Source organism: Canis lupus, chromosome 30, assembly GCF_048164855.1.
Source record: "Canis lupus baileyi chromosome 30, mCanLup2.hap1, whole genome shotgun sequence".
In the NCBI taxonomy this organism is placed as follows: Eukaryota; Metazoa; Chordata; class Mammalia; order Carnivora; family Canidae; genus Canis; species Canis lupus.
The window spans coordinates 177205-753920 of NC_132867.1; positions in this window are offsets into that span (position 1 = coordinate 177205).

Genomic DNA, 576716 nt, shown 5'->3' on the forward strand with positions numbered 1-576716 from the left:
ACCCTCGGTCCCTCACAGTTCCACACTGCCTGCAGAGTGAGTTTCCCACGTCTTCACCAGAGACTTTTGCCAGAGGCCTCTACGACGCAAGTTAACAATGCAGACCTGGACGGTATCTCCAGGTGCAGTAGAGTGGTAATCTGGGATCCTCCTTACTCAGAATACTGCTACCTTCACACTGTCATAAGAATGCAGCTAGTTGAGAGCTGGCTTCTAGGAATGCTTCCCTGTGAGAGCTGAGGACAGGGCAGAACCCTCCCGCATCCTGCCTGACTGTAGACGTACCTGCTAACCTCTTTATGTTAGTGGCTGGGATAGGTTGTGAGAAAAGCATGTGTAAGCATTGGGCCTGAACTCCCGTGTATCTGAGTTGAATACAGCGATTTCCAACATCCTTCTTCAATAGGAGTGTAGCTAGGATACAACTCCCATGTCCGAGTGGGTAGCAGACATCTGCCTCCCATACATACACACTTCTGAGAGTTGAGTTGACCCTCAGTCCCTCACAGTTCCCCACTGCGTGCAGAGTGAGTTTCGCACGTCTTCACCAGAGACGTTTGCCAGAGGCTTCTGAGACGCAAGTTAACATTGCAGACCTGGAGGGTATCTCCAGGTGCAGTAGAGTGGTAATCTGGGAACCTCCTGTCTCAGAATACTGCTACCTAGACCCTGCCATAAGTATGCAGCTAGTTGACAGCTGGCTTCAAGGCATGTTTCCCTGTGAGAGCTAAGGACAGGGCACAACCCTCCCGCATCCTGCTTGACTGTAGAAGGCGCTGCTAACGACCTCATGTTAGTGGCAGGGAAAGGTTGTGAGAAAAGCATGTGGAATCGTTGTGCCTGAACCCACGTGTATCTGAGTTGAATACAGCGATTTCCAAAGTCCTTCTTCATCAGATTGTAGAGAGGTTCCCTCTCGCATGTACGAGTGGGTAGCAGACATCTGCCTCCCATGCATACCCACTTCTGAGAGTTGAGCTTATGGCCTGTAACCCTACCTCCTGCCTGCAGCTACATTTCGCTTCCAAAAGGCCTAGGCTCGCTGCTTCACCGAAGTGTTGGGAGAGGTAACTGGAATCTCCCGGCACACAAGACTAGTGCCTCCAAGCTCAATCCAGCGATTTCCCAGTAATTCCTGGGGTAGACTGGTGCTACATACTAAGTTCCATATGTGAGAAGGTAGCTGAAAGCCTTGTCCAAAATCATCTTACTGCTGAGAGTTGAGCTCACCCTCAGTCCCTCACAGTTCCACACTGCCTGCAGAGTGAGTTTCCCACGTCTTCACCAGAGACTTTTGCCAGAGGCCTCTGAGACGCAAGTTAACAATGCAGACCTGGAGGGTATCTCCAGGTGCAGTAGAGTGCTAATCTGGGAACCTCCTTATTCAGAATACTGCTACCTTCACACTGTCATAAGAATGCAGCTAGTTGAGAGCTGGCTTCTAGGCATGCTTCCTTGTGAGAGCTGAGGACAGGGCAGATCCCTCCCGCATCCTGCCTGATTGTAGATGTACCTGCTAACCTCCTTATGTTAGTGGCTGGAATAGGTTGTGGAAAAGCATGTGTAAGCATTGGGCCTGAACTCCCGTGTATCTGAGTTGAATACAGCGATTTCCAACATCTTTCTTCAATAGGAGTGTAGCTAGGATACAACTCCCATGTCCGAGTGGGTAGCAGACATCTGCCTCCCATGCATACACACTTCTGAGAGTTGTGCTTATGGCCTGTAACCCTACATCCTGCCTGCCGCTACCTTTCGCTTCCAAAAGGCCTAGGCTCGCTGCTTGACGCAAGTGTTGGGAGAGGTAATTGGCATCTCCCGGCACACAAGACGAGTGCCTCCAAGCTCAATCAAGCGATTTCCTAGTAATTCCTGGGGTAGACTGGTGTTACATACTAAGTACCATACGTGAGTGGGTAGTTGAACGCCTTGTCCAAAAACATCTTACTTCTGAGAGTTGAGCTGACCCACAGTCCCTCACAGTTCCACACTGCCTGCAGAGTGAGTTTCGCACGTCTTCACCAGAGACGTTTGCCAGAGGCTTCTGAGACGCAAGTTAACAATGCAGACCTGGAGGGTATCTCCAGGTGCAGTAGAGTGGTAATCTGGGAACCTCCTGTCTCAGAATACTTCTACCTTCACCCTGCCGTAAGAATGCAGCTAGTTGACAGCTGGCTTCAAGGCATGCTTCCCTTGAGAGCTAAGGACAGGGCACAACCCTCCCGCATCCTGCTTGAGTGTAGAAGGAGCTGCTAACGTCCTCATGTTAGTGGCAGGGAAAGGTTGTGAGAAAAGCATGTGGAATCGTTGTGCCTGAACCCACGTGTATCTGAGTTGAATACAGCGATTTCCAAAGTCCTTCTTCATCAGAGTGTAGCTAGGTTCCCACTCGCATGTACGAGTGGGTAGCAGACATCTGCATCCCATGCATACACACTTCTGAGAGTTGAGCTTATGGCCTGTAACCCTACCTCCTGCCTGCAGCTACCTTTCGCTTCCAAAAGGCCTAGGCTCGCTGCTTCACCGAAATGTTGGGAGAGGTAACTGGAATCTCCCGGCACACAAGACTAGTGCCTCCAAGCTCAATCCAGCGATTTCCCAGTAATTCCTGGGGTAGACTGGTGCTACATACTAAGTTCCATATGTGAGAAGATAGCTGAACGCCTTGTCCAAAATCATCTTACTGCTGAGAGTTGAGCTCACCCTCAGTCCCTCACAGTTCCACACTGCCTGCAGAGTGAGTTTCCCACGTCTTCACCAGAGACTTTTGCCAGAGGCCTCTGACACGCAAGTTAACTATGCAGACCTGGACGGTATCTCCAGGTGCAGTAGAGTGGTAATGTGGGAACCTCCTTACTCAGAATACTGCTACCTTCACACTGTCATAAGAATGCAGCTAGTTGAGAGCTGGCTTCTAAGCATGCTTCCCTGTGAGAGCTGAGGACAGGGCAGAACCCTCCCGCATCCTGCCTGACTGTAGACATACCTGCTAACCTCTTTATATTAGTGGCTGGGATAGGTTGTGGGAAAAGCATGTGTAAACATTGGGCCTGAACTCCCGTGTATCTGAGTTGAATACAGCGATTTCCAACATCCTTTTCAATAGGAGTGTAGCTAGGTTCCAACTCCCATGTCCGAGTGGGTAGCAGACATCTGCCTCCCATGCATACACACTTCTGAGAGTTGAGCTTATGGCCTGTAACCCTACCTCCTGCCTGCAGCTACCTTTCGCTTCCAAAAGGCCTAGGCTCGCTGCTTGACACAAGTGTTGGGAGAGGTAACTGGAATCTCCCGGCACACAAGACGAGTGCCTCCAAGCTCAATCAAGCGATTTCCTAGTAATTCCTGGGGTAGATTGGTGCAACATACTAAGTTCCATACGTGAGTAGTTAGTTGAACGCCTTGTCCAAAAACATCTTACTTCTGAGAGTTGAGCTGACCCTCAGTCCCTCACAGTTCCACACTGCCTGCAGAATGAGTTTCCCACGTCTTCACCAGAGACTTTTGCCAGAGGCCTCTGTGACGCAAGTTAACAAGGCAGACCTGGACGGTATCTCCAGGTGCAGTAGAGTGGTAATCTGGGAAACTCCTTACTCAGAATACTGCTACCTTCACACTGTCATAAGAATGCAGCTAGTTGAGAGCTGGCTTCTAGGCATGCTTCTCTGTGAGAGCTGAGGACAGGGCAGAACCCTCCCGCATCCTGCCTGACTGTAGACGTACCTGCTAACCTCTTTATGTTAGTGGCTGGGATAGGTTGTGGGAAAAGCATGTGTAAGCATTGGGCCTGAACTCCCGTGTATCTGAGTTGAATACAGCGATTTCCAACATCCTTCTTCAATAGGAGTGTAGCTAGGATACAACTCCCATGTCCGAGTGGGTAGCAGACATCTGCCTCCCATGCATACACACTTCTGAGAGTTGTGCTTATGGCCTGTAACCCTACATCCTGCCTGCCGCTACCTTTCGCTTCCAAAAGGCCTAGGCTCGCTGCTTGACGCAAGTGTTGGGAGAGGTAATTGGCATCTCCCGGCACACAAGACGAGTGCCTCCAAGCTCAATCAAGCGATTTCCTAGTAATTCCTGGGGTAGACTGGTGCTACATACTAAGTTCCATACGTGAGTAGGTAGTTGAACGCCTTGTCCAAAAACATCTTACTTCTGAGAGTTGAGCTGACCCTCAGTCCCTCACAGTTCCACACTGCCTGCAGAGTGAGTTTCGCACGTCTTCACCAGAGACGTTTGCCAGAGGCTTCTGAGACGCAAGTTAACAATGCAGACCTGGAGGGTATCTCCAGGTGCAGTAGAGTGGTAATCTGGGAACCTCCTGTCTCAGAATACTTCTACCTTCACCCTGCCGTAAGAATGCAGCTAGTTGACAGCTGGCTTCAAGGCATGCTTCCCTTGAGAGCTAAGGACAGGGCACAACCCTCCCGCATCCTGCTTGACTGTAGAAGGAGCTGCTAACGTCCTCATGTTAGTGGCAGGGAAAGGTTGTGAGAAAAGCATGTGGAATCGTTGTGCCTGAACCCACGTGTATCTGAGTTGAATACAGCGATTTCCAAAGTCCTTCTTCATCAGAGTGTAGCTAGGTTCCCACTCGCATGTACGAGTGGGTAGCAGACATCTGCATCCCATGCATACACACTTCTGAGAGTTGAGCTTATGGCCTGTAACCCTACCTCCTGCCTGCAGCTACCTTTCGCTTCCAAAAGGCCTAGGCTCGCTGCTTCACCGAAATGTTGGGAGAGGTAACTGGAATCTCCCGGCACACAAGACTAGTGCCTCCAAGCTCAATCCAGCGATTTCCCAGTAATTCCTGGGGTAGACTGGTGCTACATACTAAGTTCCATATGTGAGAAGATAGCTGAACGCCTTGTCCAAAATCATCTTACTGCTGAGAGTTGAGCTCACCCTCAGTCCCTCACAGTTCCACACTGCCTGCAGAGTGAGTTTCCCACGTCTTCACCAGAGACTTTTGCCAGAGGCCTCTGACACGCAAGTTAACTATGCAGACCTGGACGGTATCTCCAGGTGCAGTAGAGTGGTAATGTGGGAACCTCCTTACTCAGAATACTGCTACCTTCACACTGTCATAAGAATGCAGCTAGTTGAGAGCTGGCTTCTAGGCATGCTTCCCTGTGAGAGCTGAGGACAGGGCAGAACCCTCCCGCATCCTGCCTGACTGTAGACATACCTGCTAACCTCTTTATATTAGTGGCTGGGATAGGTTGTGGGAAAAGCATGTGTAAACATTGGGCCTGAACTCCCGTGTATCTGAGTTGAATACAGCGATTTCCAACATCCTTTTCAATAGGAGTGTAGCTAGGTTCCAACTCCCATGTCCGAGTGGGTAGCAGACATCTGCCTCCCATGCATACACACTTCTGAGAGTTGAGCTTATGGCCTGTAACCCTACCTCCTGCCTGCAGCTACCTTTCGCTTCCAAAAGGCCTGGGCTCGCTGCTTGACGCAAGTGTTGGGAGAGGTAACTGGAATCTCCCGGCACACAAGACGAGTGCCTCCAAGCTCAATCAAGCGATTTCCTAGTAATTCCTGGGGTAGATTGGTGCAACATACTAAGTTCCATACGTGAGTAGTTAGTTGAACGCCTTGTCCAAAAACATCTTACTTCTGAGAGTTGAGCTGACCCTCAGTCCCTCACAGTTCCACACTGCCTGCAGAATGAGTTTCCCACGTCTTCACCAGAGACTTTTGCCAGAGGCCTCTGTGACGCAAGTTAACAAGGCAGACCTGGACGGTATCTCCAGGTGCAGTAGAGTGGTAATCTGGGAACCTCCTGTCTCAGAATACTGCTACCTAGACCCTGCCATAAGTATGCAGCTAGTTGACAGCTGGCTTCAAGGCATGTTTCCCTGTGAGAGCTAAGGACAGGGCACAACCCTCCCGCATCCTGCTTGACTGTAGAAGGCGCTGCTAACGACCTCATGTTAGTGGCAGGGAAAGGTTGTGAGAAAAGCATGTGGAATCGTTGTGCCTGAACCCACGTGTATCTGAGTTGAATACAGCGATTTCCAAAGTCCTTCTTCATCAGATTGTAGAGAGGTTCCCTCTCGCATGTACGAGTGGGTAGCAGACATCTGCCTCCCATGCATACCCACTTCTGAGAGTTGAGCTTATGGCCTGTAACCCTACCTCCTGCCTGCAGCTACATTTCGCTTCCAAAAGGCCTAGGCTCGCTGCTTCACCGAAGTGTTGGGAGAGGTAACTGGAATCTCCCGGCACACAAGACTAGTGCCTCCAAGCTCAATCCAGCGATTTCCCAGTAATTCCTGGGGTAGACTGGTGCTACATACTAAGTTCCATATGTGAGAAGGTAGCTGAAAGCCTTGTCCAAAATCATCTTACTGCTGAGAGTTGAGCTCACCCTCAGTCCCTCACAGTTCCACACTGCCTGCAGAGTGAGTTTCCCACGTCTTCACCAGAGACTTTTGCCAGAGGCCTCTGAGACGCAAGTTAACAATGCAGACCTGGAGGGTATCTCCAGGTGCAGTAGAGTGCTAATCTGGGAACCTCCTTATTCAGAATACTGCTACCTTCACACTGTCATAAGAATGCAGCTAGTTGAGAGCTGGCTTCTAGGCATGCTTCCTTGTGAGAGCTGAGGACAGGGCAGATCCCTCCCGCATCCTGCCTGATTGTAGATGTACCTGCTAACCTCCTTATGTTAGTGGCTGGAATAGGTTGTGGAAAAGCATGTGTAAGCATTGGGCCTGAACTCCCGTGTATCTGAGTTGAATACAGCGATTTCCAACATCTTTCTTCAATAGGAGTGTAGCTAGGATACAACTCCCATGTCCGAGTGGGTAGCAGACATCTGCCTCCCATGCATACACACTTCTGAGAGTTGTGCTTATGGCCTGTAACCCTACATCCTGCCTGCCGCTACCTTTCGCTTCCAAAAGGCCTAGGCTCGCTGCTTGACGCAAGTGTTGGGAGAGGTAATTGGCATCTCCCGGCACACAAGACGAGTGCCTCCAAGCTCAATCAAGCGATTTCCTAGTAATTCCTGGGGTAGACTGGTGTTACATACTAAGTACCATACGTGAGTGGGTAGTTGAACGCCTTGTCCAAAAACATCTTACTTCTGAGAGTTGAGCTGACCCACAGTCCCTCACAGTTCCACACTGCCTGCAGAGTGAGTTTCGCACGTCTTCACCAGAGACGTTTGCCAGAGGCTTCTGAGACGCAAGTTAACAATGCAGACCTGGAGGGTATCTCCAGGTGCAGTAGAGTGGTAATCTGGGAACCTCCTGTCTCAGAATACTTCTACCTTCACCCTGCCGTAAGAATGCAGCTAGTTGACAGCTGGCTTCAAGGCATGCTTCCCTTGAGAGCTAAGGACAGGGCACAACCCTCCCGCATCCTGCTTGAGTGTAGAAGGAGCTGCTAACGTCCTCATGTTAGTGGCAGGGAAAGGTTGTGAGAAAAGCATGTGGAATCGTTGTGCCTGAACCCACGTGTATCTGAGTTGAATACAGCGATTTCCAAAGTCCTTCTTCATCAGAGTGTAGCTAGGTTCCCACTCGCATGTACGAGTGGGTAGCAGACATCTGCATCCCATGCATACACACTTCTGAGAGTTGAGCTTATGGCCTGTAACCCTACCTCCTGCCTGCAGCTACCTTTCGCTTCCAAAAGGCCTAGGCTCGCTGCTTCACCGAAATGTTGGGAGAGGTAACTGGAATCTCCCGGCACACAAGACTAGTGCCTCCAAGCTCAATCCAGCGATTTCCCAGTAATTCCTGGGGTAGACTGGTGCTACATACTAAGTTCCATATGTGAGAAGATAGCTGAACGCCTTGTCCAAAATCATCTTACTGCTGAGAGTTGAGCTCACCCTCAGTCCCTCACAGTTCCACACTGCCTGCAGAGTGAGTTTCCCACGTCTTCACCAGAGACTTTTGCCAGAGGCCTCTGACACGCAAGTTAACTATGCAGACCTGGACGGTATCTCCAGGTGCAGTAGAGTGGTAATGTGGGAACCTCCTTACTCAGAATACTGCTACCTTCACACTGTCATAAGAATGCAGCTAGTTGAGAGCTGGCTTCTAAGCATGCTTCCCTGTGAGAGCTGAGGACAGGGCAGAACCCTCCCGCATCCTGCCTGACTGTAGACATACCTGCTAACCTCTTTATATTAGTGGCTGGGATAGGTTGTGGGAAAAGCATGTGTAAACATTGGGCCTGAACTCCCGTGTATCTGAGTTGAATACAGCGATTTCCAACATCCTTTTCAATAGGAGTGTAGCTAGGTTCCAACTCCCATGTCCGAGTGGGTAGCAGACATCTGCCTCCCATGCATACACACTTCTGAGAGTTGAGCTTATGGCCTGTAACCCTACCTCCTGCCTGCAGCTACCTTTCGCTTCCAAAAGGCCTAGGCTCGCTGCTTGACACAAGTGTTGGGAGAGGTAACTGGAATCTCCCGGCACACAAGACGAGTGCCTCCAAGCTCAATCAAGCGATTTCCTAGTAATTCCTGGGGTAGATTGGTGCAACATACTAAGTTCCATACGTGAGTAGTTAGTTGAACGCCTTGTCCAAAAACATCTTACTTCTGAGAGTTGAGCTGACCCTCAGTCCCTCACAGTTCCACACTGCCTGCAGAATGAGTTTCCCACGTCTTCACCAGAGACTTTTGCCAGAGGCCTCTGTGACGCAAGTTAACAAGGCAGACCTGGACGGTATCTCCAGGTGCAGTAGAGTGGTAATCTGGGAAACTCCTTACTCAGAATACTGCTACCTTCACACTGTCATAAGAATGCAGCTAGTTGAGAGCTGGCTTCTAGGCATGCTTCTCTGTGAGAGCTGAGGACAGGGCAGAACCCTCCCGCATCCTGCCTGACTGTAGACGTACCTGCTAACCTCTTTATGTTAGTGGCTGGGATAGGTTGTGGGAAAAGCATGTGTAAGCATTGGGCCTGAACTCCCGTGTATCTGAGTTGAATACAGCGATTTCCAACATCCTTCTTCAATAGGAGTGTAGCTAGGATACAACTCCCATGTCCGAGTGGGTAGCAGACATCTGCCTCCCATGCATACACACTTCTGAGAGTTGTGCTTATGGCCTGTAACCCTACATCCTGCCTGCCGCTACCTTTCGCTTCCAAAAGGCCTAGGCTCGCTGCTTGACGCAAGTGTTGGGAGAGGTAATTGGCATCTCCCGGCACACAAGACGAGTGCCTCCAAGCTCAATCAAGCGATTTCCTAGTAATTCCTGGGGTAGACTGGTGCTACATACTAAGTTCCATACGTGAGTAGGTAGTTGAACGCCTTGTCCAAAAACATCTTACTTCTGAGAGTTGAGCTGACCCTCAGTCCCTCACAGTTCCACACTGCCTGCAGAGTGAGTTTCGCACGTCTTCACCAGAGACGTTTGCCAGAGGCTTCTGAGACGCAAGTTAACAATGCAGACCTGGAGGGTATCTCCAGGTGCAGTAGAGTGGTAATCTGGGAACCTCCTGTCTCAGAATACTTCTACCTTCACCCTGCCGTAAGAATGCAGCTAGTTGACAGCTGGCTTCAAGGCATGCTTCCCTTGAGAGCTAAGGACAGGGCACAACCCTCCCGCATCCTGCTTGACTGTAGAAGGAGCTGCTAACGTCCTCATGTTAGTGGCAGGGAAAGGTTGTGAGAAAAGCATGTGGAATCGTTGTGCCTGAACCCACGTGTATCTGAGTTGAATACAGCGATTTCCAAAGTCCTTCTTCATCAGAGTGTAGCTAGGTTCCCACTCGCATGTACGAGTGGGTAGCAGACATCTGCATCCCATGCATACACACTTCTGAGAGTTGAGCTTATGGCCTGTAACCCTACCTCCTGCCTGCAGCTACCTTTCGCTTCCAAAAGGCCTAGGCTCGCTGCTTCACCGAAATGTTGGGAGAGGTAACTGGAATCTCCCGGCACACAAGACTAGTGCCTCCAAGCTCAATCCAGCGATTTCCCAGTAATTCCTGGGGTAGACTGGTGCTACATACTAAGTTCCATATGTGAGAAGATAGCTGAACGCCTTGTCCAAAATCATCTTACTGCTGAGAGTTGAGCTCACCCTCAGTCCCTCACAGTTCCACACTGCCTGCAGAGTGAGTTTCCCACGTCTTCACCAGAGACTTTTGCCAGAGGCCTCTGACACGCAAGTTAACTATGCAGACCTGGACGGTATCTCCAGGTGCAGTAGAGTGGTAATGTGGGAACCTCCTTACTCAGAATACTGCTACCTTCACACTGTCATAAGAATGCAGCTAGTTGAGAGCTGGCTTCTAGGCATGCTTCCCTGTGAGAGCTGAGGACAGGGCAGAACCCTCCCGCATCCTGCCTGACTGTAGACATACCTGCTAACCTCTTTATATTAGTGGCTGGGATAGGTTGTGGGAAAAGCATGTGTAAACATTGGGCCTGAACTCCCGTGTATCTGAGTTGAATACAGCGATTTCCAACATCCTTTTCAATAGGAGTGTAGCTAGGTTCCAACTCCCATGTCCGAGTGGGTAGCAGACATCTGCCTCCCATGCATACACACTTCTGAGAGTTGAGCTTATGGCCTGTAACCCTACCTCCTGCCTGCAGCTACCTTTCGCTTCCAAAAGGCCTGGGCTCGCTGCTTGACGCAAGTGTTGGGAGAGGTAACTGGAATCTCCCGGCACACAAGACGAGTGCCTCCAAGCTCAATCAAGCGATTTCCTAGTAATTCCTGGGGTAGATTGGTGCAACATACTAAGTTCCATACGTGAGTAGTTAGTTGAACGCCTTGTCCAAAAACATCTTACTTCTGAGAGTTGAGCTGACCCTCAGTCCCTCACAGTTCCACACTGCCTGCAGAATGAGTTTCCCACGTCTTCACCAGAGACTTTTGCCAGAGGCCTCTGTGACGCAAGTTAACAAGGCAGACCTGGACGGTATCTCCAGGTGCAGTAGAGTGGTAATCTGGGAAACTCCTTACTCAGAATACTGCTACCTTCACACTGTCATAAGAATGCAGCTAGTTGAGAGCTGGCTTCTAGGCATGCTTCTCTGTGAGAGCTGAGGACAGGGCAGAACCCTCCCGCATCCTGCCTGACTGTAGACGTACCTGCTAACCTCTTTATGTTAGTGGCTCGGATAGGTTGTGGGAAAAGCATGTGTAAGCATTGGGCCTGAACTCCCGTGTATCTGAGTTGAATACAGCGATTTCCAACATCCTTCTTCAATAGGAGTGTAGCTAGGATACAACTCCCATGTCCGAGTGGGTAGCAGACATCTGCCTCCCATGCATACACACTTCTGAGAGTTGTGCTTATGGCCTGTAACCCTACATCCTGCCTGCCGCTACCTTTCGCTTCCAAAAGGCCTAGGCTCGCTGCTTGACGCAAGTGTTGGGAGAGGTAATTGGCATCTCCCGGCACACAAGACGAGTGCCTCCAAGCTCAATCAAGCGATTTCCTAGTAATTCCTGGGGTAGACTGGTGCTACATACTAAGTTCCATACGTGAGTAGGTAGTTGAACGCCTTGTCCAAAAACATCTTACTTCTGAGAGTTGAGCTGACCCTCAGTCCCTCACAGTTCCACACTGCCTGCAGAGTGAGTTTCGCACGTCTTCACCAGAGACGTTTGCCAGAGGCTTCTGAGACGCAAGTTAACAATGCAGACCTGCAGGGTATCTCCAGGTGCACTAGACTGTAATCTGGGAACCTCCTGTCTCAGAATACTGCTACCTTGACCCTGCCATAAGTATGCAGCTAGTTGACAGCTGGCTTCAAGGCATGTTTCCCTGTGAGAGCTAAGGACAGGGCACAACCCTCCCGCATCCTGCTTGACTGTAGAAGGAGCTGCTAACGACCTCATGTTAGTGGCAGGGAAAGGTTGTGAGAAAAGCATGTGGAATCGTTGTGCCTGAACCCACGTGTATCTGAGTTGAATACAGCGATTTCCAAAGTCCTTCTTCATCAGAGTGTAGAGAGGTTCCCACTCGCATGTACGAGTGGGTAGCAGACATCTGCCTCCCATGCATACCCACTTCTGAGAGTTGAGCTTATGGCCTGTAACCCTACCTCCTGCCTGCAGCTACCTTTCGCTTCCAAAAGGCCTAGGCTCGCTGCTTGTCGCAAGTTTTGGGAGAGGTAACTGGAATCTCCCGGCACACAAGACGAGTGCCTCCAAGCTCAATCAAGCGATTTCCTAGTAATTCCTGGGGTAGATTGGTGCAACATACTAAGTTCCATACGTGAGTAGTTAGTTGAACGCCTTGTCCAAAAACATCTTACTTCTGAGAGTTGAGCTGACCCTCAGTCCCTCACAGTTCCACACTGCCTGCAGAATGAGTTTCCCACGTCTTCACCAGAGACTTTTGCCAGAGGCCTCTGTGACGCAAGTTAACAAGGCAGACCTGGACGGTATCTCCAGGTGCAGTAGAGTGGTAATCTGGGATCCTCCTTACTCAGAATACTGCTACCTTCACACTCTCATAAGAATGCAGCTAGTTGAGAGCTGGCTTCTAGGCATGCTTCCCTGTGAGAGCTGAGGACAGGGCAGAACCCTCCCGCATCCTGCCTGACTGTAGACGTACCTGGTAACCTCTTTATGTTAGTGGCTGGGATAGGTTGTGGGAAAAGCATGTGTAAGCATTGGGCCTGAACTCCCGTGTATCAGAGTTGAATACAGCGATTTCCAACATCCTTCTTCAATAGGAGTGTAGCTAGGATACAACTCCCATGTCCGAGTGGGTAGCAGACATCTGCCTCCCATCCATACACACTTCTGAGAGTTGTGCTTATGGCCTGTAACCCTACATCCTGCCTGCCGCTACCTTTCGCTTCCAAAAGGCCTAGGCTCGCTGCTTGACGCAAGTGTTGGGAGAGGTAATTGGCATCTCCCGGCACACAAGACGAGTGCCTCCAAGCTCAATCAAGCGATTTCCTAGTAATTCCTGGGGTAGACTGGTGCTACATACTAAGTTCCATACGTGAGTAGGTAGTTGAACGCCTTGTCCAAAAACATCTTACTTCTGAGAGTTGAGCTGACCCTCAGTCCCTCACAGTTCCACACTGCCTGCAGAGTGAGTTTCGCACGTCTTCACCAGAGACGTTTGCCAGAGGCTTCTGAGACGCAAGTTAATGCAGACCTGGAGGGTATCTCCAGGTGCAGTAGACTGTAATCTGGGAACCTCCTGTCTCAGAATACTGCTACCTTGACCCTGCCATAAGTATGCAGCTAGTTGACAGCTGGCTTCAAGGCATGTTTCCCTGTGAGAGCTAAGGACAGGGCACAACCTTCCCGCATCCTGTTTGACTGTAGAAGGAGCTGCTAACGTCCTCATGTTAGTGGCAGGGAAAGGTTGTGAGAAAAGCATGTGGAATCGTTGTGCCTGAACCCACGTGTATCTGAGTTGAATACAGCGATTTCCAAAGTCCTTCTTCATCAGAGTGTAGCTAGGTTCCCACTCGCATGTATGAGTGGGTACCAGACATGTGCCTCCCACGCATACCCACTTCTGAGAGTTGAGCTTATTGCCTGTAACCCTACCTCCTGCCTGAAGCTACCTTTCGCTTCCAAAAGGCCTAGGCTCGCTGCTTGACGCAAGTGTTGGGAGAGGTAACTGGAATCTCCCGGCACACAAGACGAGTGCCTCCAAGCTCAATCAAGCGATTTCCTAGTAATTCCTGGGGTAGACTGGTGCAACATACTAAGTTCCATACGTGAGTAGTTAGTTGAACGCTTTGTCCAAAGACATCTTACTTCTGAGAGTTGAGCTGACCCTCGGTCCCTCACAGTTCCACACTGCCTGCAGAGTGAGTTTCCCACGTCTTCACCAGAGACTTTTGCCAGAGGCCTCTACGACGCAAGTTAACAATGCAGACCTGGACGGTATCTCCAGGTGCAGTAGAGTGGTAATCTGGGATCCTCCTTACTCAGAATACTGCTACCTTCACACTGTCATAAGAATGCAGCTAGTTGAGAGCTGGCTTCTAGGAATGCTTCCCTGTGAGAGCTGAGGACAGGGCAGAACCCTCCCGCATCCTGCCTGACTGTAGACGTACCTGCTAACCTCTTTATGTTAGTGGCTGGGATAGGTTGTGAGAAAAGCATGTGTAAGCATTGGGCCTGAACTCCCGTGTATCTGAGTTGAATACAGCGATTTCCAACATCCTTCTTCAATAGGAGTGTAGCTAGGATACAACTCCCATGTCCGAGTGGGTAGCAGACATCTGCCTCCCATACATACACACTTCTGAGAGTTGAGTTGACCCTCAGTCCCTCACAGTTCCCCACTGCGTGCAGAGTGAGTTTCGCACGTCTTCACCAGAGACGTTTGCCAGAGGCTTCTGAGACGCAAGTTAACATTGCAGACCTGGAGGGTATCTCCAGGTGCAGTAGAGTGGTAATCTGGGAACCTCCTGTCTCAGAATACTGCTACCTAGACCCTGCCATAAGTATGCAGCTAGTTGACAGCTGGCTTCAAGGCATGTTTCCCTGTGAGAGCTAAGGACAGGGCACAACCCTCCCGCATCCTGCTTGACTGTAGAAGGCGCTGCTAACGACCTCATGTTAGTGGCAGGGAAAGGTTGTGAGAAAAGCATGTGGAATCGTTGTGCCTGAACCCACGTGTATCTGAGTTGAATACAGCGATTTCCAAAGTCCTTCTTCATCAGATTGTAGAGAGGTTCCCTCTCGCATGTACGAGTGGGTAGCAGACATCTGCCTCCCATGCATACCCACTTCTGAGAGTTGAGCTTATGGCCTGTAACCCTACCTCCTGCCTGCAGCTACATTTCGCTTCCAAAAGGCCTAGGCTCGCTGCTTCACCGAAGTGTTGGGAGAGGTAACTGGAATCTCCCGGCACACAAGACTAGTGCCTCCAAGCTCAATCCAGCGATTTCCCAGTAATTCCTGGGGTAGACTGGTGCTACATACTAAGTTCCATATGTGAGAAGGTAGCTGAAAGCCTTGTCCAAAATCATCTTACTGCTGAGAGTTGAGCTCACCTTCAGTCCCTCACAGTTCCACACTGCCTGCAGAGTGAGTTTCCCACGTCTTCACCAGAGACTTTTGCCAGAGGCCTCTGAGACGCAAGTTAACAATGCAGACCTGGAGGGTATCTCCAGGTGCAGTAGAGTGCTAATCTGGGAACCTCCTTATTCAGAATACTGCTACCTTCACACTGTCATAAGAATGCAGCTAGTTGAGAGCTGGCTTCTAGGCATGCTTCCTTGTGAGAGCTGAGGACAGGGCAGATCCCTCCCGCATCCTGCCTGATTGTAGATGTACCTGCTAACCTCCTTATGTTAGTGGCTGGAATAGGTTGTGGAAAAGCATGTGTAAGCATTGGGCCTGAACTCCCGTGTATCTGAGTTGAATACAGCGATTTCCAACATCCTTCTTCAATAGGAGTGTAGCTAGGATACAACTCCCATGTCCGAGTGGGTAGCAGACATCTGCCTCCCATGCATACACACTTCTGAGAGTTGTGCTTATGGCCTGTAACCCTACATCCTGCCTGCCGCTACCTTTCGCTTCCAAAAGGCCTAGGCTCGCTGCTTGACGCAAGTGTTGGGAGAGGTAATTGGCATCTCCCGGCACACAAGACGAGTGCCTCCAAGCTCAATCAAGCGATTTCCTAGTAATTCCTGGGGTAGACTGGTGTTACATACTAAGTACCATACGTGAGTGGGTAGTTGAACGCCTTGTCCAAAAACATCTTACTTCTGAGAGTTGAGCTGACCCACAGTCCCTCACAGTTCCACACTGCCTGCAGAGTGAGTTTCGCACGTCTTCACCAGAGAGGTTTGCCAGAGGCTTCTGAGACGCAAGTTAACAATGCAGACCTGGAGGGTATCTCCAGGTGCAGTAGAGTGGTAATCTGGGAACCTCCTGTCTCAGAATACTTCTACCTTCACCCTGCCGTAAGAATGCAGCTAGTTGACAGCTGGCTTCAAGGCATGCTTCCCTTGAGAGCTAAGGACAGGGCACAACCCTCCCGCATCCTGCTTGAGTGTAGAAGGAGCTGCTAACGTCCTCATGTTAGTGTCAGGGAAAGGTTGTGAGAAAAGCATGTGGAATCGTTGTGCCTGAACCCACGTGTATCTGAGTTGAATACAGCGATTTCCAAAGTCCTTCTTCATCAGAGTGTAGCTAGGTTCCCACTCGCATGTACGAGTGGGTAGCAGACATCTGCATCCCATGCATACACACTTCTGAGAGTTGAGCTTATGGCCTGTAACCCTACCTCCTGCCTGCAGCTACCTTTCGCTTCCAAAAGGCCTAGGCTCGCTGCTTCACCGAAATGTTGGGAGAGGTAACTGGAATCTCCCGGCACACAAGACTAGTGCCTCCAAGCTCAATCCAGCGATTTCCCAGTAATTCCTGGGGTAGACTGGTGCTACATACTAAGTTCCATATGTGAGAAGATAGCTGAACGCCTTGTCCAAAATCATCTTACTGCTGAGAGTTGAGCTCACCCTCAGTCCCTCACAGTTCCACACTGCCTGCAGAGTGAGTTTCCCACGTCTTCACCAGAGACTTTTGCCAGAGGCCTCTGACACGCAAGTTAACTATGCAGACCTGGACGGTATCTCCAGGTGCAGTAGAGTGGTAATGTGGGAACCTCCTTACTCAGAATACTGCTACCTTCACACTGTCATAAGAATGCAGCTAGTTGAGAGCTGGCTTCTAGGCATGCTTCCCTGTGAGAGCTGAGGACAGGGCAGAACCCTCCCGCATCCTGCCTGACTGTAGACATACCTGCTAACCTCTTTATATTAGTGGCTGGGATAGGTTGTGGGAAAAGCATGTGTAAACATTGGGCCTGAACTCCCGTGTATCTGAGTTGAATACAGCGATTTCCAACATCCTTTTCAATAGGAGTGTAGCTAGGTTCCAACTCCCATGTCCGAGTGGGTAGCAGACATCTGCCTCCCATGCATACACACTTCTGAGAGTTGAGCTTATGGCCTGTAACCCTACCTCCTGCCTGCAGCTACCTTTCGCTTCCAAAAGGCCTAGGCTCGCTGCTTGACGCAAGTGTTGGGAGAGGTAACTGGAATCTCCCGGCACACAAGACGAGTGCCTCCAAGCTCAATCAAGCGATTTCCTAGTAATTCCTGGGGTAGATTGGTGCAACATACTAAGTTCCATACGTGAGTAGTTAGTTGAACGCCTTGTCCAAAAACATCTTACTTCTGAGAGTTGAGCTGACCCTCAGTCCCTCACAGTTCCACACTGCCTGCAGAATGAGTTTCCCACGTCTTCACCAGAGACTTTTGCCAGAGGCCTCTGTGACGCAAGTTAACAAGGCAGACCTGGACGGTATCTCCAGGTGCAGTAGAGTGGTAATCTGGGAAACTCCTTACTCAGAATACTGCTACCTTCACACTGTCATAAGAATGCAGCTAGTTGAGAGCTGGCTTCTAGGCATGCTTCCCTGTGAGAGCTGAGGACAGGGCAGAACCCTCCCGCATCCTGCCTGACTGTAGACGTACCTGCTAACCTCTTTATGTTAGTGGCTGGGATAGGTTGTGGGAAAAGCATGTGTAAGCATTGGGCCTGAACTCCCGTGTATCTGAGTTGAATACAGCGATTTCCAACATCCTTCTTCAATAGGAGTGTAGCTAGGATACAACTCCCATGTCCGAGTGGGTAGCAGACATCTGCCTCCCATGCATACACACTTCTGAGAGTTGTGCTTATGGCCTGTAACCCTACATCCTGCCTGCCGCTACCTTTCGCTTCCAAAAGGCCTAGGCTCGCTGCTTGACGCAAGTGTTGGGAGAGGTAATTGGCATCTCCCGGCACACAAGACGAGTGCCTCCAAGCTCAATCAAGCGATTTCCTAGTAATTCCTGGGGTAGACTGGTGCTACATACTAAGTTCCATACGTGAGTAGGTAGTTGAACGCCTTGTCCAAAAACATCTTACTTCTGAGAGTTGAGCTGACCCTCAGTCCCTCACAGTTCCACACTGCCTGCAGAGTGAGTTTCGCACGTCTTCACCAGAGACGTTTGCCAGAGGCTTCTGAGACGCAAGTTAACAATGCAGACCTGGAGGGTATCTCCAGGTGCACTAGACTGTAATCTGGGAACCTCCTGTCTCAGAATACTGCTACCTTGACCCTGCCATAAGTATGCAGCTAGTTGACAGCTGGCTTCAAGGCATGTTTCCCTGTGAGAGCTAAGGACAGGGCACAACCCTCCCGCATCCTGCTTGACTGTAGAAGGAGCTGCTAACGACCTCATGTTAGTGGCAGGGAAAGGTTGTGAGAAAAGCATGTGGAATCGTTGTGCCTGAACCCACGTGTATCTGAGTTGAATACAGCGATTTCCAAAGTCCTTCTTCATCAGAGTGTAGAGAGGTTCCCACTCGCATGTACGAGTGGGTAGCAGACATCTGCCTCCCATGCATACCCACTTCTGAGAGTTGAGCTTATGGCCTGTAACCCTACCTCCTGCCTGCAGCTACCTTTCGCTTCCAAAAGGCCTAGGCTCGCTGCTTGTCGCAAGTTTTGGGAGAGGTAACTGGAATCTCCCGGCACACAAGACGAGTGCCTCCAAGCTCAATCAAGCGATTTCCTAGTAATTCCTGGGGTAGATTGGTGCAACATACTAAGTTCCATACGTGAGTAGTTAGTTGAACGCCTTGTCCAAAAACATCTTACTTCTGAGAGTTGAGCTGACCCTCAGTCCCTCACAGTTCCACACTACCTGCAGAATGAGTTTCCCACGTCTTCACCAGAGACTTTTGCCAGAGGCCTCTGTGACGCAAGTTAACAAGGCAGACCTGGACGGTATCTCCAGGTGCAGTAGAGTGGTAATCTGGGATCCTCCTTACTCAGAATACTGCTACCTTCACACTGTCATAAGAATGCAGCTAGTTGAGAGCTGGCTTCTAGGCATCCTTCCCTGTGAGAGCTGAGGACAGGGCAGAACCCTCCCGCATCCTGCCTGACTGTAGACGTACCTGGTAACCTCTTTATGTTAGTGGCTGGGATAGGTTGTGGGAAAAGCATGTGTAAGCATTGGGCCTGAACTCCCGTGTATCTGAGTTGAATACAGCGATTTCCAACATCCTTCTTCAATAGGAGTGTAGCTAGGATACAACTCCCATGTCCGAGTGGGTAGCAGACATCTGCCTCCCATGCATACACACTTCTGAGAGTTGTGCTTATGGCCTGTAACCCTACATCCTGCCTGCCGCTACCTTTCGCTTCCAAAAGGCCTAGGCTCGCTGCTTGACGCAAGTGTTGGGAGAGGTAATTGGCATCTCCCGGCACACAAGACGAGTGCCTCCAAGCTCAATCAAGCGATTTCCTAGTAATTCCTGGGGTAGACTGGTGCTACATACTAAGTTCCATACGTGAGTAGGTAGTTGAACGCCTTGTCCAAAAACATCTTACTTCTGAGAGTTGAGCTGACCCTCAGTCCCTCACAGTTCCACACTGCCTGCAGAGTGAGTTTCGCACGTCTTCACCAGAGACGTTTGCCAGAGGCTTCTGAGACGCAAGTTAATGCAGACCTGGAGGGTATCTCCAGGTGCAGTAGACTGTAATCTGGGAACCTCCTGTCTCAGAATACTGCTACCTTGACCCTGCCATAAGTATGCAGCTAGTTGACAGCTGGCTTCAAGGCATGTTTCCCTGTGAGAGCTAAGGACAGGGCACAACCTTCCCGCATCCTGTTTGACTGTAGAAGGAGCTGCTAACGTCCTCATGTTAGTGGCAGGGAAAGGTTGTGAGAAAAGCATGTGGAATCGTTGTGCCTGAACCCACGTGTATCTGAGTTGAATACAGCGTTTTCCAAAGTCCTTCTTCATCAGAGTGTAGCTAGGTTCCCACTCGCATGTATGAGTGGGTACCAGACATGTGCCTCCCACGCATACCCACTTCTGAGAGTTGAGCTTATTGCCTGTAACCCTACCTCCTGCCTGAAGCTACCTTTCGCTTCCAAAAGGCCTAGGCTCGCTGCTTGACGCAAGTGTTGGGAGAGGTAACTGGAATCTCCCGGCACACAAGACGAGTGCCTCCAAGCTCAATCAAGCGATTTCCTAGTAATTCCTGGGGTAGACTGGTGCAACATACTAAGTTCCATACGTGAGTAGTTAGTTGAACGCTTTGTCCAAAGACATCTTACTTCTGAGAGTTGAGCTGACCCTCGGTCCCTCACAGTTCCACACTGCCTGCAGAGTGAGTTTCCCACGTCTTCACCAGAGACTTTTGCCAGAGGCCTCTACGACGCAAGTTAACAATGCAGACCTGGACGGTATCTCCAGGTGCAGTAGAGTGGTAATCTGGGATCCTCCTTACTCAGAATACTGCTACCTTCACACTGTCATAAGAATGCAGCTAGTTGAGAGCTGGCTTCTAGGAATGCTTCCCTGTGAGAGCTGAGGACAGGGCAGAACCCTCCCGCATCCTGCCTGACTGTAGACGTACCTGCTAACCTCTTTATGTTAGTGGCTGGGATAGGTTGTGAGAAAAGCATGTGTAAGCATTGGGCCTGAACTCCCGTGTATTTGAGTTGAATACAGCGATTTCCAACATCCTTCTTCAATAGGAGTGTAGCTAGGATACAACTCCCATGTCCGAGTGGGTAGCAGACATCTGCCTCCCATACATACACACTTCTGAGAGTTGAGTTGACCCTCAGTCCCTCACAGTTCCCCACTGCGTGCAGAGTGAGTTTCGCACGTCTTCACCAGAGACGTTTGCCAGAGGCTTCTGAGACGCAAGTTAACATTGCAGACCTGGAGGGTATCTCCAGGTGCAGTAGAGTGGTAATCTGGGAACCTCCTGTCTCAGAATACTGCTACCTAGACCCTGCCATAAGTATGCAGCTAGTTGACAGCTGGCTTCAAGGCATGTTTCCCTGTGAGAGCTAAGGACAGGGCACAACCCTCCCGCATCCTGCTTGACTGTAGAAGGCGCTGCTAACGACCTCATGTTAGTGGCAGGGAAAGGTTGTGAGAAAAGCATGTGGAATCGTTGTGCCTGAACCCACGTGTATCTGAGTTGAATACAGCGATTTCCAAAGTCCTTCTTCATCAGATTGTAGAGAGGTTCCCTCTCGCATGTACGAGTGGGTAGCAGACATCTGCCTCCCATGCATACCCACTTCTGAGAGTTGAGCTTATGGCCTGTAACCCTACCTCCTGCCTGCAGCTACATTTCGCTTCCAAAAGGCCTAGGCTCGCTGCTTCACCGAAGTGTTGGGAGAGGTAACTGGAATCTCCCGGCACACAAGACTAGTGCCTCCAAGCTCAATCCAGCGATTTCCCAGTAATTCCTGGGGTAGACTGGTGCTACATACTAAGTTCCATATGTGAGAAGGTAGCTGAAAGCCTTGTCCAAAATCATCTTACTGCTGAGAGTTGAGCTCACCCTCAGTCCCTCACAGTTCCACACTGCCTGCAGAGTGAGTTTCCCACGTCTTCACCAGAGACTTTTGCCAGAGGCCTCTGAGACGCAAGTTAACAATGCAGACCTGGAGGGTATCTCCAGGTGCAGTAGAGTGCTAATCTGGGAACCTCCTTATTCAGAATACTGCTACCTTCACACTGTCATAAGAATGCAGCTAGTTGAGAGCTGGCTTCTAGGCATGCTTCCTTGTGAGAGCTGAGGACAGGGCAGATCCCTCCCGCATCCTGCCTGATTGTAGATGTACCTGCTAACCTCCTTATGTTAGTGGCTGGAATAGGTTGTGGAAAAGCATGTGTAAGCATTGGGCCTGAACTCCCGTGTATCTGAGTTGAATACAGCGATTTCCAACATCCTTCTTCAATAGGAGTGTAGCTAGGATACAACTCCCATGTCCGAGTGGGTAGCAGACATCTGCCTCCCATGCATACACACTTCTGAGAGTTGTGCTTATGGCCTGTAACCCTACATCCTGCCTGCCGCTACCTTTCGCTTCCAAAAGGCCTAGGCTCGCTGCTTGACGCAAGTGTTGGGAGAGGTAATTGGCATCTCCCGGCACACAAGACGAGTGCCTCCAAGCTCAATCAAGCGATTTCCTAGTAATTCCTGGGGTAGACTGGTGTTACATACTAAGTACCATACGTGAGTGGGTAGTTGAACGCCTTGTCCAAAAACATCTTACTTCTGAGAGTTGAGCTGACCCACAGTCCCTCACAGTTCCACACTGCCTGCAGAGTGAGTTTCGCACGTCTTCACCAGAGACGTTTGCCAGAGGCTTCTGAGACGCAAGTTAACAATGCAGACCTGGAGGGTATCTCCAGGTGCACTAGACTGTAATCTGGGAACCTCCTGTCTCAGAATACTGCTACCTTGACCCTGCCATAAGTATGCAGCTAGTTGACAGCTGGCTTCAAGGCATGTTTCCCTGTGAGAGCTAAGGACAGGGCACAACCCTCCCGCATCCTGCTTGACTGTAGAAGGAGCTGCTAACGACCTCATGTTAGTGGCAGGGAAAGGTTGTGAGAAAAGCATGTGGAATCGTTGTGCCTGAACCCACGTGTATCTGAGTTGAATACAGCGATTTCCAAAGTCCTTCTTCATCAGAGTGTAGCTAGGTTCCCACTCGCATGTACGAGTGGGTAGCAGACATCTGCCTCCCATGCATACCCACTTCTGAGAGTTGAGCTTATGGCCTGTAACCCTACCTCCTGCCTGCAGCTACCTTTCGCTTCCAAAAGGCCTAGGCTCGCTGCTTGTCGCAAGTTTTGGGAGAGGTAACTGGAATCTTCCGGCACACAAGACGAGTGCCTCCAAGCTCAATCAAGCGATTTCCTAGTAATTCCTGGGGTAGATTGGTGCAACATACTAAGTTCCATACGTGAGTAGTTAGTTGAACGCCTTGTCCAAAAACATCTTACTTCTGAGAGTTGAGCTGACCCTCAGTCCCTCACAGTTCCACACTGCCTGCAGAATGAGTTTCCCACGTCTTCACCAGAGACTTTTGCCAGAGGCCTCTGTGACGCAAGTTAACAAGGCAGACCTGGACGGTATCTCCAGGTGCAGTAGAGTGGTAATCTGGGATCCTCCTTACTCAGAATACTGCTACCTTCACACTGTCATAAGAATGCAGCTAGTTGAGAGCTGGCTTCTAGGCATGCTTCCCTGTGAGAGCTGAGGACAGGGCAGAACCCTCCCGCATCCTGCCTGACTGTAGACGTACCTGCTAACCTCTTTATGTTAGTGGCTGGGATAGGTTGTGGGAAAAGCATGTGTAAGCATTGGGCCTGAACTCCCGTGTATCAGAGTTGAATACAGCGATTTCCAACATCCTTCTTCAATAGGAGTGTAGCTAGGATACAACTCCCATGTCCGAGTGGGTAGCAGACATCTGCCTCCCATCCATACACACTTCTGAGAGTTGTGCTTATGGCCTGTAACCCTACATCCTGCCTGCCGCTACCTTTCGCTTCCAAAAGGCCTAGGCTCGCTGCTTGACGCAAGTGTTGGGAGAGGTAATTGGCATCTCCCGGCACACAAGACGAGTGCCTCCAAGCTCAATCAAGCGATTTCCTAGTAATTCCTGGGGTAGACTGGTGCTACATACTAAGTTCCATACGTGAGTAGGTAGTTGAACGCCTTGTCCAAAAACATCTTACTTCTGAGAGTTGAGCTGACCCTCAGTCCCTCACAGTTCCACACTGCCTGCAGAGTGAGTTTCGCACGTCTTCACCAGAGACGTTTGCCAGAGGCTTCTGAGACGCAAGTTAATGCAGACCTGGAGGGTATCTCCAGGTGCAGTAGACTGTAATCTGGGAACCTCCTGTCTCAGAATACTGCTACCTTGACCCTGCCATAAGTATGCAGCTAGTTGACAGCTGGCTTCAAGGCATGTTTCCCTGTGAGAGCTAAGGACAGGGCACAACCTTCCCGCATCCTGTTTGACTGTAGAAGGAGCTGCTAACGTCCTCATGTTAGTGGCAGGGAAAGGTTGTGAGAAAAGCATGTGGAATCGTTGTGCCTGAACCCACGTGTATCTGAGTTGAATACAGCGATTTCCAAAGTCCTTCTTCATCAGAGTGTAGCTAGGTTCCCACTCGCATGTATGAGTGGGTACCAGACATGTGCCTCCCACGCATACCCACTTCTGAGAGTTGAGCTTATTGCCTGTAACCCTACCTCCTGCCTGAAGCTACCTTTCGCTTCCAAAAGGCCTAGGCTCGCTGCTTGACGCAAGTGTTGGGAGAGGTAACTGGAATCTCCCGGCACACAAGACGAGTGCCTCCAAGCTCAATCAAGCGATTTCCTAGTAATTCCTGGGGTAGACTGGTGCAACATACTAAGTTCCATACGTGAGTAGTTAGTTGAACGCTTTGTCCAAAGACATCTTACTTCTGAGAGTTGAGCTGACCCTCGGTCCCTCACAGTTCCACACTGCCTGCAGAGTGAGTTTCCCACGTCTTCACCAGAGACTTTTGCCAGAGGCCTCTACGACGCAAGTTAACAATGCAGACCTGGACGGTATCTCCAGGTGCAGTAGAGTGGTAATCTGGGATCCTCCTTACTCAGAATACTGCTACCTTCACACTGTCATAAGAATGCAGCTAGTTGAGAGCTGGCTTCTAGGAATGCTTCCCTGTGAGAGCTGAGGACAGGGCAGAACCCTCCCGCATCCTGCCTGACTGTAGACGTACCTGCTAACCTCTTTATGTTAGTGGCTGGGATAGGTTGTGAGAAAAGCATGTGTAAGCATTGGGCCTGAACTCCCGTGTATTTGAGTTGAATACAGCGATTTCCAACATCCTTCTTCAATAGGAGTGTAGCTAGGATACAACTCCCATGTCCGAGTGGGTAGCAGACATCTGCCTCCCATACATACACACTTCTGAGAGTTGAGTTGACCCTCAGTCCCTCACAGTTCCCCACTGCGTGCAGAGTGAGTTTCGCACGTCTTCACCAGAGACGTTTGCCAGAGGCTTCTGAGACGCAAGTTAACATTGCAGACCTGGAGGGTATCTCCAGGTGCAGTAGAGTGGTAATCTGGGAACCTCCTGTCTCAGAATACTGCTACCTAGACCCTGCCATAAGTATGCAGCTAGTTGACAGCTGGCTTCAAGGCATGTTTCCCTGTGAGAGCTAAGGACAGGGCACAACCCTCCCGCATCCTGCTTGACTGTAGAAGGCGCTGCTAACGACCTCATGTTAGTGGCAGGGAAAGGTTGTGAGAAAAGCATGTGGAATCGTTGTGCCTGAACCCACGTGTATCTGAGTTGAATACAGCGATTTCCAAAGTCCTTCTTCATCAGATTGTAGAGAGGTTCCCTCTCGCATGTACGAGTGGGTAGCAGACATCTGCCTCCCATGCATACCCACTTCTGAGAGTTGAGCTTATGGCCTGTAACCCTACCTCCTGCCTGCAGCTACATTTCGCTTCCAAAAGGCCTAGGCTCGCTGCTTCACCGAAGTGTTGGGAGAGGTAACTGGAATCTCCCGGCACACAAGACTAGTGCCTCCAAGCTCAATCCAGCGATTTCCCAGTAATTCCTGGGGTAGACTGGTGCTACATACTAAGTTCCATATGTGAGAAGGTAGCTGAAAGCCTTGTCCAAAATCATCTTACTGCTGAGAGTTGAGCTCACCCTCAGTCCCTCACAGTTCCACACTGCCTGCAGAGTGAGTTTCCCACGTCTTCACCAGAGACTTTTGCCAGAGGCCTCTGAGACGCAAGTTAACAATGCAGACCTGGAGGGTATCTCCAGGTGCAGTAGAGTGCTAATCTGGGAACCTCCTTATTCAGAATACTGCTACCTTCACACTGTCATAAGAATGCAGCTAGTTGAGAGCTGGCTTCTAGGCATGCTTCCTTGTGAGAGCTGAGGACAGGGCAGATCCCTCCCGCATCCTGCCTGATTGTAGATGTACCTGCTAACCTCCTTATGTTAGTGGCTGGAATAGGTTGTGGAAAAGCATGTGTAAGCATTGGGCCTGAACTCCCGTGTATCTGAGTTGAATACAGCGATTTCCAACATCCTTCTTCAATAGGAGTGTAGCTAGGATACAACTCCCATGTCCGAGTGGGTAGCAGACATCTGCCTCCCATGCATACACACTTCTGAGAGTTGTGCTTATGGCCTGTAACCCTACATCCTGCCTGCCGCTACCTTTCGCTTCCAAAAGGCCTAGGCTCGCTGCTTGACGCAAGTGTTGGGAGAGGTAATTGGCATCTCCCGGCACACAAGACGAGTGCCTCCAAGCTCAATCAAGCGATTTCCTAGTAATTCCTGGGGTAGACTGGTGTTACATACTAAGTACCATACGTGAGTGGGTAGTTGAACGCCTTGTCCAAAAACATCTTACTTCTGAGAGTTGAGCTGACCCACAGTCCCTCACAGTTCCACACTGCCTGCAGAGTGAGTTTCGCACGTCTTCACCAGAGACGTTTGCCAGAGGCTTCTGAGACGCAAGTTAACAATGCAGACCTGGAGGGTATCTCCAGGTGCAGTAGCGTGGTAATCTGGGAACCTCCTGTCTCAGAATACTTCTACCTTCACCCTGCCGTAAGAATGCAGCTAGTTGACAGCTGGCTTCAAGGCATGCTTCCCTTGAGAGCTAAGGACAGGGCACAACCCTCCCGCATCCTGCTTGAGTGTAGAAGGAGCTGCTAACGTCCTCATGTTAGTGGCAGGGAAAGGTTGTGAGAAAAGCATGTGGAATCGTTGTGCCTGAACCCACGTGTATCTGAGTTGAATACAGCGATTTCCAAAGTCCTTCTTCATCAGAGTGTAGCTAGGTTCCCACTCGCATGTACGAGTGGGTAGCAGACATCTGCATCCCATGCATACACACTTCTGAGAGTTGAGCTTATGGCCTGTAACCCTACCTCCTGCCTGCAGCTACCTTTCGCTTCCAAAAGGCCTAGGCTCGCTGCTTCACCGAAATGTTGGGAGAGGTAACTGGAATCTCCCGGCACACAAGACTAGTGCCTCCAAGCTCAATCCAGCGATTTCCCAGTAATTCCTGGGGTAGACTGGTGCTACATACTAAGTTCCATATGTGAGAAGATAGCTGAACGCCTTGTCCAAAATCATCTTACTGCTGAGAGTTGAGCTCACCCTCAGTCCCTCACAGTTCCACACTGCCTGCAGAGTGAGTTTCCCACGTCTTCACCAGAGACTTTTGCCAGAGGCCTCTGACACGCAAGTTAACTATGCAGACCTGGACGGTATCTCCAGGTGCAGTAGAGTGGTAATGTGGGAACCTCCTTACTCAGAATACTGCTACCTTCACACTGTCATAAGAATGCAGCTAGTTGAGAGCTGGCTTCTAGGCATGCTTCCCTGTGAGAGCTGAGGACAGGGCAGAACCCTCCCGCATCCTGCCTGACTGTAGACATACCTGCTAACCTCTTTATATTAGTGGCTGGGATAGGTTGTGGGAAAAGCATGTGTAAACATTGGGCCTGAACTCCCGTGTATCTGAGTTGAATACAGCGATTTCCAACATCCTTTTCAATAGGAGTGTAGCTAGGTTCCAACTCCCATGTCCGAGTGGGTAGCAGACATCTGCCTCCCATGCATACACACTTCTGAGAGTTGAGCTTATGGCCTGTAACCCTACCTCCTGCCTGCAGCTACCTTTCGCTTCCAAAAGGCCTAGGCTCGCTGCTTGACGCAAGTGTTGGGAGAGGTAACTGGAATCTCCCGGCACACAAGACGAGTGCCTCCAAGCTCAATCAAGCGATTTCCTAGTAATTCCTGGGGTAGATTGGTGCAACATACTAAGTTCCATACGTGAGTAGTTAGTTGAACGCCTTGTCCAAAAACATCTTACTTCTGAGAGTTGAGCTGACCCTCAGTCCCTCACAGTTCCACACTGCCTGCAGAATGAGTTTCCCACGTCTTCACCAGAGACTTTTGCCAGAGGCCTCTGTGACGCAAGTTAACAAGGCAGACCTGGACGGTATCTCCAGGTGCAGTAGAGTGGTAATCTGGGAAACTCCTTACTCAGAATACTGCTACCTTCACACTGTCATAAGAATGCAGCTAGTTGAGAGCTGGCTTCTAGGCATGCTTCCCTGTGAGAGCTGAGGACAGGGCAGAACCCTCCCGCATCCTGCCTGACTGTAGACGTACCTGCTAACCTCTTTATGTTAGTGGCTGGGATAGGTTGTGGGAAAAGCATGTGTAAGCATTGGGCCTGAACTCCCGTGTATCTGAGTTGAATACAGCGATTTCCAACATCCTTCTTCAATAGGAGTGTAGCTAGGATACAACTCCCATGTCCGAGTGGGTAGCAGACATCTGCCTCCCATGCATACACACTTCTGAGAGTTGTGCTTATGGCCTGTAACCCTACATCCTGCCTGCCGCTACCTTTCGCTTCCAAAAGGCCTAGGCTCGCTGCTTGACGCAAGTGTTGGGAGAGGTAATTGGCATCTCCCGGCACACAAGACGAGTGCCTCCAAGCTCAATCAAGCGATTTCCTAGTAATTCCTGGGGTAGACTGGTGCTACATACTAAGTTCCATACGTGAGTAGGTAGTTGAACGCCTTGTCCAAAAACATCTTACTTCTGAGAGTTGAGCTGACCCTCAGTCCCTCACAGTTCCACACTGCCTGCAGAGTGAGTTTCGCACGTCTTCACCAGAGACGTTTGCCAGAGGCTTCTGAGACGCAAGTTAACAATGCAGACCTGCAGGGTATCTCCAGGTGCAGTAGACTGTAATCTGGGAACCTCCTGTCTCAGAATACTGCTACCTTGACCCTGCCATAAGTATGCAGCTAGTTGACAGCTGGCTTCAAGGCATGTTTCCCTGTGAGAGCTAAGGACAGGGCACAACCTTCCCGCATCCTGTTTGACTGTAGAAGGAGCTGCTAACGTCCTCATGTTAGTGGCAGGGAAAGGTTGTGAGAAAAGCATGTGGAATCGTTGTGCCTGAACCCACGTGTATCTGAGTTGAATACAGCGTTTTCCAAAGTCCTTCTTCATCAGAGTGTAGCTAGGTTCCCACTCGCATGTATGAGTGGGTACCAGACATGTGCCTCCCACGCATACCCACTTCTGAGAGTTGAGCTTATTGCCTGTAACCCTACCTCCTGCCTGAAGCTACCTTTCGCTTCCAAAAGGCCTAGGCTCGCTGCTTGACGCAAGTGTTGGGAGAGGTAACTGGAATCTCCCGGCACACAAGACGAGTGCCTCCAAGCTCAATCAAGCGATTTCCTAGTAATTCCTGGGGTAGACTGGTGCAACATACTAAGTTCCATACGTGAGTAGTTAGTTGAACGCTTTGTCCAAAGACATCTTACTTCTGAGAGTTGAGCTGACCCTCGGTCCCTCACAGTTCCACACTGCCTGCAGAGTGAGTTTCCCACGTCTTCACCAGAGACTTTTGCCAGAGGCCTCTACGACGCAAGTTAACAATGCAGACCTGGACGGTATCTCCAGGTGCAGTAGAGTGGTAATCTGGGATCCTCCTTACTCAGAATACTGCTACCTTCACACTGTCATAAGAATGCAGCTAGTTGAGAGCTGGCTTCTAGGAATGCTTCCCTGTGAGAGCTGAGGACAGGGCAGAACCCTCCCGCATCCTGCCTGACTGTAGACGTACCTGCTAACCTCTTTATGTTAGTGGCTGGGATAGGTTGTGAGAAAAGCATGTGTAAGCATTGGGCCTGAACTCCCGTGTATCTGAGTTGAATACAGCGATTTCCAACATCCTTCTTCAATAGGAGTGTAGCTAGGATACAACTCCCATGTCCGAGTGGGTAGCAGACATCTGCCTCCCATACATACACACTTCTGAGAGTTGAGTTGACCCTCAGTCCCTCACAGTTCCCCACTGCGTGCAGAGTGAGTTTCGCACGTCTTCACCAGAGACGTTTGCCAGAGGCTTCTGAGACGCAAGTTAACATTGCAGACCTGGAGGGTATCTCCAGGTGCAGTAGAGTGGTAATCTGGGAACCTCCTGTCTCAGAATACTGCTACCTAGACCCTGCCATAAGTATGCAGCTAGTTGACAGCTGGCTTCAAGGCATGTTTCCCTGTGAGAGCTAAGGACAGGGCACAACCCTCCCGCATCCTGCTTGACTGTAGAAGGCGCTGCTAACGACCTCATGTTAGTGGCAGGGAAAGGTTGTGAGAAAAGCATGTGGAATCGTTGTGCCTGAACCCACGTGTATCTGAGTTGAATACAGCGATTTCCAAAGTCCTTCTTCATCAGATTGTAGAGAGGTTCCCTCTCGCATGTACGAGTGGGTAGCAGACATCTGCCTCCCATGCATACCCACTTCTGAGAGTTGAGCTTATGGCCTGTAACCCTACCTCCTGCCTGCAGCTACATTTCGCTTCCAAAAGGCCTAGGCTCGCTGCTTCACCGAAGTGTTGGGAGAGGTAACTGGAATCTCCCGGCACACAAGACTAGTGCCTCCAAGCTCAATCCAGCGATTTCCCAGTAATTCCTGGGGTAGACTGGTGCTACATACTAAGTTCCATATGTGAGAAGGTAGCTGAAAGCCTTGTCCAAAATCATCTTACTGCTGAGAGTTGAGCTCACCCTCAGTCCCTCACAGTTCCACACTGCCTGCAGAGTGAGTTTCCCACGTCTTCACCAGAGACTTTTGCCAGAGGCCTCTGAGACGCAAGTTAACAATGCAGACCTGGAGGGTATCTCCAGGTGCAGTAGAGTGCTAATCTGGGAACCTCCTTATTCAGAATACTGCTACCTTCACACTGTCATAAGAATGCAGCTAGTTGAGAGCTGGCTTCTAGGCATGCTTCCTTGTGAGAGCTGAGGACAGGGCAGATCCCTCCCGCATCCTGCCTGATTGTAGATGTACCTGCTAACCTCCTTATGTTAGTGGCTGGAATAGGTTGTGGAAAAGCATGTGTAAGCATTGGGCCTGAACTCCCGTGTATCTGAGTTGAATACAGCGATTTCCAACATCCTTCTTCAATAGGAGTGTAGCTAGGATACAACTCCCATGTCCGAGTGGGTAGCAGACATCTGCCTCCCATGCATACACACTTCTGAGAGTTGTGCTTATGGCCTGTAACCCTACATCCTGCCTGCCGCTACCTTTCGCTTCCAAAAGGCCTAGGCTCGCTGCTTGACGCAAGTGTTGGGAGAGGTAATTGGCATCTCCCGGCACACAAGACGAGTGCCTCCAAGCTCAATCAAGCGATTTCCTAGTAATTCCTGGGGTAGACTGGTGTTACATACTAAGTACCATACGTGAGTGGGTAGTTGAACGCCTTGTCCAAAAACATCTTACTTCTGAGAGTTGAGCTGACCCACAGTCCCTCACAGTTCCACACTGCCTGCAGAGTGAGTTTCGCACGTCTTCACCAGAGACGTTTGCCAGAGGCTTCTGAGACGCAAGTTAACAATGCAGACCTGGAGGGTATCTCCAGGTGCAGTAGCGTGGTAATCTGGGAACCTCCTGTCTCAGAATACTTCTACCTTCACCCTGCCGTAAGAATGCAGCTAGTTGACAGCTGGCTTCAAGGCATGCTTCCCTTGAGAGCTAAGGACAGGGCACAACCCTCCCGCATCCTGCTTGAGTGTAGAAGGAGCTGCTAACGTCCTCATGTTAGTGGCAGGGAAAGGTTGTGAGAAAAGCATGTGGAATCGTTGTGCCTGAACCCACGTGTATCTGAGTTGAATACAGCGATTTCCAAAGTCCTTCTTCATCAGAGTGTAGCTAGGTTCCCACTCGCATGTACGAGTGGGTAGCAGACATCTGCATCCCATGCATACACACTTCTGAGAGTTGAGCTTATGGCCTGTAACCCTACCTCCTGCCTGCAGCTACCTTTCGCTTCCAAAAGGCCTAGGCTCGCTGCTTCACCGAAATGTTGGGAGAGGTAACTGGAATCTCCCGGCACACAAGACTAGTGCCTCCAAGCTCAATCCAGCGATTTCCCAGTAATTCCTGGGGTAGACTGGTGCTACATACTAAGTTCCATATGTGAGAAGATAGCTGAACGCCTTGTCCAAAATCATCTTACTGCTGAGAGTTGAGCTCACCCTCAGTCCCTCACAGTTCCACACTGCCTGCAGAGTGAGTTTCCCACGTCTTCACCAGAGACTTTTGCCAGAGGCCTCTGACACGCAAGTTAACTATGCAGACCTGGACGGTATCTCCAGGTGCAGTAGAGTGGTAATGTGGGAACCTCCTTACTCAGAATACTGCTACCTTCACACTGTCATAAGAATGCAGCTAGTTGAGAGCTGGCTTCTAGGCATGCTTCCCTGTGAGAGCTGAGGACAGGGCAGAACCCTCCCGCATCCTGCCTGACTGTAGACATACCTGCTAACCTCTTTATATTAGTGGCTGGGATAGGTTGTGGGAAAAGCATGTGTAAACATTGGGCCTGAACTCCCGTGTATCTGAGTTGAATACAGCGATTTCCAACATCCTTTTCAATAGGAGTGTAGCTAGGTTCCAACTCCCATGTCCGAGTGGGTAGCAGACATCTGCCTCCCATGCATACACACTTCTGAGAGTTGAGCTTATGGCCTGTAACCCTACCTCCTGCCTGCAGCTACCTTTCGCTTCCAAAAGGCCTAGGCTCGCTGCTTGACGCAAGTGTTGGGAGAGGTAACTGGAATCTCCCGGCACACAAGACGAGTGCCTCCAAGCTCAATCAAGCGATTTCCTAGTAATTCCTGGGGTAGATTGGTGCAACATACTAAGTTCCATACGTGAGTAGTTAGTTGAACGCCTTGTCCAAAAACATCTTACTTCTGAGAGTTGAGCTGACCCTCAGTCCCTCACAGTTCCACACTGCCTGCAGAATGAGTTTCCCACGTCTTCACCAGAGACTTTTGCCAGAGGCCTCTGTGACGCAAGTTAACAAGGCAGACCTGGACGGTATCTCCAGGTGCAGTAGAGTGGTAATCTGGGAAACTCCTTACTCAGAATACTGCTACCTTCACACTGTCATAAGAATGCAGCTAGTTGAGAGCTGGCTTCTAGGCATGCTTCCCTGTGAGAGCTGAGGACAGGGCAGAACCCTCCCGCATCCTGCCTGACTGTAGACGTACCTGCTAACCTCTTTATGTTAGTGGCTGGGATAGGTTGTGGGAAAAGCATGTGTAAGCATTGGGCCTGAACTCCCGTGTATCTGAGTTGAATACAGCGATTTCCAACATCCTTCTTCAATAGGAGTGTAGCTAGGATACAACTCCCATGTCCGAGTGGGTAGCAGACATCTGCCTCCCATGCATACACACTTCTGAGAGTTGTGCTTATGGCCTGTAACCCTACATCCTGCCTGCCGCTACCTTTCGCTTCCAAAAGGCCTAGGCTCGCTGCTTGACGCAAGTGTTGGGAGAGGTAATTGGCATCTCCCGGCACACAAGACGAGTACCTCCAAGCTCAATCAAGCGATTTCCTAGTAATTCCTGGGGTAGACTGGTGCTACATACTAAGTTCCATACGTGAGTAGGTAGTTGAACGCCTTGTCCAAAAACATCTTACTTCTGAGAGTTGAGCTGACCCTCAGTCCCTCACAGTTCCACACTGCCTGCAGAGTGAGTTTCGCACGTCTTCACCAGAGACGTTTGCCAGAGGCTTCTGAGACGCAAGTTAACAATGCAGACCTGCAGGGTATCTCCAGGTGCAGTAGACTGTAATCTGGGAACCTCCTGTCTCAGAATACTGCTACCTTGACCCTGCCATAAGTATGCAGCTAGTTGACAGCTGGCTTCAAGGCATGTTTCCCTGTGAGAGCTAAGGACAGGGCACAACCTTCCCGCATCCTGTTTGACTGTAGAAGGAGCTGCTAACGTCCTCATGTTAGTGGCAGGGAAAGGTTGTGAGAAAAGCATGTGGAATCGTTGTGCCTGAACCCACGTGTATCTGAGTTGAATACAGCGATTTCCAAAGTCCTTCTTCATCAGAGTGTAGCTAGGTTCCCACTCGCATGTATGAGTGGGTACCAGACATGTGCCTCCCACGCATACCCACTTCTGAGAGTTGAGCTTATTGCCTGTAACCCTACCTCCTGCCTGAAGCTACCTTTCGCTTCCAAAAGGCCTAGGCTCGCTGCTTGACGCAAGTGTTGGGAGAGGTAACTGGAATCTCCCGGCACACAAGACGAGTGCCTCCAAGCTCAATCAAGCGATTTCCTAGTAATTCCTGGGGTAGACTGGTGCAACATACTAAGTTCCATACGTGAGTAGTTAGTTGAACGCTTTGTCCAAAGACATCTTACTTCTGAGAGTTGAGCTGACCCTCGGTCCCTCACAGTTCCACACTGCCTGCAGAGTGAGTTTCCCACGTCTTCACCAGAGAGTTTTGCCAGAGGCCTCTACGACGCAAGTTAACAATGCAGACCTGGACGGTATCTCCAGGTGCAGTAGAGTGGTAATCTGGGATCCTCCTTACTCAGAATACTGCTACCTTCACACTGTCATAAGAATGCAGCTAGTTGAGAGCTGGCTTCTAGGAATGCTTCCCTGTGAGAGCTGAGGACAGGGCAGAACCCTCCCGCATCCTGCCTGACTGTAGACGTACCTGCTAACCTCTTTATGTTAGTGGCTGGGATAGGTTGTGAGAAAAGCATGTGTAAGCATTGGGCCTGAACTCCCGTGTATCTGAGTTGAATACAGCGATTTCCAACATCCTTCTTCAATAGGAGTGTAGCTAGGATACAACTCCCATGTCCGAGTGGGTAGCAGACATCTGCCTCCCATACATACACACTTCTGAGAGTTGAGTTGACCCTCAGTCCCTCACAGTTCCCCACTGCGTGCAGAGTGAGTTTCGCACGTCTTCACCAGAGACGTTTGCCAGAGGCTTCTGAGACGCAAGTTAACATTGCAGACCTGGAGGGTATCTCCAGGTGCAGTAGAGTGGTAATCTGGGAACCTCCTGTCTCAGAATACTGCTACCTAGACCCTGCCATAAGTATGCAGCTAGTTGACAGCTGGCTTCAAGGCATGTTTCCCTGTGAGAGCTAAGGACAGGGCACAACCCTCCCGCATCCTGCTTGACTGTAGAAGGCGCTGCTAACGACCTCATGTTAGTGGCAGGGAAAGGTTGTGAGAAAAGCATGTGGAATCGTTGTGCCTGAACCCACGTGTATCTGAGTTGAATACAGCGATTTCCAAAGTCCTTCTTCATCAGATTGTAGAGAGGTTCCCTCTCGCATGTACGAGTGGGTAGCAGACATCTGCCTCCCATGCATACCCACTTCTGAGAGTTGAGCTTATGGCCTGTAACCCTACCTCCTGCCTGCAGCTACATTTCGCTTCCAAAAGGCCTAGGCTCGCTGCTTCACCGAAGTGTTGGGAGAGGTAACTGGAATCTCCCGGCACACAAGACTAGTGCCTCCAAGCTCAATCCAGCGATTTCCCAGTAATTCCTGGGGTAGACTGGTGCTACATACTAAGTTCCATATGTGAGAAGGTAGCTGAAAGCCTTGTCCAAAATCATCTTACTGCTGAGAGTTGAGCTCACCTTCAGTCCCTCACAGTTCCACACTGCCTGCAGAGTGAGTTTCCCACGTCTTCACCAGAGACTTTTGCCAGAGGCCTCTGAGACGCAAGTTAACAATGCAGACCTGGAGGGTATCTCCAGGTGCAGTAGAGTGCTAATCTGGGAACCTCCTTATTCAGAATACTGCTACCTTCACACTGTCATAAGAATGCAGCTAGTTGAGAGCTGGCTTCTAGGCATGCTTCCTTGTGAGAGCTGAGGACAGGGCAGATCCCTCCCGCATCCTGCCTGATTGTAGATGTACCTGCTAACCTCCTTATGTTAGTGGCTGGAATAGGTTGTGGAAAAGCATGTGTAAGCATTGGGCCTGAACTCCCGTGTATCTGAGTTGAATACAGCGATTTCCAACATCCTTCTTCAATAGGAGTGTAGCTAGGATACAACTCCCATGTCCGAGTGGGTAGCAGACATCTGCCTCCCATGCATACACACTTCTGAGAGTTGTGCTTATGGCCTGTAACCCTACATCCTGCCTGCCGCTACCTTTCGCTTCCAAAAGGCCTAGGCTCGCTGCTTGACGCAAGTGTTGGGAGAGGTAATTGGCATCTCCCGGCACACAAGACGAGTGCCTCCAAGCTCAATCAAGCGATTTCCTAGTAATTCCTGGGGTAGACTGGTGTTACATACTAAGTACCATACGTGAGTGGGTAGTTGAACGCCTTGTCCAAAAACATCTTACTTCTGAGAGTTGAGCTGACCCACAGTCCCTCACAGTTCCACACTGCCTGCAGAGTGAGTTTCGCACGTCTTCACCAGAGAGGTTTGCCAGAGGCTTCTGAGACGCAAGTTAACAATGCAGACCTGGAGGGTATCTCCAGGTGCAGTAGAGTGGTAATCTGGGAACCTCCTGTCTCAGAATACTTCTACCTTCACCCTGCCGTAAGAATGCAGCTAGTTGACAGCTGGCTTCAAGGCATGCTTCCCTTGAGAGCTAAGGACAGGGCACAACCCTCCCGCATCCTGCTTGAGTGTAGAAGGAGCTGCTAACGTCCTCATGTTAGTGTCAGGGAAAGGTTGTGAGAAAAGCATGTGGAATCGTTGTGCCTGAACCCACGTGTATCTGAGTTGAATACAGCGATTTCCAAAGTCCTTCTTCATCAGAGTGTAGCTAGGTTCCCACTCGCATGTACGAGTGGGTAGCAGACATCTGCATCCCATGCATACACACTTCTGAGAGTTGAGCTTATGGCCTGTAACCCTACCTCCTGCCTGCAGCTACCTTTCGCTTCCAAAAGGCCTAGGCTCGCTGCTTCACCGAAATGTTGGGAGAGGTAACTGGAATCTCCCGGCACACAAGACTAGTGCCTCCAAGCTCAATCCAGCGATTTCCCAGTAATTACTGGGGTAGACTGGTGCTACATACTAAGTTCCATATGTGAGAAGATAGCTGAACGCCTTGTCCAAAATCATCTTACTGCTGAGAGTTGAGCTCACCCTCAGTCCCTCACAGTTCCACACTGCCTGCAGAGTGAGTTTCCCACGTCTTCACCAGAGACTTTTGCCAGAGGCCTCTGACACGCAAGTTAACTATGCAGACCTGGACGGTATCTCCAGGTGCAGTAGAGTGGTAATGTGGGAACCTCCTTACTCAGAATACTGCTACCTTCACACTGTCATAAGAATGCAGCTAGTTGAGAGCTGGCTTCTAGGCATGCTTCCCTGTGAGAGCTGAGGACAGGGCAGAACCCTCCCGCATCCTGCCTGACTGTAGACATACCTGCTAACCTCTTTATATTAGTGGCTGGGATAGGTTGTGGGAAAAGCATGTGTAAACATTGGGCCTGAACTCCCGTGTATCTGAGTTGAATACAGCGATTTCCAACATCCTTTTCAATAGGAGTGTAGCTAGGTTCCAACTCCCATGTCCGAGTGGGTAGCAGACATCTGCCTCCCATGCATACACACTTCTGAGAGTTGAGCTTATGGCCTGTAACCCTACCTCCTGCCTGCAGCTACCTTTCGCTTCCAAAAGGCCTAGGCTCGCTGCTTGACGCAAGTGTTGGGAGAGGTAACTGGAATCTCCCGGCACACAAGACGAGTGCCTCCAAGCTCAATCAAGCGATTTCCTAGTAATTCCTGGGGTAGATTGGTGCAACATACTAAGTTCCATACGTGAGTAGTTAGTTGAACGCCTTGTCCAAAAACATCTTACTTCTGAGAGTTGAGCTGACCCTCAGTCCCTCACAGTTCCACACTGCCTGCAGAATGAGTTTCCCACGTCTTCACCAGAGACTTTTGCCAGAGGCCTCTGTGACGCAAGTTAACAAGGCAGACCTGGACGGTATCTCCAGGTGCAGTAGAGTGGTAATCTGGGAAACTCCTTACTCAGAATACTGCTACCTTCACACTGTCATAAGAATGCAGCTAGTTGAGAGCTGGCTTCTAGGCATCCTTCCCTGTGAGAGCTGAGGACAGGGCAGAACCCTCCCGCATCCTGCCTGACTGTAGACGTACCTGGTAACCTCTTTATGTTAGTGGCTGGGATAGGTTGTGGGAAAAGCATGTGTAAGCATTGGGCCTGAACTCCCGTGTATCAGAGTTGAATACAGCGATTTCCAACATCCTTCTTCAATAGGAGTGTAGCTAGGATACAACTCCCATGTCCGAGTGGGTAGCAGACATCTGCCTCCCATCCATACACACTTCTGAGAGTTGTGCTTATGGCCTGTAACCCTACATCCTGCCTGCCGCTACCTTTCGCTTCCAAAAGGCCTAGGCTCGCTGCTTGACGCAAGTGTTGGGAGAGGTAATTGGCATCTCCCGGCACACAAGACGAGTGCCTCCAAGCTCAATCAAGCGATTTCCTAGTAATTCCTGGGGTAGACTGGTGCTACATACTAAGTTCCATACGTGAGTAGGTAGTTGAACGCCTTGTCCAAAAACATCTTACTTCTGAGAGTTGAGCTGACCCTCAGTCCCTCACAGTTCCACACTGCCTGCAGAGTGAGTTTCGCACGTCTTCACCAGAGACGTTTGCCAGAGGCTTCTGAGACGCAAGTTAATGCAGACCTGGAGGGTATCTCCAGGTGCAGTAGACTGTAATCTGGGAACCTCCTGTCTCAGAATACTGCTACCTTGACCCTGCCATAAGTATGCAGCTAGTTGACAGCTGGCTTCAAGGCATGTTTCCCTGTGAGAGCTAAGGACAGGGCACAACCTTCCCGCATCCTGTTTGACTGTAGAAGGAGCTGCTAACGTCCTCATGTTACTGGCAGGGAAAGGTTGTGAGAAAAGCATGTGGAATCGTTGTGCCTGAACCCACGTGTATCTGAGTTGAATACAGCGATTTCCAAAGTCCTTCTTCATCAGAGTGTAGCTAGGTTCCCACTCGCATGTATGAGTGGGTACCAGACATGTGCCTCCCACGCATACCCACTTCTGAGAGTTGAGCTTATTGCCTGTAACCCTACCTCCTGCCTGAAGCTACCTTTCGCTTCCAAAAGGCCTAGGCTCGCTGCTTGACGCAAGTGTTGGGAGAGGTAACTGGAATCTCCCGGCACACAAGACGAGTGCCTCCAAGCTCAATCAAGCGATTTCCTAGTAATTCCTGGGGTAGACTGGTGCAACATACTAAGTTCCATACGTGAGTAGTTAGTTGAACGCTTTGTCCAAAGACATCTTACTTCTGAGAGTTGAGCTGACCCTCGGTCCCTCACAGTTCCACACTGCCTGCAGAGTGAGTTTCCCACGTCTTCACCAGAGACTTTTGCCAGAGGCCTCTACGACGCAAGTTAACAATGCAGACCTGGACGGTATCTCCAGGTGCAGTAGAGTGGTAATCTGGGATCCTCCTTACTCAGAATACTGCTACCTTCACACTGTCATAAGAATGCAGCTAGTTGAGAGCTGGCTTCTAGGAATGCTTCCCTGTGAGAGCTGAGGACAGGGCAGAACCCTCCCGCATCCTGCCTGACTGTAGACGTACCTGCTAACCTCTTTATGTTAGTGGCTGGGATAGGTTGTGAGAAAAGCATGTGTAAGCATTGGGCCTGAACTCCCGTGTATCTGAGTTGAATACAGCGATTTCCAACATCCTTCTTCAATAGGAGTGTAGCTAGGATACAACTCCCATGTCCGAGTGGGTAGCAGACATCTGCCTCCCATACATACACACTTCTGAGAGTTGAGTTGACCCTCAGTCCCTCACAGTTCCCCACTGCGTGCAGAGTGAGTTTCGCACGTCTTCACCAGAGACGTTTGCCAGAGGCTTCTGAGACGCAAGTTAACATTGCAGACCTGGAGGGTATCTCCAGGTGCAGTAGAGTGGTAATCTGGGAACCTCCTGTCTCAGAATACTGCTACCTAGACCCTGCCATAAGTATGCAGCTAGTTGACAGCTGGCTTCAAGGCATGTTTCCCTGTGAGAGCTAAGGACAGGGCACAACCCTCCCGCATCCTGCTTGACTGTAGAAGGCGCTGCTAACGACCTCATGTTAGTGGCAGGGAAAGGTTGTGAGAAAAGCATGTGGAATCGTTGTGCCTGAACCCACGTGTATCTGAGTTGAATACAGCGATTTCCAAAGTCCTTCTTCATCAGATTGTAGAGAGGTTCCCTCTCGCATGTACGAGTGGGTAGCAGACATCTGCCTCCCATGCATACCCACTTCTGAGAGTTGAGCTTATGGCCTGTAACCCTACCTCCTGCCTGCAGCTACATTTCGCTTCCAAAAGGCCTAGGCTCGCTGCTTCACCGAAGTGTTGGGAGAGGTAACTGGAATCTCCCGGCACACAAGACTAGTGCCTCCAAGCTCAATCCAGCGATTTCCCAGTAATTCCTGGGGTAGACTGGTGCTACATACTAAGTTCCATATGTGAGAAGGTAGCTGAAAGCCTTGTCCAAAATCATCTTACTGCTGAGAGTTGAGCTCACCCTCAGTCCCTCACAGTTCCACACTGCCTGCAGAGTGAGTTTCCCACGTCTTCACCAGAGACTTTTGCCAGAGGCCTCTGAGACGCAAGTTAACAATGCAGACCTGGAGGGTATCTCCAGGTGCAGTAGAGTGCTAATCTGGGAACCTCCTTATTCAGAATACTGCTACCTTCACACTGTCATAAGAATGCAGCTAGTTGAGAGCTGGCTTCTAGGCATGCTTCCTTGTGAGAGCTGAGGACAGGGCAGATCCCTCCCGCATCCTGCCTGATTGTAGATGTACCTGCTAACCTCCTTATGTTAGTGGCTGGAATAGGTTGTGGAAAAGCATGTGTAAGCATTGGGCCTGAACTCCCGTGTATCTGAGTTGAATACAGCGATTTCCAACATCCTTCTTCAATAGGAGTGTAGCTAGGATACAACTCCCATGTCCGAGTGGGTAGCAGACATCTGCCTCCCATGCATACACACTTCTGAGAGTTGTGCTTATGGCCTGTAACCCTACATCCTGCCTGCCGCTACCTTTCGCTTCCAAAAGGCCTAGGCTCGCTGCTTGACGCAAGTGTTGGGAGAGGTAATTGGCATCTCCCGGCACACAAGACGAGTGCCTCCAAGCTCAATCAAGCGATTTCCTAGTAATTCCTGGGGTAGACTGGTGTTACATACTAAGTACCATACGTGAGTGGGTAGTTGAACGCCTTGTCCAAAAACATCTTACTTCTGAGAGTTGAGCTGACCCACAGTCCCTCACAGTTCCACACTGCCTGCAGAGTGAGTTTCGCACGTCTTCACCAGAGACGTTTGCCAGAGGCTTCTGAGACGCAAGTTAACAATGCAGACCTGGAGGGTATCTCCAGGTGCACTAGACTGTAATCTGGGAACCTCCTGTCTCAGAATACTGCTACCTTGACCCTGCCATAAGTATGCAGCTAGTTGACAGCTGGCTTCAAGGCATGTTTCCCTGTGAGAGCTAAGGACAGGGCACAACCCTCCCGCATCCTGCTTGACTGTAGAAGGAGCTGCTAACGACCTCATGTTAGTGGCAGGGAAAGGTTGTGAGAAAAGCATGTGGAATCGTTGTGCCTGAACCCACGTGTATCTGAGTTGAATACAGCGATTTCCAAAGTCCTTCTTCATCAGAGTGTAGCTAGGTTCCCACTCGCATGTACGAGTGGGTAGCAGACATCTGCCTCCCATGCATACCCACTTCTGAGAGTTGAGCTTATGGCCTGTAACCCTACCTCCTGCCTGCAGCTACCTTTCGCTTCCAAAAGGCCTAGGCTCGCTGCTTGTCGCAAGTTTTGGGAGAGGTAACTGGAATCTCCCGGCACACAAGACGAGTGCCTCCAAGCTCAATCAAGCGATTTCCTAGTAATTCCTGGGGTAGATTGGTGCAACATACTAAGTTCCATACGTGAGTAGTTAGTTGAACGCCTTGTCCAAAAACATCTTACTTCTGAGAGTTGAGCTGACCCTCAGTCCCTCACAGTTCCACACTGCCTGCAGAATGAGTTTCCCACGTCTTCACCAGAGACTTTTGCCAGAGGCCTCTGTGACGCAAGTTAACAAGGCAGACCTGGACGGTATCTCCAGGTGCAGTAGAGTGGTAATCTGGGATCCTCCTTACTCAGAATACTGCTACCTTCACACTGTCATAAGAATGCAGCTAGTTGAGAGCTGGCTTCTAGGCATGCTTCCCTGTGAGAGCTGAGGACAGGGCAGAACCCTCCCGCATCCTGCCTGACTGTAGACGTACCTGCTAACCTCTTTATGTTAGTGGCTGGGATAGGTTGTGGGAAAAGCATGTGTAAGCATTGGGCCTGAACTCCCGTGTATCAGAGTTGAATACAGCGATTTCCAACATCCTTCTTCAATAGGAGTGTAGCTAGGATACAACTCCCATGTCCGAGTGGGTAGCAGACATCTGCCTCCCATCCATACACACTTCTGAGAGTTGTGCTTATGGCCTGTAACCCTACATCCTGCCTGCCGCTACCTTTCGCTTCCAAAAGGCCTAGGCTCGCTGCTTGACGCAAGTGTTGGGAGAGGTAATTGGCATCTCCCGGCACACAAGACGAGTGCCTCCAAGCTCAATCAAGCGATTTCCTAGTAATTCCTGGGGTAGACTGGTGCTACATACTAAGTTCCATACGTGAGTAGGTAGTTGAACGCCTTGTCCAAAAACATCTTACTTCTGAGAGTTGAGCTGACCCTCAGTCCCTCACAGTTCCACACTGCCTGCAGAGTGAGTTTCGCACGTCTTCACCAGAGACGTTTGCCAGAGGCTTCTGAGACGCAAGTTAATGCAGACCTGGAGGGTATCTCCAGGTGCAGTAGACTGTAATCTGGGAACCTCCTGTCTCAGAATACTGCTACCTTGACCCTGCCATAAGTATGCAGCTAGTTGACAGCTGGCTTCAAGGCATGTTTCCCTGTGAGAGCTAAGGACAGGGCACAACCTTCCCGCATCCTGTTTGACTGTAGAAGGAGCTGCTAACGTCCTCATGTTAGTGGCAGGGAAAGGTTGTGAGAAAAGCATGTGGAATCGTTGTGCCTGAACCCACGTGTATCTGAGTTGAATACAGCGTTTTCCAAAGTCCTTCTTCATCAGAGTGTAGCTAGGTTCCCACTCGCATGTATGAGTGGGTACCAGACATGTGCCTCCCACGCATACCCACTTCTGAGAGTTGAGCTTATTGCCTCTAACCCTACCTCCTGCCTGAAGCTACCTTTCGCTTCCAAAAGGCCTAGGCTCGCTGCTTGACGCAAGTGTTGGGAGAGGTAACTGGAATCTCCCGGCACACAAGACGAGTGCCTCCAAGCTCAATCAAGCGATTTCCTAGTAATTCCTGGGGTAGACTGGTGCAACATACTAAGTTCCATACGTGAGTAGTTAGTTGAACGCTTTGTCCAAAGACATCTTACTTCTGAGAGTTGAGCTGACCCTCGGTCCCTCACAGTTCCACACTGCCTGCAGAGTGAGTTTCCCACGTCTTCACCAGAGACTTTTGCCAGAGGCCTCTACGACGCAAGTTAACAATGCAGACCTGGACGGTATCTCCAGGTGCAGTAGAGTGGTAATCTGGGATCCTCCTTACTCAGAATACTGCTACCTTCACACTGTCATAAGAATGCAGCTAGTTGAGAGCTGGCTTCTAGGAATGCTTCCCTGTGAGAGCTGAGGACAGGGCAGAACCCTCCCGCATCCTGCCTGACTGTAGACGTACCTGCTAACCTCTTTATGTTAGTGGCTGGGATAGGTTGTGAGAAAAGCATGTGTAAGCATTGGGCCTGAACTCCCGTGTATCTGAGTTGAATACAGCGATTTCCAACATCCTTCTTCAATAGGAGTGTAGCTAGGATACAACTCCCATGTCCGAGTGGGTAGCAGACATCTGCCTCCCATACATACACACTTCTGAGAGTTGAGTTGACCCTCAGTCCCTCACAGTTCCCCACTGCGTGCAGAGTGAGTTTCGCACGTCTTCACCAGAGACGTTTGCCAGAGGCTTCTGAGACGCAAGTTAACATTGCAGACCTGGAGGGTATCTCCAGGTGCAGTAGAGTGGTAATCTGGGAACCTCCTGTCTCAGAATACTGCTACCTAGACCCTGCCATAAGTATGCAGCTAGTTGACAGCTGGCTTCAAGGCATGTTTCCCTGTGAGAGCTAAGGACAGGGCACAACCCTCCCGCATCCTGCTTGACTGTAGAAGGAGCTGCTAACGACCTCATGTTAGTGGCAGGGAAAGGTTGTGAGAAAAGCATGTGGAATCGTTGTGCCTGAACCCACGTGTATCTGAGTTGAATACAGCGATTTCCAAAGTCCTTCTTCATCAGATTGTAGAGAGGTTCCCTCTCGCATGTACGAGTGGGTAGCAGACATCTGCCTCCCATGCATACCCACTTCTGAGAGTTGAGCTTATGGCCTGTAACCCTACCTCCTGCCTGCAGCTACATTTCGCTTCCAAAAGGCCTAGGCTCGCTGCTTCACCGAAGTGTTGGGAGAGGTAACTGGAATCTCCCGGCACACAAGACTAGTGCCTCCAAGCTCAATCCAGCGATTTCCCAGTAATTCCTGGGGTAGACTGGTGCTACATACTAAGTTCCATATGTGAGAAGGTAGCTGAAAGCCTTGTCCAAAATCATCTTACTGCTGAGAGTTGAGCTCACCTTCAGTCCCTCACAGTTCCACACTGCCTGCAGAGTGAGTTTCCCACGTCTTCACCAGAGACTTTTGCCAGAGGCCTCTGAGACGCAAGTTAACAATGCAGACCTGGAGGGTATCTCCAGGTGCAGTAGAGTGCTAATCTGGGAACCTCCTTATTCAGAATACTGCTACCTTCACACTGTCATAAGAATGCAGCTAGTTGAGAGCTGGCTTCTAGGCATGCTTCCTTGTGAGAGCTGAGGACAGGGCAGATCCCTCCCGCATCCTGCCTGATTGTAGATGTACCTGCTAACCTCCTTATGTTAGTGGCTGGAATAGGTTGTGGAAAAGCATGTGTAAGCATTGGGCCTGAACTCCCGTGTATCTGAGTTGAATACAGCGATTTCCAACATCCTTCTTCAATAGGAGTGTAGCTAGGATACAACTCCCATGTCCGAGTGGGTAGCAGACATCTGCCTCCCATGCATACACACTTCTGAGAGTTGTGCTTATGGCCTGTAACCCTACATCCTGCCTGCCGCTACCTTTCGCTTCCAAAAGGCCTAGGCTCGCTGCTTGACGCAAGTGTTGGGAGAGGTAATTGGCATCTCCCGGCACACAAGACGAGTGCCTCCAAGCTCAATCAAGCGATTTCCTAGTAATTCCTGGGGTAGACTGGTGTTACATACTAAGTACCATACGTGAGTGGGTAGTTGAACGCCTTGTCCAAAAACATCTTACTTCTGAGAGTTGAGCTGACCCACAGTCCCTCACAGTTCCACACTGCCTGCAGAGTGAGTTTCGCACGTCTTCACCAGAGACGTTTGCCAGAGGCTTCTGAGACGCAAGTTAACAATGCAGACCTGGAGGGTATCTCCAGGTGCACTAGACTGTAATCTGGGAACCTCCTGTCTCAGAATACTGCTACCTTGACCCTGCCATAAGTATGCAGCTAGTTGACAGCTGGCTTCAAGGCATGTTTCCCTGTGAGAGCTAAGGACAGGGCACAACCCTCCCGCATCCTGCTTGACTGTAGAAGGAGCTGCTAACGACCTCATGTTAGTGGCAGGGAAAGGTTGTGAGAAAAGCATGTGGAATCGTTGTGCCTGAACCCACGTGTATCTGAGTTGAATACAGCGATTTCCAAAGTCCTTCTTCATCAGAGTGTAGAGAGGTTCCCACTCGCATGTACGAGTGGGTAGCAGACATCTGCCTCCCATGCATACCCACTTCTGAGAGTTGAGCTTATGGCCTGTAACCCTACCTCCTGCCTGCAGCTACCTTTCGCTTCCAAAAGGCCTAGGCTCGCTGCTTGTCGCAAGTTTTGGGAGAGGTAACTGGAATCTCCCGGCACACAAGACGAGTGCCTCCAAGCTCAATCAAGCGATTTCCTAGTAATTCCTGGGGTAGATTGGTGCAACATACTAAGTTCCATACGTGAGTAGTTAGTTGAACGCCTTGTCCAAAAACATCTTACTTCTGAGAGTTGAGCTGACCCTCAGTCCCTCACAGTTCCACACTGCCTGCAGAATGAGTTTCCCACGTCTTCACCAGAGACTTTTGCCAGAGGCCTCTGTGACGCAAGTTAACAAGGCAGACCTGGACGGTATCTCCAGGTGCAGTAGAGTGGTAATCTGGGATCCTCCTTACTCAGAATACTGCTACCTTCACACTGTCATAAGAATGCAGCTAGTTGAGAGCTGGCTTCTAGGCATGCTTCCCTGTGAGAGCTGAGGACAGGGCAGAACCCTCCCGCATCCTGCCTGACTGTAGACGTACCTGCTAACCTCTTTATGTTAGTGGCTGGGATAGGTTGTGGGAAAAGCATGTGTAAGCATTGGGCCTGAACTCCCGTGTATCAGAGTTGAATACAGCGATTTCCAACATCCTTCTTCAATAGGAGTGTAGCTAGGATACAACTCCCATGTCCGAGTGGGTAGCAGACATCTGCCTCCCATCCATACACACTTCTGAGAGTTGTGCTTATGGCCTGTAACCCTACATCCTGCCTGCCGCTACCTTTCGCTTCCAAAAGGCCTAGGCTCGCTGCTTGACGCAAGTGTTGGGAGAGGTAATTGGCATCTCCCGGCACACAAGACGAGTGCCTCCAAGCTCAATCAAGCGATTTCCTAGTAATTCCTGGGGTAGACTGGTGCTACATACTAAGTTCCATACGTGAGTAGGTAGTTGAACGCCTTGTCCAAAAACATCTTACTTCTGAGAGTTGAGCTGACCCTCAGTCCCTCACAGTTCCACACTGCCTGCAGAGTGAGTTTCGCACGTCTTCACCAGAGACGTTTGCCAGAGGCTTCTGAGACGCAAGTTAATGCAGACCTGGAGGGTATCTCCAGGTGCAGTAGACTGTAATCTGGGAACCTCCTGTCTCAGAATACTGCTACCTTGACCCTGCCATAAGTATGCAGCTAGTTGACAGCTGGCTTCAAGGCATGTTTCCCTGTGAGAGCTAAGGACAGGGCACAACCTTCCCGCATCCTGTTTGACTGTAGAAGGAGCTGCTAACGTCCTCATGTTAGTGGCAGGGAAAGGTTGTGAGAAAAGCATGTGGAATCGTTGTGCCTGAACCCACGTGTATCTGAGTTGAATACAGCGATTTCCAAAGTCCTTCTTCATCAGAGTGTAGCTAGGTTCCCACTCGCATGTATGAGTGGGTACCAGACATGTGCCTCCCACGCATACCCACTTCTGAGAGTTGAGCTTATTGCCTGTAACCCTACCTCCTGCCTGAAGCTACCTTTCGCTTCCAAAAGGCCTAGGCTCGCTGCTTGACGCAAGTGTTGGGAGAGGTAACTGGAATCTCCCGGCACACAAGACGAGTGCCTCCAAGCTCAATCAAGCGATTTCCTAGTAATTCCTGGGGTAGACTGGTGCAACATACTAAGTTCCATACGTGAGTAGTTAGTTGAACGCTTTGTCCAAAGACATCTTACTTCTGAGAGTTGAGCTGACCCTCGGTCCCTCACAGTTCCACACTGCCTGCAGAGTGAGTTTCCCACGTCTTCACCAGAGACTTTTGCCAGAGGCCTCTACGACGCAAGTTAACAATGCAGACCTGGACGGTATCTCCAGGTGCAGTAGAGTGGTAATCTGGGATCCTCCTTACTCAGAATACTGCTACCTTCACACTGTCATAAGAATGCAGCTAGTTGAGAGCTGGCTTCTAGGAATGCTTCCCTGTGAGAGCTGAGGACAGGGCAGAACCCTCCCGCATCCTGCCTGACTGTAGACGTACCTGCTAACCTCTTTATGTTAGTGGCTGGGATAGGTTGTGAGAAAAGCATGTGTAAGCATTGGGCCTGAACTCCCGTGTATCTGAGTTGAATACAGCGATTTCCAACATCCTTCTTCAATAGGAGTGTAGCTAGGATACAACTCCCATGTCCGAGTGGGTAGCAGACATCTGCCTCCCATACATACACACTTCTGAGAGTTGAGTTGACCCTCAGTCCCTCACAGTTCCCCACTGCGTGCAGAGTGAGTTTCGCACGTCTTCACCAGAGACGTTTGCCAGAGGCTTCTGAGACGCAAGTTAACATTGCAGACCTGGAGGGTATCTCCAGGTGCAGTAGAGTGGTAATCTGGGAACCTCCTGTCTCAGAATACTGCTACCTAGACCCTGCCATAAGTATGCAGCTAGTTGACAGCTGGCTTCAAGGCATGTTTCCCTGTGAGAGCTAAGGACAGGGCACAACCCTCCCGCATCCTGCTTGACTGTAGAAGGCGCTGCTAACGACCTCATGTTAGTGGCAGGGAAAGGTTGTGAGAAAAGCATGTGGAATCGTTGTGCCTGAACCCACGTGTATCTGAGTTGAATACAGCGATTTCCAAAGTCCTTCTTCATCAGATTGTAGAGAGGTTCCCTCTCGCATGTACGAGTGGGTAGCAGACATCTGCCTCCCATGCATACCCACTTCTGAGAGTTGAGCTTATGGCCTGTAACCCTACCTCCTGCCTGCAGCTACATTTCGCTTCCAAAAGGCCTAGGCTCGCTGCTTCACCGAAGTGTTGGGAGAGGTAACTGGAATCTCCCGGCACACAAGACTAGTGCCTCCAAGCTCAATCCAGCGATTTCCCAGTAATTCCTGGGGTAGACTGGTGCTACATACTAAGTTCCATATGTGAGAAGGTAGCTGAAAGCCTTGTCCAAAATCATCTTACTGCTGAGAGTTGAGCTCACCCTCAGTCCCTCACAGTTCCACACTGCCTGCAGAGTGAGTTTCCCACGTCTTCACCAGAGACTTTTGCCAGAGGCCTCTGAGACGCAAGTTAACAATGCAGACCTGGAGGGTATCTCCAGGTGCAGTAGAGTGCTAATCTGGGAACCTCCTTATTCAGAATACTGCTACCTTCACACTGTCATAAGAATGCAGCTAGTTGAGAGCTGGCTTCTAGGCATGCTTCCTTGTGAGAGCTGAGGACAGGGCAGATCCCTCCCGCATCCTGCCTGATTGTAGATGTACCTGCTAACCTCCTTATGTTAGTGGCTGGAATAGGTTGTGGAAAAGCATGTGTAAGCATTGGGCCTGAACTCCCGTGTATCTGAGTTGAATACAGCGATTTCCAACATCCTTCTTCAATAGGAGTGTAGCTAGGATACAACTCCCATGTCCGAGTGGGTAGCAGACATCTGCCTCCCATGCATACACACTTCTGAGAGTTGTGCTTATGGCCTGTAACCCTACATCCTGCCTGCCGCTACCTTTCGCTTCCAAAAGGCCTAGGCTCGCTGCTTGACGCAAGTGTTGGGAGAGGTAATTGGCATCTCCCGGCACACAAGACGAGTGCCTCCAAGCTCAATCAAGCGATTTCCTAGTAATTCCTGGGGTAGACTGGTGTTACATACTAAGTACCATACGTGAGTGGGTAGTTGAACGCCTTGTCCAAAAACATCTTACTTCTGAGAGTTGAGCTGACCCACAGTCCCTCACAGTTCCACACTGCCTGCAGAGTGAGTTTCGCACGTCTTCACCAGAGACGTTTGCCAGAGGCTTCTGAGACGCAAGTTAACAATGCAGACCTGGAGGGTATCTCCAGGTGCAGTAGAGTGGTAATCTGGGAACCTCCTGTCTCAGAATACTTCTACCTTCACCCTGCCGTAAGAATGCAGCTAGTTGACAGCTGGCTGCAAGGCATGCTTCCCTTGAGAGCTAAGGACAGGGCACAACCCTCCCGCATCCTGCTTGACTGTAGAAGGAGCTGCTAACGTCCTCATGTTAGTGGCAGGGAAAGGTTGTGAGAAAAGCATGTGGAATCGTTGTGCCTGAACCCACGTGTATCTGAGTTGAATACAGCGATTTCCAAAGTCCTTCTTCATCAGAGTGTAGCTAGGTTCCCACTCGCATGTACGAGTGGGTAGCAGACATCTGCATCCCATGCATACACACTTCTGAGAGTTGAGCTTATGGCCTGTAACCCTACCTCCTGCCTGCAGCTACCTTTCGCTTCCAAAAGGCCTAGGCTCGCTGCTTCACCGAAATGTTGGGAGAGGTAACTGGAATCTCCCGGCACACAAGACTAGTGCCTCCAAGCTCAATCCAGCGATTTCCCAGTAATTCCTGGGGTAGACTGGTGCTACATACTAAGTTCCATATGTGAGAAGATAGCTGAACGCCTTGTCCAAAATCATCTTACTGCTGAGAGTTGAGCTCACCCTCAGTCCCTCACAGTTCCACACTGCCTGCAGAGTGAGTTTCCCACGTCTTCACCAGAGACTTTTGCCAGAGGCCTCTGACACGCAAGTTAACTATGCAGACCTGGACGGTATCTCCAGGTGCAGTAGAGTGGTAATGTGGGAACCTCCTTACTCAGAATACTGCTACCTTCACACTGTCATAAGAATGCAGCTAGTTGAGAGCTGGCTTCTAGGCATGCTTCCCTGTGAGAGCTGAGGACAGGGCAGAACCCTCCCGCATCCTGCCTGACTGTAGACATACCTGCTAACCTCTTTATATTAGTGGCTGGGATAGGTTGTGGGAAAAGCATGTGTAAACATTGGGCCTGAACTCCCGTGTATCTGAGTTGAATACAGCGATTTCCAACATCCTTTTCAATAGGAGTGTAGCTAGGTTCCAACTCCCATGTCCGAGTGGGTAGCAGACATCTGCCTCCCATGCATACACACTTCTGAGAGTTGAGCTTATGGCCTGTAACCCTACCTCCTGCCTGCAGCTACCTTTCGCTTCCAAAAGGCCTAGGCTCGCTGCTTGACGCAAGTGTTGGGAGAGGTAACTGGAATCTCCCGGCACACAAGACGAGTGCCTCCAAGCTCAATCAAGCGATTTCCTAGTAATTCCTGGGGTAGATTGGTGCAACATACTAAGTTCCATACGTGAGTAGTTAGTTGAACGCCTTGTCCAAAAACATCTTACTTCTGAGAGTTGAGCTGACCCTCAGTCCCTCACAGTTCCACACTGCCTGCAGAATGAGTTTCCCACGTCTTCACCAGAGACTTTTGCCAGAGGCCTCTGTGACGCAAGTTAACAAGGCAGACCTGGACGGTATCTCCAGGTGCAGTAGAGTGGTAATCTGGGAAACTCCTTACTCAGAATACTGCTACCTTCACACTGTCATAAGAATGCAGCTAGTTGAGAGCTGGCTTCTAGGCATGCTTCCCTGTGAGAGCTGAGGACAGGGCAGAACCCTCCCGCTTCCTGCCTGACTGTAGACGTACCTGCTAACCTCTTTATGTTAGTGGCTGGGATAGGTTGTGGGAAAAGCATGTGTAAGCATTGGGCCTGAACTCCCGTGTATCTGAGTTGAATACAGCGATTTCCAACATCCTTCTTCAATAGGAGTGTAGCTAGGATACAACTCCCATGTCCGAGTGGGTAGCAGACATCTGCCTCCCATGCATACACACTTCTGAGAGTTGTGCTTATGGCCTGTAACCCTACATCCTGCCTGCCGCTACCTTTCGCTTCCAAAAGGCCTAGGCTCGCTGCTTGACGCAAGTGTTGGGAGAGGTAATTGGCATCTCCCGGCACACAAGACGAGTGCCTCCAAGCTCAATCAAGCGATTTCCTAGTAATTCCTGGGGTAGACTGGTGCTACATACTAAGTTCCATACGTGAGTAGGTAGTTGAACGCTTTGTCCAAAAACATCTTACTTCTGAGAGTTGAGCTGACCCTCAGTCCCTCACAGTTCCACACTGCCTGCAGAGTGAGTTTCGCACGTCTTCACCAGAGACGTTTGCCAGAGGCTTCTGAGACGCAAGTTAACAATGCAGACCTGGAGGGTATCTCCAGGTGCAGTAGAGTGGTAATCTGGGAACCTCCTGTCTCAGAATACTTCTACCTTCACCCTGCCGTAAGAATGCAGCTAGTTGACAGCTGGCTTCAAGGCATGCTTCCCTTGAGAGCTAAGGACAGGGCACAACCCTCCCGCATCCTGCTTGACTGTAGAAGGAGCTGCTAACGTCCTCATGTTAGTGGCAGGGAAAGGTTGTGAGAAAAGCATGTGGAATCGTTGTGCCTGAACCCACGTGTATCTGAGTTGAATACAGCGATTTCCAAAGTCCTTCTTCATCAGAGTGTAGCTAGGTTCCCACTCGCATGTATGAGTGGGTACCAGACATGTGCCTCCCACGCATACCCACTTCTGAGAGTTGAGCTTATTGCCTGTAACCCTACCTCCTGCCTGAAGCTACCTTTCGCTTCCAAAAGGCCTAGGCTCGCTGCTTGACGCAAGTGTTGGGAGAGGTAACTGGAATCTCACGGCACACAAGACGAGTGCCTCCAAGCTCAATCAAGCGATTTCCTAGTAATTCCTGGGGTAGACTGGTGCAACATACTAAGTTCCATACGTGAGTAGTTAGTTGAACGCTTTGTCCAAAGACATCTTACTTCTGAGAGTTGAGCTGACCCTCGGTCCCTCAGAGTTCCACACTGCCTGCAGAGTGAGTTTCCCACGTCTTCACCAGAGACTTTTGCCAGAGGCCTCTACGACGCAAGTTAACAATGCAGACCTGGACGGTATCTCCAGGTGCAGTAGAGTGGTAATCTGGGATCCTCCTTACTCAGAATACTGCTACCTTCACACTGTCATAAGAATGCAGCTAGTTGAGAGCTGGCTTCTAGGAATGCTTCCCTGTGAGAGCTGAGGACAGGGCAGAACCCTCCCGCATCCTGCCTGACTGTAGACGTACCTGCTAACCTCTTTATGTTAGTGGCTGGGATAGGTTGTGAGAAAAGCATGTGTAAGCATTGGGCCTGAACTCCCGTGTATCTGAGTTGAATACAGCGATTTCCAACATCCTTCTTCAATAGGAGTGTAGCTAGGATACAACTCCCATGTCCGAGTGGGTAGCAGACATCTGCCTCCCATGCATACACACTTCTGAGAGTTGAGTTGACCCTCAGTCCCTCACAGTTCCCCACTGCGTGCAGAGTGAGTTTCGCACGTCTTCACCAGAGACGTTTGCCAGAGGCTTCTGAGACGCAAGTTAACAATGCAGACCTGGAGGGTATCTCCAGGTGCAGTAGAGTGGTAATCTGGGAACCTCCTGTCTCAGAATACTGCTACCTAGACCCTGCCATAAGTATGCAGCTAGTTGACAGCTGGCTTCAAGGCATGTTTCCCTGTGAGAGCTAAGGACAGGGCACAACCCTCCCGCATCCTGCTTGACTGTAGAAGGCGCTGCTAACGACCTCATGTTAGTGGCAGGGAAAGGTTGTGAGAAAAGCATGTGGAATCGTTGTGCCTGAACCCACGTGTATCTGAGTTGAATACAGCGATTTCCAAAGTCCTTCTTCATCAGATTGTAGAGAGGTTCCCTCTCGCATGTACGAGTGGGTAGCAGACATCTGCCTCCCATGCATACCCACTTCTGAGAGTTGAGCTTATGGCCTGTAACCCTACCTCCTGCCTGCAGCTACATTTCGCTTCCAAAAGGCCTAGGCTCGCTGCTTCACCGAAGTGTTGGGAGAGGTAACTGGAATCTCCCGGCACACAAGACTAGTGCCTCCAAGCTCAATCCAGCGATTTCCCAGTAATTCCTGGGGTAGACTGGTGCTACATACTAAGTTCCATATGTGAGAAGGTAGCTGAACGCCTTGTCCAAAATCATCTTACTGCTGAGAGTTGAGCTCACCTTCAGTCCCTCACAGTTCCACACTGCCTGCAGAGTGAGTTTCCCACGTCTTCACCAGAGACTTTTGCCAGAGGCCTCTGAGACGCAAGTTAACAATGCAGACCTGGAGGGTATCTCCAGGTGCAGTAGAGTGGTAATCTGGGAACCTCCTGTCTCAGAATACTTCTACCTTCACCCTGCCGTAAGAATGCAGCTAGTTGACAGCTGGCTTCAAGGCATGCTTCCCTTGAGAGCTAAGGACAGGGCACAACCCTCCCGCATCCTGCTTGACTGTAGAAGGAGCTGCTAACGTCCTCATGTTAGTGGCAGGGAAAGGTTGTGAGAAAAGCATGTGGAATCGTTGTGCCTGAACCCACGTGTATCTGAGTTGAATACAGCGATTTCCAAAGTCCTTCTTCATCAGAGTGTAGCTAGGTTCCCACTCGCATGTACGAGTGGGTAGCAGACATCTGCATCCCATGCATACACACTTCTGAGAGTTGAGCTTATGGCCTGTAACCCTACCTCCTGCCTGCAGCTACCTTTCGCTTCCAAAAGGCCTAGGCTCGCTGCTTCACCGAAATGTTGGGAGAGGTAACTGGAATCTCCCGGCACACAAGACTAGTGCCTCCAAGCTCAATCCAGCGATTTCCCAGTAATTCCTGGGGTAGACTGGTGCTACATACTAAGTTCCATATGTGAGAAGATAGCTGAACGCCTTGTCCAAAATCATCTTACTGCTGAGAGTTGAGCTCACCCTCAGTCCCTCACAGTTCCACACTGCCTGCAGAGTGAGTTTCCTACGTCTTCACCAGAGACTTTTGCCAGAGGCCTCTGACACGCAAGTTAACTATGCAGACCTGGACGGTATCTCCAGGTGCAGTAGAGTGGTAATGTGGGAACCTCCTTACTCAGAATACTGCTACCTTCACACTGTCATAAGAATGCAGCTAGTTGAGAGCTGGCTTCTAGGCATGCTTCCCTGTGAGAGCTGAGGACAGGGCAGAACCCTCCCGCATCCTGCCTGACTGTAGACATACCTGCTAACCTCTTTATATTAGTGGCTGGGATAGGTTGTGGGAAAAGCATGTGTAAACATTGGGCCTGAACTCCCGTGTATCTGAGTTGAATACAGCGATTTCCAACATCCTTTTCAATAGGAGTGTAGCTAGGTTCCAACTCCCATGTCCGAGTGGGTAGCAGACATCTGCCTCCCATGCATACACACTTCTGAGAGTTGAGCTTATGGCCTGTAACCCTACCTCCTGCCTGCAGCTACCTTTCGCTTCCAAAAGGCCTAGGCTCGCTGCTTGACGCAAGTGTTGGGAGAGGTAACTGGAATCTCCCGGCACACAAGACGAGTGCCTCCAAGCTCAATCAAGCGATTTCCTAGTAATTCCTGGGGTAGATTGGTGCAACATACTAAGTTCCATACGTGAGTAGTTAGTTGAACGCCTTGTCCAAAAACATCTTACTTCTGAGAGTTGAGCTGACCCTCAGTCCCTCACAGTTCCACACTGCCTGCAGAATGAGTTTCCCACGTCTTCACCAGAGACTTTTGCCAGAGGCCTCTGTGACGCAAGTTAACAAGGCAGACCTGGACGGTATCTCCAGGTGCAGTAGAGTGGTAATCTGGGAAACTCCTTACTCAGAATACTGCTACCTTCACACTGTCATAAGAATGCAGCTAGTTGAGAGCTGGCTTCTAGGCATGCTTCCCTGTGAGAGCTGAGGACAGGGCAGAACCCTCCCGCTTCCTGCCTGACTGTAGACGTACCTGCTAACCTCTTTATGTTAGTGGCTGGGATAGGTTGTGGGAAAAGCATGTGTAAGCATTGGGCCTGAACTCCCGTGTATCTGAGTTGAATACAGCGATTTCCAACATCCTTCTTCAATAGGAGTGTAGCTAGGATACAACTCCCATGTCCGAGTGGGTAGCAGACATCTGCCTCCCATGCATACACACTTCTGAGAGTTGTGCTTATGGCCTGTAACCCTACATCCTGCCTGCCGCTACCTTTCGCTTCCAAAAGGCCTAGGCTCGCTGCTTGACGCAAGTGTTGGGAGAGGTAATTGGCATCTCCCGGCACACAAGACGAGTGCCTCCAAGCTCAATCAAGCGATTTCCTAGTAATTCCTGGGGTAGACTGGTGCTACATACTAAGTTCCATACGTGAGTAGGTAGTTGAACGCTTTGTCCAAAAACATCTTACTTCTGAGAGTTGAGCTGACCCTCAGTCCCTCACAGTTCCACACTGCCTGCAGAGTGAGTTTCGCACGTCTTCACCAGAGACGTTTGCCAGAGGCTTCTGAGACGCAAGTTAACAATGCAGACCTGGAGGGTATCTCCAGGTGCAGTAGAGTGGTAATCTGGGAACCTCCTGTCTCAGAATACTTCTACCTTCACCCTGCCGTAAGAATGCAGCTAGTTGACAGCTGGCTTCAAGGCATGCTTCCCTTGAGAGCTAAGGACAGGGCACAACCCTCCCGCATCCTGCTTGACTGTAGAAGGAGCTGCTAACGTCCTCATGTTAGTGGCAGGGAAAGGTTGTGAGAAAAGCATGTGGAATCGTTGTGCCTGAACCCACGTGTATCTGAGTTGAATACAGCGATTTCCAAAGTCCTTCTTCATCAGAGTGTAGCTAGGTTCCCACTCGCATGTACGAGTGGGTAGCAGACATCTGCATCCCATGCATACACACTTCTGAGAGTTGAGCTTATGGCCTGTAACCCTACCTCCTGCCTGCAGCTACCTTTCGCTTCCAAAAGGCCTAGGCTCGCTGCTTCACCGAAATGTTGGGAGAGGTAACTGGAATCTCCCGGCACACAAGACTAGTGCCTCCAAGCTCAATCCAGCGATTTCCCAGTAATTCCTGGGGTAGACTGGTGCTACATACTAAGTTCCATATGTGAGAAGATAGCTGAACGCCTTGTCCAAAATCATCTTACTGCTGAGAGTTGAGCTGACCCTCAGTCCCTCACAGTTCCACACTGCCTGCAGAGTGAGTTTCCCACGTCTTCACCAGAGACTTTTGCCAGAGGCCTCTGACACGCAAGTTAACTATGCAGACCTGGACGGTATCTCCAGGTGCAGTAGAGTGGTAATGTGGGAACCTCCTTACTCAGAATACTGCTACCTTCACACTGTCATAAGAATGCAGCTAGTTGAGAGCTGGCTTCTAGGCATGCTTCCCTGTGAGAGCTGAGGACAGGGCAGAACCCTCCCGCATCCTGCCTGACTGTAGAAGGAGCTGCTAACGACCTCATGTTAGTGACAGGGAAAGGTTGTGAGAAAAGCATGTGGAATCGTTGTGCCTGAACCCACGTGTATCTGAGTTGAATACAGCGATTTCCAAAGTCCTTCTTCATCAGAGTGTAGAGAGGTTCCCACTCGCATGTACGAGTGGGTAGCAGACATCTGCCTCCCATGCATACCCACTTCTGAGAGTTGAGCTTATGGCCTGTAACCCTACCTCCTGCCTGCAGCTACCTTTCGCTTCCAAAAGGCCTAGGCTCGCTGCTTGTCGCAAGTTTTGGGAGAGGTAACTGGAATCTCCCGGCACACAAGACGAGTGCCTCCAAGCTCAATCAAGCGATTTCCTAGTAATTCCTGGGGTAGATTGGTGCAACATACTAAGTTCCATACGTGAGTAGTTAGTTGAACGCCTTGTCCAAAAACATCTTACTTCTGAGAGTTGAGCTGACCCTCAGTCCCTCACAGTTCCACACTGCCTGCAGAATGAGTTTCCCACGTCTTCACCAGAGACTTTTGCCAGAGGCCTCTGTGACGCAAGTTAACAAGGCAGACCTGGACGGTATCTCCAGGTGCAGTAGAGTGGTAATCTGGGATCCTCCTTACTCAGAATACTGCTACCTTCACACTGTCATAAGAATGCAGCTAGTTGAGAGCTGGCTTCTAGGCATGCTTCCCTGTGAGAGCTGAGGACAGGGCAGAACCCTCCCGCATCCTGCCTGACTGTAGACGTACCTGCTAACCTCTTTATGTTAGTGGCTGGGATAGGTTGTGGGAAAAGCATGTGTAAGCATTGGGCCTGAACTCCCGTGTATCAGAGTTGAATACAGCGATTTCCAACATCCTTCTTCAATAGGAGTGTAGCTAGGATACAACTCCCATGTCCGAGTGGGTAGCAGACATCTGCCTCCCATCCATACACACTTCTGAGAGTTGTGCTTATGGCCTGTAACCCTACATCCTGCCTGCCGCTACCTTTCGCTTCCAAAAGGCCTAGGCTCGCTGCTTGACGCAAGTGTTGGGAGAGGTAATTGGCATCTCCCGGCACACAAGACGAGTGCCTCCAAGCTCAATCAAGCGATTTCCTAGTAATTCCTGGGGTAGACTGGTGCTACATACTAAGTTCCATACGTGAGTAGGTAGTTGAACGCCTTGTCCAAAAACATCTTACTTCTGAGAGTTGAGCTGACCCACAGTCCCTCACAGTTCCACACTGCCTGCAGAGTGAGTTTCGCACGTCTTCACCAGAGACGTTTGCCAGAGGCTTCTGAGACGCAAGTTAATGCAGACCTGGAGGGTATCTCCAGGTGCAGTAGACTGTAATCTGGGAACCTCCTGTCTCAGAATACTGCTACCTTGACCCTGCCATAAGTATGCAGCTAGTTGACAGCTGGCTTCAAGGCATGTTTCCCTGTGAGAGCTAAGGACAGGGCACAACCTTCCCGCATCCTGTTTGACTGTAGAAGGAGCTGCTAACGTCCTCATGTTAGTGGCAGGGAAAGGTTGTGAGAAAAGCATGTGGAATCGTTGTGCCTGAACCCACGTGTATCTGAGTTGAATACAGCGATTTCCAAAGTCCTTCTTCATCAGAGTGTAGCTAGGTTCCCACTCGCATGTATGAGTGGGTACCAGACATGTGCCTCCCACGCATACCCACTTCTGAGAGTTGAGCTTATTGCCTGTAACCCTACCTCCTGCCTGAAGCTACCTTTCGCTTCCAAAAGGCCTAGGCTCGCTGCTTGACGCAAGTGTTGGGAGAGGTAACTGGAATCTCCCGGCACACAAGACGAGTGCCTCCAAGCTCAATCAAGCGATTTCCTAGTAATTCCTGGGGTAGACTGGTGCAACATACTAAGTTCCATACGTGAGTAGTTAGTTGAACGCTTTGTCCAAAGACATCTTACTTCTGAGAGTTGAGCTGACCCTCGGTCCCTCACAGTTCCACACTGCCTGCAGAGTGAGTTTCCCACGTCTTCACCAGAGACTTTTGCCAGAGGCCTCTACGACGCAAGTTAACAATGCAGACCTGGACGGTATCTCCAGGTGCAGTAGAGTGGTAATCTGGGATCCTCCTTACTCAGAATACTGCTACCTTCACACTGTCATAAGAATGCAGCTAGTTGAGAGCTGGCTTCTAGGAATGCTTCCCTGTGAGAGCTGAGGACAGGGCAGAACCCTCCCGCATCCTGCCTGACTGTAGACGTACCTGCTAACCTCTTTATGTTAGTGGCTGGGATAGGTTGTGAGAAAAGCATGTGTAAGCATTGGGCCTGAACTCCCGTGTATCTGAGTTGAATACAGCGATTTCCAACATCCTTCTTCAATAGGAGTGTAGCTAGGATACAACTCCCATGTCCGAGTGGGTAGCAGACATCTGCCTCCCATGCATACACACTTCTGAGAGTTGAGTTGACCCTCAGTCCCTCACAGTTCCCCACTGCGTGCAGAGTGAGTTTCGCACGTCTTCACCAGAGACGTTTGCCAGAGGCTTCTGAGACGCAAGTTAACATTGCAGACCTGGAGGGTATCTCCAGGTGCAGTAGAGTGGTAATCTGGGAACCTCCTGTCTCAGAATACTGCTACCTAGACCCTGCCATAAGTATGCAGCTAGTTGACAGCTGGCTTCAAGGCATGTTTCCCTGTGAGAGCTAAGGACAGGGCACAACCCTCCCGCATCCTGCTTGACTGTAGAAGGCGCTGCTAACGACCTCATGTTAGTGGCAGGGAAAGGTTGTGAGAAAAGCATGTGGAATCGTTGTGCCTGAACCCACGTGTATCTGAGTTGAATACAGCGATTTCCAAAGTCCTTCTTCATCAGATTGTAGAGAGGTTCCCTCTCGCATGTACGAGTGGGTAGCAGACATCTGCCTCCCATGCATACCCACTTCTGAGAGTTGAGCTTATGGCCTGTAACCCTACCTCCTGCCTGCAGCTACATTTCGCTTCCAAAAGGCCTAGGCTCGCTGCTTCACCGAAGTGTTGGGAGAGGTAACTGGAATCTCCCGGCACACAAGACTAGTGCCTCCAAGCTCAATCCAGCGATTTCCCAGTAATTCCTGGGGTAGACTGGTGCTACATACTAAGTTCCATATGTGAGAAGGTAGCTGAAAGCCTTGTCCAAAATCATCTTACTGCTGAGAGTTGAGCTCACCCTCAGTCCCTCACAGTTCCACACTGCCTGCAGAGTGAGTTTCCCACGTCTTCACCAGAGACTTTTGCCAGAGGCCTCTGAGACGCAAGTTAACAATGCAGACCTGGAGGGTATCTCCAGGTGCAGTAGAGTGCTAATCTGGGAACCTCCTTATTCAGAATACTGCTACCTTCACACTGTCATAAGAATGCAGCTAGTTGAGAGCTGGCTTCTAGGCATGCTTCCTTGTGAGAGCTGAGGACAGGGCAGATCCCTCCCGCATCCTGCCTGATTGTAGATGTACCTGCTAACCTCCTTATGTTAGTGGCTGGAATAGGTTGTGGAAAAGCATGTGTAAGCATTGGGCCTGAACTCCCGTGTATCTGAGTTGAATACAGCGATTTCCAACATCCTTTTCAATAGGAGTGTAGCTAGGTTCCAACTCCCATGTCCGAGTGGGTAGCAGACATCTGCCTCCCATGCATACACACTTCTGAGAGTTGAGCTTATGGCCTGTAACCCTACCTCCTGCCTGCAGCTACCTTTCGCTTCCAAAAGGCCTAGGCTCGCTGCTTGACGCAAGTGTTGGGAGAGGTAACTGGAATCTCCCGGCACACAAGACGAGTGCCTCCAAGCTCAATCAAGCGATTTCCTAGTAATTCCTGGGGTAGATTGGTGCAACATACTAAGTTCCATACGTGAGTAGTTAGTTGAACGCCTTGTCCAAAAACATCTTACTTCTGAGAGTTGAGCTGACCCTCAGTCCCTCACAGTTCCACACTGCCTGCAGAATGAGTTTCCCACGTCTTCACCAGAGACTTTTGCCAGAGGCCTCTGTGACGCAAGTTAACAAGGCAGACCTGGACGGTATCTCCAGGTGCAGTAGAGTGGTAATCTGGGAAACTCCTTACTCAGAATACTGCTACCTTCACACTGTCATAAGAATGCAGCTAGTTGAGAGCTGGCTTCTAGGCATGCTTCCCTGTGAGAGCTGAGGACAGGGCAGAACCCTCCCGCATCCTGCCTGACTGTAGACGTACCTGCTAACCTCTTTATGTTAGTGGCTGGGATAGGTTGTGGGAAAAGCATGTGTAAGCATTGGGCCTGAACTCCCGTGTATCTGAGTTGAATACAGCGATTTCCAACATCCTTCTTCAATAGGAGTGTAGCTAGGATACAACTCCCATGTCCGAGTGGGTAGCAGACATCTGCCTCCCATGCATACACACTTCTGAGAGTTGTGCTTATGGCCTGTAACCCTACATCCTGCCTGCCGCTACCTTTCGCTTCCAAAAGGCCTAGGCTCGCTGCTTGACGCAAGTGTTGGGAGAGGTAATTGGCATCTCCCGGCACACAAGACGAGTGCCTCCAAGCTCAATCAAGCGATTTCCTAGTAATTCCTGGGGTAGACTGGTGCTACATACTAAGTTCCATACGTGAGTAGGTAGTTGAACGCTTTGTCCAAAAACATCTTACTTCTGAGAGTTGAGCTGACCCTCAGTCCCTCACAGTTCCACACTGCCTGCAGAGTGAGTTTCGCACGTCTTCACCAGAGACGTTTGCCAGAGGCTTCTGAGACGCAAGTTAACAATGCAGACCTGGAGGGTATCTCCAGGTGCAGTAGAGTGGTAATCTGGGAACCTCCTGTCTCAGAATACTTCTACCTTCACCCTGCCGTAAGAATGCAGCTAGTTGACAGCTGGCTTCAAGGCATGCTTCCCTTGAGAGCTAAGGACAGGGCACAACCCTCCCGCATCCTGCTTGACTGTAGAAGGAGCTGCTAACGTCCTCATGTTAGTGGCAGGGAAAGGTTGTGAGAAAAGCATGTGGAATCGTTGTGCCTGAACCCACGTGTATCTGAGTTGAATACAGCGATTTCCAAAGTCCTTCTTCATCAGAGTGTAGCTAGGTTCCCACTCGCATGTACGAGTGGGTAGCAGACATCTGCATCCCATGCATACACACTTCTGAGAGTTGAGCTTATGGCCTGTAACCCTACCTCCTGCCTGCAGCTACCTTTCGCTTCCAAAAGGCCTAGGCTCGCTGCTTCACCGAAATGTTGGGAGAGGTAACTGGAATCTCCCGGCACACAAGACTAGTGCCTCCAAGCTCAATCCAGCGATTTCCCAGTAATTCCTGGGGTAGACTGGTGCTACATACTAAGTTCCATATGTGAGAAGATAGCTGAACGCCTTGTCCAAAATCATCTTACTGCTGAGAGTTGAGCTGACCCTCAGTCCCTCACAGTTCCACACTGCCTGCAGAGTGAGTTTCCCACGTCTTCACCAGAGACTTTTGCCAGAGGCCTCTGACACGCAAGTTAACTATGCAGACCTGGACGGTATCTCCAGGTGCAGTAGAGTGGTAATGTGGGAACCTCCTTACTCAGAATACTGCTACCTTCACACTGTCATAAGAATGCAGCTAGTTGAGAGCTGGCTTCTAGGCATGCTTCCCTGTGAGAGCTGAGGACAGGGCAGAACCCTCCCGCATCCTGCCTGACTGTAGAAGGAGCTGCTAACGACCTCGTGTTAGTGGCAGGGAAAGGTTGTGAGAAAAGCATGTGGAATCGTTGTGCCTGAACCCACGTGTATCTGAGTTGAATACAGCGATTTCCAAAGTCCTTCTTCATCAGAGTGTAGAGAGGTTCCCACTCGCATGTACGAGTGGGTAGCAGACATCTGCCTCCCATGCATACCCACTTCTGAGAGTTGAGCTTATGGCCTGTAACCCTACCTCCTGCCTGCAGCTACCTTTCGCTTCCAAAAGGCCTAGGCTCGCTGCTTGTCGCAAGTTTTGGGAGAGGTAACTGGAATCTCCCGGCACACAAGACGAGTGCCTCCAAGCTCAATCAAGCGATTTCCTAGTAATTCCTGGGGTAGATTGGTGCAACATACTAAGTTCCATACGTGAGTAGTTAGTTGAACGCCTTGTCCAAAAACATCTTACTTCTGAGAGTTGAGCTGACCCTCAGTCCCTCACAGTTCCACACTGCCTGCAGAATGAGTTTCCCACGTCTTCACCAGAGACTTTTGCCAGAGGCCTCTGTGACGCAAGTTAACAAGGCAGACCTGGACGGTATCTCCAGGTGCAGTAGAGTGGTAATCTGGGATCCTCCTTACTCAGAATACTGCTACCTTCACACTGTCATAAGAATGCAGCTAGTTGAGAGCTGGCTTCTAGGCATGCTTCCCTGTGAGAGCTGAGGACAGGGCAGAACCCTCCCGCATCCTGCCTGACTGTAGACGTACCTGCTAACCTCTTTATGTTAGTGGCTGGGATAGGTTGTGGGAAAAGCATGTGTAAGCATTGGGCCTGAACTCCCGTGTATCAGAGTTGAATACAGCGATTTCCAACATCCTTCTTCAATAGGAGTGTAGCTAGGATACAACTCCCATGTCCGAGTGGGTAGCAGACATCTGCCTCCCATCCATACACACTTCTGAGAGTTGTGCTTATGGCCTGTAACCCTACATCCTGCCTGCCGCTACCTTTCGCTTCCAAAAGGCCTAGGCTCGCTGCTTGACGCAAGTGTTGGGAGAGGTAATTGGCATCTCCCGGCACACAAGACGAGTGCCTCCAAGCTCAATCAAGCGATTTCCTAGTAATTCCTGGGGTAGACTGGTGCTACATACTAAGTTCCATACGTGAGTAGGTAGTTGAACGCCTTGTCCAAAAACATCTTACTTCTGAGAGTTGAGCTGACCCTCAGTCCCTCACAGTTCCACACTGCCTGCAGAGTGAGTTTCGCACGTCTTCACCAGAGACGTTTGCCAGAGGCTTCTGAGACGCAAGTTAATGCAGACCTGGAGGGTATCTCCAGGTGCAGTAGACTGTAATCTGGGAACCTCCTGTCTCAGAATACTGCTACCTTGACCCTGCCATAAGTATGCAGCTAGTTGACAGCTGGCTTCAAGGCATGTTTCCCTGTGAGAGCTAAGGACAGGGCACAACCTTCCCGCATCCTGTTTGACTGTAGAAGGAGCTGCTAACGTCCTCATGTTAGTGGCAGGGAAAGGTTGTGAGAAAAGCATGTGGAATCGTTGTGCCTGAACCCACGTGTATCTGAGTTGAATACAGCGATTTCCAAAGTCCTTCTTCATCAGAGTGTAGCTAGGTTCCCACTCGCATGTATGAGTGGGTACCAGACATGTGCCTCCCACGCATACCCACTTCTGAGAGTTGAGCTTATTGCCTGTAACCCTACCTCCTGCCTGAAGCTACCTTTCGCTTCCAAAAGGCCTAGGCTCGCTGCTTGACGCAAGTGTTGGGAGAGGTAACTGGAATCTCCCGGCACACAAGACGAGTGCCTCCAAGCTCAATCAAGCGATTTCCTAGTAATTCCTGGGGTAGACTGGTGCAACATACTAAGTTCCATACGTGAGTAGTTAGTTGAACGCTTTGTCCAAAGACATCTTACTTCTGAGAGTTGAGCTGACCCTCGGTCCCTCACAGTTCCACACTGCCTGCAGAGTGAGTTTCCCACGTCTTCACCAGAGACTTTTGCCAGAGGCCTCTACGACGCAAGTTAACAATGCAGACCTGGACGGTATCTCCAGGTGCAGTAGAGTGGTAATCTGGGATCCTCCTTACTCAGAATACTGCTACCTTCACACTGTCATAAGAATGCAGCTAGTTGAGAGCTGGCTTCTAGGAATGCTTCCCTGTGAGAGCTGAGGACAGGGCAGAACCCTCCCGCATCCTGCCTGACTGTAGACGTACCTGCTAACCTCTTTATGTTAGTGGCTGGGATAGGTTGTGAGAAAAGCATGTGTAAGCATTGGGCCTGAACTCCCGTGTATCTGAGTTGAATACAGCGATTTCCAACATCCTTCTTCAATAGGAGTGTAGCTAGGATACAACTCCCATGTCCGAGTGGGTAGCAGACATCTGCCTCCCATACATACACACTTCTGAGAGTTGAGTTGACCCTCAGTCCCTCACAGTTCCCCACTGCGTGCAGAGTGAGTTTCGCACGTCTTCACCAGAGACGTTTGCCAGAGGCTTCTGAGACGCAAGTTAACATTGCAGACCTGGAGGGTATCTCCAGGTGCAGTAGAGTGGTAATCTGGGAACCTCCTGTCTCAGAATACTGCTACCTAGACCCTGCCATAAGTATGCAGCTAGTTGACAGCTGGCTTCAAGGCATGTTTCCCTGTGAGAGCTAAGGACAGGGCACAACCCTCCCGCATCCTGCTTGACTGTAGAAGGCGCTGCTAACGACCTCATGTTAGTGGCAGGGAAAGGTTGTGAGAAAAGCATGTGGAATCGTTGTGCCTGAACCCACGTGTATCTGAGTTGAATACAGCGATTTCCAAAGTCCTTCTTCATCAGATTGTAGAGAGGTTCCCTCTCGCATGTACGAGTGGGTAGCAGACATCTGCCTCCCATGCATACCCACTTCTGAGAGTTGAGCTTATGGCCTGTAACCCTACCTCCTGCCTGCAGCTACATTTCGCTTCCAAAAGGCCTAGGCTCGCTGCTTCACCGAAGTGTTGGGAGAGGTAACTGGAATCTCCCGGCACACAAGACTAGTGCCTCCAAGCTCAATCCAGCGATTTCCCAGTAATTCCTGGGGTAGACTGGTGCTACATACTAAGTTCCATATGTGAGAAGGTAGCTGAAAGCCTTGTCCAAAATCATCTTACTGCTGAGAGTTGAGCTCACCCTCAGTCCCTCACAGTTCCACACTGCCTGCAGAGTGAGTTTCCCACGTCTTCACCAGAGACTTTTGCCAGAGGCCTCTGAGACGCAAGTTAACAATGCAGACCTGGAGGGTATCTCCAGGTGCAGTAGAGTGCTAATCTGGGAACCTCCTTATTCAGAATACTGCTACCTTCACACTGTCATAAGAATGCAGCTAGTTGAGAGCTGGCTTCTAGGCATGCTTCCTTGGGAGAGCTGAGGACAGGGCAGATCCCTCCCGCATCCTGCCTGATTGTAGATGTACCTGCTAACCTCCTTATGTTAGTGGCTGGAATAGGTTGTGGAAAAGCATGTGTAAGCATTGGGCCTGAACTCCCGTGTATCTGAGTTGAATACAGCGATTTCCAACATCTTTCTTCAATAGGAGTGTAGCTAGGATACAACTCCCATGTCCGAGTGGGTAGCAGACATCTGCCTCCCATGCATACACACTTCTGAGAGTTGTGCTTATGGCCTGTAACCCTACATCCTGCCTGCCGCTACCTTTCGCTTCCAAAAGGCCTAGGCTCGCTGCTTGACGCAAGTGTTGGGAGAGGTAATTGGCATCTCCCGGCACACAAGACGAGTGCCTCCAAGCTCAATCAAGCGATTTCCTAGTAATTCCTGGGGTAGACTGGTGTTACATACTAAGTACCATACGTGAGTGGGTAGTTGAACGCCTTGTCCAAAAACATCTTACTTCTGAGAGTTGAGCTGACCCACAGTCCCTCACAGTTCCACACTGCCTGCAGAGTGAGTTTCGCACGTCTTCACCAGAGACGTTTGCCAGAGGCTTCTGAGACGCAAGTTAACAATGCAGACCTGGAGGGTATCTCCAGGTGCAGTAGAGTGGTAATCTGGGAACCTCCTGTCTCAGAATACTTCTACCTTCACCCTGCCGTAAGAATGCAGCTAGTTGACAGCTGGCTTCAAGGCATGCTTCCCTTGAGAGCTAAGGACAGGGCACAACCCTCCCGCATCCTGCTTGAGTGTAGAAGGAGCTGCTAACGTCCTCATGTTAGTGGCAGGGAAAGGTTGTGAGAAAAGCATGTGGAATCGTTGTGCCTGAACCCACGTGTATCTGAGTTGAATACAGCGATTTCCAAAGTCCTTCTTCATCAGAGTGTAGCTAGGTTCCCACTCGCATGTACGAGTGGGTAGCAGACATCTGCATCCCATGCATACACACTTCTGAGAGTTGAGCTTATGGCCTGTAACCCTACCTCCTGCCTGCAGCTACCTTTCGCTTCCAAAAGGCCTAGGCTCGCTGCTTCACCGAAATGTTGGGAGAGGTAACTGGAATCTCCCGGCACACAAGACTAGTGCCTCCAAGCTCAATCCAGCGATTTCCCAGTAATTCCTGGGGTAGACTGGTGCTACATACTAAGTTCCATATGTGAGAAGATAGCTGAACGCCTTGTCCAAAATCATCTTACTGCTGAGAGTTGAGCTCACCCTCAGTCCCTCACAGTTCCACACTGCCTGCAGAGTGAGTTTCCCACGTCTTCACCAGAGACTTTTGCCAGAGGCCTCTGACACGCAAGTTAACTATGCAGACCTGGACGGTATCTCCAGGTGCAGTAGAGTGGTAATGTGGGAACCTCCTTACTCAGAATACTGCTACCTTCACACTGTCATAAGAATGCAGCTAGTTGAGAGCTGGCTTCTAGGCATGCTTCCCTGTGAGAGCTGAGGACAGGGCAGAACCCTCCCGCATCCTGCCTGACTGTAGACATACCTGCTAACCTCTTTATATTAGTGGCTGGGATAGGTTGTGGGAAAAGCATGTGTAAACATTGGGCCTGAACTCCCGTGTATCTGAGTTGAATACAGCGATTTCCAACATCCTTTTCAATAGGAGTGTAGCTAGGTTCCAACTCCCATGTCCGAGTGGGTAGCAGACATCTGCCTCCCATGCATACACACTTCTGAGAGTTGAGCTTATGGCCTGTAACCCTACCTCCTGCCTGCAGCTACCTTTCGCTTCCAAAAGGCCTAGGCTCGCTGCTTGACGCAAGTGTTGGGAGAGGTAACTGGAATCTCCCGGCACACAAGACGAGTGCCTCCAAGCTCAATCAAGCGATTTCCTAGTAATTCCTGGGGTAGATTGGTGCAACATACTAAGTTCCATACGTGAGTAGTTAGTTGAACGCCTTGTCCAAAAACATCTTACTTCTGAGAGTTGAGCTGACCCTCAGTCCCTCACAGTTCCACACTGCCTGCAGAATGAGTTTCCCACGTCTTCACCAGAGACTTTTGCCAGAGGCCTCTGTGACGCAAGTTAACAAGGCAGACCTGGACGGTATGTCCAGGTGCAGTAGAGTGGTAATCTGGGAAACTCCTTACTCAGAATACTGCTACCTTCACACTGTCATAAGAATGCAGCTAGTTGAGAGCTGGCTTCTAGGCATGCTTCCCTGTGAGAGCTGAGGACAGGGCAGAACCCTCCCGCATCCTGCCTGACTGTAGACGTACCTGCTAACCTCTTTATGTTAGTGGCTGGGATAGGTTGTGGGAAAAGCATGTGTAAGCATTGGGCCTGAACTCCCGTGTATCTGAGTTGAATACAGCGATTTCCAACATCCTTCTTCAATAGGAGTGTAGCTAGGATACAACTCCCATGTCCGAGTGGGTAGCAGACATCTGCCTCCCATGCATACACACTTCTGAGAGTTGTGCTTATGGCCTGTAACCCTACATCCTGCCTGCCGCTACCTTTCGCTTCCAAAAGGCCTAGGCTCGCTGCTTGACGCAAGTGTTGGGAGAGGTAATTGGCATCTCCCGGCACACAAGACGAGTGCCTCCAAGCTCAATCAAGCGATTTCCTAGTAATTCCTGGGGTAGACTGGTGCTACATACTAAGTTCCATACGTGAGTAGGTAGTTGAACGCCTTGTCCAAAAACATCTTACTTCTGAGAGTTGAGCTGACCCTCAGTCCCTCACAGTTCCACACTGCCTGCAGAGTGAGTTTCGCACGTCTTCACCAGAGACGTTTGCCAGAGGCTTCTGAGACGCAAGTTAACAATGCAGACCTGGAGGGTATCTCCAGGTGCAGTAGACTGGTAATCTGGGAACCTCCTGTCTCAGAATACTGCTACCTTGACCCTGCCATAAGTATGCAGCTAGTTGACAGCTGGCTTCAAGGCATGTTTCCCTGTGAGAGCTAAGGACAGGGCACAACCCTCCCGCATCCTGCTTGACTGTAGAAGGAGCTGCTAACGTCCTCATGTTAGTGGCAGGGAAAGGTTGTGAGAAAAGCATGTGGAATCGTTGTGCCTGAACCCACGTGTATCTGAGTTGAATACAGCGATTTCCAAAGTCCTTCTTCATCAGAGTGTAGCTAGGTTCCCACTCGCATGTACGAGTGGGTACCAGACATGTGCCTCCCACGCATACCCACTTCTTAGAGTTGAGCTTATTGCCTGTAACCCTACCTCCTGCCTGCAGCTACCTTTCGCTTCCAAAAGGCCTAGGCTCGCTGCTTGACGCAAGTGTTGGGAGAGGTAACTGGAATCTCCCGGCACACAAGACGAGTGCCTCCAAGCTCAATCAAGCGATTTCCTAGTAATTCCTGGGGTACTCTGGTGCAACATACTAAGTTCCATACGTGAGTAGTTAGTTGAACGCTTTGTCCAAAAACATCTTACTTCTGAGAGTTGAGCTGACCCTCGGTCCCTCACAGTTCCACACTGCCTGCAGAGTGAGTTTCCTACGTCTTCACCAGAGACTTTTGCCAGAGGCCTCTACGACGCAAGTTAACAATGCAGACCTGGACGGTATCTCCAGGTGCAGTAGAGTGGTAATCTGGGATCCTCCTTACTCAGAATACTGCTACCTTCACACTGTCATAAGAATGCAGCTAGTTGAGAGCTGGCTTCTAGGCATGCTTCCCTGTGAGAGCTGAGGACAGGGCAGAACCCTCCCGCATCCTGCCTGACTGTAGACGTACCTGGTAACCTCTTTATGTTAGTGGCTGGGATAGGTTGTGGGAAAAGCATGTGTAAGCATTGGGCCTGAACTCCCGTGTATCTGAGTTGAATACAGCGATTTCCAACATCCTTCTTCAATAGGAGTGTAGCTAGGATACAACTCCCATGTCCGAGTGGGTAGCAGACATCTGCCTCCCATGCATACACACTTCTGAGAGTTGAGCTGACCCTCAGTCCCTCACAGTTCCACACTGCCTGCAGAGTGAGTTTCGCACGTCTTCACCAGAGACGTTTGCCAGAGGCTTCTGAGACGCAAGTTAACAATGCAGACCTGGAGGGTATCTCCAGGTGCAGTAGAGTGGTAATCTGGGAACCTCCTGTCTCAGAATACTGCTACCTTCACCCTGCCATAAGTATGCAGCTAGTTGACAGCTGGCTTCAAGGCATGTTTCCCTGTGAGAGCTAAGGACAGGGCACAACCCTCCCGCATCCTGCTTGACTGTAGAAGGAGCTGCTAACGTCCTCATGTTAGTGGCAGGGAAAGGTTGTGAGAAAAGCATGTGGAATCGTTGTGCCTGACCCCACGTGTATCTGAGTTGAATACAGCGATTTCCAAAGTCCTTCTTCATCAGAGTGTAGAGAGGTTCCCACTCGCATATACGAGTGGGTAGCAGACATCTGCCTCCCATGCATACACACTTCTGAGAGTTGAGCTTATGGCCTGTAACCCTACCTCCTGCCTGCAGCTACCTTTCGCTTCCAAAAGGCCTAGGCTCGCTGCTTGACGCAAGTGTTGGGAGAGGTAACTGGAATCTCCCGGCACACAAGACGAGTGCCCCCAAGCTCAATCAAGCGATTTCCTAGTAATTCCTGGGGTAGATTGGTGCAACATACTAAGTTCCATACGTGAGTAGTTAGTTGAACGCCTTGTCCAAAAACATCTTACTTCTGAGAGTTGAGCTGACCCTCAGTCCCTCACAGTTCCACACTGCCTGCAGAATGAGTTTCCCACGTCTTCACCAGAGACTTTTGCCAGAGGCCTCTGTGACGCAAGTTAACAAGGCAGACCTGGACGGTATCTCCAGGTGCAGTAGAGTGGTAATCTGGGAAACTCCTTACTCAGAATACTGCTACCTTCACACTGTCATAAGAATGCAGCTAGTTGAGAGCTGGCTTCTAGGCATGCTTCCCTGTGAGAGCTGAGGACAGGGCAGAACCCTCCCGCATCCTGCCTGACTGTAGACGTACCTGCTAACCTCTTTATGTTAGTGGCTGGGATAGGTTGTGGGAAAAGCATGTGTAAGCATTGGGCCTGAACTCCCGTGTATCTGAGTTGAATACAGCGATTTCCAACATCCTTCTTCAATAGGAGTGTAGCTAGGATACAACTCCCATGTCCGAGTGGGTAGCAGACATCTGCCTCCCATGCATACACACTTCTGAGAGTTGTGCTTATGGCCTGTAACCCTACATCCTGCCTGCCGCTACCTTTCGCTTCCAAAAGGCCTAGGCTCGCTGCTTGACGCAAGTGTTGGGAGAGGTAATTGGCATCTCCCGGCACACAAGACGAGTGCCTCCAAGCTCAATCAAGCGATTTCCTAGTAATTCCTGGGGTAGACTGGTGCTACATACTAAGTTCCATACGTGAGTAGGTAGTTGAACGCCTTGTCCAAAAACATCTTACTTCTGAGAGTTGAGCTGACCCTCAGTCCCTCACAGTTCCACACTGCCTGCAGAGTGAGTTTCGCACGTCTTCACCAGAGACGTTTGCCAGAGGCTTCTGAGACGCAAGTTAACAATGCAGACCTGGAGGGTATCTCCAGGTGCAGTAGACTGGTAATCTGGGAACCTCCTGTCTCAGAATACTGCTACCTTGACCCTGCCATAAGTATGCAGCTAGTTGACAGCTGGCTTCAAGGCATGTTTCCCTGTGAGAGCTAAGGACAGGGCACAACCCTCCCGCATCCTGCTTGACTGTAGAAGGAGCTGCTAACGTCCTCATGTTAGTGGCAGGGAAAGGTTGTGAGAAAAGCATGTGGAATCGTTGTGCCTGAACCCACGTGTATCTGAGTTGAATACAGCGATTTCCAAAGTCCTTCTTCATCAGAGTGTAGCTAGGTTCCCACTCGCATGTACGAGTGGGTACCAGACATGTGCCTCCCACGCATACCCACTTCTTAGAGTTGAGCTTATTGCCTGTAACCCTACCTCCTGCCTGCAGCTACCTTTCGCTTCCAAAAGGCCTAGGCTCGCTGCTTGACGCAAGTGTTGGGAGAGGTAACTGGAATCTCCCGGCACACAAGACGAGTGCCTCCAAGCTCAATCAAGCGATTTCCTAGTAATTCCTGGGGTACTCTGGTGCAACATACTAAGTTCCATACGTGAGTAGTTAGTTGAACGCTTTGTCCAAAAACATCTTACTTCTGAGAGTTGAGCTGACCCTCGGTCCCTCACAGTTCCACACTGCCTGCAGAGTGAGTTTCCTACGTCTTCACCAGAGACTTTTGCCAGAGGCCTCTACGACGCAAGTTAACAATGCAGACCTGGACGGTATCTCCAGGTGCAGTAGAGTGGTAATCTGGGATCCTCCTTACTCAGAATACTGCTACCTTCACACTGTCATAAGAATGCAGCTAGTTGAGAGCTGGCTTCTAGGCATGCTTCCCTGTGAGAGCTGAGGACAGGGCAGAACCCTCCCGCATCCTGCCTGACTGTAGACGTACCTGGTAACCTCTTTATGTTAGTGGCTGGGATAGGTTGTGGGAAAAGCATGTGTAAGCATTGGGCCTGAACTCCCGTGTATCTGAGTTGAATACAGCGATTTCCAACATCCTTCTTCAATAGGAGTGTAGCTAGGATACAACTCCCATGTCCGAGTGGGTAGCAGACATCTGCCTCCCATGCATACACACTTCTGAGAGTTGAGCTGACCCTCAGTCCCTCACAGTTCCACACTGCCTGCAGAGTGAGTTTCGCACGTCTTCACCAGAGACGTTTGCAAGAGGCTTCTGAGACGCAAGTTAACAATGCAGACCTGGAGGGTATCTCCAGGTGCAGTAGAGTGGTAATCTGGGAACCTCCTGTCTCAGAATACTGCTACCTTCACCCTGCCATAAGTATGCAGCTAGTTGACAGCTGGCTTCAAGGCATGTTTCCCTGTGAGAGCTAAGGACAGGGCACAACCCTCCCGCATCCTGCTTGACTGTAGAAGGAGCTGCTAACGTCCTCATGTTAGTGGCAGGGAAAGGTTGTGAGAAAAGCATGTGGAATCGTTGTGCCTGACCCCACGTGTATCTGAGTTGAATACAGCGATTTCCAAAGTCCTTCTTCATCAGAGTGTAGAGAGGTTCCCACTCGCATGTACGAGTGGGTAGCAGACATCTGCCTCCCATGCATACACACTTCTGAGAGTTGAGCTTATGGCCTGTAACCCTACCTCCTGCCTGCAGCTACCTTTCGCTTCCAAAAGGCCTAGGCTCGCTGCTTGACGCAAGTGTTGGGAGAGGTAACTGGAATCTCCCGGCACACAAGACGAGTGCCCCCAAGCTCAATCAAGCGATTTCCTAGTAATTCCTGGGGTAGATTGGTGCAACATACTAAGTTCCATACGTGAGTAGTTAGTTGAACGCCTTGTCCAAAAACATCTTACTTCTGAGAGTTGAGCTAACCCTCAGTCCCTCACAGTTCCACACTGCCTGCAGAATGAGTTTCCCACGTCTTCACCAGAGACTTTTGCCAGAGGCCTCTGTGACGCAAGTTAACAAGGCAGACCTGGACGGTATCTCCAGGTGCAGTAGAGTGGTAATCTGGGAAACTCCTTACTCAGAATACTGCTACCTTCACACTGTCATAAGAATGCAGCTAGTTGAGAGTTGGCTTCTAGGCATGCTTCCCTGTGAGAGCTGAGGACAGGGCAGAACCCTCCCGCATCCTGCCTGACTGTAGACGTACCTGCTAACCTCTTTATGTTAGTGGCTGGGATAGGTTGTGGGAAAAGCATGTGTAAGCATTGGGCCTGAACTCCCGTGTATCTGAGTTGAATACAGCGATTTCCAACATCCTTCTTCAATAGGAGTGTAGCTAGGATACAACTCCCATGTCCGAGTGGGTAGCAGACATCTGCCTCCCATGCATACACACTTCTGAGAGTTGTGCTTATGGCCTGTAACCCTACATCCTGCCTGCCGCTACCTTTCGCTTCCAAAAGGCCTAGGCTCGCTGCTTGACGCAAGTGTTGGGAGAGGTAATTGGCATCTCCCGGCACACAAGACGAGTGCCTCCAAGCTCAATCAAGCGATTTCCTAGTAATTCCTGGGGTAGACTGGTGCTACATACTAAGTTCCATACGTGAGTAGGTAGTTGAACGCCTTGTCCAAAAACATCTTACTTCTGAGAGTTGAGCTGACCCTCAGTCCCTCACAGTTCCACACTGCCTGCAGAGTGAGTTTCGCACGTCTTCACCAGAGACGTTTGCCAGAGGCTTCTGAGACGCAAGTTAACAATGCAGACCTGCAGGGTATCTCCAGGTGCAGTAGACTGTAATCTGGGAACCTCCTGTCTCAGAATACTGCTACCTTGACCCTGCCATAAGTATGCAGCTAGTTGACAGCTGGCTTCAAGGCATGTTTCCCTGTGAGAGCTAAGGACAGGGCACAACCCTCCCGCATCCTGCTTGACTGTAGAAGGAGCTGCTAACGACCTCATGTTAGTGGCAGGGAAAGGTTGTGAGAAAAGCATGTGGAATCGTTGTGCCTGAACCCACGTGTATCTGAGTTGAATACAGCGATTTCCAAAGTCCTTCTTCATCAGAGTGTAGAGAGGTTCCCACTCGCATGTACGAGTGGGTAGCAGACATCTGCCTCCCTTGCATACACACTTCTGAGAGTTGAGCTTATGGCCTGTAACCCTACCTCCTGCCTGCAGCTACCTTTCGCTTCCAAAAGGCCTAGGCTCGCTGCTTGTCGCAAGTTTTGGGAGAGGTAACTGGAATCTCCCGGCACACAAGACGAGTGCCTCCAAGCTCAATCAAGCGATTTCCTAGTAATTCCTGGGGTAGATTGGTGCAACATACTAAGTTCCATACGTGAGTAGTTAGTTGAACGCCTTGTCCAAAAACATCTTACTTCTGAGAGTTGAGCTGACCCTCAGTCCCTCACAGTTCCACACTGCCTGCAGAATGAGTTTCCCACGTCTTCACCAGAGACTTTTGCCAGAGGCCTCTGTGACGCAAGTTAACAAGGCAGACCTGGACGGTATCTCCAGGTGCAGTAGAGTGGTAATCTGGGATCCTCCTTACTCAGAATACTGCTACCTTCACACTGTCATAAGAATGCAGCTAGTTGAGAGCTGGCTTCTAGGCATGCTTCCCTGTGAGAGCTGAGGACAGGGCAGAACCCTCCCGCATCCTGCCTGACTGTAGACGTACCTGGTAACCTCTTTATGTTAGTGGCTGGGATAGGTTGTGGGAAAAGCATGTGTAAGCATTGGGCCTGAACTCCCGTGTATCTGAGTTGAATACAGCGATTTCCAACATCCTTCTTCAATAGGAGTGTAGCTAGGATACAACTCCCATGTCCGAGTGGGTAGCAGACATCTGCCTCCCATGCATACACACTTCTGAGAGTTGTGCTTATGGCCTGTAACCCTACATCCTGCCTGCCGCTACCTTTCGCTTCCAAAAGGCCTAGGCTCGCTGCTTGACGCAAGTGTTGGGAGAGGTAATTGGCATCTCCCGGCACACAAGACGAGTGCCTCCAAGCTCAATCAAGCGATTTCCTAGTAATTCCTGGGGTAGACTGGTGCTACATACTAAGTTCCATACGTGAGTAGGTAGTTGAACGCTTTGTCCAAAAACATCTTACTTCTGAGAGTTGAGCTGACCCTCAGTCCCTCACAGTTCCACACTGCCTGCAGAGTGAGTTTCGCACGTCTTCACCAGAGACGTTTGCCAGAGGCTTCTGAGACGCAAGTTAACAATGCAGACCTGCAGGGTATCTCCAGGTGCAGTAGACTGTAATCTGGGAACCTCCTGTCTCAGAATACTGCTACCTTGACCCTGCCATAAGTATGCAGCTAGTTGACAGCTGGCTTCAAGGCATGTTTCCCTGTGAGAGCTAAGGACAGGGCACAACCTTCCCGCATCCTGTTTGACTGTAGAAGGAGCTGCTAACGTCCTCATGTTAGTGGCAGGGAAAGGTTGTGAGAAAAGCATGTGGAATCGTTGTGCCTGAACCCACGTGTATCTGAGTTGAATACAGCGATTTCCAAAGTCCTTCTTCATCAGAGTGTAGCTAGGTTCCCACTCGCATGTATGAGTGGGTACCAGACATGTGCCTCCCACGCATACCCACTTCTGAGAGTTGAGCTTATTGCCTGTAACCCTACCTCCTGCCTGAAGCTACCTTTCGCTTCCAAAAGGCCTAGGCTCGCTGCTTGACGCAAGTGTTGGGAGAGGTAACTGGAATCTCCCGGCACACAAGACGAGTGCCTCCAAGCTCAATCAAGCGATTTCCTAGTAATTCCTGGGGTAGACTGGTGCAACATACTAAGTTCCATACGTGAGTAGTTAGTTGAACGCTTTGTCCAAAGACATCTTACTTCTGAGAGTTGAGCTGACCCTCGGTCCCTCACAGTTCCACACTGCCTGCAGAGTGAGTTTCCCACGTCTTCACCAGAGACTTTTGCCAGAGGCCTCTACGACGCAAGTTAACAATGCAGACCTGGACGGTATCTCCAGGTGCAGTAGAGTGGTAATCTGGGATCCTCCTTACTCAGAATACTGCTACCTTCACACTGTCATAAGAATGCAGCTAGTTGAGAGCTGGCTTCTAGGAATGCTTCCCTGTGAGAGCTGAGGACAGGGCAGAACCCTCCCGCATCCTGCCTGACTGTAGACGTACCTGCTAACCTCTTTATGTTAGTGGCTGGGATAGGTTGTGAGAAAAGCATGTGTAAGCATTGGGCCTGAAATCCCGAGTATCTGAGTTGAATACAGCGATTTCCAACATCCTTCTTCAATAGGAGTGTAGCTAGGATACAACTCCCATGTCCGAGTGGGTAGCAGATATCTGCCTCCCATACGTACACACTTCTGAGAGTTGAGTTGACCCTCAGTCCCTCACAGTTCCCCACTGCGTGCAGAGTGAGTTTCGCACGTCTTCACCAGAGACGTTTGCCAGAGGCTTCTGAGACGCAAGTTAACATTGCAGACCTGGAGGGTATCTCCAGGTGCAGTAGAGTGGTAATCTGGGAACCTCCTGTCTCAGAATACTGCTACCTAGACCCTGCCATAAGTATGCAGCTAGTTGACAGCTGGCTTCAAGGCATGTTTCCCTGTGAGAGCTAAGGACAGGGCACAACCCTCCCGCATCCTGCTTGACTGTAGAAGGCGCTGCTAACGACCTCATGTTAGTGGCAGGGAAAGGTTGTGAGAAAAGCATGTAGAATCGTTGTGCCTGAACCCACGTGTATCTGAGTTGAATACAGCGATTTCCAAAGTCCTTCTTCATCAGATTGTAGAGAGGTTCCCTCTCGCATGTACGAGTGGGTAGCAGACATCTGCCTCCCATGCATACCCACTTCTGAGAGTTGAGCTTATGGCCTGTAACCCTACCTCCTGCCTGCAGCTACATTTCGCTTCCAAAAGGCCTAGGCTCGCTGCTTGTCGCAAGTTTTGGGAGAGGTAACTGGAATCTCCCGGCACACAAGACGAGTGCCTCCAAGCTCAATCAAGCGATTTCCTAGTAATTCCTGGGGTAGACTGGTGCTACATACTAAGTTCCATACGTGAGTAGGTAGTTGAACGCCTTGTCCAAAAACATCTTACTTCTGAGAGTTGAGCTGACCCTCAGTCCCTCACAGTTCCACACTGCCTGCAGAGTGAGTTTCGCACGTCTTCACCAGAGACGTTTGCCAGAGGCTTCTGAGACGCCAGTAAATGCAGACCTGGAGGGTATCTCCAGGTGCAGTAGACTGTAATCTGGGAACCTCCTGTCTCAGAATACTGCTACCTTGACCCTGCCATAAGTATGCAGCTAGTTGACAGCTGGCTTCAAGGCATGTTTCCCTGTGAGAGCTAAGGACAGGGCACAACCTTCCCGCATCCTGTTTGACTGTAGAAGGAGCTGCTAACGTCCTCATGTTAGTGGCAGGGAAAGGTTGTGAGAAAAGCATGTGGAATCGTTGTGCCTGAACCCACGTGTATCTGAGTTGAATACAGCGATTTCCAAAGTCCTTCTTCATCAGAGTGTAGCTAGGTTCCCACTTGCATGTATGAGTGGGTACCAGACATGTGCCTCCCACGCATACCCACTTCTGAGAGTTGAGCTTATTGCCTGTAACCCTACCTCCTGCCTGAAGCTACCTTTCGCTTCCAAAAGGCCTAGGCTCGCTGCTTGACGCAAGTGTTGGGAGAGGTAACTGGAATCTCCCGGCACACAAGACGAGTGCCTCCAAGCTCAATCAAGCGATTTCCTAGTAATTCCTGGGGTAGACTGGTGCAACATACTAAGTTCCATACGTGAGTAGTTAGTTGAACGCTTTGTCCAAAGACATCTTACTTCTGAGAGTTGAGCTGACCCTCGGTCCTTCACAGTTCCACACTGCCTGCAGAGTGAGTTTCCCACGTCTTCACCAGAGACTTTTGCCAGAGGCCTCTACGACGCAAGTTAACAATGCAGACCTGGACGGTATCTCCAGGTGCAGTAGAGTGGTAATCTGGGATCCTCCTTACTCAGAATACTGCTACCTTCACACTGTCATAAGAATGCAGCTAGTTGAGAGCTGGCTTCTAGGAATGCTTCCCTGTGAGAGCTGAGGACAGGGCAGAACCCTCCCGCATCCTGCCTGACTGTAGACGTACCTGCTAACCTCTTTATGTTAGTGGCTGGGATAGGTTGTGAGAAAAGCATGTGTAAGCATTGGGCCTGAACTCCCGTGTATCTGAGTTGAATACAGCGATTTCCAAAATCCTTCTTCAATAGGAGTGTAGCTAGGATACAACTCCCATGTCCGAGTGGGTAGCAGACATCTGCCTCCCATACATACACACTTCTGAGAGTTGAGTTGACCCTCAGTCCCTCACAGTTCCCCACTGCGTGCAGAGGGAGTTTCGCACGTCTTCACCAGAGACGTTTGCCAGAGGCTTCTGAGACGCAAGTTAACATTGCAGACCTGGAGGGTATCTCCAGGTGCAGTAGAGTGGTAATCTGGGAACCTCCTGTCTCAGAATACTGCTACCTAGACCCTGCCATAAGTATGCAGCTAGTTGACAGCTGGCTTCAAGGCATGTTTCCCTGTGAGAGCTAAGGACAGGGCACAACCCTCCCGCATCCTGCTTGACTGTAGAAGGCGCTGCTAACGACCTCATGTTAGTGGCAGGGAAAGGTTGTGAGAAAAGCATGTGGAATCGTTGTGCCTGAACCCACGTGTATCTGAGTTGAATACAGCGATTTCCAAAGTCCTTCTTCATCAGATTGTAGAGAGGTTCCCTCTCGCATGTACGAGTGGGTAGCAGACATCTGCCTCCCATGCATACCCACTTCTGAGAGTTGAGCTTATGGCCTGTAACCCTACCTCCTGCCTGCAGCTACATTTCGCTTCCAAAAGGCCTAGGCTCGCTGCTTCACCGAAGTGTTGGGAGAGGTAACTGGAATCTCCCGGCACACAAGACTAGTGCCTCCAAGCTCAATCCAGCGATTTCCCAGTAATTCCTGGGGTAGACTGGTGCTACATACTAAGTTCCATATGTGAGAAGGTAGCTGAAAGCCTTGTCCAAAATCATCTTACTGCTGAGAGTTGAGCTCACCTTCAGTCCCTCACAGTTCCACACTGCCTGCAGAGTGAGTTTCCCACGTCTTCACCAGAGACTTTTGCCAGAGGCCTCTGAGACGCAAGTTAACAATGCAGACCTGGAGGGTATCTCCAGGTGCAGTAGAGTGCTAATCTGGGAACCTCCTTACTCAGAATACTGCTACCTTCACACTGTCATAAGAATGCAGCTAGTTGAGAGCTGGCTTCTAGGCATGCTTCCTTGTGAGAGCTGAGGACAGGGCAGATCCCTCCCGCATCCTGCCTGATTGTAGATGTACCTGCTAACCTCCTTATGTTAGTGGCTGGAATAGGTTGTGGAAAAGCATGTGTAAGCATTGGGCCTGAACTCCCGTGTATCTGAGTTGAATACAGCGATTTCCAACATCCTTCTTCAATAGGAGTGTAGCTAGGATACAACTCCCATGTCCGAGTGGGTAGCAGACATCTGCCTCCCATGCATACACACTTCTGAGAGTTGTGCTTATGGCCTGTAACCCTACATCCTGCCTGCCGCTACCTTTCGCTTCCAAAAGGCCTAGGCTCGCTGCTTGACGCAAGTGTTGGGAGAGGTAATTGGCATCTCCCGGCACACAAGACGAGTGCCTCCAAGCTCAATCAAGCGATTTCCTAGTAATTCCTGGGGTAGACTGGTGTTACATACTAAGTACCATACGTGAGTGGGTAGTTGAACGCCTTGTCCAAAAACATCTTACTTCTGAGAGTTGAGCTGACCCACAGTCCCTCACAGTTCCACACTGCCTGCAGAGTGAGTTTCGCATGTCTTCACCAGAGACGTTTGCCAGAGGCTTCTGAGACGCAAGTTAACAATGCAGACCTGGAGGGTATCTCCAGGTGCAGTAGAGTGGTAATCTGGGAACCTCCTGTCTCAGAATACTTCTACCTTCACCCTGCCGTAAGAATGCAGCTAGTTGACAGCTGGCTTCAAGGCATGCTTCCCTTGAGAGCTAAGGATAGGGCACAACCCTCCCGCATCCTGCTTGAGTGTAGAAGGAGCTGCTAACGTCCTCATGTTAGTGGCAGGGAAAGGTTGTGAGAAAAGCATGTGGAATCGTTGTGCCTGAACCCACGTGTATCTGAGTTGAATACAGCGATTTCCAAAGTCCTTCTTCATCAGAGTGTAGCTAGGTTCCCACTCGCATGTACGAGTGGGTAGCAGACATCTGCATCCCATGCATACACACTTCTGAGAGTTGAGCTTATGGCCTGTAACCCTACCTCCTGCCTGCAGCTACCTTTCGCTTCCAAAAGGCCTAGGCTCGCTGCTTCACCGAAATGTTGGGAGAGGTAACTGGAATCTCCCGGCACACAAGACTAGTGCCTCCAAGCTCAATCCAGCGATTTCCCAGTAATTCCTGGGGTAGACTGGTGCTACATACTAAGTTCCATATGTGAGAAGATAGCTGAACGCCTTGTCCAAAATCATCTTACTGCTGAGAGTTGAGCTCACCCTCAGTCCCTCACAGTTCCACACTGCCTGCAGAGTGAGTTTCCCACGTCTTCACCAGAGACTTTTGCCAGAGGCCTCTGACACGCAAGTTAACTATGCAGACCTGGACGGTATCTCCAGGTGCAGTAGAGTGGTAATGTGGGAACCTCCTTACTCAGAATACTGCTACCTTCACACTGTCATAAGAATGCAGCTAGTTGAGAGCTGGCTTCTAGGCATGCTTCCCTGTGAGAGCTGAGGACAGGGCAGAACCCTCCCGCATCCTGCCTGACTGTAGACATACCTGCTAACCTCTTTATATTAGTGGCAGGGATAGGTTGTGGGAAAAGCATGTGTAAACATTGGGCCTGAACTCCCGTGTATCTGAGTTGAATACAGCGATTTCCAACATCCTTTTCAATAGGAGTGTAGCTAGGTTCCAACTCCCATGTCCGAGTGGGTAGCAGACATCTGCCTCCCATGCATACACACTTCTGAGAGTTGAGCTTATGGCCTGTAACCCTACCTCCTGCCTGCAGCTACCTTTCGCTTCCAAAAGGCCTAGGCTCGCTGCTTGACGCAAGTGTTGGGAGAGGTAACTGGAATCTCCCGGCACACAAGACGAGTGCCTCCAAGCTCAATCAAGCGATTTCCTAGTAATTCCTGGGGTAGATTGGTGCAACATACTAAGTTCCATACGTGAGTAGTTAGTTGAACGCCTTGTCCAAAAACATCTTACTTCTGAGAGTTGAGCTGACCCTCAGTCCCTCACAGTTCCACACTGCCTGCAGAATGAGTTTCCCACGTCTTCACCAGAGACTTTTGCCAGAGGCCTCTGTGACGCAAGTTAACAAGGCAGACCTGGACGGTATCTCCAGGTGCAGTAGAGTGGTAATCTGGGATCCTCCTTACTCAGAATACTGCTACCTTCACACTGTCATAAGAATGTAGCTAGTTGAGAGCTGGCTTCTAGGCATGCTTCCCTGTGAGAGCTGAGGACAGGGCAGAACCCTCCCGCATCCTGCCTGACTGTAGACGTACCTGCTAACCTCTTTATGTTAGTGGCTGGGATAGGTTGTGGGAAAAGCATGTGTAAGCATTGGGCCTGAACTCCCGTGTATCTGAGTTGAATACAGCGATTTCCAACATCCTTCTTCAATAGGAGTGTAGTTAGGATACAACTCCCATGTCCGAGTGGGTAGCAGACATCTGCCTCCCATGCATACACACTTCTGAGAGTTGTGCTTATGGCCTGTAACCCTACATCCTGCCTGCCGCTACCTTTCGCTTCCAAAAGGCCTAGGCTCGCTGCTTGACGCAAGTGTTGGGAGAGGTAATTGGCATCTCCCGGCACACAAGACGAGTGCCTCCAAGCTCAATCAAGCGATTTCCTAGTAATTCCTGGGGTAGACTGGTGCTACATACTAAGTTCCATACGTGAGTAGGTAGTTGAACGCCTTGTCCAAAAACATCTTACTTCTGAGGGTTGAGCTGACCCTCAGTCCCTCACAGTTCCACACTGCCTGCAGAGTGAGTTTCGCACGTCTTCACCAGAGACGTTTGCCAGAGGCTTCTGAGACGCAAGTTAACAATGCAGACCTGCAGGGTATCTCCAGGTGCAGTAGACTGTAATCTGGGAACCTCCTGTCTCAGAATACTGCTACCTTGACCCTGCCATAAGTATGCAGCTAGTTGACAGCTGGCTTCAAGGCATGTTTCCCTGTGAGAGCTAAGGACAGGGCACAACCTTCCCGCATCCTGTTTGACTGTAGAAGGAGCTGCTAACGTCCTCATGTTAGTGGCAGGGAAAGGTTGTGAGAAAAGCATGTGGAATCGTTGTGCCTGAACCCACGTGTATCTGAGTTGAATACAGCGATTTCCAAAGTCCTTCTTCATCAGAGTGTAGCTAGGTTCCCACTCGCATGTATGAGTGGGTACCAGACATGTGCCTCCCACGCATACCCACTTCTGAGAGTTGAGCTTATTGCCTGTAACCCTACCTCCTGCCTGAAGCTACCTTTCGCTTCCAAAAGGCCTAGGCTCGCTGCTTGACGCAAGTGTTGGGAGAGGTAACTGGAATCTCACGGCACACAAGACGAGTGCCTCCAAGCTCAATCAAGCGATTTCCTAGTAATTCCTGGGGTAGACTGGTGCAACATACTAAGTTCCATACGTGAGTAGTTAGTTGAACGCTTTGTCCAAAGACATCTTACTTCTAAGAGTTGAGCTGACCCTCGGTCCCTCAGAGTTCCACACTGCCTGCAGAGTGAGTTTCCCACGTCTTCACCAGAGACTTTTGCCAGAGGCCTCTACGACGCAAGTTAACAATGCAGACCTGGACGGTATCTCCAGGTGCAGTAGAGTGGTAATCTGGGATCCTCCTTACTCAGAATACTGCTACCTTCACACTGTCATAAGAATGCAGCTAGTTGAGAGATGGCTTCTAGGAATGCTTCCCTGTGAGAGCTGAGGACAGGGCAGAACCCTCCCGCATCCTGCCTGACTGTAGACGTACCTGCTAACCTCTTTACGTTAGTGGCTGGGATAGGTTGTGAGAAAAGCATGTGTAAGCATTGGGCCTGAACTCCCGTGTATCTGAGTTGAATACAGCGATTTCCAACATCCTTCTTCAATAGGAGTGTAGCTAGGATACAACTCCCATGTCCGAGTGGGTAGCAGACATCTGCCTCCCATGCATACACACTTCTGAGAGTTGAGCTGACCCTCAGTCCCTCACAGTTCCCCACTGCGTGCAGAGTGAGTTTCGCACGTCTTCACCAGAGACTTTTGCCAGAGGCTTCTGAGACGCAAGTTAACAATGCAGACCTGGAGGGTATCTCCAGGTGCAGTAGAGTGGTAATCTGGGAACCTCCTGTCTCAGAATACTTCTACCTTCACCCTGCCGTAAGAATGCAGCTAGTTGACAGCTGGCTTCAAGGCATGCTTCCCTTGAGAGCTAAGGACAGGGCACAACCCTCCCGCATCCTGCTTGACTGTAGAAGGAGCTGCTAACGTCCTCATGTTAGTGGCAGGGAAAGGTTGTGAGAAAAGCATGTGGAATCGTTGTGCCTGAACCCACGTGTATCTGAGTTGAATACAGCGATTTCCAAAGTCCTTCTTCATCAGAGTGTAGCTAGGTTCCCACTCGCATGTACGAGTGGGTAGCAGACATCTGCATCCCATGCATACACACTTCTGAGAGTTGAGCTTATGGCCTGTAACCCTACCTCCTGCCTGCAGCTACCTTTCGCTTCCAAAAGGCCTAGGCTCGCTGCTTCACCGAAATGTTGGGAGAGGTAACTGGAATCTCCCGGCACACAAGACTAGTGCCTCCAAGCTCAATCCAGCGATTTCCCAGTAATTCCTGGGGTAGACTGGTGCTACATACTAAGTTCCATATGTGAGAAGATAGCTGAACGCCTTGTCCAAAATCATCTTACTGCTGAGAGTTGAGCTGACCCTCAGTCCCTCACAGTTCCACACTGCCTGCAGAGTGAGTTTCCCACGTCTTCACCAGAGACTTTTGCCAGAGGCCTCTGACACGCAAGTTAACTATGCAGACCTGGACGGTATCTCCAGGTGCAGTAGAGTGGTAATGTGGGAACCTCCTTACTCAGAATACTGCTACCTTCACACTGTCATAAGAATGCAGCTAGTTGAGAGCTGGCTTCTAGGCATGCTTCCCTGTGAGAGCTGAGGACAGGGCAGAACCCTCCCGCATCCTGCCTGACTGTAGACATACCTGCTAACCTCTTTATATTAGTGGCTGGGATAGGTTGTGGGAAAAGCATGTGTAAACATTGGGCCTGAACTCCCGTGTATCTGAGTTGAATACAGCGATTTCCAACATCCTTTTCAATAGGAGTGTAGCTAGGTTCCAACTCCCATGTCCGAGTGGGTAGCAGACATCTGCCTCCCATGCATACACACTTCTGAGAGTTGAGCTTATGGCCTGTAACCCTACCTCCTGCCTGCAGCTACCTTTCGCTTCCAAAAGGCCTAGGCTCGCTGCTTGACGCAAGTGTTGGGAGAGGTAACTGGAATCTCCCGGCACACAAGACGAGTGCCTCCAAGCTCAATCAAGCGATTTCCTAGTAATTCCTGGGGTAGATTGGTGCAACATACTAAGTTCCATACGTGAGTAGTTAGTTGAACGCCTTGTCCAAAAACATCTTACTTCTGAGAGTTGAGCTGACCCTCGGTCCCTCACAGTTCCACACTGCCTGCAGAGTGAGTTTCCCACGTCTTCACCAGAGACTTTTGCCAGAGGCCTCTACGACGCAAGTTAACAATGCAGACCTGGACGGTATCTCCAGGTGCAGTAGAGTGGTAATCTGGGATCCTCCTTACTCAGAATACTGCTACCTTCACACTGTCATAAGAATGCAGCTAGTTGAGAGCTGGCTTCTAGGAATGCTTCCCTGTGAGAGCTGAGGACAGGGCAGAACCCTCCCGCATCCTGCCTGACTGTAGACGTACCTGCTAACCTCTTTATGTTAGTGGCTGGGATAGGTTGTGAGAAAAGCATGTGTAAGCATTGGGCGTGAACTCCCGTGTATCTGAGTTGAATACAGCGATTTCCAACATCCTTCTTCAATAGGAGTGTAGCTAGGATACAACTCCCATGTCCGAGTGGGTAGCAGACATCTGCCTCCCATACGTACACACTTCTGAGAGTTGAGTTGACCCTCAGTCCCTCACAGTTCCCCACTGCGTGCAGAGTGAGTTTCGCACGTCTTCACCAGAGACGTTTGCCAGAGGCTTCTGAGACGCAAGTTAACATTGCAGACCTGGAGGGTATCTCCAGGTGCAGTAGAGTGGTAATCTGGGAACCTCCTGTCTCAGAATACTGCTACCTAGACCCTGCCATAAGTATGCAGCTAGTTGACAGCTGGCTTCAAGGCATGTTTCCCTGTGAGAGCTAAGGACAGGGCACAACCCTCCCGCATCCTGCTTGACTGTAGAAGGCGCTGCTAACGACCTCATGTTAGTGGCAGGGAAAGGTTGTGAGAAAAGCATGTGGAATCGTTGTGCCTGAACCCACGTGTATCTGAGTTGAATACAGCGATTTCCAAAGTCCTTCTTCATCAGATTGTAGAGAGTTTCCCTCTCGCATGTACGAGTGGGTAGCAGACATCTGCCTCCCATGCATACCCACTTCTGAGAGTTGAGCTTATGGCCTGTAACCCTACCTCCTGCCTGCAGCTACATTTCGCTTCCAAAAGGCCTAGGCTCGCTGCTTCACCGAAGTGTTGGGAGAGGTAACTGGAATCTCCCGGCACACAAGACTAGTGCCTCCAAGCTCAATCCAGCGATTTCCCAGTAATTCCTGGGGTAGACTGGTGCTACATGCTAAGTTCCATATGTGAGAAGGTAGCTGAACGCCTTGTCCAAAATCATCTTACTGCTGAGAGTTGAGCTGACCCTCAGTCCCTCACAGTTCCACACTGCCTGCAGAATGAGTTTCCCACGTCTTCACCAGAGACTTTTGCCAGAGGCCTCTGTGACGCAAGTTAACAAGGCAGACCTGGACGGTATCTCCAGGTGCAGTAGAGTGGTAATCTGGGAAACTCCTTACTCAGAATACTGCTACCTTCACACTGTCATAAGAATGCAGCTAGTTGAGAGCTGGCTTCTAGGCATGCTTCCCTTTGAGAGCTGAGGACAGGGCAGAACCCTCCCGCATCCTGCCTGACTGTAGACGTACCTGCTAACCTCTTTATGTTAGTGGCTGGGATAGGTTGTGGGAAAAGCATGTGTAAGCATTGGGCCTGAACTCCCGTGTATCTGAGTTGAATACAGCGATTTCCAACATCCTTCTTCAATAGGAGTGTAGCTAGGATACAACTCCCATGTCCGAGTGGGTAGCAGACATCTGCCTCCCATGCATACACACTTCTGAGAGTTGTGCTTATGGCCTGTAACCCTACATCCTGCCTGCCGCTACCTTTCGCTTCCAAAAGGCCTAGGCTCGCTGCTTCACCGAAGTGTTGGGAGAGGTAACTGGAATCTCCCGGCACACAAGACTAGTGCCTCCAAGCTCAATCCAGCGATTTCCCAGTAATTCCTGGGGTAGACTGGTGCTACATACTAAGTTCCATATGTGAGAAGGTAGCTGAACGCCTTGTCCAAAATCATCTTACTGCTGAGAGTTGAGCTCACCTTCAGTCCCTCACAGTTCCACACTGCCTGCAGAGTGAGTTTCCCACGTCTTCACCAGAGACTTTTGCCAGAGGCCTCTGAGACGCAAGTTAACAATGCAGACCTGGAGGGTATCTCCAGGTGCAGTAGAGTGGTAATCTGGGAACCTCCTGTCTCAGAATACTTCTACCTTCACCCTGCCGTAAGAATGCAGCTAGTTGACAGCTGGCTTCAAGGCATGCTTCCCTTGAGAGCTAAGGACAGGGCACAACCCTCCCGCATCCTGCTTGACTGTAGAAGGAGCTGCTAACGTCCTCATGTTAGTGGCAGGGAAAGGTTGTGAGAAAAGCATGTGGAATCGTTGTGCCTGAACCCACGTGTATCTGAGTTGAATACAGCGATTTCCAAAGTCCTTCTTCATCAGAGTGTAGCTAGGTTCCCACTCGCATGTACGAGTGGGTAGCAGACATCTGCATCCCATGCATACACACTTCTGAGAGTTGAGCTTATGGCCTGTAACCCTACCTCCTGCCTGCAGCTACCTTTCGCTTCCAAAAGGCCTAGGCTCGCTGCTTCACCGAAATGTTGGGAGAGGTAACTGGAATCTCCCGGCACACAAGACTAGTGCCTCCAAGCTCAATCCAGCGATTTCCCAGTAATTCCTGGGGTAGACTGGTGCTACATACTAAGTTCCATATGTGAGAAGATAGCTGAACGCCTTGTCCAAAATCATCTTACTGCTGAGAGTTGAGCTGACCCTCAGTCCCTCACAGTTCCACACTGCCTGCAGAGTGAGTTTCCCACGTCTTCACCAGAGACTTTTGCCAGAGGCCTCTGACACGCAAGTTAACTATGCAGACCTGGACGGTATCTCCAGGTGCAGTAGAGTGGTAATGTGGGAACCTCCTTACTCAGAATACTGCTACCTTCACACTGTCATAAGAATGCAGCTAGTTGAGAGCTGGCTTCTAGGCATGCTTCCCTGTGAGAGCTGAGGACAGGGCAGAACCCTCCCGCATCCTGCCTGACTGTAGACATACCTGCTAACCTCTTTATATTAGTGGCTGGGATAGGTTGTGGGAAAAGCATGTGTAAACATTGGGCCTGAACTCCCGTGTATCTGAGTTGAATACAGCGATTTCCAACATCCTTTTCAATAGGAGTGTAGCTAGGTTCCAACTCCCATGTCCGAGTGGGTAGCAGACATCTGCCTCCCATGCATACACACTTCTGAGAGTTGAGCTTATGGCCTGTAACCCTACCTCCTGCCTGCAGCTACCTTTCGCTTCCAAAAGGCCTAGGCTCGCTGCTTGACGCAAGTGTTGGGAGAGGTAACTGGAATCTCCCGGCACACAAGACGAGTGCCTCCAAGCTCAATCAAGCGATTTCCTAGTAATTCCTGGGGTAGATTGGTGCAACATACTAAGTTCCATACGTGAGTAGTTAGTTGAACGCCTTGTCCAAAAACATCTTACTTCTGAGAGTTGAGCTGACCCTCGGTCCCTCACAGTTCCACACTGCCTGCAGAGTGAGTTTCCCACGTCTTCACCAGAGACTTTTGCCAGAGGCCTCTACGACGCAAGTTAACAATGCAGACCTGGACGGTATCTCCAGGTGCAGTAGAGTGGTAATCTGGGATCCTCCTTACTCAGAATACTGCTACCTTCACACTGTCATAAGAATGCAGCTAGTTGAGAGCTGGCTTCTAGGAATGCTTCCCTGTGAGAGCTGAGGACAGGGCAGAACCCTCCCGCATCCTGCCTGACTGTAGACGTACCTGCTAACCTCTTTATGTTAGTGGCTGGGATAGGTTGTGAGAAAAGCATGTGTAAGCATTGGGCCTGAACTCCCGTGTATCTGAGTTGAATACAGCGATTTCCAACATCCTTCTTCAATAGGAGTGTAGCTAGGATACAACTCCCATGTCCGAGTGGGTAGCAGACATCTGCCTCCCATACGTACACACTTCTGAGAGTTGAGTTGACCCTCAGTCCCTCACAGTTCCCCACTGCGTGCAGAGTGAGTTTCGCACGTCTTCACCAGAGACGTTTGCCAGAGGCTTCTGAGACGCAAGTTAACATTGCAGACCTGGAGGGTATCTCCAGGTGCAGTAGAGTGGTAATCTGGGAACCTCCTGTCTCAGAATACTGCTACCTAGACCCTGCCATAAGTATGCAGCTAGTTGACAGCTGGCTTCAAGGCATGTTTCCCTGTGAGAGCTAAGGACAGGGCACAACCCTCCCGCATCCTGCTTGACTGTAGAAGGCGCTGCTAACGACCTCATGTTAGTGGCAGGGAAAGGTTGTGAGAAAAGCATGTGGAATCGTTGTGCCTGAACCCACGTGTATCTGAGTTGAATACAGCGATTTCCAAAGTCCTTCTTCATCAGATTGTAGAGAGTTTCCCTCTCGCATGTACGAGTGGGTAGCAGACATCTGCCTCCCATGCATACCCACTTCTGAGAGTTGAGCTTATGGCCTGTAACCCTACCTCCTGCCTGCAGCTACATTTCGCTTCCAAAAGGCCTAGGCTCGCTGCTTCACCGAAGTGTTGGGAGAGGTAACTGGAATCTCCCGGCACACAAGACTAGTGCCTCCAAGCTCAATCCAGCGATTTCCCAGTAATTCCTGGGGTAGACTGGTGCTACATACTAAGTTCCATATGTGAGAAGGTAGCTGAAAGCCTTGTCCAAAATCAACTTACTGCTGAGAGTTGAGCTCACCTTCAGTCCCTCACAGTTCCACACTGCCTGCAGAGTGAGTTTCCCACGTCTTCACCAGAGACTTTTGCCAGAGGCCTCTGAGACGCAAGTTAACAATGCAGACCTGGAGGGTATCTCCAGGTGCAGTAGAGTGCTAATCTGGGAACCTCCTTACTCAGAATACTGCTACCTTCACACTGTCATAAGAATGCAGCTAGTTGAGAGCTGGCTTCTAGGCATGCTTCCCTGTGAGAGCTGAGGACAGGGCAGATCCCTCCTGCATCCTGCCTGATTGTAGATGTACCTGCTAACCTCCTTATGTTAGTGGCTGGAATAGGTTGTGGAAAAGCATGTGTAAGCATTGGGCCTGAACTCCCGTGTATCTGAGTTGAATACAGCGATTTCCAACATCCTTCTTCAATAGGAGTGTAGCTAGGATACAACTCCCATGTCCGAGTGGGTAGCAGACATCTGCCTCCCATGCATACACACTTCTGAGAGTTGTGCTTATGGCCTGTAACCCTACATCCTGCCTGCCGCTACCTTTCGCTTCCAAAAGGCCTAGGCTCGCTGCTTGACGCAAGTGTTGGGAGAGGTAATTGGCATCTCCCGGCACACAAGACGAGTGCCTCCAAGCTCAATCAAGCGATTTCCTAGTAATTCCTGGGGTAGACTGGTGTTACATACTAAGTTCCATACGTGAGAGGGTTGTTGAACGCCTTGTCCAAAAACATCTTACTTCTGAGAGTTGAGCTGACCCACAGTCCCTCACAGTTCCACACTGCCTGCAGAGTGAGTTTCGCACGTCTTCACCAGAGACGTTTGCCAGAGGCTTCTGAGACGCAAGTTAACAATGCAGACCTGGAGGGTATCTCCAGGTGCAGTAGAGTGGTAATCTGGGAACCTCCTGTCTCAGAATACTTCTACCTTCACCCTGCCGTAAGAATGCAGCTAGTTGACAGCTGGCTTCAAGGCATGCTTCCCTTGAGAGCTAAGGACAGGGCACAACCCTCCCGCATCCTGCTTGACTGTAGAAGGAGCTGCTAACGTCCTCATGTTAGTGGCAGGGAAAGGTTGTGAGAAAAGCATGTGGAATCGTTGTGCCTGAACCCACGTGTATCTGAGTTGAATACAGCGATTTCCAAAGTCCTTCTTCATCAGAGTGTAGCTAGGTTCCCACTCGCATGTACGAGTGGGTAGCAGACATCTGCATCCCATGCATACACACTTCTGAGAGTTGAGCTTATGGCCTGTAACCCTACCTCCTGCCTGCAGCTACCTTTCGCTTCCAAAAGGCCTAGGCTCGCTGCTTCACCGAAATGTTGGGAGAGGTAACTGGAATCTCCCGGCACACAAGACTAGTGCCTCCAAGCTCAATCCAGCGATTTCCCAGTAATTCCTGGGGTAGACTGGTGCTACATACTAAGTTCCATATGTGAGAAGATAGCTGAACGCCTTGTCCAAAATCATCTTACTGCTGAGAGTTGAGCTCACCCTCAGTCCCTCACAGTTCCACACTGCCTGCAGAGTGAGTTTCCCACGTCTTCACCAGAGACTTTTGCCAGAGGCCTCTGACACGCAAGTTAACTATGCAGACCTGGACGGTATCTCCAGGTGCAGTAGAGTGGTAATGTGGGAACCTCCTTACTCAGAATACTGCTACCTTCACACTGTCATAAGAATGCAGCTAGTTGAGAGCTGGCTTCTAGGCATGCTTCCCTGTGAGAGCTGAGGACAGGGCAGAACCCTCCCGCATCCTGCCTGACTGTAGACATACCTGCTAACCTCTTTATGTTAGTGGCTGGGATAGGTTGTGGGAAAAGCATGTGTAAACATTGGGCCTGAACTCCCGTGTATCTGAGTTGAATACAGCGATTTCCAACATCCTTTTCAATAGGAGTGTAGCTAGGTTCCAACTCCCATGTCCGAGTGGGTAGCAGACATCTGCCTCCCATGCATACACACTTCTGAGAGTTGAGCTTATGGCCTGTAACCCTACCTCCTGCCTGCAGCTACCTTTCGCTTCCAAAAGGCCTAGGCTCGCTGCTTGACGCAAGTGTTGGGAGAGGTAACTGGAATCTCCCGGCACACAAGACGAGTGCCTCCAAGCTCAATCAAGCGATTTCCTAGTAATTCCTGGGGTAGATTGGTGCAACATACTAAGTTCCATACGTGAGTAGTTAGTTGAACGCCTTGTCCAAAAACATCTTACTTCTGAGAGTTGAGCTGACCCTCAGTCCCTCACAGTTCCACACTGCCTGCAGAATGAGTTTCCCACGTCTTCACCAGAGACTTTTGCCAGAGGCCTCTGTGACGCAAGTTAACAAGGCAGACCTGGACGGTATCTCCAGGTGCAGTAGAGTGGTAATCTGGGAAACTCCTTACTCAGAATACTGCTACCTTCACACTGTCATAAGAATGCAGCTAGTTGAGAGCTGGCTTCTAGGCATGCTTCCCTTTGAGAGCTGAGGACAGGGCAGAACCCTCCCGCATCCTGCCTGACTGTAGACGTACCTGCTAACCTCTTTATGTTAGTGGCTGGGATAGGTTGTGGGAAAAGCATGTGTAAGCATTGGGCCTGAACTCCCGTGTATCTGAGTTGAATACAGCGATTTCCAACATCCTTCTTCAATAGGAGTGTAGCTAGGATACAACTCCCATGTCCGAGTGGGTAGCAGACATCTGCCTCCCATGCATACACACTTCTGAGAGTTGTGCTTATGGCCTGTAACCCTACATCCTGCCTGCCGCTACCTTTCGCTTCCAAAAGGCCTAGGCTCGCTGCTTGACGCAAGTGTTGGGAGAGGTAATTGGCATCTCCCGGCACACAAGACGAGTGCCTCTAAGCTCAATCAAGCGATTTCCTAGTAATTCCTGGGGTAGACTGGTGCTACATACTAAGTTCCATACGTGAGTAGGTAGTTGAACGCTTTGTCCAAAAACATCTTACTTCTGAGAGTTGAGCTGACCCTCAGTCCCTCACAGTTCCACACTGCCTGCAGAGTGAGTTTCGCACGTCTTCACCAGAGACGTTTGCCAGAGGCTTCTGAGACGCAAGTTAACAATGCAGACCTGCAGGGTATCTCCAGGTGCACTAGACTGTAATCTGGGAACCTCCTGTCTCAGAATACTGCTACCTTGACCCTGCCATAAGTATGCAGCTAGTTGACAGCTGGCTTCAAGGCATGTTTCCCTGTGAGAGCTAAGGACAGGGCACAACCCTCCCGCATCCTGCTTGACTGTAGAAGGAGCTGCTAACGACCTCATGTTAGTGGCAGGGAAAGGTTGTGAGAAAAGCATGTGGAATCGTTGTGCCTGAACCCACGTGTATCTGAGTTGAATACAGCGATTTCCAAAGTCCTTCTTCATCAGAGTGTAGAGAGGTTCCCACTCGCATGTACGAGTGGGTAGCAGACATCTGCCTCCCATGCATACCCACTTCTGAGAGTTGAGCTTATGGCCTGTAACCCTACCTCCTGCCTGCAGCTACCTTTCGCTTCCAAAAGGCCTAGGCTCGCTGCTTGTCGCAAGTTTTGGGAGAGGTAACTGGAATCTCCCGGCACACAAGACGAGTGCCTCCAAGCTCAATCAAGCGATTTCCTAGTAATTCCTGGGGTAGATTGGTGCAACATACTAAGTTCCATACGTGAGTAGTTAGTTGAACGCCTTGTCCAAAAACATCTTACTTCTGAGAGTTGAGCTGACCCTCAGTCCCTCACAGTTCCACACTGCCTGCAGAATGAGTTTCCCACGTCTTCACCAGAGACTTTTGCCAGAGGCCTCTGTGACGCAAGTTAACAAGGCAGACCTGGACGGTATCTCCAGGTGCAGTAGAGTGGTAACCTGGGATCAACCTTACTCAGAATACTGCTACCTTCACACTGTCATAAGAATGCAGCTAGTTGAGAGCTGGCTTCTAGGCATGCTTCCCTGTGAGAGCTGAGGACAGGGCAGAACCCTCCCGCATCCTGCCTGACTGTAGACGTACCTGGTAACCTCTTTATGTTAGTGGCTGGGATAGGTTGTGGGAAAAGCATGTGTAAGCATTGGGCCTGAACTCCCGTGTATCAGAGTTGAATACAGCGATTTCCAACATCCTTCTTCAATAGGAGTGTAGCTAGGATACAACTCCCATGTCCGAGTGGGTAGCAGACATCTGCCTCCCATGCATACACACTTCTGAGAGTTGTGCTTATGGCCTGTAACCCTACATCCTGCCTGCCGCTACCTTTCGCTTCCAAAAGGCCTAGGCTCGCTGCTTGACGCAAGTGTTGGGAGAGGTAATTGGCATCTCCCGGCACACAAGACGAGTGCCTCCAAGCTCAATCAAGCGATTTCCTAGTAATTCCTGGGGTAGACTGGTGCTACATACTAAGTTCCATACGTGAGTAGGTAGTTGAACGCCTTGTCCAAAAACATCTTACTTCTGAGAGTTGAGCTGACCCTCAGTCCCTCACAGTTCCACACTGCCTGCAGAGTGAGTTTCGCACGTCTTCACCAGAGACGTTTGCCAGAGGCTTCTGAGACGCAAGTTAATGCAGACCTGGAGGGTATCTCCAGGTGCAGTAGACTGTAATCTGGGAACCTCCTGTCTCAGAATACTGCTACCTTGACCCTGCCATAAGTATGCAGCTAGTTGACAGCTGGCTTCAAGGCATGTTTCCCTGTGAGAGCTAAGGACAGGGCACAACCTTCCCGCATCCTGTTTGACTGTAGAAGGAGCTGCTAACGTCCTCATGTTAGTGGCAGGGAAAGGTTGTGAGAAAAGCATGTGGAATCGTTGTGCCTGAACCCACGTGTATCTGAGTTGAATACAGCGATTTCCAAAGTCCTTCTTCATCAGAGTGTAGCTAGGTTCCCACTCGCATGTATGAGTGGGTACCAGACATGTGCCTCCCACGCATACCCACTTCTGAGAGTTGAGCTTATTGCCTGTAACCCTACCTCCTGCCTGAAGCTACCTTTCGCTTCCAAAAGGCCTAGGCTCGCTGCTTGACGCAAGTGTTGGGAGAGGTAACTGGAATCTCACGGCACACAAGACGAGTGCCTCCAAGCTCAATCAAGCGATTTCCTAGTAATTCCTGGGGTAGACTGGTGCAACATACTAAGTTCCATACGTGAGTAGTTAGTTGAACGCTTTGTCCAAAGACATCTTACTTCTGAGAGTTGAGCTGACCCTCGGTCCTTCACAGTTCCACACTGCCTGCAGAGTGAGTTTCCCACGTCTTCACCAGAGACTTTTGCCAGAGGCCTCTACGACGCAAGTTAACAATGCAGACCTGGACGGTATCTCCAGGTGCAGTAGAGTGGTAATCTGGGATCCTCCTTACTCAGAATACTGCTACCTTCACACTGTCATAAGAATGCAGCTAGTTGAGAGCTGGCTTCTAGGAATGCTTCCCTGTGAGAGCTGAGGACAGGGCAGAACCCTCCCGCATCCTGCCTGACTGTAGACGTACCTGCTAACCTCTTTATGTTAGTGGCTGGGATAGGTTGTGAGAAAAGCATGTGTAAGCATTGGGCCTGAACTCCCGTGTATCTGAGTTGAATACAGCGATTTCCAACATCCTTCTTCAATAGGAGTGTAGCTAGGATACAACTCCCATGTCCGAGTGGGTAGCAGACATCTGCCTCCCATACATACACACTTCTGAGAGTTGAGTTGACCCTCAGTCCCTCACAGTTCCCCACTGCGTGCAGAGGGAGTTTCGCACGTCTTCACCAGAGACGTTTGCCAGAGGCTTCTGAGACGCAAGTTAACATTGCAGACCTGGAGGGTATCTCCAGGTGCAGTAGAGTGGTAATCTGGGAACCTCCTGTCTCAGAATACTGCTACCTAGACCCTGCCATAAGTATGCAGCTAGTTGACAGCTGGCTTCAAGGCATGTTTCCCTGTGAGAGCTAAGGACAGGGCACAACCCTCCCGCATCCTGCTTGACTGTAGAAGGCGCTGCTAACGACCTCATGTTAGTGGCAGGGAAAGGTTGTGAGAAAAGCATGTGGAATCGTTGTGCCTGAACCCACGTGTATCTGAGTTGAATACAGCGATTTCCAAAGTCCTTCTTCATCAGATTGTAGAGAGGTTCCCTCTCGCATGTACGAGTGGGTAGCAGACATCTGCCTCCCATGCATACCCACTTCTGAGAGTTGAGCTTATGGCCTGTAACCCTACCTCCTGCCTGCAGCTACATTTCGCTTCCAAAAGGCCTAGGCTCGCTGCTTCACCGAAGTGTTGGGAGAGGTAACTGGAATCTCCCGGCACACAAGACTAGTGCCTCCAAGCTCAATCCAGCGATTTCCCAGTAATTCCTGGGGTAGACTGGTGCTACATACTAAGTTCCATATGTGAGAAGGTAGCTGAAAGCCTTGTCCAAAATCATCTTACTGCTGAGAGTTGAGCTCACCTTCAGTCCCTCACAGTTCCACACTGCCTGCAGAGTGAGTTTCCCACGTCTTCACCAGAGACTTTTGCCAGAGGCCTCTGACACGCAAGTTAACTATGCAGACCTGGACGGTATCTCCAGGTGCAGTAGAGTGGTAATGTGGGAACCTCCTTACTCAGAATACTGCTACCTTCACACTGTCATAAGAATGCAGCTAGTTGAGAGCTGGCTTCTAGGCATGCTTCCCTGTGAGAGCTGAGGACAGGGCAGAACCCTCCCGCATCCTGCCTGACTGTAGACATACCTGCTAACCTCTTTATATTAGTGGCTGGGATAGGTTGTGGGAAAAGCATGTGTAAACATTGGGCCTGAACTCCCGTGTATCTGAGTTGAATACAGCGATTTCCAACATCCTTTTCAATAGGAGTGTAGCTAGGTTCCAACTCCCATGTCCGAGTGGGTAGCAGACATCTGCCTCCCATGCATACACACTTCTGAGAGTTGAGCTTATGGCCTGTAACCCTACCTCCTGCCTGCAGCTACCTTTCGCTTCCAAAAGGCCTAGGCTCGCTGCTTGACGCAAGTGTTGGGAGAGGTAACTGGAATCTCCCGGCACACAAGACGAGTGCCTCCAAGCTCAATCAAGCGATTTCCTAGTAATTCCTGGGGTAGATTGGTGCAACATACTAAGTTCCATACGTGAGTAGTTAGTTGAACGCCTTGTCCAAAAACATCTTACTTCTGAGAGTTGAGCTGACCCTCAGTCCCTCACAGTTCCACACTGCCTGCAGAATGAGTTTCCCACGTCTTCACCAGAGACTTTTGCCAGAGGCCTCTGTGACGCAAGTTAACAAGGCAGACCTGGACGGTATCTCCAGGTGCAGTAGAGTGGTAATCTGGGAAACTCCTTACTCAGAATACTGCTACCTTCACACTGTCATAAGAATGCAGCTAGTTGAGAGCTGGCTTCTAGGCATGCTTCCCTGTGAGAGCTGAGGACAGGGCAGAACCCTCCCGCATCCTGCCTGACTGTAGACGTACCTGCTAACCTCTTTATGTTAGTGGCTGGGATAGGTTGTGGGAAAAGCATGTGTAAGCATTGGGCCTGAACTCCCGTGTATCTGAGTTGAATACAGCGATTTCCAACATCCTTCTTCAATAGGAGTGTAGCTAGGATACAACTCCCATGTCCGAGTGGGTAGCAGACATCTGCCTCCCATGCATACACACTTCTGAGAGTTGTGCTTATGGCCTGTAACCCTACATCCTGCCTGCCGCTACCTTTCGCTTCCAAAAGGCCTAGGCTCGCTGCTTGACGCAAGTGTTGGGAGAGGTAATTGGCATCTCCCGGCACACAAGATGAGTGCCTCCAAGCTCAATCAAGCGATTTCCTAGTAATTCCTGGGGTAGACTGGTGCTACATACTAAGTTCCATACGTGAGTAGGTAGTTGAACGCTTTGTCCAAAAACATCTTACTTCTGAGAGTTGAGCTGACCCTCAGTCCCTCACAGTTCCACACTGCCTGCAGAGTGAGTTTCGCACGTCTTCACCAGAGACGTTTGCCAGAGGCTTCTGAGACGCAAGTTAACAATGCAGACCTGCAGGGTATCTCCAGGTGCACTAGACTGTAATCTGGGAACCTCCTGTCTCAGAATACTGCTACCTTGACCCTGCCATAAGTATGCAGCTAGTTGACAGCTGGCTTCAAGGCATGTTTCCCTGTGAGAGCTAAGGACAGGGCACAACCCTCCCGCATCCTGCTTGACTGTAGAAGGAGCTGCTAACGACCTCATGTTAGTGGCAGGGAAAGGTTGTGAGAAAAGCATGTGGAATCGTTGTGCCTGAACCCACGTGTATCTGAGTTGAATACAGCGATTTCCAAAGTCCTTCTTCATCAGAGTGTAGAGAGGTTCCCACTCGCATGTACGAGTGGGTAGCAGACATCTGCCTCCCATGCATACCCACTTCTGAGAGTTGAGCTTATGGCCTGTAACCCTACCTCCTGCCTGCAGCTACCTTTCGCTTCCAAAAGGCCTAGGCTCGCTGCTTGTCGCAAGTTTTGGGAGAGGTAACTGGAATCTCCCGGCACACAAGACGAGTGCCTCCAAGCTCAATCAAGCGATTTCCTAGTAATTCCTGGGGTAGATTGGTGCAACATACTAAGTTCCATACGTGAGTAGTTGAACGCCTTGTCCAAAAACATCTTACTTCTGAGAGTTGAGCTGACCCTCAGTCCCTCACAGTTCCACACTGCCTGCAGAATGAGTTTCCCACGTCTTCACCAGAGACTTTTGCCAGAGGCCTCTGTGACGCAAGTTAACAAGGCAGACCTGGACGGTATCTCCAGGTGCAGTAGAGTGGTAATCTGGGATCCTCCTTACTCAGAATACTGCTACCTTCACACTGTCATAAGAATGCAGCTAGTTGAGAGCTGGCTTCTAGGCATGCTTCCCTGTGAGAGCTGAGGACAGGGCAGAACCCTCCCGCATCCTGCCTGACTGTAGACGTACCTGGTAACCTCTTTATGTTAGTGGCTGGGATAGGTTGTGGGAAAAGCATGTGTAAGCATTGGGCCTGAACTCCCGTGTATCTGAGTTGAATACAGCGATTTCCAACATCCTTCTTCAATAGGAGTGTAGCTAGGATACAACTCCCATGTCCGAGTGGGTAGCAGACATCTGCCTCCCATGCATACACACTTCTGAGAGTTGTGCTTATGGCCTGTAACCCTACATCCTGCCTGCCGCTACCTTTCGCTTCCAAAAGGCCTAGGCTCGCTGCTTGACGCAAGTGTTGGGAGAGGTAATTGGCATCTCCCGGCACACAAGACGAGTGCCTCCAAGCTCAATCAAGCGATTTCCTAGTAATTCCTGGGGTAGACTGGTGCTACATACTAAGTTCCATACGTGAGTAGGTAGTTGAACGCCTTGTCCAAAAACATCTTACTTCTGAGAGTTGAGCTGACCCTCAGTCCCTCACAGTTCCACACTGCCTGCAGAGTGAGTTTCGCACGTCTTCACCAGAGACGTTTGCCAGAGGCTTCTGAGACGCCAGTAAATGCAGACCTGGAGGGTATCTCCAGGTGCAGTAGACTGTAATCTGGGAACCTCCTGTCTCAGAATACTGCTACCTTGACCCTGCCATAAGTATGCAGCTAGTTGACAGCTGGCTTCAAGGCATGTTTCCCTGTGAGAGCTAAGGACAGGGCACAACCCTCCCGCATCCTGCTTGACTGTAGAAGGCGCTGCTAACGACCTCATGTTAGTGGCAGGGAAAGGTAGTGAGAAAAGCATGTGGAATCGTTGTGCCTGAACCCACGTGTATCTGAGTTGAATACAGCGATTTCCAAAGTCCTTCTTCATCAGATTGTAGAGAGGTTCCCTCTCGCATGTACGAGTGGGTAGCAGACATCTGCCTCCCATGCATACCCACTTCTGAGAGTTGAGCTTATGGCCTGTAACCCTACCTCCTGCCTGCAGCTACATTTCGCTTCCAAAAGGCCTAGGCTCGCTGCTTCACCGAAGTGTTGGGAGAGGTAACTGGAATCTCCCGGCACACAAGACTAGTGCCTCCAAGCTCAATCCAGCGATTTCCCAGTAATTCCTGGGGTAGACTGGTGCTACATACTAAGTTCCATATGTGAGAAGGTAGCTGAACGCCTTGTCCAAAATCATCTTACTGCTGAGAGTTGAGCTCACCTTCAGTCCCTCACAGTTCCACACTGCCTGCAGAGTGAGTTTCCCACGTCTTCACCAGAGACTTTTGCCAGAGGCCTCTGAGACGCAAGTTAACAATGCAGACCTGGAGGGTATCTCCAGGTGCAGTAGAGTGGTAATCTGGGAACCTCCTGTCTCAGAATACTTCTACCTTCACCCTGCCGTAAGAATGCAGCTAGTTGACAGCTGGCTTCAAGGCATGCTTCCCTTGAGAGCTAAGGACAGGGCACAACCCTCCCGCATCCTGCTTGACTGTAGAAGGAGCTGCTAACGTCCTCATGTTAGTGGCAGGGAAAGGTTGTGAGAAAAGCATGTGGAATCGTTGTGCCTGAACCCACGTGTATCTGAGTTGAATACAGCGATTTCCAAAGTCCTTCTTCATCAGAGTGTAGCTAGGTTCCCACTCGCATGTACGAGTGGGTAGCAGACATCTGCATCCCATGCATACACACTTCTGAGAGTTGAGCTTATGGCCTGTAACCCTACCTCCTGCCTGCAGCTACCTTTCGCTTCCAAAAGGCCTAGGCTCGCTGCTTCACCGAAATGTTGGGAGAGGTAACTGGAATCTCCCGGCACACAAGACTAGTGCCTCCAAGCTCAATCCAGCGATTTCCCAGTAATTCCTGGGGTAGACTGGTGCTACATACTAAGTTCCATATGTGAGAAGATAGCTGAACGCCTTGTCCAAAATCATCTTACTGCTGAGAGTTGAGCTCACCCTCAGTCCCTCACAGTTCCACACTGCCTGCAGAGTGAGTTTCCCACGTCTTCACCAGAGACTTTTGCCAGAGGCCTCTGACACGCAAGTTAACTATGCAGACCTGGACGGTATCTCCAGGTGCAGTAGAGTGGTAATGTGGGAACCTCCTTACTCAGAATACTGCTACCTTCACACTGTCATAAGAATGCAGCTAGTTGAGAGCTGGCTTCTAGGCATGCTTCCCTGTGAGAGCTGAGGACAGGGCAGAACCCTCCCGCATCCTGCCTGACTGTAGACATACCTGCTAACCTCTTTATATTAGTGGCTGGGATAGGTTGTGGGAAAAGCATGTGTAAACATTGGGCCTGAACTCCCGTGTATCTGAGTTGAATACAGCGATTTCCAACATCCTTTTCAATAGGAGTGTAGCTAGGTTCCAACTCCCATGTCCGAGTGGGTAGCAGACATCTGCCTCCCATGCATACACACTTCTGAGAGTTGAGCTTATGGCCTGTAACCCTACCTCCTGCCTGCAGCTACCTTTCGCTTCCAAAAGGCCTAGGCTCTCTGCTTGACGCAAGTGTTGGGAGAGGTAACTGGAATCTCCCGGCACACAAGACGAGTGCCTCCAAGCTCAATCAAGCGATTTCCTAGTAATTCCTGGGGTAGATTGGTGCAACATACTAAGTTCCATACGTGAGTAGTTAGTTGAACGCCTTGTCCAAAAACATCTTACTTCTGAGAGTTGAGCTGACCCTCAGTCCCTCACAGTTCCACACTGCCTGCAGAATGAGTTTCCCACGTCTTCACCAGAGACTTTTGCCAGAGGCCTCTGTGACGCAAGTTAACAAGGCAGACCTGGACGGTATCTCCAGGTGCAGTAGAGTGGTAATCTGGGAAACTCCTTACTCAGAATACTGCTACCTTCACACTGTCATAAGAATGCAGCTAGTTGAGAGCTGGCTTCTAGGCATGCTTCCCTGTGAGAGCTGAGGACAGGGCAGAACCCTCCCGCATCCTGCCTGACTGTAGACGTACCTGCTAACCTCTTTATGTTAGTGGCTGGGATAGGTTGTGGGAAAAGCATGTGTAAGCATTGGGCCTGAACTCCCGTGTATCTGAGTTGAATACAGCGATTTCCAACATCCTTCTTCAATAGGAGTGTAGCTAGGATACAACTCCCATGTCCGAGTGGGTAGCAGACATCTGCCTCCCATGCATACACACTTCTGAGAGTTGTGCTTATGGCCTGTAACCCTACATCCTGCCTGCCGCTACCTTTCGCTTCCAAAAGGCCTAGGCTCGCTGCTTGACGCAAGTGTTGGGAGGGGTAATTGGCATCTCCCGGCACACAAGACGAGTGCCTCCAAGCTCAATCAAGCGATTTCCTAGTAATTCCTGGGGTAGACTGGTGCTACATACTAAGTTCCATACGTGAGTAGGTAGTTGAACGCTTTGTCCAAAAACATCTTACTTCTGAGAGTTGAGCTGACCCTCAGTCCCTCACAGTTCCACACTGCCTGCAGAGTGAGTTTCGCACGTCTTCACCAGAGACGTTTGCCAGAGGCTTCTGAGACGCAAGTTAACAATGCAGACCTGGAGGGTATCTCCAGGTGCAGTAGAGTGGTAATCTGGGAACCTCCTGTCTCAGAATACTTCTACCTTCACCGTGCCGTAAGAATGCAGCTAGTTGACAGCTGGCTTCAAGGCATGCTTCCCTTGAGAGCTAAGGACAGGGCACAACCCTCCCGCATCCTGCTTGACTGTAGAAGGAGCTGCTAACGTCCTCATGTTAGTGGCAGGGAAAGGTTGTGAGAAAAGCATGTGGAATCGTTGTGCCTGAACCCACGTGTATCTGAGTTGAATACAGCGATTTCCAAAGTCCTTCTTCATCAGAGTGTAGCTAGGTTCCCACTCGCATGTACGAGTGGGTAGCAGACATCTGCATCCCATGCATACACACTTCTGAGAGTTGAGCTTATGGCCTGTAACCCTACCTCCTGCCTGCAGCTACCTTTCGCTTCCAAAAGGCCTAGGCTCGCTGCTTCACCGAAATGTTGGGAGAGGTAACTGGAATCTCCCGGCACACAAGACTAGTGCCTCCAAGCTCAATCCAGCGATTTCCCAGTAATTCCTGGGGTAGACTGGTGCTACATACTAAGTTCCATATGTGAGAAGATAGCTGAACGCCTTGTCCAAAATCATCTTACTGCTGAGAGTTGAGCTGACCCTCAGTCCCTCAAAGTTCCACACTGCCTGCAGAGTGAGTTTCCCACGTCTTCACCAGAGACTTTTGCCAGAGGCCTCTGACACGCAAGTTAACTATGCAGACCTGGACGGTATCTCCAGGTGCAGTAGAGTGGTAATGTGGGAACCTCCTTACTCAGAATACTGCTACCTTCACACTGTCATAAGAATGCAGCTAGTTGAGAGCTGGCTTCTAGGCATGCTTCCCTGTGAGAGCTGAGGACAGGGCAGAACCCTCCCGCATCCTGCCTGACTGTAGACATACCTGCTAACCTCTTTATATTAGTGGCTGGGATAGGTTGTGGGAAAAGCATGTGTAAACATTGGGCCTGAACTCCCGTGTATCTGAGTTGAATACAGCGATTTCCAACATCCTTTTCAATAGGAGTGTAGCTAGGTTCCAACTCCCATGTCCGAGTGGGTAGCAGACATCTGCCTCCCATGCATACACACTTCTGAGAGTTGAGCTTATGGCCTGTAACCCTACCTCCTGCCTGCAGCTACCTTTCGCTTCCAAAAGGCCTAGGCTCGCTGCTTGACGCAAGTGTTGGGAGAGGTAACTGGAATCTCCCGGCACACAAGACGAGTGCCTCCAAGCTCAATCAAGCGATTTCCTAGTAATTCCTGGGGTAGATTGGTGCAACATACTAAGTTCCATACGTGAGTAGTTAGTTGAACGCCTTGTCCAAAAACATCTTACTTCTGAGAGTTGAGCTGACCATCAGTCCCTCACAGTTCCACACTGCCTGCAGAATGAGTTTCCCACGTCTTCACCAGAGACTTTTGCCAGAGGCCTCTGTGACGCAAGTTAACAAGGCAGACCTGGACGGTATCTCCAGGTGCAGTAGAGTGGTAATCTGGGAAACTCCTTACTCAGAATACTGCTACCTTCACACTGTCATAAGAATGCTGCTAGTTGAGAGCTGGCTTCTAGGCATGCTTCCCTGTGAGAGCTGAGGACAGGGCAGAACCCTCCCGCATCTTGCCTGACTGTAGACGTACCTGCTAACCTCTTTATGTTAGTGGCTGGGATAGGTTGTGGGAAAAGCATGTGTAAGCATTGGGCCTGAACTCCCGTGTATCTGAGTTGAATACAGCGATTTCCAACATCCTTCTTCAATAGGAGTGTAGCTAGGATACAACTCCCATGTCCGAGTGGGTAGCAGACATCTGCCTCCCATGCATACACACTTCTGAGAGTTGTGCTTATGGCCTGTAACCCTACATCCTGCCTGCCGCTACCTTTCGCTTCCAAAAGGCCTAGGCTCGCTGCTTGACGCAAGTGTTGGGAGAGGTAATTGGCATCTCCCGGCACACAAGACGAGTGCCTCCAAGCTCAATCAAGCGATTTCCTAGTAATTCCTGGGGTAGACTGGTGCTACATACTAAGTTCCATACGTGAGTAGGTAGTTGAACGCTTTGTCCAAAAACATCTTACTTCTGAGAGTTGAGCTGACCCTCAGTCCCTCACAGTTCCACACTGCCTGCAGAGTGAGTTTCGCACGTCTTCACCAGAGACGTTTGCCAGAGGCTTCTGAGACGCAAGTTAACAATGCAGACCTGCAGGGTATCTCCAGGTGCACTAGACTGTAATCTGGGAACCTCCTGTCTCAGAATACTGCTACCTTGACCCTGCCATAAGTATGCAGCTAGTTGACAGCTGGCTTCAAGGCATGTTTCCCTGTGAGAGCTAAGGACAGGGCACAACCCTCCCGCATCCTGCTTGACTGTAGAAGGAGCTGCTAACGACCTCATGTTAGTGGCAGGGAAAGGTTGTGAGAAAAGCATGTGGAATCGTTGTGCCTGAACCCACGTGTATCTGAGTTGAATACAGTGATTTCCAAAGTCCTTCTTCATCAGAGTGTAGAGAGGTTCCCACTCGCATGTACGAGTGGGTAGCAGACATCTGCCTCCCATGCATACCCACTTCTGAGAGTTGAGCTTATGGCCTGTAACCCTACCTCCTGCCTGCAGCTACCTTTCGCTTCCAAAAGGCCTAGGCTCGCTGCTTGTCGCAAGTTTTGGGAGAGGTAACTGGAATCTCCCGGCACACAAGACGAGTGCCTCCAAGCTCAATCAAGCGATTTCCTAGTAATTCCTGGGGTAGATTGGTGCAACATACTAAGTTCCATACGTGAGTAGTTGAACGCCTTGTCCAAAAACATCTTACTTCTGAGAGTTGAGCTGACCCTCAGTCCCTCACAGTTCCACACTGCCTGCAGAATGAGTTTCCCACGTCTTCACCAGAGACTTTTGCCAGAGGCCTCTGTGACGCAAGTTAACAAGGCAGACCTGGACGGTATCTCCAGGTGCAGTAGAGTGGTAATCTGGGATCCTCCTTACTCAGAATACTGCTACCTTCACACTGTCATAAGAATGCAGCTAGTTGAGAGCTGGCTTCTAGGCATGCTTCCCTTTGAGAGCTGAGGACAGGGCAGAACCCTCCCGCATCCTGCCTGACTGTAGACGTACCTGGTAACCTCTTTATGTTAGTGGCTGGGATAGGTTGTGGGAAAAGCATGTGTAAGCATTGGGCCTGAACTCCCGTGTATCTGAGTTGAATACAGCGATTTCCAACATCCTTCTTCAATAGGAGTGTAGCTAGGATACAACTCCCATGTCCGAGTGGGTAGCAGACATCTGCCTCCCATGCATACACACTTCTGAGAGTTGTGCTTATGGCCTGTAACCCTACATCCTGCCTGCCGCTACCTTTCGCTTCCAAAAGGCCTAGGCTCGCTGCTTGACGCAAGTGTTGGGAGAGGTAATTGGCATCTCCCGGCACACAAGACGAGTGCCTCCAAGCTCAATCAAGTGATTTCCTAGTAATTCCTGGGGTAGACTGGTGCTACATACTAAGTTCCATACGTGAGTAGGTAGTTGAACGCCTTGTCCAAAAACATCTTACTTCTGAGAGTTGAGCTGACCCTCAGTCCCTCACAGTTCCACACTGCCTGCAGAGTGAGTTTCGCACGTCTTCACCAGAGACGTTTGCCAGAGGCTTGTAGGACGCCAGTAAATGCAGACCTGGAGGGTATCTCCAGGTGCAGTAGACTGTAATCTGGGAACCTCCTGTCTCAGAATACTGCTACCTTGACCCTGCCATAAGTATGCAGCTAGTTGACAGCTGGCTTCAAGGCATGTTTCCCTGTGAGAGCTAAGGACAGGGCACAACCTTCCCGCATCCTGTTTGACTGTAGAAGGAGCTGCTAACGTCCTCATGTTAGTGGCAGGGAAAGGTTGTGAGAAAAGCATGTGGAATCGTTGTGCCTAAACCCACGTGTATCTGAGTTGAATACAGCGATTTCCAAAGTCCTTCTTCATCAGAGTGTAGCTAGGTTCCCACTCGCATGTATGAGTGGGTACCAGACATGTGCCTCCCACGCATACCCACTTCTGAGAGTTGAGCTTATTGCCTGTAACCCTACCTCCTGCCTGAAGCTACCTTTCGCTTCCAAAAGGCCTAGGCTCGCTGCTTGACGCAAGTGTTGGGAGAGGTAACTGGAATCTCCCGGCACACAAGACGAGTGCCTCCAAGCTCAATCAAGCGATTTCCTAGTAATTCCTGGGGTAGACTGGTGCAACATACTAAGTTCCATACGTGAGTAGTTAGTTGAACGCTTTGTCCAAAGACATCTTACTTCTGAGAGTTGAGCTGATCCTCGGTCCCTCACAGTTCCACACTGCCTGCAGAGTGAGTTTCCCACGTCTTCACCAGAGACTTTTGCCAGAGGCCTCTACGACGCAAGTTAACAATGCAGACCTGGACGGTATCTCCAGGTGCAGTAGAGTGGTAATCTGGGATCCTCCTTACTCAGAATACTGCTACCTTCACACTGTCATAAGAATGCAGCTAGTTGAGAGCTGGCTTCTAGGAATGCTTCCCTGTGAGAGCTGAGGACAGGGCAGAACCCTCCCGCATCCTGCCTGACTGTAGACGTACCTGCTAACCTCTTTATGTTAGTGGCTGGGATAGGTTGTGAGAAAAGCATGTGTAAGCATTGGGCCTGAAATCCCGTGTATCTGAGTTGAATACAGCGATTTCCAACATCCTTCTTCAATAGGAGTGTAGCTAGGATACAACTCCCATGTCCGAGTGGGTAGCAGATATCTGCCTCCCATACATACACACTTCTGAGAGTTGAGTTGACCCTCAGTCCCTCACAGTTCCCCACTGCGTGCAGAGTGAGTTTCGCACGTCTTCACCAGAGACGTTTGCCAGAGGCTTCTGAGACGCAAGTTAACATTGCAGACCTGGAGGGTATCTCCAGGTGCAGTAGAGTGGTAATCTGGGAACCTCCTGTCTCAGAATACTGCTACCTAGACCCTGCCATAAGTATGCAGCTAGTTGACAGCTGGCTTCAAGGCATGTTTCCCTGTGAGAGCTAAGGACAGGGCACAACCCTCCCGCATCCTGCTTGACTGTAGAAGGCGCTGCTAACGACCTCATGTTAGTGGCAGGGAAAGGTTGTGAGAAAAGCATGTGGAATCGTTGTGCCTGAACCCACGTGTATCTGAGTTGAATACAGCGATTTCCAAAGTCCTTCTTCATCAGATTGTAGAGAGGTTCCCTCTCGCATGTACGAGTGGGTAGCAGACATCTGCCTCCCATGCATACCCACTTCTGAGAGTTGAGCTTATGGCCTGTAACCCTACCTCCTGCCTGCAGCTACATTTCGCTTCCAAAAGGCCTAGGCTCACTGCTTCACCGAAGTGTTGGGAGAGGTAACTGGAATCTCCCGGCACACAAGACTAGTGCCTCCAAGCTCAATCCAGCGATTTCCCAGTAATTCCTGGGGTAGACTGGTGCTACATACTAAGTTCCATATGTGAGAAGGTAGCTGAAAGCCTTGTCCAAAATCATCTTACTGCTGAGAGTTGAGCTCACCTTCAGTCCCTCACAGTTCCACACTGCCTGCAGAGTGAGTTTCCCACGTCTTCACCAGAGACTTTTGCCAGAGGCCTCTGAGACGCAAGTTAACAATGCAGACCTGGAGGGTATCTCCAGGTGCAGTAGAGTGCTAATCTGGGAACCTCCTTACTCAGAATACTGCTACCTTCACACTGTCATAAGAATGCAGCTAGTTGAGAGCTGGCTTCTAGGCATGCTTCCCTGTGAGAGCTGAGGACAGGGCAGATCCCTCCCGCATCCTGCCTGATTGTAGATGTACCTGCTAACCTCCTTATGTTAGTGGCTGGAATAGGTTGTGGAAAAGCATGTGTAAGCATTGGGCCTGAACTCCCGTGTATCTGAGTTGAATACAGCGATTTCCAACATCCTTTTCAATAGGAGTGTAGCTAGGTTCCAACTCCCATGTCCGAGTGGGTAGCAGACATCTGCCTCCCATGCATACACACTTCTGAGAGTTGAGCTTATGGCCTGTAACCCTACCTCCTGCCTGCCGCTACCTTTCGCTTCCAAAAGGCCTAGGCTCGCTGCTTGACGCAAGTGTTGGGAGAGGTAACTGGAATCTCCCGGCACACAAGACGAGTGCCTCCAAGCTCAATCAAGCGATTTCCTAGTAATTCCTGGGGTAGATTGGTGCAACATACTAAGTTCCATACGTGAGTAGTTAGTTGAACGCCTTGTCCAAAAACATCTTACTTCTGAGAGTTGAGCTGACCCTCAGTCCCTCACAGTTCCACACTGCCTGCAGAATGAGTTTCCCACGTCTTCACCAGAGACTTTTGCCAGAGGCCTCTGTGACGCAAGTTAACAAGGCAGACCTGGACGGTATCTTCAGGTGCAGTAGAGTGGTAATCTGGGAAACTCCTTACTCAGAATACTGCTACCTTCACACTGTCATAAGAATGCAGCTAGTTGAGAGCTGGCTTCTAGGCATGCTTCCCTGTGAGAGCTGAGGACAGGGCAGAACCCTCCCGCATCCTGCCTGACTGTAGACGTACCTGCTAACCTCTTTATGTTAGTGGCTGGGATAGGTTGTGGGAAAAGCATGTGTAAGCATTGGGCCTGAACTCCCGTGTATCTGAGTTGAATACAGCGATTTCCAACATCCTTCTTCAATAGGAGTGTAGCTAGGATACAACTCCCATGTCCGAGTGGGTAGCAGACATCTGCCTCCCATGCATACACACTTCTGAGAGTTGAGCTGACCCTCAGTCCCTCACAGTTCCACACTGCCTGCAGAGTGAGTTTCGCACGTCTTCACCAGAGACGTTTGCAAGAGGCTTCTGAGACGCAAGTTAACAATGCAGACCTGGAGGGTATCTCCAGGTGCAGTAGAGTGGTAATCTGGGAACCTCCTGTCTCAGAATACTGCTACCTTCACCCTGCCATAAGTATGCAGCTAGTTGACAGCTGGCTTCAAGGCATGTTTCCCTGTGAGAGCTAAGGACAGGGCACAACCCTCCCACATCCTGCTTGACTGTAGAAGGAGCTGCTAACGTCCTCATGTTAGTGGCAGGGAAAGGTTGTGAGAAAAGCATGTGGAATCGTTGTGCCTGACCCCACGTGTATCTGAGTTGAATACAGCGATTTCCAAAGTCCTTCTTCATCAGAGTGTAGAGAGGTTCCCACTCGCATGTACGAGTGGGTAGCAGACATCTGCCTCCCATGCATACACACTTCTGAGAGTTGAGCTTATGGCCTGTAACCCTACCTCCTGCCTGCAGCTACCTTTCGCTTCCAAAAGGCCTAGGCTCGCTGCTTGACGCAAGTGTTGGGAGAGGTAACTGGAATCTCCCGGCACACAAGACGAGTGCCTCCAAGCTCAATCAAGCGATTTCCTAGTAATTCCTGGGGTAGATTGGTGCAACATACTAAGTTCCATACGTGAGTAGTTAGTTGAACGCCTTGTCCAAAAACATCTTACTTCTGAGAGTTGAGCTGACCCTCAGTCCCTCACAGTTCCACACTGCCTGCAGAATGAGTTTCCCACGTCTTCACCAGAGACTTTTGCCAGAGGCCTCTGTGACGCAAGTTAACAAGGCAGACCTGGACGGTATCTCCAGGTGCAGTAGAGTGGTAATCTGGGAAACTCCTTACTCAGAATACTGCTACCTTCACACTGTCATAAGAATGCAGCTAGTTGAGAGCTGGCTTCTAGGCATGCTTCCCTGTGAGAGCTGAGGACAGGGCAGAACCCTCCCGCATCCTGCCTGACTGTAGACGTACCTGCTAACCTCTTTATGTTAGTGGCTGGGATAGGTTGTGGGAAAAGCATGTGTAAGCATTGGGCCTGAACTCCCGTGTATCTGAGTTGAATACAGCGATTTCCAACATCCTTCTTCAATAGGAGTGTAGCTAGGATACAACTCCCATGTCCGAGTGGGTAGCAGACATCTGCCTCCCATGCATACACACTTCTGAGAGTTGTGCTTATGGCCTGTAACCCTACATCCTGCCTGCCGCTACCTTTCGCTTCCAAAAGGCCTAGGCTCGCTGCTTGACGCAAGTGTTGGGAGAGGTAATTGGCATCTCCCGGCACACAAGACGAGTGCCTCCAAGCTCAATCAAGCGATTTCCTAGTAATTCCTGGGGTAGACTGGTGCTACATACTAAGTTCCATACGTGAGTAGGTAGTTGAACGCCTTGTCCAAAAACATCTTACTTCTGAGAGTTGAGCTGACCCTCAGTCCCTCACAGTTCCACACTGCCTGCAGAGTGAGTTTCGCACGTCTTCACCAGAGACGTTTGCCAGAGGCTTCTGAGACGCAAGTTAACAATGCAGACCTGCAGGGTATCTCCAGGTGCAGTAGACTGTAATCTGGGAACCTCCTGTCTCAGAATACTGCTACCTTGACCCTGCCATAAGTATGCAGCTAGTTGACAGCTGGCTTCAAGGCATGTTTCCCTGTGAGAGCTAAGGACAGGGCACAACCCTCCCGCATCCTGCTTGACTGTAGAAGGAGCTGCTAACGACCTCATGTTAGTGGCAGGGAAAGGTTGTGAGAAAAGCATGTGGAATCGTTGTGCCTGAACCCACGTGTATCTGAGTTGAATACAGCGATTTCCAAAGTCCTTCTTCATCAGAGTGTAGAGAGGTTCCCACTCGCATGTACGAGTGGGTAGCAGACATCTGCCTCCCATGCATACCCACTTCTGAGAGTTGAGCTTATGGCCTGTAACCCTACCTCCTGCCTGCAGCTACCTTTCGCTTCCAAAAGGCCTAGGCTCGCTGCTTGTCGCAAGTTTTGGGAGAGGTAACTGGAATCTCCCGGCACACAAGACGAGTGCCTCCAAGCTCAATCAAGCGATTTCCTAGTAATTCCTGGGGTAGATTGGTGCAACATACTAAGTTCCATACGTGAGTAGTTAGTTGAACGCCTTGTCCAAAAACATCTTACTTCTGAGAGTTGAGCTGACCCTCAGTCCCTCACAGTTCCACACTGCCTGCAGAATGAGTTTCCCACGTCTTCACCAGAGACTTTTGCCAGAGGCCTCTGTGACGCAAGTTAACAAGGCAGACCTGGACGGTATCTCCAGGTGCAGTAGAGTGGTAACCTGGGATCAACCTTACTCAGAATACTGCTACCTTCACACTGTCATAAGAATGCAGCTAGTTGAGAGCTGGCTTCTAGGCATGCTTCCCTGTGAGAGCTGAGGACAGGGCAGAACCCTCCCGCATCCTGCCTGACTGTAGACGTACCTGGTAACCTCTTTATGTTAGTGGCTGGGATAGGTTGTGGGAAAAGCATGTGTAAGCATTGGGCCTGAACTCCCGTGTATCTGAGTTGAATACAGCGATTTCCAACATCCTTCTTCAATAGGAGTGTAGCTAGGATACAACTCCCATGTCCGAGTGGGTAGCAGACATCTGCCTCCCATGCATACACACTTCTGAGAGTTGTGCTTATGGCCTGTAACCCTACATCCTGCCTGCCGCTACCTTTCGCTTCCAAAAGGCCTAGGCTCGCTGCTTGACGCAAGTGTTGGGAGAGGTAATTGGCATCTCCCGGCACACAAGACGAGTGCCTCCAAGCTCAATCAAGCGATTTCCTAGTAATTCCTGGGGTAGACTGGTGCTACATACTAAGTTCCATACGTGAGTAGGTAGTTGAACGCCTTGTCCAAAAACATCTTACTTCTGAGAGTTGAGCTGACCCTCAGTCCCTCACAGTTCCACACTGCCTGCAGAGTGAGTTTCGCACGTCTTCACCAGAGACGTTTGCCAGAGGCTTCTGAGACGCAAGTTAATGCAGACCTGGAGGGTATCTCCAGGTGCAGTAGACTGTAATCTGGGAACCTCCTGTCTCAGAATACTGCTACCTTGACCCTGCCATAAGTATGCAGCTAGTTGACAGCTGGCTTCAAGGCATGTTTCCCTGTGAGAGCTAAGGACAGGGCACAACCTTCCCGCATCCTGTTTGACTGTAGAAGGAGCTGCTAACGTCCTCATGTTAGTGGCAGGGAAAGGTTGTGAGAAAAGCATGTGGAATCGTTGTGCCTGAACCCACGTGTATCTGAGTTGAATACAGCGATTTCCAAAGTCCTTCTTCATCAGAGTGTAGCTAGGTTCCCACTCGCATGTATGAGTGGGTACCAGACATGTGCCTCCCATGCATACCCACTTCTGAGAGTTGAGCTTATTGCCTGTAACCCTACCTCCTGCCTGAAGCTACCTTTCGCTTCCAAAAGGCCTAGGCTCGCTGCTTGACGCAAGTGTTGGGAGAGGTAACTGGAATCTCCCGGCACACAAGACGAGTGCCTCCAAGCTCAATCAAGCGATTTCCTAGTAATTCCTGGGGTAGACTGGTGCAACATACTAAGTTCCATACGTGAGTAGTTAGTTGAACGCTTTGTCCAAAGACATCTTACTTCTGAGAGTTGAGCTGACCCTCGGTCCCTCACAGTTCCACACTGCCTGCAGAGTGAGTTTCCCACGTCTTCACCAGAGACTTTTGCCAGAGGCCTCTACGACGCAAGTTAACAATGCAGACCTGGACGGTATCTCCAGGTGCAGTAGAGTGGTAATCTGGGATCCTCCTTACTCAAAATACTGCTACCTTCACACTGTCATAAGAATGCAGCTAGTTGAGAGCTGGCTTCTAGGAATGCTTCCCTGTGAGAGCTGAGGACAGGGCAGAACCCTCCCGCATCCTGCCTGACTGTAGACGTACCTGCTAACCTCTTTATGTTAGTGGCTGGGATAGGTTGTGAGAAAAGCATGTGTAAGCATTGGGCCTGAACTCCCGTGTATCTGAGTTGAATACAGCGATTTCCAACATCCTTCTTCAATAGGAGTGTAGCTAGGATACAACTCCCATGTCCGAGTGGGTAGCAGACATCTGCCTCCCATACATACACACTTCTGAGAGTTGAGTTGACCCTCAGTCCCTCACAGTTCCCCACTGCGTGCAGAGTGAGTTTCGCACGTCTTCACCAGAGACGTTTGCCAGAGGCTTCTGAGACGCAAGTTAACATTGCAGACCTGGAGGGTATCTCCAGGTGCAGTAGAGTGGTAATCTGGGAACCTCCTGTCTCAGAATACTTCTACCTTCACCCTGCCGTAAGAATGCAGCTAGTTGACAGCTGGCTTCAAGGCATGCTTCCCTTGAGAGCTAAGGACAGGGCACAACCCTCCCGCATCCTGCTTGACTGTAGAAGGAGCTGCTAACGTCCTCATGTTAGTGGCAGGGAAAGGTTGTGAGAAAAGCATGTGGAATCGTTGTGCCTGAACCCACGTGTATCTGAGTTGAATACAGCGATTTCCAAAGTCCTTCTTCATCAGAGTGTAGCTAGGTTCCCACTCGCATGTACGAGTGGGTAGCAGACATCTGCATCCCATGCATACACACTTCTGAGAGTTGAGCTTATGGCCTGTAACCCTACCTCCTGCCTGCAGCTACCTTTCGCTTCCAAAAGGCCTAGGCTCGCTGCTTCACCGAAATGTTGGGAGAGGTAACTGGAATCTCCCGGCACACAAGACTAGTGCCTCCAAGCTCAATCCAGCGATTTCCCAGTAATTCCTGGGGTAGACTGGTGCTACATACTAAGTTCCATATGTGAGAAGATAGCTGAACGCCTTGTCCAAAATCATCTTACTGCTGAGAGTTGAGCTGACCCTCAGTCCCTCACAGTTCCACACTGCCTGCAGAGTGAGTTTCCCACGTCTTCACCAGAGACTTTTGCCAGAGGCCTCTGACACGCAAGTTAACTATGCAGATCTGGACGGTATCTCCAGGTGCAGTAGAGTGGTAATGTGGGAACCTCCTTACTCAGAATACTGCTACCTTCACACTGTCATAAGAATGCAGCTAGTTGAGAGCTGGCTTCTAGGCATGCTTCCCTGTGAGAGCTGAGGACAGGGCAGAACCCTCCCGCATCCTGCCTGACTGTAGACATACCTGCTAACCTCTTTATATTAGTGGCTGGGATAGGTTGTGGGAAAAGCATGTGTAAACATTGGGCCTGAACTCCCGTGTATCTGAGTTGAATACAGCGATTTCCAACATCCTTTTCAATAGGAGTGTAGCTAGGTTCCAACTCCCATGTCCGAGTGGGTAGCAGACATCTGCCTCCCATGCATACACACTTCTGAGAGTTGAGCTTATGGCCTGTAACCCTACCTCCTGCCTGCAGCTACCTTTCGCTTCCAAAAGGCCTAGGCTCGCTGCTTGACGCAAGTGTTGGGAGAGGTAACTGGAATCTCCCGGCACACAAGACGAGTGCCTCCAAGCTCAATCAAGCGATTTCCTAGTAATTCCTGGGGTAGATTGGTGCAACATACTAAGTTCCATACGTGAGTAGTTAGTTGAACGCCTTGTCCAAAAACATCTTACTTCTGAGAGTTGAGCTGACCCTCAGTCCCTCACAGTTCCACACTGCCTGCAGAATGAGTTTCCCACGTCTTCACCAGAGACTTTTGCCAGAGGCCTCTGTGACGCAAGTTAACAAGGCAGACCTGGACGGTATCTCCAGGTGCAGTAGAGTGGTAATCTGGGAAACTCCTTACTCAGAATACTGCTACCTTCACACTGTCATAAGAATGCAGCTAGTTGAGAGCTGGCTTCTAGGCATGCTTCCCTGTGAGAGCTGAGGACAGGGCAGAACCCTCCCGCATCCTGCCTGACTGTAGACGTACCTGCTAACCTCTTTATGTTAGTGGCTGGGATAGGTTGTGGGAAAAGCATGTGTAAGCATTGGGCCTGAACTCCCGTGTATCTGAGTTGAATACAGCGATTTCCAACATCCTTCTTCAATAGGAGTGTAGCTAGGATACAACTCCCATGTCCGAGTGGGTAGCAGACATCTGCCTCCCATGCATACACACTTCTGAGAGTTGAGCTGACCCTCAGTCCCTCACAGTTCCACACTGCCTGCAGAGTGAGTTTCGCACGTCTTCACCAGAGACGTTTGCAAGAGGCTTCTGAGACGCAAGTTAACAATGCAGACCTGGAGGGTATCTCCAGGTGCAGTAGAGTGGTAATCTGGGAACCTCCTGTCTCAGAATACTGCTACCTTCACCCTGCCATAAGTATGCAGCTAGTTGACCGCTGGCTTCAAGGCATGTTTCCCTGTGAGAGCTAAGGACAGGGCACAACCCTCCCGCATCCTGCTTGACTGTAGAAGGAGCTGCTAACGTCCTCATATTAGTGGCAGGGAAAGGTTGTGAGAAAAGCATGTGGAATCGTTGTGCCTGACCCCACGTGTATCTGAGTTGAATACAGCGATTTCCAAAGTCCTTCTTCATCAGAGTGTAGAGAGGTTCCCGCTCGCATGTACGAGTGGGTAGCAGACATCTGCCTCCCATGCATACACACTTCTGAGAGTTGAGCTTATGGCCTGTAACCCTACCTCCTGCCTGCAGCTACCTTTCGCTTCCAAAAGGCCTAGGCTCGCTGCTTGTCGCAAGTTTTGGGAGAGGTAAATGGAATCTCCCGGCACACAAGACGAGTGCCTCCAAGCTCAATCAAGCGATTTCCTAGTAATTCCTGGGGTAGATTGGTGCAACATACTAAGTTCCATACGTGAGTAGTTAGTTGAACGCCTTGTCCAAAAACATCTTACTTCTGAGAGTTGAGCTGACCCTCAGTCCCTCACAGTTCCACACTGCCTGCAGAATGAGTTTCCTACGTCTTCACCAGAGACTTTTGCCAGAGGCCTCTGTGACGCAAGTTAACAAGGCAGACCTGGACGGTATCTCCAGGTGCAGTAGAGTGGTAATCTGGGATCCTCCTTACTCAGAATACTGCTACCTTCACACTGTCATAAGAATGCAGCTAGTTGAGAGCTGGCTTCTAGGCATGCTTCCCTGTGAGAGCTGAGGACAGGGCAGAACCCTCCCGCATCCTGCCTGACTGTAGACGTACCTGGTAACCTCTTTATGTTAGTGGCTGGGATAGGTTGTGGGAAAAGCATGTGTAAGCATTGGGCCTGAACTCCCGTGTATCTGAGTTGAATACAGCGATTTCCAACATCCTTCTTCAATAGGAGTGTAGCTAGGATACAACTCCCATGTCCGAGTGGGTAGCAGACATCTGCCTCCCATGCATACACACTTCTGAGAGTTGTGCTTATGGCCTGTAACCCTACATCCTGCCTGCCGCTACCTTTCGCTTCCAAAAGGCCTAGGCTCGCTGCTTGACGCAAGTGTTGGGAGAGGTAATTGGCATCTCCCGGCACACAAGACGAGTGCCTCCAAGCTCAATCAAGCGATTTCCTAGTAATTCCTGGGGTAGACTGGTGCTACATACTAAGTTCCATACGTGAGTAGGTAGTTGAACGCCTTGTCCAAAAACATCTTACTTCTGAGAGTTGAGCTGACCCTCAGTCCCTCACAGTTCCACACTGCCTGCAGAGTGAGTTTCGCACGTCTTCACCAGAGACGTTTGCCAGAGGCTTCTGAGACGCAAGTTAATGCAGACCTGGAGGGTATCTCCAGGTGCAGTAGACTGTAATCTGGGAACCTCCTGTCTCAGAATACTGCTACCTTGACCCTGCCATAAGTATGCAGCTAGTTGACAGCTGGCTTCAAGGCATGTTTCCCTGTGAGAGCTAAGGACAGGGCACAACCTTCCCGCATCCTGTTTGACTGTAGAAGGAGCTGCTAACGTCCTCATGTTAGTGGCAGGGAAAGGTTGTGAGAAAAGCATGTGGAATCGTTGTGCCTGAACCCACGTGTATCTGAGTTGAATACAGCGATTTCCAAAGTCCTTCTTCATCAGAGTGTAGCTAGGTTCCCACTCGCATGTATGAGTGGGTACCAGACATGTGCCTCCCACGCATACCCACTTCTGAGAGTTGAGCTTATTGCCTGTAACCCTACCTCCTGCCTGAAGCTACCTTTCGCTTCCAAAAGGCCTAGGCTCGCTGCTTGACGCAAGTGTTGGGAGAGGTAACTGGAATCTCCCGGCACACAAGACGAGTGCCTCCAAGCTCAATCAAGCGATTTCCTAGTAATTCCTGGGGTAGACTGGTGCAACATACTAAGTTCCATACGTGAGTAGTTAGTTGAACGCTTTGTCCAAAGACATCTTACTTCTGAGAGTTGAGCTGACCCTCGGTCCCTCACAGTTCCACACTGCCTGCAGAGTGAGTTTCCCACGTCTTCACCAGAGACTTTTGCCAGAGGCCTCTACGACGCAAGTTAACAATGCAGACCTGGACGGTATCTCCAGGTGCAGTAGAGTGGTAATCTGGGATCCTCCTTACTCAGAATACTGCTACCTTCACACTGTCATAAGAATGCAGCTAGTTGAGAGCTGGCTTCTAGGAATGCTTCCCTGTGAGAGCTGAGGACAGGGCAGAACCCTCCCGCATCCTGCCTGACTGTAGACGTACCTGCTAACCTCTTTATGTTAGTGGCTGGGATAGGTTGTGAGAAAAGCATGTGTAAGCATTGGGCCTGAACTCCCGTGTATCTGAGTTGAATACAGCGATTTCCAACATCCTTCTTCAATAGGAGTGTAGCTAGGATACAACTCCCATGTCCGAGTGGGTAGCAGACATCTGCCTCCCATACATACACACTTCTGAGAGTTGAGTTGACCCTCAGTCCCTCACAGTTCCCCACTGCGTGCAGAGTGAGTTTCGCACGTCTTCACCAGAGACGTTTGCCAGAGGCTTCTGAGACGCAAGTTAACATTGCAGACCTGGAGGGTATCTCCAGGTGCAGTAGAGTGGTAATCTGGGAACCTCCTGTCTCAGAATACTTCTACCTTCACCCTGCCGTAAGAATGCAGCTAGTTGACAGCTGGCTTCAAGGCATGCTTCCCTTGAGAGCTAAGGACAGGGCACAACCCTCCCGCATCCTGCTTGACTGGAGAAGGAGCTGCTAACGTCCTCATGTTAGTGGCAGGGAAAGGTTGTGAGAAAAGCATGTGGAATCGTTGTGCCTGAACCCACGTGTATCTGAGTTGAATACAGCGATTTCCAAAGTCCTTCTTCATCAGAGTGTAGCTAGGTTCCCACTCGCATGTACGAGTGGGTAGCAGACATCTGCATCCCATGCATACACACTTCTGAGAGTTGAGCTTATGGCCTGTAACCCTACCTCCTGCCTGCAGCTACCTTTCGCTTCCAAAAGGCCTAGGCTCGCTGCTTCACCGAAATGTTGGGAGAGGTAACTGGAATCTCCCGGCACACAAGACTAGTGCCTCCAAGCTCAATCCAGCGATTTCCCAGTAATTCCTGGGGTAGACTGGTGCTACATACTAAGTTCCATATGTGAGAAGATAGCTGAACGCCTTGTCCAAAATCATCTTACTGCTGAGAGTTGAGCTCACCCTCAGTCCCTCACAGTTCCACACTGCCTGCAGAGTGAGTTTCCCACGTCTTCACCAGAGACTTTTGCCAGAGGCCTCTGACACGCAAGTTAACTATGCAGACCTGGACGGTATCTCCAGGTGCAGTAGAGTGGTAATGTGGGAACCTCCTTACTCAGAATACTGCTACCTTCACACTGTCATAAGAATGCAGCTAGTTGAGAGCTGGCTTCTAGGCATGCTTCCCTGTGAGAGCTGAGGACAGGGCAGAACCCTCCCGCATCCTGCCTGACTGTAGACATACCTGCTAACCTCTTTATATTAGTGGCTGGGATAGGTTGTGGGAAAAGCATGTGTAAACATTGGGCCTGAACTCCCGTGTATCTGAGTTGAATACAGCGATTTCCAACATCCTTTTCAATAGGAGTGTAGCTAGGTTCCAACTCCCATGTCCGAGTGGGTAGCAGACATCTGCCTCCCATGCATACACACTTCTGAGAGTTGAGCTTATGGCCTGTAACCCTACCTCCTGCCTGCAGCTACCTTTCGCTTCCAAAAGGCCTAGGCTCGCTGCTTGACGCAAGTGTTGGGAGAGGTAACTGGAATCTCCCGGCACACAAGACGAGTGCCTCCAAGCTCAATCAAGCGATTTCCTAGTAATTCCTGGGGTAGATTGGTGCAACATACTAAGTTCCATACGTGAGTAGTTAGTTGAACGCCTTGTCCAAAAACATCTTACTTCTGAGAGTTGAGCTGACCCTCAGTCCCTCACAGTTCCACACTGCCTGCAGAATGAGTTTCCCACGTCTTCACCAGAGACTTTTGCCAGAGGCCTCTGTGACGCAAGTTAACAAGGCAGACCTGGACGGTATCTCCAGGTGCAGTAGAGTGGTAATCTGGGAAACTCCTTACTCAGAATACTGCTACCTTCACACTGTCATAAGAATGCAGCTAGTTGAGAGCTGGCTTCTAGGCATGCTTCCCTGTGAGAGCTGAGGACAGGGCAGAACCCTCCCGCATCCTGCCTGACTGTAGACGTACCTGCTAACCTCTTTATGTTAGTGGCTGGGATAGGTTGTGGGAAAAGCATGTGTAAGCATTGGGCCTGAACTCCCGTGTATCTGAGTTGAATACAGCGATTTCCAACATCCTTCTTCAATAGGAGTGTAGCTAGGATACAACTCCCATGTCCGAGTGGGTAGCAGACATCTGCCTCCCATGCATACACACTTCTGAGAGTTGTGCTTATGGCCTGTAACCCTACATCCTGCCTGCCGCTACCTTTCGCTTCCAAAAGGCCTAGGCTCGCTGCTTAACGCAAGTGTTGGGAGAGGTAATTGGCATCTCCCGGCACACAAGACGAGTGCCTCCAAGCTCAATCAAGCGATTTCCTAGTAATTCCTGGGGTAGACTGGTGCTACATACTAAGTTCCATACGTGAGTAGGTAGTTGAACGCTTTGTCCAAAAACATCTTACTTCTGAGAGTTGAGCTGACCCTCAGTCCCTCACAGTTCCACACTGCCTGCAGAGTGAGTTTCGCACGTCTTCACCAGAGACGTTTGCCAGAGGCTTCTGAGACGCAAGTTAACAATGCAGACCTGCAGGGTATCTCCAGGTGCACTAGACTGTAATCTGGGAACCTCCTGTCTCAGAATACTGCTACCTTGACCCTGCCATAAGTATGCAGCTAGTTGACAGCTGGCTTCAAGGCATGTTTCCCTGTGAGAGCTAAGGACAGGGCACAACCCTCCCGCATCCTGCTTGACTGTAGAAGGAGCTGCTAACGACCTCATGTTAGTGGCAGGGAAAGGTTGTGAGAAAAGCATGTGGAATCGTTGTGCCTGAACCCACGTGTATCTGAGTTGAATACAGCGATTTCCAAAGTCCTTCTTCATCAGAGTGTAGAGAGGTTCCCACTCGCATGTACGAGTGGGTAGCAGACATCTGCCTCCCATGCATACCCACTTCTGAGAGTTGAGCTTATGGCCTGTAACCCTACCTCCTGCCTGCAGCTACCTTTCGCTTCCAAAAGGCCTAGGCTCGCTGCTTGTCGCAAGTTTTGGGAGAGGTAACTGGAATCTCCCGGCACACAAGACGAGTGCCTCCAAGCTCAATCAAGCGATTTCCTAGTAATTCCTGGGGTAGATTGGTGCAACATACTAAGTTCCATACGTGAGTAGTTAGTTGAACGCCTTGTCCAAAAACATCTTACTTCTGAGAGTTGAGCTGACCCTCAGTCCCTCACAGTTCCACACTGCCTGCAGAATGAGTTTCCCACGTCTTCACCAGAGACTTTTGCCAGAGGCCTCTGTGACGCAAGTTAACAAGGCAGACCTGGACGGTATCTCCAGGTGCAGTAGAGTGGTAATCTGGGATCCTCCTTACTCAGAATACTGCTACCTTCACACTGTCATAAGAATGCAGCTAGTTGAGAGCTGGCTTCTAGGCATGCTTCCCTGTGAGAGCTGAGGACAGGGCAGAACCCTCCCGCATCCTGCCTGACTGTAGACGTACCTGGTAACCTCTTTATGTTAGTGGCTGGGATAGGTTGTGGGAAAAGCATGTGTAAGCATTGGGCCTGAACTCCCGTGTATCTGAGTTGAATACAGCGATTTCCAACATCCTTCTTCAATAGGAGTGTAGCTAGGATACAACTCCCATGTCCGAGTGGGTAGCAGACATCTGCCTCCCATGCATACACACTTCTGAGAGTTGTGCTTATGGCCTGTAACCCTACATCCTGCCTGCCGCTACGTTTCGCTTCCAAAAGGCCTAGGCTCGCTGCTTGACGCAAGTGTTGGGAGAGGTAATTGGCATCTCCCGGCACACAAGACGAGTGCCTCCAAGCTCAATCAAGCGATTTCCTAGTAATTCCTGGGGTAGACTGGTGCTACATACTAAGTTCCATACGTGAGTAGGTAGTTGAACGCCTTGTCCAAAAACATCTTACTTCTGAGAGTTGAGCTGACCCTCAGTCCCTCACAGTTCCACACTGCCTGCAGAGTGAGTTTCGCACGTCTTCACCAGAGACGTTTGCCAGAGGCTTCTGAGACGCAAGTTAACAATGCAGACCTGGAGGGTATCTCCAGGTGCAGTAGACTGTAATCTGGGAACCTCCTGTCTCAGAATACTGCTACCTTGACCCTGCCATAAGTATGCAGCTAGTTGACAGCTGGCTTCAAGGCATGTTTCCCTGTGAGAGCTAAGGACAGGGCACAACCTTCCCGCATCCTGTTTGACTGTAGAAGGAGCTGCTAACGTCCTCATGTTAGTGGCAGGGAAAGGTTGTGAGAAAAGCATGTGGAATCGTTGTGCCTGAACCCACGTGTATCTGAGTTGAATACAGCGATTTCCAAAGTCCTTCTTCATCAGAGTGTAGCTAGGTTCCCACTCGCATGTATGAGTGGGTACCAGACATGTGCCTCCCACGCATACCCACTTCTGAGAGTTGAGCTTATTGCCTGTAACCCTACCTCCTGCCTGAAGCTACCTTTCGCTTCCAAAAGGCCTAGGCTCGCTGCTTGACGCAAGTGTTGGGAGAGGTAACTGGAATCTCCCGGCACACAAGACGAGTGCCTCCAAGCTCAATCAAGCGATTTCCTAGTAATTCCTGGGGTAGACTGGTGCAACATACTAAGTTCCATACGTGAGTAGTTAGTTGAACGCTTTGTCCAAAGACATCTTACTTCTGAGAGTTGAGCTGACCCTCGGTCCCTCACAGTTCCACACTGCCTGCAGAGTGAGTTTCCCACGTCTTCACCAGAGACTTTTGCCAGAGGCCTCTACGACGCAAGTTAACAATGCAGACCTGGACGGTATCTCCAGGTGCAGTAGAGTGGTAATCTGGGATCCTCCTTACTCAGAATACTGCTACCTTCACACTGTCATAAGAATGCAGCTAGTTGAGAGCTGGCTTCTAGGAATGCTTCCCTGTGAGAGCTGAGGACAGGGCAGAACCCTCCCGCATCCTGCCTGACTGTAGACGTACCTGCTAACCTCTTTATGTTAGTGGCTGGGATAGGTTGTGAGAAAAGCATGTGTAAGCATTGGGCCTGAACTCCCGTGTATCTGAGTTGAATACAGCGATTTCCAACATCCTTCTTCAATAGGAGTGTAGCTAGGATACAACTCCCATGTCCGAGTGGGTAGCAGACATCTGCCTCCCATACATACACACTTCTGAGAGTTGAGTTGACCCTCAGTCCCTCACAGTTCCCCACTGCGTGCAGAGTGAGTTTCGCACGTCTTCACCAGAGACGTTTGCCAGAGGCTTCTGAGACGCAAGTTAACATTGCAGACCTGGAGGGTATCTCCAGGTGCAGTAGAGTGGTAATCTGGGAACCTCCTGTCTCAGAATACTGCTACCTAGACCCTGCCATAAGTATGCAGCTAGTTGACAGCTGGCTTCAAGGCATGTTTCCCTGTGAGAGCTAAGGACAGGGCACAACCCTCCCGCATCCTGCTTGACTGTAGAAGGCGCTGCTAACGACCTCATGTTAGTGGCAGGGAAAGGTTGTGAGAAAAGCATGTGGAATCGTTGTGCCTGAACCCACGTGTATCTGAGTTGAATACAGCGATTTCCAAAGTCCTTCTTCATCAGATTGTAGAGAGGTTCCCTCTCGCATGTACGAGTGGGTAGCAGACATCTGCCTCCCATGCATACGCACTTCTGAGAGTTGAGCTTATGGCCTGTAACCCTACCTCCTGCCTGCAGCTACATTTCGCTTCCAAAAGGCCTAGGCTCACTGCTTCACCGAAGTGTTGGGAGAGGTAACTGGAATCTCCCGGCACACAAGACTAGTGCCTCCAAGCTCAATCCAGCGATTTCCCAGTAATTCCTGGGGTAGACTGGTGCTACATACTAAGTTCCATATGTGAGAAGGTAGCTGAAAGCCTTGTCCAAAATCATCTTACTGCTGAGAGTTGAGCTCACCTTCAGTCCCTCACAGTTCCACACTGCCTGCAGAGTGAGTTTCCCACGTCTTCACCAGAGACTTTTGCCAGAGGCCTCTGAGACGCAAGTTAACAATGCAGACCTGGAGGGTATCTCCAGGTGCAGTAGAGTGCTAATCTGGGAACCTCCTTACTCAGAATACTGCTACCTTCACACTGTCATAAGAATGCAGCTAGTTGAGAGCTGGCTTCTAGGCATGCTTCCCTGTGAGAGCTGAGGACAGGGCAGATCCCTCCCGCATCCTGCCTGATTGTAGATGTACCTGCTAACCTCCTTATGTTAGTGGCTGGAATAGGTTGTGGAAAAGCATGTGTAAGCATTGGGCCTGAACTCCCGTGTATCTGAGTTGAATACAGCGATTTCCAACATCCTTCTTCAATAGGAGTGTAGCTAGGATACAACTCCCATGTCCGAGTGGGTAGCAGACATCTGCCTCCCATGCATACACACTTCTGAGAGTTGTGCTTATGGCCTGTAACCCTACAACCTGCCTGCCGCTACCTTTCGCTTCCAAAAGGCCTAGGCTCGCTGCTTGACGCAAGTGTTGGGAGAGGTAATTGGCATCTCCCGGCACACAAGACGAGTGCCTCCAAGCTCAATCAAGCGATTTCCTAGTAATTCCTGGGGTAGACTGGTGTTACATACTAAGTACCATACGTGAGTAGGTAGTTGAACGCCTTGTCCAAAAACATCTTACTTCTGAGAGTTGAGCTGACCCACAGTCCCTCACAGTTCCACACTGCCTGCAGAGTGAGTTTCGCACGTCTTCACCAGAGACGTTTGCCAGAGGCTTCTGAGACGCAAGTTAACAATGCAGACCTGGACGGTATCTCCAGGTGCAGTAGAGTGGTAATCTGGGAACCTCCTGTCTCAGAATACTTCTACCTTCACCCTGCCGTAAGAATGCAGCTAGTTGACAGCTGGCTTCAAGGCATGCTTCCCTTGAGAGCTAAGGACAGGGCACAACCCTCCCGCATCCTGCTTGACTGTAGAAGGAGCTGCTAACGTCCTCATGTTAGTGGCAGGGAAAGGTTGTGAGAAAAGCATGTGGAATCGTTGTGCCTGAACCCACGTGTATCTGAGTTGAATACAGCGATTTCCAAAGTCCTTCTTCATCAGAGTGTAGCTAGGTTCCCACTCGCATGTACGAGTGGGTAGCAGACATCTGCATCCCATGCATACACACTTCTGAGAGTTGAGCTTATGGCCTGTAACCCTACCTCCTGCCTGCAGCTACCTTTCGCTTCCAAAAGGCCTAGGCTCGCTGCTTCACCGAAATGTTGGGAGAGGTAACTGGAATCTCCCGGCACACAAGACTAGTGCCTCCAAGCTCAATCCAGCGATTTCCCAGTAATTCCTGGGGTAGACTGGTGCTACATACTAAGTTCCATATGTGAGAAGATAGCTGAACACCTTGTCCAAAATCATCTTACTGCTGAGAGTTGAGCTCACCCTCAGTCCCTCACAGTTCCACACTGCCTGCAGAGTGAGTTTCCCACGTCTTCACCAGAGACTTTTGCCAGAGGCCTCTGACACGCAAGTTAACTATGCAGACCTGGATGGTATCTCCAGGTGCAGTAGAGTGGTAATGTGGGAACCTCCTTACTCAGAATACTGCTACCTTCACACTGTCATAAGAATGCAGCTAGTTGAGAGCTGGCTTCTAGGCATGCTTCCCTGTGAGAGCTGAGGACAGGGCAGAACCCTCCCGCATCCTGCCTGACTGTAGACATACCTGCTAACCTCTTTATATTAGTGGCTGGGATAGGTTGTGGGAAAAGCATGTGTAAACATTGGGCCTGAACTCCCGTGTATCTGAGTTGAATACAGCGATTTCCAACATCCTTTTCAATAGGAGTGTAGCTAGGTTCCAACTCCCATGTCCGAGTGGGTAGCAGACATCTGCCTCCCATGCATACACACTTCTGAGAGTTGAGCTTATGGCCTGTAACCCTACCTCCTGCCTGCAGCTACCTTTCGCTTCCAAAAGGCCTAGGCTCGCTGCTTGACGCAAGTGTTGGGAGAGGTAACTGGAATCTCCCGGCACACAAGACGAGTGCCTCCAAGCTCAATCAAGCGATTTCCTAGTAATTCCTGGGGTAGATTGGTGCAACATACTAAGTTCCATACGTGAGTAGTTAGTTGAACGCCTTGTCCAAAAACATCTTACTTCTGAGAGTTGAGCTGACCCTCAGTCCCTCACAGTTCCACACTGCCTGCAGAATGAGTTTCCCACGTCTTCACCAGAGACTTTTGCCAGAGGCCTCTGTGACGCAAGTTAACAAGGCAGACCTGGACGGTATCTCCAGGTGCAGTAGAGTGGTAATCTGGGAAACTCCTTACTCAGAATACTGCTACCTTCACACTGTCATAAGAATGCAGCTAGTTGAGAGCTGGCTTCTAGGCATGCTTCCCTGTGAGAGCTGAGGACAGGGCAGAACCCTCCCGCATCCTGCCTGACTGTAGACGTACCTGGTAACCTCTTTATGTTAGTGGCTGGGACAGGTTGTGGGAAAAGCATGTGTAAGCATTGGGCCTGAACTCCCGTGTATCTGAGTTGAATACAGCGATTTCCAACATCCTTCTTCAATAGGAGTGTAGCTAGGATACAACTCCCATGTCCGAGTGGGTAGCAGACATCTGCCTCCCATGCATACACACTTCTGAGAGTTGAGCTGACCCTCAGTCCCTCACAGTTCCACACTGCCTGCAGAGTGAGTTTCGCACGTCTTCACCAGAGACGTTTGCAAGAGGCTTCTGAGACGCAAGTTAACAATGCAGACCTGGAGGGTATCTCCAGGTGCAGTAGAGTGGTAATCTGGGAACCTCCTGTCTCAGAATACTGCTACCTTCACCCTGCCATAAGTATGCAGCTAGTTGACAGCTGGCTTCAAGGCATGTTTCCCTGTGAGAGCTAAGGACAGGGCACAACCCTCCCGCATCCTGCTTGACTGTAGAAGGAGCTGCTAACGTCCTCATATTAGTGGCAGGGAAAGGTTGTGAGAAAAGCATGTGGAATCGTTGTGCCTGACCCCACGTGTATCTGAGTTGAATACAGCGATTTCCAAAGTCCTTCTTCATCAGAGTGTAGAGAGGTTCCCACTCGCATGTACGAGTGGGTAGCAGACATCTGCCTCCCATGCATACACACTTCTGAGAGTTGAGCTTATGGCCTGTAACCCTACCTCCTGCCTGCAGCTACCTTTCGCTTCCAAAAGGCCTAGGCTCGCTGCTTGAAGCAAGTGTTGGGAGAGGTAACTGGAATCTCCCGGCACACAAGACGAGTGCCTCCAAGCTCAATCAAGCGATTTCCTAGTAATTCCTGGGGTAGATTGGTGCAACATACTAAGTTCCATACGTGAGTAGTTAGTTGAACGCCTTGTCCAAAAACATCTTACTTCTGAGAGTTGAGCTGACCCTCAGTCCCTCACAGTTCCACACTGCCTGCAGAATGAGTTTCCCACGTCTTCACCAGAGACTTTTGCCAGAGGCCTCTGTGACGCAAGTTAACAAGGCAGACCTGGACGGTATATCCAGGTGCAGTAGAGTGGTAATCTGGGAAACTCCTTACTCAGAATACTGCTACCTTCACACTGTCATAAGAATGCAGCTAGTTGAGAGCTGGCTTCTAGGCATGCTTCCCTGTGAGAGCTGAGGACAGGGCAGAACCCTCCCGCATCCTGCCTGACTGTAGACGTACCTGCTAACCTCTTTATGTTAGTGGCTGGGATAGGTTGTGGGAAAAGCATGTGTAAGCATTGGGCCTGAACTCCCGTGTATCTGAGTTGAATACAGCGATTTCCAACATCCTTCTTCAATAGGAGTGTAGCTAGGATACAACTCCCATGTCCGAGTGGGTAGCAGACATCTGCCTCCCATGCATACACACTTCTGAGAGTTGTGCTTATGGCCTGTAACCCTACATCCTGCCTGCCGCTACCTTTCGCTTCCAAAAGGCCTAGGCTCGCTGCTTGACGCAAGTGTTGGGAGAGGTAATTGGCATCTCCCGGCACACAAGACGAGTGCCTCCAAGCTCAATCAAGCGATTTCCTAGTAATTCCTGGGGTAGACTGGTGCTACATACTAAGTTCCATACGTGAGTAGGTAGTTGAACGCCTTGTCCAAAAACATCTTACTTCTGAGAGTTGAGCTGACCCTCAGTCCCTCACAGTTCCACACTGCCTGCAGAGTGAGTTTCGCACGTCTTCACCAGAGACGTTTGCCAGAGGCTTCTGAGACGCAAGTTAACAATGCAGACCTGCAGGGTATCTCCAGGTGCAGTAGACTGTAATCTGGGAACCTCCTGTCTCAGAATACTGCTACCTTGACCCTGCCATAAGTATGCAGCTAGTTGACAGCTGGCTTCAAGGCATGTTTCCCTGTGAGAGCTAAGGACAGGGCACAACCCTCCCGCATCCTGCTTGACTGTAGAAGGAGCTGCTAACGACCTCATGTTAGTGGCAGGGAAAGGTTGTGAGAAAAGCATGTGGAATCGTTGTGCCTGAACCCACGTGTATCTGAGTTGAATACAGCGATTTCCAAAGTCCTTCTTCATCAGAGTGTAGAGAGGTTCCCACTCGCATGTACGAGTGGGTAGGAGACATCTGCCTCCCATGCATACCCACTTCTGAGAGTTGAGCTTATGGCCTGTAACCCTACCTCCTGCCTGCAGCTACCTTTCGCTTCCAAAAGGCCTAGGCTCGCTGCTTGACGCAAGTGTTGGGAGAGGTAACTGGAATCTCCCGGCACACAAGACGAGTGCCTCCAAGCTCAATCAAGCGATTTCCTAGTAATTCCTGGGGTAGATTGGTGCAACATACTAAGTTCCATACGTGAGTAGTTAGTTGAACGCCTTGTCCAAAAACATCTTACTTCTGAGAGTTGAGCTGACCCTCAGTCCCTCACAGTTCCACACTGCCTGCAGAATGAGTTTCCCACGTCTTCACCAGAGACTTTTGCCAGAGGCCTCTGTGACGCAAGTTAACAAGGCAGACCTGGACGGTATCTCCAGGTGCAGTAGAGTGGTAATCTGGGATCCTCCTTACTCAGAATACTGCTACCTTCACACTGTCATAAGAATGCAGCTAGTTGAGAGCTGGCTTCTAGGCATGCTTCCCTGTGAGAGCTGAGGACAGGGCAGAACCCTCCCGCATCCTGCCTGACTGTAGACGTACCTGGTAACCTCTTTATGTTAGTGGCTGGGATAGGTTGTGGGAAAAGCATGTGTAAGCATTGGGCCTGAACTCCCGTGTATCTGAGTTGAATACAGCGATTTCCAACATCCTTCTTCAATAGGAGTGTAGCTAGGATACAACTCCCATGTCCGAGTGGGTAGCAGACATCTGCCTCCCATGCATACACACTTCTGAGAGTTGTGCTTATGGCCTGTAACCCTACATCCTGCCTGCCGCTACGTTTCGCTTCCAAAAGGCCTAGGCTCGCTGCTTGACGCAAGTGTTGGGAGAGGTAATTGGCATCTCCCGGCACACAAGACGAGTGCCTCCAAGCTCAATCAAGCGATTTCCTAGTAATTCCTGGGGTAGACTGGTGCTACATACTAAGTTCCATACGTGAGTAGGTAGTTGAACGCCTTGTCCAAAAACATCTTACTTCTGAGAGTTGAGCTGACCCTCAGTCCCTCACAGTTCCACACTGCCTGCAGAGTGAGTTTCGCACGTCTTCACCAGAGACGTTTGCCAGAGGCTTCTGAGACGCAAGTTAATGCAGACCTGGAGGGTATCTCCAGGTGCAGTAGACTGTAATCTGGGAACCTCCTGTCTCAGAATACTGCTACCTTGACCCTGCCATAAGTATGCAGCTAGTTGACAGCTGGCTTCAAGGCATGTTTCCCTGTGAGAGCTAAGGACAGGGCACAACCTTCCCGCATCCTGTTTGACTGTAGAAGGAGCTGCTAACGTCCTCATGTTAGTGGCAGGGAAAGGTTGTGAGAAAAGCATGTGGAATCGTTGTGCCTGAACCCACGTGTATCTGAGTTGAATACAGCGATTTCCAAAGTCCTTCTTCATCAGAGTGTAGCTAGGTTCCCACTCGCATGTATGAGTGGGTACCAGACATGTGCCTCCCACGCATACCCACTTCTGAGAGTTGAGCTTATTGCCTGTAACCCTACCTCCTGCCTGAAGCTACCTTTCGCTTCCAAAAGGCCTAGGCTCGCTGCTTGACGCAAGTGTTGGGAGAGGTAACTGGAATCTCCCGGCACACAAGACGAGTGCCTCCAAGCTCAATCAAGCGATTTCCTAGTAATTCCTGGGGTAGACTGGTGCAACATACTAAGTTCCATACGTGAGTAGTTAGTTGAACGCTTTGTCCAAAGACATCTTACTTCTGAGAGTTGAGCTGACCCTCGGTCCTTCACAGTTCCACACTGCCTGCAGAGTGAGTTTCCCACGTCTTCACCAGAGACTTTTGCCAGAGGCCTCTACGACGCAAGTTAACAATGCAGACCTGGACGGTATCTCCAGGTGCAGTAGAGTGGTAATCTGGGATCCTCCTTACTCAGAATACTGCTACCTTCACACTGTCATAAGAATGCAGCTAGTTGAGAGCTGGCTTCTAGGAATGCTTCCCTGTGAGAGCTGAGGACAGGGCAGAACCCTCCCGCATCCTGCCTGACTGTAGACGTACCTGCTAACCTCTTTATGTTAGTGGCTGGGATAGGTTGTGAGAAAAGCATGTGTAAGCATTGGGCCTGAACTCCCGTGTATCTGAGTTGAATACAGCGATTTCCAACATCCTTCTTCAATAGGAGTGTAGCTAGGATACAACTCCCATGTCCGAGTGGGTAGCAGACATCTGCCTCCCATACATACACACTTCTGAGAGTTGAGTTGACCCTCAGTCCCTCACAGTTCCCCACTGCGTGCAGAGGGAGTTTCGCACGTCTTCACCAGAGACGTTTGCCAGAGGCTTCTGAGACGCAAGTTAACATTGCAGACCTGGAGGGTATCTCCAGGTGCAGTAGAGTGGTAATCTGGGAACCTCCTGTCTCAGAATACTGCTACCTAGACCCTGCCATAAGTATGCAGCTAGTTGACAGCTGGCTTCAAGGCATGTTTCCCTGTGAGAGCTAAGGACAGGGCACAACCCTCCCGCATCCTGCTTGACTGTAGAAGGCGCTGCTAACGACCTCATGTTAGTGGCAGGGAAAGGTTGTGAGAAAAGCATGTGGAATCGTTGTGCCTGAACCCACGTGTATCTGAGTTGAATACAGCGATTTCCAAAGTCCTTCTTCATCAGATTGTAGAGAGGTTCCCTCTCGCATGTACGAGTGGGTAGCAGACATCTGCCTCCCATGCATACCCACTTCTGAGAGTTGAGCTTATGGCCTGTAACCCTACCTCCTGCCTGCAGCTACATTTCGCTTCCAAAAGGCCTAGGCTCGCTGCTTCACCGAAGTGTTGGGAGAGGTAACTGGAATCTCCCGGCACACAAGACTAGTGCCTCCAAGCTCAATCCAGCGATTTCCCAGTAATTCCTGGGGTAGACTGGTGCTACATACTAAGTTCCATATGTGAGAAGGTAGCTGAAAGCCTTGTCCAAAATCATCTTACTGCTGAGAGTTGAGCTCACCTTCAGTCCCTCACAGTTCCACACTGCCTGCAGAGTGAGTTTCCCACGTCTTCACCAGAGACTTTTGCCAGAGGCCTCTGAGACGCAAGTTAACAATGCAGACCTGGAGGGTATCTCCAGGTGCAGTAGAGTGCTAATCTGGGAACCTCCTTACTCAGAATACTGCTACCTTCACACTGTCATAAGAATGCAGCTAGTTGAGAGCTGGCTTCTAGGCATGCTTCCTTGTGAGAGCTGAGGACAGGGCAGATCCCTCCCGCATCCTGCCTGATTGTAGATGTACCTGCTAACCTCCTTATGTTAGTGGCTGGAATAGGTTGTGGAAAAGCATGTGTAAGCATTGGGCCTGAACTCCCGTGTATCTGAGTTGAATACAGCGATTTCCAACATCCTTCTTCAATAGGAGTGTAGCTAGGATACAACTCCCATGTCCGAGTGGGTAGCAGACATCTGCCTCCCATGCATACACACTTCTGAGAGTTGTGCTTATGGCCTGTAACCCTACATCCTGCCTGCCGCTACCTTTCGCTTCCAAAAGTCCTAGGCTCGCTGCTTGACGCAAGTGTTGGGAGAGGTAATTGGCATCTCCCGGCACACAAGACGAGTGCCTCCAAGCTCAATCAAGCGATTTCCTAGTAATTCCTGGGGTAGACTGGTGTTACATACTAAGTACCATACGTGAGTGGGTAGTTGAACGCCTTGTCCAAAAACATCTTACTTCTGAGAGTTGAGCTGACCCACAGTCCCTCACAGTTCCACACTGCCTGCAGAGTGAGTTTCGCACGTCTTCACCAGAGACGTTTGCCAGAGGCTTCTGAGACGCAAGTTAACAATGCAGACCTGGAGGGTATCTCCAGGTGCAGTAGAGTGGTAATCTGGGAACCTCCTGTCTCAGAATACTTCTACCTTCACCCTGCCGTAAGAATGCAGCTAGTTGACAGCTGGCTTCAAGGCATGCTTCCCTTGAGAGCTAAGGACAGGGCACAACCCTCCCGCATCCTGCTTGAGTGTAGAAGGAGCTGCTAACGTCCTCATGTTAGTGGCAGGGAAAGGTTGTGAGAAAAGCATGTGGAATCGTTGTGCCTGAACCCACGTGTATCTGAGTTGAATACAGCGATTTCCAAAGTCCTTCTTCATCAGAGTGTAGCTAGGTTCCCACTCGCATGTACGAGTGGGTAGCAGACATCTGCATCCCATGCATACACACTTCTGAGAGTTGAGCTTATGGCCTGTAACCCTACCTCCTGCCTGCAGCTACCTTTCGCTTCCAAAAGGCCTAGGCTCGCTGCTTCACCGAAATGTTGGGAGAGGTAACTGGAATCTCCCGGCACACAAGACTAGTGCCTCCAAGCTCAATCCAGCGATTTCCCAGTAATTCCTGGGGTAGACTGGTGCTACATACTAAGTTCCATATGTGAGAAGATAGCTGAACGCCTTGTCCAAAATCATCTTACTGCTGAGAGTTGAGCTCACCCTCAGTCCCTCACAGTTCCACACTGCCTGCAGAGTGAGTTTCCCACGTCTTCACCAGAGACTTTTGCCAGAGGCCTCTGACACGCAAGTTAACTATGCAGACCTGGACGGTATCTCCAGGTGCAGTAGAGTGGTAATGTGGGAACCTCCTTACTCAGAATACTGCTACCTTCACACTGTCATAAGAATGCAGCTAGTTGAGAGCTGGCTTCTAGGCATGCTTCCCTGTGAGAGCTGAGGACAGGGCAGAACCCTCCCGCATCCTGCCTGACTGTAGACATACCTGCTAACCTCTTTATATTAGTGGCTGGGATAGGTTGTGGGAAAAGCATGTGTAAACATTGGGCCTGAACTCCCGTGTATCTGAGTTGAATACAGCGATTTCCAACATCCTTTTCAATAGGAGTGTAGCTAGGTTCCAACTCCCATGTCCGAGTGGGTAGCAGACATCTGCCTCCCATGCATACACACTTCTGAGAGTTGAGCTTATGGCCTGTAACCCTACCTCCTGCCTGCAGCTACCTTTCGCTTCCAAAAGGCCTAGGCTCGCTGCTTGACGCAAGTGTTGGGAGAGGTAACTGGAATCTCCCGGCACACAAGACGAGTGCCTCCAAGCTCAATCAAGCGATTTCCTAGTAATTCCTGGGGTAGATTGGTGCAACATACTAAGTTCCATACGTGAGTAGTTAGTTGAACGCCTTGTCCAAAAACATCTTACTTCTGAGAGTTGAGCTGACCCTCAGTCCCTCACAGTTCCACACTGCCTGCAGAATGAGTTTCCCACGTCTTCACCAGAGACTTTTGCCAGAGGCCTCTGTGACGCAAGTTAACAAGGCAGACCTGGACGGTATCTCCAGGTGCAGTAGAGTGGTAATCTGGGATCCTCCTTACTCAGAATACTGCTACCTTCACACTGTCATAAGAATGCAGCTAGTTGAGAGCTGGCTTCTAGGCATGCTTCCCTGTGAGAGCTGAGGACAGGGCAGAACCCTCCCGCATCCTGCCTGACTGTAGACGTACCTGCTAACCTCTTTATGTTAGTGGCTGGGATAGGTTGTGGGAAAAGCATGTGTAAGCATTGGGCCTGAACTCCCGTGTATCTGAGTTGAATACAGCGATTTCCAACATCCTTCTTCAATAGGAGTGTAGTTAGGATACAACTCCCATGTCCGAGTGGGTAGCAGACATCTGCCTCCCATGCATACACACTTCTGAGAGTTGTGCTTATGGCCTGTAACCCTACATCCTGCCTGCCGCTACCTTTCGCTTCCAAAAGGCCTAGGCTCGCTGCTTGACGCAAGTGTTGGGAGAGGTAATTGGCATCTCCCGGCACACAAGACGAGTGCCTCCAAGCTCAATCAAGCGATTTCCTAGTAATTCCTGGGGTAGACTGGTGCTACATACTAAGTTCCATACGTGAGTAGGTAGTTGAACGCCTTGTCCAAAAACATCTTACTTCTGAGAGTTGAGCTGACCCTCAGTCCCTCACAGTTCCACACTGCCTGCAGAGTGAGTTTCGCACGTCTTCACCAGAGACGTTTGCCAGAGGCTTCTGAGACGCAAGTTAACAATGCAGACCTGCAGGGTATCTCCAGGTGCAGTAGACTGTAATCTGGGAACCTCCTGTCTCAGAATACTGCTACCTTGACCCTGCCATAAGTATGCAGCTAGTTGACAGCTGGCTTCAAGGCATGTTTCCCTGTGAGAGCTAAGGACAGGGCACAACCTTCCCGCATCCTGTTTGACTGTAGAAGGAGCTGCTAACGTCCTCATGTTAGTGGCAGGGAAAGGTTGTGAGAAAAGCATGTGGAATCGTTGTGCCTGAACCCACGTGTATCTGAGTTGAATACAGCGATTTCCAAAGTCCTTCTTCATCAGAGTGTAGCTAGGTTCCCACTCGCATGTATGAGTGGGTACCAGACATGTGCCTCCCACGCATACCCACTTCTGAGAGTTGAGCTTATTGCCTGTAACCCTACCTCCTGCCTGAAGCTACCTTTCGCTTCCAAAAGGCCTAGGCTCGCTGCTTGACGCAAGTGTTGGGAGAGGTAACTGGAATCTCACGGCACACAAGACGAGTGCCTCCAAGCTCAATCAAGCGATTTCCTAGTAATTCCTGGGGTAGACTGGTGCAACATACTAAGTTCCATACGTGAGTAGTTAGTTGAACGCTTTGTCCAAAGACATCTTACTTCTAAGAGTTGAGATGACCCTCGGTCCCTCAGAGTTCCACACTGCCTGCAGAGTGAGTTTCCCACGTCTTCACCAGAGACTTTTGCCAGAGGCCTCTACGACGCAAGTTAACAATGCAGACCTGGACGGTATCTCCAGGTGCAGTAGAGTGGTAATCTGGGATCCTCCTTACTCAGAATACTGCTACCTTCACACTGTCATAAGAATGCAGCTAGTTGAGAGCTGGCTTCTAGGAATGCTTCCCTGTGAGAGCTGAGGACAGGGCAGAACCCTCCCGCATCCTGCCTGACTGTAGACGTACCTGCTAACCTCTTTATGTTAGTGGCTGGGATAGGTTGTGAGAAAAGCATGTGTAAGCATTGGGCCTGAACTCCCGTGTATCTGAGTTGAATACAGCGATTTCCAACATCCTTCTTCAATAGGAGTGTAGCTAGGATACAACTCCCATGTCCGAGTGGGTAGCAGACATCTGCCTCCCATGCATACACACTTCTGAGAGTTGAGTTGACCCTCAGTCCCTCACAGTTCCCCACTGCGTGCAGAGGGAGTTTCGCACGTCTTCACCAGAGACGTTTGCCAGAGGCTTCTGAGACGCAAGTTAACAATGTAGACCTGGAGGGTATCTCCAGGTGCAGTAGAGTGGTAATCTGGGAACCTCCTGTCTCAGAATACTGCTACCTAGACCCTGCCATAAGTATGCAGCTAGTTGACAGCTGGCTTCAAGGCATGTTTCCCTGTGAGAGCTAAGGACAGGGCACAACCCTCCCGCATCCTGCTTGACTGTAGAAGGCGCTGCTAACGACCTCATGTTAGTGGCAGGGAAAGGTTGTGAGAAAAGCATGTGGAATCGTTGTGCCTGAACCCACGTGTATCTGAGTTGAATACAGCGATTTCCAAAGTCCTTCTTCATCAGATTGTAGAGAGGTTCCCTCTCGCATGTACGAGTGGGTAGCAGACATCTGCCTCCATGCATACCCACTTCTGAGAGTTGAGCTTATGGCCTGTAACCCTACCTCCTGCCTGCAGCTACATTTCGCTTCCAAAAGGCCTAGGCTCGCTGCTTCACCGAAGTGTTGGGAGAGGTAACTGGAATCTCCCGGCACACAAGACTAGTGCCTCCAAGCTCAATCCAGCGATTTCCCAGTAATTCCTGGGGTAGACTGGTGCTACATACTAAGTTCCATATGTGAGAAGGTAGCTGAAAGCCTTGTCCAAAATCATCTTACTGCTGAGAGTTGAGCTCACCTTCAGTCCCTCACAGTTCCACACTGCCTGCAGAGTGAGTTTCCCACGTCTTCACCAGAGACTTTTGCCAGAGGCCTCTGAGACGCAAGTTAACAATGCAGACCTGGAGGGTATCTCCAGGTGCAGTAGAGTGGTAATCTGGGAACCTCCTGTCTCAGAATACTTCTACCTTCACCCTGCCGTAAGAATGCAGCTAGTTGACAGCTGGCTTCAAGGCATGCTTCCCTTGAGAGCTAAGGACAGGCCACAACCCTCCCGCATCCTGCTTGACTGTAGAAGGAGCTGCTAACGTCCTCATGTTAGTGGCAGGGAAAGGTTGTGAGAAAAGCATGTGGAATCGTTGTGCCTGAACCCACGTGTATCTGAGTTGAATACAGCGATTTCCAAAGTCCTTCTTCATCAGAGTGTAGCTAGGTTCCCACTCGCATGTACGAGTGGGTAGCAGACATGTGCCTCCCACGCATACCCACTTCTGAGAGTTGAGCTTATGGCCTGTAACCCTACCTCCTGCCTGCAGCTACCTTTCGCTTCCAAAAGGCCAGGGCTCGCTGCTTCACCGAAATGTTGGGAGAGGTAACTGGAATCTCCCGGCACACAAGACTAGTGCCTCCAAGCTCAATCCAGCGATTTCCCAGTAATTCCTGGGGTAGACTGGTGCTACATACTAAGTTCCATATGTGAGAAGATAGCTGAACGCCTTGTCCAAAATCATCTTACTGCTGAGAGTTGAGCTGACCCTCAGTCCCTCACAGTTCCACACTGCCTGCAGAGTGAGTTTCCCACGTCTTCACCAGAGACTTTTGCCAGAGGCCTCTGACACGCAAGTTAACTATGCAGACCTGGACGGTATCTCCAGGTGCAGTAGAGTGGTAATGTGGGAACCTCCTTACTCAGAATACTGCTACCTTCACACTGTCATAAGAATGCAGCTAGTTGAGAGCTGGCTTCTAGGCATGCTTCCCTGTGAGAGCTGAGGACAGGGCAGAACCCTCCCGCATCCTGCCTGACTGTAGACATACCTGCTAACCTCTTTATATTAGTGGCTGGGATAGGTTGTGGGAAAAGCATGTGTAAACATTGGGCCTGAACTCCCGTGTATCTGAGTTGAATACAGCGATTTCCAACATCCTTTTCAATAGGAGTGTAGCTAGGTTCCAACTCCCATGTCCGAGTGGGTAGCAGACATCTGCCTCCCATGCATACACACTTCTGAGAGTTGAGCTTATGGCCTGTAACCCTACCTCCTGCCTGCAGCTACCTTTCGCTTCCAAAAGGCCTAGGCTCGCTGCTTGACGCAAGTGTTGGGAGAGGTAACTGGAATCTCCCGGCACACAAGACGAGTGCCTCCAAGCTCAATCAAGCGATTTCCTAGTAATTCCTGGGGTAGATTGGTGCAACATACTAAGTTCCATACGTGAGTAGTTAGTTGAACGCCTTGTCCAAAAACATCTTACTTCTGAGAGTTGAGCTGACCCTCGGTCCCTCACAGTTCCACACTGCCTGCAGAGTGAGTTTCCCACGTCTTCACCAGAGACTTTTGCCAGAGGCCTCTACGACGCAAGTTAACAATGCAGACCTGGACGGTATCTCCAGGTGCAGTAGAGTGGTAATCTGGGATCCTCCTTACTCAGAATACTGCTACCTTCACACTGTCATAAGAATGCAGCTAGTTGAGAGCTGGCTTCTAGGAATGCTTCCCTGTGAGAGCTGAGGACAGGGCAGAACCCTCCCGCATCCTGCCTGACTGTAGACGTACCTGCTAACCTCTTTATGTTAGTGGCTGGGATAGGTTGTGAGAAAAGCATGTGTAAGCATTGGGCCTGAACTCCCGTGTATCTGAGTTGAATACAGCGATTTCCAACATCCTTCTTCAATAGGAGTGTAGCTAGGATACAACTCCCATGTCCGAGTGGGTAGCAGACATCTGCCTCCCATACGTACACACTTCTGAGAGTTGAGTTGACCCTCAGTCCCTCACAGTTCCCCACTGCGTGCAGAGTGAGTTTCGCACGTCTTCACCAGAGACGTTTGCCAGAGGCTTCTGAGACGCAAGTTAACATTGCAGACCTGGAGGGTATCTCCAGGTGCAGTAGAGTGGTAATCTGGGAACCTCCTGTCTCAGAATACTGCTACCTAGACCCTGCCATAAGTATGCAGCTAGTTGACAGCTGGCTTCAAGGCATGTTTCCCTGTGAGAGCTAAGGACAGGGCACAACCCTCCCGCATCCTGCTTGACTGTAGAAGGCGCTGCTAACGACCTCATGTTAGTGGCAGGGAAAGGTTGTGAGAAAAGCATGTGGAATCGTTGTGCCTGAACCCACGTGTATCTGAGTTGAATACAGCGATTTCCAAAGTCCTTCTTCATCAGATTGTAGAGAGTTTCCCTCTCGCATGTACGAGTGGGTAGCAGACATCTGCCTCCCATGCATACGCACTTCTGAGAGTTGAGCTTATGGCCTGTAACCCTACCTCCTGCCTGCAGCTACATTTCGCTTCCAAAAGGCCTAGGCTCGCTGCTTCACCGAAGTGTTGGGAGAGGTAACTGGAATCTCCCGGCACACAAGACTAGTGCCTCCAAGCTCAATCCAGCGATTTCCCAGTAATTCCTGGGGTAGACTGGTGCTACATACTAAGTTCCATATGTGAGAAGGTAGCTGAAAGCCTTGTCCAAAATCATCTTACTGCTGAGAGTTGAGCTCACCTTCAGTCCCTCACAGTTCCACACTGCCTGCAGAGTGAGTTTCCCACGTCTTCACCAGAGACTTTTGCCAGAGGCCTCTGAGACGCAAGTTAACAATGCAGACCTGGAGGGTATCTCCAGGTGCAGTAGAGTGGTAATCTGGGAAACTCCTTACTCAGAATACTGCTACCTTCACACTGTCATAAGAATGCAGCTAGTTGAGAGCTGGCTTCTAGGCATGCTTCCCTGTGAGAGCTGAGGACAGGGCAGAACCCTCCCGCATCCTGCCTGACTGTAGACGTACCTGCTAACCTCTTTATGTTAGTGGCTGGGATAGGTTGTGGGAAAAGCATGTGTAAGCATTGGGCCTGAACTCCCGTGTATCTGAGTTGAATACAGCGATTTCCAACATCCTTCTTCAATAGGAGTGTAGCTAGGATACAACTCCCATGTCCGAGTGGGTAGCAGACATCTGCCTCCCATGCATACACACTTCTGAGAGTTGTGCTTATGGCCTGTAACCCTACATCCTGCCTGCCGCTACCTTTCGCTTCCAAAAGGCCTAGGCTCGCTGCTTGACGCAAGTGTTGGGAGAGGTAATTGGCATCTCCCGGCACACAAGACGAGTGCCTCCAAGCTCAATCCAGCGATTTCCTAGTAATTCCTGGGGTAGACTGGTGCTACATACTAAGTTCCATACGTGAGTAGGTAGTTGAACGCTTTGTCCAAAAACATCTTACTTCTGAGAGTTGAGCTGACGCTCAGTCCCTCACAGTTCCACACTGCCTGCAGAGTGAGTTTCGCACGTCTTCACCAGAGACGTTTGCCAGAGGCTTCTGAGACGCAAGTTAACAATGCAGACCTGGAGGGTATCTCCAGGTGCAGTAGAGTGGTAATCTGGGAACCTCCTGTCTCAGAATACTTCTACCTTCACCCTGCCGTAAGAATGCAGCTAGTTGACAGCTGGCTTCAAGGCATGCTTCCCTTGAGAGCTAAGGACAGGCCACAACCCTCCCGCATCCTGCTTGACTGTAGAAGGAGCTGCTAACGTCCTCATGTTAGTGGCAGGGAAAGGTTGTAGGAAAGCATGTGGAATCGTTGTGCCTGAACCCACGTGTATCTGAGTTGAATACAGCGATTTCCAAAGTCCTTCTTCATCAGAGTGTAGCTAGGTTCCCACTCGCATGTACGAGTGGGTAGCAGACATCTGCATCCCATGCATACACACTTCTGAGAGTTGAGCTTATGGCCTGTAACCCTACCTCCTGCCTGCAGCTACCTTTCGCTTCCAAAAGGCCTAGGCTCGCTGCTTCACCGAAATGTTGGGAGAGGTAACTGGAATCTCCCGGCACACAAGACTAGTGCCTCCAAGCTCAATCCAGCGATTTCCCAGTAATTCCTGGGGTAGACTGGTGCTACATACTAAGTTCCATATGTGAGAAGATAGCTGAACGCCTTGTCCAAAATCATCTTACTGCTGAGAGTTGAGCTGACCCTCAGTCCCTCAAAGTTCCACACTGCCTGCAGAGTGAGTTTCCCACGTCTTCACCAGAGACTTTTGCCAGAGGCCTCTGACACGCAAGTTAACTATGCAGACCTGGACGGTATCTCCAGGTGCAGTAGAGTGGTAATGTGGGAACCTCCTTACTCAGAATACTGCTACCTTCACACTGTCATAAGAATGCAGCTAGTTGAGAGCTGGCTTCTAGGCATGCTTCCCTGTGAGAGCTGAGGACAGGGCAGAACCCTCCCGCATCCTGCCTGACTGTAGACATACCTGCTAACCTCTTTATATTAGTGGCTGGGATAGGTTGTGGGAAAAGCATGTGTAAACATTGGGCCTGAACTCCCGTGTATCTGAGTTGAATACAGCGATTTCCAACATCCTTTTCAATAGGAGTGTAGCTAGGTTCCAACTCCCATGTCCGAGTGGGTAGCAGACATCTGCCTCCCATGCATACACACTTCTGAGAGTTGAGCTTATGGCCTGTAACCCTACCTCCTGCCTGCAGCTACCTTTCGCTTCCAAAAGGCCTAGGCTCGCTGCTTGACGCAAGTGTTGGGAGAGGTAACTGGAATCTCCCGGCACACAAGACGAGTGCCTCCAAGCTCAATCAAGCGATTTCCTAGTAATTCCTGGGGTAGATTGGTGCAACATACTAAGTTCCATACGTGAGTAGTTAGTTGAACGCCTTGTCCAAAAACATCTTACTTCTGAGAGTTGAGCTGACCCTCAGTCCCTCACAGTTCCACACTGCCTGCAGAATGAGTTTCCCACGTCTTCACCAGAGACTTTTGCCAGAGGCCTCTGTGACGCAAGTTAACAAGGCCGACCTGGACGGTATCTCCAGGTGCAGTAGAGTGGTAATCTGGGAAACTCCTTACTCAGAATACTGCTACCTTCACACTGTCATAAGAATGCAGCTAGTTGAGAGCTGGCTTCTAGGCATGCTTCCCTGTGAGAGCTGAGGACAGGGCAGAACCCTCCCGCATCTTGCCTGACTGTAGACGTACCTGCTAACCTCTTTATGTTAGTGGCTGGGATAGGTTGTGGGAAAAGCATGTGTAAGCATTGGGCCTGAACTCCCGTGTATCTGAGTTGAATACAGCGATTTCCAACATCCTTCTTCAATAGGAGTGTAGCTAGGATACAACTCCCATGTCCGAGTGGGTAGCAGACATCTGCCTCCCATGCATACACACTTCTGAGAGTTGTGCTTATGGCCTGTAACCCTACATCCTGCCTGCCGCTACCTTTCGCTTCCAAAAGGCCTAGGCTCGCTGCTTGACGCAAGTGTTGGGAGAGGTAATTGGCATCTCCCGGCACACAAGACGAGTGCCTCCAAGCTCAATCAAGCGATTTCCTAGTAATTCCTGGGGTAGACTGGTGCTACATACTAAGTTCCATACGTGAGTAGGTAGTTGAACGCTTTGTCCAAAAACATCTTACTTCTGAGAGTTGAGCTGACCCTCAGTCCCTCACAGTTCCACACTGCCTGCAGAGTGAGTTTCGCACGTCTTCACCAGAGACGTTTGCCAGAGGCTTCTGAGACGCAAGTTAACAATGCAGACCTGCAGGGTATCTCCAGGTGCACTAGACTGTAATCTGGGAACCTCCTGTCTCAGAATACTGCTACCTTGACCCTGCCATAAGTATGCAGCTAGTTGACAGCTGGCTTCAAGGCATGTTTCCCTGTGAGAGCTAAGGACAGGGCACAACCCTCCCGCATCCTGCTTGACTGTAGAAGGAGCTGCTAACGACCTCATGTTAGTGGCAGGGAAAGGTTGTGAGAAAAGCATGTGGAATCGTTGTGCCTGAACCCACGTGTATCTGAGTTGAATACAGCGATTTCCAAAGTCCTTCTTCATCAGAGTGTAGAGAGGTTCCCACTCGCATGTACGAGTGGGTAGCAGACATCTGCCTCCCATGCATACCCACTTCTGAGAGTTGAGCTTATGGCCTGTAACCCTACATCCTGCCTGCAGCTACCTTTCGCTTCCAAAAGGCCTAGGCTCGCTGCTTGTCGCAAGTTTTGGGAGAGGTAACTGGAATCTCCCGGCACACAAGACGAGTGCCTCCAAGCTCAATCAAGCGATTTCCTAGTAATTCCTGGGGTAGATTGGTGCAACATACTAAGTTCCATACGTGAGTAGTTGAACGCCTTGTCCAAAAACATCTTACTTCTGAGAGTTGAGCTGACCCTCAGTCCCTCACAGTTCCACACTGCCTGCAGAATGAGTTTCCCACGTCTTCACCAGAGACTTTTGTCAGAGGCCTCTGTGACGCAAGTTAACAAGGCAGACCTGGAGGGTATCTCCAGGTGCAGTAGAGTGGTAATCTGGGAACCTCCTGTCTCAGAATACTTCTACCTTCACCCTGCCGTAAGAATGCAGCTAGTTGACAGCTGGCTTCAAGGCATGCTTCCCTTGAGAGCTAAGGACAGGGCACAACCCTCCCGCATCCTGCTTGACTGTAGAAGGAGCTGCTAACATCCTCATGTTAGTGGCAGGGAAAGGTTGTGAGAAAAGCATGTGGAATCGTTGTGCCTGAACCCACGTGTATCTGAGTTGAATACAGCGATTTCCAAAGTCCTTCTTCATCAGAGTGTAGCTAGGTTCCCACTCGCATGTACGAGTGGGTAGCAGACATCTGCATCCCATGCATACACACTTCTGAGAGTTGAGCTTATGGCCTGTAACCCTACCTCCTGCCTGCAGCTACCTTTCGCTTCCAAAAGGCCTAGGCTCGCTGCTTCACCGAAATGTTGGGAGAGGTAACTGGAATCTCCCGGCACACAAGACTAGTGCCTCCAAGCTCAATCCAGCGATTTCCCAGTAATTCCTGGGGTAGACTGGTGCTACATACTAAGTTCCATATGTGAGAAGATAGCTGAACACCTTGTCCAAAATCATCTTACTGCTGAGAGTTGAGCTCACCCTCAGTCCCTCACAGTTCCACACTGCCTGCAGAGTGAGTTTCCCACGTCTTCACCAGAGACTTTTGCCAGAGGCCTCTGACACGCAAGTTAACTATGCAGACCTGGATGGTATCTCCAGGTGCAGTAGAGTGGTAATGTGGGAACCTCCTTACTCAGAATACTGCTACCTTCACACTGTCATAAGAATGCAGCTAGTTGAGAGCTGGCTTCTAGGCATGCTTCCCTGTGAGAGCTGAGGACAGGGCAGAACCCTCCCGCATCCTGCCTGACTGTAGACATACCTGCTAACCTCTTTATATTAGTGGCTGGGATAGGTTGTGGGAAAAGCATGTGTAAACATTGGGCCTGAACTCCCGTGTATCTGAGTTGAATACAGCGATTTCCAACATCCTTTTCAATAGGAGTGTAGCTAGGTTCCAACTCCCATGTCCGAGTGGGTAGCAGACATCTGCCTCCCATGCATACACACTTCTGAGAGTTGAGCTTATGGCCTGTAACCCTACCTCCTGCCTGCAGCTACCTTTCGCTTCCAAAAGGCCTAGGCTCGCTGCTTGACGCAAGTGTTGGGAGAGGTAACTGGAATCTCCCGGCACACAAGACGAGTGCCTCCAAGCTCAATCAAGCGATTTCCTAGTAATTCCTGGGGTAGATTGGTGCAACATAGTAAGTTCCATACGTGAGTAGTTAGTTGAACGCCTTGTCCAAAAACATCTTACTTCTGAGAGTTGAGCTGACCCTCAGTCCCTCACAGTTCCACACTGCCTGCAGAATGAGTTTCCCACGTCTTCACCAGAGACTTTTGCCAGAGGCCTCTGTGACGCAAGTTAACAAGGCAGACCTGGACGGTATCTCCAGGTGCAGTAGAGTGGTAATCTGGGAAACTCCTTACTCAGAATACTGCTACCTTCACACTGTCATAAGAATGCAGCTAGTTGAGAGCTGGCTTCTAGGCATGCTTCCCTGTGAGAGCTGAGGACAGGGCAGAACCCTCCCGCATCCTGCCTGACTGTAGACGTACCTGCTAACCTCTTTATGTTAGTGGCTGGGATAGGTTGTGGGAAAAGCGTGTGTAAGCATTGGGCCTGAACTCCCGTGTATCTGAGTTGAATACAGCGATTTCCAACATCCTTCTTCAATAGGAGTGTAGCTAGGATACAACTCCCATGTCCGAGTGGGTAGCAGACATCTGCCTCCCATGCATACACACTTCTGAGAGTTGAGCTGACCCTCAGTCCCTCACAGTTCCACACTGCCTGCAGAGTGAGTTTCGCACGTCTTCACCAGAGACGTTTGCAAGAGGCTTCTGAGACGCAAGTTAACAATGCAGACCTGGAGGGTATCTCCAGGTGCAGTAGAGTGGTAATCTGGGAACCTCCTGTCTCAGAATACTGCTACCTTCACCCTGCCATAAGTATGCAGCTAGTTGACAGCTGGCTTCAAGGCATGTTTCCCTGTGAGAGCTAAGGACAGGGCACAACCCTCCCGCATCCTGCTTGACTGTAGAAGGAGCTGCTAACGTCCTCATATTAGTGGCAGGGAAAGGTTGTGAGAAAAGCATGTGGAATCGTTGTGCCTGACCCCACGTGTATCTGAGTTGAATACAGCGATTTCCAAAGTCCTTCTTCATCAGAGTGTAGAGAGGTTCCCACTCGCATGTACGAGTGGGTAGCAGACATCTGCCTCCCATGCATACACACTTCTGAGAGTTGAGCTTATGGCCTGTAACCCTACCTCCTGCCTGCAGCTACCTTTCGCTTCCAAAAGGCCTAGGCTCGCTGCTTGAAGCAAGTGTTGGGAGAGGTAACTGGAATCTCCCGGCACACAAGACGAGTGCCTCCAAGCTCAATCAAGCGATTTCCTAGTAATTCCTGGGGTAGATTGGTGCAACATACTAAGTTCCATACGTGAGTAGGTAGTTGAACGCCTTGTCCAAAAACATCTTACTTCTGAGAGTTGAGCTGACCCTCAGTCCCTCACAGTTCCACACTGCCTGCAGAATGAGTTTCCCACGTCTTCACCAGAGACTTTTGCCAGAGGCCTCTGTGACGCAAGTTAACAAGGCAGACCTGGACGGTATATCCAGGTGCAGTAGAGTGGTAATCTGGGAAACTCCTTACTCAGAATACTGCTACCTTCACACTGTCATAAGAATGCAGCTAGTTGAGAGCTGGCTTCTAGGCATGCTTCCCTGTGAGAGCTGAGGACAGGGCAGAACCCTCCCGCATCCTGCCTGACTGTAGACGTACCTGCTAACCTCTTCATGTTAGTGGCTGGGATAGGTTGTGGGAAAAGCATGTGTAAGCATTGGGCCTGAACTCCCGTGTATCTGAGTTGAATACAGCGATTTCCAACATCCTTCTTCAATAGGAGTGTAGCTAGGATACAACTCCCATGTCCGAGTGGGTAGCAGACATCTGCCTCCCATGCATACACACTTCTGAGAGTTGTGCTTATGGCCTGTAACCCTACATCCTGCCTGCCGCTACCTTTCGCTTCCAAAAGGCCTAGGCTCGCTGCTTGACGCAAGTGTTGGGAGAGGTAATTGGCATCTCCCGGCACACAAGACGAGTGCCTCCAAGCTCAATCAAGCGATTTCCTAGTAATTCCTGGGGTAGACTGGTGCTACATACTAAGTTCCATACGTGAGTAGGTAGTTGAACGCCTTGTCCAAAAACATCTTACTTCTGAGAGTTGAGCTGACCCTCAGTCCCTCACAGTTCCACACTGCCTGCAGAGTGAGTTTCGCACGTCTTCACCAGAGACGTTTGCCAGAGGCTTCTGAGACGCAAGTTAACAATGCAGACCTGCAGGGTATCTCCAGGTGCAGTAGACTGTAATCTGGGAACCTCCTGTCTCAGAATACTGCTACCTTGACCCTGCCATAAGTATGCAGCTAGTTGACAGCTGGCTTCAAGGCATGTTTCCCTGTGAGAGCTAAGGACAGGGCACAACCCTCCCGCATCCTGCTTGACTGTAGAAGGAGCTGCTAACGACCTCATGTTAGTGGCAGGGAAAGGTTGTGAGAAAAGCATGTGGAATCGTTGTGCCTGAACCCACGTGTATCTGAGTTGAATACAGCGATTTCCAAAGTCCTTCTTCATCAGAGTGTAGAGAGGTTCCCACTCGCATGTACGAGTGGGTAGCAGACATCTGCCTCCCATGCATACCCACTTCTGAGAGTTGAGCTTATGGCCTGTAACCCTACCTCCTGCCTGCAGCTACCTTTCGCTTCCAAAAGGCCTAGGCTCGCTGATTGTCGCAAGTTTTGGGAGAGGTAACTGGAATCTCCCGGCACACAAGACGAGTGCCTCCAAGCTCAATCAAGCGATTTCCTAGTAATTCCTGGGGTAGATTGGTGCAACATACTAAGTTCCATACGTGAGTAGTTAGTTGAACGCCTTGTCCAAAAACATCTTACTTCTGAGAGTTGAGCTGACCCTCAGTCCCTCACAGTTCCACACTGCCTGCAGAATGAGTTTCCCACGTCTTCACCAGAGACTTTTGCCAGAGGCCTCTGTGACGCAAGTTAACAAGGCAGACCTGGACGGTATCTCCAGGTGCAGTAGAGTGGTAATCTGGGATCCTCCTTACTCAGAATACTGCTACCTTCACACTGTCATAAGAATGCAGCTAGTTGAGAGCTGGCTTCTAGGCATGCTTCCCTGTGAGAGCTGAGGACAGGGCAGAACCCTCCCGCATCCTGCCTGACTGTAGACGTACCTGGTAACCTCTTTATGTTAGTGGCTGGGATAGGTTGTGGGAAAAGCATGTGTAAGCATTGGGCCTGAACTCCCGTGTATCTGAGTTGAATACAGCGATTTCCAACATCCTTCTTCAATAGGAGTGTAGCTAGGATACAACTCCCATGTCCGAGTGGGTAGCAGACATCTGCCTCCCATGCATACACACTTCTGAGAGTTGTGCTTATGGCCTGTAACCCTACATCCTGCCTGCCGCTACCTTTCGCTTCCAAAAGGCCTAGGCTCGCTGCTTGACGCAAGTGTTGGGAGAGGTAATTGGCATCTCCCGGCACACAAGACGAGTGCCTCCAAGCTCAATCAAGCGATTTCCTAGTAATTCCTGGGGTAGACTGGTGCTACATACTAAGTTCCATACGTGAGTAGGTAGTTGAACGCCTTGTCCAAAAACATCTTACTTCTGAGAGTTGAGCTGACCCTCAGTCCCTCACAGTTCCACACTGCCTGCAGAGTGAGTTTCGCACGTCTTCACCAGAGACGTTTGCCAGAGGCTTCTGAGACGCAAGTTAATGCAGACCTGGAGGGTATCTCCAGGTGCAGTAGACTGTAATCTGGGAACCTCCTGTCTCAGAATACTGCTACCTTGACCCTGCCATAAGTATGCAGCTAGTTGACAGCTGGCTTCAAGGCATGTTTCCCTGTGAGAGCTAAGGACAGGGCACAACCTTCCCGCATCCTGTTTGACTGTAGAAGGAGCTGCTAACGTCCTCATGTTAGTGGCAGGGAAAGGTTGTGAGAAAAGCATGTGGAATCGTTGTGCCTGAACCCACGTGTATCTGAGTTGAATACAGCGATTTCCAAAGTCCTTCTTCATCAGAGTGTAGCTAGGTTCCCACTCGCATGTATGAGTGGGTACCAGACATGTGCCTCCCACGCATACCCACTTCTGAGAGTTGAGCTTATTGCCTGTAACCCTACCTCCTGCCTGAAGCTACCTTTCGCTTCCAAAAGGCCTAGGCTCGCTGCTTGACGCAAGTGTTGGGAGAGGTAACTGGAATCTCCCGGCACACAAGACGAGTGCCTCCAAGCTCAATCAAGCGATTTCCTAGTAATTCCTGGGGTAGACTGGTGCAACATACTAAGTTCCATACGTGAGTAGTTAGTTGAACGCTTTGTCCAAAGACATCTTACTTCTGAGAGTTGAGCTGACCCTCGGTCCTTCACAGTTCCACACTGCCTGCAGAGTGAGTTTCCCACGTCTTCACCAGAGACTTTTGCCAGAGGCCTCTACGACGCAACTTAACAATGCAGACCTGGACGGTATCTCCAGGTGCAGTAGAGTGGTAATCTGGGATCCTCCTTACTCAGAATACTGCTACCTTCACACTGTCATAAGAATGCAGCTAGTTGAGAGCTGGCTTCTAGGAATGCTTCCCTGTGAGAGCTGAGGACAGGGCAGAACCCTCCCGCATCCTGCCTGACTGTAGACGTACCTGCTAACCTCTTTATGTTAGTGGCTGGGATAGGTTGTGAGAAAAGCATGTGTAAGCATTGGGCCTGAACTCCCGTGTATCTGAGTTGAATACAGCGATTTCCAACATCCTTCTTCAATAGGAGTGTAGCTAGGATACAACTCCCATGTCCGAGTGGGTAGCAGACATCTGCCTCCCATACATACACACTTCTGAGAGTTGAGTTGACCCTCAGTCCCTCACAGTTCCCCACTGCGTGCAGAGGGAGTTTCGCACGTCTTCACCAGAGACGTTTGCCAGAGGCTTCTGAGACGCAAGTTAACATTGCAGACCTGGAGGGTATCTCCAGGTGCAGTAGAGTGGTAATCTGGGAACCTCCTGTCTCAGAATACTGCTACCTAGACCCTGCCATAAGTATGCAGCTAGTTGACAGCTGGCTTCAAGGCATGTTTCCCTGTGAGAGCTAAGGACAGGGCACAACCCTCCCGCATCCTGCTTGACTGTAGAAGGCGCTGCTAACGACCTCATGTTAGTGGCAGGGAAAGGTTGTGAGAAAAGCATGTGGAATCGTTGTGCCTGAACCCACGTGTATCTGAGTTGAATACAGCGATTTCCAAAGTCCTTCTTCATCAGATTGTAGAGAGGTTCCCTCTCGCATGTACGAGTGGGTAGCAGACATCTGCCTCCCATGCATACGCACTTCTGAGAGTTGAGCTTATGGCCTGTAACCCTACCTCCTGCCTGCAGCTACCTTTCGCTTCCAAAAGGCCTAGGCTCGCTGCTTCACCGAAGTGTTGGGAGAGGTAACTGGAATCTCCCGGCACACAAGACTAGTGCCTCCAAGCTCAATCCAGCGATTTCCCAGTAATTCCTGGGGTAGACTGGTGCTACATACTAAGTTCCATATGTGAGAAGGTAGCTGAAAGCCTTGTCCAAAATCATCTTACTGCTGAGAGTTGAGCTCACCTTCAGTCCCTCACAGTTCCACACTGCCTGCAGAGTGAGTTTCCCACGTCTTCACCAGAGACTTTTGCCAGAGGCCTCTGAGACGCAAGTTAACAATGCAGACCTGGAGGGTATCTCCAGGTGCAGTAGAGTGCTAATCTGGGAACCTCCTTACTCAGAATACTGCTACCTTCACACTGTCATAAGAATGCAGCTAGTTGAGAGCTGGCTTCTAGGCATGCTTCCTTGTGAGAGCTGAGGACAGGGCAGATCCCTCCCGCATCCTGCCTGATTGTAGATGTACCTGCTAACCTCCTTATGTTAGTGGCTGGAATAGGTTGTGGAAAAGCATGTGTAAGCATTGGGCCTGAACTCCCGTGTATCTGAGTTGAATACAGCGATTTCCAACATCCTTCTTCAATAGGAGTGTAGCTAGGATACAACTCCCATGTCCGAGTGGGTAGCAGACATCTGCCTCCCATGCATACACACTTCTGAGAGTTGTGCTTATGGCCTGTAACCCTACATCCTGCCTGCCGCTACCTTTCGCTTCCAAAAGGCCTAGGCTCGCTGCTTGACGCAAGTGTTGGGAGAGGTAATTGGCATCTCCCGGCACACAAGACGAGTGCCTCCAAGCTCAATCAAGCGATTTCCTAGTAATTCCTGGGGTAGACTGGTGTTACATACTAAGTACCATACGTGAGTGGGTAGTTGAACGCCTTGTCCAAAAACATCTTACTTCTGAGAGTTGAGCTGACCCACAGTCCCTCACAGTTCCACACTGCCTGCAGAGTGAGTTTCGCACGTCTTCACCAGAGACGTTTGCCAGAGGCTTCTGAGACGCAAGTTAACAATGCAGACCTGGAGGGTATCTCCAGGTGCAGTAGAGTGGTAATCTGGGAACCTCCTGTCTCAGAATACTTCTACCTTCACCCTGCCGTAAGAATGCAGCTAGTTGACAGCTGGCTTCAAGGCATGCTTCCCTTGAGAGCTAAGGACAGGGCACAACCCTCCCGCATCCTGCTTGACTGTAGAAGGAGCTGCTAACGTCCTCATGTTAGTGGCAGGGAAAGGTTGTGAGAAAAGCATGTGGAATCGTTGTGCCTGAACCCACGTGTATCTGAGTTGAATACAGCGATTTCCAAAGTCCTTCTTCATCAGAGTGTAGCTAGGTTCCCACTCGCATGTACGAGTGGGTAGCAGACATCTGCATCCCATGCATACACACTTCTGAGAGTTGAGCTGATGGCCTGTAACCCTACCTCCTGCCTGCAGCTACCTTTCGCTTCCAAAAGGCCTAGGCTCGCTGCTTCACCGAAATGTTGGGAGAGGTAACTGGAATCTCCCGGCACACAAGACTAGTGCCTCCAAGCTCAATCCAGCGATTTCCCAGTAATTCCTGGGGTAGACTGGTGCTACATACTAAGTTCCATATGTGAGAAGATAGCTGAACGCCTTGTCCAAAATCATCTTACTGCTGAGAGTTGAGCTCACCCTCAGTCCCTCACAGTTCCACACTGCCTGCAGAGTGAGTTTCCCACGTCTTCACCAGAGACTTTTGCCAGAGGCCTCTGACTCGCAAGTTAACTATGCAGACCTGGACGGTATCTCCAGGTGCAGTAGAGTGGTAATGTGGGAACCTCCTTACTCAGAATACTGCTACCTTCACACTGTCATAAGAATGCAGCTAGTTGAGAGCTGGCTTCTAGGCATGCTTCCCTGTGAGAGCTGAGGACAGGGCAGAACCCTCCCGCATCCTGCCTGACTGTAGACATACCTGCTAACCTCTTTATATTAGTGGCTGGGATAGGTTGTGGGAAAAGCATGTGTAAACATTGGGCCTGAACTCCCGTGTATCTGAGTTGAATACAGCGATTTCCAACATCCTTTTCAATAGGAGTGTAGCTAGGTTCCAACTCCCATGTCCGAGTGGGTAGCAGACATCTGCCTCCCATGCATACACACTTCTGAGAGTTGAGCTTATGGCCTGTAACCCTACCTCCTGCCTGCAGCTACCTTTCGCTTCCAAAAGGCCTAGGCTCGCTGCTTGACGCAAGTGTTGGGAGAGGTAACTGGAATCTCCCGGCACACAAGACGAGTGCCTCCAAGCTCAATCAAGCGATTTCCTAGTAATTCCTGGGGTAGATTGGTGCAACATACTAAGTTCCATACGTGAGTAGTTAGTTGAACGCCTTGTCCAAAAACATCTTACTTCTGAGAGTTGAGCTGACCCTCAGTCCCTCACAGTTCCACACTGCCTGCAGAATGAGTTTCCCACGTCTTCACCAGAGACTTTTGCCAGAGGCCTCTGTGACGCAAGTTAACAAGGCAGACCTGGACGGTATCTCCAGGTGCAGTAGAGTGGTAATCTGGGATCCTCCTTACTCAGAATACTGCTACCTTCACACTGTCATAAGAATGCAGCTAGTTGAGAGCTGGCTTCTAGGCATGCTTCCCTGTGAGAGCTGAGGACAGGGCAGATCCCTCCCGCATCCTGCCTGACTGTAGACGTACCTGCTAACCTCTTTATGTTAGTGGCTGGGATAGGTTGTGGGAAAAGCATGTGTAAGCATTGGGCCTGAACTCCCGTGTATCTGAGTTGAATACAGCGATTTCCAACATCCTTCTTCAATAGGAGTGTAGTTAGGATACAACTCCCATGTCCGAGTGGGTAGCAGACATCTGCCTCCCATGCATACACACTTCTGAGAGTTGAGCTTATGGCCTGTAACCCTACATCCTGCCTGCCGCTACCTTTCGCTTCCAAAAGGCCTAGGCTCGCTGCTTGACGCAAGTGTTGGGAGAGGTAATTGGCATCTCCCGGCACACAAGACGAGTGCCTCCAAGCTCAATCAAGCGATTTCCTAGTAATTCCTGGGGTAGACTGGTGCTACATACTAAGTTCCATACGTGAGTAGGTAGTTGAACGCCTTGTCCAAAAACATCTTACTTCTGAGAGTTGAGCTGACCCTCAGTCCCTCACAGTTCCACACTGCCTGCAGAGTGAGTTTCGCACGTCTTCACCAGAGACGTTTGCCAGAGGCTTCTGAGACGCAAGTTAACAATGCAGACCTGCAGGGTATCTCCAGGTGCAGTAGACTGTAATCTGGGAACCTCCTGTCTCAGAATACTGCTACCTTGACCCTGCCATAAGTATGCAGCTAGTTGACAGCTGGCTTCAAGGCATGTTTCCCTGTGAGAGCTAAGGACAGGGCACAACCTTCCCGCATCCTGTTTGACTGTAGAAGGAGCTGCTAACGTCCTCATGTTAGTGGCAGGGAAAGGTTGTGAGAAAAGCATGTGGAATCGTTGTGCCTGAACCCACGTGTATCTGAGTTGAATACAGCGATTTCCAAAGTCCTTCTTCATCAGAGTGTAGCTAGGTTCCCACTCGCATGTATGAGTGGGTACCAGACATGTGCCTCCCACGCATACCCACTTCTGAGAGTTGAGCTTATTGCCTGTAACCCTACCTCCTGCCTGAAGCTACCTTTCGCTTCCAAAAGGCCTAGGCTCGCTGCTTGACGCAAGTGTTGGGAGAGGTAACTGGAATCTCACGGCACACAAGACGAGTGCCTCCAAGCTCAATCAAGCGATTTCCTAGTAATTCCTGGGGTAGACTGGTGCAACATACTAAGTTCCATACGTGAGTAGTTAGTTGAACGCTTTGTCCAAAGACATCTTACTTCTAAGAGTTGAGCTGACCCTCGGTCCCTCAGAGTTCCACACTGCCTGCAGAGTGAGTTTCCCACGTCTTCACCAGAGACTTTTGCCAGAGGCCTCTACGACGCAAGTTAACAATGCAGACCTGGACGGTATCTCCAGGTGCAGTAGAGTGGTAATCTGGGATCCTCCTTACTCAGAATACTGCTACCTTCACACTGTCATAAGAATGCAGCTAGTTGAGAGCTGGCTTCTAGGAATGCTTCCCTGTGAGAGCTGAGGACAGGGCAGAACCCTCCCGCATCCTGCCTGACTGTAGACGTACCTGCTAACCTCTTTATGTTAGTGGCTGGGATAGGTTGTGAGAAAAGCATGTGTAAGCATTGGGCCTGAACTCCCGTGTATCTGAGTTGAATACAGCGATTTCCAACATCCTTCTTCAATAGGAGTGTAGCTAGGATACAACTCCCATGTCCGAGTGGGTAGCAGACATCTGCCTCCCATGCATACACACTTCTGAGAGTTGAGTTGACCCTCAGTCCCTCACAGTTCCCCACTGCGTGCAGAGGGAGTTTCGCACGTCTTCACCAGAGACGTTTGCCAGAGGCTTCTGAGACGCAAGTTAACAATGCAGACCTGGAGGGTATCTCCAGGTGCAGTAGAGTGGTAATCTGGGAACCTCCTGTCTCAGAATACTGCTACCTAGACCCTGCCATAAGTATGCAGCTAGTTGACAGCTGGCTTCAAGGCATGTTTCCCTGTGAGAGCTAAGGACAGGGCACAACCCTCCCGCATCCTGCTTGACTGTAGAAGGCGCTGCTAACGACCTCATGTTAGTGGCAGGGAAAGGTTGTGAGAAAAGCATGTGGAATCGTTGTGCCTGAACCCACGTGTATCTGAGTTGAATACAGCGATTTCCAAAGTCCTTCTTCATCAGATTGTAGAGAGGTTCCCTCTCGCATGTACGAGTGGGTAGCAGACATCTGCCTCCATGCATACCCACTTCTGAGAGTTGAGCTTATGGCCTGTAACCCTACCTCCTGCCTGCAGCTACATTTCGCTTCCAAAAGGCCTAGGCTCGCTGCTTCACCGAAGTGTTGGGAGAGGTAACTGGAATCTCCCGGCACACAAGACTAGTGCCTCCAAGCTCAATCCAGCGATTTCCCAGTAATTCCTGGGGTAGACTGGTGCTACATACTAAGTTCCATATGTGAGAAGGTAGCTGAACGCCTTGTCCAAAATCATCTTACTGCTGAGAGTTGAGCTCACCTTCAGTCCCTCACAGTTCCACACTGCCTGCAGAGTGAGTTTCCCACGTCTTCACCAGAGACTTTTGCCAGAGGCCTCTGAGACGCAAGTTAACAATGCAGACCTGGAGGGTATCTCCAGGTGCAGTAGAGTGGTAATCTGGGAACCTCCTGTCTCAGAATACTTCTACCTTCACCCTGCCGTAAGAATGCAGCTAGTTGACAGCTGGCTTCAAGGCATGCTTCCCTTGAGAGCTAAGGACAGGGCACAACCCTCCCGCATCCTGCTTGACTGTAGAAGGAGCTGCTAACGTCCTCATGTTAGTGGCAGGGAAAGGTTGTGAGAAAAGCATGTGGAATCGTTGTGCCTGAACCCACGTGTATCTGAGTTGAATACAGCGATTTCCAAAGTCCTTCTTCATCAGAGTGTAGCTAGGTTCCCACTCGCATGTACGAGTGGGTAGCAGACATGTGCCTCCCACGCATACCCACTTCTGAGAGTTGAGCTTATGGCCTGTAACCCTACCTCCTGCCTGCAGCTACCTTTCGCTTCCAAAAGGCCAGGGCTCGCTGCTTCACCGAAATGTTGGGAGAGGTAACTGGAATCTCCCGGCACACAAGACTAGTGCCTCCAAGCTCAATCCAGCGATTTCCCAGTAATTCCTGGGGTAGACTGGTGCTACATACTAAGTTCCATATGTGAGAAGATAGCTGAACGCCTTGTCCAAAATCATCTTACTGCTGAGAGTTGAGCTGACCCTCAGTCCCTCACAGTTCCACACTGCCTGCAGAGTGAGTTTCCCACGTCTTCACCAGAGACTTTTGCCAGAGGCCTCTGACACGCAAGTTAACTATGCAGACCTGGACGGTATCTCCAGGTGCAGTAGAGTGGTAATGTGGGAACCTCCTTACTCAGAATACTGCTACCTTCACACTGTCATAAGAATGCAGCTAGTTGAGAGCTGGCTTCTAGGCATGCTTCCCTGTGAGAGCTGAGGACAGGGCAGAACCCTCCCGCATCCTGCCTGACTGTAGACATACCTGCTAACCTCTTTATATTAGTGGCTGGGATAGGTTGTGGGAAAAGCATGTGTAAACATTGGGCCTGAACTCCCGTGTATCTGAGTTGAATACAGCGATTTCCAACATCCTTTTCAATAGGAGTGTAGCTAGGTTCCAACTCCCATGTCCGAGTGGGTAGCAGACATCTGCCTCCCATGCATACACACTTCTGAGAGTTGAGCTTATGGCCTGTAACCCTACCTCCTGCCTGCAGCTACCTTTCGCTTCCAAAAGGCCTAGGCTCGCTGCTTGACGCAAGTGTTGGGAGAGGTAACTGGAATCTCCCGGCACACAAGACGAGTGCCTCCAAGCTCAATCAAGCGATTTCCTAGTAATTCCTGGGGTAGATTGGTGCAACATACTAAGTTCCATACGTGAGTAGTTAGTTGAACGCCTTGTCCAAAAACATCTTACTTCTGAGAGTTGAGCTGACCCTCGGTCCCTCACAGTTCCACACTGCCTGCAGAGTGAGTTTCCCACGTCTTCACCAGAGACTTTTGCCAGAGGCCTCTACGACGCAAGTTAACAATGCAGACCTGGACGGTATCTCCAGGTGCAGTAGAGTGGTAATCTGGGATCCTCCTTACTCAGAATACTGCTACCTTCACACTGTCATAAGAATGCAGCTAGTTGAGAGCTGGCTTCTAGGAATGCTTCCCTGTGAGAGCTGAGGACAGGGCAGAACCCTCCCGCATCCTGCCTGACTGTAGACGTACCTGCTAACCTCTTTATGTTAGTGGCTGGGATAGGTTGTGAGAAAAGCATGTGTAAGCATTGGGCCTGAACTCCCGTGTATCTGAGTTGAATACAGCGATTTCCAACATCCTTCTTCAATAGGAGTGTAGCTAGGATACAACTCCCATGTCCGAGTGGGTAGCAGACATCTGCCTCCCATACGTACACACTTCTGAGAGTTGAGTTGACCCTCAGTCCCTCACAGTTCCCCACTGCGTGCAGAGTGAGTTTCGCACGTCTTCACCAGAGACGTTTGCCAGAGGCTTCTGAGACGCAAGTTAACATTGCAGACCTGGAGGGTATCTCCAGGTGCAGTAGAGTGGTAATCTGGGAACCTCCTGTCTCAGAATACTGCTACCTAGACCCTGCCATAAGTATGCAGCTAGTTGACAGCTGGCTTCAAGGCATGTTTCCCTGTGAGAGCTAAGGACAGGGCACAACCCTCCCGCATCCTGCTTGACTGTAGAAGGCGCTGCTAACGACCTCATGTTAGTGGCAGGGAAAGGTTGTGAGAAAAGCATGTGGAATCGTTGTGCCTGAACCCACGTGTATCTGAGTTGAATACAGCGATTTCCAAAGTCCTTCTTCATCAGATTGTAGAGAGTTTCCCTCTCGCATGTACGAGTGGGTAGCAGACATCTGCCTCCCATGCATACCCACTTCTGAGAGTTGAGCTTATGGCCTGTAACCCTACCTCCTGCCTGCAGCTACATTTCGCTTCCAAAAGGCCTAGGCTCGCTGCTTCACCGAAGTGTTGGGAGAGGTAACTGGAATCTCCCGGCACACAAGACTAGTGCCTCCAAGCTCAATCCAGCGATTTCCCAGTAATTCCTGGGGTAGACTGGTGCTACATACTAAGTTCCATATGTGAGAAGGTAGCTGAAAGCCTTGTCCAAAATCATCTTACTGCTGAGAGTTGAGCTCACCTTCAGTCCCTCACAGTTCCACACTGCCTGCAGAGTGAGTTTCCCACGTCTTCACCAGAGACTTTTGCCAGAGGCCTCTGAGACGCAAGTTAACAATGCAGACCTGGAGGGTATCTCCAGGTGCAGTAGAGTGCTAATCTGGGAACCTCCTTACTCAGAATACTGCTACCTTCACACTGTCATAAGAATGCAGCTAGTTGAGAGCTGGCTTCTAGGCATGCTTCCCTGTGAGAGCTGAGGACAGGGCAGATCCCTCCTGCATCCTGCCTGATTGTAGATGTACCTGCTAACCTCCTTATGTTAGTGGCTGGAATAGGTTGTGGAAAAGCATGTGTAAGCATTGGGCCTGAACTCCCGTGTATCTGAGTTGAATACAGCGATTTCCAACATCCTTCTTCAATAGGAGTGTAGCTAGGATACAACTCCCATATCCGAGTGGGTAGCAGACATCTGCCTCCCATGCATACACACTTCTGAGAGTTGTGCTTATGGCCTGTAACCCTACATCCTGCCTGCCGCTACCTTTCGCTTCCAAAAGGCCTAGGCTCGCTGCTTGACGCAAGTGTTGGGAGAGGTAATTGGCATCTCCCGGCACACAAGACGAGTGCCTCCAAGCTCAATCAAGCGATTTCCTAGTAATTCCTGGGGTAGACTGGTGTTACATACTAAGTACCATACGTGAGTGGGTAGTTGAACGCCTTGTCCAAAAACATCTTACTTCTGAGAGTTGAGCTGACCCACAGTCCCTCACAGTTCCACACTGCCTGCAGAGTGAGTTTCGCACGTCTTCACCAGAGACGTTTGCCAGAGGCTTCTGAGACGCAAGTTAACAATGCAGACCTGGAGGGTATCTCCAGGTGCAGTAGAGTGGTAATCTGGGAACCTCCTGTCTCAGAATACTTCTACCTTCACCCTGCCGTAAGAATGCAGCTAGTTGACAGCTGGCTTCAAGGCATGCTTCCCTTGAGAGCTAAGGACAGGGCACAACCCTCCCGCATCCTGCTTGAGTGTAGAAGGAGCTGCTAACGTCCTCATGTTAGTGGCAGGGAAAGGTTGTGAGAAAAGCATGTGGAATCGTTGTGCCTGAACCCACGTGTATCTGAGTTGAATACAGCGATTTCCAAAGTCCTTCTTCATCAGAGTGTAGCTAGGTTCCCACTCGCATGTACGAGTGGGTAGCAGACATCTGCATCCCATGCATACACACTTCTGAGAGTTGAGCTTATGGCCTGTAACCCTACCTCCTGCTTGCAGCTACCTTTCGCTTCCAAAAGGCCTAGGCTCGCTGCTTCACCGAAATGTTGGGAGAGGTAACTGGAATCTCCCGGCACACAAGACTAGTGCCTCCAAGCTCAATCCAGCGATTTCCCAGTAATTCCTGGGGTAGACTGGTGCTACATACTAAGTTCCATATGTGAGATGATAGCTGAACGCCTTGTCCAAAATCATCTTACTGCTGAGAGTTGAGCTCACCTTCAGTCCCTCACAGTTCCACACTGCCTGCAGAGTGAGTTTCCCACGTCTTCACCAGAGACTTTTGCCAGAGGCCTCTGACACGCAAGTTAACTATGCAGACCTGGACGGTATCTCCAGGTGCAGTAGAGTGGTAATGTGGGAACCTCCTTACTCAGAATACTGCTACCTTCACACTGTCATAAGAATGCAGCTAGTTGAGAGCTGGCTTCTAGGCATGCTTCCCTGTGAGAGCTGAGGACAGGGCAGAACCCTCCCGCATCCTGCCTGACTGTAGACATACCTGCTAACCTCTTTATATTAGTGGCTGGGATAGGTTGTGGGAAAAGCATGTGTAAACATTGGGCCTGAACTCCCGTGTATCTGAGTTGAATACAGCGATTTCCAACATCCTTTTCAATAGGAGTGTAGCTAGTTTCCAACTCCCATGTCCGAGTGGGTAGCAGACATCTGCCTCCCATGCATACACACTTCTGAGAGTTGAGCTTATGGCCTGTAACCCTACCTCCTGCCTGCAGCTACCTTTCGCTTCCAAAAGGCCTAGGCTCGCTGCTTGACGCAAGTGTTGGGAGAGGTAACTGGAATCTCCCGGCACACAAGACGAGTGCCTCCAAGCTCAATCAAGCGATTTCCTAGTAATTCCTGGGGTAGATTGGTGCAACATACTAAGTTCCATACGTGAGTAGTTAGTTGAACGCCTTGTCCAAAAACATCTTACTTCTGAGAGTTGAGCTGACCCTCAGTCCCTCACAGTTCCACACTGCCTGCAGAATGAGTTTCCCACGTCTTCACCAGAGACTTTTGCCAGAGGCCTCTGTGACGCAAGTTAACAAGGCAGACCTGGACGGTATCTCCAGGTGCAGTAGAGTGGTAATCTGGGATCCTCCTTACTCAGAATACTGCTACCTTCACACTGTCATAAGAATGCAGCTAGTTGAGAGCTGGCTTCTAGGCATGCTTCCCTGTGAGAGCTGAGGACAGGGCAGAACCCTCCCGCATCCTGCCTGACTGTAGACGTACCTGCTAACCTCTTTATGTTAGTGGCTGGGATAGGTTGTGGGAAAAGCATGTGTAAGCATTGGGCCTGAACTCCCGTGTATCTGAGTTGAATACAGCGATTTCCAACATCCTTCTTCAATAGGAGTGTAGTTAGGATACAACTCCCATGTCCGAGTGGGTAGCAGACATCTGCCTCCCATGCATACACACTTCTGAGAGTTGTGCTTATGGCCTGTAACCCTACATCCTGCCTGCCGCTACCTTTCGCTTCCAAAAGGCCTAGGCTCGCTGCTTGACGCAAGTGTTGGGAGAGGTAATTGGCATCTCCCGGCACACAAGACGAGTGCCTCCAAGCTCAATCAAGCGATTTCCTAGTAATTCCTGGGGTAGACTGGTGCTACATACTAAGTTCCATACGTGAGTAGGTAGTTGAACGCCTTGTCCAAAAACATCTTACTTCTGAGAGTTGAGCTGACCCTCAGTCCCTCACAGTTCCACACTGCCTGCAGAGTGAGTTTCGCACGTCTTCACCAGAGACGTTTGCCAGAGGCTTCTGAGACGCAAGTTAACAATGCAGACCTGCAGGGTATCTCCAGGTGCAGTAGACTGTAATCTGGGAACCTCCTGTCTCAGAATACTGCTACCTTGACCCTGCCATAAGTATGCAGCTAGTTGACAGCTGGCTTCAAGGCATGTTTCCCTGTGAGAGCTAAGGACAGGGCACAACCTTCCCGCATCCTGTTTGACTGTAGAAGGAGCTGCTAACGTCCTCATGTTAGTGGCAGGGAAAGGTTGTGAGAAAAGCATGTGGAATCGTTGTGCCTGAACCCACGTGTATCGTAGTTGAATACAGCGATTTCCAAAGTCCTTCTTCATCAGAGTGTAGCTAGGTTCCCACTCGCATGTATGAGTGGGTACCAGACATGTGCCTCCCACGCATACCCACTTCTGAGAGTTGAGCTTATTGCCTGTAACCCTACCTCCTGCCTGAAGCTACCTTTCGCTTCCAAAAGGCCTAGGCTCGCTGCTTGACGCAAGTGTTGGGAGAGGTAACTGGAATCTCACGGCACACAAGACGAGTGCCTCCAAGCTCAATCAAGCGATTTCCTAGTAATTCCTGGGGTAGACTGGTGCAACATACTAAGTTCCATACGTGAGTAGTTAGTTGAACGCTTTGTCCAAAGACATCTTACTTCTAAGAGTTGAGCTGACCCTCGGTCCCTCAGAGTTCCACACTGCCTGCAGAGTGAGTTTCCCACGTCTTCACCAGAGACTTTTGCCAGAGGCCTCTACGACGCAAGTTAACAATGCAGACCTGGACGGTATCTCCAGGTGCAGTAGAGTGGTAATCTGGGATCCTCCTTACTCAGAATACTGCTACCTTCACACTGTCATAAGAATGCAGCTAGTTGAGAGCTGGCTTCTAGGAATGCTTCCCTGTGAGAGCTGAGGACAGGGCAGAACCCTCCCGCATCCTGCCTGACTGTAGACGTACCTGCTAACCTCTTTATGTTAGTGGCTGGGATAGGTTGTGAGAAAAGCATGTGTAAGCATTGGGCCTGAACTCCCGTGTATCTGAGTTGAATACAGCGATTTCCAACATCCTTCTTCAATAGGAGTGTAGCTAGGATACAACTCCCATGTCCGAGTGGGTAGCAGACATCTGCCTCCCATGCATACACACTTCTGAGAGTTGAGTTGACCCTCAGTCCCTCACAGTTCCCCACTGCGTGCAGAGGGAGTTTCGCACGTCTTCACCAGAGACGTTTGCCAGAGGCTTCTGAGACGCAAGTTAACAATGCAGACCTGGAGGGTATCTCCAGGTGCAGTAGAGTGGTAATCTGGGAACCTCCTGTCTCAGAATACTGCTACCTAGACCCTGCCATAAGTATGCAGCTAGTTGACAGCTGGCTTCAAGGCATGTTTCCCTGTGAGAGCTAAGGACAGGGCACAACCCTCCCGCATCCTGCTTGACTGTAGAAGGCGCTGCTAACGACCTCATGTTAGTGGCAGGGAAAGGTTGTGAGAAAAGCATGTGGAATCGTTGTGCCTGAACCCACGTGTATCTGAGTTGAATACAGCGATTTCCAAAGTCCTTCTTCATCAGATTGTAGAGAGGTTCCCTCTCGCATGTACGAGTGGGTAGCAGACATCTGCCTCCATGCATACCCACTTCTGAGAGTTGAGCTTATGGCCTGTAACCCTACCTCCTGCCTGCAGCTACATTTCGCTTCCAAAAGGCCTAGGCTCGCTGCTTCACCGAAGTGTTGGGAGAGGTAACTGGAATCTCCCGGCACACAAGACTAGTGCCTCCAAGCTCAATCCAGCGATTTCCCAGTAATTCCTGGGGTAGACTGGTGCTACATACTAAGTTCCATATGTGAGAAGGTAGCTGAACGCCTTGTCCAAAATCATCTTACTGCTGAGAGTTGAGCTCACCTTCAGTCCCTCACAGTTCCACACTGCCTGCAGAGTGAGTTTCCCACGTCTTCACTAGAGACTTTTGCCAGAGGCCTCTGAGACGCAAGTTAACAATGCAGACCTGGAGGGTATCTCCAGGTGCAGTAGAGTGGTAATCTGGGAACCTCCTGTCTCAGAATACTTCTACCTTCACCCTGCCGTAAGAATGCAGCTAGTTGACAGCTGGCTTCAAGGCATGCTTCCCTTGAGAGCTAAGGACAGGGCACAACCCTCCCGCATCCTGCTTGACTGTAGAAGGAGCTGCTAACGTCCTCATGTTAGTGGCAGGGAAAGGTTGTGAGAAAAGCATGTGGAATCGTTGTGCCTGAACCCACGTGTATCTGAGTTGAATACAGCGATTTCCAAAGTCCTTCTTCATCAGAGTGTAGCTAGGTTCCCACTCGCATGTACGAGTGGGTAGCAGACATGTGCCTCCCACGCATACCCACTTCTGAGAGTTGAGCTTATGGCCTGTAACCCTACCTCCTGCCTGCAGCTACCTTTCGCTTCCAAAAGGCCAGGGCTCGCTGCTTCACCGAAATGTTGGGAGAGGTAACTGGAATCTCCCGGCACACAAGACTAGTGCCTCCAAGCTCAATCCAGCGATTTCCCAGTAATTCCTGGGGTAGACTGGTGCTACATACTAAGTTCCATATGTGAGAAGATAGCTGAACGCCTTGTCCAAAATCATCTTACTGCTGAGAGTTGAGCTGACCCTCAGTCCCTCACAGTTCCACACTGCCTGCAGAGTGAGTTTCCCACGTCTTCACCAGAGACTTTTGCCAGAGGCCTCTGACACGCAAGTTAACTATGCAGACCTGGACGGTATCTCCAGGTGCAGTAGAGTGGTAATGTGGGAACCTCCTTACTCAGAATACTGCTACCTTCACACTGTCATAAGAATGCAGCTAGTTGAGAGCTGGCTTCTAGGCATGCTTCCCTGTGAGAGCTGAGGACAGGGCAGAACCCTCCCGCATCCTGCCTGACTGTAGACATACCTGCTAACCTCTTTATATTAGTGGCTGGGATAGGTTGTGGGAAAAGCATGTGTAAACATTGGGCCTGAACTCCCGTGTATCTGAGTTGAATACAGCGATTTCCAACATCCTTTTCAATAGGAGTGTAGCTAGGTTCCAACTCCCATGTCCGAGTGGGTAGCAGACATCTGCCTCCCATGCATACACACTTCTGAGAGTTGAGCTTATGGCCTGTAACCCTACCTCCTGCCTGCAGCTACCTTTCGCTTCCAAAAGGCCTAGGCTCGCTGCTTGACGCAAGTGTTGGGAGAGGTAACTGGAATCTCCCGGCACACAAGACGAGTGCCTCCAAGCTCAATCAAGCGATTTCCTAGTAATTCCTGGGGTAGATTGGTGCAACATACTAAGTTCCATACGTGAGTAGTTAGTTGAACGCCTTGTCCAAAAACATCTTACTTCTGAGAGTTGAGCTGACCCTCGGTCCCTCACAGTTCCACACTGCCTGCAGAGTGAGTTTCCCACGTCTTCACCAGAGACTTTTGCCAGAGGCCTCTACGACGCAAGTTAACAATGCAGACCTGGACGGTATCTCCAGGTGCAGTAGAGTGGTAATCTGGGATCCTCCTTACTCAGAATACTGCTACCTTCACACTGTCATAAGAATGCAGCTAGTTGAGAGCTGGCTTCTAGGAATGCTTCCCTGTGAGAGCTGAGGACAGGGCAGAACCCTCCCGCATCCTGCCTGACTGTAGACGTACCTGCTAACCTCTTTATGTTAGTGGCTGGGATAGGTTGTGAGAAAAGCATGTGTAAGCATTGGGCCTGAACTCCCGTGTATCTGAGTTGAATACAGCGATTTCCAACATCCTTCTTCAATAGGAGTGTAGCTAGGATACAACTCCCATGTCCGAGTGGGTAGCAGACATCTGCCTCCCATACGTACACACTTCTGAGAGTTGAGTTGACCCTCAGTCCCTCACAGTTCCCCACTGCGTGCAGAGTGAGTTTCGCACGTCTTCACCAGAGACGTTTGCCAGAGGCTTCTGAGACGCAAGTTAACATTGCAGACCTGGAGGGTATCTCCAGGTGCAGTAGAGTGGTAATCTGGGAACCTCCTGTCTCAGAATACTGCTACCTAGACCCTGCCATAAGTATGCAGCTAGTTGACAGCTGGCTTCAAGGCATGTTTCCCTGTGAGAGCTAAGGACAGGGCACAACCCTCCCGCATCCTCCTTGACTGTAGAAGGCGCTGCTAACGACCTCATGTTAGTGGCAGGGAAAGGTTGTGAGAAAAGCATGTGGAATCGTTGTGCCTGAACCCACGTGTATCTGAGTTGAATACAGCGATTTCCAAAGTCCTTCTTCATCAGATTGTAGAGAGTTTCCCTCTCGCATGTACGAGTGGGTAGCAGACATCTGCCTCCCATGCATACCCACTTCTGAGAGTTGAGCTTATGGCCTGTAACCCTACCTCCTGCCTGCAGCTACATTTCGCTTCCAAAAGGCCTAGGCTCGCTGCTTCACCGAAGTGTTGGGAGAGGTAACTGGAATCTCCCGGCACACAAGACTAGTGCCTCCAAGCTCAATCCAGCGATTTCCCAGTAATTCCTGGGGTAGACTGGTGCTACATACTAAGTTCCATATGTGAGAAGGTAGCTGAAAGCCTTGTCCAAAATCATCTTACTGCTGAGAGTTGAGCTCACCTTCAGTCCCTCACAGTTCCACACTGCCTGCAGAGTGAGTTTCCCACGTCTTCACCAGAGACTTTTGCCAGAGGCCTCTGAGACGCAAGTTAACAATGCAGACCTGGAGGGTATCTCCAGGTGCAGTAGAGTGCTAATCTGGGAACCTCCTTACTCAGAATACTGCTACCTTCACACTGTCATAAGAATGCAGCTAGTTGAGAGCTGGCTTCTAGGCATGCTTCCCTGTGAGAGCTGAGGACAGGGCAGATCCCTCCTGCATCCTGCCTGATTGTAGATGTACCTGCTAACCTCCTTATGTTAGTGGCTGGAATAGGTTGTGGAAAAGCATGTGTAAGCATTGGGCCTGAACTCCCGTGTATCTGAGTTGAATACAGCGATTTCCAACATCCTTCTTCAATAGGAGTGTAGCTAGGATACAACTCCCATGTCCGAGTGGGTAGCAGACATCTGCCTCCCATGCATACACACTTCTGAGAGTTGTGCTTATGGCCTGTAACCCTACATCCTGCCTGCCGCTACCTTTCGCTTCCAAAAGGCCTAGGCTCGCTGCTTGACGCAAGTGTTGGGAGAGGTAATTGGCATCTCCCGGCACACAAGACGAGTGCCTCCAAGCTCAATCAAGCGATTTCCTAGTAATTCCTGGGGTAGACTGGTGTTACATACTAAGTTCCATACGTGAGAGGGTTGTTGAACGCCTTGTCCAAAAACATCTTACTTCTGAGAGTTGAGCTGACCCACAGTCCCTCACAGTTCCACACTGCCTGCAGAGTGAGTTTCGCACGTCTTCACCAGAGACGTTTGCCAGAGGCTTCTGAGACCCAAGTTAACAATGCAGACCTGGAGGGTATCTCCAGGTGCAGTAGAGTGGTAATCTGGGAACCTCCTGTCTCAGAATACTTCTACCTTCACCCTGCCGTAAGAATGCAGCTAGTTGACAGCTGGCTTCAAGGCATGCTTCCCTTGAGAGCTAAGGACAGGGCACAACCCTCCCGCATCCTGCTTGACTGTAGAAGGAGCTGCTAACGTCCTCATGTTAGTGGCAGGGAAAGGTTGTGAGAAAAGCATGTGGAATCGTTGTGCCTGAACCCACGTGTATCTGAGTTGAATACAGCGATTTCCAAAGTCCTTCTTCATCAGAGTGTAGCTAGGTTCCCACTCGCATGTACGAGTGGGTAGCAGACATCTGCATCCCATGCATACACACTTCTGAGAGTTGAGCTTATGGCCTGTAACCCTACCTCCTGCCTGCAGCTACCTTTCGCTTCCAAAAGGCCTAGGCTCGCTGCTTCACCGAAATGTTGGGAGAGGTAACTGGAATCTCCCGGCACACAAGACTAGTGCCTCCAAGCTCAATCCAGCGATTTCCCAGTAATTCCTGGGGTAGACTGGTGCTACATACTAAGTTCCATATGTGAGAAGATAGCTGAACGCCTTGTCCAAAATCATCTTACTGCTGAGAGTTGAGCTGACCCTCAGTCCCTCACAGTTCCACACTGCCTGCAGAGTGAGTTTCCCACGTCTTCACCAGAGACTTTTGCCAGAGGCCTCTGACACGCAAGTTAACTATGCAGACCTGGACGGTATCTCCAGGTGCAGTAGAGTGGTAATGTGGGAACCTCCTTACTCAGAATACTGCTACCTTCACACTGTCATAAGAATGCAGCTAGTTGAGAGCTGGCTTCTAGGCATGCTTCCCTGTGAGAGCTGAGGACAGGGCAGAACCCTCCCGCATCCTGCCTGACTGTAGACATACCTGCTAACCTCTTTATATTAGTGGCTGGGATAGGTTGTGGGAAAAGCATGTGTAAACATTGGGCCTGAACTCCCGTGTATCTGAGTTGAATACAGCGATTTCCAACATCCTTTTCAATAGGAGTGTAGCTAGGTTCCAACTCCCATGTCCGAGTGGGTAGCAGACATCTGCCTCCCATGCATACACACTTCTGAGAGTTGAGCTTATGGCCTGTAACCCTACCTCCTGCCTGCAGCTACCTTTCGCTTCCAAAAGGCCTAGGCTCGCTGCTTGACGCAAGTGTTGGGAGAGGTAACTGGAATCTCCCGGCACACAAGACGAGTGCCTCCAAGCTCAATCAAGCGATTTCCTAGTAATTCCTGGGGTAGATTGGTGCAACATACTAAGTTCCATACGTGAGTAGTTAGTTGAACGCCTTGTCCAAAAACATCTTACTTCTGAGAGTTGAGCTGACCCTCAGTCCCTCACAGTTCCACACTGCCTGCAGAATGAGTTTCCCACGTCTTCACCAGAGACTTTTGCCAGAGGCCTCTGTGACGCAAGTTAACAAGGCAGACCTGGACGGTATCTCCAGGTGCAGTAGAGTGGTAATCTGGGAAACTCCTTACTCAGAATACTGCTACCTTCACACTGTCATAAGAATGCAGCTAGTTGAGAGCTGGCTTCTAGGCATGCTTCCCTTTGAGAGCTGAGGACAGGGCAGAACCCTCCCGCATCCTGCCTGACTGTAGACGTACCTGCTAACCTCTTTATGTTAGTGGCTGGGATAGGTTGTGGGAAAAGCATGTGTAAGCATTGGGCCTGAACTCCCGTGTATCTGAGTTGAATACAGCGATTTCCAACATCCTTCTTCAATAGGAGTGTAGCTAGGATACAACTCCCATGTCCGAGTGGGTAGCAGACATCTGCCTCCCATGCATACACACTTCTGAGAGTTGTGCTTATGGCCTGTAACCCTACATCCTGCCTGCCGCTACCTTTCGCTTCCAAAAGGCCTAGGCTCGCTGCTTGACGCAAGTGTTGGGAGAGGTAATTGGCATCTCCCGGCACACAAGACGAGTGCCTCCAAGCTCAATCAAGCGATTTCCTAGTAATTCCTGGGGTAGACTGGTGCTACATACTAAGTTCCATACGTGAGTAGGTAGTTGAACGCTTTGTCCAAAAACATCTTACTTCTGAGAGTTGAGCTGACCCTCAGTCCCTCACAGTTCCACACTGCCTGCAGAGTGAGTTTCGCACGTCTTCACCAGAGACGTTTGCCAGAGGCTTCTGAGACGCAAGTTAACAATGCAGACCTGCAGGGTATCTCCAGGTGCACTAGACTGTAATCTGGGAACCTCCTGTCTCAGAATACTGCTACCTTGACCCTGCCATAAGTATGCAGCTAGTTGACAGCTGGCTTCAAGGCATGTTTCCCTGTGAGAGCTAAGGACAGGGCACAACCCTCCCGCATCCTGCTTGACTGTAGAAGGAGCTGCTAACGACCTCATGTTAGTGGCAGGGAAAGGTTGTGAGAAAAGCATGTGGAATCGTTGTGCCTGAACCCACGTGTATCTGAGTTGAATACAGCGATTTCCAAAGTCCTTCTTCATCAGAGTGTAGAGAGGTTCCCACTCGCATGTACGAGTGGGTAGCAGACATCTGCCTCCCATGCATACCCACTTCTGAGAGTTGAGCTTATGGCCTGTAACCCTACCTCCTGCCTGCAGCTACCTTTCGCTTCCAAAAGGCCTAGGCTCGCTGCTTGTCGCAAGTTTTGGGAGAGGTAACTGGAATCTCCCGGCACACAAGACGAGTGCCTCCAAGCTCAATCAAGCGATTTCCTAGTAATTCCTGGGGTAGATTGGTGCAACATACTAAGTTCCATACGTGAGTAGTTAGTTGAACGCCTTGTCCAAAAACATCTTACTTCTGAGAGTTGAGCTGACCCTCAGTCCCTCACAGTTCCACACTGCCTGCAGAATGAGTTTCCCACGTCTTCACCAGAGACTTTTGCCAGAGGCCTCTGTGACGCAAGTTAACAAGGCAGACCTGGACGGTATCTCCAGGTGCAGTAGAGTGGTAATCTGGGATCCTCCTTACTCAGAATACTGCTACCTTCACACTGTCATAAGAATGCAGCTAGTTGAGAGCTGGCTTCTAGGCATGCTTCCCTGTGAGAGCTGAGGACAGGGCAGAACCCTCCCGCATCCTGCCTGACTGTAGACGTACCTGGTAACCTCTTTATGTTAGTGGCTGGGATAGGTTGTGGGAAAAGCATGTGTAAGCATTGGGCCTGAACTCCCGTGTATCAGAGTTGAATACAGCGATTTCCAACATCCTTCTTCAATAGGAGTGTAGCTAGGATACAACTCCCATGTCCGAGTGGGTAGCAGACATCTGCCTCCCATCCATACACACTTCCGAGAGTTGTGCTTATGGCCTGTAACCCTACATCCTGCCTGCCGCTACCTTTCGCTTCCAAAAGGCCTAGGCTCGCTGCTTGACGCAAGTGTTGGGAGAGGTAATTGGCATCTCCCGGCACACAAGACGATTGCCTCCAAGCTCAATCAAGCGATTTCCTAGTAATTCCTGGGGTAGACTGGTGCTACATACTAAGTTCCATACGTGAGTAGGTAGTTGAACGCCTTGTCCAAAAACATCTTACTTCTGAGAGTTGAGCTGACCCTCAGTCCCTCACAGTTCCACACTGCCTGCAGAGTGAGTTTCGCACGTCTTCACCAGAGACGTTTGCCAGAGGCTTCTGAGACGCAAGTTAATGCAGACCTGGAGGGTATCTCCAGGTGCAGTAGACTGTAATCTGGGAACCTCCTGTCTCAGAATACTGCTACCTTGACCCTGCCATAAGTATGCAGCTAGTTGACAGCTGGCTTCAAGGCATGTTTCCCTGTGAGAGCTAAGGACAGGGCACAACCTTCCCGCATCCTGTTTGACTGTAGAAGGAGCTGCTAACGTCCTCATGTTAGTGGCAGGGAAAGGTTGTGAGAAAAGCATGTGGAATCGTTGTGCCTGAACCCACGTGTATCTGAGTTGAATACAGCGATTTCCAAAGTCCTTCTTCATCAGAGTGTAGCTAGGTTCCCACTCGCATGTATGAGTGGGTACCAGACATGTGCCTCCCACGCATACCCACTTCTGAGAGTTGAGCTTATTGCCTGTAACCCTACCTCCTGCCTGAAGCTACCTTTCGCTTCCAAAAGGCCTAGGCTCGCTGCTTGACGCAAGTGTTGGGAGAGGTAACTGGAATCTCCCGGCACACAAGACGAGTGCCTCCAAGCTCAATCAAGCGATTTCCTAGTAATTCCTGGGGTAGACTGGTGCAACATACTAAGTTCCATACGTGAGTAGTTAGTTGAACGCTTTGTCCAAAGACATCTTACTTCTGAGAGTTGAGCTGACCCTCGGTCCTTCACAGTTCCACACTGCCTGCAGAGTGAGTTTCCCACGTCTTCACCAGAGACTTTTGCTAGAGGCCTCTACGACGCAAGTTAACAATGCAGACCTGGACGGTATCTCCAGGTGCAGTAGAGTGGTAATCTGGGATCCTCCTTACTCAGAATACTGCTACCTTCACACTGTCATAAGAATGCAGCTAGTTGAGAGCTGGCTTCTAGGAATGCTTCCCTGTGAGAGCTAAGGACAGGGCAGAACCCTCCCGCATCCTGCCTGACTGTAGACGTACCTGCTAACCTCTTTATGTTAGTGGCTGGGATAGGTTGTGAGAAAAGCATGTGTAAGCATTGGGCCTGAACTCCCGTGTATCTGAGTTGAATACAGCGATTTCCAACATCCTTCTTCAATAGGAGTGTAGCTAGGATACAACTCCCATGTCCGAGTGGGTAGCAGACATCTGCCTCCCATACATACACACTTCTGAGAGTTGAGTTGACCCTCAGTCCCTCACAGTTCCCCACTGCGTGCAGAGTGAGTTTCGCACGTCTTCACCAGAGACGTTTGCCAGAGGCTTCTGAGACGCAAGTTAACATTGCAGACCTGGAGGGTATCTCCAGGTGCAGTAGAGTCGTAATCTGGGAACCTCCTGTCTCAGAATACTGCTACCTAGACCCTGCCATAAGTATGCAGCTAGTTGACAGCTGGCTTCAAGGCATGTTTCCCTGTGAGAGCTAAGGACAGGGCACAACCCTCCCGCATCCTGCTTGACTGTAGAAGGCGCTGCTAACGACCTCATGTTAGTGGCAGGGAAAGGTTGTGAGAAAAGCATGTGGAATCGTTGTGCCTGAACCCACGTGTATCTGAGTTGAATACAGCGATTTCCAAAGTCCTTCTTCATCAGATTGTAGAGAGGTTCCCTCTCGCATGTACGAGTGGGTAGCAGACATCTGCCTCCCATGCATACCCACTTCTGAGAGTTGAGCTTATGGCCTGTAACCCTACCTCCTGCCTGCAGCTACATTTCGCTTCCAAAAGGCCTAGGCTCACTGCTTCACCGAAGTGTTGGGAGAGGTAACTGGAATCTCCCGGCACACAAGACTAGTGCCTCCAAGCTCAATCCAGCGATTTCCCAGTAATTCCTGGGGTAGACTGGTGCTACATACTAAGTTCCATATGTGAGAAGGTAGCTGAAAGCCTTGTCCAAAATCATCTTACTGCTGAGAGTTGAGCTCACCTTCAGTCCCTCACAGTTCCACACTGCCTGCAGAGTGAGTTTCCCACGTCTTCACCAGAGACTTTTGCCAGAGGCCTCTGAGACGCAAGTTAACAATGCAGACCTGGAGGGTATCTCCAGGTGCAGTAGAGTGCTAATCTGGGAACCTCCTTACTCAGAATACTGCTACCTTCACACTGTCACAAGAATGCAGCTAGTTGAGAGCTGGCTTCTAGGCATGCTTCCCTGTGAGAGCTGAGGACAGGGCAGATCCCTCCCGCATCCTGCCTGATTGTAGATGTACCTGCTAACCTCCTTATGTTAGTGGCTGGAATAGGTTGTGGAAAAGCATGTGTAAGCATTGGGCCTGAACTCCCGTGTATCTGAGTTGAATACAGCGATTTCCAACATCCTTCTTCAATAGGAGTGTAGCTAGGATACAACTCCCATGTCCGAGTGGGTAGCAGACATCTGCCTCCCATGCATACACACTTCTGAGAGTTGTGCTTATGGCCTGTAACCCTACATCCTGCCTGCCGCTACCTTTCGCTTCCATAAGGCCTAGGCTCGCTGCTTGACGCAAGTGTTGGGAGAGGTAATTGGCATCTCCCGGCACACAAGACGAGTGCCTCCAAGCTCAATCAAGCGATTTCCTAGTAATTCCTGGGGTAGACTGGTGTTACATACTAAGTACCATACGTGAGTAGGTAGTTGAACGCCTTGTCCAAAAACATCTTACTTCTGAGAGTTGAGCTGACCCACAGTCCCTCACAGTTCCACACTGCCTGCAGAGTGAGTTTCGCACGTCTTCACCAGAGACGTTTGCCAGAGGCTTCTGAGACGCAAGTTAACAATGCAGACCTGGAGGGTATCTCCAGGTGCAGTAGAGTGGTAATCTGGGAACCTCCTGTCTCAGAATACTTCTACCTTCACCCTGCCGTAAGAATGCAGCTAGTTGACAGCTGGCTTCAAGGCATGCTTCCCTTGAGAGCTAAGGACAGGGCACAACCCTCCCGCATCCTGCTTGACTGTAGAAGGAGCTGCTAACGTCCTCATGTTAGTGGCAGGGAAAGGTTGTGAGAAAAGCATGTGGAATCGTTGTGCCTGAACCCACGTGTATCTGAGTTGAATACAGCGATTTCCAAAGTCCTTCTTCATCAGAGTGTAGCTAGGTTCCCACTCGCATGTACGAGTGGGTAGCAGACATCTGCATCCCATGCATACACACTTCTGAGAGTTGAGCTTATGGCCTGTAACCCTACCTCCTGCCTGCAGCTACCTTTCGCTTCCAAAAGGCCTAGGCTCGCTGCTTCACCGAAATGTTGGGAGAGGTAACTGGAATCTCCCGGCACACAAGACTAGTGCCTCCAAGCTCAATCCAGCGATTTCCCAGTAATTCCTGGGGTAGACTGGTGCTACATACTAAGTTCCATATGTGAGAAGATAGCTGAACACCTTGTCCAAAATCATCTTACTGCTGAGAGTTGAGCTCACCCTCAGTCCCTCACAGTTCCACACTGCCTGCAGAGTGAGTTTCCCACGTCTTCACCAGAGACTTTTGCCAGAGGCCTCTGACACGCAAGTTAACTATGCAGACCTGGATGGTATCTCCAGGTGCAGTAGAGTGGTAATGTGGGAACCTCCTTACTCAGAATACTGCTACCTTCACACTGTCATAAGAATGCAGCTAGTTGAGAGCTGGCTTCTAGGCATGCTTCCCTGTGAGAGCTGAGGACAGGGCAGAACCCTCCCGCATCCTGCCTGACTGTAGACATACCTGCTAACCTCTTTATATTAGTGGCTGGGATAGGTTGTGGGAAAAGCATGTGTAAACATTGGGCCTGAACTCCCGTGTATCTGAGTTGAATACAGCGATTTCCAACATCCTTTTTTTTTTTTTTTTTTTTTTCCAACATCCTTTTCAATAGGAGTGTAGCTAGGTTCCAACTCCCATGTCCGAGTGGGTAGCAGACATCTGCCTCCCATGCATACACACTTCTGAGAGTTGAGCTTATGGCCTGTAACCCTACCTCCTGCCTGCAGCTACCTTTCGCTTCCAAAAGGCCTAGGCTCGCTGCTTGACGCAAGTGTTGGGAGAGGTAACTGGAATCTCCCGGCACACAAGACGAGTGCCTCCAAGCTCAATCAAGCGATTTCCTAGTAATTCCTGGGGTAGATTGGTGCAACATACTAAGTTCCATACGTGAGTAGTTAGTTGAACGCCTTGTCCAAAAACATCTTACTTCTGAGAGTTGAGCTGACCCTCAGTCCCTCACAGTTCCACACTGCCTGCAGAATGAGTTTCCCACGTCTTCACCAGAGACTTTTGCCAGAGGCCTCTGTGACGCAAGTTAACAAGGCAGACCTGGACGGTATCTCCAGGTGCAGTAGAGTGGTAATCTGGGAAACTCCTTACTCAGAATACTGCTACCTTCACACTGTCATAAGAATGCAGCTAGTTGAGAGCTGGCTTCTAGGCATGCTTCCCTGTGAGAGCTGAGGACAGGGCAGAACCCTCCCGCATCCTGCCTGACTGTAGACGTACCTGCTAACCTCTTTATGTTAGTGGCTGGGATAGGTTGTGGGAAAAGCATGTGTAAGCATTGGGCCTGAACTCCCGTGTATCTGAGTTGAATACAGCGATTTCCAACATCCTTCTTCAATAGGAGTGTAGCTAGGATACAACTCCCATGTCCGAGTGGGTAGCAGACATCTGCCTCCCATGCATACACACTTCTGAGAGTTGAGCTGACCCTCAGTCCCTCACAGTTCCACACTGCCTGCAGAGTGAGTTTCGCACGTCTTCACCAGAGACGTTTGCAAGAGGCTTCTGAGACGCAAGTTAACAATGCAGACCTGGAGGGTATCTCCAGGTGCAGTAGAGTGGTAATCTGGGAACCTCCTGTCTCAGAATACTGCTACCTTCACCCTGCCATAAGTATGCAGCTAGTTGACCGCTGGCTTCAAGGCATGTTTCCCTGTGAGAGCTAAGGACAGGGCACAACCCTCCCGCATCCTGCTTGACTGTAGAAGGAGCTGCTAACGTCCTCATATTAGTGGCAGGGAAAGGTTGTGAGAAAAGCATGTGGAATCGTTGTGCCTGACCCCACGTGTATCTGAGTTGAATACAGCGATTTCCAAAGTCCTTCTTCATCAGAGTGTAGAGAGGTTCCCGCTCGCATGTACGAGTGGGTAGCAGACATCTGCCTCCCATGCATACACACTTCTGAGAGTTGAGCTTATGGCCTGTAACCCTACCTCCTGCCTGCAGCTACCTTTCGCTTCCAAAAGGCCTAGGCTCGCTGCTTGAAGCAAGTGTTGGGAGAGGTAACTGGAATCTCCCGGCACACAAGACGAGTGCCTCCAAGCTCAATCAAGCGATTTCCTAGTAATTCCTGGGGTAGATTGGTGCAACATACTAAGTTCCATACGTGAGTAGTTAGTTGAACGCCTTGTCCAAAAACATCTTACTTCTGAGAGTTGAGCTGACCCTCAGTCCCTCACAGTTCCACACTGCCTGCAGAATGAGTTTCCCACGTCTTCACCAGAGACTTTTGCCAGAGGCCTCTGTGACGCAAGTTAACAAGGCAGACCTGGACGGTATATCCAGGTGCAGTAGAGTGGTAATCTGGGAAACTCCTTACTCAGAATACTGCTACCTTCACACTGTCATAAGAATGCAGCTAGTTGAGAGCTGGCTTCTAGGCATGCTTCCCTGTGAGAGCTGAGGACAGGGCAGAACCCTCCCGCATCCTGCCTGACTGTAGACGTACCTGCTAACCTCTTTATGTTAGTGGCTGGGATAGGTTGTGGGAAAAGCATGTGTAAGCATTGGGCCTGAACTCCCGTGTATCTGAGTTGAATACAGCGATTTCCAACATCCTTCTTCAATAGGAGTGTAGCTAGGATACAACTCCCATGTCCGAGTGGGTAGCAGACATCTGCCTCCCATCCATACACACTTCTGAGAGTTGTGCTTATGGCCTGTAACCCTACATCCTGCCTGCCGCTACCTTTCGCTTCCAAAAGGCCTAGGCTCGCTGCTTGACGCAAGTGTTGGGAGAGGTAATTGGCATCTCCCGGCACACAAGACGAGTGCCTCCAAGCTCAATCAAGCGATTTCCTAGTAATTCCTGGGGTAGACTGGTGCTACATACTAAGTTCCATACGTGAGTAGGTAGTTGAACGCCTTGTCCAAAAACATCTTACTTCTGAGAGTTGAGCTGACCCTCAGTCCCTCACAGTTCCACACTGCCTGCAGAGTGAGTTTCGCACGTCTTCACCAGAGACGTTTGCCAGAGGCTTCTGAGACGCAAGTTAACAATGCAGACCTGCAGGGTATCTCCAGGTGCAGTAGACTGTAATCTGGGAACCTCCTGTCTCAGAATACTGCTACCTTGACCCTGCCATAAGTATGCAGCTAGTTGACAGCTGGCTTCAAGGCATGTTTCCCTGTGAGAGCTAAGGACAGGGCACAACCCTCCCGCATCCTGCTTGACTGTAGAAGGAGCTGCTAACGACCTCATGTTAGTGGCAGGGAAAGGTTGTGAGAAAAGCATGTGGAATCGTTGTGCCTGAACCCACGTGTATCTGAGTTGAATACAGCGATTTCCAAAGTCCTTCTTCATCAGAGTGTAGAGAGGTTCCCACTCGCATGTACGAGTGGGTAGCAGACATCTGCCTCCCATGCATACCCACTTCTGAGAGTTGAGCTTATGGCCTGTAACCCTACCTCCTGCCTGCAGCTACCTTTCGCTTCCAAAAGGCCTAGGCTCGCTGCTTGACGCAAGTGTTGGGAGAGGTAACTGGAATCTCCCGGCACACAAGACGAGTGCCTCCAAGCTCAATCAAGCGATTTCCTAGTAATTCCTGGGGTAGATTGGTGCAACATACTAAGTTCCATACGTGAGTAGTTAGTTGAACGCCTTGTCCAAAAACATCTTACTTCTGAGAGTTGAGCTGACCCTCGGTCCCTCACAGTTCCACACTGCCTGCAGAATGAGTTTCCCACGTCTTCACCAGAGACTTTTGCCAGAGGCCCCTGTGACGCAAGTTAACAAGGCAGACCTGGACGGTATCTCCAGGTGCAGTAGAGTGGTAATCTGGGATCCTCCTTACTCAGAATACTGCTACCTTCACACTGTCATAAGAATGCAGCTAGTTGAGAGCTGGCTTCTAGGCATGCTTCCCTGTGAGAGCTGAGGACAGGGCAGAACCCTCCCGCATCCTGCCTGACTGTAGACGTACCTGGTAACCTCTTTATGTTAGTGGCTGGGATAGGTTGTGGGAAAAGCATGTGTAAGCATTGGGCCTGAACTCCCGTGTATCTGAGTTGAATACAGCGATTTCCAACATCCTTCTTCAATAGGAGTGTAGCTAGGATACAACTCCCATGTCCGAGTGGGTAGCAGACATCTGCCTCCCATGCATACACACTTCTGAGAGTTGTGCTTATGGCCTGTAACCCTACATCCTGCCTGCCGCTACCTTTCGCTTCCAAAAGGCCTAGGCTCGCTGCTTGACGCAAGTGTTGGGAGAGGTAATTGGCATCTCCCGGCACACAAGACGAGTGCCTCCAAGCTCAATCAAGCGATTTCCTAGTAATTCCTGGGGTAGACTGGTGCTACATACTAAGTTCCATACGTGAGTAGGTAGTTGAACGCCTTGTCCAAAAACATCTTACTTCTGAGAGTTGAGCTGACCCTCAGTCCCTCACAGTTCCACACTGCCTGCAGAGTGAGTTTCGCACGTCTTCACCAGAGACGTTTGCCAGAGGCTTCTGAGACGCAAGTTAATGCAGACCTGGAGGGTATCTCCAGGTGCAGTAGACTGTAATCTGGGAACCTCCTGTCTCAGAATACTGCTACCTTGACCCTGCCATAAGTATGCAGCTAGTTGACAGCTGGCTTCAAGGCATGTTTCCCTGTGAGAGCTAAGGACAGGGCACAACCTTCCCGCATCCTGTTTGACTGTAGAAGGAGCTGCTAACGTCCTCATGTTAGTGGCAGGGAAAGGTTGTGAGAAAAGCATGTGGAATCGTTGTGCCTGAACCCACGTGTATCTGAGTTGAATACAGCGATTTCCAAAGTCCTTCTTCATCAGAGTGTAGCTAGGTTCCCACTCGCATGTATGAGTGGGTACCAGACATGTGCCTCCCACGCATACCCACTTCTGAGAGTTGAGCTTATGGCCTGTAACCCTACCTCCTGCCTGAAGCTACCTTTCGCTTCCAAAAGGCCTAGGCTCGCTGCTTGACGCAAGTGTTGGGAGAGGTAACTGGAATCTCCCGGCACACAAGACGAGTGCCTCCAAGCTCAATCAAGCGATTTCCTAGTAATTCCTGGGGTAGACTGGTGCAACATACTAAGTTCCATACGTGAGTAGTTAGTTGAACGCTTTGTCCAAAGACATCTTACTTCTGAGAGTTGAGCTGACCCTCGGTCCTTCACAGTTCCACACTGCCTGCAGAGTGAGTTTCCCACGTCTTCACCAGAGACTTTTGCCAGAGGCCTCTACGATGCAAGTTAACAATGCAGACCTGGACGGTATCTCCAGGTGCAGTAGAGTGGTAATCTGGGATCCTCCTTACTCAGAATACTGCTACCTTCACACTGTCATAAGAATGCAGCTAGTTGAGAGCTGGCTTCTAGGAATGCTTCCCTGTGAGAGCTGAGGACAGGGCAGAACCCTCCCGCATCCTGCCTGACTGTAGACGTACCTGCTAACCTCTTTATGTTAGTGGCTGGGATAGGTTGTGAGAAAAGCATGTGTAAGCATTGGGCCTGAACTCCCGTGTATCTGAGTTGAATACAGCGATTTCCAACATCCTTCTTCAATAGGAGTGTAGCTAGGATACAACTCCCATGTCCGAGTGGGTAGCAGACATCTGCCTCCCATACATACACACTTCTGAGAGTTGAGTTGACCCTCAGTCCCTCACAGTTCCCCACTGCGTGCAGAGGGAGTTTCGCACGTCTTCACCAGAGACGTTTGCCAGAGGCTTCTGAGACGCAAGTTAACATTGCAGACCTGGAGGGTATCTCCAGGTGCAGTAGAGTGGTAATCTGGGAACCTCCTGTCTCAGAATACTGCTACCTAGACCCTGCCATAAGTATGCAGCTAGTTGACAGCTGGCTTCAAGGCATGTTTCCCTGTGAGAGCTAAGGACAGGGCACAACCCTCCCGCATCCTGCTTGACTGTAGAAGGCGCTGCTAACGACCTCATGTTAGTGGCAGGGAAAGGTTGTGAGAAAAGCATGTGGAATCGTTGTGCCTGAACCCACGTGTATCTGAGTTGAATACAGCGATTTCCAAAGTCCTTCTTCATCAGATTGTAGAGAGGTTCCCTCTCGCATGTACGAGTGGGTAGCAGACATCTGCCTCCCATGCATACCCACTTCTGAGAGTTGAGCTTATGGCCTGTAACCCTACCTCCTGCCTGCAGCTACATTTCGCTTCCAAAAGGCCTAGGCTCGCTGCTTCACCGAAGTGTTGGGAGAGGTAACTGGAATCTCCCGGCACACAAGACTAGTGCCTCCAAGCTCAATCCAGCGATTTCCCAGTAATTCCTGGGGTAGACTGGTGCTACATACTAAGTTCCATATGTGAGAAGGTAGCTGAAAGCCTTGTCCAAAATCATCTTACTGCTGAGAGTTGAGCTCACCTTCAGTCCCTCACAGTTCCACACTGCCTGCAGAGTGAGTTTCCCACGTCTTCACCAGAGACTTTTGCCAGAGGCCTCTGAGACGCAAGTTAACAATGCAGACCTGGAGGGTATCTCCAGGTGCAGTAGAGTGCTAATCTGGGAACCTCCTTACTCAGAATACTGCTACCTTCACACTGTCATAAGAATGCAGCTAGTTGAGAGCTGGCTTCTAGGCATGCTTCCTTGTGAGAGCTGAGGACAGGGCAGATCCCTCCCGCATCCTGCCTGATTGTAGATGTACCTGCTAACCTCCTTATGTTAGTGGCTGGAATAGGTTGTGGAAAAGCATGTGTAAGCATTGGGCCTGAACTCCCGTGTATCTGAGTTGAATACAGCGATTTCCAACATCCTTCTTCAATAGGAGTGTAGCTAGGATACAACTCCCATGTCCGAGTGGGTAGCAGACATCTGCCTCCCATGCATACACACTTCTGAGAGTTGTGCTTATGGCCTGTAACCCTACATCCTGCCTGCCGCTACCTTTCGCTTCCAAAAGGCCTAGGCTCGCTGCTTGACGCAAGTGTTGGGAGAGGTAATTGGCATCTCCCGGCACACAAGACGAGTGCCTCCAAGCTCAATCAAGCGATTTCCTAGTAATTCCTGGGGTAGACTGGTGTTACATACTAAGTACCATACGTGAGTGGGTAGTTGAACGCCTTGTCCAAAAACATCTTACTTCTGAGAGTTGAGCTGACCCACAGTCCCTCACAGTTCCACACTGCCTGCAGAGTGAGTTTCGCACGTCTTCACCAGAGACGTTTGCCAGAGGCTTCTGAGACGCAAGTTAACAATGCAGACCTGGAGGGTATCTCCAGGTGCAGTAGAGTGGTAATCTGGGAACCTCCTGTCTCAGAATACTTCTACCTTCACCCTGCCGTAAGAATGCAGCTAGTTGACAGCTGGCTTCAAGGCATGCTTCCCTTGAGAGCTAAGGACAGGGCACAACCCTCCCGCATCCTGCTTGACTGTAGAAGGAGCTGCTAACGTCCTCATGTTAGTGGCAGGGAAAGGTTGTGAGAAAAGCATGTGGAATCGTTGTGCCTGAACCCACGTGTATCTGAGTTGAATACAGCGATTTCCAAAGTCCTTCTTCATCAGAGTGTAGCTAGGTTCCCACTCGCATGTACGAGTGGGTAGCAGACATCTGCATCCCATGCATACACACTTCTGAGAGTTGAGCTTATGGCCTGTAACCCTACCTCCTGCCTGCAGCTACCTTTCGCTTCCAAAAGGCCTAGGCTCGCTGCTTCACCGAAATGTTGGGAGAGGTAACTGGAATCTCCCGGCACACAAGACTAGTGCCTCCAAGCTCAATCCAGCGATTTCCCAGTAATTCCTGGGGTAGACTGGTGCTACATACTAAGTTCCATATGTGAGAAGATAGCTGAACGCCTTGTCCAAAATCATCTTACTGCTGAGAGTTGAGCTCACCCTCAGTCCCTCACAGTTCCACACTGCCTGCAGAGTGAGTTTCCCACGTCTTCACCAGAGACTTTTGCCAGAGGCCTCTGACACGCAAGTTAACTATGCAGACCTGGACGGTATCTCCAGGTGCAGTAGAGTGGTAATGTGGGAACCTCCTTACTCAGAATACTGCTACCTTCACACTGTCATAAGAATGCAGCTAGTTGAGAGCTGGCTTCTAGGCATGCTTCCCTGTGAGAGCTGAGGACAGGGCAGAACCCTCCCGCATCCTGCCTGACTGTAGACATACCTGCTAACCTCTTTATATTAGTGGCTGGGATAGGTTGTGGGAAAAGCATGTGTAAACATTGGGCCTGAACTCCCGTGTATCTGAGTTGAATACAGCGATTTCCAACATCCTTTTCAATAGGAGTGTAGCTAGGTTCCAACTCCCATGTCCGAGTGGGTAGCAGACATCTGCCTCCCATGCATACACACTTCTGAGAGTTGAGCTTATGGCCTGTAACCCTACCTCCTGCCTGCAGCTACCTTTCGCTTCCAAAAGGCCTAGGCTCGCTGCTTGACGCAAGTGTTGGGAGAGGTAACTGGAATCTCGGCACACAAGACGAGTGCCTCCAAGCTCAATCAAGCGATTTCCTAGTAATTCCTGGGGTAGATTGGTGCAACATACTAAGTTCCATACGTGAGTAGTTAGTTGAACGCCTTGTCCAAAAACATCTTACTTCTGAGAGTTGAGCTGACCCTCAGTCCCTCACAGTTCCACACTGCCTGCAGAATGAGTTTCCCACGTCTTCACCAGAGACTTTTGCCAGAGGCCTCTGTGACGCAAGTTAACAAGGCAGACCTGGACGGTATCTCCAGGTGCAATAGAGTGGTAATCTGGGATCCTCCTTACTCAGAATACTGCTACCTTCACACTGTCATAAGAATGCAGCTAGTTGAGAGCTGGCTTCTAGGCATGCTTCCCTGTGAGAGCTGAGGACAGGGCAGAACCCTCCCGCATCCTGCCTGACTGTAGACGTACCTGCTAACCTCTTTATGTTAGTGGCTGGGATAGGTTGTGGGAAAAGCATGTGTAAGCATTGGGCCTGAACTCCCGTGTATCTGAGTTGAATACAGCGATTTCCAACATCCTTCTTCAATAGGAGTGTAGTTAGGATACAACTCCCATGTCCGAGTGGGTAGCAGACATCTGCCTCCCATGCATACACACTTCTGAGAGTTGTGCTTATGGCCTGTAACCCTACATCCTGCCTGCCGCTACCTTTCGCTTCCAAAAGGCCTAGGCTCGCTGCTTGACGCAAGTGTTGGGAGAGGTAATTGGCATCTCCCGGCACACAAGACGAGTGCCTCCAAGCTCAATCAAGCGATTTCCTAGTAATTCCTGGGGTAGACTGGTGCTACATACTAAGTTCCATACGTGAGTAGGTAGTTGAACGCCTTGTCCAAAAACATCTTACTTCTGAGAGTTGAGCTGACCCTCAGTCCCTCACAGTTCCACACTGCCTGCAGAGTGAGTTTCGCACGTCTTCACCAGAGACGTTTGCCAGAGGCTTCTGAGACGCAAGTTAACAATGCAGACCTGCAGGGTATCTCCAGGTGCAGTAGACTGTAATCTGGGAACCTCCTGTCTCAGAATACTGCTACCTTGACCCTGCCATAAGTATGCAGCTAGTTGACAGCTGGCTTCAAGGCATGTTTCCCTGTGAGAGCTAAGGACAGGGCACAACCTTCCCGCATCCTGTTTGACTGTAGAAGGAGCTGCTAACGTCCTCATGTTAGTGGCAGGGAAAGGTTGTGAGAAAAGCATGTGGAATCGTTGTGCCTGAACCCACGTGTATCTGAGTTGAATACAGCGATTTCCAAAGTCCTTCTTCATCAGAGTGTAGCTAGGTTCCCACTCGCATGTATGAGTGGGTACCAGACATGTGCCTCCCACGCATACCCACTTCTGAGAGTTGAGCTTATTGCCTGTAACCCTACCTCCTGCCTGAAGCTACCTTTCGCTTCCAAAAGGCCTAGGCTCGCTGCTTGACGCAAGTGTTGGGAGAGGTAACTGGAATCTCACGGCACACAAGACGAGTGCCTCCAAGCTCAATCAAGCGATTTCCTAGTAATTCCTGGGGTAGACTGGTGCAACATACTAAGTTCCATACGTGAGTAGTTAGTTGAACGCTTTGTCCAAAGACATCTTACTTCTAAGAGTTGAGCTGACCCTCGGTCCCTCAGAGTTCCACACTGCCTGCAGAGTGAGTTTCCCACGTCTTCACCAGAGACTTTTGCCAGAGGCCTCTACGACGCAAGTTAACAATGCAGACCTGGACGGTATCTCCAGGTGCAGTAGAGTGGTAATCTGGGATCCTCCTTACTCAGAATACTGCTACCTTCACACTGTCATAAGAATGCAGCTAGTTGAGAGCTGGCTTCTAGGAATGCTTCCCTGTGAGAGCTGAGGACAGGGCAGAACCCTCCCGCATCCTGCCTGACTGTAGACGTACCTGCTAACCTCTTTATGTTAGTGGCTGGGATAGGTTGTGAGAAAAGCATGTGTAAGCATTGGGCCTGAACTCCCGTGTATCTGAGTTGAATACAGCGATTTCCAACATCCTTCTTCAATAGGAGTGTAGCTAGGATACAACTCCCATGTCCGAGTGGGTAGCAGACATCTGCCTCCCATGCATACACACTTCTGAGAGTTGAGTTGACCCTCAGTCCCTCACAGTTCCCCACTGCGTGCAGAGGGAGTTTCGCACGTCTTCACCAGAGACGTTTGCCAGAGGCTTCTGAGACGCAAGTTAACAATGCAGACCTGGAGGGTATCTCCAGGTGCAGTAGAGTGGTAATCTGGGAACCTCCTGTCTCAGAATACTGCTACCTAGACCCTGCCATAAGTATGCAGCTAGTTGACAGCTGGCTTCAAGGCATGTTTCCCTGTGAGAGCTAAGGACAGGGCACAACCCTCCCGCATCCTGCTTGACTGTAGAAGGCGCTGCTAACGACCTCATGTTAGTGGCAGGGAAAGGTTGTGAGAAAAGCATGTGGAATCGTTGTGCCTGAACCCACGTGTATCTGAGTTGAATACAGCGATTTCCAAAGTCCTTCTTCATCAGATTGTAGAGAGGTTCCCTCTCGCATGTACGAGTGGGTAGCAGACATCTGCCTCCATGCATACCCACTTCTGAGAGTTGAGCTTATGGCCTGTAACCCTACCTCCTGCCTGCAGCTACATTTCGCTTCCAAAAGGCCTAGGCTCGCTGCTTCACCGAAGTGTTGGGAGAGGTAACTGGAATCTCCCGGCACACAAGACTAGTGCCTCCAAGCTCAATCCAGCGATTTCCCAGTAATTCCTGGGGTAGACTGGTGCTACATACTAAGTTCCATATGTGAGAAGGTAGCTGAACGCCTTGTCCAAAATCATCTTACTGCTGAGAGTTGAGCTCACCTTCAGTCCCTCACAGTTCCACACTGCCTGCAGAGTGAGTTTCCCACGTCTTCACCAGAGACTTTTGCCAGAGGCCTCTGAGACGCAAGTTAACAATGCAGACCTGGAGGGTATCTCCAGGTGCAGTAGAGTGGTAATCTGGGAACCTCCTGTCTCAGAATACTTCTACCTTCACCCTGCCGTAAGAATGCAGCTAGTTGACAGCTGGCTTCAAGGCATGCTTCCCTTGAGAGCTAAGGACAGGGCACAACCCTCCCGCATCCTGCTTGACTGTAGAAGGAGCTGCTAACGTCCTCATGTTAGTGGCAGGGAAAGGTTGTGAGAAAAGCATGTGGAATCGTTGTGCCTGAACCCACGTGTATCTGAGTTGAATACAGCGATTTCCAAAGTCCTTCTTCATCAGAGTGTAGCTAGGTTCCCACTCGCATGTACGAGTGGGTAGCAGACATGTGCCTCCCACGCATACCCACTTCTGAGAGTTGAGCTTATGGCCTGTAACCCTACCTCCTGCCTGCAGCTACCTTTCGCTTCCAAAAGGCCAGGGCTCGCTGCTTCACCGAAATGTTGGGAGAGGTAACTGGAATCTCCCGGCACACAAGACTAGTGCCTCCAAGCTCAATCCAGCGATTTCCCAGTAATTCCTGGGGTAGACTGGTGCTACATACTAAATTCCATATGTGAGAAGATAGCTGAACGCCTTGTCCAAAATCATCTTACTGCTGAGAGTTGAGCTGACCCTCAGTCCCTCACAGTTCCACACTGCCAGCAGAGTGAGTTTCCCACGTCTTCACCAGAGACTTTTGCCAGAGGCCTCTGACACGCAAGTTAACTATGCAGACCTGGACGGTATCTCCAGGTGCAGTAGAGTGGTAATGTGGGAACCTCCTTACTCAGAATACTGCTACCTTCACACTGTCATAAGAATGCAGCTAGTTGAGAGCTGGCTTCTAGGCATGCTTCCCTGTGAGAGCTGACGACAGGGCAGAACCCTCCCGCATCCTGCCTGACTGTAGACATACCTGCTAACCTCTTTATATTAGTGGCTGGGATAGGTTGTGGGAAAAGCATGTGTAAACATTGGGCCTGAACTCCCGTGTATCTGAGTTGAATACAGCGATTTCCAACATCCTTTTCAATAGGAGTGTAGCTAGGTTCCAACTCCCATGTCCGAGTGGGTAGCAGACATCTGCCTCCCATGCATACACACTTCTGAGAGTTGAGCTTATGGCCTGTAACCCTACCTCCTGCCTGCAGCTACCTTTCGCTTCCAAAAGGCCTAGGCTCGCTGCTTGACGCAAGTGTTGGGAGAGGTAACTGGAATCTCCCGGCACACAAGACGAGTGCCTCCAAGCTCAATCAAGCGATTTCCTAGTAATTCCTGGGGTAGATTGGTGCAACATACTAAGTTCCATACGTGAGTAGTTAGTTGAACGCCTTGTCCAAAAACATCTTACTTCTGAGAGTTGAGCTGACCCTCGGTCCCTCACAGTTCCACACTGCCTGCAGAGTGAGTTTCCCACGTCTTCACCAGAGACTTTTGCCAGAGGCCTCTACGACGCAAGTTAACAATGCAGACCTGGACGGTATCTCCAGGTGCAGTAGAGTGGTAATCTGGGATCCTCCTTACTCAGAATACTGCTACCTTCACACTGTCATAAGAATGCAGCTAGTTGAGAGCTGGCTTCTAGGAATGCTTCCCTGTGAGAGCTGAGGACAGGGCAGAACCCTCCCGCATCCTGCCTGACTGTAGACGTACCTGCTAACCTCTTTATGTTAGTGGCTGGGATAGGTTGTGAGAAAAGCATGTGTAAGCATTGGGCCTGAACTCCCGTGTATCTGAGTTGAATACAGCGATTTCCAACATCCTTCTTCAATAGGAGTGTAGCTAGGATACAACTCCCATGTCCGAGTGGGTAGCAGACATCTGCCTCCCATACGTACACACTTCTGAGAGTTGAGTTGACCCTCAGTCCCTCACAGTTCCCCACTGCGTGCAGAGTGAGTTTCGCACGTCTTCACCAGAGACGTTTGCCAGAGGCTTCTGAGACGCAAGTTAACATTGCAGACCTGGAGGGTATCTCCAGGTGCAGTAGAGTGGTAATCTGGGAACCTCCTGTCTCAGAATACTGCTACCTAGACCCTGCCATAAGTATGCAGCTAGTTGACAGCTGGCTTCAAGGCATGTTTCCCTGTGAGAGCTAAGGACAGGGCACAACCCTCCCGCATCCTGCTTGACTGTAGAAGGCGCTGCTAACGACCTCATGTTAGTGGCAGGGAAAGGTTGTGAGAAAAGCATGTGGAATCGTTGTGCCTGAACCCACGTGTATCTGAGTTGAATACAGCGATTTCCAAAGTCCTTCTTCATCAGATTGTAGAGAGGTTCCCTCTCGCATGTACGAGTGGGTAGCAGACATCTGCCTCCATGCATACCCACTTCTGAGAGTTGAGCTTATGGCCTGTAACCCTACCTCCTGCCTGCAGCTACATTTCGCTTCCAAAAGGCCTAGGCTCGCTGCTTCACCGAAGTGTTGGGAGAGGTAACTGGAATCTCCCGGCACACAAGACTAGTGCCTCCAAGCTCAATCCAGCGATTTCCCAGTAATTCCTGGGGTAGACTGGTGCTACATACTAAGTTCCATATGTGAGAAGGTAGCTGAACGCCTTGTCCAAAATCATCTTACTGCTGAGAGTTGAGCTCACCTTCAGTCCCTCACAGTTCCACACTGCCTGCAGAGTGAGTTTCCCACGTCTTCACCAGAGACTTTTGCCAGAGGCCTCTGAGACGCAAGTTAACAATGCAGACCTGGAGGGTATCTCCAGGTGCAGTAGAGTGGTAATCTGGGAACCTCCTGTCTCAGAATACTTCTACCTTCACCCTGCCGTAAGAATGCAGCTAGTTGACAGCTGGCTTCAAGGCATGCTTCCCTTGAGAGCTAAGGACAGGGCACAACCCTCCCGCATCCTGCTTGACTGTAGAAGGAGCTGCTAACGTCCTCATGTTAGTGGCAGGGAAAGGTTGTGAGAAAAGCATGTGGAATCGTTGTGCCTGAACCCACGTGTATCTGAGTTGAATACAGCGATTTCCAAAGTCCTTCTTCATCAGAGTGTAGCTAGGTTCCCACTCGCATGTACGAGTGGGTAGCAGACATGTGCCTCCCACGCATACCCACTTCTGAGAGTTGAGCTTATGGCCTGTAACCCTACCTCCTGCCTGCAGCTACCTTTCGCTTCCAAAAGGCCAGGGCTCGCTGCTTCACCGAAATGTTGGGAGAGGTAACTGGAATCTCCCGGCACACAAGACTAGTGCCTCCAAGCTCAATCCAGCGATTTCCCAGTAATTCCTGGGGTAGACTGGTGCTACATACTAAGTTCCATATGTGAGAAGATAGCTGAACGCCTTGTCCAAAATCATCTTACTGCTGAGAGTTGAGCTGACCCTCAGTCCCTCACAGTTCCACACTGCCAGCAGAGTGAGTTTCCCACGTCTTCACCAGAGACTTTTGCCAGAGGCCTCTGACACGCAAGTTAACTATGCAGACCTGGACGGTATCTCCAGGTGCAGTAGAGTGGTAATGTGGGAACCTCCTTACTCAGAATACTGCTACCTTCACACTGTCATAAGAATGCAGCTAGTTGAGAGCTGGCTTCTAGGCATGCTTCCCTGTGAGAGCTGACGACAGGGCAGAACCCTCCCGCATCCTGCCTGACTGTAGACATACCTGCTAACCTCTTTATATTAGTGGCTGGGATAGGTTGTGGGAAAAGCATGTGTAAACATTGGGCCTGAACTCCCGTGTATCTGAGTTGAATACAGCGATTTCCAACATCCTTTTCAATAGGAGTGTAGCTAGGTTCCAACTCCCATGTCCGAGTGGGTAGCAGACATCTGCCTCCCATGCATACACACTTCTGAGAGTTGAGCTTATGGCCTGTAACCCTACCTCCTGCCTGCAGCTACCTTTCGCTTCCAAAAGGCCTAGGCTCGCTGCTTGACGCAAGTGTTGGGAGAGGTAACTGGAATCTCCCGGCACACAAGACGAGTGCCTCCAAGCTCAATCAAGCGATTTCCTAGTAATTCCTGGGGTAGATTGGTGCAACATACTAAGTTCCATACGTGAGTAGTTAGTTGAACGCCTTGTCCAAAAACATCTTACTTCTGAGAGTTGAGCTGACCCTCGGTCCCTCACAGTTCCACACTGCCTGCAGAGTGAGTTTCCCACGTCTTCACCAGAGACTTTTGCCAGAGGCCTCTACGACGCAAGTTAACAATGCAGACCTGGACGGTATCTCCAGGTGCAGTAGAGTGGTAATCTGGGATCCTCCTTACTCAGAATACTGCTACCTTCACACTGTCATAAGAATGCAGCTAGTTGAGAGCTGGCTTCTAGGAATGCTTCCCTGTGAGAGCTGAGGACAGGGCAGAACCCTCCCGCATCCTGCCTGACTGTAGACGTACCTGCTAACCTCTTTATGTTAGTGGCTGGGATAGGTTGTGAGAAAAGCATGTGTAAGCATTGGGCCTGAACTCCCGTGTATCTGAGTTGAATACAGCGATTTCCAACATCCTTCTTCAATAGGAGTGTAGCTAGGATACAACTCCCATGTCCAAGTGGGTAGCAGACATCTGCCTCCCATACGTACACACTTCTGAGAGTTGAGTTGACCCTCAGTCCCTCACAGTTCCCCACTGCGTGCAGAGTGAGTTTCGCACGTCTTCACCAGAGACGTTTGCCAGAGGCTTCTGAGACGCAAGTTAACATTGCAGACCTGGAGGGTATCTCCAGGTGCAGTAGAGTGGTAATCTGGGAACCTCCTGTCTCAGAATACTGCTACCTAGACCCTGCCATAAGTATGCAGCTAGTTGACAGCTGGCTTCAAGGCATGTTTCCCTGTGAGAGCTAAGGACAGGGCACAACCCTCCCGCATCCTGCTTGACTGTAGAAGGCGCTGCTAACGACCTCATGTTAGTGGCAGGGAAAGGTTGTGAGAAAAGCATGTGGAATCGTTGTGCCTGAACCCACGTGTATCTGAGTTGAATACAGCGATTTCCAAAGTCCTTCTTCATCAGATTGTAGAGAGTTTCCCTCTCGCATGTACGAGTGGGTAGCAGACATCTGCCTCCCATGCATACCCACTTCTGAGAGTTGAGCTTATGGCCTGTAACCCTACCTCCTGCCTGCAGCTACATTTCGCTTCCAAAAGGCCTAGGCTCGCTGCTTCACCGAAGTGTTGGGAGAGGTAACTGGAATCTCCCGGCACACAAGACTAGTGCCTCCAAGCTCAATCCAGCGATTTCCCAGTAATTCCTGGGGTAGACTGGTGCTACATACTAAGTTCCATATGTGAGAAGGTAGCTGAAAGCCTTGTCCAAAATCATCTTACTGCTGAGAGTTGAGCTCACCTTCAGTCCCTCACAGTTCCACACTGCCTGCAGAGTGAGTTTCCCACGTCTTCACCAGAGACTTTTGCCAGAGGCCTCTGAGACGCAAGTTAACAATGCAGACCTGGAGGGTATCTCCAGGTGCAGTAGAGTGCTAATCTGGGAACCTCCTTACTCAGAATACTGCTACCTTCACACTGTCATAAGAATGCAGCTAGTTGAGAGCTGGCTTCTAGGCATGCTTCCCTGTGAGAGCTGAGGACAGGGCAGATCCCTCCTGCATCCTGCCTGATTGTAGATGTACCTGCTAACCTCCTTATGTTAGTGGCTGGAATAGGTTGTGGAAAAGCATGTGTAAGCATTGGGCCTGAACTCCCGTGTATCTGAGTTGAATACAGCGATTTCCAACATCCTTCTTCAATAGGAGTGTAGCTAGGATACAACTCCCATGTCCGAGTGGGTAGCAGACATCTGCCTCCCATGCATACACACTTCTGAGAGTTGTGCTTATGGCCTGTAACCCTACATCCTGCCTGCCGCTACCTTTCGCTTCCAAAAGGCCTAGGCTCGCTGCTTGACGCAAGTGTTGGGAGAGGTAATTGGCATCTCCCGGCACACAAGACGAGTGCCTCCAAGCTCAATCAAGCGATTTCCTAGTAATTCCTGGGGTAGACTGGTGTTACATACTAAGTTCCATACGTGAGAGGGTTGTTGAACGCCTTGTCCAAAAACATCTTACTTCTGAGAGTTGAGCTGACCCACAGTCCCTCACAGTTCCACACTGCCTGCAGAGTGAGTTTCGCACGTCTTCACCAGAGACGTTTGCCAGAGGCTTCTGAGACCCAAGTTAACAATGCAGACCTGGAGGGTATCTCCAGGTGCAGTAGAGTGGTAATCTGGGAACCTCCTGTCTCAGAATACTTCTACCTTCACCCTGCCGTAAGAATGCAGCTAGTTGACAGCTGGCTTCAAGGCATGCTTCCCTTGAGAGCTAAGGACAGGGCACAACCCTCCCGCATCCTGCTTGACTGTAGAAGGAGCTGCTAACGTCCTCATGTTAGTGGCAGGGAAAGGTTGTGAGAAAAGCATGTGGAATCGTTGTGCCTGAACCCACGTGTATCTGAGTTGAATACAGCGATTTCCAAAGTCCTTCTTCATCAGAGTGTAGCTAGGTTCCCACTCGCATGTACGAGTGGGTAGCAGACATCTGCATCCCATGCATACACACTTCTGAGAGTTGAGCTTATGGCCTGTAACCCTACCTCCTGCCTGCAGCTACCTTTCGCTTCCAAAAGGCCTAGGCTCGCTGCTTCACCGAAATGTTGGGAGAGGTAACTGGAATCTCCCGGCACACAAGACTAGTGCCTCCAAGCTCAATCCAGCGATTTCCCAGTAATTCCTGGGGTAGACTGGTGCTACATACTAAGTTCCATATGTGAGAAGATAGCTGAACGCCTTGTCCAAAATCATCTTACTGCTGAGAGTTGAGCTCACCCTCAGTCCCTCACAGTTCCACACTGCCTGCAGAGTGAGTTTCCCACGTCTTCACCAGAGACTTTTGCCAGAGGCCTCTGACACGCAAGTTAACTATGCAGACCTGGACGGTATCTCCAGGTGCAGTAGAGTGGTAATGTGGGAACCTCCTTACTCAGAATACTGCTACCTTCACACTGTCATAAGAATGCAGCTAGTTGAGAGCTGGCTTCTAGGCATGCTTCCCTTTGAGAGCTGAGGACAGGGCAGAACCCTCCCGCATCCTGCCTGACTGTAGACGTACCTGCTAACCTCTTTATGTTAGTGGCTGGGATAGGTTGTGGGAAAAGCATGTGTAAGCATTGGGCCTGAACTCCCGTGTATCTGAGTTGAATACAGCGATTTCCAACATCCTTCTTCAATAGGAGTGTAGCTAGGATACAACTCCCATGTCCGAGTGGGTAGCAGACATCTGCCTCCCATGCATACACACTTCTGAGAGTTGTGCTTATGGCCTGTAACCCTACATCCTGCCTGCCGCTACCTTTCGCTTCCAAAAGGCCTAGGCTCGCTGCTTGACGCAAGTGTTGGGAGAGGTAATTGGCATCTCCCGGCACACAAGACGAGTGCCTCCAAGCTCAATCAAGCGATTTCCTAGTAATTCCTGGGGTAGACTGGTGCTACATACTAAGTTCCATACGTGAGTAGGTAGTTGAACGCCTTGTCCAAAAACATCTTACTTCTGAGAGTTGAGCTGACCCTCAGTCCCTCACAGTTCCACACTGCCTGCAGAGTGAGTTTCGCACGTCTTCACCAGAGACGTTTGCCAGAGGCTTCTGAGACGCAAGTTAACAATGCAGACCTGCAGGGTATCTCCAGGTGCACTAGACTGTAATCTGGGAACCTCCTGTCTCAGAATACTGCTACCTTGACCCTGCCATAAGTATGCAGCTAGTTGACAGCTGGCTTCAAGGCATGTTTCCCTGTGAGAGCTAAGGACAGGGCACAACCCTCCCGCATCCTGCTTGACTGTAGAAGGAGCTGCTAACGACCTCATGTTAGTGGCAGGGAAAGGTTGTGAGAAAAGCATGTGGAATCGTTGTGCCTGAACCCACGTGTATCTGAGTTGAATACAGCGATTTCCAAAGTCCTTCTTCATCAGAGTGTAGAGAGGTTCCCACTCGCATGTACGAGTGGGTAGCAGACATCTGCCTCCCATGCATACCCACTTCTGAGAGTTGAGCTTATGGCCTGTAACCCTACCTCCTGCCTGCAGCTACCTTTCGCTTCCAAAAGGCCTAGGCTCGCTGCTTGTCGCAAGTTTTGGGAGAGGTAACTGGAATCTCCCGGCACACAAGACGAGTGCCTCCAAGCTCAATCAAGCGATTTCCTAGTAATTCCTGGGGTAGATTGGTGCAACATACTAAGTTCCATACGTGAGTAGTTAGTTGAACGCCTTGTCCAAAAACATCTTACTTCTGAGAGTTGAGCTGACCCTCAGTCCCTCACAGTTCCACACTGCCTGCAGAATGAGTTTCCCACGTCTTCACCAGAGACTTTTGCCAGAGGCCTCTGTGACGCAAGTTAACAAGGCAGACCTGGACGGTATCTCCAGGTGCAGTAGAGTGGTAATCTGGGATCCTCCTTACTCAGAATACTGCTACCTTCACACTGTCATAAGAATGCAGCTAGTTGAGAGCTGGCTTCTAGGAATGCTTCCCTGTGAGAGCTGAGGACAGGGCAGAACCCTCCCGCATCCTGCCTGACTGTAGACGTACCTGCTAACCTCTTTATGTTAGTGGCTGGGATAGGTTGTGAGAAAAGCATGTGTAAGCATTGGGCCTGAACTCCCGTGTATCTGAGTTGAATACAGCGATTTCCAACATCCTTCTTCAATAGGAGTGTAGCTAGGATACAACTCCCATGTCCGAGTGGGTAGCAGACATCTGCCTCCCATGCATACACACTTCTGAGAGTTGAGTTGACCCTCAGTCCCTCACAGTTCCCCACTGCGTGCAGAGGGAGTTTCGCACGTCTTCACCAGAGACGTTTGCCAGAGGCTTCTGAGACGCAAGTTAACAATGCAGACCTGGAGGGTATCTCCAGGTGCAGTAGAGTGGTAATCTGGGAACCTCCTGTCTCAGAATACTGCTACCTAGACCCTGCCATAAGTATGCAGCTAGTTGACAGCTGGCTTCAAGGCATGTTTCCCTGTGAGAGCTAAGGACAGGGCACAACCCTCCCGCATCCTGCTTGACTGTAGAAGGCGCTGCTAACGACCTCATGTTAGTGGCAGGGAAAGGTTGTGAGAAAAGCATGTGGAATCGTTGTGCCTGAACCCACGTGTATCTGAGTTGAATACAGCGATTTCCAAAGTCCTTCTTCATCAGATTGTAGAGAGGTTCCCTCTCGCATGTACGAGTGGGTAGCAGACATCTGCCTCCATGCATACCCACTTCTGAGAGTTGAGCTTATGGCCTGTAACCCTACCTCCTGCCTGCAGCTACATTTCGCTTCCAAAAGGCCTAGGCTCGCTGCTTCACCGAAGTGTTGGGAGAGGTAACTGGAATCTCCCGGCACACAAGACTAGTGCCTCCAAGCTCAATCCAGCGATTTCCCAGTAATTCCTGGGGTAGACTGGTGCTACATACTAAGTTCCATATGTGAGAAGGTAGCTGAACGCCTTGTCCAAAATCATCTTACTGCTGAGAGTTGAGCTCACCTTCAGTCCCTCACAGTTCCACACTGCCTGCAGAGTGAGTTTCCCACGTCTTCACCAGAGACTTTTGCCAGAGGCCTCTGAGACGCAAGTTAACAATGCAGACCTGGAGGGTATCTCCAGGTGCAGTAGAGTGGTAATCTGGGAACCTCCTGTCTCAGAATACTTCTACCTTCACCCTGCCGTAAGAATGCAGCTAGTTGACAGCTGGCTTCAAGGCATGCTTCCCTTGAGAGCTAAGGACAGGGCACAACCCTCCCGCATCCTGCTTGACTGTAGAAGGAGCTGCTAACGTCCTCATGTTAGTGGCAGGGAAAGGTTGTGAGAAAAGCATGTGGAATCGTTGTGCCTGAACCCACGTGTATCTGAGTTGAATACAGCGATTTCCAAAGTCCTTCTTCATCAGAGTGTAGCTAGGTTCCCACTCGCATGTACGAGTGGGTAGCAGACATGTGCCTCCCACGCATACCCACTTCTGAGAGTTGAGCTTATGGCCTGTAACCCTACCTCCTGCCTGCAGCTACCTTTCGCTTCCAAAAGGCCAGGGCTCGCTGCTTCACCGAAATGTTGGGAGAGGTAACTGGAATCTCCCGGCACACAAGACTAGTGCCTCCAAGCTCAATCCAGCGATTTCCCAGTAATTCCTGGGGTAGACTGGTGCTACATACTAAATTCCATATGTGAGAAGATAGCTGAACGCCTTGTCCAAAATCATCTTACTGCTGAGAGTTGAGCTGACCCTCAGTCCCTCACAGTTCCACACTGCCAGCAGAGTGAGTTTCCCACGTCTTCACCAGAGACTTTTGCCAGAGGCCTCTGACACGCAAGTTAACTATGCAGACCTGGACGGTATCTCCAGGTGCAGTAGAGTGGTAATGTGGGAACCTCCTTACTCAGAATACTGCTACCTTCACACTGTCATAAGAATGCAGCTAGTTGAGAGCTGGCTTCTAGGCATGCTTCCCTGTGAGAGCTGACGACAGGGCAGAACCCTCCCGCATCCTGCCTGACTGTAGACATACCTGCTAACCTCTTTATATTAGTGGCTGGGATAGGTTGTGGGAAAAGCATGTGTAAACATTGGGCCTGAACTCCCGTGTATCTGAGTTGAATACAGCGATTTCCAACATCCTTTTCAATAGGAGTGTAGCTAGGTTCCAACTCCCATGTCCGAGTGGGTAGCAGACATCTGCCTCCCATGCATACACACTTCTGAGAGTTGAGCTTATGGCCTGTAACCCTACCTCCTGCCTGCAGCTACCTTTCGCTTCCAAAAGGCCTAGGCTCGCTGCTTGACGCAAGTGTTGGGAGAGGTAACTGGAATCTCCCGGCACACAAGACGAGTGCCTCCAAGCTCAATCAAGCGATTTCCTAGTAATTCCTGGGGTAGATTGGTGCAACATACTAAGTTCCATACGTGAGTAGTTAGTTGAACGCCTTGTCCAAAAACATCTTACTTCTGAGAGTTGAGCTGACCCTCGGTCCCTCACAGTTCCACACTGCCTGCAGAGTGAGTTTCCCACGTCTTCACCAGAGACTTTTGCCAGAGGCCTCTACGACGCAAGTTAACAATGCAGACCTGGACGGTATCTCCAGGTGCAGTAGAGTGGTAATCTGGGATCCTCCTTACTCAGAATACTGCTACCTTCACACTGTCATAAGAATGCAGCTAGTTGAGAGCTGGCTTCTAGGAATGCTTCCCTGTGAGAGCTGAGGACAGGGCAGAACCCTCCCGCATCCTGCCTGACTGTAGACGTACCTGCTAACCTCTTTATGTTAGTGGCTGGGATAGGTTGTGAGAAAAGCATGTGTAAGCATTGGGCCTGAACTCCCGTGTATCTGAGTTGAATACAGCGATTTCCAACATCCTTCTTCAATAGGAGTGTAGCTAGGATACAACTCCCATGTCCGAGTGGGTAGCAGACATCTGCCTCCCATACGTACACACTTCTGAGAGTTGAGTTGACCCTCAGTCCCTCACAGTTCCCCACTGCGTGCAGAGTGAGTTTCGCACGTCTTCACCAGAGACGTTTGCCAGAGGCTTCTGAGACGCAAGTTAACATTGCAGACCTGGAGGGTATCTCCAGGTGCAGTAGAGTGGTAATCTGGGAACCTCCTGTCTCAGAATACTGCTACCTAGACCCTGCCATAAGTATGCAGCTAGTTGACAGCTGGCTTCAAGGCATGTTTCCCTGTGAGAGCTAAGGACAGGGCACAACCCTCCCGCATCCTGCTTGACTGTAGAAGGCGCTGCTAACGACCTCATGTTAGTGGCAGGGAAAGGTTGTGAGAAAAGCATGTGGAATCGTTGTGCCTGAACCCACGTGTATCTGAGTTGAATACAGCGATTTCCAAAGTCCTTCTTCATCAGATTGTAGAGAGGTTCCCTCTCGCATGTACGAGTGGGTAGCAGACATCTGCCTCCATGCATACCCACTTCTGAGAGTTGAGCTTATGGCCTGTAACCCTACCTCCTGCCTGCAGCTACATTTCGCTTCCAAAAGGCCTAGGCTCGCTGCTTCACCGAAGTGTTGGGAGAGGTAACTGGAATCTCCCGGCACACAAGACTAGTGCCTCCAAGCTCAATCCAGCGATTTCCCAGTAATTCCTGGGGTAGACTGGTGCTACATACTAAGTTCCATATGTGAGAAGGTAGCTGAACGCCTTGTCCAAAATCATCTTACTGCTGAGAGTTGAGCTCACCTTCAGTCCCTCACAGTTCCACACTGCCTGCAGAGTGAGTTTCCCACGTCTTCACCAGAGACTTTTGCCAGAGGCCTCTGAGACGCAAGTTAACAATGCAGACCTGGAGGGTATCTCCAGGTGCAGTAGAGTGGTAATCTGGGAACCTCCTGTCTCAGAATACTTCTACCTTCACCCTGCCGTAAGAATGCAGCTAGTTGACAGCTGGCTTCAAGGCATGCTTCCCTTGAGAGCTAAGGACAGGGCACAACCCTCCCGCATCCTGCTTGACTGTAGAAGGAGCTGCTAACGTCCTCATGTTAGTGGCAGGGAAAGGTTGTGAGAAAAGCATGTGGAATCGTTGTGCCTGAACCCACGTGTATCTGAGTTGAATACAGCGATTTCCAAAGTCCTTCTTCATCAGAGTGTAGCTAGGTTCCCACTCGCATGTACGAGTGGGTAGCAGACATGTGCCTCCCACGCATACCCACTTCTGAGAGTTGAGCTTATGGCCTGTAACCCTACCTCCTGCCTGCAGCTACCTTTCGCTTCCAAAAGGCCAGGGCTCGCTGCTTCACCGAAATGTTGGGAGAGGTAACTGGAATCTCCCGGCACACAAGACTAGTGCCTCCAAGCTCAATCCAGCGATTTCCCAGTAATTCCTGGGGTAGACTGGTGCTACATACTAAGTTCCATATGTGAGAAGATAGCTGAACGCCTTGTCCAAAATCATCTTACTGCTGAGAGTTGAGCTGACCCTCAGTCCCTCACAGTTCCACACTGCCAGCAGAGTGAGTTTCCCACGTCTTCACCAGAGACTTTTGCCAGAGGCCTCTGACACGCAAGTTAACTATGCAGACCTGGACGGTATCTCCAGGTGCAGTAGAGTGGTAATGTGGGAACCTCCTTACTCAGAATACTGCTACCTTCACACTGTCATAAGAATGCAGCTAGTTGAGAGCTGGCTTCTAGGCATGCTTCCCTGTGAGAGCTGACGACAGGGCAGAACCCTCCCGCATCCTGCCTGACTGTAGACATACCTGCTAACCTCTTTATATTAGTGGCTGGGATAGGTTGTGGGAAAAGCATGTGTAAACATTGGGCCTGAACTCCCGTGTATCTGAGTTGAATACAGCGATTTCCAACATCCTTTTCAATAGGAGTGTAGCTAGGTTCCAACTCCCATGTCCGAGTGGGTAGCAGACATCTGCCTCCCATGCATACACACTTCTGAGAGTTGAGCTTATGGCCTGTAACCCTACCTCCTGCCTGCAGCTACCTTTCGCTTCCAAAAGGCCTAGGCTCGCTGCTTGACGCAAGTGTTGGGAGAGGTAACTGGAATCTCCCGGCACACAAGACGAGTGCCTCCAAGCTCAATCAAGCGATTTCCTAGTAATTCCTGGGGTAGATTGGTGCAACATACTAAGTTCCATACGTGAGTAGTTAGTTGAACGCCTTGTCCAAAAACATCTTACTTCTGAGAGTTGAGCTGACCCTCGGTCCCTCACAGTTCCACACTGCCTGCAGAGTGAGTTTCCCACGTCTTCACCAGAGACTTTTGCCAGAGGCCTCTACGACGCAAGTTAACAATGCAGACCTGGACGGTATCTCCAGGTGCAGTAGAGTGGTAATCTGGGATCCTCCTTACTCAGAATACTGCTACCTTCACACTGTCATAAGAATGCAGCTAGTTGAGAGCTGGCTTCTAGGAATGCTTCCCTGTGAGAGCTGAGGACAGGGCAGAACCCTCCCGCATCCTGCCTGACTGTAGACGTACCTGCTAACCTCTTTATGTTAGTGGCTGGGATAGGTTGTGAGAAAAGCATGTGTAAGCATTGGGCCTGAACTCCCGTGTATCTGAGTTGAATACAGCGATTTCCAACATCCTTCTTCAATAGGAGTGTAGCTAGGATACAACTCCCATGTCCGAGTGGGTAGCAGACATCTGCCTCCCATACGTACACACTTCTGAGAGTTGAGTTGACCCTCAGTCCCTCACAGTTCCCCACTGCGTGCAGAGTGAGTTTCGCACGTCTTCACCAGAGACGTTTGCCAGAGGCTTCTGAGACGCAAGTTAACATTGCAGACCTGGAGGGTATCTCCAGGTGCAGTAGAGTGGTAATCTGGGAACCTCCTGTCTCAGAATACTGCTACCTAGACCCTGCCATAAGTATGCAGCTAGTTGACAGCTGGCTTCAAGGCATGTTTCCCTGTGAGAGCTAAGGACAGGGCACAACCCTCCCGCATCCTGCTTGACTGTAGAAGGCGCTGCTAACGACCTCATGTTAGTGGCAGGGAAAGGTTGTGAGAAAAGCATGTGGAATCGTTGTGCCTGAACCCACGTGTATCTGAGTTGAATACAGCGATTTCCAAAGTCCTTCTTCATCAGATTGTAGAGAGTTTCCCTCTCGCATGTACGAGTGGGTAGCAGACATCTGCCTCCCATGCATACCCACTTCTGAGAGTTGAGCTTATGGCCTGTAACCCTACCTCCTGCCTGCAGCTACATTTCGCTTCCAAAAGGCCTAGGCTCGCTGCTTCACCGAAGTGTTGGGAGAGGTAACTGGAATCTCCCGGCACACAAGACTAGTGCCTCCAAGCTCAATCCAGCGATTTCCCAGTAATTCCTGGGGTAGACTGGTGCTACATACTAAGTTCCATATGTGAGAAGGTAGCTGAAAGCCTTGTCCAAAATCATCTTACTGCTGAGAGTTGAGCTCACCTTCAGTCCCTCACAGTTCCACACTGCCTGCAGAGTGAGTTTCCCACGTCTTCACCAGAGACTTTTGCCAGAGGCCTCTGAGACGCAAGTTAACAATGCAGACCTGGAGGGTATCTCCAGGTGCAGTAGAGTGCTAATCTGGGAACCTCCTTACTCAGAATACTGCTACCTTCACACTGTCATAAGAATGCAGCTAGTTGAGAGCTGGCTTCTAGGCATGCTTCCCTGTGAGAGCTGAGGACAGGGCAGATCCCTCCTGCATCCTGCCTGATTGTAGATGTACCTGCTAACCTCCTTATGTTAGTGGCTGGAATAGGTTGTGGAAAAGCATGTGTAAGCATTGGGCCTGAACTCCCGTGTATCTGAGTTGAATACAGCGATTTCCAACATCCTTCTTCAATAGGAGTGTAGCTAGGATACAACTCCCAGGTCCGAGTGGGTAGCAGACATCTGCCTCCCATGCATACACACTTCTGAGAGTTGTGCTTATGGCCTGTAACCCTACATCCTGCCTGCCGCTACCTTTCGCTTCCAAAAGGCCTAGGCTCGCTGCTTGACGCAAGTGTTGGGAGAGGTAATTGGCATCTCCCGGCACACAAGACGAGTGCCTCCAAGCTCAATCAAGCGATTTCCTAGTAATTCCTGGGGTAGACTGGTGTTACATACTAAGTTCCATACGTGAGAGGGTTGTTGAACGCCTTGTCCAAAAACATCTTACTTCTGAGAGTTGAGCTGACCCACAGTCCCTCACAGTTCCACACTGCCTGCAGAGTGAGTTTCGCACGTCTTCACCAGAGACGTTTGCCAGAGGCTTCTGAGACCCAAGTTAACAATGCAGACCTGGAGGGTATCTCCAGGTGCAGTAGAGTGGTAATCTGGGAACCTCCTGTCTCAGAATACTTCTACCTTCACCCTGCCGTAAGAATGCAGCTAGTTGACAGCTGGCTTCAAGGCATGCTTCCCTTGAGAGCTAAGGACAGGGCACAACCCTCCCGCATCCTGCTTGACTGTAGAAGGAGCTGCTAACGTCCTCATGTTAGTGGCAGGGAAAGGTTGTGAGAAAAGCATGTGGAATCGTTGTGCCTGAACCCACGTGTATCTGAGTTGAATACAGCGATTTCCAAAGTCCTTCTTCATCAGAGTGTAGCTAGGTTCCCACTCGCATGTACGAGTGGGTAGCAGACATCTGCATCCCATGCATACACACTTCTGAGAGTTGAGCTTATGGCCTGTAACCCTACCTCCTGCCTGCAGCTACCTTTCGCTTCCAAAAGGCCTAGGCTCGCTGCTTCACCGAAATGTTGGGAGAGGTAACTGGAATCTCCCGGCACACAAGACTAGTGCCTCCAAGCTCAATCCAGCGATTTCCCAGTAATTCCTGGGGTAGACTGGTGCTACATACTAAGTTCCATATGTGAGAAGATAGCTGAACGCCTTGTCCAAAATCATCTTACTGCTGAGAGTTGAGCTCACCCTCAGTCCCTCACAGTTCCACACTGCCTGCAGAGTGAGTTTCCCACGTCTTCACCAGAGACTTTTGCCAGAGGCCTCTGACACGCAAGTTAACTATGCAGACCTGGACGGTATCTCCAGGTGCAGTAGAGTGGTAATGTGGGAACCTCCTTACTCAGAATACTGCTACCTTCACACTGTCATAAGAATGCAGCTAGTTGAGAGCTGGCTTCTAGGCATGCTTCCCTGTGAGAGCTGAGGACAGGGCAGAACCCTCCCGCATCCTGCCTGACTGTAGACATACCTGCTAACCTCTTTATATTAGTGGCTGGGATAGGTTGTGGGAAAAGCATGTGTAAACATTGGGCCTGAACTCCCGTGTATCTGAGTTGAATACAGCGATTTCCAACATCCTTTTCAATAGGAGTGTAGCTAGGTTCCAACTCCCATGTCCGAGTGGGTAGCAGACATCTGCCTCCCATGCATACACACTTCTGAGAGTTGAGCTTATGGCCTGTAACCCTACCTCCTGCCTGCAGCTACCTTTCGCTTCCAAAAGGCCTAGGCTCGCTGCTTGACGCAAGTGTTGGGAGAGGTAACTGGAATCTCCCGGCACACAAGACGAGTGCCTCCAAGCTCAATCAAGCGATTTCCTAGTAATTCCTGGGGTAGATTGGTGCAACATACTAAGTTCCATACGTGAGTAGTTAGTTGAACGCCTTGTCCAAAAACATCTTACTTCTGAGAGTTGAGCTGACCCTCAGTCCCTCACAGTTCCACACTGCCTGCAGAATGAGTTTCCCACGTCTTCACCAGAGACTTTTGCCAGAGGCCTCTGTGACGCAAGTTAACAAGGCAGACCTGGACGGTATCTCCAGGTGCAGTAGAGTGGTAATCTGGGAAACTCCTTACTCAGAATACTGCTACCTTCACACTGTCATAAGAATGCAGCTAGTTGAGAGCTGGCTTCTAGGCATGCTTCCCTTTGAGAGCTGAGGACAGGGCAGAACCCTCCCGCATCCTGCCTGACTGTAGACGTACCTGCTAACCTCTTTATGTTAGTGGCTGGGATAGGTTGTGGGAAAAGCATGTGTAAGCATTGGGCCTGAACTCCCGTGTATCTGAGTTGAATACAGCGATTTCCAACATCCTTCTTCAATAGGAGTGTAGCTAGGATACAACTCCCATGTCCGAGTGGGTAGCAGACATCTGCCTCCCATGCATACACACTTCTGAGAGTTGTGCTTATGGCCTGTAACCCTACATCCTGCCTGCCGCTACCTTTCGCTTCCAAAAGGCCTAGGCTCGCTGCTTGACGCAAGTGTTGGGAGAGGTAATTGGCATCTCCCGGCACACAAGACGAGTGCCTCCAAGCTCAATCAAGCGATTTCCTAGTAATTCCTGGGGTAGACTGGTGCTACATACTAAGTTCCATACGTGAGTAGGTAGTTGAACGCCTTGTCCAAAAACATCTTACTTCTGAGAGTTGAGCTGACCCTCAGTCCCTCACAGTTCCACACTGCCTGCAGAGTGAGTTTCGCACGTCTTCACCAGAGACGTTTGCCAGAGGCTTCTGAGACGCAAGTTAACAATGCAGACCTGCAGGGTATCTCCAGGTGCAGTAGACTGTAATCTGGGAACCTCCTGTCTCAGAATACTGCTACCTTGACCCTGCCATAAGTATGCAGCTAGTTGACAGCTGGCTTCAAGGCATGTTTCCCTGTGAGAGCTAAGGACAGGGCACAACCCTCCCGCATCCTGCTTGACTGTAGAAGGAGCTGCTAACGACCTCATGTTAGTGGCAGGGAAAGGTTGTGAGAAAAGCATGTGGAATCGTTGTGCCTGAACCCACGTGTATCTGAGTTCAATACAGCGATTTCCAAAGTCCTTCTTCATCAGAGTGTAGAGAGGTTCCCACTCGCATGTACGAGTGGGTAGCAGACATCTGCCTCCCATGCATACCCACTTCTGAGAGTTGAGCTTATGGCCTGTAACCCTACCTCCTGCCTGCAGCTACCTTTCGCTTCCAAAAGGCCTAGGCTCGCTGCTTGTCGCAAGTTTTGGGAGAGGTAACTGGAATCTCCCGGCACACAAGACGAGTGCCTCCAAGCTCAATCAAGCGATTTCCTAGTAATTCCTGGGGTAGATTGGTGCAACATACTAAGTTCCATACGTGAGTAGTTAGTTGAACGCCTTGTCCAAAAACATCTTACTTCTGAGAGTTGAGCTGACCCTCAGTCCCTCACAGTTCCACACTGCCTGCAGAATGAGTTTCCCACGTCTTCACCAGAGACTTTTGCCAGAGGCCTCTGTGACGCAAGTTAACAAGGCAGACCTGGACGGTATCTCCAGGTGCAGTAGAGTGGTAATCTGGGATCCTCCTTACTCAGAATACTGCTACCTTCACACTGTCATAAGAATGCAGCTAGTTGAGAGCTGGCTTCTAGGCATGCTTCCCTGTGAGAGCTGAGGACAGGGCAGAACCCTCCCGCATCCTGCCTGACTGTAGACGTACCTGGTAAACTCTTTATGTTAGTGGCTGGGATAGGTTGTGGGAAAAGCATGTGTAAGCATTGGGCCTGAACTCCCGTGTATCAGAGTTGAATACAGCGATTTCCAACATCCTTCTTCAATAGGAGTGTAGCTAGGATACAACTCCCATGTCCGAGTGGGTAGCAGACATCTGCCTCCCATCCATACACACTTCTGAGAGTTGTGCTTATGGCCTGTAACCCTACATCCTGCCTGCCGCTACCTTTCGCTTCCAAAAGGCCTAGGCTCGCTGCTTGACGCAAGTGTTGGGAGAGGTAATTGGCATCTCCCGGCACACAAGACGAGTGCCTCCAAGCTCAATCAAGCGATTTCCTAGTAATTCCTGGGGTAGACTGGTGCTACATACTAAGTTCCATACGTGAGTAGGTAGTTGAACGCCTTGTCCAAAAACATCTTACTTCTGAGAGTTGAGCTGACCCTCAGTCCCTCACAGTTCCACACTGCCTGCAGAGTGAGTTTCGCACGTCTTCACCAGAGACGTTTGCCAGAGGCTTCTGAGACGCAAGTTAATGCAGACCTGGAGGGTATCTCCAGGTGCAGTAGACTGTAATCTGGGAACCTCCTGTCTCAGAATACTGCTACCTTGACCCTGCCATAAGTATGCAGCTAGTTGACAGCTGGCTTCAAGGCATGTTTCCCTGTGAGAGCTAAGGACAGGGCACAACCTTCCCGCATCCTGTTTGACTGTAGAAGGAGCTGCTAACGTCCTCATGTTAGTGGCAGGGAAAGGTTGTGAGAAAAGCATGTGGAATCGTTGTGCCTGAACCCACGTGTATCTGAGTTGAATACAGCGATTTCCAAAGTCCTTCTTCATCAGAGTGTAGCTAGGTTCCCACTCGCATGTATGAGTGGGTACCAGACATGTGCCTCCCACGCATACCCACTTCTGAGAGTTGAGCTTATTGCCTGTAACCCTACCTCCTGCCTGAAGCTACCTTTCGCTTCCAAAAGGCCTAGGCTCGCTGCTTGACGCAAGTGTTGGGAGAGGTAACTGGAATCTCCCGGCACACAAGACGAGTGCCTCCAAGCTCAATCAAGCGATTTCCTAGTAATTCCTGGGGTAGACTGGTGCAACATACTAAGTTCCATACGTGAGTAGTTAGTTGAACGCTTTGTCCAAAGACATCTTACTTCTGAGAGTTGAGCTGACCCTCGGTCCTTCACAGTTCCACACTGCCTGCAGAGTGAGTTTCCCACGTCTTCACCAGAGACTTTTGCCAGAGGCCTCTACGACGCAAGTTAACAATGCAGACCTGGACGGTATCTCCAGGTGCAGTAGAGTGGTAATCTGGGATCCTCCTTACTCAGAATACTGCTACCTTCACACTGTCATAAGAATGCAGCTAGTTGAGAGCTGGCTTCTAGGAATGCTTCCCTGTGAGAGCTGAGGACAGGGCAGAACCCTCCCGCATCCTGCCTGACTGTAGACGTACCTGCTAACCTCTTTATGTTAGTGGCTGGGATAGGTTGTGAGAAAAGCATGTGTAAGCATTGGGCCTGAACTCCCGTGTATCTGAGTTGAATACAGCGATTTCCAACATCCTTCTTCAATAGGAGTGTAGCTAGGATACAACTCCCATGTCCGAGTGGGTAGCAGACATCTGCCTCCCATACATACACACTTCTGAGAGTTGAGTTGACCCTCAGTCCCTCACAGTTCCCCACTGCGTGCAGAGGGAGTTTCGCACGTCTTCACCAGAGACGTTTGCCAGAGGCTTCTGAGACGCAAGTTAACAATGCAGACCTGGAGGGTATCTCCAGGTGCAGTAGAGTGGTAATCTGGGAACCTCCTGTCTCAGAATACTTCTACCTTCACCCTGCCGTAAGAATGCAGCTAGTTGACAGCTGGCTTCAAGGCATGCTTCCCTTGAGAGCTAAGGACAGGGCACAACCCTCCCGCATCCTGCTTGAGTGTAGAAGGAGCTGCTAACGTCCTCATGTTAGTGGCAGGGAAAGGTTGTGAGAAAAGCATGTGGAATCGTTGTGCCTGAACCCACGTGTATCTGAGTTGAATACAGCGATTTCCAAAGTCCTTCTTCATCAGAGTGTAGCTAGGTTCCCACTCGCATGTACGAGTGGGTAGCAGACATCTGCATCCCATGCATACACACTTCTGAGAGTTGAGCTTATGGCCTGTAACCCTACCTCCTGCCTGCAGCTACCTTTCGCTTCCAAAAGGCCTAGGCTCGCTGCTTCACCGAAATGTTGGGAGAGGTAACTGGAATCTCCCGGCACACAAGACTAGTGCCTCCAAGCTCAATCCAGCGATTTCCCAGTAATTCCTGGGGTAGACTGGTGCTACATACTAAGTTCCATATGTGAGAAGATAGCTGAACGCCTTGTCCAAAATCATCTTACTGCTGAGAGTTGAGCTGACCCTCAGTCCCTCACAGTTCCACACTGCCTGCAGAGTGAGTTTCCCACGTCTTCACCAGAGACTTTTGCCAGAGGCCTCTGACACGCAAGTTAACTATGCAGACCTGGACGGTATCTCCAGGTGCAGTAGAGTGGTAATGTGGGAACCTCCTTACTCAGAATACTGCTACCTTCACACTGTCATAAGAATGCAGCTAGTTGAGAGCTGGCTTCTAGGCATGCTTCCCTGTGAGAGCTGAGGACAGGGCAGAACCCTCCCGCATCCTGCCTGACTGTAGACATACCTGCTAACCTCTTTATATTAGTGGCTGGGATAGGTTGTGGGAAAAGCATGTGTAAACATTGGGCCTGAACTCCCGTGTATCTGAGTTGAATACAGCGATTTCCAACATCCTTTTCAATAGGAGTGTAGCTAGGTTCCAACTCCCATGTCCGAGTGGGTAGCAGACATCTGCCTCCCATGCATACACACTTCTGAGAGTTGAGCTTATGGCCTGTAACCCTACCTCCTGCCTGCAGCTACCTTTCGCTTCCAAAAGGCCTAGGCTCGCTGCTTGACGCAAGTGTTGGGAGAGGTAACTGGAATCTCCCGGCACACAAGACGAGTGCCTCCAAGCTCAATCAAGCGATTTCCTAGTAATTCCTGGGGTAGATTGGTGCAACATACTAAGTTCCATACGTGAGTAGTTAGTTGAACGCCTTGTCCAAAAACATCTTACTTCTGAGAGTTGAGCTGACCCTCAGTCCCTCACAGTTCCACACTGCCTGCAGAATGAGTTTCCCACGTCTTCACCAGAGACTTTTGCCAGAGGCCTCTGTGACGCAAGTTAACAAGGCAGACCTGGACGGTATCTCCAGGTGCAGTAGAGTGGTAATCTGGGATCCTCCTTACTCAGAATACTGCTACCTTCACACTGTCATAAGAATGCAGCTAGTTGAGAGCTGGCTTCTAGGCATGCTTCCCTGTGAGAGCTGAGGACAGGGCAGAACCCTCCCGCATCCTGCCTGACTGTAGACGTACCTGCTAACCTCTTTATGTTAGTGGCTGGGATAGGTTGTGGGAAAAGCATGTGTAAGCATTGGGCCTGAACTCCCGTGTATCTGAGTTGAATACAGCGATTTCCAACATCCTTCTTCAATAGGAGTGTAGTTAGGATACAACTCCCATGTCCGAGTGGGTAGCAGACATCTGCCTCCCATGCATACACACTTCTGAGAGTTGTGCTTATGGCCTGTAACCCTACATCCTGCCTGCCGCTACCTTTCGCTTCCAAAAGGCCTAGGCTCGCTGCTTGACGCAAGTGTTGGGAGAGGTAATTGGCATCTCCCGGCACACAAGACGAGTGCCTCCAAGCTCAATCAAGCGATTTCCTAGTAATTCCTGGGGTAGACTGGTGCTACATACTAAGTTCCATACGTGAGTAGGTAGTTGAACGCCTTGTCCAAAAACATCTTACTTCTGAGAGTTGAGCTGACCCTCAGTCCCTCACAGTTCCACACTGCCTGCAGAGTGAGTTTCGCACGTCTTCACCAGAGACGTTTGCCAGAGGCTTCTGAGACGCAAGTTAACAATGCAGACCTGCAGGGTATCTCCAGGTGCAGTAGACTGTAATCTGGGAACCTCCTGTCTCAGAATACTGCTACCTTGACCCTGCCATAAGTATGCAGCTAGTTGACAGCTGGCTTCAAGGCATGTTTCCCTGTGAGAGCTAAGGACAGGGCACAACCTTCCCGCATCCTGTTTGACTGTAGAAGGAGCTGCTAACGTCCTCATGTTAGTGGCAGGGAAAGGTTGTGAGAAAAGCATGTGGAATCGTTGTGCCTGAACCCACATGTATCTGAGTTGAATACAGCGATTTCCAAAGTCCTTCTTCATCAGAGTGTAGCTAGGTTCCCACTCGCATGTATGAGTGGGTACCAGACATGTGCCTCCCACGCATACCCACTTCTGAGAGTTGAGCTTATTGCCTGTAACCCTACCTCCTGCCTGAAGCTACCTTTCGCTTCCAAAAGGCCTAGGCTCGCTGCTTGACGCAAGTGTTGGGAGAGGTAACTGGAATCTCACGGCACACAAGACGAGTGCCTCCAAGCTCAATCAAGCGATTTCCTAGTAATTCCTGGGGTAGACTGGTGCAACATACTAAGTTCCATACGTGAGTAGTTAGTTGAACGCTTTGTCCAAAGACATCTTACTTCTAAGAGTTGAGCTGACCCTCGGTCCCTCAGAGTTCCACACTGCCTGCAGAGTGAGTTTCCCACGTCTTCACCAGAGACTTTTGCCAGAGGCCTCTACGACGCAAGTTAACAATGCAGACCTGGACGGTATCTCCAGGTGCAGTAGAGTGGTAATCTGGGATCCTCCTTACTCAGAATACTGCTACCTTCACACTGTCATAAGAATGCAGCTAGTTGAGAGCTGGCTTCTAGGAATGCTTCCCTGTGAGAGCTGAGGACAGGGCAGAACCCTCCCGCATCCTGCCTGACTGTAGACGTACCTGCTAACCTCTTTATGTTAGTGGCTGGGATAGGTTGTGAGAAAAGCATGTGTAAGCATTGGGCCTGAACTCCCGTGTATCTGAGTTGAATACAGCGATTTCCAACATCCTTCTTCAATAGGAGTGTAGCTAGGATACAACTCCCATGTCCGAGTGGGTAGCAGACATCTGCCTCCCATGCATACACACTTCTGAGAGTTGAGTTGACCCTCAGTCCCTCACAGTTCCCCACTGCGTGCAGAGTGAGTTTCGCACGTCTTCACCAGAGACGTTTGCCAGAGGCTTCTGAGACGCAAGTTAACAATGCAGACCTGGAGGGTATCTCCAGGTGCAGTAGAGTGGTAATCTGGGAACCTCCTGTCTCAGAATACTGCTACCTAGACCCTGCCATAAGTATGCAGCTAGTTGACAGCTGGCTTCAAGGCATGTTTCCCTGTGAGAGCTAAGGACAGGGCACAACCCTCCCGCATCCTGCTTGACTGTAGAAGGCGCTGCTAACGACCTCATGTTAGTGGCAGGGAAAGGTTGTGAGAAAAGCATGTGGAATCGTTGTGCCTGAACCCACGTGTATCTGAGTTGAATACAGCGATTTCCAAAGTCCTTCTTCATCAGATTGTAGAGAGGTTCCCTCTCGCATGTACTAGTGGGTAGCAGACATCTGCCTCCCATGCATACCCACTTCTGAGAGTTGAGCTTATGGCCTGTAACCCTACCTCCTGCCTGCAGCTACATTTCGCTTCCAAAAGGCCTAGGCTCGCTGCTTCACCGAAGTGTTGGGAGAGGTAACTGGAATCTCCCGGCACACAAGACTAGTGCCTCCAAGCTCAATCCAGCGATTTCCCAGTAATTCCTGGGGTAGACTGGTGCTACATACTAAGTTCCATATGTGAGAAGGTAGCTGAACGCCTTGTCCAAAATCATCTTACTGCTGAGAGTTGAGCTCACCTTCAGTCCCTCACAGTTCCACACTGCCTGCAGAGTGAGTTTCCCACGTCTTCACCAGAGACTTTTGCCAGAGGCCTCTGAGACCCAAGTTAACAATGCAGACCTGGAGGGTATCTCCAGGTGCAGTAGAGTGGTAATCTGGGAACCTCCTGTCTCAGAATACTTCTACCTTCACCCTGCCGTAAGAATGCAGCTAGTTGACAGCTGGCTTCAAGGCATGCTTCCCTTGAGAGCTAAGGACAGGGCACAACCCTCCCGCATCCTGCTTGACTGTAGAAGGAGCTGCTAACGTCCTCATGTTAGTGGCAGGGAAAGGTTGTGAGAAAAGCATGTGGAATCGTTGTGCCTGAACCCACGTGTATCTGAGTTGAATACAGCGATTTCCAAAGTCCTTCTTCATCAGAGTGTAGCTAGGTTCCCACTCGCATGTACGAGTGGGTAGCAGACATCTGCATCCCATGCATACACACTTCTGAGAGTTGAGCTTATGGCCTGTAACCCTACCTCCTGCCTGCAGCTACCTTTCGCTTCCAAAAGGCCTAGGCTCGCTGCTTCACCGAAATGTTGGGAGAGGTAACTGGAATCTCCCGGCACACAAGACTAGTGCCTCCAAGCTCAATCCAGCGATTTCCCAGTAATTCCTGGGGTAGACTGGTGCTACATACTAAGTTCCATATGTGAGAAGATAGCTGAACGCCTTGTCCAAAATCATCTTACTGCTGAGAGTTGAGCTGACCCTCAGTCCCTCACAGTTCCACACTGCCTGCAGAGTGAGTTTCCCACGTCTTCACCAGAGACTTTTGCCAGAGGCCTCTGACACGCAAGTTAACTATGCAGACCTGGACGGTATCTCCAGGTGCAGTAGAGTGGTAATGTGGGAACCTCCTTACTCAGAATACTGCTACCTTCACACTGTCATAAGAATGCAGCTAGTTGAGAGCTGGCTTCTAGGCATGCTTCCCTGTGAGAGCTGAGGACAGGGCAGAACCCTCCCGCATCCTGCCTGACTGTAGACATACCTGCTAACCTCTTTATATTAGTGGCTGGGATAGGTTGTGGGAAAAGCATGTGTAAACATTGGGCCTGAACTCCCGTGTATCTGAGTTGAATACAGCGATTTCCAACATCCTTTTCAATAGGAGTGTAGCTAGGTTCCAACTCCCATGTCCGAGTGGGTAGCAGACATCTGCCTCCCATGCATACACACTTCTGAGAGTTGAGCTTATGGCCTGTAACCCTACCTCCTGCCTGCAGCTACCTTTCGCTTCCAAAAGGCCTAGGCTCGCTGCTTGACGCAAGTGTTGGGAGAGGTAACTGGAATCTCCCGGCACACAAGACGAGTGCCTCCAAGCTCAATCAAGCGATTTCCTAGTAATTCCTGGGGTAGATTGGTGCAACATACTAAGTTCCATACGTGAGTAGTTAGTTGAACGCCTTGTCCAAAAACATCTTACTTCTGAGAGTTGAGCTGACCCTCAGTCCCTCACAGTTCCACACTGCCTGCAGAATGAGTTTCCCACGTCTTCACCAGAGACTTTTGCCAGAGGCCTCTGTGACGCAAGTTAACAAGGCAGACCTGGACGGTATCTCCAGGTGCAGTAGAGTGGTAATCTGGGAAACTCCTTACTCAGAATACTGCTACCTTCACACTGTCATAAGAATGCAGCTAGTTGAGAGCTGGCTTCTAGGCATGCTTCCCTGTGAGAGCTGAGGACAGGGCAGAACCCTCCCGCATCCTGCCTGACTGTAGACGTACCTGCTAACCTCTTTATGTTAGTGGCTGGGATAGGTTGTGGGAAAAGCATGTGTAAGCATTGGGCCTGAACTCCCGTGTATCTGAGTTGAATACAGCGATTTCCAACATCCTTCTTCAATAGGAGTGTAGCTAGGATACAACTCCCATGTCCGAGTGGGTAGCAGACATCTGCCTCCCATGCATACACACTTCTGAGAGTTGTGCTTATGGCCTGTAACCCTACATCCTGCCTGCCGCTACCTTTCGCTTCCAAAAGGCCTAGGCTCGCTGCTTGACGCAAGTGTTGGGAGAGGTAATTGGCATCTCCCGGCACACAAGACGAGTGCCTCCAAGCTCAATCAAGCGATTTCCTAGTAATTCCTGGGGTAGACTGGTGCTACATACTAAGTTCCATACGTGAGTAGGTAGTTGAACGCTTTGTCCAAAAACATCTTACTTCTGAGAGTTGAGCTGACCCTCAGTCCCTCACAGTTCCACACTGCCTGCAGAGTGAGTTTCGCACGTCTTCACCAGAGACGTTTGCCAGAGGCTTCTGAGACGCAAGTTAACAATGCAGACCTGGAGGGTATCTCCAGGTGCAGTAGAGTGGTAATCTGGGAACCTCCTGTCTCAGAATACTTCTACCTTCACCCTGCCGTAAGAATGCAGCTAGTTGACAGCTGGCTTCAAGGCATGCTTCCCTTGAGAGCTAAGGACAGGGCACAACCCTCCCGCATCCTGCTTGACTGTAGAAGGAGCTGCTAACGTCCTCATGTTAGTGGCAGGGAAAGGTTGTGAGAAAAGCATGTGGAATCGTTGTGCCTGAACCCACGTGTATCTGAGTTGAATACAGCGATTTCCAAAGTCCTTCTTCATCAGAGTGTAGCTAGGTTCCCACTCGCATGTACGAGTGGGTAGCAGACATCTGCATCCCATGCATACACACTTCTGAGAGTTGAGCTTATGGCCTGTAACCCTACCTCCTGCCTGCAGCTACCTTTCGCTTCCAAAAGGCCTAGGCTCGCTGCTTCACCGAAATGTTGGGAGAGGTAACTGGAATCTCCCGGCACACAAGACTAGTGCCTCCAAGCTCAATCCAGCGATTTCCCAGTAATTCCTGGGGTAGACTGGTGCTACATACTAAGTTCCATATGTGAGAAGATAGCTGAACGCCTTGTCCAAAATCATCTTACTGCTGAGAGTTGAGCTGACCCTCAGTCCCTCAAAGTTCCACACTGCCTGCAGAGTGAGTTTCCCACGTCTTCACCAGAGACTTTTGCCAGAGGCCTCTGACACGCAAGTTAACTATGCAGACCTGGACGGTATCTCCAGGTGCAGTAGAGTGGTAATGTGGGAACCTCCTTACTCAGAATACTGCTACCTTCACACTGTCATAAGAATGCAGCTAGTTGAGAGCTGGCTTCTAGGCATGCTTCCCTGTGAGAGCTGAGGACAGGGCAGAACCCTCCCGCATCCTGCCTGACTGTAGACATACCTGCTAACCTCTTTATATTAGTGGCTGGGATAGGTTGTGGGAAAAGCATGTGTAAACATTGGGCCTGAACTCCCGTGTATCTGAGTTGAATACAGCGATTTCCAACATCCTTTTCAATAGGAGTGTAGCTAGGTTCCAACTCCCATGTCCGAGTGGGTAGCAGACATCTGCCTCCCATGCATACACACTTCTGAGAGTTGAGCTTATGGCCTGTAACCCTACCTCCTGCCTGCAGCTACCTTTCGCTTCCAAAAGGCCTAGGCTCGCTGCTTGACGCAAGTGTTGGGAGAGGTAACTGGAATCTCCCGGCACACAAGACGAGTGCCTCCAAGCTCAATCAAGCGATTTCCTAGTAATTCCTGGGGTAGATTGGTGCAACATACTAAGTTCCATACGTGAGTAGTTAGTTGAACGCCTTGTCCAAAAACATCTTACTTCTGAGAGTTGAGCTGACCCTAGGTCCCTCACAGTTCCACACTGCCTGCAGAATGAGTTTCCCACGTCTTCACCAGAGACTTTTGCCAGAGGCCTCTGTGACGCAAGTTAACAAGGCAGACCTGGACGGTATCTCCAGGTGCAGTAGAGTGGTAATCTGGGAAACTCCTTACTCAGAATACTGCTACCTTCACACTGTCATAAGAATGCAGCTAGTTGAGAGCTGGCTTCTAGGCATGCTTCCCTGTGAGAGCTGAGGACAGGGCAGAACCCTCCCGCATCCTGCCTGACTGTAGACGTACCTGCTAACCTCTTTATGTTAGTGGCTGGGATAGGTTGTGGGAAAAGCATGTGTAAGCATTGGGCCTGAACTCCCGTGTATCTGAGTTGAATACAGCGATTTCCAACATCCTTCTTCAATAGGAGTGTAGCTAGGATACAACTCCCATGTCCGAGTGGGTAGCAGACATCTGCCTCCCATGCATACACACTTCTGAGAGTTGAGCTGACCCTCAGTCCCTCACAGTTCCACACTGCCTGCAGAGTGAGTTTCGCACGTCTTCACCAGAGACGTTTGCAAGAGGCTTCTGAGACGCAAGTTAACAATGCAGACCTGGAGGGTATCTCCAGGTGCAGTAGAGTGGTAATCTGGGAACCTCCTGTCTCAGAATACTGCTACCTTCACCCTGCCATAAGTATGCAGCTAGTTGACAGCTGGCTTCAAGGCATGTTTCCCTGTGAGAGCTAAGGACAGGGCACAACCCTCCCGCATCCTGCTTGACTGTAGAAGGAGCTGCTAACGTCCTCATATTAGTGGCAGGGAAAGGTTGTGAGAAAAGCATGTGGAATCGTTGTGCCTGACCCCACGTGTATCTGAGTTGAATACAGCGATTTCCAAAGTCCTTCTTCATCAGAGTGTAGAGAGGTTCCCACTCGCATGTACGAGTGGGTAGCAGACATCTGCCTCCCATGCATACACACTTCTGAGAGTTGAGCTTATGGCCTGTAACCCTACCTCCTGCCTGCAGCTACCTTTCGCTTCCAAAAGGCCTAGGCTCGCTGCTTGAAGCAAGTGTTGGGAGAGGTAACTGGAATCTCCCGGCACACAAGACGAGTGCCTCCAAGCTCAATCAAGCGATTTCCTAGTAATTCCTGGGGTAGATTGGTGCAACATACTAAGTTCCATACGTGAGTAGTTAGTTGAACGCCTTGTCCAAAAACATCTTACTTCTGAGAGTTGAGCTGACCCTCAGTCCCTCACAGTTCCACACTGCCTGCAGAATGAGTTTCCCACGTCTTCACCAGAGACTTTTGCCAGAGGCCTCTGTGACGCAAGTTAACAAGGCAGACCTGGACGGTATCTCCAGGTGCAGTAGAGTGGTAATCTGGGAAACTCCTTACTCAGAATACTGCTACCTTCACACTGTCATAAGAATGCAGCTAGTTGAGAGCTGGCTTCTAGGCATGCTTCCCTGTGAGTGCTGAGGACAGGGCAGAACCCTCCCGCATCCTGCCTGACTGTAGACGTACCTGCTAACCTCTTTATGTTAGTGGCTGGGATAGGTTGTGGGAAAAGCATGTGTAAACATTGGGCCTGAACTCCCGTGTATCTGAGTTGAATACAGCGATTTCCAACATCCTTTTCAATAGGAGTGTAGCTAGGTTCCAACTCCCATGTCCGAGTGGGTAGCAGACATCTGCCTCCCATGCATACACACTTCTGAGAGTTGTGCTTATGGCCTGTAACCCTACATCCTGCCTGCCGCTACCTTTCGCTTCCAAAAGGCCTAGGCTCGCTGCTTGACGCAAGTGTTGGGAGAGGTAATTGGCATCTCCCGGCACACAAGACGAGTGCCTCCAAGCTCAATCAAGCGATTTCCTAGTAATTCCTGGGGTAGACTGGTGCTACATACTAAGTTCCATACGTGAGTAGGTAGTTGAACGCCTTGTCCAAAAACATCTTACTTCTGAGAGTTGAGCTGACCCTCAGTCCCTCACAGTTCCACACTGCCTGCAGAGTGAGTTTCGCACGTCTTCACCAGAGACGTTTGCCAGAGGCTTCTGAGACGCAAGTTAACAATGCAGACCTGCAGGGTATCTCCAGGTGCAGTAGACTGTAATCTGGGAACCTCCTGTCTCAGAATACTGCTACCTTGACCCTGCCAAAAGTATGCAGCTAGTTGACAGCTGGCTTCAAGGCATGTTTCCCTGTGAGAGCTAAGGACAGGGCACAACCCTCCCGCATCCTGCTTGACTGTAGAAGGAGCTGCTAACGACCTCATGTTAGTGGCAGGGAAAGGTTGTGAGAAAAGCATGTGGAATCGTTGTGCCTGAACCCACGTGTATCTGAGTTGAATACAGCGATTTCCAAAGTCCTTCTTCATCAGAGTGTAGAGAGGTTCCCACTCGCATGTACGAGTGGGTAGCAGACATCTGCCTCCCATGCATACCCACTTCTGAGAGTTGAGCTTATGGCCTGTAACCCTACCTCCTGCCTGCAGCTACCTTTCGCTTCCAAAAGGCCTAGGCTCGCTGCTTGTCGCAAGTTTTGGGAGAGGTAACTGGAATCTCCCGGCACACAAGACGAGTGCCTCCAAGCTCAATCAAGCGATTTCCTAGTAATTCCTGGGGTAGATTGGTGCAACATACTAAGTTCCATACGTGAGTAGTTAGTTGAACGCCTTGTCCAAAAACATCTTACTTCTGAGAGTTGAGCTGACCCTCAGTCCCTCACAGTTCCACACTGCCTGCAGAATGAGTTTCCCACGTCTTCACCAGAGACTTTTGCCAGAGGCCTCTGTGACGCAAGTTAACAAGGCAGACCTGGACGGTATCTCCAGGTGCAGTAGAGTGGTAATCTGGGATCCTCCTTACTCAGAATACTGCTACCTTCACACTGTCATAAGAATGCAGCTAGTTGAGAGCTGGCTTCTAGGCATGCTTCCCTGTGAGAGCTGAGGACAGGGCAGAACCCTCCCGCATCCTGCCTGACTGTAGACGTACCTGCTAACCTCTTTATGTTAGTGGCTGGGATAGGTTGTGGGAAAAGCATGTGTAAGCATTGGGCCTGAACTCCCGTGTATCTGAGTTGAATACAGCGATTTCCAACATCCTTCTTCAATAGGAGTGTAGCTAGGATACAACTCCCATGTCCGAGTGGGTAGCAGACATCTGCCTCCCATGCATACACACTTCTGAGAGTTGTGCTTATGGCCTGTAACCCTACATCCTGCCTGCCGCTACCTTTCGCTTCCAAAAGGCCTAGGCTCGCTGCTTGACGCAAGTGTTGGGAGAGGTAATTGGCATCTCCCGGCACACAAGACGAGTGCCTCCAAGCTCAATCAAGCGATTTCCTAGTAATTCCTGGGGTAGACTGGTGCTACATACTAAGTTCCATACGTGAGTAGGTAGTTGAACGCCTTGTCCAAAAACATCTTACTTCTGAGAGTTGAGCTGACCCTCAGTCCCTCACAGTTCCACACTGCCTGCAGAGTGAGTTTCGCACGTCTTCACCAGAGACGTTTGCCAGAGGCTTCTGAGACGCAAGTTAATGCAGACCTGGAGGGTATCTCCAGGTGCAGTAGACTGTAATCTGGGAACCTCCTGTCTCAGAATACTGCTACCTTGACCCTGCCATAAGTATGCAGCTAGTTGACAGCTGGCTTCAAGGCATGTTTCCCTGTGAGAGCTAAGGACAGGGCACAACCTTCCCGCATCCTGTTTGACTGTAGAAGGAGCTGCTAACGTCCTCATGTTAGTGGCAGGGAAAGGTTGTGAGAAAAGCATGTGGAATCGTTGTGCCTGAACCCACGTGTATCTGAGTTGAATACAGCGATTTCCAAAGTCCTTCTTCATCAGAGTGTAGCTAGGTTCCCACTCGCATGTATGAGTGGGTACCAGACATGTGCCTCCCACGCATACCCACTTCTGAGAGTTGAGCTTATTGCCTGTAACCCTACCTCCTGCCTGAAGCTACCTTTCGCTTCCAAAAGGCCTAGGCTCGCTGCTTGACGCAAGTGTTGGGAGAGGTAACCGGAATCTCCCGGCACACAAGACGAGTGCCTCCAAGCTCAATCAAGCGATTTCCTAGTAATTCCTGGGGTAGACTGGTGCAACATACTAAGTTCCATACGTGAGTAGTTAGTTGAACGCTTTGTCCAAAGACATCTTACTTCTGAGAGTTGAGCTGACCCTCGGTCCTTCACAGTTCCACACTGCCTGCAGAGTGAGTTTCCCACGTCTTCACCAGAGACTTTTGCCAGAGGCCTCTACGACGCAAGTTAACAATGCAGACCTGGACGGTATCTCCAGGTGCAGTAGAGTGGTAATCTGGGATCCTCCTTACTCAGAATACTGCTACCTTCACACTGTCATAAGAATGCAGCTAGTTGAGAGCTGGCTTCTAGGAATGCTTCCCTGTGAGAGCTGAGGACAGGGCAGAACCCTCCCGCATCCTGCCTGACTGTAGACGTACCTGCTAACCTCTTTATGTTAGTGGCTGGGATAGGTTGTGAGAAAAGCATGTGTAAGCATTGGGCCTGAACTCCCGTGTATCTGAGTTGAATACAGCGATTTCCAACATCCTTCTTCAATAGGAGTGTAGCTAGGATACAACTCCCATGTCCGAGTGGGTAGCAGACATCTGCCTCCCATACATACACACTTCTGAGAGTTGAGTTGACCCTCAGTCCCTCACAGTTCCCCACTGCGTGCAGAGGGAGTTTCGCACGTCTTCACCAGAGACGTTTGCCAGAGGCTTCTGAGACGCAAGTTAACATTGCAGACCTGGAGGGTATCTCCAGGTGCAGTAGAGTGGTAATCTGGGAACCTCCTGTCTCAGAATACTGCTACCTAGACCCTGCCATAAGTATGCAGCTAGTTGACAGCTGGCTTCAAGGCATGTTTCCCTGTGAGAGCTAAGGACAGGGCACAACCCTCCCGCATCCTGCTTGACTGTAGAAGGCGCTGCTAACGACCTCATGTTAGTGGCAGGGAAAGGTTGTGAGAAAAGCATGTGGAATCGTTGTGCCTGAACCCACGTGTATCTGAGTTGAATACAGCGATTTCCAAAGTCCTTCTTCATCAGATTGTAGAGAGGTTCCCTCTCGCATGTACGAGTGGGTAGCAGACATCTGCCTCCCATGCATACCCACTTCTGAGAGTTGAGCTTATGGCCTGTAACCCTACCTCCTGCCTGCAGCTACATTTCGCTTCCAAAAGGCCTAGGCTCGCTGCTTCACCGAAGTGTTGGGAGAGGTAACTGGAATCTCCCGGCACACAAGACTAGTGCCTCCAAGCTCAATCCAGCGATTTCCCAGTAATTCCTGGGGTAGACTGGTGCTACATACTAAGTTCCATATGTGAGAAGGTAGCTGAAAGCCTTGTCCAAAATCATCTTACTGCTGAGAGTTGAGCTCACCTTCAGTCCCTCACAGTTCCACACTGCCTGCAGAGTGAGTTTCCCACGTCTTCACCAGAGACTTTTGCCAGAGGCCTCTGAGACGCAAGTTAACAATGCAGACCTGGAGGGTATCTCCAGGTGCAGTAGAGTGCTAATCTGGGAACCTCCTTACTCAGAATACTGCTACCTTCACACTGTCATAAGAATGCAGCTAGTTGAGAGCTGGCTTCTAGGCATGCTTCCTTGTGAGAGCTGAGGACAGGGCAGATCCCTCCCGCATCCTGCCTGATTGTAGATGTACCTGCTAACCTCCTTATGTTAGTGGCTGGAATAGGTTGTGGAAAAGCATGTGTAAGCATTGGGCCTGAACTCCCGTGTATCTGAGTTGAATACAGCGATTTCCAACATCCTTCTTCAATAGGAGTGTAGCTAGGATACAACTCCCATGTCCGAGTGGGTAGCAGACATCTGCCTCCCATGCATACACACTTCTGAGAGTTGTGCTTATGGCCTGTAACCCTACATCCTGCCTGCCGCTACCTTTCGCTTCCAAAAGGCCTAGGCTCGCTGCTTGACGCAAGTGTTGGGAGAGGTAATTGGCATCTCCCGGCACACAAGACGAGTGCCTCCAAGCTCAATCAAGCGATTTCCTAGTAATTCCTGGGGTAGACTGGTGTTACATACTAAGTACCATACGTGAGTGGGTAGTTGAACGCCTTGTCCAAAAACATCTTACTTCTGAGAGTTGAGCTGACCCACAGTCCCTCACAGTTCCACACTGCCTGCAGAGTGAGTTTCGCACGTCTTCACCAGAGACGTTTGCCAGAGGCTTCTGAGACGCAAGTTAACAATGCAGACCTGGAGGGTATCTCCAGGTGCAGTAGAGTGGTAATCTGGGAACCTCCTGTCTCAGAATACTTCTACCTTCACCCTGCCGTAAGAATGCAGCTAGTTGACAGCTGGCTTCAAGGCATGCTTCCCTTGAGAGCTAAGGACAGGGCACAACCCTCCCGCATCCTGCTTGAGTGTAGAAGGAGCTGCTAACGTCCTCATGTTAGTGGCAGGGAAAGGTTGTGAGAAAAGCATGTGGAATCGTTGTGCCTGAACCCACGTGTATCTGAGTTGAATACAGCGATTTCCAAAGTCCTTCTTCATCAGAGTGTAGCTAGGTTCCCACTCGCATGTACGAGTGGGTAGCAGACATCTGCATCCCATGCATACACACTTCTGAGAGTTGAGCTTATGGCCTGTAACCCTACCTCCTGCCTGCAGCTACCTTTCGCTTCCAAAAGGCCTAGGCTCGCTGCTTCACCGAAATGTTGGGAGAGGTAACTGGAATCTCCCGGCACACAAGACTAGTGCCTCCAAGCTCAATCCAGCGATTTCCCAGTAATTCCTGGGGTAGACTGGTGCTACATACTAAGTTCCATATGTGAGAAGATAGCTGAACGCCTTGTCCAAAATCATCTTACTGCTGAGAGTTGAGCTCACCCTCAGTCCCTCACAGTTCCACACTGCCTGCAGAGTGAGTTTCCCACGTCTTCACCAGAGACTTTTGCCAGAGGCCTCTGAGACGCAAGTTAACTATGCAGACCTGGACGGTATCTCCAGGTGCAGTAGAGTGGTAATGTGGGAACCTCCTTACTCAGAATACTGCTACCTTCACACTGTCATAAGAATGCAGCTAGTTGAGAGCTGGCTTCTAGGCATGCTTCCCTGTGAGAGCTGAGGACAGGGCAGAACCCTCCCGCATCCTGCCTGACTGTAGACATACCTGCTAACCTCTTTATATTAGTGGCTGGGATAGGTTGTGGGAAAAGCATGTGTAAACATTGGGCCTGAACTCCCGTGTATCTGAGTTGAATACAGCGATTTCCAACATCCTTTTCAATAGGAGTGTAGCTAGGTTCCAACTCCCATGTCCGAGTGGGTAGCAGACATCTGCCTCCCATGCATACACACTTCTGAGAGTTGAGCTTATGGCCTGTAACCCTACCTCCTGCCTGCAGCTACCTTTCGCTTCCAAAAGGCCTAGGCTCGCTGCTTGACGCAAGTGTTGGGAGAGGTAACTGGAATCTCCCGGCACACAAGACGAGTGCCTCCAAGCTCAATCAAGCGATTTCCTAGTAATTCCTGGGGTAGATTGGTGCAACATACTAAGTTCCATACGTGAGTAGTTAGTTGAACGCCTTGTCCAAAAACATCTTACTTCTGAGAGTTGAGCTGACCCTCAGTCCCTCACAGTTCCACACTGCCTGCAGAATGAGTTTCCCACGTCTTCACCAGAGACTTTTGCCAGAGGCCTCTGTGACGCAAGTTAACAAGGCAGACCTGGACGGTATCTCCAGGTGCAGTAGAGTGGTAATCTGGGAAACTCCTTACTCAGAATACTGCTACCTTCACACTGTCATAAGAATGCAGCTAGTTGAGAGCTGGCTTCTAGGCATGCTTCCCTGTGAGAGCTGAGGACAGGGCAGAACCCTCCCGCATCCTGCCTGACTGTAGACGTACCTGCTAACCTCTTTATGTTAGTGGCTGGGATAGGTTGTGGGAAAAGCATGTGTAAGCATTGGGCCTGAACTCCCGTGTATCTGAGTTGAATACAGCGATTTCCAACATCCTTCTTCAATAGGAGTGTAGCTAGGATACAACTCCCATGTCCGAGTGGGTAGCAGACATCTGCCTCCCATGCATACACACTTCTGAGAGTTGTGCTTATGGCCTGTAACCCTACATCCTGCCTGCCGCTACCTTTCGCTTCCAAAAGGCCTAGGCTCGCTGCTTGACGCAAGTGTTGGGAGAGGTAATTGGCATCTCCCGGCACACAAGACGAGTGCCTCCAAGCTCAATCAAGCGATTTCCTAGTAATTCCTGGGGTAGACTGGTGCTACATACTAAGTTCCATACGTGAGTAGGTAGTTGAACGCTTTGTCCAAAAACATCTTACTTCTGAGAGTTGAGCTGACCCTCAGTCCCTCACAGTTCCACACTGCCTGCAGAGTGAGTTTCGCACGTCTTCACCAGAGACGTTTGCCAGAGGCTTCTGAGACGCAAGTTAACAATGCAGACCTGCAGGGTATCTCCAGGTGCACTAGACTGTAATCTGGGAACCTCCTGTCTCAGAATACTGCTACCTTGACCCTGCCATAAGTATGCAGCTAGTTGACAGCTGGCTTCAAGGCATGTTTCCCTGTGAGAGCTAAGGACAGGGCACAACCCTCCCGCATCCTGCTTGACTGTAGAAGGAGCTGCTAACGACCTCATGTTAGTGGCAGGGAAAGGTTGTGAGAAAAGCATGTGGAATCGTTGTGCCTGAACCCACGTGTATCTGAGTTGAATACAGCGATTTCCAAAGTCCTTCTTCATCAGAGTGTAGAGAGGTTCCCACTCGCATGTACGAGTGGGTAGCAGACATCTGCCTCCCATGCATACCCACTTCTGAGAGTTGAGCTTATGGCCTGTAACCCTACCTCCTGCCTGCAGCTACCTTTCGCTTCCAAAAGGCCTAGGCTCGCTGCTTGTCGCAAGTTTTGGGAGAGGTAACTGGAATCTCCCGGCACACAAGACGAGTGCCTCCAAGCTCAATCAAGCGATTTCCTAGTAATTCCTGGGGTAGATTGGTGCAACATACTAAGTTCCATACGTGAGTAGTTAGTTGAACGCCTTGTCCAAAAACATCTTACTTCTGAGAGTTGAGCTGACCCTCAGTCCCTCACAGTTCCACACTGCCTGCAGAATGAGTTTCCCACGTCTTCACCAGAGACTTTTGCCAGAGGCCTCTGTGACGCAAGTTAACAAGGCAGACCTGGACGGTATCTCCAGGTGCAGTAGACTGTAATCTGGGAACCTCCTGTCTCAGAATACTGCTACCTTGACCCTGCCATAAGTATGCAGCTAGTTGACAGCTGGCTTCAAGGCATGTTTCCCTGTGAGAGCTAAGGACAGGGCACAACCTTCCCGCATCCTGTTTGACTGTAGAAGGAGCTGCTAACGTCCTCATGTTAGTGGCAGGGAAAGGTTGTGAGAAAAGCATGTGGAATCGTTGTGCCTGAACCCACGTGTATCTGAGTTGAATACAGCGATTTCCAAAGTCCTTCTTCATCAGAGTGTAGCTAGGTTCCCACTCGCATGTATGAGTGGGTACCAGACATGTGCCTCCCACGCATACCCACTTCTGAGAGTTGAGCTTATTGCCTGTAACCCTACCTCCTGCCTGAAGCTACCTTTCGCTTCCAAAAGGCCTAGGCTCGCTGCTTGACGCAAGTGTTGGGAGAGGTAACTGGAATCTCACGGCACACAAGACGAGTGCCTCCAAGCTCAATCAAGCGATTTCCTAGTAATTCCTGGGGTAGACTGGTGCAACATACTAAGTTCCATACGTGAGTAGTTAGTTGAACGCTTTGTCCAAAGACATCTTACTTCTAAGAGTTGAGCTGACCCTCGGTCCCTCAGAGTTCCACACTGCCTGCAGAGTGAGTTTCCCACGTCTTCACCAGAGACTTTTGCCAGAGGCCTCTACGACGCAAGTTAACAATGCAGACCTGGACGGTATCTCCAGGTGCAGTAGAGTGGTAATCTGGGATCCTCCTTACTCAGAATACTGCTACCTTCACACTGTCATAAGAATGCAGCTAGTTGAGAGCTGGCTTCTAGGAATGCTTCCCTGTGAGAGCTGAGGACAGGGCAGAACCCTCCCGCATCCTGCCTGACTGTAGACGTACCTGCTAACCTCTTTATGTTAGTGGCTGGGATAGGTTGTGAGAAAAGCATGTGTAAGCATTGGGCCTGAACTCCCGTGTATCTGAGTTGAATACAGCGATTTCCAACATCCTTCTTCAATAGGAGTGTAGCTAGGATACAACTCCCATGTCCGAGTGGGTAGCAGACATCTGCCTCCCATGCATACACACTTCTGAGAGTTGAGTTGACCCTCAGTCCCTCACAGTTCCCCACTGCGTGCAGAGGGAGTTTCGCACGTCTTCACCAGAGACGTTTGCCAGAGGCTTCTGAGACGCAAGTTAACAATGCAGACCTGGAGGGTATCTCCAGGTGCAGTAGAGTGGTAATCTGGGAACCTCCTGTCTCAGAATACTGCTACCTAGACCCTGCCATAAGTATGCAGCTAGTTGACAGCTGGCTTCAAGGCATGTTTCCCTGTGAGAGCTAAGGACAGGGCACAACCCTCCCGCATCCTGCTTGACTGTAGAAGGCGCTGCTAACGACCTCATGTTAGTGGCAGGGAAAGGTTGTGAGAAAAGCATGTGGAATCGTTGTGCCTGAACCCACGTGTATCTGAGTTGAATACAGCGATTTCCAAAGTCCTTCTTCATCAGATTGTAGAGAGGTTCCCTCTCGCATGTACGAGTGGGTAGCAGACATCTGCCTCCATGCATACCCACTTCTGAGAGTTGAGCTTATGGCCTGTAACCCTACCTCCTGCCTGCAGCTACATTTCGCTTCCAAAAGGCCTAGGCTCGCTGCTTCACCGAAGTGTTGGGAGAGGTAACTGGAATCTCCCGGCACACAAGACTAGTGCCTCCAAGCTCAATCCAGCGATTTCCCAGTAATTCCTGGGGTAGACTGGTGCTACATACTAAGTTCCATATGTGAGAAGGTAGCTGAACGCCTTGTCCAAAATCATCTTACTGCTGAGAGTTGAGCTCACCTTCAGTCCCTCACAGTTCCACACTGCCTGCAGAGTGAGTTTCCCACGTCTTCACCAGAGACTTTTGCCAGAGGCCTCTGAGACGCAAGTTAACAATGCAGACCTGGAGGGTATCTCCAGGTGCAGTAGAGTGGTAATCTGGGAACCTCCTGTCTCAGAATACTTCTACCTTCACCCTGCCGTAAGAATGCAGCTAGTTGACAGCTGGCTTCAAGGCATGCTTCCCTTGAGAGCTAAGGACAGGGCACAACCCTCCCGCATCCTGCTTGAGTGTAGAAGGAGCTGCTAACGTCCTCATGTTAGTGGCAGGGAAAGGTTGTGAGAAAAGCATGTGGAATCGTTGTGCCTGAACCCACGTGTATCTGAGTTGAATACAGCGATTTCCAAAGTCCTTCTTCATCAGAGTGTAGCTAGGTTCCCACTCGCATGTACGAGTGGGTAGCAGACATGTGCCTCCCACGCATACCCACTTCTGAGAGTTGAGCTTATGGCCTGTAACCCTACCTCCTGCCTGCAGCTACCTTTCGCTTCCAAAAGGCCAGGGCTCGCTGCTTCACCGAAATGTTGGGAGAGGTAACTGGGATCTCCCGGCACACAAGACTAGTGCCTCCAAGCTCAATCCAGCGATTTCCCAGTAATTCCTGGGGTAGACTGGTGCTACATACTAAGTTCCATATGTGAGAAGATAGCTGAACGCCTTGTCCAAAATCATCTTACTGCTGAGAGTTGAGCTCACCCTCAGTCCCTCACAGTTCCACACTGCCTGCAGAGTGAGTTTCCCACGTCTTCACCAGAGACTTTTGCCAGAGGCCTCTGAGACGCAAGTTAACTATGCAGACCTGGACGGTATCTCCAGGTGCAGTAGAGTGGTAATGTGGGAACCTCCTTACTCAGAATACTGCTACCTTCACACTGTCATAAGAATGCAGCTAGTTGAGAGCTGGCTTCTAGGCATGCTTCCCTGTGAGAGCTGAGGACAGGGCAGAACCCTCCCGCATCCTGCCTGACTGTAGACATACCTGCTAACCTCTTTATATTAGTGGCTGGGATAGGTTGTGGGAAAAGCATGTGTAAACATTGGGCCTGAACTCCCGTGTATCTGAGTTGAATACAGCGATTTCCAACATCCTTTTCAATAGGAGTGTAGCTAGGTTCCAACTCCCATGTCCGAGTGGGTAGCAGACATCTGCCTCCCATGCATACACACTTCTGAGAGTTGAGCTTATGGCCTGTAACCCTACCTCCTGCCTGCAGCTACCTTTCGCTTCCAAAAGGCCTAGGCTCGCTGCTTGACGTAAGTGTTGGGAGAGGTAACTGGAATCTCCCGGCACACAAGACGAGTGCCTCCAAGCTCAATCAAGCGATTTCCTAGTAATTCCTGGGGTAGATTGGTGCAACATACTAAGTTCCATACGTGAGTAGTTAGTTGAACGCCTTGTCCAAAAACATCTTACTTCTGAGAGTTGAGCTGACCCTCGGTCCCTCACAGTTCCACACTGCCTGCAGAGTGAGTTTCCCACGTCTTCACCAGAGACTTTTGCCAGAGGCCTCTACGACGCAAGTTAACAATGCAGACCTGGACGGTATCTCCAGGTGCAGTAGAGTGGTAATCTGGGATCCTCCTTACTCAGAATACTGCTACCTTCACACTGTCATAAGAATGCAGCTAGTTGAGAGCTGGCTTCTAGGAATGCTTCCCTGTGAGAGCTGAGGACAGGGCAGAACCCTCCCGCATCCTGCCTGACTGTAGACGTACCTGCTAACCTCTTTATGTTAGTGGCTGGGATAGGTTGTGAGAAAAGCATGTGTAAGCATTGGGCCTGAACTCCCGTGTATCTGAGTTGAATACAGCGATTTCCAACATCCTTTTCAATAGGAGTGTAGCTAGGTTCCAACTCCCATGTCCGAGTGGGTAGCAGACATCTGCCTCCCATGCATACACACTTCTGAGAGTTGTGCTTATGGCCTGTAACCCTACATCCTGCCTGCCGCTACCTTTCGCTTCCAAAAGGACAAGGCTCGCTGCTTGACGCAAGTGTTGGGAGAGGTAATTGGCATCTCCCGGCACACAAGACGAGTGCCTCCAAGCTCAATCAAGCGATTTCCTAGTAATTCCTGGGGTAGACTGGTGCTACATACTAAGTTCCATACGTGAGTAGGTAGTTGAACGCCTTGTCCAAAAACATCTTACTTCTGAGAGTTGAGCTGACCCTCAGTCCCTCACAGTTCCACACTGCCTGCAGAGTGAGTTTCGCACGTCTTCACCAGAGACGTTTGCCAGAGGCTTCTGAGACGCAAGTTAACAATGCAGACCTGCAGGGTATCTCCAGGTGCAGTAGACTGTAATCTGGGAACCTCCTGTCTCAGAATACTGCTACCTTGACCCTGCCATAAGTATGCAGCTAGTTGACAGCTGGCTTCAAGGCATGTTTCCCTGTGAGAGCTAAGGACAGGGCACAACCTTCCCGCATCCTGTTTGACTGTAGAAGGAGCTGCTAACGTCCTCATGTTAGTGGCAGGGAAAGGTTGTGAGAAAAGCATGTGGAATCGTTGTGCCTGAACCCACGTGTATCTGAGTTGAATACAGCGATTTCCAAAGTCCTTCTTCATCAGAGTGTAGCTAGGTTCCCACTCGCATGTATGAGTGGGTACCAGACATCTGCCTCCCACGCATACCCACTTCTGAGAGTTGAGCTTATTGCCTGTAACCCTACCTCCTGCCTGAAGCTACCTTTCGCTTCCAAAAGGCCTAGGCTCGCTGCTTGACGCAAGTGTTGGGAGAGGTAACTGGAATCTCACGGCACACAAGACGAGTGCCTCCAAGCTCAATCAAGCGATTTCCTAGTAATTCCTGGGGTAGACTGGTGCAACATACTAAGTTCCATACGTGAGTAGTTAGTTGAACGCTTTGTCCAAAGACATCTTACTTCTAAGAGTTGAGCTGACCCTCGGTCCCTCAGAGTTCCACACTGCCTGCAGAGTGAGTTTCCCACGTCTTCACCAGAGACTTTTGCCAGAGGCCTCTACGACGCAAGTTAACAATGCAGACCTGGACGGTATCTCCAGGTGCAGTAGAGTGGTAATCTGGGATCCTCCTTACTCAGAATACTGCTACCTTCACACTGTCATAAGAATGCAGCTAGTTGAGAGCTGGCTTCTAGGAATGCTTCCCTGTGAGAGCTGAGGACAGGGCAGAACCCTCCCGCATCCTGCCTGACTGTAGACGTACCTGCTAACCTCTTTATGTTAGTGGCTGGGATAGGTTGTGAGAAAAGCATGTGTAAGCATTGGGCCTGAACTCCCGTGTATCTGAGTTGAATACAGCGATTTCCAACATCCTTCTTCAATAGGAGTGTAGCTAGGATACAACTCCCATGTCCGAGTGGGTAGCAGACATCTGCCTCCCATGCATACACACTTCTGAGAGTTGAGTTGACCCTCAGTCCCTCACAGTTCCCCACTGCGTGCAGAGTGAGTTTCGCACGTCTTCACCAGAGACGTTTGCCAGAGGCTTCTGAGACGCAAGTTAACAATGCAGACCTGGAGGGTATCTCCAGGTGCAGTAGAGTGGTAATCTGGGAACCTCCTGTCTCAGAATACTGCTACCTAGACCCTGCCATAAGTATGCAGCTAGTTGACAGCTGGCTTCAAGGCATGTTTCCCTGTGAGAGCTAAGGACAGGGCACAACCCTCCCGCATCCTGCTTGACTGTAGAAGGCGCTGCTAACGACCTCATGTTAGTGGCAGGGAAAGGTTGTGAGAAAAGCATGTGGAATCGTTGTGCCTGAACCCACGTGTATCTGAGTTGAATACAGCGATTTCCAAAGTCCTTCTTCATCAGATTGTAGAGAGGTTCCCTCTCGCATGTACGAGTGGGTAGCAGACATCTGCCTCCCATGCATACCCACTTCTGAGAGTTGAGCTTATGGCCTGTAACCCTACCTCCTGCCTGCAGCTACATTTCGCTTCCAAAAGGCCTAGGCTCGCTGCTTCACCGAAGTGTTGGGAGAGGTAACTGGAATCTCCCGGCACACAAGACTAGTGCCTCCAAGCTCAATCCAGCGATTTCCCAGTAATTCCTGGGGTAGACTGGTGCTACATACTAAGTTCCATATGTGAGAAGGTAGCTGAACGCCTTGTCCAAAATCATCTTACTGCTGAGAGTTGAGCTCACCTTCAGTCCCTCACAGTTCCACACTGCCTGCAGAGTGAGTTTCCCACGTCTTCACCAGAGACTTTTGCCAGAGGCCTCTGAGACGCAAGTTAACAATGCAGACCTGGAGGGTATCTCCAGGTGCAGTAGAGTGGTAATCTGGGAACCTCCTGTCTCAGAATACTTCTACCTTCACCCTGCCGTAAGAATGCAGCTAGTTGACAGCTGGCTTCAAGGCATGCTTCCCTTGAGAGCTAAGGACAGGGCACAACCCTCCCGCATCCTGCTTGACTGTAGAAGGAGCTGCTAACGTCCTCATGTTAGTGGCAGGGAAAGGTTGTGAGAAAAGCATGTGGAATCGTTGTGCCTGAACCCACGTGTATCTGAGTTGAATACAGCGATTTCCAAAGTCCTTCTTCATCAGAGTGTAGCTAGGTTCCCACTCGCATGTACGAGTGGGTAGCAGACATCTGCATCCCATGCATACACACTTCTGAGAGTTGAGCTTATGGCCTGTAACCCTACCTCCTGCCTGCAGCTACCTTTCGCTTCCAAAAGGCCTAGGCTCGCTGCTTCACCGAAATGTTGGGAGAGGTAACTGGAATCTCCCGGCACACAAGACTAGTGCCTCCAAGCTCAATCCAGCGATTTCCCAGTAATTCCTGGGGTAGACTGGTGCTACATACTAAGTTCCATATGTGAGAAGATAGCTGAACGCCTTGTCCAAAATCATCTTACTGCTGAGAGTTGAGCTGACCCTCAGTCCCTCACAGTTCCACACTGCCTGCAGAGTGAGTTTCCCACGTCTTCACCAGAGACTTTTGCCAGAGGCCTCTGACACGCAAGTTAACTATGCAGACCTGGACGGTATCTCCAGGTGCAGTAGAGTGGTAATGTGGGAACCTCCTTACTCAGAATACTGCTACCTTCACACTGTCATAAGAATGCAGCTAGTTGAGAGCTGGCTTCTAGGCATGCTTCCCTGTGAGAGCTGAGGACAGGGCAGAACCCTCCCGCATCCTGCCTGACTGTAGACATACCTGCTAACCTCTTTATATTAGTGGCTGGGATAGGTTGTGGGAAAAGCATGTGTAAACATTGGGCCTGAACTCCCGTGTATCTGAGTTGAATACAGCGATTTCCAACATCCTTTTCAATAGGAGTGTAGCTAGGTTCCAACTCCCATGTCCGAGTGGGTAGCAGACATCTGCCTCCCATGCATACACACTTCTGAGAGTTGAGCTTATGGCCTGTAACCCTACCTCCTGCCTGCAGCTACCTTTCGCTTCCAAAAGGCCTAGGCTCGCTGCTTGACGCAAGTGTTGGGAGAGGTAACTGGAATCTCCCGGCACACAAGACGAGTGCCTCCAAGCTCAATCAAGCGATTTCCTAGTAATTCCTGGGGTAGATTGGTGCAACATACTAAGTTCCATACGTGAGTAGTTAGTTGAACGCCTTGTCCAAAAACATCTTACTTCTGAGAGTTGAGCTGACCCTCAGTCCCTCACAGTTCCACACTGCCTGCAGAATGAGTTTCCCACGTCTTCACCAGAGACTTTTGCCAGAGGCCTCTGTGACGCAAGTTAACAAGGCAGACCTGGACGGTATCTCCAGGTGCAGTAGAGTGGTAATCTGGGAAACTCCTTACTCAGAATACTGCTACCTTCACACTGTCATAAGAATGCAGCTAGTTGAGAGCTGGCTTCTAGGCATGCTTCCCTGTGAGAGCTGAGGACAGGGCAGAACCCTCCCGCATCCTGCCTGACTGTAGACGTACCTGCTAACCTCTTTATGTTAGTGGCTGGGATAGGTTGTGGGAAAAGCATGTGTAAGCATTGGGCCTGAACTCCCGTGTATCTGAGTTGAATACAGCGATTTCCAACATCCTTCTTCAATAGGAGTGTAGCTAGGATACAACTCCCATGTCCGAGTGGGTAGCAGACATCTGCCTCCCATGCATACACACTTCTGAGAGTTGTGCTTATGGCCTGTAACCCTACATCCTGCCTGCCGCTACCTTTCGCTTCCAAAAGGCCTAGGCTCGCTGCTTGACGCAAGTGTTGGGAGAGGTAATTGGCATCTCCCGGCACACAAGACGAGTGCCTCCAAGCTCAATCAAGCGATTTCCTAGTAATTCCTGGGGTAGACTGGTGCTACATACTAAGTTCCATACGTGAGTAGGTAGTTGAACGCTTTGTCCAAAAACATCTTACTTCTGAGAGTTGAGCTGACCCTCAGTCCCTCACAGTTCCACACTGCCTGCAGAGTGAGTTTCGCACGTCTTCACCAGAGACGTTTGCCAGAGGCTTCTGAGACGCAAGTTAACAATGCAGACCTGGAGGGTATCTCCAGGTGCAGTAGAGTGGTAATCTGGGAACCTCCTGTCTCAGAATACTTCTACCTTCACCCTGCCGTAAGAATGCAGCTAGTTGACAGCTGGCTTCAAGGCATGCTTCCCTTGAGAGCTAAGGACAGGGCACAACCCTCCCGCATCCTGCTTGACTGTAGAAGGAGCTGCTAACGTCCTCATGTTAGTGGCAGGGAAAGGTTGTGAGAAAAGCATGTGGAATCGTTGTGCCTGAACCCACGTGTATCTGAGTTGAATACAGCGATTTCCAAAGTCCTTCTTCATCAGAGTGTAGCTAGGTTCCCACTCGCATGTACGAGTGGGTAGCAGACATCTGCATCCCATGCATACACACTTCTGAGAGTTGAGCTTATGGCCTGTAACCCTCCCTCCTGCCTGCAGCTACCTTTCGCTTCCAAAAGGCCTAGGCTCGCTGCTTCACCGAAATGTTGGGAGAGGTAACTGGAATCTCCCGGCACACAAGACTAGTGCCTCCAAGCTCAATCCAGCGATTTCCCAGTAATTCCTGGGGTAGACTGGTGCTACATACTAAGTTCCATATGTGAGAAGATAGCTGAACGCCTTGTCCAAAATCATCTTACTGCTGAGAGTTGAGCTGACCCTCAGTCCCTCAAAGTTCCACACTGCCTGCAGAGTGAGTTTCCCACGTCTTCACCAGAGACTTTTGCCAGAGGCCTCTGACACGCAAGTTAACTATGCAGACCTGGACGGTATCTCCAGGTGCAGTAGAGTGGTAATGTGGGAACCTCCTTACTCAGAATACTGCTACCTTCACACTGTCATAAGAATGCAGCTAGTTGAGAGCTGGCTTCTAGGCATGCTTCCCTGTGAGAGCTGAGGACAGGGCAGAACCCTCCCGCATCCTGCCTGACTGTAGACATACCTGCTAACCTCTTTATATTAGTGGCTGGGATAGGTTGTGGGAAAAGCATGTGTAAACATTGGGCCTGAACTCCCGTGTATCTGAGTTGAATACAGCGATTTCCAACATCCTTTTCAATAGGAGTGTAGCTAGGTTCCAACTCCCATGTCCGAGTGGGTAGCAGACATCTGCCTCCCATGCATACACACTTCTGAGAGTTGAGCTTATGGCCTGTAACCCTACCTCCTGCCTGCAGCTACCTTTCGCTTCCAAAAGGCCTAGGCTCGCTGCTTGACGCAAGTGTTGGGAGAGGTAACTGGAATCTCCCGGCACACAAGACGAGTGCCTCCAAGCTCAATCAAGCGATTTCCTAGTAATTCCTGGGGTAGATTGGTGCAACATACTAAGTTCCATACGTGAGTAGTTAGTTGAACGCCTTGTCCAAAAACATCTTACTTCTGAGAGTTGAGCTGACCCTCAGTCCCTCACAGTTCCACACTGCCTGCAGAATGAGTTTCCCACGTCTTCACCAGAGACTTTTGCCAGAGGCCTCTGTGACGCAAGTTAACAAGGCAGACCTGGACGGTATCTCCAGGTGCAGTAGAGTGGTAATCTGGGAAACTCCTTACTCAGAATACTGCTACCTTCACACTGTCATAAGAATGCAGCTAGTTGAGAGCTGGCTTCTAGGCATGCTTCCCTGTGAGAGCTGAGGACAGGGCAGAACCCTCCCGCATCTTGCCTGACTGTAGACGTACCTGCTAACCTCTTTATGTTAGTGGCTGGGATAGGTTGTGGGAAAAGCATGTGTAAGCATTGGGCCTGAACTCCCGTGTATCTGAGTTGAATACAGCGATTTCCAACATCCTTCTTCAATAGGAGTGTAGCTAGGATACAACTCCCATGTCCGAGTGGGTAGCAGACATCTGCCTCCCATGCATACACACTTCTGAGAGTTGTGCTTATGGCCTGTAACCCTACATCCTGCCTGCCGCTACCTTTCGCTTCCAAAAGGCCTAGGCTCGCTGCTTGACGCAAGTGTTGGGAGAGGTAATTGGCATCTCCCGGCACACAAGACGAGTGCCTCCAAGCTCAATCAAGCGATTTCCTAGTAATTCCTGGGGTAGACTGGTGCTACATACTAAGTTCCATACGTGAGTAGGTAGTTGAACGCTTTGTCCAAAAACATCTTACTTCTGAGAGTTGAGCTGACCCTCAGTCCCTCACAGTTCCACACTGCCTGCAGAGTGAGTTTCGCACGTCTTCACCAGAGACTTTTGCCAGAGGCCTCTGTGACGCAAGTTAACAAGGCAGACCTGGACGGTATCTCCAGGTGCAGTAGACTGTAATCTGGGAACCTCCTGTCTCAGAATACTGCTACCTTGACCCTGCCATAAGTATGCAGCTAGTTGACAGCTGGCTTCAAGGCATGTTTCCCTGTGAGAGCTAAGGACAGGGCACAACCTTCCCGCATCCTGTTTGACTGTAGAAGGAGCTGCTAACGTCCTCATGTTAGTGGCAGGGAAAGGTTGTGAGAAAAGCATGTGGAATCGTTGTGCCTGAACCCACGTGTATCTGAGTTGAATACAGCGATTTCCAAAGTCCTTCTTCATCAGAGTGTAGCTAGGTTCCCACTCGCATGTATGAGTGGGTACCAGACATGTGCCTCCCACGCATACCCACTTCTGAGAGTTGAGCTTATTGCCTGTAACCCTACCTCCTGCCTGAAGCTACCTTTCGCTTCCAAAAGGCCTAGGCTCGCTGCTTGACGCAAGTGTTGGGAGAGGTAACTGGAATCTCCCGGCACACAAGACGAGTGCCTCCAAGCTCAATCAAGCGATTTCCTAGTAATTCCTGGGGTAGACTGGTGCAACATACTAAGTTCCATACGTGAGTAGTTAGTTGAACGCTTTGTCCAAAGACATCTTACTTCTAAGAGTTGAGCTGACCCTCGGTCCCTCAGAGTTCCACACTGCCTGCAGAGTGAGTTTCCCACGTCTTCACCAGAGACTTTTGCCAGAGGCCTCTACGACGCAAGTTAACAATGCAGACCTGGACGGTATCTCCAGGTGCAGTAGAGTGGTAATCTGGGATCCTCCTTACTCAGAATACTGCTACCTTCACACTGTCATAAGAATGCAGCTAGTTGAGAGCTGGCTTCTAGGAATGCTTCCCTGTGAGAGCTGAGGACAGGGCAGAACCCTCCCGCATCCTGCCTGACTGTAGACGTACCTGCTAACCTCTTTATGTTAGTGGCTGGGATAGGTTGTGAGAAAAGCATGTGTAAGCATTGGGCCTGAACTCCCGTGTATCTGAGTTGAATACAGCGATTTCCAACATCCTTCTTCAATAGGAGTGTAGCTAGGATACAACTCCCATGTCCGAGTGGGTAGCAGACATCTGCCTCCCATGCATACACACTTCTGAGAGTTGTGCTTATGGCCTGTAACCCTACATCCTGCCTGCCGCTACCTTTCGCTTCCAAAAGGCCTAGGCTCGCTGCTTGACGCAAGTGTTGGGAGAGGTAATTGGCATCTCCCGGCACACAAGACGAGTGCCTCCAAGCTCAATCAAGCGATTTCCTAGTAATTCCTGGGGTAGACTGGTGCTACATACTAAGTTCCATACGTGAGTAGGTAGTTGAACGCTTTGTCCAAAAACATCTTACTTCTGAGAGTTGAGCTGACCCTCAGTCCCTCACAGTTCCACACTGCCTGCAGAGTGAGTTTCGCACGTCTTCACCAGAGACTTTTGCCAGAGGCCTCTGTGACGCAAGTTAACAAGGCAGACCTGGACGGTATCTCCAGGTGCAGTAGACTGTAATCTGGGAACCTCCTGTCTCAGAATACTGCTACCTTGACCCTGCCATAAGTATGCAGCTAGTTGACAGCTGGCTTCAAGGCATGTTTCCCTGTGAGAGCTAAGGACAGGGCACAACCTTCCCGCATCCTGTTTGACTGTAGAAGGAGCTGCTAACGTCCTCATGTTAGTGGCAGGGAAAGGTTGTGAGAAAAGCATGTGGAATCGTTGTGCCTGAACCCACGTGTATCTGAGTTGAATACAGCGATTTCCAAAGTCCTTCTTCATCAGAGTGTAGCTAGGTTCCCACTCGCATGTATGAGTGGGTACCAGACATGTGCCTCCCACGCATACCCACTTCTGAGAGTTGAGCTTATTGCCTGTAACCCTACCTCCTGCCTGAAGCTACCTTTCGCTTCCAAAAGGCCTAGGCTCGCTGCTTGACGCAAGTGTTGGGAGAGGTAACTGGAATCTCCCGGCACACAAGACGAGTGCCTCCAAGCTCAATCAAGCGATTTCCTAGTAATTCCTGGGGTAGACTGGTGCAACATACTAAGTTCCATACGTGAGTAGTTAGTTGAACGCTTTGTCCAAAGACATCTTACTTCTAAGAGTTGAGCTGACCCTCGGTCCCTCAGAGTTCCACACTGCCTGCAGAGTGAGTTTCCCACGTCTTCACCAGAGACTTTTGCCAGAGGCCTCTACGACGCAAGTTAACAATGCAGACCTGGACGGTATCTCCAGGTGCAGTAGAGTGGTAATCTGGGATCCTCCTTACTCAGAATACTGCTACCTTCACACTGTCATAAGAATGCAGCTAGTTGAGAGCTGGCTTCTAGGAATGCTTCCCTGTGAGAGCTGAGGACAGGGCAGAACCCTCCCGCATCCTGCCTGACTGTAGACGTACCTGCTAACCTCTTTATGTTAGTGGCTGGGATAGGTTGTGAGAAAAGCATGTGTAAGCATTGGGCCTGAACTCCCGTGTATCTGAGTTGAATACAGCGATTTCCAACATCCTTCTTCAATAGGAGTGTAGCTAGGATACAACTCCCATGTCCGAGTGGGTAGCAGACATCTGCCTCCCATGCATACACACTTCTGAGAGTTGAGTTGACCCTCAGTCCCTCACAGTTCCCCACTGCGTGCAGAGGGAGTTTCGCACGTCTTCACCAGAGACGTTTGCCAGAGGCTTCTGAGACGCAAGTTAACAATGCAGACCTGGAGGGTATCTCCAGGTGCAGTAGAGTGGTAATCTGGGAACCTCCTGTCTCAGAATACTGCTACCTAGACCCTGCCATAAGTATGCAGCTAGTTGACAGCTGGCTTCAAGGCATGTTTCCCTGTGAGAGCTAAGGACAGGGCACAACCCTCCCGCATCCTGCTTGACTGTAGAAGGCGCTGCTAACGACCTCATGTTAGTGGCAGGGAAAGGTTGTGAGAAAAGCATGTGGAATCGTTGTGCCTGAACCCACGTGTATCTGAGTTGAATACAGCGATTTCCAAAGTCCTTCTTCATCAGATTGTAGAGAGGTTCCCTCTCGCATGTACGAGTGGGTAGCAGACATCTGCCTCCATGCATACCCACTTCTGAGAGTTGAGCTTATGGCCTGTAACCCTACCTCCTGCCTGCAGCTACATTTCGCTTCCAAAAGGCCTAGGCTCGCTGCTTCACCGAAGTGTTGGGAGAGGTAACTGGAATCTCCCGGCACACAAGACTAGTGCCTCCAAGCTCAATCCAGCGATTTCCCAGTAATTCCTGGGGTAGACTGGTGCTACATACTAAGTTCCATATGTGAGAAGGTAGCTGAACGCCTTGTCCAAAATCATCTTACTGCTGAGAGTTGAGCTCACCTTCAGTCCCTCACAGTTCCACACTGCCTGCAGAGTGAGTTTCCCACGTCTTCACCAGAGACTTTTGCCAGAGGCCTCTGAGACGCAAGTTAACAATGCAGACCTGGAGGGTATCTCCAGGTGCAGTAGAGTGGTAATCTGGGAACCTCCTGTCTCAGAATACTTCTACCTTCACCCTGCCGTAAGAATGCAGCTAGTTGACAGCTGGCTTCAAGGCATGCTTCCCTTGAGAGCTAAGGACAGGGCACAACCCTCCCGCATCCTGCTTGACTGTAGAAGGAGCTGCTAACGTCCTCATGTTAGTGGCAGGGAAAGGTTGTGAGAAAAGCATGTGGAATCGTTGTGCCTGAACCCACGTGTATCTGAGTTGAATACAGCGATTTCCAAAGTCCTTCTTCATCAGAGTGTAGCTAGGTTCCCACTCGCATGTACGAGTGGGTAGCAGACATGTGCCTCCCACGCATACCCACTTCTGAGAGTTGAGCTTATGGCCTGTAACCCTACCTCCTGCCTGCAGCTACCTTTCGCTTCCAAAAGGCCAGGGCTCGCTGCTTCACCGAAATGTTGGGAGAGGTAACTGGAATCTCCCGGCACACAAGACTAGTGCCTCCAAGCTCAATCCAGCGATTTCCCAGTAATTCCTGGGGTAGACTGGTGCTACATACTAAGTTCCATATGTGAGAAGATAGCTGAACGCCTTGTCCAAAATCATCTTACTGCTGAGAGTTGAGCTCACCCTCAGTCCCTCACAGTTCCACACTGCCTGCAGAGTGAGTTTCCCACGTCTTCACCAGAGACTTTTGCCAGAGGCCTCTGAGACGCAAGTTAACTATGCAGACCTGGACGGTATCTCCAGGTGCAGTAGAGTGGTAATGTGGGAACCTCCTTACTCAGAATACTGCTACCTTCACACTGTCATAAGAATGCAGCTAGTTGAGAGCTGGCTTCTAGGCATGCTTCCCTGTGAGAGCTGAGGACAGGGCAGAACCCTCCCGCATCCTGCCTGACTGTAGACATACCTGCTAACCTCTTTATATTAGTGGCTGGGATAGGTTGTGGGAAAAGCATGTGTAAACATTGGGCCTGAACTCCCGTGTATCTGAGTTGAATACAGCGATTTCCAACATCCTTTTCAATAGGAGTGTAGCTAGGTTCCAACTCCCATGTCCGAGTGGGTAGCAGACATCTGCCTCCCATGCATACACACTTCTGAGAGTTGAGCTTATGGCCTGTAACCCTACCTCCTGCCTGCAGCTACCTTTTGCTTCCAAAAGGCCTAGGCTCGCTGCTTGACGTAAGTGTTGGGAGAGGTAACTGGAATCTCCCGGCACACAAGACGAGTGCCTCCAAGCTCAATCAAGCGATTTCCTAGTAATTCCTGGGGTAGATTGGTGCAACATACTAAGTTCCATACGTGAGTAGTTAGTTGAACGCCTTGTCCAAAAACATCTTACTTCTGAGAGTTGAGCTGACCCTCGGTCCCTCACAGTTCCACACTGCCTGCAGAGTGAGTTTCCCACGTCTTCACCAGAGACTTTTGCCAGAGGCCTCTACGACGCAAGTTAACAATGCAGACCTGGACGGTATCTCCAGGTGCAGTAGAGTGGTAATCTGGGATCCTCCTTACTCAGAATACTGCTACCTTCACACTGTCATAAGAATGCAGCTAGTTGAGAGCTGGCTTCTAGGAATGCTTCCCTGTGAGAGCTGAGGACAGGGCAGAACCCTCCCGCATCCTGCCTGACTGTAGACGTACCTGCTAACCTCTTTATGTTAGTGGCTGGGATAGGTTGTGAGAAAAGCATGTGTAAGCATTGGGCCTGAACTCCCGTGTATCTGAGTTGAATACAGCGATTTCCAACATCCTTCTTCAATAGGAGTGTAGCTAGGATACAACTCCCATGTCCGAGTGGGTAGCAGACATCTGCCTCCCATACGTACACACTTCTGAGAGTTGAGTTGACCCTCAGTCCCTCACAGTTCCCCACTGCGTGCAGAGTGAGTTTCGCACGTCTTCACCAGAGACGTTTGCCAGAGGCTTCTGAGACGCAAGTTAACATTGCAGACCTGGAGGGTATCTCCAGGTGCAGTAGAGTGGTAATCTGGGAACCTCCTGTCTCAGAATACTGCTACCTAGACCCTGCCATAAGTATGCAGCTAGTTGACAGCTGGCTTCAAGGCATGTTTCCCTGTGAGAGCTAAGGACAGGGCACAACCCTCCCGCATCCTGCTTGACTGTAGAAGGCGCTGCTAACGACCTCATGTTAGTGGCAGGGAAAGGTTGTGAGAAAAGCATGTGGAATCGTTGTGCCTGAACCCACGTGTATCTGAGTTGAATACAGCGATTTCCAAAGTCCTTCTTCATCAGATTGTAGAGAGTTTCCCTCTCGCATGTACGAGTGGGTAGCAGACATCTGCCTCCCATGCATACCCACTTCTGAGAGTTGAGCTTATGGCCTGTAACCCTACCTCCTGCCTGCAGCTACATTTCGCTTCCAAAAGGCCTAGGCTCGCTGCTTCACCGAATTGTTGGGAGAGGTAACTGGAATCTCCCGGCACACAAGACTAGTGCCTCCAAGCTCAATCCAGCGATTTCCCAGTAATTCCTGGGGTAGACTGGTGCTACATACTAAGTTCCATATGTGAGAAGGTAGCTGAAAGCCTTGTCCAAAATCATCTTACTGCTGAGAGTTGAGCTCACCTTCAGTCCCTCACAGTTCCACACTGCCTGCAGAGTGAGTTTCCCACGTCTTCACCAGAGACTTTTGCCAGAGGCCTCTGAGACGCAAGTTAACAATGCAGACCTGGAGGGTATCTCCAGGTGCAGTAGAGTGCTAATCTGGGAACCTCCTTACTCAGAATACTGCTACCTTCACACTGTCATAAGAATGCAGCTAGTTGAGAGCTGGCTTCTAGGCATGCTTCCCTGTGAGAGCTGAGGACAGGGCAGATCCCTCCTGCATCCTGCCTGATTGTAGATGTACCTGCTAACCTCCTTATGTTAGTGGCTGGAATAGGTTGTGGAAAAGCATGTGTAAGCATTGGGCCTGAACTCCCGTGTATCTGAGTTGAATACAGCGATTTCCAACATCCTTCTTCAATAGGAGTGTAGCTAGGATACAACTCCCATGTCCGAGTGGGTAGCAGACATCTGCCTCCCATGCATACACACTTCTGAGAGTTGTGCTTATGGCCTGTAACCCTACATCCTGCCTGCCGCTACCTTTCGCTTCCAAAAGGCCTAGGCTCGCTGCTTGACGCAAGTGTTGGGAGAGGTAATTGGCATCTCCCGGCACACAAGACGAGTGCCTCCAAGCTCAATCAAGCGATTTCCTAGTAATTCCTGGGGTAGACTGGTGTTACATACTAAGTTCCATACGTGAGAGGGTTGTTGAACGCCTTGTCCAAAAACATCTTACTTCTGAGAGTTGAGCTGACCCACAGTCCCTCACAGTTCCACACTGCCTGCAGAGTGAGTTTCGCACGTCTTCACCAGAGACGTTTGCCAGAGGCTTCTGAGACCCAAGTTAACAATGCAGACCTGGAGGGTATCTCCAGGTGCAGTAGAGTGGTAATCTGGGAAGCTCCTGTCTCAGAATACTTCTACCTTCACCCTGCCGTAAGAATGCAGCTAGTTGACAGCTGGCTTCAAGGCATGCTTCCCTTGAGAGCTAAGGACAGGGCACAACCCTCCCGCATCCTGCTTGACTGTAGAAGGAGCTGCTAACGTCCTCATGTTAGTGGCAGGGAAAGGTTGTGAGAAAAGCATGTGGAATCGTTGTGCCTGAACCCACGTGTATCTGAGTTGAATACAGCGATTTCCAAAGTCCTTCTTCATCAGAGTGTAGCTAGGTTCCCACTCGCATGTACGAGTGGGTAGCAGACATCTGCATCCCATGCATACACACTTCTGAGAGTTGAGCTTATGGCCTGTAACCCTACCTCCTGCCTGCAGCTACCTTTCGCTTCCAAAAGGCCTAGGCTCGCTGCTTCACCGAAATGTTGGGAGAGGTAACTGGAATCTCCCGGCACACAAGACTAGTGCCTCCAAGCTCAATCCAGCGATTTCCCAGTAATTCCTGGGGTAGACTGGTGCTACATACTAAGTTCCATATGTGAGAAGATAGCTGAACGCCTTGTCCAAAATCATCTTACTGCTGAGAGTTGAGCTCACCCTCAGTCCCTCACAGTTCCACACTGCCTGCAGAGTGAGTTTCCCACGTCTTCACCAGAGACTTTTGCCAGAGGCCTCTGACACGCAAGTTAACTATGCAGACCTGGACGGTATCTCCAGGTGCAGTAGAGTGGTAATGTGGGAACCTCCTTACTCAGAATACTGCTACCTTCACACTGTCATAAGAATGCAGCTAGTTGAGAGCTGGCTTCTAGGCATGCTTCCCTGTGAGAGCTGAGGACAGGGCAGAACCCTCCCGCATCCTGCCTGACTGTAGACATACCTGCTAACCTCTTTATATTAGTGGCTGGGATAGGTTGTGGGAAAAGCATGTGTAAACATTGGGCCTGAACTCCCGTGTATCTGAGTTGAATACAGCGATTTCCAACATCCTTTTCAATAGGAGTGTAGCTAGGTTCCAACTCCCATGTCCGAGTGGGTAGCAGACATCTGCCTCCCATGCATACACACTTCTGAGAGTTGAGCTTATGGCCTGTAACCCTACCTCCTGCCTGCAGCTACCTTTCGCTTCCAAAAGGCCTAGGCTCGCTGCTTGACGCAAGTGTTGGGAGAGGTAACTGGAATCTCCCGGCACACAAGACGAGTGCCTCCAAGCTCAATCAAGCGATTTCCTAGTAATTCCTGGGGTAGATTGGTGCAACATACTAAGTTCCATACGTGAGTAGTTAGTTGAACGCCTTGTCCAAAAACATCTTACTTCTGAGAGTTGAGCTGACCCTCAGTCCCTCACAGTTCCACACTGCCTGCAGAATGAGTTTCCCACGTCTTCACCAGAGACTTTTGCCAGAGGCCTCTGTGACGCAAGTTAACAAGGCAGACCTGGACGGTATCTCCAGGTGCAGTAGAGTGGTAATCTGGGAAACTCCTTACTCAGAATACTGCTACCTTCACACTGTCATAAGAATGCAGCTAGTTGAGAGCTGGCTTCTAGGCATGCTTCCCTTTGAGAGCTGAGGACAGGGCAGAACCCTCCCGCATCCTGCCTGACTGTAGACGTACCTGCTAACCTCTTTATGTTAGTGGCTGGGATAGGTTGTGGGAAAAGCATGTGTAAGCATTGGGCCTGAACTCCCGTGTATCTGAGTTGAATACAGCGATTTCCAACATCCTTCTTCAATAGGAGTGTAGCTAGGATACAACTCCCATGTCCGAGTGGGTAGCAGACATCTGCCTCCCATGCATACACACTTCTGAGAGTTGTGCTTATGGCCTGTAACCCTACATCCTGCCTGCCGCTACCTTTCGCTTCCAAAAGGCCTAGGCTCGCTGCTTGACGCAAGTGTTGGGAGAGGTAATTGGCATCTCCCGGCACACAAGACGAGTGCCTCCAAGCTCAATCAAGCGATTTCCTAGTAATTCCTGGGGTAGACTGGTGCTACATACTAAGTTCCATACGTGAGTAGGTAGTTGAACGCTTTGTCCAAAAACATCTTACTTCTGAGAGTTGAGCTGACCCTCAGTCCCTCACAGTTCCACACTGCCTGCAGAGTGAGTTTCGCACGTCTTCACCAGAGACGTTTGCCAGAGGCTTCTGAGACGCAAGTTAACAATGCAGACCTGCAGGGTATCTCCAGGTGCACTAGACTGTAATCTGGGAACCTCCTGTCTCAGAATACTGCTACCTTGACCCTGCCATAAGTATGCAGCTAGTTGACAGCTGGCTTCAAGGCATGTTTCCCTGTGAGAGCTAAGGACAGGGCACAACCCTCCCGCATCCTGCTTGACTGTAGAAGGAGCTGCTAACGACCTCATGTTAGTGGCAGGGAAAGGTTGTGAGAAAAGCATGTGGAATCGTTGTGCCTGAACCCACGTGTATCTGAGTTGAATACAGCGATTTCCAAAGTCCTTCTTCATCAGAGTGTAGAGAGGTTCCCACTCGCATGTACGAGTGGGTAGCAGACATCTGCCTCCCATGCATACCCACTTCTGAGAGTTGAGCTTATGGCCTGTAACCCTACCTCCTGCCTGCAGCTACCTTTCGCTTCCAAAAGGCCTAGGCTCGCTGCTTGACGCAAGTGTTGGGAGAGGTAACTGGAATCTCCCGGCACACAAGACGAGTGCCTCCAAGCTCAATCAAGCGATTTCCTAGTAATTCCTGGGGTAGATTGGTGCAACATACTAAGTTCCATACGTGAGTAGTTAGTTGAACGCCTTGTCCAAAAACATCTTACTTCTGAGAGTTGAGCTGACCCTCAGTCCCTCACAGTTCCACACTGCCTGCAGAATGAGTTTCCCACGTCTTCACCAGAGACTTTTGCCAGAGGCCTCTGTGACGCAAGTTAACAAGGCAGACCTGGACGGTATCTCCAGGTGCAGTAGAGTGGTAATCTGGGAAACTCCTTACTCAGAATACTGCTACCTTCACACTGTCATAAGAATGCAGCTAGTTGAGAGCTGGCTTCTAGGCATGCTTCCCTTTGAGAGCTGAGGACAGGGCAGAACCCTCCCGCATCCTGCCTGACTGTAGACGTACCTGCTAACCTCTTTATGTTAGTGGCTGGGATAGGTTGTGGGAAAAGCATGTGTAAGCATTGGGCCTGAACTCCCGTGTATCTGAGTTGAATACAGCGATTTCCAACATCCTTCTTCAATAGGAGTGTAGCTAGGATACAACTCCCATGTCCGAGTGGGTAGCAGACATCTGCCTCCCATGCATACACACTTCTGAGAGTTGTGCTTATGGCCTGTAACCCTACATCCTGCCTGCCGCTACCTTTCGCTTCCAAAAGGCCTAGGCTCGCTGCTTGACGCAAGTGTTGGGAGAGGTAATTGGCATCTCCCGGCACACAAGACGAGTGCCTCCAAGCTCAATCAAGCGATTTCCTAGTAATTCCTGGGGTAGACTGGTGCTACATACTAAGTTCCATACGTGAGTAGGTAGTTGAACGCTTTGTCCAAAAACATCTTACTTCTGAGAGTTGAGCTGACCCTCAGTCCCTCACAGTTCCACACTGCCTGCAGAGTGAGTTTCGCACGTCTTCACCAGAGACGTTTGCCAGAGGCTTCTGAGACGCAAGTTAACAATGCAGACCTGCAGGGTATCTCCAGGTGCACTAGACTGTAATCTGGGAACCTCCTGTCTCAGAATACTGCTACCTTGACCCTGCCATAAGTATGCAGCTAGTTGACAGCTGGCTTCAAGGCATGTTTCCCTGTGAGAGCTAAGGACAGGGCACAACCCTCCCGCATCCTGCTTGACTGTAGAAGGAGCTGCTAACGACCTCATGTTAGTGGCAGGGAAAGGTTGTGAGAAAAGCATGTGGAATCGTTGTGCCTGAACCCACGTGTATCTGAGTTGAATACAGCGATTTCCAAAGTCCTTCTTCATCAGAGTGTAGAGAGGTTCCCACTCGCATGTACGAGTGGGTAGCAGACATCTGCCTCCCATGCATACCCACTTCTGAGAGTTGAGCTTATGGCCTGTAACCCTACCTCCTGCCTGCAGCTACCTTTCGCTTCCAAAAGGCCTAGGCTCGCTGCTTGTCGCAAGTTTTGGGAGAGGTAACTGGAATCTCCCGGCACACAAGACGAGTGCCTCCAAGCTCAATCAAGCGATTTCCTAGTAATTCCTGGGGTAGATTGGTGCAACATACTAAGTTCCATACGTGAGTAGTTAGTTGAACGCCTTGTCCAAAAACATCTTACTTCTGAGAGTTGAGCTGACCCTCAGTCCCTCACAGTTCCACACTGCCTGCAGAATGAGTTTCCCACGTCTTCACCAGAGACTTTTGCCAGAGGCCTCTGTGACGCAAGTTAACAAGGCAGACCTGGACGGTATCTCCAGGTGCAGTAGAGTGGTAATCTGGGATCCTCCTTACTCAGAATACTGCTACCTTCACACTGTCATAAGAATGCAGCTAGTTGAGAGCTGGCTTCTAGGCATGCTTCCCTGTGAGAGCTGAGGACAGGGCAGAACCCTCCCGCATCCTGCCTGACTGTAGACGTACCTGGTAACCTCTTTATGTTAGTGGCTGGGATAGGTTGTGGGAAAAGCATGTGTAAGCATTGGGCCTGAACTCCCGTGTATCAGAGTTGAATACAGCGATTTCCAACATCCTTCTTCAATAGGAGTGTAGCTAGGATACAACTCCCATGTCCGAGTGGGTAGCAGACATCTGCCTCCCATGCATACACACTTCTGAGAGTTGTGCTTATGGCCTGTAACCCTACATCCTGCCTGCCGCTACCTTTCGCTTCCAAAAGGCCTAGGCTCGCTGCTTGACGCAAGTGTTGGGAGAGGTAATTGGCATCTCCCGGCACACAAGACGAGTGCCTCCAAGCTCAATCAAGCGATTTCCTAGTAATTCCTGGGGTAGACTGGTGCTACATACTAAGTTCCATACGTGAGTAGGTAGTTGAACGCCTTGTCCAAAAACATCTTACTTCTGAGAGTTGAGCTGACCCTCAGTCCCTCACAGTTCCACACTGCCTGCAGAGTGAGTTTCGCACGTCTTCACCAGAGACGTTTGCCAGAGGCTTCTGAGACGCAAGTTAATGCAGACCTGGAGGGTATCTCCAGGTGCAGTAGACTGTAATCTGGGAACCTCCTGTCTCAGAATACTGCTACCTTGACCCTGCCATAAGTATGCAGCTAGTTGACAGCTGGCTTCAAGGCATGTTTCCCTGTGAGAGCTAAGGACAGGGCACAACCTTCCCGCATCCTGTTTGACTGTAGAAGGAGCTGCTAACGTCCTCATGTTAGTGGCAGGGAAAGGTTGTGAGAAAAGCATGTGGAATCGTTGTGCCTGAACCCACATGTATCTGAGTTGAATACAGCGATTTCCAAAGTCCTTCTTCATCAGAGTGTAGCTAGGTTCCCACTCGCATGTATGAGTGGGTACCAGACATGTGCCTCCCACGCATACCCACTTCTGAGAGTTGAGCTTATTGCCTGTAACCCTACCTCCTGCCTGAAGCTACCTTTCGCTTCCAAAAGGCCTAGGCTCGCTGCTTGACGCAAGTGTTGGGAGAGGTAACTGGAATCTCCCGGCACACAAGACGAGTGCCTCCAAGCTCAATCAAGCGATTTCCTAGTAATTCCTGGGGTAGACTGGTGCAACATACTAAGTTCCATACGTGAGTAGTTAGTTGAACGCTTTGTCCAAAGACATCTTACTTCTGAGAGTTGAGCTGACCCTCGGTCCTTCACAGTTCCACACTGCCTGCAGAGTGAGTTTCCCACGTCTTCACCAGAGACTTTTGCCAGAGGCCTCTATGACGCAAGTTAACAATGCAGACCTGGACGGTATCTCCAGGTGCAGTAGAGTGGTAATCTGGGATCCTCCTTACTCAGAATACTGCTACCTTCACACTGTCATAAGAATGCAGCTAGTTGAGAGCTGGCTTCTAGGAATGCTTCCCTGTGAGAGCTGAGGACAGGGCAGAACCCTCCCGCATCCTGCCTGACTGTAGACGTACCTGCTAACCTCTTTATGTTAGTGGCTGGGATAGGTTGTGAGAAAAGCATGTGTAAGCATTGGGCCTGAACTCCCGTGTATCTGAGTTGAATACAGCGATTTCCAACATCCTTCTTCAATAGGAGTGTAGCTAGGATACAACTCCCATGTCCGAGTGGGTAGCAGACATCTGCCTCCCATACATACACACTTCTGAGAGTTGAGTTGACCCTCAGTCCCTCACAGTTCCCCACTGCGTGCAGAGTGAGTTTCGCACGTCTTCACCAGAGACGTTTGCCAGAGGCTTCTGAGACGCAAGTTAACATTGCAGACCTGGAGGGTATCTCCAGGTGCAGTAGAGTGGTAATCTGGGAACCTCCTGTCTCAGAATACTGCTACCTAGACCCTGCCATAAGTATGCAGCTAGTTGACAGCTGGCTTCAAGGCATGTTTCCCTGTGAGAGCTAAGGACAGGGCACAACCCTCCCGCATCCTGCTTGACTGTAGAAGGCGCTGCTAACGACCTCATGTTAGTGGCAGGGAAAGGTTGTGAGAAAAGCATGTGGAATCGTTGTGCCTGAACCCACGTGTATCTGAGTTGAATACAGCGATTTCCAAAGTCCTTCTTCATCAGATTGTAGAGAGGTTCCCTCTCGCATGTACGAGTGGGTAGCAGACATCTGCCTCCCATGCATACCCACTTCTGAGAGTTGAGCTTATGGCCTGTAACCCTACCTCCTGCCTGCAGCTACATTTCGCTTCCAAAAGGCCTAGGCTCACTGCTTCACCGAAGTGTTGGGAGAGGTAACTGGAATCTCCCGGCACACAAGACTAGTGCCTCCAAGCTCAATCCAGCGATTTCCCAGTAATTCCTGGGGTAGACTGGTGCTACATACTAAGTTCCATATGTGAGAAGGTAGCTGAAAGCCTTGTGCAAAATCATCTTACTGCTGAGAGTTGAGCTCACCTTCAGTCCCTCACAGTTCCACACTGCCTGCAGAGTGAGTTTCCCACGTCTTCACCAGAGACTTTTGCCAGAGGCCTCTGAGACGCAAGTTAACAATGCAGACCTGGAGGGTATCTCCAGGTGCAGTAGAGTGCTAATCTGGGAACCTCCTTACTCAGAATACTGCTACCTTCACACTGTCATAAGAATGCAGCTAGTTGAGAGCTGGCTTCTAGGCATGCTTCCCTGTGAGAGCTGAGGACAGGGCAGATCCCTCCCGCATCCTGCCTGATTGTAGATGTACCTGCTAACCTCCTTATGTTAGTGGCTGGAATAGGTTGTGGGAAAAGCATGTGTAAGCATTGGGCCTGAACTCCCGTGTATCTGAGTTGAATACAGCGATTTCCAACATCCTTCTTCAATAGGAGTGTAGCTAGGATACAACTCCCATGTCCGAGTGGGTAGCAGACATCTGCCTCCCATGCATACACACTTCTGAGAGTTGTGCTTATGGCCTGTAACCCTACATCCTGCCTGCCGCTACCTTTCGCTTCCAAAAGGCCTAGGCTCGCTGCTTGACGCAAGTGTTGGGAGAGGTAATTGGCATCTCCCGGCACACAAGACGAGTGCCTCCAAGCTCAATCAAGCGATTTCCTAGTAATTCCTGGGGTAGACTGGTGTTACATACTAAGTACCATACGTGAGTAGGTAGTTGAACGCCTTGTCCAAAAACATCTTACTTCTGAGAGTTGAGCTGACCCACAGTCCCTCACAGTTCCACACTGCCTGCAGAGTGAGTTTCGCACGTCTTCACCAGAGACGTTTGCCAGAGGCTTCTGAGACGCAAGTTAACAATGCAGACCTGGAGGGTATCTCCAGGTGCAGTAGAGTGGTAATCTGGGAACCTCCTGTCTCAGAATACTTCTACCTTCACCCTGCCGTAAGAATGCAGCTAGTTGACAGCTGGCTTCAAGGCATGCTTCCCTTGAGAGCTAAGGACAGGGCACAACCCTCCCGCATCCTGCTTGACTGTAGAAGGAGCTGCTAACGTCCTCATGTTAGTGGCAGGGAAAGGTTGTGAGAAAAGCATGTGGAATCGTTGTGCCTGAACCCACGTGTATCTGAGTTGAATACAGCGATTTCCAAAGTCCTTCTTCATCAGAGTGTAGCTAGGTTCCCACTCGCATGTACGAGTGGGTAGCAGACATCTGCATCCCATGCATACACACTTCTGAGAGTTGAGCTTATGGCCTGTAACCCTACCTCCTGCCTGCAGCTACCTTTCGCTTCCAAAAGGCCTAGGCTCGCTGCTTCACCGAAATGTTGGGAGAGGTAACTGGAATCTCCCGGCACACAAGACTAGTGCCTCCAAGCTCAATCCAGCGATTTCCCAGTAATTCCTGGGGTAGACTGGTGCTACATACTAAGTTCCATATGTGAGAAGATAGCTGAACGCCTTGTCCAAAATCATCTTACTGCTGAGAGTTGAGCTCACCCTCAGTCCCTCACAGTTCCACACTGCCTGCAGAGTGAGTTTCCCACGTCTTCACCAGAGACTTTTGCCAGAGGCCTCTGACACGCAAGTTAACTATGCAGACCTGGAGGGTATCTCCAGGTGCAGTAGAGTGGTAATGTGGGAACCTCCTTACTCAGAATACTGCTACCTTCACACTGTCATAAGAATGCAGCTAGTTGAGAGCTGGCTTCTAGGCATGCTTCCCTGTGAGAGCTGAGGACAGGGCAGAACCCTCCCGCATCCTGCCTGACTGTAGACATACCTGCTAACCTCTTTATATTAGTGGCTGGGATAGGTTGTGGGAAAAGCATGTGTAAACATTGGGCCTGAACTCCCGTGTATCTGAGTTGAATACAGCGATTTCCAACATCCTTTTCAATAGGAGTGTAGCTAGGTTCCAACTCCCATGTCCGAGTGGGTAGCAGACATCTGCCTCCCATGCATACACACTTCTGAGAGTTGAGCTTATGGCCTGTAACCCTACCTCCTGCCTGCAGCTACCTTTCGCTTCCAAAAGGCCTAGGCTCGCTGCTTGACGCAAGTGTTGGGAGAGGTAACTGGAATCTCCCGGCACACAAGACGAGTGCCTCCAAGCTCAATCAAGCGATTTCCTAGTAATTCCTGGGGTAGATTGGTGCAACATACTAAGTTCCATACGTGAGTAGTTAGTTGAACGCCTTGTCCAAAAACATCTTACTTCTGAGAGTTGAGCTGACCCTCAGTCCCTCACAGTTCCACACTGCCTGCAGAATGAGTTTCCCACGTCTTCACCAGAGACTTTTGCCAGAGGCCTCTGTGACGCAAGTTAACAAGGCAGACCTGGACGGTATCTCCAGGTGCAGTAGAGTGGTAATCTGGGATCCTCCTTACTCAGAATACTGCTACCTTCACACTGTCATAAGAATGCAGCTAGTTGAGAGCTGGCTTCTAGGCATGCTTCCCTGTGAGAGCTGAGGACAGGGCAGAACCCTCCCGCATCCTGCCTGACTGTAGACGTACCTGGTAACCTCTTTATGTTAGTGGCTGGGATAGGTTGTGGGAAAAGCATGTGTAAGCATTGGGCCTGAACTCCCGTGTATCTGAGTTGTATACAGCGATTTCCAACATCCTTCTTCAATAGGAGTGTAGCTAGGATACAACTCCCATGTCCGAGTGGGTAGCAGACATCTGCCTCCCATGCATACACACTTCTGAGAGTTGTGCTTATGGCCTGTAACCCTACATCCTGCCTGCCGCTACCTTTCGCTTCCAAAAGGCCTAGGCTCGCTGCTTGACGCAAGTGTTGGGAGAGGTAATTGGCATCTCCCGGCACACAAGACGAGTGCCTCCAAGCTCAATCAAGCGATTTCCTAGTAATTCCTGGGGTAGACTGGTGCTACATACTAAGTTCCATACGTGAGTAGGTAGTTGAACGCCTTGTCCAAAAACATCTTACTTCTGAGAGTTGAGCTGACCCTCAGTCCCTCACAGTTCCACACTGCCTGCAGAGTGAGTTTCGCACGTCTTCACCAGAGACGTTTGCCAGAGGCTTCTGAGACGCAAGTTAACAATGCAGACCTGGAGGGTATCTCCAGGTGCAGTAGACTGTAATCTGGGAACCTCCTGTCTCAGAATACTGCTACCTTGACCCTGCCATAAGTATGCAGCTAGTTGACAGCTGGCTTCAAGGCATGTTTCCCTGTGAGAGCTAAGGACAGGGCACAACCTTCCCGCATCCTGTTTGACTGTAGAAGGAGCTGCTAACGTCCTCATGTTAGTGGCAGGGAAAGGTTGTGAGAAAAGCATGTGGAATCGTTGTGCCTGAACCCACGTGTATCTGAGTTGAATACAGCGATTTCCAAAGTCCTTCTTCATCAGAGTGTAGCTAGGTTCCCACTCGCATGTATGAGTGGGTACCAGACATGTGCCTCCCACGCATACCCACTTCTGAGAGTTGAGCTTATTGCCTGTAACCCTACCTCCTGCCTGAAGCTACCTTTCGCTTCCAAAAGGCCTAGGCTCGCTGCTTGACGCAAGTGTTGGGAGAGGTAACTGGAATCTCCCGGCACACAAGACGAGTGCCTCCAAGCTCAATCAAGCGATTTCCTAGTAATTCCTGGGGTAGACTGGTGCAACATACTAAGTTCCATACGTGAGTAGTTAGTTGAACGCTTTGTCCAAAGACATCTTACTTCTGAGAGTTGAGCTGACCCTCGGTCCCTCACAGTTCCACACTGCCTGCAGAGTGAGTTTCCCACGTCTTCACCAGAGACTTTTGCCAGAGGCCTCTACGACGCAAGTTAACAATGCAGACCTGGACGGTATCTCCAGGTGCAGTAGAGTGGTAATCTGGGATCCTCCTTACTCAGAATACTGCTACCTTCACACTGTCATAAGAATGCAGCTAGTTGAGAGCTGGCTTCTAGGAATGCTTCCCTGTGAGAGCTGAGGACAGGGCAGAACCCTCCCGCATCCTGCCTGACTGTAGACGTACCTGCTAACCTCTTTATGTTAGTGGCTGGGATAGGTTGTGAGAAAAGCATGTGTAAGCATTGGGCCTGAACTCCCGTGTATCTGAGTTGAATACAGCGATTTCCAACATCCTTCTTCAATAGGAGTGTAGCTAGGATACAACTCCCATGTCCGAGTGGGTAGCAGACATCTGCCTCCCATACATACACACTTCTGAGAGTTGAGTTGACCCTCAGTCCCTCACAGTTCCCCACTGCGTGCAGAGTGAGTTTCGCACGTCTTCACCAGAGACGTTTGCCAGAGGCTTCTGAGACGCAAGTTAACATTGCAGACCTGGAGGGTATCTCCAGGTGCAGTAGAGTGGTAATCTGGGAACCTCCTGTCTCAGAATACTGCTACCTAGACCCTGCCATAAGTATGCAGCTAGTGGACAGCTGGCTTCAAGGCATGTTTCCCTGTGAGAGCTAAGGACAGGGCACAACCCTCCCGCATCCTGCTTGACTGTAGAAGGCGCTGCTAACGACCTCATGTTAGTGGCAGGGAAAGGTTGTGAGAAAAGCATGTGGAATCGTTGTGCCTGAACCCACGTGTATCTGAGTTGAATACAGCGATTTCCAAAGTCCTTCTTCATCAGATTGTAGAGAGGTTCCCTCTCGCATGTACGAGTGGGTAGCAGACATCTGCCTCCCATGCATACCCACTTCTGAGAGTTGAGCTTATGGCCTGTAACCCTACCTCCTGCCTGCAGCTACATTTCGCTTCCAAAAGGCCTAGGCTCACTGCTTCACCGAAGTGTTGGGAGAGGTAACTGGAATCTCCCGGCACACAAGACTAGTGCCTCCAAGCTCAATCCAGCGATTTCCCAGTAATTCCTGGGGTAGACTGGTGCTACATACTAAGTTCCATATGTGAGAAGGTAGCTGAAAGCCTTGTGCAAAATCATCTTACTGCTGAGAGTTGAGCTCACCTTCAGTCCCTCACAGTTCCACACTGCCTGCAGAGTGAGTTTCCCACGTCTTCACCAGAGACTTTTGCCAGAGGCCTCTGAGACGCAAGTTAACAATGCAGACCTGGAGGGTATCTCCAGGTGCAGTAGAGTGGTAATCTGGGAACCTCCTTACTCAGAATACTGCTACCTTCACACTGTCATAAGAATGCAGCTAGTTGAGAGCTGGCTTCTAGGCATGCTTCCCTGTGAGAGCTGAGGACAGGGCAGATCCCTCCCGCATCCTGCCTGATTGTAGATGTACCTGCTAACCTCCTTATGTTAGTGGCTGGAATAGGTTGTGGGAAAAGCATGTGTAAGCATTGGGCCTGAACTCCCGTGTATCTGAGTTGAATACAGCGATTTCCAACATCCTTCTTCAATAGGAGTGTAGCTAGGATACAACTCCCATGTCCGAGTGGGTAGCAGACATCTGCCTCCCATGCATACACACTTCTGAGAGTTGTGCTTATGGCCTGTAACCCTACATCCTGCCTGCCGCTACCTTTCGCTTCCAAAAGGCCTAGGCTCGCTGCTTGACGCAAGTGTTGGGAGAGGTAATTGGCATCTCCCGGCACACAAGACAAGTGCCTCCAAGCTCAATCAAGCGATTTCCTAGTAATTCCTGGGGTAGACTGGTGTTACATACTAAGTACCATACGTGAGTAGGTAGTTGAACGCCTTGTCCAAAAACATCTTACTTCTGAGAGTTGAGCTGACCCACAGTCCCTCACAGTTCCACACTGCCTGCAGAGTGAGTTTCGCACGTCTTCACCAGAGACGTTTGCCAGAGGCTTCTGAGACGCAAGTTAACAATGCAGACCTGGAGGGTATCTCCAGGTGCAGTAGAGTGGTAATCTGGGAACCTCCTGTCTCAGAATACTTCTACCTTCACCCTGCCGTAAGAATGCAGCTAGTTGACAGCTGGCTTCAAGGCATGCTTCCCTTGAGAGCTAAGGACAGGGCACAACCCTCCCGCATCCTGCTTGACTGTAGAAGGAGCTGCTAACGTCCTCATGTTAGTGGCAGGGAAAGGTTGTGAGAAAAGCATGTGGAATCGTTGTGCCTGAACCCACGTGTATCTGAGTTGAATACAGCGATTTCCAAAGTCCTTCTTCATCAGAGTGTAGCTAGGTTCCCACTCGCATGTACGAGTGGGTAGCAGACATCTGCATCCCATGCATACACACTTCTGAGAGTTGAGCTTATGGCCTGTAACCCTACCTCCTGCCTGCAGCTACCTTTCGCTTCCAAAAGGCCTAGGCTCGCTGCTTCACCGAAATGTTGGGAGAGGTAACTGGAATCTCCCGGCACACAAGACTAGTGCCTCCAAGCTCAATCCAGCGATTTCCCAGTAATTCCTGGGGTAGACTGGTGCTACATACTAAGTTCCATATGTGAGAAGATAGCTGAACGCCTTGTCCAAAATCATCTTACTGCTGAGAGTTGAGCTCACCCTCAGTCCCTCACAGTTCCACACTGCCTGCAGAGTGAGTTTCCCACGTCTTCACCAGAGACTTTTGCCAGAGGCCTCTGACACGCAAGTTAACTATGCAGACCTGGACGGTATCTCCAGGTGCAGTAGAGTGGTAATGTGGGAACCTCCTTACTCAGAATACTGCTACCTTCACACTGTCATAAGAATGCAGCTAGTTGAGAGCTGGCTTCTAGGCATGCTTCCCTGTGAGAGCTGAGGACAGGGCAGAACCCTCCCGCATCCTGCCTGACTGTAGACATACCTGCTAACCTCTTTATATTAGTGGCTGGGATAGGTTGTGGGAAAAGCATGTGTAAACATTGGGCCTGAACTCCCGTGTATCTGAGTTGAATACAGCGATTTCCAACATCCTTTTCAATAGGAGTGTAGCTAGGTTCCAACTCCCATGTCCGAGTGGGTAGCAGACATCTGCCTCCCATGCATACACACTTCTGAGAGTTGAGCTTATGGCCTGTAACCCTACCTCCTGCCTGCAGCTACCTTTCGCTTCCAAAAGGCCTAGGCTCGCTGCTTGACGCAAGTGTTGGGAGAGGTAACTGGAATCTCCCGGCACACAAGACGAGTGCCTCCAAGCTCAATCAAGCGATTTCCTAGTAATTCCTGGGGTAGATTGGTGCAACATACTAAGTTCCATACGTGAGTAGTTAGTTGAACGCCTTGTCCAAAAACATCTTACTTCTGAGAGTTGAGCTGACCCTCAGTCCCTCACAGTTCCACACTGCCTGCAGAATGAGTTTCCCACGTCTTCACCAGAGACTTTTGCCAGAGGCCTCTGTGACGCAAGTTAACAAGGCAGACCTGGACGGTATCTCCAGGTGCAGTAGAGTGGTAATCTGGGAAACTCCTTACTCAGAATACTGCTACCTTCACACTGTCATAAGAATGCAGCTAGTTGAGAGCTGGCTTCTAGGCATGCTTCCCTGTGAGAGCTGAGGACAGGGCAGAACCCTCCCGCATCCTGCCTGACTGTAGACGTACCTGCTAACCTCTTTATGTTAGTGGCTGGGATAGGTTGTGGGAAAAGCATGTGTAAGCATTGGGCCTGAACTCCCGTGTATCTGAGTTGAATACAGCGATTTCCAACATCCTTCTTCAATAGGAGTGTAGCTAGGATACAACTCCCATGTCCGAGTGGGTAGCAGACATCTGCCTCCCATGCATACACACTTCTGAGAGTTGAGCTGACCCTCAGTCCCTCACAGTTCCACACTGCCTGCAGAGTGAGTTTCGCACGTCTTCACCAGAGACGTTTGCAAGAGGCTTCTGAGACGCAAGTTAACAATGCAGACCTGGAGGGTATCTCCAGGTGCAGTAGAGTGGTAATCTGGGAACCTCCTGTCTCAGAATACTGCTACCTTCACCCTGCCATAAGTATGCAGCTAGTTGACAGCTGGCTTCAAGGCATGTTTCCCTGTGAGAGCTAAGGACAGGGCACAACCCTCCCGCATCCTGCTTGACTGTAGAAGGAGCTGCTAACGTCCTCATATTAGTGGCAGGGAAAGGTTGTGAGAAAAGCATGTGGAATCGTTGTGCCTGACCCCACGTGTATCTGAGTTGAATACAGCGATTTCCAAAGTCCTTCTTCATCAGAGTGTAGAGAGGTTCCCACTCGCATGTACGAGTGGGTAGCAGACATCTGCCTCCCATGCATACAACTTCTGAGAGTTGAGCTTATGGCCTGTAACCCTACCTCCTGCCTGCAGCTACCTTTCGCTTCCAAAAGGCCTAGGCTCGCTGCTTGAAGCAAGTGTTGGGAGAGGTAACTGGAATCTCCCGGCACACAAGACGAGTGCCTCCAAGCTCAATCAAGCGATTTCCTAGTAATTCCTGGGGTAGATTGGTGCAACATACTAAGTTCCATACGTGAGTAGTTAGTTGAACGCCTTGTCCAAAAACATCTTACTTCTGAGAGTTGAGCTGACCCTCAGTCCCTCACAGTTCCACACTGCCTGCAGAATGAGTTTCCCACGTCTTCACCAGAGACTTTTGCCAGAGGCCTCTGTGACGCAAGTTAACAAGGCAGACCTGGACGGTATCTCCAGGTGCAGTAGAGTGGTAATCTGGGAAACTCCTTACTCAGAATACTGCTACCTTCACACTGTCATAAGAATGCAGCTAGTTGAGAGCTGGCTTCTAGGCATGCTTCCCTGTGAGAGCTGAGGACAGGGCAGAACCCTCCCGCATCCTGCCTGACTGTAGACGTACCTGCTAACCTCTTTATGTTAGTGGCTGGGATAGGTTGTGGGAAAAGCATGTGTAAGCATTGGGCCTGAACTCCCGTGTATCTGAGTTGAATACAGCGATTTCCAACATCCTTCTTCAATAGGAGTGTAGCTAGGATACAACTCCCATGTCCGAGTGGGTAGCAGACATCTGCCTCCCATGCATACACACTTCTGAGAGTTGAGTAGGGCCTGTAACCCTACATCCTGCCTGCCGCTACCTTTCGCTTCCAAAAGGCCTAGGCTCGCTGCTTGACGCAAGTGTTGGGAGAGGTAATTGGCATCTCCCGGCACACAAGACGAGTGCCTCCAAGCTCAATCAAGCGATTTCCTAGTAATTCCTGGGGTAGACTGGTGCTACATACTAAGTTCCATACGTGAGTAGGTAGTTGAACGCCTTGTCCAAAAACATCTTACTTCTGAGAGTTGAGCTGACCCTCAGTCCCTCACAGTTCCACACTGCCTGCAGAGTGAGTTTCGCACGTCTTCACCAGAGACGTTTGCCAGAGGCTTCTGAGTCGCAAGTTAACAATGCAGACCTGCAGGGTATCTCCAGGTGCAGTAGACTGTAATCTGGGAACCTCCTGTCTCAGAATACTGCTACCTTGACCCTGCCATAAGTATGCAGCTAGTTGACAGCTGGCTTCAAGGCATGTTTCCCTGTGAGAGCTAAGGACAGGGCACAACCCTCCCGCATCCTGCTTGACTGTAGAAGGAGCTGCTAACGACCTCATGTTAGTGGCAGGTAAAGGTTGTGAGAAAAGCATGTGGAATTGTTGTGCCTGAACCCACGTGTATCTGAGTTGAATACAGCGATTTCCAAAGTCCTTCTTCATCAGAGTGTAGAGAGGTTCCCACTCGCATGTACGAGTGGGTAGCAGACATCTGCCTCCCATGCATACCCACTTCTGAGAGTTGAGCTTATGGCCTGTAACCCTACCTCCTGCCTGCAGCTACCTTTCGCTTCCAAAAGGCCTAGGCTCGCTGCTTGTCGCAAGTTTTGGGAGAGGTAACTGGAATCTCCCGGCACACAAGACGAGTGCCTCCAAGCTCAATCAAGCGATTTCCTAGTAATTCCTGGGGTAGATTGGTGCAACATACTAAGTTCCATACGTGAGTAGTTAGTTGAACGCCTTGTCCAAAAACATCTTACTTCTGAGAGTTGAGCTGACCCTCAGTCCCTCACAGTTCCACACTGCCTGCAGAATGAGTTTCCCACGTCTTCACCAGAGACTTTTGCCAGAGGCCTCTGTGACGCAAGTTAACAAGGCAGACCTGGACGGTATCTCCAGGTGCAGTAGAGTGGTAATCTGGGATCCTCCTTACTCAGAATACTGCTACCTTCACACTGTCATAAGAATGCAGCTAGTTGAGAGCTGGCTTCTAGGCATGCTTCCCTGTGAGAGCTGAGGACAGGGCAGAACCCTCCCGCATCCTGCCTGACTGTAGACGTACCTGGTAACCTCTTTATGTTAGTGGCTGGGATAGGTTGTGGGAAAAGCATGTGTAAGCATTGGGCCTGAACTCCCGTGTATCTGAGTTGAATACAGCGATTTCCAACATCCTTCTTCAATAGGAGTGTAGCTAGGATACAACTCCCATGTCCGAGTGGGTAGCAGACATCTGCCTCCCATGCATACACACTTCTGAGAGTTGTGCTTATGGCCTGTAACCCTACATCCTGCCTGCCGCTACCTTTCGCTTCCAAAAGGCCTAGGCTCGCTGCTTGACGCAAGTGTTGGGAGAGGTAATTGGCATCTCCCGGCACACAAGACGAGTGCCTCCAAGCTCAATCAAGCGATTTCCTAGTAATTCCTGGGGTAGACTGGTGCTACATACTAAGTTCCATACGTGAGTAGGTAGTTGAACGCTTTGTCCAAAAACATCTTACTTCTGAGAGTTGAGCTGACCCTCAGTCCCTCACAGTTCCACACTGCCTGCAGAGTGAGTTTCGCACGTCTTCACCAGAGACGTTTGCCAGAGGCTTCTGAGACGCAAGTTAACAATGCAGACCTGCAGGGTATCTCCAGGTGCAGTAGACTGTAATCTGGGAACCTCCTGTCTCAGAATACTGCTACCTTGACCCTGCCATAAGTATGCAGCTAGTTGACAGCTGGCTTCAAGGCATGTTTCCCTGTGAGAGCTAAGGACAGGGCACAACCCTCCCGCATCCTGCTTGACTGTAGAAGGAGCTGCTAACGACCTCATGTTAGTGGCAGGGAAAGGTTGTGAGAAAAGCATGTGGAATCGTTGTGCCTGAACCCACGTGTATCTGAGTTGAATACAGCGATTTCCAAAGTCCTTCTTCATCAGAGTGTAGAGAGGTTCCCACTCGCATGTACGAGTGGGTAGCAGACATCTGCCTCCCATGCATACCCACTTCTGAGAGTTGAGCTTATGGCCTGTAACCCTACCTCCTGCCTGCAGCTACCTTTCGCTTCCAAAAGGCCTAGGCTCGCTGCTTGTCGCAAGTTTTGGGAGAGGTAACTGGAATCTCCCGGCACACAAGACGAGTGCCTCCAAGCTCAATCAAGCGATTTCCTAGTAATTCCTGGGGTAGATTGGTGCAACATACTAAGTTCCATACGTGAGTAGTTAGTTGAACGCCTTGTCCAAAAACATCTTACTTCTGAGAGTTGAGCTGACCCTCAGTCCCTCACAGTTCCACACTGCCTGCAGAATGAGTTTCCCACGTCTTCACCAGAGACTTTTGCCAGAGGCCTCTGTGACGCAAGTTAACAAGGCAGACCTGGACGGTATCTCCAGGTGCAGTAGAGTGGTAATCTGGGATCCTCCTTACTCAGAATACTGCTACCTTCACACTGTCATAAGAATGCAGCTAGTTGAGAGCTGGCTTCTAGGCATGCTTCCCTGTGAGAGCTGAGGACAGGGCAGAACCCTCCCGCATCCTGCCTGACTGTAGACGTACCTGGTAACCTCTTTATGTTAGTGGCTGGGATAGGTTGTGGGAAAAGCATGTGTAAGCATTGGGCCTGAACTCCCGTGTATCTGAGTTGAATACAGCGATTTCCAACATCCTTCTTCAATAGGAGTGTAGCTAGGATACAACTCCCATGTCCGAGTGGGTAGCAGACATCTGCCTCCCATGCATACACACTTCTGAGAGTTGTGCTTATGGCCTGTAACCCTACATCCTGCCTGCCGCTACGTTTCGCTTCCAAAAGGCCTAGGCTCGCTGCTTGACGCAAGTGTTGGGAGAGGTAATTGGCATCTCCCGGCACACAAGACGAGTGCCTCCAAGCTCAATCAAGCGATTTCCTAGTAATTCCTGGGGTAGACTGGTGCTACATACTAAGTTCCATACGTGAGTAGGTAGTTGAACGCCTTGTCCAAAAACATCTTACTTCTGAGAGTTGAGCTGACCCTCAGTCCCTCACAGTTCCACACTGCCTGCAGAGTGAGTTTCGCACGTCTTCACCAGAGACGTTTGCCAGAGGCTTCTGAGACGCAAGTTAACAATGCAGACCTGGAGGGTATCTCCAGGTGCAGTAGACTGTAATCTGGGAACCTCCTGTCTCAGAATACTGCTACCTTGACCCTGCCATAAGTATGCAGCTAGTTGACAGCTGGCTTCAAGGCATGTTTCCCTGTGAGAGCTAAGGACAGGGCACAACCTTCCCGCATCCTGTTTGACTGTAGAAGGAGCTGCTAACGTCCTCATGTTAGTGGCAGGGAAAGGTTGTGAGAAAAGCATGTGGAATCGTTGTGCCTGAACCCACGTGTATCTGAGTTGAATACAGCGATTTCCAAAGTCCTTCTTCATCAGAGTGTAGCTAGGTTCCCACTCGCATGTATGAGTGGGTACCAGACATGTGCCTCCCACGCATACCCACTTCTGAGAGTTGAGCTTATTGCCTGTAACCCTACCTCCTGCCTGAAGCTACCTTTCGCTTCCAAAAGGCCTAGGCTCGCTGCTTGACGCAAGTGTTGGGAGAGGTAACTGGAATCTCCCGGCACACAAGACGAGTGCCTCCAAGCTCAATCAAGCGATTTCCTAGTAATTCCTGGGGTAGACTGGTGCAACATACTAAGTTCCATACGTGAGTAGTTAGTTGAACGCTTTGTCCAAAGACATCTTACTTCTGAGAGTTGAGCTGACCCTCGGTCCCTCACAGTTCCACACTGCCTGCAGAGTGAGTTTCCCACGTCTTCACCAGAGACTTTTGCCAGAGGCCTCTACGACGCAAGTTAACAATGCAGACCTGGACGGTATCTCCAGGTGCAGTAGAGTGGTAATCTGGGATCCTCCTTACTCAGAATACTGCTACCTTCACACTGTCATAAGAATGCAGCTAGTTGAGAGCTGGCTTCTAGGAATGCTTCCCTGTGAGAGCTGAGGACAGGGCAGAACCCTCCCGCATCCTGCCTGACTGTAGACGTACCTGCTAACCTCTTTATGTTAGTGGCTGGGATAGGTTGTGAGAAAAGCATGTGTAAGCATTGGGCCTGAACTCCCGTGTATCTGAGTTGAATACAGCGATTTCCAACATCCTTCTTCAATAGGAGTGTAGCTAGGATTCAACTCCCATGTCCGAGTGGGTAGCAGACATCTGCCTCCCATACATACACACTTCTGAGAGTTGAGTTGACCCTCAGTCCCTCACAGTTCCCCACTGCGTGCAGAGTGAGTTTCGCACGTCTTCACCAGAGACGTTTGCCAGAGGCTTCTGAGACGCAAGTTAACATTGCAGACCTGGAGGGTATCTCCAGGTGCAGTAGAGTGGTAATCTGGGAACCTCCTGTCTCAGAATACTGCTACCTAGACCCTGCCATAAGTATGCAGCTAGTTGACAGCTGGCTTCAAGGCATGTATCCCTGTGAGAGCTAAGGATAGGGCACAACCCTCCCGCATCCTGCTTGACTGTAGAAGGCGCTGCTAACGACCTCATGTTAGTGGCAGGGAAAGGTTGTGAGAAAAGCATGTGGAATCGTTGTGCCTGAACCCACGTGTATCTGAGTTGAATACAGCGATTTCCAAAGTCCTTCTTCATCAGATTGTAGAGAGGTTCCCTCTCGCATGTACGAGTGGGTAGCAGACATCTGCCTCCCATGCATACCCACTTCTGAGAGTTGAGCTTACGGCCTGTAACCCTACCTCCTGCCTGCAGCTACATTTCGCTTACAAAAGGCCTAGGCTCGCTGCTTCACCGAAGTGTTGGGAGAGGTAACTGGAATCTCCCGGCACACAAGACTAGTGCCTCCAAGCTCAATCCAGCGATTTCCCAGTAATTCCTGGGGTAGACTGGTGCTACATACTAAGTTCCATACGTGAGTAGGTAGTTGAACGCCTTGTCCAAAAACATCTTACTTCTGAGAGTTGAGCTGACCCTCAGTCCCTCACAGTTCCACACTGCCTGCAGAGTGAGTTTCGCACGTCTTCACCAGAGACGTTTGCCAGAGGCTTCTGAGACGCAAGTTAACAATGCAGACCTGGAGGGTATCTCCAGGTGCAGTAGACTGTAATCTGGGAACCTCCTGTCTCAGAATACTGCTACCTTGACCCTGCCATAAGTATGCAGCTAGTTGACAGCTGGCTTCAAGGCATGTTTCCCTGTGAGAGCTAAGGACAGGGCACAACCTTCCCGCATCCTGTTTGACTGTAGAAGGAGCTGCTAACGTCCTCATGTTAGTGGCAGGGAAAGGTTGTGAGAAAAGCATGTGGAATCGTTGTGCCTGAACCCACGTGTATCTGAGTTGAATACAGCGATTTCCAAAGTCCTTCTTCATCAGAGTGTAGCTAGGTTCCCACTCGCATGTATGAGTGGGTACCAGACATGTGCCTCCCACGCATACCCACTTCTGAGAGTTGAGCTTATTGCCTGTAACCCTACCTCCTGCCTGAAGCTACCTTTCGCTTCCAAAAGGCCTAGGCTCGCTGCTTGACGCAAGTGTTGGGAGAGGTAACTGGAATCTCCCGGCACACAAGACGAGTGCCTCCAAGCTCAATCAAGCGATTTCCTAGTAATTCCTGGGGTAGACTGGTGCAACATACTAAGTTCCATACGTGAGTAGTTAGTTGAACGCTTTGTCCAAAGACATCTTACTTCTGAGAGTTGAGCTGACCCTCGGTCCCTCACAGTTCCACACTGCCTGCAGAGTGAGTTTCCCACGTCTTCACCAGAGACTTTTGCCAGAGGCCTCTACGACGCAAGTTAACAATGCAGACCTGGACGGTATCTCCAGGTGCAGTAGAGTGGTAATCTGGGATCCTCCTTACTCAGAATACTGCTACCTTCACACTGTCATAAGAATGCAGCTAGTTGAGAGCTGGCTTCTAGGAATGCTTCCCTGTGAGAGCTGAGGACAGGGCAGAACCCTCCCGCATCCTGCCTGACTGTAGACGTACCTGCTAACCTCTTTATGTTAGTGGCTGGGATAGGTTGTGAGAAAAGCATGTGTAAGCATTGGGCCTGAACTCCCGTGTATCTGAGTTGAATACAGCGATTTCCAACATCCTTCTTCAATAGGAGTGTAGCTAGGATTCAACTCCCATGTCCGAGTGGGTAGCAGACATCTGCCTCCCATACATACACACTTCTGAGAGTTGAGTTGACCCTCAGTCCCTCACAGTTCCCCACTGCGTGCAGAGTGAGTTTCGCACGTCTTCACCAGAGACGTTTGCCAGAGGCTTCTGAGACGCAAGTTAACATTGCAGACCTGGAGGGTATCTCCAGGTGCAGTAGAGTGGTAATCTGGGAACCTCCTGTCTCAGAATACTGCTACCTAGACCCTGCCATAAGTATGCAGCTAGTTGACAGCTGGCTTCAAGGCATGTATCCCTGTGAGAGCTAAGGACAGGGCACAACCCTCCCGCATCCTGCTTGACTGTAGAAGGCGCTGCTAACGACCTCATGTTAGTGGCAGGGAAAGGTTGTGAGAAAAGCATGTGGAATCGTTGTGCCTGAACCCACGTGTATCTGAGTTGAATACAGCGATTTCCAAAGTCCTTCTTCATCAGATTGTAGAGAGGTTCCCTCTCGCATGTACGAGTGGGTAGCAGACATCTGCCTCCCATGCATACCCACTTCTGAGAGTTGAGCTTACGGCCTGTAACCCTACCTCCTGCCTGCAGCTACATTTCGCTTACAAAAGGCCTAGGCTCGCTGCTTCACCGAAGTGTTGGGAGAGGTAACTGGAATCTCCCGGCACACAAGACTAGTGCCTCCAAGCTCAATCCAGCGATTTCCCAGTAATTCCTGGGGTAGACTGGTGCTACATACTAAGTTCCATATGTGAGAAGGTAGCTGAAAGCCTTGTCCAAAATCATCTTACTGCTGAGAGTTGAGCTCACCTTCAGTCCCTCACAGTTCCACACTGCCTGCAGAGTGAGTTTCCCACGTCTTCACCAGAGACTTTTGCCAGAGGCCTCTGAGACGCAAGTTAACAATGCAGACCTGGAGGGTATCTCCAGGTGCAGTAGAGTGCTAATCTGGGAACCTCCTTACTCAGAATACTGCTACCTTCACACTGTCATAAGAATGCAGCTAGTTGAGAGCTGGCTTCTAGGCATGCTTCCTTGTGAGAGCTGAGGACAGGGCAGATCCCTCCCGCATCCTGCCTGATTGTAGATGTACCTGCTAACCTCCTTATGTTAGTGGCTGGAATAGGTTGTGGAAAAGCATGTGTAAGCATTGGGCCTGAACTCCCGTGTATCTGAGTTGAATACAGCGATTTCCAACATCCTTCTTCAATAGGAGTGTAGCTAGGATACAACTCCCATGTCCGAGTGGGTAGCAGACATCTGCCTCCCATGCATACACACTTCTGAGAGTTGTGCTTATGGCCTGTAACCCTACATCCTGCCTGCCGCTACCTTTCGCTTCCAAAAGGCCTAGGCTCGCTGCTTGACGCAAGTGTTGGGAGAGGTAATTGGCATCTCCCGGCACACAAGACGAGTGCCTCCAAGCTCAATCAAGCGATTTCCTAGTAATTCCTGGGGTAGACTGGTGTTACATACTAAGTACCATACGTGAGTGGGTAGTTGAACGCCTTGTCCAAAAACATCTTACTTCTGAGAGTTGAGCTGACCCTCAGTCCCTCACAGTTCCACACTGCCTGCAGAGTGAGTTTCGCACGTCTTCACCAGAGACGTTTGCCAGAGGCTTCTGAGACGCAAGTTAACAATGCAGACCTGGAGGGTATCTCCAGGTGCAGTAGAGTGGTAATCTGGGAACCTCCTGTCTCAGAATACTTCTACCTTCACCCTGCCGTAAGAATGCAGCTAGTTGACAGCTGGCTTCAAGGCATGCTTCCCTTGAGAGCTAAGGACAGGGCACAACCCTCCCGCATCCTGCTTGAGTGTAGAAGGAGCTGCTAACGTCCTCATGTTAGTGGCAGGGAAAGGTTGTGAGAAAAGCATGTGGAATCGTTGTGCCTGAACCCACGTGTATCTGAGTTGAATACAGCGATTTCCAAAGTCCTTCTTCATCAGAGTGTAGCTAGGTTCCCACTCGCATGTACGAGTGGGTAGCAGACATCTGCATCCCATGCATACACACTTCTGAGAGTTGAGCTTATGGCCTGTAACCCTACCTCCTGCCTGCAGCTACCTTTCGCTTCCAAAAGGCCTAGGCTCGCTGCTTCACCGAAATGTTGGGAGAGGTAACTGGAATCTCCCGGCACACAAGACTAGTGCCTCCAAGCTCAATCCAGCGATTTCCCAGTAATTCCTGGGGTAGACTGGTGCTACATACTAAGTTCCATATGTGAGAAGATAGCTGAACGCCTTGTCCAAAATCATCTTACTGCTGAGAGTTGAGCTCACCCTCAGTCCCTCACAGTTCCACACTGCCTGCAGAGTGAGTTTCCCACGTCTTCACCAGAGACTTTTGCCAGAGGCCTCTGACACGCAAGTTAACTATGCAGACCTGGACGGTATCTCCAGGTGCAGTAGAGTGGTAATGTGGGAACCTCCTTACTCAGAATACTGCTACCTTCACACTGTCATAAGAATGCAGCTAGTTGAGAGCTGGCTTCTAGGCATGCTTCCCTGTGAGAGCTGAGGACAGGGCAGAACCCTCCCGCATCCTGCCTGACTGTAGACATACCTGCTAACCTCTTTATATTAGTGGCTGGGATAGGTTGTGGGAAAAGCATGTGTAAACATTGGGCCTGAACTCCCGTGTATCTGAGTTGAATACAGCGATTTCCAACATCCTTTTCAATAGGAGTGTAGCTAGGTTCCAACTCCCATGTCCGAGTGGGTAGCAGACATCTGCCTCCCATGCATACACACTTCTGAGAGTTGAGCTTATGGCCTGTAACCCTACCTCCTGCCTGCAGCTACCTTTCGCTTCCAAAAGGCCTAGGCTCGCTGCTTGACGCAAGTGTTGGGAGAGGTAACTGGAATCTCCCGGCACACAAGACGAGTGCCTCCAAGCTCAATCAAGCGATTTCCTAGTAATTCCTGGGGTAGATTGGTGCAACATACTAAGTTCCATACGTGAGTAGTTAGTTGAACGCCTTGTCCAAAAACATCTTACTTCTGAGAGTTGAGCTGACCCTCAGTCCCTCACAGTTCCACACTGCCTGCAGAATGAGTTTCCCACGTCTTCACCAGAGACTTTTGCCAGAGGCCTCTGTGACGCAAGTTAACAAGGCAGACCTGGACGGTATCTCCAGGTGCAGTAGAGTGGTAATCTGGGAAACTCCTTACTCAGAATACTGCTACCTTCACACTGTCATAAGAATGCAGCTAGTTGAGAGCTGGCTTCTAGGCATGCTTCCCTGTGAGAGCTGAGGACAGGGCAGAACCCTCCCGCATCCTGCCTGACTGTAGACGTACCTGCTAACCTCTTTATGTTAGTGGCTGGGATAGGTTGTGGGAAAAGCATGTGTAAGCATTGGGCCTGAACTCCCGTGTATCTGAGTTGAATACAGCGATTTCCAACATCCTTCTTCAATAGGAGTGTAGCTAGGATACAACTCCCATGTCCGAGTGGGTAGCAGACATCTGCCTCCCATGCATACACACTTCTGAGAGTTGTGCTTATGGCCTGTAACCCTACATCCTGCCTGCCGCTACCTTTCGCTTCCAAAAGGCCTAGGCTCGCTGCTTGACGCAAGTGTTGGGAGAGGTAATTGGCATCTCCCGGCACACAAGACGAGTGCCTCCAAGCTCAATCAAGCGATTTCCTAGTAATTCCTGGGGTAGACTGGTACTACATACTAAGTTCCATACGTGAGTAGGTAGTTGAACGCCTTGTCCAAAAACATCTTACTTCTGAGAGTTGAGCTGACCCTCAGTCCCTCACAGTTCCACACTGCCTGCAGAGTGAGTTTCGCACGTCTTCACCAGAGACGTTTGCCAGAGGCTTCTGAGACGCAAGTTAACAATGCAGACCTGCAGGGTATCTCCAGGTGCAGTAGACTGTAATCTGGGAACCTCCTGTCTCAGAATACTGCTACCTTGACCCTGCCATAAGTATGCAGCTAGTTGACAGCTGGCTTCAAGGCATGTTTCCCTGTGAGAGCTAAGGACAGGGCACAACCCTCCCGCATCCTGCTTGACTGTAGAAGGAGCTGCTAACGACCTCATGTTAGTGGCAGGGAAAGGTTGTGAGAAAAGCATGTGGAATCGTTGCGCCTGAACCCACGTGTATCTGAGTTGAATACAGCGATTTCCAAAGTCCTTCTTCATCAGAGTGTAGAGAGGTTCCCACTCGCATGTACGAGTGGGTAGCAGACATCTGCCTCCCATGCATACCCACTTCTGAGAGTTGAGCTTATGGCCTGTAACCCTACCTCCTGCCTGCAGCTACCTTTCGCTTCCAAAAGGCCTAGGCTCGCTGCTTGTCGCAAGTTTTGGGAGAGGTAACTGGAATCTCCCGGCACACAAGACGAGTGCCTCCAAGCTCAATCAAGCGATTTCCTAGTAATTCCTGGGGTAGATTGGTGCAACATACTAAGTTCCATACGTGAGTAGTTAGTTGAACGCCTTGTCCAAAAACATCTTACTTCTGAGAGTTGAGCTGACCCTCAGTCCCTCACAGTTCCACACTGCCTGCAGAGTGAGTTTTGCACGTCTTCACCAGAGACGTTTGCCAGAGGCTTCTGAGACGCAAGTTAACAATGCAGACCTGGAGGGTATCTCCAGGTGCAGTAGAGTGGTAATCTGGGAACCTCCTGTCTCAGAATACTTCTACCTTCACCCTGCCGTAAGAATGCAGCTAGTTGACAGCTGGCTTCAAGGCATGCTTCCCTTGAGAGCTAAGGACAGGGCACAACCCTCCCGCATCCTGCTTGAGTGTAGAAGGAGCTGCTAACGTCCTCATGTTAGTGGCAGGGAAAGGTTGTGAGAAAAGCATGTGGAATCGTTGTGCCTGAACCCACGTGTATCTGAGTTGAATACAGCGATTTCCAAAGTCCTTCTTCATCAGAGTGTAGCTAGGTTCCCACTCGCATGTACGAGTGGGTAGCAGACATCTGCATCCCATGCATACACACTTCTGAGAGTTGAGCTTATGGCCTGTAACCCTACCTCCTGCCTGCAGCTACCTTTCGCTTCCAAAAGGCCTAGGCTCGCTGCTTCACCGAAATGTTGGGAGAGGTAACTGGAATCTCCCGGCACACAAGACTAGTGCCTCCAAGCTCAATCCAGCGATTTCCCAGTAATTCCTGGGGTAGACTGGTGCTACATACTAAGTTCCATATGTGAGAAGATAGCTGAACGCCTTGTCCAAAATCATCTTACTGCTGAGAGGTGAGCTCACCCTCAGTCCCTCACAGTTCCACACTGCCTGCAGAGTGAGTTTCCCACGTCTTCACCAGAGACTTTTGCCAGAGGCCTCTGACACGCAAGTTAACTATGCAGACCTGGACGGTATCTCCAGGTGCAGTAGAGTGGTAATGTGGGAACCTCCTTACTCAGAATACTGCTACCTTCACACTGTCATAAGAATGCAGCTAGTTGAGAGCTGGCTTCTAGGCATGCTTCCCTGTGAGAGCTGAGGACAGGGCAGAACCCTCCCGCATCCTGCCTGACTGTAGACATACCTGCTAACCTCTTTATATTAGTGGCTGGGATAGGTTGTGGGAAAAGCATGTGTAAACATTGGGCCTGAACTCCCGTGTATCTGAGTTGAATACAGCGATTTCCAACATCCTTTTCAATAGGAGTGTAGCTAGGTTCCAACTCCCATGTCCGAGTGGGTAGCAGACATCTGCCTCCCATGCATACACACTTCTGAGAGTTGAGTTGACCCTCAGTCCCTCACAGTTCCCCACTGCGTGCAGAGTGAGTTTCGCACGTCTTCACCAGAGACGTTTGCCAGAGGCTTCTGAGACGCAAGTTAACAATGCAGACCTGGAGGGTATCTCCAGGTGCAGTAGAGTGGTAATCTGGGAACCTCCTGTCTCAGAATACTGCTACCTAGACCCTGCCATAAGTATGCAGCTAGTTGACAGCTGGCTTCAAGGCATGTTTCCCTGTGAGAGCTAAGGACAGGGCACAACCCTCCCGCATCCTGCTTGACTGTAGAAGGCGCTGCTAACGACCTCATGTTAGTGGCAGGGAAAGGTTGTGAGAAAAGCATGTGGAATCGTTGCGCCTGAACCCACGTGTATCTGAGTTGAATACAGCGATTTCCAAAGTCCTTCTTCATCAGAGTGTAGAGAGGTTCCCACTCGCATGTACGAGTGGGTAGCAGACATCTGCCTCCCATGCATACCCACTTCTGAGAGTTGAGCTTATGGCCTGTAACCCTACCTCCTGCCTGCAGCTACCTTTCGCTTCCAAAAGGCCTAGGCTCGCTGCTTGTCGCAAGTTTTGGGAGAGGTAACTGGAATCTCCCGGCACACAAGACGAGTGCCTCCAAGCTCAATCAAGCGATTTCCTAGTAATTCCTGGGGTAGATTGGTGCAACATACTAAGTTCCATACGTGAGTAGTTAGTTGAACGCCTTGTCCAAAAACATCTTACTTCTGAGAGTTGAGCTGACCCTCAGTCCCTCACAGTTCCACACTGCCTGCAGAATGAGTTTCCCACGTCTTCACCAGAGACTTTTGCCAGAGGCCTCTGAGACGCAAGTTAACAAGGCAGACCTGGACGGTATCTCCAGGTGCAGTAGAGTGGTAATCTGGGATCCTCCTTACTCAGAATACTGCTACCTTCACACTGTCATAAGAATGCAGCTAGTTGAGAGCTGGCTTCTAGGCATGCTTCCCTGTGAGAGCTGAGGACAGGGCAGAACCCTCCCGCATCCTGCCTGACTGTAGACGTACCTGGTAACCTCTTTATGTTAGTGGCTGGGATAGGTTGTGGGAAAAGCATGTGTAAGCATTGGGCCTGAACTCCCGTGTATCTGAGTTGAATACAGCGATTTCCAACATCCTTCTTCAATAGGAGTGTAGTTAGGATACAACTCCCATGTCCGAGTGGGTAGCAGACATCTGCCTCCCATGCATACACACTTCTGAGAGTTGTGCTTATGGCCTGTAACCCTACATCCTGCCTGCCGCTACCTTTCGCTTCCAAAAGGCCTAGGCTCGCTGCTTGACGCAAGTGTTGGGAGAGGTAATTGGCATCTCCCGGCACACAAGACGAGTGCCTCCAAGCTCAATCAAGCGATTTCCTAGTAATTCCTGGGGTAGACTGGTGCTACATACTAAGTTCCATACGTGAGTAGGTAGTTGAACGCCTTGTCCAAAAACATCTTACTTCTGAGAGTTGAGCTGACCCTCAGTCCCTCACAGTTCCACACTGCCTGCAGAGTGAGTTTCGCACGTCTTCACCAGAGACGTTTGCCAGAGGCTTCTGAGACGCAAGTTAACAATGCAGACCTGCAGGGTATCTCCAGGTGCAGTAGACTGTAATCTGGGAACCTCCTGTCTCAGAATACTGCTACCTTGACCCTGCCATAAGTATGCAGCTAGTTGACAGCTGGCTTCAAGGCATGTTTCCCTGTGAGAGCTAAGGACAGGGCACAACCTTCCCGCATCCTGTTTGACTGTAGAAGGAGCTGCTAACGTCCTCATGTTAGTGGCAGGGAAAGGTTGTGAGAAAAGCATGTGGAATCGTTGTGCCTGAACCCACGTGTATCTGAGTTGAATACAGCGATTTCCAAAGTCCTTCTTCATCAGAGTGTAGCTAGGTTCCCACTCGCATGTATGAGTGGGTACCAGACATGTGCCTCCCACGCATACCCACTTCTGAGAGTTGAGCTTATTGCCTGTAACCCTACCTCCTGCCTGAAGCTACCTTTCGCTTCCAAAAGGCCTAGGCTCGCTGCTTGACGCAAGTGTTGGGAGAGGTAACTGGAATCTCACGGCACACAAGACGAGTGCCTCCAAGCTCAATCAAGCGATTTCCTAGTAATTCCTGGGGTAGACTGGTGCAACATACTAAGTTCCATACGTGAGTAGTTAGTTGAACGCTTTGTCCAAAGACATCTTACTTCTGAGAGTTGAGCTGACCCTCGGTCCCTCAGAGTTCCACACTGCCTGCAGAGTGAGTTTCCCACGTCTTCACCAGAGACTTTTGCCAGAGGCCTCTACGACGCAAGTTAACAATGCAGACCTGGACGGTATCTCCAGGTGCAGTAGAGTGGTAATCTGGGATCCTCCTTACTCAGAATACTGCTACCTTCACACTGTCATAAGAATGCAGCTAGTTGAGAGCTGGCTTCTAGGAATGCTTCCCTGTGAGAGCTGAGGACAGGGCAGAACCCTCCCGCATCCTGCCTGACTGTAGACGTACCTGCTAACCTCTTTATGTTAGTGGCTGGGATAGGTTGTGAGAAAAGCATGTGTAAGCATTGGGCCTGAACTCCCGTGTATCTGAGTTGAATACAGCGATTTCCAACATCCTTCTTCAATAGGAGTGTAGCTAGGATACAACTCCCATGTCCGAGTGGGTAGCAGACATCTGCCTCCCATGCATACACACTTCTGAGAGTTGAGTTGACCCTCAGTCCCTCACAGTTCCCCACTGCGTGCAGAGTGAGTTTCGCACGTCTTCACCAGAGACGTTTGCCAGAGGCTTCTGAGACGCAAGTTAACAATGCAGACCTGGAGGGTATCTCCAGGTGCAGTAGAGTGGTAATCTGGGAACCTCCTGTCTCAGAATACTGCTACCTAGACCCTGCCATAAGTATGCAGCTAGTTGACAGCTGGCTTCAAGGCATGTTTCCCTGTGAGAGCTAAGGACAGGGCACAACCCTCCCGCATCCTGCTTGACTGTAGAAGGCGCTGCTAACGACCTCATGTTAGTGGCAGGGAAAGGTTGTGAGAAAAGCATGTGGAATCGTTGTGCCTGAACCCACGTGTATCTGAGTTGAATACAGCGATTTCCAAAGTCCTTCTTCATCAGATTGTAGAGAGGTTCCCTCTCGCATGTACGAGTGGGTAGCAGACATCTGCCTCCCATGCATACCCACTTCTGAGAGTTGAGCTTATGGCCTGTAACCCTACCACCTGCCTGCAGCTACATTTCGCTTCCAAAAGGCCTAGGCTCGCTGCTTCACCGAAGTGTTGGGAGAGGTAACTGGAATCTCCCGGCACACAAGACTAGTGCCTCCAAGCTCAATCCAGCGATTTCCCAGTAATTCCTGGGGTAGACTGGTGCTACATACTAAGTTCCATATGTGAGAAGGTAGCTGAACGCCTTGTCCAAAATCATCTTACTGCTGAGAGTTGAGCTCACCTTCAGTCCCTCACAGTTCCACACTGCCTGCAGAGTGAGTTTCCCACGTCTTCACCAGAGACTTTTGCCAGAGGCCTCTGAGACGCAAGTTAACAATGCAGACCTGGAGGGTATCTCCAGGTGCAGTAGAGTGGTAATCTGGGAACCTCCTGTCTCAGAATACTTCTACCTTCACCCTGCCGAAAGAATGCAGCTAGTTGACAGCTGGCTTCAAGGCATGCTTCCCTTGAGAGCTAAGGACAGGGCACAACCCTCCCGCATCCTGCTTGACTGTAGAAGGAGCTGCTAACGTCCTCATGTTAGTGTCAGGGAAAGGTTGTGAGAAAAGCATGTGGAATCGTTGTGCCTGAACCCACGTGTATCTGAGTTGAATACAGCGATTTCCAAAGTCCTTCTTCATCAGAGTGTAGCTAGGTTCCCACTCGCATGTACGAGTGGGTAGCAGACATCTGCATCCCATGCATACACACTTCTGAGAGTTGAGCTTATGGCCTGTAACCCTACCTCCTGCCTGCAGCTACCTTTCGCTTCCAAAAGGCCTAGGCTCGCTGCTTCACCGAAATGTTGGGAGAGGTAACTGGAATCTCCCGGCACACAAGACTAGTGCCTCCAAGCTCAATCCAGCGATTTCCCAGTAATTCCTGGGGTAGACTGGTGCTACATACTAAGTTCCATATGTGAGAAGATAGCTGAACGCCTTGTCCAAAATCATCTTACTGCTGAGAGGTGAGCTCACCCTCAGTCCCTCACAGTTCCACACTGCCTGCAGAGTGAGTTTCCCACGTCTTCACCAGAGACTTTTGCCAGAGGCCTCTGACACGCAAGTTAACTATGCAGACCTGGACGGTATCTCCAGGTGCAGTAGAGTGGTAATGTGGGAACCTCCTTACTCAGAATACTGCTACCTTCACACTGTCATAAGAATGCAGCTAGTTGAGAGCTGGCTTCTAGGCATGCTTCCCTGTGAGAGCTGAGGACAGGGCAGAACCCTCCCGCATCCTGCCTGACTGTAGACATACCTGCTAACCTCTTTATATTAGTGGCTGGGATAGGTTGTGGGAAAAGCATGTGTAAACATTGGGCCTGAACTCCCCTGTATCTGAGTTGAATACAGCGATTTCCAACATCCTTTTCAATAGGAGTGTAGCTAGGTTCCAACTCCCATGTCCGAGTGGGTAGCAGACATCTGCCTCCCATGCATACACACTTCTGAGAGTTGAGCTTATGGCCTGTAACCCTACCTCCTGCCTGCAGCTACCTTTCGCTTCCAAAAGGCCTAGGCTCGCTGCTTGACGCAAGTGTTGGGAGAGGTAACTGGAATCTCCCGGCACACAAGACGAGTGCCTCCAAGCTCAATCAAGCGATTTCCTAGTAATTCCTGGGGTAGATTGGTGCAACATACTAAGTTCCATACGTGAGTAGTTAGTTGAACGCCTTGTCCAAAAACATCTTACTGCTGAGAGTTGAGCTGACCCTCAGTCCCTCACAGTTCCACACTGCCTGCAGAGTGAGTTTCCCACGTCTTCACCAGAGACTTTTGCCAGAGGCCTCTGACACGCAAGTTAACTATGCAGACCTGGACGGTATCTCCAGGTGCAGTAGAGTGGTAATGTGGGAACCTCCTTACTCAGAATACTGCTACCTTCACACTGTCATAAGAATGCAGCTAGTTGAGAGCTGGCTTCTAGGCATGCTTCCCTGTGAGAGCTGAGGACAGGGCAGAACCCTCCCGCATCCTGCCTGACTGTAGACATACCTGCTAACCTCTTTATATTAGTGGCTGGGATAGGTTGTGGGAAAAGCATGTGTAAACATTGGGCCTGAACTCCCGTGTATCTGAGTTGAATACAGCGATTTCCAACATCCTTTTCAATAGGAGTGTAGCTAGGTTCCAACTCCCATGTCCGAGTGGGTAGCAGACATCTGCCTCCCATGCATACACACTTCTGAGAGTTGAGCTTATGGCCTGTAACCCTACCTCCTGCCTGCAGCTACCTTTCGCTTCCAAAAGGCCTAGGCTCGCTGCTTGACGCAAGTGTTGGGAGAGGTAACTGGAATCTCCCGGCACACAAGACGAGTGCCTCCAAGCTCAATCAAGCGATTTCCTAGTAATTCCTGGGGTAGATTGGTGCAACATACTAAGTTCCATACGTGAGTAGTTAGTTGAACGCCTTGTCCAAAAACATCTTACTTCTGAGAGTTGAGCTGACCCTCAGTCCCTCACAGTTCCACACTGCCTGCAGAATGAGTTTCCCACGTCTTCACCAGAGACTTTTGCCAGAGGCCTCTGTGACGCAAGTTAACAAGGCAGACCTGGACGGTATCTCCAGGTGCAGTAGAGTGGTAATCTGGGAAACTCCTTACTCAGAATACTGCTACCTTCACACTGTCATAAGAATGCAGCTAGTTGAGAGCTGGCTTCTAGGCATGCTTCCCTGTGAGAGCTGAGGACAGGGCAGAACCCTCCCGCATCTTGCCTGACTGTAGACGTACCTGCTAACCTCTTTATGTTAGTGGCTGGGATAGGTTGTGGGAAAAGCATGTGTAAGCATTGGGCCTGAACTCCCGTGTATCTGAGTTGAATACAGCGATTTCCAACATCCTTCTTCAATAGGAGTGTAGCTAGGATACAACTCCCATGTCCGAGTGGGTAGCAGACATCTGCCTCCCATGCATACACACTTCTGAGAGTTGTGCTTATGGCCTGTAACCCTACATCCTGCCTGCCGCTACCTTTCGCTTCCAAAAGGCCTAGGCTCGCTGCTTGACGCAAGTGTTGGGAGAGGTAATTGGCATCTCCCGGCACACAAGACGAGTGCCTCCAAGCTCAATCAAGCGATTTCCTAGTAATTCCTGGGGTAGACTGGTGCTACATACTAAGTTCCATACGTGAGTAGGTAGTTGAACGCTTTGTCCAAAAACATCTTACTTCTGAGAGTTGAGCTGACCCTCAGTCCCTCACAGTTCCACACTGCCTGCAGAGTGAGTTTCGCACGTCTTCACCAGAGACGTTTGCCAGAGGCTTCTGAGACGCAAGTTAACAATGCAGACCTGGAGGGTATCTCCAGGTGCAGTAGACTGTAATCTGGGAACCTCCTGTCTCAGAATACTGCTACCTTGACCCTGCCATAAGTATGCAGCTAGTTGACAGCTGGCTTCAAGGCATGTTTCCCTGTGAGAGCTAAGGACAGGGCACAACCCTCCCGCATCCTGCTTGACTGTAGAAGGAGCTGCTAACGACCTCATGTTAGTGGCAGGGAAAGGTTGTGAGAAAAGCATGTGGAATCGTTGTGCCTGAACCCACGTGTATCTGAGTTGAATACAGCGATTTCCAAAGTCCTTCTTCATCAGAGTGTAGAGAGGTTCCCACTCGCATGTACGAGTGGGTAGCAGACATCTGCCTCCCATGCATACCCACTTCTGAGAGTTGAGCTTATGGCCTGTAACCCTACCTCCTGCCTGCAGCTACCTTTCGCTTCCAAAAGGCCTAGGCTCGCTGCTTGTCGCAAGTTTTGGGAGAGGTAACTGGAATCTCCCGGCACACAAGACGAGTGCCTCCAAGCTCAATCAAGCGATTTCCTAGTAATTCCTGGGGTAGATTGGTGCAACATACTAAGTTCCATACGTGAGTAGTTGAACGCCTTGCCCAAAAACATCTTACTTCTGAGAGTTGAGCTGACCCTCAGTCCCTCACAGTTCCACACTGCCTGCAGAATGAGTTTCCCACGTCTTCACCAGAGACTTTTGCCAGAGGCCTCTGTGACGCAAGTTAACAAGGCAGACCTGGACGGTATCTCCAGGTGCAGTAGAGTGGTAATCTGGGATCCTCCTTACTCAGAATACTGCTACCTTCACACTGTCATAAGAATGCAGCTAGTTGAGAGCTGGCTTCTAGGCATGCTTCCCTGTGAGAGCTGAGGACAGGGCAGAACCCTCCCGCATCCTGCCTGACTGTAGACGTACCTGCTAACCTCTTTAGGTTAGTGGCTGGGATAGGTTGTGGGAAAAGCATGTGTAAGCATTGGGCCTGAACTCCCGTGTATCTGAGTTGAATACAGCGATTTCCAACATCCTTCTTCAATAGGAGTGTAGCTAGGATACAACTCCCATGTCCGAGTGGGTAGCAGACATCTGCCTCCCATGCATACACACTTCTGAGAGTTGTGCTTATGGCCTGTAACCCTACATCCTGCCTGCCGCTACCTTTCGCTTCCAAAAGGCCTAGGCTCGCTGCTTGACGCAAGTGTTGGGAGAGGTAATTGGCATCTCCCGGCACACAAGACGAGTGCCTCCAAGCTCAATCAAGCGATTTCCTAGTAATTCCTGGGGTAGACTGGTGCTACATACTAAGTTCCATACGTGAGTAGGTAGTTGAACGCCTTGTCCAAAAACATCTTACTTCTGAGAGTTGAGCTGACCCTCAGTCCCTCACAGTTCCACACTGCCTGCAGAGTGAGTTTCGCACGTCTTCACCAGAGACGTTTGCCAGAGGCTTCTGAGACGCAAGTTAACAATGCAGACCTGGAGGGTATCTCCAGGTGCAGTAGACTGTAATCTGGGAACCTCCTGTCTCAGAATACTGCTACCTTGACCCTGCCATAAGTATGCAGCTAGTTGACAGCTGGCTTCAAGGCATGTTTCCCTGTGAGAGCTAAGGACAGGGCACAACCTTCCCGCATCCTGTTTGACTGTAGAAGGAGCTGCTAACGTCCTCATGTTAGTGGCAGGGAAAGGTTGTGAGAAAAGCATGTGGAATCGTTGTGCCTGAACCCACGTGTATCTGAGTTGAATACAGCGATTTCCAAAGTCCTTCTTCATCAGAGTGTAGCTAGGTTCCCACTCGCATGTATGAGTGGGTACCAGACATGTGCCTCCCACGCATACCCACTTCTGAGAGTTGAGCTTATTGCCTGTAACCCTACCTCCTGCCTGAAGCTACCTTTCGCTTCCAAAAGGCCTAGGCTCGCTGCTTCACCGAAATGTTGGGAGAGGTAACTGGAATCTCCCGGCACACAAGACGAGTGCCTCCAAGCTCAATCAAGCGATTTCCTAGTAATTCCTGGGGTAGACTGGTGCAACATACTAAGTTCCATACGTGAGTAGTTAGTTGAACGCTTTGTCCAAAGACATCTTACTTCTGAGAGTTGAGCTGACCCTCGGTCCCTCACAGTTCCACACTGCCTGCAGAGTGAGTTTCCCACGTCTTCACCAGAGACTTTTGCCAGAGGCCTCTACGACGCAAGTTAACAATGCAGACCTGGACGGTATCTCCAGGTGCAGTAGAGTGGTAATCTGGGATCCTCCTTACTCAGAATACTGCTACCTTCACACTGTCATAAGAATGCAGCTAGTTGAGAGCTGGCTTCTAGGAATGCTTCCCTGTGAGAGCTGAGGACAGGGCAGAACCCTCCCGCATCCTGCCTGACTGTAGACGTACCTGCTAACCTCTTTATGTTAGTGGCTGGGATAGGTTGTGAGAAAAGCATGTGTAAGCATTGGGCCTGAACTCCCGTGTATCTGAGTTGAATACAGCGATTTCCAACATCCTTCTTCAATAGGAGTGTAGCTAGGATACAACTCCCATGTCCGAGTGGGTAGCAGACATCTGCCTCCCATACATACACACTTCTGAGAGTTGAGTTGACCCTCAGTCCCTCACAGTTCCCCACTGCGTGCAGAGTGAGTTTCGCACGTCTTCACCAGAGACGTTTGCCAGAGGCTTCTGAGACGCAAGTTAACAATGCAGACCTGGAGGGTATCTCCAGGTGCAGTAGAGTGGTAATCTGGGAACCTCCTGTCTCAGAATACTGCTACCTAGACCCTGCCATAAGTATGCAGCTAGTTGACAGCTGGCTTCAAGGCATGTTTCCCTGTGAGAGCTAAGGACAGGGCACAACCCTCCCGCATCCTGCTTGACTGTAGAAGGCGCTGCTAACGACCTCATGTTAGTGGCAGGGAAAGGTTGTGAGAAAAGCATGTGGAATCGTTGTGCCTGAACCCACGTGTATCTGAGTTGAATACAGCGATTTCCAAAGTCCTTCTTCATCAGATTGTAGAGAGGTTCCCTCTCGCATGTACGAGTGGGTAGCAGACATCTGCCTCCCATGCATACCCACTTCTGAGAGTTGAGCTTATGGCCTGTAACCCTACCTCCTGCCTGCAGCTACATTTCGCTTCCAAAAGGCCTAGGCTCACTGCTTCACCGAAGTGTTGGGAGAGGTAACTGGAATCTCCCGGCACACAAGACTAGTGCCTCCAAGCTCAATCCAGCGATTTCCCAGTAATTCCTGGGGTAGACTGGTGCTACATACTAAGTTCCATATGTGAGAAGGTAGCTGAAAGCCTTGTCCAAAATCATCTTACTGCTGAGAGTTGAGCTCACCTTCAGTCCCTCACAGTTCCACACTGCCTGCAGAGTGAGTTTCCCACGTCTTCACCAGAGACTTTTGCCAGAGGCCTCTGAGACGCAAGTTAACAATGCAGACCTGGAGGGTATCTCCAGGTGCAGTAGAGTGCTAATCTGGGAACCTCCTTACTCAGAATACTGCTACCTTCACACTGTCATAAGAATGCAGCTAGTTGAGAGCTGGCTTCTAGGCATGCTTCCCTGTGAGAGCTGAGGACAGGGCAGATCCCTCCCGCATCCTGCCTGATTGTAGATGTACCTGCTAACCTCCTTATGTTAGTGGCTGGAATAGGTTGTGGAAAAGCATGTGTAAGCATTGGGCCTGAACTCCCGTGTATCTGAGTTGAATACAGCGATTTCCAACATCCTTCTTCAATAGGAGTGTAGCTAGGATACAACTCCCATGTCCGAGTGGGTAGCAGACATCTGCCTCCCATGCATACACACTTCTGAGAGTTGTGCTTATGGCCTGTAACCCTACATCCTGCCTGCCGCTACCTTTCGCTTCCAAAAGGCCTAGGCTCGCTGCTTGACGCAAGTGTTGGGAGAGGTAATTGGCATCTCCCGGCACACAAGACGAGTGCCTCCAAGCTCAATCAAGCGATTTCCTAGTAATTCCTGGGGTAGACTGGTGTTACATACTAAGTACCATACGTGAGTAGGTAGTTGAACGCCTTGTCCAAAAACATCTTACTTCTGAGAGTTGAGCTGACCCACAGTCCCTCACAGTTCCACACTGCCTGCAGAGTGAGTTTCGCACGTCTTCACCAGAGACGTTTGCCAGAGGCTTCTGAGACGCAAGTTAACAATGCAGACCTGGAGGGTATCTCCAGGTGCAGTAGAGTGGTAATCTGGGAACCTCCTGTCTCAGAATACTTCTACCTTCACCCTGCCGTAAGAATGCAGCTAGTTGACAGCTGGCTTCAAGGCATGCTTCCCTTGAGAGCTAAGGACAGGGCACAACCCTCCCGCATCCTGCTTGACTGTAGAAGGAGCTGCTAACGTCCTCATGTTAGTGGCAGGGAAAGGTTGTGAGAAAAGCATGTGGAATCGTTGTGCCTGAACCCACGTGTATCTGAGTTGAATACAGCGATTTCCAAAGTCCTTCTTCATCAGAGTGTAGCTAGGTTCCCACTCGCATGTACGAGTGGGTAGCAGACATCTGCATCCCATGCATACACACTTCTGAGAGTTGAGCTTATGGCCTGTAACCCTACCTCCTGCCTGCAGCTACCTTTCGCTTCCAAAAGGCCTAGGCTCGCTGCTTCACCGAAATGTTGGGAGAGGTAACTGGAATCTCCCGGCACACAAGACTAGTGCCTCCAAGCTCAATCCAGCGATTTCCCAGTAATTCCTGGGGTAGACTGGTGCTACATACTAAGTTCCATATGTGAGAAGATAGCTGAACGCCTTGTCCAAAATCATCTTACTGCTGAGAGTTGAGCTCACCCTCAGTCCCTCACAGTTCCACACTGCCTGCAGAGTGAGTTTCCCACGTCTTCACCAGAGACTTTTGCCAGAGGCCTCTGACACGCAAGTTAACTATGCAGACCTGGACGGTATCTCCAGGTGCAGTAGAGTGGTAATGTGGGAACCTCCTTACTCAGAATACTGCTACCTTCACACTGTCATAAGAATGCAGCTAGTTGAGAGCTGGCTTCTAGGCATGCTTCCCTGTGAGAGCTGAGGACAGGGCAGAACCCTCCCGCATCCTGCCTGACTGTAGACATACCTGCTAACCTCTTTATATTAGTGGCTGGGATAGGTTGTGGGAAAAGCATGTGTAAACATTGGGCCTGAACTCCCGTGTATCTGAGTTGAATACAGCGATTTCCAACATCCTTCTTCAATAGGAGTGTAGCTAGGATACAACTCCCATGTCCGAGTGGGTAGCAGACATCTGCCTCCCATGCATACACACTTCTGAGAGTTGAGCTTATGGCCTGTAACCCTACCTCCTGCCTGCAGCTACCTTTCGCTTCCAAAAGGCCTAGGCTCGCTGCTTGACGCAAGTGTTGGGAGAGGTAACTGGAATCTCCCGGCACACAAGACGAGTGCCTCCAAGCTCAATCAAGCGATTTCCTAGTAATTCCTGGGGTAGATTGGTGCAACATACTAAGTTCCATACGTGAGTAGTTAGTTGAACGCCTTGTCCAAAAACATCTTACTTCTGAGAGTTGAGCTGACCCTCAGTCCCTCACAGTTCCACACTGCCTGCAGAATGAGTTTCCCACGTCTTCACCAGAGACTTTTGCCAGAGGCCTCTGTGACGCAAGTTAACAAGGCAGACCTGGACGGTATCTCCAGGTGCAGTAGAGTGGTAATCTGGGAAACTCCTTACTCAGAATACTGCTACCTTCACACTGTCATAAGAATGCAGCTAGTTGAGAGCTGGCTTCTAGGCATGCTTCCCTGTGAGAGCTGAGGACAGGGCAGAACCCTCCCGCATCCTGCCTGACTGTAGACGTACCTGCTAACCTCTTTATGTTAGTGGCTGGGATAGGTTGTGGGAAAAGCATGTGTAAGCATTGGGCCTGAACTCCCGTGTATCTGAGTTGAATACAGCGATTTCCAACATCCTTCTTCAATAGGAGTGTAGCTAGGATACAACTCCCATGTCCGAGTGGGTAGCAGACATCTGCCTCCCATGCATACACACTTCTGAGAGTTGTGCTTATGGCCTGTAACCCTACATCCTGCCTGCCGCTACCTTTCGCTTCCAAAAGGCCTAGGCTCGCTGCTTGACGCAAGTGTTGGGAGAGGTAATTGGCATCTCCCGGCACACAAGACGAGTGCCTCCAAGCTCAATCAAGCGATTTCCTAGTAATTCCTGGGGTAGACTGGTGCTACATACTAAGTTCCATACGTGAGTAGGTAGTTGAACGCCTTGTCCAAAAACATCTTACTTCTGAGAGTTGAGCTGACCCTCAGTCCCTCACAGTTCCACACTGCCTGCAGAGTGAGTTTCGCACGTCTTCACCAGAGACGTTTGCCAGAGGCTTCTGAGACGCAAGTTAACAATGCAGACCTGCAGGGTATCTCCAGGTGCACTAGACTGTAATCTGGGAACCTCCTGTCTCAGAATACTGCTACCTTGACCCTGCCATAAGTATGCAGCTAGTTGACAGCTGGCTTCAAGGCATGTTTCCCTGTGAGAGCTAAGGACAGGGCACAACCCTCCCGCATCCTGCTTCACTGTAGAAGGAGCTGCTAACGACCTCATGTTAGTGGCAGGGAAAGGTTGTGAGAAAAGCATGTGGAATCGTTGTGCCTGAACCCACGTGTATCTGAGTTGAATACAGCGATTTCCAAAGTCCTTCTTCATCAGAGTGTAGAGAGGTTCCCACTCGCATGTACGAGTGGGTAGCAGACATCTGCCTCCCATGCATACCCACTTCTGAGAGTTGAGCTTATGGCCTGTAACCCTACCTCCTGCCTGCAGCTACCTTTCGCTTCCAAAAGGCCTAGGCTCGCTGCTTGTCGCAAGTTTTGGGAGAGGTAACTGGAATCTCCCGGCACACAAGACGAGTGCCTCCAAGCTCAATCAAGCGATTTCCTAGTAATTCCTGGGGTAGATTGGTGCAACATACTAAGTTCCATACGTGAGTAGTTAGTTGAACGCCTTGTCCAAAAACATCTTACTTCTGAGAGTTGAGCTGACCCTCAGTCCCTCACAGTTCCACACTGCCTGCAGAATGAGTTTCCCACGTCTTCACCAGAGACTTTTGCCAGAGGCCTCTGTGACGCAAGTTAACAAGGCAGACCTGGACGGTATCTCCAGGTGCAGTAGAGTGGTAATCTGGGATCCTCCTTACTCAGAATACTGCTACCTTCACACTGTCATAAGAATGCAGCTAGTTGAGAGCTGGCTTCTAGGCATGCTTCCCTGTGAGAGCTGAGGACAGGGCAGAACCCTCCCGCATCCTGCCTGACTGTAGACGTACCTGCTAACCTCTTTAGGTTAGTGGCTGGGATAGGTTGTGGGAAAAGCATGTGTAAGCATTGGGCCTGAACTCCCGTGTATCTGAGTTGAATACAGCGATTTCCAACATCCTTCTTCAATAGGAGTGTAGCTAGGATACAACTCCCATGTCCGAGTGGGTAGCAGACATCTGCCTCCCATGCATACACACTTCTGAGAGTTGTGCTTATGGCCTGTAACCCTACATCCTGCCTGCCGCTACCTTTCGCTTCCAAAAGGCCTAGGCTCGCTGCTTGACGCAAGTGTTGGGAGAGGTAATTGGCATCTCCCGGCACACAAGACGAGTGCCTCCAAGCTCAATCAAGCGATTTCCTAGTAATTCCTGGGGTAGACTGGTGCTACATACTAAGTTCCATACGTGAGTAGGTAGTTGAACGCCTTGTCCAAAAACATCTTACTTCTGAGAGTTGAGCTGACCCTCAGTCCCTCACAGTTCCACACTGCCTGCAGAGTGAGTTTCGCACGTCTTCACCAGAGACGTTTGCCAGAGGCTTCTGAGACGCAAGTTAACAATGCAGACCTGGAGGGTATCTCCAGGTGCAGTAGACTGTAATCTGGGAACCTCCTGTCTCAGAATACTGCTACCTTGACCCTGCCATAAGTATGCAGCTAGTTGACAGCTGGCTTCAAGGCATGTTTCCCTGTGAGAGCTAAGGACAGGGCACAACCTTCCCGCATCCTGTTTGACTGTAGAAGGAGCTGCTAACGTCCTCATGTTAGTGGCAGGGAAAGGTTGTGAGAAAAGCATGTGGAATCGTTGTGCCTGAACCCACGTGTATCTGAGTTGAATACAGCGATTTCCAAAGTCCTTCTTCATCAGAGTGTAGCTAGGTTCCCACTCGCATGTATGAGTGGGTACCAGACATGTGCCTCCCACGCATACCCACTTCTGAGAGTTGAGCTTATTGCCTGTAACCCTACCTCCTGCCTGAAGCTACCTTTCGCTTCCAAAAGGCCTAGGCTCGCTGCTTGACGCAAGTGTTGGGAGAGGTAACTGGAATCTCCCGGCACACAAGACGAGTGCCTCCAAGCTCAATCAAGCGATTTCCTAGTAATTCCTGGGGTAGACTGGTGCAACATACTAAGTTCCATACGTGAGTAGTTAGTTGAACGCTTTGTCCAAAGACATCTTACTTCTGAGAGTTGAGCTGACCCTCGGTCCCTCACAGTTCCACACTGCCTGCAGAGTGAGTTTCCCACGTCTTCACCAGAGACTTTTGCCAGAGGCCTCTACGACGCAAGTTAACAATGCAGACCTGGACGGTATCTCCAGGTGCAGTAGAGTGGTAATCTGGGATCCTCCTTACTCAGAATACTGCTACCTTCACACTGTCATAAGAATGCAGCTAGTTGAGAGCTGGCTTCTAGGAATGCTTCCCTGTGAGAGCTGAGGACAGGGCAGAACCCTCCCGCATCCTGCCTGACTGTAGACGTACCTGCTAACCTCTTTATGTTAGTGGCTGGGATAGGTTGTGAGAAAAGCATGTGTAAGCATTGGGCCTGAACTCCCGTGTATCTGAGTTGAATACAGCGATTTCCAACATCCTTCTTCAATAGGAGTGTAGCTAGGATACAACTCCCATGTCCGAGTGGGTAGCAGACATCTGCCTCCCATACATACACACTTCTGAGAGTTGAGTTGACCCTCAGTCCCTCACAGTTCCCCACTGCGTGCAGAGTGAGTTTCGCACGTCTTCACCAGAGACGTTTGCCAGAGGCTTCTGAGACGCAAGTTAACATTGCAGACCTGGAGGGTATCTCCAGGTGCAGTAGAGTGGTAATCTGGGAACCTCCTGTCTCAGAATACTGCTACCTAGACCCTGCCATAAGTATGCAGCTAGTTGACAGCTGGCTTCAAGGCATGTTTCCCTGTGAGAGCTAAGGACAGGGCACAACCCTCCCGCATCCTGCTTGACTGTAGAAGGCGCTGCTAACGACCTCATGTTAGTGGCAGGGAAAGGTTGTGAGAAAAGCATGTGGAATCGTTGTGCCTGAACCCACGTGTATCTGAGTTGAATACAGCGATTTCCAAAGTCCTTCTTCATCAGATTGTAGAGAGTTTCCCTCTCGCATGTACGAGTGGGTAGCAGACATCTGCCTCCCATGCATACCCACTTCTGAGAGTTGAGCTTACGGCCTGTAACCCTACCTCCTGCCTGCAGCTACATTTCGCTTCCAAAAGGCCTAGGCTCGCTGCTTCACCGAAGTGTTGGGAGAGGTAACTGGAATCTCCCGGCACACAAGACTAGTGCCTCCAAGCTCAATCCAGCGATTTCCCAGTAATTCCTGGGGTAGACTGGTGCTACATACTAAGTTCCATATGTGAGAAGGTAGCTGAAAGCCTTGTCCAAAATCATCTTACTGCTGAGAGTTGAGCTCACCTTCAGTCCCTCACAGTTCCACACTGCCTGCAGAGTGAGTTTCCCACGTCTTCACCAGAGACTTTTGCCAGAGGCCTCTGAGACGCAAGTTAACAATGCAGACCTGGAGGGTATCTCCAGGTGCAGTAGAGTGCTAATCTGGGAACCTCCTTACTCAGAATACTGCTACCTTCACACTGTCATAAGAATGCAGCTAGTTGAGAGCTGGCTTCTAGGCATGCTTCCCTGTGAGAGCTGAGGACAGGGCAGATCCCTCCCGCATCCTGCCTGATTGTAGATGTACCTGCTAACCTCCTTATGTTAGTGGCTGGAATAGGTTGTGGAAAAGCATGTGTAAGCATTGGGCCTGAACTCCCGTGTATCTGAGTTGAATACAGCGATTTCCAACATCCTTCTTCAATAGGAGTGTAGCTAGGATACAACTCCCATGTCCGAGTGGGTAGCAGACATCTGCCTCCCATGCATACACACTTCTGAGAGTTGTGCTTATGGCCTGTAACCCTACATCCTGCCTGCCGCTACCTTTCGCTTCCAAAAGGCCTAGGCTCGCTGCTTGACGCAAGTGTTGGGAGAGGTAATTGGCATCTCCCGGCACACAAGACGAGTGCCTCCAAGCTCAATCAAGCGATTTCCTAGTAATTCCTGGGGTAGACTGGTGTTACATACTAAGTTCCATACGTGAGAGGGTAGTTGAACGCCTTGTCCAAAACATCTTACTTCTGAGAGTTGAGCTGACCCACAGTCCCTCACAGTTCCACACTGCCTGCAGAGTGAGTTTCGCACGTCTTCACCAGAGACGTTTGCCAGAGGCTTCTGAGACGCAAGTTAACAATGCAGACCTGGAGGGTATCTCCAGGTGCAGTAGAGTGGTAATCTGGGAACCTCCTGTCTCAGAATACTTCTACCTTCACCCTGCCGTAAGAATGCAGCTAGTTGACAGCTGGCTTCAAGGCATGCTTCCCTTGAGAGCTAAGGACAGGGCACAACCCTCCCGCATCCTGCTTGACTGTAGAAGGAGCTGCTAACGTCCTCATGTTAGTGGCAGGGAAAGGTTGTGAGAAAAGCATGTGGAATCGTTGTGCCTGAACCCACGTGTATCTGAGTTGAATACAGCGATTTCCAAAGTCCTTCTTCATCAGAGTGTAGCTAGGTTCCCACTCGCATGTACGAGTGGGTAGCAGACATCTGCATCCCATGCATACACACTTCTGAGAGTTGAGCTTATGGCCTGTAACCCTACCTCCTGCCTGCAGCTACCTTTCGCTTCCAAAAGGCCTAGGCTCGCTGCTTCACCGAAATGTTGGGAGAGGTAACTGGAATCTCCCGGCACACAAGACTAGTGCCTCCAAGCTCAATCCAGCGATTTCCCAGTAATTCCTGGGGTAGACTGGTGCTACATACTAAGTTCCATATGTGAGAAGATAGCTGAACGCCTTGTCCAAAATCATCTTACTGCTGAGAGTTGAGCTCACCCTCAGTCCCTCACAGTTCCACACTGCCTGCAGAGTGAGTTTCCCACGTCTTCACCAGAGACTTTTGCCAGAGGCCTCTGACACGCAAGTTAACTATGCAGACCTGGACGGTATCTCCAGGTGCAGTAGAGTGGTAATGTGGGAACCTCCTTACTCAGAATACTGCTACCTTCACACTGTCATAAGAATGCAGCTAGTTGAGAGCTGGCTTCTAGGCATGCTTCCCTGTGAGAGCTGAGGACAGGGCAGAACCCTCCCGCATCCTGCCTGACTGTAGACATACCTGCTAACCTCTTTATATTAGTGGCTGGGATAGGTTGTGGGAAAAGCATGTGTAAACATTGGGCCTGAACTCCCGTGTATCTGAGTTGAATACAGCGATTTCCAACATCCTTTTCAATAGGAGTGTAGCTAGGTTCCAACTCCCATGTCCGAGTGGGTAGCAGACATCTGCCTCCCATGCATACACACTTCTGAGAGTTGAGCTTATGGCCTGTAACCCTACCTCCTGCCTGCAGCTACCTTTCGCTTCCAAAAGGCCTAGGCTCGCTGCTTGACGCAAGTGTTGGGAGAGGTAACTGGAATCTCCCGGCACACAAGACGAGTGCCTCCAAGCTCAATCAAGCGATTTCCTAGTAATTCCTGGGGTAGATTGGTGCAACATACTAAGTTCCATACGTGAGTAGTTAGTTGAACGCCTTGTCCAAAAACATCTTACTTCTGAGAGTTGAGCTGACCCTCAGTCCCTCACAGTTCCACACTGCCTGCAGAATGAGTTTCCCACGTCTTCACCAGAGACTTTTGCCAGAGGCCTCTGTGACGCAAGTTAACAAGGCAGACCTGGAGGGTATCTCCAGGTGCAGTAGAGTGGTAATCTGGGAAACTCCTTACTCAGAATACTGCTACCTTCACACTGTCATAAGAATGCAGCTAGTTGAGAGCTGGCTTCTAGGCATGCTTCCCTGTGAGAGCTGAGGACAGGGCAGAACCCTCCCGCATCCTGCCTGACTGTAGACGTACCTGCTAACCTCTTTATGTTAGTGGCTGGGATAGGTTGTGGGAAAAGCATGTGTAAGCATTGGGCCTGAACTCCCGTGTATCTGAGTTGAATACAGCGATTTCCAACATCCTTCTTCAATAGGAGTGTAGCTAGGATACAACTCCCATGTCCGAGTGGGTAGCAGACATCTGCCTCCCATGCATACACACTTCTGAGAGTTGTGCTTATGGCCTGTAACCCTACATCCTGCCTGCCGCTACCTTTCGCTTCCAAAAGGCCTAGGCTCGCTGCTTGACGCAAGTGTTGGGAGAGGTAATTGGCATCTCCCGGCACACAAGACGAGTGCCTCCAAGCTCAATCAAGCGATTTCCTAGTAATTCCTGGGGTAGACTGGTGCTACATACTAAGTTCCATACGTGAGTAGGTAGTTGAACGCTTTGTCCAAAAACATCTTACTTCTGAGAGTTGAGCTGACCCTCAGTCCCTCACAGTTCCACACTGCCTGCAGAGTGAGTTTCGCACGTCTTCACCAGAGACGCTTGCCAGAGGCTTCTGAGACGCAAGTTAACAATGCAGACCTGGAGGGTATCTCCAGGTGCAGTAGAGTGGTAATCTGGGAACCTCCTGTCTCAGAATACTTCTACCTTCACCCTGCCGTAAGAATGCAGCTAGTTGACAGCTGGCTTCAAGGCATGCTTCCCTTGAGAGCTAAGGACAGGGCACAACCCTCCCGCATCCTGCTTGACTGTAGAAGGAGCTGCTAACGTCCTCATGTTAGTGGCAGGGAAAGGTTGTGAGAAAAGCATGTGGAATCGTTGTGCCTGAACCCACGTGTATCTGAGTTGAATACAGCGATTTCCAAAGTCCTTCTTCATCAGAGTGTAGCTAGGTTCCCACTCGCATGTACGAGTGGGTAGCAGACATCTGCATCCCATGCATACACACTTCTGAGAGTTGAGCTTATGGCCTGTAACCCTACCTCCTGCCTGCAGCTACCTTTCGCTTCCAAAAGGCCTAGGCTCGCTGCTTCACCGAAATGTTGGGAGAGGTAACTGGAATCTCCCGGCACACAAGACTAGTGCCTCCAAGCTCAATCCAGCGATTTCCCAGTAATTCCTGGGGTAGACTGGTGCTACATACTAAGTTCCATATGTGAGAAGATAGCTGAACGCCTTGTCCAAAATCATCTTACTGCTGAGAGTTGAGCTCACCCTCAGTCCCTCACAGTTCCACACTGCCTGCAGAGTGAGTTTCCCACGTCTTCACCAGAGACTTTTGCCAGAGGCCTCTGACACGCAAGTTAACTATGCAGACCTGGACGGTATCTCCAGGTGCAGTAGAGTGGTAATGTGGGAACCTCCTTACTCAGAATACTGCTACCTTCACACTGTCATAAGAATGCAGCTAGTTGAGAGCTGGCTTCTAGGCATGCTTCCCTGTGAGAGCTGAGGACAGGGCAGAACCCTCCCGCATCCTGCCTGACTGTAGACATACCTGCTAACCTCTTTATATTAGTGGCTGGGATAGGTTGTGGGAAAAGCATGTGTAAACATTGGGCCTGAACTCCCGTGTATCTGAGTTGAATACAGCGATTTCCAACATCCTTTTCAATAGGAGTGTAGCTAGGTTCCAACTCCCATGTCCGAGTGGGTAGCAGACATCTGCCTCCCATGCATACACACTTCTGAGAGTTGAGCTTATGGCCTGTAACCCTACCTCCTGCCTGCAGCTACCTTTCGCTTCCAAAAGGCCTAGGCTCGCTGCTTGACGCAAGTGTTGGGAGAGGTAACTGGAATCTCCCGGCACACAAGACGAGTGCCTCCAAGCTCAATCAAGCGATTTCCTAGTAATTCCTGGGGTAGATTGGTGCAACATACTAAGTTCCATACGTGAGTAGTTAGTTGAACGCCTTGTCCAAAAACATCTTACTTCTGAGAGTTGAGCTGACCCTCAGTCCCTCACAGTTCCACACTGCCTGCAGAATGAGTTTCCCACGTCTTCACCAGAGACTTTTGCCAGAGGCCTCTGTGACGCAAGTTAACAAGGCAGACCTGGACGGTATCTCCAGGTGCAGTAGAGTGGTAATCTGGGAAACTCCTTACTCAGAATACTGCTACCTTCACACTGTCATAAGAATGCAGCTAGTTGAGAGCTGGCTTCTAGGCATGCTTCCCTGTGAGAGCTGAGGACAGGGCAGAACCCTCCCGCATCCTGCCTGACTGTAGACGTACCTGCTAACCTCTTTATGTTAGTGGCTGGGATAGGTTGTGGGAAAAGCATGTGTAAGCATTGGGCCTGAACTCCCGTGTATCTGAGTTGAATACAGCGATTTCCAACATCCTTCTTCAATAGGAGTGTAGCTAGGATACAACTCCCATGTCCGAGTGGGTAGCAGACATCTGCCTCCCATGCATACACACTTCTGAGAGTTGTGCTTATGGCCTGTAACCCTACATCCTGCCTGCCGCTACCTTTCGCTTCCAAAAGGCCTAGGCTCGCTGCTTGACGCAAGTGTTGGGAGAGGTAATTGGCATCTCCCGGCACACAAGACGAGTGCCTCCAAGCTCAATCAAGCGATTTCCTAGTAATTCCTGGGGTAGACTGGTGCTACATACTAAGTTCCATACGTGAGTAGGTAGTTGAACGCTTTGTCCAAAAACATCTTACTTCTGAGAGTTGAGCTGACCCTCAGTCCCTCACAGTTCCACACTGCCTGCAGAGTGAGTTTCGCACGTCTTCACCAGAGACGTTTGCCAGAGGCTTCTGAGACGCAAGTTAACAATGCAGACCTGCAGGGTATCTCCAGGTGCACTAGACTGTAATCTGGGAACCTCCTGTCTCAGAATACTGCTACCTTGACCCTGCCATAAGTATGCAGCTAGTTGACAGCTGGCTTCAAGGCATGTTTCCCTGTGAGAGCTAAGGACAGGGCACAACCCTCCCGCATCCTGCTTGACTGTAGAAGGAGCTGCTAACGACCTCATGTTAGTGGCAGGGAAAGGTTGTGAGAAAAGCATGTGGAATCGTTGTGCCTGAACCCACGTGTATCTGAGTTGAATACAGCGATTTCCAAAGTCCTTCTTCATCAGAGTGTAGAGAGGTTCCCACTCGCATGTACGAGTGGGTAGCAGACATCTGCCTCCCATGCATACCCACTTCTGAGAGTTGAGCTTATGGCCTGTAACCCTACCTCCTGCCTGCAGCTACCTTACGCTTCCAAAAGGCCTAGGCTCGCTGCTTGTCGCAAGTTTTGGGAGAGGTAACTGGAATCTCCCGGCACACAAGACGAGTGCCTCCAAGCTCAATCAAGCGATTTCCTAGTAATTCCTGGGGTAGATTGGTGCAACATACTAAGTTCCATACGTGAGTAGTTAGTTGAACGCCTTGTCCAAAAACATCTTACTTCTGAGAGTTGAGCTGACCCTCAGTCCCTCACAGTTCCACACTGCCTGCAGAATGAGTTTCCCACGTCTTCACCAGAGACTTTTGCCAGAGGCCTCTGTGACGCAAGTTAACAAGGCAGACCTGGACGGTATCTCCAGGTGCAGTAGAGTGGTAATCTGGGATCCTCCTTACTCAGAATACTGCTACCTTCACACTGTCATAAGAATGCAGCTAGTTGAGAGCTGGCTTCTAGGCATGCTTCCCTGTGAGAGCTGAGGACAGGGCAGAACCCTCCCGCATCCTGCCTGACTGTAGACGTACCTGCTAACCTCTTTATGTTAGTGGCTGGGATAGGTTGTGGGAAAAGCATGTGTAAGCATTGGGCCTGAACTCCCGTGTATCTGAGTTGAATACAGCGATTTCCAACATCCTTCTTCAATAGGAGTGTAGCTAGGATACAACTCCCATGTCCGAGTGGGTAGCAGACATCTGCCTCCCATGCATACACACTTCTGAGAGTTGTGCTTATGGCCTGTAACCCTACATCCTGCCTGCCGCTACCTTTCGCTTCCAAAAGGCCTAGGCTCGCTGCTTGACGCAAGTGTTGGGAGAGGTAATTGGCATCTCCCGGCACACAAGACGAGTGCCTCCAAGCTCAATCAAGCGATTTCCTAGTAATTCCTGGGGTAGACTGGTGCTACATACTAAGTTCCATACGTGAGTAGGTAGTTGAACGCCTTGTCCAAAAACATCTTACTTCTGAGAATTGAGCTGACCCTCAGTCCCTCACAGTTCCACACTGCCTGCAGAGTGAGTTTCGCACGTCTTCACCAGAGACGTTTGCCAGAGGCTTCTGAGACGCCAGTAAATGCAGACCTGCAGGGTATCTCCAGGTGCAGTAGAGTGGTAATCTGGGAACCTCCTGTCTCAGAATACTGTTACCTTCACCCTGCCATAAGAATGCAGCTAGTTGACAGCTGGCTTCAAGGCATGGTTTCCTGTAAAAGCTAAGGACAGGGCACAACCATCCCGCATCCTGCTTGACTGTAGAAGAAGCTGCTAACGTCCTCATGTTAGTGGCAGGGAAAGGTTGTGAGAAAAGCATGTGGAATCGTTGTGCCTGAACCCACGTGTATCTGAGTTGAATACAGCGATTTCCAAAGTCCTTCTTCATCAGAGTGTAGCTAGGTTCCCACTCGCATGTACGAGTGGGTACCAGACATGTGCCTCCCACGCATACCCACTTCTTAGAGTTGAGCTTATTGCCTGTAACCCTACCTCCTGCCTGCAGCTACCTTTCGCTTCCAAAAGGCCTAGGCTCGCTGCTTGACGCAAGTGTTGGGAGAGGTAACTGGAATCTCACGGCACACAAGACGAGTGCCTCCAAGCTCAATCAAGCGATTTCCTAGTAATTCCTGGGGTACTCTGGTGCAACATACTAAGTTCCATACGTGGGTAGTTAGTTGAACGCTTTGTCCAAAAACATCTTACTTCTGAGAGTTGAGCTGACCCTCGGTCCCTCACAGTTCCACACTGCCTGCAGAGTGAGTTTCCTACGTCTTCACCAGAGACTTTTGCCAGAGGCCTCTACGACGCAAGTTAACAATGCAGACCTGGACGGTATCTCCAGGTGCAGTAGAGTGGTAATCTGGGATCCTCCTTACTCAGAATACTGCTACCTTCACACTGTCATAAGAATGCAGCTAGTTGAGAGCTGGCTTCTAGGAATGCTTCCCTGTGAGAGCTGAGGACAGGGCAGAACCCTCCCGCATCCTGCCTGACTGTAGACGTACCTGCTAACCTCTTTATGTTAGTGGCTGGGATAGGTTGTGAGAAAAGCATGTGTAAGCATTGGGCCTGAACTCCCGTGTATCTGAGTTGAATACAGCGATTTCCAACATCCTTCTTCAATAGGAGTGTAGCTAGGATACAACTCCCATGTCCGAGTGGGTAGCAGACATCTGCCTCCCATGCATACACACTTCTGAGAGTTGAGCTGACCCTCAGTCCCTCACAGTTCCCCACTGCGTGCAGAGTGAGTTTCGCACGTCTTCACCAGAGACGTTTGCCAGAGGCTTCTGAGACGCAAGTTAACAATGCAGACCTGGAGGGTATCTCCAGGTGCAGTAGAGTGGTAATCTGGGAACCTCCTGTCTCAGAATACTGCTACCTAGACCCTGCCATAAGTATGCAGCTAGTTGACAGCTGGCTTCAAGGCATGTTTCCCTGTGAGAGCTAAGGACAGGGCACAACCCTCCCGCATCCTGCTTGACGGTAGAAGGAGCTGCTAACGACCTCATGTTAGTGGCAGGGAAAGGTTGTGAGAAAAGCATGTGGAATCGTTGTGCCTGAACCCACGTGTATCTGAGTTGAATACAGCAATTTCCAAAGTCCTTCTTCATCAGAGTGTAGAGAGGTTCCCACTCGCATGTACGAGTGGGTAGCAGACATCTGCCTCCCATGCATACCCACTTCTGAGAGTTGAGCTTATGGCCTGTAACCCTACCTCCTGCCTGCAGCTACATTTCGCTTCCAAAAGGCCTAGGCTCGCTGCTTGACGCAAGTGTTGGGAGAGGTAATTGGAATCTCCCGGCACACAAGACGAGTGCCTCCAAGTTCAATCCAGCAATTTCCCAGTGATTCCTGGGATAGACTGGTGCTACATACTAAGTTCCATATGTGAGAAGATAGCTGAACGCCTTCTCCAAAATCATCTTACTGCTGAGAGTTGAGCTCACCCTCAGTCCCTCACAGTTCCACACTGCCTGCAGAGTGAGTTTCCCACGTCTTCACCAGAGACTTTTGCCAGAGGCCTCTGAGACGCAAGGTAACAATGCAGACCTGGACGGTATCTCCAGGTGCAGTAGAGTGTAATCTGGGAACCTCCTTACTCAGAATACTGCTACCTTCACACTGTCATAAGAATGCAGCTAGTTGAGAGCTGGCTTCTAGGCATGCTTCCCTGTGAGAGCTGAGGACAGGGCAGAACCCTCCCGCATCCTGCCTGACTGTAGACGTACCTGCTAACCTCTTTATGTTAGTGGCTGGGATAGGTTGTGGGAAAAGCATGTGTAAGCATTGGGCCTGAAGTCCCGTGTATCTGAGTTGAATACAGCGATTTCCAACATCCTTCTTCAATAGGAGTGTAGCTAGGTTCCAACTCCCATGTCCGAGTGGGTAGCAGACATCTGCCTCCCAAGCATACAGACTTCTGAGAGTTGAGCTTATGGCCTGTAACCCTACATCGTGCCTGCCGCTACCTTTCGCTTCCAAAAGGCCTAGGCTCGCTGCTTGACGCAAGTGTTGGGAGAGGTAATTGGAATCTCCCGGCACACAAGACGAGTGCCTCCAAGCTCAATCAAGCGATTTCCTAGTAATTCCTGGGGTAGACTGGTGCTACATACTAAGTTCCATACGTGAGTAGGTAGTTGAACGCCTTGTCCAAAAACAGCTTACTTCTGAGAGTTGAGCTGACCCTCAGTCCCTCACAGTTCCACACTGCCTGCAGAGTGAGTTTCGCACGTCTTCACCAGAGACGTTTGCCAGAGGCTTCTGAGACGCAAGTTAACAATGCAGACCTGGAGGGTATCTCCAGGTGCAGTAGACTGGTAATCTGGGAACCTCCTGTCTCAGAATACTGCTACCTTGACCCTGCCATAAGTATGCAGCTAGTTGACAGCTGGCTTCAAGGAATGTTTCCCTGTGAGAGCTGAGGACAGGGCAGATCCCTCCCGCCTCCTGCCTGATTGTAGACGTACCTGCTAACCTCCTTATGTTAGTGGCTGGAATAGGTTGTGGAAAAGCATGTGTAAGCATTGGGCCTGAACTCCCGTGTATCTGTGTTGAATACAGCGATTTCCAACATCCTTCTTCAATAGGAGTGTAGCTAGGTTCCAACTCCCATGTCCGAGTGGGTAGCAGACATCTGCCTCCCATGCATACACACTTCTGAGAGTTGAGCTTATGGCCTGTAACCCTACATCGTGCCTGCCGCTACCTTTCGCTTCCAAAAGGCCTAGGCTCGCTGCTTGACGCAAGTGTTGGGAGAGGTAATTGGAATCTCCCAGCACACAAGACGAGTGCCTCCAAGCTCAATCCAGCAATTTCCCAGTAATTCCTGTGGTAGACTGGTGCTACATACTAAGTTCCATATGTGAGAAGGTAGCTGAACGCCCTGTACAAAATCATCTTACTGCTGAGAGTTGAGCTCACCCTTAGTCCCTCACAGTTCCACACTGCCTGCAGAGTGAGTTTCCCACGTCTTCACCAGAGACGTTTGCCAGAGGCTTCTGAGACGCAAGTTAACAATGCAGACCTGGAGGGTATCTCCAGGTGCAGTAGAGTGGTAATCTGGGAACCTCCTGTCTCAGAATACTGTTACCTTCACCCTGCCATAAGAATGCAGCTAGTTGACAGCTGGCTTCAAGGCATGGTTTCCTGTAAAAGCTAAGGACAGGGCACAACCATCCCGCATCCTGCTTGACTGTAGAAGAAGCTGCTAACGTCCTCATGTTAGTGGCAGGGAAAGGTTGTGAGAAAAGCATGTGGAATCGTTGTGCCTGAACCCACGTGTATCTGAGTTGAATACAGCGATTTCCAAAGTCCTTCTTCATCAGAGTGTAGCTAGGTTCCCACTCGCATGTACGCGTGGGTACCAGACATGTGCCTCCCACGCATACCCACTTCTTAGAGTTGAGCTTATTGCCTGTAACCCTACCTCCTGCCTGCAGCTACCTTTCGCTTCCAAAAGGCCTAGGCTCGCTGCTTGACGCAAGTGTTGGGAGAGGTAACTGGAATCTCACGGCACACAAGACGAGTGCCTCCAAGCTCAATCAAGCGATTTCCTAGTAATTCCTGGGGTACTCTGGTGCAACATACTAAGTTCCATACGTGGGTAGTTAGTTGAACGCTTTGTCCAAAAACATCTTACTTCTGAGAGTTGAGCTGACCCTCGGTCCCTCACAGTTCCACACTGCCTGCAGAGTGAGTTTCCTACGTCTTCACCAGAGACTTTTGCCAGAGGCCTCTACGACGCAAGTTAACAATGCAGACCTGGACGGTATCTCCAGGTGCAGTAGAGTGGTAATCTGGGATCCTCCTTACTCAGAATACTGCTACCTTCACACTGTCATAAGAATGCAGCTAGTTGAGAGCTGGCTTCTAGGATGCTTCCCTGTGAGAGCTGAGGACAGGGCAGAACCCTCCCGCATCCTGCCTGACTGTAGACGTACCTGCTAACCTCTTTATGTTAGTGGCTGGGATAGGTTGTGAGAAAAGCATGTGTAAGCATTGGGCCTGAACTCCCGTGTATCTGAGTTGAATACAGCGATTTCCAACATCCTTCTTCAATAGGAGTGTAGCTAGGATACAACTCCCATGTCCGAGTGGGTAGCAGACATCTGCCTCCCATGCATACACACTTCTGAGAGTTGAGCTGACCCTCAGTCCCTCACAGTTCCCCACTGCGTGCAGAGTGAGTTTCGCACGTCTTCACCAGAGACGTTTGCCAGAGGCTTCTGAGACGCAAGTTAACAATGCAGACCTGGAGGGTATCTCCAGGTGCAGTAGAGTGGTAATCTGGGAACCTCCTGTCTCAGAATACTGCTAACTAGACCCTGCCATAAGTATGCAGCTAGTTGACAGCTGGCTTCAAGGCATGTTTCCCTGTGAGAGCTAAGGACAGGGCACAACCCTCCCGCATCCTGCTTGACTGTAGAAGGAGCTGCTAACGACCTAATGTTAGTGGCAGGGAAAGGTTGTGAGAAAAGCATGTGGAATCGTTGTGCCTGAACCCACGTGTATCTGAGTTGAATACAGCGATTTCCAAAGTCCTTCTTCATCAGAGTGTAGATAGGTTCCCACTCGCATGTACGAGTGGGTAGCAGACATCTGCCTCCTATGCATACACACTTCTGAGAGTTGAGCTTATGGCCTGTAACCCTACCTCCTGCCTGCAGCTACATTTCGCTTCCAAAAGGCCTAGGCTCGCTGCTTGACGCAAGTGTTGGGAGAGGTAACTGGAATCTCCCGGCACACAAGACTAGTGCCTCCAAGCTCAATCCAGCGATTTCCCAGTAATTCCTGGGGTAGACTGGTGCTACATACTAAGTTCCATATGTGAGAAGGTAGCTGAACGCCTTGTCCAAAATCATCTTACTGCTGAGAGTTGAGCTCACCCTCATTCCCTCACAGTTCCACACTGCCTGCAGAGTGAGTTTCCCACGTCTACACCAGAGACTTTTGCCAGAGGCCTCTGAGACGCAAGTTAACAATGCAGACCTGGAGGGTATCTCCAGGTGCAGTAGAGTGGTAATCTGGGAACCTCCTTACTCAGAATACAGCTACCTTCACACTGTCATAAGAATGCAGCTAGTTGAGAGCTGGCTTCTAGGCATGCTTCCCTGTGAGAGCTGAGGACAGGGCAGAACCCTCCCGCATCCTGCCTGAATCTAGACGTACCTGCTAACCTCCTGATGTTAGTGGCTGGGATAGGTTGTGGGAAAAGCATGTGTAAGCATTGGGCCTGAACTCCCGTGTATCTGAGTTGAATACAGCGATTTCCAACATCCTTCTTCAATAGGAGTGTAGCTAGGTTCCAACTCCCATGTCCGAGTGGGTAGCAGACATCTGCCTCCCATGCATACACACTTCTGAGAGTTGAGCTTATGGCCTGTAACCCTACATCGTGCCTGCCGCTACCTTTCGCTTCCAAAAGGCCTAGGCTCGCTGCTTGACGCAAGTGTTGGGAGAGGTAATTGGAATCTCCCAGCACACAAGACGAGTGCCTCCAAGCTCAATCCAGCAATTTCCCAGTAATTCCTGTGGTAGACTGGTGCTACATACTAAGTTCCATATGTGAGAAGGTAGTTGAACGCCTTGTCCAAAATCATCTTACTGCTGAGAGTTCAGCTCACCCTCAGTCCCTCACAGTTCCACACTGCCTGCAGAGTGAGTTTCCCACGTCTTCACCAGAGACTTTTGCCAGAGGCTTCTGAGACGCAAGTTAACAATGCAGACCTGGAGGGTATCTCCAGGTGCAGTAGAGTGGTAATCTGGGAACCTCCTGTCTCAGAATACTGTTACCTTCACCCTGCCATAAGAATGCAGCTAGTTGACAGCTGGCTTCAAGGCATGGTTTCCTGTGAGAGCTAAGGACAGGGCACAACCATCCCGCATCCTGCTTGACTGTAGAAGGAGCTGCTAACGTCCTCATGTTAGTGGCAGGGAAAGGTTGTGAGAAAAGCATGTGGAATCGTTGTGCCTGAACCCACGTGTATCTGAGTTGAATACAGCGATTTCCAAAGTCCTTCTTCATCAGAGTGTAGCTAGGTTCCCACTCGCATGTACGAGTGGGTAGCAGACATCTGCCTCCCATGCATACCCACTTCTGAGAGTTGAGCTTATTGCCTGTAACCCTACCTCCTGCCTGCAGCTACCTTTCGCTTCCAAAAGGCCTAGGCTCGCTGCTTCACCGAAATGTTGGGAGAGGTAACTGGAATCTCCCGGCACACAAGACTAGTGCCTCCAAGCTAAATCCAGCGATTTCCCAGTAATTCCTGGGGTAGACTGGTGCTACATACTAAGTTCCATATGTGAGAAGGTAGCTGAACGCCTTGTCCAAAATCATCTTACTGCTGAGAGTTGAGCTCACCCTCAGTCCCTCACAGTTCCACACTGCCTGCAGAGTGAGTTTCCCACGTCTTCACCAGAGACTTTTGCCAGAGGCCTCTGAGACGCAAGTTAACAATGCAGACCTGGAGGGTATCTCCAGGTGTATTAGAGTGGTAATCTGGGAACCTCCTTACTCAGAATACTGCTACCTTCACACTGTCATAAGAATGCAGCTAGTTGAGAGCTGGCTTCTAGGCATGCTTCCCTGTGAGAGCTGAGGACTGGGCAGATCCCTCCCGCATCCTGCCTGATTGTAGACATACCTGCTAACCTCCTTATGTTAGTGGCTGGAATACGTTGTGGAAAAGCATGTGTAAGCATTGGGCCTGAACTCCCGTGTATCTGTGTTGAATACAGCGATTTCCAACATCCTTCTTCAATAGGAGTGTAGCTAGGTTCCAACTCCCATGTCCGAGTGGGTAGCAGACATCTGCCTCCCATGCATACACACTTCTGAGAGTTGAGCTTATGGCCTGTAACCCTACATCGTGCCTGCCGCTACCTTTCGCTTCCAAAAGGCCTAGGCTCGCTGCTTGACGCAAGTGTTGTGAGAGGTAATTGGAATCTCCCGGCACAGAAGACGAGTGCCTCCAAGCTCAATCCAGCAATTTCCCAGTGATTCCTGGGATAGACTGGTGCTACATACTAAGTTCCATATGTGAGAAGATAGCTGAACGCCTTGTCCAAAATCATCTTACTGCTGAGAGTTGAGCTCACCCTCAGTCCCTCACAGTTCCACACTGCCTGCAGAGTGAGTTTCCCACGTCTTCACCAGAGACTTTTGCCAGAGGCCTCTGAGACGCAAGTTAACAATGCAGACCTGGACGGTATCTCCAGGTGCAGTAGAGTGGTAATCTGGGAACCTCCTTACTCAGAATACTGCTACCTTCACACTGTCATAAGAATGCAGCTAGTTGAGAGCTGGCTTCTAGGCATGCTTCCCTGTGAGAGCTGAGGACTGGGCAGAACCCTCCCGCATCCTGCCTGACTGTAGACATACCTGCTAACCTCTTCATATTAGTGGCTGGGATAGGTTGTGGGAAAAGCATGTGTAAGCATTGGGCCTGAACCTCCGTGTATCTGAGTTGAATACAGCGATTTCCAACATCCTTCTTCAATAGGAGTGTAGCTAGGTTCCAACTCCCATGTCCGAGTGGGTAGCAGACATCTGCCTCCCATGCATACACACTTCTGAGAGTTGAGTAGGGCCTGTAACCCTACCTCCTGCCTGCAGCTACCTTTCGCTTCCAAAAGGCCTAGGCTCGCTGCTTGACGCAAGTGTTGGGAGAGGTAACTGGAATCTCACGGCACACAAGACGAGTGCCTCCAAGCTCAATCAAGCGATTTCCTAGTAATTCCTGGGGTAGACTGGTGCAACATACTAAGTTCCATACGTGAGTAGTTAGTTGAACGCCTTGTCCAAAAACATCTTACTTCTGAGAGTTGAGCTGACCCTCGGTCCCTCACAGTTCCACACTGCCTGCAGAGTGAGTTTCCCACGTCTTCACCAGAGACTTTTGCCAGAGGCCTCTACGACGCAAGTTAACAATGCAGACCTGGACGGTATCTCCAGGTGCAGTAGAGTGGTAATCTGGGATCCTCCTTACTCAGAATACTGCTACCTTCACACTGTCATAAGAATGCAGCTAGTTGAGAGCTGGCTTCTAGGCATGCTTCCCTGTGAGAGCTGAGGACAGGGCAGAACCCTCCCGCATCCTGCCTGACTGTAGACGTACCTGCTAACCTCTTTATGTTAGTGGCTGGGATAGGTTGTGGGAAAAGCATGTGTAAGCATTGGGCCTGAACTCCCGTGTATCTGAGTTGAATACAGCGATTTCCAACATCCTTCTTCAATAGGAGTGTAGCTAGGATACAACTCCCATGTCCGAGTGGGTAGCAGACATCTGCCTCCCATGCATACACACTTCTGAGAGTTGAGCTGACCCTCAGTCCCTCACAGTTCCACACTGCCTGCAGAGTGAGTTTCGCACGTCTTCACCAGAGACGTTTGCCAGAGGCTTCTGAGACGCAAGTTAACAATGCAGACCTGGAGGGTATCTCCAGGTGCAGTAGAGTGGTAATCTGGGAACCTCCTGTCTCAGAATACTGCTACCTAGACCCTGCCATAAGTATGCAGCTAGTTGACAGCTGGCTTCAAGGCATGTTTCCCTGTGAGAGCTAAGGACAGGGCACAACCCTCCCGCATCCTGCTTGACTGTAGAAGGAGCTGCTAACGTCCTCATGTTAGTGGCAGGGAAAGGTTGTGAGAAAAGCATGTGGAATCGTTGTGCCTGAACCCACGTGTATCTGAGTTGAATACAGCGATTTCCAAAGTCCTTTTTCATCAGAGTGTAGAGAGGTTCCCACTCGCATGTACGAGTGGGTAGCAGACATCTGCCTCCTATGTATACACACTTCTGAGAGTTGAGCTTATGGCCAGTACCCCTACCTCCTGCCTGCAGCTACATTTCGCTTCCAAAAGGCTTAGGCTCGCTGCTTCACCGAAGTGTTGGGAGAGGTAACTGGAATCTCCCGGCACACAAGACTAGTGCCTCCAAGCTCAATCCAGCGATTTCCCAGTAATTCCTGGGGTAGACTGGTGCTACATACTAAGTTCCATATGTGAGAAGGTAGCTGAACGCCTTGTCCAAAATCATCTTACTGCTGAGAGTTGAGCTCACCCTCAGTCCCTCACAGTTCCACACTGCCTGCAGAGTGAGTTTCCCACGTCTTCACCAGAGACTTTTGCCAGAGGCCTCTGACATGCAAGTTAACAATGCAGACCTGGAGGGTATCTCCAGGTGTATTAGAGTGGTAATCTGGGAACCTCCTTACTCAGAATACTGCTACCTTCACACTGTCATAAGAATGCAGCTAGTTGAGAGCTGGCTTCTAGGCATGCTTCCCTGTGAGAGCTGAGGACTGGGCAGATCCCTCCCGCATCCTGCCTGATTGTAGACGTACCTGCTAACCTCCTTATGTTAGTGGCTGGAATACGTTGTGGAAAAGCATGTGTAAGCATTGGGCCTGAACTCCCGTGTATCTGTGTTGAATACAGCGATTTCCAACATCCTTCTTCAATAGGAGTGTAGCTAGGTTCCAACTCCCATGTCCGAGTGGGTAGCAGACATCTGTCTCCCATGCATACACACTTCTGAGAGTTGACCTTATGGCCTGTAACCCTACATCGTGCCTGCCGCTACCTTTCGCTTCCAAAAGGCCTAGGCTCGCTGCTTGACGCAAGTGTTGGGAGAGGTAATTGGACTCTCCCGGCACACAAGACGAGTGCCTCCAAGCTCAATCCAGCAATTTCCCAGTGATTCCTGGGATAGACTGGTGCTACATACTAAGTTCCATATGTGAGAAGATAGCTGAACGCCTTGTCCAAAATCATCTTACTGCTGAGAGTTGAGCTCACCCTCAGTCCCTCACAGTTCCACACTGCCTGCAGAGTGAGTTTCCCACGTCTTCACCAGAGACTTTTGCCAGAGGCCTCTGAGACGCAAGGTAACAATGCAGACCTGGACGGTATCTCCAGGTGCAGTAGAGTGGTAATCTGGGAACCTCCTTACTCAGAATACTGCTACCTTCACACTGTCATAAGAATGCAGCTAGTTGAGAGCTGGCTTCTAGGCATGCTTCCCTGTGAGAGCTGAGGACAGGGCAGAACCCTCCCGCATCCTGCCTGACTGTAGACATACCTGCTAACCTCTTTATGTTAGTGGCTGGGATAGGTTGTGGGAAAAGCATGTGTAAGCATTGGGCCTGAAGTCCCGTGTATCTGAGTTGAATACAGCGATTTCCAACATCCTTCTTCAATAGGAGTGTAGCTAGGTTCCAACTCCCATGTCCGAGTGGGTAGCAGACATCTGCCTCCCAAGCATACAGACTTCTGAGAGTTGAGCTTATGGCCTGTAACCCTACATCGTGCCTGCCGCTACCTTTCGCTTCCAAAAGGCCTAGGCTCGCTGCTTGACGCAAGTGTTGGGAGAGGTAACTGGAATCTCCCGGCACACAAGACGAGTGCCTCCAAGCTCAATCAAGCGATTTCCTAGTAATTCCTGGGGTAGATTGGTGCAACATACTAAGTTCCATACGTGAGTAGTTAGTTGAACGCCTTGTCCAAAAACATCTTACTTCTGAGAGTTGAGCTGACCCTCAGTCCCTCACAGTTCCACACTGCCTGCAGAATGAGTTTCCCACGTCTTCACCAGAGACTTTTGCCAGAGGCCTCTGTGACGCAAGTTAACAAGGCAGACCTGGATGGTATCTCCAGGTGCAGTAGAGTGGTAATCTGGGAAACTCCTTACTCAGAATACTGCTACCTTCACACTGTCATAAGAATGCAGCTAGTTGAGAGCTGGCTTCTAGGCATGCTTCCCTGTGAGAGCTGAGGACAGTGCAGAACCCTCCCGCATCCTGCCTGACTGTAGACGTACCTGCTAACCTCTTTATGTTAGTGGCTGGGATAGGTTGTGAGAAAAGCATGTGTAAGCATTGGGCCTGAACTCCCGTGTATCTGAGTTGAATACAGCGATTTCCAACATCCTTCTTCAATAGGAGTGTAGCTAGGATACAACTCCCATGTCCGAGTGGGTAGCAGACATCTGCCTCCCATGCATACACACTTCTGAGAGTTGAGCTGACCCTCAGTCCCTCACAGTTCCCCACTGCGTACAGAGTGAGTTTCGCACGTCTTCACCAGAGACGTTTGCCAGAGGCTTCTGAGACGCAAGTTAACAATGCAGACCTGGAGGGTATCTCCAGGTGCAGTAGAGTGGTAATCTGGGAACCTCCTATCTCAGAATACTGCTACCTAGACCCTGCCATAAGTATGCAGCTAGTTGACAGCTGGCTTCAAGGCATGTTTCCCTGTGAGAGCTAAGGACAGGGCACAACCCTTCCGCATCCTGCTTGACTGTAGAAGGAGCTGCTAACGACCTCATGTTAGTGGCAGGGAAAGGTTGTGAGAAAAGCATGTGGAATCGTTGTGCCTGAACCCACGTGTATCTGAGTTGAATACAGCGATTTCCAAAGTCCTTCTTCATCAGAGTGTAGAGAGGTTCCCACTCGCATGTACGAGTGGGTAGCAGACATCTGCCTCCCATGCATACCCACTTCTGAGAGTTGAGCTTATGGCCTGTAACCCTACCTCCTGCCTGCAGCTACATTTCGCTTCCAAAAGGCCTAGGCTCGCTGCTTGACGCAAGTGTTGGGAGAGGTAATTGGAATCTCCCGGCACACAAGACGAGTGCCTCCAAGCTCAATCCAGCAATTTCCCAGTGATTCCTGGGATAGACTGGTACTACATACTAAGTTCCATATGTGAGAAGATAGCTGAACGCCTTGTCCAAAATCATCTTACTGCTGAGAGTTGAGCTCACCCTCAGTCCCTCACAGTTCCACACTGCCTGCAGAGTGAGTTTCCCACGTCTTCACCAGAGACTTTTGCCAGAGGCCTCTGAGACGCAAGGTAACAATGCAGACCTGGACGGTATCTCCAGGTGCAGTAGAGTGTAATCTGGGAACCTCCTTACTCAGAATACTGCTACCTTCACACTGTCATAAGAATGCAGCTAGTTGAGAGCTGGCTTCTAGGCATGCTTCCCTGTGAGAGCTGAGGACAGGGCAGAACCCTCCCGCATCCTGCCTGACTGTAGACGTACCTGCTAACCTCTTTATGTTAGTGGCTGGGATAGGTTGTGGGAAAAGCATGTGTAAGCATTGGGCCTGAAGTCCCGTGTACCTGAGTTGAATACAGCGATTTCCAACATCCTTCTTCAATAGGAGTGTAGCTAGGTTCCAACTCCCATGTCCGAGTGGGTAGCAGACATCTGCCTCCCAAGCATACAGACTTCTGAGAGTTGAGCTTATGGCCTGTAACCCTACATCGTGCAGCCGCTACCTTTCGCTTCCAAAAGGCCTAGGCTCGCTGCTTGACGCAAGTGTTGGGAGAGGTAATTGGAATCTCCCGGCACACAAGACGAGTGCCTCCAAGCTCAATCAAGCGATTTCCTAGTAATTCCTGGGGTAGACTGGTGCTACATACTAAGTTCCATACGTGAGTAGGTAGTTGAACGGCTTGTCCAAAATCATCTTACTGCTGAGAGTTGAGCTCACCCTCAGTCCCTCACAGTTCCACTCTGCCTGCAGAGTGAGTTTCCCACGTCTTCACCAGAGACTTTTGCCAGAGGCTTCTGAGACGCAAGTAAACAATGCAGACCTGGAGGGTATCTCCAGGTGCAGTAGACTGGTAATCTGGGAACCTCCTGTCTCAGAATACTGTTACCTTCACCCTGCCATAAGAATGCAGCTAGTTGACAGCTGGCTTCAAGGCATGCTTCCCTGTGAGAGCTAAGGACAGGGCACAACCCTCCCGCATCCTGCTTGACTGTAGAAGGAGCTGCTAACGTCCTCATGTTAGTGGCAGGGAAAGGTTGTGAGAAAAGCATGTGGAATCGTTATGCCTGAACCCACGTGTATCTGAGTTGAATACAGCGATATCCAAAGTCCTTCTTCATCAGAGTGAGGCTAGGTTCCCACTCGCATGTACGAGTGGGTAGCAGACATGTGCCTCCCACGCATACCCACTTCTGAGAGTTGAGCTTATGGCCTGTAACCCTACCTCCTGCCTGCAGCTACCTTTCGCTTCCAAAAGGCCTAGGCTCGCCGCTTGACGCAAGTGTTGGGAGAGGTAACTGGAATCTCCCGGCACACAAGACGAGTGCCTCCAAGCTCAATCAAGCGATTTCCTAGTAATTCCTGGGGTAGACTGGTGCAACATACTAAGTTCCATACGTGAGTAGTTAGTTGAACGCCTTGTCCAAAATCATCTTACTGCTGAGAGTTGAGCTCACCCTCAGTCCCTCACAGTTCCACACTGCCTGCAGAGTGAGTTTCCCACGTCTTCCCCAGAGACTTTTGCCAGAGGCCTCTGAGACGCAAGTTAACAATGCAGACCTGGACGGTATCTCCAGGTGCAGTAGAGTGGTAATCTGGGAACCTCCTTACTCAGAATACTGCTACCTTCACACTGTCATAAGAATGCAGCTAGTTGAGAGCTGGCTTCTAGGCATGCTTCCCTGTGAGAGCTGAGGACTGGGCAGATCCCTCCCGCATCCTGCCTGATTGTAGACGTACCTGCTAACCTCCTTATGTTAGTGGCTGGAATACGTTGTGGAAAAGCATGTGTAAGCATTGGGCCTGAACTCCCGTGTATCTGTGTTGAATACAGCGATTTCCAACATCCTTCTTCAATAGGAGTGTAGCTAGGTTCCAACTCCCATGTCCGAGTGGGTAGCAGACATCTGTCTCCCATGCATACACACTTCTGAGAGTTGACCTTATGGCCTGTAACCCTACATCGTGCCTGCCGCTACCTTTCGCTTCCAAAAGGCCTAGGCTCGCTGCTTGACGCAAGTGTTGGGAGAGGTAATTGGACTCTCCCGGCACACAAGACGAGTGCCTCCAAGCTCAATCCAGCAATTTCCCAGTGATTCCTGGGATAGACTGGTGCTACATACTAAGTTCCATATGTGAGAAGATAGCTGAACGCCTTGTCCAAAATCATCTTACTGCTGAGAGTTGAGCTCACCCTCAGTCCCTCACAGTTCCACACTGCCTGCAGAGTGAGTTTCCCACGTCTTCACCAGAGACTTTTGCCAGAGGCCTCTGAGACGCAAGGTAACAATGCAGACCTGGACGGTATCTCCAGGTGCAGTAGAGTGGTAATCTGGGAACCTCCTTACTCAGAATACTGCTACCTTCACACTGTCATAAGAATGCAGCTAGTTGAGAGCTGGCTTCTAGGCATGCTTCCCTGTGAGAGCTGAGGACAGGGCAGAACCCTCCCGCATCCTGCCTGACTGTAGACATACCTGCTAACCTCTTTATGTTAGTGGCTGGGATAGGTTGTGGGAAAAGCATGTGTAAGCATTGGGCCTGAAGTCCCGTGTATCTGAGTTGAATACAGCGATTTCCAACATCCTTCTTCAATAGGAGTGTAGCTAGGTTCCAACTCCCATGTCCGAGTGGGTAGCAGACATCTGCCTCCCAAGCATACAGACTTCTGAGAGTTGAGCTTATGGCCTGTAACCCTACATCGTGCCTGCCGCTACCTTTCGCTTCCAAAAGGCCTAGGCTCGCTGCTTGACGCAAGTGTTGGGAGAGGTAACTGGAATCTCCCGGCACACAAGACGAGTGCCTCCAAGCTCAATCAAGCGATTTCCTAGTAATTCCTGGGGTAGATTGGTGCAACATACTAAGTTCCATACGTGAGTAGTTAGTTGAACGCCTTGTCCAAAAACATCTTACTTCTGAGAGTTGAGCTGACCCTCAGTCCCTCACAGTTCCACACTGCCTGCAGAATGAGTTTCCCACGTCTTCACCAGAGACTTTTGCCAGAGGCCTCTGTGACGCAAGTTAACAAGGCAGACCTGGATGGTATCTCCAGGTGCAGTAGAGTGGTAATCTGGGAAACTCCTTACTCAGAATACTGCTACCTTCACACTGTCATAAGAATGCAGCTAGTTGAGAGCTGGCTTCTAGGCATGCTTCCCTGTGAGAGCTGAGGACAGTGCAGAACCCTCCCGCATCCTGCCTGACTGTAGACGTACCTGCTAACCTCTTTATGTTAGTGGCTGGGATAGGTTGTGAGAAAAGCATGTGTAAGCATTGGGCCTGAACTCCCGTGTATCTGAGTTGAATACAGCGATTTCCAACATCCTTCTTCAATAGGAGTGTAGCTAGGATACAACTCCCATGTCCGAGTGGGTAGCAGACATCTGCCTCCCATGCATACACACTTCTGAGAGTTGAGCTGACCCTCAGTCCCTCACAGTTCCCCACTGCGTACAGAGTGAGTTTCGCACGTCTTCACCAGAGACGTTTGCCAGAGGCTTCTGAGACGCAAGTTAACAATGCAGACCTGGAGGGTATCTCCAGGTGCAGTAGAGTGGTAATCTGGGAACCTCCTATCTCAGAATACTGCTACCTAGACCCTGCCATAAGTATGCAGCTAGTTGACAGCTGGCTTCAAGGCATGTTTCCCTGTGAGAGCTAAGGACAGGGCACAACCCTTCCGCATCCTGCTTGACTGTAGAAGGAGCTGCTAACGACCTCATGTTAGTGGCAGGGAAAGGTTGTGAGAAAAGCATGTGGAATCGTTGTGCCTGAACCCACGTGTATCTGAGTTGAATACAGCGATTTCCAAAGTCCTTCTTCATCAGAGTGTAGAGAGGTTCCCACTCGCATGTACGAGTGGGTAGCAGACATCTGCCTCCCATGCATACCCACTTCTGAGAGTTGAGCTTATGGCCTGTAACCCTACCTCCTGCCTGCAGCTACATTTCGCTTCCAAAAGGCCTAGGCTCGCTGCTTGACGCAAGTGTTGGGAGAGGTAATTGGAATCTCCCGGCACACAAGACGAGTGCCTCCAAGCTCAATCCAGCAATTTCCCAGTGATTCCTGGGATAGACTGGTACTACATACTAAGTTCCATATGTGAGAAGATAGCTGAACGCCTTGTCCAAAATCATCTTACTGCTGAGAGTTGAGCTCACCCTCAGTCCCTCACAGTTCCACACTGCCTGCAGAGTGAGTTTCCCACGTCTTCACCAGAGACTTTTGCCAGAGGCCTCTGAGACGCAAGGTAACAATGCAGACCTGGACGGTATCTCCAGGTGCAGTAGAGTGGTAATCTGGGAACCTCCTTACTCAGAATACTGCTACCTTCACACTGTCATAAGAATGCAGCTAGTTGAGAGCTGGCTTCTAGGCATGCTTCCCTGTGAGAGCTGAGGACAGGGCAGAACCCTCCCGCATCCTGCCTGACTGTAGACGTACCTGCTAACCTCTTTAAGTTGGTGGCTGGGATAGGTTGTGGGAAAAGCATGTGTAAGCATTGGGCCTGAACTCCCGTGTATCTGAGTTGAATACAGCGATTTCCAACATCCTTCTTCAATAGGAGTGTAGCTAGGTTCCAACTCCCATGTCCGAGTGGGTAGCAGACATCTGCCTCCCAAGCATACAGACTTCTGAGAGTTGAGCTTATGGCCTGTAACCCTACATCGTGCGTGCCGCTACCTTTCGCTTCCAAAAGGCCTAGGCTCGCTGCTTGACGCAAGTGTTGGGAGAGGTAATTGGCATCTCCCGGCACACAAGACGAGTGCCTCCAAGCTCAATCAAGCGATTTCCTAGTAATTCCTGGGGTAGACTGGTGCTACATACTAAGTTCCATACGTGAGTAGGTAGTTGAACGCCTTGTCCAAAATCATCTTACTGCTGAGAGTTGAGCTCACCCTCAGTCCCTCACAGTTCCACTCTGCCTGCAGAGTGAGTTTCCCACGTCTTCACCAGAGACTTTTGCCAGAGGCTTCTGAGACGCAAGTAAACAATGCAGACCTGGAGGGTATCTCCAGGTGCAGTAGACTGGTAATCTGGGAACCTCCTGTCTCAGAATACTGTTACCTTCACCCTGCCATAAGAATGCAGCTAGTTGACAGCTGGCTTCAAGGCATGCTTCCCTGTGAGAGCTAAGGACAGGGCACAACCCTCCCGCATCCTGCTTGACTGTAGAAGGAGCTGCTAACGTCCTCATGTTAGTGGCAGGGAAAGGTTGTGAGAAAAGCATGTGGAATCGTTATGCCTGAACCCACGTGTATCTGAGTTGAATACAGCGATTTCCAAAGTCCTTCTTCATCAGAGTGAGGCTAGGTTCCCACTCGCATGTACGAGTGGGTAGCAGACATGTGCCTCCCACGCATACCCACTTCTGAGAGTTGAGCTTATGGCCTGTAACCCTACCTCCTGCCTGCAGCTACCTTTCACTTCCAAAAGGCCTAGGCTCGCCGCTTGACGCAAGTGTTGGGAGAGGTAACTGGAATCTCACGGCACACAAGACGAGTGCCTCCAAGCTCAATCCAGCAATTTCCCAGTAATTCCTGGGGTAGACTGGTGCAACATACTAAGTTCCATACGTGAGTAGTTAGTTGAACGCCTTGTCCAAAATCATCTTACTGCTGAGAGTTGAGCTCACCCTCAGTCCCTCACAGTTCCACACTGCCTGCAGAGTGAGTTTCCCACGTCTTCACCAGAGACTTTTGCCAGAGGCCTCTGAGACGCAAGTTAACAATGCAGACCTGGACGGTATCTCCAGGTGCAGTAGAGTGGTAATCTGGGAACCTCCTTACTCAGAATACTGCTACCTTCACACTGTCATAAGAATGCAGCTAGTTGAGAGCTGGCTTCTAGGCATGCTTCCCTGTGAGAGCTGAGGACAGGGCAGATCCCTCCCGCCTCCTGCCTGATTGTAGACGTACCTGCTAACCTCCTTATGTTAGTGGCTGGAATAGGTTGTGGAAAAGCATGTGTAAGCATTGGGCCTGAACTCCCGTGTATCTGTGTTGAATACAGCGATTTCCAACATCCTTCTTCAATAGGAGTGTAGCTAGGTTCCCACTCGCATGTCCGAGTGGGTAGCAGACATCTGCCTCCCATGCATACACACTTCTGAGAGTTGAGCTTATGGCCTGTAACCCTACATCGTGCCTGCCGCTACCTTTCGCTTCCAAAAGGCCTAGGCTCGCTGCTTGACGCAAGTGTTGGGAGAGGTAATTGGCATCTCCCGGCACACAAGACGAGTGCCTCCAAGCTCAATCCAGCAATTTCCCAGTGATTCCTGGGATAGACTGGTGCTACATACTAAGTTCCATATGTGAGAAGATAGCTGAACGCCTTGTCCAAAATCATCTTACTGCTGAGAGTTGAGCTCACCCTCAGTCCTCACAGTTCCACACTGCCTGCAGAGTGAGTTTCCCACGTCTTCACCAGAGACTTTTGCCAGAGGCCTCTGTGACGCAAGTTAACAATGCAGACCTGGACGGTATCTCCAGGTGCAGTAGAGTGGTAATCTGGGAACCTCCTTACTCAGAATACTGCTACCTTCACACTGTCATAAGAATGCAGCTAGTTGAGAGCTGGCTTCTAGGCATGCTTCCCTGTGAGAGCTGAGGACAGGGCAGAACCCTCCCGCATCCTGCCTGACTGTAGACGTACCTGCTAACCTCTTTATGTTAGTGGCTGGGATAGGTTGTGGGAAAAGCATGTGTAAGCATTGGGCCTGAACTCCCGTGTATCTGAGTTGAATACAGCGATTTCCAACATCCTTCTTCAATAGGAGTGTAGCTAGGTTCCAACTCCCATGTCCGAGTGGGTAGCAGACATCTGCCTCCCAAGCATACAGACTTCTGAGAGTTGAGCTTATGGCCTGTAACCCTACATCGTGCCTGCCGCTACCTTTCGCTTCCAAAAGGCCTAGGCTCGCTGCTTGACGCAAGTGTTGGGAGAGGTAATTGGAATCTCCCGGCACACAAGACGAGTGCCTCCAAGCTCAATCAAGCGATTTCCTAGTAATTCCTGGGGTAGACTGGTGCTACATACTAAGTTCCATACGTGAGTAGGTAGTTGAACGCCTTGTCCAAAATCATCTTACTGCTGAGAGTTGAGCTCACCCTCAGTCCCTCACAGTTCCACTCTGCCTGCAGAGTGAGTTTCCCACGTCTTCACCAGAGACTTTTGCCAGAGGCTTCTGAGACGCAAGTAAACAATGCAGACCTGGAGGGTATCTCCAGGTACAGTAGACTGGTAATCTGGGAACCTCCTGTCTCAGAATACTGTTACCTTCACCCTGCCATAAGAATGCAGCTAGTTGACAGCTGCCTTCAAGGCATGCTTCCCTGTGAGAGCTAAGGACAGGGCACAACCCTCCCGCATCCTGCTTGACTGTAGAAGGAGCTGCTAACGTCCTCATGTTAGTGGCAGGGAAAGGTTGTGAGAAAAGCATGTGGAATCGTTATGCCTGAACCCACGTGTATCTGAGTTGAATACAGCGATTTCCAAAGTCCTTCTTCATCAGAGTGAGGCTAGGTTCCCACTCGCATGTACGAGTGGGTAGCAGACATGTGCCTCCCACGCATACCCACTTCTGAGAGTTGAGCTTATGGCCTGTAACCCTACCTCCTGCCTGCAGCTACCTTTCGCTTCCAAAAGGCCTAGGCTCGCTGCTTGACGCAAGTGTTGGGAGAGGTAACTGGAATCTCACGGCACACAAGACGAGTGCCTCCAAGCTCAATCAAGCGATTTCCTAGTAATTCCTGGGGTAGACTGGTGCAACATACTAAGTTCCATACGTCCGTAGTTAGTTGAACGCCTTGTCCAAAATCATCTTACTGCTGAGAGTTGAGCTCACCCTCAGTCCCTCACAGTTCCACACTGCCTGCAGAGAGATTTTCCCACGTCTTCACCAGAGACTTTTGCCAGAGGCCTCTGAGACGCAAGTTAACAATGCAGACCTGGACGGTATCTCCAGGTGCAGTAGAGTGGTAATCTGGGAACCTCCTTACTCAGAATACTGCTATCTTCACACTGTCATAAGAATGCAGCTAGTTGAGAGCTGGCTTCTAGGCATGCTTCCCTGTGAGAGCTGAGGACAGGGCAGATCCCTCCCGCCTCCTGCCTGATTGTAGACGTACCTGCTAACCTCCTTATGTTAGTGGCTGGAATAGGTTGTGGAAAAGCATGTGTAAGCATTGGGCCTGAACTCCCGTGTATCTGTGTTGAATACAGCGATTTCCAACATCCTTCTTCAATAGGAGTGTAGCTAGGTTCCCACTCGCATGTCCGAGTGGGTAGCAGACATCTGCCTCCCATGCATACACACTTCTGAGAGTTGAGCTTATGGCCTGTAACCCTACATCGTGCCTGCCGCTACCTTTCGCTTCCAAAAGGCCTAGGCTCGCTGCTTGACGCAAGTGTTGGGAGAGGTAATTGGCATCTCCCGGCACACAAGACGAGTGCCTCCAAGCTCAATCCAGCAATTTCCCAGTGATTCCTGGGATAGAGTGGTGCTACATACTAAGTTCCATATGTGAGAAGATAGCTGAACGCCTTGTCCAAAATCATCTTACTGCTGAGAGTTGAGCTCACCCTCAGTCCCTCACAGTTCCACACTGCCTGCAGAGTGAGTTTCCCACGTCTTCACCAGAGACTTTTGCCAGAGGCCTCTGAGACGCAAGGTAACAATGCAGACCTGGACGGTATCTCCAGGTGCAGTAGAGTGGTAATCTGGGAACCTCCTTACTCAGAATACTGCTACCTTCACACTGTCATAAGAATGCAGCTAGTTGAGAGCTGGCTTCTAGGCATGCTTCCCTGTGAGAGCTGAGGACAAGGCAGAACCCTCCCGCATCCTGCCTGACTGTAGACGTACCTGCTAACCTCTTTATGTTAGTGGCTGGGATAGGTTGTGGGAAAAGCATGTGTAAGCATTGGGCCTGAACTCCCGTGTATCTGAGTTGAATACAGCGATTTCCAACATCCTTCTTCAATAGGAGTGTAGCTAGGTTCCAACTCCCATGTCCGAGTGGGTAGCAGACATCTGCCTCCCAAGCATACAGACTTCTGAGAGTTGAGCTTATGGCCTGTAACCCTACATCGTGCGTGCCGCTACCTTTCGCTTCCAAAAGGCCTAGGCTCGCTGCTTGACGCAAGTGTTGGGAGAGGTAATTGGAATCTCCCGGCACACAAGACGAGTGCCTCCAAGCTCAATCAAGTGATTTCCTAGTAATTCCTGGGGTAGACTGGTGCTACATACTAAGTTCCATACGTGAGTAGGTATTTGAACGCCTTGTCCAAAATCATCTTACTGCTGAGAGTTGAGCTCACCCTCAGTCCCTCACAGTTCCACTCTGCCTGCAGAGTGAGTTTCCCACGTCTTCACCAGAGACTTTTGCCAGAGGCTTCTGAGACGCAAGTAAACAATGCAGACCTGGAGGGTATCTCCAGGTGCAGTAGACTGGTAATCTGGGAACCTCCTGTCTCAGAATACTGTTACCTTCACCCTGCCATAAGAATGCAGCTAGTTGACAGCTGGCTTCAAGGCATGCTTCCCTGTGAGAGCTGAGGACAGGGCAGAACCCTCCCGCATCCTGCCTGACTGTAGAAGGAGCTGCTAACGTCCTCATGTTAGTGGCAGGGAAAGGTTGTGAGAAAAGCATGTGGAATCGTTATGCCTGAACCCACGTGTATCTGAGTTGAATACAGCGATTTCCAAAGTCCTTCTTCATCAGAGTGAGGCTAGGTTCCCACTCGCATGTACGAGTGGGTAGCAGACATGTGCCTCCCACGCATACCCACTTCTGAGAGTTGAGCTTATGGCCTGTAACCCTACCTCCTGCCTGCAGCTACCTTTCGCTTCCAAAAGGCCTAGGCTCGCTGCTTGACGCAAGTGTTGGGAGAGGTAACTGGAATCTCACGGCACACAAGACGAGTGCCTCCAAGCTCAATCAAGCGATTTCCTAGTAATTCCTGGGGTAGACTGGTGCAACATACTAAGTTCCATACGTGAGTAGTTAGTTGAACGCTTTGTCCAAAAACATCTTACTTCTGAGAGTTGAGCTGACCCTCGGTCCCTCAGAGTTCAACACTGCCTGCAGAGTGAGTTTCCCACGTCTTCACCAGAGACTTTTGTCAGAGGCCTCTACGACACAAGTTAACAATGCAGACCTGGACGGTATCTCCAGGTGCAGTAGAGTGGTAATCTGGGATCCTCCTTACTCAGAATACTGCTACCTTCACACTGTCATAAGAATGCAGCTAGTTGAGAGCTGGCTTCTAGGAATGCTTCCCTGTGAGAGCTGAGGACAGGGCAGAACCCTCCCGCATCCTGCCTGACTGTAGAAGTTCCTGCTAACCTCTTTATGTTAGTGGCTGGGATAGGTTGTGAGAAAAGCATGTGTAAGCATTGGGCCTGAACTCCCGTGTATCTGAGTTGAATACAGCGATTTCCAACAACCTTCTTCAATAGGAGTGTAGCTAGGATACAACTCCCATGTCCGAGTGGGTAGCAGACATCTGCCTCCCATGCATACACACTTCTGAGAGTTGAGCTGACCCTCAGTCCCTCACAGTTCCCCACTGCGTGCAGAGTGAGTTTCGCACGTCTTCACCAGAGACGTTTGCCAGAGGCTTCTGAGACGCAAGTTAACAATGCAGACCTGGAGGGTATCTCCAGGTGCAGTAGAGTGGTAATCTGGGAACCTCCTGTCTCAGAATACTGCTACCTAGACCCTGCCATAAGTATGCAGCTAGTTGACAGCTGGCTTCAAGGCATGTTTCCCTGTGAGAGCTAAGGACAGGGCACAACCCTCCCGCATCCTGCTTGACTGTAGAAGGAGCTGCTAACGACCTCATGTTAGTGGCAGGGAAAGGTTGTGAGAAAAGCATGTGGAATCGTTGTGCCTGAACCCACGTGTATCTGAGTTGAATACAGCGATTTCCAAAGTCCTTCTTCATCAGATTGTAGAGAGGTTCCCTCTCGCATGTACGAGTGGGTAGCAGACATCTGCCTCCCATGCATACCCACTTCTGAGAGTTGAGCTTATGGCCTGTATCCCTACCTCCTGCCTGCAGCTACATTTCGCTTCCAAAAGGCCTAGGCTCGCTGCTTCACCGAAGTGTTGGGAGAGGTAACTGGAATCTCCCGGCACACAAGACTAGTGCCTCCAAGCTCAATCCAGCGATTTCCCAGTAATTCCTGGGGTAGACTGGTGCTACATACTAAGTTCCATATGTGAGAAGGTAGCTGAACGCCTTGTCCAAAATCATCTTACTGCTGAGAGTTGAGCTCACCCTCAGTCCCTCACAGTTCCACACTGCCTGCAGAGTGAGTTTCCCACGTCTTCACCAGAGACTTTTGCCAGAGGCCTCTGAGACGCAAGGTAACAATGCAGACCTGGACGGTATCTCCAGGTGCAGTAGAGTGGTAATCTGGGAACCTCCTTACTCAGAATACTGCTACCTTCACACTGTCATAAGAATGCAGCTAGTTCAGAGCTGGCTTCTAGGCATGCTTCCCTGTGAGAGCTGAGGACAGGGCAGAACTCTCCCGCATCCTGCCTGACTGTAGACGTACCTGCTAACCTCTTTATGTTAGTGGCTGGGATAGGTTGTGGGAAAAGCATGTGTAAGCATTGGGCCTGAACTCCCGTGTATCTGAGTTGAATACAGCGATTTCCAACATCCTTCTTCAATAGGACTGTAGCTAGGTTCCAACTCCCATGTCCGAGTGGGTAGCAGACATCTGCCTCCCAAGCATACAGACTTCTGAGAGTTGAGCTTATGGCCTGTAACCCTACATCGTGCGTGCCGCTACCTTTCGCTTCCAAAAGGCCTAGGCTCGCTGCTTGACGCAAGTGTTGGGAGAGGTAATTGGAATCTCCCGGCACACAAGACGAGTGCCTCCAAGCTCAATCAAGCGATTTCCTAGTAATTCCTGGGGTAGACTGGTGCTACATACTAAGTTCCATACGTGAGTAGGTAGTTGAACGCCTTGTCCAAAATCATCTTACTGCTGAGAGTTGAGCTCACCCTCAGTCCCTCACAGTTCCACTCTGCCTGCAGAGTGAGTTTCCCACGTCTTCACCAGAGACTTTTGCCAGAGGCTTCTGAGACGCAAGTAAACAATGCAGACCTGGAAGGTATCTCCAGGTGCAGTAGACTGGTAATCTGGGAACCTCCTGTCTCAGAATACTGTTACCTTCACACTGTCATAAGAATGCAGCTAGTTGAGAGCTGGCTTCTAGGCATGCTTCCCTGAGAGAGCTGAGGACAGGGCAGAACTCTCCCGCATCCTGCCTGACTGTAGACATACCTGCTAACCTCTTTATATTAGTGGCTGGGATAGGTTGTGGGAAAAGCATGTGTAAGCATTGGGCCTGAACTCCCGTGTATCTGAGTTGAATACAGCGATTTCCAACATCCTGCTTCAATAGGAGTGTAGCTAGGTTCCAACTCCCATGTCCGAGTGGGTAGCAGACATCTGCCTCCCATGCATACACACTTCTGAGAGTTGAGCTTATGGCCTGTAACCCTACATCCTGCCTGCCGCTACCTTTCGCTTCCAAAAGGCCTAGGCTCACTGCTTGACGCAAGTGTTGGAAGAGGTAATTGGAATCTCCCGGCACACAGGAAGAGTGCCTCCAAGCTCAATCAAGCGATTTCCAGTAATTCCTGTGGTAGACTGGTGCTACATACTAAGTTCCATATGTGAGAAGATAGCTGAACGCCTTGTCCAAAATCATCTTACTGCTGAGAGTTGAGCTGACCCTCAGTCCCTCACAGTTCCACTCTGCCTGCAGAGTGAGTTTCCCACGTCTTCACCAGAGACTTTGCCAGAGGCTTCTGAGACGCAAGTAAACATTGCAGACCTGTAGGGTATCTCCAGGTGCAGTAGACTGGTAATCTGCGAACCTCCTGTCTCAGAATACTGTTACCTTCACCCTGCCATAAGAATGCAGCTAGTTGACAGCTGGCTTCAAGGCATGCTTCCCTGTGAGAGCTAAGGACAGGGCACAACCCTCCCGCATCCTGCTTGACTGTAGAAGGAGCTGCTAACGTCCTCATGTTAGTGGCAGGGAAAGGTTGTGAGAAAAGCATGTGGAATCGTTGTGCCTGAACCCACGTGTATCTGAGTTGAATACAGCGATTTCCAAAGTCCTTCTTCATCAGAGTTTAGCTAGGTTCCCACTCGCATGTACGAGTGGGTAGCAGACGTGTGCCTCCCACGCATACCCACTTCTGAGAGTTGAGCTTATGGCCTGTAACCCTACCTCCTGCCTGCAGCTACCTTTCGCTTCCAAAAGGCCTAGGCTCGCTGCTTGACGCAAGTGTTGGGAGAGGTAACTGGAATCTCACGGCACACAAGACGAGTGCCTCCAAGCTCAATCAAGCGATTTCCTAGTAATTCCTGGGGTAGACTGGTGCAACATACTAAGTTCCATACGTGAGTAGTTAGTTGAACGCCTTGTCCAAAAATATCTTACTTCTGAGAGTTGAGCTGACCCTCGGTCCCTCACAGTTCCACACTGCCTGCAGAGTGAGTTTCCCACGTCTTCACCAGAGACTTTTGCCAGAGGCCTCTACGACGCAAGTTAACAATGCAGACCTGGACGGTATCTCCAGGTGCAGTAGAGTGGTAATCTGGGATCCTCCTTACTCAGAATACTGCTACCTTCACACTGTCATAAGAATGCAGCTAGTTGAGAGCTGGCTTCTAGGAATGCTTCCCTGTGAGAGCTGAGGACAGGGCAGAACCCTCCCGCATCCTGCCTGACTGTAGACGTACCTGCTAACCTCTTTATGTTAGTGGCTGGGATAGGTTGTGAGAAAAGCATGTGTAAGCATTGGGCCTGAACTCCCATGTATCTGAGTTGAATACAGCGATTTCCAACATCCTTCTTCAATAGGAGTGTAGCTAGGATACAACTCCCATGTCCGAGTGGGTAGCAGACATCTGCCTCCCATGCATACCCACTTCTGAGAGTAGAGCTTATGGCCTGTAACCCTACCTCCTGCCTGCAGCTACCTTTCGCTTCCAAAAGGCCTAGGCTCGCTGCTTCACCGAAATGTTTGGAGAGGTAACTGGAATCTCCCGGCACACAAGACTAGTGCCTCCAAGCTAAATCCAGCGATTTCCCAGTAATTCCTGGGGTAGACTGGTGCTACATACTAAGTTCCATATGTGAGAAGATAGCTGAACGCCTTGTCCAAAATCATCTTACTGCTGAGAGTTGAGCTCACCCTCAGTCCCTCACAGTTCCACACTGCCTGCAGAGTGAGTTTCCCACGTCTTCACCAGAGACTTATGCCAGAGGCCTCTGAGACGCAAGGTAACAATGCAGACCTGGACGGTATCTCCAGGTACAGTAGAGTGGTAATCTGGGAACCTCCTTACTCAGAATACTGCTACCTTCACACTGTCATAAGAATGCAGCTAGTTGAGAGCTGGCTTCTAGGCATGCTTCCCTGTGAGAGCTGAGGACAGGGCAGAACCCTCCCGCATCCTGCCTGACTGTAGACGTACCTGCTAACCTCCTTATGTTAGTGGCTGGGATAGGTTGTGGGAAAAGCATGTGTAAGCATTGGGCCTGAACACCCGTGTATCTGAGTTGAATACAGCGATTTCCAACATCCTTCTTCAATAGGAGTGTAGCTAGGTTCCAACTCCCATGTCCGAGTGGGTAGCAGACATCTGCCTCCCAAGCATACAGACTTCTGAGAGTTGAGCTTATGGCCTGTAACCCTACATCGTGCCTGCCGCTACATTTCGCTTCCAAAAGGCCTAGGCTCGCTGCTTGACGCAAGTGTTGGGAGAGGTAATTGGAATCTCCCGGCACACAAGACGAGTGCCTCCAAGCTCAATCAAGCGATTTCCTAGTAATTCCTGGGGTAGACTGGTGCTACATACTAAGTTCCATACGTGAGTATGTAGTTGAACGCCTTGTCCAAAATCATCTTACTGCTGAGAGTTGAGCTCACCCTCAGTCCCTCACAGTTCCACTCTGCCTGCAGAGTGAGTTTCCCACGTCTTCACCAGAGACTTTTGCCAGAGGCTTCTGAGACGCAAGTAAACAATGCAGACCTGGAGGGTATCTCCAGGTGCAGTAGACTGGTAATCTGGGAACCTCCTGTCTCAGAATACTGTTACCTTCACCCTGCCATAAGAATGCAGCTAGTTGACAGCTGGCTTCAAGGCATGCTTCCCTATGAGAGCTAAGGACAGGGCACAACCCTCCCGCATCCTGCTTGACTGTAGAAGGAGCTGCTAACGTCCTCATGTTAGTGGCAGGGAAAGGTTGTGAGAAAAGCATGTGGAATCGTTATGCCTGAACCCACGTGTATCTGAGTTGAATACAGCGATTTCCAAAGTCCTTCTTCATCAGAGTGAGGCTAGGTTCCCACTCGCATGTACGAGTGGGTAGCAGACATGTGCCTCCCACGCATACCCACTTCTGAGAGTTGAGCTTATGGCCTGTAACCCTACCTCCTGCCTGCAGCTACCTTTCGCTTCCAAAAGGCCTAGGCTCGCTGCTTGACGCAAGTGTTGGGAGAGGTAACTGGAATCTCACGGCACACAAGACGAGTGCCTCCAAGCTCAATCAAGCGATTTCCTAGTAATTCCTGGGGTAGACTGGTGCAACATACTAAGTTCCATACGTGAGTAGTTAGTTGAACGCTTTGTCCAAAAACATCTTACTTCTGAGAGTTGAGCTGACCCTCGGTCCCTCAGAGTTCCACACTGCCTGCAGAGTGAGTTTCCCACGTCTTCACCAGAGACTTTTGCCAGAGGCCTCTGTGACGCAAGTTAACAATGCAGACCTGGACGGTATCTCCAGGTGCAGTAGAGTGGTAATCTGGGATCCTCCTTACTCAGAATACTGCTACCTTCACACTGTCATAAGAATGCAGCTAGTTGAGAGCTGGCTTCTAGGCATGCTTCCCTGTGAGAGCTGAGGACAGGGCAGAACCCTCCCGCATCCTGCCTGACTGTAGAAGTACCTGCTAACCTCTTTATGTTAGTGGCTGGGATAGGTTGTGAGAAAAGCATGTGTAAGCATTGGGCCTGAACTCCCATGTATCTGAGTTGAATACAGCGATTTCCAACATCCTTCTTCAATAGGAGTGTAGCTAGGATACAACTCCCATGTCCGAGTGGGTAGCAGACATCTGCCTCCCATGCATACCCACTTCTGAGAGTTGAGCTTATGGCCTGTAACCCTACCTCCTGCCTGCAGCTACCTTTCGCTTCCAAAAGGCCTAGGCTCGCTGCTTCACCGAAATGTTGGGAGAGGTAACTGGAATCTCCCGGCACACAAGACTAGTGCCTCCAAGCTAAATCCAGCGATTTCCCAGTAATTCCTGGGGTAGACTGGTGCTACATACTAAGTTCCATATGTGAGAAGATAGCTGAACGCCTTGTCCAAAATCATCTTACTGCTGAGAGTTGAGCTCACCCTCAGTCCCTCACAGTTCCCCACTGCGTGCAGAGTGAGTTTCGCACGTCTTCACCAGAGACGTTTGCCAGAGGCTTCTGAGACGCAAGTTAACAATGCAGACCTGGAGGGTATCTCCAGGTGCAGTAGGGTGGTAATCTGGGAACCTCCTGTCTCAGAATACTGCTACCGAGACCTGCCATAAGTATGCAGCTGGTTGACAGCTGGCTTCAAGGCATGTTTCCCTGTGAGAGCTAAGGACAGGGCACAACCCTCCCGCATCCTGCTTGACTGTAGAAGGAGCTGCTAACGTCCCCATGTTAGTGGCAGGGAAAGGTTGTGAGAAAAGCATGTGGAATCGTTGTGCCTGAACCCACGTGTATCTGAGTTGAATACAGCGATTTCCAAAGTCCTTCTTCATCAGAGTGTAGATAGGTTCCCACTCGCATGTCCGAGTGGGTAGCAGACATCTGCCTCCTATGCATACACACTTCTGAGAGTTGAGCTTATGGCCTGTAACCCTACCTCCTGCCTGCAGCTACATTTCGCTTCCAAAAGGCCTAGACTCGCTGCTTCACCGAAGTGTTGGGAGAGGTAACTGGAATCTCCCGGCACACAAGACTAGTGCCTCCAAGCTCAATCCAGCGATTTCCCAGTAATTCCTGGGGTAGACTGGTGCTACATACTAAGTTCCATATGTGAGAAGGTAGCTGAACGCCTTGTCCAAAATCATCTTACTGCTGAGAGTTGAGCTCACCCTCAGTCCCTCACAGTTCCACACTGCCTGCAGAGTGAGTTTCCCACGTCTTCACCAGAGACTTGCCAGAGGCCTCTGAGACGCAAGTTAACAATGCAGACCTGGACGGTATCTCCAGGTGCAGTAGAGTGGTAATCTGGGAACCTCCTTACTCAGAATACTGCTACCTTCACACTGTCATAAGAATGCAGCTAGTTGAGAGCTGGCTTCTAGGCATGCTTCCCTGTGAGAGCTGAGGACAGGGCAGATCCCTCCCGCCTCCTGCCTGATTGTAGACGTACCTGCTAACCTCCTTATGTTAGTGGCTGGAATAGGTTGTGGAAAAGCATGTGTAAGCATTGGGCCTGAACTCCCGTGTATCTGTGTTGAATACAGCGATTTCCAACATCCTTCTTCAATAGGAGTGTAGCTAGGTTCCCACTCGCATGTCCGTGTGGGTAGCAGACATCTGCCTCCCATGCATACACACTTCTGAGAGTTGAGCTTATGGCCTGTAACCCTACATCGTGCCTGCCGCTACCTTTCGCTTCCAAAAGGCCTAGGCTCGCTGCTTGACGCAAGTGTTGGGAGAGGTAATTGGCATCTCCCGGCACACAAGACGAGTGCCTCCAAGCTCAATCCAGCAATTTCCCAGTGATTCCTGGGATAGACTGGTGCTACATACTAAGTTCCATATGTGAGAATATAGCTGAACGCCTTGTCCAAAATCATCTTACTGCTGAGAGTTGAGCTCACCCTCAGTCCCTCACAGTTCCACACTGCCTGCAGAGTGAGTTTCCCACGTCTTCACCAGAGACTTTTGCCAGAGGCCTCTGAGACGCAAGGTAACAATGCAGACCTGGACGGTATCTCCAGGTGCAGTAGAGTGGTAATCTGGGAACCTCCTTACTCAGAATACTGCTACCTTCACACTGTCATAAGAATGCAGCTAGTTGAGAGCTGGCTTCTAGGCATGCTTCCCTGTGAGAGCTGAGGACAGGGCAGAACCCTCCCGCATCCTGCCTGACTGTAGACGTACCTGCTAACCTCTTTATGTTAGTGGCTGGGATAGGTTGTGGGAAAAGCATGTGTAAGCATTGGGCCTGAAGTCCCGTGTATCTGAGTTGAATACAGCGATTTCCAACATCCTTCTTCAATAGGAGTGTAGCTAGGTTCCAACTCCCATGTCCGAGTGGGTAGCAGACATCTGCCTCCCATGCATACACACTTCTGAGAGTTGAGCTTATGGCCTGTAACCCTACATCCTGCCTGCCGCTACCTTTCGCTTCCAAAAGGCCTAGGCTCGCTGCTTGACGCAAGTGTTGGGAGAGGTATTTGGAATATCCCGGCATACAAGAAGAGTGCCTCCAAGCTCAATCAAGCGATTTCCAGTAATTCCTGTGGTAGACTGGTGCTACATACTAAGTTCCATATGTGAGAAGATAGCTGAACGCTTTGTCCAAAATCATCTTACTGCTGAGAGTTGAGCTGACCCTCAGTCCCTCACAGTTCCACTCTGCCTGCAGAGTGAGTTTCCCACGTCTTCACCAGAGACTTTTGCCAGAGGCTTCTGAGACGCAAGTAAACATTGCAGACCTGGAGGGTATCTCCAGGTGCAGTAGACTGGTAATCTGCCAACCTCCTGTCTCAGAATACTGTTACCTTCACCCTGCCATAAGAATGCAGCTAGTTGACAGCTGGCTTCAAGGCATGCTTCCCTGTGAGAGCTAAGGACAGGGCACAACCCTCCCGCATCCTGCTTGACTGTAGAAGGAGCTGCTAACGTCCTCATGTTAGTGGCAGGGAAAGGTTGTGAGAAAAGCATGTGGAATCGTTGTGCCTGAACCCTCGTGTATCTGAGTTGAATACAGCGATTTCCAAAGTCCTTCTTCATCAGTGTGTAGCTAGGTTCCCACTCGCATGTACGAGTGGGTAGCAGACGTGTGCCTCCCACGCATACCCACTTCTGAGAGTTGAGCTTATGGCCTGTAACCCTACCTCCTGCCTGCAGCTACTTTTCGCTTCCAAAAGGCCTAGGCTCGCTGCTTGACGCAAGTGTTGGGAGAGGTAACTGGAATCTCACGGCACACAAGACGAGTGCCTCCAAGCTCAATCAAGCGATTTCCTAGTAATTCCTGGGGTAGACTGGTGCAACATACTAAGTTCCATACTTGAGTAGTTAGTTGAACGCCTTGTCCAAAAACATCTTACTTCTGAGAGTTGAGCTGACCCTCGGTCCCTCACAGTTCCACACTGCCTGCAGAGTGAGTTTCCCACGTCTTCACCAGAGACTTTTGCCAGAGGCCTCTACGACGCAAGTTAACAATGCAGACCTGGACGGTATCTCCAGGTGCAGTAGAGTGGTAATCTGGGATCCTCCTTACTCAGAATACTGCTACCTTCACACTGTCATAAGAATGCAGCTAGTTGAGAGCTGGCTTCTAGGAATGCTTCCCTGTGAGAGCTGAGGACAGGGCAGAACCCTCCCGCATCCTGCCTGACTGTAGACGTACCTGCTAACCTCTTTATGTTAGTGGCTGGGATAGGTTGTGAGAAAAGCATGTGTAAGCATTGGGCCTGAACTCCCGTGTATCTGAGTTGAATACAGCGATTTCCAACATCCTTCTTCAATAGGAGTGTAGCTAGGATACAACTCCCATGTCCGAGTGGGTAGCAGACATCTGCCTCCCATGCATACCCACTTCTGAGAGTTGAGCTTATGGCCTGTAACCCTACCTCCTGCCTGCAGCTACCTTTCGCTTCCAAAAGGCCTAGGCTCGCTGCTTGACGCAAGTGTTGGGAGAGGTAACTGGAATCTCACGGCACACAAGACGAGTGCCTCCAAGCTCAATCAAGCGATTTCCTAGTAATTCCTGGGGTAGACTGGTGCAACATACTAAGTTCCATACGTGAGTAGTTAGTTGAACGCCTTGTCCAAAAACATCTTACTTCTGAGAGTTGAGCTGACCCTCGGTCCCTCACAGTTCCACACTGCCTGCAGAGTGAGTTTCCCACGTCTTCACCAGAGACTTTTGCCAGAGGCCTCTACGACGCAAGTTAACAATGCAGACCTGGACGGTATCTCCAGGTGCAGTAGAGTGGTAATCTGGGATCCTCCTTACTCAGAATACTGCTACCTTCACACTGTCATAAGAATGCAGCTAGTTGAGAGCTGGCTTCTAGGCATGCTTCCCTGTGAGAGCTGAGGACAGGGCAGAACCCTCCCGCATCCTGCCTGACTGTAGACGTACCTGCTAACCTCTTTATGTTAGTGGCTGGGATAGGTTGTGGGAAAAGCATGTGGAAGCATTGGGCCTGAACTCCCGTGTATCTGAGTTGAATACAGCGATTTCCAACATCCTTCTTCAATAGGAGTGTAGCTAGGATACAACTCCCATGTCCGAGTGGGTAGCAGACATCTGCCTCCCATGCATACACACTTCTGAGAGTTGAGCTGACCCTCAGTCCCTCACAGTTCCCCACTGCGTGCAGAGTGAGTTTCGCACGTCTTCACCAGAGACGTTTGCCAGAGGCTTCTGAGACGCAAGTTAACAATGCAGACCTGGAGGGTATCTCCAGGTGCAGTAGACTGGTAATCTGGGAACCTCCTGTCTCAGAATACTGCTACCTAGACCCTGCCATAAGTATGCAGCTAGTTGACAGCTGGCTTCAAGGCATGTTTCCCTGTGAGAGCTAAGGACAGGGCACAACCCTCCCGCATCCTGCTTGACTGTAGAAGGAGCTGCTAACGTCCTCATGTTAGTGGCAGGGAAAGGTTGTGAGAAAAGCATGTGGAATCGTTGTGCCTGAACCCACGTGTATCTGAGTTGAATACAGCGATTTCCAAAGTCCTTTTTCATCAGAGTGTAGAGAAGTTCCCACTCGCATGTACGAGTGGGTAGCAGACATCTGCCTCCTATGCATACCCACTTCTGAGAGTTGAGCTTATGGCCAGTACCCCTACCTCCTGCCTGCAGCTACATTTCGCTTCCAAAATGCTTAGGCTCGCTGCTTCACCGAAGTGTTGGGAGAGGTAACTGGAATCTCCCGGCACACAAGACTAGTGCCTCCAAGCTCAATCCAGCGATTTCCCAGTAATTCCTGGGGTAGACTGGTGCTACATACTAAGTTCCATATGTGAGAAGGTAGCTGAACGCCTTGTCCAAATCATCTTACTGCTGAGAGTTGAGCTCACCCTCAGTCCCTCACAGTTCCACACTGCCTGCAGAGTGAGTTTCCCACGTCTTCACCAGAGACTTTTGCCAGAGGCCTCTGACACGCAAGTTAACAATGCAGACCTGGAGGGTATCTCCAGGTGTATTAGAGTGGTAATCTGGGAACCTCCTTACTCAGAATACTGCTACCTTCACACTGTCATAAGAATGCAGCTAGTTGAGAGCTGGCTTCTAGGCATGCTTCCCTGTGAGAGCTGACCACTGGGCAGATCCCTCCCGCATCCTGCCTGATTGTAGACGTACCTGCTAACCTCCTTATGTTAGTGGCTGGAATACGTTGTGGAAAAGCATGTGTAAGCATTGGGCCTGAACTCCCGTGTATCTGTGTTGAATACAGCGATTTCCAACATCCTTCTTCAATAGGAGTGTAGCTAGGATCCAACTCCCATGTCCGAGTGGGTAGCAGACATCTGCCTCCCATGCATACACACTTCTGAGAGTTGAGCTTATGGCCTGTAACCCTACATCGTGCCTGCCGCTACCTTTCGCTTCCAAAAGGCCTAGGCTCGCTGCTTGACACAAGTGTTGGGAGAGGTAATTGGCATCTCCCGGCACACAAGACGAGTGCCTCCAAGCTCAATCCAGCAATTTCCCAGTGATTCCTGGGATAGACTGGTGCTACATACTAAGTTCCATATGTGAGAAGATAGCTGAACGCCTTGTCCAAAATCATCTTACTGCTGAGAGTTGAGCTCACCCTCAGTCCCTCACAGTTCCACACTGCCTGCAGAGTGAGTTTCCCACGTCTTCACCAGAGACTTTTGCCAGAGGCCTCTGAGACGCAAGGTAACAATGCAGACCTGGACGGTATCTCCAGGTGCAGTAGAGTGGTAATCTGGGAACCTCCTTACTCAGAATACTGCTACCTTCACACTGTCATAAGAATGCAGCTAGTTGAGAGCTGGCTTCTAGGCATGCTTCCCTGTGAGAGCTGAGGACAGGGCAGATCCCTCCCGCATCCTGCCTGACTGTAGACGTACCTGCTAACCTCTTTATGTTAGTGGCTGGGATAGGGTGTGGGAAAAGCATGTGTAAGCATTGGGCCTGAAGTCCCGTGTATCTGAGTTGAATACAGCGATTTCCAACATCCTTCTTCAATAGGAGTGTAGCTAGGTTCCAACTCCCATGTCCGAGTGGGTAGCAGACATCTGCCTAACATGCATACACACTTCTGAGAGTTGAGCTTATGGCCTGTAACCCTACATCGTGCCTGCCGCTACCTTTCGCTTCCAAAAGGCCTAGGTTCGCTGCTTGACGCAAGTGTTGGGAGAGGTAATTGGAATCTCCCAGCACACAAGACGAGTGCCTCCAAGCTCAATCCAGCAATTTCCCAGTAATTCCTGTCGTAGACTGGTGCTACATACTAAGTTCCATATGTGAGAAGGTAGCTGAACGCCTTGTCCAAAATCATCTTACTGCTGAGAGTTGAGCTCACCCTCAGTCCCTCACAGTTCCACACTGCCTGCAGAGTGAGTTTCCCACGTCTTCACCAGAGACTTTTGCCAGAGGCTTCTGAGACGCAAGTTAACAATGCAGACCTGGAGGGTATCTCCAGGTGCAGTAGAGTGGTAATCTGGGAACCTCCTGTCTCAGAATACTGTTACCTTCACCCTGCCAGAAGAATGCAGCTAGTTGACAGCTGGCTTCAAGGCATGGTTTCCTGGTAGAGCTAAGGACAGGGCACAACCATCCCGCATCCTGCTTGACTGTAGAAGGAGCTGCTAACGTCCTCATGTTAGTGGCAGGGAAAGGTTGTGAGAAAAGCATGTGGAATCGTTGTGCCTGAACCCACGTGTATCTGAGTTGAATACAGCGATTTCCAAAGTCCTTCTTCATCAGAGTGTAGCTAGGTTCCCACTCGCATGTACGAGTGGGTAGCAGACATCTGCCTCCCATGCATACCCACTTCTGAGAGTTGAGCTTATGGCCTGTAACCCTACCTCCTGCCTGCAGCTACCTTTCGCTTCCAAAAGGCCTAGGCTCGCTGCTTCACCGAAATGTTGGGACAGGTAACTGGAATCTCCCGGTACACAAGACTAGTGCCTCCAAGCTAAATCCAGCGATTTCCCAGTAATTCCTGGGGTAGACTGGTGCTACATACTAAGTTCCATATGTGAGAAGATAGCTGAACGCCTTGTCCAAAATCATCTTACTGCTGAGAGGTGAGCTCACCCTCAGTCCCTCACAGTTCCACACTGCCTGCAGAGTGAGTTTCCCACGTCTTCACCAGAGACTTTTGCCAGAGGCCTCTGACACGCAAGTTAACAATGCAGACCTGGACGGTATCTCCAGGTACAGTAGAGTGGTAATCTGGGAACCTCCTTACTCAGAATACTGCTACCTTCACACTGTCATAAGAATGCAGCTAGTTGAGAGCTGGCTTCTAGGCATGCTTCCCTGTGAGAGCTGAGGACAGGGCAGAACCCTCCCGCATCCTGCCTGACTGTAGACATACCTGCTAACCTCTTTATATTAGTGGCTGGGATAGGTTGTGGGAAAAGCATGTGTAAGCATTGGGCCTGAACTCCCGTGTATCTGAGTTGAATACAGCGATTTCCAACATCCTTCGTCAATAGGAGTGTAGCTAGGTTCCAACTCCCATGTCCGAGTGGGTAGCAGACATCTGCCTCCCATGCATACACACTTCTGAGAGTTGAGTAGGGCCTGTAACCCTACCTCCTGCCTGCAGCTACCTTTCGCTTCCAAAAGGCCTAGGCTCGCTGCTTGACGCAAGTGTTGGGAGAGGTAACTGGAATCTCACGGCACACAAGACGAGTGCCTCCAAGCTCAATCAAGCGATTTCCTAGTAATTCCTGGGGTAGACTGGTGCAACATACTAAGTTCCATACGTGAGTAGTTAGTTGAACGCCTTGTCCAAAAACATCTTACTTCTGAGAGTTGAGCTGACCCTCGGTCCCTCACAGTTCCACACTGCCTGCAGAGTGAGTTTCCCACGTCTTCACCAGAGACTTTTGCCAGAGGCCTCTACGACGCAAGTTAACAATGCAGACCTGGAGGGTATCTCCAGGTGCAGTAGAGTGGTAATCTGGGAACCTCCTGTCTCAGAATACTGCTACCTAGACCCTGCCATAAGTATGCAGCTAGTTGACAGCTGGCTTCAAGGCATGTTTCCCTGTGAGAGCTAAGGACAGGGCACAACCCTCCCGCATCCTGCTTGACTGTAGAAGGAGCTGCTAACGTCCTCATGTTAGTGGCAGGGAAAGGTTGTGAGAAAAGCATGTGGAATCGTTGTGCCTGAACCCACGTGTATCTGAGTTGAATACAGCGATTTCCAAAGTCCTTCTTCATCAGAGTGTAGATAGGTTCCCACTCGCATGTACGAGTGGGTAGCAGACATCTGCCTCCCATGCATACCCACTTCTGAGAGTTGAGCTTATGGCCTGTAACCCTACCTCCTGCCTGCAGCTACCTTTCGCTTCCAAAAGGCCTAGGCTCGCTGCTTCACCGAAGTGTTGGGAGAGGTAACTGGAATCTCCTGGCACACAAGACTAGTGCCTCCAAGCTCAATCCAGCGATTTCCCAGTAATTCCTGGGGTAGACTGGTGCTACATACTAAGTTCCATATGTGAGAAGATAGCTGAACGCCTTATCCAAAATCATCTTACTGCTGAGAGTTGAGCTCACCCTCAGTCCCTCACAGTTCCACACTGCCTGCAGAGTGAGTTTCCCACGTCTTCACCAGAGACTTTTTCCAGAGGCCTCTGAGACGCAAGTTAACAATGCAGACCTGGAGGGTATCTCCAGGTGCAGTAGAGTGGTAATCTGGGAACCTCCTTACTCAGAATACTGCTACCTTCACACTGTCATAAGAATGCAGCTAGTTGAGAGCTGGCTTCTAGGCATGCTTCCCTGAGAGAGCTGAGGACAGGGCAGAACCCTCCCGCATCCTGCCTGACTGTAGACGTACCTGCTAACCTCTTTATGTTAGTGGCTGGGATAGGTTGTGGGAAAAGCATGTGTAAGCATTGGGCCTGAAGTCCCGTGTATCTGAGTTGAATACAGCGATTTCCAACATCCTTCTTCAATAGGAGTGTAGCTAGGTTCCAACTCCCATGTCCGAGTGGGTAGCAGACATCTGCCTCCCATGCATACACACTTCTGAGAGTTGAGCTTATGGCCTGTAACCCTACATCCTGCCTGCCGCTACCTTTCGCTTCCAAAAGGCCTAGGCTCGCTGCTTGACGCAAGTGTTGGGAGAGGTAATTGGAATCTCCCGGCACACAAGACGAGTGCCTCCAAGCTCAATCAAGCGATTTCCTAGTAATTCCTGGGGTAGACTGGTGCTACATACTAAGTTCCATACGTGAGTAGGTAGTTGAACGCCTTGTCCAAAAACATCTTACTTCTGAGAGTTGAGCTGACCCTCAGTCCCTCACAGTTCCACACTGCCTGCAGAGTGAGTTTCGCACATCTTCACCAGAGAGGTTTGCCAGAGGCCTGAGACGCAAGTTAACAATGCAGACCTGGAGGGTATCTCCAGGTGCAGTAGAGTGGTAATCTGGGAACCTCCTGTCTCAGAATACTGCTACCTTGACCCTGCCATAAGTATGCAGCTAGTTGACAGCTGGCCTCAAGGCATGTTTCCCTGTGAGAGCTAAGGACAGGGCACAACCCTCCCGCATCCTGCTTGACTGTAGAAGGAGCTGCTAACGTCCTCATGTTAGTGGCAGGGAAAGGTTGTGAGAAAAGCATGTGGAATCGTTGTGCCTGAACCCACGTGTATCTGAGTTGAATACAGCGATTTCCAAAGTCCTTCTTCATCAGAGTGTAGATAGGTTCCCACTCGCATGTACGAGTGGGTAGCAGACATCTGCCTCCTATGCATACACACTTCTGAGAGTTGAGCTTATGGCCTGTAACCCTACCTCCTGCCTGCAGCTACATTTCGCTTCCAAAAGGCCTAGGCTCGCTGCTTCACCGAAGTGTTGGGAGAGGTAACTGGAATCTCCCGGCACACAAGACTAGTGCCTCCAAGCTCAATCCAGCGATTTCCCAGTAATTCCTGGGGTAGACTGGTGCTACATACTAAGTTCCATATGTGAGAAGGTAGCTGAACGCCTTGTCCAAAATCATCTTACTGCTGAGAGTTGAGCTCACCCTCAGTCCCTCACAGTTCCACACTGCCTGCAGAGTGAGTTTCCCACGTCTTCACCAGAGACTTTTGCCAGAGGCCTCTGAGACGCAAGTTAACAATGCAGACCTGGAGGGTATCTCCAGGTGCAGTAGAGTGGTAATCTGGGAACCTCCTTACTCAGAATACTGCTACCTTCACACTGTCATAAGAATGCAGCTAGTTGAGAGCTGGCTTCTAAGCATGCTTCCCTGTGAGAGCTGAGGACAGGGCAGATCCCTCCCGCATCCTGCCTGACTGTAGACATACCTGCTAACCTCTTTATATTAGTGGCTGGGATAGGTTGTGGGAAAAGCATGTGTAAGCATTGGGCCTGAACTCCCGTGTATCTGAGTTGAATACAGCGATTTCCAACATCCTTCTTCAATAGGAGTGTAGCTAGGTTACAACTCCCATGTCCTAGTGGGTAGCAGACATCTGCCTCCCATGCATACACACTTCTGAGAGTTGAGCTTATGGCCTGTAACCCTACCTCCTGCCTGCCGCTACCTTTCGCTTCCAAAAGGCCTAGGCTCGCTGCTTGACGCAAGTGTTGGGAGAGGTAATTGGAATCTCCCGGCACACAAGACGAGTGCCTCCAAGCTCAATCAAGCGATTTCCTAGTAATTCCTGGGGTAGACTGGTGCTACATACTAAGTTCCATACGTGAGTAGGTAGTTGAACGCCTTGTCCAAAATCATCTTACTGCTGAGAGTTGAGCTCACACTCAGTCCCTCACAGTTCCACTCTGCCTGCAGAGTGAGTTTCCCACGTCTTCACCAGAGACTTTTGCCAGAGGCTTCTGAGACGCAAGTTAACAATGCAGACCTGGAGGGTATCTCCAGGTGCAGTAGACTGGTAATCTGGGAACCTCCTGTCTCAGAATACTGTTACCTTCACCCTGCCATAAGAATGCAGCTAGTTGACAGCTGGCTTCTAGGCATGCTTCCCTGTGAGAGCTGAGGACAGGGCAGAACCCTACTGCATCCTGCCTGACTATAGACGTACCTGCTAACCTCTTTATGTTTGTGGCTGGGATAGGTTGTGGGAAAAGCATGTGTAAGCATTGGGCCTGAACTCCCGTGTATCTGAGTTGAATACAGCGATTTCCAACATCCTTCTTCAATAGGAGTGTAGCTAGGTTCCAACTCCCATGTCCGAGTGGGTAGCAGACATCTGCCTCCCATGCATACACACTTCTGAGAGTTGAGCTTATGGCCTGTAACCCTACATCGTGCCTGCCGCTACCTTTCGCTTCCAAAAGGCCTAGGCTCGCTGCTTGACGCAAGTTTTGGGAGAGGTAATTGGAATCTCCCGGCACACAAGACGAGTGCCTCCAAGCTCAATCCAGCAATTTCCCAGTAATTCCTGGGGTAGACTGGTGCTACATACTAAGTTCCATATGTGAGAAGATAGCTGAACGCCTTGTCCAAAATCATCTTACTGCTGAGAGTTGAGCTCACCCTCAGTCCCTCACAGTTCCACACTGCCTGCAGAGTGAGTTTCCCACGTCTTCACCAGAGACTTTTGCCAGAGGCCTGAGACGCAAGTTAACAATGCAGACCTGGAGGGTATCTCCAGGTGCAGTAGAGTGGTAATCTGGGAACCTCCTTACTCAGAATACTGCTACCTTCACACTGTCCTAAGAATGCAGCTAGTTGAGAGCTGGCTTCTATGCATGCTTCCCTGTGAGAGCTGAGGACAGGGCAGAACCCTCCCGCATCCTGCCTGACTGTAGACGTACCTGCTAACCTCTTTATGTTAGTGGCTGGGATAGGTTGTGGGAAAAGCATGTGTAAGCATTGGGCCTGAACTCCCGTGTATCTGAGTTGAATACAGCGATTTCCAACATCCTTCTTCAATAGGAGTGTAGCTAGGTTCCAACTCCCATGTCCGAGTGGGTAGCAGACATCTGCCTCCCATGCATACACACTTCTGAGAGTTGAGCTTATGGCCTGTAACCCTACATCCTGCCTGCCGCTACCTTTCGCTTCCAAAAGGCCTAGGCTCGCTGCTTGACGCAAGTGTTGGGAGAGGTAATTGGAATCTCCCGGCACACAAGACGAGTGCCTCCAAGCTCAATCAAGCGATTTCCTAGTAATTCCTGGGGTAGACTGGTGCTACATACTAAGTTCCATACGTGAGTAGGTAGTTGAACGCCTTGTCCAAAAACATCTTACTTCTGAGAGTTGAGCTGACCCTCAGTCCCTCACAGTTCCACACTGCCTGCAGAGTGAGTTTCGCACATCTTCACCAGAGAGGTTTGCCAGAGGCCTGAGACGCAAGTTAACAATGCAGACCTGGAGGGTATCTCCAGGTGCAGTAGAGTGGTAATCTGGGAACCTCCTGTCTCAGAATACTGCTACCTTGACCCTGCCATAAGTATGCAGCTAGTTGACAGCTGGCCTCAAGGCATGTTTCCCTGTGAGAGCTAAGGACAGGGCACAACCCTCCCGCATCCTGCTTGACTGTAGAAGGAGCTGCTAACGTCCTCATGTTAGTGGCAGGGAAAGGTTGTGAGAAAAGCATGTGGAATCGTTGTGCCTGAACCCACGTGTATCTGAGTTGAATACAGCGATTTCCAAAGTCCTTCTTCATCAGAGTGTAGATAGGTTCCCACTCGCATGTACGAGTGGGTAGCAGACATCTGCCTCCTATGCATACACACTTCTGAGAGTTGAGCTTATGGCCTGTAACCCTACCTCCTGCCTGCAGCTACATTTCGCTTCCAAAAGGCCTAGGCTCGCTGCTTCACCGAAGTGTTGGGAGAGGTAACTGGAATCTCCCGGCACACAAGACTAGTGCCTCCAAGCTCAATCCAGCGATTTCCCAGTAATTCCTGGGGTAGACTGGTGCTACATACTAAGTTCCATATGTGAGAAGGTAGCTGAACGCCTTGTCCAAAATCATCTTACTGCTGAGAGTTGAGCTCACCCTCAGTCCCTCACTGTTCCACACTGCCTGCAGAGTGAGTTTCCCACGTCTTCACCAGAGACTTTTTCCAGAGGCCTCTGAGACGCAAGTTAACAATGCAGACCTGGAGGGTATCTCCAGGTGCAGTAGAGTGGTAATCTGGGAACCTCCTTACTCAGAATACTGCTACCTTCACACTGTCATAAGAATGCAGCTAGTTGAGAGCTGGCTTCTAGGCATGCTTCCCTGTGAGAGCTGAGGACAGGGCAGATCCCTCCCGCATCCTGCCTGACTGTAGACATACCTGCTAACCTCTTTATATTAGTGGCTGGGATAGGTTGTGGGAAAAGCATGTGTAAGCATTGGGCCTGAACTCCCGTGTATCTGAGTTGAATACAGCGATTTCCAACATCCTTCTTCAATAGGAGTGTAGCTAGGTTACAACTCCCATGTCCTAGTGGGTAGCAGACATCTGCCTCCCATGCATACACACTTCTGAGAGTTGAGCTTATGGCCTGTAACCCTACCTCCTGCCTGCAGCTACCTTTCGCTTCCAAAAGGCCTAGGCTCGCTGCTTGACGCAAGTGTTGGGAGAGGTAATTGGAATCTCCCGGCACACAAGACGAGTGCCTCCAAGCTCAATCACGCGATTTCTTGTAATTCCTGTGGTAGACTGTTGCTACATACTAAGTTCCATATGTGAGAAGATAGCTGAACGCCTTGTCCAAAATCATCTTACTGCTGAGAGTTGGGCTTACCCTCAGTCCCTCACAGTTCCACACTGCCTGCAGAGTGAGTTTCCCACGTCTTCACCAGAGACTTTTGCCAGAGGCTTCTGAGACGCAAGGTAACAATGCAGACCTGGAGGGTAACTCCAGGTGCAGTAGAGTGGTAATCTGGGAACCTCCTTACTCAGAATACTGCTACCTTCACACTGTCATAAGAATGCAGCTAGTTGAGAGCTGGCTTCTAGGCATGCTTCCCTGTGAGAGCTGAGGACAGGGCAGAACCCTCCCGCATCCTGCCTGACTGTAGACGTACCTGCTAACCTCTTTATGTTAGTGGCTGGGATAGGTTGTGGGAAAAGCATGTGTAAGCATTGGGCCTGAACTCCCGTGTATCTGTGTTGAATACAGCGATTTCCAACATCCTTCTTCAATAGGAGTGTAGCTAGGTTCCAACTCCCATGTCCGAGTGGGTAGCAGACATCTGCCTCCCAAGCATACAGACTTCTGAGAGTTGAGCTTATGGCCTGTAACCCTACATCGTGCCTGCCGCTACCTTTCGCTTCCAAAAGGCCTAGGCTCGCTGCTTGACGCAAGTGTTGGGAGAGGTAATTGGAATCTCCCGGCACACAAGACGAGTGCCTCCAAGCTCAATCAAGCGATTTCCTAGTAATTCCTGGGGTAGACTGGTGCTACATACTAAGTTCCATACGTGAGTAGGTAGTTGAACGCCTTGTCCAAAAACATCTTACTTCTGAGAGTTGAGCTGACCCTCAGTCCCTCACAGTTCCACACTGCCTGCAGAGTGAGTTTCGCACATCTTCACCAGAGAGGTTTGCCAGAGGCCTGAGACGCAAGTTAACAATGCAGACCTGGAGGGTATCTCCAGGTGCAGTAGAGTGGTAATCTGGGAACCTCCTGTTTCAGAATACTGCTACCTTGACCCTGCCATAAGTATGCAGCTAGTTGACAGCTGGCCTCAAGGCATGTTTCCCTGTGAGAGCTAAGGACAGGGCACAACCCTCCCGCATCCTGCTTGACTGTAGAAGGAGCTGCTAACGTCCTCATGTTAGTGGCAGGGAAAGGTTGTGAGAAAAGCATGTGGAATCGTTGTGCCTGAACCCACGTGTATCTGAGTTGAATACAGCGATTTCCAAAGTCCTTCTTCATCAGAGTGTAGATAGGTTCCCACTCGCATGTACGAGTGGGTAGCAGACATCTGCCTCCTATGCATACACACTTCTGAGAGTTGAGCTTATGGCCTGTAACCCTACCTCCTGCCTGCAGCTACATTTCGCTTCCAAAAGGCCTAGGCTCGCTGCTTCACCGAAGTGTTGGGAGAGGCAACTGGAATCTCCCGGCACACAAGACTAGTGCCTCCAAGCTCAATCCAGCGATTTCCCAGTAATTCCTGGGGTAGACTGGTGCTACATACTAAGTTCCATATGTGAGAAGGTAGCTGAACGCCTTGTCCAAAATCATCTTACTGCTGAGAGTTGAGCTCACCCTCAGTCCCTCACAGTTCCACACTGCCTGCAGAGTGAGTTTCCCACGTCTTCACCAGAGACTTTTGCCAGAGGCTCCTGAGACGCAAGTTAACAATGCAGACCTGGAGGGTATCTCCAGGTGCAGTAGACTGGTAATCTGGGAACCTCCTGTCTCAGAATACTGTTACCTTCACCCTGCCATAAGAATGCAGCTAGTTGACAGCTGGCTTCAAGGCATGCTTTCCTGTGAGAGCTAAGGACAGGGCACAACCCTCCCGCATCCTGCTTGACTGTAGAAGGAGCTGCTAACGTCCTCATGTTAGTGGCAGGGAAAGGTTGTGAGAAAAGCATGTGGAATCGTTGTGCCTGAACCCACGTGTATCTGAGTTGAATACAGCGATTTCCAAAGTCCTTCTTCATCAGAGTGTAGCTAGGTTCCCACTCGCATGTACGAGTGGGTAGCAGACATCTGCCTCCCATGCATACCCACTTCTGAGAGTTGAGCTTATGGCCTGTAACCCTACCTCCTGCCTGCAGCTACCTTTCGCTTCCAAAAGGCCTAGGCTCGCTGCTTCACCGAAGTGTTGGGAGAGGTAACTGGAATCTCCCGGCACACAAGACGAGTGCCTCCAAGCTCAATCCAGCGATTTCCCAGTAATTCCTGGGGTAGACTGGTGCTACATACTAAGTTCCATATGTGAGAAGATAGCTGAACGCCTTGTCTAAAATCATCTTACTGCTGAGAGTTGAGCTCACCCTCAGTCCCTCACAGTTCCACACTGCCTGCAGAGTGAGTTTCCCACGTCTTCACCAGAGACTTTTGCCAGAGGCCTCTGAGACGCAAGTTAACAATGCAGACCTGGAGGGTATCTGCAGGTGCAGTAAAGTGGTAATATGGGAACCTCCTTACTCAGAATACTGCTACCTTCACACTGTCATAAGAATGCAGCTAGTTGAGAGCTGGCTTCTAGGCATGCTTCCCTGTGAGAGCTAAGGACAGTGCACAACCCTCCCGCATCCTGCTTGACTGGAGAAGGAGCTGCTAACGTCTCATGTTAGTGGCAGGGAAAGGTTGTGAGAAAAGCATGTGGAATCGTTGTGCCTGAACCCACGTGTATCTGAGTTGAATACAGCGATTTCCAACGTCCTTCTTCATCAGAGTGTAGCTAGGTTCCCACTCGCATGTACGAGTGGGTAGCAGACATCTGCCTCCCATGCATACACACTTCTGAGAGTTGAGCTTATAGCCTGTAACCCTACCTCCTGCCTGCAGCTACCTTTCGCTTCCAAAAGGCCTAGGCTCGCTGCTTCACCGAAGTGTTTTGAGAGGTAACTGGAATCTCCCGGCACACAAGACTAGTGCCTCCAAGCTCAATCCAGCGATTTCCCAGTAATTCCTGGGGTAGACTGGTGCTACACACTAAGTTCCATATGTGAGAAGGTAGCTGAACGCCTTGTCCAAAAACATCTTACTTCTGAGAGTTGAGCTCACCCTCAGTCCCTCACAGTTCCACACTGCCTGCAGAGTGAGTTTCGCACGTCTCCACCAGAGACTTTTGCCAGAGGCCTCTGAGACGCAAGTTAACAATGCAGACCTGGAGGGTATCTCCAGGTGCAGTAGAGTGGTAATCTGGGAACCTCCTTACTCAGAATACTGCTACCTTCACACTGTCATAAGAATGCAGCTAGTTGAGAGCTGGCTTCTAGGCATGCTTCCCTGTGAGAGCTGAGGACAGGGCAGAACCCTCCCGCATCCTGCCTGACTGTAGACGTACCTGCTAACCTCTTTATGTTTGTGGCTGGGATAGGTTGTGGGAAAAGCATGTGTAAGCATTGGGCCTGAACTCCCGTGTATCTGAGTTGAATACAGCGATTTCCAACATCCTTCTTCAATAGGAGTGTAGCTAGGTTCAACTCCTATGTCCGAGTGGGTAGCAGGCATCTGCCTTCCATGCATACACACTTCTGAGAGTTGAGCTTATGGCCTGTAACCCTACCTCCTGCCTGTAGCTAACTTTCGCTTCCAAAAGGCCTAGGCTCGCTGCTTGACGCAAGTGTTGGGAGAGGTAACTTGAATCTCCCGGCACACAAGACTAGTGCCTCCAAGCTCAATCCAGCGATTTCCCAGTAATTCCTGGGTAGACTGGTGCTACATACTAAGTTCCATATGTGAGAAGGTAGCTGAACGCCTTGTCCAAAATCATCTTACTGCTGAGAGTTGACCTCACCCTCAGTCCCTCACAGTTCCACACTGCCTGCAGAGTGAGTTTCCCACGTCTTCACCAGAGACTTTTGCCAGAGGCCTCTGAGACGCAAGTTAACAATGCAGACCTGGAGGGTATCTCCAGGTGCAGTAGAGTGGTAATCTGGGAACCTCCTTACTCAGAATACTGCTACCTTCACACTGTCATAAGAATGCAGCTAGTTGAGAGCTGGCTTCTAGGCATGCTTCCCTGTGAGAACTGAGGACAGGGCAGAACCCTCCCGCATCCTGCCTGACTGTAGACGTACCTGCTAACCTCTTTATGTTTGTGGCTAGGATAGGTTGTGGGAAAAGCATGTGTAAGCATTGGGCCTGAACTCCCGTGTATCTGAGTTGAATACAACGATTTCCAACATCCTTCTTCAATAGGAGTGTAGCTAGGTTCAACTCCCATGTCCGAGTGGGTAGCAGACATCTGCCTTCCAGGCATACACACTTCTGAGAGTTGAGCTTATGGCTTGTAACCCTACCTCCTGCCTGCAGCTACCTTTCGCTTCCAAAAGGCCTAGGCTCGCTGCTTCCCCGAAGTGTTGGGAGAGGTAACTGGAATCTCCCGACACACAAGACTAGTGCCTCCAAGCTCAATCCAGCGATTTCCCAGTAATTCCTGGGGTAGACTGGTGCTACATACTAAGTTCCATATGTGAGAAGGTAGCTGAACGCCTTGTCCAAAATCATCTTACTGCTGAGAGTTGAGCTCACCCTCAGTCCCTCACAGTTCCACACTGCCTGCAGTGTGAGTTTCCCACGTCTTCACCAGAGACTTTTTCCAGAGGCCTCTGAGACGCAAGTTAACAATGCAGACCTGGAGGGTATCTCCAGGTGCAGTAGAGTGGTAATCTGGGAACCTCCTTACTCAGAATACTGCTACCTTCACACTGTCATAAGAATGCAGCTAGTTGAGAGCTGGCTTCTAGGCATGCTTCCCTGTGAGAGCTAAGGACAGGGCACAACCCTCCCGCATCCTGCTTGACTGGAGAAGGAGCTGCTAACGTCCTCATGTTGGTGGCAGGGAAAGGTTGTGAGAAAAGCATGTGGAATCGTTGTGCCTGAACCCACGTGTATCTGAGTTGAATACAGCGATTTCCAATGTCCTTCTTCATCAGAGTGTAGCTAGGTTCTCACTCGCATGTACGAGTGGGTAGCAGACATCTGCCTCCCATGCATACACACTTCTGAGAGTTGAGCTTATAGCCTGTAACCCTACCTCCTGCCTGCAGCTACATTTCGCTTCCAAAAGGCCTAGGCTCGCTGCTTCACCGAAGTGTTTTGAGAGGTAACTGGAATCTCCCGGCACACAAGACTAGTGCCTCCAAGCTCAATCCAGCGATTTCCCAGTAATTCCTGGGGTAGACTGGTGCTACACACTAAGTTCCATATGTGAGAAGGTAGCTGAACGCCTTGTCCAAAAACATCTTACTTCTGAGAGTTGAGCTCACCCTCAGTCCCTCACAGTTCCACACTGCCTGCAGAGTGAGTTTCGCACGTCTCCACCAGAGACATTTGCCAGAGGCCTCTGAGACGCAAGTTAACAATGCAGACCTGGAGGGTATCTCCAGGTGCAGTAGAGTGGTAATCTGGGAACCTCCTTACTCAGAATACTGCTACCTTCACACTGTCATAAGAATGCAGCTAGTTGAGAGCTGGCTTCTAGGCATGCTTCCCTGTGAGAGCTGAGGACAGGGCAGAACCCTCCCGCATCCTGCCTGACTGTAGACGTACCTGCTAACCTCTTTATGTTTGTGGCTGGGATAGGTTGTGGGAAAAGCATGTGTAAGCATTGGGCCTGAACTCCCTTGTATCTGAGTTGAATACAGCGATTTCCAACATCCTTCTTCAATAGGAGTGTAGCTAGGTTCAACTCCCATGTCCGAGTGGGTAGCAGACATCTGCCTTCCATGCATACACACTTCTGAGAGTTGAGCTTATGGCCTGTAACCCTACCTCCTGCCTGCAGCTAACTTTCGCTTCCAAAAGGCCTAGGCTCGCTGCTTGACGCAAGTGTTGGGAGAGGTAACTGGAATCTCCCGGCACACAAGACTAGTGCCTCCAAGCTCAATCCAGCGATTTCCCAGTAATTCCTGGGTAGACTGGTGCTACATACTAAGTTCCATATGTGAGAAGGTAGCTGAACGCCTTGTCCAAAATCATCTTACTGCTGAGAGTTGAGCTCACCCTCAGTCCCTCACAGTTCCACACTGCCTGCAGAGTGAGTTTCGCACGTCTTCACCAGAGACATTTGCCAGAGGCTTCTGAGACGCAAGTTAACAATGCAGACCTGGAGGGTATCTCCAGGTGCAGTAGAGTGGTAATCTGGGAACCTCCTGTCTCAGAATACTGTTACCTTCACCCTGCCATAAGAATGCAGCTAGTTGACAGCTGGCTTCAAGGCATGCTTCCCTGTGAGAGCTAAGGACAGGGCACAACCCTCCCGCATCCTGCTTGACTGTAGAAGGAGCTGCTAACGTCCTCATGTTAGTGGCAGGGAAAGGTTGTGAGAAAAGCATGTGGAATCGTTGTGCCTGAACCCACGTGTATCTGAGTTGAATACAGCGATTTCCAAAGTCCTTCTTCATCAGAGTGTAGCTAGGTTCCCACTCGCATGTACGAGTGGGTAGCAGACATCTGCCTCCCATGCATACACACTGCTGAGAGTTGAGCTTAGGGCCTGTAACCCTACCTCCTGCCTGCAGCTACCTTTCGCTTCCAAAAGGCCTAGGCTCGCTGCTTCACCGAAGTGTTGGGAGAGGTAACTGGAATTTCCCGGCACACAGGACTGGTTCCTCCAAGCTCAATCCAGCGATTTCCCAGTAATTCCTGGGGTAGACTGGTGCTACATACTAAGTTCCATATGTGAGAAGATAGCTGAACGCCTTGTCCAAAATCATCTTACTGCTGAGAGTTGAGCTCACCCTCAGTCCCTCACAGTTCCACACTGCCTGCAGAGTGAGTTTCCCACGTCTTCACCAGAGACTTTTGCCAGAGGCCTCTGACACGCAAGTTAACAATGCAGACCTGGACGGTATCTCCAGGTGCAGTAGAGTGGTAATCTGGGAACCTCCTTACTCAGAATACTGCTACCTTCACACTGTCATAAGAATGCAGCTAGTTGAGAGCTGGCTTCTAGGCATGCTTCCCTGTGAGAGCTGAGGACAGGGCAGAACCCTCCCGCATCCTGCCTGACTGTAGACATACCTGCTAACCTCCTTATGTTAGTGGCTGGGATAGGTTGTGGGAAAAGCATGTGTAAGCATTGGGCCTGAACTCCCGTGTATCTGAGTTGAATACAGCGATTTCCAACATCCTTCTTCAATAGGAGTGTAGCTAGGATCCAACTCCCATATCCGAGTGGGTAGCAGACATCTGCCTCCCATGCATACACACTTCTGAGAGTTGAGCTTATGGCCTGTAACCCTACATCCTGCCTGCCGCTACCTTTCGCTTCCAAAAGGCCTAGGCTCGCTGCTTGACGCAAGTGTTGGGAGAGGTAATTGGAAATTCCCGGCACACAAGACGAGTGCCTCCAAGCTCAATCAAGCGATTTCCTAGTAACTCCTGGGGTAGACTGGTGCTACATACTAAGTACCATACGTGAGTAGGTAGTTGAACGCCTTGTCCAAAAACATCTTACTTCTGAGAGGTGAGCTCACCCTCAGTCCCTCACAGTTCCACACTGCCTGCAGAGTGAGTTTCGCACGTCTTCACCAGAGACGTTTGCCAGAGGCTTCTGAGACGCAAGTTAACAATGCAGACCTGGAGGGTATCTCCAGGTGCAGTAGAGTGGTAATCTGGGAACCTCCTGTCTCAGAATAATGCTACCTTGACCCTGCCATAAGTATGCAGCTAGTTGACAGCTGGCTTTAAGGCATGGTTCCCTGTGAGAGCTAAGGACAGGGCACAACCCTCCCGCATCCTGCTTGACTGTAGAAGGAGCTGCTAACGTCCTCATGTTAGTGGCAGGGAAAGGTTGGGAGAAAAGCATGTGGAATCGTTGTGCCTGAACCCACGTGTATCTGAGTAGAATACAGCGATTTCCAAAGTCCTTCTTCATCAGAGTGTAGATAGGTTCCCACTCGCATGTACCTGTGTGTAGCAGACATCTGCCTCCCATGCATACACACTTCAGAGAGTTGAGCTTATGGCCTGTAACCCTACCTCCTGCCTGCAGCTACCTTTCGCTTCCAAAAGGCCTAGGCTCGCTGCTTCACCGAAGTGTTGGGAGAGGTAACTGGAATCTCCCGGCACACAAGACTAGTGCCTCCCAAGCTCAATCCAGCGATTTCCGAGTAATTCCTGGGGTAGACTGGTGCTACATACTAAGTTCCATATGTGAGAAGGTAGCTGTTCAGGTTCCTTGTCCAAAATCATCTTACTGCTGAGAGTTGAGCTCACCCTCAGTCCCTCACAGTTCCACACTGCCTGCAGAGTGAGTTTCCCACGTCTTCACCAGAGACTTTTGCCAGAGGCCTCTGAGACGCAAGTTAACAATGCAGACCTTGACGGTATCTCCAGGTGCAGTAGAGTGGTAATCTGGGAACCTCCTTACTCAGAATACTGCTACCTTCACACTGTCATAAGAATGCAGCTAGTTGAGAGCTGGCTTCTAGGCATGCTTCCCTGTGAGAGCTGAGGACAGGGCAGAACCCTCCCGCATCCTGCCTGACTATAGACGTACCTGCTAACCTCCTTCTGTTAGTGGCTGGGATAGGTTGTGGGAAAAGCATGTGTAAGCATTGGGCCTGAACTCCCGTGTATCTGAGTTGAATACAGCGATTTCCAACATCCTTCTTCAATAGGAGTGTAGCTATGTTCCAACTCCCATGTCCGAGTGGGTAGCAGACATCTGCCTCCCATGCATACACACTTCTGAGAGTTGAGCTTATGGCCTGTAACCCTACATCCTGCCTGCCGCTACCTTTCGCTTCCAAAAGGCCTAGGCTCGCTGCTTGACGCAAGTGTTGGGAGAGGTAATTGGAATCTCCCGGCACACAAGACGAGTGCCTCCAAGCTCAATCAAGCGATTTCCTAGTAACTCCTGGGGTAGACTGGTGCTACATACTAAGTACCATACGTGAGTAGGTAGTTGAACGCCTTGTCCAAAAACATCTTACTTCTGAGAGTTGAGCTGACCCTCAGTCCCTCACAGTTCCACACTGTCTGCAGAGTGAGTTTCGCACGTCTTCACCAGAGACGTTTGCCAGAGGCTTCTGAGACGCAAGTTAACAATGCAGACCTGGAGGGTATCTCCAGGTGCAGTAGAGTGGTAATCTGGGAACCTCCTGTCTCAGAATAATGCTACCTTGACCCTGCCATAAGTATGCAGCTAGTTGACAGCTGGCTTTAAGGCATGCTTCCCTGTGAGAGCTAAGGACATGGCAACCCTCCCGCATCCTGCTTGACTGTAGAAGGAGCTGCTAACGTCCTCATGTTAGTGGCAGGGAAAGGTCGTGAGAAAAGCATGTGGAATCGTTGTGCCTGAACCCACGTGTATCTGACTTGAATACAGCGATTTCCAAAGTCCTTCTTCATCAGAGTGTAGCTAGGTTCCCACTCGCATGTACGAGTGGGTAGCAGACATCTGCCTCCCATGCATACACACTTCTGAGAGTTGAGGTTATGGCCTGTACCCTACCTCCTGCCTGCAGCTACCTTTCGCTTCCAAAAGGCCTAGGCTCGCTGCTTCACCGAAGTGTTGGGAGAGGTAACTGGAATCTCCCGGCACACAAGACTATGGCCTCCAAGCTCAATACAGCTATTTCCCAGTAATTCCTGGGGTAGACTGGTGCTACATACTAAGTTCCATACGTGAGAGGGTAGCTGAACGCCTTGTCCAAAAGCATCTTACTTCTGAGAGTTGAGCTCAGCCTCAGTCTCTCACAGTTCCACACTGCCTGTAGAGTGAGTTTCGCACGTCTTCACCAGAGAAGTTTGCCAGAGGCTTCTGAGACGCAAGTTAATGCAGACCTGGAGGGTATCCCCAGGTGCAGTAGTCTGGTAATCTTGGAACCTCCTGACTCAGAATACTGCTACCTTCTCCCTGCCATAGGAATGCAGCTAGTTGACAGCTGGCTTCAAGACAAGCTTCCCTGTGAGAGCTGAGGACAGGGCAGAACCCTCCCGCATCCTGCCTGACTGTTTAGTAGCTGCTAACATCCTTATGTTAGTGGCTGGGAGAGGTTGCGGGAAAAGCATGTGTGAGCCCTGGGCCTGAACTCCCGTGTATCTGAGTTGAATACAGCGATTTCCAACGGCTTTCATCAATCAGTGTGTAGCCAGGTTCCATATCCGATGTCCGAGTGGGTAGCAGACATCTGCCTCCCATGCATACACAGTTCTGACAGTTGAGCTTATGGCCTGTACCTCCACATCCAGCCTGCTGGTACCCTTGGCTTCTAAAAGGCCTAGGTTCGCTGTTTGACGGAAGTGCTGGGAGAGGTAATTGGAATCACCCGGCACACAAGACTAGTGCCTCCAAGCTCAGTCCAGTGATTTCCGAGTAATTCCTGTGGTAGACCGGTGCTACATACTAAGTTCCATACGTGAGAGCGTAGCTGAACGCCTTGTCCAAAAGCATCTTACTTCTGAGAGTTGAGCTCTGCCTCAGTCCCTCACAGTTCCACACTGCCTGCAGAGTGAGTTTCGCACGTCTTCACCAGAGACGTTTGCCAGAGGCTTCTGAGACGCAGGGTAACAATGCAGACCTGGAGGGTATCTCCAGGTGCTGTAGACTGGTAATCTTGGAACCTCCTGACTCAGAATACTGCTACCTTCTCACTGCCAAAGGAATGCAGCTAGTTGACAGCTGGCTTCAAGACATGCTTCCCTGTGAGAGCTGAGGACAGGGCAGAACCCTCCCGCATCCTGCCTGACTGTAGGAGTAGCTGCTAACATCCTAATGTTAGTGGCTGGGAAAGGTTGCGGGAAAAGCATGTGTGAGCACTGGGCCTGAACTCCCGTGTATCGGAGTTGAATACATCGATTTCCAACGGCTTTCATCAATCAGTGTGTAGCCAGGTTCCAACTCCCATGTCCGAGTGGGTAGCAGATATCTGCCTCCCATGCATACACACTTCTGAGAGTTGAGCTTATGGCCTGTACCTCCACATCCAGCATGCTGGTACCCTTGGCTTCTAAAAGGCCTAGGCTCGCTGTTTGACGGAAGTGCTGGGAGAGGTAATTGGAATCACCCGGCACACAAGACTAGTGCCTCCAAGCTCAGTCCAGCGATTTCCTACTAATTCCTGTGGTAGACTGGTTCTACATACTAAGTTCCATACGTGAGAGGGTAGCTGAACGCCTTGTCCAAAAGCATCTTACTTCTGAGTGTTGAGCTCAGCCTCTGTCCCTCACAGTTCCACACTGCCTGCAGAGTGAGTTTCGCACGTCTTCACCAGAGACGTTTGCCAGAGGCTTCTGAGACGCAGGGTAACAATGCAGACCTGGAGGGTATCCCCAGGTGCTGTAGACTGGTAATCTTGGAACCTCCTGACTCAGAATACTGCTACCTTCTCACTGCCATAGGAATGCAGCTAGTTGACAGCTGGCTTCAAGACATGCTTCCCTGTGAGAGCTGAGGACAGGGCAGAACCCTCCCGCATCCTGCCTGACTGTAGGACTAGCTGCGAACATCCTTATGTTAGTGGCAGGGAGAGGTTGCGGGAAAAGCATGTGTGAGCACTGGGCCTGAACTCCCGTGTATAGGAGTTGAATACAGCGATTTCCAACGGCTTCCCTCAACAAGAGTGTAGCTAGGTTCCAAATCCCATGTACGAGCAGGTAGCAGACATCTGCCTCCCATGCATACACACTTCTGAGAGTTGAGCTTATGGCCTGTACCTCCACATCCAGCCTGCTGGTACCCTTGGCTTCTAAAAGGCCTAGGCTCGCTGTTTGACGGAAGTGCTGGGAGAGGTAATTGGAATCTCCCGAAACACAAGACGAGTGCCTCCAAGCTCAATTCACGATTTCCCAGTAATCTTGTGGTAGACAGGTGCTACATACTAAGTTCCATATGTGAGAAGGTAGCTGAACGCCTTGTCCAAAAGCATCTTACTTCTGAGAGTTGAGCTCACCCTCAGTCCCTCACAGTTCCACACTGCCTGCAGAGTGAGTTTCGCACGTCTTCACCAGAGACGTTTGCCAGAGGCTTCTGAGACAAAGTTAACAATGCAGACCTGGAGGGTATCTCCAGGTGCAGTAGAGTGGTAATCTGGGAACCTCCTGTCTCAGAATACTGCTACCTTGACCCTGCCATAAGAATGCAGCTAGTTGACAGCTGGCTTCAAGGCATGCTTCCCTGTGAGAGCTAAGGACAGGGCACAACCCTCCCGCATCCTGCTTGACTGTAGAAGGAGCTGCTAACGTCCTCATGTTAGTGGCAGGGAAAGGTTGTGAGAAAAGCATGTGGAATCGTTGTGCCTGAACCCACGTGTATCTGAGTTGAATACAACGATTTCCAAAGTCCTTCTTCATCAGAGTGTAGCTAGGTTCCCACTCGCATGTACGAGTGGGTAGCAGACATCTGCCTCCCATGCATACCCACTTCTGAGAGTTGAGCTTATGCCCTGTAACCCTACCTCCTGCCTGCAGCTACCTTTCGCTTCCAAAAGGCCTAGGCTCGCTGCTTCACCGAAGTGTTGGGAGAGGTAACTGGAATCTCCCTGTACACAAGACTAGTGCCTCCAAGCTCAATCCAGCGATTTCCCAGTAATTCCTGGGGTAGACTGGTGCTACATACTAAGTTCCATATGTGAGAATGTAGCTGAACGCCTTGTCCAAAATCATCTTACTGCTGAGAGTTGAGCTCACCCTCAGTCCCTCACAGTTCCACACTGCCTGCAGAGTGAGTTTCCCACGTCTTCACCAGAGACTTTTGCCAGAGGCCTCTGAGAGGCAAGTTAACAATGGAGACCTGGACGGTATCTCCAGGTGCAGTAGAGGGTTAATCTGGGAACCTCCTTACTCAGAATACTGCTACCTTCACACTGTCATAAGAATGCAGCTAGTTGAGAGCTGGCTTCTAGGCATGCTTCCCTGTGAGAACTGAGGACAGGGCAGAACCCTCCCGCATCCTGCCTGACTGTAGACTTACCTGCTAACCTCCTTCTGTTAGTGGCTGGGATAGGTTGTGGAAAAGCATGTGTAAGCATTGGGCCTGAACTCCCGTGTATCTGAGTTGAATACAGCGATTTCCAACATCCTTCTTCAATAGGAGTGTAGCTAGGTTCCAACTCCCATGTCCGAGTGGGTTGCAGACATCTGCCTCACATGCATACACACTTCTGAGAGTTGAGCTTATGGCCTGTAACGCTACATCCTGCCTGCCGCTACCTTTCGCTTCCAAAAGGCCTAGGCTCGCTGCTTGACGCAAGTGTTGGGAGAGGTAATTGGAATCTCCCGGCACACAAGACGAGTGCCTCCAAGCTCAATCAAGCGATTTCCTAGTAATTCCTGGGGTAGACTGGTGCTACATACTAAGTTCCATACGTCAGTAGGTAGTTGAACGCCTTGTCCAAAAACATCTTACTTCTGAGAGTTGAGCTCACCCTCTTTCCCTCACAGTTCCACACTGCCTGCAGAGTGAGTTTCGCACGTCTTCACCAGAGACGTTTGCCAGAGGCTTCTGAGATGCAAGTTAACAATGCAGACCTGGAGGGTATCTCCAGGTGCAGTAGAGTGGTAATCTGGGAACCTCCTGTCTCAGAATACTGCTACCTTGTCACTGCCATAAGTATGCAGCTAGTTGACAGCTGGCTTCAAGGCATGCTTCCCTGTGAGAGCTGAGGACAGGGCAGAACCCTCCCGCATCCTGCTTGACTGTAGAAGGAGCTGCTAACGTCCTCATGTTAGTGGCAGGGAAAGGTTGTGAGAAAAGCATGTGGAATCGTTGTGCCTGAACCCACGTGTATCTGACTTGAATACAGCGATTTCCAAAGTCCTTCTTCATCAGAGTGTAGCTAGGTTCCCACTCGCATGTACGAGTGGGTAGCAGACATCTGCCTCCCATGCATACACACTTCTGAGAGTTGAGGTTATGGCCTGTAACCCTACCTCCTGCCTGCAGCTACCTTTCGCTTCCAAAAGGCCTAGGCTCTCTGCTTCACCGAAGTGTTGGGAGAGGTAACTGGAATCTCCCGGCACACAAAACTATGGCCTCCAAGCTCAATCCAGCAATTTCCCAGTAATTCCTGGGGTAGACTGGTGCTACATACTAAGTTCCATACGTGAGAGGGTAGCTGAACGCCTTGTCCAAAAGCATCTTACTTCTGAGAGTTGAGCTCAGCCTCAGTCTCTCACAGTTCCACACTGCCTGCAGAGTGAGTTTCGCAGGTCTTCACCAGAGACCTTTGCCAGAGGCTTCTGAGACACAGGGTAACAATGCAGACCTGGAGGGTATCCCCAGGTGCAGTAGACTGGTAATCTTGGAACCTCCTGACTCAGAATACTGCTACCTTCTCACTGCCATAGGAATGCAGCTAGTTGACAGCTGGCTTCAAGACATGCTTCCCTGTGAGAGCTGAGGACAGGGCAGAACCCTCCCGCATCCTGCCTGACTGTAGGAGTAGCTGCGAACATCCTTATGTTAGTGGCTGGGAGAGGTTGCGGGAAAAGCATGTGTGAGCACTGGGCCTGAACTCCCGTGTATCTGAGTTGAATACAGCGATTTCCAACGGCTTTCATCAATCAGTGTGTAGCCAGGTTCCATACCCCATGTCCGAGTGGGTAGCAGACAACTGCCTCCCATGCATACACACTTCTGAGAGTTGAGCTTATGGCCTGTACCTCCACATCCAGCCTGCTGGTACCCTTGGCTTCTAAAAGGCCTAGGCTCGCTGTTTGACGGAAGTGCTGGGAGAGGTAATTGGAATCACCCGGCACACAAGACTAGTGCCTCCAAGCTCAGTCCAGCGATTTCCTAGTAATTCCTGTGGTAGACTGGTGCTAAATACTAAGTTCCATACGTGAGAGGGTAGCTGAACGCCTTGTCCAAAAGCATCTTACTTCTGAGAGTTGAGCTCAGCCTCAGTCCCTCACAGTTCCACACTGCCTGCAGAGTGAGTTTCGCAGGTCTTCACCAGAGACGTTTGCCAGAGGCTTCTGAGACGCAGGGTAACAATGCAGACCTGGAGGGTAACCCCAGGTGCAGTAGACTGGTAATCTTGGAACCTCCTGACTCAGAATACTGCTACCTTCTCACTGCTATAGGAATGCAGCTAGTTGACAGCTGGCTTCAAGACATGCTTCCGTGTGAGAGCGGAGTTCAAGGCAGAATCCTCCCGCATCCTGCCTGACTGTAGACGTAGCTGCTAACATCCTCATATTAGTGACTGGGAGAAGTTGTGAGAAAAGCATGTGGAATCGTTGTTCCTGACCTTACGTGTATCTGAGTTGAATACAGCGATTTCCAAAGACCTTCTTCAATCAGATTGTAGCTAGGTTCCCACTCGCATGTACGAGTGGGTAGTAGACTTCTGCCTCCCAGGAATACACAGTTTTGAGAGTTGAGCTTATGGCCTGTACCTCCACATCCAGCGTGCTGGTAGCCTTCGCTTCTAAAGGCCTAGGCTCGCTGCTTGACGGAAGTGTTGGGAAAGGTAATTGGAATCTGCCGGCACACAAGACTAGTGCCTCCAAGCTCAATCCAGCGATTTCCTAGTAATTCCTGGGGTAGACGGTTGCTACATACTATGTTCCGTACGTGAGAAGGTAGTTGAACGCCTTGTCCAAAAGCATCTTCCTTCTGAGAGTTGAGCTCACCCTCAGTCCCTCAGAGTTCCACACTGCCTGCAGAGTGAGTTTCGAAGGTCTTCACCAGAGACGTTTGATAGAGGCTTCTGAGCACAAGTTAACAATGCAGACCTGGAAGTTATCTCCAGGTGCCGTAGAGTGGTAATCTTGGAACCTCCTGACTCAGAATACTGCTACCTTCTCTCTGCCATAGTAACGCAGCTAGTTGAGACCTGGCTTCCAGGCATGCTTCCCTTTGAGAGCTGTGTTCAGGGAAGAACCCACCCGCATCCTGCCTGAGTGTAGACGTACCTAACACCCTCATGTTAGTTGCTGGGAGAGGTTGTGAGAAATCATATGGAATCGTTGTTTCTTACCTTACGTGTATATGAGTTGAATACAGCGATTTCCAAAGACCTTCTTCAATCAGAGTGTTGCTAGGTTCCAACTCACATGTACGAGTGGGTAGCAGATTTCTGCCTCCCAGGAATACACAGTTCTGACAGTTGAGCTTATGGCATGTACCTCCACATCCAGCCTGCTGGTACCCTTCGCTTTTAAGGCCTAGGCTCGCTGCTTGACGGAAGTGTTGGGAGAGGTAATTGGAATCTCTGGGCACACAAGACCAGTGCCTCCAAGCTCAATCCAGCGATTTCCTAGTAATTCCTGTGGTAAACTGGTGCTACATACTATGTTCCATACGTGAGAAGGTAGTTGAACGCCTAGTCCAAAAGCATCTTCCTTCAGAGCGTTGAGCTCACCCTCAGTCCCTCACATGTTCCACAGTGCCTGCAGAGTGAGTTTCGAAGGACTTCACCAGAGAAGCTTGCCAGAGGCCTCTGAGACGCATGTTAACAATGCACACCTGTACGGTATCTCCAGGTGCAGTAGTGTGGTAATCTTGGAACCTCCTGACTCAGAATACTGCTATCTTCTCTCTGCCATAAGAACGCAGCTAGTTGACAGCTGGCTTCCTGGCATGCTTCCCTGTGAGTGCTGAGTTCAGGGCAGAACCCTCCCGCATCTTACCTGACTGTAGACGTAGCTGCTAACAACCTCATGTTAGTGGCTGGGAGAGGTTGTGAGAAAAGCATGTGGAATCGTTGTTCCTGAACTTACGTGTATCTGAGTTGAATACAGCAATTTCCAAAGACCTTCTTCAATCAGAGTGTAGCTAGGTTCCAACTCGCATGTACGAGTGGGTAGCAGACTTCTGCCTCCCAGGAATACACAGTTCTGAGAGTTGAGCTTATGGCCTGTACCTCCCCATACAGACTGCTGGTACCCTTCGCTTCTAAAAGGCCTAGGCTCTCTGCTTGATGGAAGTGTTGGGAGAGGTAATTGGAATCTCCCGGCACACAAGACTAGTGCCTTCAAGCTCAATCCAGCGATTTCCTAGTAATTCCTGTGGTAGACGGGTGCTACATACTAAGTTGCATACGTGAGAAGGTAGTTGAACACCTTGTCCAAAAGCATCTTACTTCTGAGAGTAGACCTCACCCTCAGTCCCTCACAGTTCCACACTGCCTGCAGAGTGAGTTTCGCACGTCTTCACCAGAGACGTATGTCAGAGGCTTCTGAGCGCAAGTTAACAATGCAGACCTGTACGGTATCTCCAGGTGCAGTAGAGTGGTAAGCCTGGAACCTCCTGACTCAGAATACTGCTACCTTCTCTCTGCCATAAGAACGCAGCTAGTTGAGAGCTGGCTTCCAGGCATGTTTCCCTGTGAGAGCTGAGTTCAGGGCAGAACCCTCCCGTATCCTGCCTGACTGTAGACGTAGCTGCTAACAACCTCATGTTAGTGGCTGGGAGAGGTTGTGAGAAAAGCATGTGGAATTGTTGTTCCTGAACTACGTGTATCTGAGTTGAATACAGCGATTTCCAAAGACCTTCTTCAATCAGAGTGTAGCTAGGTTCCAACTCACATGTACGAGTGGGTAGCAGACTTCTGCCTCCCAGGAATACACAGTTCTGACAGTTGAGCTTATGGCATGTACCTCCACATACAGCCTGCTGGTACCCTTGGCTTCTAAAAGGCCTAGGCTCGCTGTTTGACGGAAGTGCTGGGAGAGGTAATTGGAATCACCCGGCACACAAGACTAGTGCCTCCAAGCTCAGTCCAGCGATTTCCTAGTAATTCCTGTGGTAGACTGGTGCTACATACTAAGTTCCATATGTGAGAAGGTAGTTCAAAGCCTGGTCCATAAACACCTTACTTCTGAGATTTTAGCCCACCCTCATTCCCTCACAGTTCCACACTGCCTGCAGAGTGAGTTTCACACGTCTTCACCAGAGACGTTTGCCAGAGTTTTTTGAGACGCAAGTGGAACAATGAAAACCTGGTCGGTATCTCCAGGTGCAGTAGAGTGGTAATCTTGGTATCTCCTGACTCAGAATACTGCTACCTTCTCACTGCCATAAGAACGCAGCTAGTTGAGAGTTGGCTTCCAGGCATGCTTCCCTGTGAGAGCTGAGGTTAGGGCAGGACCCTCCCGTATACTGACTGTAGACATTCGTCCTGGCATCGTTATGTTAGGTGCTGGAAGAGGTTGTGTGAAAAGCCTGTCGAAGTGACAGGCCCGTTCTCACGTGTATCCTAGGTCAATATAGCGATTGCTAACATCCTTGTTCAATCAGAGAGTAGCTCGGTTCTAGCTCCCCTGAGTAAGTGTCTGGCAGACATCTGCCTGCAAAACGGACCAACTTCTGAGAGTTGAACTTATGTCCTGTATCCCCACATCCTGCCTTCAGGTACCCTTTGCTTCTAAAAGGCCTAGTCTCACTGTGTGACGGAAGTGTTGGGAGAGGTAACTGGAATGTCCCGGCACACAAGAAGTGCGTCCAAGCTCAATCCAGCGATTTCCTAGTAATTCCTGTGGTATACTGGTGCTACATACTATGTTCCATACGTGAGAAAGTAGCTGAACGCCTTGTCCAAAATCAACATATTTCTGAGAGTTGAGCTCACCCTCAGTCCCTCACAGTTCCACACTGCCTGCAGAGTGAGTTTCGCACATCTTCACCAGAGACGTTTGCCAGAGGCTTCTGAGTCACAAGTGGAACAATGCAGACCTGACGGTATCTCCAGGTGCAGTAGAGTGGTAATCTTGGAACCTCCTGACTCAGAATACTGCTACCTTCTCATTGCCGTAAGAACGCAGCTAGTTGAAAGCTGGCTTCTAGGCATGATTCCTTGTGACAGCTGAGGACAGGGCAGAACTCTCCCGCATCCTGCCTGCCTGTAGACGTAGCTGCTAATATCCTAATGTTAGGTGCTGGGAGAAGTTGTGAGAAACGCATGTGGAAGCGACAAGCCTGTACTCATGTCTATCTTGTTGAATATGGCGATGTCCTATGGCCTTCTTTTTTTTTTTTTAATTTTTTATTTATTTATGATAGTCACCGAGAGAGAGAGAGAGAGAGAGAGAGAGAGAGGCAGAGACATAGGCAAAGGGAGAAGCAGGCTCCATTCACCGGGAGCCCGATGTGGGATTCGATCCCGGGTCTCCAGGAGTGCGCCCTGGGCCAAAGTCAGGCGCTAAACCCCTGCATCACCCAGGGATCCTTGTAGCTAGGTTCTAACTCCCATATATGTGTGGATAGCAGACATCTACCTCCCAGGCTTACAGACTTCTGATCGTTGAGCTTATGGCCTGTATCTCCCACATCCTGCCTGAAGGTACACTTCGCTCTTAACAAGCCTAGGCTCGATGCGTTACTGAAGAGTTGTGAGAGGTAAGTGGAAGGTGCCGGCCCACAAGACTAGTGCCTCCAAGCTCAATCCAGCGATTTCCTAGTAATTCCTGTCTTAGACTGGTGCTTACATACTAAGTTCCATACGTCAGAAGCTATCTGAACCCCGTGTCCAAAGGCAACTTACTTCTGAGAGTTGAACTCATACCCACTGCCTGCAGAATGAGTTTCAAACATCTTGACCAGAGACGTTTGTCAGATACTGGAGAGACGCAAGTGGAATAATGCAGGCATGGAAAGTGTCTCCCGGTGCAGTAGAGTGGTAATCTTGGAACCTCCTGACTCAGAATGCTGCTATGTTCTCACTGCCATAAGAACGCAGCTATTTGATACCTGGCTTCTAGGCATGTTTCGTTGTGAGAACTGAGGTCAGGGCATGACCCTCCTGCATCATAACTGCCTGTAGACATAAGTCCTAGCATCCTTATGTTAGGTGTTGGCAGAGGATGTGTGAAAAGCATGTGGAAGTGACAGGCTTGTACTCTCCTGTATCTCATTTCAATACAGCGATTATGAACACGTATAATGCCTCCTCAACCTGAAAAGCAGGAAAGGATAATAAATAGCAAATATCAGATAAAAATACTTCTTTTATATTAGACACCATATTGCAAGTGCATTTAAAATTAGCAATGCATAACATTTATTTCCTGACATTTGTCTTCCAAAGAGTTCACAGTGTTTCAGGGTCAGTTAAACCAGGGGAAGAATCTCAAGGAAGAATCCTTTACATAATAACATGATCATAGGTAATAGTGTGTCTCAGTTCTTTCCAAATCCATACAGATGCATTTCTTGTTGAGTGACTGAGCTGTGAAGAAAGAGATGAGAAACCCTCATCCATCAGAATTACTTGTGTCAGAATATTTTAACCATAGTACTACAGATAGTAAATTATCCTTATTAACAGGAAATACGTCTCACATTGGAATCTGAGCAATCAGATGGGCAGAGAAAAACCGCTTTGACTGGCTCTTCATCTTTTAAATACAAAGGAGAGCTGTTCTATGTACAAAGTCAGTTTTCAAGATAGCCTTAGGGAATAAGAGTCTGCAGCATGGAATACCACTGCACAACCACCCAGGTCTTCTTGATCCCAAATCCCTGGGCCTGTCCCCCAACATATGCTAGCACCAGAGGTCATTTGCAATTGCTCTCTTAGGAGCTCTGGGGAAGGGGGAAGGAGCTAGATAGGATGGGACATGTGGAGGCCAAGAAAATTAAGGCCATTTCACTTTATGTTCAGCGTTAGCACATGTACAGCCATCCCAGGCCCCTGTGAATAAGAGCTGAAATTTACATTACTTCAGTTACAGGAAAAAAAAAAAAAGTTTACAGCTTAATGTCCTAGAAAGCCCCACATTACAATAAAATCTGAGTCCAAGCCAAGGGCAGGAAGCCCCTATTAGAATAAGAACAGAGCTCAATGCCCTCCAGGGCCCCATATCAAAATGTAAACAGAACTTGAGGAATTGCTCCAGCCCTTCTGGAGGTACCTGAGACCAGCCCTTAAAACTAAGCTAAAAACAAAAAACAAAAAACAAAAAACAAAACTAAGCTAAAACCCACCTCGGGGTCTAAGTCTCTGCTCTGCCCTGTCGGGTATACTTGGAGGCAAGCTCGAGTTGGTAAATCAACCCTCCTGTGTTTGAATCGGTGTCGGTTCCTTAGTGGTTTCTCGGATTCACAATCTTGAGCACAACACCCCCATGTCCCCTCCCCACCTGGGCTGACTCCCTGTCCCCTCCCACCCAGGCTGACCCTCAGTCACCTCCCAGCCCACAACAGCTGGGCAGAGGCCCATGGGACCTCTGGGCATGGTGCGCACTGCCGCCATCCCCGGCCTCCCAGGGGAAGGAAGGAGGTTTTGGCAGGACACACTCCCATGGTGACCCCAGGGCTCCCTGCCCAGGACGGCAGCTGGTGACAGGTCGGGGTCTGTGTCCCTGATGCCGGCTCCTCCTCCCCAGTTTTCGCGCAGGAAATGAAGGAGGAGGCCCTGGTCTCCTCCAGGGATATCACGCAGATAGGCCTGGACGTCAACAGGACGTTCGGCAGCCACACCATGTTTTGGGCCCGCTATGGGGTCGGTGAGGCTCCTGGGCCGGGGGGGGGGGGGTTGGGGCCCGAGGGGAGGCCCGGGGGCTTCTGGGTAGGAAACACGGGGCTTCTGAGGCCGGGGGTAGCAACAGCAGCCAACAACACACCGCCGCATGGTAAGGTGCTGGGGATGACCCCCGTGCCCCCACACCCGGAGTTCGGGGATGAGGAGGCCACTAGGATGGGGCCTCCAAGGGTTGCCATGTGAGCTGAACTCCAAAGGGTTGAGGGACAGCCGCCTGAAAGGCAAGGGGCTGGGGTGGGGTCCGTGGGGGGCAGTAAGGGGACCTGGGGGCCAGGCAGCATGGCCGTGGCTGGAGCAGGACACACATCGATCCGATGAGGGCCAGACGGCTCAGGGTGACACCCACCCTCGATGCTTTATATATTTCTAAAGTCTATGCATTTCATTTGAGACAATTTGCAATTTGTATACATACATAGTATGATGACCCCCAGATAATGCCCCCGGTCCAGCCAGGGCCCTGCACTGACCACGCGGGGCCCGAGGGGCAGGTGTCACAGCAAACCGCAGACTGGGGTCGCCTTTATCTGTACACGTCTCCGTGTGCATCTTAGAGAAAGGGATGCCTTGTGTCCGCAGGCCCCCCACGCCATCCCCCTCATTCCCCACCTCCACACCATCCTCCTACATCATCATCCCCCATAGCATCGCCCCCATACCATCCCCCCTACACCATCCCCCTCACACCCCACACAATCCCCACCCACACTATGGGTGTGTACATCCCCCACACTCCACCACCATCATACCTCTGCCCAACACCATCGGCTCCCAGCAAGGACCCGGTGCAGCTGCCCCATGTGGGACATGCTAAGCCTCCCCGGGGTTCTCTGACAGCCTGCTCCCATCAGAAGCCCTGGTGTCCCATAGAGTACCGAGGGGTTGCAAGGAGGAGGGAATGCCGGGAGCCCCCAACAGGGTGGGTGCAGGTGGGTGGAGCACAGGATGCACTGTGCCCTGCCTCCTCCCACTGTCCGTCCTGGAGGGCGGCACACCCTGCACAGGACACCAGCCCCTAACCCAGAGGGACCTGGGCTGGCCTGGCCCCGGGCTCTGTGAGGGCTGGGGTGATTTGAGCCCCCCCCAGGCCCAACACAAAGACTAATGGGATCCAGCCCCCCGGGCCCTGGCTGGGCCTGGATTCTGGCTCTGGGCTGAGGGAGCCCTCTCACAGCTGGATGTGACCTCCTGGGTGTGCCCCACAGATCCAGGTCGCTGACCTAGGGCAGCCCTGGGGATCCCGGGACAGCCCAGGGTGGGGAGAACAGGGATAGGCCGGTTGGCCCCACCAACACCCACAGCAGGAGGCAGGCTCCTGCAGGTGTTGGGGCCCCAGGGGGCCCAAGGCCGGGGTCCAGCTGCCCTGCGGGGACCCAGCGCAGGAGCCCATGAGCTGCAGGTCCAGGTCAGCTCTGCTGTCCTCAGAACCGTCTCTCAGGCTGAAACCTGTGTTTGGGGGACACATGCCCCCAAACAGAGTCCACACATGCTTCCAGGTGGGGGACTCCAGCCCCCGCCCCCCCACCCCGTGTGATTCTTGCCCTCGCCTGAAGGACAGAAAGGCTCCCTCCCCAGGGGATGGTGGGCACCCTCGGCTCTGAGCCCGTTTGCCGTAGCAAGTCAAGAAAGTGTTGTGGTGCGAAAATGCACAGCCAGCCCATTTCTGTGTCTCCAGGAACTCTGTGCACGGGGCGTGGAGAGACCCCCAGAGAGGAGGAGGGGCACCACCCTGGCCCCAACCAGTCCCTGCAGGGGCGCCGCCAGGCATACACACAGCTGACGTCCCCACGTGACTACCAGGGGCGGCCAGACACCAGGGTCAGGACCCCACGGACTTTACTGGGACTCAGCCCGTGCCCCCGGGCCAGGAGGGGCTGGGACAGAGTGACAGTCAGGGAGCCTCAGGTCACCAGGGTCTGTGCAAAGCGACCTAGGAGGTCTGTGCTCCCTCTGTCCTGGGGGCCCGGGCTGGCCGGGTTCCGGGGCACTTCCTCCCCTCCCCGCATCCCCGTGCCTGTGTGCCTCGGGCACAGAGGGCCTGTGGGGCGGTCAGTGTGGCCCTGGAAGGGAGGTCAGGGCAGCAGGCCCTGGTCTTGTGCCCAAGATTGCAAATACGAGAAACCACCAAGGAGCTGACACCGATGCAAACACACGAGGGTTTATTTACAAGCTCCAGCATGGGTCCAAATATACCCGACACTGCGGAGCAGGGACTTGGACCCCGAGACTAAGAGGTGGCGTATCAGCTTTATAGGGGCCAGTGGCCCATGGGATTAACAGAAAGGTGCACAGTCATGCCGGTCCACACGCAGGTGGCCGATTGAATTACATCTTACCCTATAGTATCCATTTTAGCTGGCCTATTACTTTGGTCGGAATTGGCGCGCAGTTTTGGTGGCACAAAGCAGGGTTACATTGTTCTGAGCTGATTTCCGATTAGGGTGTGCCCAGCGGCTCGACTAGGGTGGGGCAGCACCTTAAGCAATAAGCAGGTTATGTGGGGGTCATACAGGAGGTGGCAGGTGTAGCACAAAATGGAATCAGTCCTCCTCTGCTTGTCCAGGGGTAGGGGATTTTTGTTAAATTTCCTGGGTCCCACATTCCCCCCTTTTTCAGAGGATCTTATGCAGGATCCAATCAAGGGTCCAGGTTGCTCTTAGGGTGAGCCAGGTGGAATGATTAAACCAGGATTTTAACCAACCTTGTTGCTGTTCTCGCTGCCATTTATATTCCAGCGAAGAAGCAGCATTCTACGTTTAAGGCAGCACATACCCCCCCCACACACCACACACACACCCTTTGTTGTAAGAAGACTAAGTCTAATCCCTTTCTATTTTGAAGGACAACCTCAGACTAGGGAGTCTTGGAGGTGTGAAATTAGTGAGAACGGTGCACTCTTAGCTTTAGGGGATTGTCCTTGTCCGGGTGGCTTTTCCATTCTGGAACAAAGTTCTTGAGAACGGTATGTGGGTCAGCTGGCTGGACGTGGGTGTAGTGGACCAGGGAGTAATCCCGTCGACCTTGAGAGCATTGGGAGTGGTCAGGATCAGGGTGTAGGTCCCTTGCAGCGAGGTTGAAGTGTCCGGTGTTGGTATCTCCACACGTACACATGTACACCCAGTCACCTGGCTGATATCGATGGGGATCCGGGGGTGGCCCAGTCTCATAGAGGGCCCTCAGCTTAGGCCACACCTGCTCATGGGTTCATGACATTTGGAGGGAGAAAAGAAGTTGGTGATCATCAAATTCAGCAAGCACCTCAAGTTTTAAAATGGGGATAACAGGTGGAGGAAGACCGAACATGATCTCGTAGGGAGTCAGTCCCATCTTATATGGGGAGTTCCTCACCCGATATAGGGCGAAGGGGAGGAGAGTCACCCAGTCCCCGCCAGTCTCCAGGGCTAATTTATTTTATTTTTTTTTTAATTTTTATTTATTTATGATAGTTACAGAGAGAGAGAGAGGCAGAGACACAGGCAGAGGGAGAAGCAGGCTCCATGCGCCGGGAGCCCGATGTGGGATTCGATCCCGGGTCTCCAGGATCGCGCCCTGGGCCAAAGGCAGGCACCAAACCGCTGCTCCACCCAGGGATCCCTCCAGGGCTAATTTAGTTAAGGTCTCCTTTAGTGTTCTGTTCATCCTCTCTACCTGTCCTGAGCTCTGGGGCCTATATGCACAATCTAATTTCCAATCTGCCCCAAGTACTAGTGCCACTCCCTGTGTTACCTTAGAGAAGAATCCTGGGCCCTTGTCTGACCCAATCTTAACAGGAAAACCATACCTTGGTAAGATGTCTTCCAGCAGTTTCTTGGTCACGGTCTGTGCCGTTTCATGTTTGGTGGGAAATGCCTCTGTGCATCCTGAAAAAGTATCTACAAACACTAATAAATACCTGTATCCATATTTTCCAGGTTTTACCTCAGTGAAGTCCACTTCCCAGTAGGCTCCTGGGCGGTCCCCCCGGAGCCAGGTGCCTGGGTTAGATCCATGGGCGGTGGCATTAGTTAACTGGCATGAGTGGCAGCTTGCCACGATCTGCTCGATCTTTGCTCGAGAGTCTTTAATAGTGATCTTTGCATGTCGTATGAGGTCTTCCATCTTCCTTGTTCCCGTGTGAGTACTCCGATGCGTTTTGGATAGGACTCGCCGTCCCAGTTCTTCTGGCAAGATGATGCTGGAGTCTGTGGCCCTCCACCAGCCACACAATCACTGGGTCATAGGCAAGCGTTTGATCCAGTGTAAGTCAGCATCACTATAGTTGGGGGTGTCCGGCAGGTTCCGTTCCCCCAGATCAGGTAGCGTGGTTGCTAAGACCTGGGTCACCAAAAGGGACACCTCCTTTGCTTTTAAATCGGCTAGCCGGTTTCCCCTGGCTACTGGTGTGTCTGCCTTTTGGTGCCCCGGACAGTGGATGATGGCTAGGGCCTTGGGCAGCCAGAGGGTCCTCAGGAGTTCAAGAATCTCCGTTTTGTTTTTAACAGTCTTTGCCTCTGCTGTCAGAAGCTCTCTCTCTCTCTGTAAAGGGCTCCGTGAATGTGAGCGGTGGCAAAGGCGTACCTGCTGTCGGTGTAGATGTTTATTCGTTTACCTTCCTCCATGGTCAGTGCCTTGGCCAGTGGGATCAGTTCTGCCCATTGAGCCAACATTTAGGCTGTCAATGGCTCCGCCCAGACGGTCTCTGTCTCCGTGGTTATGGTATGGCTGCCCCCGCAAATCGGACTCCTTCTCGGACAAAACTGCTGTCGTCCGTGTACCAGGTGGCATTGGCGTTCGGCAGTGGCTGGTCCTGGAGATCAGCTCTGATTCCGTACACCTGTGCCAAAATTTCTTGACAGTCATGCAGAGGGGGGTCCCAGTCTGGGTTAGGGAGTAGCGTTGCCAGATTCAGGGTTGTCGGTGGCTTAAATAAAATTCTGGTGGGGTTTAGCAGTAGGCTCTGATAATGGGTCAGATGGGCATTGCTGATCCAGCTGTCTGGGGGCTGTTTGAGTACCCCTTTAATAGCGTGTGGGGTGGTAACATGCAGTTCTTCCGGACTTTTTCTATTATAGACTCGTTCTGCTATTGTCACTAAGTCCTGCAAGCTCTTCTCTCCCAGTCTCTCTACTCTTTGCAATTTCTTTTTAATGTTCAGAACGGCCTGGTTAACAAAAGCCATGATAATTGCGGCCTTTGTTTCCGGGGCTTCTGGGTTCATAGGGGTGTACTGCCTAAAAGCCTCTATTGCTCCCTCTAAGAAGGCTGCTGGACTCTCATCCTTACCCTGTCTCACATCATAGACCTTGGCCAGATTGGTAGTCTTGCACGCGGCAGCCTGGAGACCTGCCATTAGAGTCTGGCGGTGGACCCGGAGTCGCTCCTTACCTTCAGGCGAGTTGTGTGCTTTGGGGAGTAAAAACGGGTTTTATCCAAGGAGGGGAATTCTCGATCATGTCCTGACAGGCAAGGATGTTGGGCATCTGGTCAGGGTGGCCATCTGGTTTGTCCCTGAAGTTCACGGCCTTAACCTGTAAGATAATAGGTAGGTGAAAATTTCCTTCTCGGGGCCATCCCACGTCAAAGGTTGGCCATTCTGATATGCAATAAATTTGGAATCTCTCTCTCTGTATGTCTATGCTCACAATAAGAGCTCTTTCCCTAACATCCGAGAAGTGGGAGAGCATAAGAGACAAGGGTATGGTTTGCATCTGCCTCATTATGTCCCCTGTTCACACCAAGGCACAGACAGTTACGACAGTTCACAAGTAGCACAGTCAAACACACAGTTAACAAGAACACAGTAACACAGACCAGCACACAAACAGGTAACAGACCAGCGTGCAAAGAGGTAAGAAGAGCACAGTAACAGACAAACGTTCTAGTGCGGCTGCGGAGACAAGACAGAAAGTAATCCGAAGGGCTGGCAGCCAGCCCTCCTTACAGATGAGGACCCCCGTCCTCCATACAGACAAGGACCCCCATCCTCCTTACGGATGAGGACCCCCAGACCTCCTTATGGATGAGGACCCCTGTCGTCATTACGGATGAGGACCACATCCTCCTTATGGATGAGGACCCCCGTCCTCCTTACAGATGAGGACCCCATCCTCCATACAGATGAGGACCCCCGTCCTCCTTACAGATGAGGACCCCCGTCTTCCATACAGATGTGGACCTCCGTCCTCCTTACAGATAGGACCTCCATCCTCCAGGCAGGGGAAGGGACGTCTCCTCAAGACCCCCTGTTGATGGCCCACCAGCGCGTCCGCCTAAGCCAATGCTGACCTAATACAGATTGGAATTCCTACAGGTTGGAGCTCTCAGAGAATATACATGCAAAACGTGGAAAAAGTTGAGTGCACTCACCACGAGTGAAATCCTCCGGATAAGGTCCTGGAGGTCTCTCAGATCCCGGACGAGCCCCCAAATGTTGTGGCCAAGATTGTGAATCCTAGAAACCACCGAGAAGCCGACACCGATGCAAACACAAGAGGGTTTATTTACAAGCTGGAGCGTGGGTCTAAGTATACCTGACACAGCGGAGCAAGGACTTGGACCCTGAGACTAAGAGGCATAGCAGCTTTATAGGGTCCAGTGGCCCATGGGATACACAGAAAGTTGCTCAGACATGTCGGTCCACACGCAGGTGGCCGATTGAATTACATCTTACCCTATAGTATCCATTTGAGCTGGCCTATTACTTTGGTCAGAATTGGCGCGCAGTTTTGGCGGGCACAAAGCAGGGTTACGTTGTTATGGGCCGATTTCTGAGTAGCGTGTGCCCAAAAGCTTGACTAGGGTGGGGCAGCACCTTAAGCAATAAGCAGTTTATGTAGGGGTCATACAGGGGGTGACAGGTGTAGCACAAAATGGCATCTGTCCTCCTCTGCTAATCCCCAGGAGTAGGGGATTTTCGTTAAATTTCCTGGGTCCCGGGATCCGTGGGTGGCGCAGCGGTTTAGCGCCTGCCTTTGGCCAGGGGCGTGATCCTGGAGACCCGGGATCGATCCCATGTCGGGCTCCCGGTGCATGGAGCCTGCTTCTCCCTCTGCCTATGTCTCTGCCTCTCTATATCTCTCTTGCTGTGTGACTATCATAAATAAAAAGAAATTTCCTGGGTCCCACACTGCATGTACACTGCGCTTCTAAGAGGCCTAGATTCGTTGCATGACAGAAGTGGTGTGAGAGGCAATTGGAAGGTGCAGGCCAGGGGACAAGTGTCTTGAAGCTCAATCCAGCGACTACCGAGGAATTCCTCTCATACATTGGCACTACATACTAACTTCTATACAAGAGAAGCTAGTTGAAAGCAGTGTCCAGGGGAACTTGATTCTGAGAGGTGAGACCACACGCAGTCACTCACAGTTCCACACTGACTGCAGATACAGTTTCGAACATCCTCACTAGAGATGTATGCCAGAAGCTCATGGTACGCAGGGGGCAAGTCGAAGGCTTCAGTGGTTGTGTCTCCAGGTGCAGTAGAGCAGTATTCATTGAACCTCCTGAACTACAGCTTTGAGCCATGCTTCCTTTTGAGACCTGAGTTCAAGACAGGACCCTCCCACATCCTGCCTGCCTGTAGATGTAGCTGCTAACCTCCTAATGTTAGGTGCTGGGAGCGGTTGTGAGAAAAGCATGTGGAAGCGACAGGCCTGTACTCACGTGTATCTGCGTTGAATACGGCGATGTCCAACGGCCTTCTTCAATCAGAGTGTAGCTAGGTTCTTTTTTTTTAATTAATTAATTTATGATAGTCACACACACACACATACACACACACAGAGAGAGAGAGAGAGAGGCAGAGACATATGCAGAGGGAGAAGCAGGCTCCATGCACTGGGAGCCCGGTGTGGGATTTGATCCCGGGTCTCCAGGATCCCACCCTGGGCCAAAGGCAGGCGCTAAACCACTGCGCCACCCAGGGATCCCTGTAGCTAGGTTCTAACTCCCATGTATGAGTGGGTAGCAGACATCTGCCTCCCAGGCATACACACTTATGAGAGTTGGGCCTATGGCCTGTACCTCCCACATCTTGCCTGCAGGTACACTTCGCTCTTTACAAGCCTAGGCTCGATGCATGACTGAAGTGTTGTGAGAGGTTAAGTGGAAGGTGCCGGCCCACAAGACTAGTCCCTCCAAGCTCAATCCAGCGATTTCCTAGTAATTCCTGTCTTAGACTGGTGCTACATACCAAGTTCCATACGTCAGAAGCTATCTGAACCCCGTGTCCAAAGGCAACTTACTTCTGAGAGTTCAGCTCACACCCAGTCCCACAGTTCCACACTGCCTGCAGAATGAGTTTCGAACATCTTGACCAGAGACGTTTGTCAGAAGCTGGTGAGACGCAAGTGGAATAATGCAGGCCTGGAAAGTGTCTCCAGGTGCAGTAGAGTGGTATTCTTGGAACCTCCTGACTCAGAATGCTGCTATGTTCTCACTGCCATAAGAACGCAGCTAGTTGTAACCTGGCTTCTAGACATGCTTCGTTGTGAGAGCTGAGGTCAGGGCAGGACCCTCCCGCATCATAACTGCCTGTAGACATAGGTCCTAGCATCCTTATGTTAGGTGTTGGCAGAGGTTGTGTGAAAAGCATGTGGAAGTGACGGGTTTGTACTCTCGTGTATCTCAGTTCAATACAGCGATTGCCAACGTCCTTGTTCAATTAGAGTGTAGCTCGGCTTCTAGCTCCCATCAATAAGTGTCTAGCAGACATCTGCCTGCAAAGCATACACACTTCTGAGAGTTGAACTCATGCCCTGTACCTCCCACATGCTGACTGCAGATACACTTCGCTCCTATCAGGCCTAGCCTTGATGCGTGACAGAAGGGTTGTGAGAGGTTAGTGGAAGGTGCCAGCCCACATGACTAGTGTCTCATATCCCAATCCAGAGATATTTGAGGAACTGCTCTCTTAGTTTGGTGCTACATACTAAGTTCCTTACATGAGAAGCTAGTTGAACGCAGTGTCAATGGGTACTTGCTTCTGAGACTTGAGCTCACCCCCAGTCCCTACAGTTCCACACAGCCTTCAGATGGAATTTCGAACCTCCTCACTAGACAAGTTTGTCAGAAGCTCATAGGACACAAGGGCCTAGCTCAGGCTTCAATGCTTGTGTCTCCAGGTGCAGTAGAGCGGTGTACATGGAACCTCCTGACTTACAATGCTGCTATGTTCTCATGGCCATAAAAACGCAGCTAGTAGAAAGCTGGCTTCGAGGCATGCTTCCTTTTGAGAGCTGAGCTCAGGGCAGGACCCACCCGCATCCTGCCTTCCTGTAGACTTAGCTGCTAACATCCTGATGGTAGGTGCTGGGAGAGGTTGTGAGAAAAGCATGTGGAAGCGTCAGGCCTATACTCCCATGTATCTGAGTTGAATACAGCGATTTCCAATGGCCTTCTTCAATTAGAGTGTAGCTAGGTTCTAACTCCCATGTAGGAGTGGGTAGCAGACATCTGCCTCCCAAGACTGATAAATCATGTTGATAGTATCTATCCCCTATATGATATAATAAAAATGGCAGTATAACTCTGTATATGATTCACAATCACAGTTCAATCATGAGATAAACAGACATGTCCCAACTGAGGGAAATTTTACAAAATACTCTACTTCTCAAAGTGTTCCAGTTCAACAACAATAAGGAAAGACTGAAAAACTGTCACAATCCAGAGGAGCCTAAGAAAACATGAGGACAAGTGTAATGTGATGTGAGGGATGGTAACTTAGCAAAAACTAAGGACATCTGAATAAAGTATGGTCTTTGGTTAATGCGAATATTTTAATATTGATTCATTAGCTAATATTTGTACCATACTAATATAAGATATTGATAATTGAAGAAACTGAGTGCGAGTCCATGAGAATTCTCTGTACTATCTTCTCAATTTCCCTATAAATCTTTTTTTTTTCTAATAAATAAGATTTATTTTGAAAATTGACTTAAATGAATCAGGCTCCAAGTGTGAAAACATTTTTAGAATAGTTTAATTAATTTTTGCCTTATTCTTAAAGAGTTCCTTAGATGAGAACAAAGTAAGAATTTTATATCAGAAGGAAAGAAAAACACTTATGAACACGTATAATGCCTCCTTAACCTGAAAAGCAGGAAAGGATAATAAATAGCAAAAATCAGATAAAAATACTTCTTTTATATTAGACACCATATTGCAAGTGCATTTAAAATTAGCAATGCATAACATTTATTTTCTTGACATTTGTCTTCCAAAGAGTTCACAGTGCTTCAGTGTCAGTTAAGAAATGATTCATGTGAAATTTTTATTAAACCAAATTTACTGGGAAATTACTGCCCAGATAATACTTTATTTTGATTTTATTGAGTTCCTTCCTAATCACTGAGCCTTTTCGTTAGAGCTTTCAACTATAGCAAATGCCTTAGAAGGCCAATTTTTAAGTTGCTATTATAATACCCTAATGGAATCACGTATCGTTTTCCTTCGCTCAGATATGGCACACAGTAGGCACCTGATAAAATACTGAATGAGTGAATGGATAAAATTGCTTTTTATCATTTCATTCAGCAATTTCATTCTTATCTTTGTCCATTTCATGTTCTAATGTTTATCAACATCAACTCAAGAAGGTTAGGGATCCATTAATTTATTAAGTATTTGGTGCATAGCTACTATGTGCAAGGTGCTAGGAATACCAAGTTAACCAGACATAGATGCAGTCCCTAGCTCCCTCCAGGCCATGCTGGTGGGAGAGACGGATACTAACCAAAAAGTGACCGAAAGACAACTAAACAAGATTATAGTAGCCAATATAAAGGTAAATATACAGCTTACTACAAGTACATATATAAGAAGGCTTAGTCTAACTGGGGCCTCAGAGAAGATGACCAGAAGAAGCAACATTTATATTAAGACTTAGAGAAAGGAGAAGGTAAGTGGTGGAAGGAGAATATTATGAGGAAAAGGAAGGTTTCTGCCTCTGAATTGTAGGGCTCTGGACAAGTCCCTTGAGCTTAGGCTCTGAACCTACTTCTTTCTCTGCAAAACTGTGACAGTAATAATGCCTGTGCCATAGAGCTCTAATGAGTAAAGAGTTGGACTTTATTTGTACAATACCTAGGACGTTAGTAAGTACTTAATAAATATTTTCTGGTGGCCATAACGGCCTGGAGCCAGGCTTCCTGAGTTCGAATCCTTTAGTTGACCCATCAAGACAACAGTATCTGCCCATAGGGTTGTTGGAGGATCCCATGAGTTCTTTTATGTGAAACATGACACAATTCTTGGCACATAATATGTGCCATATGAATGTTAACCTATATTAGCAATAAAGAAATCCTACAACAGTCTAGTGAGGTGTTTAGAAATTATTCTATAGCTTTTAAGGGAATTGAAATTCAAAAAGAACCTAAGTGCCTGTCCGTGTTTATGTAGCTAACCAGTTCATTATCTGAAACCCAAACTCACAATTTCTGATTTTAACCTCACTCCAAGAGGCCTCCTCAAGCCCGAGGAAAAATTGCCTTCTTGGGATCTCAGGGAAGAATCCTTAATCTAATAATATGACCATTGGTAATAATGTCTCTTGGTTCTTTCCAAATCCATAAAGATGCATTTCCTGATGAGTGACTGAGCTGTGAAGAAAGAGATGAGAAACCCTCATCCCTCTGAATTACTCGTGTCAGAATATTTTAACCATATACTATGGATAGTAAATTATCCTTATTAACAGGAAATATGTCTCAGTTTGGAATCTGAGCAATCAGATGGGCAGAGAAAAACTGCTTTGACTTGCTTTTCATCTTTTAAAGACAAAGGAGAGCTTTTCTATGTACGAAGTCAGTTGTCAAGATAGCCTTAGGGAATAAGAGTCTGCAGCATCGAATCTGGCTGCACAGCCTGGATGCCTGAGCTCCAGGTCTTCCTGATCCCAAATCCCTGGGCCTGTCCCCCAACAGAGGCTGCCACCAGAGGTCATTTGCAATTGCTCTCTTAGGAGCTCCAGGGAAGGGGGAAGGAGCTAGATAGGAAGACGGGATGCGTGGAGGCCGAGAAAATTAAGGCCATTCCACTTTAAGTCCAGTGTTAGCACACGTCCAGCCATCCCACGCCCCTGCAAAGAAGAGCTGAAATTTCCATTACTTCAGTTACAGCAAAAAAACAAAAGTTTACAGCTTAATGTCTTTGAAAGCCCCACATTAGCATAAGAACTGAGCCCAGGCCTAGGGCAGGAAGCCCCTATTAGAATGAGAACAGAGCTCAATGCCCTTGAAGGCCCCATATCAAAATGTAAACAGAACTTGAGGAATTGCTCCAGCCCTTCTGGAGGTCCCTGAGACCAGCCCTTAAAACTCAGCTAAAACCCACTTCGGGGTCCAAGTCCCTGCTCCGTTGTGTCGGGTGTACTTGGACGCAAGCTTGAGCTTGTAAATAAACCCTGGTGCGTTTGCATCGGTGTCGGCTTCTCAGTGGTTTCTCGGATTCGCAATCTTGGGCACAACAGTCTGAGATAAAAAAAACAAAACCAAAAGAAGCTCGGAAGCAGGCAGAGTGAACGCAGGGTTCTGAGAGAAGCGGCAGAGACCCGGGGGCTTGGGGGCTCTTCTGTGGAGGCCCCTGCAGACTGGGGGGGCGGGATGCTCAGCCCCAGAGCCAGAGGACCCAGTGTCCCCACTCGCATCCCGCCCATCAGCGCCGAGTCTCAGGGAGCAGCACAGCGCCACCCGCTGGAGGTCAGAGGCGCTGACGCCCACCCCGCCTCTGAGCCCACAGATGTGCACCTGAGAATCAGCGCCAAGGCCCATCCCCAGACCCCGCACAGACCACTCGCTGCCACCAACTTGTCGGACCACAGAGGCTGCAGAGCTTCAGCTCTGCCTGGAAAGTAGGGTTTAGCTTCCTTTGCACTTTGTGCTTTATTTTCATTTATTTACTTTGATTCTTTTTTATTAATTGCTTTATTTTAATTTTTATTTATGTACCTTATATATTTCTTATTTTTACTTTCATGGTACTTTAATTGTGTTTCTTATTTTGGGATTTAGAATCTTTTAACAACCAGGCCAAAATAATCTGGTGTTTTTTGGGGGAGGGCAGTTGTTATTGTTTTTCTTGTTTTTTCTTTTTCTTCCTTCTTTCTTTTCTGGAAAAAATAATGAGATGGAGAAATTCACCTCCATAAAATAACATGAGGTAGTACTCACAGCCAGGAAGTTCATCAATACACATATATGATGTCTAACTACAGTTTAAAACAATGATTAGAAAGATAGCAGCTAGGGATCCCTGGGTGGCGCAGCTGTTTGGGGCCTGCCCTTGGCCTAGGGCACGATCCTGGAGACCCGGGATCGAATCCCACATCGGGCTTCCGGTGCATGGAGCCTGCTTCTCCCTCTGCCTATGTCTCTGCCTCTCTCTCTTTCTCTCTCTGTGACTATCATAAATAAATAAAAATTAAAAAAAAAAAAAAGAAAGATAGCAGCTGGGCTGGAAAAAGAGCATAGAAGAAAACTAGAGAATCCCTTACTGTAGAACTAAAAGAACTAAAATCTAGTCAGGCCAACGTTAAAAATGCTATAACTGAGATGCAGTCCCAAGTGGAAGCCTTAAAAACAAGAAAGGTTATGGACCACAGAGGCCGACTGAGGGAACTCAGCCACTTATTAAAACAATAACATTCATATCATAGGAGACTCAGAAGATGAAGAGAGAGAAAAGGGGGTAGAAGTTTTATTTGAATGAATTATGTAAACTTCTATAACCTGAGGAAGGACACAGACACTGAAATCGAGAGACAGAGAACTCCCAATAAATTCTACAGAAGCTGACCATCACCCAGGCACCTCAGAGTCAAAGTCACAAAATACACAGACAAGAAAAGAATCCTGAAAGCAGTGGAGGTGGGGCTTGGGGGAGGTAGTCCTTAACCTACAAGGGAAGATGAATCAGTTTGCAGCAGATCTGTCCACAAACTTGGCAAGCCAGAAGGAAGTGGAAGGAAATATTCAATATGCTGAATGGGAAAAGTATTGCAGCCAAGAATCCTTTCTTTTGTTTTCTTTTAAGAATAATCATCAAAATTTATTTAATCTCCCTAGGAAGAAATTAAAAATTTCTGAACATAAAATGCCGTTTTCCTCAATCATAATAGCAAAAATTTACTTTATGTTTTTAATTTTTTTTAAATTGGAGTTCAATTTGTAAGAATTCTTTCTCCAGCAAGGCTGTCATTCAGCATAGAAGGAGAGATAAAGAGTTTCTCAGACAGGCAAAAAATAAAGGAGTTCATGACCACTAAACCAGTCCAGTAAGGAATTTTAAGAGGGACTCTTCTAGTGGGGGAAAAAAAGAGACCAAAAGCAAAAAACTAGAAAGGACCAGAGAACATCACCAGCAACACCAACTCTACAGGTAACACAAAGGCACTAAGTTCATATCTTTCAATAATCACTCTGAATGTTGATAGACTAAATGCTCCAATCAAAAGATATAGGGTATCAGAGTGGCTTAAAAAACATGATCCGGGATGCCTGGGTGGCTCAGGGGTTGAGCCTCTGCCTTTGACTCAGGGTGTGATCCTGGAGTCTGGGATTGAGTCCCATATTGGGCTCCTGGTGGGGAGCCTGCTTCTCTCTCTGCCTAATTTTCTGCTTCTCTCTCTCTTAAATAAAATCTTTATTAAAAAAACAAGATCCATCTGTATGCTGCCTACAAGATGCTCACCTTAGACCTATAGACACCAGCAGATTGAAAGCCAGGGGATGGAAAATCATCTATCATGCTAATGGACAGCAAAAGAAAGCTGGAGGACCCGTACTTATATCAGACAAACTAGATTTGAAACCAAACCCTGGGGGACACCTGGTGGCTCAGTGGTTGAGCATCTGTCTTCGGCTCAGGGTGTGATCCTGGGATCCCAGGATCGAGTCCCACATTGCCCTCCCTTTGGGGAGCCTGCTTCTACCCCTAACCCTAACTGCAAACCTAAGCCCAACCCTAACTCTAACCATAACCCTAACCCCAACTCCTAACCTCCTGCCCTAATCCCTAAAGCCTAAACCCTAACCCTAACTCTAAATCCTGTCCTAACCCTAACCCCTTTCCCTAATCCCTAACCCCCATCCTAACTCCTAACCACTGACCCTTACCCTTATCCCTCACCCTAACCTCTAATCTGTAACCATAAGCCTAATCACTAACCCCTAACATCTAACTTAACCCTAACCACTAACTGCCTCCCTTTCCCTGACCCTACCATTCATTCTACCCATTCACTTACCCTGTGGTTCTGAGTAGTCCCTTCTGATGTGGACGTGGCCCCCAACGGCGCCTCCAGAGTCCTCCAGGATGTCCTGAGGAAGCCGGGCTCCTGTGAGTGGGGACGCGGCCCCATGTGTTCCTGAGTCATAGTCAGCGGGTCCTGAGGACGACGGGACTCCTGTCACTGTGGACTATGCCTCACATCCTCTGGAAGCCTCACAGCAGGTCCTCAGGAGGCCGGGGGCTCCTGTCACCCTGGACATGGCCCCACGTCCCCCCGAAAACTCACTGCGGGTCCTGAGGAGGCTGTGGGCTCCTGGCAGCATAGACGCAGCCCCATATGTCCCGAAGCCAAGTGCATGTCCTGAGGAGAACGGGGGTCCTGTCAGTGTTGATGTGGCCCCACATTTTCCTCAAGCCTCACCATAAGACCTGAGGAGGTTGGGGGCTCCTGTCAGCATGGACGTGGCCCCAAAGCTTCCCAAAACTTCAGAGGGGGTCCTGAGGAGGCCGGAGACCTGTCAGTGTGGATGCGGTCCCCACATCTTTCTTAGGCCTCACCACGGGCCCTGACAAGGCTGGGGTCTTCTGTCGGCATGGACACATCCCCATATTTCCCGAAGTCTACACCGGGGGTCCTGAGGTCAGCGTCCTGTCAGTGTGGACGTGGCCCCACATCCTCCCGAAGCCTCACCGTGGGTTCTGAGGAGGCCGGGGCTCCTGTCAACATGGATGTGGCCCCCATCTTCCAGAAGCCTCAACTTGGGTCCTGAGGAGCCCGGGAGCTCCTGCCAGAGTGGACGCGGCGCCACATCTTCCTGAAGCCTCCCCGCGGGTCCTGAGGAGGCCCAGGGACTCCTGTCACGTGGATGCGGGCCCACAGCTTCCTGAAGCCTCACCGCGGGTCCTGAGGAGACCGGGACTCCTGACAGCGTGAACACGGCCCAATGTCCTACTGAAGCCTCACCGCGGGTCCTGAGGAGGCTGGGGCTCATCAGCGTGGACGCGACCCCACGTCCTCCTCAGGCCTCACAAGCACAGGCGGGTTCCTGTTAGTGCAGGCGGAGGAGGCTTACTGCGCATGCACGCTCCTTGGGCGGGGCCTGGAGTCGGGTGCCATCTGCGGGACACTTACGCACTGCAGGAGGCCATGCAGGAGGCGGCCTCCCCGTCCCTAGGGCCGCACCTGCCTCCTTCCGGGCTCCAGCTGAGGCCTGTGAGCTTCGGAAACGTCTCACTGAAATGGAGCCCAACACCCGGACAGAGTCACCAGGTCCGGGTGAGGACCAGGCAAGGACCAGAATCACCAGGTCCAAGTGAGGTCCACATGGGGACCTAAGTCACCAGGTATGGGTGAGGCTCCGGTGGGGACCAGAATCACCAGGTCCAGGTGAGATGCAGGTGGCAACCACACTCAGCAGGTCCCAGTGAGGCCCAGGTGGGGACCAGAAGCACCAGGTACAGGGGAGGCCCTTGAAAGAACCAGAGTCAACAGTTCGAGGTGAGGCGCAGGTGGCAACCAGAGTCAGCAGGTCCAAGTCAGGCCAAAGTGGGGTTCACAGTCACCAGGTCAGCGTGAGACCCAGAGGGGAACCAGAGTCACCTGGTCCAGGTGAGGTCCAGTTGTGGAACACAGTCACCGGGTCCCAATTATGCCCAGTTGAGGACCATGGTCAACAGAGCCAGGTGAGGCCCAGATGGGGATCAGAGTCACCAGGTCCAAGTGAGGCCCAGGTGGGGACCACAGTCACCAGATCCAGGGTAGTCTCAGGTGCCGACCAGAATCACCAGGTCCAGGTGAGACCCAGGTAAGGACCAGAGTTACCAGGTCGAGGTGAGTCCCAGGTGGGGAACACAATAACCATGTCCCAATGATATCCACCTCAGGACCAGAGTCACCAGGTCCTCTTGAGGACCAAGTGGGGACCAGATTCACCAGGTCCAGGTGAGGCCCAGGTGGAGACCAGAGTTACCAGTTAAAGGTGAGTCTAGAAGGACAGCACGGTCACCAGGTCTAGGTGTGGTCCATGTGAGAACCAGATCACCAGGTACAGGTGAGGCGCAGGTGGGAACCAGAGTCAGCAGGTCTGGGTGAGGCCAAGGTGGGGACCACAGTCACCAGGTCCAGATGAAACCAAGCTGAGGACCAGAGTCACCAAATCCAGGTGAGGCCCGGGGGGAGTGGGACTGGAGTCACCAGGTACAGGTGAGGCTAGAAGAACAGCAGAGACACCAGGTCCAGGTGAGGTTCATGTGGGAAACAGAGTCACCAGGTCCAGGTGAGGCCCAGGTGAGGACCAAAGTTAAATGTTCCAGAGTCTCACTTGGGAAACAGACTAAACATATCCCGATGATGCCCAGGTGGGTACAAGAGTCACCAGGTCCAGGTGGGGCGCACGTGAGGACCAGAGTCACCAGGTCCTGGTGATACCCAGGAGGGGACCAGATTCACCAGGTCCAGGTAAGACCCAGGTGGAACTCAGTCACCTGGTCTGGGTGAGGCCCAGGTGGGGACAAAAGTCATAAGACCAGTTGAGGACCAGGTGGGAACACAGTCACCAGGTCCAGGTGAGACCATACTAAGTACCAGAGGCACCAGGTCCAGCTGAGGCCCAGTTGGGGACTGGAGTGACCAAGTATAGATTAGGTTAGAAGGACACCACAGTCATAAAAATGCAGCTAGTTGAAACCTGGCTTCTAGGGATGCTTTCTTGTGAGAGCTGAGCTCAGGGCAGGACCCTCCCGCATCCTGACTGCCTGTAGACATAGCTCCTATCATCCTTAAGTGAGGTGCTGGAAGAGGTTGTGTGAAAAGCATGTGGAAGTGTCAGGCCTGTACTCACGTGTATCTGAGTTCAATACAGGGATTTCCAACAGCCTTGTTCAATTAGAGTCATGCTACGTTTTAACTCCCATGAACGAGTGGCAAGCAGCCATCACCTGCAAAGCATACACATTTCTGAGAGTTGAGCTTATGCTCTGGACCTCCCCCATCCTAACTGCCTGTACGGTCTACTTCCACAGCATTTCGTTGTATGCAGGACAGTAGCGAAGTGAGAACCAACTGTCTGCCTTGTCAATTTCGCGCTAGGGGACAGCTGCCTCCAAGGCATGCACACTCCTTTGGATTGAGCTTATGGCTTGTACCTCCCACATGCTGAACGCCTGTACGCTTCGCTTCCAAAGGATTTCGTTCGATACGGGACGCAAGTTTTGTGAGAGGCAAGTGTCTCTTAGCTCAATCCAGCGACTTCAGAGGAATTCCTCCCTCAGAAGGGAGCTATATACTAACTTCCAAACCTGAGTACCTAGTTGAAAGCTGTCACTCTGGGGAACTTCCTTCTGCGAGGTGAGCTGACACACGGTCCTTCCCAGTTCCACACTGCCTGCACATGGAGTTACGAACATCCTCACTAGACAGGTTTGTCAGAAGCTCATGGGACGCAAGGGGCAAGCTGCAGGCTTCAATGGTTGCGTCTCCAGGTGCGGTAGAGCGGTATTGACGGAACGTCCTGACTTACATTGCTGCTACGTTCTCACGGCCATAACAACGCAGCTAGTGGAAAGCTGGCTTCGAGGCATGCTTCCTTGTGAGAGCTGAGGTCAGGACAGGACCCTCCCGCATCCTGACTGCCTGTAGACATAGGTCCTAGCATCCTTATGTTAGGTGCTGGGAGAGGTTGTGAGAAAAGCATGTGGAAGCGTCGGACCTGAACTCACGTGTATCTGAGTTGAATACAGTGATTTTCAATGGCCTTCTTCAGAGTGTAGGTAAGTTTTAACTACCATGTACGAGTGGGTAGCAGACATCTGCCTCCCAGGCATACACACTTCTGAGAGTTGAGCTTATGGCCTGTACCTCCCACATCCTGCCTGCAGGTACACGTCGCTTCTAAAAGGCCTAGGCTCGATGCGTGACTGAAGTGTTGTGAGAGGTAAGTGGAATGTCCCGGCACAGAAGAGTAGTGCCTCCAAGCTCAATCCAGCGATTTCCTAGTAATTCCTGTCTTAGACTGGTGCTACATACCAAGTTCCATAGGTGAGAAGCTAGCTGAACGCCTTGTCCAAAAGCAACTTAGTTCTGAGAGTTGAGCTCACACTCAGTCCCTCACAGTTGTACACTGCATGCAGAGTGAGTTTCGAACGTCTTCACCAGAGACGTTTGTCAGAGGATTCTGAGACGCAAGTGGAACAATGCCGACCTGGAAGGTGTCCCCAGGTGCAGTAGAGTGGTAATCTTGGAACCTCCTGACTGAGAATACTGCTACATTCTCACTGCCATAAGAATGCAGCTAGTTGAAACCTGGCTTCTAGGCATGTTTCGTTGTGAGAGCTGAGGTCAGGGCAGGACCCTCCCGCATCATAACTGCCTGTAGACATAGGTCCAGGCATCCTTATGTTAGGTGCTGACAGAGGTTGTGTGAAAAGCACGTGGAAGTGACAGGCTTGTACTCTCGTGTATCTCAGTTCAATACAGCGATTGCCAACGTCCTTGTTCAATTAGAGTGTAGCTCGGCTTCTAGCTCCCATCAATAAGTGTCTAGCAGACATCTGCCTGCAAAGCATACACACTTCTGAGAGTTGAACTCATGCCCTGTACCTCCCACATGCTGACTGCAGATACACTTCGCTCCTATCAGGCCTAGCCTTGATGCGTGACAGAAGGGTTGTGAGAGGTTAGTGGAAGGTGCCGGCCCACACGACTAGTGTCTCATATCCCAATCCAGAGATATTTGAGGAACTGCTCTCTTAGTTTGGTGCTACATACTAAGTTCCTTACATGAGAAGCTAGTTGAACTCAGTGTCCAATGGGTACCTGCTTCTGAGACTTGAGCTCACCCCCAGTCCCTCACAGTTCCTCACAGCCTTCAGATGGAAATTCGAACCTCCTCTCTAGACAAGTTTGTCAGAAGCTCATAGGACACAAGGGCCTACCTAGCTCAGGCTTCAATGCTTGTGTCTCCAGGTGCAGTAGAGCGGTGTACATGGAACCTCCTGACTTACAATGCTGCTACGTTCTCATGGCCATAAAAACGCAGCTAGTAGAAAGCTGGCTTCGAGGCATGCTTCCTTGTGAGAGCTGAGGTCAGGACAGGACCCTCCCGCATCCTGACTGCCTGTAGACATAGGTCCTAGCATCCTTATGTTAGGTGCTGGGAGAGGTTGTGAGAAAAGCATGTGGAAGCGTCGGACCTGAACTCACGTGTATCTGAGTTGAATACAGTGATTTTCAATGGCCTTCTTCAGAGTGTAGGTAAGTTTTAACTACCATGTACGAGTGGGTAGCAGACATCTGCCTCCCAGGCATACACACTTCTGAGAGTTGAGCTTATGGCCTGTACCTCCCACATCCTGCCTGCAGGTACACGTCGCTTCTAAAAGGCCTAGGCTCGATGCGTGACTGAAGTGTTGTGAGAGGTAAGTGGAATGTCCCGGCACAGAAGAGTAGTGCCTCCAAGCTCAATCCAGTGATTTCCTAGTAATTCCTGTCTTAGACTGGTGCTACATACCAAGTTCCATAGGTGAGAAGCAAGCTGAACGCCTTGTCCAAAAGCAACTTAGTTCTGAGAGTTGAGCTCACACTCAGTCCCTCACAGTTGTACACTGCATGCAGAGTGAGTTTCGAACGTCTTCACCAGAGACGTTTGTCAGAGGATTCTGAGACGCAAGTGGAACAATGCCGACCTGGAAGGTGTCCCCAGGTGCAGTAGAGTGGTAATCTTGGAACCTCCTGACTGAGAATACTGCTACATTCTCACTGCCATAAGAATGCAGCTAGTTGAAACCTGGCTTCTAGGCATGTTTCGTTGTGAGAGCTGAGGTCAGGGCAGGACCCTCCCGCATCATAACTGCCTGTAGACATAGGTCCAGGCATCCTTATGTTAGGTGCTGACAGAGGTTGTGTGAAAAGCACGTGGAAGTGACAGGCTTGTACTCTCGTGTATCTCAGTTCAATACAGCGATTGCCAACGTCCTTGTTCAATTAGAGTGTAGCTCGGCTTCTAGCTCCCATCAATAAGTGTCTAGCAGACATCTGCCTGCAAAGCATACACACTTCTGAGAGTTGAACTCATGCCCTGTACCTCCCACATGCTGACTGCAGATACACTTCGCTCCTATCAGGCCTAGCCTTGATGCGTGACAGAAGGGTTGTGAGAGGTTAGTGGAAGGTGCCGGCCCACACGACTAGTGTCTCATATCCCAATCCAGAGATATTTGAGGAACTGCTCTCTTAGTTTGGTGCTACATACTAAGTTCCTTACATGAGAAGCTAGTTGAACTCAGTGTCCAATGGGTACCTGCTTCTGAGACTTGAGCTCACCCCCAGTCCCTCACAGTTCCTCACAGCCTTCAGATGGAAATTCGAACCTCCTCTCTAGACAAGTTTGTCAGAAGCTCATAGGACACAAGGGCCTACCTAGCTCAGGCTTCAATGCTTGTGTCTCCAGGTGCAGTAGAGCGGTGTACATGGAACCTCCTGACTTACAATGCTGCTACGTTCTCATGGCCATAAAAACGCAGCTAGTAGAAAGCTGGCTTCGAGGCATGCTTCCTTTTGAGAGCTGAGGACAGGGCAGGACCCATCCGCATCCTGCCTGCCTGTAGACTTAGCTGCTAACATCCTGATGGTAGGTGCTGGGAGAGGTTGTGAGAAAAGCATGTGGAAGCGTCAGGCCTATACTCCCGTGTATCTGAGTTGAATACAGCGATTTCCAATGGCCTTCTTCAATTAGAGTGTAGCTAGGTTCTAACTCCCATGTAGGAGTGGGTAGCAGACATCTGCCTCCCAAGACTGATAAATCATGTTGATAGTATCTATCCCCTATATGATATAATAAAAATGGCAGTATATCTCTGTATATGATCCACAATCACAGTTCAATCATGAGATAAACAACAGACATGTCCCAACTAAGGGAAATTTTACAAAATACTCTACTTCTCAAAGTGTTCCAGTTCAACAACAAGAAGAAAAGGCTGAAAAACTGTCAAAATCCAGAGGAGCCTAAGAAAACATGATGACAAGTTTAATGTGATATGAGGGATGGTAACTTAGCAAAAAAAAAAAAAAAGGAAATCTGAATAAAGTATGGTCTTTGGTTAATGCGAATATTTTAATATTGATTCATTCGCTAATATTTGTACCGTACTAATATAAGATATCGATAATTGGAGAAATTGAGTGCGAGTGCATGAGAATTCTCTGTACTATCTTCTCAATTTCCCTATAAATCTTTTTTTTTTTCTAATCAATAAGATTTATTTTGAAAATTGACATAAATGAATCAGGCTCCAAGTGTGAAGATTTTAGAATAGTTTAATTAATTTTTGCCTTATTCTTAAAGAGTTCCTTCAATGGGAACAAAGTAAGAATTTTATATCAGAAGGAAAGAAAAACACTTATGAGCACGTATAATGCCTCCTCAACCTGAAAAGCAGGAAAGGATAATAAATAGCAAATATCAGATAAAAATACGTCTTTTATATTAGACACCATATTGCAAGTGCATTTAAAATTAGCAATGCATAACATTTATTTCCTGCACATTTGTCTTCCAAAGAGTTCGCAGTGTTTCAGTGTCAGTTAAAACAGGGGAAGAATCTCAGGGAAGAATCCTTCACATAGTAATAGGACCATTGGTAATAATGTCTCTCAGTTCGTTCCAAATCCATAAAGATGCATTTCCTTATGAGTGACTCAACTGTGAAGAAAGAGATGAGAAACCCTCATCCCTCTGAACTACTTGTGTCAGAATATTTTAACCATAGTACTACGGATAGTAAATTATCCTTATTAACAGGAAATACGTCTCACATTGGAATCTGAGCAATCAGATGGGCAGAGAAAAAATGCTTTGACTGGCTCTTCATCTTTTAAAGACAAAGGAGAGGTTTTCTATGTACAAAGTCAGTTGTCAAGATAGCCTTAGGGAATAAGAGTCTGCAGCATGGAATCCCACTGCACAGCCACCCAGGAGGCCCGAGCTCCAGGTCTTCTTGATCCCAAATCCCTGGGCCTGTCCCCCAACACATGCTAGCACCAGAGGTCATTTGCAATTGCTCTCTTAGGAGCTCTGGGGAAGGGGGAAGGAGCTAGATAGGATGGGACATGTGGAGGCCAAGAAAATTAAGGCCATTCCACTTTATGTTCAGCGTTAGCACATGTCCAGCCATCCCAGGTCCCTGTGAATAAGAGCTGAAATTTACATTACTTCAGTTACGGGGAAAAAAAACAAAAGTTTACAGCTTAATGTCCTAGAAAGCCCCACATTACAATAAAAACTGAGCCCAAGCCAAGGGCAGGAAGCCCCTATTAGAATAAGAACAGAGCTCAATGCCCTCCAAGGCCCCATATCAAAATGTAAACAGAACTTGAGGAATTGCTCCAGCCCTTCTGGAGGTACCTGAGACCAGCCCTTAAAACTAAGCTAAAAAAAAAACCAAAACAACAAAAAAACAAAACTAAGCTAAAACCCACCTCGGGGTCTAAGTCTTGCTCCGCCCTGTCGGGTATACTTGGACGCAAGCTCGAGTTGGTAAATCAACCCTCCTGTGTTTGAATCGGTGTTGGCTCCTTAGTGGTTTCTCGGATTCACAATCTTGAGCACAACACCCCCATGTCACCTCCCCACCTGGGCTGACCCCCTGTCCCCTCCCACCCAGGCTGACCCTCAGTCACCTCCCAGCCCACAACAGCTGGGCACAGGCCCTCACAGAAGTCCCATGGGCATGGTGCCTAATGCCGCCATCCCCGGCCTCCCAGGGGAAGGAAGGAGGTTTTGGCAGGACACACTCCCATGGTGGCCCCAGGGCTCCCTGCCCAGGACTGCAGCTGGTGACAGGTCGGGGTCTGTGTCCCTGATGCCGGCTCCTCCTCCCCGGTTTTCCTGCAGGAAATGAAGGAGGAGGCCCTGGTCTCCTCCAGGGACATCACGCAGATAGGCCTGGACGTCAACAGGACGTTCGGCAGCCACACCATGTTTTGGGCCCGCTATGGGGTCGGGTGAGGCTCCTGGGCCGGGGGGGTTCCAGGCCCCAGGGGAGGCCTGGGGGCTTCTGGGTAGGAAACACGGGGCTTCTGAGGCCGGGGGTAGCAACAGCAGCCAACAACACACCGCCGCATGGTAAGGTGCTGGGGATGACCCCCGTGCCCCCACACCCGGAGTTCGGGGATGAGGAGGCCACTAGGATGGGGCCTCCAGGGGTTGCCATGTGAGCTGAACTCCAAAGGGTTGAGGGACAGCCGCCTGAAAGGCAAGGGGCTGGGGTGGAGCCGTGGGGAGCAGTAAGGGGACCTGGGGGCCAGGCGGCATGGCCGTGGCTAGAACAGGACACACATCGATCCGATGAGGGCCGGACGGGTCAGGGTGACACCCACCCTCGATGCTTTATATATTTCTAAAGTCTATGCATTTCATTTGAGACAATTTGCAATTTGTAAACATACATAGTATGATGACCCCCAGATAATGCCCCCGGTCCAGCCAGGGCCCTGCACTGACCATACGGGGCCCCTGGGGCAGGTGTCACAGCAAACCCCAGACTGGGGTCGCCATTATCTGTAGACGTCTCCGAGTGCATCTTAGAGAAAGAGGATGCCCTGTGTCTGCAGGCACCCTGAGCCATCCTGCGCATTCCCCACCCCCACACCATCCCCTACATCATCATCCCCCATGGCATTGTCCCCATACCATCCCCCCTACACCATCTCCCTCACACCCCCACACAATCCCTGACCACACTATACCCCCACACCATCCCCCCTACACCATCCCCCACACTCCACCACCATCATACCTCTGCCCAACACCATCGGACCCCAGCAAGCACCCAGTGCAGCTGCCCCCTGTGGGACATGCTCAGCCTCCCCGGGGTTCTCTGGACAGCCTACTCCCATCAGAAGCCCTGGTGTCCCATAGAGTACCCAGGGGTTGCAGGGAAGAGGGAAGGCCGGGAGCCCCTGACAGGGTGGGTGCAGGTGGATGGAACACAGGATGCACTGTGCCCTGCCTCCTCCCACTGTCCGTCCTGGAGGGCGGCACACCCTGCACAGGACACCAGCCCCTAACCCAGAGGGACCTGGGCTGGCCTGGCCCTGGGCTCTGTGGGGGCTGGGGTGATTTGAGCCCTCCCCAGGCCCAACACAAAGACTAATGGGATCCATTAGTCTGGCCGGGCCTGGATTCTGGCTCTAGGCTGAACGAGTCCTCCCACAGCTGGATGTGTCCTCCTGGGCCCTGGGCGTGCCCCACAGATCTGGGTCGCTGACCTAGGGCAGCCCTGGGGATCCCGGGACACCCGAGGGTGGGGAGAACAGGGGTAGGCTGGTGGGCCCCACCAACACCCACAGCAGGAGGCAGGCTCCTCCAGGTGCTGGGGCCCCAGGGGGCCCGAGGCCGGGGTCCAGCTGCCCTGAAGGGACCCAGCGCAGGAGCCCATGAGCTGCAGGTCCAGGTCAGCTCTGCTGTCCTCAGAACCGTCTCTCAGGCTGAAACCTGTGTTTGGGGGACACACGCCCCCAAACGGAGTCCACACATGCTTCCAGGTGGGGGACTCCAGCCCCCGCCCCCCCACCCCGTGTGATTCTTGCCCTCGCCTGAAGGACAGAAAGGGCTCCCTCCCCAGGGGAAGGTGGGCACCCTCGGTTCTGAGCCCGTTTGCCGTAGCAAGTCAAGAAAGTGTTGTGGTGCGAAAATGCACAGCCAGCCCATTTCTGTGTCTCCAGAAACTCTGTGCACGGGGCGTGGAGAGACCCCCAGAGAGGAGGAGGGGGCACCACCCAGGCCCCAACCAGCCCCTGCAGGGGCGCCGCCAGGCATACACACAGCTGACGTCCCCACGTGCCTACCAGGGGCGGCCAGACACCAGGGTCAGGACCCCACGGACTTTACTGGGACTCAGCCCGTGCCCCCGGGCCAGGAGGGGCTGGGACAGAGTGACAGTCAGGGAGCCTCAGGTCACCAGGGTCTGTGCAAAGCGACCTAGGAGGTCTGTGCTCCCTCTGTCCTGGGGGCCCGGGCTGGCCGGGTTCCGGGGCACTTCCTCCCCTCCCCGCATCCCCGTGCCTGTGTGCCTCGGGCACAGAGGGCCTGTGGGGCGGTCAGTGTGGCCCTGGAAGGGAGGTCAGGGCAGCAGGCCCTGGTCTTGTGCCCAAGATTGCAAATACGAGAAACCACCAAGGAGCTGACACCGATGCAAACACACGAGGGTTTATTTACAAGCTCCAGCATGGGTCCAAATATACCCGACACTGCGGAGCAGGGACTTGGACCCCGAGACTAAGAGGCGGCGTATCAGCTTTATAGGGGCCAGTGGCCCATGGGATTAACAGAAAGGTGCACAGTCATGCCGGTCCACACGCAGGTGGCCGATTGAATTACATCTTACCCTATAGTATCCATTTTAGCTGGCCTATTACTTTGGTCAGATTTGGCACGCATTTTTGGCGGGCACAAAGCAGGGTTACATTGTTCTGAGCCGATTTCCGATTAGGGTGTGCCCAGCGGCTCGACTAGGGTGGGGCAGCACCTTAAGCAATAAGCAGGTTATGTGGGGGTCATACAGGAGGTGGCAGGTGTAGCACAAAATGGAATCAGTCCTCCTCTGCTTGTCCAGGGGTAGGGGATTTTTGTTAAATTTCCTGGGTCCCACATTCCCCCCTTTTTCAGAGGATCCTATGCAGGATCCAATCAAGGGTCCAGGTTGCTCTTAGGGTGAGCCAGGTGGAATGATTAAACCAGGATTTTAACCAACCTTGTTGCTGTTCTCGCTGCCATTTATATTCCAGCGAAGAAGCAGCATTCTACGTTTAAGGCAGCACATACCCCCCCCACACACCACACACACACCCTTTGTTGTAAGAAGACTAAGTCTAATCCCTTTCTATTTTGAAGGACAACCTCAGACTAGGGAGTCTTGGAGGTGTGAAATTAGTGAGAACGGTGCACTCTTAGCTTTAGGGGATTGTCCTTGTCCGGGTGGCTTTTCCATTCTGGAACAAAGTTCTTGAGAACGGTATGTGGGTCAGCTGGCTGGACGTGGGTGTAGTGGACCAGGGAGTAATCCCGTCGACCTTGAGAGCATTGGGAGTGGTCAGGATCAGGGTGTAGGTCCCTTGCAGCGAGGTTGAAGTGTCCGGTGTTGGTATCTCCACACGTACACATGTACACCCAGTCACCTGGCTGATATCGATGGGGATCCGGGGGTGGCCCAGTCTCATAGAGGGCCCTCAGCTTAGGCCACACCTGCTCATGGGTTCATGACATTTGGAGGGAGAAAAGAAGTTGGTGATCATCAAATTCAGCAAGCACCTCAAGTTTTAAAATGGGGATAACAGGTGGAGGAAGACCGAACATGATCTCGTAGGGAGTCAGTCCCATCTTATATGGGGAGTTCCTCACCCGATATAGGGCGAAGGGGAGGAGAGTCACCCAGTCCCCGCCAGTCTCCAGGGCTAATTTATTTTATTTTTTTTTTAATTTTTATTTATTTATGATAGTTACAGAGAGAGAGAGAGGCAGAGACACAGGCAGAGGGAGAAGCAGGCTCCATGCGCCGGGAGCCCGATGTGGGATTCGATCCCGGGTCTCCAGGATCGCGCCCTGGGCCAAAGGCAGGCACCAAACCGCTGCTCCACCCAGGGATCCCTCCAGGGCTAATTTAGTTAAGGTCTCCTTTAGTGTTCTGTTCATCCTCTCTACCTGTCCTGAGCTCTGGGGCCTATATGCACAATCTAATTTCCAATCTGCCCCAAGTACTAGTGCCACTCCCTGTGTTACCTTAGAGAAGAATCCTGGGCCCTTGTCTGACCCAATCTTAACAGGAAAACCATACCTTGGTAAGATGTCTTCCAGCAGTTTCTTGGTCACGGTCTGTGCCGTTTCATGTTTGGTGGGAAATGCCTCTGTGCATCCTGAAAAAGTATCTACAAACACTAATAAATACCTGTATCCATATTTTCCAGGTTTTACCTCAGTGAAGTCCACTTCCCAGTAGGCTCCTGGGCGGTCCCCCCGGAGCCAGGTGCCTGGGTTAGATCCATGGGCGGTGGCATTAGTTAACTGGCATGAGTGGCAGCTTGCCACGATCTGCTCGATCTTTGCTCGAGAGTCTTTAATAGTGATCTTTGCATGTCGTATGAGGTCTTCCATCTTCCTTGTTCCCGTGTGAGTACTCCGATGCGTTTTGGATAGGACTCGCCGTCCCAGTTCTTCTGGCAAGATGATGCTGGAGTCTGTGGCCCTCCACCAGCCACACAATCACTGGGTCATAGGCAAGCGTTTGATCCAGTGTAAGTCAGCATCACTATAGTTGGGGGTGTCCGGCAGGTTCCGTTCCCCCAGATCAGGTAGCGTGGTTGCTAAGACCTGGGTCACCAAAAGGGACACCTCCTTTGCTTTTAAATCGGCTAGCCGGTTTCCCCTGGCTACTGGTGTGTCTGCCTTTTGGTGCCCCGGACAGTGGATGATGGCTAGGGCCTTGGGCAGCCAGAGGGTCCTCAGGAGTTCAAGAATCTCCGTTTTGTTTTTAACAGTCTTTGCCTCTGCTGTCAGAAGCTCTCTCTCTCTCTGTAAAGGGCTCCGTGAATGTGAGCGGTGGCAAAGGCGTACCTGCTGTCGGTGTAGATGTTTATTCGTTTACCTTCCTCCATGGTCAGTGCCTTGGCCAGTGGGATCAGTTCTGCCCATTGAGCCAACATTTAGGCTGTCAATGGCTCCGCCCAGACGGTCTCTGTCTCCGTGGTTATGGTATGGCTGCCCCCGCAAATCGGACTCCTTCTCGGACAAAACTGCTGTCGTCCGTGTACCAGGTGGCATTGGCGTTCGGCAGTGGCTGGTCCTGGAGATCAGCTCTGATTCCGTACACCTGTGCCAAAATTTCTTGACAGTCATGCAGAGGGGGGTCCCAGTCTGGGTTAGGGAGTAGCGTTGCCAGATTCAGGGTTGTCGGTGGCTTAAATAAAATTCTGGTGGGGTTTAGCAGTAGGCTCTGATAATGGGTCAGATGGGCATTGCTGATCCAGCTGTCTGGGGGCTGTTTGAGTACCCCTTTAATAGCGTGTGGGGTGGTAACATGCAGTTCTTCCGGACTTTTTCTATTATAGACTCGTTCTGCTATTGTCACTAAGTCCTGCAAGCTCTTCTCTCCCAGTCTCTCTACTCTTTGCAATTTCTTTTTAATGTTCAGAACGGCCTGGTTAACAAAAGCCATGATAATTGCGGCCTTTGTTTCCGGGGCTTCTGGGTTCATAGGGGTGTACTGCCTAAAAGCCTCTATTGCTCCCTCTAAGAAGGCTGCTGGACTCTCATCCTTACCCTGTCTCACATCATAGACCTTGGCCAGATTGGTAGTCTTGCACGTGGCAGCCTGGAGACCTGCCATTAGAGTCTGGCGGTGGACCCGGAGTCTCTCCTTACCTTCAGGCGAGTTGTGTGCTTTGGGGAGTAAAAACGGGTTTTAGCCAAGGAGGGGAATTCTCGATCATGTCCTGACAGGCCAGGATGTTGGGCATCTGGTCAGGGTGGCCATCTGGTTTGTCCCTGAAGTTCACGGCCTTAACCTGTAAGATAATAGGTAGGTGAAAATTTCCTTCTCGGGGCCATCCCACGTCAAAGGTTGGCCATTCTGATATGCAATAAATTTGGAATCTCTCTCTCTGTATGTCTATGCTCACAATAAGAGCTCTTTCCCTAACATCCGAGAAGTGGGAGAGCATAAGAGACAAGGGTATAGTTTGCATCTGTCCCATTATGTCCCCCGTCCACACCAAGGCACAGACAGTTATGACAGTTTACAAATAACACAGTCAAACACACAGTTAACAAGAACACAGTAACACAGACCAGCACACAAACAGGTAACACAGACCAGCGTGCAAAGAGGTAAGAAGAGCACAGTAACAGACAAACGTTCTAGTGCAGCTGCGGAGACAAGACAGAAAGTAATCCGAAGGGCTGGCAGCCAGCCCTCCTTACAGATGAGGACCCCCGTCCTCCATACAGACGAGGACCCCCATCCTCCTTACGGATGAGGACCCCCTGTCCTCCTTACGGATGAGGACCCCCGTCCTCCTTACAGATGAGGACCCCCGTACTCCATACAGAGGAGGACCCCCGTCCTCCTTACGGATGAGGACCCCGTCCTCCATACAGATGAGGACCCCCGTCCTCCTTACAGATGAGGACCCCCGTCCTCCATACAGAGGAGGAGCCCCGTCCTCCTTACAGATGAGGACCCCCGTCATCCATACAGATGACGACCCCATCCTACTTACATATGAGGACGCTCATCCTCCATACAGATGAGGACCTCCATCCTCCTTACAGATAGGACCTCCATCCTCCAGGCAGGGGCAAGGGACGTCTCCTCAAGACCCCCGGTTGATGGCCCACCAGCGCATCCGCCTAAGTCAATGCTGACCTAATACAGATTGGAATTCCTACAGGTTAGAGCTCTTAGAGAATATGCACGCAAAAGGTGGAAAAAGTTGAGTGCACTCACCACGCGTGAAATCCTCCGGATAAGGTCCTGGAGGTCTCTCAGATCCCGGACGAGCCCCCAAATGTTGTGGCCAAGATTGTGAATCCTAGAAACCACCGAGAAGCCGACACCGATGCAAACACAAGAGGGTTTATTCACAAGCTGGAGCGTGGGTCTAAGTATACCTGACACAGCGGAGCAGGGACTTGGACCCCAAGACTAAGGCATAGCAGCTTTATAGGGGCAGTGGCCCATGGAATACACAGAAAGTTGCACAGTCATGTCGGTCCACACGCAGGTGGCCGATTGAATTACATCTTACCCTATAGTATCCATTTGAGCTGGCCTATTACTTTGGTCAGAATTGGCGTGCAGTTTTGTCTGGCACAAAGCAGGGTTACATTGTTATGGGCCGATTTCTGAGTAGCGTGTGCCCAAAAGCTTGACTAGGGTGGGGCAGCACCTTAAGCAATAAGCAGGTTATGTAGGGGTCATACAGAGGGTGACAGCTGTAGCACAAAATGGCATCTGTCCTCCTCTGCTTGTCCAGGAGTAGGGGATTTTTGTTAAATTTCCTGGGTCTCGGGATCCGTGGGTGGCGCAGCGGTTTAGCGTCTGCCTTTGGCCAGGGGCGTGATCCTGGAGACCCGGGATCGATCCCATGTCGGGCTCCCGGTGCATGGAGCCTGCTTCTCCCTCTGCCTATGTCTCTGCCTCTCTATCTCTCTCTCGCTGTGTGACTATCATAAATAAATAAAAAGAAATTTCCTGGGTCCCACACTGACTGCATGTACACTTCGCTTCTAACAGGCCTAGGTTTGTTGCGGGACAGAAGTTGTGTGAGAGGCAATTGGAAGGTGCAGGCCAGGAGACATGTGTCTTGAAACTCAATCCAGCGACTACCGAGGAATTCCTCTCATACATTGCTACTACTTCCATACAAGAGAAGCTAGTTGAACGCAGTGTCCAGGGGAACTTGATTCTGAGAGGTGAGACCCCACGTAGTCCCTCACAGTTCCACACTGCCTGCAGATAGAGTTTTGAACATCCTCACTAGAGATGTATGCCAGAAGCTCATGGGACGCAAGGGGCAAGTTGAAGTCTTCAATGGTTGTGTCTCCAGGTGCAGTAGTGCGGTATTCATTGAACCTCCTGACTTTCGGCTTCGAGGCATGCTTCCTTTTGAGAGCTGAATTCAAGACAGGACCCTCCCGCATCCTGCCGGCCTGTAGACATAGCTGCTAACATCCTTATATTAGGTGCTGGGAGAGGTTGTGAGAAATGCATGTGGAAGCATGAGGCCTGTACTCACGTCTATCTGAGTTCAATACAATGATTGCCAACGTCCTTGTTCAATTAGAGTGTAGCTCGAGTATACCTCGCCTCGATAACTGTCTAGCAGACATCGGCCTGCAAAGCATACACACTTCTGAGAGTTTAGCTTTTGGCCTGTACTTTCCACATCCTGCCTGCAGGTACACTTCACTGCTAACAGGCCTAGGCTCGATGCGTGACTGAAGTGTTGTGAGAGGTAAGTGGAAAATCCCGGCATACAAGACTAGTGCCTCCAAGCTCAATCCAGCGATATCCTAGTAATTCCTGTAGTAGACAGGTGCTACATACTAAGTTCCATACGTGAGAAGCTAGCTGAACCCCGAGTCCAAAAGCATCTCTCTTCCGAGAGTTGAGCTCACACTCTGTCCCTCACAGTTCCACACTGCCTGTAGAATGAGTTTTGAACGTCTTCACCAGAGACGTTTGTCAGAAGCTTGTGGGACACAAGTGGAATCATGCAGGCCTGGAAGGTGTCTCCAGGTGCAGTAGAGTGGTATTCTTCGAACCTCCTGAGTTAGAACTGCTATGGTCTCACGGCCATTAGAACGCAGCTAGTTGAAAGCTGGCTTCTAGGCATGCTCTCTTGTGAGAGCTGAGCTCAGGGCAGGACCCTCCCGCATCCTGCCTGCCCATTGTCATAGCTGCTAACATCCTTAAGTGAGGTTCTGGGAGATGTTGGAGAAATGCGAGTGGAAGTGTCAGAACTGTACTCATGTGTATCTGAGTTCAATATAGCGATTACGAACTTCCTTGTTCAATTAGAGTGTAGCTCGGGTATACCTCGCCTCGATAAGTGTCTAGCAACGTCGGCCTGCAAAGCATACACACTTCTGAGATTTGAGCTTATGGCCTGTACCTCCCCCATCTGACTGCCTGTGCGTTCCGCTTCCACAGCATTTCGTTGTATGCGAGAGAGTAGCGGAGTGAGAACCAAGTGTCTGCCTTGTTAATTTGGCTCCCAGCGGACAGCTGCCTGCAAGGCATGCACACACCTTTGGATTGAGCTTAGGACTTGAACCTCCCACATGCTGACCGCCTTTACGCTTAGCTTCCAAAGGATTTTGTTCGATACGGGACGCAAGTTTTGCGAGAGGCAAATGTGTGTTAGTTCAATCCAGCAACTTCTGAGGAATTCCTCCCTCAGATGGGAGCTACATACTAACTTCCAAACCTGAGTAGCTAGCTGAAAGCTGTCTCTCTGGGGAACTTCCCTCTCAGAGTTGAGCTGAAACGTGGTCCTTCCCAGTTCCACACTGCCTGCAGATACAGTTACGAACATCCTCACTAGACATGTTTGTCAGAAGCTCATGGGACGCAAGGGGCAAGCTGCAGGCTTCAAGGTTGTGTCTCCAGGTGCAGTAAAGCGGTATTCATGGAACATCCTGAATTACAATGCTGCCACGTTCTGATGGCCATCAGAACGCAGTAAGTAGAAAGCTTGCTTCGAGGCAGGTCTCCTTTTGAAAGCTGAGCTCAGGGCAGGACCCTCCTGCATCCTGCCTGCCCATAGTCATAGCTGCTAACGTCCTTATCTTAGGTGCTGGGAGAGGTTGGAGAAATGCAAGTGGAAGTGTCAGGATGGTACTCACGTGTATCTGAGTTCAATACAGTGATTGCCAACGTCCTTGTTCAATTAGAGTGTAGCTAGTTTCTAACTCCCATGTACGAGTGGGTAGCAGACATTTGCCTCTCAGTTGTACACACTTTTGAGATTTGAGCTTATGGCCTGTACTTCCCACATCCTGCCTGCAGGTACACTTTGCTGCTAACAGGCCTAGGCTTGATGCGTGACTGAAGTGTTGTGAGAGGTAAGTGGAAAATCCCCGCATACAAGACTAGTGCCTCCAAGCTCAATCCAGCGATTTCCTAGTAATTCCTGTCTTAGACAGGTGCTACATACTAAGTTCCATACGTGAGAAGCTAGCTGAACTCTGAGTCCAAAAGCATCTCTCTCCCGAGAGTTGAGCTCACACCTAGTCCCTCACAGTTCCACACTGCCTGCAGAATGAGTTTTGAACATCTTCACCAGAGACGTTTGTCAGAAGCTTGTGAGAAGCAAGTGGAATAGTGCAGGCCTGGAAGGTGTCTCCAGGTACAGTAGAGTGGTATTCTTCAAACCTCCTGAGTTAGAAGACTGCTATGGTCTCACGGCCATTAGAACGCAGCTAGTTGAAAGCGGGCTTCTAGGCATGGTCTTTTGTGAGAGCTGAGATCAGGGCAGGACCCTCCCGCATCCTGCCTACCCATAGTCATAGCTGCTAACTTCCTTACATTAGGTGCTAAAAGAGGTTGGAGAAATGCGAGTGGAAGTGTCAGGACTGTACACGTGTATCTGAGTTCAATATAGCGATTGCCAACGTCCTTGTTCAATTAGAGTGTAGCTCGGGTATTCCTCATCTCTATAAGTGTCTAGCAGTCATTGGATGCAAAGCATACACACTTCTGAGAGTTGAGCTTATGGCCTGTACCTCCCCCATCCTGACTGCCTGTACGTTCTGCTTCCACAGCATTTCATTGTATGCGCGAGTGTGGCGGAGTGTGAACCAAGTGTCTGCCTTGTCAATTTGGCTCCCAGCGGACAGCTGCCTCCAAGGCATGCACACTCCTTTGGTTTGAGCTTAGGACTTGAACATCCCACATGCAGACCTTCTGTAAGCTTCGCTTGAAAGGATTTCGTTCGATAGGGGCGCAAGTTTTGCGAGAGGCAAATGTGTCTCCGGGCCTCCTCTCCGGGCCTCTGTGGTCTGACAACTTGGTGGCAGCGAGTGGTCTGTGTGGTGTCTGGCGATGGGATGTGGTGCTGATTGTCAGGTGCACATCTGCCTGGGAGATGCACCTGCGGGGATCAGTGACGGGGTGGGCATCAGCACCTCTGGCCTCCAGCGGGCAGTGCTGTGCTGCTCCCTGAGACTCGGGTCTGATGGGGGGGAGGCGGGTGGGGACGCTGGTCCTCTAGCTCTAGGACTGAGGATTCCGCCCCCCAGTCTGCAGGCCCACCACAGAAGAGCCGCCAAGCCCCCGGTTCCCTGCCGCTTCTCTCAGAACCCTGCTTTCATTCTGCCCGCGTCTGAGTTTCTTTTGGTTTTGTTTTTTATCTCAGACTGTTGTGCCCAAGATTGCGAATATGAGAAACCACCAAGAAGCCGATTCCGATGCAAACACACGAGGGATTATTTACAAGCTCGATCTTGTGTCCAAGTATACCCGACATTGCAGATCAGGGACTTGGACCCGAGGTAGGTTTTAGCTTAGTTTTAAGGGCTGGTCTTGGGATCCCTGGGTGGCGCAGCGGTTTAGCGCCTGCCTTTGGCCCAGGGCACGATCCTGGAGACCCGGGATCGAATCCCACATCAGGCTCCCGGCGCATGGAGCCTGCTTCTCCCTCTGCCTGTGTCTCTGCCTCTCTCTCCTCTCTCTCTCTCTCTCTGTGACTATCATAAAAAAATAAAAATTTAAAAAAAAAATTTAAGGGCTGGTCTTGGGGACCTCAAGAAGGGCTGGAGCAATTCCTCAAGTTCTGTTTACATTTTGATATGGGGCCTTCAAGGGCATTGAGCTCTGTTCTCATTCTAATAGGGGCTTCCTGCCCTTGGCCTGGGCTCAGTTTTGATTCAATTGTGGGGCTTTCTAGGACATTAAGCTGTAAACAGCAAAGGTTCCACACATGGAAGGGGGACGTCACACTGTCCCTATTTGCTGAAGACGCGGTACTAAAAACAGGAAACCCAAGAGCCTCCACCAAAACCTGTTAGAACTAAGGAGTGAGCTCAGTAAAGTAAAGGGACACAAACTGACCCTACAAAGCAGAGTAGCCTTGCTGTGTCCCGACAATGAGCACTCAGGAAGGAAAGGAAGGACGTGAAGGCCTTCTCAGGAGCATCAAGGAGGATAAATAATGAGACTGAACCAAAGGAGCACAAGTCTTGTGCACTGAGCCATACCAGGCTCTGGGAGGCTGTCCTGGGCTCGTGGGGTCGGAGCCTCATCTTGTGAAACTGTCCGCAGTTCCTGAAGCCACCCTCAGTTTCATGTCATTCCTATCAAAATCATGGTGGCAGATCTTAGAAATAGGAAAAAAAAAACAAAACCCATAACATCCAACCCCCACAACAAATGACCCCGGAGGTCAAATCAGTATTGGAGAAGCATGACAGAGTGGGACGCGGCACTTTCCTATTTCAAAAGATGTCACAGAGACACAGGATAAAGCAGTGTGGTTCTCGGGCCCCCGGCTGGCTCCGTCGGTTAAGCATCCAACTCCTGACCTCACCTCCAGTCCTGATCTCAGGGGTCGTGAGTTCTAGGCCTGTGTTGGGCCATGGACGAGGCGTGGAGCCTACTTAGACAAACCAGACCCACGGGGGTGGTTCCGGCATAAGCTGAATGAGCAAAACAGAGAGTACAGAAGGAAATGTGCTCTGATAGAACTGATTTTTTTAACTTAATTTAAACCCAATTAATTAACGTATAGCGTATTACACTTTCAGAGGAAGAATTCAGGGATTCACCAGTTGGAGATAACAGCAGTGCTCGTGACATCACGTGACCTCCTTCATGCCGGTCCCCTGTTATCCGCCCCCTCCAGCGACCCTCAGTTTGTTTCCTATCATTAAGAGTCTGTATTTCCTGCATCTGTTTTCATCTTATTTGTTTTTCCTTCCCTTTACAGTTGTTCATCTGCTTTGCTTCTTTAATTCCACCTATGAATGAAACCACACGTCATTCTCTTTTCCGAGTGAGTTACTTCACTTAACATGATCCCTTTAGTTCTATCCACATCATTGCAAATGGCAAGATTTCCTTCTCTTTGATAGCTGAGTTCCATTCCTCTCTCTATGACCATCATCTATCTCCCATCCTCTTTATCCATCATCTGGCAGCGGACACCGAGGGTCCTCCCACAGTGTGGCTACTGTGGACCGGCTGCTGTGGACATTGGGGTGCAGGTGTCCCAAGTCTCACTGCATCTGTATCTTCGGAGTGAGCTCCAGGCCGTTCACCTGCTGGTCGCAGGGCGGCTCTATTTGTAACTTCCTGAGGGGCCTCCACACTGTTTCCAGGGCGGCTGCACCAACCCGCAGTCCCGCCCACAGTGGAAGAGGGTTGAGTGAGTTTTGCAGGACGTGGTAAAAGTCTGGTCCACATTTCCTTTCACGTCCTGTGGGCTCCAATTCCTTGTCCTTAAGTATTTCTGGGGAAGCCGGGTGTTGGGCTCCTTTTCAGTGAGATGTTTCCAAAGCTAACAGGCCCCAGATGAAGGCTGAAAGGAGGCAGGTGCAGCACAGAGAGCACCCGCTGCCTCCTGCACAGTCTCCTGTAGCGCCTGAGCATCCCGCAGGGGGCGCCTGAGCCCAGGCCCCTCCCAGGGGCATGCATGTGCAGTAGGCCTCCTCTGCCTGCACTAACAGGAGCCAGCCTGTGCTGGGGAGGCCTGCGGAAGACATGGGGACGCGTCTATGCTGATGAGCTGCAGCCTCCTCAGGACCCGCGGGGAGTCTTCAGGGGGAAATTGGGTCACATTCATGCTGACAGGAACCCCGGTCTCCTCAGGACCCGCGATGAGGCTTTAGGAATATGTGGGCCCACACCCACCCTGACAGGAGCCCCTGGGCCGCCTCAGGACCCGCAGGGAGGCTTCTGGAAGATGTGGGCCCACATTCACGCTGACAGGAGCCCTGAGCACCTCAGGACCCGCAGGGAGGTATCAGGAAATTGTGGGCCCGCATCCACGCTGAGGGGCACCCCTGAGCAGCCTCACGACCCCCGGGGAGGCTTCAGGAAGATATGGGCCTGCATCCACACTGACAGGAGTCCCTGAGCTGCCTCAGGACCTGTGGGGAGGCTTCAGGAAGATGTGGCGACGCGTTCACTCTGGCAGGAGCTCCCGGGTCCCTCAGGACATAAGTTGAGGCTTCTGGAAGCTGGGGGCTGCATTCATGGTTACAGGAGCCCCAGCCTCCTCAGAACCCTCGGCGACACTTCGGGAGGATTTGGGGCCACATGGACACAGCAGGACGCTGACTTCCTCAGGACCCCTGGTGTAGACTTGGGGAAATGTGTGGATGCGTCCATGGGGACAGAAGACCCCAGCTTTGTCAGGGTCTGTGGTGAGGCCTAAGAAAAATGTGGGTGCCGCATCCATAGTGACAGGAGTCTCCAGCCTCCTCAGGACCCACTGTGAAGTTTTGGGAAGATTTGGGGCCACATCCATGCTGACAGGAGCCCCCAGCCTCCTCAGGTCTTATGGTGAGGCTTGAGGAAAATGTGGGGCCACGTCAATGCTGACAGGTACCCTGTCTTCCTCAGGACCTGCACTTTGGCTTCGGGACATAAGGGGCTGCGTGTATGCTGACAGGAGCCCACAGCCTCCTCAGGACCCGCGGTGAGTTTTCTGGGGGACGTGGGGCCATGTCCAGGGTGACAGGGGCCCCCGGCACCCTGAGGACCTGCTGTGAGGCTTCCAGAGGATGTGAGGCATAGTCCACAGTGACAGGAGACCCAGCGTCCTCAGGACCCGCTGACTATGACTCAGGAACACGTGGGGCCAGGTCTGCACTCACAGGAGCCTGGCTTCCTCAGGACCCCTTGGAGGAATCTGGAGGAGCTGTTGGGGGCCACTTCCACATCAGAAGGGACTCCTCAGAACCACAGGGTAAGTGAAAGTGTAGAATGAATGGTAGGGTGAGGAGAGGGGAGGAAGTTGGTGGTTAGCCTTAGGTTAGATGTTAGGGGTTAGTGATTATGCTTATGATTACGAATTAGAGGTTAGGTGAGGCATAAGGGTATTTGTCAGTGTTAAGAGTTAGGATGGGGGTTAGGGTAAGGGACAGGATTTAGTGTTAGGGTTAGGGTTTAGGCTCTAGGGATTAGGGCAGGAGGTTAGAGGTTGGGGTTAGGGTTATGGTTAGAGTTAGGGTTGGGCTTAGGTTTGCAGTTAGGGTTAGGGGTGAGGGTGTGAGTTATGGTTAGGGGTTAGAGTTAAGGGTTACAGTTAAACTTAGGGCTAGGTTTAGGGTTAGAGTGAGGGTTAGGATTAGGATAGGGGTTAGGGCTAGGGTTAGGGTTAAGGTTTGGTTACAGGTTAGGGTTAGGGTCAGGTCAGGGTCAGGGTACGGTTTTGGAAAAGGGTAAGATATAGGGTTAGGGAGTGGGTTAGGGGTTAGTTTTAGGGTACGGGTTAGGGTACAGTTTGGGGTATGAGATAGGATTAGTATTAGAGGGTTAGGGTTAGGGTACAGGTTAAGGTTAGGAATAGGATTTGAATACCTTATATTAAGGTTAGGGTTAGAGGTTAGGTTTCGGGTTAGATTTAAGGTAGGGGTCAGGATTAAGGAAACCTAAGTTTAGGTGAACCTACGTTTAGGAGTTAGGGTGAGGGTTGGCAGAAAGGTTCAGTGAATGTGTTTTGGTCTTGGGGTTTTTGTTTGTTTTTCGATTAGTGATGGGTCTTGTTTAAGGGCTAAGTTAACATTAGGATTAAGTGTAGGGTTAGAGTTATGTCTGTGTATGGTTAGAGTTTGGGTCTGGCATGTGCCTGCACTGGGACTCCTAGCATCTTGGGCCGCTTAGTTTTATGCACTCTATTTAGGTTTTGGGTTCAAAGATAGCCTGACTCCACCAAGTCAGTGGCCTCCCCAGAGAATCAAAATCCAGCCTTCTGATGGGGTCAGAATAGACATAGCAGGCTTCTCCCGAGGTGAGCTAAGGAGGGGATTTGTGGCTCTAAAGACTCTTTATTTGGATTTTCAGTTTCTGATTTTATCTCTAGTGCGTACATGTTTCATCAATACTACCTATTATTATTTTAAAGTTTTACTTGGGGATCCCTGGGTGGCGCAGCGGTTTGGCGCCGCCTTTGGCCTAGGGCGCCTTCCTGGAGACCCAGGATCGATTCCCACGTCGGGATCCCGGTGCATGGAGCCTGCTTCTCTCTGCCTGTGTCTCTGCCTCTCTTTCTCTCTCTGTGACTATCATAAATAAATAAAAATTAAAAAAAAACAGTTTTACTTGAATTCCTGTTTGTATACACAGAATGATATAGTTTCAGGTTTACCACATAGTGATTCAACCCTTGGATACAACGCCTGGTACTGGCCACAGGTGCCCTCCACTATCCCCATCCCCTGATTCCCCATCCCCCTCACCTTCCTCTGGTATTTATTAGTTGATTCTCTGTGGTTAAGAAAGTGTTTTTTGTTTGCTTCTCTCATCCCCCCTGTGTCCCTTTGCCAATTTGTCTGGTTTCTTAAAATTCACATGTGAATGCAATTGTATGGTATTTGGTATCTTTCTCTGACTGACTGAGTTCCTTGAGCATAAGTCATTTCCACTTCTCCCACGTCATTGTAAATGGCTTCATTTCATCACTTCTGATGACCCGGTGATGTCGCAGTGGGTATATTTACCACATCGTCACTGCCCATTCATCACTCGATGGACATCTGGGCTGTATCCACAGTTTGGCTGTTGTTGATAACGTTGCTACAAACACTGGGCTGCGTGTCCCACTTGGAATCTACTAAACGACTTTTGTATCCTTGGGGTAAATACCTAGCTCTGCAATTTTGGAATCGTAGGGTAGCTCTATGTTTAACTTCTTTTTTTAATTTTTTTATGATAGTCACACAGAGAGAGGCAGAGACACAGGCAGAGGGAGAAGCAGGCTCCGTGCACTGTGAGTCCGACGTGGGATTCGATCCCGGTTCACCAGGATCGCGACATGGGCCAAAGGCAGGTGCCAAACCGCTGCACCACCCAGGGATCCCCTATTTTTAACGTCTCGAGGACCCCCCACAGTGTTTTCCACAGTGGCTGCACCTGTTCGCATGTCCACCAGGAGTGTAAGGGGGCTCCCTCTTCTCTATAGCCTCAACAACATCTGTTGTTTCTTCTGTTGTTAATTTTAGCCATTCTGACGGCTGTCAGGTGACATCTTATTGTGGTTTTCATTTGCATTTCCCTGATGATGGGTGACGCTGAGTGTCTTTCGGTGACTGGTGGCCATCTGGATGTCTTGTCAGAGACAAAGTCCATTCATGTCTTCTGCCCATCTGCAGTTGGATAATTTGTGTTTAGGATGCTGAGATTTATATTTGCTTTACGTATTTTGCATACTGTTTATTGGATGTGTTGTTTACAAATATCTCCTTTCATTTTGTATGTTGCCTTTTAGCGTTGGTTGTTTCTTTCACTTTGCAGAAGGTTTTGAATTTGATGAAGTCTCAATAGTATTTTTGCTTTTGTTTCCCTCACCTCAGAGGCATATCTAGAAAGAAGATCCAATGGCCAACGTCAAAGATGTTGCTGCCTATCTTTTCTTCTTTGTATGGTTTCAGGTCTCACATTTAGGTCTTTCATCCATTTTGAATTTATTTTTTATATATATGGTGTAAGAAAGTGGTCCAGTTTCATTCTTCTGCATGTGGCTGCCTGGTTTTCCCAACACTATTTGTTCTTATCCTGGGGTCAGGGTTAGGGTTTTTTGAAGAGACTGTCTTTGTGCCATTGGATATTCCTTCCTGCCTTGTTGTCGATTATCGGATCATAGAGTTACAGGTTTGTATCTTGTTTCGGCATTCCATTCCATTCTATTCTATTGATCTTAGCGTCTCCTGTTGGGAGATTCTTGATTGCTGATTCAATTTCGTTGCTGGTTATCTGTCTGTTCAAGTTTCTTATTTCTTCCTTTTTCATTTTTGCTATGTTATATATTTCCAGGAATTGATCTATTTCTTCCAGGTTCTAGGTTGCTGGCATATAATTTTTCATAATGTTCTCTTATAAATGTTTGTATTTCTCTAGTGTTGATTGTTATTTCTCTTTTTTTCATTTGTGATTTTATTTGGGTCCTTTCTCATCATTTATCTTTTTTCTTTTTTAAAGATTTTATTTATGTATTCATGTGAGACACAGAGAGGCAGGGGTATAGGCAGGGGGAAAATGAGGCTCCATGCAGGGAGCCTGATGTGGGACATGATTCCCCAGGACCCCGGGATCATGACCTGAGCCAAAGCAGATGCGCAACCACTGAGGCACCCAGGTTCCTTTGCTAGTTATGGGTGTGTTCACATTTTCTATTTCTTCCTATTTCAGTTTTGCTCGTTTATACATTTCTAGGGATTTGTCCATTTATTCCAGGTCTACCAGTTTGTTAGTGTATAATCTTTCATAGTATTCCCTTATAATTGTCTTATTTTTCTGGTGTTGATTGTGATCTCTCTTCTCTCTTTTGTGATTTTATTTATTTAGTTCTTTTCTGTTTTCTTGTTGATAAGGCTGGCGAGGGCTTGATCCATTTTCTTAGTTATTTTGAAGAACCAGTTCTTAGTTTCATTATTCCATTCTACTGTTTCGTTGTTTCTGTATTGTTTATTTCTGCTCTCATCTTTATTTTTCCCTTCTTCTGTAGGCTTTAGACTTTGTTTCCTATTCCTTTTCCAGCTCCTTTAGGTGTAGTGTTGGGTTGTGTATTGGAGACTTCTTGTTTCTTGAGGTAGGACTGTATTGCTATCTACTTCCCTCTAAGGACTGTCTTTGCTACATCCTAGAGGTTTGAAGAAACATGTTTTCATTTTCATTTGTTTTAAATTTCCTCTTTAATTTCCTGGTTGCTCCATTCATTCTCTAGTAGGATGATCATAATCTCCACGAATTTTTGGTCTGTCCAAATTTTTTCTTAATGTCGACCTCAAGTTTCATAGCGTCATGGACCGAAAATGTACATGGTGTGATACCATCCTTCTTGTACCTGTTGTACCTGTTGAGGGCTCATTTGTGGTCCATGATATAATCTATTCTGGAGAATGTCCCATGTGCACTTGAAAAGAATGTGTATTCTGCTTTAGGAAGAAATGTTCAGACTATATCTGTTGAGTCTCTTTGGTCCAGTGTGTCAAGGCTATTGTTTCCCTGTTGATTTTCTGCATGGACGATTGGTCCATTGCCATAAGTGGGTGTTAAAATCCCCAGTCATTGTATTATTATCAGTGTGTTCCTGTACGTTTGTTGTTAATTGGTTTCTATATTTCGGTACTCCCATGTTGGCAGCATAAATATGTAGTTGTTTGATCTTTTTTTAAAAATAAATTTATTTTTTATTGGTGTTCAATTGACCAACATACAGAATAACACGCAGTGCTCATCCCGCCAAGTGTCCCCCTCAGTGCCCGTCACCCATTCACCCCCACCCCCTGCCCTCCTCCCCTTCCAGCACCCCTAGTTCTTTTCCCAGAGTTAGGAGTCTTTATGATCTCTCTCCCTTTCTGATATTTCGCAAACGTTTCTTCTCCATTCCCTTATGTTCCCTTTCACTATTATTTATATTCCCTGAAGGAATGAGAACATACACTGTTTGTCCTTCTCCGATTGACTTACTTCACTCAGCATAATGGTGGGTATTTGTCGTTTCTAATGGCTGAGTAATATTCCATTGTATACATAAACCACATCTTCTTTATCTATTCATCTTTCGATGGACACCGAGGCTCCTGCCACAGTTTGGCTATTGTGGACATTCTGCTATAAACATCGGGGTGCAGGTGTCCCGGCGTTTCATTGCATCTGAATCTTTGGTGTAAATCCCCAATAGTGCAATTGCTGAGTCGTCGGACAGGTCTATTTTTAACTCTTTGAGGAACCTCCACACAGTTTTCCAGAGTGGCTGCACCAGTTCACATTCCCACCAGCAGTGTAAGAGGGTTCCCTTTTCTCTGCATCCTCTCCAACATTTGTGGTTTCCTGCCTTGTTAATTTCCCCCATTCTCACTGTGTGACATGGTATCTCATTGTGGTTTTGATTTGTATATCCCTAAGGGCAAGTGATGCAGAGCATGTTTTCATGTGCATGTTGGCCATGTCAATGTCTTCCTCGGTGAGATTTCTGTTCATGTCTTTTGCCCATTTCATGATTGGATTGTTTGTCTCTTTGGTGTTGATTTTAAGAAGTTCTTTATAGATCTTGGAAACTAGCCCTTTATCTGATACATCTTTTGCAAATATCTTCTCCCATTCTGTAGGTTGTCTTTTAGTTTTGTTGACTGTATCCTTTGCTGTGCAAAAGCTTCTTATCTTGATGAAGTCACAATAGTTCATTTTTGCTTTTGTTTCTTTTGCCTTCATGGATGTACCTTGCAAGAAGTTGCTGTGGCCAAGTTTAAAACGGGTGTTGCCTGTGTTCTCTATGATTTTGATAGACTCTTGTCTCACATTTAGATTTTTCATCCATTTTGAGTTTATCTTTGTTTATGGTGAAAGAGAGTGGTCTAGTTTCATTCTTCTGACTGTGGATGTCCAATTTTCCCAGCACCATCTATTGAAGAGACTGTCTTTCTTCCAATGGATAGTCTTTCCTCCTTTATCGAATATTAGTTGACCATAAAGTTCAAGGTCCACTTCTGGGTTCTATTCTGTTCCATTGATCTATGTGTCTGTTTTTGTGCCAGTACCACACTGTCTTGATGACCACAGCTTTGTAGTACAAGCTGAAATCTGGCATGTGGTGCCCCCAGATATAGTTTTCTTTTTTAAAATTCCCCTGACTGGGATCCCTGGGTGGCGCAGTGGTTTGGCACCTGCCTTTGGCCCAGGGCACGATCCTAGAGACCCGGGATGGAGTCCCACATCGGGCTCCCGGTGCATGGAGCCTGCTTCTCTCTCTGCCTGTGTCTCTGCCTCTCTCTCTCTCTCTGTGTCACTATCATAAATAAATAAAAAATAAAATAAAATAAAATAAATTTCCCCTGGCTTTTCGGGGTCTTTTCTGATTCCACACAAATCTTAAAATAATTTGTTCTAACTCTCTGAAGAAAGTCCATGGTATTTTGATAGGGATTGCCATTAAACGTGTACATTGCCTGGGTTACATTGACATTTTCACAATATTAATTCTGCCAATCCATGAGCATGGAATATTTTTCCATCTCTTTGTGTGTTCCTCAATTTATTTCAGAAGTTTTCTATAGTTTTTAGGGTATAGATCATTTACCTCCTTGGTTAGGTTTATTCCTAGGTATCGTATGATTTGGGTGCAATTGTTAATGAGATTGACTCCTTAATTTCTCTTTCTTCAGTCTCATTGTTAGTGTATAGAAATGCCTTTGATTTCTGGGCATTGATTTTGTATCCTGCAACGCTACCAAATTGCTGTATGAGTTCTAGCAATCTTGCGGGGGAGGGTTTTGGGTTTTCTAGGTAGAGTATCATGTCATCAGCAAAGAGGGAGAGTTTGACTTCTTCTTTGCCAATTTGAATGCCTTTAATGTCTTTTGTTGTCTGATTGCTGAGACTAGGACTTCCAGTACTATGTTTTTTTTTTTCCAGTACTATGTTGAATAGCAGTGGTGAGAGTGGATATCCCTGTCTTATTCCTGATCTTAGGTGAAAGGCTCCCAGTGCTGTCCCATTGAGAATGATATTTGCTGTGGGCTTTTCGTAGGTGGCTTTTTTTCTTTTAATTCCTAATTCTTTTTTTTTAATTTTTTAAATTTATTTATGATAGTCACAGAGAGAGAGAGAGAGGCAGAGACACAGGCAGAGGGAGAAGAAGGCTCCATGCACCGGGAGCCTGATGTGGGATTCGATCCCGGGTCTCCAGGATCGCGCCCTGGGCCAAAGGCAGGCACCAAACCGCTGTGCCACCCAGGGATACCTCGTAGATGGCTTTTAAGATGTTGAGGAATGTTCCCTCTATCCCTACGCTCTGAACTGTTTTGATCAGGTATAGATGCTCTATTTTGTCAAATACTTTCTCTGCTTCTAATGAGATGATCATATGGTTCTTGGTTTTTCTCTTGCTGATATGATGAATCACATCGATTGTTTTACGAGTGTTGAACCATCCTTGTGTCCCGGGGATAAATCCTACTTGGTTATGGTGAATAATATTCTTAATGTATTGTTGGATCCTATTGGCTAGTATCTTGTTGAGAATTTTTGCATCCATGTTCATCAAGGATATTGGTCTGTATTCTCCTCTTTGGTGGGGTCTTTGTCTGGTTTTGGAATTAAGGGGATGCTGGCTTCATAGAACGAATTTGTAAGTACTCCATCTCTTTCTATCTTTCCAAACAGCTTTAGTAGGATAGGTATGGTTTCTTTAAACGTTTGAAGATTTCCCCGGGGAAGCCATCTGGCCCTGGACTTCTGTGACTTGGGAGGTTTTGGATGACTGCTTCAATTTCCTCCCTGGTTATTGGCCTGTTTAGGTTTTCTATTTCTTCCTGTTCCAGTTTTAGTAGTTTGTGGCTCCAGAAATGCATCCATTTCTTCTAGATTGCCTAATTTATTTCCGTATAGCTGTTCATAATATGTTTTTAAAATCGTTTGTATTTCCTTGTGTTGGTAGTGATCTCTCCTTTCTCTTTCATGATTTTATTAATTTGAGTCTTCTCTCTCTTCTTTTTAATAAGACTGGCTAATGGTTTATGTATGTTATTAATTCTTTTAAAGAACCAACTCCTGGTTTTGTTGATCTGTTCCACATTTATTGTGGTCTCAATTTCCTTGAGGTCTGCTCAAATTCTAATTAAATCTCTTATTCTTTTGGGTGTAGGATCTAGCTGCTGTTTTTTTCTCTAGCTCCTTTATGAGTAAGGTTAGCTTTTGTATTTGAGTTCTTTCCAGTTTTTGAATGGATGCTTGTATTGTGATGTATTTCCCCCTTAGGACTGCTTTTGTTGCATGCCAAAGATTTTGAACATTTGTATCTTCATTCTCATTAGATTCCATGAATCTTTTTAATTCTTCCTCAATTTCCTGGTTGACCCTTTCATCTTTTAGCAGGATGGTCCTTAACCTCCACGTGTTTGAAGTCCTTCCAAACTTCTTGTTATGATTTAGTTCTAATTTCAAGGCATTATGGTCTGAGAATATGCCGGGGATGATCTGAATCTTTTGGTATTGGTTCAGACGCGATTTGTGATCCAGTATGTGGTCTATTCTGGAGAAAGTTCCATGTGCACTTGAGAAGAATGTTTATTTAGTTCAGTTTGGATGTAAAGTTCTGTAGATATCTGTGAAATCTATCTGCTCCAGTGTATCATTTAAAGCTCTCGTTTCGGGATCCCTGGGTGGCGTAGCGGTTTGGTGCCTGCCTTTGGACCAGGGTGCGATCCTGGAGACCCAGGATCGGATCCCACATCGGGCTCCCGGTGCATGGAGCCTGCTTCTCCCTCTGCCTGTGTCTCTGCCTCTCTCTCTCTCTCTCTCTGTGACTATCATAAATAAATAAATAAATAATTAAAAAAATAAATAAAGCTCTCGTTTCTTTGGAGATGTTGTGCTTAGAAGACCTATCGAGGGTAGAAAGTCCTAGATTGAAGTCACCAAGTATAAGATAATTATTATCTAAGTATTTCTTCACTTTCGTTATTAATTGGTTTAAATATTTGGCAGCTCCAATATTCGGGGAATATATATTGAGGATTGTTAAGTCCTCTTGTTGGATATATCCTTTAAGTATGATTTAGTGTCCGTCTTCATCTCTCACTATAGTCTTCGGGGTAAATTTTAGTTTATCTGATATAAGGATGGCTACCCCTGCTTTCTTTTGAGGACCATTTGAATGGTAAATGGTTCTCCAACCCATTATTTTCAGATTGTAGGTGTCCTTCTGTCTAATATGAGTCTCTTGTAGACAGCAAATAGTTGGGTCCTGCTTTTTTATCCAGTCAGAAACCCTGCGCCTTTGAAGGGGTCATTAAGCCCATTCACGTTCAGAGTTACTATCCACGGATATGAGTTTAGTGTCATCATGATATCTATTCAGTCCTTGTTTTTGTGGATTGTTCCACTGAACTTCTTCTTAAAGGGGAATTTTAAGAGTCCCCCTTAAAATTTCTTGCAGAGCTGGTTTGGAGGTCACATATTCTTTCAGTTCCTGCCTGTCTTGGAAGCTCTTTATCTCTCCTTCCATTTTGAATGAGAGCCTTGCTGGATAAAGTATTCTTGGTTGCATGTTCTTCTCATGGAAGACCCTGAATATATCCTGCCAGCCCTTTCTGGCCTGCCAGGTCGCTGTGGAGAGGTCTGCTGTTACCCTAATGATCCTCCCCATAAAGGTCAGGGATTTCTTGTCTCTCGCTGCTTTAAGGATCTTCTCTTTATGTTTGGAATTTGCAAGCTTTACTATTAAATGTCGAGGTGTTGGACGGTTTTTATTGATTTTAGGGGGGGATCTCTCTATTTCCTGGATCTGAATGCCTGTTTCCCTTCCCAGATTAGGATTGTTTTCAGCTAGGATTTGTTCAAATACATATTCTGACCCTCTGTCCCTGTCGGTGCCCTCAGGAACCCCAATTACAAGTAGGTTTTTCTTCCTCAGACTGTCGTTTATTTCCCTTAATCTGTCTTCTTGCTCTCTTGTCTGTCTCTTTTTTCCTGAGTTTCCTTCTTTGCCATCAACTTGTCTTCTATGTCACTCACTCGTTCTTCCACCTCCTTAACCCTCGTCGTTAGGACTTCTAGTTTGGATTGCATCTCATTCAATTGATTTTTAATTTCTGCCTGATTGTATCTAAATTCTGCAGTCATGAAGTCTCTTGAGCCCTTTATGCTTTTTTCTAGAGCCACCAGTAGCTGTATAATCATGCTTCTGAATTGGCTTTCTGACATTGAATTGTAATCTAGATTTTGTAACTCTTAGGAGAGAGGACTGTTTCTGATTCTTTGTTTTGAGGTGAGGTTTTCCTTCTATTCATTTTGCTCAGTGCAGAGTGGCCAAAAAAAATTGTATTGGGAAAAGGAGAAAAAGAGAGGAGAGAAAGAAGGAAAGAAAAGAGAAAAAGAGAAAAGGAAGAAAAAAGAAAAAGAGAAAGAAAAAGAAAGAAAGGAATAAAGGGTGGGGGATGCAACAAATCAAAGAGAAAGAAGAAAAGAAAAGAAAAGAAAAGAAGAGAAGAGAAGAGAAGAGAAAAGAAAAGAAAAAAGAAAAGAAAAGAAAAAACCACGGGAGAGTATCTTTTGATTCTGTATACTTTAAGTCCGTTGACTTCCCCTGGAACTTGTCCGTCTAGCTTGTCTTCTGGGGGAGGGTTCTGTTGTGCTGATTTTCAGGTGTTAGCTCTTGAGGGAGCTGCTCTGCCCTCTGCCTCGTGCAGGGCTCAGTGGGGGTTATTTAACCCGTGAGGCCCCAGGAGGAACCATCCCAGTGACGCCAGCAGCTCTGGAACCCTGGATTCAGCTCCCACAGTAACTATGGAGCTCTCCCTCTGCAGGACCTGGAGGTGCCAAGGCTGGGACGCTGACCTGCTCAGCTCTGGGCAGAAGCGTCCTAGCTGTCGTGGGCCTTCCCGGGCTCTGCCTGTCCCAGGGGGAGGCCAAATCCTGGGCTGTGTCCTGGCACCCTGTGCTCAAGTGCCTACGCTGTTGGATTCCCCCTCCCGGCCACACAGCCGCCTCCGCGGCGCTGCCGCCCGAGCCCCTCTGAGTTGGTCCCAGAGCCCCGCAGCCCTCTCCGCAGGGATCCTCTTCCTCTGCTGGAGCCCTCTCCGAGCTGCTCCTGGCCTCGCAGCCCCCTCCATGCGGAGCCGCCACCCAAGCCCCTCCGAGCTGCTCTGGGTCCTGCAGCTCCGTGGGCCCTGCAGCTCCGTGGGCCCTGCAGCTCCGTGGGCCCTGCAGTCTTTTAGGGAGCTCGGCCGCGGGGTATGGTGCAGTCTCCTGGGTGCGCAGGTGTCTGTTAGTGTTCCAGGGAGCCCGAGGGCATCCCCGCCATCCTGGCGTCCTGCTCCAACTCCCTGCAGTGCCTTTCCACCCAGGAAGATTGGTGAAGCTCCTGCTTCTCCGGGACAGAGCTTTCCTGTCCTGGGGGCACTCGCCCCGGCCTTAGCCCGGCACCTCGTGGGGCCCCTCCCCTTGGATGCCTTTTGTTTCTTTATTTCTTTTCCCCCCTCTTCCTACCTTGATAGAAGTGTGAACTCTTCTCACTGTAGCATTCCAGCTGGTCTCTCTTTAAATCTCAGGCCGAATTCATAGATTTTCAGGATGATGAAGATTATCTAGGTAATTTGGTGGGGACAGGTGATTTGGGGACACTACTCTTCTGCCATCTTGCCCCTCCCTCCACTTTCCTATTTCAAACAATGTCACAGAGACACAGGATAAAGCAGTGTGGTTCTCGGGCCCCGGCTGGCTCCGTTGGTTAAGCATCTGACTCCTGACTTCACCCTTGGTCTTGATCTCGGGGTCATGAATTCTAGCCCTGTGCTGAACTGTGGACGAGGCATGGAGCCTACTTAAACAAACCAAACCCACAGGGGTGTGGTTCTGGCATAAGCTGAAGGAGCAGAATAGAGAGCCTGGAAGAAAATGCACTCGGATACCGTCAACTGATTTTTTAAACTTAATTTAATTTAAACCCAATTAATTAAGAGTATAGTGTATTATACTTTCAGAGGTAAAATTCAGGGATTCACCAGTTGGAGATAACACCAGGGCTCATGACATCACGTGCTCTCCTTCATGCCCATCTACCAGTTACCCTGTCCCTCCACTCCCCTCCCCTCCAGCGACCCTCAGTTTGTTTCCTGTGATTGAGTCTTTTTTTCCTCCATGTCTGTTTTCATCTTGTTTTTCCTTCCCTTCACAGATGCCCATCTGCTTTGCTTCTTTAATTTCACCTATGAATGCAACCATACGGTAATTTTCTTTCCTGACTGACTTATTTCACTTAACATGATCCCTCTAGTTCTATCCACATCATTGCAAATGGCAATATTTTCTTCTCTTTGATAGCTGAGTACCATTCCTATCATCTAACTATCTATCATCTATGACCATCATCTATCTTCCATCCTCTTTATCCATCATCTGCCTGAGGGCACCAAGGCTCCTCCCACAAGGTGGCTACTGTGGACCCTGCTGCTGTGGACATTGGGGTGCAGGTGTCCCCGAGTCTCATGCATCTGTATCTTCGGGCTGAGCTAAGGCCGTGCACCTGCTGGTCCCAGGGCGGCTCTATTTGTAACTTCCTGAGGAGCCTCCACACTGTTTCCAGGGCGGCTGCACCAGCCTGCGGTCCCACCCACAGAGGAGGAGGGTTGAGTGAGTTTTTCAGGGCGTGGTTAAAGTCTGGTACACATTTCTTTTTGTGTCCTGTGGGCTCTAATCATTGTCCTTAAATATTTCTGAGGAAGCCGGGTATTGGGTTCCGTTTCAGTGAGTCGTTTCCGAAGCTCATAGGCCTCAGCTGGAGCCTGGAAGGAGGCAGTTGTGGCCCCGTGTACGGGGACGCTGCCTCCTGCATGGCCTCCTGCAGTGCCTGAGCGTCCCGCAGGAGGCGCCCGAGCCCAGGCACTGTCCAAGGGCCGCGAGGGTCAGTAGGCCTCGTCCACCTGCACTAACAGGAGCCCACCTGTGCTGGGGAGGCCTGAGGAGGACATGGGAACGCATCCACGCTGATGAGCCCCGGTCTTCTCAGGAACCGCGGTGAGGCTTCAGGAAGATGTGGGCCCGCATCCACCCTGACAGGAACACCTGAGCTGCTTCAGGACCTGCAGGGAGGCTTCAGGAAGCTGTGGTGCCGCGTCCACTCTGGCAGGAGTTCCCGGGCCGCTCAGGACATAAGTTGAGGCTTCTGGAAGGTGGGGGCCGCATCCACGGTGTCAGGAGCCCTGGCCTCCTCAGAACCCGCAGTGACGTTATGGGAGGACGTAGGGCCACGCCCACACAACAGGACGCTGATGTCCTCAGAACCCCCGGTGTAGACTTCGGGAAATATGGGGATGCTTCCATGCAGACAGAAGACCCCAGCCTTGTCAGTGCCTGTGGTGAGGCGTAAGAAAGATGTGGGTGCCGAATCCACACTGAGAGGAGTCTCTGGCCTCCTCAGGACCTGCCCTTTGGCTTCGGGATATATGGGGCTGTGTCTATGCTTACAGGAGCCCACAGCCCCCTCAGGACCCGCGGTGAGTTTTCTGGGGGACATGGGGCCATGTCCAGGCATACAGGAGCCCTCGGCCTCCTGAGGACCTGCTGTGAGGCTTCCAGAGGATGTGAGGCATAGTCCACAGTGACAGGAGACCCAGCGTCCTCAGGACCCGCTGACTATGACTCAGGAACACGTGGGGCCACGTCCACATGCACAGGATCCTGGCTTCCACAGGACCCCCTGGAGGACTCTGGAGGCGCCATTGGGGGCCACGTCCACATCAGAAGGGACTACTCAGAACCACAGGGTAAGTGAATGGGTAGAATGAATGGTAGGGTCAGGGGAGGGGAGGCAGTTGGTGGTTACGTTAGGTTAGATGTTAGGTGTTAGTGATTATGCTTATGGTTACGGATTAGAGGATAGCGTGAGGGATAAGGGTAAGGGTGAGTGGTTAGGAGTTGGATGGGGGTTAGGGATTAGGGAAAGGGGTTAGGGTTAGTGTTAGGGACAGTATTTAGAGTTAGGGTTAGGGTTTAGGCTTAGGGATTAGGGCAGGATGTTAGGAGTTGTGGTTAGGGTTATGGTTAGTGTTAGGGTTGTGATTAGGTTTGCAGTTAGGGTTAGGGGTTAGGGAGTGAGTTAGGGTTAGTTGTTAGGGTTAGGGGTTAGGGTTAAAGTTAGTGCTAGGTTTAGAGTTAGGGTGAGTGGTAGGGTTAGGATTAGGGTTAGTGTTTGGTTAGGGGTAATGGTCAGGTCAGGGTCAGGGTAGGGTCAGTGTACGGTTTTAGAAAAATGGTAAGAGATAGGGTTAGGCAGTGGGTTAGGGTTTAGTTTTAGGGTACGGGTTAGGGTACAGTTTGGAGTATGAGATAGGGTTAGTATTAGAGGGTTAGGATTAGGGTACAGGATAAGGTTAAGAATAGGATTTGAATACATTAAGGTTAGGGTTAGAGGTTAGGGTTAGAGTTAGATTTAAGGTAGGGGTCAGGGTTAAGGAAACCTAAGAATAGGTTTAGGAGTTAGGGTGAAGCTTGGCCTGTAGGTTCAGTGAATGTGTTTCGGTCTTGAGGTTTGTGTTTGGTCTTTGATTAGTGATAGGTCTTGTTTAAGGTTTAGGTTAACATTAGGCTTAAGTGTAGGGTTAGGGATATGTCTGTGTATGGTTAGAGTTTGGGTCTTGGCCTGTGCGTGCACTGGGACTCCTAGTATCTTGGGCAGTTTAGTTTTATGCACACTATTTAGGTTTTGGGTTCAAAGATAGCTTGACTCCAACAAGTCAGTGGCCTCCCCAGAGAATCAAAATCCAGGCTTCTGCTGCGGTCAGAAAAGACATGGCAGGCTTCTCCCGAGCTGAGCTAAGGAGGGGATTTGTGGCTCTAAATACTCTTTATTTGGATTTTCAGTTGCCTTTCTGATTTTATCTCTTGTGCACACATGTTTCATCAATACTAACAATTATTATTTTAAACTTTTATTGAATTCCTGTTTGTAAACACAGTATGATATAGTTTCAGGTTTACCACATACTGATTCAACCCTTGGATGCAACGCCTGGTACTGGTCACAGGTGCCCTCCACTATCCCCATCGCCTGATTCCCCATCCCCCCCACATTCCTCTGGTATCTATTAGTTTATTCTCTGTGGTTAAGAGTGAGTTTCTTGGTTTGCTTCTCTCATCCCAACCCATCGATCCCCTTGCCAGTTTGTTTGGTTTCTTAAAATTCACATGTGAATGCAATTGTATGGTATTTGGTATCTTTCTCTGACTGACTGAGTTCCTTGAGCATAAGTCCTTTCCACTTCTCCCACGTCATTGTAAATGGCTTCATTTCATCCCTTGTGATGACCGAGTGATGTCGCAGTGTGTATATTTACCACATCGTCTCTGCCCATTCATCTGTCGATGGACATCTGGGCTGTATCCACAGATTGGCTATTGTTGATAACGTCACTACAAACACTAGGCTCTGTGTCCCTCTTTGAATCTAAGAGACTACTTTTATATCCTCGGGATAAATACCTAGCTGTGCAATTTTGGAATCATAGGGTACTTCTACTTTTAACTTCTTGAGGACCCTCCACACTGTTTTCCACAGTAGCTGCACCTGTTCACATGACCACGAGGAGTGTAAGGGGGCTCCCCCTTCCCCATAGCCTCACCAACACCTGTTGTTTCTTGTGTTGTCAATTTTAGCCATTCTGTCGGCTGTCAGGTGACATCTCATTGTGGTTTTGGTTTGCATTTCCCTGATGATGGGTGACGCTGAGTGTCTGTCCGTGTGTCTGGTGGCCATCTGGATGTCTTGACAGAGACAAAGTCCATTCATGTCTTCTGCCCATCTGCAGTTGGATAATTTGTGTTTAGGATGCTGAGATTTATATTTGCTTTACGTATTTTGCATACTAACTGTTTATTGGACGTGTTGTTTACAAATATCTCCTCTCATTTTGTATGTTGCATTTTAGCGTTGCTTGTTTCCTTCACTTTGCAGAAGCTTTTCAATTTGATGAACTCCCAATAGGATTTTTGCTTTTGTTTCGCTCACCTCAGATGCATATTTGGAAAGAAGATCCAATGGCCAATGTCAAAGATGTTGCTGCCTATCTTTTCTTCTTTGTATGGTTTCAGGTCTCACATTTAGGTCTTTCATCCATTTTGAATTTATTTTTTATATATATGGTGTAAGAAAGTGGTCCAGTTTCATTCTTCTGCATGTGGCTGCCTGGTTTTCCCAACACCATTTGTTCTTATCCTGCGGTCAGGGTTAGGGTTTGTTGAAGACACTCTCTTTGTGCCATTGGATATTCCTTCCTGTCTTGTTGTCGATTAATGGACCATAGAGTTACAGGTTTGTATCTTGTTTCGGCTTTCCATTCTATTCTATTGATCTTAGCGTCTCCTGTTGGGAGATTCTTGATTGCTGATTCAATTTCTCTGCTGGTTATCTGTGTGTTCAAGTTTCTTATTTCTTCATCATTTTTGCTATGTTATATATTTCCAGGAATTGATCTATTTCTTCCAGGTTTGGTGTTGCTGGCATATAATTTTTCATAATGTTCTCTTATAAACGTTTGTATTTCTAGTGTTGGTTGTTATTTCTTTTTTCTCGTTTGTGATTTTATTTGGGTCCTTTCTTATCTTTATATCTTTTTCTTTTTTAAAGATTTTATTTATGTATTCATGGGAGACGCAGAGAGGCAGAGATATAGGCAGAGGGAAAATGGGGCTCCATGTGTGGAGCCTGATGTGGGACTTGATGCCCCGGGATCCTGGGATCGTGACCTGAGCCAAAGCAGGTGCTCAACCACTGAGGCACCCAGGTGCCTTGCTGAATCAATTCCTTTGCTACTTATGGGTCTGTTCACATTTCTATTTCTTCCTATTTCAGTTTTGATTGTTTGCACATTTCTAGGGATCTCTCCAATTCTTCCTGGTCTCCCAGTTTGTTAGCGTATAATCTTTCATAGTATTCCCTTATAATTGTCTTATTTTTCTGGTGTTGATTGCGATCTCTCTTCTCTCATTTGTGACTTTATTTATATAGGTCTTTTCTCTTTTCTCATTGATATGACTGGCTAGGGCTTTGTCTATTTTATTAATTATTTTGAAGAACCAGATCTTAGTTTCGTTATTCCATTCTACTGTTTTGTTGTTTCTGCATGTTTATTTCTGCTCTCATCTTTATTTTTTCCCTTCTTCTGTAGGCCTCAGGCTATGTTTGCTATTCCTTTTCCAGCTCATTTAGGTGTAGGGTTAGGTTGTGTATTGGAGACTTCTTGTTTCTTGAGGTAGGCCTGTATTGCTATGTACTTCCCTCTTAGGACTGCCTTTGCTACATCCCAGATGTTTTGAGAAACATGTTTTCATTTCATTTGTTTTAAATTTCCTATTTAATTTCTTGGTTGCTCCATTCATTCTCTAGTAGGATGTTCATAATCTCCAAGTATTTTTGGTCTGTCCAATTTTTTTTTCTTACTGTCGACTTCCATTTTCATAGCGCCGTGGTCCGAAAATGTACATGGTGTGATATCAACCTTCTTGTACCTGTTGTACCTGTTGAGGGCTGATTTGTGGGCCATGATATGATCTGTTCTGTAGAATGTCCCATGTGCAGTTGAAAGGAATGTGTAGGGATCCCTGGGTGGTGCAGCAGTTTAGCGCCTGCCTTTGGCCCATGTCGCGATCCTGGAGACCCGGGATTGAATCCCACGTCGGCCTCCAGGTGAATGGAGCCTGCTTCTCCCTCTGCCAATGTCTCTGCCCCTCTCTCACTCTCTCTCTCTCTGTGACTATCATAAATAATAAAAAATGAAAGGAATGTGTATTCTGCTTTAGGATGAAATGTTCAGACTATATCTGTTGAGTCCCTGTGGTCCAGTGTATCAAGGCTATTGTTCCCCTGTTGATTTTCTGTATAGATGATCGGTCCATTGCCATAAGTGGGTGTTAAAATCCCCTGTCACTGTATTATTATCAGTGAGTTCCCGTACGTTTGCTGTTAATTGGTTTCTATATTTAGGTACTCCCATGTTGGCAGCATAAATATTTAGTTGTTTGATCTTGATAGTCTTTTTAATTATGAAATAATGCCCTTCTTCATCTCTTCTTATACTATTTGTTCTTTCTTTTTTGAAATTTAAATATTTTATTTATTTATTCATGAGAGATACACAGAGAAGTAGAGGCAAAACATAGGTAGAGGGAAAGGCAGGCTCCGCAAAGGGAGGCCGATGTGAGACTTGATCCTGGGATCCCAGGATCACACCCTGAGCCGAAGGCAGATGCTCAACCACTGAGCCACCAGGTGTCCCCCAGGGTTAGGTTTCAAATTTCGTTTGTCTGATATAAGTATGGGTCCTCCAGCTTTCTTTTGATATCCATTAGCGTGATAGATGATTTTCCATCCCCTGACTTTCAATCTCCTGGTGTCTATAAGTCTAATGTGAGCATCTTGTAGGCAGCATACAGATGGATCTTGTTTTTTAAATAATGATTTTATTTATGAGAGAGAGAGAGAGAGGCAGAAAATTAGGCAGAGAGAGAAACAGGCTCCCCACCAGGAGCAGAATATGGGACTTGATCCCAGACTCCAGGATCACACCCTGAGTCAAAGGCAGAGGCTCAACCCCTGAGCCACCCAGGCATCCCAGATCCTGTTTTTTAAGCCACTCTGATACTCTATATCTTTTGATTGGAGCATTTAGTCTATCAGCATTCAGAGTGATTATTCAAAGATATGAACTTTGTGCCTTTGTGTTTCTGGAAGAGTTGGTGTTTCTGGTGATGTTCTCTGGGCTTTCTAGTCTTTGTTTCTTTTGGTCTCTTTTTTCCCCCCACTAGAAGAGTCCCTCTTAAAATTCCTTACTGGACTGGTTAAGTGGTCATGAACTCCTTTATATGTTGCCTGTCTAGGAAAATCTTTATGTCTCCTTCTCTCCTGAATGACACCCTTGCTGAAGCAAGAATTCATACAAATTGGACTCCAATAAAAATAAATTTAAAAACATAAAATAAATTCTTTCTAATATGATTGAGATAAATGGCATGTAGGAGGAAAACCAGAAGCAGAAAGAGAAGAGGAGAGATTTTACCCTCTGTCGCCTTCACAGGGACCTGGTGTCCTTTCCTAGGAGGTGCCCCCTGTCCATAGGATGCTTCCTTCCCCTCTGTGCTCCTTGTTGGAACCCAGCAGGCACATCTCCGTGCCTCCAGCACGTCTGCAGTCATGGTTTATAGCGTCTTCCATGTATCCTATTGGGGATCACAGCGTCTTGTATGTAACCATCCGGCTGCTGTTAGACAACACTGGGGGGATTACGACTTTTGTTGGTTTTGGGGTGTGTGTGTCTCTATGACATGCAGCTATCACGTGCAGCTATTGGATCCTATGGCTGGGTAACCCAAAATCCCAAAATGATTGGCAAAACTTCATTTCTGGTGCTGGTGCTGGGTGGCTGCCAGCTGGGCTCTCCTGTCCACCCCAGGGCTGGCTCATGCAGTGACTTTCCGCTGGAGGGTCAGCTGAGCTGGAAGATCTGGCTCGGCCACATTCCCATGTCCGGCAGTGGGTCCTGCCAAGCACTGGCTGCTTCTCTTCTCCCCAACGCCTCTCCAGCAGGGAGCCAGACATTTGGGCCACCCTTGGGGGGAGCTCCTGAGGAGCCGGCTGTCCATGGCGGGGAGCCATGGGGCTGCCTGTATGTGGGAGTCAGGGTGTGGATGGGGCTGGGATTGTTGGTCCCCTGTCCTGACTGGCCTTCAGGCCGAGCTCCATGCTCACCCACCCCCTACTCACTCGGGCAAGGAGGGTGCCCTCCACACGTTGGTGTGAGAGATCCAGCACCACAAGGTGTGCACACTGAGTCCACCTGGTGAGGGTGGCCCAGGTGCATGAGCTGTAAGTGTGGGACCCAGGAAATTTAACAAAAATCCCCTACCCCTGGACAAACAGAGCAGGACTCATTCCATTTTGTGCTACACCCGCCACCTCCCCTATGACCCCCAGATGACCTACTTATAGCTTAAGGCGCTGCCCCACCCTAGTCAGGCCACTGGGCACACCCTAATTGGAAATCGGCTCATAACAATGTAACCCTGCTTTGTGCCCGCCAAAATCGTGCACCAATTCTGACCAAAGTAATAGACCAGCTCAAATGGATACTATAGGGTAAGGTGTAATTCAGTCGGCCAACTACATGTGGACCGACATGACTGTGCAACTTTCTGCGTATCCCATGGTCCACTGGCCCCTATAAAGCTGCCTCACCTCTTAGTCTCGGGGTCCAAGTCCCTGCTCCAATGTGTCTGGTGCACTTGGACCCAAGCTCCAGCTTGTAAAGAGACCCTCAGAAGTTTCATCAGTGTCGGCTCCTTGGTGGTTTCTTGGATTCGCAATCTTGGGCACAACACAAGGGCCTGCTGTCCTGATATCACTTCCACGGCCACGCTGACCGCCCCGCAGGCCCTCTGTGCCCAAGGCACCCAGGCACGGGGATGCGGGGAGCGGAGGAAGTGCCCCGGAATCCTGCCAGGTCCGGCCCCCTGGACAGAGGGAGCAGTGACCTCTCAGGTCACTTTGCACAGACCCTGGTGACCTGAGGTTCCCTGACTGTCACTCTGTCCCGCCCATTCTGGCCCACAGGGCACAGGCTGAGTCCCAGTAAAGTCTGTGAGGCCTGACCCTGGCGTCCGGACACCCCTGGATGGCACGTGGGGACGTCAGCTGTGTGTGCCTAACGGCGCCCCTGCATGGGCTGGTTGGGGCCTCGGTGGTGCCCCCTCCTCCTCTCTGGGGGTCTCTCCAAGCCCCGTGCACAGTGTTCTGGGAGACACAGAAACGGGCTGGCTGTGCATTTTCGCACCACAACACTTTATTTAATTTGTACAGGAAATGGGCTCAGAGCAGAGGGTGTGCGCCATCCCCTGGGGAAGGAGACCTTTTTGTCTTTAGGGAAGGGCAAGAATCACACAGGGTGGGGGGGTGAGTGCTGGAGTCCCCACCTGGGAGCATGTGTGGACTCTGGTTGGGGGCGTGTGTCCTGAGGTTTCAGCTTGAGTGACGGTTCTGAGGACAGCAGAGCTGACCTGGAACTGCAGCTCATGGGCTCCTGTGCTGGGTCCCTGCAGGGCAGCTGGACCCCGGCCTCGGGACCCCTGGGGCCCCAACACCTGTAGGAGCCTGCCTCTTGGTGTGGGTGTGGGTGGGGCCCACCGGCCTACCCCTGCTCTCCCCACCCTGGGGTGTCCCATGATTCCCTGGTCTGCCCTAGGTCAGTGACCTGGATCTGTGGGGCACGCCCAGTGCCCAGGAGGCTACATTCAACTGTGAGAAGGCTTGCTCAGCCCGGGGCCAGAATCCAGGGCTGGCCAGGGCCATGGGGGGCTGGATCCCATTAGTCTTTGTGTTGGGCCTGTTGGGGGCTCAAATCAACCCAGCTCCCCAGAGCCTGGTGCCCAGTCAGCCCAGGTCCCTCTAGGTTAGGGGCTGGTGTCCTGTGCAGGGTGTGCCGTGCTCCAGGAGAGACAGTGGGCGGAGGCAGGGCACAGTGGGTCCTCTGCACCACTCACCTGCACACACCGTGTCGGGGGCTCCCTGTCTTCCCTCCTCCCTGCAACCCCTGGGTACTCTATGGGACACCCGGGCTTCTGATGGGAGCAGGGTATCCAGAGAACCCCGGGGAGGCTGAGCATGTCCCACAGGGGGCAGCTGCACCGGGTCCTTGTTCAGGGCCGATGGTGTGGTGGTGGATGGTGTGGGGGCATGGGTATGATGGTGGTGGGGTTGGGGGCTGGTGTAGGGGGGGATAGTGTTGAGGTATAGTGTGGGTGGGGATTGTGTGGGGCTTTGTGTGTGTGAGGGGGATGGTGTAGGGGCAATGCCATGGGGGATGATGATGTAGGGGGATGATGTGTTTCTGGGAAATGGGGGGATGGGGTGGGGGGCTGGTAGACACACGGCAAACCCTTTCTCTAAGATGCATGGAGAGACATCTACAGATAAAGGCGACCCCAGTCTGGGGTTTGCTGTGACACCTTCCCCTGGGGCCCCGTGTGGTCAGTGCAGGGCCCTGGCTGGACTGGGGGCAATATCTCGGGTCATCATACTATGTATGTTTACAAATTGCAAATTGTCTCAAATTAAATGCATAGAATTTAGAAATATATAAAGCACTGAGAGGGAGTGTCACCCTGACCCGTCTGACCCTCATCGGATCGATGTGTGTCCTCCTCCAGTCACAGCCATACACCCAGCCTCCAGGTCCCCTTACTGCCCCCCACGGCCCGCAACCCCGCCCCCTGCTTTTCAGAGGGCCGTCCCTCACACCTTTGGGGTTCAGCTCACATGGCAACCCCTGGAGGCCCCATCCTAGTGGCCTCCTCATCCCTGAGACCCCGGGGGAGGGGGCACGGGGTTCATCCCCAGCACCTTACCATGCAGCTGTGTGTTGCTGGCTGCTGTTCTTCTCCCGGCCTCGGAAGCCCTGTGTTCCCGACCCAGAAGCCCCTGGTCCTCCCCCGGAGCCCGATCCCCCCTGGCCCCTCAGCCTCACCCTACCCTGTAGTAGTACCAAAACATGATGTGACTGCTGAATGTCCTGTTGACGTCCAGGTATACATGCGTGATGTCCTAGGAGGAGACCAGGGCCTCCTCCTTCATTTCCTGTGGGAAAACCGGGGAGGAGGAGCAGGCATCAGGGATACAGACCCTGACCTGTCTCAAGCTGCTGTGCTGGGCAGGGAGCCCTGGGGCAACCATGGGAGTGTGTCCTGCAGAAACCTCCTTCCTTCCTCTGGGAGGCCGGGAATGGTGGGAGTGCCCACCGTGCCCATGGAACTGTGTGAAGGCCTGTGACCAGCTGTTGTGGGCGGGGAGGTGACTGAGGGTCAGCCTGGGTGGGAGGGCATAGGGGTTCAGCCCAGGTGGGAGGGGACATGGGGTGTTGTGCCCAAGATTGCGAATCTGAGAAACCACTACGGAGTTGACACCAATGCAAACACATGAGGGTTGATTTCCAAACTCGAGCTTGCGTTCAAGTACCCCCGAACCCAACACAGCGGAGCAGGGACCTGGACCCCGAGTTGGGTTTTAGCTTAGTTTTAAGGCCTTGTCTCATGGCCCTCCAGAAGGGCTGGAACAATTCCTCAAGTTCTGTTTACATTTTGATATGGGGCCTTCATTGGCATTGAGCCCTGTTCTCATTCTAATAGGCGCTTCCAGCCCTTGGCGAGGGCTCAGTTCTTATTCTATTGTGGGGCTTTCCAGGGCAATAAGCTGTAAACTTTTGTTTTTTTCCTGTAACTGAAGTAATGTAAATTTCAACTCTTCTTCACAGGGTTCTGGGATGGCTTGACGTGTTCGAACGCTGAACTTAAAGTGGAAAGGCCTTCATTTTCTCGGCCTCCTTGCATCCATTCCCATCCTATCTAGCTCCTTCCCCCTTCCCCAGATCTCCTGAGAGAGCAATTGCAAATGACCTCAGCCTGGCATTGTGTGTTGTGGGACAGGCCCAGGGATTTGTAATCAGGAAGACCTGGCTCCTGGGCGTCCCAGCTGTGTAGTGGGATTCGATGCTGCAGACTCTTACTCCCTGAGGCTATCTTGACAACCGACTTTGTACATAGAAAAGCTGTCCTTTCTCTTTATAAGATGAAGAGCGAGTCAAAGTGTTTTTTTCTCTGCACTTCTGATTGCTCAGATTCCAATCTGAGACGTATTTCCTGTTAATAAGGATAATTTACTATCCGTAGTACTATGGTTAAAATATTCTGACACAAGTAAATCAGAGAGATGAGGGAATGTCTTCTCTTAGTTCACAGCTCAGTCACTCATCATCTTTATGGATTTGGAAAGAACTGAGAGACATTATTACCAATGGTCCTATTATTATGTGAAGGATTCTTCCCTGAGATTCTTCCCCTTTTTCAACTGACACTGAAACACTATGAACTCTTTGGAAGACAAATGTCAGGGAAATAAATGTTATGCATTGCTAATTTTAAATGCACTAGCAATATGGTGTCTATTATACTAGAATTATTTTTATCTGATTTTTGCTATTTATTATCCGTTCCTGCTTTTCAGGTTGAGGAGGCATTATACGTGTTCCTAAGTGTTTTCCTTTCCTTCTGATATAAAATTCTTACTTTGTTCCCATCGAAGGAACTCTTTAAGAATAAGGCAAAAGTTAATTCAACGATTCTTAAAATGTCTTCACACTTGGAGCCTGATTCATTTAAGTCAATTTTCAAAATAAATCTTATTTATTAGGAAAAAAACAAAGATTTATAGGGAAATTGAGAAGATAGTACAGAGCATTTGCATGCACTTGCACTCAATTTCTCCAATTATTGATATCTTATATTAGTACGGTACAAATATTAGCTAATGAACCAATATTAAAATATTCGCATTCACCAAAGACCATAGTTTATTCAGATTTCCTTAGTTTTTGCTAAGTTACCACCCCTCATATGACATTCTATTTGTCCTCCTGTTTTCTTAGGCTCCTCTGGATTGTGACAGTCTTTCAGCCTTTCCTTGTTTTTGTTGAACTGGAACACTCTGAGAAGTAGAGTATTTTGTAAAATTTCCCTCAGTTGGGACATGTCTGTTGTTTATCTCATGATTGAACTGTTTTTGTAGATTATATACAAAGATATACTGCCATTTTCATTATATCATATAAAGAATAGATACCATCTACATGATTTATCAGTCTTGGCATCGTTCTGATCATCTTGCTGAAGTACGGTTTGTCAGCTTTCTCCGTAGTAAACTGATTCTTTATTATTATTATTATTAATTTTATCATCATTATTTTAAGTTTCTCATAATATATTTTGTAGAAGGAAGTTACTATGTGTATTGCACACATAAGAGTGGGAAGATATGCTCATGAACTTGACGGTGGAATCTGCACAAATTGTTTGAAATTCTTCTACATGGGAGATTTCTCTTCCCTCTAGGTTTGTTTGATTGTTTTTATTCAAAGATGTTATTTATTTATTTGAGAGAGAGAGGAGAGAAAAAGCATGAGCGAGCGGGACAGAGGGAGAGGGAGAAACAGGTTCCCAGCTGAACAGAGAGCCTGCCTTGGGACCTGGATCATGATCCGAGCCTAAGACAGAAGCTTAACTGACTGAGTAACCCAGGTGCCACTCTTTGTTTCTTTCTTTTTTTAATAATAAATTTACTTTTTATTAGTGTTCTATTTGCCAGCATACAGAATAACACCCAGTTCTCATCCCGTCAAGTGGCCCCCTCAGTGCCCGTCACCCATTCACCCCCACCCACCGCCCACTTCCCCTTCAATCACCCCTAGTTCTTTTCCCAGAGTTAGGAGTCTTTATGTTCTGTCTCCCTTTCTGATATTTCCCACTCATTTCTTCTCCCTTCCCTTATATTCCCTTTCACTATCATCTATATTCCCCAAATGAATGAGAACATACAATGTTTGTCCTTCTCCAATTGACTTACATCACTCAGGATAATACCTTCCAGTTCCATCCATGTTGAAGCAAATGGTGGTTATTTGTCGTTTCTAATGGCTGAGCAAGGCCCACCTGTTCTCTCTCTTCATCTTCTGAGTCTCCTAAGATATGAATGTTATTGTTTTATTTTTATTTTTTTTAATTTTTTTTATTTATTTATGATAGGCACACAGTGAGAGAGAGAGAGGCAGAGACACAGGCAGAGGGAGAAACAGGCTCCATGCACCGGGAGCCCGACGTGGGATTCGATCCCGGGTCTCCAGGATCGCACCCTGGGCCAAAGGCAGGCGCCAAACCGCTGCACCACCCACGGATCCCCTGAATGTTATTGTTTTAATAAGTGGATGAGTTCCCAAAATCTGCCTCTATGGTCCATAACGTTTCTTGTTTTTAAGGCTTCCACTTGGGACTGCATCAGAGTTATAGCATTTTTAACGTTGGCCTGACTAGATTTTAGTTCTTTTATTTCTACAGTAAGGGATTCTCTAGTTTTCTTCTGTGTTCTTTTTCCAGCCCAGCTGCTATCTTTAATATCATTGTTTTAAACTGTAGTTAGACATCATATATGTGTATTGATGAACTTCCTGACTGTGAGTATTACCTCATGTTATTTTATGGAGGAGAATTTCTCCATCTCATTAGTTATTCCAGAAAAGAAAGAAGGAAGAAAAAGAAAAACCAAGAAAAACAGTAACAACTGTCCTCCACCCCCCCCCAAAAAAAAAACCAGATTATTTTGGCCTGCTCATTAAAAGATTCTAAATCCCAAAATATGAAACACAATTAAAGTACCATGAAAGTAAAAATAAGAAATATATAAGGTACATACATAAAAGTTAAAATAAGGCAATTAATAAAATAGAATCAAAGAAAATAAATGAAAAAAGAGCACAAACTACAAAGGAATCTAGACTCTACTTTCGAGGCAGAGCTGAAGCTCTGCAGCCTCTCTGGTTTGACAACTTGGTGCAGCGAATGGTCTGTGTGGGGTCTGGGCATGGGCCTTGGCGCTGATTGTCAGGTGCACATCTGCCTGGGAGTTGCACCTGTGGGGGTCAGAGGCGGGGTAGGCGTCAGCGCCTCTGGGCTCCAGCAGGCGGTGCTGTGCTGCTCCCTGAGACCCGGCCCTGATGGGCAGGATGCGGGTGGGGTGTCTGGGTCCTCTGGCTCTGGGGCTGAGCATCCTGCCCCCCAGTCTGCTGGGGCCTCCACAGAAGAGCTCCCAAGCCCCCGGGTCTCCGCCGCTTCTCTCAGAACCCTGTGTTCACTCTACCTGCGTCCGAGCTTCTTTTGGTTTTGTTTTTTTATCTCAGACTGTTGTGCCCAAGATTGCGAATCCGAGAAACCACCGAGAAGCTGACACTGATGCAAACACACGAGGGTTTATTTACAAGCTTGAGCTTGTGTCCATGTATACCCGACACAGTGGAGCAGGGACTTGGACCCCGAGGTGGGTTTTAGCTTCGTTTTAAGAGCTGGTCTTGGGGAACTCCCGAAGGGCTGGAGCAATTCCTCAAGTTCTGTTTACATTTTGATATGGGGCCTTCAAGGGCATTGAGATCTGTTCTAATAGGGGCTTCCTGCATTTGGCCTGTGCTCAGTTTTTATTCTATTGTGGGGCTTGCTGTGTCCTGACAATGAGCACTCAGGAAGGAAATGACGGATGTGACTCCCTTCTCAGGAGCATCACAGAGAATAAATAATGAGACTGAACCAAAGGAGCACAAGACTTGTGCACTGAGCCATACCAGGCTCTGGGAGGCCATCTTGGGCTCGTGGTTTGGGAGCCTCATCTTGTGAAAATGTCCGCAGTTCCTGAAGCCACCCTCTATTTCAATGTCATTCTTGTCAAATCATGGTGGCAGATCCTATAAATAGGAAAAAAAACCCATAACATCCATCCGCCCCCACAAATGACCCCGGAGAGCAAATCAGTATTGGAGAAGCAGGACAGAGTGGGACGCAGCACTTTCCTATTTCAAACGATGTCACAGAGACACAGGATAAAGCAGTGTTGTCCTCGGGACCCCGCCTGCCTCCGTCGGTTAAGCATCTGACTCCTGACCTCACCATCGGTCCTGATCTCGGGTTCGTGAGTTCTAGCCCTGGGCTGGTCCATGGACGAGGCCTGACGCCTACTTAAACAAACCAGACCCATGAGGGTTGGTCCCAGCCTAAGCTGAAGGAGCAGAACAGAGAGTCCAGAAGGAAACGTGCTCTGATACAACTGATTTTTTAACTTAATTTAATTTAAACCCAATTAATTAACGTATAGTGTATTATACTTTCAGAGGAAGAATTCAGAAATTCACCAGTTGGAGAAAACCGCAGTGCTCGTGACATCACGTGCCTTCCTTCATGCCGGTCCCCTGTTATCCTCTCCCCCGTCCCCTCCCCTGCAGCGACACTCAGTTTGTTTCCTATAATTAAGAGTCTGTATTTCCTGCATCTGTTTTCATCTTATTTGTTTTTCCTTCCCTTCACAGATGTTCATCTGCTTTGCTTTTTTAATTCCACCTATGAATGACACCACATGGTCATTCTCTTTTCCGACTGACCTATTTCACTTAAGATGATCCCTCTACTTCTATCCACATCATTGCAAATGGCAAGATTTCCTGCTCTTTGATAGTTGAGTACCATTCCGCTCTCTATGGCCATCATCTATCTCCCATCCTCTTTATCCATCATCTGGCAGAGGGCACCGAGGGTCCTCCCACATTGTGGCTACTGTGGACCCGGTTGCTGTGGACATTGGGGTGCAGTTGTCCCACGTCTCACTGCATCTGTATCTTCGGAGTGAGCTGCAGGCTTTACACATGCTGGTCGCAGGTCGGCTCTATTTGTAACTTCCGGAGGAGCCTCCACACTGTTTCCATGGTGTCTGCACCAGCCCGCAGTCCCGCCCACAGTGGAAGAGGGTTGAGTGAGATTACAGGACGTGGTAAAAGTCTGATCCACATTTCATTTCGCGTCCTTTGGGCTCCAATTCCTTCTCCTTAAGTATTTTTGGTGAAGCTGTGTGTTGGGCTCCTTTTCAGTCAGACGTTTCCGAAGCTAACAGGCCATAGCTGGAGCCTGGAAGGAAGCAGAGGTGGGCCCCGGGATGGGCACGGCCTCCTGCACAGCCTCCTGTAGTGCCTGAGGATCCCGCAGGGGGCGCCCAAGCCCAGGCACCGCCCAAGGGGCACGCATGTGCAGTAGGCCTCATCTGCCTGCACTAACAGGAGCCAGCCTGTGCTGGGGAGGCCTGAGGAAGACATGGGGACATGTCCATGCTGAAGAGCCACAGCCTCCTCAGAACCTGCGCGGAGTCTTCAGGGGGATATTGGGCAGCGTTCACGCTGAAATTCACGCTGACAGGAGCCCCGGTCTCCTCAGGACACACAGTGAGGCTTCAGGAAGATGTGGGCCCACATCCACCCTGACAGGAGCCCTTGGGCCGCTTCAGGACCTGCGGGGAGGCTTCAGGAAATTGTGGGCCCGCACCCACCCTGACAGGAGCCCCTGGGCTGCCTCAGGACCCGCGGGGAGGCTTCAGTAAGATGTGGGCCCCCATCCACGCTGACAGGAGCCCCTGGGCCGCCTCAGAACATGTGGGGCGGCTTCTGAAAGATGGGGCGCCACGTCCACTCCGGCAGGAGCTAAAGGGCCCCTCAGGACATAAGTTGAGTCTTCTGGAAGCTGGGGGCCGCATCCACAGTGACAGGAGCTTCGGCCACCTCAGAACCTGCAGTGATGCTTCGGGAGGACGTGGGGCCACGTCCACACAACTGGACGCTGATGTCCTTAGGACCCCCGGTGTAGACCCGGGGCTCGCGCCTGTAGTGAATTTCAGCTGGAGGGTCAGCTGAGGTGGAAGGTCTGGCTCGGCCACATTCCCATGTCCGGCAGTGGGTCTCCCCGAGCGCCGCCTGCTTCTCCTCTCCCTGATGCCTCTCCAGCAGGGAGCCGGACCTCGGGGCTGCCCTGGGGGGATCTCCAGAGGCGCCGGGTGACTATTACAGGGAGCCATGGGGCAGCCTGTGTGTGGGAGTAGGGGTGGTGATGGGGCTGGGGTTCCTCGGTCCCCTGTGCTGCCTGGCCTTCAAGCCGAGTCCCATGCTCACCCAGCCCTTACTCACTAGGGCGAGGAGGGTGCCCTCTACACGCTGGTGTGAGAGATCCAGCACCTCAAGGTGTGCACACTGAGTCCACCTGGTGAGGGTGGCCCACGTGCGTGATCTGCAAGTGTGGGACCCAGGAAAGTTAACAAAAATCCCCTACCCTTGGACAAGCAGAGCAGGACTAATTCCATTTTGTGCTACAACCGCCACCTCCCATATGACCCCCACATGACCTACTTATGTCATAAGGTGCTGCCCCAACCCAGTCAAGCCGCTGGGCATACCCTAATCGGAAATCGGCTCATAACAATGTAACCCTGCTTTGTGCCCGCCAAAACTGCACGCCGATTCTGACCAAAGTAATAGGCCAGGTCAAGTGGATCCTATAGGGTAAGGTGTAATTCAATCGGCCACCTGCATGTGGACCGACACGACTGTGCAACTTTCTGTGTATCCCATGGGCCACTGGCCCCTATAAAGCTGCTACGCCTCTTAGTCTCAGGGTCCAAATCTCTGCTCCGCTGTGTCGGGTGCACTTGGACTCAAGCTTCAGCTTGTAAAGAAATCCTCGGGAGTTTGCATCAGTGTGGGCTCATCGGTGGTTTCTTGGATTTGCAATCCTGGGCACAACACAAGGGCCTGCTCTCCTGACATCCCTTCCAGGGTCACGCTGACAGGCCCACAGGCCCTCTGTTCCCCAAGCACACAGGCACAGAGATACGGGGAGGGGAGGAAGTACCCCAGAAACCAGCCAGCCCCAGCCCCCTTGACAGAGGGAGCACAGACATCCAAGGTCGCTTTACAGAGACCCTGGTGACCTGTGGCTCCCTGGCCATCACTCTGTCCCAGGCCCTCCTGGCCCGTGGGACACAGGCTCAGTCCCAGGATAGTTTGTGGGGTCCTGACCCTGGCATCTGGCCGCCCCTGGAAGGAATGTGGGGACGTCAGCTGTGTGTGCCTTGCAGTGCCCATGCAGGGGCTGTTTGGGGACTGGGTGGTGCCCCCTCCTCCTCTCTGTGGGTCTATCCACGCCCTGTGCACAGAGTTCTGGGAGACATAGAAACGGTCTGGCTGTGCATTTTCGCACCACAACACTTTATTAACATTCTACAGCAAACGGGCTCAGAGTGGAGGGTGTGCACCTTCCCCTGTGGAGGGAATGTCTGTCCTTTAGGGGAGGGCAAGAATCACATGGGTGGGGTGCGAGTGCTGGAGTCCCCCACCTGGGAGCACGTGTGGACCTCGGGTGGGGGCGTGTGTCCTGAGGTTTCAGCCTGAGAGACGGTTCTGAGGACAGCAGAGCTGACCTTGACCTGCAGCTCATGGGTTCCTAGCTGGGTCTCCGCAGGGCAGCTAGACCCCAGCCACGGGGCCCCTGGGGCCCCAGTACCTGGAGGAGCCTGCCTCCTGGTGTGGGTGTGGGTGGGGCCCACCGGCCCACCTCTGCTCTCCTCAACCTTGGGTGCCCCGGGATCCCCAGGGCTGCCCTAGGTCAGCGACCTGGATCTGTGGGGTATGCCCAGAGCCCAGGAGGCCACATCCATCTGTGAGAGGGCTCGCTCAGCATGGCGCCATAATCCAGGGCTGGAGAGGGCCATGGGGGGCTGGATCCCATTAGTCTTTTTATTGGGCCTGGGGCGGTGGCTCAAATCACCCCCGCCCTCACAGAGCCCGGGGCCAGGCCAGCCCAGATCCCCCTGGGTTAGGGGCTGGTGTCCTGTGCAGTGTGTGCCGCACTCCAGGAGGGACAGTGGGCAGAGACAGGGCACAGTGCGTCCTTTGCATCACTCACCTGCACACACCCTGTTGGGGCTCCCTGTCTTCCCTCCTCCCTGCAACCCCTGGGTACTCTATGGGACACCCGGGCTTCTTTTTTTTTTTTTTTTTTTTTGCTATTGCTTTTATTTTATTTTTTATTTTTTTTATGACACCCGGGCTTCTGATGGGAGCAGGTATCCAGAGAACCCCGGGGAGGCTGAGCATGTCCCACAGGGGGCACCTGTACCGCATCCTTGCTGGGGGCCGTTGGTGTGGGGGTGGATGGTGTGGGGGCGGGCGTATGATAGTGTTGGATTGTGGGGGATGGTGTAGGGGGGATGGTGTTGGGTATAGTGTGGGTGGGGATTGTGTGGGGCTGTGTGGGTTTGAGGGGGATGGTGTAGGTGGGATGCCATGGGGAATGATGATGTAGGGGGATGGAGTGGGTGTAGGGAATGAGTGGGATGTCGTGGTGGACCTGCGGACACAGGGCATCCCCTTCCTCTAAGATGCACTAGGAGACGTCTACACTTAAAGGTGACTCCAGGCTGAGGTTTGCTGTGACACCTGCCCCTGGGGCACGGTGTCGTCAGCGCAGGACCCTGGCTGGACCGGGGACATTATCTGAGGTTCATCATACTATGTGTGGTTGCAAATTGCAAATTGTCTCAAATTAAATGCATAGAATTTAGAAACATGTAAAGCACCGAGAGTGGGTGTCACTCTGACCCATCCAACCCTCATGGGATAGAAGTGTGGCCTGCTCCAGCCGCACCCATTCTGCCTGGCCCCCAGGTCCGGTTCCTGCCCCCCACGCCACCAACCCATCCCCTGCTTCTCAGGGGTCGTCCCTCTCCCCTTTGGGGTTCAGATCCCATGGCAAGTCCTGGAGTCCCCATCCTAGTGGCCTACTCATCCCCGAGGCCCCGGGGGTGGGGGCACAGAGGTCATCCCCAACACCCTACCATGGAGCGGTGTGTTGTTGGCTGCTGTTCTGCCCCCCGCCTCAGAAGCCCCGTTTTCCCTACCCAGAATCCCCCAGTCCTCTCCTGGGTCCTGATCCCCCCTGGCCTGTCAACTTCACCCTATCCTGTAGTAGTCCCAAAATATGATATGACTGCTGAACGTCCTGTTGACGTCCAGGTCGACCTGCGTGATGTCCCTGGAGGAGACCAGGGCCTCCTCCTTCATTTCCTATGGGAAAACCGGGGAGGAGGAGCTGGCCTCAGGGACACAGTCCCCGACCTGTCACCAGGTGCTCTCCTGGGCAGGGAGCCCTGGGGCCACCATGGGAGTGTGTCCTGCCGAAACCTCCTTCCTTCCCTTGGGAGGCTGGGGATGGCGGGAGTGCCCACCGTGCCCGTGGAACTGTGTGAGGGCCTGTGCCCAGTTGTTGTGGGTGGAGAGGTGAGTGAGGGTCAGCTTGGGTGGGAGGGGACAGGAGGTCAGTCCAGGTGGGGAGGGGTCATGGGGGTGTTGTGCCCAAGATGGCGAATCCGAGAAACTACTAAGGAGCCGACATGAATGCAAACACCCGAGGGTTGTTTTACAAACTCGAGCATGGGTTCAAGTATACGCCACACAGTGGAACAGGGACTTGGACCCCGAGGAGGGTTTTAGCTTACTTTTAAGGGCTGGTCTCGGGGACCTCCAGAAGGGCTGGAGCAATTCCTCAAGTTCTGTTTACATTTTGATATGGGGCCTTCAAGGACATTGAGCTCTCTTCTCATTCTAATTGGGGTTTCCAGCCCTTTGCTTAGGCTCAGTTTTTATTCTATTGTGGGGCTTTCTAAGACATTAAGCTGTAAACTTTTGTTTTTTTCCAGTAAGTGAAGTAATGCAAATTTCAGTTCTTCTTCACAGGGGCCTGGGATTGCTGGACCTGTGCTAATACTGAACTTAAGGTAGAATGGCCATAATGTTCTCAGCCTCCAAGCATCCGGTCCCATCCTATTGGCTCATGCCCCCCTCCCTGGAGCTCCTAAGAGAGAAATTGCAAATGACCTCAGCGTGGCAGCCTGTGTTGGGAGGACAGGCCCAGGGATTTGAGATCAGTAAGACCTGGGGCACGGGGTCCCGGCAGTGCAGCAGGATTCGATGCTGCAGACTCTTATTCCCTAAGGCTATCTTGACAACTGACTTTGTACATAGAAAAGTTCTCCTTTGTCTTTAAAAGTGCAGGAGCGAGTTAAAGCATTTTTTCTCTGCCCATCTGATTGCTCAGATTCTAATCTGAGATGTATTTCCTGTTTATAAGGATGATTTACTATCCATAATACTATGGTTAAAATATTCTGACACAAGTAATTCAAAGGGATGAGGGTTTCTCATCTCTTTTTCACAGCTCAGTAACTCCTCAGGAAATGCATCTTTATGGATTTGGAAATAATTGAGAGACATTAGACCCAATGGTCCTATTATTATGTGAAGGATTCTTCCCCTGTTTCAACTGACACTGAAACACTGTGAACTCTTTGGAAGACAAATGTCAAGGAAATAAATGTTATACATTGCTAATTTTAAATGCACTTGCAATATGGTGTCTATTATAATAGAAGTATTTTTATCTGATTTTTGCTATTTATAATCCTTTACTGCTTTTCAGGTTGAAGAGGCATTATACGTGTTCATAAGTGTTTTTATTTCCTTCTGATATAAAATTCTTACTTTGTTCCCATCGAAGGAACTTTTTAAGAATAAGGCAAAAGATAATTCAACGATTCTTAAAATCTTTTCACACTGGAGCCTGATTCATTTAAGTCAATTTTCAAATTAAATCTTATTTCTTAGAAAGAAAACAAAGATTTATAGGGAAATTGAGAAGATAGTACAGAGAATTCTCATGCACTTGCACTCAATTTCTCCAATTATTGATATCTTATATCTGTACGGTACAAATATTAGCTAATGAGTCAATATTAAAATTTTTGCAATAACCAAAGACCATACTTTATTCAGATTTCCTTAGTTTTTGCTAAATCACCATCCCTCATATCACACTCCATTTGTCCTCATGTTTTCTTAGGCTCCTCTGGATTGTGACAGTCTTTCAGCCTTTCCTTGTTGTTGAACTGGAACACTTTGAGAAGTAGAGTATTTTGTAAAATTTCCCTCAGTTGGGACATGTCTGTTGTTTATCTCATGATTGAACTGTTTTTGTGGATTATATACAGAGATATACTGCTATTTTTATTATATCATATAAAGGATAGATACTATCAACATGATTTTTCAGTCTTGGTATCGATCTGATCATCTTGCTGAGGTAGTGTTTGTCAGGTTTCTCCGTAGTAAAGTGATTCTTTATTATTATTGTTATTATTATTATCATTATTATTTTAAGTTTTTCATAATATATTTTGTAGAAGGAAGTTACTATGTGTATTGCACACCTAAGAGTGGGAGGCTATGCTCAGGAACTTGAGGGTGGAATGTCTGCACAAATTGTTTGAAAATCTTCTACATGGGAGATTTCTCTTCCCTCTGGGTTTGTTTGTTTCTTTTTCAAAGATGCTATTTATTTATTTCAGAGAGAGAGGAGTGAAAAACATGTGCTAGAGGGGTAGAGGGCGAGGGAGAAGCTGGTTCCCTGCTGAACAGGGAGCCTTCCTTGGGACCTGGATCATGATCTGACCTTAAGGCAGAAGCTTAACAGACTGAGCCACACAAGTGCCACTCTTTCTTTCTTTCTTTCTTTCTTTCTTTCTTTCTTTCTTTCTTTCTTTCTTTCTTTCTTTCTCTTTCTTTCTTTCCTTCCTTCCTTCCTTCCTTCCTTAATAATAAATTTACTTTTTATTGGTGTTCAATTTGCCAACATACAGAATAACAACCAGTGCTCATCGCGTCAAGTGCCCCCCTCAGTGCCCGTCACACATTCACCCCCACCCCTGCCCTCCTCCCCTTACATCACCCCTAGATCATTTCCCTGAGTTAGGAGTCTTTATGTTCTGTCTCCCTTTCTGATATTTCTCACACATTTCTTCTCCCTTCCCTTATATTCCCTTTCACTATTATCTATATTCCTCAAGTGAATGAGAACATACAATACTTGTCTTTCTCTGATTGACTTAATTCACTCAGCATAATACCTTCCAGTTCCATCCACGTTGAAGGAAATGGTGGTTATTTGTCGTTTCTAATGGCTGAGCAAGCCCACCTTTCCTTTGTCTTCATCTGAGTCTCCCATGATATGAATGTTATTGTTTTAATAAGTGGCTGAGTTCCGAAGTCTTCCTTTGTGGTCCATAACCTTCTTTGTTTTTAATGCTTCCACTTGGTACTGCATCTCAGTTATACCATTTTTTTTAGTTATACCATTTTTAACGTTGGCCTGACTAGATTTTACTTCTTTTATTTCTACAGTAAGGGATTCTCTAGTTTTCTTCTGTGCTCTTCTCCAGCCCAGATGCTATCTTTATAATCATTTTTTTAAACTGTAGTTAGACATCATGTATTTGTATTGATGGACTTCCTATCTGTGAGTACTACCTCATATTATTTTATGGAGGTGAATTTCTCCATCTCATTATTTTTTGCCAGAAAAGAAAGAAGGAAGAAAAAGAAAAACCAAGAAAAACAATAACAACTGCCCTCCCCCCCAAAAAAACTACCAGATTATTTTTGCCTGGTTGTTAAAAGATTCTAAATCCCAAAATAAGAAAAACAATTAAAGTACCATGAAACTAAAAATGAGAAATATATAAGGTACATACATAAAAATTAAGGCAATTTATAAAATAGAATCAAAGAAAATAAATGAAAATAAAGCCCAAAGTACAAAGGAAGCTAGAGCTACTTTCCAAGCAGAGCTGAAGCTCTGCAGCCTCTGTGGTCCGACACCTTGGTGGCAGCGAGTGGTTTGTGCGGGTTCTGGGGATGGCCATGGCGCTGATTGTCAGGTGCACATCTGCCTGGGAGATGCACCTGCGGGGTCAAGGAGGGGTGGGCGTCAGCGCGTCTGGCCTCCAGCGGGTGGCGCTGTGCTGCTCCCTCACACCCGGCCCAGATGGGTGGGAATGCGGGTGGCTCTCTGGGTCCTCTGGCTCTGGGGCTGAATATCCTGCCCCCCAGTCTGCAGGGGCCTCCACAGAAGAGCCCCCAAGCCCCCGGGGCTCCGCCGCTTCTCTCAGAATCCTGCGTTCACTCTACCTGTGTCCGAGCTTCTTTGGTTTGTATTTTTATCTCAGACTGTTGTGCCCAAGATTGCGAATCTGAGAAACCTCTGAGAAGCCAACAGTGATGCAAACACACGAGGGTTTATTTACCACCTTGATCTTGTGTCCAAGTATACCCGACAGAGCGGAGCAGGGACTTGGACCCTGAGGTGGGTTTCAGCTTAGTTTTAAGGGCTGGTCTCGGGGACCTCCAGAAGGGCTGGAGCAATTCCTCAAGGTCTGTTTACATTTTGATATGGGGCCTTCAAGGGCATTGAGTTCTGTTCTCATTCTAATAGGGGCTTCCTGCCCTTGGCCTGGGCTCAGTTTTGATTCAGTTGTGGGGCTTTCTAGGACATTAAGCTGTAAACAGCAAAGGTTCCACTCCTGGAAGGGGGACGTCACACTGTCCTTATATGCTAAAGATGCGGAACTAGAAACAGGAAACCCCAGAGCCTCCACCAAAACCTGTTAGAACTAAGGAGTGAGTTCAGTAAAGTAACAGGACACAAACTGACCCTACAGAGCAGAGTTGCCTTGCTGTGTCCTGACAATGAGCACTCAGGAAGGAAATGAAGGACGTGACTCCTTTCTCAGGAGCATCAAGGAGAATAAATAATGAGACTGAACCAAAGGAGCACAAGACTTGTTCACTGAGCCATACCAGGCTCTGGGAGGCTGTCCTGGGCTCGTGAGGTGGGAGCCTCATCTTGTGAAACTGTCCGCAGTTCCTGAAGCCACCCTCAGTTTCAATGTCATTCCTATCAAAATCATGGTGGCAGACCTTAGAAATAGGAAAAAAGAAACCCATAATATCCATCCCCCTCCACAAATAACCCCGGACAGCCGGTCAGTATTGGATAAGCAGGACAGAGCAGGACGCAACACTTTCCTATTTCCCCTGTTATGCCCCCACCCCTCCAGCGACCCTCAGTTCGTTTCCTATCGTTAAGAGTCTGTATTTCCTGCATCTGTTTTGATCATTTGTTTTTCCTTCCCTTCACAGTAGTTCATCTGCTTCGCTTCTTTAATTCCACCTATGAATGACACCACACCGTCATTCTCTTTCCCGACTGACTTACTTCACTTAACATGATCCCTTTAGTTCTATTCACATCATTGCAAATGGCAAGATTTCCTTCTCTTTGTAGCTGAGTACCATTCCTCTCTCTATGACCATCATCTATCTCCCATCTTCTTTATCCATCATCTGCCACAGGGCACTGAGGCTCCTCCCACAGTGTGGCTACTGTGGAAACGGCTGCTGTGGACATTGGGGTGCAGTTGTCCCATGTCTCACTGCATTTGTATCTTCGGAGTGAGCTTCAGGCTGTTCACCTGCTGGTCGCAGGGCGGCTCTATTTGTAACTTGATGAGGGGCCTCCACACTGTTTCCAGGGCGGCTGCACCAACCCGCGTTCCCGCCCACAGTGGAAGAGGGTTGAGTGAGTTTTGCAGGACGTGGTAAAAGTCTGGTCCACATTTCATTTCGCGTCCTGTGGGCTCCAATTCCTTGTCCTTAAGTATTTCTGGGGAAGCCAGGTTTGGGCTCCTTTTCAGTGAGATGTTTCCAAAGCTAATAGGCCCCAGCTGGAGCCTGAAAGGAGGCAGGTGGGGCCCATGGAGCACCCGCTGCCTCCTGCACAGCCACCTGCAGTGCCTGAGTGTCCCGCAGGGGGCGCCCGAGGCCAGGCCCTGCCCATGGGGCACGCATGTGCAGTAGGCCTCCTCTGCCTGTACTATCAGGAGCCAGCCTGTGCTGGGGAGGCGTCTATGCTGATGAGCTGCAGCCTCCACAGGACCCGCGGGAAGTCTTCAGGGGGAAATTGGGTTGCGTTCATGCTGATAGGAGCCCCGGTCTCCTCAGGACCCGCGGTGAGGCTTTAGGAAGATGTGGGCTCGCATCCACCCTGACAGGAGCCCCTGGGCCACCTCAGGGCCCGTGGGGAGTCTTCAGGAAGATGTGGGCCCACATCCACACTGACAGGAGCCCTGAGCCACCTCAGGACCCGCGGGGAGGTTTCAGGAAATTGTGGGCCTGCATCCACGCTGACAGGAACCCCTGAGCAGCCTCAGGACCTGCGGGGAGGCTTCAGGAAATGTGGTGCCACGTCCACTCTGGCAGGAGCTCCCGGACCCCTCAGGACATAAGTTGAGGCTTCTGGAAGCTGGGGCCGCATTCATGGTTACAGGAGCCCCAGCCTCCTCAGAACCCTCTGTGACACTTCGGGAAGACTTGGGGCCACATGGACACAGCAGGACGCTGACTTCCTCATGACCTCCGGTGTAGACTTGGGGAAATATGGGGATGCGTCCATGCGGACAGAAGACCCCAGCCTTGTCAGGGCCTGTGGTGAGGCCTAAGAAAAATGTGGGTGCCGCATCCACACTGACAGGAGTCTCCAGCCTCCTCAGAACCCACTGTAAAGGTTTGGGAAGATTATGGGCCACATCCATGCTGACAGGAGCCCCGAGCCTCCTCAGGTCTTATGGTGAGGCTTGAGGAAAATGAGGGGCCACGTCAACCCTGACAGGAACCCCGTCCTCCTCAGGACCAGCACTTTGGCTTCAGGACATATGGGGCTGCGTCTATGCTGACAGGAGCCCACAGCCCCCTCAGGACCCGCGGTGAGTTTTCTGGGGGACGTGGGGCCATGTCCAGGCTGACAGGAGCCCCCAGCTTCCTGAGGAACTGCTGTGAGGCTTCCAGAGGATGTGAGACATAGTCCACAGTGACAGGAGACCCGGCGTCCTCAGGACCCGCTGACTATGACTCAGGAACACGTTGGGCCATGTCTACACTCACAGGAGCCCGGCTCGCTTGAACCCCCTGGAGGACTCTGGAGGAGCCGTTGGGGGCCACGTCTACATCAGAAGGGACTCCTCAGAACCACAGGGTAAGTGAAAGTGTAGAATGAATGGTAGGGTTAGGGGAGGGGAGGCAGTTGGTGGTTAGCGTCAGGTTAGATATTAGGTGTTAGTGATTATGCTTATGGTTACGGATTAGAGGTTAGTTGAGGCATAAGGGTAATGGTCAATAGTTAAGAGTTAGGATGGGGGTTAGGGTAAGGGACAGGATTTAGTGTTAGGCTTAGGGTTTAGGCTCTAGGGATTAGGGCAGGAGGTTAGGAGTTGGGGTTAGGGTTATGGTTAGAGTTAGGGTTGGGCTTAGGTTTGCAGTTAGGGTTAGGGGTTAGGGTGTGAGTTAGGGTTATGGTTTAGTGTGAGGGGTTAGGTTTATAGGTAAGGCTAGCTTTAGGGTTAGGACAAGGGTTAGAATTAGGATAGTGAGTAAGGCTAGGGTTAGGGTTATTGTTTGGTTAGGGGTTAGGGTTAGGGACAGGTCAGGGTCAGGGTACGGTTTAGAAGAGGGTAAGAGATACGTTTAGGGAGTGGGTTAGGGGTTAGTTTTAGGGTACGGGTTAGGGTATAGTTTGGGGTATGAGATGGGATTAGTATTAGAGGGTTAGGGTTAGGGTACAGGTTAAGGTTTGGAATAGGATTTGAGTACATTAAGAAAAGGTTAGGGTTAGAGGGTAGGGTTAGGGTTAGATTTAAGGTAAGGGTCAGGGTTAAGGGTTTAGAATAGGTTTAGGAGTTAGGGTGAGGGTTGGCAGGAAGGTTTAGTGCATGTGTTTCGGTCTTGGGGTTTGTGTTGGGTTTTCGATTAGTGATAGGTCTTGTTTAAGGGTTAGGTTAACATTAGGCTTAAGTGTAGGGTTAGGGTTATGTCTGTGTATGGTTAGAGTTTGGGTCTTAGCATGTGCCTGCCCTGGGACTCCTAGTATCTTGGGCAGTTTAGTTTTATGAACTCTATTTAGGTTTTGGGTTCAAAGATAGCCTGACTCCAGCAAGTCAGTGGCCTCCCCAGAGAATCAAAATCCAGGCTTCTGCTGGGGTGAGAATAGACATGGCAGGCTTCTCCCGAGCTGAGCTAAGGAGGGGATTTGTGACTCTAAAGACTCTTTATTTGGATTTTCAGTTGCCTTTCTGATTTTATCTCTAGTGCGCACATGTTTCATCAATACTACCAATTATTATTTTAAAGTTTTACTTGAATTCCTGTTTGTAAACACAGTATGATATAGTTTCAGGTTTACCACATAGTGATTCAACCCTTGGATACAACGCCTGGTACTGGTCACAGGTGCCCTCCACTATCCCCATGGCCTGGTTCCCCATCCCCCCCACCTTCCTCTGGTATTTATTAGTTTATTCTCTGTGGTTAAGAGTGTGTTTATTTATTTGCCTCTCTCATCCCCCCCTCCGCCCCTTTGCCAATTTGTTTGGTTTCTTAAAATTCACATGTGAATGCAATTATGTGGTGTTTCTTATCTGTCTTTCTCTGACTGAGTTCATTTAGCATAAGTCCTTTCCACTTCTCCCATGTCATTGTAAATGGCTTCATTTTATCCCTTCTGATGAACGAGTCATGTTGCAGTGTGTATATTTACCACATCGTCTCTGCCCATTTTTCTGTCAATAGACATCTGGGCTGTATCCACAGTTTGGCTCTTGTTGATAATGCTGCTACAAACACTGGGCTGCGTGTCCCTCTTCGAATCTACTAAACAACTTCTGTATCCTTGGGGTAAATACCTAGCTGTGCAATTTTGGAATCGTAGTGTAGCTCTATTTTTAACTTCTTTTTTTAAAATTTTTTTTATGATAGTCACAGAGAGAGAGGCAGAGACACAGGCAGAGGGAGAAGCAGGCTCCATGCACCGGGAGCCCAAAGTGGGATTCGATCCCGGGTCTCCAGGATCGCGCCCTGGGCCAAAGACAGGCACCAAACCACTGCAACACCCAAGGATCCCCTTTTTTTAACTTCTGGAGGACCTTCCACACTGTTTTCCACAGTGGCTACATCTGTTCGCCTGCCCACCAGGAGTGTAAGGGGGCTACCCTTTCTCCATTGCCTCACCAACACCTGTTGTTTCTTGTGTTGTTAATTTTAGCCATTATGACGGCTGTCAGGTGACATATCATTGTGCTTTTGGTTTGCATTTCCCTGATGATGGGTGATGCTTTGTGTCCTTCCGTGTGTCTGGTGGCCATCTGGCTGTCTTGTCAGAGACAAAGTTCATTCATTTTTCTGCCCATCTGCAGTTGGATAATTTGTTTTTAGGATCTTGAGATTTATATTTCCTTTATGTGTTTTGCATACTAACTCTTTATTGGATGTGTTGTTTACCAATATCTCCTTTCATTTTGTATGTTGCCTTTTAGCTTTGGTTGTTTCCTTCACTTTGCGGAAGCTTTTCATTTTGATGAAGTCCCAATAGCATTTTTGCTTTTGTTCCCTCACCTCAGAGGCATATCTAGAAAGAAAATCCAGTGGCCAATGTCAAAGACGTTGCTGCATCTTTTCTTCTTTGATTGGTTTCAGGTCTCACATTTAGGTCTTTCATCCATTTTGAATTTATTTTTTATATATATGGTGTAAGAAAATGGTCCAGTTTCATTCTTCTGCATGTGGCTGCCTGGTTTTCCCAACACTATTTGTTCTTATCCTGGGGTCAGGGTTAGGGTTTGTTGAAGAGACTGTCTTTGTGCCATTGGATATTCCTTCCTGCCTTGTCGATTAATGGATCATAGAGTTACAGGTTTGTATCTTGTTTTGGCTTTCCATTCTATTCTATTGATCTAAGCGTCTCCTGTTGGGAGATTCTTGATTGCTGATTCAATTTCATTGCTGGTTATCTGTTCAAGTTTCTTATTTCTTCCTTTATCATTTTTGCTATGTTATATATTTCCAGAATTGATCTATTTCTTCCAGGTTTTAGGTTGCTGGCATATAATTTTTCATAATGTTCTCTTATAATCGTTTGTATTTCTCTAGTGTTGGTTGTTATTTCTCTTTTTTCATTTGTGATTTTATTTGGGTCCTTTCACATCTTTGTATCTGTTTTCTTTTTTAAAGATTTTATTTATGTATTCATGTGAGACGCAGAGAGGCAGAGGTATAGGCAGAGTGAAAATGAGGCTCCATGCGGGGAGCCTGATGTGGGACTTGATCCCCCAGGACCCCAGGATCATGACCTGAGCCAAAGCAGATGCTCAACCACTGAGGCACCCAGGTGCCTTAGTGATTTAATTCCTTTGCTACTTATGGGTCTGTTCACATTTTCTATTTCTTCCTATTTCAGTTTTGCTCATTTGCACATTTCTGGGGATTTGTCCATTTCTTCCAGGTCTCCCAGTTTGTTAGCGTATAATCTTTCATAGTATTCCCTTATAATTGTCTAATGTTTCTGGTGTTGATTGTGATCTCTCTCATTTGTGATTTTATTTATTTAGGTCTTTTCTCTTTTCTCGTTGGTAAGGCTGGCTAGGGCTTGATCCATTTTATTAATTATTTTAAAGAACCAGCTCTTAGTTTTGTTATTCCATTCTACTGTTTTTTGTTTCTGTATTTTTTATTTCTGCTCTCATCTTAATTTTTTCCCTTCTTCTGTAGGCTTTAGGCTTTGTTTGCTATTCCTTTTTTAGCTGCTTCAGGTGTAGGTTTAGGTTGTGTATTGGAGACTTCTTGTTTCTTGAGGTAGGCCTGTATTGCTATGTACTTCCCTCATAGGACTGCCTTTGCTACATCCTAGAGGTTTGGAGAAACATGTCTTCATTTTCTTTTGTTTTAAATTTCCTCTTTAATTTTCTGGTTGCTCCATTCATTCTCTAGTAGGATGATCATAAACTCCACGTATTTTTGGTCCAATTTTTTTCTTACTGTCGACTTCCATTTTCATAGCGCCGTGGTCCGAAAATGTACATGGTGTGATATCAACTTTCTTGTACCTGTTGTACCTGTTGAGGGCTGATTTGTGGGCCCTGATATGATCTGTTCTGGATAATGTCCCATATGCAATTGAAAGGAATGTGTATTCTGCTTTTGGATCTAATATTCTAACTGTATCTGTTGAGTCCCTGTGGTCCAGTGTGTCAAGGCTATTGTTCCCTTGTTGATTTTCTGCATAGATGATCAGTCCATGGCCATAAGTGGGTGTTGAAATCCTCTGTCAGTGTATTATTATCTGTGAGTTCCTGTACGTTTGTTGTTAATTGGTTTCTATATTTCGGTACTCCCATGTTGGCAGCATAAATATTTAGTTGTTTGATCTTGATAGTCTTTTTAATTATGAAATAATGTTCTTCTTCATCTCTTCTTACAGTATTTGTTCTTTTTTTTGAGATTTAAATATTTTATTTATTTATTCATGAGAGATACACAGAGAAGCAGAGGCAGAAACATAGGCAGAGGGAGAGGCAGGCTCCCCAAAGGGAGGCCGATGTGGGACTCGATCCTGGGATCCCAGGATCACACCCTGAGCTGACTGCAGATGCTCAACCACTGAGCCACCAGGTGTCCCCCAGGGTTTGGTTTCAAATCTCGTTTGTCTGATATAAGTATGCATCCTCTAGCTTTCTTTTGATATCCATTAGTGTGGTAGATGATTTTCCCTCCCCTATCAATCTGCTGGTGTCTATAGGTCTAAGGTGAGCATCTTGTAGGCAGCGTACAGATGGATGTTGGTTTTTAATAATATTATTTAAGATAGTGAGAGAGAGAGAGAGAGGGGGGCAGAAATTTAGGCAGAGAGAGAAGCAGACTCCCCACCAGGAGCCCAATATGGGACTTCATCCCAGACTCCAGGATCACAACCTGAGTCAAAGGGAGATGCTCAACTCCTTGATACACTCAGGCATCCCGGATCCTGTGTTTTAAGCCACTCTGATACCCTCTATCTTTTGATTGGAACATTTAGTCTATCAGCATTCAGAGTGATTATTTAAACATATGAACTTTGTGCCTTTGTGTTACCGGAAGAGTTGGTGTTTCTGGTGACGTTCTCTGGTCCTTTCTAGTCTTTGTTGCTTTTGGTCTCTTTTTTTCCCCCACTAGAGGAGTCCCTTTTAAAATTCCTTACTGGGGAACCCTAGGTGGTGCAGCGGTTTATAGCCTGCCTTTGGCCCAGAGCGCGATCCTGGAGACCCGGGATCGAGTCCCACATCGGGCTCCCAGTGCATGGAGCCTGCTTCTCCCTCTGCCTATGTCTCTGCCTCTCTCTCTCTCTGACTATCATAAATAAATAAAAATTAAAAAAAATAAAATTCCTTACTGGACTGGTTAAGTGGTCATGAACTCCTTTATATGTTGCCTGTCTGGAAAATCTTTCTCTCTCCTTCTCTCTTGAATGACACCCTTGATGAAGCAAGAATTCATACAAACTGGACTACAATAAAAAGAAATTTAAAAACATAAAATAAATTTTTGGTCTTATGATTGAGGAAAATGGCATTTAGGAGGAAAACCAGAAGCTAAAAGAGAGGAGGACTGATTTCACCATCCTTAGCCTTCACAGGGACATGATGTCCTTTCCACGGAGGGGCCTCCCCTCCGTAGGATGCTTCCTGCCCCTCTGTGCTCCTTGTTTGAAACCAGCAGGCACATCTCTGTGCCTCTAGCACCTCTGCAGTCATGGTTTATTGCGTCTTCCATGTATCCTATTGGGGACAACAGCATCGTGTATGTAACCATCTGGCTGCTGTTAGACAACATTGGGGGGATTCCGACTTTTGTTGGTTTTGGGGTGTGTGTGTGTCTATCACATGTAGCTATCACGTGCAGCTATCGGATCCTCTGGCTGGGTCACCCAAATGCCCAAATGTTTGGCACAACATCATTTCTGGTGCTGACACTGGGTGGCTATCTAGGCTCTCCTGGCAGACCCAGGGCTCGCTCTTGCAGTGACTTTCCGCTGGAGGGTCAGCTGAGCTGGAAGGTCCGCCTTGGCCATATTCCCATGTGGGGCAGTGGGTCCTGCCATGCGCTGGCTGCTTATCTTCTCCCCAGTACCTCTCCAGCAGGGAACCAGACCTCAGGGCCACCCTGGTGGGAGCTCCTGAGGAGCCAGCTGCCCATGGGGGGGAGCCCTGGTGCTGCCTGTATTTGGGAGTCTGGGTGGGGATGGGGATGGGGTTCCTCGGTCCCCTGTGCTGCCTGGCCTTCAGGCCGAGTCCCATGCTCACCCAGCCCCTACTCACTAGGGCGAGGAGGGTGCCCTCCACACCCTGGTGTGAGAGATCTAGCATCACAAGGTGTGCACGCCGAGTACACCTTGTGAGGGTGGCCCACGTGCGTGAGCTGAAGTGTGGGATATAGGAAATTAACAAAAATCCCTTACCCCTGAACAAGCAGAGCAGGACTGATTCCATTTTGTGCTCAACCTGCCATCTCCTCTATGACCCCACATGACTTGCTTTTGGCTTAAGGTGCTGCCCCACCCAACTCAAGCCGCTGGGCACTCCCTAATCCGAAATCGGCTCATAACAATGTAACCCTGTTTTGTGCCCCACAAAACTGCGTGCTAATTCTGACCAAAGTAATAGGCCAGTTCAAGTCGATACTATAGGGTAAAGTGTAATTCAATCGGCCACCTGCGTGTAGACCGACATGACTACGCATCTTTCAACATTCCCATGGGCCATTGGCTCCTATAAAGCTGCTACGCCTCTTAGTCTTGGGGTCCAAGTCCCTATTCCTCTGTGTCGGGTGCACTTGAACCCAAGCTCCAGCTTGTAAAGAAACCCTTGGGAGTTTGCATCGGTGTGGGCTCCTTGGTGGTTTCTCAGATTTGCAACCTTGGGCACAACACAAGGTACCGCCCCGCAGGCCCTCTGTGCCCCAGGCACACAGGCACAGAGATGCAGGGAGTGGAGGAAGTGCCCCGGAACCCGGCCAGCCCCGGCTCCCTGGACAGAGGGAGCACAGACCTCCCAGGTTGCTTTCCACAGACCCTGGTGACCTGAGGCTCCCTGGCTGTCACTCTGTTCCAGCCACTCCTGGCCTGCAGGGCACAGGCTGAGTCCCAGTAAGTCTGTGGGGCCTGACCCTGGCGTCTGGCCGCCCTGGAATGCACATGTGGACGTCAGCTGTGTGTGCCTGGCAGCGCCTCTGCAGGGGCTGTTTGGGGCGTGGATGTACCCCCTCCTCCTCTCTCGGGGTCTCTCCACACCCTCTACACAGAGTTCTGGGAGACGCAGAAATGGGCTGGCTGTGCATTTTTGCACCACAACACTTTATTGACTTTCTACAGCAAACGGGCTCAGAGCCAAGGGTGCGTGCCTTCCCCTGGGGAAGGAGACCTTTCTGTCCTTTAGGGGAGGGCAAGAATCACATGTGGGGCGTGGGCTGGTGCTGGAGTCTCCCACCTGGGAGCATGTTTGGACTCAGGGTGGGGACGTGTCCTGAGGTTTCAGCATGAGAGACAGTTCTGATGACAGCAGAGCTGACCTGGACCTGCAGCTCATGGACTCCTGCGCTGGGTCCCTGCAGGGAAGCTGGACCCCGGACTTGGGCCCCCTGGGGCCCCAGAAACTGGTGGAGCCTCTCTCCTCATGTTGGTGTGGGTGGGGCCCACCAGCCTACCCCTCCACTCCCCTACCTGGGGTGTCCCGGGATCCCCAGGCCTGCCCTAGGTCAGCGACCTAGGCACGTGTTGGGCACACCCAGGAGGGCTAATACATCAGCTGTGGGAGGGCTCTCTCAGCCTGGGGCCAGAATCCAGGGCTGGCCAGGGCCATGGGGGGCTGGATCCCGTTAGTCTTTGTGTTGGGCCTGGGGGGACTCAAATCCCCCCAGTCCCCACAGAGCCCGGGGCCAAGCCAGCCCATGTCCCTCTGGGTTAGGGGCTGGTGTCCTATGCAGGGTGTGCCGCTCTCCAGGAGGGACAGTGGGTTGAGGCAGGGCACAGTGGGGGCACCCACCTGCACCCACCCTGTCGGGGGCTCCCTGCCTTCCCTCCTTCCTGCAACCCCTGGGTACTCTATGGGAAACCCGGTCTTCTGATGAGAGCAGGGTATCCAGAGAACCCTGGTGAGGCTGAGTATGTCCCACAGGGCGCAGCTGCACTGGGTCCTTGCTGGGGGCAGATGGTGTGGGGGTGGATGTTGTGGGGGCAGGGGCATGATGGTGGTGGAGTGTGGGGGATGGTGTAGGGGGGGATGGTGGGTGGTATAGTGTGGGTGTGAGGGGGGTGGTATAGGTAGGATGCCATTGGGGATGATGATGAAGGGGGATGGTGTGGGGGTGGGGAATGAGGGGGATGGCGTGGGGGGCCTGCAGATACAGGGCATCCACATTCTCTCGGACGCACACGGATACGTCTACAGATAAAGGCGACCCCAGTCTGGGGTTTGCTGTGACACCTTCCCCTGGGGCCCCGTGTGGTCAGTGCAGGGGGCTGGCTGGACCGGGGGCATTATCTGGGGGTCATCATACTATGTATGTTTACAAATTGCAAATTGTCTCAAATTAAATGCATAGAATTTAGATATATATAGAACACCAAGTGTGGGTGTCACCCTGACCTGTCTGACCCTCATCGGATCGATGTGTGTCCTGCTGCAGCCATGGCCATGACACCTGTCCCCAGGTCTGGTTACTGCCCTCCAAGGGCCCCACTGCAGCCCCCTGCTTTTCAAGGGACCGTCCCTCGCCCCTTTGGAGTTCAGCTCCCATGGAAACTCCTAGAGGCACCAATGCAGTGACCTCCTCATCCCCGAAGCCCTGGGGGTTGGGGCACAGGGGTCATCCCGGCACCCTACCATACAGTGGTGTGTTGCTGGCTGCTGTTGCTTCTCCCGGCCTCTTAAGCCCTGTGTTCCCTACCCAGAAGCCCCTGGGCCTCCCCAGGGGCCTGAAGCCCCCTGACTCAGCAGCCTCACCCCACCCCCTAGCAGTCCCAAAACATGATTTGGCTGCCGACGTCCTGTTGATGTCCAGGTCTATCTGCGTGATGTCCCTATAGGAGACGAGGCCTCCTCCTTCATTTCCTGCAGGAAAACCGAGGAGGAGGAGCCGGCATCAGGGACACAGACTATGGCCTGTCACCAGCTGCCATCCTGGGCAGGGAGCCCTGGGGCCACCATGGGAGTGTGTCCTACCGAAACCTCCTTTCTTCTCCTGGGAGGCCGGGGACAGACAGAGTGCCAACCGTGGCCGTGGGACCTCTCTGAGGGCCTGTGCTGAGCTGCTGTGGGCGGGAGGTGACTGAGGGTCAGCCTGGGTTGGAGGGAACAGGGGATCAGCCCAGGTGGGGAGGGGACTTGGGGGTGTTGTGCCCAAGATTGCGAATCGGAGAAACAACTAAGGAGCCGACACCGATGCAAACACACGAGGGTTGATTTACAAACTCGAGCTTGAGTCCAAGTATACCCCACACAGCGGAGCAGGGACTTGGACCCCAAGGTGGGTTTTAGCTTAGGTTTAAGGGCTGGTCTCAGGGACCTCCAGAAGGGCTGGAGGAATTCCTCAAGTTCTGTTTACATTTTGACATGAGGCCTTCAAGGGCATTGAGCTCTATTCTCATTCTAATATGGGGCTTTCTGGGACCTTAAGCTGTAAGCTGTTTTTTTCTTTTTTTCCTGTAACTGAAGTAATGTAAATTTTAGCTCTTATTCACAGGGTCCTGGGATGGCAGTACTTGTGCTAACAGTGAACTTAAAGTGGAACGGCCTCAATTTTCTCAGCCTCCCCACAGACAAGTGACTGAATTTTAAAACTCCAAATTTTAGGGGCTGCCCTGGTGGAGCCCTGTGCTCTTCCTGCCCAGGAGGGTTTCCTCGCACTCCTGGTCTTTGCTGGCCTGTCCCAGGAACTGGGCCCCGTGACTGCACAGGGGTTTGCAGCTTATGGCCACACAGGGCAGACAGCTGGCCCGAGTCCTGCTGCTCTCAGCCAGGTTCCTGCTCCTATGCCTGGGAACAGTTGGCGCCACTGTCCTTGGGACCCCTGGGATCCTGAGCCCACCCTGTCGCTCCAGGGATTGCCCCCCACTTCTCCACCTGAACACCTTAAGGCTGGTGTGTCCCCCACTCTAGGAGACTTCTGAAAGTTCAGATTTTGTGCACTGCTGCTTATAATATTGTGCTTAGACCCGTCAGTTGGCTCTCTGCCCTTGTGGGATCCGGGGCTGTGTCTCCCCAAGATCAACTGATTGATTTTTTTTAAGATTTTATTTTTCTGTAATCTCTACAGCCAACATGGGGCTAGAACTTGTTACCCCAAGAACAAGAGTCCCATGTTCTTACGAACCACACCAAGCCAGTCAGGCTCTCTTTGATTGATTGATACATGTTAATTGAAGCAGGGGTCTTGCATGTGTCAGGGCAGAAACTGAGCCCACGCTTTGAGGTGTGGTGGAGTCATTTGGACCTGATCAATGTGAAAGAAACCGTAGCTTCCCTGGGAGCCCAGGGAGCAGGGCCCACACACGTGAAAAGTTGATAATTTCCTTTACTGCAGTAGTTATTTTACTATTTATTTAAAGTGCTATTCAATGGTAAATGTCAATCTAGGATTGAGATACAGTGAGAACGTTCTAGGATTCGGAGGTAACTAAAGCTTCCCGTCAAGAACTCAATGTTCCAGTTCGATGCAGAGATAGGCAAGGAAGCAAAGAGTTATGAAACATGGCACTGGGGTGCCTGGCTGGTCTGGTTGGGGGATCTTGATCTCAGGGTTGTGAGTTTGAACTCCATGTTGGGTATAGAGAGGACATGAAACGAAATTATTTAACAAATAATAAATGGATGAACAAATAAATCATGACATCAAAGGTAAGTGCTTATGTCTCACCTGCGAACTATTCTTGATCACCCCGCTTGTACTACTTGGCCCAGATGACGTCCTCCACAAGGGATAGTCCCGCCCGATGGGAAGTGGGCATCTTTCATTGTAAGACCTGTGGTTCCCCTCGTTCTGTAGGGAGAGAAGAGCCACGAAGCCACAAGTTCGGGGGATCAGCATACACCTAGGCAATGACCATTTCTGAACCCGGTAGCCAGAGCTCAGCCTCCTTTTAGGACGCGATGTCATAATGAAGCCCCTTTGGTCATTGTCTTGGATGCAGGGTGGAGGCTAAACTAGAATTAGGAAGAACAAAAGAAGAGGAAAGCCAGAAGCTGAAAGAGAGGAGGACAGATTTCACAATCTGTAGCCTTCACAGGGACATGGTGTCCTTTCCTAGGAGGGGCACCCCCTCTGTAGGATGATTCCTGCCTCTCTGTGCTCCTTTTTGAAACCCAGCAGGCACATCTCCGTGCCTCCAGTACCTCTGCAGTCATGGTTTATAGCGTCTTCCATGTATCCTATTGGGGACCACAGCGTGGTGTATGTAACCATCCGGCTGCTGTTTGACAACATTGGGGGGATTCCGACTTTTGTTGGTTTTGGGCTGTGTGTGTGTCTATCACATGCAGCTATCTGATCCTCTGGCTGGGTCACCCAAACGCCGAAATGGTTGGCACAACATCATTTCTGGTGCTGGCGCTGGGCAGATAGCTGGGCTCTCCTTGCCGACTCGGGGCTCGCTCCTGCAGTGACTTTCTGCTGGAGGGTCAGCTGAGCTGGAAGTTCCCTCTCAACCAAATTCCCATGTCGGGCAGGGGATCCCGCTGAGCACCAGCTGTTTCTCTTCTCTCCGATGTCTCTGCAGCTGTGAGTCAGACCTCAGCACCACCCTGGGGGGAGAGCCTGAGGAGCTGGCTGCCCATGATGGGGAACCCTGTTGCTGCCTGTGTGTGGGAGTCGAGTTGGGGTCAGGGCTGGGGTTCTCGGTCCCCTGTGCTGCCTGGCCTTCTGGCGAGTCCCATGCTCACCCAGCCCCTACTCACTAGGGCGAGGACGGTGCCCTCCACACACTGGTATGTGAGATCCAGAACCACAAGGTGTGCACGCTGAGTCCACCTGGTGAGGGTGACCCAGGCTCGTGAGCTGTAAGTGTGGGACCCAGGAAAGTTAACAAAAATTCCCTACCCCTGGACAAGCAGAGCAGGACTGATTCCATTTTGTGCTACACCTGCCACCTCCCCTATGACCTCCACATGAGCTGCTTATTGCTTAAGGCGCTGCCCCACCCTAGTCACGCCACTGGGCACACCCTATTCGGAAATCGGCTCATAACAATGTAACCCTGCTTTGTGCCCCCCAAAACTGTGCGACAATTCTGACCAAAGTAATAGGCCAGCTCAAGTGGATACTATAGGGTAAGGTGTAATTCAATCGGCCACCTGCGTGTGGACCGACATGACTGTGCAACTTTCTGCATATCCCATGGGCCACTGGCCTCTATAAAGCTGCTATGCCTCTTAGTCTCAGGATCCACGTCCCTGCTCCGCTGTGTTGGGTGCAATTACACCCAAGCTCCAGCTTGTAAAGAAACCCTCGGGAGTTTCCATCGGTGTGGGCTCCTTGGTGGTTTCCCTGATTTACAATCTTGGGCACAACACCAGGGCGTGGTGTCCTGACATCCCTTCCAGGGGCACGCTGAACGCCCCGCAGGCCCTCTGTGCCCCAGCCACACAGGCATGGGGATGCGGGGAGGGTAATAAGTGCCCCAGAACTCGGCCATCCTCGGCCCTCAGGACAGAGGGAGCACAGACCTCCCAGGTCGCTGTGCACAGACCCTGGTGACCTGAAGCTCCCTGGCTGTCACTCTGTCCCATCCCCTCCTGGCCCGGGGGACACAGCCTGAGATCAAGTAAAGTCTGTGGGGTCCTGACCCTGGCGTCTGGCTGCCCCTGGAAGGCACGTGGGGATGTCAGCTCTGTGTACCTGGTGGCGCCCCTGCAGGGGCTGTTTGGGGCCTGGATGGTGCCCCATCCTCCTCTCTGGGTGTCTCTCCACACTCCATGCATAGAGTTCTGGGAGACACAGAAACGGGCTGGCTGTGCATTTTCGCACAACACTTTATTGACTTTCTACAGCAAAGGGGCTCAGAGCCTAATACGCGCCTTCCCCTGGGGAGGGAGACCTTTCTGTCCTTTAGGGGAGGGCAATAATCACACGGTGTGGAGGGGCGGGTGCTAGAGTCCACATCGTGGGAGCATGTGTGGACTCCGGGTGGGGGCGTGTGTCCTGAGATTTCAGCCTGAGTGACTGTTCTGAGGACAGCAGAGATGACCTGGACCTGCAGCTTATGGGCTCCTGCACTGGGCCCCCGCAGGGCAGCTGGACCCCTGCCTTGGGCCCTCTGGGGCCCCAATACCTGGAAGAGCCTGCCTCCTGGTGTGGGGTCGGGTGGGGCCAACTGGCCTATCCATCCTCTCCCCACCCTGGGGTGTCCCGGGAACCCAAGGCCTGCCCTAGGTTAGCAACCTGGATCTGTGGGGCATGCCCAGGGCCCAGGAGGCCACATCCGGCTGTGAGAGGGCTCGCTCAGCTTGGGGCCAGAATCCAGGGCTGGCCAGGACCTTGGGGGCCTGGATCCCATTAGTCTTTGTGTTGGGCCTGGGAGGAGCTCAAATCAACCTAACCCCCACAGAGCACAGAGCCAGGTCAGCCGAGGTCACTCTGGGTTAGGGCCTGGTGTCCTGTGCGGGGTGTGCCGCCCTCCAGGAGGGACAGTGGGCGGAGACAGGGTCCAATGTGTCCTCTGCACCACTCACCTACACCCAGCCTTTCGGGGATCACTGCCTTCTCTCCTCCCTGCAATCTCTGGGTTCTCTATGGGACAATCGGGCTTCTGATGGGAGCAGGGTATCCTGAGAACCCCGGGGAGGCTGAGCATGTCCCACAGGGGGCAGCTGCACTGGGTCCTTGCTGAGGGCTGATGGTGTGGGGGTGGATGTTGTGGGGTAGGGATATGATGGTGGTGGTATATTAGGAAGGTACAAATATTAGCCTTGAATCAATATTAAAATATTCGCATTAACCAAAGACCATACTTTATTCAGATTTCCTTAGTTTTTGCTAAGTTACCATCCCTCATATCACATTCCATTTGTCCTCCTCTTTCCTTAGGCTCATCTGGATTGTGAAGTCTTTCAGCCTTTCCTTGTTGTCGTTGAACTGGAACACTTTGAGAAGTAGAGTATTTTGTAAAATTTACCTCAGTTGGGAAATGTCTGTTGTTTATCTCATGATTGAACTCTTTTTGTGGATTATATACAGATATATAATGCCATTTTTAGTATATCATATAAAGGATAGATATTATCAACATGATTTATCAGTCTTGGTATCGATCTGATCATCTTGCTGAGGTAGTGTTTGTCAGCTTTCTCCGTAGTAAAGTGATTCCTATTATTATTAGTATTATTAGTATTATTATTATATTATCATTTTTATATAAATATTTTCATATTATATTTTGTAGAAGGAAGTTACTATGTGTATTCCATACATAAGATTGGGAGGCTATGCTAATCAACTTGAGGGTGGAATGTCTGCACAACTTCTTTGAAATTCTTCTACATGGGAGATTTCTCTTCCTTCTGAGTTTGTTTCTTTTAAAAGATATCATTTATTTATTTGAAAGAGAGAGGAGAGATAAACCATGAGCGGGAGAGGCAGATGGAGAGGGAGAATCAGGTTCCCTGCTGAACAGGGAGCCTGCCTTGGGACCTGGATCATGATCTGAGCCTAAGGCAGAAGCTTAACAGACTGAGCCACACAGATGCCACTTTTTCTTTCTTTTTTTTTTTTAATAATAAATTTACTTTTTATTGGTGTTCAATTTGCCCACATACAGAATAACACCCAGTGCTCAGCCTGTCAGTACCCGTCGTGGATTCACCCCACCCCCGCCTTCCTCCCCTTCCATCACCCCTAGTTCATTTCCCTGAGTTAGGAGTCTTTATGTTCTGTCTCTATTTCTGATATTTCCCACACATTTCTTCTCTGTTCCCTTATATTCCCTTTCACTCTTATTTATATTCCCCAAGTGAATGAGAACATGCAATGTTTGTTCTTCTCCGATTGACTTACTTCACTCAGCATAATACCTTCCAGTTCCATCCACTTTGAAGCAAATGGTGAGTATTTGTCGTTTCTAATGTCTGAGCAAGGCCCACCTTTTCTCTCTCTTCATCTTCTGAGTCTCCTATGATATGAATGTTATTGATTTATAAGTGGCTGACATCCCTACGTCTGTCTCTGTGGTCCATAACCTTTCTTGTTTTGAAGGCTTCCACTTGGGACTGCATCTCAGTTATAGCATTTTTAACATTGGCCTGACTAGATTTTACTTCTTTTATTTCTACAGTAAGGGATTCTCTAGTTTTCTTCTGTGCTCTTTTTCCAGCCCAGCTGCTATCTTTATAATCATTGTTTTAAACTGTAGTTAGACATCATATATGTGTATTGATGAACTTCCTGGCTGTGAGTAGAACCTCATGTTATTTTATTGAGGTGAATTTCTCCATCTCATTATTTTTTCCAGAAAAGAAAGAAGGAAGAAAAAGAAAAAACAAGAAAAACAAGAGCAACTGCCCCCCCCCAAAAAAAAACCCCACCAGATTATTTTGGCCTGTTTGTTAAAGATTATAAATCCCAAAGTAAGAAAAACAATTAAAGTACCATGAAAGTAAATATAAAACATATATAAGGTACATACATAAAAATTAAAATAAGGCAATTTATAAAATAGAATCAAAGAAAATACATGAAAATAAAGCACAAAGTACAAAGGAAGCTAGACCCTACTTTCCAGGCAGAGCTGAAGCTCTGCAGCCTCTGTGGTCCAACAACTTGGCAGCGAATGGTCTGTGCAGGGTCTCGGGATGGGTCTTGGTGCTGATTCTCAGGTGCACATCTGTGTGGTAGATGCAACTGCGGGGTCAGAGGCAGGGTGGGCGTCAGCACCTCTGGCCTCCAGTGGGCGGCGCTGTGCTGCTCCCTGAGTCTCCCTGCTGATGGGCGGGATGCGGGTGGGGACGCTGGGTCCTCTGGCGCTGGGGCTGAGCATCCCACCCCCCCCCATCTGCAGGGGCCTGGACAGAAGAGCTGCCAACCCCCCGGGTCTCTGCTGCTTCTCTCAGAACCCTGCTTTTACTCTGCCTGCGTCCGAGCTTCTTTTGGTTTTGTTTTTTTATCTCAGACTGTTGTGCCCAAGATTGCGAATCCGAGAAACCACCGAGAAGCCAACACCAATGCAAACACACGAGGGTTTATTTACAAGCTCGAGCTAGTGTCCAAGTACACCCGACATAGCGGAGCAGGGACTTGGACCCCGACGTGGGTTTTAGCTTAGTTTTAAGAGCTCGTCTCGGGGACCTCCAGGAGGGCTGGAGCAATTCCTCAAGTTCTGTTTACATTTTGATATGGGGCCTTCTAGGGCATTGAGCTCTGTTCTCATTCTAATAGGGGCTTCCTGCCCTTGGCCTGAACTCAGTTTTGATTCTATTGTGGGGCTCTCTAGGACATTATGATGTAAACAGTAAAGGTTCCACAACTGGAAGGGGAACTCACACTGTCCCTATATGCTGAAGACGTGGTACTACAAACAGGAGCCTCCACCAAAACCTGTTAGAACTAAGGAGTGAGTTCAGTAAAGTCAGGGGACACAAACTGACCCTACAGAGCAGAGTAGCCTTGCTGTGTCCCGACAATGAGCACTCGGGAAGGAAATGAAGGACATGACTCCCTTCTCAGGAGCATCACAGAGAATAAATAATGAGACAGAACCAAAGGAGCACAAGACTTGTCCAGTGATCATACCAGTCACTGGGAGGCCGTCCTGGGCTCGTGGGGTGGGAGTCTCATCTTGTGAAAATGTCCACAGTTCCTGAAGCGACCCTCAGTTTCAATGTCATTCGTATCAAAATCATGGTGGCAGGTCTTAGAAATAGGAAAAAAAAAACCCATAACATCTATCCGCCCCCACAAATGACCCTGGACAGCAAATCAGTATTGGGGAAGCAGGACAGAGCGGGACACAGCACTTTCCTATTTCAAACGATGTCACAGAGACACAGGATATAGCAGTGTTGTTCTGGGGCCCCTGGCTGGCTCTGTTGGTTAAACATTCGACACCTGACCTCACCTCCAGTCCTGATCTCGGGGTCGTGAGTTCTAGCCCTGGGCTGGGCCATGGACGAGGTGTGGAGCCTACTTAAACAAACCAGACCCATGGGGGGTGGTCCCGGCATAAGCTGAAGGAGCAGAACAGAGAGTCCAGAAGGAATTGTGCTCTGATACCACTGATTTTTTTTTAACTTAATTTAATTTAAACCCAATAATTAACGTATAGTGTATTATACTTTCAGAGGAAGAATTCAGGGATTCACCAGTTGGAGATAACAGCAGTGCATGTGACATCACGTGCCCTTCTTCATGCCCGTCCCCTGTTATCCCCTCGCCCGTCCCCTACCCTCCAGCGACCCTCAGTTTGTTCCCTATAATTAAGAGTTGGTATTTCCTGCATCTGTTTTCATCTTATTTGTTTTTCCTTCCCTTCACAGATGTTCATCTGCTTTGCTTCTTTAATTCCACCTATGAATGACACCACATGGTCATTCTCATTCCCGACTGACTTATTTCACTTAACATGATTTCTCTAGTTCTATCCACGTCATTTCAAATGGCAAGATTTCCTTCTCTTTGATAGCTGAGTACCATTCCTCTCTCTATGACCGTCATCTATCTCCCATCCTCTTTATCCATCATCTGCCTGAGGGCACCGAGACTTCTCCCACAGTGTGGCTACTGTGGACCCGGCCGTTGTGGACATTTGGGTGCTGGTGTCCCGAGTCTCACTGCATCTGTATCTTTGGAGTCAGCTCCAGGCCCTGCACCTGCTGGTCGCAGGGCGGCTCTATTTGTAACTTCCTGAGGAGCCTCCACACTGTTTCCAGGGCGGCTGCACCAGCCCGTGGTCCCGCCCACAGTGGAAGAGGGTTGAATGAGTTTTGCAGGACATGGTAAAAGTCTGGTCCACATTTCATTTTGCAGTCTGTGGGCTCCAATTCCTTGTCCTTAAGTATTTCTGGGGAAGCAGGGTGTTGGGCTCCGTTTCAGTGAGACGTTTCCGATGCTAACAGGCCACAGCTGGAGCCTGGAAGGAGGCAGGTGCTGCCCCCTGCACCAGCAAGCTGCCTCCTGCACAGCCTCCTGCAGTGCCTAGTGGCCCGAAGGGGGCGCCGGAGCCCAGGCCCCACCCAGGGGGCCTGCATGTGCAGTAGGCCTCCTCTGCCTGCACTAACAGGAGCCAGCCTGTGCTGGGAAGGCCTGAGGAGGACATGGGGACACGTCCACCCTGATGAGCCACAGCCTCCTCAGGATGCGCAGGGAGTCTAAAGGGGGACATTGGGCCGCGTTCACGCTGACAGGAGCCCCAGTCTCCTCAGGACACGTGGTGAGGCTTCAGGAAGATGTGGGCCCGCATACACCCTGATAGGAGACCCTGGGCTGCCTCAGGACCCACGGGGATGATTCAGAATATTGTGGGCCCACATCCACGCTGACAGGAGCCCCTGGGCCACCTCAGGATCCGCGGGGAGGCATCAGGAAGATGTGGCACCGCGTCCACTCTGGTAGGAACTCCCAGGCCCGTCAGGATATAAGTTGAGGCTTCTGGAAGCTGGGGGCCGCATTCAGGGTGACAGGAGCCGCGCCCTCCTCAGAACCCTCGGTGACAATTTGGGTGTACGTGTGGTCATGTCGACACAACAGGACGCTGACTTCCTCAGGACCCCTGGTGTAGTCTTCGGGAAATATAGGGATGCGTCCATGCGGACAGAAGACCCCAGCCTTGTCAGGGCCTCTGGTGAGGCTTAAGAAAAATGTGGGTGCCTCATGCACACTGACAGGAATCGCCAGCCTCCTCAGGACACACTGTGAAGGTTTGGGAAGATTTGGGGCCAGGTCCATGCTGACAGGAGACCCCAGCCTCCTCAGGTCTTATGGTGAGGCTTGAGGAAAATGTGGGGCCATGTCAACACTGGCAGGACACCCGTCCTCCTCAGGATCTGCACTTCGGCTTTGGTATATATGGGGCTGGGTCTATGCTGACAGGAGCCCACAGCTTCCTCAGGACCCACGGTGAGTTTTCTGGGGGGCGTGGGGTCATGTCCAGGCTGACAGGAGCCCCCGGCCTCCTGAGGACCTGCTGTGAGGCTTCCAGAGGATGTGAAGCATACTCCACAGTGACAGGAGACCCGGCGTCCTCAGGACCCGCTGACTATGACTCAGGAACACGTGGGGCCATGTCCGCACTCACAGAGCCCGGCTTCCTCAGGACCACCTGGAGGACTCTGGAGGTGCCGTTGGGGGCCACGTCCATATTAGAAGAGACTCCTCAGAACCACAGGGTAAGTGAATGGGTAGAATGAATGGTAGGGTCAGGGGAGTGGAGGCAGTTGGTGGTTAGCCTTAGGTTAGATGTTAGGTGTTAGTGATTATGCTTATGGTTATGGATTAGAGGTTAGAGTGAGGGATAAGAGTAAGGGTCAGTGGTTAGGAGTTAGGATGTGGGTTAGGGGTAGGGGCAGGATTTAGAGTTAGGGTTAGGGTTTAGGCTTTAGGGATTAGGGCAGGAGGTTCGGAGTTGGGGTTAGGGTTATGGTTAGAGTTAGGGTTGGGCTTAGGTTTGCAGTTAGGGTTAGGGATTAGGGTGTGAGTTAGGGTTAGGGGTTAGAGTTAAGGGTTAGAGTTAAAGTTAGGGCTAGGTTTAGGGTTAGGGTGAGGGTTAGGATTAGGATAGGGGTTAGGGCTAGGGGTAGTGTTAGTGTTTGGTTAGGGGTTAGGGTCAGGTCAGGGTCAGTGTACGGTTTTGGAAACGGGTAAGATATAGGGTTAGGGATTGGGTTAGGGGTTGGTTTTAGGGTACGGGTTAGGGTACAGTTTGTGGTATGAGATAGGATTAGTATTAGAGGGTTAGGGTTAGGGTACAGATTAAGGTTAGGAATAGGATTTGAGTACATTAAGTTAAGTTTAGGTTTAGAGGTTAGAGTTAGGGTAGATTTAAGGTAGGGGTCGGGGTTAAGGGTTTAGAATAGGTTTAGGATTTAGGGTGAGGCTTGGCAGGAAGGTTTAGTGCATGTGTTTTGGTCTTGGGTTTGTGTTTGGTTTTCGATTAGTGATAGGTCTTGTTTAAGGTTTAGGTTAACATTAGGCTGAAGTGTAGGGTTAGGCTTATGTCTGTGTATGGGTAGAGTTTGGGTCTTGGCATGTGCCTGCACTGGGACTCCTAATATCTTGGACAGTTTAGTTTTATGAACTCTATTTATGTTTTGGGTTAAAGGTAGCCTGACTCCACCAAGTCTGTGTCCTCCCCAGAGAATCAAAATCCAGGCTTCTGCTTGGGTGAGAATAGGCATGGCAGTCTTCTCCTGAGCTGAGCTAAGGAGGGGTTTTGTGGCTCTAAATGCTCTTTATTTGGATTTTCAGTTGCCTTTCTGATTTTATCTCTAGTGCGCTCATGTTTCATCAATACTACCAATTATTATTTTAAAGTTTTACTTGAATTCCTGTTTGTAAACACAGTATGATATAGTTTCAGGTTTACCACATAGTGATTCAACCCTTGGATACAACGCCTGGTAGTGGTCAGAGGTGACTTCCACTATCTCAAACCCCTGATTCCCCTTCCCCCCCACCTCCCTCTGGTATTGATTAGTTTATTCACTGTGGTTAAGAGTGTGTATCTTGGTTTGCTTCTCTCATCCCCCCCTCCGCCCCTTGCCAGTTTGTTTGGTTTCTTAAAATTCACATGTGAATGCAATTGTATGGTATGTGGTATCTGTCTTTCTCTGACTGACTGAGTTCATTTAGCATAAGTCTTTACAATTCTCCCACGTCATTGTAAATGGCTTCATTTCATCCCTTCTGATGACCCAGTGATGTCGCAGTGTGTGTATTTACCACATCGTCTCTGCCCATTCATCTGTTGATGGACATTTGGGCTGTATCCACAGATTGGCTGTTGTTGATAACGCTGCTACCAACACTGGGCTGCGTGTCACTCTTTGAATCTACTAAACTACTTTTGTATCCTCAGGGTAAATACCTAGCTGTTTAATTTTTGAATCAGAGGGTAGCTCTATTTTTAACTTCTTTTTTCAAATTATTTTTATATAGTCACACAGAGAGGTTGAGACACAGGCAGAGGGAGAAGCAGGCCCAATGTACCAGGCTCCCAATGTGGGATTCGATCCCGGTTTTCCAAGATCACGCCCTGGGCCAAAGGCAGGCACCAAACCGCTGCGCCACCAGGGATCCCCTATTTTTAAATTTTTGAGGACCCTCCACACTGTTTTCCACAGTGGCTGCACATTTTCGCATGCCCAGCAGGAGTGTAAGGGGGCTCCCCCTTCTCCATAGCCTCACCAACACCTGTTGTTTCTTGTGTTGTTAATTTTAGCCATTATGACGGCTGTCAGGTGACATCTCATTGTGCTTTTGGTTTGCTTTTCCGTGCTGATGAGTGACGCTGATGGTCTTTCTGTGTGTCTGGTGGCCATCTGGATGTCTTGACAGAGACAAAGTTCATTCATGTCTTCTGCCCATCTGCAGTTGGATAATTTGTGTTTAAGATGCTGACATTTATATTTGCTTTATGTATTTTGGATACTAAATCTTTATTGGATGTGTTGTTTACAAATATCTCCTCTCATTTTGTATGTTGCCTTTTAGGTTTGGTTGTTTCCTTCACTTTGTGGAAGCTTTTTCAATTTGATGAAGTCCCAATAGTATTTTTGCTTTTGTTTCCCTCACTTCAGAGGTATATCTAGAAAGAAGATCCAATGGCCAATGTCAAAGACGTTGCTGCCTATCTTTTCTTCTTTGATTGGTTTCAGGTCTCACATTTAGGTCTTTCATCCATTTTGAATTCATTTTTTATATATATGGTGTAAGAAAGTGGTCCAGTTTCATTCTTCTGCATGTGGCTGCCTGGTTTTCCCAACACCATTTGTTCTTATCCTGGGGTCAGGGTTAGGGTTTGTTGAAGAGACTGTCTTTGTGCCATTGGATATTCCTTCCTGCCTTGTTGTCGATTATCGGATCATAGAGTTACAGGTTTGTATCTTGTTTCGGATTTCCATTCTGTTCTATTGATCTAAGCATCTCCTGTTGGGAGATCCTTGATTGCTGATTCAATTTCTTTGCTGGTTATCTGTCTGTTCAAGTTTCTTATTTCTTCATCATTTTTGCTATGTTATATATTTCCAGGAATTGATCTATTTCTTCCAGGTTCTTGGTTGCTGGCATATAATTTTTCATAATGTTCTCTTATAATCCTTTGTATTTCTGTAGTGTTGGTTGTTATTTCTCTTTTCTCATTTGTGATTTTATTTGGGTCCTTTCTCATCTTTTTATCTTTTTTCTTTTTTAAAGATTTTATTTATGTATTCATGAGAGACACACAGAGGCAGAGGTATAGGCAGAGGTTAAATGAGGCTCCATGCGGGGATCCTGATGTGGGACTTGATCCCCCAGGACCCCGGGTTCATGACCTGAGCCAAAGCAGATGCTCAACCACTGAGGCACACAGGTGCCTTGCTGATTCAATTCCTTTGCTACTTATGGGTCTGTTCACATTTTCTATTTCTTCCTATTTCAGTTTTGCTCATTTGCACATTTCTAGGGATTTGTCCATTTCCTCCAGGTCTCCCAGTATGTTAGCGTATAATCTTTCATAGTATTCCCTTATAATTGTCTTATTTTTCTGGTGTTGATTGTGATGTCTCTTCTCTCATTTGTGATTTTATTTATTTAGGTTTTCTCTTTTCTCGTTGATAAGGCTGTCTAGGGCTTGATCCATTTTATTAATTATTTTGAAGAACCAGCTCTTAGTTTCGTTATTCCCTTCTACTGTTTTGTTTTTTCTGTATTGTTTATTTCTGCTCTCATCTTTATTTTTTCCCTTCTTCTGCAGGCTTTAGGCTTTGTTTGCTATTCCTTTTCCAGCCTCTTTAGGTGTAGGGTTAGGTTGTGTATGGGAGACATCTTGTTTTTGAGGTAGGCCTGTATTGTTATATACTTCCCTCATAGGACTGCCTTTGCTACATCCTAGAGGTTTGGAGAAACATTTTTTCATTTTCATTTGTTTTAAATTTCCTATTTAATTTCCTGGTTGCTGCATTCATTCTCTAGTAGGATGTTCATAATCTCCATGTATTTTTAGTCTGTCCAAATTTTTTCATACTTTTGACTTAGCGTTTCATAGCATCGTGGTCCGAAAATGTACATGGTGTGATTTCAGTCTTCTTGTACCTCTTGTACCTGTTGAGGGGTGATTTGTGGGCCATGATATGATCTGTTCTGGTGAATGTCCCATGTGCACTTGAAAGGAATGTGTATTCTGCTTTAGGAAGAAATGTTCAGAGTATATCTGTTGAGTCCCTTTGGTCCAGTGTGTCAAGGTTATTGTTCCCCTGTAGATTTTCTGCATAGATGATTGGTTCATTGCCATAAGTGGGTGTTAAAATCCCCTGTCATTGTATTATTATCAGTGAGTCTGTACGTTTGTTGTTAATTGGTTTGTATATTTAGATACTCCCATATTGGCAGCATAAATATTTAGTTGTTTGATCTTGATAGAGAGTCTTTTTAATTATGAAATAATGCCCTTCTTCATCGCTTCTTAAAGTATTTGTTCTTTCTTTTTTGAAATGTAAATATTTTATTTATTATTCATGAGAGATACACAGAGAAGCAGAGGCAGAAATATATGCAGAAGGAGAGTCAGGCTCCCCAAAGGGAGGCCGATGTGGGACTCGATCCTGGGATCCCAGGATCACCCCTTGAGCCGAAGGCAGATGCTCAACCACTGAGCCACCAGGTGTCCCCCAGGGTTTCGTTTCAAATCTAGTTAGTCTGATATAAGTATGGGTCCTCCAGCTTTCGTTTGATATCCATTACATTTATAGATGGTTTTCCATCCTCTGACTTTCAATTTCCTGGTGTCTAAAGGTCTAACGTGAGCATCTTGTAGGCAGCATACAGATGGATCTTGTTTTTTTAATAATGATTTTATTTATGAGAGAGAGAGATAGAGAGGCAGAAAATTAGGCAGAGAGAGAAGCAGGCTCCCCACCAGGAGCCCAATATGGGACTTGATCCCAGACTCCAGGATCACACCCTGAGTCAAAGGCAGAGGCTCAACCCCTGAGCCACCCAGGCATCCCGGATCCTGTTTTTTAAGCTACTCTGATACCCTATATCTTTTGATTGGATCATTTAGTCTATCAGAATTCACAGTGATTATTGAAAGATATGAACTTATTGCCTTTGTGTTACCGGTAGAGTTGGTGTTTCCAGTGACGTTCTCTTGTCCTTTCTAGTCTTTGTTGCTTTTGGTCTCTTTTTTTCACCCACTGGAACAGTCCCTCTTAAAATTCCTTACTGGACTGGTTAAGTGGTCCTGAACTCCTTTATATTTTGCCTGTCTGGGACAAGCTGTCACTCTCCTTCTATCTTGAATGACACCCCTGCTGAAGAAAGAATTCATACAAATTGGACTCCAATAAAAAGAAATTTAAAAACATAAAATAAATTTTTGCTATTATGATTGAGGAAAATGGCATTTAGGCGGAAAACTAGAAGCTGAAAGGGAGGAGGACAGATTTCACCATCCATAGGCTTCACAGGGACCTGGTATCCTTTCCTAGGAGAGCCACCCCCCCGTAGGATGCTTCCTGACCCTCTGTGCTCCTTGTTCGAACCCATCAGGCACATCTCCATACCTCCGGGACCTCTGCAGTCGTGGTTTATACCGCCTTCCATGGATCTTATAGGGGACCACAGCGTCATGTATGGAATTATGTAGCTGTTTTTTGACAACAATAGGGGGATTCTGACTTTTGTTGGTTTTGGGGTGTGTGTGTATATCACATGCAGCTATCACGTGAATCTATCGGATCCTCTGGCTGGGTCACCCAAATGCCGAAATGGTTGGCACAACATCATTTCTGTTGCTGGAGCTGGGCGGCTAGCTGGGGTCTCCTGGCTGACCCGGTGCTCGCTTGTGCAGTGACTTTCTACTGGAGGGTCAGCTGAGCTGGAAGGTCCAGCTCGGCCACATTCTCATGTCCGGCAGTGGGGCCCACCATGTGTCGGCTGATTCTCTTCTCCCCGATGCCTCTCCAGTAGGGAGCCAGATATCGGGGCCACCCTGGGGAGGCCCTCAATGCCCCAGGCACACAGTCACGGGGATGATGGGTGGAGGAAGGGCCCCGGAACACAGCCAGCCCAGGCCCCCTGGACAGAGGGAGCACAGACCTCCAGGTGGCTTTGCACAGATCCTGGTGACCTGAGGCTTCCTGGCTGTCACTCTGTCCCAGCCCCTCCTGGCCTGCGGGGCACAGCCTGAGTCCCAGTAAAGTCTGTCAGGTCCTGACCCTGGCATCTGGCCACCCCTGGAAGGCACATGGGGACGTCAGCTGGGTGTGCATGGTGGCGCCCCTTTCAGGGGCTGATGGGGCCTGGTTGGTGCCCCCTCCTCCTCTCTGGGGGTCTCTCCAAGCTCCGTGCACAGTGTTCTGGGAGACACAGAAATGGGCTGGCTGTGCATTTTCGCACCACAACACTTTATTGACTTTCTACAGCAAACGGGCTCAGCGCCGAGGGTGCGTGCCTTCCCATGGTGAGAGAGACCTTTCTGTCCTTTAGGGGAGAGGACAAGAATGACACAGGTTGTGGGTGTGGGTGCTGGAGTCCCCCACCTGGGAGCATGTGTGGAATCCGGGTGGGGGGCGCATGTCCTGAGGTTTCAGCCTGAGAGACCGTTCTGACGACAGCAGAGCTGACCTGGACCTGCAGCTCATGGGCTCCTGTGCAGGGTCCCCGCAGAGCAGCTGGACCCCGGCCTCGGGCTCCCTGGGGCCCCAGCACCTGGAGCAGCCTGCTTCATGGTGTGGGTGCGAGTTTGGCCCACCGGCCTACCTCTGCTCTCCCCACCCTGGGGTGTCCCAGGATCCAAAGGGTGCCCTAAGTCAGCGACCTGGTTCTGTGGGGTACACCCAGGGCCAAAGAGGCCACATCCAGCTTTGAGAGGGCTCACTCAGCCCGGGGCCAGAATCCAGGGCTGGCCAGGGCCATGGGGGGCTGGATCCCATTAGTCTTTGTGTTGGGCCTGGGGGGGGGCTCAAATCAACTCAGCCAGGTCAGCCCAGGTCCCTCTGGGTTAGGGGCTGGTGTCCTGTGCAGGATGTGCCGCCCTCCAGGAGGGGCAGTGTGTGGAGGCAGGGCACGGTGCATCCTCTGCACCACTCATCTGCACCCACCCTGTCGGGGGCTCCATGTCTTTCCTCCTCCCTGCAACCCCTGGGTACTCTATGGGACACCTGGGCTTCTGATGGGATTAGGGTATGCAAAGAAAGCAGGGGAGGCTGAGCATGTCCCACAGGGGGCACCTGCACGGGGTCCTTGCTGGGGGTAAATCGTGTGGGGGTTGATGGTGTGGAGGCAGGAGTATGATTCTGGTGGAGTGTGGGGGTTGGTGTAGGGGGGATGGTGTTGTGGTATAGTGTGGGTGGGGATTGTGTGGGGCTGTGTGGGTGTGAGGGGGATAGTGTAGGTGGGATGCCATTGGGGATGATGATGTAGGGGGATGATGTGGGAGTGGGGAATGAGGGGGGCCTGCAGACACAGGGTATCTCTTCCTCTAAGATGTACAAGGAAACGTCTACAATTAAAGGCTACCCCAGTCTGGGTTTGTTGTGACACCTGCCCCTGGGGCGCGGTGTGGTCATTGCAGGGCCTTGGCTGCACTGGGGGCATTATCTGGGGGTCATCATATTATGTGTGTTTACAAATTGCAAATTGTCTCAAATTAAATGCATAGAATTTAGAAATATATAAAGCACCAAGAGTGGGTGTCACTCTGACCCGTCCGACCCACATGGGATCGATGTGTGTCCTGCTCCAGCCGCAGCCATGCCGCTTGGCCCCCAGGTCCGGTTCCTTCCCCCCACGTCCTCCACCCTGTCCCCTGCTTCTCAAGGGGCCATCCCTCTCCCCAGTGGTGTTCAGCTCCCATGGCAACCCCTGGAGGCCCCATCCTAGTGGCCTCCTCATCCCTGAGGCCCGGGGGTGTGGGCACGGGAGAGATCCCAATCACCCTACCATGGAGGGGTGTGTTGTTGGCTGCTGTTTCTCCCCCTGGCCTCAGAGTCCCCATTTTCCCTACTCAGAAGCCCCCAGGGCCCCAAAGCCCCCTGGCCCAGCAGCCTCACCCGGCCCTTAGCAGTCATAAAACATGATGTGGCTGCCGAACGTCCTGTTGACCTCCAGGTCTACCTGTGTGATGTCCTAGGAGGAGACCAGGGCCTCCTCCTTCATTTCCTGTGGGAAAACCAGGGAGGAGGAGCAGGCGTCGGGGACACAGACCCCGACCTGTCACGAGCTGCCGTGCTGGACAGGGAGCCCTGTGGTCACCATGGGAGTGTGTCCTGCCGAAACCTCCTTCCTTCCTCTGGGAGGCCAGTGACAGCGGGAGTGCTCACCGCGCTCGTGGGACCTGTGTGACGGCCTGTGCCCAGCTGTTGTGTGCGGGGAGGTGATTGAGTGTCACCCTGGGTGGGAGGGGATACGGGTTCAGCCAAGGTGGGAGGGAACACGGGGGTGTTGTGACCAACATTGCGAATCCCAGAAACCACAGAGAAGCCGACACTGATGCAAACACACGAGGGTTTATTTATAAGCTCAAGCTTGTGTCCAAGTATACCCAGCACAGCGGAACAGGGACTTGGACCCCGAGGAGGGTTTTACCTTAGTTTTAAAGGCTGGTCTCAGGGACCTCCAGAAGGGCTGGAGCAATTCCTCAAGGTCTGTTTACATTTTGATATGGGGCCTTCAAGGGCATTGAGCTCTGTTCTCATTCTAATAGGGGCTTCCTGCCCTTGACCTGGGCTCAGTTTTGATTCTATTGTGGAGCTTTCTAGGACATTAAGCTGTAAACTTTTGTTTTTTTCCTGTAACTGAAGTAATGTAAATTTCAGCTCTTCTTCACAGGGGCCTGGGATGGCTGGGCATGTGCTAACGCTGAATTTTAATTGGAATGACCTTAATTCTCTAGGCCTCCATGCATCCTGTCCCATCCTATCCTAGCTAGGCCTCTTAGCTCCTTCCCCCTTCCCCAGAGCTCCTAAGAGATCAATTGCAAATGATCTCAGCGTGGCACCCTTTGTTGGGGGACAGGCCCAGTGATTTGGAATCAGGAAACCTGGAGTGCGGGCATCCCAGCTGTGCAGCAGGATTTGTGATTCAATGCTGCAGACTTATTCACTAAGGCTATCTTGACAACTGACTTTGTACATAGAAAACCTCTCCTTTGTCTTTAAAAGATGAGGAGCGAGTCAAAGCGTTTTTTCTCTGCACATCTGATTGCTCAGATTCCAATCTGAGACGTATTTCCTGTTAATAAGGATAATTTACTACTATCCGTAGTACTATGCTTAAAATATTCTGACACAAGTAGTTCAGAGGGATGAGGGTTTCTCATCTCTTTCTTCACAGTTCAGTCACTCATCAGGAAATGCATCTGTATGGATTTGGAAAGAACTGAGAGACATTATTACCAATGGTCCAATTATTGTGTGAAGGATTCTTCCCTGAGATTCTTCCCCTGTTTCTTTTTTTTTCCCCCTGTTTCAACTGACACTGAAACACTGTGAACTCTTTGGAAGACAAATGTCCAGGAAATAAATGTTATGCATTGCTAATTTTAAATGCACTTGCAATATGGTGTCTATTATACTAGAATTATTTTTATCTGATTTTTGCTATTTATTATCTGTTCCTGCTTTTCAGGTTGAGAAGGCATTATACGTGTTCATAAGTGTCTTTCTTTCCTTCTGATATGAAATTCTTACTTTGTTTCCATCAAAGGAACTCTTTAAGAATAAGGCAATAGTTAATTCAACTATTCTTAAAATGTCTTCACACTTGGAGCCTGATTCATTTAAGTCAATTTTCAAAATAAATCTTATTTATTAGGAAAAAAACAAAGATTTATAGGGAAATTGAGAAGATATTACAGTGCATTCACATGCACTTGTAGTCATTTTCTCCAATTATTGATATATTACTACGGTAGAGATATTAGCTAATGAATCAAATTTAAAATAGTCGCATTAACCAAAGACCATAGTTTATTCAGATTTCCTTAGTTTTTGCTAAATCACCATCCCTCATATCACATTCCATTTGTCCTCCTGTTTCCTTAGGCTCATCTGGATTATGACAGTCTTTCAGCCTTTCCTTGTTGTTGTTGAACTGGAACACTTTGAGAAGTAGAGTATTTTGTAAGCTTTCCGTCAGTTGGGACATGTCTGTCATTTATCTCATAATTGAACTGTTTTTGTGGATTATATACAGAGATATACTGCCACTTTCATTATATCATATAAAGGATAGATACTATCAACATGATTTATCAGTCTTGGTATCGATCTGATCATCTTGCTGAGGTAGTGTTTGTCAGGTTTCTCCGTAGTAAACTGATTCTTTATTATTATTATTAATTTTTATTATTACTATTATATTATCAATATTATTTTAACTTTTTCATATTATATTTTGTAGAAGGAAGTTACTATGTGTATTCCACACTTAAGAGTGGGAAGCTATGCTCATGAACTTGACGGTGCAATGTCTGCACAAATTGTTTAAAATTCTTCTGCATGGGAGATTTCTCTTCCTTGTGGGTTTGTTTGTTTCTTTTTCAAAGATGTTTTTTATTTATTTGAGAGAGAGAGGAGAGAAAAACATGAGCGAGAGGGGCAGAGGGAGAGGGAGAAGCAGGTTCCCTGCTGAACAGGGAGCCTGACTTGGGACCTGGATCATATCATGATCTGAGCCTAATGCAGAAGCTTAACTAACTGAGCCACACAGGTGCCACTCTTTCTTTCTTTCTTTCTTTCTTTCTTTCTTTCTTTCTTTCTTTCTTTCTTTCTTTCTTTCTTTCTTGTTTTTTATAATAATTTTATTTTTTTATTGGTGTTCAATTTGCCAACCTACAGAAAAACACCCAGTGCTCATCCCATCAAGTGCCCCCTTCAGTGCCCATCACACAATCACCACCACCGTCCGCCCTCCTCCCCTTCCATCACCCTTAGTTTGTTTCCCTGAGTTAGGAGTCTTTATGTTCTGTCTCCATTTCTGATATTTCCCACACATTTCTTCTCCCTTACCTTATATTCCCTTTCTCTATTATCTATATTCTCCAAGTGAATGAGAACATACAATGTTTGTCCTTCTCCGATTGAGTTACTTCACTCAGCATAATACCTTCCAGTTCCATCCACGTTGAAGCAAACGGTGGGTATTTGTCGTTTCTAATGTCTGAGCAAGGCCTACCTTTTCTCTCCCTTCATATTCTGAGTCTCCTATGACATGAATGTTATTGTTTTAATAAGTGGTTGACTTCCCTACTTCTGTGTCTGTGGTCCCGAACCTTCCTTGTTTTTAAGGCTTCCACTTGGGACTGCATCTCAGTTATAGCATTTTTAACATTGGCCTGACTAGATTTTAGTTCTTTTATTTCTACAGGAAGGGATTCTCTAGTTTTCTTCTGTGCTCAGTTTTTATTCTATTGTTGGGCTTTCTGTGTCCTGACAATGAGCACTCAGGACGGAAATGATGGACGTGACTCCCTTCTCAGGAGCATCACAGAGAATAAATAATGAGACTGAGCCAAAGGAGCACAAGACTTGTGCACTGAGCCATACCAGGCTCTGGGAGGCCGTCCTGGGCTCTTGGGTGGGAGCCTCATCTTGTGAAAATGTCCGCAGTTCCTGAAGCCACCCTCTATTTCAATGTCATTCCTGTCAAATCATGGTGGCAGATCCTATAAATAGGAAAAAAACCCCTGTAACATCCCTCCGCCCCCACAAATGACCCCGGACAGCAAATCAGTATTGGAGAAGCAGGAGAGACCGGGATGCAGCACTTTCTTATTTCAAAAGATGTCACAGAGACACAGGATAAAGCAGTGTGGTTCTCGGGCCCCTGGCTGGCTCCGTTGGTTAAGCATCCGACTCCTGACCTCACCTCCTGTCCTGATCTAAGGGGTCGTGAGTTCTAGCCCAGGGCTGGGCCATGGACGAGGCATGGGGCCTATTTAGACAAACCACACCCACGGTGGGTGGTCTCGGTATAAGCTGAATGAGCAAAACTGAGAGAAGGAAATGTGCTCTGATACAAATGATTTTTTAACTTAATTTAATTAAATTAATTAAGTAGTGTATAGTGTATTATACTTTCAGAGGAAGAATTCAGGGATTCACCAGTTGGAGATAACAGCAGTGCACGTGACATAATGTGCCCTCCTTCATGCCAGTCCCCTGTTATCCCCAACCTCCAGGGCCCTCAGTTTGTTTCCTATCATTAAGAGTCTGTATTTCCTGCATCTGTTTTTATCATATTTGTTTTTCCTTCCCTTTACAGTTGTTATCTGCTTTGCTTCTTTAATTCCACCTATGAATGACACCACACGGTCATTCTCTTTCCCGACTGATTTATTTCACTTAACATGATCCCTCTAGTTCTATCCACGTCATTGCAAATAGCAAGATTTCCTTCTCTTTGATATCTGAATACCATTCCTCTCTCTATGACCGTCATCTATCTCCCATCCTCTTTATCCATCATCTGCCCGAGGGCACCAAGCCTCCTCCCACAGTGTGGCTACTGTGGACCCGGCTGCTGTGGAAATTGGGGGGCAGCTGTCTCGAGTCTCACTGCATCTGTATCTTCGGAGTGAGCTACAGGCTGTTCACCTGCTGGTCGCAGGGTGGCTCTATTTGTCACTTCCTGAGGAGCCTTCACACTGTCCAGGGCGGCTGCACTAGCCCGCAGTCCCACCCACAATGGAAGAGGTTTGAGTGAGTTTTGCAGGACGTGGTAAAAGTCTGGTCCATATTTCATTTCGTGTCCTGTGGGCTCCAATTCCTTGTTCTTAAGTATTTCTGGGGAAACTGGGTGTTGGGCTCCATTTCAGTGAGATGTTTCTGAAGCTAACAGGCCACAGCTGGAGCCTAGATGAGGCAGGTGTGGCCTCTGGAGCACCCGACTCCTCCTGCATGGCCTCCTACAGCACCTGAGTGTCCCGCAGGGGGCACCCGAGCCCAGGCCCCACCCAGGGGTGCGCATGCGCAGTAGGCCTCCTCTGCCTTCACTAACAGGAGCCAGCCTGTGTTGGGGAGGCCTGAGGAGGACATGGGGACGTGTGTCCACGCTGATGAATCCCAGCCTCCTCAGGACCTTGGAAGTCTCAGGGAGAAATTGGGCCGCGTTCATGCTGACAGGATCCCTTGTCTCCTCAGGACCAGAAGTGAGGTTCAGGAAGATGTGGGCCCGCATCCACACTGCCAGGAGCCCTGGGCCGCCTCAGGTCCCGCGGGGAGGCTTCAGGAAATTGTGGGCCCGCATCTACGCTGACAGGAGCCCCTGAGCTGCCTCAGGACCTGTGGGGACATTTCAGGAAGATGTGGCACCGCTTCCACTCTGGCAGGAGCTCCTGGCCCCCTCAGGATATAAGTTGAGGCTTCTGGAAGCTGGGTGCTGCATTCACGGTGACAGGACCCCCATCCTCCTCAGGACCTGCACTTTGGCTTTGGGACGTATGGGAATGTGTCTATGCTGACAGGAGCCCACAGCCTCCTCAGGACTCGCGGTGAGTTTTCTGGGGGACGTGGGGCCATGCCCAAGCTGACAGGAGCCCCCGGCCTCCTGAGGACCTGCTGTGAGGGTTCCAGAGGATGTGAGGCATAGTCCACAGTGATAGGAGACCCGGTGTCCTCAGGACCTGCTGACTATGACTCAGGAACATGTGGGGCCACGTCCGCATTCACTGAGCCTGGATTACTCAGGACCCCGTGGAGGACTCTGGAGGTGCCATTGGGGGCCACGTCCACATCAGAAGGGACTACTCACAACCATAGGGTAAGTGAATGTGTAGAATAAATGGTAGGATCAGGGGAGCAGAGGCAGTTGGTGGTTAGGCTTAGGTTAGATGTTAGGAGTTATGATTATGCTTATGGTTACAGATTAGAGGTTAGGTGAGGCATAAGTGTAAGGGTCAGTAGTTAAGAGTTAGGATGGGGGTTAGGGTTAGGGACAGGATTTAGAGTTAGGGTTAGGGTTTAGGCTCTAGGGATTAGGGCAGGAGGTTTGGAGTTGGGGATAGGGTTATGGTTAGAGTTAGGGTTGGGCTTAGGTTTGCATTTAGGGTTAGGGGTTAGGGTGTGAGTTAGGGTTAGGGTTAAGGGTTAGGGGTTAGAGTTGAAGAAGGGCTAGGTTTACGGTTAGGGCGAGGGTTAGGGTTAGGATAGGGATTAGGGCTAGGGTTAGCGTTAGTGTTTGGTTAGGGGTTAGGTTTAGGATCAGGTCAGGGTACGGATTTGAAAAGGGTAAGAGATATGGTTAGGGAGTGGGTTAGAGGTTAGTTTTAGGGTACGGGTTAGGGTACAGTTTGGAGTATGGGATAGGATTCGTATTAGAGGGTTAGGGTTAGGGTACTGGTTAAGGTTAGGAATAGTATTTGAGTACATTAAGTTAAGGTTAGGGTTAGAGGGTAGGGTTAGGGTTAAATTTAAGGTAGGGGTCAGGCTTAAGGGTTTAGAATAGGTTTAGGAGTTAGGGTGAGGGTTGGCAGGAAGGTTCAGTGAATGTGTTTCGGTCTTGTGGTTTGTGTTTGGTTTTCCATTAGTGATGGATCTTGTTTAAGGTAGGTTAATATTAGGATTAAGTGTAGGGTTAGGGTTATGTCTGTGTATGGTTAGAGTTTGGGTCTTGGTATGTGCCTGCACTGGGACTCCAGCATCTTGGGCAGTTTAGTTTTATGCACTCTATTTAGGTTTTGGGTTCAAAGATAGCCTGACTCCAGCAAGTCAGTGGCCTCCCCAGAGAATCAAAATACAGGCTTTTGCTGGGGTCAGAAAAGACATGGCAGGCTTCTCCCGAGCTGAGTTAAGGAGGGGATTTGTGGCTCTAAATACTCTTTATTTGGATTTTCAGTTGCCTTTCTGATTTTATCTCTTGTGCGCACATGTTTAATCAATCCTACCAATTATCATTTTAAAGTTTTACTTGAATTCCTGTTTGTAAACACAGTATGATATAGTTTCAGGTTTACCACATAGTGATTCAGTCCTTGGATACAATGCCTGGTACTGGTCACAGGTGCCCTCCAGTATCCCCATCCCTTGATTCCCCATTCCCTCACCTTCCTCTGGTGTTGATTAGTTTATTCACTGTGGTTAAGAGTGTGTATCTTGGTTTGCTTCTCTCATCCCCCCTCTGCCCCTTTGCCAGTTTGTTTGGTTTTTTAAAATTCACATGTGAATGCCATTGTATGGTATTTGATATCTGTCTTCTCTGACTGACTGAGTTCATTTAGCATAAGTCCTTTCCACTTCTCCCACGTCATTTTAAATGGCTTCATTTCATCTCTTCTGATGACCCAGTGATGTCACAGTGTGTATATTTACCACATTGTCTCTGCCCATTCTTCTGTCGATGGACATCTGGGCTGTATCCACAGACTGACTTTTGTTGATAACGCTGCTACAAACACTGGGCTGCGTGTCCCTCTTCCAATCTACTAAACTACTTTTGTATCCTCGTGGTAATTACCTAGCTGTGCAATTTTGGAATCATAGGTTAGCTCTATTTTTAACTTCTTTTTATTTTATTTTTTTATGATAGTCACAGAGAGAGAGGTAGAGACAGAGGCAGAGGGAGAAGCTGGCTCCATGCACCAGGAGTCCGAAGTATGATTCAAACCTGGGTCTCCAGGATTGCGCCATGGGCCAAAGGCAGGTGCCAAACCACTGCGCCACCCAGGGATCCCCTATTTTTAAATTTTTGAGGACCCTCCACACTGTTTTCCACAGTGGTTGTACATTTTCGCATGCCCACCAGGAGTGTAAGGGGGCTCCCCCTTCTCCATAGCCTCACCAACACCTGTTGTTTCTTCTGTTGTTAATTTTAGCCATTCTGATGGCTGTCAGGTGACATCTCATTGTGGTTTGCATTTCCCTGATGATGGGTGATGCTGAGTGCCTCTCCGTGTGTCTGGTGGCCATCTGGATGTCTTGTCAGAGACAAAGTCTATTCATCTCTTCTGCCCATCTGTAGTTGGATAATTTGTGTTTAGGATGCTGAGATTTATAATTGCTTTATGTATTTTGCATGCTAACTCTTTATTGGACGGGTTGTTTACAAATATCTCCTCTCATTTTGTATGTTGCCTTTTAGGTTTGGTTGTTTCCTTCACTTTGCAGAAGCTTTTAAATTTGATGAAGTCCCAATAATATTTTTGCTTTTGTTTCCCTCACCTCAGAGGCATATCTAGAAAGAAGATCCAATGGACAATGTCAAAGACTTTGCTGCCTATCTTTTCTTCTTTGTATTGTTTCAGGTCTCACATTTAGGTCTTTCATCCATTTTGAATTTATTTTTTATATATGGTGTAAGAAAGTGGTCCAGTTTGATTCTTCTGCATGGGGCTGCCTGGTTTTCCGAAAACCATTTGTTCTTATCCTGTGATCAGGGTTAGGGTTTGTTGAAGAGACTGTCTTTGTGCCATTGGATATTCCTTGCTGCCTTGTTGTCGATTAATGGATCATAGAGTTACAGGTTTGTATCTTGTTTCGGCTTTCCATTCTGTTCTGTTGATCTAAGCGTCTCCTGTTGGGAGATTCTATATTGCTGATTCAATTTCTTTGCTGGTTATCTGTCTGTTCAAGTGTTTTATTTCTTCCTTTTTCATTTTTGCTATGTTATATATTTCCAGGAATTGATCTATTTCTTCCAGGTTCTAGGTTGCTGGCATATAATTTTTCATAATGTTCTCGTATAATTATTTGTATTTCTCTAGTGTTGGTTGTTATTTCTCTTTTCCCATTTGTGATTTTATTTGGGTCCTTTCTCATTTTTTATCTTTTTTCTTTTTTAAATATTTTATTTATGTATTCATGTGAGACACAGAAAGGCAGAGGTAAAGGCAGAAGGAAAATGAGGCTCCAGTGGGCCCTGTGTTGGACATGATTCCCCAGGACCCCGGGATCATGATCTGAGCGAAAGCAGATGCTCAACCCCTGATTCACCCAGGTTCCTTGCTGATTCAATTCCTTTGATCATTATGGGTCTGTTCACATTTTCTATTTCTTCCTATTTCAGATTTGCTCGTTTGCACATTTCTAGGGATTTGTCCATTTCTTCCAGATCCCCCAGTTTGTTAGCGTATAATCTTTCATAGTATTCCCTTATAATTGTCTAATTTTGCTGGTGTTGATTGTGATCTCTCTTCTCTCATTTATGATTTTATTTATTAAGTCTTTTCTCTTTTCTCGTTGATAAGGGTGGCTAGGGCTTGATCCATTTTCTTAATTATTTTGAAGAACCATCTCTTTGTTTCATTATTCCATTCTACTGCTTTGTTGTTTCTGTATTGTTTATTTCTGCTCTCACTTTTTTTTCCCTTCTTCTGTAGTCTTTAGGCTTTGTTTGCTATTCCTTTTTTAGCTCCTTCAGATGTAGGTTTAGGTTGTGTATTGGAGACTTCTTGTTTCTTGAGGTAGGCCTGTATTGCTATTCTACTTCCCCCTTAGGACTGCCTTTTCTACATCCTAGAAGTTTGGAGAAACATGTTTTCATTTTCATTTGTTTTAAATTTCCTCTTTAATTTCCTGGTTGCTCCATTCATTCTCAAGTAGGATGTTCATAATCTCCACGTATTTTTGGTCTGTCCAAATTTTTTCTAACTGTCGAGTTCGAGTTTTATAGCGTTGTGGTCCGAAAATGTGCAGGGTGTGATATCAACCTTCTTGTACCTGTTGTACCTGTTGAGGGCTGATTTGTGGCCCATGGTATGATCCTTTCTGGAGAATGTCCCATGTGCACTTGAAAGGAATGTGTATTCTGCTTTAGGAAGAAATGTTCAGACTATATCTGTTGAGTCCCTGTGGTCCAGTGTGTCAAGGCTATTGTTCCCTTGTTGACTTAATGCATATATGATCGGTCCATTTCCATAAGTGGGTGTTAAAATCCCCTGTTATTGTATTATTATCAGTGAGGTCCTGTATGTTTGTTGTTAATTGGTTTGTATATTTAGATACTACCATGTTGGCAGCATAAATATTTAGTTGTTTAACTTTTTTTTTAAATAAATTTATTTTTTATTGGTGTTCAATTGACCAACATACAGAATAACACCTAGTGCTGTTCCCGTCAACTGTCCCACTCAGTGCCCGTCACCCATTCACCCTCTCTTCCTGCCCTCCTCCCCTTCCAGCACACCTTGTTCATTTCCCAGAGTTAGGAGTCTTTATGTTCTATCTCCCTTTCTGATATTTCCCACATGTTTCTTCTCCATTCCCTTATATTCCCTTTCACTATTATTTATATTCCCCAAATGAATGAGAACATACACTGTTTGTCCTTCTCCGATTGACTTACTTCACTCAGCATAATACCCTCCAGTTCCATCCACGTTGAAGCAAATAGTGGGTATTTGTCTTTTCTAATGGCTGAGTAATATTCCATTGTATACATAAACCACATCTTCTTTATCCATTCATGTTTCAATGGACACCAGGCTCCTTCCACGGTTTGGCTATTGTGGACATTCCTGCTATAAACATCGGGGTGCAGGTGACCCGGCATTTCATTGCATCTGAATCTTTGGGTAAATCCCCACCAGTGCAATTGCTGGATTGTAGAGAAGGTCTATTTTTTTTTCTTTTTTTTCTTTTTAAAATTTATTTATGATAGCCACACTGATATAGAGAGATAGATAGATAGAGAGGGAGGCAGAGACATAGGCAGAAATAGACTCCATGCACTGGGAGCCCGACATGGGATTCGATCCCGGGTCTCCAGGATCGCACCCTGGGCCAAAGACAGGCGCCAAACTGCTGCGCCACCCAGGGATACCTTTGTTCTAATTTCAAGGCATTATGGTCTGAGACTATGCAGGGGACGATCCCAATCATTTGGTATCTATTCAGACCGGATTTGTGACCCAGTATGTGGTCTATTCTGGAGAAAGTTCCATGTGCACTTGAGAAGAATGTGTATTCAGTTGAGTTTGGATGTAAAGTTCTGTAGATTTCTGTGAAATCCATCTGCTCCAGTGTATGATTTAAAGCTCTCGTTTCTTTGGAGATGTTTTGCCTAGAAAACCTATAGAGTGTAGAAAGAGCTAGATTGAAGTCACCAAGTGTAAGTGTATTATTATCTAAGTATTTCTTCACTTTGGTTATTAATTGGTTTAAATATTTGGCAACTCCCACATTCGGGGCATATATGTAGAGGATTGTTAAGTCCTCTTGTGGATAGATCCCTTAAGTATGATTTAGTGTCCCTCTTCATCTCTCAATACAGTTCGGGGTAAATTTTAGATTATCTGATATACGGATGGCTACCCCTGCTTTCTTTTGAGCACCATTTGAATGGTAAATGGTTCTCCAATATTTTATTTTCAGGTTGTAGGTGTCCTTCTGTCTAATATGAGTCTCTTGTAGACAGCAAATAGATGGGTCCTGCTTTTTTATCTAGTCCGAAACCCTGCGCCTTTTGATGGGGTCAATAAGCCCATTCACGTTCAGAGTTACTATCGACAGATATGAGTTTAGTGTCATCATGACATCTATTCAGTCCTTGCTTTTGTGGATTGTTCCACTGAACTTCTTCTTAAAGGGGAATTTTAAGAGTCCCCCTTAAAATTTCTTGCAGACCTGGTTTGGAGGTCACATATTCTTTCAGTTCCTGCCTGTCTTGGAAGCTCTTTATCTCTCCTTCCATTTTGAATGAGAGCCTTGCTGGATAAAGTATTCTTGGTTGCATGTTCTTCTCATGGAGGACCCTGAATATATCCTGCCAGCCCTTTCTGGCCTGCCATGTCAATGTGGAGAGGTCTGCTGTTACCCTAATGCTCCTCCCCATAAATGTCAGGGATTTCTTGTTTCTTGCTGCTTTAAGGATCTTCTCTTTATCTTTGGAATTTGCAAGCTTCACTATTAAATGTCGAGGTGTTGGATGGTTATTATTGATTTTAGGGGGGGATCTCTCTATTTCCTGGATCTGAATGCCTGTTTCCCTTCCCAGATTAGGATTGTTTTCAGCTATGATTTGTTCAAATACATATTCTGGCCCTCTGTCCATTTTGGCGCCCTCGGGAACCCCAATTACACGTAGGTTTTTCTTCCTCAGGGTGTCGTTTATTTCCCTTAATCTGTCTTCCTGGTCTTTAATTGTGTGTCTCCTTTTTCCTCAGTTTCCCTCTTTTTTTTTAAATTTATTTTTTATTGGTGTTCAATTTACTAACATACAGAATAACACCCAGTGCCCGTCACCCATTCACTCCCACCCCCCGCCCTCCTCCCCTTCTACCACCCCTAGTTCGTTTCCCAGAGTTAGCAGTCTTTACGTTCTGTCTCCCTTTCTGATATTTCCCACACATTTCTTCCCCCTTCCCTTATATTCCCTTTCACTATTATTTATATTCCCCAAATGAATGAGAACATATAATGTTTGTCCTTCTCCGACTGACTTACTTCACTCAGCATAATACCCTCCAGTTCCATCCACGTTGAAGCAAATGGTGGGTATTTGTCATTTCTAATAGCTGAGTAATATTCCAGTGTATACATAAACCACATCTTCTTTATCCATTCATCTTTCGTTGGACACCAAGGCTCCTTCCACAGTTTGGCTATCGTGGCCATTGCTGCTATAAACATCGGGGTGCAGGTGTCCCGGCGTTTCATTGCATTTGTATCTTTGGGGTAAATCCCCAACAGTGCAATTGCTGGGTCGTAGGGCAGGTATATTTTTAACTGTTTGAGGAACCTCCACACAGTTTTCCAGAGTGGCTGCACCAGTTCACATTCCCACCAACAGTGTAAGAGGGTTCCCTTTTCTCCGCATCCTCTCCAACATTTGTTGTTTCCTGCCTTGTTAATTTTCCCCATTCTCACTGGTGTGAGGTGGTATCTCATTGTAGTTTTGATTTGTATTTCCCTGATGGCAAGTGATGCAGAACATTTTCTCATATGCATGTTGGCCATGTCTATGTCTTCCTCTGTGAGATTTCTGTTCATGTCTTTTGCCCATTTCATGATTGGATTGTTTGTTTCTTTGGTGTTGAGTTTAATAAGTTCTTTATAGATCTTGGAAACTAGCCCTTTGTCTGATATGTCATTTGCAAATATCTTCTCCCATTCTGTAGGTTATCTTTGAGTTCTGTTGACTGTATCCTTTGCTGTGCAAAAGCTTCTTATCTTGATGAAGTCCCAATAGTTCATTTTTGCTTTTGTTTCTTTTGCCTTTGTGGATGTATCTTGCAAGAAGTTACTATGGCCGAGTTCAAAAAGGGTGTTGCCTGTGTTCTTCTCTAGGATTTTGATGGAATCTTGTCTCACATTTAGATTTTTCATCCATTTTGAGTTTATCTTTGCGTATGGTGAAAGAGAGTGGTCTAGTTTCATTCTTCTGCATGTGGATGTCCAATTTTCCCAGCACCATTTATTGAAGAGACTGTTTTTCTTCCAATGGATAGTCTTTCCTCATTTATCGAATATTAGTTGCCCATAAAGTTCAGGGTCCACTTCTGGATTCTCTATTCTGTTCCACTGATCTATGTGTCTGTTTTTGTGCCAGTACCACACTGTCTTGATGACCACAGCTTTGTAGTACAAGCTGAAATCTGGCATTGTGATGCCCCCAGATATGGTTTTCTTTTTTAAAATTCCCCTGGCTATTCGGGGTCTTTTCTGATTCCACACAAATCTTAAAATAATTTGTTCTAACTCTCTGAAGAAAGTCCATGGTATTTTGATAGGGATTGCATTAAACGTGTATATTGCCCTGGGTAACATTGACATTTTCACAATATTAATTCTGCCAATCCATGAGCATGGAATATTTTTCCATCTCTTTGTGTCTTCCTCAATTTCTTTCAGAAGTGTTCTATAGTTTTGAGGGTATAGATCCTTTACATCTTTGGTGAGGTTGATTCCTAGGTATCTTATGCTTTTGGGTGCAATTGTAAATGGGATTGACTCCTTAATTTCTCTTTCTTCAGTCTCATTGTTAGTGTATAGAAATGCCACTGACTTCTGGGCATTGATTTTGTATCCTGCCACGCTACCGAATTGCTGTATGAGTTCTAGCAATCTTGGGGTGGAGACTTTTGGGTTTTCTATGTAGAGTATCATGTCATCGGCGAAGAGGGAGAGTTTGACTTCTTCTTTGCCAATTTGAATGCCTTTAATGTCTTTTTGTTGTCTGATTGCTGAGGCTAGGACTTCCAGTACTATGTTGAACAGCAGTGGTGAGAGTGGACATCCCTGTCTTATTCCTGATCTTAGGGGAAAGGCTCCTAGTGCTTCCCCATTGAGAATGATATTTGCTGTGGGCTTTTCATAGATGGCTTTTAAGATGTCGAGGAATGTTCCCTCTATCCCTACACTCTGAAGAGTTTTGATCAGGAATGGATGCTGTATTTTGTCAAATGCTTTCTCTGCATCTAATGAGAGGATCATATGGTTCTTGGTTTTTCTCTTGCTGATATGATGAATCACATTGATTGTTTTACGGGTGTTGAACCAGCCTTGTGTCCCAGGGATAAATCCTACTTGGTCATGGTGAATAATTTTCTTAATGTACTGTTGGATCCTATTGGCCAGTATCTTGTTGAGAATTTTTGCATCCATGTTCATCAGGGATATTGGTCTGTAATTCTCCTTTTTGGTGGGGTCTTTGTCTGGCTTTGGAATTAAGGTGATGCTGGCTTCATAGAACGAATTTGGAAGTACTCCATCTCTTTCTATCTTTCCAAACAGCTTTAGGAGAATAGGTATGATTTCTTCTTTAAACGTTTGATAAAATTCCCCTGGGAAGCCATCTGGCCCTGGACTCTTGTGTCTTGGGAGGTTTTTGATGACTGCTTCAATTTCCTCCCTGGTTATTGGCCTGTTCAGGTTTTCTATTTCTTCCTGTTCCAGTTTTGGTAGTTTGTGGCTTTCCAGGAATGCGTCCATTTCTTCTAGATTGCCTAATTTTTTGGCGTATAGCTGTTCATAATATGTTTTTAAAATCGTTTGTATTTCCTTGGTGTTGGTAGTGATCTCTCCTTTCTCATTCATGATTTTATTAATTTGAGTCTTCTCTCTCTTCTTTTTAATAAGGCTGGCTAATGGTTTATCTATCTTATTAATTCTTTCAAAGAACCAACTCCTGGTTTTGTTGATCTGTTCCACAGTTCTTCTGGTCTCGATTTCGTTGAGTTCTGCTCGAATCTTTATTAACTCCCTTCTTCTCTTGGGTGTAGGATCTATTTGCTGTTTTTTCTCTAGCTCCTTTATGTGTAAGGTTAGCTTTTGTATTTGAGTTCTTTCCAGTTTTTGAATGGATGCTTGTATTGCGATGTATTTCCCCCTTAGGACTGCTTTTGCTGCATCCCAAAGATTTTGAACGGTTGTATCTTCATTCTCATTAGTTTCCATGAATCTTTTTAATTCTTCCTTAATTTCCTGGTTGACCCTTTTATCTTTTAGCTGGATGGTCCTTAACCTCCACGTGTTTGAGGTCCTTCCAAACTTCTTGTTGTGATTTAGTTCTAATTTCAAGGCATTATGGTCCGAGAATATGCAGGGGACAATCCCAATCTTTTGGTATCGGTTCAGACCCGATTTGTGTCCCAATATGTGGTCTATTCTGGAGAAAGTTCCATGTGCACTTAAGAAGAATGTGTATTCAGTTGAGTTTGGATGTAAAGTTCTGTAGATATCTGTGAAATCCATATGGTCCAGTGTATCATTTAAAGCTCTCGTTTCTTTGGAGATGTTGTGCTTAGAAGACCTATCGAGTATAGAAAGAGCTAGATTGAAGTCACCAAGTATAAGTGTATTATTATCTAAGTATTTCTTCACTTTGGTTAATAATTGATTTATATATTTGGCAGCTCCCACATTCGGAGCATATATATTGAGGATTGTTAAGTCCTCTTGTTGAATAGATCCTTTAAGTATGATATAGTGTCCCTCTTCATCTCTCACTACAGTCTTTGGGGTAAATTTTAGTTTATCTGATATAAGGATGGCTACCCCTGCTTTCTTTTGAGGACCATTCGAATGGTAAATTGTTCTCCAACCTTTTATTTTCAGGCTGTAGGTGTCCTTCTGTCTAAAATGAGTCTCTTGTAGACAGCAAATAGATGGGTCCTGCTTTTTTATCCAGTCTGAAACCCTGCGCCTTTTGATGGGGTCATTAAGCCCGTTCACATTCAGAGTTACTATTGAGAGATATGAGTTTAGTGTCATCATGATATCTATTCAGTCTTTGTTTTTGTGGACTGTTCCACTGAACTTCTTCTTAAAGGGGAATTTTAAGAGTCCCCCTTAAAATTTCTTGCAGAGCTGGTTTGGAGGTCACATATTCTTTTAGTTGCTGCCTGTCTTGGAAGCTCTATCTCTCCTTCCATTTTGAATGAGAGCCTTGCTGGATAAAGTATTCTTGGTTGCATGTTCTTCTCATTTAGGACCCTGAATATATCCTGCCAGCCCTTTCTGGCCTGCCAGGTCTCTGTGGAGAGGTCTGCTGTTACCCTAATACTCCTCCCCATAAAAGTCAGGGATTTCTTGTCTCTTGCTGCTTTAAGGATCTTCTCCTTATCTTTGGAATTTGCAAGCTTCACAATTAAATGTCGAGGTGTTGAACGGTTTTTATTGATTTTAGGGGGGGATCTCTCTATTTCCTGGATCTGAATGCCTGTTTCCCTTCCCAGATTAGGAAAGTTTTCAGCTAGAATTTGTTCAAATACATATTCTGGCCCTCTGTCCCTTTCGGCGCCCTCGGGAACCCCAATTAAACGTAGGTTTTTCTTCCTAAGACTGTCGTTTATTTCCCTTAATCTGTCTTCATGGTCTTTTAATTGTTAGTCTCTTTTTTCCTCAGTTTCCCTCTTTGCTATCAACTTGTCTTCTATGTCACTCACTCGTTCTTCCACCTCGTTAACCCTCGTCGTTAGGACTTCTAGTTTGGATTGCATCTCATTCAATTGATTTTTAATTTCTGCCTGATTAGCTCTAAATTCTGCAGTCATGAAGTCTCTTGAGTCCTTTATACTTTTTTCTAGAGCCACCAGTAGCTGTATAATAGTGCTTCTGAATTGGCTTTCTGACATTGAATTGTAATCCAGATTTTGCAACTCTGTGGGAGAGAGGACTGTTTCTGATTCTTTCTTTTGAGGTGAGGTTTTCCTTCTAGTCATTTTGCTCATTGCAGAGTGGCCAAAAGCAAGTTGTATTGGGAAAAAGAGAAAAAGTGAGGAGAGAAAGAAGGAAAGAAAAGTGAAAGAGAAAAAAAAGGGAAGAGAAAAAAAACGAAAGAAAAAAAAAGAAGAAAAAGAGAAAGAAAAAGAAAGGAGAAAAAAAAGGGGGGTGGGGGAAGGAAACAAATCAAAAAGCAAAACAAAATAAAACAAAAACAAACAAACAAACAAAAAACAACAAAACAAACAAACAAACAAAAAAAGAACCACAGGGGAGTATCTTCTGATTCTGTGTTCTTTAAGTCCCTTGGCTTCTCCTGGAAGTTGTCAGTCTAGCTGGTGTTCTGGGGGAGGGGCCTGTTGTGCTGATTTTCAGGTGTTAGCAGTTGGGGGAGCTGCTGTGCCCCTGCCTGGTGCAGGGCTCAGTGGGGGCAGCTCTGGAAACCTGGATTCAGCTCCGGCAGGAACTCCGTCTGCAGGGCCTGGAGGCTCCGGGGCGGGGCCGCTGATCTGCTCAGCTGGGGCAGGAGCGTCCTTGCTGTCCTGGGCCCTCCCGGCCTCTGCCTGTCCCGGGGGAGGCCGGATCCTGGGCTGTGTCCCGGCGCCCTGTGCTCCGGAGCCTGCGCTGGTGGATTCGCGCTCCCGGGCCGCGCAACCCCCTCCGTGGAGCCACCGCCCGAGCCCCTCTGAGCTGCTCCTGGAACTGCGCAGGCCCCTCTGCACGGAGCCTCTTCCTCTGCCCGAGCCCGGCCGAGCTGCTCCCGGGGCCGCGCAGCCCCCTCCGCGCAGCCTCCTCCGTGGAGCCGCCGCCCGAGCCCCCCCCCCCCCCCCCCCCCCCCCCCCCCCCCCCCGAGCTGCTCCGGGTCCCGCCGTGCGCTCTGCAGCCCTTAGGGAGTTCGGCGCACTCTCCTGGGCGCGGAGTTGCTGTTACTGTCCCGGGGAGCCCGAGGGCATCCCCTCCCTCCTGGGTCCTGCTCCAACTCCCCGCGAGCCCCTTTCCGCCCGGGAAGGTCGGTGCAGCTCCTGCTCCTCCGGGACGGGGCTCTCCTGTCCTGGGAACACTCGCCCCGGCCTCAGCCCGGCTCCTCGCGGGGCCCCTCCCCCTTGGAGGCCTTTGTTTCTTTATTTCTTTTTCCCCGTCTTCCTAACTTGATAGAAGCGCGAACTCTTCTCACTGTTGCATTCCAGCTGGTCTCTCTTTAAATCTCAGGTCGAATTCATAGATTTTCAGGATAATTTGAAGGTTTTCTAGGTAGTTTGGTGGAGACAGGTGATTTGGAGACCCTGCTCTTCCGCCATCTTGCTCCTCCCTCAGTTTCCCTCTTTACCATCAACTTGTCTTCTATGTCACTCACTCGTTCTTCTACCTCATTAACCCTCATCGTTAGGACTTCTAGTTTGGATTGCATCTCATTCAATTGATTTTTAATTTCGGCCTGATTGGATCAAAATTCTGCAGTCATGAAGTCTCTTGAGTCCTTTATGCTTTTTCTAGAGCCACCAGTAGCTGTATAATAGTGCTTCTGAATTTTCTTTCTGACATTAAATTGTTATCCAGATTTTGTAACTCTGTGGGAGAGACGACTGTTTCTGATTCTTTCTTTTGAGGTGAGGTTTTCCTTCTAGTCATTTTCCTGAGTGCAGAGTGGCCAAAAAGAAATTGTATTGGGAAGGGATCCCTGGATGGCGCAGCGGTTTGGCGCCTGCCTTTGGCCCAGGGCGCGATCCTGGAGACCCGGGATCGAATCCCACATCGGGCTCCCGGTGCATGGAGCCTGCTTCTCCCTCTGCCTGTGTCTCTGCCTCTCTCTCTGTGACTATCATAAATAAATAAATACCTTAAAAAAATTAAAAAAAGAAAAAGAAATTGTATTGGGAAAAGGAGAAAAAGAGAGGAGAGAAAGAAGGAAAGAAAAGAGAAAAACGAAAAAGAATAAAGGAAGAAAGAAGGAAATAGGGAATAAAAAGAGAAAGAAAGGGATCCCTGGATGGTGCAGCGGTTTGGCACCTGCCTTTGGTCCAGGGCGCGATCCTGGAGACCCGGGATCGAATCCCACATCGGGCTCCTGGTGCATGGAGCCTGCTTCTCCCTCTGCCTGTGTCTCTGCCTCTCTCTCTCTCTCTGTGACTATCATAAATAAATAAATAAATAAATAAATACCTTAAAAAATTAAAATGAAAAAGAAAAAGAAAGAAAGGGGGGAAAAGGGGAGGGCGAAGCAATCAGAAATAAAAAAAAACATGGAGGAGTATCTTCTGATTCTGTATACTTTAAGTCCCTTGACTTCCCCTGGAACTTGCCTGTCTAGCCGGTCTTCTGGGGGAGGGGCCTGTTGTGCTGATTTTCAGGTGTTAGTACTTGGGGGAGCCGCTATGTCCCCTGCCTCGTGCAGGGCTCAGTGGGATTAGTTTCCCCCATGAGGCCCCAGGAGGAACAACTCCAGTGGTAGCGGCCAGCTCTGGAAACCTGTATTCAGCCCCCGCAGTAACTCAGGAGCAGTCCTTCTGCAGGTCCTGGAGGCTCTGAGGCGGGTCCGCTGATCTGCTCAGCTCTGGACAGGAGCGTCCTTGCTGTCCTGGGCCTTGCGGGCCTCTGCTTGTCCCTGGGGAGGCCGAATCCTGGGCTGTGCCCCGGCGCCCTGTGCTCCGGGACCTGTGCTGTTGGATTCTCGCTCCCGGCCGCATAGCCACCTCACTGCAGAGCCACCGCCCGAGCCCCTCTGAGTTGCTCCTGGAGCTCCGCATCCCCCTCTGAATGGAGCCTCTTCCTCTGCAGGAGGCGCTGCTGCCAAGCTGCTCCTAGGGCCGTGAAAACCCCTTTGTGCAGAGCTGCCACCCGATCCTGACAGAGCTGCTCCCCGGTCAATGCATGTGCCCTGCGGCCCTTAGGGAGCTCGCAGCACTCTCCCGGGAGTGCAGGTGTCTATTAGTGTCCCAGGGATCCCTAGGGCATCCCCGCCCTCCTGGGTCCTGCTCTGACTCCTTGAAGTTGCCATTCTGCCCTGGAAGATTGGTGAAGCTCCTCCTTCTCCCAGGACAGAGCTCTTCTGTCCTGTGGGTACTTCCCGGCCTTAGCCAGGCTCCTCACAGGGCCCCTCACCCTTGGATGCCCTTTTTTTCTTTATTTCTTTTTCCCGTCTTCCTACCTTGATAGAATCACGAACTTTTCCACTGTAGCATTCGGTCTGGTCTCTGTTTAAATCTCAGGCCGAATTAATAGATTTTCAGGATGATTTGAAGGTTATCTAGGTAATTTCGTGGGGACAGGTGATTTGGGGACCCTACACTTCCGCCATCTTGCCCCTCCTCCTGTATGTTGCATTTTAGCTTTGGTTGTTTTCTTCATTTTGCGGAAGCTTTTCAATTTGATGAAGTCCCAATAGTAATTTTGGTTTTGTTTCCCTCACCTCAGAGGCATATCTAGAAAGAAGATCCAATGGACAATGTCAAAGACTTTGCTGCCTATCTTTTCTTCTTTGTATTGTTTCAGGTCTCACATTTAGGTGTTTCATCCATATTGAATTTATTTTTTATATATATGGTATAAGAAAGTGGTCCAGTTAAATTCTTCTGTATGTGGCTGCCTGGTTTTCCCAACATCATTTGTTCTTATCCTGGGGTCATGGTTAGGGTTTGTTGAAGAGACTATCTTTGTGCCTTTGGATATTCCTTGCTGCCTTGTTGTCGATTAATGGATCATAGAGTTACAGGTTTGTACCTTGTTTTGGATTTCCATTTTGTTCTATTGATCTAAGCATCTCCTGTTGGGAGGTTCTTGATTGCTGATTCAATTTCTTTGCTGGTTATCTGTCTGTTCAAGTTTCTTATTTCTTCCTTTATCATTTTTGTTATGTTATATGTTTCCAGGAATTGATCTATTTCTTCCAGGTTCTAGGTTGCTGGCATATAATTTTTCATAATGTTCTCTTATAATCCTTTGTATTTCTGTAGTGTTGGTTGTTATTTCTCTTTTCTCATTTGTGATTTTATTTGGGTCCTTTCTCATCTTTTTATCTTTTTTCTTTTTTAAAGATTTTATTTATGGATTCATGCGAGACATAGGGAGAGAGAGGGATAGGCAGAGGGAAAATGAGGCTCCATGCGGGGACCTTTGATCCCCCAGGTCCCCGGGATCATGACCTGAGCCAAAGCAGATGCTCAACCACTGAGGTACCCAGGTTCCTTGCTGATTCAATTCTTTTGCTAGTTATGGGTCTGTTCACATTTTCTATTTCTTCCTATTTCAGGTTTGCTCGTTTGCACATTTCTAGGGATTTGTCCATTTCTTCCAGTTCTCCCAGTTTGTTAGCATATAATTTCATAGTATTCCCTTATAATTGTCTTATTTTTCTGGTGTTGATTGTGATCTCTCTTCTCTCATTTGTGATTTTATTTATATAGGTCTTTTCTCTTTTCTCATTGATAAAGCTGGCTATGGCTTGATCCGTTTTATTTATTATTTTGAAGAACCAGCTCTTAGTTTCGTTATTCCATTCTACTGTTTTGTTGTTTCTGTATTTTTTATCTCTGCTCTCATCTTTATTTTTTCCCTTCTTCTGTAGGCTTTAGGCTTTGTTTGCTATTTCTTTTCCAGTTCCTTTAGGTGTAGGGTTAGGTTGTGTATTGGAGACTTCTTGTTTCTTGAGGTAGGCCTGTATTGCTATGTACTTCCCTCTTAGGACTGCCTTTGCTACATCCCAGAGTTTTGGAGAAACATATTTTCATTTTCATTTGTTTTAAATTTCCTCTTTAATTTCCTGGTTGTACCATTCATTCTCTAGTAGGATGATCATAATCTCCACGTGTTTTTTGTCTGTCCAATTCTTTTTTCTTACTGTCGACTTCGAGTTTCATAGCATCGAGTTCCAAAAATGTACAGTGTGTGATATCAACCTTCTTGTACCTGTTGTACCTGTTGAGGGCTGATTTGTGGCCCATGATATGATCTGTTCTGGAGAATATCCCATGTGCACTAGAAAGGAATGTGTATTCTGCTTTAGGAAGAAATATTCAGACTATATCTGTTGAGTCCCTGTGGTCCAGTGTGTCAAGGCTATTGTTCCCCTGTTGATTTTCTGCATAGACAATCGGTCCATTGTCATAAGTGGGTGTTAAAATCCCCTGTCATTGTATTATTATTAGTGAGTTCCTGTACGTTTGTTGTTAATTCGTTTCTATATTTAGGTACTCCCATGTTGCAGCATAAATATTTAGTTGTTGGATCTTTTTTTTTAAATAAATTTATTTTGTATTGGTGTTGAATTGACCAACATTCCGAATAACACCCAGTGCTCATCCCATCAAGTTCCCTCTCAGTGCCCATCACCCATTCACACACACTTCTGCCCTCCTCCCCTCCCAGCACCCCTAGTTCATTTCGCAGAGTTAGGAGTCTTTATGTTCTGTCTCCCTTTCTGATATTTCCTATACAATTCTTCTCCATTCCCTTATATTCTCTTTCAGTATTATTTATATTCCACAAATGAATGAGAACATACACTGTTTGTCCTTCTCCGTTTGACTTACTTCACTCAGCATAATACCTTCCAGTTCCATTCACGTTGAAGCAAATGGTGGGTATCTGTCATTTTTAATGACTGAGTATTATTCCATTGTATATATAAACCACATCTTCTTTATCCATTCAACTTTGATGGACAGGGAGGCTCCTTCCACAGTTTGGCTATTGTGGACATTCCTAATATAAACCTCAGGGTGAGGGATCCCTGGGTGGCGCAGCGGTTTGGCGCCTGCCTTTGGCCCAGGGCGCGATCCTGGAGACCCGGGATCGAATCCCACATCAGGCTCCCGGTGCATGGAGCCTGCTTCTCCCTCTGCCTGTGTCTCTGCCTCTCTCTCTCTCTCTGTGACTATCATAAATAAATAAAAATTAAAAAAAAAAAATAAACCTCAGGGTGCAGGTGTCCCGGCGTTTCATTGCATCTGAATCTTTGAGGTTAATCCCCAACAGTGCAATTTCTGGGTCGTTGTACAGGTCTATTTTTATCTCATTGTGGAACCTCCACAGAGTTTTCCAGAGTGGCTGCACCAGTTCACATTCCCACCAACAGTGGTTTCTATATTTAGGTACTCCCATGTTGGCAGCATAAATATTTAGTTGTTTGATCTTGATAGAGAGTCTTTTTAATTATGAAATATTGCCCTTCTTCATTTCTTCTTACAGTATTTGTTCTTTCTTTTTGAAATTTTAATTACTTATTTATATATTCATGAGAGATACACAGAGAAGCAGAAGAAGGAACATAGCAGAGTGAGAGGCAGGCTCCCCAAAGGGAGGCTGATGTGGGACTCGATCCTGGGATCCCAGGATCACTCCCTGAGCTGAAGGCAGATGCTCAACTACTGAGTCACCAGGTGTCCCCCAGGGTTTGGTTTCAAATCTCGTTTGTCTGATATAAGTATGGGTCCTCCAGCTTTCTTTTGATATCCATTAGCGTGATATATGATTTTCCATCCCCTGACTTTCAATCTGTTGGTGTCTATAGGTCTAAGGTGAGCATCCTTTAGGCAGCGTACAGATGGATGTTGTTTTTTAATAATAATATTATTTATGATAGTGAGAGTGAGAAAGAGAGAGAGAGAGAGAGAGAGAGAGAGAGAGAGGCAGAAAATTAAGCAGAGAGAGAAATAGGCTCCCCACCAGGAGCCCAATATGGGACTCGATCCCAGACTCCAGGATCACACCCTGAGTCAAAGGCAGAGGCTCAACCCCTGAGTCACCCAGGCATCCCGGATACTGCTTTTTAAGCCACTCTGATACCTTATATGTTTTGATTGAAGCATTTAGTCTATCAGCATTCAGAGTGATAATTCAAAGATATGAACTTTGTGCATTTGTGTTACCGGAAGAGTTGGTTTTTCTGGTGACGTTCTCTGGGCCTTTCTAGTCTTTGTTGCTTTTGATCTCTTTTTTTCCCCCACTAGAAGAGTCCCTCTTAAAATTCCTTACTGGACTGGTTAAGTGGTCCTGAACTCCTTTATATGTTGCCTGTCTGGGAAAATCTTTATCTCTCTTTCTCTCCTGAATGACACACTTGCTGAAGAAAGAATTCATACAAATTGGACTCCAATAAAAAGAAATTTAAAAACAAAAAATAAATTCTTGCTAAAATGATTGAGGAAAATGGCATTTAAGAGGAAAACCAGAAGCAGAAAGATAGGAGGACAGATTTCACTCTCCGTAGCCTTCACAGGGACCTGGTATCCTTTCCTAGGAGGGCCCCCCTCCGAAGGATGCTTCCTGCCCCTCTGCCCTCTTTGTTGGAACACAGCAGGCACATCTCCATGCCTCCAGCACCTCTGCAGTCATGGCTTATAGCGTTTTCCATGTATCCTATTGGGGACCACAGCGTAGTGTATGTAACCATCTGGCTGCTGTTTGACAACATTGGGGGGATTCTGACTTTTGTTGGTTTTGAGGTGCGTGTGTGTCTATCACATGCAGCTATCCCGTGCAGCTGTCGGATCCTCTGGCTGGGTCATCCAAAACCCCAAAATCGTTGGCAGAATATCATTTCTGGTGCTGGCGCTGGGCGGCTAGCTGGGCTCTCCTGGCTACGCCGGGGCTCACTCGTGCAGGACTTTCAGCTGGAGGGTCAGCTGAGCTGGAAGTTCCGGCTTGGCCACATTCCCATATCCAGCAGTGGGTCCGGCCTCCCCTGGAAGGCACGTGGGGACGTCAGCTGTGTTTGCCTGGCGGCGCCCCTGCAGGGGCTGGTTGGGGCCTAGGTGGTGCCCGCTCCTCCTGTCTGGGGGTCTCTCCATGCCCCATGCAAAGAGTTCTGGGAGACGCAGAAATAGGCTGGCTGTGCATTTTCGCACCACATCACTTTATTGACTTTCTACAGCAATCGGGCCCAGAGCCGTGGGTGCGTGCCTTCCCCTGGGGAAGGAGAACTTCCTGTCCTTTAAGTGGGGGCAAGAATCAAACGGGGTGGGTGGGCTGGTGCTGGAGTTCCCCACCTGGGAGCATGTGTTGATCCGGGTGGGGGCGTGTGTCCTGAGGTTTCAGCCTGAGTGACGATTCTGAGGACAGCAGAGCTGACCTGGACCTGCAGCTCATGGGCTCCTGTGCTGGGTCCCCACAGGGCAGCTGGACCCTGGCCTCGGGCCCTCTGGAGCCCCAGCACCTGGAGGAGCCTGCCTTATCGTGTGGGTGTGGGTGTGGCCCACCGGCTTACCCCTCCACTCCCCACACTGGTGTGACCCGGGATCCCCAGGGCTGCCCTAGATAAGCGACCTGTATCTGTGGGGCATGCCCAGGGCCCAGGAGGCCACATCCAGCTTTGAGAGGGCTCACTCAGCCTGGGGCCAGAATCCAGGGTTGGCCAGGGCTATGGGGGCCTGATTCCATTAGTCTTTGAGCTGGGACTGTTGGGGCCTCAAATCAACCCAGCCCCCACAGAGCATGGGCCCAAGTCAGCCCAGGTCCCTCTGGGTTAGGGGCTGCTGTCCTGTGCAGGGTGTCCCACCCTCCAGGAGGGACCGTGGATGGAGGCAGGGTACAGTGTGTGCTCTGCACCACTCTCCTGTACACAAACTGTCTGGGGCTCCCTGCCTTCCCTCCTCCCTGCAACCCCTGGGTACTCAATGGGACACCCGGGCTTCTGATGGGAGCAGGGTATCCAGAGAACCCCAGGGAGTTTGAGCATGTCCCACAGGGTGCAGCTGCACTGGGTCCTTGTTAGGGGCCAATGGTGTGGGGGTGGATGGTGTGTGGGCATGGGTATGACGGTGGTGGGGTGTGGGGGATGGTGTAAGGGGGATGGTGTTGGGGTATAGTGTGGGTGGGGATTGTGTGAGGCTGTGTGTGTGTAAGGGAGATGGTGTAGGGGCTATGCCACGGGGGATGATGATGTTAGGGGATGGTGTGGGTCTGGGGGATGGGAGGATGGTGTGGGGGGCTGGTGAACACAGGGCATCCCCTTTCTCTAAGATGCACACGGAGACATCTACAGATAAAGGCGACCCCAGTCTGGGGTATGCTGTGTCACCTTCCCCTGGGGCCCCGTGTGGTGAGTGCAGGGCCCTGGCTGGACCAGGGGCATTATCTGGGGGTCATCATACTATGTATGTTTATAAATTGCAAATTGTCTCAAATTGAATGCATAGAATTTAGAAATATAAAAAGTGCTGATGGTGGATATCACCCTGACCCTTCCGACCCTCATCAGATCGATGTGTGTCCTTATCCAGTCACGGCCATGCACCCTGCCCCCAGGTCCCCTTACTTGCCCCATGGCCTCCACCCCAGCCCCCTGCTTTTCAGGGGCTGTCCCTCACCCCTTTGGGGTTCAGCTCACATGGCAATCCCTGGAGGCCCCGTCCTAGTGGCCTCCTCATCCGTGAGACCCCAAGGGTGGGGGCACGGTGTTCATCCCAAACAACCTACAATGCAGCTGTGTGTTGTTGGCTGCTGTTCTTCCCCCGGGCTCTGAAGCCCGGTGTTCCCTACCCAGAAACCCCCGGTCCTTCTGGGTCCCGATCCCCCTGGCCCCTCAGCCTCACCCTACCCCATAGTAGTCCCAAAACATGACGTGACTGCTGAACATCCTTTTGACATCCAGGTCCCCCAGCGTGATGTCCCTAGAGGAGACCAGGGCTTCCTCCTTCATTTCCTGTGGGAAAACCGGGGAGGAGGAGCTGACGTCAGGGACACAGACCCCAACCTGTCTGTCCTGGGCAGGGAGCCCTGGGGTCACCATGGGAGTGTGTACTGCCAAAACCTCCTTCCTTCCTCTGGGAGGCCAGGGATGGCAGGAGTGCCCACCATGCCCATGGGACCTGTGTGACGGCCTGTGCCCAGGTGTTGTAGGCAGGGAGGTGACTGTCACCCTGGGTGGCAGGGGATAGAGGTTCAGCCAAGGTGGGAGGGGACATGGGGGTGTTGTGCTCAAGATTGCGAATCTGAGAAACCACTAAGGAGCTGACACCAATGCAAACACACAAGGGTTGATTTCCAAACTTGAGCTTGCGTCCAAGTACACCCAACACAGCGGAGTAGGGACTTGGACCCCGAGGTGGGTTTTAGCTTAGTTTTAAGGGCTTGTCTCAGGGTCCTCCAGAAGGGGTGGAGCAATTCCTCAAGGTCTGTTTACATTTTGATATGGGGCCTTCAAGGGTATTGAGCTCTGCTCTCATTCTAGTAGGCGCTTCCAGCCGTTGGCATGGGCTCAGTTTCATTCTATTGTGGGGAATTCTAGGACATTAAGCTGTAAACTTTTGTTTTTTTTTCCTGTAACTGAAGTAATGTAAATTTCAGGTCTTCTTCACAGGGGCCTGGGATGGCTGGACTTGTTCGAACACTGAACTTAAAGTAGAAAGGCCTTCATTTTCTCGGCCTCCTTGCGTCCAGTACCATCCTATCTAGCTCTTTCCCCTTCCCTGGAGCTCCTAAGAGAGCAATTGCAAATACCTCAGCTTGGCAGCATGTGTTGGGAGAAAGGCCCAGGGATTTGGGATCAGGAAGACCTGGGTTGTGGGCGTCCCAGCTGTGCAGCAGGATTCCATGCTGCAGACTCTTATTCCCTAAGGCTATCTTGACAACTGACTTTGTACATAGAAAAGCTCTCCTTTATCTTTAAAAGATGAGGAGCGAGTCAAAGTTTTTTTTTCTCTGCCCATCTAATTGCTCAGATTCCAATCTGAGACATATTTCCTGTTAATAAGGATAATTTACTATCCGTAGTACTATGGTTAAAATATTCTGACACAAGTAATTCAGAGGGATGAGGGTTTCTCATCTCTTTCTTCACAGCTCAGTCACTCATCAGGAAATGCATCTTTATGGATTTGGAAAGAACTGAGAGATATTATTACAATGGTCCTATTATTATGTGAAGGATTCTTCCCTGAGATTCTTCCCCTATTTCAACTGACACTTAAACACTGTGAACTCTTTGGAAGACAAATGTCAAGGAAATAAATGTTATGCATTGCTAATTTTAAATGCACTTGCAATATGGTGTCTATTATAATAGAATTATTTTTATCTGATTTTTGCTATTTATTATCCGTTCCTGCTTTTCAGGTTGAGGAGGCATTATACGTTCATAAGTGTTGTTCTTTCCTTCTGATATAAAATTATTTCTTTGTTCACACCGAAGGAACTCTATAAGAATAAGGGAAAAGTTAATTCAACAATTCTTAAAATGTCTTCAAACTTGGAGCCTGATTCATTTAAGTCAATTTTCAAAATAAATCTTATTTATTAGGAAAAAAACAAAGATTTAGAGGGAAATTGAAAAGATAGTACAGAGCATTCGCATGCACTGGCACTCAATTTCTCCAATTATTGATATCTTATATTAGTACGGTACAAATAGGAGCTAATGAATCAATATTAAAATATTCGCATTAACCAAAGTCCATACTTTATTCAGATTTCCTTAGCTTTTGCTAAGTTACCATCCCTCATATCACATTCCATTTGTGCTCCTGTTTTCTTAGCCTCCTCTGGATTGTAACAGTCTTTCAGCCTTTCCTTGTTGTTGTTGAATGGAACACTTTGAGAAGTAGAGTATTTTGTAAAATTTCCCTCAGTTGGGACATGTCTGTTGTTTATCTCATGATTGAACTGTTTTTGTGGATTATATACAGAGATATACTGCTATTTTTATTATATCATATAAAGGATAGATACTATCAACATGATTTTTCAGTCTTGGTATCGATCTGATCATCTTGCTGAGGTAGTGTTTGTCAGCTTTCTCCGTAGTAAAGTGATTTATTATTATTATTATTATTATTATTATTATTATTATTATATTATCATTCTTATTTTAGGTTTTTCATAATATATTTTGCAGAAGGAAGTTACTATGTGTATTGCACACATAAAAGTGTTCAGATATGCTCATGAACTTGAGTGTGGTATGTCTGCACGAATTGTTTGAAATTCTTCTACATGGGAGATTTCTCTTTCTTGTGGGTTTCTTTGTTTGTTTCTTTTTCAAAGATGTTATTTATTTATATGAGAGAGAGAGAGAGAGGAGAAAAAGCATGAGCGAGAGGGGCAGAGGGAGAGGGAGAAGCAGGTTCCCTGCTAAACAGGGAGTCTGCCTTGGGACCTGGATCATGATCTGAGCCTAAGGCAGAAGCTTAACTGACTGAGCCAACCAGGTGCCAATCTATCTTTTTTTCTTTCTTTTTTTCTTTCTTTCTTTCTTTCTTTCTTTCTTTCTTTCTTTCTTTCTTTCTTTCTTTCTTTTTCTTTCATTTCTTTCTTTTTTTTAATGTTTGTTTATTTTTTTAAATTTTTATTTATTTATGATAGTCACAGAGAGAGAGAGAGAGGCAGAGACACAGGCAGAGGGAGAAGCAGGCTCCATGCACTGGGAGCCTGACGTGGGATTCTATCCCGGGTCTCCAGGATCGCACCCTGGGCCAAAGGCAGGCGCTAAACCATTGCGCCACCCAGGGATCCCTCTTTCTTTCTTTTATTTTAATAATAATTTTATTTTTTATTGGTGTTCAATTTGCCAGCATACAGAATAACACCCAGTGCTCATCCCGGCAAGTGCCCCCCTCAGTGCCCATCATCCATTCACCCCCACCGCCCGCCCTCCTCCCCATCCATCACCCCTAGTTCATTTCCCTGAGTTAGGAGTCTTTATATTCTGTCTCCCTTTCTGATATTTCCCACATATTTCTTCTCCGTTCCCTTATATTCCCTTTCACTATTATCTATATTCCCCAAATGAATGAGAACATACAATGTTTGTCCTTCTCCGATTGAGTTACTTCACTCAGCATAATACCTTCCAGTTCCATTCACGTTGAAGCAAATGGTGGGTATTTGTCGTTTCTAATGGCTGAGCAAGGCCCACCTGTTCTCTCTCTTCATCTTCTGAGTCTCCTAAAATATGAATGTTATTGTTTTAATAAGTGGCTGACTTCCCTACGTCTGTTTCTGTGGTCCATAACCTTTCTTGTTTTTATGGCTTCTACGTGGGACTGCATCTCAGTTATAGCATTTTTAACGTTGGCCTGACTAGATTTTAGTTCTTTTATTTCTACTGTAAGGGATTCTCTAGTTTTCTTCTGTGCTCTTTTTCCAGCCCAGCTGCTATCTTTATAATAATTGTTTTAAACTGTAGTTAGACATCATATATGTGTATTGATGGACTTCCTGGCTGTGAGTACTACCTCATATTATTTTATAGAGGTGAATTTCTCCATCTCATTACCTTTTCCAGAAAAGAAAGAGGGAAGAAAAAGAAAAACCATGGAAAACAATAACAACTGCCCTCCAAAAAAAAAAAACAAAAACACACCAGATTATTTTGGCCTGCATTTTCAAAGACTCTAAATCCCAAAATATGAAACACAATTAAAGTACCATGAAAATAAAAATAAGAAATATATAAGGTACATACATAAAAATTAAAATAAGGCAATTAATAAAAAATAAAAAAAATAAATGAAAATAAAGCACAAAGTACAAAGGAAGCTAGATCCTTCTTTCCAGGCAGAGCTGAATCTCTGCATCTTCTGTGGTCCGACAACTTGGTGGCAGTGAGTGGTCTGTGCAGGGTCTGGGGATGGGCTCTGGCGCTGATTATCAGGTGCACATCTGCTTGGTAGATGCAACTGCGGGATCAGAGGCAGGGTGGGCATCAGCACCTCTGGCCTCCAGTGGGCGGTGCAGTGCTGCTCCCTGAGACCCCCCTGGTGGGCAGGATGCGGGTGGGGTCTCTGGTTCCTCTGGATCTGGGACTGAGCATCCTTCCCCCCCAGTCTGCATGGGCTTCCACAGAAGAGCTCCCAAGTCCCCGGGTCTCCGCCGATTCTCTCAGAACCCTGCGTTTACTCTACCTGTGTCCGAGCTTCTTTTGGTTTTGTTTTTTTATCTCAGAGAAGCTGACACTGATGCAAACACAGGAGGGTTTATTTACAAGCTCGAGCTTGTGTCCAAGTATACCCAACAGAGTGAAGCAGGGACTTGGAGATGGGTTTTAGCTTAGTTTTAAGGGCTGGTCTTGGGGACCTCCAGAAGGGCTGGAGCAATTCCTCAAGTTCTGTTTACATTTTGATATGGGACATTCAAGGGCATTGAGCTCTGTTCTCATTCTAATAGAGGCTTCCTGTCCTTGGCCTGGGCTCAGTTTTGATTCTATTGTGGGGCTTTCTAGGTCATTAAGCTGTAAACTTTTGTTTTTTTTCCTGTAACTGAAGTAATGTAAATTTCAGCTCTTCTTCACAGGGACCTGGGATGGGTGGACTTGTGCTAAAGCTGAATTTAAATTGGAATGGCCTTAATTTTCTTGGCCTCCATGCTTCCCATCCCATCCTATCTAGCTCCTTCCGCCTTCCCCAGAGCTCCTAAGAGAGCAATTGCAAATGACCTCAGCTTGGCAGCCTTTGTTGGGGGACAGGTCCAGGGATTTGGGATCAGGAAGACCTGGGGCGTGGGCTTCCCAGCTGTGCAGCAGGATTCCATGCTGCAGACTCTTATTCCATAAGGCTATCTTGACAACTGACTTTGTACATAGAAAAGCTCTCCTTTATCTTTAAAAGATGAGGAGCGAGTCAAAGCTTTTTTTCTCTGCGCATCTAATTGCTCAGATTCCAATCTGAGACATATTTCCTGTTAATAAGGATAATTTACTATCCGTGGTACTATGGTTAAAATATTCTGACACAAGTAATTCAGAGGGATGAGGGCTTCTCATCTCTTTCTTCACAGCTCAGTCACTCATCAGGAAATGCATCTTTATGGATTTAGAAAGAACTGAGAGACATTATTACCAATGGTCCTATTATTTATGTGAAGGATCCTTCCCTGAGATTCTTCCCCTGTTTCAAGTGACACTGAAACACTTTGAACTCTTTGGAAGACAAATGTCAAGGAAATAAATGTTATGCATTGCTAATTTTAAATGCACTTGCAATATCGTGTCTATTATACTAGAATTATTTTTATCTGATTTTTGCTATTTATTATCTGTTCCTGCTTTTCAGGTTGAGGAGGCATTATGCATGTTCATAAGTGTTTTTCTTTCCTTCTGATCTAAAATTCTTTGTTTCCATCAAAGGAACTCTTTAAGAATAAGGCAAAAGTTAATTCAACTATTCTTAAAATGTCTTCACACTTGGAGCCTGATTCACTTAAGTCAATTTTCAAAATAAATCTTATTTATTAGGAAAAAAACAAAGATTTATAGGGAAATTGAGATGAGCATTTGCATGCACTCGCACTCAATTTCTCCAATTATTGATACCTTATATTAGTACGGTACAAATATTAGCTAATGAATCAATATTAAAAACTTTGCATCCAAAAAAGACCAAAAAAAGACCCGGGATCGAATCCCACCTCGGGCTCCCGGTGCATGGAGCCTGCTTCTCCCTCTGCCTGTGTCTCTGCCTCTCTCTCTCTCTGTGACTATCACAAATAAATAAATAAATACCTTAAAAAAAATTTTCAAAAAAGACCAAAAAAAAAAAAAAAGAAAAACAAAGGCCATAGTTTATTCAGATTTCCTTAGTTTTTGCTAAGTTACAATCCCTCATATCACATTCCATTTGTCCTCCTCTTTCCTTAGGCTCATCTGGATTGTGACAGTCTTTCTGCCTTTCCTTGTTGTTGTTGAACTGGAACACTTTGAGAAGTAGAGTATTTTGTAAAATTTCCCTCAGTTGGGACATGTCTGTTGTTTATCTCATGACTGAACTGTTTTTGTGGATTATATACAGAGACATACTGCCATTTTCATTATATCATATAAAGGATAGATACTATCAACATGATTCATCAGTCTTGGTATCGATCTGATCATCTTGCTGAGGTAGTGTTTGTCAGCTTTCTCAGTAGTAAACTCATTCTTTATTATTATTAATTATTATTATTATATTATCAATATTATTTTAAGTTTTTCATATTATATTTTGTAGAGGAAGTTACTATGTGTATTCCACACAGAAGAGTGGGAAGCTATGCTCATGAACTTGAGGGTGGAATGTCTTCACAAATTGTTTGAAATTCTTCTACATGGGCGATTTCTCTTCCTTGTGGGTTTGCTTGTTTGCTTCTTTTTCAAAGATGTTTTTTATTTATTTGAGAGAGTGAGGAGAGATAAAGCATGAGCGAGAGAGGCAGAGGGAGAGGGAGAAGCAGGTTCCCTGCTGAACAGGGAGCCTGCCTTGGGACCTGGATCACGATCTGAGCCTAAGGTAGAAGCTTAACTGACAGAGCCACACAGGTGCCACTCTTTCTTTCTTTCTTTCTTTCTTTCTTTCTTTCTTTCTTTCTTTCTTTCTTTTTTCTTTCTTTCTTTCTTTCTTTCTTTCTTCTTTCTTTCTTTCTTTTTTCTTTCTTTCTTTCTTTCTTTCTTTCTTTCTTTCTTTCTTCCTTCCTTCCTTCCTTCCTTCCTTCCTTCCTTCCTTCCTTCCTTTCTTTCTTTCTTTCTTTCTTTCTTTCTTTCTTTCTTTCTTTCTTTCTTTCTTTCTTTCTTTCTTTCTTTCTTTCTTTCTTTCTTTCTTTCTTTCTTTCTTTCTTTCTTTCTTTCTTTCTTTCTTTCTTTCTTTCTTTCTTTCTTTCTTCTCAAGCCAGCAACTTCTTAGGAATTCCTCCCTCAGATGGGAGCTACATACTAACATCCAAACCAGAGTACCTAGCTGAAAGCTCTCTCTCTGGGGAAATTCTCTTTCAGAGATGAGCTGAAACGTGGTCCTGCCATGTTCCACACTGCCTGCAGATACAGTTACGAGCATCCTCAATAGACATGTTTGTCAGAAGCTCATGGGACGCAAGGGGCAAGCTGCAGGCTTCAACATTGTGTCTCCAGGTGTAGTAAAGCGGTATTCATGGAACATCCTGAATTACAATGCTGCCACATTCTCATGGCCATTAGAATACAGTTAGTAGAAAGCTGGCTTCAGGCATGCCTCCTTTTGAAAGTTGAGCTCAGGGCAGAACCCTCCCGCATCCTGCCTGCCCATAGTCCTAGCTGCTAACATCCTTATGTTAGTAGGTGTTGAGAGAGGTTGGAGAAAAGCAAGTGGAAGTGTCAGGACTGTCCTCACGTGTATCTGAGATCAATACAGCGATTGCCAACGTCCTTATTCAATTAGAGTGTAGCTCCGGTATACCTCGCCTCGATAAGTGTCTAGCAGACATCGGCCTGCAAAGCATACACACTTCTGAGAGTTCAGCTTATGTCCTCTAACTTCTCCATCCTGACTGGCTGTATGTTCCACTTCCACAGCATTTCATTGTATGCAGGACAGTAGCGGAGTGAAAACCAAGTGTCTGCCTTGTCAATTTCGCGCCTAACGTACAGCTGCCTGCAAGGCATGCACACTCCTTTGGATTGAGCTTATGGCTTATGCTTCCCACATGCTGACCGTCCGCACACTTCAGTTCCAAAGGATTTCTTTCAATATGGGACGCAAGTTTTGCGAGAGGCAAATGTGTCTTAGTTCAATCCTGCGACTTCTGAGGAATTCCTCCCTCAGATGGGAGCTACATACTAACTTCCAATCCTGAGTACCTAGCTGAAACCTCTCTCTGGGGAATTTCCTTCTGCGAGATGAGCTGACACGCGGTCCTTCCCAGTTCCACACTGCCTGCAGATGCTGTTACGAACATCCTCACTAGACATGTTTGTCAGAAGCTCTTGGGATGCAAGGGCCAGCTGTAGGCTTCAATGGTTGTGCCTCCAGGTGCAGTAGAGCAGTATTCATGGAAGGTAGCGCTTTATAATTCTGCTACATTCTCACGGCCATCAGAACGAGCTAGTAGAAAGCTGGCTTCTAGGCATGCTTTCTTTTGAGAGCTGAGCTCAGTGCCGGACCCTCCCATATCCTTCCTGCCCGTAGACATAACTGCTAATATCCTTATGTTAGGTGCTGGGTGAGGGCGGCGAAATGCATGTGGAAGTGTCAGGCCTGTACTCACGATTATCTGAGTTGAATACAGCGATTTGAAACGGCCTTCTTCAAAGAGTGTAGCTAGTTTCTAACTCCCATGTATGAGTGGGTAGCAGACATCTGCCTTCCAGGCATACACACTTTTGAGAGTTGAGCTTATGGCCTGTGCTTCCGACATCCTGCCTGCAGGTACATTTTGCAGCTAACAGGCATAGGCTCGATGCGTGACTGAAGTGTTGTGAGGGGTAAGTGGAAAGTCCCGGCACAAAAGACTAGTGCCTCCAAGCTCAATCCAGCGATTTCCTAGTAATTCCTGTCTTAGACACATGCTACATACTAAGTTCCATACGTGAGAATCTAGCTGAACCCCGAGTCCAAAAGCATCTCTCTTCTGAGATTTGAGCTCCCACCCAGTCCCTCACAGTTCCACACTGCCCGCAGAATGAGTTTTGAACATCTTCACCAGAGACGTTTTTCAGAAGCTTGTGAGATGCAAGTGGAATAATGCAGGCCTGGAAGGTGTCTCCAGGTGCAGTAGAGTGGTTTTCTTCAAGCCTCCTGAGGTAGAAGACTGCTATGGTCTCACGGCCATTAGAACGCAGCTATTTGAATGCTGGCTTCTAGGCATGCTCTCTTGTGAGAGCTGAGCTCAGGGCAGGACCCTCCCGCATCTTGCCTGCCCATTGTCATAGCTGCTAACATCCTTACGTGAAGTGCTGGAAGAGATTGGAGAAATGCGAGTGGAAGTGTCAGGACTGTACTCACGTGTACCTGAGTTCAATACAGCGATTGCCAACATCCTTAATCAATTAGAGTGTTGCTCGTGTATACCTCACCTCGATGAGTGTCTAGCAGACATCGGCCTGCAAATCATACAGACTTCTGAGAGCTGAGCTTATGGCCTGTACCTCCGCATCATGACTGCCTGTACGTTCCTCTTCCACAGCATTTTGATGTATGCGGGAGAGTAGCCGAGTGAAAACCAAGTGTCTGCCTTGTCAATTTCGCACCTAGCAGACAGGTGCCTCCCAGGCATGCACACTCCTTTGGATTGAGTTTATGGCTTGTACCTCCCACATGATTACCGCCTGTATATTTCACTTTCAAAGGATTTCCTTCGATATGGGTCGCAAGTTTTGCGAGAGGCAAGTGTCACTTAGTTCAATCCAGCGACTTCTGGGGAATTCCTCCCTCAGGTGGGAGCTACATACTAACTTCCAAACCTGAGTTACTAGCTGAAAGCTCTCTCTCTGGGGAACTTCCCTCTCGGAGATGAGCTGAATTGTGGTCCTTCCCAGTTCCACGCTGCCTGCAGGTGCAGTTACGAACATCCTCACTAGACATGTTTGTCAGAAGCTCATAGGACGCAAGGGCCAGCTGCAGGCTTCAATGGTTGTGTCTCCAGGTGCAGTAGAGCGGTATTCATGGAATGTCCCATCTTATAATGCTGTTACGTTCTCACGGCCATCAGAAAGAGCTAGTAGAATACTGGCTTCTAGGCATGCCTCCTTTTGAGAGCTGAGCTCAGGGCAGGACCGTCCCGCATCCTGGCTTCCTGTAGTCGTAGCTACTAACATCCTTATGTTAGGTGTTGGCAGAAGTTGGAGAAATGCAAGTGGAAGTGTCAGGACTCTACTCACGTGTATCTGAGTTCAATACAGGATTGCCAACGTCCTTGTTCAATTAGAGTGTAGCTCGGGTATACCTCTCCTCGATAAGTGTCTAGCAGACATCGGCCTTCAAAGCATACACACTTTTGAGAGTTGAGCTTCTGGTCTGTACCTCCCCCCTCCTGACTGCCTGTACGTTCCACTTCCACAGCATTTCATTGTATGCGGGATAGTAGCAGAGTGAAAACCATATCTGCCTTGTCAATTTCGTGCCTAGTGGACAGCTGCCTGCAAGGCATGCACACTCCTTTGGCTTGAGCTTATGGCTTGTACCTCCCATATGCTGACCGCCTGTACGCTTCACTTCCAAAGGATTTCGTTCGATATGGGATGCAAGTTTTGCGAGAGGCAAGTGTCTCTTAGTTCAATCCAGTGACTTCTGAGGAATTCCTCCCTCAGATGGGAGCTACATACTTACTTCCAAACCTGAGTGCCTAGCTGAAAGCTCTCTCTCTGGGGAATTTCCTTCTGCGAGATGAGCTGACACGCAGTTCTTTCCTGTTCCACACTGCATGCAGATGCAGTTACGAACATCCTCACTAGACATGTTTGTCAGAAGCTTATGCGGTGCAAGGGCCAGCTGCAGGCTTCAATGGTTGTGTCTCCAGGTGCAGTAGAGTGGTATTCATTGTATTCGTACCGCCTACAATTCTGCTACATTCTCACGGCCATCAGAACGAGCTAGTATAAAGCTGGCTTCTAGGCATGCTCTGTTGTGAGAGCTGAGCTCAGGGCAGGACCCTCCCACATCTTGCCTGCCCATAGTCATAGCTGCTAACATCTTTACGTGGAGTGCTAGGAGATGTTAGAGAAATGCGACTGGAAGTGTCAGGACTATACTCACGTGTATCTGAGTTCGATACATCGATTGCCAACATCCTTGTTCAATTAGAGTGTAGCTCGGGTATGCCTCACCTCGATAAGTGTCTAGCAGACATCGGCTTGCAAAGCATACACACTTCGGAGATTTGAGCTTATAGCCTGTACCTCCCCCATCCTGACTGCCTGTACGTTCTGCTTCCACAACATTTCGTTGTATGCGTGAGAGTAGCGGAGTGAGAACCAAGTGTCTGCCTTGTCAATTTCGCGCCTAGCGGACAGCTGCCTCCAAGGCATGCACACTCCTTTGGATTGATCTTAGGACTTGAACCTCCCACATGCTGACCGCCTGTACGCTTCGCTTCCAAATGATTTCATTTGATACGGGACACAAGTTTTGAGAAATAAATGTTTCTTAGTTCAATCCAGCAACTTCTGAGGAATTCCTCCCTTAGATGGGAGCTACATACTAACTTCCAAACCTGAGTTACTAGCTGAAAGCTCTCTCTCTGGGGAACTTCCCTCTCGGAGATGAGTTGAAACGTGGTCCTTCCCAGTTCCACACTGCCTGCAGATACAGTTACAAACATACTCACTAGACATGTTTGTCAGAAGCTCATGGGATGCAAAGGGCAAGCTGCAGACTTCAAGGTTGTGTCTCCAGGTGCAGTAAAGCGGTATTCATGGAACATCCTGAATATCAATGCTGCCACGTTCTCATGGCCAACAGAACGCAGTTAGTAGAAAGCTGGCTTCGAGGCATGCCTCCTTTTGAAAGCTGAGCTCAGGGCAGGACCCTCCCGCATCCTGACCTCCCATAGTCATAGCTGCTAACATCCTTATTTTAGGTGTTGGGAGAGGTTGGAGAAATGCAAGTGGAAGTGTCAGGACTGTACTCACGTGTATCTCAGTTCAGTACAGTGATTACCAGCATCCTTGTTTAATTAGAGTGTAGCTTGGGTATACCTTGCCTCGATAAGTGTCTAGCAGACATCGGCCTGCAAAGCATACACACTTCTGAGAGTTGAATTTATGCCTTGTACCTCGCACATGCTGACTGCAGGTACACTTCACTCCTATAAGGCCTAGGCTCGATGTGTGACAGAAGTTTTGTCAGAGGTTAGTGGAAGGTGCTGGCCCACACAATTAGTCTCCAAGCCCAATCCAGAGATATGTGAGGAACTGCTCTCTAGGATTGGTGCTACACACTAAGTTCCATACATGAGAATCTAGTTGAACACAGTGTCCAAAGGGTACTTGCTTCTGAGACTTGAGCTCACCTCCAGTCCCTCACAGTTCCACACGGCCTTCAGATGAAATTTTGAACATCCTCACTAGACGTGTTGGTCAGAAGCTCATAGGACAAAAGGAGCTAGCTGCAGGCTTCAATGCTTGTGTCTCTAGGTGCAATAGAGCGGTATACATGGAAACTCCTGACTTACAAATTAGCTACATTCTCATGGCCATAAGAACGCAGCTAGTGGAAAGGTGCATTCGAGGCATGCTGCTGAGGATCAGAGTCACCAGTTCCAGGTGAGGGACAGGTGGGGCCAGAGTCACTGGTACAGAAGAGGCCAAAGTGAGGACCAGAGTTTTCAGGTCCAGGTGAGTCCCGGTGTGGAATAGAGGAACCATGTCCCGATGATGCCCAGTTAGGGACCAGAGTCACCAGGTCCAGATGAGGCCCAGGTGGGGAGCATATTCACTAGGTTCAGGTGAGGCCCAGTTGAGGACCACAGTCACCAGGTCTCGTTGAGGCCTAGAGGGGTACCAGAATCACCTGGTCCAGGTGACATCCAGATGGGGACCAGAGTCACCAGGTCAGGGTGAGGCCCAGAGGGGTTCAAGAGTCATCATGTCAAGGCGAGGCTCAGGTGTGGAACAGAGTAACCAGGTCCCAATGATGCCAAGGTGAGGACCAGAGTCACCAGATCTGGGTGACGCCTAGATAGGATCAGAGTCACCAGTTCCAGGTGAGGTCAAGAAGGAGTCCACAGCAATCAGGTCCAGGTGGGGAACAAGGTCACCAGGAGTGGGTGAGGCCCAGATGGGGACTAGATTCACCAGGTCCAGGTAAGGCCCAGGTGGTGACCAGAGTCACCGGGTCCGGGTGAGGACCAGGTAAGGACCAGATTCACCAGGTCCAAGAGGCCCACGTGGGGACCTGAATCACCAGGTATGGGTGAGGCCCAGGTGGCAACCCCACTCACCAGGTCCAGGTGAAGCCAACCTGCAGGCCATAGTCACCAGATCCAGGTGAGGCCCTGGTGGGGACCAGAGTCCCCAGCTAAATGTGAGGCTAGAAGGACACCACAGTCACCAGGTCCAGGTGTGGTTCATGTGGGAACGAGAGTCACCAGGTCCAGGTGAAACCCAGGTGGGGACCACAGTCACCAGGTCCAGATTGAGGCCTAGGTGGGGGGCCCAGAGTCATCAGGGCCAGGTGAGGCCAAAGTGTGGAGCAAAGTTATCAGGTCCAGGTGAGTCCCAGGTGGGAACCAGTCACCTCGTCCAGGTGAGGCCCACAAGTGTAGTGCCTCCAAGCTCAATCCCTCGATTTCCTAGTAGTTCTTGTCTTAGACTGGTACTACATACTAAGTTCCATACTAGCTAATAGAACCCTGCATCCAACGGCAACTTACATTCGAGAGTTGGGCTCACACGGAGTCCTTCACAGTTCCACACTGCCTGCAGAATGTCTTTCCAACGTCTTCACCGGAGGTGCTTGTCAAAAGCTTGTGAGACGCAAGTGGAATAATGCAGGCCTGGAAGGTGTCTCCAGGTGGAGTAGAGTGGTATTCTTGGAACCTCCTGAGTTAGAATACTGCTGCGTTCTCAGGGCCAGAAGAATGCAGCTAGTTGAAAGCTGGCTTCTAGACATGCTTCCTTGTGAGAGTTGAGGTGAGGGCAGGACCCTCCCGCAACCTAACTGCCTGTAGACATAGGTCCTAACATCCTTATGTTAGGTGCTGGAAAAGGTTGTGAAAAGCATGTAGACGTTTCAGGCTTGTAGTCACGTGTAACTGAGTTCAATACAGCGATTTCCAACAGCCTTGTTCAATTAAAGTGTAGCTAGGTTCTAACTCCCATAAAAGAGTGGCTAGCAGACATCTGCCTGCAAAGCATACACGCTTCTGAGAGTTGAGCTTATGGCCTGTACCTCCCACAATCTGACGGCCTGTACGGATCGCTTCCACAGCATTCCCTTCTACGCGGGACAGTAGCGGAGTGAGAACCAAGTGTCTGCATTGTCAATTTCGCGACTACCGGACACCTGCCTCCAAGTGATGCACACTCCTTTGAATGAGCTTATGGCTTGTTCCTCCCACGTGCTGACCGCCTGTACCTTTCACTTCGAAAGGATGTCGTTCGATACGGGACACAAGTTTTGTGAGAGGCAAGTGTCTCCCAGCGCAATCCAACGACTTCTGAGTAATTCCTCCCTCAGAAGGTAGCTACATACTAACTTCCAAACCTGAGTACCTAGTTGAAAGCTGTCTCTCTGGGGAACTTCCTTCTGCAAGATGAGCTGACACGCGGTCCTTCCCAGTTCCACACTGCCTACAGATGGAGTTACGAACATCCTCACTAGACATGTTTGTCAGAAGCTCATGGGACGCTAGGGGCAAGCTGCAGGCTTCAACGGTTGTGTCTCCAGGTGCAGTAGAGTTTTATTCATGGAACGACCTGACTTCCAATGCTGTAAAGTGTGGGTTAGGTTACGGGTTAGGGTTAGGGTTAGGGTCCTGTTTAAGCTTAGGGTTAGGGTTAGGGTTCAGGTTAGGTTAGGGGTAGGTTCAGGGTTAGGGGTAGGCTACGGGTTAGGGTTAGAGTTAGGTTATGGGTTAGGTTATGGGTTAGGGTACGGGTTAGGTTATGGATTAGGGTATGTGTTAGGGTTAGGGTTAGGGTACGGGTTAGGGTTAGGTTTAGGGTACGGCTTAGGGTTCGGTTTAGGTTTATGGTTAGGGTTAGGGTACGGGTTAGGGTTAAAGTTAGGGTACTGTTTAGGGTTAGGGTTAGGTTACGGGTTAGGGTTAGGGATAGGGTAAGGGTTAAGGTTAGGATTAGGTTAGGGTTAGGGTTAGGATTAGGGATTGGGTTTCATTAGGTTTAGGGTTGGGGTAAGGTTAGGGTTAGGGTACGGGTTAGAGTTTGGGTTAGGGTACGGGTGAGGGTTAGGGTAAGCGTTAGGGTAAGCATTAGGGCACGGGTTAGGATTAGGGTACGGTTTAAGGTTAGGTTTAGGGTTAGGTTTAGGGTTAGGGTATGGGATAGGGTTAGGTTTAGGGTACTGTTTAGTGTTAGTGTTAGGGTTAGGGTTAGGGTTAGGTTACAGGTTAGGGTTACGGTTAGGGTTAGAGTACGGGTTAGGGTTAGAGTTAGAGTTCGGGTTATATTTAGGGTTAGGGTTAGGCTACGTGTTAGGGTTAGTGTTAGGTTTATGATTAGGGTTCGGTTTAGGCTTAGGTTTAGGGTACAGATTAGGGTTAGAGTACGGGTTAGGGTTAGGGTTTGGGTACGGTTTAGAGATATGGTATGGATTATGGTATGGGTTAAGGTATGGGTTAGGGTACTGGTAACAGTTAGGGTTTGGGTTAGGTTTAGGGTACGGGTTAGGGTTAGGTTTAGGGTTAGGGTTAGGGTACAGGATAGGGTTAGGTTTAGGGTTAGTGTTAGGGTTTGGGTTAGGGTACGGGTTAGGGTTAGGTTTAGGGTACTGTTTAGGGTTAGGGTTAGGGTTAGGTTATGGTTTAGGGTTAGTGTAGGTTACGGGTTAGGGTTAGTGTTAGGGTTAGGTTTCGGTTAGGGTTAGGGGTAGGGTTAGGGTTTAGGTTTAGGGTTAGGGTACTGTTTAGGGTTAGGTATAGTGTTAGGTTTAGTTTACGGGTTAGGGTTAGGGTTAGGGTTAGGTTATGGGTTAGGGTTCGGGTTAGGATATGGGATACGTTTAGGGGTAGGGTTAGGGAATGGGTTAGGGTTAGGGTTGGGGTTAGGCTTAGGTTATGGGTTCAGGTTAGGGTTAGGGGTGGGGTATGGGTTTGTTTATGGGTTAGGGTACGGGTACGGTTATGGGTTAGTGTACAGGTTAGTGTTAGGGTTTGGGTTAGGGAACAGGATAGGTTTAGGGTTTGGGTATGGGTTAGGGTACAGGTTAGGTTACGGTTTAGGGTTAGGGTACGGGTTAGAGTTAGGGTTCAGTTTAGGGTTGGGGTTAGGGTTAGGTTTAGGGTAGGGTTAGGTTTAGGGTTACGGTACGGGTTAGCGTACGCATTAGGGTTAGGGTTAGGGTACGGGTTAGGATTAGGGTACGGGAGAGTTAGTGTTAGAGTTAGGGTACGGGTTTGGGTTAGAGTTAGGGTTAGGGTACGGCTTAGGGTTAGGTTTAGTGTTAGGGTTAGGTTAAGGTACACGTTAGGGTTAGGGTACTGTTTAGGGTTAGGTTTAGTTTACGGGTTAGGGTTAGGGTTAAGGTTAGTTTACGTGTTAGGGATAGGGTTTGGGTGAGGTTTAGGGTTAGGTTAGGGTTAGGGTTAGGTTTAGAGATAGGGTTAGGGTTATGATTAGTGCTAGGGTTAGGTTAGGGGTAGTTTTAGTGTGAGGGTACGTGTTATGGTTAGGGTTAGGGTAGGGTACGGTTTAGGGTTAGGGTACGGGTTAGGGTTAGTGTACGGGTTAGGGTTAGTGTTAGGGTTAGGGGTTAGGGTTAGGGTTATAGTTATGGTTAAGGATTAGGGTTTAGGATTAGGGTTAGGGGTTAGGGGTTCGGGTTCGGGTTAGGGTTAAGGGTTAGGGGTTAGGGTTAGGGGTTAGGGTTATGGTTAGGGTTAGGAGTTAGGGTTAGGTTTTGGGTTAGGGTTAGGGTTATGGTTAGGGTACGGCTTAGGGTTAGGTTTAGGGTTAGTGTTAGGGTTAAGGTACACGTTTGGGTTAGGGTTAGGGTACTTTTTAGGGTTAGGGTTAGGTTTAGTTTATGGGTTAGTGTTAGGATCAGGGTTAGGTTTAGTTTACGTGTCAGGGATACGGTTAGGGTGAGGGTTAGGTTTAGGTTAGGGTTAGGGTTAGAGTTTGGTTTAGAGATAGGGTTAGGGTTATGATTAGAGTTAGGGTTAGGTTTAGTGGTAGTTTTAGTGTTAGGGTACGGGTTATGGTTAGGGTTAGGGTAGGGTACGGTATAGGGTTAGGGTACGGGTTAGGGTTAGTTTTAGGGTTAGTTTTAGGGTACGGGTTAGGGTTAGTGTTAGGGTACCATTTAGGGTTAGTGTACGGGTTAGCGTTAGGGTTGGGGTTAGCGTAAGGGTTAGGGCACGGGTTAGGATTAGGGTTAGGGTATTGTTTGGGTTAGGGTCAGGGTTAGATTTAGGTTATGTGTTAGGGTACGGGTTAGGGTTAGGATACGGGTTAGGGTTAATGTACGGGTTAGGGTTGGGGTTAAGGTATGGTTTAGGGTTAGGGTATGGGTTAGGGTTAGAGTACGGGTTACGGTTAGGGTTAGGTTACGGGTTAGGGTAAGGGTTAGGGTTAGGTTTAGGGTTAAGTGTTGAGGTTAAGGGTTACGGATAGCGTTAGGGGTCATGGTTAGGGGTTAGGGTTAGGGTACTGGTTAGGGTACGGGTTAGGGTTAGGGTTAGGTTACGGGTTAGTGTATGAGTTAGGTTTCAGGTTAGGTTTAGGGTTAAGGTTAGGGTTAGTGTTAGGGTTAGGTTTAGGGTTAAGGTTAGGGTGAGGGGTTAGGGTTAGTGTTAGGGTTAGGGGTTAGGGTTAGGGTTAGGGTACGGGTTATGGTTAGAGTACGGGTTACGGTTAGGGTTAGGGTACGGGTTAGGGTTAGGGTATGGTTTAGGATTAGGGTACAGTTTAGGGTACGGGTTAGGGTTAGGGTACAGGTTATGGTTAGTGTAAGGGTTAGGGGTAGGATTACTGTACAGGATAGGGTTAGGGTACGGGTTAGGGTTAGGTTTAGGGTACGGGTTAGAGTTAGGGTATAGGTTAGGGTTAGGTTTAGGTTACGGGTGAGTGTAGGGTTAGGGTACGTGTTAGTGTATGGGTTAGGTTTCAGGTTAGGTTTAGGGTTAGTTTTAGAATTAGGGGTTAGGGTTAGTGTTAGGTTTAGGGTTAGGGTTAGGGTTAAGTGTTAGGTTTAAGGGTTAGGGATAGTGTTAGGGTTAGGGTTAGGGGTTAGGGTTAGTGTTAGTGTTAGGGTTAAGGTTAGGGCTTAATGTTAGGGTTAGGGTTAGGGTTTGGGTTAGTGTTAGGATTAGGGTTAGAGTTAGGGTTTAGGGTTAGGGTTAAGGCTTAGGGTTAGGTTTAGGGTTAGTGGTTAGGGGTTCAGTTTAGGGGTAGGGGTAGGGGTTAAGGTTTCGGTTAGGGGTTAGGGTTAGGTTTTGGTTTGGGGTTAGGGTTAGGTTTTGTTTTAGGGTTAGGTTTATGGGTTAGGGTTTAGGGTTAGGGTTAGGTGTTAGGGTTAGGGTTAGAGGTTAGAGGTTAGGGTTATGGTTATGGTTAGGTATGTGTTAGGGTTAGGGTTAGGATATGGCTTAGGGTACAGGTTAGGGTATGGGTTAGTGTTAGAGTACTGGTTAGGGTTAGGGTTAGGGGACAGGTTAGTGTACGGGTTAGGGTAAGTGTTGGGGTACGGGTTAGGGTTGGGGTACAGTTTAGTGTTAGGGTACCTGTTAGGGTTAGGGTACTGATTAGGGTTACGGTACAGCTTAAGTTAGGGTTAGTGTTCGGGTTAGGGTTAGGGTTTAGGGTTTAGGGTTAGGGTTAGTATTACGATTAGGGTTAAGGGTTAGGGTTAAAGGTTAGGGTTAGGATAGGTTTAGTGTTAGGGGTTAGGGTTAGGGATTTGATTCGAATCAATTCTTTTTTTTATTTTTTTAAAGATTTTTTTATTTATTTATGATAGACATAGAGAGAGGCAGAGACACAGGAGGAAGGAGAAGCAGGCTCCATGCAGAAGCCCGATGTGGGACTCGATCCCAGGTCTCCAGGATCATGCCCCGGGCTGCAGGCAGCGCTAAACCGCTGCGCCACCGGGGCTGCCCTCGATTGTTTTTGATTCGATTCGATTGGATTCATTTCTTTTCAATTCGATTCTTTTCGATTCGATTATTTTAGATTCGATTCGATTATTTTCGATTAAATTCGATTATATTCGATTCAAATCGATTAGATTATTTTCGATTCGATTGGATTATTTTAGATTTGATTAGATTATTTTTGATTCAATTCGATTGGATTATTTTTTATTCGATTTGATGCAAATCGATTCTTTTCGATTTAATTCGATTTGATGCAATTAATTTCGATTCGATTTGATTATTTTCGATTCGATTCGATTTGATTCGATTCAAATAATGTTTATTAATTTTTATTTATTATTTATGATAGTCAGAGAGAGAGAGAGGCGCAGAGACACAGGCAGAGGGAGAGGCAGGCTCCATGCACCGGGAACCCGATGTGGGATTTGATCCCGGGTCTCCAGGATCGCGCCCTGGGCCAAAGGCAGGCGCCAAACCGCTGTGCCACCCAGGGATCCCCGATTCGAATAATTTCAATTCGATTCAATAATTTTTGATTCATTTCAATTCAATTTGATTATTTTCGATTCAATTTGATTGGATTCGTTTTGATTATTTTCGATTCGATCCAATTATTTTTGATTCGATCGATTCTTTTCGATTCGATTCGATTATTTTCGATTCAATTCGATTCGATTATTTTCGATTCAATTCGATCGATTCGGTTTGATTATTTTCAACTCAATTCAATCAATTCGGCTCAATTATTTTCGATTTGATTCGATTATTTTCGATTCGATAAGATTACTTTTGATTCGATTATTTTCGATTCGATTTCATTATTTTCAATTCAATTCAATTAGATTATTTTCGATTCGATTCAATGCGAATCGATTATTTTCGATTAGATTCGATTCAATTATTTTCGATTTGATTTGATTCGATTATTTTCAATTCGATTCAATTTGATTATTTTCATTTTGATTCGGTTCAATTCAATTCTATTATTTTCGATTCGATTCGTTTCGTATTGATTCGAATCGTTTTGATTCAATTTGATTATTTTCGATTTGAATCGATTCTTTTCGATGCGATTCTTTTCGATTCGGTTTGATATTTTCGATTCGAATCAACTCGATTCTTTTTGATTCGAGTACGTAAGATTCGATTCGATTCTTTTCGATTCGATTCGATTCGATATGATTCTTTTCGGTTCTATTCGATTCGATTCTTTTCGATTCAATTCGATATGATTCGATTCTTTTCGATTCCATTCGATACGATTCGATTTTATTCTTTTCATTTTGATTCGATTCATTTCGATGCTATTCAATTCGATTCGTTTCGAATCGATTCGATTCTTTTCGATTCAATTCGATTAGATTCTTTTCGATTCGATTTGATTCGTTTTGATTCGATATGATTTGATTTGATTCTTTTCGATTTGATTCGATTCAATTCGATTCTTTTCAATTCGATACGATTCTTTTCGTTTCGATTCGATTCTTTTCGATTTGATTAGATTCTTTTCAATTTGATTCAATTTGATTCTTTTCGATTTGATTCTTTTCGCTTCGATTCGATTCTACTCGATTCATTTCGAATCGATTCGATTCTTTTTGATTCGATCTATTTGATTCTTTTCGATTCAGTTCGATTCGATTCGATTCTTTTCGATTTGATTCAATTCTCTTCCACTCTGATTCGATTCGTTTTGATTTTTTTCAATTCGTTTCAATTCGAATCTATTCGATTCTTTTCGATTCAATTCGATTCAATTCGATTCTTTTAGATTCAATTCGATTCGATTCAATTCCATTCAATTCAATTCTTTTCGATGCGAATCAATTCGATGCGATTCTATTTGATTCGATCTATTCGATTATTTTCGATTCGGTTAGATTCGATTCAATTCTTTTCGATTCGATTCGATTCTTTTCCATTCGATCTGATTAGATTCGTTTTGAATTTTTTCGATTCGATTTGATTCGAATCTATTCGATTCTTTTCGATTCAATTCAATTCTTTTCGATTCAATTCAATTTGATTCAATTGCATTCGATTCGATTCTTTTTGGTTCGATTCGATTCTTTTCAATTCAATTCTTTTCGATTCGATTCTTTTCGATGCTATTCGATTCTATTCTTTTCGATATGATTCGATTCTTTTCGATTCGATTCGATTCGATTTGATTTGATTCTTTTCAATTCAATTAGATATGATTTGATTCTTTTCAATTCAATTCAATACCATTCGATTCTTTTCGATTCAATTCAATTTGATTCTTTTCTATTCGATTCGATTTGATTGTTTACGATTTGATTCGATACAATTGGATTCTTTTCGTTTCGATTTGATTCTTTTGATTCGATTCTTTTTGATTTGATTCGATTCTTTGGATTCGATTCGATACTGTTCGATTCGATTCAATTCTTTTGGATTCTATTTGATTCATTTCGATTCTTGATGCGATTCGAATCTTTTCACTTTGCTTCAATTCGATTCTACTCTATTCATTTCAAATCGATTCGATTCTTTTTGATTTGATCTATTCAATTATTTTCTATTCGGTTCGATTCGATTCAATTCTTTTCAATTTGATTCGATTCTTTTCCATTTGATCTTATTAGATTCGTTTCGAAATTTTTCAATTCAATTCAATTCGAATCTATTTGATTCTTTTCGATTCAATTCGATTCAAATTCCTTTCTTTTCAAATTGATTTGATTCGATTCGATTCTTTTTGATTCCATTCGAATCGATTTTTTCGATTCAATTCTTTTAGATTCGACTCTTTTCGATTCAATTCATTTGGATTCGATTCTTTTCGATTCAATTAGATTCTTTTCGATTCGATTCAGTTCTTTTCGATTCAATTTGATTTGATTCGATTCTTTTCGATTCAATTTGAGTCGATTCTTTTTGATTCGAATCGATACTTTTCTACTCTTTTCGATTTGATACGATTCGATTATTTTCGATTCGATACCATTTGATTCGTTCTTTTTTTGAATCAATTCGATTCTTTTCGATTCGACTCTTTTCGATTCGATTCATTTGGATTCGATTCTTTTCGATTCGATTCAATTAGATTCTTTTCGATTCGATTCTTCTTGATTCGATTCGATTAGATTTTTTTCGTTTCGATTCGATAGTTTTCTATTCCTTTCTTTTCTATTCGATTCGATTAGATTCTTTTCGATTTGATTCAATTCGATTCGAATCTTTCTATTCGAGTCATTTTGATTTGAATTCCTTTCTTTTCGAATCGATTCAATTCGATTCTTTTCGATTCGATTCAATTCTTTTTGATTTGATTCGATTATTTTCACTTCGATTCGATTCTTTTGATTCGGTGCGATTCGATTCGATTTTTTTCGATTCAATTCGATTAGATTCTTTTCGATTTGAGTCTTTTCGATTCGAATTTCTTTCTTTTCAAATCGATTTAATTCGATTCTTTTTGATTCGATTCGATTCTTTTTGATTTGATTCTTTTCAGGTCGATTCGATTCGGTTTTTTTTGAATCAATTCGACTCTTTTCGATTCGATTCATTTGGATTCGATTCTTTTCGATTCGATTCAATTAGATTCTTTTCGATTCGATTCTTCTTGATTCGATTCGATTAGATTTTTTTCGTTTCGATTCGATAGTTTTCTATTCCTTTCTTTTCTATTCGATTCGATTAGATTCTTTTCGATTTGATTCAATTCGATTCGAATCTTTCTATTCGAGTCATTTTGATTTGAATTCCTTTCTTTTCGAATCGATTCAATTCGATTCTTTTCGATTCGATTCAATTCTTTTTGATTTGATTCGATTATTTTCACTTCGATTTGATTCTTTTGATTCGGTGCGATTCGATTCGATTTTTTTCGATTCAATTCGATTAGATTCTTTTCGATTTGAGTCTTTTCGATTCGAATTTCTTTCTTTTCAAATCGATTTAATTCGATTCTTTTTTATTCGATTCGATTCTTTTTGATTTGATTCTTTTCAGGTCGATTCGATTCGGTTTTTTTTGAATCAATTCGATTCTTTTCGATTCTACTCTTCGATTCAATTCTTTTGGATTCATACTTTTGGATTCGATTCGATTCTTTTCGATTCGATTCTTTCCGATTAGATTTGATTCTTTTCGATTCAATTTGATTCGATTCTTTACAATTTGATTAGATTCTTTTCAATTCGATTTGATTCGATTATTTTCAATTCGATTCAATTCAATTCGATTCGTTTTTTTCTAAACGATTCGATTCTTTTTGATTCCATTCCTTTCAACTCGATTCATTTGGATTCGATTCTTTTCGATTCAATTCGATTCGATTCTTTTTGATTCGATTCGATAAGATTCTTTTTGATTCGTCTCTTTTCGATTCTATTCGAATCTTTTCGATTCGATTAGATTCTTTTCGATTCAATTTGATTCGATCCGAAACTCTTCAATTCTTTTCAATTCAATTCGATTGTTTTTGATTCGAATTGATTCAATTCTTTTCAATTCGATTCGATTGTTTTCGATTCGATTCGATTTTTTTCTATTCGATTCTTTTTTATTTGATTTGTTTCGATTATTTTCGATTCGATTTGATTCTTTTTGATTCGTTTTGGATCGATTCAATCCTTTTTGATTCGATTCGATTCGATACGATTCTTTTCGTTTTGATATGATAGTTTTCGATTCGTTTCTTTTTGATTCTATTCGATTCGATTCTTTTTGTTTTGATTCGATTTGATTCGAATCTTTTGATTCGAGTCTTTTCGATTCGAATTCCTTTCTTTTAGAATCGATTCGATTCAATTCTTTTCGATTCGATTGAATTCGATTCGATTCTTTTCACTTCCTTTCGATTTGATTCTTTTGATTCGGTGCGATTCGAGTCGATTCTTTTTGATTCGATTTGATTCGATTCTTTTTTATTCGATTCGATTCCTTTCAATTTGATTCGATTCTTTTTATTCTTTTCAATACAATTTGATTCGTTTTTTTCAAATTGATTGTTTTTGATCGACTCTTTTCGATTCGATTCATTTGGATTCGATTTGTTTCGTTTGGATTCGATTCGATTCCTTTCGATTCGATTCTTTTCGATTTGATTCGATTCTTTTAAAATCGATTCAATTCAATTCGATTCTTTTCGATTCGATTTTTTTCGATTCGTCGATTCGATCCTTTTCGATTCGATTCTTTTCGATCCGATTCCATTCTTTTCGATTCAATTCGATTCTTTTCTATTTGATTCTTTTCGACTCAATTCGATTATTTTCTTTCGATTCGATTCAATTCGAATCTATTCGATTCAATTCTTTTCGATTCGATTATTTTCGATTCGATTAGATTATTTTTTATTCATTTTGAATTGATTCGATCCTTTTTGTTTCGATTCGATTTGATTTTTTTCATTCGATACGATTTTTTTCGTTTCGATATGATAGTTTTCAATTCGTTTCTTTTCGATTCTATTCGATTCGATTCTTTTTGTTTCGATTCAATTTGATTCGAATCTTTCGATTCGAGCCTTTTCGATTCAAATTCCTTTCTTTTAGAATCGATTCGATTCAATTCTTTTCAGTTCCATTCCATTCAATTCTTTTTTTTGGAAACAATTTGATTCTTTTTGATGCCACTCTTTTCGATTAGATTCATTTGGATTCGATTCTTTTCGATTCGATTAGATTTGATTCTTTTCGATTCAAGTCGAGTCAATTCTTTTTGATTCCATTCGAATCTTTTCGGTTCGATTAGATTCTTTTTGATTTAATTCGATTCGATTTGAAACTCTTCGATTGAATTCTTCTCGATTCGATTCTTTTTGATTCGATTCTTTTCGATTCGATTCATTTCTTTTCAATTTCATTTTTTTCTATTCGATTCTTTTTTATTTGATTTAATTATTTTCGATTCGATTCGATATTTTTGGTTTCAAAACGATAGTTTTCGAATCGTTCTTTTCGATTCTATTCAATGCGATTCTTTTTGTTTCGATTCGATTTGATTCAAATCTTTCAATTCGAGTCTTTTCAATTCAATTTCCTTTCTTTTAGTATCGATTCGATTCGATTCGATTCTTTTCGATTCAATTCGATTTGATTCGATTCTTTTCACTTCCATTCAATTCGATTCTTTGGATTCGGTGTGATTCGATTCGATTTTTTTGGATCTGATTCGATTCGATTCGATTCAATTCGATTCTTTTCGATTCGATTCGATTCAGTTCGATTCTTTTCGATTCGATTTGATTCTTTTCGATTCAATTCAATTCGTTTCTTTAGATTTGATTTGATTTGATTTTTTTTCGATTCGATTCAATTCTTTTCGATTCTATTCTATTCTTTCGATTTGATTCTTTTCGATTCGAATAGATTCTTTTCAATTCGATTTGATTCGATTCGATTCAATTCTTTTTGATTCGATTCAGTTTGATTTGAATCTATTCTATTCGATTCTTTTCAATTCGATTCTTTTCAATTTGGTTCGATTCAGTTCTTTTCGATTCATTTTGATTTGATTATTTTTGATTCGATTCTTTTCGATTTGATTTGAATCTATTCTATTCGATTCTTTTCAATTCGATTCTTTTCGATTTGATTCGATTCAGTTCTCTTCGATTTGATTCGATTTGACTCTTTTCGATTCGATTCGATTCTTTCTGATTCAATTCGATTCTTTTTGATTCAATTCGATTTGATTCTTTTCGAGTCAATTCAAATCGATTCGATTCATTTGGATTCAATTATTTTCGATTCGATTTGATTTCTTTTCGATTCAATTCGATTCGATTCTTTTCGATTCGATTCATTTCTATTCAATTTGATTAGATTCGACCCTTTTCGATTCGATTCAATTCTTTTCGATTCGATTCTTTTCCATTCAATTCTTTCCGATTCGATTCTTTTCCATTCGATTCGATATTTTCGATTCGATTCAATTCTTTTTTATTAGCTTTTTTACGATTCTTTTCGATTCGATTCAATTCTTTTCGATTTGATTTGATTCTTTCCATTCGATATGATTCGATTCGATCCTTTTCGATTTGATTCGATTCTTTTCGATTCAATTCGATTTGATCTTTTCCGATTCGATTCGATTCTCTTCGATTTGATTCGATTCGATTCAATTATTTTCGATTCAATTCAATTCAATTCCATTATTTTCGATTGTAGTCTATTCGAATCGATTATTTTCAATTAGATTCGATTATTTTCTATTCGATTCGTTTCGATTCGAATATTTTTGATTCGATTCGTTTCGATTCGATTCGATTCGATTATATTCGAGTTGATTCGATTCGATTATTTTTGGTTCTATTCGTTTCGATTCGAATCGTTTCAATTCGATTCGACTCGATTATTTTTTATTCGATTCGAGTCTATTATTTTCGATTCGACTCGTTTCGATTCGTTTATTTTCGATTTGACTCGTATCGATTCGATTCGATTCGAGTATTTTCGATTAAATTCGTTTCGATTTGAATCGATTCAATTATTTTTGATTCGATTCATTTCGATTCGTTTTGATTCGATTATTTTCGATTCGATTCGTTTCAATTCGATTCGATTCGATTATTTTCAATTCGAATCGATTATTTTCGATTTGATTCGATTCGATTATTTTTTTTTAAAGATATATGTTTTTTTAAATTTATTTATGATAGTCACAGAGAGAGAGAGAGAGAGAGGCAGAGACATAGGCAGAGGGAGAAGCAGGCTCCATGCACCAGGAGCCCGATGTGGGACTCAATCCGGGTCTCCAGGATCGCGCCCTGGGCCAAAGGCAGGCGTCAAACCGCTGCGCCACCCAGGGATCCCTGATTCGATTATTTTTGATTCGATCATTTCGATTCTATTCGTTTTGATTCAATTCAATTCGATTATTTTAGATTTGTTTTGATTCGATTCGATTTGATTTTTTATTCAATTCATTTCGATTCGATTATTTTCTATTCGAATCATTTCGATTCGATTCGATTATTTTTTATTCGTTTCGATTCCATTCGATTATTTTTTATTCAAATTGTTTCGATTCTATTCAATTCGATTATTTTCGATTCAATTCCTTTCGATTTGGTTATTTTCGATTCGATTCGATTCCATTCGATTACTTTTGATTCAATTCGTTTCGAGTCGATTCGATTCGATTATTTTCCGTTCTATTCATTTCGATTAGATTCGATTAGATTATTTTCGATTCAATTCGTTTCGATTCGGTTCCATTCGTTTCAATTCGATTATTTTTGATTCGATTCGATTCGATTATTTTCTATTCGATTCGTTTCGATTCGATTATTTTTGATTCGATTCGTTTTGATTCGATTTGATTCGATTATTTTCGAGTTGATTCGATTCGATTATTTTCAGTTCTATTCGTTTCGATTAGATTCGATTCGATTATTTTCGATTCAATTCATTTCGATTCGTTTATTTTCGATTCGAATCGTTTCGATGTGATTCGATTCGAGTATTTTCGATTCAATTCGTTTCGATTCAATTTGATTCAATTATTTTTGATTCGATTCATTTCGATTCGATTCAATTTTTTTCGATTCGATTCTGTTCGATTTGATTAGATTCTTTTCGATCGACACGTTTTGATTCATTTCGATCGATTCATTTCGATTGATTCGATTCGATCCTTTTCAATTCGATCCTTTTCAATCCGATGCTTTTCGATTCGATTCGATTCTTTTCGATTCGATTCTTTTCCATTCAATTCGATTCTTTTCAATTCGATTGGATTTGATTCTTTTCAATATGATTCGATTTTTTCGATTCGATTCTTCTTTATTTGATTTGTATCGATTCTTTTCGAATAGATTTGATTCGATTCTTTTCGATTCGATTCGATTCTTTTCAATTCGATTCAATTGGATTCGATATTTTCTGATTCAATTCGATTCTTTTCGAGTCGATTCGAATCAATTCGGTTTTTTTCGAATCGATTCGATTCTTTCGATTCGACTCTTCGATTCGATTATTTTGGATTCAATTCTTTTTGATTCGATCCTTTTTGATTCGATTCGATTCTTTTTGATTCGATTCGATTCCATTTTTTTGTTTCAATTCGTCTTTTTTGATTCGTTTCTTTTTGATTCGATTCAATTCGATTTTTTTCGAATCGGTACGATTTTTTCGTTTTGATATGATAGTTTTCAATTCGTTTCTTTTCGATTCTATTCAATTCGATTCTTTTTGTTTCAATTCGATTTGATTTGAATCTTTCAATTCGAGTCTTTTCGATTCGAGTTCCTTTCTTTTAGAATCGATACTTTTCTATTCTTTTCAATTCGTTTCCATTATGTTTGATTCGATTCCATTTGATTCGTTCGTTTTTCGAATCTATTCTTTTTGATTCGACTCTTTTTGATTCGATTCATTTGGATTCAATTCTTTTCAATTCGATTCGATTCTTTTTTTCCGAATCGATTCGATTTTTTCGATTTGACACTTTTCTTTTTTTAATTTTTTTAAATTTTTATTTATTTATGATAGTCACAGAGAGAGAGAGAGGCGCAGAGACACAGGCAGAGGGAGAAGCAGGCTCCATGCACCGGGAGCCCGATGTGGGATTCGATCCCGGGTCTCCAGGATCGCGCCCTGGGCCAAAGGCAGGCGCCAAACCGCTGCGCCACCCAGGGATCCCCTGACTCTTTTCGATTCGATTCATTTGGATTGGATTATTTTCGATTCGATCCTTTTCGATTTGATTCGATTCTTTTTTTAAAAATTTTTTTAATTTTATTTATTTATGATATGCACACAGTGAGAGAGAGAGAGAGGCAGAGACATAGGCAGAGGGAGAAGCAGGCTCCATGCACCTGGAGCCCGACGTGGGATTTGATCCCTGGTCTCCAGAATCGCGCCCTGAGCCAAAGGCAGGCACTAAACCGCTGCGCCACCCAGGGATCCCAATTCGATTTGATTCTTTTCGATTCAATTCGATTCAATTCTTTTCGATTCGATCCGATTCTTTTCTATTCGATTTGATTCGATTCGATCCTTTTCGATTCGATTCGATTCTTTTCGATTTGATTTGATTTTTTCCTATTCAATACAATTCGATTCGATCCTTTTCAATTCGATTCGATTCTTTTCAATTCGATTCGATTCGATTCTTTTTTTTAATTTTTTTTATTCGATTCTTACATTCAATTTGATTAGATCTTTTTGATTCGATTTGATTCTCTTTGATTCGATTCGATTTGATTTTTTTCGTTTCCATTCGATAGTTTTCTATTCATTTCTTTTCTATTCGATTCGATTTGATTTGATTCTTTTCGATTCAATTCGATTCGATTCGAATCTTTCTATTCGAGTGTTTTTTATTTGAATTCCTTCTTTTCGAATCGATTCAATTCGATTCTTTTGATTCGATTCAATTATTTTCACTTCCATTCGATTAGATTCTTTTGATTCGGTGCGATTCGATTCGATTTTTTTCGATTCAATTCGATTCTTTTCGATTCAAGTCTCTTCGATTCGAATTTCTTTCTTTTTGAATCAATTTGATTCTATTCTTTTCGATTTGATTTGATTCGATTCTTTTTGATTCGATTCGATTCTTTTCGATTTGATCTGATTCTTTTCAATTCAATTCGATTTGATTCTTTTCAATTCCAGTCTCTTCGATTCGAATTTCTTTCTTTTCGAATCGATTTGATTCCATTCTTATCAATTTGATTCGATTCAATTTGATTCTTTTCGATTCGATTCGATTCTTTTTGAGTCAATTCGATTCGAATCAATTCGGTTTTTTTCAAATCGATTCGATTTTTTCGATTTGACTCTTCGATTCGATTCTTTTCGATTTGATTCAATTCTTTTGATTCGATCCTTTTCGATTCAGTTCGATACTTTTTGGTTCGATTCGATTCTTTTCTATTCTTTTCAATTCAATTCGATTCGATTATTTTCGATTCGATTCAGTTCGATTCGTTTTCTTGAATCGATTCATTCTTTTTGATTCCACTCCTTTCGACTCGATTTGATTCGATTCTTTTTGATTCGATTAGATTCTATTCTTTTCGATTCAATTCAATTCTTTTTGATTCGTTTCTTTTCGATTCTATTCGAATCTTTTCGATTCGATTAGATTCTTTTCGATTCAATTCGATTCGATTCAAAACTCTTCGATTCAATTTTTTTGATTCGATTCGATTCGATTGTTTTCAATTCGATTCAATTCTTTTCAATTCGATTCAATTCTTTTCGATTCCTTTTGTTTTGTTCAATTCGATTTTTTATTTGATTTGTTTCGATTCTTTTCTATTCGATTCGATTCTTTTCAATTCGATTCGATTCTATTTGATTCATTTCGAATCGATTCGATCCTTTTCGATTCTATTCGATTCGATTTTTTTTGATTCGATTCGATTTTTTTCATTTCGATATGATAGTTTTCGATTCGTTTCTTTTCGATTCTATTCGATCCGATTCTTTTTGTTTCGGTTCGATTTGATTCGAATCTTTTGATTCGAGTCTTTTCAATTCGAATTCCTTTCTTTTAGAATTGATTCGATTCGATTCTTTTCGATTTGATTTGATTCGATTCGATTCTTTTCACGTCCATTTGATTTAATTCTTTAGATTCGGTGCGTTTTGATTCTATTTTTTTGATTCGATTCGATTCTTTTCGATTAGATTCGATTCAGTTTTTTCGATTCGATTTGATTCTTTTCGATTCGATTCGATTCTTTCCGATTCGATTCGATTCTTTTCAATTCAATTTGATTCGATACTTTTCAATTTGATTTGATACGATTCTTTTCGAATCGATTCTTTTCAATTCTTTTCTCTTCCATTCAATTCGATTCTTTGGATTCGGTGCGATTCGATTCAATTTTTTTCTTTTTTTAAAAAATATTTATTTATTTATTTATTTATTTATTTATTTATTTATTTATTTATTTATTATGATAGTCACAGAGAGAGAGAGAGAGAGGCAGAGACACAGGCAGAAGGAGAAGCAGGCCCCACGCACCGGGAGCCCGATGTGGGATTCGATCCCGAGTCTCCAGGATCACGCCCTGGGCCAAAGGCAGGCGCCAAACCACTGTGCCACCCAGGGATCCCCGATTCAATTTTTTTCGATTAGATTCGATTCTTTTTGATTCGAGTCTTTTCGATTCGAATTGCTTTCTTTTCGAATCGATTTGATTCGATTCTTTTTGATTCCATTCGAATCAATTTTTTTCAATTCAATTCTTTTAGATTCTTTTCAATTCGATTTTTTCGATTTGATTCGATTCTTTTTTATTTGATTAGATTCTTTTTATTCATTTCGAATCAATTCGATCCTTTTTTTTTAATACACTTTTTTTTTAAATTTTTATTTATTTATGATAGTCATACAGAGAGATAGAGAGGCAGAGACACAGGCAGAGGGAGAAGCAGGCTCCATGCACCGGGAGCCCGATGTGGGATTCGATCCCGGGTCTCCAGGATCGCGCCCTGGGCCAAAGGCAGGCGCTAAACCGCTGCGCCACCCAGGGATCCCGATTCGATCCTTTTCGATTCGATTCGATACGATCGTTTTCGTTTCGATGATAGTTTTCGATTCCTTTCTTTTCGATTCTTTTCGATTCGATTCTTTTTGTATCGATTCAATTCTTTACACTTCCTGTTGATTCGATTCTTTTGATTTGGTGCGATTCGATTTTTTCGATTAGAGTCGATTCGATTCTTTTTGATTCAAGGTTCTTCGATTCGAATTTCTTTCTTTTCGAATTGATTTGTTTCGATTCGATTCTTTTCGATTCGATTCGATTCTTTTCGATTTGATTTGATTCTTTTCGATTCAATTCGATTCGATTCTTTTCGATTCGATTCAATTCTTTTCGATTTTATTTGATTCTTTTCTATTCGATACAATTCGATTAGATCCTTTTTGATTGGATTCGATTCTTTTCGATTCGATTCGATTCTTATATTCGATTTGATTCGATCTTTTTCAATTCGATTCGATTCTCTTCGATTTTATTCGATTCAATTTTTTTCATTTCCATTCGATAGTTTTCTATTCGTTTCTTCTCTATTCGATTCTATTCTTTTTGATTCGATTCAATTCGATTCGAATCTTTCTATTCGAATGTTTTTGATTTGAATTCCTTTCTTTTCGAATCGATTCGATTCGATTCTTTTTGATTCGATTCGATTCGATTCTTTTTGATTCGATTCGATTTGATTTGATTATTTTCACTTCCATTCGATTAGATTCTTTTTTTTTTTTTTTAATTTTTTATTTATTTATGATAGTCACAGAGAGAGAGAGAGAGAGAGAGAGAGAGGCAGAGACACAGGCAGAGGGAGAAGCAGGCTCCATGCACCGGGAGCCTGACGTGGGATTCGATCCCGGGTCTCCAGGATCGCGCCCTGGGCCAAAGGCAGGCGCCAAACCGCTGCGCCACCCAGGGATCCCCCGATTAGATTCTTTTGATTCGGTGCAATTCGATTCGATTTTTATCGATTCGATTCGATTCGAGTCTTTTCTATTCGAATGTCTTTTCAAATCGATTCGATTCGATTCGATTCGATTCTTTTCGATTTTTTTTAAAGATTTTATTTATTTATTCATGATAGTCACAGAGAGAGAGAGAGAGGCAGAGACACAGGCAGAGGGAGAAGCAGGCTCCATGCACCGGGAGCCCGATGTGGGATTCGATCCCGGGTCTCCAGGATCGCGCCCTGGGCCAAAGGCAGGCGCCAAACCGCTGCGCCACCCAGGGATCCCCTTTTTCGATTCTTTTTGATTCGATTCGATACGATCGTTTTCGTTTCGATGATAGTTTTCGATTCCTTTCTTTTCGATTCTTTTCGATTCGATTCTTTTTGTATCGATTCAATTCTTTACACTTCCTGTTGATTCGATTCTTTTGATTTGGTGCGATTCGATTTTTTCGATTAGAGTCGATTCGATTCTTTTTGATTCAAGGTTCTTCGATTCGAATTTCTTTCTTTTCGAATTGATTTGTTTCGATTCGATTCTTTTCGATTCGATTCGATTCTTTTCGATTTGATTTGATTCTTTTCGATTCAATTCGATTCGATTCTTTTCGATTCGATTCAATTCTTTTCGATTTTATTTGATTCTTTTCTATTCGATACAATTCGATTAGATCCTTTTTGATTGGATTCGATTCTTTTCGATTCGATTCGATTCTTATATTCGATTTGATTCGATCTTTTTCAATTCGATTCGATTCTCTTCGATTTTATTCGATTCAATTTTTTTCATTTCCATTCGATAGTTTTCTATTCGTTTCTTCTCTATTCGATTCTATTCTTTTTGATTCGATTCAATTCGATTCGAATCTTTCTATTCGAATGTTTTTGATTTGAATTCCTTTCTTTTCGAATCGATTCGATTCGATTCTTTTTGATTCGATTCGATTCGATTCTTTTTGATTCGATTCGATTTGATTTGATTATTTTCACTTCCATTCGATTAGATTCTTTTTTTTTTTTAATTTTTTATTTATTTATGATAGTCACAGAGAGAGAGAGAGAGAGAGAGAGAGAGGCAGAGACACAGGCAGAGGGAGAAGCAGGCTCCATGCACCGGGAGCCTGACGTGGGATTCGATCCCGGGTCTCCAGGATCGCGCCCTGGGCCAAAGGCAGGCGCCAAACCGCTGCGCCACCCAGGGATCCCCCGATTAGATTCTTTTGATTCGGTGCAATTCGATTCGATTTTTATCGATTCGATTCGATTCGAGTCTTTTCTATTCGAATGTCTTTTCAAATCGATTCGATTCGATTCGATTCGATTCTTTTCGATTTTTTTTAAAGATTTTATTTATTTATTCATGATAGTCACAGAGAGAGAGAGAGAGGCAGAGACACAGGCAGAGGGAGAAGCAGGCTCCATGCACCGGGAGCCCGACGTGGGATTCGATCCCGGGTCTCCAGGATCGCGCCCTGGGCCAAAGGCAGGCGCCAAACCGCTGCGCCACCCAGGGATCCCCTTTTTCGATTCTTTTTGATTCAATTCGATTATTTTCGAGTCTCTTCGATTCGGTTTTTTCGAATCGATTCGATTCTTTTTGATTAGACTCTTCGATTCGGTTATTTTGGATTCGATTCTTTTCGATTCGATTCGATTCTATTCGCTTTAATTCGATCCGATTCTTTTCGATTCGATTTGATTCTTTACGATTCGATTCGATTCGGTTCTTTTCTATTCTTTTCTATTATTTTCTATTCGATTCGATTATTTTCTATTCGATTCGATTCAATTCTTTTTTTTTTTTTAATTTTTTTATTTATTTACGATAGTCATACAGAGGGAGAGAGAGAGAGAGAGGCAGAGACAGAGGCAGAGGGAGAAGCAGGCTCCATGCACAGGGAGCCCGACGTGGGATTCGATCCCGGGTCTCCAGGATCGCGCCCTGGGCCAAAGGCAGGCGCCAAACCGCTGCGCCACCCAGGGATCCCGATTCGATTCAATTCGATTCGTATTTTTTCTAAATGATTTGGTTCTTTTCGATTCCACTCCTTTCGACTTGATTCATTTGGATTCGATTCTTTTCGATTTGATTAGATTCGATTCTTTTTTATTTGATTCGATTTGATTCTTTTTAATTCGTTAATTTTTTATTCCATTCAAATCTTTTCGGTTCGATCAGATTCTTTTCGATTCAATTTGATTCGATTCGAAACTCTTCGATTCAATTCTTTTTGATTCGATTCGATTGGATTCGATTTGATTGTTTTAGATTTGATTCGATTCAATTCTTTTCGATTCGATTCGATTCTTTTCAATTCGATTTTTTTTCTATTCGATATGTTTCAATTATTTTCAATTTGATTCGATTCGATTCTTTTCGATTCGATTCGATTCTTTTTGATTCATTTCGAATTGATTCGATCCATTTCGATTCGATTCGTTCGATTTTTTTGATTCGATACGATTTTTTTCTTTTCGATATGATATTTTTCGATTACTTTCTTTTCGATTCTATTTGATTCGATTCTTTTTTTTCAATACGATTTGATTCGAATCTTTCGATTCGAGTCATTTTGATTTGAATTCCTTTCTTTTAGAATCGATTCAATTCTTTTTGATTCGATTCAATTCGATTCGTTTTTTTGAAAAAATTCGATTCTTTTCGATTCCACTCTTTTCGATTAGATTCATTTGGATCCGATTCTTTTCGATTCGATTAGATTCGACTCTTTTCGATTCAATTAGATTCAATTCTTTTTGATTTGTTTCTTTTTGATTCCATTCGAATCTTTTCGGTTCAATTAGATTCTTTTCGATTCAATTCGATTCGATTCGAAACCCTTCGATTGAATTCTTTTCGATTCGATTCTTTTTGATTCAATTCGATTCGATTAGATTCTTTTCGATTCGATTCAATTCATTTCTTTTCGATTCGATTGTTTTCTATTGGATTCCTTTTTGTTTGATTTGATTCAATTATTTTCGATTCGATTCTATTCGATTCTTTTCAATTCGATGTGATTCGATACATTTCGATTCGATTTGATTTGATTTTTTTCTTTTCGATACAATAGTTTCGGTTTTGTTCCTTTCGATTCTATTCGATGCGATTATTTTGTTTCGATTCGATTTGCATGTGGAAGTGTCAGGCCTGTACTCACGATTATCTGAGTTGAATACAGCGATTTCAAATGGCCTTCTTCAAAGAGTGTAGCTAGTTTCTAACTCCCATGTACGAGTGGGTAGCAGACATCTGCCTCCCATGCATACACACTTTTGAGACTTGAGCTTATGGCCTGTACTTCCCACATCCTGCCTGCAGGTACACTTCGCTGCTAACAGGCCTAGGCTCGATGCATGACGGAAGTGTTGTGAGAGGTAAGTGGAAAGTCCCGGCACGCAAGACTAGTGCCTCCAAGCTCAATCCAGCGATTTCCTAGTAATTTCTGTCTTAGGTGCTACATACTAAGTTCCATACGTGAGAAGCTAGCTGAAACCCATGTCCAAAAGCATCTCTCTTCCGAGAGTTGAGCTCACACCCAGTCCCTCACAGTTCCACACTGCCTGCAGAATGAGTTTTGAACATCTTCACCAGAGACGTTTGTCAGAAGCTTGTGAGACGCAAGTGGAATAATGCAGGCCTGGAAGGTGTCTCCAGGTGCAGTAGAGTGGTATTCTTCGAACCTCCTGAGTTAGAAAACTGCTATGTTCTGATGGCCATTAGAACGCAGCTAGTTGAAAGCTGGCTTCTAGGCATGCTCTCTTGTGAGAGCTGAGCTCAAGGCAGGACCCTCCCGCATCCTGCCTGCCCATCGGCATAGCTGCTAACATCCTTACGTGAAGTGCTGGAAGAGATTGGATAAATGCGAGTGGAAGTGTCACGACTGTACTCACGTGTATCTGAGTTCAATACGGCGATTGCCAACGTCCTTGTTCAATTAGAGTGTAGCTCGTGTATATCTCGCCTCGATAAGTGTCTAGCAGACATCGGCTTGCAAAGCATACACACTTCTGAGAGTTGGGCTTATGGCCTGTACCTCCCCCATCCTGACTGCGTGTACGAACAGCTTCCACAGCATTTCGTTGTATGGGGGAGAGTAGCGAAGTGAGAAACAAGTGTCTGCCTTGTCAATTCCGTGACTAGCAGACAGCTGCCTCCAAGGCATGCACTCTCCTTTGGATTGATCTTAGGACTTGAACCTCCCACATGCTGACCACCTGTACGCTTCACTTCCAAAGGATATCGTTCGATGCGGGACGGAAGTTTTGCAAGAGGCAAATGTGTCTTAGTTCAATCCAGCAACTTCTGAGGAATTCCTCCCTCAGATGGGAGCTACATACTAACTTCCAAACCTGAGTACCTAGCTGAAAGCTCTCTCTCTGGGGAACTTCCCTCTCGGAGATGAGTTGAAACGTGGTCCTTCCCAGTTCCACACTGCCTACAGATACAGTTACAAACATCTTCACTAGACATGTTTGTCAGAAGCTAATGGGATGCAAAGGGAAGCTGCAGATTTCAAGGTTGTGTCTCCAGGTGCAGTAAAGCGGTATTCATGGAACATCCTGAATTCAATGCTGCCACGTTCTCATGGCCATCAGAACGCAGTTAGTAGAAAGCTGGCTTCGAGGCATGCCTCCTTTTGAAAGCTGAGCTCAGGGCAGGACCCTCCCGCATTCTGACTGCCTGTAGTTGAAGCTGCTAACATTCTTATTTTAGGTTGGGAGAGGTTGGAGAAATGCAAGTGGAAGTGTCAGGACTGTACTCACGTGTATCTGAGTTCAATACAGTGATTGCCAACGTCCTTGTATAATTAGAGTGTAGCTCGGGTATACCTCGCCTCGAAAAGTGTCTAGCAGACATCGACCTGCAAAGCATACACACTTCTGAGAGTTGAATTTATGCCTTGTACCTCGCACATGCTGACTGCAGGTACACTTTGCTCCTATCAGGCTCCTGTCAGATTCATGACAGAAGTTTGTCAGAGGTTAGTGGAAGGTGCCGGCCCACACAACTAGTGTCTCCAAGCCCAATCCAGAGATATGTGAGGAACTGCTCTCTTAGATTGGTGCTACTTACTAAGTTCCATACATGAGAAGCTAGTTGAACACAGTGTCCAAAGGGTACTCTCTTCTGAGACTTGAGCTCACCTCCAATCCCTCACAGTTCCACTCGGCCTTCAGATGGAATTTCGAACATCCTCACTAGACATGTTTGTCAGAAGCTCATAGAACACAAGGAGCTATCTGCAGGCTTCAATGCTTGTCTCTCAAGGTGAAGTAGAGCGGTATACATGGAACATCCTGACTTACAGTGGTGCTACGTTCTCAAGGCCATAACAATGCAGCTAGTAGAAAGCTGGCTTCGAGGCATGCTTCCTTTTGAGAGCTGAGCTCAGGGAAGGACCCTCCCTCATCCTGCCTGACTGTAGACGTAGCTGCTAACATCCTTGTGTTAGGTGCTGGGAGAGGTTGTGACAAAAGCATGTGGAAGCGTCAGGCCTGAACTCACGTGTATCTGAGTTGAATATAGCAATATCCAATGGTCTTCTTCGATCAGAGTATAGCTATGTTCTAAATCCCATGTATGAGGGGTTAGCAGAAATCTGCCTCCCAGGCATACACACTACTGAGAGTTGAGCTTATGATCTGTACCTCGACATCCTGCCTTCAGGTACACTTCACTTCTAAAAGGCCTAGTCTCGATGCGTTATGGAAGTGTTGTGAGAGGTAAGTGGAATGTCCCAGCACACTAGACTAGTGACACCAAGGTCAATCCAGGGATTTCGTAGTAATTCCTGTGTTAGACTGGTGCTACATGTTAAGTTCCATAGGTGAGAAGGTAGCTGAACGCCTTGTCCAAAAGCAAATTAGTTTTGAGAGTTGAGCTCACCCTCCTTCCTTCACGGTCTGATACTGCCTGCAGAATGAGTATCAAACATCTTCACCATAGACTTTTGTCAGAAGGTTGTGAGACGCAAGTGGAACAATGCAGACCTGGAAGTTTTCTCCAGGTGCAGTAGAGTGGTAATCTTGGAACCTCCTGAATTAGAATACTGCTACATTCTCACTGCCATAAGAATGCAGCTAGTTGAAAGCTGACTTCTAGGCATGCTTCCTTGTAAGAGCTGAGGTCAGGGCAGGACCGTCCCGCATCCTGACTGCATGTAGACATAGGTCCTAGCATCTTTATGTTAAGTGCTGGAAGAGGTTGTGTGACAAGCATGTGGAAGTGACAGGCCTGTACTCACGTGTATCTGAGTTCAATACAGCGATTTCCAACGTCCTTGTTCAAGTAGAGTATACCTCGGTTCAAGCTCCCATCAATAAGTGTCTAACAGACATCTGCCTGTAAAGCATACACACTTCTGAGAGTTGAACTTATGCCCTGTACCTCCCACATGCTGACTGCAGGTACACTTCGCTCCTATCAGGCCTAGGCTTGAATCGTGACTGAAGGATTGTGAGAGGTTAGTGGAAGGCGCCGGCCCACACGACTAGTGTCTCCAAGCCCCATCCAGAGATATGTGAGGAACTGCTCTCTAGGGTTGGTGCTACACACTAATTCCATACATGAGAAGCTAGTGGAATGCAGTGTCCAAAGGGTACTTTCTTCTGAGACTTGAGCTCACCCCCAGTCCCTCACAGTTCCACACGGCCTTCAGATGAAATTTCGAACATCCTCACTAGATGTGTTGTTCAGAAGCTCATAGGACAAAAGGAGCTAGCTGCAGGCTTCAATGCTTGTGTCTCTAGGTGCAGTATAGCGGTATACATGGAACGTCCTGACTTACAATGTAGCTACATTCTCACAGCCATAAGAACGCAGCTAGTGGAAAGGTGCATTCGAGGCATGCTGCTGAGGATCAGAGCCACCTGTTCCAATTGAGGCCCAGTGGGGAATAGAGGAGCCATGTCCCGATGATGTCCAGGTAGGGACCAGAGTCACCAGGTCCAGATGAGGCCCAGGTGGGGGGAGCATATTCACTAGGTCCATGTGAGGCCCAGTTGAGGACCAGAGTCACCAGGTCTCGTTGAGGCCTAGAGGGGTACCAGAATCACCTGGTCCAGGTGACATCCAGATGGGGACCAGAGTCACCAGGTCAAGGTGAGGCCCAGAGGGATTCCAGAGTCATCATGTCCAGGTGAGGCTCAGGTGTGGAACAGAGTAACCGGGTACCAATGATGCCGAGGTGAGGACCAGAGTCACCAGATCTCGGAGAGGCCCAGATAGGATCAGAGTCACCAGTTCCATGTGAGGCCAAGAAGGAGTCCACATAAATCAGGTCCAGGTGGGGAACAAAGTCACCAGGATAGGGTGAGGCCCAGTTGGGGACCACATTCACCAGGTCCAGGTGAGGCTCAGGTGGTGACCAGAGTCACCGGGTCCGGGTGAGGACCAGGTAAGGACCAGATTCACCAGGTCCAAGAGGCCCACGTGGGGACCTGACTCACCAGGTATGGGTGAGGCCCAGGTGGCAACTCCACTCACCAGGACCAGGTGAGGCCAACCTGCAGGCCATAGTCACCAGATCCAGGTGAGGCCCTGGTGGGAACTGGAGTCACCAGGTAAATATGAGGCTAGAAGGACACCACAGTCACCAGGTCCAGGTGTGGTTCATGTGGGAACGAGAGTCACCAGGTCCAGGTGAGACCCAGGTGGGGACCACAGTCACCAGGTCCAGATTGAGACCTAGGTGGGGGGCCCAAAGTCATCAGTGCCAGGTGAGGCCAAAGTGTGGAGCAAAGTTATCAGGTCCAGGTGAGTCCCTGGTGGGGAACAGAGTAACCATGTCCCATTGATGCCCAGGTGGGACCAGAGTCACAAGCTTCAGACGAGGCCTAAGTGAGGAGTAGATCACCAGGTCCTGTTGAGGCCCACTTGAGGACCAGAGTACCCAGCTCCAGGTGAGGCCCAGCGGAGGTCCAGAGGAGGACCAGAGTCACCCGGTCCCGGTGATATCCAGGTGGGGACCAGAGTCACCACGTCAGGGTGAGGCCAAGAGGGGGACGAGAGTCACTAGGTCCAGATGAGGCCCCGATGTGGAACTGAGTAACCAGGTCCTATGATGTCCATGTGAGGAGCAGATTCACCAGGTCCAGGTGAGTTCCCTGTGGGAACCAGTCACCTCTTCCAGGTGAGGCCCCTGTGGGACCACAGTCACCAGGTCAGGGTGAGGTCCAGATGGTGACCAGAGTCACCAGGTCCACGGGAGGCCCAGGGATAGAAGAGAGTAACCAGGTCCCAATGATGCCCAGGTAAGGACCAGAGTCACCAGGTACAGGTGAGGCCCAAATATGGATCAGGGTCGTGTTGTTCCAAGTGAGGCCAAAGGAGACCACAGGAACGAGGTCCTGGAGAGCCCCATATGTGAACCAGAACCACCAGATCCAGGTGAGGCCCAGGTGGCAACAAGATTCACCAAGTCCAGGTGAGACCCAGGTCGTGACCTGAGTCACCAGGTCCAGGTGAGGTCCAGGTAAGGACCAGATTCACCAGGTACAAGTGAAGCCCAGGGGGAGACCAGAGTCACCAAGAAAGGGTGATGTCCAGAGGGGGAACCCGAGTAACCAGTTAAGTTTGAGGCCCAGAGTTGGACCAGAGTTCCCCGGTCAAAGTGAGGCCCAGGTGTGGAATAGAGTATCCAGGTCCCAATAATGCCTAGGTGAGGACCAGAGTCACTAGGCCCATGCAGGGCCCAGATGTGGATCAGAATCACCAGGTCCTGGTGAAGCATAGAAGGAGACCACAGTCACCAGTATCAGGTGGGTCCCATGTGGGAACCAGAGCCACTCTATCCAGCTGAGTCCCAGGTCCATGTGAGGCCCACGTGAGGACCAGATTCATGAGGTCGAATTGAGGCATAACTGGGGACAAGGGTCACCAGGTCTGGGTGAGGCCTAGGTGGGGAAAGATTCACCAGGTGTGAGTTAGGTCACAGTGGGGACGAGAGTCACCAGGTCCAGGTGAGGCCAAACTGAGGACCCGAGTTACCAGATCCAGGTGAGGTCCATGTTGGAAAGAGAGTCACCAGGTCCAGGAGAGGTCCAGGTGGGGACCAGAGTCACCAGATAGAGATGAGGGCCTGGTGAGGACCAGATCTACCAGGTATATGTGAGGCCCAGGTGGGGATCAGAGGCAACAGGTCCATGTGAGACCGGCTGGGGAACATGGTCAACAGGTGTACGTGAGGCCCAGGTGTGGAACACAGTAACCAGGTCCAGGTGAGTCCCAGGTGGTGACAACAGTCGCCAGGTCCAGGTGAGGCCCAGGTGGGGACCAGGATCACCAGGTACAGGGGAGGCCCTTGAAAGAACCAGAGTCAACAGTTCGAGGTGAGGCGCAGGTGGCAACCAGAGTCAGCAGGTCCAAGTCAGGCCAAAGTGGGGTTCACAGTCACCAGGTCAGGGTGAGACCTAGAGGGGGACCAGAGTCACCCGGTCCAGGTGAGGTCCAGTTGTGGAACACAGTAACCGGGTCCCAATTATGCCCAGTGGAGGATCATGGTCAAAAGGGTCAGGTGAGGCCCAGATGGGGACCAGAGTCACCAGGTCCAAGTGAGGCCCAGGTGGGGACCACAGTCACCAGATCCAGGGTAGTCTCAGGTGCAGAGCAGAATCACCAGGTCCAGATGAGGTGCAGGTGGCAACCACACTCACCATGTCCCTGTGAGGCCCTGGTGGGGACCAGAGTCACCAGGGACATTAGAAGCTAGAAACACTGCAGCCACCTGGTCCACATGAGGTCCATGTGGTAATGAGAGTCACCAGTTACAGGTGAGGCCGAGGTGGGGATCAGACTCACCCGGTCCAGGTGAGACCCAGGTGGGAACCAGAGTCACCATCCAGGTGTGGCCCAGGTGAAGACCAGAGTTAACAGGTCCAGGTGGGTCCCTGTAGGGAACAGTGTAACCATGTCCTGATGCTACCCAGGTGGGTACCAGAGACAGCAGGTCCAGATGAGGCCCAGCTGGGGACCAGTGACATGAGGTCCAGGTGAGGTCCCGGTGGGAACCACAGTCACCAGGTCAGGTGAAGCCATGCTGAGGATCAGAATCACCAGTTCCAGGTGAGGCCTAGGTGGGGCCAGAGTCACCTGGTACAGAAGAGGCCAAAGTGAGGACCAGAGTTACCAGGTCTAGGTGAGTCCCAGTGGGGAATAGAGTAACCTTGTCCTGATGATTCCCAGGTAGTGACCAGATTCACCAGGTCCAGATGAGGCCCACGTGGGGAGCATATTCACTAGGTCCAGTTGAGCCCCAGTTGAAGACCAGTCATCAGGTCTGGTTTAGGCCTAGAGGGGTACCAGAATCACCTGGTCCAGGTGACATCCAGATGGGGACCAGAGTCATCAGGTCAGGGTGAGGCCCATAGGGGTTCCAGTCATCATGTCCAGGTGAGGCTCAGGTGTGGAACAGAGTAACCAGGTCCCAATGATGCCCAGGTGAGGACCAGAGTCACCAGATCTGGGTGAGGCGCAGATAGGATCAGAGTCACCAGTTTCAGGTGAGGCCAAGAAGGAGTCCACAGCAATCAGGTCCAGGTGGGGAACAAAGTCACTAGGACTGGGTGAGGCCCAGATGGGGACCAGATTCACCAGGTCCAGGTGAGGCCCATGTGGGGACCTGAGTCACCAGGTATGGGTGAGGCACAGGTGTCAACCCCACTCACCAGGTCCAGGTGAGGCCAACCTGCAGGCCAGAGACACCAGTTCCAGGTGAGGCCCTGGTGGGGACCTGAGTCACCAGGTAAATATGAGGCTAGAAGGACACCACAGTCACCAGGTCCAGGTGTGGTTCATGTGGGAACGAGAGTCACCAGGTCCAGTTGAGATCCAGGTGGGGACCACAGTCACCAGGTCCTGATTGAGGCCTATGTGGGGGGCACAGTGTCATCAGGGCCAGGTGAGGCCAATGTGTGGATCAAAGTTATCGGGTCCAAGTGAGTCCCTGGTGGGGAACAGAGTAACCATGTCCCATTGATGCCCAGGTGGGAATAGAGTCACAAAGTCTAGATGAGGCCTAAGTGAGGAGTAGATTCACCAGGTCCTGTTGAGGCCCAGTTGAGGACCAGAGTCCCCAGCTCCTGGTGAGTTCCAGAGGGGGACAAGAGTCACCCGGTCCAGGTGATATCCAGGTGGGGACCAGAGTCACCACGTCAGGGTGAGGCCCAGAGGGGGACAAGAGTCACTAGATCCAGGTGAGGCCCTGATGTGGAACTGAGTAACCAGGTCCCATGATGCCCATGTGAGGACCAGATTCACCAGGTCCAGGTGAAGTCCCTGTGGGAACCTGTCATCTCATCGAGGTGAGGCCCAGGTGGGACCGCAGTCACCGGGTCAGGGTGAGTTCCAGAGAGTAACCAGAGTCACCAGGTCCAGGTGAGGCCCCGGTATAGAAGAGAGTAACCAGATCCCAATGATGCCCAGGTTAGGACCAGAGTCACCAGGTCCAGGTAAGGCCCAGGTATAGAAGAGAGTAACCAGGTCCCAGTGATGCCCAGGTAAGGACCAGAGTCACTAGGTCCAGGTGAGGCCCAAATATGGATCAAAGTCGTTTTGTTCCAGGTGAGGCCAGAAGGCGACCAGGTCCAGGAGAGCCCCATATGGGAACCAGAGTCTCCAGATCCACGTGAGGTCCAGGTGGGGACCACAGTCACAAGGTCCATGTGAGGCCCAGGTAGCAACAATATTCACCAAGTCTGAGGAGGGGCAAGATGGCTGAAGGGTAGGGTCCCCAAATCACCTGTCTCCACCAAATTACCTAGAAAACCTTCAAATCATCATGAAAATCTACGAATTCGGCCTGAGATTTAAAGAGAGACCAGCTGGAACGCTACAGTGAGAAGAGTTCATGCTTCTATCAAGGTAGGAAGACGGGGAAAAAGAAATAAAGAAACAAAAGGCCTCTGAGGGGGAGGGGCCGCGAGGAGCCGGGCTGAGGCCGGGCGAGTGTCCCCAGGACAGGAGAGCCCCGTCCCGGGGGAGCAGGAGCTGCACCAACCTTCCTGGTTAGAAAGGCGCCTGCAGGGAATTAGAGCAGGACCCCAGGAGGTCGGGGATGCCCTCGGGCTCCCTGGGACATTAACAGACACCTGCCCCCACAGGAGAGTGTGCCAAGCTCCCTAAGGGCTGCAGTGCACACAGCGGGACCCGGAGCAGCTCGGAGGGGCTCAGGCAGCGGACACAGCCCAGGATCCAGCCTCCCCGGGACAGGCAGAGTCCGGGAGGGCCCTGGACAGGAAGGACGCTCCTGCCCCGAGCTGAGCAGCTCTCCAGGCCCTGCAGGCGGAGTGCTTCAGAGTTCCTGTGGGGGCTGAATCCAGGTTTCCAGAACTGGCCTCGCCACTGGGGTTGTTCCTCCAGGGGCCTCACGGGGTAAACAACCCCCACTGAGCCCTGTACCAGGCAGGGGGCAGAGCAGCTCCCCCAAGTGCTAACACCTGAAAATCACAACAGGCCCCTTCCCCAGAAGTACTGCTAGAAGGACAAGTTCCAGGGGAAGTCAAGGGACTTAAAGTATACAGAATCAGAAGATACTCCTCCATGTTTTTTTTATTTCTGATTGCTTCGCCCTCCCCTATTCCCCCCTTTTTTTTTCTTCCTCTTTTTTTTAAAATTTTTTTATTTATCTATGATAGTCACACACACGCAGAGAGAGAGAGAGGCAGAGACACAGGCAGAGGGAGAAGCAGGCTCCATGCACCAGAAGCCCGATGTGGGATTCGATCCAGGGTCTCCAGAATCGCGTCCTGGGCCAAAGGCAGGCGCTAAACCACTGCGCCACCCAGGGATCCCTCTTTCTTTCTCTTTTTATTCTCTATTTCCTTCTTTCTTCCTCTATTCTTTTTCATTTTTCTCTTTTCTTTCCTTCTTTCTCTCCTCTCTTTTTCTCCTTTTCCCAATACAATTTCTTTTTGGCCACTCTGCACTCAGGAAAATGACTAGAAGGAAAACCTCACCTCAAAAGAAAGAATCAGAAACAGTCGTCTCTCCCACAGAGTTACAAAATCTGGATAACAATTTAATGTCAGAAAGCAAATTCAGAAGCACTATTATACAGCTACTGGTGGCTCTAGAAAAAAGCATAAAGGACTCAAGAGACGTCATGACTGCAGAATTTTGATCCAATCAGGCCGAAATTAAAAATCAATTGAATGAGATTAAATCCAAACTAGAAGTCCTAATGATGAGGGTTAACGAGGTAGAAAACGAGTGAGTGACATAGAAGACAAGTTGATGGTAAAGAGGGAAACTGAGAAAAAAGGAGACACACAATTAAAAGACCAGGAAGACAGATTAAGGGAAATAAACGACAGCCTGAGGAAGAAAAACCTACGTGTAATTGGGGTTCTCGAGGGCGCCAAAATGGACAGAGGGCCAGAATATGTATTTGAACAAATCATAGCTGAAAACTTTCCTAATCTGGAAAGGGAAACAGGCATTCAGATCCAGAAAATAGAGAGATCCCCCCCTAAAATCAATAAAAACCGTTCAACACCTCGACATGTAATAGTGAAGCTTGCGAATGCCAAAGATAAAGAGAAGATCCTTAAAGCAGCAAGAGACAAGAAATCCCTGACTTTTATGGGGAGGAGTATTAGGGTAACAGCAGACCTCTCCACAGAGACCTGGCAGGCCAGAAAGGGCTGGCAGGATATATTTAGGGTCCTCAATGAGAAGAACATGCAACCAAGAATACTTTATCCAGCAAGGCTCTCATTCAAAATAGAAGGAGAGATAAAGAGCTTCCAAGACAGGCAGGAACTGAAAGAATATGTGACCTCCAAACCAGCTCTGCAAGAAATTTTAAGGGGGACTCTTAAAATTCCCCTTTAAGAAGAAATTCAGTGGAACAATCCACAAAAACAAGGACTGAGTAGATATCATGATGACACTAAACTCATATCTGTGGATAGTAACTCTGAACGTGAATGGGCTTAATGACCCCATCAAAAGGCGCAGGTTCAGACTGGATAAAAAAGCAGTACCCATCTATTTGCTGTCTACAAGAGACTCATTTTAGACAGAAGGACACCTACAGCCTGAAAATAAAAGGTTGGAGAACCATTTACCATTCAAATGGTCCTCAAAAGAAAGCAGGGGTAGCCATCCTTATATCAGATAAACTAAAATTTACCCCGAAGACTGTAGTGAGAGATGAAAAGGGACACTATCTCATACTTAAAGTATCTATCCAACAAGAGGACTTAACAATCCTGAATATATATGCCCCTAATGTGGGAGCTGCCAAATATTTAAACCAATTAATAACCAAAGTGAAGAAATACTTAGATAATAATACACTCATACTTGGTGACTTCAATCTAGCTCTATCTACCCTCGATAGGTCTTCTAAGCACAACATCTCCAAAGAAACAAGAGCTTTAAATGATACACTGGACCAGATGGATTTCACAGATATCTACAGAACTTTACATCCAAACTCAACTGAATACACATTCTTCTCAAGTGCACATGGAACTTTCTCCACAATAGACCACATACTGGGTCACAAATCGGGTCTGAATCGATACCAAAAGATTGGGATCGTCCCTTGCATATTCTCAGAACATAATGCCTTGAAATTAGAACTAAATCACAAGAAGTATGGAAAGACCTCAAACATGTGGAGGTTAAGGACCATCCTGCTAAAAGATGAAAGGGTCAACCAGAAAATTAAGGAAGAATTAAAAAGATTCATGGAAACTAATGAGAATGATATACAACCATCCAAAATCTTTGGGATGCAGCAAAAACAGTCCTAAGGGGGAAATACATCGCAATACAAGCATCCATTCAAAAACAGGAAAGAACTCAAGTACAAAAGCTAACCTTACACATAAAGGAGCTAGAGAAAAAACAGCAAATATATCCTACACCCAAGAGAAGAAGGGAGTTAATAAAGATTTGAGCAGAACTCAAGCAAATCGAGACCAGAAGAACTGTGGAATAGATCAACAGAAGTAGGAGTTGGTTCTTTGAAAGAATTAATAAGATAAATAAACCATTAGCCAACCTTATTAAATAGAAGAGAGAGAAGACTCAAATTAATAAAATCATAAGTGAGAAAGGAGAGATCACTACCAAGGAAATACAAACGATTTTAAAAACATATTATGAACAGCTATATGCCAATAAATTAGGCAATCTAGAAGAAATGGACGCATTCCTGGAAAGCCACAAACTACCAAAACTGGAACAGGAAGCAATAGAACCTGAACAGGCCAATAACCACGGAGGAAATTGAAGCAGTCATCAAAAACCTCCCAAGACACAGGAGTCCAGGGCCAGATGGCTTCCCAGGGGAATTCTATCAAACATTTAAAGAAGAAATCATACCTATTCTACTAAAGATGTTTGGAAAGATAGAAAGAGATGGAGTACTTCCAAATTCGTTTTATGATGCCAGCATCACCTAAATTCCAAAACCAGACAAAGACCCCACCAAAAAGGAGAATTACAGACCAATATCCCTGATGAACATGGATGCAAAAATTCTCAACAAGATACTAGCCAATAGTATCCAACAGCACATTAAGAAAATTATTCACACGACCAAGTAGGATTTATCCCCGGGACACAAGGCTGGTTCAACACTCATAAAACAATCAATGTGATTCATCATATCAGCAAGAGAAAAACCAAGAACCATATGATCCTTTCATTAGATGCAGAGAAAGCATTTGACAAAATAGAGCATCCATTCCTGATCAAAACTCTTCAGAGTGTAGGGATAGAGGGAACTTTCCTTGACATCTTAAAAGCCATCTACGAAAAGCCCACAGCAAATATCATTCTCAATGGGGAAGCACTGGCAGCCTTTCCCCTAAGATCAGGAACAAGACAGGAATATCCACTCTCACCACTGTTATTCAACATAGTATTGTAAGTCCTAGCCTCAGCAATCAGACAACAGAAAGACATTAAAGGCATTCAAATTGGCAAAGAAGAAGTCAAACTCTCCCTCTTCGCCGATGACATGATACTCTACATAGAACCCCCCCCCCAAAAAAAGAAAACCCAAAAGCCTCCACCCCAAGATTGCTAGAACTCATACAGCAATTTGGTAGCATGACAGGATACAAAATCAATGCCCAGAAATCAATGGCATTTCTATACACTAACAATGAGGCTGAAGAAAGAGAAATTAAGGAGTCAATCCCATTTACAATTGCACCCAAAAGCATAAGATACCTAGGAATAAATCTCACCAAAGAGGTAAAAGATCTATACCCTAAAAACTATAGAACACTTCTGAAAGAAATTGAGGAAGACACAAAGAGATGGAAAAATATTCTATGCTCATGGATTGGCAGAATTAATATTGTGAAAATGTCAATGTTACCCAGGGCAATATACACGTTTAATGCAATCTCTATCAAAATACCATGGACTTTCTTCAGAGAGTTACAACAAATTATTTTAAGATTTGTGTGGAATCAGAAAAGACCCCGAATAGCCAGGGGAATTTTAAAAAAGAAAACCATATCTGGGGGCATCACAATGCCAGATTTCAGCTTGTACTACAAAGCTGTGGTCATCAAGACAGTGTGGTACTGGCACAAAAACCACATAGATCAATGGAACAGAATAGAGAACCCAGAAGTGGACCCTGAACTTTATGGTCAACTAATATTCGATAAAGGAGGAAAGACTATCCTTTGGAAGAAAGACAGTCTCTTCAATAAATGGTGCTGGGAAAATTGGACATCCATATGCAGAAGATTGAATCTAGACCACTCTCTTTCACCATACACAAAGATAAACTCAAAATGGATGAAAGATCTAAATGTGAGACAAGAGTCCATCAAAATCCTAGAGGAGAACACAGGCAACACCCTTTATGAACTTGGCCACAGTAACTTCTTGCAAGATACATCCACGAAGGCAAAAGAAACAAAAGGAAAAATGAACTATTGGGACTTCATCAAGATACGAAGCTATTGCACAGCAAAGGATACAGTCAAAAAACTAAAAGACAACCTACAGAATGGGAGAAGATATTTGCAAATGACGTATTAGATAAAGGGCTAGTTTCCAAGATATATAAAGAACTTCTTAAACTCAACACCAAAGAAACAAACAATCCAATCATGAAATGGGCAAAAGACATGAACAGAAATCTCACAGAGGAAGACATAGACATGGCCAACATGCACATGAGAAAATGTTCTGCATCACTTGCCGTCAGCGAAATACAAATCAAAACCACAATGAGATACCACCTCACACCAGTGAGAATGGGGAAAATTAACAAGGAAGGAAACCACAAGTGTTGGAGAGGCTGCGGAGAAAAGGGAACCCTCTTACACTGTTGGTGGGAATGTGAACTGGTGCAGCCACTCTGGAAAACTGTGTGGAGGTTCCTCAAAGAGTTAAAAATAGTCCTGTCCTACGACCCAGTAATTGCACTTTTGGAGATTTACCCCAACGATTCAGATGCAATGAACATGGGACACCTGCACCCCGCTGTTTATAGCAGCAATGTCCACAATAGCCAAACTGTGGAAGGAGCCTCGGTGTCCATTGAAAGATGAATGGATAAAGAAGATGTGGTTTATATATACAATGGAATATTACTCAGCCATTAGAAACGACAAATACCCACCATTTGCTTCAACGTGGATGGAACTGGAGGGTATTATGCTGAGTGAAGTAAGTCAATCGGAGAAGGACAAACAGTGTATGTTCTCACTCATTTGGGGAATATAAATAAAAGTGAAAGGGAATATAAGGGAAGGGAGAAGAAATGTGTGGGAAATATCAGAAAGGGAGACAGAACATAAAGACTCTTAATCCGGGGAAACAAACTAGGGGTGGTGGAAGGGGAGGAGGGCGGGGGGTGTGGGTGAGTGGGTGACGGGCACTGAGGGAGATACTTGACGGGATGAGAACTGGGTGTTATTCTATATGTTGGTAAATTGAACACCAATAAAAATTATTTTATTAAAAAAAAAGATTCAACATGTCCAAGTGAGACCCAGGTGGTGACCAGAGTCACCAGGTCCAGGTGAGGTCCAGGTAATGACCAGATTCACCAGGTCCAAGTGAAACATAGGGAGGGACCAGAGTCACCAGGTAAGGGTGAGGCCCGGAAGGGGACAAGAGTCACTAGGTCCAGGTGAGGCCCCGAAGTGGAAGTGAGTAACCAGGTCCCATGATGCCCATGTGTGGACCAGATTCACCAGGTCCAGGTGAGGTCCCTGTGGGAACCAGTCACCTTGCTGAGGTGAGGCCCAGGTGGGAGCACAGTCACCAGGTCAGGGTGAGGTCCAGAGGGTGACCAGAGTCACCAGGTCCAGGTGAGGCCCAGGTATAGAAGACAGTAACCAGGTCCCAATGACACCCAGGTAAGTATCAGAGTCACCAGGTCCAGGTGAGGCCCAAATATGGATCAGAGTCGTTTTGTTCCAGGTGAGGCCAGAAGGATACCACAGGAACCAGGTCCTAGAGAGCCCATATCGGAACCAGAGCCACCAGATCCATGTGAGGTCCCGGGCGGGGACCACAGTCACAAGGTTCAGGTGAGGCCCAGGTGGCAACAAGATTCACCAAGTCCAGTTGAGACCCAGGTGGTGACCAGAGTCACCAGGTCCAGGTGAGGACCAGGTAAGGACCAGATTCACCAGGTCCAAGTGAAGCCCTCGGGGGGACCAGAGTCACCAGGTAAGGGTGAGGCCCAGAGGGGGAACCAGAGTAACCAGTTTAGTTTGAGGCCCAGAGTGGGACCAGAGGTCCCCGGTCAAAGTGAGGCCCAGGTGTGGAATAGAGTATCCAGGTCCCAATGATGCCTAGGTAGGGACCAGAGTCACTAGGGCCATGCAAGGCCCAGATGGGGATCAGAATCACCACGTCCTGGTAAGGCCTAGAAGGAGACCACAGTCACCAGTATCAGCTTAGCCCCATGTGGGAACCAGAGCAAGTGTATCCAGCTGAGTCCCAGGTCCATGTGAGGCCCACGTGACGACCAGATTCATCAGGTCGAATTGAGGCATAGCTGGGGACAAGAGTCACCAGGTCTGGGTGAAGCCTAGGTGGGGACAAGATTCACCAGGTCTGAGTTAGGTCAAAGTGGGGATGAGAGTCACCAGGTCCAGGTGAGGTCCATGTTGGAAAGAGAGTCACCAGGTCCAGGAGAGGTCCAGGTGGGGACCAGAGTCACCATATCCAGGTGAAGCCCAGGTGGGGACCAGAGTCACCAGGTCCAGATGAGGCCCAGGTGAGGACCAGAGTTACCAGGTACACATAAGGCCCAGGTGGGGACCAGAGGCAACAGGTCCATGTGAGGCCAGCTGGGGACCATGGTCAACAGGTGTACATGAGGCGCAGGTGTGGAACACAGTAACCAGGTCCAGGTGAATCCCAGGTGGTGACAACAGTCACCACATCCAGGTGAGGCCCAGGTGGGGACCAGGATCACCAGGTACAGGGGAGGCCCTTGAAAGAACCAGAGTCAACAGTTCGAGGTGAGGCGCAGGTGGCAACCAGAGTCAGGAGGACCACGTCAGGCCAAAGTGGGGTTCACAGTCACCAGGTCAGGGTGAGACCCAGAGGGGGACCAGAGTCACCTGGTCCAGGTGAGGTCCAGTTGTGGAACACAGTAACTGGGTCCCAATTATGCCCAGTGGAGGACCATGGTCAACAGGGCCAGGTGAGGCCCAGATGGGGATCAGAGTCACCAGGTCCAAGTGAGGCCCAGGTGGGGACCACAGTCACCAGATCCAGGGTAGTCTCAGGTGCAGACCAGAATCACCAGGTCCAGGTGAGTCCCAGTGGGAAATAGAGTAACCATGTCCTGATGATGCCCAGGTAGGGACCAGAGTCACTAGGTCCAGATAAGGCCCAGATGGGGAGCATATTCACTAGTTCCAGCGGAGGCCCAGTTGAGGACCAGAGTCACCAGGTCTGGTTGAGGCCTAGAGGGGTACCAGAATCACCTGGTCCAGGTGACAACCAGATGGGGACCAGATTCACCAGGTCAGGGTGAGGCCCAGGTTCAAGAGTCATCATGTCCAGGTGAGGCTTAGGTGTGGACAGAGTAACCAGGTCCCAATGATGCCCAGGTGAGGACCAGAGTCACCAGATCTGGGTGAGGCCCAGGTAGGATCAGAGTCACCAGTTGCAGGTGAGGCCAAGAAGGAGTCCACAGCAATTAGGTCCAGGTGGGGAACAAAGTCACCAGGACTGGGTGAGGCCCAGATGGGGACCAGATTCACCAGGTCCGAGAGGCCTATGTGGTGACTAGAGTACCAGGTCTGGGTGAGGACCACGTAAGGACCTGATTCACCATGTCCAAGTGAGTCCCACGTGGGGACCTGAGTCACCAGGTATGGGTGAGGCGCAGGTGGCAACCCCACTCACCAGGTCCAGGTGAGGCCAACCTGCAGGCCAGGGCACCAGATCCAGGTGAGGCCCTGGTGGGGACCGGAGTCACCAGGTAAATATGAGGCTAGAAGGACACCACAGTCACCAGGTCCAGGTGTGGTTCATGTGGGAACGAGAGTCACCAGGTCCAGGTGAGACCCAGGTGGGGACCACAGTCACCAGGTCCAGATTGAGGCCTAAGTGGGGGGCCCAGAGTCATCAGGGCCAGGTGAGGCCAAAGTGTGGAGCAAAGTTATTGGGTCCAGGTGAGTCCCAGGTGGTGAACAGAGTAACCATGTCCCATTGATGCCCAGGTGGGACCAGAGTCACAAGGTCCAGACGAGGCCTAAGTGAGGAGTAGATTCACCAGGTCCTGTTGAGGCCCAGTTGAGGACCAGAGTCCCCAGCTCCGGGTGAGGCCCAGATGGGGACCAGACTCTCTCCGTCCAGGTGATATACAGTTGGGAACCAGGGTCACCACGTCAGGATGAGGCCCAGAGCGGTACGAGAGTCACCAGGTCCAGGTGAGGCCCAGGTATAGAAGAGAGAAACCAGGTCCCAGTGATGCCCAGGTAAGGACGAGTGTCACCAGGTCCAGGTGAGGCCCAAATATGAATCATAGTCATATTATTAAAGGTGAGGCCAGAAGGAGACCACAGGAACCAGGTCCAGGAGAGCCCCATATGGGAACCAAGGCCACCAAATCCAGGTGAGGTCCAGGTGGGGACCACAGTCACAAGGTCCAGGTGAGGCCCAGGTGGCAACAAGATTCACCAAGTCCAGGTGAGACCCAGGTGGTGACCAGAGTCACCAGGTCCAGGTGAGGACCAGGTAAGGACCAGATTCACCAGGTCCAAGTGAAGCCCATGGGGGGACCAGAGTCACCAGGTAAGGGTGAGGCCCAGAGGGGGAACCAGAGTAACCAGTTTAGATTGAGGCCCAGAGTGGGACCAGAGGTCCCCGGTCAAAGTGAGGCCCAGGTGTGGAATAGAGTATTCATGTCGCAATGATGCCTAGGTGGGGACCAGAGTCACTAGGGCCAAGCAAGGCCCAGAGGGGATCAGAATCACCAGGTCCTGGTGAGGCATAGAAGGAGACCACAGTCACCAGAATCAGGTGAGCCCCATGTGGGAACCAGAGCCACTCTATCCAGCTGAGTCCCAGGTCCATGTGAGGCCCACGTGAGGACCAGATTCATCAGGTCGAATTGAGGCATAGCGGGGGACAAGAGTCACCAGGTCTGGGTGAGGCCTAGGTGGGGACAAGATTCACCAGGTCTGAGTTAGGTCAAAGTGGGGACGATAGTCACCAAGTCCAGTGAGGCCAATCTGAGGACCAGTTACCAGATCCAGGTGAGGTCCATGTTGGAAAGAGAGTCACCAGGTCCAGGAGAGGTCCAGGTGGGTGCCAGAGTCACCAGATCCAGGTGGAGCCCAGGTGGGGACCAGAGTCACCAGGTCCAGATGAGGCCCAGGTGAGGACCAGAGTTACCAGGTACACGTGAGGTCCAGGTGGGGAACAGAGGCAACAGGTCCATGTGAGGCCTGCTGGGGACCATGGTCAACAGTTCTATGTAAGGCCCAGTTGTGGAACACAGTAACCAGGTCCAGGTGAGTCCCAGGTGGTGACAACAGTCACCAGCTCCAGGTGAGACCCAGATGGGATCCAGGATCACCAGGTACAGGGGAGGCCCTTGAAAGAACCAGAGACAACAGTTCGAGGTGAGGCACAATGGCAACCAGAGTCAGCAGGTCCAAGTCAGGCCAAAGTGGGGTTCACAGTCACTAGGGAAGGGTGAGACCCAGAGGGGGACCAGAGTCACCTGGTCCAGGTGAGGTCCAGTTGTGGAACACAGTAACCGGGTCCCAATTATGCCCAGTGGAGGACCATGGTCAACAGGGCCAGGTGAGGCCCAGATGGGGATCAGAATAACCAGATCCAAGTGAAGCCCAGGTGGGGACCACACTCACCGGATCCAGAGTAGACTCAGGTGTAGACCAGAATCACCAGGTCCATATGAGTCCCAGGTGGGGAGCATGATCACTACATCCAGGTGAGGCCCAGTTGAGTACCAGAGTTTCCAGGACTGGTTGAGGCCTAGGAGGGTACCAGAATCACCTGGTTAGGTGACATCCACATGGGGACCAGAGTCATCAGGTCAGGGTGAGGCCCAGAGAGGTTCCAGATCATCATGTCCAGGTGAGGCTCAGGTGTGGAACAGAGTAACCAGGTCCCAATGATGCCCAGGTGAGGACCAGAGTCACCAGATCTGGGTGAGGCCCAGATACGATCAGAGTCACCACTTCCAGGTGAGGCCAAGAAGGAGTCCACAGCAATCATGTACAGGTGGAGAACAAAGTCACCAGGACTGGGTGAGGCCAAGATGGGGACCAGATTCACCAGGTTCAGGTGAGGCCCAGGTGGTGACCAAAATCACCAGGTCCGGGCGAGGACCAGGTAAGGACCAGATTCACCAGGTGCATGTGAGGCCCACGTGGGGACTTGAGTCACCAGGCATGGGTGAGGGGCAGGTGGCAACCCCACTCACCAGGTCCAGGTGAGGCCAACCTTCAGGCCAGAGTCACCAGATCCAGGGGAGGCCCTGGTGGGGACCGGAGTCCCCAGCTAAATGTGAGGCTAGAAGGACACCACAGTCACCAGGTCCAGGTGTGGTTCATGTGGGAACGAGAGTCACCAGGTCCAGGTGAGATCCAGGTGGGGACCACAGTCACCAGGTCCAGATTGAGGCCTAGGTGGGGGGCCCAGAGTCATCAGGGCCAGGTGAGGCCAAAGTGTGGAGCAAAGTTATCAGGTCCAGGTGAGTCCCAGGTGGGAACCAGTCACCTCGTCCAGGTGAGGCCCACAAGTGTAGTGCCTCCAAGCTCAATCCCTCGATTTCCTAGTAGTTCCTGTCTTAGACTGGTGCTACTTAATAAGTTCCATACTAGCTAATAGAACCCTGCATCCAACAGCAACTTACATTAAGAGTTGGGCTCACACCCAGTCCTTCACAGTTCCACACTGCCTGCAGAATGTCCTTCCAACGTCTTCACCAGAGATGCTTGTCAGAAGCTTGTGAGACGCAAGTGGAATAATGCAGTCCTGGAAGGTGTCTTCAGGTGGAATAGAGTGGTATTCTTGGAACCTCCTGAGTTAGAATACTGCTGCGTTCTCAGGGCCAGAAGAATGCAGCTAGTTGAACGCTGGCTTCTAGACATGCTTCCTTGTGAGAGTTGAGGTGAGGGCAGGACCCTCCCGCAACCTGACTGCCTGTAGACATAAGTCCTAACATCTTTATGTTAGGTGCTGGAAGAGGTTGTGAAAAGCATGTAGACGTTTCAGGCTTGTAGTCACGTGTAACTGAGTTTAATCCAGCGATTTCCAACAGCTTTGTTCAATTAAAGTGTAGCTAGGTTCTAACTCCCATAAAAGAGTGGCTAGCAGACAGCTGCCTGCAAAGCATACACGCTTCTCAGAGTTGAGCTTATGGCCTGTACCTCCCACATGCTGACCGGCTGTATGCTTCACTTCCAAAGGATTTCATTCGATATGGGATGCAAGTTTTGCGAGAGGCAAGTGACTCTTAGTTCAATCCAGTGACTTCCTAGGAATTCCTCCCTCAGATGGGAGCTACATACTAACTTCCAAACCTGAGTACCTAGCTGATATCTCTCTCTCTGGGGAATTTCCTTCTGTGAGATGAGCTGACACGTGGTCCTTCCCAGTTCAACACTGCCTGCAGATGCAGTTACGAACGTACTCACTAGACATGTTTTCGGAAGCTCATGGGTCGCAAGGGCCAGCTGCAGGCTTCAATGGTTGTGTCTCCAGGTGCATTAGAGCGGTATTCATTGTAAGTGTACAGCCTTACAATGCTGCTACGTTCACAAGGCCATAAGAACGAGCTAGTAGATAGGTGGCTTCTAGGCATGCTTCCTTTTGAGAGCTAAGCTCAGGGCAGGACCCTCCCTCATCCTGCCTGCCCGTAGACGTAACTGCTAATATGCTTATGTTAGGTGCTGGGAGAGGGTGGCCAAATGCATGTGGAAGTCTCAGGCCTGTACTCACGATCATCTGAGTTGAATACAGCGATTTCAAACAGCCTTCTTCAAAGAGTGTAGCTAGTTTCTAACATGTATGAGTGGGTAGCAGACATCTGCCTCCCAGGCGTACACACTTTTGAGAGTTGAACTTATGGCCTGTACTTCTCACATCCTACATTTCGCTGCTAACAGGCCTAGGCTCAAGGCGTGACTGAAGGGATGTGAGAAGTAAGTGGAAAGTCCCGGCACACAAGACTAGTGCCTCCAAGCTCAATCCATAGATTTCCTAGTAATTCCTGTCTTAGAAAGGTGCTACCTACTTAGTTACATACATGAGAAGCTAGCTGAACACCGAGTCCAAAAGCATCTCTCTTCCGAGAGTTGAGCTCACACCCAGTCCCTCACAGTTCCACACTGCCTGCAGAATGAGTTTTGAACATCTTCACCAGAGACGTTTGTCAGAAGGTTGTCAGACAAAAGTGGAATAATGCAGGCCCAGGAGGTGTCTCTAGGTGCAGTAGAGTGGTGTTCTTCGAACCTCCTGAGTTAGAAGACTGCTTTGGTCTCACGGCCATTAGAACGCAGCTAGTTGAAAGCTGGCTTCTAGGCATGCTCTCTTGTGAGAGCTGAGCTCAGGGCAGGACCCTCCCGCATCCTGCCTGCCCATAGTCATAGCTACTAACATCCTTAAGTGAGGTGCTGGGAGAGGTTGGAGAAATGAAAATGAAAGTGTCAGGACTGTACTCACGTGTTCTGAGTTCAATACAGGGATTGCCAACGTCCTTGTTCAATTAGAGTGCAACTCGGGTATACCTCGCCTCCATAAGTGTCTGGCAGACATCGACCTGCAAAGCATACACTTCTGAGAGTTGAGCTTATGGCCTGTACCTCCCCCATCCTGACTGCCTGTACGTTTCGCTTCTACAGCATTTCGTTGTATGCGGTAGAGTAGTGGAGTGAGAACCAAGTGTCTGCCTTGTCAATTTCGTGCCTAGAGGACAGCTGCCTCCAAGGCATGAACACTCCCATGGATTGAGCTTAGGACTTGAACCTCCAAATGCTGACCGCCTGTACGCTTTGCTTCCAAACGATTTCTTTCAATACGGGACGCAAGTTTTGTGAGAGTCAAATGTGTCTTAGTTCAATCCACAACTTCTGAGGAATTCCTCCCTCAGATGAGAGCTACATACTAATTTCCAAACCCGATTACCTAGCTGAAAGTTCTCTCTCTGGGGAACTTCCCTCTCGGAGGTGAGCTGAAACGAGGTCCTTCCAGTTCCTCAATGCCTGTAGATACAGTTACGAACATCCTCACTAAACATGTTTGTCAGAAGCTCATGGGACACAAGGGGCAAGCTGCAGGCTTCAAGGTTGTGTCTCCAGGTGCAGTAAAGTGGTATTCATGGAATATCCAGAATTACAATGATGCCACTTTCCCATGGCATCAGAACGCAGTTAGTAGAAAGCTGGCTTCGAGGCATGCCTCGTTTTGAAAGCTGAGCTCAGAGCAGGACCCTCCCGCATCCTGCCTGCTCGTAGTCGTAGCTGCTAACATCCTTATGTTAGGTGCTGGGAGAGGTTGGAGAAATGCAAGTGGAAGTGTCAGGACTATACTCACGTGCATCTGACTTCAATACAGCGATTGCCACGTCCTTGTTCAATTAGAGTGTAGCTCAGGTATACCTCGCCTCGATAAGTGTCTAGCAGACATCGGCCTGCAAAGCATACACACTTCTGAGAGTTGAGCTTATGGCCTGTACCTCCCCCATCCTGACTGCCTGTATGTTCCGCTTCCACAGCATTTCGTTGTATGCGGGAGAGTAGCAGAGTGAGAACCAAGTGTCTGCCTTGTCAATTTTGCACCTAGTGGACAGCTGCCTCCAAGGCATGCACACTCCTTTGGATTGAGCTTAGGACTTGAAACCTCCACATGCTGACCGCCTGTATGCTTCGCTTCCAAATGATTTCGTTCGATACGGGATGCAAGTTTTGAGAGGCAAATGTGTCTTAGTTCAATCCAGCAACCTCTGAGGAAGTCCTCCCTCAGATGGGAGCTCCATACTAACTTCCAAACCTGAGTACCTAGCTGAAAGCTCTCTCTGGGGAACTTTCCTCTCGGAGATGAGCTGAAACGTGGTCCTTCCCAGTTCCACACTGCCTGCAGATACAGTTACGAACATCCTCACTAGACATGTTTTTCGAAGCTCGTGGGATGCAAGAGGCAACCTGCAGGCTTCAAGGTTGTGTCTCCAGGTGCAGTAAAGCGGTATTCATGGAACATCCTGAATTACAATGCTGCTACGTTCTCATGGCCATCAGAATGCAGTTAGTAGAAAGCTGGCTTCGAATCATGCCTCCTTTGAAAAGCTGAGCTCAGGGCAGGAACCTCCCACATCCTGCTTGCCCGTAGTCATAGCTGCTAATATCCTTATGTTAGGTGCTGGGAGACAGCGGCGAAATGCATGAGGAAGTGTCAGGCCTGTACTCACGATTATCTGAGTTGAATACAGCGACTTCAAATGGCCTTCTTCAAAGAGTGTAGCTAGTTTCTAACTCCCATGTACGAGTGGGTAGCAGACATTTGCCTCCCAGGCGTACACACTTTTGAGACTTGAGCTTATGGCCTGTACTTCCCACATCCTGCCTGCAGGTACACTTCGCTGCTAACAGGCAGGCTCGAGGCGAGACTGAAGGGAAGTGAGAAGTAACTGGAAAGTCCCGGCACATAAGACTAGTGTCTCCAAGCTCAATCCAGCGATTTCCTAATAATTCCTGTCTTAGAAAGGTGCTACCTACTTAGTTCCATACGTGAGAAGCTAGCTGTACCCTGGGTGCAAAAGCATCTCTCTTCCGAGAGTTGAGCTCACACCCAGTCCCTCACAGTTCCACACTGCCTGCAGAATGAGTTTTGAACATCTTCACCAGAGACGTTTGTCAGAAGCTTGTGAGACGCAAGTGGAATAATGCAGGCCTGGAAGGTGTCTCCAGGTGCAGTAGAGTGGTATTCTTCGAACCTCCTGAGTTAGAAGACTGCTATTGTCTCACAGCCATTAGAACGTAGCTAGTTGAAAGCTGGCTTCTAGGCATGCTCTCTTGTGAGAGCTGAGCTCAGGGCAGGACCCTCCCACATCCTGCCTGCCCATAGTCATAGCTGCTAACATCCTTAAGTGAAGTGCTGGGAGAGGTTGGAGAAATGCAAATGGAAGTGTCAGGACTGTTCACGTGTATTAAGTTCAATACAGGGATTGCTAACGTCCTTGTTCAATTAGAGTGTAGCTCGGGTATACCTCGCCTCGATAAGTGTCTAGCAGACATCGGACTGCAAAGTATACACACTTCTGAGAGTTGAGCTTATGGCCTGTACCTCCCCCATCCTGACTGCCTGTACGTTTCGCTTCCACAGCATTTCGTTGTATGCCGAAGAGTAGGGGCGAGAAAAGCAAGTATCTGCCTTGTCAATTTCGGGCCTAGCGGACAGCTGCCTCCAAGTCATGCACACTCCTTTTGATTGAGCTTAGGACTTGAACATTCCACATGCAGACCGCCTGTACGCTTCGCTTGAAAAGGATTTCGTTCGATACGGGACGCGTTTTGCGAGAGGCAAATGTGTCTCCGGGCCTCGTCTCCGGGCCTCTGTGGTCTGACAACTTGGTGGCAGCGAGTGGTCTTTGTAAGGTCTGGGAATGGGATGTGGCACTGATTGTCAGGTGCACATCTGCCTGGTAGGTGCACCTGCGCGTATCAGAGACGGGGTGGGCATCAGCACCTCTGGCCTCCAGCGGGCAGTGCTGTGCTGCTCCCTAAGACTGGGGCTGATGGGGGGAGCCCGGTGGGGACGCTGGGTCCTATGGCTCTGGTGCTGAGGATTCCACCCCGTAGTCTGCACGCTCATCACAGAAGAGCCGCCAAGCCCCCGGGTCTCTGCCGCTTCTCTCAGAACCCTGCTTTCACTCTGCCCGTGTCCAAGTTTCTTTTGGTTTTGTTTTTATCTCAGACTGTTGTGCCCATGATTGCGAATATGAGAAACCACCAAGAAGCCGATTCCATGCAAACACACGAGGGATTATTTACAAGCTTGATCTTGTGTCCAAGTATACCCAATACAGCAGAGCAGGGACTTGGACCCCGAGGTGGGTTTTAGCTTAGTTTTAAGGGCTGGTCTGGGGACCTCCAGAAGGGCTGGAGCAATTCCTCTATTCTGTTTACATTTTGATATGGGGCCTTCATGGGCATTGATCCCTGTTCTCATTCTAATAGGGGCTTCCTGCCCTTGGCCTGGGCTCAGTTTTGATTCAATTGTGGAGCTTTCTAGGACATTAAGCTGTTAACAGCAAAGGTTCCACACCTGGAAGGGGGACGTCACACTGTCCCTATTTGCTGAAGACGCAGTACTAGAAACAGGGAACTGGGGAACTTCCCTCTCAGAGATGAGCTCAAACGTGGTCCTCCCCAGTTCCGCACTGCCTGCAGATACGGTTATAACATCCTCACTAGACATGTTGTCAGAAGCTCATGGGACGCAAGGGGCCAGCTGCAGGCTGCAAGGTTGTGTCTCCAGGTTCAGTAAAGCGGTGTTCATGGAACATCCTGAATTACAATGCTACCACGTTCTCATAGCCATCAGAACGCAGTTAGTAGAAAGCTGGCTTCGAAGCATGCCTCCTTTTGAAAGCTGAGCTCAGGGCAGAACCCTCCCGCATCCTGCATGCCCGTAGTCGTTGCTGCTAACTTCCTTATGTTAGGTGCTGGCAGAGGTTTGAGAAATGCAAGTGGAAGTGTCAGGACTGTACTGACGTGTATCTGAGTTCAATTCAGCGATTGCCAACATACTGAACAATACGTTCCACCAAAACCTGTTAGAACTAAGGAGTGAGTTCAGTAAAGTCACGGGACAAAAACTGACCCTACAGATCAGAATAGCCTTGGTGTGTCCTGACAATGAGCACTCAGGAAGGAAAAGAAGGACATGACGCCATTCTCAGGAGCATCAAGGACAATAAATAATGAGACTGAACCAAAGGAGCACAAGACTTGTGCACTGAGCCATACCAGGCTCTGGGAGGCTGTCCTGGGCTCGTGGGGTGGGAGCCTCATCTTGTGAAAATGTGCGCAGTTCCTGTAGCCACCCTCAGTTTCAATGTCATTCCTATCAAAATCATGGTGGCAGATCTTAGAAATAGGAAAAAAAAATTGCATAACATCCAACCCCCACAACAAATGACCCCGGACAGCAAATCAGTATTGGAGAAGCATGACAGAGTGGGACCCAGCACTTTCCTATTTCAAAAGATGTCACAGAGACACAGAATAAAGCAGTGTGGTTCTCGGGCCCCCGGCTGGCTCCGTCGGTTAAGCATCTGACTTCTGACCTCACCTCCGGTCCTGATATCAGGGGTCGTGAGTTCTAGCCCTGTGCTGGGCCATGGACGAGGCGTGGAGCCTACTTAGACAAGCCAGACCCATGGGGGGGGGGGTCCCGGCATAAGCTGAATGAGCAAAACAGAGAGTCCAGAAGGAAATGTGCTCTGATACAACTGATTTTTTTAACTTAATTTAAACCCAATTAATTAACGTATAGTGTATTATACTTTCAGAGGAAGAATTCAGGGATTCACCAGTTGGAGATAACAGCAGTGCTCGTGACATCACGTGACCTCCTTCATGCCGGTCCCCTGTTATCCGCCCCCTCCAGCGACCCTCAGTTTGTTTCCTATCATTAAGAGTCTGTATTTCCTGTATCTGTTTTCATCTTTTTTGTTTTTACTTCCCTTCACAGTTGTTCATCTGCTTACTTCTTTAATTCCACCTATGAATGAAACCACACGGTCATTCTCTTTCCCGAGTGACTTACTTCACTTAACATGATCCCTTTAGTTCTATCCACATCATTGCAAATGGCAAGATTTCCTTCTCTTTGATAGCTGAGTTCCATTCCTCTCTCTATGACCATTATCTATCTCCCATCCTCTTTATCCATCATCTGGCAGAGGGCAACGAGGCTCCTCCCACAGTGTGGCTACTGTGGACCCGGCTGCTGTGGACATTGGGGTGCAGGTGTCCCAAGTCTCATTGCATCTGTATCTTCGGAGTGAGCTCCAGGCCGTTCACCTGCTGGTCGCAAGGTGGCTCTATTTGTAACTTCCTGAGGGGCCTCCACACTGTTTCCAGGGCGGCTGCACCAACCCACGGTCCCGCCCACAGTGGAAGAGGGTTGAGTGAGTTTTGCAGGATGTGGTAAAAGTCTGGTCCACATTTCCTTTCACGTCCTGTGGGCTCCAATCCCTTGTCCTTAAGTATTTCTGGGGAAGCCGGGTGTTGGGCTCCTTCTCAGTGAGATGTTTCCAAAGCTAACAGGCCCCAGCTGGAGCCTGAAAGGAGGCAGGTGCGGCCCCTAGAGCACCTGCTGCCTCCTGCACAGTCTCCTGTAGCGCCTGAGCATCCCGCAGGGGGCGCCCGAGCCCAGGCCCCGCCCATGGCACGCGCATGTGCAGTAGGCCTCCTCTGCCTGCACTAACAGGAGCCAGCCTGTACTGGGGAGGCCTGTGGAAGACATGGGAACGTGTCTATGCTGATGAGCTGCAGGCTCCTCAGGACCCGTGGGGAGGCTTCAGGAAGAAGTGGGCCCACATTCATGCTGACAGGAACCCTGAGCACCTCAGGACCCGCGGGGAGGTTTCAGGAAATTGTGGGCCCGCATTCATGCTGACAGGCGCCCCTGAGCAGCCTCACGACCCGCGGGGAAACTTCAGGAAGATATGGGCCCCCACCCACGCTGACAGGAGCCTCTGAGCTGCCTCAGGACCTGTGGGGAGGCTTCAGGAAGATGTGGCGATGCGTTCACTCTGGCAGGAGCTCCCGGGCCCCTCAGGACATAAGTTGAGGCTTCTGGAAGCTGGGGGCCGCATTCATGGTTACAGGAACCCTGGCCTCCTAAGAACCCTCGGCGACGCTTTGGGAGGACTTGGGGCCACATGGACACAACAGGACGCTGACTTCCTCAGGACCCCTGGTGTAGACTTGGGGAAATATGTGGATGCGTCCATGTGGACAGAAGACCCCAGCCTTGTCAGAGCCTGTGGTGAGGTTAAGAAAAATATGGGTGCCGCATCCACAGTGACAGGAGTCTCCAGCCTCCTCAGGACCCACTGTGAAGTTTTGGGAAGATTTGGGGCCACATCCATGCTGACAGGAGCCCCCAGCCTCCTCAGGTCTTATGGTGAGGCTTGAGGAAAATGTGGGGCCACGTCAATGCTGACAGGAACCCTGTCTTCCTCAGGACCTGCACTTTGGCTTCGGGACATAAGGGGCTGCGTGTATGCTGACAGGAGCCCACAGCCTCCTCAGGACCCGCGGTGAGTTTTCTGGGGGACGTGGGGTCATGTCCAGGGTGACAGGAGCCCCCGGCCTCCTGAGGACCTGCTGTGAGGCTTCCAGAGGATGTGAGGCATAGTCAACAGTGACAGGAGACCCAGTGTCCTCAGGACCCGCTGACTATGCCTCAGGAACACGTGGGGCCACGTCCGCACTCACAGGAGCCTGGCTTCCTCAGGACCCCTTGGAGGAATCTGGAGGAGCCTTTGGGGGCCACGTCCACATCAGAAAGGACTCCTCAGAACCACAGGGTAAGTGAAAGGGCAGAATGAATGGTAGGGTTAGGGGAGGGGAGGAAGTTGGTGGTTAGCCTTAGGTTAGATGTTAGGGGTTAGTGATTATGCTATGGTTTCAAATTGAGGTTAGGTGAGGCATAAGGGTATTGGTCAGTGTTAAGAGTTAGGATGGGGGTTAGGGTAAGGGACAGGATTTAGTGTTAGGGTTAGGGTTTAGGCTCTAGGGATTAGGGCAGGAGGTTAGGAGTTGGGGTTAGGGTTATGGTTAGAGTTAGGGTTGGGCTTAGGTTTGCAGTTAGGGTTAGGGGTTAGGGTGTGAGTTATGGTTAGGGGTTAGAGTTAGGGGTTAGAGTTAAGGGTTAGAGTTAAAGTTAGGGCTAGGTTTAGGGTTAGAGTGAGGGTTAGGATTAGGATGGGGTTAGGGCTAGGGTTAGGGTAGTGTTTGGTTAGGGGTTAGGGTTAGGGTCAGGTCATGGTCAGGGTATGGTTTTGGAAAAGGGTAAGATATAGGGTTAGGGAGTGGGTTAGGGGTTGGTTTTAGGGTACGGGTTAGGGTACAGTTTGTGGTATGAGATAGGATTAGTATTAGAGGGTTATGGTTAGGGTACAGGTTAAGGTTAGGAATAGGATTTGAATAACTTATTTTAAGGTTAGGGTTAGAGGTTAGGGTTTGGGTTAGATTGAAGGTAGGGGTCAGGGTTAAGGAAACCTAAGTTTAGGTGAACCTACGTTTAGGAGTTAGGGTGAGGGTTGGCAGAAAGATTCAATGAATGTGTTTTGGCCTTGGGGTTTGTGTTTGGTTTTTGATTAGTGATGGGTCTTGTTTAATGGTTAGGTTAACATTAGGATTAAGTGTAGGTTTAGGGTTATGTCTGTGTATGGTTAGAGTTTGGGTCTTGGCATGTGCCTGCACTGGGACTCCTAGCATCTTGGGCCATTTAGTTTTATGCACTCTGTTTAGGTTTTGGATTCAAAGATAGCCTGACTCCAGCAAGTCAGTGGCCTCCCCAGAGAATCAAAATCCAGGCTTCTGCTGGGGTGAGAATAGACATGGCAGGCTTCTCCCGAGCTGAGCTAAGGAAGGGATTTATGGCTCTAAAGACTCTTTATTTGGATTTTCAGTTGCCTTTCTGATTTTTTCTCTAGTGCGTACCTGTTTCATCAATACTACCTATTATTATTTTAAAGTTTTACTTGAATTCCTCTTTGTATACACAGAATGATATAGTTTCAGGTTTACCACATAGTGATTCAACTCTTGGATACAACGCCTGGTACTGGTCACAGATGCCCTCCACTATCCCCATCGCCTGATTCCCCATCCCCCTCACCTTCCTCTGGTATTTATTAGTTGATTCTCTGTGGTTAAGAGTGTGTTTTTTTGTTTGCTTCTCTCATCCCCCCCTCTGCCCCTTTGCCAATTTGTCTGGTTTCTTAAAATTCACATGTGAATGCAATTGTATGGTATTTGGTATCTTCTTTCTCTGACTGACTGAGTTCATTGAGCATAAGTCCTTTCCACTTCTCCCACGTCATTGTAAATGGCTTCATTTCATCGCTTCTGATGACCGAGTGATGTCGCAGTGGGTATATTTACCACATCGTCTCTGCCCATTCATCAGTCGATGGACATCTGGGCTGTATCCACAGTTTGGCTGTTGTTGATAACGCTGCTAGAAACACTGGGCTGCGTGTCCCACTTGGAATCTACTAAACGACTTTTGTATCCTCAGGGTAAATACCTAGCTCTAGAATTTTGGAATCGTAGGTTAGCTCTATTTTTAACTTCTTTTTTTTAATTTTTTTTATGATAGTCACAGAGAGAGAGGCAGAGACACAGGCAGAGGGAGAAGCAGGCTCCGTGCACTGTGAGTCCGACGTGGGTTTCGATCCCGGGTCACCAGGATTGCGACATGGGCCAAAGGCAGGTGCCAAACCGCTGCACCACCCAGGGATCCCCTATTTTTAACGTCTCGAGGACCCCCCACAGTGTTTTCCACAGTGGCTGCACCTGTTCGCATGCCCACCAGGAGTGTAAGGGGGCTCCCTCTTCTCTATAGCCTCAACAACACCTGTTGTTTCTTCTGTTGTTAATTTTAGCCATTCTGACGGCTGTCAGGTGACGTCTTATTCTGGTTTTCATTTGCATTTCCCTGATGATGGGTGACGCTGAGTGTCTTTCAGTGTCTGGTTGCCATCTGGATGTCTTGACAGAGACAAAGTCCATTCATCTCTTCTGCCCATCTGCAGTTGGATAATTTGTGTTTAGGATGCTGAGATTTATATTTGCTTTACGTATTTTGCATACTGTTTATTGGATGTGTTGTTTACAAATATCTCCTCTCATTTTGTATGTTGCCTTTTAGCGTTGGTTGTTTCTTTCACTTTGCAGAAGCTTTTGAATTTGATGAAGTCCCAATAATATTTTTGCTTTTGTTTCCCTCAACTCAGAGGCATATCTAGAAAGAAGATCCAATGGCCAACGTCAAAGACGTTGCTGCCTATCTGTTCTTCTTTGTATATGGTTTCAGGTCTCACATTTAGGTCTTTCATCCATTTTGAATTTATTTTTTATATATATGGTGTAAGACAGTGGTCCAGTTTCATTCTTCTGCATGTGGCTGCCTGGTTTTCCCAACACCATTTGTTCTTATCCTGGGGTCAGGGTTAGGGTTTTCTGTCTATGTGCCATTGGATATTCCTTGCTGCCTTGTTGTCGATTAATGGATCATAGAGTTACAGGTTTGTATCTTGTTTCGGCATTCCATTCCATTCTATTCTATTGATCGAAGCATCTCCTGTTGGGAGATTCTTGATTGCTGATTCAATTTCGTTGCTGGTTTTCTGTCTGTTCAAGTTTCTTATTTCTTCCTTTTTCATTTTTGCTATGTTATATATTTCCAGGAATTGATCTATTTCTTCCAGGTTCTAGGTTGCTGGCATATAATTTTTCATAATGTTCTCTTATAAACGTTTCTATTTCTCTAGTGTTGGTTGTTATTTCTCTTTTCTCATTTGTGATTTTATTTGGGGACTTTCTCATCTTTTTATCTTTTTCCTTTTTTAAAGATTTTATTTATGTATTCATGCGAGACGCAGAGAGGCAGGGGTATAGGCAAGGGGAAAATGAGGCTCCATGCAGGGAGCCTGATGTGGGACATGATTCCCCAGGACCTCAGGATCATGACGTGAGCCAAAGCAGATGCTCAACCACTGAGGCACCCAGATTCCTTGCTGATTCAATTCCTTTGCTAGTTATGGGTCTATTCACATTTTCTATTTCTTCCTCTTTCAGTTTTGCTCGTTCGCACATTTCTAGGGATCTCTCCAATTCTTCCTGGTCTCCCAGTTTGTTAGCGTATAATCTTTCATAGTATTCCCTTATAATTGTCTTATTTTCTGGTGTTGATTGTGATCTCTCTTCTCTCTTTTGTGATTTTATTTATTTAGTTCTTTTCTGTTTTCTTGTTGATAAGGCTGGCTAAGGCTTGATCCATTTATTTAGTTATTTTGAAGCACCAGTACTTAGTTTCATTATTCCATTCTATTGTTTTGTTGTTTCTGTATTGTTTATTTCTGCTCTCATCTTTATTTTTCCCTTCTTCTGTAGGCTTTAGGCTTTGTTTCCTATTCCTTTTCCAGCTCCTTTAGGTGTAGTGTTGGGTTGTGTATTGGAGACTTCTTGTTTCTTGAGGTAGGCCTGCATTGCTATCTACTTCCCTCTAAGGACTGTCTTTGCTACATCCTAGAGGTTTAAGAAACATGTTTTCATCTTAATTTTTTTAAATTTCCTAATTTCCTGGTTGCTCCATTCCTTCTCTAGTAGGATGATCATAATCTCCCCGAATTTTTGGTCTGTACAAATTTTTTCTTACTGTCGTCTTTGAGTTTCATAGCGTTGTGGTCCGAAAATGTACATGGTGTGATACCATCCTTCTTGTACCTGTTGTACCTTTTGAGGGCTGATTTGTGGCCCATGATATGATCTGTTCTGGAGAATGTACCATGTGCACTTGAAAGGAATGTGTATTCTGCTTTAGGAAGAAATGTTCAGACTATATCTATTGAGTCCCTTTGATCCAGTGTGTCAAGGCTATTGTTCCCCTGTTCATTTCTTCATAGACGATCGGTCCATTGTCATAATTGGGTGTTAAAATCCCCTGTCATTGTTTTATTATCAGTGTGTTCCTGAACGTTTGTTGTTAATTGGTTTCTATATTTCGGTACTCCCATGTTGGCAGCATAAATATGTAGTTATTTGATCTTTTTTTTAAAACAAATTTATTTTTTATTGGTGTTCAATTGACCAACATACAGAATAACACGCAGTGCTCATCCTGTCAAGTGTCCCCCTCAGTGCCGTCACCCATTCAGCCCCATCCCCCATTCTCCTTCCCTTCCAGCTCCCTTATTTCTTTTCCCAGAGTTAGGAGTCTTTATGGTCCCTCTCCCTTTCTGATATTTCCCAAACGTTTCTTCTCCATTCCCTTATATTCCCTTTCACTGTTATTTATATTCCCCTAAGGAATGAGAACATACACTGTTTGTCCTTCTCCGATTGACTTACTTCACTCAGCATAATACCCTCCAGTTCCATCCACATTGAAGCAAATGATGGGTATTTGTCGTTTCTAATGGCTGAGTAATATTCCATTGTATACATAAACCACATCTTTATCCATTCATCTTTCAATGGACACCGATGCTCCTTCCACAGTTTGGCTATTGTGGACATTCTGCTATAAACATTGGGGTGCAGGTGTCCCGGCGTTTCATTGCATCTGAATCTTTGGGGGAAAACCCCAATAGTGCAATTGCTGAGTCGTTGGGCAGGTCTATTTTTAACTCTGAGGAACCTCCACACAGTTTTCCAGAGTGACTGCACCAGTTCACATTCCCACCAGCAGTGTAAGAGGGTTCCCTTTTCTCCGCATCCTCTCCAACATTTGTGGTTTCCTGCCTTGTTAATTTTCCCCATTCTCACTGGTGTGAGGTGGTAACTCATTGTGGTTTGGATTTGTATATCCCTAAGGGCAAGTGATGCAGAGCATTTTTTCATGTTCATGGTGGCCATGTCAATGTCTTCCTCTGTGAGATTTCTCTTCATGTCTTTTGCCCATTTCATGATTGGATTGTTTGTCTCTTTGGTGTTGATTTTAAGAAGTTCTTTATAGATCTTGGAAACTAGCCCTTATTCTGAAAAGTCTTTTGCATATATCTTCTCCCACGCTGTAGTTGTCTTTTAGTTTTGTTTACTGTAACCTTTGCTGTGCAAAAGCTTCTTATCTTGATGAAGTCACAATAGTTCATTTTTGCTTTTGTTTCTTTTGCCTTCATGCATGTACCTTGCAAGAAGTTGCTGTGGCCAAGTTTAAAACGGGTGTTGCCTGTGTTCTCCTCTAGGATTTTGATGGACTCTTGTCTCACATTTAGATATTTCATCCATTTTGAGTTTATCTTTGTTCATGGTGAAAGAGAGTGGTCTAATTTCATTCTTTTGAAGGTGGATATCCAATTTTCCCAGCACCATCTATTGAAGAGACTGTCTTTCTTCCAATGGATAGTCTTTCCTCCTTTATCGAGTATTAGTTGACCGTAAATTTCAAGGTCCACTTCTGGGTTCTCTATTCTGTTCCATTGATCTATGTGTGTGTTTTTGTGCCAGTACCACACTGTCTTGATGACCACAGTTTTGTAGTACAAGCTGAAATCTGGCATTGTGATGCCCCCAGATATGGTTTTCTTTTTTAAAATTCCCCTGGCTATTCGGGGTCTTTTCTGATTCCACACCAATCTTAAAATAATTTGTTCTAACTCTCTGAAGAAAGTCCATGGTATTTTGATAGGGATTGCATTAAACGTGTACATTGCCTGGGTACCATTGACATTTTCACAATATTAATTCTGCCAATCCATGAGCATGGAATATTTTTCCATCTCTTTGTGTGTTCCTCAATTTCTTTCAGAAGTTTTCTATAGTTTTTAGGGTATAGATCATTTACCTCCTTGGTTAGGTTTATTCCTAGGTATCTTATGATTTGGGTGCAAATGTAAATGAATTGACTCCTTAATTTCTCTTTCTTCAGCCTCATTGTTAGTGTATAGAAATGCCATTGATTTCTGGGCATTGATTTTGTATCCTGCCATGCTACCAAATTGCTGTATGAGTTCTAGCAATCTTGTGGGGGAGGGTTTTGGGTTTTCTAGGTAGAGTATCATGTCATCAGCGAAGTGGGAGAGTTTGACTTCTTCTTTTCCAATTTGAATGCCTTTAGTGTCTTTTTGTTGTCTGATTGCTGAGGCTAGGATTTCCTCTACTATGTTGAATAGCAGTGGTGAGAGTGGACATCCCTGTCTTGTTCCTGATCTTAGGGGAAAGGCTCCCAGTGCTTCTCCATTGAGAATGATATTTGCTGTGGGCTTTTCGTAGATGGCTTTTAAGATGTCGAGGAATGTTCCCTCTATCCCTATGCTCTGAAGTGTTTTGATCAGGAATGGATGCTGTATTTTGTCAAATGCTTTCTCTGCATCTAATGAGAGGATCATATGTTTCTTGGTTTTTCTCTTGCTGATATGATGAATCACATTGATTGTTTTACGAGAGTTGAACCATCCCTGTGTCCAGGGGATAAATCCTACTTGGTCATGGTGACTAATATTCTTAATGTATTGTTGGATCCTATTGGCTAGTATCTTGTTGAGAATTTTTGCATCCCTGTTCATCAGGGATATTGGTCTGTATCCTCTTTTTGGTGGGGTCTTTGTCTGGTTTTGGAGTTAATGTGATGCTGGCTTCATGGAACAAATTTGGAAGTACTCCATCTCTTTCTTTCTTTCCAAACAGCTTTAGTAGGATAGGTATGGTTTCTTCTTTAAACGTTTGATAGAATTCCCCTGGGAAGCCATCTGGCCCAGGACTTTTGTGACTTGGGAGGTTTTTGATGACTGCTTCAATTTCCTGACTGGTTATTGTCCTGTTTAGGTTTTCTATTTCTTCCTGTTCCAGTTTTGGTTGTTTGTGTCTTTCCAGGAATGCGTCCATTTCTTCTAGATTGCCTAATTTATTTCTGTATAGCTGTTCATAATATGTTTTTAAAATCGTTTGTATTTCCTTGTGTTGGTAGTGATCTCTTCTTTCTCATTCATGATTTTATTAATTTGAGGCTTTTCTCTCTTCTTTTTAATAAGACTGGCTAAAGGTTTATGTATGTTATTAATTCTTTCAAAGAACCAACTCCTGGTTTTGTTGATCTGTTCCGCATTTCTTGTGGTCTCAATTTCCTTGAGGTCTGCTCAAATTTTAATTAAATCTCTTATTCTGTTGGGTGTAGGATCTAGCTGCTGTTTTTTTCTCTAGCTCCTTTATGAGTAAGGTTAGCTTTTGTATTTGAGTTCTTTCCAGTTTTTGAATGGATGCTTGTATTGTGATGTATTTCCCCCTTAGGACTGCTTTTGCTGCATGCCAAAGATTTTGAACGTTTGTATCTTCATTCTCATTAGTTTCCATGAATCTTTTGAATTCTTCCTCAATTTCCTGGTTGACCCTTTCATCTTTTAGCAGGATGGTCCTTAACCTTCCCGTGTTTGAAGTCCTTCCAAACTTCTTGTTGTGATTTAGTTCTAATTTCAAGGCATTATGGTCTGAGAATATGCAAGGGATGATCTGAATCTTTTGGTATCGGTTCAGACGTGATTTGTGATCCAGTATGTGGTCTATTCTGGAGAAAGTTCCATGTGCACTTGAGAAGAATGTTTATTCAGTTCAGTTTGGATGTAAAGTTCTGTAGATATCTGTGAAATCTATCTGCTCCAGTGTATCATTTAAAGCTCTCATTTCCTTGGAGATGTTGTGCTTAGAAGACCTATCGGGGGTAGAAAGACCTAGTTTGAAGTCACCAAGTATAAGATAATTATTATCTATGTATTTCTTCACTTTCATTTTTAATTGGTTTAAATATTTGGCAGCTCCGATATTAGGGGAATATATATTGAGGATTGTTATGTCCTTTGTTGGATAGATCCTTTAAGTATGATTTAGTGTCCATCTTCATCTCTCTCTATAGTCTTCGGGGTAAATTTTAGTTTATCTGATATAAGGATGGCTACCCCTGCTTTCTTTTGAGGACCATTTGAATGGTAAATGGTTCTCCAACATTTTATTTTCAGATTGTAGGTGTCCTTCTGTCTAATATGAGTCTCTTGTAGACAGCAAATAGTTGGGTCCTGCTTTTTTATCCAGTCTGAAACCCTGCGCCTTTGAAGGGGTCATTAAGCCCATTCACGTTCAGAGTTACTATCCACAGATATGAGTTTAGTGTCATCATGATATCTACTCAGTCCTTGTTTTTGTGGATTGTTCCACTGAACTTCTTCTTAAAGGGGAATTTTAAGAGTCCCCCTTAAAATTTCTTGCAGAGCTGGTTTGGAGGTCACATATTCTTTCAGTTCCTGCCTGTCTTGGAAGCTCTTTATCTCTCCTTCCATTTTGAATGAGAGCCTTGCTGGATAAAGTATTCTTGGTTGCATGTTCTTCTCATGGAGGACCCTGAATATATCCTGCCAGCCCTTTCTGGGCTGCCAGGTCGCTGTGGAGAGGTCTGCTCTTCCCCATAAAGGTCAGGATTCCTTGTCTCTTGCTGCTTTAAGGATCTTCTCTTTATCTTTGGAATTTGCAGGCTTCACTATTAAATGTCGAGGTGTTGGATGGTTTTTATTGATTTTAGGGGGGGATCTGAATGCCTGTTTCCCTTCCCAGATAAGGAAAGTTTTCAGCTATGATTTGTTCAAATACATATTCTGGCCCTCTGTCCCTTTCGGCGCCCTCTGGACCCCCAATTACACATAGGTTTTTCTTCCTCAGACTGTCGTTTATTTCCCTTAATCTGTCTTCCTGGTCTTTTAATTGTCTCTTTTTGCTGAGTTTCCCTCTTAGCCATCAACTTGTCTTCTATGTCACTCACTTGTTCTTCCACCTCGTTAACCCTCGTCGTTAGGACTTCTAGTTTGGATTGCATCTCATTCAATTGATTTTTACTTTCTGCCTGATTGTATCTAAATTCTGCAGTAATGAAGTCTCTTGAGTCCTTTATGCTTTTTTCTAGGGCCACCAGTAGCTGTATAATAGTGCTTCTGAATTGGTTTTTTGACATTGAATTGTAATCCAGATTTGTAACTCTGTGGGAGAGAGGACTGTTTCTTTCTTTTGAGGTGAGGTTTTCCTTCTAGTCATTTTGCTCAGTGCAGAGTGGCCAAAAACAAGTTGTATTGGGAAAAGGAGAAAAAGAGAGGAGAGAAAGAAGGAAAGAGAATAGAAAAAGAAAAAAGGAAAAAGGAAGAAAAAAGCAAAAAAGAGAATAAAAGGAGAAAGAAAAAGAAAGAAAGGGGGGGAAGGGTGGGGGAAGCAATCAGAATTTAAAAAAAATGGGGGAGTATCTTCTGATTCTGTATACTTTAAGTCCCTTGACTTCCCCTGGAACTTGTCCTTCTAGCTGGTCTTCTGGGTGGGAGGGGCCTGTTTTCACGTGTTAACCCTTGGGGGAGCTCATCTCCCCCTGCCTGGTGAAGCGCTCAGTTAGGGTTATATACCCCGTGACGCCCAAGGAGGAACATCCTCAATGGCAGCGGCCAGGTCTGAACACCTGTATTCAGCCCCCACAGTAACTCTGGAGCAGTCCATCTGCAGGGCCTGGAGGCTCTGGTGCAGGGGTGCTGATCTGCTCAGCTCTGGGCAGGAGCATCCTTGCTGTCCTGGGCTCGCCGGGCCTCTGCCTGTCCTGGGGGAGGCCGAATCCTGGGCTGTGTCCCGGCCCCCTGTGCTCCGGGACCTGCGCTGTTGAATTCTCACTCCCAGTCGGGTAGGCACCTCTCCACGGAGCCGCCGACGCCCCTCTGAGCTGCTCCTGGAGCCCACAGCCCCCTCCACACAGAGCCTCTTCCTCTGCCCTAGGCGCCGCCACCTAGCTGCTCCCAGGGACCCGCAGCCCCCTCCGCACAGAGCCTCTACCCAAGCCCCTCAGAGCTGCTCCTGCTTCAATACATGTGCCCTGCAGCCTGTAGGGAGCTCGGTGCACTCTCCTGGGAGTGCAGGTGCCTGTTTGTGTCCCATGGAGCCCAAGGGTGTCCCCGCCCTCCTGGGGTCTTGTTCTGAATCCCTGAAGGCGCCATTCCCCCCTGGAAGAATGGTGCAGCTCCTGCTTCTCTGGGACAGAGCTCTCCTGACCGGGGGGCACTCGCCCTGGCCTTAGCCCAGCTCCTCGTGGGGCCCCTCCCGCTTGGATTCCTTTTGTTTCATTATTTCCTTTTCCCCGTCTTCCTACCTTGATAGAAGCGTCAACTTTTCTCACTGTAGCATTCTATCTGGTCTCTGTTTAAATCTCAGGCTGAATTCCTAGATTTTCAGGATGATTTGAAGTTTATCTAGGTAATTTGGTCAGGACAGGTGACTTGGGGACCCTACTCTTTCGCCATCTTGCCCCTCCTCCTGTATGTTGCTTTTTAGCTTTGGTTGTTTCCTTCACTTTGCAGAAGCTTTTCAATTTGATGAAATCCCAATAGTATTTTTGCTTCTGTTTCCCTCACCTCAGAGGCATATCCTGAAAGAAGATCCAATGGCCAATGTCAAAGACTTTGCTGCCTATCTTTTCTTCTTTGTATGGTTTCAGGTCTCACATTTAGGTCTTTCATCCATTTTGAATTTATTTTTTATATATATGGTGTAAGAAAGTGGTCCAGTTTCATTCTTCTGCATGTGGCTGCCTGTTTTTCCCAACACCATTTGTTCTTATCCTGGGGTCAGGTTTAGGGTTTCTTGAAGAGACTGTCTTTGTGCCATTGGATATTCCTTCCTGCCTTGTTGTCCATTAATGGATCATAGAGTTACAGGTTTGTATCTTGTTTTGGCTTTCCATTCTGTTCTATTGATCTAAGCATCTCCTTTTGGGAGATCCCTGATTGCTGATTCAATTTCTCTGCTGGTTATCGGTCTGTTCAAGTTTCTTATTTCTTCATTTTTCATTTTTGCTATGTTATATATTTCTAGGAATTGATCTATTTCTTCCAGGTTCTAGGTTGCTGGCATATACTTTTTCATCATATTCTCTTATTATCGTTTGTATTTCTGTAGTGTTGGTTGTTATTTCTCTTTTCTCATTCGTGATTTTATTTGGGTCTTCTCATCTTTTTATGTTTTTCTTTTTTTAAAGATTTTATTTATGTATTCATGAGGGACACAGAGAGGCAGAGGTATAGGCAGAGGGAAAATGAGGCTCCATGCGGGGAGCCTGATGTGGGACTTGATCCACCAGGATTCTGGGATCATGACCTGAGCCAAAGTACATGCTCAACCACTGAGGCACCCACTGCCTTGCTGATTCAATTCCTTTGCTAGTTATGGGTCTGTTCACATTTTCTATTTCTTCCTATTTCAGTTTTGCTCGTGCACATTTCTAGGGATTTGTCCATTTCTTCCCGGTCTCCCAGTTTGTTAGCATATAATCTTTCATAGTATTCCCTTATAATTGTCTTATTTTTCTGGTGTTGATTGTGATCACTCTTCTCTCTTTTGTGATTTTATTTATTTAGGTGTTTTCACTTTTCTCATTCCTAAGGCTGGATAGGTTTTGATCCATTTTATTAATTATTTTGAAGAAATAGCTCTTAGTTTCATTATTCCATTCTAATGTTTTTTTATTTCTGTATTGTTTATTTCTGCTCTCATCTTTATTTTTTCCCTTCTTCTGTAGGCTGTAGGCTTTGTTTGCTATTCCTTTTCCAGCTCCTTTAGGTGTAGGGTTAGGTTGTGTATTGGAGACTTCTTGTTTCTTGAGGTAGGCCTGTATTGCTATGTACTTTCCTCTTTGGAGTGCCTTTTCTACATCCCAGAGGTTTGGAGAAACATGTTTTCATTTCCATTTGTTTTAAATTTCCTCTTTAATTTCCTGGTTGCTCCATTCATTCTCTAGTAGGATGTTCATAATCTCCACGTATTTTTGGTCTGTCCAAATTTTTTCTTACTGTTGACTTCGAGTTTCATAGCGTCGTGGTCTGAAAAGGTACAGGGTGTGATATCAACCTTCTTGTACCTGTTATACCTGTTGAGGGCTGATTTGTGGCCCATGATATGATCTGTTCTGGAGAATGTCCCATGTGCACTTGAAAGGAATGTGTATTCTGCTTTAGGAAGAAATGTTCAGACTATATCTGTTGAGTCCCTGTGGTCCAGTGTGTCTAGGCTATTGTTCCCCTGTATATTTTCTGCATAGACGATCAGTCCATTGTCATTACTGGGTAGGTGTTAAAATCCCCTGTCATTGTATCATTATCAGTGAGTTTCTGTACGTTTATTGGTAATTGGGTTCCATATTTAGGTACTGACATGTTGGCAGCATAAATATTTAGTTGTTTGATCCTGATTGAGAGTCTTTTTATTTATGAAATAATGCCCTCCTTCATCTCTTCTTACAGTATTTTTTCTTTCTTTTTGAGATTTAAATATTTTATTTATTTATTCATGAGAGATACACAGAGGAGCAGAGGCAGAAACATAGGCAGAGGGAGAGACAGGCTCCCCAAAGGGAGGCTGATGTGGGACTCGATCCTGGGATCCCAGGATCACTCCCTGAGCTGAAGGCAGATGCTCAACTACTGAGTCACCAGGTGTCCCCCAGTGTTTGGTTTCAAATCTAGTTTGTCTAATATAAGTATTGGTCCTCCAGCTTTCTTTTCATAACCATTAGCGTGATAGATGATTTTCCATCCCCTGACTTTCAAACTGCTGGTGTCTATAGGTCTAATGTGAGCATCTAGTAGGCAGCATACTGATGGATCTTGTTTTTTTAATAACAATTTTATTTTTGAGAACATGAGAGAATAGAGAGAGAGAGAGAGAGAGGCAGAAAATTAGGCAGAGAGAGAAGCATGCTCCCCACCAGGAGCACAATATGGGACTCGATCCCAGACTCCAGGATCACACCCTGAGTCAAAGGCAGAGGCTCAACCCCTGAGCCACCCAGGCATCCTGGATACTGTTTTTTTAAGCCACTCTGATACCCTATATCTTTTGATTGGAGCATTTAGTATCAGTATTCAGAGTGCTTATTCAAAGATATGAACTTGTGCCTTGTTGTTAGTGGTAGAGTTGGTGTTTCTGGTGACGTTCTCTGGTCCTTTCTAGTCTTTGTTGCTTTTGGTATCTTTTTTTCCCCCACTAGAAGAGTCCCTCTTAAAATTCCTTACTGGACTGGTTTAGTGGTCATGAACTCCTTTATACTTTGCCTGTCAGGGAAAATCTTTCTCTCCTTCCCTCCTGAATGACACACTTCCTGAAGAAAGAATTCATATAAATTGGACTCCAATAAAAAGAAATTTAAAAACATAAAATAAATTATTGCTCGTATGACTGACGAAAATGGCATTTAGGAGGAAAACCAGAAGCTGAAAGGAAGGAGGACAGATTTCATCATCCTTAGCCTTCACAGGGACCTGGTGTCCTTTCCTAAGGCCCCCCCCCTCCGTAGGATGCTTCCTGCCCCTCTGTGCTCCTTTTTGGAACCCAGCAGGCACATCTCCGTGCCTCCAGCACCTCTGCAGTCGTGGTTTATAGCGTCTTCCATGTATCCTATTGGGGACCACGGCGTCATGTATGTAACCATCCAGATGCTGTTAGCATTGGGGTGATTCTGACTTTTGTTCGTTGGGGGTGTGTGTGTGTCTATCATATGAATCTATCACATGTAGCTATCGGATCCTCTGGCTGGGTAGCCCAAACACCAAAATGGTTGGTAGAACATCATTTCTTGTGCTGGCGCTGGGTGGCTAGCTGGGCTTTCCTGGCTGATCCGGGGCTCGCTCCTGCTGTGAATTTCAGCTGGATGTTCAGCTGAGGTGGAAGGTTGGCTCGGCCAAATTACCATGTCCGACAGTGGGTCTCGCTGAGCGCCGGCTGCTTCCATTCTCGCCGATGCCTCTCAAGCAGGGAGTCAGACCTCAGGGCAACCCTGGGGAGAGCTCCTGAGGAGTCGGGTACCAGTGGCGGGGAGCCCTGGGGCTGCCTGTGTGTGGAGGTCAAGGTGGGGATGGGGCTGGGTTTCTTTGGTCCCCTGTGCTGCCTGGCTTTCAGGCCGAACCCCATGCTCACCCAGCCCCTACTCACTAGGGCAAGAAGGGTGCCCTCCACACGCTCGTGTGAGAGATCCAGCACCACAAGGTGTGCATGCTGAGTCCACCTGGTGAGCATTGCCCAGGTGGGTGAGCTGCAAGTTGGGACACAGGAAATTTAATAAAAATCCCCTACCCCTGGACAAGCAGCGCAGGACTGATTCCATTTTGTGCTACACCCGCCACCTCCCCTATGACCCCCACATGACCTGCTTATGGCTTAAGGCGCTGCCCCACCCGAGTCAAACCGCTGGGCACACCCTAATCGGAAATCGGCTCATAACAATGTAACCCTGCTTTGTGCCCCCCAAAACTGTGAGCCAATTCTGACCAAAGTAATAGGCCAGCTCAAGTGGATACTATAGGGTAAGGTGTAATTCAATCAGCCACTTGCGTGTGGATGAACATGACTGTGCAAATTTCTGCATATCCCACGGTCCACTGCCCCTATAAAGCTGCTATGCCTCTTAGTCTCAGGGTCCAAGTCTCTGCTCCCCTGTGTCGGGTGCACTTGGACCCAAGCTACAGCTTGTAGAGAAACCCTCGGGAGTTTGCATCGGTGTCAGCTCATTGGTGGTTTCTCAGATTCGCAGTCTTGGGCACAACACAAGGGCCTGCTGTCCTGATATCCCTTCCACGGCCACTCTGAGCACCTCACAGGCCTTCAGTGCCCCAGGCACACTGGCATGGGGATGCAGGGAGGGGAGTACCTGCCCCGGAATTGGGCCAGCCTTGGCCCCCTGGACAGAGGGAGCACAGACCTCCCAGGTCGCTTTTCACAGACCCTGGTGACCTGAGGCTCCCTGCTGTCACTCTGTCCCAGGCCCTCCTGGCCCATGGGGCACAGGCTGAGTCCCAGTATAGTGTGTGGGGTCCTGACGCTGGCATCTGGCCGCCCCTGGAAGGCACATGGGGACGTCAGCTGTGTCTAGCAGTGCCCATGCAGGGGCTGTTGGGGCCTGGGTGGTGCCCCCTCGTCCTCTCTGTGGGTCTCTCCACACCCCGTACACAGAGTTCTGGGAGACACAGAAACGGGCTGGCTGTGCATTTTCACACCACAATACTTTATTGATATTCTACAGCAAACGGGCTCCGAGCCAAGGGTGCATGCCTTCCCCTGGAAAGGGAGACCATTCTGTCCTTTAGGGGAGGGCAAGAATCACATGGGTGGGGGGTCAAGTGCTGGAGTCCCCCACCGGGGAGCATGTGTGGACTCCGGGTGGGGGCGGGTGTCCTGAGGTTTCAGAATGAGAGACGGTTGTGAGGACAGCAGAGCTGACCTTGACTTGCAGCTCATGGGTTCCTACGCTGGGTCCCCGCAGGGCAGTTGGAGCCCAGTCGTGGGGCCCCTGTGGCCCCAGCACCTGGAGGAGCCTGCCTCCTGGTGTGGGTGCGGTAGGGTCCACTGGCCTACCTCTGCTCTCCCCAACCTTGGGTGTCCTGGGATTCCCAGGGCTGCCCTAAGTCAGCGACCTGGATCTGTGGGGTACCCCCAGGGCTCAGGAGGCCACATCCAGCTGTGAGAAGGCTCGCTCAGTGTAGGGCCAGAATCCAGGGCTGGACAGGGCCATGGGGGTCTGGATCCCATTAGTCTTTTTGTTGGGCCTGGGGCGGGGTCGCAAATCACCCCCACCTTCACAGACCCTGGGGCCAGGCCAGCCCAGATCCCCCTGGGTTATGGGCTGGTGTCCTGTGAAGGGTGTGCCTCCCTCCAGGAGGGACAGTGCATCCTATGCATCACTCACCTGCACACACCCTGTCGGGGGCTCCTTGTCTTCACTCCTCCCTGCAACCCCTAGGTACTCTATGGGACCCCCAGGCTTCTGATGGGAGCAGGATATTGAGAGATCCCCGGGGAGGCTGAGCATGTCCCACAGGGTGCACCTGCACCGGGTCCTTGCTGGGGGCTGATGGTGTGTGGGTGGATGGTGTGGGGGCAGGGGTATGATAGTGGTGGAGTGTGGGGGATGGTGTAGGGGGGGATGGTGTTGTGGTATAGAGTGGGTGGGGATTATGTGGGGCTGTGTGGGTTTGAGGGGGACGGTGTAGGTGGGATCCCATTGAGGTAGATGATGTAGGTGGATGGAGTGGCAGTGGGGGATGAGGGAGATGTCGTGGGGAGCCTGCGGACACAGGGCATCCCCTTCCTCTAAGATGCACAAGGAGACGTCTACACTTAAAGGCAACTCCAGTCTGGGGTTTGCTGTGACACCTGTCCCTGGGGCGGGGTGTGGTCAGTGCAGGACCCTGGCTGGACCAGGGGCATTATCTGGGGTTCATCATACTATGTGTGTTTTCAAATTGCAAAATGTCTCAAATTAAATGCATAGAACTTAGAAATATATAAATCACCGAGAGTGGGTGTCACTCTGACCCGTCCGACCCTCATGGGATCGATGTGTGTCCTGCTCCAGCCGTGGCCATGCCGCCTGGCACCCAGGTCCAGTTCCTGCCCCCAACGTCCCCCACCCCATCCCCTGCTACTCAGAGGACTGTCCCTCTCCCCTTTGGGGTTCAGCTCCCATGGCAAGCCCTGGAGACCCCATCCTAGTGGCCTCCTCATGTCCGAGGCCCTGGGGGTGGGGGTACAGAGGTCATCCCCAACACCCTACCATGGAGCGGTGTGTTGTTGGCTGCTGTTCTGCCCCCTGACTCAGAAGCCCCATTTTCCCTACCCAGAATCCCCTGGTCCTCCACTGGGTCCTGATCCCCCCTGGCCCCTCAACCTCACCCTACCCCGTAGTAGTCCCAAAATATGATGTGACTGCTGAACGTCCTGTTGACGTCCAGGTCCACCTGCATGATGTCCCTGGAGGAGACCAGGTCCTCCTCTTTCATTTCCTGCGAGAAAACCTGGGAGGAGGAGCTGGCATCAGGGACACAGACCCCGACCTGTCACCAGGTGCTCTCCTGGGCAGGGAGCCCTGAGGCCACCATGGGAGTGTGTCCTGCCGAAACCTCCTTCCATCCCCTGGGAGGCCAGGGACGGGGGGAGTGTCCACCGTGCCCATGGAACTGTGTGAGAGCCTGTGCCCAGCTGTGGTGGGTGGGGAGGTGACTGAGGGTCAGCCTGGGTGGGAGGGGACAGGAGGTCAGTCCAGGTGGGGAGGGTTCATGCGGGTGTTGTGTCCAAGATTGCGAATCCGAGAAACCACTAAGGAGCCGACACTTATGCAAACACACGTGGGTTGTTTTACAAACTCAAGCAAGGGTCCAGGTATACCCCACACAGTGGAACAGGGACTTGGACCCCGAGGAGGGTTTTAGCTTAGTTTTAAGGGCTGGTCTTGGGGACCTCCAGAAGGGCTGGAGCAATTCCTCAAGTTCTGTTTACATTTTGATATGGGTCCTTCAAGGGGATTGAGCTCTCTTCTCATTCTAATTGGGGCTTCCAGCCCTTGGCTTAGGCTCAGTTTTTATTCTATTGTGGGGCTTTCTAAGACATTAAGCTGTCAACTTTTGTTTTATTCCAGTAACTGAAGTAATGTAAATTTCAGCTCTTCTTCACAGGAGCCTGGGATTGCTGGGCCTGTGCTAATACTGAGCTTAAAGTAGAATGGCCGTAATGTTCTCGGCCTCCAGGCATCCCGTCCTGTCCTATCTAGCTCAAGCCCCCCTCCCTGGAGCTCCTAGGAGAGAAATTGCAAATGACCTCAGCCTTACAGCCTGTGTTCGGCGACAGGCCCAGGGATTTCGGATCAGGAAGACCTGGGGCGCGGGCATCCCGGCAGTGCAGCAGGATTCCATGCTGCAGACTCTTATTCCCTAAGGCTATCTTGACAACTGACTTTGTACACAGAAAAGTTCTCCTTTGTCTTTAAAAGTGCAGGAGCGAGTTAAAGCATTTTTTCTCTGCCCATCTGATTGCTCAGATTCTAATCTGAGACGTATTTCCTGTTAATAAGGATAATTTACTATCCGTAGTACTATGTTTAAAATATTCTGACACAAGTAATTCAGAGGGATGAGGCTTTCTCATCTATTTCTTCACAGCTCAGTCATTCATCAGGAAATGAATCTTTATGGATTTGGAAATAATTGAGACATTAGTACCAATGGTCCTATTATTAAGTGACGGATTCTTCCCTGAGATTCTTCCCCTGTTTCAACTGACACTGAAACACTGTGAACTCTTTGGAAGACAAATGTCAAGGAAATAAATGTTATACATTGCTAATTTTAAATGCACTTGCAATATGGTGTCTATTATAATAGAAGTATTTTTATCTGATTTTTGCTATTTATTATCCTTTCCTGCTTTTCAGGTTGAAGAGGCATTATACGTGTTCATAAGTGTTTTTCTTTCCTTCTGATATAAAATTCTTACTATGTTCCCATGGAAGGAACTCCTTAAGAATAAGGCAAAAGTTAATTCAACGATTCTTAAAATGTCTTCACACTGGAGCCTGATTCATTTAAGTCAATTTTCAAATTAAATCTTATTTCTTAGAAAGAAAACAAAGTTTTATAGGGAAATTGAGAAGATAGTACAGAGAATTCTCATGCACTTGCACTCAATTTCTCCAATTATTGATATCTTATATCAGTACGGTACAAATATTAGCTAGTGAATCAATATTAAAATATTCGCAATAACCAAAGACCATACTTTATTCAGATTTCCTTAGTTTTTGCTAAGTCACCATCCCTTATATCACACTCCATTTGTCCTCATGTGCTTTTAGTCTCCTCTGGATTGTGACAGTCTTTCAGCCTTTCCTTTTGTTGGTGAACTGGAACACTTTGAGAAGTGGAGTATTTTGTAAAATTTCCCTCAGTTGAGACATGTCTGTTGTTTATCTCATGATTGAACTGTTTTTGTGGATTATATACAGGGATATACTGCCATTTTTATTATATCATATGAAGGATAGATACTATCAACATGATTTATCATTCTTGGTATCGATCTGATCATCTTGCTGAGGTAGTGTTAGTCAGGTTTCTCTGTAGTAAAGTGATTCTTTATTGTTATTAATATTATTATTATTATATTATCATTATTAAGTTTTTCATAATATATTTTGTAGAAGGAAGTTACTATGTGTATTCCACACATAAGAGTGGGAAGCTATGCTCATGAACTTGAGTGTGGAATGTCTGCACAAATTGTTTGAAAATCTTCTACATGGGAGATTTCTCATCCCTCTGGGTTTGTTTGTTTGTTTCTTTTTCAAAGATTCTATTTATTTATTTGAGAGAGAGAGGAGTGAAAAACATGTGCTAGAGGGGCAGAGGGAGAGGGAGAAGCAGGTTCCCTGCTGAACAGGGAGCCTTCCTTGGGACCTGGATCATGATCTGACCCTAAGGCAGAAGCTTAACAGACTAGGACACCCAGGTGCCACTCTTTCTTTCTTTCTTTCTTTCTTTTTCTTTCTTTCTTTCTTTCTTTCTTTCTTTCTTTCTTTCTTTCTTTCTTTCTTTCTTTCTTTTTCTTTATAATAAATTTACTTTTTTATTGGTGTTCAATTTGCCAATATACATAATAACACCCAGTGCTCATCGTGTCAAGTGCCCCCCTCAGTGCCCGTCACACATTCACCCCCACCCCCGCCCTCCTCACCTTACATCACCCCTAGTTCATTTCCCAGAGTTAGGAGTCTTTATGTTCTGTCTCCCTTTCTGATATTTCCCACACATTTCTTCTCCCTTCCCTTATATTCCCTTTCACTATTATCTATATTCCCCAAGTGAATGAGAACATACAATATTTGTCCTTCTCTGATTGACTTACTTCACTCAGCATAATACCCTCCAGTTCCATCCACATTGAAGGAAATGGTAGGTATTTGTTATTTCTAATGGCTGAGCAAGGCCCACCTTTTCTCTCTCTTCATCTTCTGAGTCTCCCATGATATGAATGTTATTGTTTTAATAAGTGGCTGAGTTCCGAAGTCTTCCTTTGTGGTCCATAACCTTCCTTGTTTTTAAGGCTTCTTCTTGGGACGGCATCTCAGTTATAGCATTTTGAGTACTACCTCATGTTTTTCTATGGAGGTGAATTTCTCCATCTCATTATTTTTTCCAGAAATAGAAAGAAGGAAGAAGGAAGAAAAAGAAAAACCAAGAAAAACAATAACAACTGCCCTCCCCAAAGAAAACCCACCAGATTATTTTGGCCTGGTTGTTAAAAGATTCTAAATCCCAAAATCAGAAACACAATTAAAGTACCATGAAACTAAAAATAAGAAATATATAAGGTACATACATAAAAATTAAAATAAGGCAATTTATAAAATAGAATCAAAGAAACTAAATGAAAATAAAGCACAAAGTACAAAGGAAGCTAGACCCTACTTTCCAAGCAGAGCTGAATCTCTGCAGACTCTGTGGTCCAACACCTTGGTGGCAGGGAGTGGTCTGTGCGGGGTCTGAGGATTGGCCATGGCGGTGATGTCAGGTGCACATCTGACTGCTGGGTCAGAGGCGGGTTGGGTGTCAGCCCTTCTGGCCTCCAGCGGGCAGTGCTGTGCTGCTCCCTGAGACTTGTCGCTAATGGGCGGGATGCGGGTGGGGAGGCTGTGTCCTCTGGCTCTGGGGCTGAGCATTCCACCCCCCAGTCTGCATGTCCTCCACAGAAGATTCCCCAAGCCCCCGGGTCTCCGCCGCTTCTCTCAGAACCCTGCTTTCACTCTGCCCGCATCCGAGCTCCTTTTGGTTTTGTTTTTTTATCTCAGACTGTTGTGCCCAAGATTGCGAATCTGAGAAACCACCGAGAAGCCGATTCCGATGCAAACACACGTGGGATTATTTACAAGCTGGATCTTGTGTCGAAGTATACCCAACACTTCGGAGCAGGGACCTGGTCCCCGAGGAGGGTTTTAGCTTAGTTTTAAGGGCTAGACTCGGGGACCTCCAGAAGGGCTGGAGCAATTCCTCAAGGTCTGTTTACATTTTGATATGGGGCCTTCAAGGGCATTTAGCTCTGTTCTCATTCTAATAATGGCTTCCTGCCCTTGGCCTGGGCTCAGTTTTGATTCAATTGTCTGGCTTTCTAGGACATTAAGCTGTAAACAGCAAAGGTTCCACACCTGTAAGTGGGACATCACACTGTCCCTATATGCTGAAGACATGTACTAGAAACAGGAAACCCGAGAGCCTCCACCAAAACGTGTTAGAACTAAGGAGTGAGTTCAGTAAAGTCATGGGACACAAACTGACCCTACAGAGCAGAGTAGCCTTGCTGTGTCCCGACAATGAGCACTCAGGAAGGAAATGAAGGACGTGACTCCCTTCTCAGGAGCATCAAGGAGAATAAATAATGAGACTGAACCAAAGGAGCACAAGACTTGTGCCCTGATCCAAACCATGCTCTGGGAGGCCGTCCTGGTCTTGTAGGGTAGGACTCTCATCTTGTGAAAATGTCCACAGTTCCTGAAGCCACCCTCAGTTTCAATGTCATTCCTATCAAAATCATGGTGGCAGAACTTGAAATAGGAAAAAAAACCCCATAACCTCCATCCCCCTCAACAAATGCCCCGAACAGCAAATCAGTATTGGAGAAGCATGACAGAGTGGGACCCAGCACTTTCCTATTTCAAATGATAACACAGAGACACAGGATAAAGCAGTGTGGTTCTCGGGCCCCCGGCTGGCTCCATCGGTTAAGCATCCGACTCCTGACCTCACCTCTGGTCCTGATCTCAGGGGTCTTGAGTTCTAGCCCTGGGCTGGAACATGGACGAGGCGTGGAGCCTACTTAGAGAAACCAGACCCACGGGGGGGTGGTCCCGGCATAAGCTGAATGAGCAAACAAGGATTCCAGAAGGAAATGTGCTATGATACAACTGATTTTTTTTAACTTAATTTAATTTAAACCCAATTAATTAACGTATAGTGTATTATACTTTCAGAGGAAGAATTCAGGGATTCACCAGTTGGAGATAACAGCAGTGCCCGTGACATCACGTGCCATCCTTCATGCCGGTCCCCTGTTATCCCCCCCCCTCCAGGGACCCTCAGTTCCTTTCCTATCGTTAATAGACTGTATTTCCTGCATCTGTTTTCATCTTATTTTTTTTCTTTCCCTTCACAGTAGTTCATCTGCTTTGCTTCTATAATTCCATCTATGAATGACACCACACGGTCATTCTCTTTCCCGACTGACTTACTTCACTTAACATGATCCCTTTAGTTCTATCCACATCATTGCAAATGGCAAGATTTCCTTCTCTTTGATAGCTGAGTACCATTCCTCTCTCTATGACCATCATCTATCTCCCATCCTCTTTATCCATCATCTGCCCGAGGGCACTGAGGCTCCTCCCACAGTGTGGCTACTGTGGACCTGGCTGCTGTGGACATTGTCGTGCAGGTGTCCCGAGTCTCACTGCATCTGTATCTTCGGAGTGAGCTCCAGGCCGTTCACCTGCTGGTCGCAGGGCGGCTCTATTTGTAACTTCCTGAGGGGCCTCCACACTGTTTCCAGAGCGGTTGCACCAACCTGCCGTCCCGCCCACAGTGGAAGAGGGTTGAGTGAGTTTTGCAGGAAGTGGTAAAAGTCTGGTCCACATTTCTTTTTTTTTTTTTTTTTTTTTTTTTAATTTTTTTATTTATTTATGATAGTCACACACACAGAGAGAGAGAGAGGCAGAGACACAGGCAGAGGGAGAAGCAGGCTCCATGCACTGGGAGCCCGACGTGGGATTCGATCCCGGGTCTCCAGGATCACGCCCTGGGCCAAAGGCAGGCGCCAAACCGCTGCGCCACCCAGGGATCCCTGGTCCACATTTCATTTCGCGTCCTCTGGACTCCAATTCCTGTCCTTAAGTATTTCTGGGGAACCCGGGTGTTGGGCTCCTTTTCAGTGAGATGTTTCTGAAGCTAACAGCCCCAGCTGGTGCCTGAAAGGAGGCAGGTGGGGCCCATGGAGCACCCGCTGCCTCCTGCACAGCCTCCTGCAGAGCCTGAGCGTCCCACAGGGGGCGCCCGAGACCAGGACCCTCACAAGGGGCGCAGATGTGCAATAGGCCTCCTCTGCTTGCACTAACAGGAGCCAGCCTGTGCTGGGGAGGCCTGAGGATGACGTGGGGACGTGTCTAGGCTGATGAGCTGCAGCCTCCTCAGGACCCGCGGGGAGTCTTCAGGGGGATATTGGGCCGCGTTCCTGCTGACAGGAGCCCCGGTCTCCTCAGGACACGTGGTGAGTCTTTTGGAAAATGTGGGCCCGCATCCACCCTGACATGAGCCCCTGGGCCGCCTCAGGACCTGCGGGGAGGCTTCAGGAAATGTGGGCTCTCATCCACGCTGACAGGAGCCCTGAGCCACCTCAGGACCTGCGTCGAGGCTTCAGGAAATTGTGGGCCCGCATCCACGCTGACAGGAGCCCCTGAGCAGCCTCAGGACCTGCAGGGAGGCTTCAGGAAGATATGGGCCCTCATCCACACTGACAGGAGCCCCTGAGCCGTCTCAGGTCCTGCGAGGAGGCTTCAGGAAGATGTGGCGCTGCGTCCACTCTGGCAGGAGCTCCCGGGCCCCTCAGGACATAAGTTGAGGCTTCTGGAAGCTGGGGGCCGCATTCATGGTTACAGGAGCCCCGGCCTCCTCAGAACCCTCGGTGACGCTTCAGGAGGACTTGGGGCCACATAGACACAACAGGACGCTGACTTCCTCAGGACCCCTAGTGTAGACTTTGGTAAATACGGAGATGCATCTATGCGGACAGAAGACCCCAGCCTTGTCAGAGCCTGTGATGAGGCCTAAGAAAGATGGGGATGCCGAATCCACACTGACAGGATTCTCCGGCCTCCTCAGGATGCACTGTGAAGGGTTGGGATGATTTGCGGCCACGTCCATGCTGACAGGAGCCCCCAGCCTCCTCAGATCTTATGGTGAGGCTGAGAAAAATGTGGGGCCACATCAAGACTGAGAGGACCCCCGTCCTCCTCAGGACCTGCACTTTGGCTTCAGGACACACGGGGCTGCGTCTAGGCTGACAGGAACCCACAGCCTCCTCAGGACCCGCAGTGAGTTTTCAGGAGACGTGGGGCCATGTCCAGGCTGACAGGAGCCCCTGGCCTCCTGAGAACCTGCTGTGAGGCTTCCAGAGGATGTGAGGCATACTCCATGGTGACAGGAGACCCGGCATACTCAGGACCCGCTGACTATGACTCTGGAACACGTGGGGCCACGTCCGCACTCACAGGATCCCGGCTTCCTCAGGAATCCCTGGAGGACTCTGGAGGCGCCAATGGGGGCCACATCCATGTCAGAAGGGACTCCTTAGAATCATAGAGTAAGTGAATAGGTAGAATGAATGGTAGGGTCAGGGGAGGGGAGGCAGTTGGTGGTTAGGCTTAGGTTAGATGTTAGGGGTTAGTGAATATGCTTATGGTTATGGATTAGAGGTTAGGGTATGGGATAAGTGTAAGGGTCAGTGGTTAGGAGTTAGGATGGGGGTTTGGGTTAGGGACAGGAGTTAGAGTTAGGGTTAGGGTTTAGACTTTAGGATTTAGGGCAGGAGGTTAGGAGTTGGGGTTTGGATTAGAGTTAGAGTTAGGGTTGGGCTAGGTTTGCAGTTAGGGTTAGGGGTTAGGATGTGGGTTAGAGTTAACGTTAGGGGTTAGAGTTAAAGTTAGGGCTAGGTTTAGGGTTAGGGCGAGGGTTCGGTTTAGTGTTTGTTTAGGGGTTAGGGTTAGGGTCAGGTCAGGGTCAGGGTACAGTTTTGGGAAAGGGTAAGAGAGGGATAGGCAGTGGGTTAGGGATTAGTTTTAGGGTACGGGTTAGGGTACACTTTGGGGTATGAGATAGGATTAGTATTAGAGGGTTAGGGTTAGGGTAGAGGTTAGGGTTAGGAATAGGATTTGAGTACATTAAGTTAAGGTTATTGTTAGAGGTTAGCATTAGGGTTAGATTTAAGGTAAGGGTCAGGGTTAAGGGTTTAGAATAGGTTTAAGAGTTAGGGTGAGGGTTGGCAGGAATGTTCAGTGAATGTGTTTTGGTCTTGGGGTTTGTGTTTGGTTTTTGATTAGTGATAGTTCTTGTTTTAGGGTTAGGTTAACATTAGGCTTAAGTGTAGGGTTAGGTATGTTTGTGTATGGTTAGAATTTGTGTCTTGTCATGTGCCTGCACTGGGACTCCTAGCATCTTGGGCAGTTTAGTTTTATGCACTCTATTTAGGTTTTGGGTTCAAAGATAGCCTGACTCCACCAAGTCAGTGGCCTCCTCAGAGAATCAGTATCCAGGCTTCTGCTGGGGTCAGAATAGGCATGGCAGGCTTCTCCTGAGCTGAGCTAAGGAGGGGATTTGTGGCTCTAAAGACTCTCTGTTTGGATTATCAGTTGCATTTCTGATTTTATCTCTTCTGCGCACATGTTTCCTGTATACTAACAACTATTATTTTATTTTTTTATTTTTATTTTTTAAAGATTTTCATTTATTTATGATAGTCACACAGAGAGAGAGAGAGAGGCAGAGACATAGGCAGAGGGAGAAGCAGGCTCCATGCACCGGGAGCCCGACGTGGGATTCAATCCCGGGTCTCCAGGATCACGCCCTGGGCCAAAGGCAGGCGCTAAACCGCTGCGCCACCCAGGGATCCCTACAACTATTATTTTAAAGTTTTACTTGAATTCCTCTTTGTAAACACAGTATGATATAGTTTCAGATTTACCCCATAGTGATTCAACCCTTGAATACAACGCCTGGTACTGGTCAGAGTTGACCTCCACTATCCCCATCCCCTGATTCCCCATCCCCCCCTTCCCCTGGTATTTATTAGTTTATTCTCTGTGGTTAAGAGTGTGTTTCTTGGTTTGCATCTCTCATCCCCTCCTTCGCCCCTTTGCCAGTTTGTTTGGTTTCTTAAAAATTCACATGTGAATGCAATTGTATGGTATTTGGTATCTTTCTCTGACTGACTGAGTTCCTTGAGCATAAGTCCTTTCCACTTCACCCACGTCATTGTAAATGGCTTCATTTCATCCCTTCTGATGGCCAAGTGATGTCGCAGTGTGTATATTTACCACATTGTCTCTGCCCATTCATCTGTCTATGGATATCTGGGCTGTATACACAGTTTTGCTGTTGTTGATAATGCTGCTACCAACACTGGGCTGCGTGTTCCTCTTCCAATCTACTAAACTACTTTTGTATCCTCGGGGTAAATACCTAACTGTGCAATTTTGGAATCGTAGGGTAGCTCTATTTTTAACTTTTAATTTTTTTTTTGTGATAGTCACAGAGAGAGAGACAGAGACACAGGCAGAGGGAGAAGCAGGCTACATGCACTGGGAGCCCGATGTGGGATTCGATCCCGGGTCTCCAGGATCACGCCCTGGGCTAAAGCCAGGCGCCAAACCGTTGTGCCACCCAGGGATCCCCTATTTTTAACTTCTTGAGGACCCTCCAGACTGTTTTACACAGTGGCTGCACCTTTTTTTATGTATTAATGAGAGACACATAGAGGCAGAGGTATAGGCAGAGGGAAAATGAGGCTCCAATCGGGGAGCCTGATGTGGGACGTTATCCCCCATGACCCCGGGATCATGACCTGAGCCAAAGAAGATGCTCAACCACTGAGGCACCCAGGTGCCTTGCTGATTCAATTTCTTTGCTCGTTATGGGTCTGTTCATATTTTCTATTTCTTCCTATTTCAGTTTTGCTCATTTGCATATTTCTATGGATTTGTCCATTTATTCCAGGTCTCCAAGTTTGTTAGCGTATAATCTTGCATAGTATTCCCTTATAATTGTCTACTTTTTCTGGTGTTGATTGTGATCTCTCTTCTCTCATTTGTGATTTTATTTATTTAGGTTTTGTCTTTTCTCGTTGATAAGCCTAGCTAGGGCTTGATCCATTTTATTAATTATTATGAAGAACCAGCTCTTAGTTTGGTTATTCCATTCTACTGTTTTGTTTTTTCTGCATTCTTTATTTCTGCTCTCATCTTTATTTTTTCTCTTCTTAGGCTTTAGGCTTTGATTGCTATTCCTTTTCCAGCTCCTTTAGGGGTAGGGTTCGGTTGTTTATTGGAGACTTCTTGTTTCTTGACGTAGGCCTGTACTGCTATGTACTTCCCTCTTAGGATTGCCTTTCTACATCCCAGACGTTTGGAGAAACATGTTTTCATTTTCATTTGTTTTAAATTTCCTCTTTAATTTCCTGGTTGCTCCATTCATTCTCTAGTAGGATGTTCATAATCTCCATGTAATTTTCATCTGTCCAATTTTCTTTCTTACTGTCGACTTCGAGTTTCATAGCGTCATGGTCCCAAAATGTACAGGGTGTGATATCAACCTTCTTGTGCCTGTTGTACCTGTTGAGAGCTGATTTGTGGCCCATGATATGATCTGTTCTGCAGAATGTCCCATGTGTACTTGAAAGGAATGTGTATTCTGCTTTAGGTTGAAATGTTCAGACTATATCTGTTGAGTCCCTGTGGTCCAGTGTGTTAAGGCTATTGTTCCCCTGTTGATCTTCTGCATAGACGATCGGTCCATTGCCATAAGTGTGTGGGTGTTAAAATCCCCTGTCATTGTATTATTATAGTGAGTTCCTGTACGTTTGTTGTTAATTGGTTTCTATATTTAGGTACTCCCATGTTGGCAGCATAAATATTTAGTTATTTGAACTTTTTTTAAAATAAATTTATTTTATTGGTATTCAATTTACCAACAAACAATAACACCCAGTGCTCATCCCGACAAGTGCCCCCCTCAGTGCCTGTCACTCATTCACCCGCACCCCCTGCCCTCCTCCCCTTCCAGCTCCCTAGTTCCTTTCTCAGAGTTAGGAGTCTTTATATTCTGTCTTCCTTTCTGATATTTCCCACACATTTCTTCTCTATTCCCTTATATTCCCTTTCACTATTATTTATATTAACCAATTGAATGAGCACATATGTTTGTCCTTCTCTGATTGACTTACTTCACTCAGCATAATAACCTCCAGTTCCATCCACGTTGAAGCAAATGGTGCGTATTTGTCGTTTCTAATGGCTGAGTAATATTACATTGTATACATAAACCACATC